This window comes from Anomaloglossus baeobatrachus, chromosome 7, assembly GCF_048569485.1.
Source record: "Anomaloglossus baeobatrachus isolate aAnoBae1 chromosome 7, aAnoBae1.hap1, whole genome shotgun sequence".
NCBI classification, from domain to species: domain Eukaryota; kingdom Metazoa; phylum Chordata; class Amphibia; order Anura; family Aromobatidae; genus Anomaloglossus; species Anomaloglossus baeobatrachus.
This window is the reverse complement of record NC_134359.1, coordinates 310,857,255-311,433,970: the sequence shown is the minus strand read 5'-3', so window position 1 is coordinate 311,433,970 and position 576,716 is coordinate 310,857,255. Positions and strand designations below refer to the sequence as shown.

At 49.7% G+C, this 576,716-nt stretch overlaps 4 protein-coding genes across 4 annotated transcripts in view; 3 read left to right on the top strand and 1 right to left on the bottom strand.

Moving 5' to 3' along the window:
- Positions 1–102,006: 102,006 nt before the first annotated feature.
- On the top strand, positions 102,007–285,089 carry LOC142246866 (carbonic anhydrase 4-like). The gene is made up of 7 exons (XM_075319917.1): positions 102,007–102,175; positions 150,381–150,545; positions 151,192–151,334; positions 238,252–238,341; positions 264,285–264,354; positions 265,394–265,557; positions 284,850–285,089. The coding sequence occupies exons 1-7, from the start codon at positions 102,007–102,009 to the stop codon at positions 285,087–285,089; spliced, it is 1,041 nt and encodes a 346-aa protein (XP_075176032.1).
- Positions 285,090–302,325: 17,236 nt separating this feature from the next.
- RNF25 (ring finger protein 25) lies at positions 302,326–310,814 on the bottom strand. Its single transcript, XM_075319916.1, has 10 exons — positions 310,811–310,814; positions 309,613–309,796; positions 309,437–309,530; positions 306,828–306,895; positions 304,816–304,885; positions 303,724–303,795; positions 303,279–303,377; positions 303,076–303,162; positions 302,857–302,991; positions 302,326–302,775 (listed from the first exon to the last, which is right to left on the bottom strand). Exons 1-10 carry the CDS (start codon positions 310,812–310,814, stop codon positions 302,389–302,391), a joined length of 1,200 nt encoding a protein of 399 aa, XP_075176031.1. The 3' UTR covers positions 302,326–302,388.
- Positions 310,815–332,522: 21,708 nt separating this feature from the next.
- STK36 (serine/threonine kinase 36) lies at positions 332,523–566,197 on the top strand. The gene is made up of 27 exons (XM_075318701.1): positions 332,523–332,573; positions 362,446–362,530; positions 407,933–408,073; positions 410,301–410,378; positions 434,905–435,035; positions 436,101–436,350; positions 437,423–437,516; positions 465,845–466,026; positions 466,530–466,588; positions 466,669–466,756; positions 467,189–467,326; positions 467,456–467,623; positions 497,679–497,764; positions 497,844–497,943; positions 498,021–498,183; positions 499,606–499,712; positions 502,380–502,484; positions 502,549–502,647; positions 502,717–502,811; positions 505,193–505,253; positions 506,252–506,393; positions 525,434–525,498; positions 527,181–527,340; positions 554,808–554,955; positions 555,103–555,265; positions 555,343–556,071; positions 565,212–566,197. The coding sequence occupies exons 2-27, from the start codon at positions 362,447–362,449 to the stop codon at positions 565,344–565,346; spliced, it is 3,771 nt and encodes a 1,256-aa protein (XP_075174816.1). The 5' UTR covers positions 332,523–332,573; position 362,446; the 3' UTR covers positions 565,347–566,197.
- Positions 566,198–569,628: 3,431 nt separating this feature from the next.
- The window catches only part of SLC5A2 (solute carrier family 5 member 2), a 207,725-nt gene continuing 200,637 nt past the window's right edge, over positions 569,629–576,716 (top strand). The window contains 1 exon segment of the mRNA XM_075318698.1: positions 569,629–569,811. Coding sequence (XP_075174813.1) covers positions 569,629–569,811 — 183 coding nt within the window.

Sequence of the window (576,716 nt, the reverse complement as noted above, 5' to 3'; positions counted from 1 at the left end):
AAGATGATGATGGTTGCGATGGGTTCCCACCGGTAACCTGCTCCCCGGCTTGGATGTGGGCCGGAGGAGCCCTACTTTGCCCGCAGGCGCTGGCCCTGAGAAACTGGTGCCCTGGCGGTGGCGGTGTCTCTCTCCAACGGTTGGACTGTTGCCTTCAATCGGGACTTGGTTGTTGGGAGACCCAGAGGTCCCCTTCACTAACGGATTTGGCAAATTCACGGCGGCTCCTAGCCTTGCCGGGATCCGAAAGGCCCCTGCCAATGGTGCTGACTGCTCTTCGTATACCGCTCCGGTACCGCCGGGCCACCACCCGTCCGCGGTCCTTCCAGCAACCTCCGAGCAGTCTCCCCTGCAGACAGTCACCGCCGTCTGCTGACCTTGCTGTCTCAGTCCGGGGCACACACCCGGACCAACTTCAGGCTTGCTTAACTGTTCCTTTTTCTTTCACTACTCTTACTGTCCTCCTTTACCACTTCCTTCTACTTCACTCCTCTAAACTGATCTCCTCACTCCTTCACTTCCCTAGCTTAACTGCCTGGTTCTCCCGCCTCCAGGGCTGTGAACTCCTCGGTGGGCGGAGCCAACCGCCTGGCCCACCCCCTGGTGTGGACATCAGCCCCTGGAGGAAGGCAACAAGGATTTTAGGTTAGCCTTGGTGTTCCTAACTGGGGTGTAGGGTGTGGTGATGTTGTGACCTGTGACCCCTGGCTTGCCCAGGGCGTCACACGTGCACCTCGGGCAGTATAAGTACTGGTGCTGATGCAAAGCATTTTTTTCAGACAGTCAAATGCATGTAACGTACTCCCAGACCAGTGAAAAAAGTCCGTACCCTACTTTTTCATATCAGTTAGAGGTTTTGCTATACCGGATATTTTTTTGAATAAACTCCTTATAATAATTGGCAAAATCTAAGAACCGCTGTAGCGCCTTAAGATTATTGGGACGGTCCCAATTTAAAATAGCCTGCAACATGGAGGGATCCATCCTAAACCCAGAAATAGTAATTCCTGAGTAGTGAAAACACGTTTCTAAAGCTTCGTGTACAGCTTGTTTGCCCCAAGTACAAGCAGTACTTGTTTAACATGTTCCATGTGTGACCTGAGATCTTGAGAAAAAAATGAGGATGCATTTCCTTCTCCTTTCTCTGAGACAAGCTTGGTGGTCTTTACTCTTTAACAGGTTTAATTTTTTTTTGTTACTTACCATCCTGGATCAAAAAACACTAAGCCAAATGTGTTGTCCAGGAACATTCCAGGTGGAGAACCGCATGAGGAACCGGTGCCCATCTTGCAGAAAGGTGTGGTGGTGTCGGCACTCAGTACTGATGTAGAGGCTGTGATTGCTAAGGCCCAGGATGAGATTCCCGTGGGTATCCCAGCTAACAAGTCATTTGCTCCTTTGAATCTTTGTCTTAAGGTTTTGTGGGAGGATCATGATTCGGTTCTTGCTGGTCACCCTAGGGCGAAGGACCTGCTGGATCTCCTGTTGCATCATTTCTGGTGGCATAAAATCCAGAGGAATGGGGTCTCCTATTTGTTCTCTTGTACCACGGGTGCACGTTCTAAGCCCTCACACTGTTGTCTACCTGGGTGTCTGCTACCATAAAGTGTACGTAGTAAACTGTGGATGGATATTTCCATGGATTATATCACTGATCTTCCTCCTTCTGCTGGTAACACGGTGATTTTGGTTGTGGTGGATAGGTTTTCCAAAATGACACATTTTGTTGCTTTACCATCTCTGCCTAATGCCAAGACTTTAGCTCAGGTATTCATACGGGAGATTGTCAGACTCCATGGAGTGCCATCTGAAATTCTATCCAATAGGGGTACTCAATTTATGGCTAATTTTTGGAGAGCGTTCTGCTGTTGCTTGTGGATTAAATTGTCTCACTTTTCATCTTTCCATCCACAGTTGAATGGGCAAATTGAGTACATGAATCAAAAGCTGGATCAGTATTTGTGCTCCTTTGCCTCCGACAACCAGGAGGAGTGGTCGGCGTTCATTCCCCTAGCGGAGTTCACTATTAGTAACCACCGTCAATAGTCCTCTGGTGTGTTTCCTTTTCTCTGTGTCTATGGTCTACATCCTCAACTCTGTACGCTGCGTAAAGGTTACTCTTCTGGAGTACCTGAAGAGGACCAGGTAGGGTCAACTTTAGTGTCTGCATGGAGAAAAGTTAAGCAGCACTTACTTTGCTTAGGTACTAGGTATAAGCGGGTGGCTGATGGTGACCGTGTGCCTGGTCCGGACCTGTGTGTGGATGATTTGGTGTGCTTGTCCACTAAAACATCAAACTTAAATTACCTTCATTAAGTTGGGACCCCGATTCATCGATTCATTTAGAATTTCTGCCTTCATCAACCCGCTGGCCTTCCGGTTGGCATTACCTACTGTTTACAAAATATCTCAAAAACAATAGTGCAAGCAAACAATTTTTGCAATTTTTTTGCACTTGGAATTTTTTTGCTGTTTTCCAGTACACTATGTCGTAAAACTTATGGGTACACTATGTGGTAAAACTTATGGTTTAATTTAAAAATACAGCTCGTCTTGCAAAAGAACAAGCCCTCGTATGGCAAGATTGATGGAAAAATAAAAAAGTTACAGCTCTCGGAAGAAGAGGCGCAATAAAAATGAAAAACGGAAAATCGGCCAGGGGTGAAGGAGTTAAATAATTTTTATAATCTCAATAAATATACCACACAAACTGCAAATACGCTATCATATACTAAATCAAACCCAATGGACAATAACAATAAAATAAAGTGCACCGTTCTGAGTCTGATAACCTCCTTTCATTCAGGGAAAGGTTTGTTTACAGAAAATCCCAATCAACATAATCCTATCTACAAGACTTTCCCTGCATATCCACGGAGGTTTTAAAGCCCTAGGATTCAGATGGCACCCCTGTTCCATGACGGCTCACCCTGCACACTGTCCCTCCACTGTCCCTGCACTGTCCCTCCACTGTCCCAGTTTCTATCAATGTATGCTGATCAGTGGGGGACAAAGAGACAACACAAACACATGCACAAGAATGAATATGAGATCATTTCACTTAGGGCCATATTAAGTGGACTCCCATGTATATCCTGCTGGTCCTAGGTCCTGACAGGTTTTCCCCTTGTATTAAAAATGTAAAAAAAGGTTTTAAAAATATGAAAAAAAAGTTAAAATCATCCCCCTTTTTGCCCCATTGAAAATAAAACATAAAAGTTACACATATTTGGTATTTCTGAATTGCCCAATCTGTCAAAATATAAAATCAATTCATCTGATCAGTAAAGGGTGTAGCGATAAAAAAAATCAAAATGGCAGAATTACGTTTTTTGGCCATTGCAACATTAGCCCCAGATCCCGGAATCTGAGAATGCGACGGGTCTCAGAAAATGGCGACAAAAGCGCTATTGTTTTTTTTTGTTTTTTTTAACAAATTTCTGAATTGTTTTCACTACTACTAGGGTTAGTATCTACGAAGAGGTACTTATCTGGGGAATCATAATGCCAGGTTAGTTTTACGTATAGTGAAGAGGGTAAATAAAAAGAATATGTGCAATTGCACTTTTTTTTGCAACTTTCCCGCACTTGGAATTTTTTTTCCATTTTCAGTACAATATAGGGGATAATGAATGGTGTTGTTCTAAAGTACAACTCGTCCAGCAAAAAACAAGCCCTCATCTGTTTATAATTAACCAAAAAACAAAAAAGTTATGGAAGAAGGAAAATGAACAACGGAAAATCGATAGGGGGTGAAGGGGTTAAATCCTTAAAATTCCTAAGTAATCTAATGTTGATTGTCCCACAACTCCCATCGATTCATGTGGAGCCTCAAACTGAGATGTGCCACTTCTGGGGCAGCTGCGGACTGCTAATTTTAGGCTGGGAAGGGCCTAATAACCATGGACTTTCCCAGCTTGATAATTCCAGTTGTCTGCTTTACCTTACCTGGCTGTTACAAATAAGGGGGATCCCATGCCATTTTTTTTTAATTCATTCCCTATCCATATTTGCTTGTAGAGCAGTTGTCCTGCTCTTACCCCCACTTTGCTTACTTTTGCAGCCCCCTAACTCTTACTACAACCATTTTACAGTCATTTTACAGCAAGAAAGTTTGGGTTCCCATTGACATATCAGGTTCAGGTCCGAGGTCAAGTTTGGGTCAAGTCCGGTTCCTGAACTGAACTTTTAACTCATTTGAACCCTGTGAATTGGAACATCCACGGGTCCACTCATCTCTAATCTACACTTCTATGCAGGCTTCTTTATCATTTTCATGTTCCCCGTCACTCACGTCTTGTGATTTCTCTATGACTGGAGGAGGCCACTCTGGTGACCTTTAGTTTTGCTAAACTGGTTTTAAATTTCTGTCTCTTTCTGGTTTGAGCCATTTTTTATTTATTACACACAAATTTCCAGGAAACCTTTACCTGCGCAGGTGACTTCTGGTAACTGGAAGATCTGGTTCAAAGAGACACGAGAGGACGTTTCCCTGTTATTGCTCTTATCTGTAATGTCTCCTCTCAGGGGTGAGGTGGCAGAGGAAAGAGTGGTCATCCTCTTCTAGACTGCCGAAGGAATACTAACCAATATGTGGAGGATAGTGCCCAATCGTCATCATGGATATTAGATGCTCCTCCATATGCCATTATTTCACAATAATCTACTGTGAGGTAGCACGGTCGGCTGCGCAGCGAGACATACCGGCCGTCGTAGATAACCCCGTTCACAGTCTCACATACCCCCCCCTCAGTTCAAGCGAGCGGGGTTGAACTCCTGCCATCAAACACGGGCCGCGGGACAAGGCATCGGCGTTGCCCTGCAACCTACCGGCCCGGTGTTCAACCGTAAACCGGAAGTTCTGCAGAGAAAGGAACCACCGGGTAACCCGGGCATTCCGTTCCTTGGCGAACCTCATCCAGACCAGTGGAGAGTGATCCGTCACCAAGCGAAACTGCCGTCCCAGCAGGTAATAGCGTAGGGACTCCAAGGCCCACTTGATCGCCAGGCACTCCTTCTCCACTACGCTATAATTCCGCTCGGGAGGGGTGAGCTTCCTACTTAAGAAGGTGACGGGGTGTTCCACCCCCTGAACCACCTGAGACAACACTGCCCCCAGGCCGACCTCTGAGGCGTCAGTCTGTACTATGAACTCCTTCCGGAAATCAGGGTGTACAAGAACGGGCTGTCCGCACAGGACCCCTTTCAGGGCCCGGAAGGACTCCTCGGCCTGCGGAGTCCAGCGCACCATGACGGACTTCTTGCCTTTGAGAAGGTCCGTCAAGGGGGCTGATAGTTCCGCAAAATCTTTTACAAACCTCCTGTAGTACCCCACGATACCCAGGAAGGCCCTAACCTGCTTCGTGGTCAGGGGTCTAGGCCACTTCTGGATCGCCTCAACCTTGTTAATTTGGGGCTTAATCACTCCTTGGCCTATCACGTAGCCCAAGTAGCGGGCTTCCGTGAGTCCCAACGCACATTTCTTGGGATTGGCTGTCAATCCGGCTGTTCGAAGCGCGTCCACCACCGCTTGTACCTGTTCCAAGTGGGTCTGCCAATCGGAGCTGTAAATAATGATGTCATCAAGGTACGCTGATGCATACGCCTGGTGGGGTTCCAGCACTAAGTCCATCAACCTCTGGAACGTGGCCGGAGCGCCATGTAACCCAAAAGGCAAGACAACATAGTGGAAGAGACCCTCCGGCGTAACAAAAGCGGTTTTCTCCTTGGCGGACTCCGTCAGTGGCACCTGCCAGTACCCCTTGGTCAGGTCGAGCGTGGTAAAATATCGCGCCTGTCCCAGCCTATCAATCAGCTCATCCACCCGGGGCATGGGGTAGAGATCGAACTTGGATATTTCGTTCAATCTCCTAAAGTCATTGCAGAACCTTAAGGAGCCATCGGGTTTTGGTATTAGGACAATCGGACTAGTCCATTCACTCCGGGATTTTTCGATGACCCCCAGGCGTAACATTGTCTTTACTTCCTCCGATATGGCTTGTCGTCGAGCCTCCGGTACCCGGTATGACTTCAGGCGTACCTTCAAGTGGGGCTCGGTGACAATATCATGTCGTATCAGACTGGTCCTACCGGGCAGCTCGGAGAAGACATCGGGATTCTGCTGAACCAACCGTCTGGCCTCTCGCCTCTGAGTCTTGGTGAGGGCTTCTCCAATCCTTACTTCCGGTTCGTCCTCTCCGGAGGTCGCTGGAGCCGGATGTGAACGACCAGAAGAGGAAGGAGGTGGGGAAAAAACAGCCATCAGGCTTTCCCGTTCCTGCCAAGGTTTTAATAGGTTGACATGGTATATTTGTTCAGGTTTCCGCCTACCGGGCTGCAATACTTTATAGTTAACCACCCCGACTCTTTCCTTTATCTCGTAGGGGCCTTGCCACTGAGCCAGGAATTTACTCTCCGCCGTGGGGATTAATACCAACACCCGATCCCCGGGTTTAAAGGTCCGCACGGTGGCTTGTCTATTGTAGCGGCCGCTTTGCGCGGCTTGAGCCTCCTGTAAATGCTCCTTCACAATTGGCATGACCGCGCTTATGCGGTTCTGCATACCCAAAATGTGTTCAATCACACTTTTATGGGGGGTGGGCTCTTGCTCCCATGTTTCCTTTGCCAGGTCCAACAATCCCCGGGGATGTCGCCCGTATAACAATTCAAAAGGCGAAAACCCCGTGGATGCCTGTGGCACCTCATGGATGGCAAACATCAAATAGGGAAGCATCATATCCCAGTCTTTCCCGTCTTTTGAAATCACCCTTTTGAGCATGGTTTTCAGGGTTTTATTGAAACGCTCGACTAAACCGTCCGTTTGAGGATGATACACAGACGTACGCAACTGCTTGATCTGGAGTAGCCGGCATAGCTCTTTGGTCACTTTAGACATGAACGGGGTCCCCTGATCCGTAAGGATCTCCTTGGGCAACCCCACCCGGCAGAACACAGCAAACAACTCCCGAGCTATAAGCTTTGCTGCAGTATGTCTGAGAGGTATCGCCTCGGGATACCGGGTGGCATAGTCAACGATCACTAGGATGTGTTGGTGCCCTCGAGCGGACTTTACGAGGGGCCCCACCAGATCCATCCCTATCCGTTCAAAAGGGACTTCTATAATGGGTAACGGTACCAACGGACTGCGAAAACGGGTCAGGGGTGCGGTAAGCTGACACTCCGGGCAGGTTTCGCAGAACCGTTTTACCTCCCCAAAGACCCCGGGCCAATAGAACCTTTGCAATATTCGCTCCTGCGTTTTCTTGACCCCTAGGTGGCCACTCATCAGGTGTTTATGAGCCAAGTCGAGGACCCGCCGGCGATGCAGCCCGCCGAGTAACCCCACAATCCATGGGCTCCGTGGTGAGTGGACACTGGGCTTCCATATGTCCCACCCGCTGGCACCGCCAACATCTAATGGGGACGGAAACCCCCTTGACGGGTTGTCGTTTAGGGTACAGAACCTTCCGGACCTCAGGAATGGCGGCCGCGGCCTCAGACGGGACGGTAGGGGACTCCTGCACCGTTGTCAGCGGTGGGTCCTTGGCCCTAGGCTTGGAGGGGCCGGACCGACGGGCGGTACGCAAAGTCTCAGTGTCCCGTATCAAGTCCTGAGCCACATGCCGCTCTACCAGGGACACTAATTGGTCCAGGGTACTCGGGTCACCCTGTCCTACCCACCATTGAACAGTGACGGGTAAAGTGCGCACAAAACGATCCACTACTACCCTTTCCACCATTTGCGCCGGGCTCAGAGTGTCAGGCTGCAACCACTTTTTTACAAGATGCAACAAGTCATAGGCCTGGGAGCGTACGGGTTTGGCTTCCTCATAGAACCACTGATTTACCCGCTGAGCCCGCACATAGGTATTCACCCCCAACCGAGCCAGTATTTCGGCTTTCAGGGTCACATAGTCAATGGCGTCCTCGGTACAGAGGTCCAGGTATGCTTTTTGGGGTTCCCCCGTCAGATAGGGCGACAATACCTTAGCCCACTGGGGGGTCGGCAGCTTTTCCCGCTCGGCCACCCGCTCAAACACCGCCAGGAACGCTTCCACATCATCTCCCGGGGTCATCTTTTGCAACGCTTGTCTCACCGCTTTCCGGACGCTGCCGTCGTCACCCGGTCCCGGGGTTGTTGCTGCCGGTCCGGCACGGATCGACTTGGCCAGGAGAACCATCTGTTCTTGGTGCCTTTTTTCCTGCATTTTCAAGGATTGCTGCTGACGTTCCAACGCCCGGAGCAGGTGTGCATTGGTCTGTTGCTGCTGTGCATTATTCTCTTGTAGCTGTGCATTAGTCTGTTGCTGCTGCCTTAGTATGTCCTCCATGGCGTCGCCGGGTTTGGGCTGTAGTATAGCCGCTCGAATCCAGGACATGTGCTACTGGGTCACCAGGGATGGATGCTACACCTCACCGGCTGTCATGCCCGCATTCTCCACCATATGTGAGGTAGCACGGTCGGCTGCGCAGCAGAAGACACGGGATCCAGGCATTAAGGTTCACAGCACACGGTTTTAATCCAAACGAAAGTCCACAACAATATACATGTGCCTCTCCAGCAGAGAGCTCAGGGAGTTCTGTTCACTTCCCCACACCCGGCACACCTGCCCTCGTTCCTGTTTCCTTTTAACCCTTCCTTAAGCCTGTAGGGAAACAGCATTAACCCTGGAGTGGAGTTACTTTCTATCATGGAGTGAGCACAACCGGGGCGAGACATACCGGCCGTCATAGATAACCCCGGTCACAGTCTCACACTACGCATTAAAGTCCAGCCTATTTGGGCTTTACATGATTTATCTAAGTTATCGAACCTATTCTTACAAAATGTGTAAATGTTATTAAAAAATATTTCTTAGCTATACATCACCCTCGTGACTCTGCCCCTGCAGTATATACAGTCAGCCTGCACTCGACGGATGAAGCCAATACATGACCTCACTGGTCACAGTCTGTACTACGAGTGCCACCGCTCAGCAATGGGGGCCATGGTGCTGGGATGATGCCTCAAGGCGACTGGCAGCAATTGGTGATTGGCAGCACTGCAGCTTTTCAACAAGCTTTATTCAAATGGCAAACCTGAACAATAAGATGGTCGTACTGTGAAAAGTCCGTGTTTGGGTCTGAGACCCGGACACCTGGTGTTAGGCATGAACCCCAAACCTACCAGTTGAAGTTGGCTGATCCCTAAGGCTCAGAACTTTATCTAGACATGAAAAAGATTGACAGCATTGAATACCTGCCCCATCTAGCCTGTCCCTATATTATAGCTATGTATATCTCAGATTTCTCTATTTATACATATACAGTAGAATGACAGCAGGGGGAGAGTACCTGCCCCATCTAGCCTGTCCCCATATTATAGCTATGTATATCCTAGATTACTCTATTTATACATACACAGTAGAATGACAGCAGGGGAGAGTACCTGCCCCATCTAGCCTGTCCCCATATTATAGCTATGTATATCCTAGATTACTCTATTTATACATACACAGTAGAATGACAGCAGGGGAGAGTACCTGCCCCATCTAGCCTGTCCCCATATTATAGCTATGTATATCCTAGATTACTCTATTTATACATACACAGTAGAATGACAGCAGGGGAGAGTACCTGCCCCATCTAGCCTGTCCCCATATTATAGCTATGTATATCCTAGATTACTCTATTTATACATACACAGTAGAATGACAGCAGGGGAGAGTACCTGCCCCATCTAGCCTGTCCCCATATTATAGCTATGTATATCCTAGATTACTCTATTTATACATACACAGTAGAATGACAGCAGGGGAGAGTACCTGCCCCATCTAGCCTGTCCCCATATTATAGCTATGTATATCCTAGATTACTCTATTTATACATACACAGTAGAATGACAGCAGGGGAGAGTACCTGCCCCATCTAGCCTGTCCCCATATTATAGCTATGTATATCCTAGATTACTCTATTTATACATACACAGTAGAATGACAGCAGGGGAGAGTACCTGCTCCATCTAGCCTGTCCCCATATTATAGCTATGTATATCCTAGATTACTCTATTTATACATACACAGTAGAATGACAGCAGGGGAGAGTACCTGCCCCATCTAGCCTGTCCCCATATTATAGCTATGTATATCCTAGATTACTCTATTTATACATACACAGTAGAATGACAGCAGGGGAGGGTACCTGCCCCATCTAGCCTTTCCCTACATTATTGTTCTGTCCCCACTTAAAGGCGATGGAAGGTGCGTAGTTGTGAGAGGTTGTGAGAGTCTTACCTTCGTTTTTCCTATAGGTGGGGCAGACAGGACCTTGAGCACTCCAGAGTGAAACATGCACATGCTGAGATGAAACAATGGTGGTTTATTTTCTCCAAAGGTTAGGACATGCAGAGTGCAGTAATCCAAGTACCTGGCATTGAAATCTTCCAGTGATGCTTGCCTCTGTAGCTACTACGTGTGGTCAGAAGACTTTGCTTCTAGCAGCTCCAATAAGAGATGTTGCTCTCACAAAAGTTCTGGCTGGAATGAAAATCCCAGGAAGTGATGCAAGAGGGTCATCAGACACTCCCATGGGCTGGACAAAAGAAACAGAGGAGCCGAAAGGTCTGACCAGTAGATGGCAGCAGAGACAAGCATGAAAAACATCAAATAACAGTTTTAACTAAGACAAATAGAACAGCACACTCCCCGTCTGAAATTCACTTTGGGGATTTCACTGAGTCCATAATACAACCTGAAAGGAAAGGCATGTTAAATGCAAAAACAAGCTCAATTGAGTCCAAAACAAGAAGGATGGCTCAAAGTTCAGGTCCGGTAGCGTTCATCCTGTAGGGACGCTCTCTATGGGAGATGTCCTCAGCAGAAAGGGGTTTCTGGCAGACATGCCAGCGATGACAGTCTTTGGTTTTAAGGTCAGTACGACAGCATCTGGCGATATGCACTAACCTAGCGACAGTCCTGACGAGCCTCATCCAGCTGGAGAAACGTTCAAAACGTTGGCAACCGAAGTTGGAAGTTTTTTTCTGCACTGGTGGCCAGGGTATTGGCTTCAGCTCGGACATCTGGATCGTTGTCTGGATCTAAGATGCTGAAGGCTTCCTGGACACCTTCTTCTGACTGTCTCAGCAGGAACTCTGGACCCGTAAGCCAAGAAGAGTTAGCAAAAGAACTTATAGACATAGGTCTAGTTGCGTGATCTGCAGGATTCAGTTCAGATGGTACATAACGCCATTGTTCTGGTTTGGAGGATCTTCTGATCCTTTCAATGCGGTTACTGACGTACACATAAAATCGTCTTGATTGATTGTAGATGTAACCTAAAACGACCTTACTGTCACTGTAGTATTGGACCTCATCTATTTCGACACACAGTTCTTGTCGTATGAAGTCGGCAATTTCCACTGCCAAAACGGTGCCACAGAGTTCCAGTCTGGGAATGGTATGGTCGGGCTTCGGGGCCAGCTTCGCCTTGCCAAATACAAATCCAACGTAGTTTTGTCCATTGGGGTCTGTCACTTTCAGGTATGCAACTGCTGCTATAGCTTCTGTGGAGGCGTCTGAGAAGATGTGCAGTTCCTTCTTTATGCTAGAGGTGAGGGAGATTTTGAGATAACATCTTGGGATGTGGATGTTGTTCAATCCACACAACGACTGTTTCCAAGCTTCCCATTTTTGCTGTTTGTCAGAAGGGAGTGGGGTATCCCAGTCCTTGACGGTTTCAGAGAATTGTCTCAGCAAGGATTTGCCTTGTATAGTGATAGGCGCCACAAATCCCAGTGGGTCGAACAAGCTGTTCACTATAGAGAGGACACCACGTTTTGTGAATGGCTTGTCTGAGCAACTTACTTGAAATCCGAAGGAGTCGGCTACAAGATCCCATCTGATTCCCAGGCTCCTCTGCACGGGTGGACTGTCTAGCCCCAAGTCAATGTCCTTGAATCCAGGGGCGTGATCACTAGACTCAAAGGCTCTCATTACGGTCAGGCTATTGGAAGCAATTTTGTGTAACCTGAGTTTTGCCTGGGACAGCATGCCTTGAGTCCTTTTGAGCAAATCAATGGCTTCTTCCTCGGTGGGTAGTGATTTGAGCCCATCGTCTACATAAAAGTCTTTCTCAACAAAGTCTCTGGCATCTGTTCCATACTCGGACTCTCCCTCTAATGCGGTTCTCCGGAGACCATAGGTTGCAACTGCGGGTGAAGGGCTGTTTCCAAACACGTGGACCCTCATACGATATTCCACCATCTCTTTATTGGTGTCATTATCCTTGTACCACAGAAATCTGAGGAAGTTCCGGTGGTCCTCTCTGACTAGGAAACAGTGGAACATCTGTTCAATATCGGCAGTGATGGCTACAAGCTCTTTTCTGAACCTCAGCAATACTCCTACCAAGTTGTTTGTTAGGTTAGGACCTGTGAGGAGAACATCGTTAAGGGATACGCCTTCATGTTTGGCGCTGGAGTCGAAGACAACCCTGATTTGATTCGGTTTTCGTGGGTGGTATACACCGAATGAAGGCAGATACCAACACTCTTCGTTCTTCTTCAAGAATGGAGCAGGTTCTGCGTGGTTGTTGCGGAATATTTTGTCCATAAAGGCAACAATATGTTCTCTCATTTCAGGTTTGCTGCTCATAGAACGCTGAAGAGAGTTAAATCTGGTCTGAGCTTGAGCTCGGTTGTTTGGGAGTCTTACCCTGGTAGATCGGAAGGGTAATGGAGAGACCCAATGGTTGGTTTTGTCTTTAGAAAACTCACAGTCCATTATTCCGATGAATTCTCTGTCCTCTACTGACAAGGCTACTTTATCGTCGTCCTTGGTTGTGAGAAAGACTGATCTTCCCAAGTTGTCGATATGCAGAGAAGAAGCGATGTCAGGTAGCTGTATTGTGTCTGGAGACTTCTCTTTCACTTCATAGTGATGAGGACATGGCTTTAAGCAGGTTGTGCGCCCATCTCCATGCACATAAGTCTTGAAGGAATCAATTTCTGATCGATCAACGCACACATTTCCTATGACTACCCATCCCAAGTCTAGTCTCTGGGCGTATGGTGCATAGTCAGGCCCATTACACTGCTGTCGCACCTTGTGTACCCTTAGATTGTCTCTGCCGAGCAGGAGTAGAATCTCTGCGTTATTGTCCAGAGGTGGAATAACACTAGCGAGGTGTCTTAGGTGTGGTTGATGAAATGCAGCTTCTGGGGTAGGAATTTCATTCCTGTGGCTGGGTATTTGGTCACATTCAACGAGCGTTGGTAGAGGTATTCCAGTCTTCCCATTGATAGGAGAAGCAATGAATCCCTGGGCTCTTCTGCCGCTAGTCTCAATGCGACCTGAGCAGGTGTTCAAGGTGTAGGGTTCTGATGGTCCATTAAATCCGAAGGCTTCAAAGAATTTGGTTCCTGCCAGGGACCGGTTGCTTTGGTCGTCTATGATGGCATACACCTTCATTGCCTTTTCTGGATGTCCCTCAGGATAAACCTTGATGAGGCATATTCGGGCACAACATTTCTGTGTTTGGCCCTCTCCACATACCTCTGAGCATGAGCAGGAGACGGCTGTGGTGGTGTCAGTCTGATTCTTGGGCTCCCCGCCATGACTTGGAGTGGGAGTGGTGGTGACTGCAGCCGGTGTGTCTCTAGCTAGCTGGGTTGGGTGCATGGCTGAAACGTGTTTTTCACTATGACACTCCTCACACTTGACAATGGATTTACAGTCCTTGGCCATGTGTTCAAGTGATGCGCAGCATTTGAAACAGATCCCAAGCTCTGTGAGGACTTTCTTGCGCTCCTGTAGGGTTTTAGATCTAAACCCTCTGCACTTGTTCAGTGAATGCGTTTTTTTATGGATGGGACATTCTTGATTGAAAGACTTATCTCGTGATGAGATGGTGTTCTGTTTATCTGTGCGTGCTGCAGGTGATGGTAGCTCAGTCTTCCTGACACTCACAGTGTTCTTAATGTCTCTGCGTTTGTGTATGGCACCTTCATACCTTGATGATGATGATGTTGCAGCTGCCGAAGTGTTGAACTCTAGGAAGTCGAGGCTGGGGTCGTTCCTCATCTGGGCCTGCTCGTCGATGAACTTGCAGAACTGAATAAATGGGGGAAAGGTGACGTCATTCATTCTTTTGTACCTTGAGACTGATGTTGCCCATTTCTCCTGCAGACTGTATGGCAGCTTCACCACGATTGGGTTCACTCCATGGGCTGTATCCAGGTAGCACAGCCCAGACAGACGAGGATCTCTTTTGGCGAGCTCCAGCTCCATGAGCAGATCACTTAGGTCTTGAAGCTTGTGGACTTCTTTAAGGTTGATCTTTGGGATGTCCTGCAGTCTCTTGAATAGGGCTTTCTCTATTGCTTCTGCGCTGCCAAAGGTGCGTTCCAGTCTCTGCCATGCAGCAGCGAGACCTGCTTCTGCTTGTCCCACGTAGACGGTTCTGAGGCTCTTGATACGGTTTGTAGAGCCTGGGCCCAACCACTTGATCAGGAGGTCGAGCTCCTGTTCCGCAGTGAAGTTGAGATTTGCGATGGCTGCCTTGAAAGTTGCTTTCCAGGCCCTGTAGCTCTCTGCACGATCATCGAATTTCGTGAGACTAGTGTTGATTAGCTCTCTGCTCACCATGAACCTGGCAAACTCAGACATATCTGATTTCTCACCACTTGTTGCCACGACGACTCGTGATGCCCCTGGGGCGTATGGGCTGCCTGGCATGAATGGATGAGATGTTCCCGGGTAAAATGACGTTGCTGCAGGGTTGAGCTGTGGTTTAGCCTCTGTAGATTCTGATGACCGCTGCTTGAGCTGTGGAAGTGGGTCAGGAAACACTTGGTTGCCATCTTGCTGTGGTGGCTGTGTTTGAGAGGGCACCTTTTGGTGACTGTTATTAATTTGCTCGGGTGCTTTAGGTGGCACTGGCACTGGTAGAGGTAAGTTGGAGGTTTCGGTGTTGTCGGCTTGGACGGTACTGCAAACCGGGGTTGCTACAGGTAACTGATTCAGTACATAGTCTCTTGTGCGATCAACTGGATTGTCTGCTTCCAGTGGTGGCGAGTCAGCTGGATCAGGACCTTGGATCAATGCTTGCTCAAGTAGTCTCACTTTAGCTAGCGCAACTTCCTCTTCCATCTGTGACTGAAGAATCTTTATCCGAGCCTCCGCTTCTGCCCTTTTGGCTTCCGCTTTAGCGGCTTCTGCTTTTGCATGGGCTTCTGCTTCTACTTCTCTTTCTGTGAAGGAACGTCTCACCTTGGATTCCTCTGCTCTTATGCGGGCCTCTAGTATCCTGTCGCTCAGGGCGGAGCTTCTTGAGGATGATGACCCGGATGACCGAGAGGAACGTCTAGATGAGGTTGATCGGTGTGATCTGGTTTCTTGCTGGTGAGAGATACGGTGTTCTGCCTTGTCTATGGCATTTTGCACCTTGGCATCTCTTTCCTTGTCCGCCTCTTCTGCCTTGCTCAGGTCTGAAAGCGCTTCATCAATTTTAGAGTCTTTTAGAAAGGTAATGTACCTTGTTGACAGTCTCTTGTATCTTTCATGAGCTGTGTTCAGCCGTTCCAGAGCGGCTTGTAAGCATGTGGCATCACCTGATGAGGATTCAAGTCTTGACATGTAATAGGTGACTCGTTCCCACTGTTCTTCCAGGTGTTCACATAGCTCATCTTTCATAGTGTGATAGTTTTCAGTGGCCTTTATCGTGGGTTTGGAAGAGCGCTTCGGTCGGACAACTTGGTCTGCTGAAAGCGTGGAATCTGCCTCCTGGGCTTCATAATGGACAGTATCAGATTGTATTCGCTCTGTTTCAGCAGTGGGGAACTGTCCGAGGTCTTTTTCGGCCATTTTTATATAAGGTGTACTGTCTCTTTAAGAAACTTGACTTTTGAATAGGGGTCCAAAAATCGTTGTGCAGCTCTGCAAGGACTCCCTGATGAGATTCCCAAGGTGTCTTTAGTAAAACTTGGGGTTCGCAGTGCAGCGATGTGCAGTAGTGAGGTATAATGTACTGCAAGTCTATAGAAGGAGTATAGCAAGAGAGAAACAGCAGGTGCATAAACTGTCCCTTTACAATGCAAGCAGAGGTGACACAGAACGTGGCAGATGGGAGAGATTCCCCTTAGGCTTGTCCAGGCATGCACTGTGCAGGCAGACTAGTGCACAAGGCTTGTTGCTAGGCAGATTACAGGGGAAGTTACAGGGTTCTTAGGGATCTGTAGCCGGGGTATTGAGCTCTTAAGCAGTCTTCTGACTGATTTGGGCTCTCAAGGAAGTTTTTGCTTTGGGCTCTTAAGCAGTCTTCTGACTGTTCTGTCCCCACTTAAAGGCGATGGAAGGTGCGTAGTTGTGAGAGGTTGTGAGAGTCTTACCTTCGTTTTTCCTATAGGTGGGGCAGACAGGACCTTGAGCACTCCAGAGTGAAACATGCACATGCTGAGATGAAACAATGGTGGTTTATTTTCTCCAAAGGTTAGGACATGCAGAGTGCAGTAATCCAAGTACCTGGCATTGAAATCTTCCAGTGATGCTTGCCTCTGTAGCTACTACGTGTGGTCAGAAGACTTTGCTTCTAGCAGCTCCAATAAGAGATGTTGCTCTCACAAAAGTTCTGGCTGGAATGAAAATCCCAGGAAGTGATGCAAGAGGGTCATCAGACACTCCCATGGGCTGGACAAAAGAAACAGAGGAGCCGAAAGGTCTGACCAGTAGATGGCAGCAGAGACAAGCATGAAAAACATCAAATAACAGTTTTAACTTTTTAACTAAGACAAATAGAACAGCACAATTATAGCTATGTATAGCCCAGATTTCTCTATTTATAGATAGATAGTAGACTGACAGCAGGGGGAGAGTACCTGCCTCATCTAGCCTTTCCCTATATTATAGCTATGTATATCCCAGATTTCTCTATTTATAGATACACAGTAAAATGACAGCAGGGGGAGAGTACCTGCCTCATCTAGCCTTTCCCTATATTATAGTTATGTATATCCCAGATTTCTCTATTTATAGATACACAGTAAAATGACAGCAGGGGGAGAGTACCTGCCCTATCTAGCCTGTCCCCATATTATAGCTCTGTATATCGCTGTGACGGGAGTGTACAACAGAGCAAAGGATGGACGAGGCTGAGGGACGATCCAACAGGTTTATTCACAAGGACACTGGAACAGCACACGATAAGTCCACGTAAAACAGATTCGGGGGCCCTTCCCGACAATCCTCGGACCGGATAACAAAGTAATCGTCCTTACAGTAGTCCAAAGAGTTCCACACAATCCCACGGGCCACTGATCTCCAGTCTGTAACTGTCCATACACCGGCTCTAGGATCCAGCCTCAGCTATTCCCTCCCAGAGGATCAATCTTCCTTCTTCAAGTTTCACACAGACTGACTGAATCTCCCAGGTAAGCAGAGTTTACACTAGTTGGACTCTAGGCCCACCTCCCCCTACTCCCAGGGATGGAAGTGCCTCAAGAGGATATAACCTTGCATTTTAGGGGGTTATTACCTACAACAATAACAAATGTACACAGAAGTAGTTCAAATAAGACAATGAACCCAGCTTGAAATAGGAATCTGTACAGCATATACAGTGAGAGGGTAAATTACATCTTCACAATCCCTCCCCCTCCCAACTTGTGTACGTACTAGGGACCTCTACAGGTCACTGGTTAAGTACACACAGGCAGAGCGTTACTTACATGTGGCTTCATGCAGCCACGAATTGGCATCGTAGCTCTCCCACATCATTGCCCAGGAGAACAGCTGCAGGCAGACCACCCATCACCCCAACCACACATCGCCTGACCCCAAAACCAAAGTTCAGATCCACAGTGGCTGTGGGAATAGTCCTCCATTGTCCACCAGCCAGTTCAATAACAATCCCAGGTCCTCAGGCCGAACCACTCGGGGATCAGCCAGTGTGAGGAAAGCACCCGAGTCATAAAATCCAACAAGTCTCTGTCCATCCAGCACAACCTCCTGCAAGTGCTTACCTCGATGAGCAGAAGTCGTCATAACTGCGGGTCGCACCCCGTAAACTCCTGGTGGTGCAACATGGGGGGCTGAGTCACTAGGCCAGTCCTCACATAACGGTGCCACATCTTCCTCCATGGCACTGGGCTGTAAATAATTAACAATCCGATTGGGTGCAGGATCAGTCCTCATTTGAACAGCTGGGCAGGAGACTTGCCGATGCCCTGGCTGTCCACATTGATAGCATCTGAGCTGGGTCTCCCTCCATCCAAGGCGTCCTCTTGGGTAAGGGGTAGGGGAACTTGGAGGCCGGCTCCCACCTGAAGGTGCTGTAGGGGTTTGAGGATGACTCCTCCATGGCCTGGCTGGGCATGAGGCCTGCAAATGCCCGGGATGCCTACAAACATAACACCTGCGCTCTGTTACTTCCTCTCCCCGGCGTATTCCAGAAAGTGCAGTAGAAGCAACTGGAGGCACATTAACACGGGTATCAACATGTGGTGGCTTAGAGGAACGGGGAACAATGGGGACAGAATAACTGGGGGCATCCGGTGTTGTGGAGCTGTTAGGCGTCTCTCCATCCTCCAACAGAACCCTCCACTGAGGCTTGATGGTGAGAGTCTCATCAGCGAGAGCAGCAGCTTCCTCCACTGTCGCTGGTTTTCTCTCACGCACCCATTCCCGGATCTCAGCGGGGCACTGGGCAAAGAATTGTTCTTTTAGGATGACCTGCAGGAAGGTCTCCCAAGATAAGGCCTCCTCTGCCTCCAGCCAGCGATTACATATTTGTTTGAGTCTATGAGCATATATCTTAAAAGACACTTCCCCATCACAGGCTAAAGCACGGAACTGAGTCCTGTAAGTGTCTGGGGTCACAGCATAATGTTCTAGAATAGTCTGTTTAATATCCGCATACTCACAGTTCCACTGAGGGTCCATAGCTCTATAGGCTTCAGCAGCTCCCCCCTCTAGGAGCCCAACCAGATGCCGGACACGCTCCCTGTCCGGGACTTCCATTAATCGACACTGATGCTCAAAGTCCTGGAAGAAGCCAGAAGAATATTCGTGGATGAATGCCATCTGGCCCTGGGGATTTGTCAATGTTTAATTTACTCAGACGTAGGCGTACTTCATCTTGTGTTAAATTAATTATATCGGGTGGTGGACTTTGATTTTTCACTTGTTGAATGATCCCTGGTACAGTCAGTTCCTTGGTGAATACAGATGAGAAATGCCTATTTAATATCTCAGTCTTTTGTTTGTCCTCTATAACTAACTTGTTATTATATTTTAAGGGTCCGATACTATCCTTTGTTTTCCTTTTGGCATTAATGTATTTATAAAAGATTTTGGGATTTATTTTAATGTCATTGGCGATTTTTGTTTCAGTAGCTAGTTTTGCTTGTTTGATTTCTTTTTTTGCATTGCCTATTGATATCTTTATACTCCTGCAATGCTATTTCTGTATTCTCAGCCTTTAAGATTTTAAACGCCCTTTGTTTTTGTTTTATTATACTTTGTACAGTCTTATTTATCCATAGTGGTTTCTTTTTATTCCTGGACATTTTATTACCAGAGGGTATACGTTTTTTACAGGACTCTAGTAGTATAGAACCCAACATGTTGGTTAGACACGACTTCTCTCTCATGAACCCATGCTAATTGTGCAGATACCCTTGTCATAGTGTATTTCCTTCCTTTTCTTTATTTCCCCCCTTGCACATATTGTCTTTATCTCCGTGATTGACTGCTGTGAGTGTGAGTTTTAGTTCCTCCCTGTCTATTTGTGTAGGGATTTATCACTCCAGTCCCAGCCCCCTTCCGGGGTGGGAGTGAGGGGGTGTAAGACCAGGGCTTCTCAGGAGTTAGGATTACGTTGCGTGTCCAGACCTCACCACCATCAGGCGTACCTCTGGGATAAAAAACAGTTAGAGGTTCCCTTGGCCTGAGGGACAGTTTAGGAGTCCCAATTACCAGTCACTTCATTACTATTGTGACATTCTATTTAGCCCATTTGAATCTCCCCATGGATCCTATTGCTTCCCTTGCAAAGCAGATGCAGGTGCTGTCACACCAGGCAGCAAAACTAAGGGGGGGGGGGGCAGTTCAGCTACAGGTTCAGTCTGGTACTTTGGCACAGTCCAGATTGGTTACTGGGACACCCGAATCTACACTGCCTCTTCCGGAGCGGTTTGCTGTGGATTACAGTCAGTTTGTCTCCTTCCGATAGGCATGTACGTTGTATTTCCACCTGCGTCCTCTATCTTATGGGAGTGAGACACAGCGCATGGGTATTGTGGTTTCACTTCTGAGTGGTGACCCACAATGATGGGCATTTTCTTTGCCACCTGATTGCCATGTGTGTGGGTCTGTGGACTTTTTTTTTCTGCACTCGGTACTCATAGACGACGATCCTGATAAGAAGTCCAAGATTCATTCATTTCAGCAGAGAAGCCATCCAGCTGGGGATTACTGTACTGAATGTCGGCATTGGTCAGAGGACACACAGTAGAACAACCCTGCTCTTGAGCCAATATTTTTGGGGCGTTTCTGAGAGATTAAAGGAGCCCTTGGTGATGTATAACACTCCCCCCATCTATTGAGTGTGCCATGGCTCTGGTAATCAGTATAGATCGCCGGTCCTATCACAGGTCTCCTAATACCAGGTCTATCAGTGATGGGGCTGCAGTACCACCAGAGGCCTCTTTCGAGCCCATGCATCTCGGTGGGATGTCTCAGACAAGAAGAGAACAGTTCCCTGCTCCTAAAAGGGGAGATGTATGTTTTTTTTCTACAGCACAAAAGAGACATTTTATGAGCGCTTGTCCCTTGTACAGAAGATAGGTCGCCTGTCAGAAAACTGTTAGACCCAGTGAGATTGGAGAATTCCCACCTGGGTCCATGAATTTCCTCCACCATGGTTTCTCAGTGCCTGTTACCTGCCAAGGTAAAAATAGGGGGGCAAGATGTTTTTATTAAGGTGTTTCTTGATAGTGGTTCTGGGGCCAATATCATTGATGAACAGGTTGCTCGCGCCACTGGGTTAAGGGTTGACGAGTTACCCAGTCCTTTACGGATTTTTGCTATTGACTCAACACCTCTCTTCCAAAGGGGTCTTCATGAAGTGTGTACAAGGGTTGTAACTCCGCATTGGGTACCTTATTCTGAGTGTGTTACTTGCCATGTGCTCAAGGACCTACCTGCACAAAAAGTGTTAGGATTCCCATGGTTCACATTACAAACACGGTAAAGAGACTTTTATGGTCAGTAATAACCGTAACAGGGTGAGTGGCCCCATCCAAGAAGTGTTGCCATTCCTCAAATGCCAATGTGATGGTGAGTAATAACTCCCTATTACCTATGTCATACTTGTGTTCGGCTGACGACAACTAGTTAGAGAAAAGGCACATGAGCGAAGTTTACCTAGTGACGGTCTCTGAGACAACACAGTCCCAACCCTCACCTCAGGACCGTGTGTCGCGGGCGGAGGAGGGGACGCCGCGCTCTCCCACTGCTCGGGTCCGGCTGCCGCTGCGGCTGCTGCGGCCTGCTGCTGCTGCTCGGTGGCTCGAGCGATGGGCCGGATCCCGGGGACTCGAGCGGCGCTCCTTGCCCGTGAGTGAAAGGGGATTGGTTTTTGGGATGGTGTATTGTCCGTGACGCCACCCACGGTTGTGGTGATTATGTGGCCACCACCGCTGCTCTGTATGGGGATCCCAGGAGCGATGACAGGGAGCAGCAAAGTTGTTGGTTCTCCCCTACGTGGGTAGGGGGTAGTTGTCCCGGGGCCCAGTGATGAGGTGGGTGATGCAGGGCTTGGTGGGGTGCAGGGACGCGGGGGCAGCGCTGTGCCTTGCAGCACTGTGGTACCCACTCAGCCTGAGACGATGACACAGTTCTCGGTAAAACACACGGCTAGAAAGACGGTTCCCACGGACGGCTGCACTTGCTTTTCCCCAGTAGTTGACGGTGACGGTCCCTTTTCCTGCACCTAAGATGATGATGGTTGCGATGGGTTCCCACCGGTAACCTGCTCCCCGGCTTGGATGTGGGCCGGAGGAGCCCTACTTTGCCCGCAGGCACTGGCCCTGAGAAACTGGTGCCCTGGCGGTGGCGGTGTCTCTCTCCAACGGTTGGACTGTTGCCTTCAATCGGGACTTGGTTGTTGGGAGACCCAGAGGTCCCCTTCACTAACGGATTTGGCAAATTCATGGCGGCTCCTAGCCTTGCCGGGATCCGAAAGGCCCCTGCCAATGGTGCTGACTGCTCTTCGTATACCGCTCCGGTACCGCCGGGCCACCACCCGTCCGCGGTCCTTCCAGCAACCTCCGAGCAGTCTCCCCTGCAGACAGTCACCGCCGTCTGCTGACCTTGCTGTCTCAGTCCGGGGCACACACCCGGACCAACTTCAGGCTTGCTTAACTGTTCCTTTTTCTTTCACTACTCTTACTGTCCTCCTTTACCACTTCCTTCTACTTCACTCCTCTAAACTGATCTCCTCACTCCTTCACTTCCCTAGCTTAACTGCCTGGTTCTCCCGCCTCCAGGGCTGTGAACTCCTCGGTGGGCGGAGCCAACCGCCTGGCCCACCCCCTGGTGTGGACATCAGCCCCTGGAGGAAGGCAACAAGGATTTTAGGTTAGCCTTGGTGTTCCTAACTGGGGTGTAGGGTGTGGTGATGTTGTGACCTGTGACCCCTGGCTTGCCCAGGGCGTCACACGTGCACCTCGGGCAGTATAAGTACTGGTGCTGATGCAAAGCATTTTTTTCAGACAGTCAAATGCATGTAACGTACTCCCAGACCAGTGAAAAAAGTCCGTACCCTACTTTTTCATATCAGTTAGAGGTTTTGCTATACCGGATATTTTTTTGAATAAACTCCTTATAATAATTGGCAAAATCTAAGAACCGCTGTAGCGCCTTAAGATTATTGGGACGGTCCCAATTTAAAATAGCCTGCAACATGGAGGGATCCATCCTAAACCCAGAAATAGTAATTCCTGAGTAGTGAAAACACGTTTCTAAAGCTTCGTGTACAGCTTGTTTGCCCCAAGTACAAGCAGTACTTGTTTAACATGTTCCATGTGTGACCTGAGATCTTGAGAAAAAAATGAGGATGCATTTCCTTCTCCTTTCTCTGAGACAAGCTTGGTGGTCTTTACTCTTTAACAGGTTTAATTTTTTTTTGTTACTTACCATCCTGGATCAAAAAACACTAAGCCAAATGTGTTGTCCAGGAACATTCCAGGTGGAGAACCGCATGAGGAACCGGTGCCCATCTTGCAGAAAGGTGTGGTGGTGTCGGCACTCAGTACTGATGTAGAGGCTGTGATTGCTAAGGCCCAGGATGAGATTCCCGTGGGTATCCCAGCTAACAAGTCATTTGCTCCTTTGAATCTTTGTCTTAAGGTTTTGTGGGAGGATCATGATTCGGTTCTTGCTGGTCACCCTAGGGCGAAGGACCTGCTGGATCTCCTGTTGCATCATTTCTGGTGGCATAAAATCCAGAGGAATGGGGTCTCCTATTTGTTCTCTTGTACCACGGGTGCACGTTCTAAGCCCTCACACTGTTGTCTACCTGGGTGTCTGCTACCATAAAGTGTACGTAGTAAACTGTGGATGGATATTTCCATGGATTATATCACTGATCTTCCTCCTTCTGCTGGTAACACGGTGATTTTGGTTGTGGTGGATAGGTTTTCCAAAATGACACATTTTGTTGCTTTACCATCTCTGCCTAATGCCAAGACTTTAGCTCAGGTATTCATACGGGAGATTGTCAGACTCCATGGAGTGCCATCTGAAATTCTATCCAATAGGGGTACTCAATTTATGGCTAATTTTTGGAGAGCGTTCTGCTGTTGCTTGTGGATTAAATTGTCTCACTTTTCATCTTTCCATCCACAGTTGAATGGGCAAATTGAGTACATGAATCAAAAGCTGGATCAGTATTTGTGCTCCTTTGCCTCCGACAACCAGGAGGAGTGGTCGGCGTTCATTCCCCTAGCGGAGTTCACTATTAGTAACCACCGTCAATAGTCCTCTGGTGTGTTTCCTTTTCTCTGTGTCTATGGTCTACATCCTCAACTCTGTACGCTGCGTAAAGGTTACTCTTCTGGAGTACCTGAAGAGGACCAGGTAGGGTCAACTTTAGTGTCTGCATGGAGAAAAGTTAAGCAGCACTTACTTTGCTTAGGTACTAGGTATAAGCGGGTGGCTGATGGTGACCGTGTGCCTGGTCCGGACCTGTGTGTGGATGATTTGGTGTGCTTGTCCACTAAAACATCAAACTTAAATTACCTTCATTAAGTTGGGACCCCGATTCATCGATTCATTTAGAATTTCTGCCTTCATCAACCCGCTGGCCTTCCGGTTGGCATTACCTACTGTTTACAAAATATCTCAAAAACAATAGTGCAAGCAAACAATTTTTGCAATTTTTTTGCACTTGGAATTTTTTTGCTGTTTTCCAGTACACTATGTCGTAAAACTTATGGGTACACTATGTGGTAAAACTTATGGTTTAATTTAAAAATACAGCTCGTCCTGCAAAAGAACAAGCCCTCGTATGGCAAGATTGATGGAAAAATAAAAAAGTTACAGCTCTCGGAAGAAGAGGCGCAATAAAAATGAAAAACGGAAAATCGGCCAGGGGTGAAGGAGTTAAATAATTTTTATAATCTCAATAAATATACCACACAAACTGCAAATACGCTATCATATACTAAATCAAACCCAATGGACAATAACAATAAAATAAAGTGCACCGTTCTGAGTCTGATAACCTCCTTTCATTCAGGGAAAGGTTTGTTTACAGAAAATCCCAATCAACATAATCCTATCTACAAGACTTTCCCTGCATATCCACGGAGGTTTTAAAGCCCTAGGATTCAGATGGCACCCCTGTTCCATGACGGCTCACCCTGCACACTGTCCCTCCACTGTCCCTGCACTGTTCCTCCACTGTCCCAGTTTCTATCAATGTATGCTGATCAGTGGGGGACAAAGAGACAACACAAACACATGCACAAGAATGAATATGAGATCATTTCACTTAGGGCCATATTAAGTGGACTCCCATGTATATCCTGCTGGTCCTAGGTCCTGACAGGTTTTCCCCTTGTATTAAAAATGTAAAAAAAGGTTTTAAAAATATGAAAAAAAAGTTAAAATCATCCCCCTTTTTGCCCCATTGAAAATAAAACATAAAAGTTACACATATTTGGTATTTCTGAATTGCCCAATCTGTCAAAATATAAAATCAATTCATCTGATCAGTAAAGGGTGTAGCGATAAAAAAAATCAAAATGGCAGAATTACGTTTTTTGGCCATTGCAACATTAGCCCCAGATCCCGGAATCTGAGAATGCGACGGGTCTCAGAAAATGGCGACAAAAGCGCTATTGTTTTTTTTTGTTTTTTTTAACAAATTTCTGAATTGTTTTCACTACTACTAGGGTTAGTATCTACGAAGAGGTACTTATCTGGGGAATCATAATGCCAGGTTAGTTTTACGTATAGTGAAGAGGGTAAATAAAAAGAATATGTGCAATTGCACTTTTTTTTTGCAACTTTCCCGCACTTGGAATTTTTTTTCCATTTTCAGTACAATATAGGGGATAATGAATGGTGTTGTTCTAAAGTACAACTCGTCCAGCAAAAAACAAGCCCTCATCTGTTTATAATTAACCAAAAAACAAAAAAGTTATGGAAGAAGGAAAATGAACAACGGAAAATCGATAGGGGGTGAAGGGGTTAAATCCTTAAAATTCCTAAGTAATCTAATGTTGATTGTCCCACAACTCCCATCGATTCATGTGGAGCCTCAAACTGAGATGTGCCACTTCTGGGGCAGCTGCGGACTGCTAATTTTAGGCTGGGAAGGGCCTAATAACCATGGACTTTCCCAGCTTGATAATTCCAGTTGTCTGCTTTACCTTACCTGGCTGTTACAAATAAGGGGGATCCCATGCCATTTTTTTTTAATTCATTCCCTATCCATATTTGCTTGTAGAGCAGTTGTCCTGCTCTTACCCCCACTTTGCTTACTTTTGCAGCCCCCTAACTCTTACTACAACCATTTTACAGTCATTTTACAGCAAGAAAGTTTGGGTTCCCATTGACATATCAGGTTCAGGTCCGAGGTCAAGTTTGGGTCAAGTCCGGTTCCTGAACTGAACTTTTAACTCATTTGAACCCTGTGAATTGGAACATCCACGGGTCCACTCATCTCTAATCTACACTTCTATGCAGGCTTCTTTATCATTTTCATGTTCCCCGTCACTCACGTCTTGTGATTTCTCTATGACTGGAGGAGGCCACTCTGGTGACCTTTAGTTTTGCTAAACTGGTTTTAAATTTCTGTCTCTTTCTGGTTTGAGCCATTTTTTATTTATTACACACAAATTTCCAGGAAACCTTTACCTGCGCAGGTGACTTCTGGTAACTGGAAGATCTGGTTCAAAGAGACACGAGAGGACGTTTCCCTGTTATTGCTCTTATCTGTAATGTCTCCTCTCAGGGGTGAGGTGGCAGAGGAAAGAGTGGTCATCCTCTTCTAGACTGCCGAAGGAATACTAACCAATATGTGGAGGATAGTGCCCAATCGTCATCATGGATATTAGATGCTCCTCCATATGCCATTATTTCACAATAATCTACTGTGAGGTAGCACGGTCGGCTGCGCAGCGAGACATACCGGCCGTCATAGATAACCCCGTTCACAGTCTCACATACCCCCCCCTCAGTTCAAGCGAGCGGGGTTGAACTCCTGCCATCAAACACGGGCCGCGGGACAAGGCATCGGCGTTGCCCTGCAACCTACCGGCCCGGTGTTCAACCGTAAACCGGAAGTTCTGCAGAGAAAGGAACCACCGGGTAACCCGGGCATTCCGTTCCTTGGCGAACCTCATCCAGACCAGTGGAGAGTGATCCGTCACCAAGCGAAACTGCCGTCCCAGCAGGTAATAGCGTAGGGACTCCAAGGCCCACTTGATCGCCAGGCACTCCTTCTCCACTACGCTATAATTCCGCTCGGGAGGGGTGAGCTTCCTACTTAAGAAGGTGACGGGGTGTTCCACCCCCTGAACCACCTGAGACAACACTGCCCCCAGGCCGACCTCTGAGGCGTCAGTCTGTACTATGAACTCCTTCCGGAAATCAGGGTGTACAAGAACGGGCTGTCCGCACAGGACCCCTTTCAGGGCCCGGAAGGACTCCTCGGCCTGCGGAGTCCAGCGCACCATGACGGACTTCTTGCCTTTGAGAAGGTCCGTCAAGGGGGCTGATAGTTCCGCAAAATCTTTTACAAACCTCCTGTAGTACCCCACGATACCCAGGAAGGCCCTAACCTGCTTCGTGGTCAGGGGTCTAGGCCACTTCTGGATCGCCTCAACCTTGTTAATTTGGGGCTTAATCACTCCTTGGCCTATCACGTAGCCCAAGTAGCGGGCTTCCGTGAGTCCCAACGCACATTTCTTGGGATTGGCTGTCAATCCGGCTGTTCGAAGCGCGTCCACCACCGCTTGTACCTGTTCCAAGTGGGTCTGCCAATCGGAGCTGTAAATAATGATGTCATCAAGGTACGCTGATGCATACGCCTGGTGGGGTTCCAGCACTAAGTCCATCAACCTCTGGAACGTGGCCGGAGCGCCATGTAACCCAAAAGGCAAGACAACATAGTGGAAGAGACCCTCCGGCGTAACAAAAGCGGTTTTCTCCTTGGCGGACTCCGTCAGTGGCACCTGCCAGTACCCCTTGGTCAGGTCGAGCGTGGTAAAATATCGCGCCTGTCCCAGCCTATCAATCAGCTCATCCACCCGGGGCATGGGGTAGAGATCGAACTTGGATATTTCGTTCAATCTCCTAAAGTCATTGCAGAACCTTAAGGAGCCATCGGGTTTTGGTATTAGGACAATCGGACTAGTCCATTCACTCCGGGATTTTTCGATGACCCCCAGGCGTAACATTGTCTTTACTTCCTCCGATATGGCTTGTCGTCGAGCCTCCGGTACCCGGTATGACTTCAGGCGTACCTTCAAGTGGGGCTCGGTGACAATATCATGTCGTATCAGACTGGTCCTACCGGGCAGCTCGGAGAAGACATCGGGATTCTGCTGAACCAACCGTCTGGCCTCTCGCCTCTGAGTCTTGGTGAGGGCTTCTCCAATCCTTACTTCCGGTTCGTCCTCTCCGGAGGTCGCTGGAGCCGGATGTGAACGACCAGAAGAGGAGGGAGGTGGGGAAAAAACAGCCATCAGGCTTTCCCGTTCCTGCCAAGGTTTTAATAGGTTGACATGGTATATTTGTTCAGGTTTCCGCCTACCGGGCTGCAATACTTTATAGTTAACCACCCCGACTCTTTCCTTTATCTCGTAGGGGCCTTGCCACTGAGCCAGGAATTTACTCTCCGCCGTGGGGATTAATACCAACACCCGATCCCCGGGTTTAAAGGTCCGCACGGTGGCTTGTCTATTGTAGCGGCCGCTTTGCGCGGCTTGAGCCTCCTGTAAATGCTCCTTCACAATTGGCATGACCGCGCTTATGCGGTTCTGCATACCCAAAATGTGTTCAATCACACTTTTATGGGGGGTGGGCTCTTGCTCCCATGTTTCCTTTGCCAGGTCCAACAATCCCCGGGGATGTCGCCCGTATAACAATTCAAAAGGCGAAAACCCCGTGGATGCCTGTGGCACCTCATGGATGGCAAACATCAAATAGGGAAGCATCATATCCCAGTCTTTCCCGTCTTTTGAAATCACCCTTTTGAGCATGGTTTTCAGGGTTTTATTGAAACGCTCGACTAAACCGTCCGTTTGAGGATGATACACAGACGTACGCAACTGCTTGATCTGGAGTAGCCGGCATAGCTCTTTGGTCACTTTAGACATGAACGGGGTCCCCTGATCCGTAAGGATCTCCTTGGGCAACCCCACCCGGCAGAACACAGCAAACAACTCCCGAGCTATAAGCTTTGCTGCAGTATGTCTGAGAGGTATCGCCTCGGGATACCGGGTGGCATAGTCAACGATCACTAGGATGTGTTGGTGCCCTCGAGCGGACTTTACGAGGGGCCCCACCAGATCCATCCCTATCCGTTCAAAAGGGACTTCTATAATGGGTAACGGTACCAACGGACTGCGAAAACGGGTCAGGGGTGCGGTAAGCTGACACTCCGGGCAGGTTTCGCAGAACCGTTTTACCTCCCCAAAGACCCCGGGCCAATAGAACCTTTGCAATATTCGCTCCTGCGTTTTCTTGACCCCTAGGTGGCCACTCATCAGGTGTTTATGAGCCAAGTCGAGGACCCGCCGGCGATGCAGCCCGCCGAGTAACCCCACAATCCATGGGCTCCGTGGTGAGTGGACACTGGGCTTCCATATGTCCCACCCGCTGGCACCGCCAACATCTAATGGGGACGGAAACCCCCTTGACGGGTTGTCGTTTAGGGTACAGAACCTTCCGGACCTCAGGAATGGCGGCCGCGGCCTCAGACGGGACGGTAGGGGACTCCTGCACCGTTGTCAGCGGTGGGTCCTTGGCCCTAGGCTTGGAGGGGCCGGACCGACGGGCGGTACGCAAAGTCTCAGTGTCCCGTATCAAGTCCTGAGCCACATGCCGCTCTACCAGGGACACTAATTGGTCCAGGGTACTCGGGTCACCCTGTCCTACCCACCATTGAACAGTGACGGGTAAAGTGCGCACAAAACGATCCACTACTACCCTTTCCACCATTTGCGCCGGGCTCAGAGTGTCAGGCTGCAACCACTTTTTTACAAGATGCAACAAGTCATAGGCCTGGGAGCGTACGGGTTTGGCTTCCTCATAGAACCACTGATTTACCCGCTGAGCCCGCACATAGGTATTCACCCCCAACCGAGCCAGTATTTCGGCTTTCAGGGTCACATAGTCAATGGCGTCCTCGGTACAGAGGTCCAGGTATGCTTTTTGGGGTTCCCCCGTCAGATAGGGCGACAATACCTTAGCCCACTGGGGGGTCGGCAGCTTTTCCCGCTCGGCCACCCGCTCAAACACCGCCAGGAACGCTTCCACATCATCTCCCGGGGTCATCTTTTGCAACGCTTGTCTCACCGCTTTCCGGACGCTGCCGTCGTCACCCGGTCCCGGGGTTGTTGCTGCCGGTCCGGCACGGATCGACTTGGCCAGGAGAACCATCTGTTCTTGGTGCCTTTTTTCCTGCATTTTCAAGGATTGCTGCTGACGTTCCAACGCCCGGAGCAGGTGTGCATTGGTCTGTTGCTGCTGTGCATTATTCTCTTGTAGCTGTGCATTAGTCTGTTGCTGCTGCCTTAGTATGTCCTCCATGGCGTCGCCGGGTTTGGGCTGTAGTATAGCCGCTCGAATCCAGGACATGTGCTACTGGGTCACCAGGGATGGATGCTACACCTCACCGGCTGTCATGCCCGCATTCTCCACCATATGTGAGGTAGCACGGTCGGCTGCGCAGCAGAAGACACGGGATCCAGGCATTAAGGTTCACAGCACACGGTTTTAATCCAAACGAAAGTCCACAACAATATACATGTGCCTCTCCAGCAGAGAGCTCAGGGAGTTCTGTTCACTTCCCCACACCCGGCACACCTGCCCTCGTTCCTGTTTCCTTTTAACCCTTCCTTAAGCCTGTAGGGAAACAGCATTAACCCTGGAGTGGAGTTACTTTCTATCATGGAGTGAGCACAACCGGGGCGAGACATACCGGCCGTCATAGATAACCCCGGTCACAGTCTCACACTACCCATTAAAGTCCAGCCTATTTGGGCTTTACATGATTTATCTAAGTTATCGAACCTATTCTTACAAAATGTGTAAATGTTATTAAAAAATATTTCTTAGCTATACATCACCCTCGTGACTCTGCCCCTGCAGTATATACAGTCAGCCTGCACTCGACGGATGAAGCCAATACATGACCTCACTGGTCACAGTCTGTACTACGAGTGCCACCGCTCAGCAATGGGGGCCATGGTGCTGGGATGATGCCTCAAGGCGACTGGCAGCAATTGGTGATTGGCAGCACTGCAGCTTTTCAACAAGCTTTATTCAAATGGCAAACCTGAACAATAAGATGGTCGTACTGTGAAAAGTCCGTGTTTGGGTCTGAGACCCGGACACCTGGTGTTAGGCATGAACCCCAAACCTACCAGTTGAAGTTGGCTGATCCCTAAGGCTCAGAACTTTATCTAGACATGAAAAAGATTGACAGCATTGAATACCTGCCCCATCTAGCCTGTCCCTATATTATAGCTATGTATATCTCAGATTTCTCTATTTATACATATACAGTAGAATGACAGCAGGGGGAGAGTACCTGCCCCATCTAGCCTGTCCCCATATTATAGCTATGTATATCCTAGATTACTCTATTTATACATACACAGTAGAATGACAGCAGGGGAGAGTACCTGCCCCATCTAGCCTGTCCCCATATTATAGCTATGTATATCCTAGATTACTCTATTTATACATACACAGTAGAATGACAGCAGGGGAGAGTACCTGCCCCATCTAGCCTGTCCCCATATTATAGCTATGTATATCCTAGATTACTCTATTTATACATACACAGTAGAATGACAGCAGGGGAGAGTACCTGCCCCATCTAGCCTGTCCCCATATTATAGCTATGTATATCCTAGATTACTCTATTTATACATACACAGTAGAATGACAGCAGGGGAGAGTACCTGCCCCATCTAGCCTGTCCCCATATTATAGCTATGTATATCCTAGATTACTCTATTTATACATACACAGTAGAATGACAGCAGGGGAGAGTACCTGCCCCATCTAGCCTGTCCCCATATTATAGCTATGTATATCCTAGATTACTCTATTTATACATACACAGTAGAATGACAGCAGGGGAGAGTACCTGCCCCATCTAGCCTGTCCCCATATTATAGCTATGTATATCCTAGATTACTCTATTTATACATACACAGTAGAATGACAGCAGGGGAGAGTACCTGCTCCATCTAGCCTGTCCCCATATTATAGCTATGTATATCCTAGATTACTCTATTTATACATACACAGTAGAATGACAGCAGGGGAGAGTACCTGCCCCATCTAGCCTGTCCCCATATTATAGCTATGTATATCCTAGATTACTCTATTTATACATACACAGTAGAATGACAGCAGGGGAGAGTACCTGCCCCATCTAGCCTTTCCCTACATTATTGTTCTGTCCCCACTTAAAGGCGATGGAAGGTGCGTAGTTGTGAGAGGTTGTGAGAGTCTTACCTTCGTTTTTCCTATAGGTGGGGCAGACAGGACCTTGAGCACTCCAGAGTGAAACATGCACATGCTGAGATGAAACAATGGTGGTTTATTTTCTCCAAAGGTTAGGACATGCAGAGTGCAGTAATCCAAGTACCTGGCATTGAAATCTTCCAGTGATGCTTGCCTCTGTAGCTACTACGTGTGGTCAGAAGACTTTGCTTCTAGCAGCTCCAATAAGAGATGTTGCTCTCACAAAAGTTCTGGCTGGAATGAAAATCCCAGGAAGTGATGCAAGAGGGTCATCAGACACTCCCATGGGCTGGACAAAAGAAACAGAGGAGCCGAAAGGTCTGACCAGTAGATGGCAGCAGAGACAAGCATGAAAAACATCAAATAACAGTTTTAACTAAGACAAATAGAACAGCACACTCCCCGTCTGAAATTCACTTTGGGGATTTCACTATTGAGTCCACAATACAACCTGAAAGGAAAGGCATGTTAAATGCAAAAACAAGCTCAATTGAGTCCAAAACAAGAAGGATGGCTCAAAGTTCAGGTCCGGTAGCGTTCATCCTGTAGGGACGCTCTCTATGGGAGATGTCCTCAGCAGAAAGGGGTTTCTGGCAGACATGCCAGCGATGACAGTCTTTGGTTTTAAGGTCAGTACGACAGCATCTGGCGATATGCACTAACCTAGCGACAGTCCTGACGAGCCTCATCCAGCTGGAGAAACGTTCAAAACGTTGGCAACCGAAGTTGGAAGTTTTTTTCTGCACTGGTGGCCAGGGTATTGGCTTCAGCTCGGACATCTGGATCGTTGTCTGGATCTAAGATGCTGAAGGCTTCCTGGACACCTTCTTCTGACTGTCTCAGCAGGAACTCTGGACTCGTAAGCCAAGAAGAGTTAGCAAAAGAACTTATAGACATAGGTCTAGTTGCGTGATCTGCTGGATTCAGTTCAGATGGTACATAACGCCATTGTTCTGGTTTGGAGGATCTTCTGATCCTTTCAATGCGGTTACTGACGTACACATAAAATTGTCTTGATTGATTGTAGATGTAACCTAAAACGACCTTACTGTCACTGTAGTATTGGACCTCATCTATTTCGACACACAGTTCTTGTCGTATGAAGTCGGCAATTTCCACTGCCAAAACGGTGCCACAGAGTTCCAGTCTGGGAATGGTATGGTCGGGCTTCGGGGCCAGCTTCGCCTTGCCAAATACAAATCCAACGTAGTTTTGTCCATTGGGGTCTGTCACTTTCAGGTATGCAACTGCTGCTATAGCTTCTGTGGAGGCGTCTGAGAAGATGTGCAGTTCCTTCTTTATGCTAGAGGTGAGGGAGATTTTGAGATAACATCTTGGGATGTGGATGTTGTTCAATCCACACAACGACTGTTTCCAAGCTTCCCATTTTTGCTGTTTGTCAGAAGGGAGTGGGGTATCCCAGTCCTTGACGGTTTCAGAGAATTGTCTCAGCAAGGATTTGCCTTGTATAGTGATAGGCGCCACAAATCCCAGTGGGTCGAACAAGCTGTTCACTATAGAGAGGACACCACGTTTTGTGAATGGCTTGTCTGAGCAACTTACTTGAAATCCGAAGGAGTCGGCTACAAGATCCCATCTGATTCCCAGGCTCCTCTGCACGGGTGGACTGTCTAGCCCCAAGTCAATGTCCTTGAATCCAGGGGCGTGATCACTAGACTCAAAGGCTCTCATTACGGTCAGGCTATTGGAAGCAATTTTGTGTAACCTGAGTTTTGCCTGGGACAGCATGCCTTGAGTCCTTTTGAGCAAATCAATGGCTTCTTCCTCGGTGGGTAGTGATTTGAGCCCATCGTCTACATAAAAGTCTTTCTCAACAAAGTCTCTGGCATCTGTTCCATACTCGGACTCTCCCTCTAATGCGGTTCTCCGGAGACCATAGGTTGCAACTGCGGGTGAAGGGCTGTTTCCAAACACGTGGACCCTCATACGATATTCCACCATCTCTTTATTGGTGTCATTATCCTTGTACCACAGAAATCTGAGGAAGTTCCGGTGGTCCTCTCTGACTAGGAAACAGTGGAACATCTGTTCAATATCGGCAGTGATGGCTACAAGCTCTTTTCTGAACCTCAGCAATACTCCTACCAAGTTGTTTGTTAGGTTAGGACCTGTGAGGAGAACATCGTTAAGGGATACGCCTTCATGTTTGGCGCTGGAGTCGAAGACAACCCTGATTTGATTCGGTTTTCGTGGGTGGTATACACCGAATGAAGGCAGATACCAACACTCTTCGTTCTTCTTCAAGAATGGAGCAGGTTCTGCGTGGTTGTTGCGGAATATTTTGTCCATAAAGGCAACAATATGTTCTCTCATTTCAGGTTTGCTGCTCATAGAACGCTGAAGAGAGTTAAATCTGGTCTGAGCTTGAGCTCGGTTGTTTGGGAGTCTTACCCTGGTAGATCGGAAGGGTAATGGAGAGACCCAATGGTTGGTTTTGTCTTTAGAAAACTCACAGTCCATTATTCCGATGAATTCTCTGTCCTCTACTGACAAGGCTACTTTATCGTCGTCCTTGGTTGTGAGAAAGACTGATCTTCCCAAGTTGTCGATATGCAGAGAAGAAGCGATGTCAGGTAGCTGTATTGTGTCTGGAGACTTCTCTTTCACTTCATAGTGATGAGGACATGGCTTTAAGCAGGTTGTGCGCCCATCTCCATGCACATAAGTCTTGAAGGAATCAATTTCTGATCGATCAACGCACACATTTCCTATGACTACCCATCCCAAGTCTAGTCTCTGGGCGTATGGTGCATAGTCAGGCCCATTACACTGCTGTCGCACCTTGTGTACCCTTAGATTGTCTCTGCCGAGCAGGAGTAGAATCTCTGCGTTATTGTCCAGAGGTGGAATAACACTAGCGAGGTGTCTTAGGTGTGGTTGATGAAATGCAGCTTCTGGGGTAGGAATTTCATTCCTGTGGCTGGGTATTTGGTCACATTCAACGAGCGTTGGTAGAGGTATTTCAGTCTTCCCATTGATAGGAGAAGCAATGAATCCCTGGGCTCTTCTGCCGCTAGTCTCAATGCGACCTGAGCAGGTGTTCAAGGTGTAGGGTTCTGATGGTCCATTAATTCCGAAGGCTTCAAAGAATTTGGTTCCTGCCAGGGACCGGTTGCTTTGGTCGTCTATGATGGCATACACCTTCATTGCCTTTTCTGGATGTCCCTCAGGATAAACCTTGATGAGGCATATTCGGGCACAACATTTCTGTGTTTGGCCCTCTCCACATACCTCTGAGCATGAGCAGGAGACGGCTGTGGTGGTGTCAGTCTGATTCTTGGGCTCCCCGCCATGACTTGGAGTGGGAGTGGTGGTGACTGCAGCCGGTGTGTCTCTAGCTAGCTGGGTTGGGTGCATGGCTGAAACGTGTTTTTCACTATGACACTCCTCACACTTGACAATGGATTTACAGTCCTTGGCCATGTGTTCAAGTGATGCGCAGCATTTGAAACAGATCCCAAGCTCTGTGAGGACTTTCTTGCGCTCCTGTAGGGTTTTAGATCTAAACCCTCTGCACTTGTTCAGTGAATGCGGTTTTTTATGGATGGGACATTCTTGATTGAAAGACTTATCTCGTGATGAGATGGTGTTCTGTTTATCTGTGCATGCTGCAGGTGATGGTAGCTCAGTCTTCCTGACACTCACAGTGTTCTTAATGTCTCTGCGTTTGTGTATGGCACCTTCATACCTTGATGATGATGATGTTGCAGCTGCCGAAGTGTTGAACTCTAGGAAGTCGAGGCTGGGGTCGTTCCTCATCTGGGCCTGCTCGTCGATGAACTTGCAGAACTGAATAAATGGGGGAAAGGTGACGTCATTCATTCTTTTGTACCTTGAGACTGATGTTGCCCATTTCTCCTGCAGACTGTATGGCAGCTTCACCACGATTGGGTTCACTCCATGGGCTGTATCCAGGTAGCACAGCCCAGACAGACGAGGATCTCTTTTGGCGAGCTCCAGCTCCATGAGCAGATCACTTAGGTCTTGAAGCTTGTGGACTTCTTTAAGGTTGATCTTTGGGATGTCCTGCAGTCTCTTGAATAGGGCTTTCTCTATTGCTTCTGCGCTGCCAAAGGTGCGTTCCAGTCTCTGCCATGCAGCAGCGAGACCTGCTTCTGCTTGTCCCACGTAGACGGTTCTGAGGCTCTTGATACGGTTTGTAGAGCCTGGGCCCAACCACTTGATCAGGAGGTCGAGCTCCTGTTCCGCAGTGAAGTTGAGATTTGCGATGGCTGCCTTGAAAGTTGCTTTCCAGGCCCTGTAGCTCTCTGCACGATCATCGAATTTCGTGAGACTAGTGTTGATTAGCTCTCTGCTCACCATGAACCTGGCAAACTCAGACATATCTGATTTCTCACCACTTGTTGCCACGACGACTCGTGATGCCCCTGGGGCGTATGGGCTGCCTGGCATGAATGGATGAGATGTTCCCGGGTAAAATGACGTTGCTGCAGGGTTGAGCTGTGGTTTAGCCTCTGTAGATTCTGATGACCGCTGCTTGAGCTGTGGAAGTGGGTCAGGAAACACTTGGTTGCCATCTTGCTGTGGTGGCTGTGTTTGAGAGGGCACCTTTTGGTGACTGTTATTAATTTGCTCGGGTGCTTTAGGTGGCACTGGCACTGGTAGAGGTAAGTTGGAGGTTTCGGTGTTGTCGGCTTGGACGGTACTGCAAACCGGGGTTGCTACAGGTAACTGATTCAGTACATAGTCTCTTGTGCGATCAACTGGATTGTCTGCTTCCAGTGGTGGCGAGTCAGCTGGATCAGGACCTTGGATCAATGCTTGCTCAAGTAGTCTCACTTTAGCTAGCGCAACTTCCTCTTCCATCTGTGACTGAAGAATCTTTATCCGAGCCTCCGCTTCTGCCCTTTTGGCTTCCGCTTTAGCGGCTTCTGCTTTTGCATGGGCTTCTGCTTCTACTTCTCTTTCTGTGAAGGAACGTCTCACCTTGGATTCCTCTGCTCTTATGCGGGCCTCTAGTATCCTGTCGCTCAGGGCGGAGCTTCTTGAGGATGATGACCCGGATGACCGAGAGGAACGTCTAGATGAGGTTGATCGGTGTGATCTGGTTTCTTGCTGGTGAGAGATACGGTGTTCTGCCTTGTCTATGGCATTTTGCACCTTGGCATCTCTTTCCTTGTCCGCCTCTTCTGCCTTGCTCAGGTCTGAAAGCGCTTCATCAATTTTAGAGTCTTTTAGAAAGGTAATGTACCTTGTTGACAGTCTCTTGTATCTTTCATGAGCTGTGTTCAGCCGTTCCAGAGCGGCTTGTAAGCATGTGGCATCACCTGATGAGGATTCAAGTCTTGACATGTAATAGGTGACTCGTTCCCACTGTTCTTCCAGGTGTTCACATAGCTCATCTTTCATAGTGTGATAGTTTTCAGTGGCCTTTATCGTGGGTTTGGAAGAGCGCTTCGGTCGGACAACTTGGTCTGCTGAAAGCGTGGAATCTGCCTCCTGGGCTTCATAATGGACAGTATCAGATTGTATTCGCTCTGTTTCAGCAGTGGGGAACTGTCCGAGGTCTTTTTCGGCCATTTTTATATAAGGTGTACTGTCTCTTTAAGAAACTTGACTTTTGAATAGGGGTCCAAAAATCGTTGTGCAGCTCTGCAAGGACTCCCTGATGAGATTCCCAAGGTGTCTTTAGTAAAACTTGGGGTTCGCAGTGCAGCGATGTGCAGTAGTGAGGTATAATGTACTGCAAGTCTATAGAAGGAGTATAGCAAGAGAGAAACAGCAGGTGCATAAACTGTCCCTTTACAATGCAAGCAGAGGTGACACAGAACGTGGCAGATGGGAGAGATTCCCCTTAGGCTTGTCCAGGCATGCACTGTGCAGGCAGACTAGTGCACAAGGCTTGTTGCTAGGCAGATTACAGGGGAAGTTACAGGGCTCTTAGGGATCTGTAGCCGGGGTATTGAGCTCTTAAGCAGTCTTCTGACTGATTTGGGCTCTCAAGGAAGTTTTTGCTTTGGGCTCTTAAGCAGTCTTCTGACTGTTCTGTCCCCACTTAAAGGCGATGGAAGGTGCGTAGTTGTGAGAGGTTGTGAGAGTCTTACCTTCGTTTTTCCTATAGGTGGGGCAGACAGGACCTTGAGCACTCCAGAGTGAAACATGCACATGCTGAGATGAAACAATGGTGGTTTATTTTCTCCAAAGGTTAGGACATGCAGAGTGCAGTAATCCAAGTACCTGGCATTGAAATCTTCCAGTGATGCTTGCCTCTGTAGCTACTACGTGTGGTCAGAAGACTTTGCTTCTAGCAGCTCCAATAAGAGATGTTGCTCTCACAAAAGTTCTGGCTGGAATGAAAATCCCAGGAAGTGATGCAAGAGGGTCATCAGACACTCCCATGGGCTGGACAAAAGAAACAGAGGAGCCGAAAGGTCTGACCAGTAGATGGCAGCAGAGACAAGCATGAAAAACATCAAATAACAGTTTTAACTAAGACAAATAGAACAGCACAATTATAGCTATGTATAGCCCAGATTTCTCTATTTATAGATAGATAGTAGACTGACAGCAGGGGGAGAGTACCTGCCTCATCTAGCCTTTCCCTATATTATAGCTATGTATATCCCAGATTTCTCTATTTATAGATACACAGTAAAATGACAGCAGGGGGAGAGTACCTGCCTCATCTAGCCTTTCCCTATATTATAGTTATGTATATCCCAGATTTCTCTATTTATAGATACACAGTAAAATGACAGCAGGGGGAGAGTACCTGCCCTATCTAGCCTGTCCCCATATTATAGCTCTGTATATCGCTGTGACGGGAGTGTACAACAGAGCAAAGGATGGACGAGGCCGAGGGACGATCCAACAGGTTTATTCACAAGGACACTGGAACAGCACACGATAAGTCCACGTAAAACAGATTCGGGGGCCCTTCCCGACAATCCTCGGACCGGATAACAAAGTAATCGTCCTTACAGTAGTCCAAAGAGTTCCACACAATCCCACGGGCCACTGATCTCCAGTCTGTAACTGTCCATACACCGGCTCTAGGATCCAGCCTCAGCTATTCCCTCCCAGAGGATCAATCTTCCTTCTTCAAGTTTCACACAGACTGACTGAATCTCCCAGGTAAGCAGAGTTTACACTAGTTGGACTCTAGGCCCACCTCCCCCTACTCCCAGGGATGGAAGTGCCTCAAGAGGATATAACCTTGCATTTTAGGGGGTTATTACCTACAACAATAACAAATGTACACAGAAGTAGTTCAAATAAGACAATGAACCCAGCTTGAAATAGGAATCTGTACAGCATATACAGTGAGAGGGTAAATTACATCTTCACAATCCCTCCCCCTCCCAACTTGTGTACGTACTAGGGACCTCTACAGGTCACTGGTTAAGTACACACAGGCAGAGCGTTACTTACATGTGGCTTCATGCAGCCACGAATTGGCATCGTAGCTCTCCCACATCATTGCCCAGGAGAACAGCTGCAGGCAGACCACCCATCACCCCAACCACACATCGCCTGACCCCAAAACCAAAGTTCAGATCCACAGTGGCTGTGGGAATAGTCCTCCATTGTCCACCAGCCAGTTCAATAACAATCCCAGGTCCTCTATGGATTGCCTCAGGCCGAACCACTCGGGGATCAGCCAGTGTGAGGAAAGCACCCGAGTCATAAAATCCAACAAGTCTCTGTCCATCCAGCACAACCTCCTGCAAGTGCTTACCTCGATGAGCAGAAGTCGTCATAACTGCGGGTCGCACCCCGTAAACTCCTGGTGGTGCAACATGGGGGGCTGAGTCACTAGGCCAGTCCTCACATAACGGTGCCACATCTTCCTCCATGGCACTGGGCTGTAAATAATTAACAATCCGATTGGGTGCAGGATCAGTCCTCATTTGAACAGCTGGGCAGGAGACTTGCCGATGCCCTGGCTGTCCACATTGATAGCATCTGAGCTGGGTCTCCCTCCATCCAAGGCGTCCTCTTGGGTAAGGGGTAGGGGAACTTGGAGGCCGGCTCCCACCTGAAGGTGCTGTAGGGGTTTGAGGATGACTCCTCCATGGCCTGGCTGGGCATGAGGCCTGCAAATGCCCGGGATGCCTACAAACATAACACCTGCGCTCTGTTACTTCCTCTCCCCGGCGTATTCCAGAAAGTGCAGTAGAAGCAACTGGAGGCACATTAACACGGGTATCAACATGTGGTGGCTTAGAGGAACGGGGAACAATGGGGACAGAATAACTGGGGGCATCCGGTGTTGTGGAGCTGTTAGGCGTCTCTCCATCCTCCAACAGAACCCTCCACTGAGGCTTGATGGTGAGAGTCTCATCAGCGAGAGCAGCAGCTTCCTCCACTGTCGCTGGTTTTCTCTCACGCACCCATTCCCGGATCTCAGCGGGGCACTGGGCAAAGAATTGTTCTTTTAGGATGACCTGCAGGAAGGTCTCCCAAGATAAGGCCTCCTCTGCCTCCAGCCAGCGATTACATATTTGTTTGAGTCTATGAGCATATATCTTAAAAGACACTTCCCCATCACAGGCTAAAGCACGGAACTGAGTCCTGTAAGTGTCTGGGGTCACAGCATAATGTTCTAGAATAGTCTGTTTAATATCCGCATACTCACAGTTCCACTGAGGGTCCATAGCTCTATAGGCTTCAGCAGCTCCCCCCTCTAGGAGCCCAACCAGATGCCGGACACGCTCCCTGTCCGGGACTTCCATTAATCGACACTGATGCTCAAAGTCCTGGAAGAAGCCCTCAATGTCGCCTGCAGCCTCATTAAACGGCTTAAAGTCTTTGCGGGACACCCTGGGAAGTTCCCTCATGATGGGTGCTGGAGTTACAGTCTGTCTGGAACCTCTCGCGGCTTCCACAGCGAGCTCCTTATCCAGCAGTGCCATCTCCTCCATCCTGCGCTCCTTCTCTTTAGCTCCACGCATGGCCTCCCTCTTATCTTCTATGGTAGCCTCATCTCCAAGCAGTGCCATCTCCTCCTTGTACCACACAACCCATTGACTTTTTTGGGTATTCACCTCCGGCTGCCGTCTTTCTTCCGTTTGCTGTGAGGATCCTTCCTCCACGTCATTTTGCGAACAGACTCCTTCTAGCGCCTCAATCAGCTGCTCCTTGGAGAGTCCTTTGAAACGAACTCCTACTTCACGGGCCTTTGATTGCAGGCTCCCCAAAGTCCAGGTCTTGTACTCTGCAGTGCTGGTTCCTGATGTTGAGCCATTGTCCTCCATTCCTTCTGCTCTGATCCCAGCGCTGCCAACCAGTTTGTGACGGGAGTGTACAACAGAGCAAAGGATGGACGAGGCCGAGGGACGATCCAACAGGTTTATTCACAAGGACACTGGAACAGCACACGATAAGTCCACGTAAAACAGATTCGGGGGCCCTTCCCGACAATCCTCGGACCGGATAACAAAGTAATCGTCCTTACAGTAGTCCAAAGAGTTCCACACAATCCCACGGGCCACTGATCTCCAGTCTGTAACTGTCCATACACCGGCTCTAGGATCCAGCCTCAGCTATTCCCTCCCAGAGGATCAATCTTCCTTCTTCAAGTTTCACACAGACTGACTGAATCTCCCAGGTAAGCAGAGTTTACACTAGTTGGACTCTAGGCCCACCTCCCCCTACTCCCAGGGATGGAAGTGCCTCAAGAGGATATAACCTTGCATTTTAGGGGGTGATTACCTACAACAATAGAAATGTACACAGAAGTAGTTCAAATAAGACAATGAACCCAGCTTGAAATAGGAATCTGTACAGCATATACAGTGAGAGGGTAAATTACATCTTCACAATCGCAGATGTCTCTCTTTATAGATACACAGTAAACTGACAAGAGGGGGAGAGTACCTGCTCCATCTAGCCTTTCCCCATATTATAGCTATGTATATCCCAGATTTCTCTATTTATACATACACAATAAAATGACAGCAGTGGGAGAGTACCTGCCCCATTTTGCTTGTCCCTATATTATAGCTATGTATATCACAGATTTTTCTATTTATAGATACGCAGTAAACTGACAGCAGAAGGAGAGCACCTTCCCCATCTAGCCTGTCCTTATGTTATAGCGATTTATATCCCAAATATCTTGATGTCTCTATTTATAGATACACAGTAGAATGACAACAGGGGGAGAGTACCTGCCCCATCTAGACTGTCTCTATGTTATAGCTATTTATATCCCAGATTTCTCTATTTATAGATGCACAATAAACTGACAGCAGGGGGAGAGTACTTGCCCCATCTAGCCTGCCCCTATATTATAGCTATGTATATCCCAGATGTCTCCCTCTATAGATACACAGTAGAATGACAGCAGGGGGAGAGTACCTGCCCCATCTAGGCTGTCTCTATTTTATAGCTATGTATATCCCAGATTTTTCTATTTATAGATACACAGTAGAATGACAGCAGGGGGAGAGTACCTGCCCCATCTAGCCTGTTCCTATATCTATTATATAAAGCTGAGTGTGTGTGTGTGTGTGTGTGTGTGTGTGTGTGTGACCGCTAAAGGAATCTGCACCGTCGCAAGTATAATCACAATCTTTTCTACAGACACCCCATTTGACTCAGGGTAATTTGTACCACGTGCTTTACAGTTATTCACCAAAAAACCTGCCTCCATTAAAGTCAGTGAGGCTTGGAGGCACAATGCAACCAGAACTTCAGAACAATGCTGGCGTGTCACAAGGTACAGCCACGCCCTTGAATGGAATTGGCATGCCACAATGAAGCCAGGGACAGAGATAGACAGATAGAGACAGAGACTGACAGACACAGATAGACACCAACAGACACAGACACACACAGACACACACAGACAGACAAAGAGACAGACAGGCGGAAAGAGACAGACAGGGAAAGAGACTGACAGAGACAAGCAGGGAAAGAGACAGACAGGGAAAGATACTGACAGACCGAGACAGGCAGAAACAGACAAAGAGACAGACATGGAAAGACAGAGAAAGAGACAGACAGGGAAAAAGACAGAGACAGCAGGGAATGAGACAGAGAGACAGACAGACAAAAAGCTAGAGAGACAGACAGAGAGAGACAGACAGGGACAGAATGACGGGAAGAGACAGACAGACAGGGAAAGAGATAGCGAGACAGGCAGACAGACAGGGAAAGAGATAGAAACACAGACAGGGAAAGAGACATGTGTCGCCCTGGGCAAGCCAGGGGACACAGATAACAACACCACTACACCCCACACTCCAGGTAGGCACACCTGCTAACCAGAAATCCTTGTTGCCTCCCTCCAGAGGTTGATGATGCACACCAGGGGGTGGGCCAGGCGGTTGGCTCCGCCCACCTAGGAGCTCAGAACTCTGGAGGCAGGAAGTAAACCAGGCAGATAGCTCAGGGGAGAGCTTGAGAGAGGAGTCCAGTCAGGGACATGAACGAGTGAACAGCAGAGTAGCCCAGGCAGGGGCTAGAGTAAACAACAAGAAGTGAAAGCGAAGGAAAGGAAAGTGAAAAAGGAGGAAAGCAAGAAGTGGAGACAGCGCAGAGAGTGTGCAAAGCCTGAGAGCCCAGCTGTGTGTAGGGCTAGAACAGCAAGGTCAGCGACGGCGGTGACTGTCCGGAGTGGGACAGTTCGGAAGTTCCTGGAAGGACCCCGTTGGCTGTGTGCCCGGTGGTCTGGAGCAGTGTTCTGAAGGACAGTCAGCACCAGGGCAGGGGCCTCTCGGACCCCGGCAAGGCTAGGAGTCGCCCAATTTGCCGAATCCGTCAGTGACGGGGACGCAGATCCCCCAACAACAAAGTCCCGATTGACGGCAACAGCCCGACCATTAACAGGGAGACACCGCCACCGCCAAGGCACCAGTTTCCCCAGGGCCAGCGCCTGCGGGCAAAGTGTAGAGCTCCTCCGGCTCAGATTGCAGTCGGGGAGCGGGTAACCGGAGGGAATCCACCGATACCACCAGACCACACAGGTGCAAGGAAGAGAGAAGTCACCGTCACCTACCGGGAGTGCAGGTGCAGCCGTCTGTGGGACCGTCCTACCAGCCGTTGGTTTACCGTACAAACTGTGTCCGTGTCAGGCTGAGTGAGTACCATAGTGCCGCAAGGCACAGCGCTGCCCCCGCGTCCCTGCGCCCTCCAGGCCCTACACTTTACATCTCTCCACCGGGCCCCGGGATCACCAACCCCTACCCACGGAGGGGCAACACAACACCTGGCTGCTCCCATCACCATCCCCGGGACCCCCACACCGAGCAGCGGTGGTGCAATCACCACAACCGTGGGTGGCGTCACGAACTATAACCCCAACAAACAACCCCCCTTTCACTCACGGGCGAGGAGTGCCGCTCGGGACACCCCGGGATCCGGCCCGCAGCTCGAGCCACCAGGAGCAACTGCCGGACCCGAGCAGAAGGGGTGAGCGCGGTGTGCTGACACCCTCCTCCCCGCCCGCGACAACTTGGCGCTGTGAACAGGATCTTACCGCTCTGCCGTCAGGTAGAGGTGCGCCTTGTTACCGCCGGAGGCATCCGGCAGAAAAATTTCAGAAGCCGCCATCTTTGGCGCGAAAAGTTCCCGCTCGAGCGTCTTCTCGAGCAGTAGAAGCGCGAAGGCCAAAACCCCGCCCCGAGAGAGGAGGGGCCGGAAAGAGCTAAGGAGGACGCGATGGCGGCTGGCGGCATGTAGTCGCCGCTATAAAAGCAAGGACGCCAGGACCTTGCCAGAATACCGTTCCTGGAACCAAACAGTGGAGATACCATGTGGATGCCGTCCCGAAACACCGTGGCCCCCGCACCGGGAACCGCAGCGTGGGTGGAAATCCGGACCGCGCAGCTCCACCTAAGGCTGCAGGTCAAGATGCAGCTCCTCATGGAGGAGTGGGAGACCGACATGGCGGACGTTGTGGCAGCCGTGCGGAGACGCGAGGAGGAAGCGGAGGAAGGGAGGGTGAGTGACCCACGCCCCTATGTCCCGGAGGGACCGGTCGCTGCGGCTGAGGGACCCGGTCCAAGCCCTCTCCCCCCGTTGCCTCCTTCGCCACCCGTCCCGGAGGCCGTGACCCCGCCACTAGGCCCGCTACCACCGCAACCGGTAGCGATACCCAGCCCGTCCGCCCCAGCGGACCGACCTGTAGCCGGAGCCCGAAGCCAGCCGGAGGCATTGCCATGGAAGGCCCCGAAGAGTGTGCCAGAGACAGTCCCCGAGCAGTTCCCCGAGCCGGAGCCGATGACCCGCTCCGAGCCGAAGGCCCAACTGCGGAAAGCCCCTGTGCCCATCCCCCACACCTCGGCTGAGGTGGCGCCGGGTTGTTGCTGCAAGGCAGCGCCCAAGGCCATGACACCGCGGGATACGCCGCCCACCTTTCTGACAGTGGGTAACGTACTGGATGTCCCGCGGGGCTCAACCCGTGCGCCGGAGCCATACTGGGACAGGGAGCCGACCAAGCTGGGCCTGGAAATCGCGGAGAGGGAGCGAAGAAAAGCCGAGCTGGTAGCCCGAGCCATCCGGGAAAAGGAGAACCTGCGGCAAGCGACCTTCCGTGTCCGGGGCCCGTTCTACGAGGGGCAGGTGCGGTGCTTCGATATCCGCCGGGGCTACGGGTTCATATACGAACCGGGCCTGGAGGCCGAGGTGTTTGTAGCCCGGCGGGATGTGCATGCCCATCTGCCCGAGGAGCATCCTGGCCGCAACCTAATACCAGGGGACATGGTGCGTTACACTCGGCACTGCGGAGAGAGGGGGTGGTTTGCCCTGGACGTAAAGCTGAAGGGCAGCCCGGAGAACAAGGTGAGCTCTGCACCCCCTCCCTCGGAGGAAGCAGCAGCAGGACCGGAGTAGAGCAGCGGATGCCCGTCGCACCGTCCCCCGTTGGGACCACCACTGAGTTGTTTGTTGTTTGAAAGTTTTGAAAAATGAAAAATGATTTACAGAAGTTTACCTGATTGTCTGCAGTGATTAGCAACCGGCAGGAGCCGGCACCGTTGTCCCCGTGGGGACCGTTTAAAGTTTAAAAATGCATGGGAACTAGCCATGGACAAGCCCGTGAACTCTGCAGGGCAACCACAAACGTTAGTGGCTTGTAAATATGTTGGGTACCGTTACCGTTTCCGCAATGCCGCCTCCGGAGAGGCAGGTTGGAGGGAGGGCCCTGAGCAGAGCAGGCCAGGGCCCAGCCACCAAAGGGACCGGTGGCTACCCTCTGGAGGGAAGGACAGATCCCGCTCGGGTGACTTGTGCTGGACTGTGGGTCAAGGGGTGCTGCCTGGGTTTTAGGGGCAGCATCAGGGCCAGGTTGCTTGGGTGGGAGAGAGCGGAAACCGTGACCGTACACCGTTGAAACGTTAAAAGTAAAATGTGCCTCCCGTCTTGGGAAGAGTTGATTAAAAATGTCATTTATTGTTTGTTTAACCCTGTTATCCCCTTTTTACAGAAAAATAAAAACCGGTGTAGGACGGCAGCCCGCGGACGGTCTGCATTTTGCTAAGGGGGAATGTGTCGCCCTGGGCAAGCCAGGGGACACAGATAACAACACCACTACACCCCACACTCCAGGTAGGCACACCTGCTAACCAGAAATCCTTGTTGCCTCCCTCCAGAGGTTGATGATGCACACCAGGGGGTGGGCCAGGCGGTTGGCTCCGCCCACCTAGGAGCTCAGAACTCTGGAGGCAGGAAGTAAACCAGGCAGATAGCTCAGGGGAGAGCTTGAGAGAGGAGTCCAGTCAGGGACATGAACGAGTGAACAGCAGAGTAGCCCAGGCAGGGGCTAGAGTAAACAACAAGAAGTGAAAGCGAAGGAAAGGAAAGTGAAAAAGGAGGAAAGCAAGAAGTGGAGACAGCGCAGAGAGTGTGCAAAGCCTGAGAGCCCAGCTGTGTGTAGGGCTAGAACAGCAAGGTCAGCGACGGCGGTGACTGTCCGGAGTGGGACAGTTCGGAAGTTCCTGGAAGGACCCCGTTGGCTGTGTGCCCGGTGGTCTGGAGCAGTGTTCCGAAGGACAGTCAGCACCAGGGCAGGGGCCTCTCGGACCCCGGCAAGGCTAGGAGTCGCCCAATTTGCCGAATCCGTCAGTGACGGGGACGCAGATCCCCCAACAACAAAGTCCCGATTGACGGCAACAGCCCGACCATTAACGGGGAGACACCGCCACCGCCAAGGCACCAGTTTCCCCAGGGCCAGCGCCTGCGGGCAAAGTGTAGAGCTCCTCCGGCTCAGATTGCAGTCGGGGAGCGGGTAATCGGAGGGAATCCACCGATACCACCAGACCACACAGGTGCAAGGAAGAGAGAAGTCACCGTCACCTACCGGGAGTGCAGGTGCAGCCGTCTGTGGGACCGTCCTACCAGCCGTTGGTTTACCGTACAAACTGTGTCCGTGTCAGGCTGAGTGAGTACCATAGTGCCGCAAGGCACAGCGCTGCCCCCGCGTCCCTGCGCCCTCCAGGCCCTACACTTTACATCTCTCCACCGGGCCCCGGGATCACCAACCCCTACCCACGGAGGGGCAACACAACACCTGGCTGCTCCCATCACCATCCCCGGGACCCCCACACCGAGCAGCGGTGGTGCAATCACCACAACCGTGGGTGGCGTCACGAACTATAACCCCAACAAACAACCCCCCTTTCACTCACGGGCGAGGAGTGCCGCTCGAGACACCCCGGGATCCGGCCCGCAGCTCGAGCCACCAGGAGCAACTGCCGGACCCGAGCAGAAGGGGTGAGCGCGGTGTGCTGACACCCTCCTCCCCGCCCGCGACAGACAGACATACAGGGAAAGAGAAAGAGAGACAGACAGAGACAGACAGGGAAAAAGACAGTGAGACAGACAGGAAAAGAGACAGAAAGAGATAGAGAGAGAGAGACAGGGAAAGAAACAGACAGACAAAGAGCTAGAGACAGACAGACAAACACAGAGAGAGACAGACAGAGAGACACTTACTATTCCAGGCAATGTCGGGTGCTACAACTAGTTATAGATGTATATGGTTAAGATTTTTCTCTTTATAGATACACAGTAGAATGACAGCAGGGCAGAGTACCTGCCCCATCTCGTCTGTCCTCACAGATATGTTACGTACATGTGTATTCTTGGTTTATACCTATTTAAACACATAAAAGACTGATGGTTGAGGTTGCACACATGCTCTATGTAGTGTCATTATATTACAGATATGCCATTTTTATCTACATCTATATTGATACATAAAAGACTATATTAAGCATGTACTCTCCTGCATTAGTCTGTCCTTATATTATAGAAATGTGTTTCTCAGGATTATATCGATATAGACACATAAGACTGACAGCCGGGGGAGGGCACATGCTTCATTTAGTCTGTATAAATCTACAGTATGGGCAGCCCAGGGGTAGTGTATTGTGATCTCGGTGTACAATGATGTGTTGTATAGTTAGTTTATATTGTTATATTCTGTTTGTACAGTTTTGATATTTTCTGTCTGTGTATGTTTTTTTTCACTTCTTTTGTCTTTTCTGTGTACAATGTTGTGGTGTAGTGTAGTTGTGATGTCCGCTCTGTGTACGGTTCTGTACCTGTGTACGTTCTTGTGTGTGCAATAGTGTTGCGTGTCGTGGTGTCATTTCCTTCCAGTGTGCAGTCGTACATCATGATGTCCTTCTTGTATAGAGGGCAGTGTCATGTGTTATTGTACACAGATCTCAATCTGATAAACCACTTGTTTTTTCATTTTTTTTTCACATTTTCCTTCCCTCAGGCTGAATATTCAGAATGTTGTCCTTGCCCCAGGTACAAGCTGCTGACAAGCTGTGAGGGTCTGAGCACATATATTCTTGAACCTATATATATATGTTCCACACCTGCTACTAGGATATGAGCTGAGGGACGTCACTCGTGAAACCACAGGTAGGTAACCATATGTAGACGTAGGGTTAGAGTTTCATCCATATATTTTTACATCCATTTGGAAACAAGATACTAGACTGCACAGACAGAGGTGCAAGCTGTGGCAAAACTTGAGACTTGTGGGCCCCAGTGTAAAATTTCCAACAGGGCCCCCAATCTTTTGTCGCCACTCGATCTGATGACCTCATGCTGTGTGGTCGGTTTCATTCCATGCTCAGCCACAGCTTGATCGGACTCTATCCACCTGCTGATGGTTCTCTTTTCTTTATTTGTCTTCCTTTTTTTGCTGCGAGTCAGGAGTTTCTCACTTTATTTAGTCTCTATCCCATCATATCCCAGGTGAGGCTATTTATTTCCACCTTGAACCAAGCTTTTAGATGGATTTCAGATGAGGAGTTCCAGCTCTGCAACTAAGGGATTTTGTCTGTTAGGCAGAGAACAGTTGTGGTACTGCTGTGTGTTTGCTGATTTACCTTCCCCACACCTTTCCTAGCCCTTCAGTTAGGTTGGTGGGAGGTTTCTCTTGTTTCATTTATTATTCTCCTTTTCCCCCCCTTGTGTACATGCTTTCAGTTTCCTCACCTTGGATCCCTGTCTACCTCTGCACACTTTCCCTCTCTTGGTTAGTTGTGTGTAGTGGCTTCCCATCTGGTTCCTCAGGAGGAATGAGAAACAGCTCGATGGCCTTTCAGGGGGACAAGGCTGAGTTGGTGTTTTTAGTTGTGCGGCTAGGGATCTTTTAGTCTGTACTGTATTTACTAGGGTGTAAGTGCGGCTGCAGTGTTGTGGACTTTATTTCTCCTTTTACCCGTGTGTGAATTGATACAAGCATAACATTAAAGCCAGACATTAAAGTGTCCTGGGGCATCATTATGAATCCTCTTAATGCCGACAGTTTTTTCTCCCTCATGCAAATTGTACTTTCGCTTCTGTCCTGTCTCTTCTGAGCGTAATGAGGGCTTCACACGGTACGATCTATCGTGCGATTGCATGAGCGGTCGTACCCACCTCCGTCGTTTGTGCGTCACGGGCAATTAGTTGCCCGTGGCGCACAAAGTCATTAAACCCCGTCACACGTACTTACCTGCTGAGCGACCTCGCTGTGGGCGGCGAACATCCACTTCCTGAAGGGGGAGGGATGTTCGCCGTCACAGCGATGTCACAGAGCGGCCGGCCAATAGAAGTGGAGGGGCGGAGATGAGCGGGACGTTACATCCCGCCCACCTCCTTACTTCCGCATTGCCGGCGGGAGACGCGGGACGCAGGTAAGCTGTGTTCATCGTTCCCGGGGTGTCACACGGAGCGATGTGTGCTGCCTCGGGTACAACAATCGTTCCCGGGGTGTCACACGGAGCGATGTGTGCTGCCTCGGGTACAACACTGGAAGTTCATTTGAATAGAGCAGAGTTCACCAATCCCAGTCCTCAAGGCCCACCAACAGTGCATGTTTGCAGGATTTCCTTAACAATGCACAAGTGTTGGGATCATCACCTGTTCAGGTGATTAAATTTTCATATGTGCAATACTAAGGAATACCTAAGAGCTAGAGACACTTTAAAAGGCCTTTCAGTGTCATCTTCCCCCTTACCAGTTGACACTGGTGAACCTATACAAATTGTTGCTTGCAGAGACTCCAAAGCAGAGAAGGAACTTGGAGCATCTGCTTGGTTTATTTACAGTCATATGAAAAGTATGGGCACCCCTATTAATGTTAACCTTTTTTCTTTATAACAATTTGGGTTTTTGCAGCAGCTATTTCAGTTTCATATATCTAATAACTGATGGACTGAGTAATATTTCTGGATTGAAATGAGGTTTATTGTACTAACAGAAAATGTGCAATCCGCATTTACACAAAATTTGACCGGTGCAAAAGTATCCTCCTTTTGCAGAAATAACAGCCTCTAGTCGCTTCCTGTAGCTTTTAATGAGTTCCTGGATCCTGTATGAAGGTAGATTTGACCATTCCTATTTACAAAACAATTCCAGTTCAGTTAAGTTTGATGGTCGCCAAGCATGGACAGCCACTTCACATCATCCCACAGATTTTCAATGATATTCAGGTCTGGAGACTGGGATGGCTATTCCAGAACATTGTAATTGTTCCTCTGCATGAATGCCTGAGTAGATCTGGAGCGGTGTTTTGGATCATTGTCTTGCTGAAATATCCATCCCCTGCGTAACTTCAACTTCATCACTGAATCTTGCACATTATTGTCAAGAATCTGCTGATACTGAGTTGAATCCATGCGACCCTCAACCTTAACAAGATTCCCGGTGCTGGCATTGACCACACAGCCCCAAAACATGATGGAACCTCGACCAAATTTTACTGTGGGTAGCAAGTGCTTTTCTTGGAATGCCGTGTTTTTTTGCCTCCATGCATAATGCCTTTTTGTATGACCAAATAACTCAATCTTTGTTTCATCAGTCCACAGGACCTTCTTCCAAAATGTAACTGGCTTGTCCAAATGTGCTTTTGCATACCTCAGGTGACTCTGTTTGTGGCATGCTTGCAGAAACGGCTTCTTTCGCATCACTCTCCCATACAGATTCTCCTTGTGCAACAAGCACTGTATTGTTGACCGATGCACGGTGACACCATCTGCAGCAAGATGAAGCTGCAGGTCTTTGGAGGTGGACTGTGGATTGTCCTTGACTGTTCTCACCATTCTTCTTCTCTGCCTTTCTGATATTTTTCTTGGGCTGCCACTTCTGGGCTTAACAAGAACTGTACCTGTGTTCTTCCATTTCCTTACTATGTTCCTCACAGTGGAAACTGACAGTTTAAATCTCTGAGACAACTTTTTGTACCGTCCCCTGAACAACTATGTTGAATAATCTTTGTTTTCAGATCATTTGAGAGTTGTTTTGAGGAGCCCATGATGCCACTCTTCATAGGAGATTCAAATAGGAGAACAACTTGCAAGTTGTTCTGTCCCCACTTAAAGGCGATGGAAGGTGCGTAGTTGTGAGAGGTTGTGAGAGTCTTACCTTCGTTTTTCCTATAGGTAGGGCAGACAGGACCAGAGCGCTCCAGAGTGAAAACATGCACATGCTGAGATGAAACAATGGTGGTTTATTTTCTCCAAAGGTTAGGACATGCAGAGTGCAGTAATCCAAGTACCTGGCATTGAAATCTTCCAGTGATGCTTGCCTCTGTAGCTACTACGTGGTCAGAAGACTTTGCTCCTAGTAGCTCCAATAAGGGATGTTGCTCTCACAAAAACTCTGGCTGGAATGAATAAGCCAGGAAGTGATGCAAGAGGGTAATCAGACACTCCCATGGGCTGGGCAAAAGAAACAGAGGAGCTGAAAAGTCTGACCAGTAGATGGCAACAGAGACAGGCATGAAAAACATTAAATAACAGTTTTAACTAAGACAAATAGAAACAGCACACTCCCCGTCTGAAATTCACTTTGGGGATTTCACTATTGAGTCCATAATACAACCTGAAAGGAAAGGCATGTTAAATGCAAAACCAAGCTCAATTGAGTCCAAAACAAGAAGGATGGCTCAAAGTTCAGGTCCGGTAGCGTTCATCCTGTAGGGACGCTCTCTATGGGCAAAAGCAGAACAAGTTCGTGGATTGGCCTTGCAAAGGTCTTCGTCTCACCTTTCCTGATGACCTTTAGCTCCACCTTCCGAACATTGCCGTCCTGACTAGGCAGTATCCTAGTAATTAGTCCCATAGGCCAGTCAGTCCTTTTTGTGGTCTGATCTTTCATGAGGACTAGGTCTCCTTCCTTGAGGTTCGGCTTGGGATGTCGCCACTTCTTTCTTCCTTGAAGAATGGTGAGGTATTCCTTCCTCCATCGGTTCCAGAAGTAGTCAGCCAAGTATTGAACCCGTTTCCAGTGTTTTTGATAAGTGTTCGCGTGGGTGAACTCTCCGCTGGGCATTACCGTGTTGTCAGTTTTTTGGGTAATGAGAATAGTAGGAGTTAATATGGTTGGTGTTTCTGGATCCATGGTCACCGGCACAAGGGGTCTTGAATTGATAATGGCTGAGACTTCAGCTAAAAGAGTGACTAGAGTCTCATGTGTGAGTCTTGAGGAATTGACGTCCATTAGCATGGAGTTCAAGATGTTGCGTGAAATCCCGATCATCCTCTCCCAGGAGCCTCCCATGTGAGAACTGTGAGGGGGATTTAAGATCCAGGTGCAACCTTTCTCTGCCAGCTGATCTTGGATAGGTTTGGTGTCGATGTTCAGTTCTCTACATGCACCGACGAAGTTGCTTCCACGGTCAGACCTCAGCTGTTTCACTGGTCCTCTGATGGCAAGGAACCTTCTCAAGGCGTTGATTAGGCTGGAGGTATCCATGGACTCTAACACCTCAATGTGAACGGCTCGAACACTCATGCAGGTGAATAACACAGCCCACCGCTTGCTGTTTGCTTGGCCTCCGCGAGTTCTGCGTGTGGACACCATCCATGGTCCGAAAACGTCTAGGCCCACGTAGGTGAAAGGTGGCTCTGTGGAAAGTCTGTCTGTAGGCAAGTCAGCCATTTGCTGGTACAGTTGTTTTCCTCTCGCTTTACGACATTGCACACAATCGTGTAGTATTCGTGCTACACGTCTCTTCATTCCAATAATCCAGAGGCCTGCAGACTGTAAAGCACCTTCTGTAATTTGCCTGCCTTGGTGTTCAGTCTTTTCATGGTGGTGTCGGATCAGCAAGACTGTAACATGGTGTTTGTTGGGAATGATGAGAGGATTTTGTTCTGCAACTCCAAGATGAGCCTGATTTAAACGACCACCAACTCTTAGTAAGCCGAAACTGTCGATGACTGGGTTTAAATTGGCGAGAGGACTTCTTAATGGAATCTGCTGTTTGTTGTATGAACACTTCCATTCTATGGCGAATTCACTCTGTTGGAGGTGGCGTATTATGAGGGACTCGCTATGGGAGATGTCCTCAGCAGAAGGGGCTTTGTGGCAGACATGCCAGCGATGACAGTCTTTGGTTTTAAGGTCAGTACGACAGCATCTGGCGATATGCACTAACCTAGCGACAGTCCTGACGAGCCTCATCCAGCTGGAGAAACGTTCAAAACGTTGGCAACCGAAGTTGGAAGTTTTTTCTGCACTGGTGGCCAGGGTATTGACTTCAGCTCGGACATCTGGATCGTTGTCTGGATCTAGGATGCTGAAGGCTTCCTGGACACCTTCTTCTGACTGTGTCAGCAGGAACTCTGGACCTGTAAGCCAAGAAGAGTTAGCAAAAGAACTTATAGACGTAGGTCTAGTTGCGTGATCTGCTGGATTCAGTTCAGGTACGGGTTCTGCTAGGTTGTTGCAGACTTCCTTGTCCATAAAGGCGACGCTGTGTTCTCTCATTTCAGGCTTGCTGTTCATGTGTGTCGCCCTGGGCAAGCCAGGGGACACAGATAACAACACACACGCACCCCACATTCCCTGTAGGTACACCAGCTAACCCACAAATCCTTGTTGCCTTCCTCCAGAGGCTGATGATTCACACCAGGGGGTGGAGCCAGGCGGTTGGTGTCCGCCCACCTAGGAGATCACAGCTCTGGAGGCAGGAAGTTCCAGGTTGTTCAGCGAGGGAGGAGAAAGGAGTAGTAGGTGAACGGAGAGTAGCTCAGGAGGGAGCTAGAGTGAAACAGCAGTGAAAGTGACAGAAAGCCTGAAGTTGGTCTGTGGCTGTGTGCCCAGACGGAGTCAGCAAGGTCAGCAGACAGTGGTGAAGATCTGCAGTGGGACTGTCTGGAGGTTGCTGGAAGGACCACGGAGGCTGTGTGTATCCGGGGGTCTGGAGCAGTATACAAAGGGCAGTCAGCACCAGAGCAGGGGCTTCTCGGATCCCAGCAAGGCTTGGAGTCGCTGTAAATTGCTAAATCCGTTAGTGAAGGGGACGTAGATCCCCCAACAAGCAAGTCCTGATTGATGGCAAAGGTCCAACCACAACGGGGAAACACCGCCACCGCCAAGGCACCAGTTTCCCAGGGCCGGCGCCTGCGGGCAAAGTGTGGAGCTCCTCCGGCACAGATTGCAGTCGGGGAGCGGGTAACCGGTGGGAATCCACCGCTACCAAACAGACATTTCAAAGGTGCAGGGAAGAGACCGTCACCGCTAACTGCAGGGAACCGCAGCACCGTGAACCGTCCGAGGGACCCGTCCAACCAGCCGTTTGTTTACCGAGAACTGTGTCGTGTTTACTGGCTGAGTGAGTACCTCAGTGCCGCAAGGCACAGCGCTGCCCCTGCGCCCCTGCACCCCACTGGCCCCCGGGATCACCAACCCCTACCCACGGAGGGGCAACATAACAACTGGCTGCTCCACATCACCATCCCCGGGATCCCCACATTGAGCAGCGGTGGTGAAATCACACCCTTCTCCCCGCCCGCGACAACTTGGCGTCACGAACAGGATCCTACCGCTCTGCCGTCAGGTAGAGGTGCGCCTTGTTACCGCCGGAGGCATCCGGCAGAAAAAGTTCAGAAGCCGCCATCTTTGGCGCGAAAAGTTCCCGCTCGAGCGTCTTCTCGAGCAGTAGAGGCGCGAAGGCCAAAACTCCGCCCCGAGAGAGGAGGGGCCGGAAAGAGCTAAGGGGGACGGAAACAAGATGTCTGCGCCCGACGGAGCCGCTGGAGGAGCGGTGGTCGCAGCCGCAGCGGCACCCGCGGATGGGAATGGGCCTGCCCAGGTCCCGGCCGTACCGGCGGGAGGTGCCGCGGCCCCCGCGCTTGCTCGGGTCATGCCGTTTTCCTTGCCCTATGCGCCCGGAGCTGCCTGGCTACCGCAGTATGACGGGAAACCGGATGCCTTACAGGCCTTCCGGAAAAAGCTTAACCCGTTGCTAGAGCTGTACCCCCTGACTGATAAGCAACGTGCAGCGATAGTGCTAGGCCAGCTAACCGGTGCGGCGGAGCAGGAAGCGGAGACCTGGACCGAGGGGGACCGGCTCTCTGTAGCCACCATCTTCGAGAAGCTACAGACTGCCTTCGAGACCCGGACTGAAGCGGAGCTGAGGATGCAGTTTTACCAGTGCCGGCAACGAGCTGGGGATAGCATTCGGGACTATGCTCTACGTCTGCAGACCGCCCTCCGCACGCTGAAGCGGGTGAACTCTATTAATGAGGCGGATAGCAACAAGATGTTAGTGGAGCAATTTGCGCAGGGGATGAGGTCCCCTGAGGATCGTAAACAACTCCGGCTGTGGGCCCTGGAACACCCTGATGTGGACTTTGCTGTGTTAAAGGAGCGGGCTATCAAAGCACTACAGCCCCCAGCTGTTGAAGCTCTGGAACCTGTCCTGTGGCCCGTCAAGACGGCCCCCGTGGTGGCGGCCTCAGCCAAACCAACCTCCCTAATATCTGCAGCCCCGAGCAGCACAGTAGAAGAGCTGGCAGCCCAGGTCCGTCGCATGGACGGAGACCTTGCCAAAATCCTAGCTGCACTGCAACCTCTGACCAGATCTCAGCCTCCAGCGCAGATACAGCTTGCTGACAGTCCCGAAGATGTTCCCTGGATGCAGCGGAGAAGCGCTAACAACCCGCGGAGCAGACCTCCAATCTGCTACAAGTGCCGTAAGCCGGGCCATTACTACCGACAGTGCCCGTTAAACGAGCAACCCCTGGAGTAGAACACCGTGGCCCCTCGGACTGGCGAGATCGATATATCGGGGCCCGCCCTATCATCCCCGTGGCTGTGGACGGCATACCAGTGATGGCTCTCTTGGACACTGGATCACAGGTAACTACCATACCATACACATTGTATCAGCAGTATTGGGCTACAGACGAACTGGCGCCTCCAGACAATAGTATAAATTTGATTGCCGCTAATGGACTTCCATTGACCCAGGTGGGGTATAAACAAGTGGCTATGACAGTGGGGCAAGCTGAATTGCAACACCAGGGTATGATTGTGATCATGAATGAACCCAGTGATCATAACCCGAAAATAGTGCTGGGAACCAATGTGATGGAACACTGCATGGCTGATGTGTTGAACTTATTGCAACAGCTAGCCGCTACAGTGGCGGGGAGCCGGCAGAGGGCTGTGCAGCGTGAGATCCGCGCCCTGATGTACCGCCAGCATGTGAGCTCAACAGGAGGGGAGATTGGGGGAGTGAGAGTGATGGATGTTGCTCCATTGACTGTGCCCCCTAGGAGTGAGATGATGATCTGGTGTAGGGCAGCAGTAGGGCCTCAGGGGCGTGACTACCCTGCGATGATGGAGCCCATGCCTTCCGAGCACTGGCCCACTGTAGTGGCCGCCCGCGGGGTGGTAGATGTGAAGAAGGGGAGAGTGCCCGTAAGAGTGTTGAACTGTGGGGAGGAAGAAGTCAGGCTCCCCCGGTATGCCACCATTGCCAAGCTGCTCACCCTGGATCCTCACACTATCCATGAAGCCAGTCCATCCACACCCCCACCTACCACCAGCACTTCCCCACCCCAGGGGGACACAAAGGAGTGGCACCAACAGCTACATATAGGCACTGATGATACCCCTACACATCACAGGGCAGGGGTACATAGGGTGGTGCAAGAGTACAAACAGGTTTTCAGTAAGCACCCCCTAGACTTTGGGCAGATCAAGGGGGTCCAACACCACATTCCCACGGGTGAACATCCCCCTATCAAAGAGAGGTATAGACCTATTCCCCCTGCACATTACCAGTGTGCCAAGGATATGTTGAGGAATATGAAGGAGGCAGGGGTTATTCGGGACAGCTGTAGTCCCTGGGCTGCTCCGTTGGTACTGGTCAAGAAGAAGGATGGTACCATGCGGATGTGTGTGGACTACCGGAAGATCAACCAGATAACCCATAAAGATGCCTATCCATTACCTCGTATTGAAGAGTCTTTGGCTGCACTGAGAACTGCAAACTACTTCTCGACCCTTGACCTCACCAGCGGATACTGGCAAGTGGCCGTGGCCCCAGAGGACCGGGAGAAGACCGCCTTCACCACCCCGATGGGGCTCTGCGAATTCAATAGCATGCCGTTTGGGCTGTGCAATGCCCCCGGGACCTTCCAACGGTTGATGGAGTGCTGTCTGGGACATTTAAACTTCGAGACCGTCCTGCTGTATTTGGATGATGTGATTGTTTATTCCCAGACGTATGAAGCCCATCTGGAGCACCTGGCCGAGGTGTTCTCGTCCCTTGCCAAGTACGGGATGAAGTTGAAGCCCTCAAAATGCCACCTGCTGAAACCCAGGGTGCAGTATCTAGGGCATGTGGTGAGTGCGGATGGTGTCGCCCCCGACCCTGAGAAGATTACTGCCATCCAGAGCTGGCCGAGACCAACTACAGTGAGGGAAGTAAGGCAGTTCCTGGGTCTGGTGGGGTACTATCGGCGCTTTATAAAGGGGTACACGAAGATGGCTGCCCCCATGCAAGATCTCCTCGTGGGACAGACCAAAGGTGGTAGACCCATTGGAGCCCCACTGTCGTGGGAGGACAAGCATGAGGAGTCCTTTTGCCAGTTGAAGGCGGCCTTGACCGGAGAAGAGGTCCTGGCGTACCCTGACTATGGGCGCCCGTTCATCCTCCACACGGACGCCAGTAACGTGGGGCTAGGAGCGGTCCTATCCCAGGTCCAGGATGGAAAGGAGAAGGTGATTGCCTACGCTAGCCGAAAACTCCGGCCGACCGAAAGGAACCCCGAGAATTATAGCTCCTTCAAGCTTGAGCTATTGGCGTTGGTATGGGCTATCACGGAGCGGTTCCGCCACTACTTGGCGGCAGCAACCTTCACCGCATTTACGGAAAACAATCCGCTGACTCACCTGAACACAGCCAAGTTGGGCGCACTGGAGCAGCGGTGGGTAGCCCGGCTAGCCAACTATGATTTCACCATAAAGTACCGAGCTGGTCGTGTCAACATAAATGCTGATGCACTCTCCCGGATGCCCCATTTGTCAGAAGAGGGGTGCGAGGATGACGACCTCGAGGAGATCGAGTTGCCTGCGTTTCACCAGCCACCTACTGAGAGGGTACAAGTATGCCAGCAAAGGGTAGATCTGGACCCGCGGCCTAGTCAAGAGTGGCAGGACGCCCAGGACCAAGCGCCGGCTGTCCGCCTTGTCAAGACTCTGGTGGAACAAGGTGCTATGGGAATAGACCCTGGCGCTCCAGCTGAAGCCCAACGCTTGTGGAAAGAACGAAAACGACTTTACCTACACCAAGGGAGGCTGTACCGTGAGCTGATCAACCCGAAGACCCATGAGAAAATATGCCAGTTGATCGTTCCTCAAGCTGAGGTCGCTACTGTCCTGCGGGCATACCATGATGGTGCTGGCCACTTCGGGTGGAAGAAGCTGGAGATGCTGTTGAGGGAGCGGTTCTATTGGAGTGGGATGCGTGAATCGGTGGAAGCCTGGTGCCGAGAGTGCGGTCCTTGTACACTGAGGAGAAAGGACGAGACTAGCCAGAGGGCACCGTTACATCCCATAGTCACCCATCAGCCGCTGGAGCTGGTCGCCCTGGACCATGTCAAGCTCACCCCTAGCCGAAGTGGGTACACCTACGCCTTGACCATGGTAGACCACTACTCAAGATTTATGGTAGTAGTCCCCGTTAAGGACCTAACTGGTCGAACCGCTGCTCGAGCGTTCCAGGCGTATTTCTGCCGACCCCATGGGTACCCCGAGAAGGTGCTGACTGACCAAGGCCCGGCTTTTGAAGCAGAGGTGTTTCACGAATTCTGCCAGTTGTACGGCTGCAAGAAGATCTGGACCACTCCGTACCACGCCCAAACCAATGGCATGTGCGAGAAAATGAACCACTTGGTCCTGGGGCTCCTCAAGACACTACCGCTGGAAGAACGGAACATGTGGCCGGAAAAGCTACCTGACTTGGTCGACATGTACAATAATATCCCGTCTAGCTCGACGAAGTGCACCCCAGCGTATCTGATGAGGGCTCGGCCTGGCCGCCTGCCGGTGGATCTGGAGATGGGATTGGAAGCCCCGGAAGCACTCCCTTCAATGGCGGAGTGGGAAAGTCGGAGGAAGGCACAATACCGGCAAATCCAGGAGTATGTGGAGAAAAACCTCAGTCGAAGTCGAGAACAGCAAGAGCACCGGTTCAATCAGAAGGCGCCCGCAGGTCCTTTCCAGCCAGGAGATGTGGTGCTGAAACGGAAGAGAAAAGCCCACAAGCTGGATGATCAGTGGGAGCAAGTCCCTTACGTCATACAACCCACAGAATGGGGAGATGGGAAGACCTACCAGATCAGTCGTGACCAAGGGGGCACCCTAGCCACAGTTTCTCGGGACCATCTAAAAAAATGCCCCCCAGCGTTGAAGGCAGAGGCTGAAGTACCGGTTCCTCCACCAGTGGAAAAGGCAGCAGAGGTAATCCACACTGTAATGGGTGACTTCCCAGCAAACTGGCCTACACAGAACGGCGCGGTGATTCTTCCAGTGATACTGTTCCCACAACCCGTGGATGAAGAAGTAGTGGAAGCGGTTAACCGTGAGCCAGAACCAGTGCCAGTGCCCAGGGACGAACCTGTACCCAGCTCCCCTGCACCTCCGCCTGCTCCACACTATAGCAGGGAGGAGGAACCGATTGTTCCCTCTACCCCACTGTCTAGCACCACTGACACCGGGCCCCGAAGGTCCACCCGTTCTAACCTAGGTAGACCCCCACTTAGGTACAGGGAGACCGTTCTATGAGTAAAAAGGGGTCCGCAAATGTAAAAGAGTGTTTGTAAGTTTGTTGAAAAGTTTGAAAGTTGCAGATGATAAAAATGAAAATTACCGAACAGTTACCTGATTTGCTTTTGTGATTGAACCGGCAGGAGCCGGCACCGTTGTCCCCGTGGGGACCGTTTAAGTTTATTGGCATGGGAACTATCCATGGACAAGCCCGTGAACTTGCAGGGCACCACAAACGTTAAGTGGCTTGTAAATATGTTGGGTACCGTTACCGTTTCCGCTATACCGTCTCTGGAGAGGCAGGTTGGAGGGAGGGCCCTGAGCAGAGCAGGCCAGGGCCCAGCCACCAAAGGAACCGGTTGCCACCCTCTGGAGGGGAAGGACAGATCCCGCTCGGGTAACTTGTGCTGGACTGTGGGTCAAGGGGTGCTGCCTGGGTTTTAGGGGCAGCATCAGGGCCAGGTTGCTTGGGTGGGAGAGAGCGGAAACCGTGACCGTACACCGTTGTAACGTTACAAGTAAATGTGCCTCCCGTCTAGGGAAGAGTTGTTATTAAAAATGTATATAATTTACCGTTTATAATGTTATACCGTTTACATTTTCAGAAAACAAAAAGGAAAATAAAACCGGTGTTGGACGGGCAGCCCGAGGACGGTCTGCGTTTTGCTAAGGGGGAATGTGTCGCCCTGGGCAAGCCAGGGGACACAGATAACAACACACACGCACCCCACATTCCCTGTAGGTACACCAGCTAACCCACAAATCCTTGTTGCCTTCCTCCAGAGGCTGATGATTCACACCAGGGGGTGGAGCCAGGCGGTTGGTGTCCGCCCACCTAGGAGATCACAGCTCTGGAGGCAGGAAGTTCCAGGTTGTTCAGCGAGGGAGGAGAAAGGAGTAGTAGGTGAACGGAGAGTAGCTCAGGAGGGAGCTAGAGTGAAACAGCAGTGAAAGTGACAGAAAGCCTGAAGTTGGTCTGTGGCTGTGTGCCCAGACGGAGTCAGCAAGGTCAGCAGACAGTGGTGAAGATCTGCAGTGGGACTGTCTGGAGGTTGCTGGAAGGACCACGGAGGCTGTGTGTATCCGGGGGTCTGGAGCAGTATACAAAGGGCAGTCAGCACCAGAGCAGGGGCTTCTCGGATCCCAGCAAGGCTTGGAGTCGCTGTAAATTGCTAAATCCGTTAGTGAAGGGGACGTAGATCCGCCAACAAGCAAGTCCTGATTGACGGCAAAGGTCCAACCACAACGGGGAAACACCGCCACCGCCAAGGCACCAGTTTCCCAGGGCCGGCGCCTGCGGGCAAAGTGTGGAGCTCCTCCGGCACAGATTGCAGTCGGGGAGCGGGCAACCGGTGGGAATCCACCGCTACCAAACAGACATTTCAAAGGTGCAGGGAAGAGACCGTCACCGCTAACTGCAGGGAACCGCAGCACCGTGAACCGTCCGAGGGACCCGTCCAACCAGCCGTTTGTTTACCGAGAACTGTGTCGTGTTTACTGGCTGAGTGAGTACCTCAGTGCCGCAAGGCACAGCGCTGCCCCTGCGCCCCTGCACCCCACTGGCCCCCGGGATCACCAACCCCTACCCACGGAGGGGCAACATAACAACTGGCTGCTCCACATCACCATCCCCGGGATCCCCACATTGAGCAGCGGTGGTGAAATCACCACAACCGTGGGTGGCGTCACGAACTATAACAATCCCCAACCACAAAACCCCCTTTCACTCACGGGCGAGGAGTGTCGCTCGAGAAACCCCGGGATCCGGCCCACCGCTCGAGCCACCACTGAGCAGCTGCCGGACCCGAGCAGAAGGGGTGAGCGCGGTGTGCTGACACCCTCCTCCCCGCCCGCGACACATGGAACACTGAAGAGAGAATAGAGTTAAATCTGGTCTGAGCTTGAGCTCGGTTGTTTGGGAGTCGTACCCTGGTAGATCGGAAGGGTAATGGAGAGACCCAATGGTTGGTTTTGTCTTTAGAAAACTCACAGTCCATTATTCCGATGAATTATCTGTCCTCTACTGACAAGGCTACTTTATCGTCGTCCTTGGTTGTGAGAAAGACTGATCTTCCCAAGTTGTCGATATGCAGAGAAGAAGCGATGTCAGGTAGCTGTATTGTGTCTGGAGACTTCTCTTTCACTCCATAATGATGAGGACATGGCTTTAAGCAGGTTGTGCGCCCATCTCCTTGCAAATAAGTCTTGAAGGAATCAATTTCTGATCGATCAACGCACACATTTCCTATGACTACCCATCCCAAGTCCAGTCTCTGGGCGTATGGTGCATAGTCAGGCCCATTACACTGCTGTCGCACCTTGTGTACCCTTAGATTGTCTCTGCCGAGCAGGAGTAGAATCTCTGCATTATTGTCCAGAGGTGGGATAACACTAGCGAGGTGTCTTAGGTGTGGTTGATGAAATGCAGCTTCTGAGGTAGGAATTTCATTCCTGTGGCTGGGTATTTGGTCACATTCAACGAGCGTTGGTAGAGGTATTTCAGTCTTCCCATTGATAGGAGAAGCAATGAATCCCTGGGCTCTTCTGCCGCTAGTCTCTATGCGACCCGAGCAGGTGTTCAAGGTGTAGGGTTCTGATGGTCCATTAATTCCGAAGGCTTCAAAGAATTTGGTTCCTGCTAGGGACCGGTTGCTTTGGTCGTCTATGATGGCATACACCTTCATTGCCTTTTCTGGATGTCCCTCGGGATAAACCTTGATGAGGCATATTCGGGCACAACATTTCTGTGTTTGGCCCTCTCCACATACCTCTGAGCATGAGCAGGAGACGGCTGTGGTGTGGTGGTGTCAGTCTGATTCTTGGGCTCCCCGCCATGACTTGGAGTGGGAGTGGTGGTGACTGCAGCCGGTGTGTCTCTAGCTAGCTGGGTTGGGTGCATGGCTGAAACGTGTTTTTCACTATGACACTCCTCACACTTGACGATGGATTTACAGTCCTTGGCCATGTGCTCAAGTGATGCGCAGCATTTGAAACAGATCCCAAGCTCTGTGAGGACTTTCTTGCCCTCCTGTAGGGTTTTGGATCTAAACCCTCTGCACTTGTTCAGTGAATGCGGTTTTTTATGGATGGGACATTCTTGATTGAAAGACTTATCTCGTGATGAGATGGTGTTCGGTTTATCTGTGCGTGCTGCAGGTGATGGTAGCTCAGTCTTCCTGACACTCACAGTGTTCTTAATGTCTCTGTGTTTGTGTATGGCACCTTCATACCTTGATGATGATGATGTTGCAGCTGCCGAAGTGTTGAACTCTAGGAAGTCGAGGCTGGGGTCGTTCCTCATCTGGGCCTGCTCGTCAATGAACTTGCAGAACTGAATAAATGGGGGAAAGGTGACGTCATTCATTCTTTTGTACCTTGAGACTGACGTTGCCCATTTCTCCTGCAGACTGTATGGCAGCTTCACCACGATTGGGTTCACTCCATGGGCTGTATCCAGGTAGCACAGCCCAGACAGACGAGGGTCTCTTTTGGCGAGCTCCAGCTCCATGAGCAGATCACTTAGCTCTTGAAGCTTGTGGACTTCTTTAAGGTTGATCTTTGGGATGTCCTGCAGTCTCTTGAATAGGGCTTTCTCTATCACTTCTGCGCTGCCAAAGGTGCGTTCCAGTCTCTGCCATGCAGCAGCGAGACCTGCTTCTGCTTGTCCCACATAGAAGGTTCTGAGGCTCTTGATACGGTTTGTAGAGCCTGGGCCCAACCACTTGATCAGGAGGTCGAGCTCCTGTTCCGCAGTGAAGTTGAGATTGGCGATGGCTGCCTTGAAAGTTGCTTTCCAGGCCCTGTAGCTCTCTGAACGATCATCGAATTTCGTGAGACTAGTGTTGATTAGCTCTCTGCTCACCATGAACCTGGCAAACTCAGACATATCTGATTTCTCACCACTTGTTGCCACGATGACTCGTGATGCCCCTGGGGCGTATGGGCTGCCTGGCGTGAATGGATGAGATGTTCCCGGGTAAAATGACGTTGCTGCAGGGTTGAGCTGTGGTTTAGCCTCTGTAGATTCTGATGACCGCTGCTTGAGCTGTGGAAGTGGGTCAGGAAACACTTGGTTGCCATCTTGCTGTGGTGGCTGTGTTTGAGAGGGCACCTCTTGGTGACTGTTATTAATTTGCTCGGGTGCTTTAGGTGGCACTGGCACTGGTAGAGGTAAGTTGGAGGTTTCGGTGTTGTCGGCTTGGACAGTACTGCAAACCGGGGTTGCTACAGGTAACTGATTCAGTACATAGTCTCTTGTGCGATCAACTGGATTGTCTGCTTCCAGTGGTGGCGAGTCAGCTGGATCAGGACCTTGGATCAATGCTTGCTCAAGTAGTCTCACTTTAGCTAGCGCAACTTCCTCTTCCATCTGTGACCGAAGAATCTTTATCCGAGCCTCCGCTTCTGCCCTTTTGGCTTCCGCTTTAGCAGCTTCTGCTTTTCCATGGGCTTCTGCTTTAGCGGCTTCTGCTTTTGCAAGGGCTTCTGCTTTAGCAGCTTCTGCTTTTGCAAGGGCCTCCGCTTCTGCCCTTTTGGCTTCCGCTTTAGCGGCTTCTGCTTTTGCAAGGGCTTCTGCTTTAGCAGCTTCTGCTTTTGCAAGGGCCTCCGCTTCTGCCCTTTTGGCTTCCGCTTTAGCGGCTTCTGCTTTTGCAAGGGCTTCTGCTTTAGCAGCTTCTGCTTTTGCAAGGGCTTCTGCTTTAGCAGCTTCTGCTTTTGCAAGGGCTTCTGCTTCTGCCCTTTTGGCTTCTTCCTCTACTTCTCTTTCTGTGAAGGAACGTCTCACCTTGGATTCCTCTGCTCTTATGCGGGCCTCTAGTATCCTGTCGCTCAGGGCTGAGCTTCTTGAGGATGATGACCCGGATGACCGAGAGGAACGTCTAGATGAGGTTGATCGGTGTGATCTGGTTTCTTGCTGGTGAGAGATACGGAGTTCGGCCTTGTCTATGGCATCTTGCACCTTGGCATCTCTTTCCTTGTTTACCCCTTCTGCCTTGCTCAGGTCTGAAAGAGCTTCATCAATTTTAGAGTCTTTTAGAAAGGTAATGTACCTTGTTGACAGTCTCTTGTATCTTTCATGAGCTGTATTCAGCCGTTCCAGAGCAGCTTGTAAGCATGTTGAGGACTCAAGTCTTGGCATGTAATAGGTGACTCGTTCCCACTGTTCTTCCAGGTGTTCACATAGCTCATCTTTCATAGTGTGATAGTTTTCAGCGGCCTTTATCGTGGGTTTGGAAGAGCGCTTCGGTCGGACAACTTGGTCTGCTGAAAGCGTGGGCTCTGCCTCCTGGGCTTCATAATGGACAGTATCAGATTGTATTTGCTCTGTTTCAGCAGTGGGGAACTGTCCAAGGTCTTTTTCAGCCATTTTGATTTAAGGTGTACTGTCTCTTTAAGAAACTTGACTTTTGAATAGGGGTCCAAAAATCGTTGTGCAGCTCTGCAAGGACTCCCTGATGAGATTCCCAAGGTGTCTTTAGTAAAACTTGGGGTTCGCAGTGCAGCGATGTGCAGTAATGGGGTATAATGTACTGCAAGTCTATAAAAGGAGTATAGCAAGAGAGAAACATCAGGTGCATAAACGGTCCCTTTACAATGCAAGCAGAGGTGACACAGGACGTGGCAGATGGGAGAGCTTCCCCTTAGGCTTGTCCAGGCATGCACTGTGCAGGCAGACTAGTGCACAAGGCTTGTTGCTAGGCAGATTACATGGGAAGTTACAGGGCTCTTAGGGATCTGTAGCCGGGGTATTGAGCTCTTAAGCAGTCTTCTGACTGTTCTGTCCCCACTTAAAGGCGATGGAAGGTGCGTAGTTGTGAGAGATTGTGAGAGTCTTACCTTCGTTTTTCCTATAGGTGGGGCAGACAGGACCAGAGCGCTCCAGAGTGAAAACATGCACATGCTGAGATGAAACAATGGTGGTTTATTTTCTCCAAAGGTTAGGACATTCAGAGTGCAGTAATCCAAGTACCTGGCATTGTAATTCTCCAGTGATGCTTGCCTCTGTAGCTACTACGTGGTCAGAAGACTTTGCTCCTAGTAGCTCCAATAAGGGATGTTGCTCTCACAAAAACTCTGGCTGGAATGAACAAGCCAGGAAGTGATGCAAGAGGGTCATCAGACACTCCCATGGGCTGGGCAAAAGAAACAGAGGAGCTGAAAAGTCTGACCAGTAGATGGCAGCAGAGACAGGCATGAAAAACATTAAATAACAGGTTTTTTTTTTCCAAAACTTTTTATTAATTTTCCAATTTTTTATAAACATAACAAGATATTCAAGGTTACGCAAGGAAAAACATTTGTCTGACAATATGTGACATAATAGGGTGCAATGCCCCAACTTGATATTTTAAACTGATTATCTGATTGATATGGTCTCTAGTAAACCAAGGCAAAAGTACTAAGAAATAACAGATGCGATACAAGTCAATTAGAGTCATTAAGCCCCTAAGCCAACCCCGAATGCTTCCAAATTTTCTGGCACGTCTTGTGGCTACCTTAGCGTCTCGTCTCCCTTTCCTCCGGAACCCACACCTCCGTGATTTTCAATTTACCCAGTTTGTCCTGGCTATCATTCAGAAGGTACCATTCCGATTGTATAAAAGGTGTCATCAGATTATTTATTTCTCCCTGAGTAAATTGACTTTCAATGAAATTTCTCCATTTCCCAAAGAACTTGGGTGTCAACCTGTCTTTGTCCGTTTCCGCTTCCACTTTCTCCAGCCTCAATAAATTATGTAATTCCCCGATGACCTCTTTTATGGATGGTCCCTCCCTTTGTATCCAATGCTTTAATATGGACCGTTTGGCTATCATGGCTATGTCATGTACTATTGTATATTTCTTCTTTCCCGGCATGTCCGATCCCCCTCTTACTCCTCCCTCAAAGGAATGGAAAATCCACACCATTAGCTCTAGATTTCCAGAAATTCCCCATGTTGCCTGGACAAATAATCTAACTTGATTCCAGAACCTGTGAATTTCCTTACACTCCCATAGTCCATGTAGCATATCTGTTTTTTCTCTTTGACATTTAGGACACCGCATATCTCTTCCCGGAATGTTGAAGCCCATAATAGCCCTGTGTAAAATTCTAAATTGGGTGTCTCTCCATCTCTCATTGGTAACATGTTTCCGCATCTGTACCCATCCCTTCAATATATCCCCTACAACTTCCTGCCCTTTCAATTGTTTCCCCCACGCTGTTAGAGTACGGCTATCCTCCCCAGATATAAGCATTCCCCGAAATGTTCGGTAAATTTTGGAAACATTTACACTTGCTACATCCCTTTCCATAAGCTCATCAATCAAACTCTTATTCAATTCCTTTCCAAGCTCCCCCAAATCTACAAATACTCCATGCTTCAGTTGTTCATACTGGATGATATGTGAGCTATTAAGTTCATACTTGTCAAGCACTTCCCGTCCTGTCAGCCACCTTCTCTCCTCCACATTCATGACATCCTTCATTCTCTCGACGCCCTTCTCTTTCCATCTAGTAAATAGCTTATTTTCCCGTCCCATGGGAAAGTTCGGAGATGCCCAGGGATTTAAGTACTTAGATACTTTCCATGATAGTCCCAATTTCTTTCTTACCAGTTTCCATGTTAGCATAGTGTCTCGGAATAAGATTGAGTTCCTTATATGCCCATCCGCCCTGGACAATGGGGAGTGTAAAATGGACGCCAAATCCCACGGTGATGCATACTTGGCTTCCATGCCATAGTCTGAGTGCCTGCTTGTTCCTCTCAACCAATCAAACACATGTCTCATTATACACACCAGGTTATAACCCCGAACATCCGGGAAACTAAGACCTCCTTCCTCCGTTGACTTCATCAATGTTCGTAACTTTATTCTAGGTTTCCTTCCCCGCCATATAAAATCCGCATACGCTGAGTTGAGCCTATTTACGTCCCTCAGTTTTAGCAATATCGGGATCGTCTGGAATGGGTACAACAGTCTAGGAAAGCTCATCATTTTTATCAGGTGGCACCTTGCCAGTAGTGGTAGAGGCAGACCCTTCCAACCCTTTAGTTGTGCTATAATTTTCCTAATTAGTGGGCCATAATTCATCTCGTAAATTGATTCCACCGTTCTTCCTATATGAATTCCCAGATATTTAAGTGATGTCTGTGCTATAGGAATGCCACATATACAACCATCCCTTACATTCCCCCCTTTTAGGAACAGGATCTCACACTTTTTTTTATTCAATTTGAATCCTGAGACTAATCCAAATTTTTCAATTAGGGCTAGAGTCTGTGACAAATCCACGCTAGGGTCCCCCATATATAGTATGACATCATCGGCAAAAAGTGCTGTCTTTATTTCAGTTCCCCTTACCTTAATCCCTTTAAAACTATTCGGGCCCTGCAATATTCTTGACAATGGTTCAATGGCCAAGTCGAATAGGAGGGGAGATAGCGGGCAGCCTTGTCTTGTTCCCTTCATCAAAGGGAACACGTCTGATAAAAAACCTGGAGTGTGTACCCTAGCTCCCGAGTTAGCGTAAAGATTCCTAATGTAAAGCCTCATTTTGCCTACAATCCCTGTGGCCTCTAGTACTTTGTCCAGCCAGCTCCAATTTACATTGTCAAACGCTTTTTCTGCGTCGAGTGTAACTAGAGCGGGTCTTGCCCCCCTCTCTATCTGATCCCATCTCACCGCATCCACCACTAGTATTGTCTTCCGGATATTAGTGACAGCATTTCTCCCTTTAATAAACCCTACCTGATGCTCTGTAATGATCCTTGGAAGAATCATGGCCAATCTATTAGCCATAATCTTAGATATTATTTTTAAATCCTGGTTTATAAGTGATATGGGTCTATAACTAGAGGGATCATCCAGGTCTTTAGTTCCCTTAGGGAGTAATTTGATATATGCTACGTTTGAATTTTTAGGAATTTCCTCTCCTTCCAAAAATGCATTAAATACCGCAGTTAAATCTGGCGAGATCAGATCCCTCATAGCCTTATAAAACTCGCTGTTAAAACCGTCGGGGCCTGGTGCCTTGTTGGTGTTAAGCTCCCCGATTGTTCTAGTCACCTCCTCAACTGTGATATCTGCATTTAGGTCACTCAGATCTTCCTCTGTTACGCTAGGCAAGTGCGCTTGTCTTAACCACTCTGCCTCGTCAGTCATGTCATTGTTTCCTGGCCCATATAGTTTTCTATAAAAATGTCCCAGCAATTTATTAATTTCCTTAGGATCTGTGGTCACCTCCCCCCCCTTTCTTTTTAGTTTGGAAATCACTGTCATTGTCCTGCTACCCCTTGCCAAATTTGCCAGCATCCTCCCCGCCTTGTTGCCAAATATATGTAGCTCTGCTTCCCTGTGCGACCAAAATAATTGTTCCTTTTTTTTTGCCCATTCGTCGAACCCCCTTTTTGCCTCCAACCATCTGTCTTTCGTCGTGGGAGATCTATTAGCCAAATACTTTGTGTATGCTACCCGCACTGCTTCACTCTGGGCATTATAATTCTCATTGGTCTTCCTTTTGATCATGGCCGCATATCCAATCAGGCGACCCCTCAAGACCGCTTTTGCCGTTTCCCAGTATAGCACTGGGTTCCCTTTGTGTTCCTTGTTTTCCTCTGTGAATTCTCCCCACCACTCTCGCAATACCCTGTGGAAATTATCTTGTCTGAGAAGAAATGATGGAAATCTCCATATGATATCTGTACCTCTCTTGAACTGCTCTCTGATACCCAATCTCAACGGACTATGATCAGATATCACCATGTTTTCTATCACACATTCTTGTGCCCGATTAACTAGGCCTTGAGAAATCCAAAATTGATCAATACGCGACCAGCTATCATGAGGATGCGAGAAGTGTGTATATTCTCTATCATGCGGGTGAGCTAATCTCCAGATGTCCTTCAAACCCACGTCTTCTAATGTCACATCCCTATGGTCCGGCCTTCTGTCCACATCCCCTGTCCTCTCCTTCCCCCTCCTCCTGTCTTCAGCTGAGTCTGGAACTGTGTTAAAATCACCTCCTACTATGATGTTGGTCTCCCCATCTGCTAGTATGCTGGCCTTTATGCCATCATGAAATATGCTCTGTTGGGAGTTTGGACCGTAAACATTATAGATACTTAATTTACCCGCTGGACTAATGATTGTTAAATGCTGCCACCGTCCCTGGTCGTCTGCCTCGTGTGTCACTACTTCATGGCTGAGCTGTTTATGTATTAGAATCATTGTCCCCGCTTTCCTACCTTGTGCCTCTGCCCCATATACAGTACCCACCCAGTATTTCTTCATGCGGAAAAAGTCCTCCTTCCTCAAATGCGTTTCCTGTAATAATGCAATATCTGTTTTTAGTCTTTTCAGATGTCTTAGTATCATTGCTCGTTTGTTAGGAGATCTCAAGCCTTTCACATTCCATGTAGTTATTTGTACCATATTTGCCTTTGTATTTTGCTCTTACTACTTCCTCCCCTGTGGGCCCTGAACTCACAAGAGACGAGACAATTATTACCAGGTATAGAATTTGCCCCCCAGGCTTGATATATCTTTTCCCCACCTTGTATGTATAACAAATATAACAATAAACAAGTAACTGTAGAACACGTTTTCCCTTCTGGGAAATTTTTGGCTCTTTTCGCCATGCTGATGACTTCCCCTTTTCCTAGCCAAACTGTTGAGCTCCCTAGTCACCCCCCTTAGAGTATACGTTCTAGCCCCGGATTCACATGAGTCACATGAACAAGCCTTAAATAATGGCAAAAATAGTACAGTATGACAAAAACTCTATAAGGACTTCAAGTCCAACTTAGCTCTATTTTCTGGTGGTCATCCCCGCACTCAGAGCAGACAGATCCACTTCATTTACGCCTGGAAGTCGTTCCTGGACAAAGGCGAGTGAAAGTAAGAATGAAAGTGAATCTGGAAGTGGAACTGAAAGTAAGCGTGAGACTGAATATGCGAGAGAAAAAGAGTGAGACAGAGCGCGTGAGGTACTGAAAGTGAGCGTGAGACTGAAAATGAAACTGAGTATGAGAGTGAGTGTGAAACTGAAAGTAAGCGTGAAACTGAAAATGAGACTGAATATGTGAGGGAGGGAGAAAAAAAAAAAAAAAAAAAAAAGTGTGAGACTGAGAGTGAGTGTGAGAGTGTGAGACTGAACGTTAGGAGTAAGACTGAAAGTGAAACTGATAGCAAGCGTGAAAGCAAAACTGAACATGAGAGAGTGAAATCAAGAGAGTGAGAGAATGCGAGAACAGGACCAGCAATATCTAGTTCAGTTCAGTTATCATGAACCATTTCCAACAGTTAGTCTCTGTGTTCCGAGCGAGGATTATTTTGTTGTTTTGGGCTCAATCTCCTTTCCTCTCTACTCTCCACCCGCGATTGCTCCTCAAAGCTTCTCGAGTCTTTCCCTGGGCCTCTTGGAGATCCTCCTCTGCTGGTCCCTTCTCCATTGTTTCCTCTTTTTTGTCCATCAGCCCGATTCTTATCTTGTTCTGCCATGAGAGTACGCTCTGCTTCTTTAAAGTCTTTGTAATATGCAAACGAGCCATTAAGATTTCTGACTTTCAGTGTGGCAGGGTATAGCAGTTGGCACTTGACTTTTTTGTTATACAGGAATGAACATACTTTGCTGAATTCTTTTCTCTTTCTGGAGACTTCTGCTGAATAATCGCCGAAAATTAGCAGTCTGTTGCCTTGGTAATGCAATGGTCGCTGTCTGTCTCTAAAGGCCCTCAGTATTTCCTCTTTATGTTTATAATCAAGATATTTGACTATCACTTGTCTAGCCCTCAGCGGGGCTTTCTTGTTTGGGTTTGGATCCTCTCCCCTATTCGCTTCTTGTTGTCTCAGTGGTCCCACTCTGTGCGCTCTTTCCACTCTGAATTTAGCCTTAATGCCCAGGGCCTGAGGTAACTCCTGTTCACATATGTTATCCAGCTGTCCCAAAGATACCGATTCTGGCAGCCCCACAATGCGCAGATTATTTCGCCTCGATCGGTTCTCTAAGTCTTCCGCTTTATCTCTCAAATAATCGTTAGATTTCACTAGAGCTGCTATTTGCTCTTGCATAGCCATTATTTTCTCCTCTGAGTCAGATATTCTCTGCTCTGTTTCTGCCAGTCTAGATGCATGTCCACTAATCTGCTTTTGCATAGCTGCTAGGGATGTTTGTATGGCTGTTTCAATGGCCACTTTAATCTCTTTTGACAGCTGTGATGTCACTTCGGCAGCCAATTTTTTATAATCAACATTGAGCTCTTGTGCATGCTTGTCTTGGCCTGCAGGTGGTGCTGGTTTCTTAGTTCTCTTATTCTGAGCTGGGGATTTTCCACCCTCCCCCATTTGTTTACAGTATTTAGATAATGGTGTGGCCGGCAGTTTCTTGTTTGCTTTAGAAGGAATGTTACTGTTTCTGACATGCAGCTTCTGCTGGCATTTATCATGATTAGACAATTTATATTGCATGTCTAAGTGATCAGTCCGGTCTCCTGCGTCTCTGGCCACTCTTTGCTTGCTGCACTCCTCCTCCTCCTCTCTTTCTTGTTCCTCCATGTCCCCTTCCTCTATCCATTGTGTTTCTCCCTCTGCAATCCCCTGCAGCGATTTCTCTCCTGCTCCATCCTCCCCCGACCCCCCGCTCTCATCTCCTTCACTTCTCCCTCTCCTGCCTTCCATTACCACATCTTGCACTGGGGACTCTGGCTCTTCCTCCATCAGGCTTGTCGGTGCCATGACAGTCTCCTCTTCTCCACGCCGGCAGTCAGGATCTCCACTCCTGCAGGGCCCCTCACCACCACCAGCACTCCTCAGTAAGTACCGCTCCATAGCTGTGTGCTTCCTGCTACCAGACGTGCTGCTCTCTGCTCGCTCACTTGCCCGGGTATGCTGTTTATCGTCGGTTTCTCAGAGGGGTGTCGGGAGCTTCTCCTCTATGCTGCCTCCTCAGCCAGGACCGGAACAGGAAGTCCAAAATAACAGTTTTAACTAAGACAAATAGAAACAGCACACAAGTGGCCACCTTAAATACCTTTTCTCATGATTGGATACACCTGCCTATGAAGGTCAAAGCTCAATGAGGTTACAAAACCAATTTAGTGCATCAGTAAGTCAGTAAAAAGTAGCTAGGAGTGTTCAAATCAAGAAATTGATAAGGGGGCCCATACTTTTGCACCGGTCAAATTTTGTTTAAATGCGGATTGCACATTTTCTGATAGTACAATACACCTCATTTCAATCCAGAAATATTACTCAGTCCATCAGTTATCAGATATATGACACTGAAATAGCAAAACCCCAAATTGTTATAAAGAAAAAAGGTTAACATTAATAGGGGTGCCCAAACTTTTTCATATGACTGTATATAGTGGTGGTTCTGGTCACGTCCTGATTCAGTGTTTCAAATTTATTAGACTTTCAAAAGGTGAAAAAAGAAGAGACTTTTTGTAGAGATGCAAGTTATTATTATTATTTATTACTAAAGCTCCATTAATTTCATGGCACTTTACAAGTGAAAAGGGTTATACATAATAGGTACAAGTACATTAATCTTGAACTATACGAGACACAGACAGGTACAGGGGGAGAGAGGACCCTGCCCATGAGAGTTCACAGTCTTCAGGGGGTAGAGAACCCTGCCCACGAGGGTTCACAGTCTACAGGGGGAAAGAAGACCATGCCCATGAGGGCTTACAGTCTACAAGGGGGAAGAGGACCCTGTCCATGAGGGTTCACAGTCTTAAGGGGGAAAGAAGACCATGCCCATGAGGGCTTACAATCTACAAGGGGGAAGAGGACCCTGCCCACGAGGGTTCACAGTCTTCAGGGGGATAGAGGACCCTGCCCACGGGGGTTCACAGTCTACAGGGGGAAAGAAGACCATGCCCATGAGGGCTTACAGTCTACAAGGGGGAAGAGGACCCTGTCCACGAGGGTTCACAGTCTTCAGGGGGAGAGAGGACCCTGCCAACGAGGGCTTACAGTCTACAAGGGGAGAGAGGACCCTGCCCATGAGGGCTTACAGCCTAGAGAGGATGGGTGAGGATACAGTACATGATGGTAGAGCTGGTCGTGCAGTGGTATAGTGGGGTGAGGGTACAGTAGGTGAGGGCAGAGCCGGTAGGTGCAGTGATATAGTGGGGTGAGGGGGATGGGTGAGGATACATTAGATGGGGCAGAGCTGGTGGATGCAGCGGTATAGTGGGGTGAGGGGGATGGGTGAGGGTACAGTGGGTGAGGGCAGAGCCGGTGGGTGCAGTGGTATACTGGGGTGAGGGGCATGGGTGAGGATACAGTAGGCAGAGCTGATGGGTGCAGCGGTATAGTGGGTGAGGGGGATGGGTGAGGGTACAGTGGGTGAGGGCAGAGCCGGTGGGTGCAGTGGAATAGTGGTGTGAGGGGGATGGGTGAGGATGTCGCGGGCGGGGAGGGGACGCTGCGCTCACCACGCTTGAGTCCGGCGCTGCTGCTGCTCAGTGGCTCGAGCGGTGGGCCGGATCCGGAGACTCGAGCGGCGCTCCTCGCCCGTGAGTGAAAAGGGTGGTTTGTTGGGGTTTGGGATGTCGGTGCGTGACGCCACCCACGGTATGTGGTGAGGTTGGGGCACCACCGCTGCTCTGTACGGGGATCCCGGGAGCGATGACAGGGAGCAGCTGAGATGTTTCTCTCCCCTCCGTGGGTAGGGGGATTTTGGTAGTCCCAGGGCCCGGAGTTATGGTCTGTTTGGTTGATTGCGGGGCCTGGCCGGGTGCAGGGTCGCGGGGCAGCGCAGCGCCAGATGTGGTACTTACTCAGCCAGTAACGCACACAGAGTCTCTTGTAAAACAAACGGCTGGATGGACGAGTCACACAGACGGCTTCGGCGGTCACTCCCAGTCGGTTGGCGGTAACGGTCTCTCCCTGCACCGGTGTTATGTTCTTGGCCCCGATGGCTCCCCACTAGTAACCCGCTCCCCAGCAGTGTGTTGGCTAAGGGAGCCCCTTTTGTTGCCCGCAGGCTCTGGCCCTGGGAGCTCTAGCTCTGGCGGTAGCTTTATCTCCCTCACGGTTTGGACGGTTGCCTTCAGTCGGGTCTTTATTGCTGGGAAACCCCGGAGGTTCCCATTGCTGACAGATTTGACTGGTTTAACGGTGACTCCTAGCCTGGTCGAGGTCCGTAGGCCCTGCCGGATGGTGCTGGCTTCTCTTCGCTCCCCGGTCTGGTACCGGCGGGGCACCGCCCGTCCCCGGTCCTTACGGTTGTGCGTCAATCTGCCTCTTCTGCAGACGGTCACCACCGTCTGCCAACCTTGCTGTTTCTGTGCCCGGGCCACGTACCCGGACACGGCCAGTCAGTTCCTCCACTACCACTTCCCTGACTCTCACTCTCTACTCCTTTTCACTATCTGTCTGACCTTCTTTTCCGCCTCCAGGACTTTGAACTCCTCAGTGGGAGGAGCCAACTGCCTGGCTCCGCCCCACCTGGTGTGGACATCAGCCCCTGGAGGGAGGCAACAAGGATTTGTGTGTGTGTGGCTGGTGTGCCTAACCGGGGTGTGGGGTGTGTTGTTGCAGTACCTGTGACGTTCTGGCTTGTCCAGGGTGCCACATTCCCCCTTGGTTAAACGCAGACCGTCCGCGGGCTGCTCGTCCATCACCGGTTTTATTTTTGTTAACTGTAAAAGGTAGAAAAATGGTAAACATGTAAAAACACAACATAAGCTTTTCTTTATAACTTCCCATAACGGGAGGCACTTTCTTTTAACGTTACCAAACATTTTTATTAAACAGTATTAAACGGTACGGCTTCCGCTGCCCGAGCGGGTACGGTCCCTTTCAGGGGACCCACGTCCATGGGGAACCCCTGACCCCCGGAGGATTGCCACCAGTTACGGTAGTGGCGGGCCTGGGCCATCCCTTTCCTCCAGGCCCATCCTTCCAAATCAGCCTCTCCGGAGGCGGTAACGGTATCAAGCCAACATCTATTTACATTCCACAAGTTTGTGGTTGCCCTGCAAGTTCTCGGGCTTGTCCGTAAGAAGTTCCTTACGCAACGGTTGCAGAAAGTCCCAATGGGGACTAGTTGCCGGCAACGGCCGGTTAAATCACGGTGTTAATCTGGTCACAGTTCGGTTGATTATACTTTACTTATTATTCGGTTACATTTAACGGTGCTGATGGTTCCAACGGGGACAACTTGCGGCGGGGGACCGCTGCCATTACTCCAGATTCACCCCACCTGGCGGGGGAGGGGGCTGGGCTGGTGCTTGGGGCTCCTGGCCTCCTCTCAGCCTAGCGTCCAGGGCAAACCAACCCCTCTCCCCGCAGTGCCGGGTATAATTAACAAGGTCGCCGGGGAGCAGGTTGCGGCCCGGGTGATCCTCTGGCAGGTGGTCGTTCACGTCCCTTCGGGCTATAAAAATTTCGGCCTCCAGGCCCGGTTCGAAAACGAAGCCGTATCCTCTACGGACGTCGAACCTCCTCACTTGTCCCTCGTACCTCGGGCCCCGTACTCGGAAAGTGGCCCGGCGGAGGTTCTCTTTCTCTCTTATCGTGCGGGCTACCAGCTCCGCCTTCCTCTTCTCTCTCTCGGCGATCTCTTGGCCCAGCGGGGTCTGTTCCCTGTCCCAATAGGGGGCTACGGTAGGCCCTTGCGTGCGGGTCGGGCCCCGCAAGACCTCCTTTACACTGCCCACTACTGGCGTTCTGGGCGGCAGGTCCCGCGGTGTCATGGCCTGGGGCGCTGCCTCGCAGCGGCGACCCGGCGCAGCCTCAGCCGAGGCGTGGGGGGGTGAGCACAGGGATCTTCTCCCGCTGGACCTCCGTCTCCTCGTGCACGGAACAAGCTGCTGGAGTCGGTACGGGGCCAGGCACGGTCTCTACAGGTGCCTCTGGTGCATCTCGGCTGACGGGCTCAGCTTTCGGTTTCTTCCATGGAAGCGTTTCCTGACGGTCACGGACCTCGGCTGCAGGTCGGTCCGCTTGGGCAGATTGGCTAGGTGCCGCTACCGATTGCAGTGGTAGCGGGCCTAGTAGCGGTGCAGCAGCAGCCAACACGGGTAGTGGGGGAGGTAGCAGGGCGAGCGGGTGTAGACCGGGCCCCTCAGCCGCGATGACCGACCCGCTAGGGGTACAGGGGCGTGGGTCACTTACCCGCACTTCCAGAACTCCCTCCACCTCGCGTCTCCGTAAGGCCGCCACCACATCCGCCATGTCGGCCTCCCACTCCTCCAAGAGGAGCTGCACGGAGATCTGCAGCCGTTGTTGCAGCTGAGCGGTCCGGACCTCCACCCACGCCGCGGTCCCGGGCACGGGGGCTACGGTGCTGCTGGACGGTTGGTGCATCGCTGCGGCGGCCTCTTTCAGGAACCAAAAGATGGCCGCAGGGTCCTGGCATCCCCGCTTTTATAGCCACGGGCTACATGCGGCCAGACGCCATCCGTGCCCCCTTGGTTTCTTTCCGGCACCTCCTCTTCAGGGGCGGAGCTTCGGCTTTCGCGCCTCCGCTGCTCGGGAAGATGCTCGAGCGGGGACTCTTCGCGCCCAAAATGGCGGCTACTGAAAATTTTCGTCCGGACCCTCCAGCGGGACACAAGGCGCACCTCTACCAGACGGTAGAGCGGTAGGATCCTGATCGTGACGCCAAGTTGTCGCGGGCGGGGAGGGGACGCTGCGCTCACCTCGCTCGGGTCCGGCGCTGCTGCTGCTTGGTGGCTCGAGCGGTGGGCCGGATCCGGAGACTCGAGCGGCGCTCCTCGCCCGTGAGTGAAAAGGGTGGTTTGTTGGGGTTTGGGATGTCGGTTCGTGACGCCACCCACGGTGTGTGGTGAGGTTGGGGCACCACCGCTGCTCTGTACGGGGATCCCGGGAGCGATGACAGGGAGCAGCTGGGATGTTTCTCTCCCCTCCGTGGGTAGGGGGATTTTGGTAGTCCCGGGGCCCGGAGTTATTGTCTGTTTGGTGGATTGCGGGGCCTGGCCGGGTGCAGGGTCGCGGGGCAGCGCAGTGCCTGGTGGTACTTACTCAGCCAGTAATGCACACGGAGTCTCTTGTAAAACAAACGGCTGGATGGACGAGTCCCACAGACGGCTGCGGCGGTCACTCCCGGTCGGTTGGCGGTAACGGTCTCTCCCTGCACTGGTGTTATGTTCTTGGCCCCGATGGCTTCCCACCGGTAACCCGCTCCCCAGCAGTGTGTTGGCTAAGGGAGCCCCTTTTGTTGCCCGCAGGCTCTGGCCCTGGGAACTCTAGCTCTGGCGGTAGCTTTATCTCCCTCACGGTTTGAACGGTAGCCTTCAGTCGGGTCTTTATTGCTGGGAAACCCTGGAGGTTCCCGTCACTGACAGATTTGACCGGTTTAACGGTGACTCCTAGCCTGGTCGGGGTCCGTAGGCCCTGCCAGATGGTGCTGGTTTCTCTTTGCTCCCCAGTCCGGTACCGGCGGGCCACCGCCCGTCCCCGGTCCTTACGGTTGTGCGTCAATCTGCCTCTCCTGCAGATGGTCACCACTGTCTGCCAACCTTGCTGTTTCTGTGCCCGGACCACGTACCCGGACACGGCCAGTCAGTTCCTCCACTACCACTTCCCTGACTCTCACTCTCTACTCCTTTTCACTATCTGTCTGACCTTCTTTTCCACCTCCAGGACTTTGAACTCCTCAGTGGGAGGAGCCAACCACCTGGCTCCGCCCCACCTGGTGTGGACATCAGCCCCTGGAGGGAGGCAACAAGGATTTGTGTGTGTGTGGCTGGTGTGCCTAACCGGGGTGTGGGGTGTGTTGTTGCAGTACCTGTGACGTCCTGGCTTGTCCAGGGCGCCACAAGGATACAGTAGGAGAGGGCAGAGCTGGTCGTGCAGTGGTACAGTGGGGTGAGGGTACAGTGGGTGAGAGCAGAGCTGGTCATTCAGCGGTATAGTGGGGTGAGGGGCACGGTTGAGGATACAGTAGGTGAGGGCAGAGCTCATCGTTCAGCGGTATAGTGGAGTGACGGGGATGGGTGAGGGTACAGTGGGTGAGGGCAGAGCTGGTCGTTCAGCAGTATAGTGGGTGAGGGGTATGGGTGAGGGTACAGTGGGTGAGGACAGAGCTGGTCGTGCAGCGGTATAGTGGGTGAGGTGGATGGGTGAGTGTTAAAAAGCATTAAAATTAATACATCTAGTTATCAAACAGTTTATAGTAGGACATATAAGTTCATAGTTCTGTTTATGTTGGAGGGCATAGTTTATTAATTAAGTTTTTATAAGGAATAAAATGCCCATATTGAATATATAGATATATATATATATATATGTGCTGAGCATGGAAGGATATATTTATATTCTTCCAGAAGCTTCTAGAAGATTATGTCATGGAACTGTGTTCAGTTAAAACACCCTATATGGTTTGGACAGTTGCCATATAACACACGATGGAGGGGGTTAGTGGTCGCTCCTGCTCATTTCAGCTGCCCAGAAGGCTCCTCCACATTGCCTGCTGTGAGAAGACTCGAGGCTGCAAAGATGAAGACACGCTAAGAGATGACATCCCCTGCTTTGCAGTTCAGGAACCAAAGAGAGATGGGTAAAGACTTCCCATTGTTCAGTATGGACTAAACGAACTCTTTGCGTAAGCTAACAAAGTATATTGTTTTTCCTTTCTGTAACTGAACCCTGGCAACCATTTTTAAATAGATAAAATACATTTATTTTTTACATTTTTTGAAGTCTTTTCTTTCATGCGCTTTTACGTATTTGAAGAAGAATATATTTAAGAGTATATTTTTTAACATTTTGGCGAGCTCAGTCATTCGTGATTTTTTTTTTTTTTACATTTTTGTTGTTCCTTCACTTTGCATAAGGGGGGTATCTCAAGTATCGCCTGCAAAGGATCAGGAATCGACAATTTATAAAAATCACGCAGAACCTAGGAAATACGTATAAGTCAAGTTGCATGAATGTTTTTTTTTAATGAACTTTAAAGTCTTTACAAAGCTACAGAAGTTAATTTTTGACGTATTTTTGAGCAAGAAAGATAAAGTCAGTCCATAAGAAGTATTGGACGTGCTAAGCAAGGTGAATCAAGTCTTACAGGATCATCCATCAGATCATCTGATCATTTCAGGTAAGAAAATGGATTTTATCTCTTCATATGTTAAGCAAAGTAAACTTCAGTTCACTTATCCAGATATTTCTAATGTGGAAGAGATTTGGTTACGCTTTTATGAGGAGTGTGAACTTGAGAATTCACGTATAGAATGTGTAAGGTCTTTTAATAGAGAGAAACAGAAAATCAGAAATGTCTGTCATTTAGTCTATGATTTTCACAAGTTAATCGTAGAAAAATGTAGAAATGATGGAAATAGACAACCTGAATTGTCAGGAGAGTCAGTGACAGAGAAATCCAAAGACTGTTTAGAACCTGAAATGTCAGTCAGTGATATTGTGAATTCTGACTGTAATGTTGGCTGTAATTTTGCAAATCAGAATTTTGATAATGGCGGCAGACATGTGCTACGTAATCAAGGTCATTTTCAGCATACTGGGAAAGAAGCAGGAAATGACGTAGAGAAGCCAGAAGGGGGAGGAGCCAGAGTGGGAGACGTGCAGAAAGGACACGTGGAGAGAGAAAATGGCGACGATCAGTTTCTAAAAATAGAACAGACAAATTTAGGAATTAGACTTAGAAAGAGTCTATTGGACATATGCAAATTAATTCCCGCATATAATCCTAAAATACATGTTTCATGCCCCTTGTTTGTAAGGGACGCACTATATGTAATCCCTATGGAATTTGTTATTTAAAATACATGTTTGCAGAAATTCAGAGATATTTGAAAGTTCCGTTGAGAAGTTAAATTTAACCAATAGTGAGACGAATCAGTTATTCCGTATGTGGTTACCTCAGCATTTCTTTAGACAATTGGCATTAAAAAAGTCTTCTGACAATGAGACATTTGATTGTTCAAATGATAACGATATCATAAGGCTGAAAAATCTCATCTTCTGTGCAAGGAATGAATCTGATCCAAATTATGAGATGATGAAGGAATTACAAATTGAACAGAATGAGAGTACGTTCTCATTTATGTCCGTTTTTGAACGTTTGTATAGGGCGGTCATTCCAAATGTCAGATTGGATGGAATGATACGTTTATTCATCAAGAAATTTCATTTCCTTGACAATGCAGCCTGTGCGGTGGCATTAAATAAAAAGTCCCTATTCGAATGTACGACATTTATCGATTTTGTTAGAAGTCGCCAAAGTCAATCAAAACAGAAATTAATTAATTCTGAAAAACCAATACAAAAAAGGGAGAGTTTTTGTGAAAAATCAACAGTGTCTCCCAGATCCAGATATTTCTGTGACAGGGTGTATGAAGTTCGGAGGAAGATGCATACGTGTTTCAAACCATACAATCCACCCCAATTTTTGTCGTCTAAAAGTCTTTTTCCACAGGAAAAACCCTTGTCACCAGTGACGGGATCGGTCACTGGGATTGAGGATTCCAGACAAATTCTGAGTAAAAGCTTTGAAAGACAGAAACAGGTGTCTTGTGGAGATCCTCTCCCTGGGTTAGGATTTGATAGCCCGCGACAGCTGGGTGGTCTTTCAGAGAGAGACGTTCTCTCTCATATAAGAGAAAACCTTGAATTACATAAGTTCAGAGATTCCTATAAGTTCCAAGGGAATCTAATAAATCGAATCTTTGAAGAAAAAATTAGGTATGGTCTTCAGTTAAATAAAGTGGATTTCTGGGTAAATTATTTTATTGTTTGATAAATATGTTTATTCATATACAGTGAATCTATGCATATATATATAGGTATATATATATATATATATATATATATATATTAAAGGTAGTGATAGTAAATCAAGGTCATATTTTCATTCAGTAAATGATAGTTTAATGTTATAATTAATAATTTGATCTCTGTATATGAATAATAATATTAAATAAAATAATAAGAGAAAGTAACAGATTTTAAGTGTTTCATTTTTATCATGAATATGATAATAATTTTATTCTTTTATTTCCCTCAGAATTTATCAGTAAAGCAGATTGATGAAGTATTAACTTTTCATTTATACATTTGTTCTTGTTCTCACTCAATCAGGTAACATATATTTTATTGGGTAAGATTAATTGCGAAAGCACGAATAATAATAATAATTATTTTCTCAGGTACCAATTGCCAGAGAACTATTATTTTAATGTTTCTTTTATGAATATACATGCATCTTCTTTAGAGTTATTAGAAATGTAATCTGAGCTTTGGAGTGTAGTAAAACTGCTTGCTGTTTTGGAATGGTGTTCTTTGCACGTACTAGAGCATGTGACTTTTGAATTACTAAAGCTAATAATAAATGTCTGTCGGTTCCATGGTCAAATGTACAGTATGTAATACATTGGAATTTGTATTTTTCAAGAAGTACTTCAAATTAGTAACATAATTTTTGAAATGCGCATAGAATATTGGGAAAAAAAAGGGATATGTGTTTGTCAGTTTCTATGTAGAAGTATATGTTACAGAACCATGGCAGTCTTGTGTGCATAGATGTGTCTATGAATGATTGATTGTCTGAGCAGCTGCTAAAGTCAAAGTACTTGGATCCAGAGAGGAAAAAAAAAAAAAGGGAATTTTTGTTTTAACTTCGAGGTTATAATATATGTATGTATACTATTAGATAATAAGTTATAGTACATAAGTATAAATGAAGGAATTTATACCGAATATATATATATTATTCTTAGACATATTTCTTTAGTATAGAGATATTAGGATTTTTTATTAAGGGTTTATTCTGAAGAGTTACATTCTAGAATAAGGTTATAACGTTTTGATTTTTTTTATATCTTTTGTGTTAGTCACTTCTTTTATTGGTACATAGATTGAAAGTCATTTTTCTTTTCAAATATGGAAGTGATATTTATAATATGGTCTTGAAGATATACAACACAAATTTTAATTTAATTTAATCTAAACATATTAATTTTTATAATATCATATTTCATGATATTGAAAGGGAGAGGTTTGGTCTCAATCACACACATTTATATTTGATAAATATATGTGTTTACAGGATACTTTAATAATTAATATTTCAAGTACAAAGGAAGAATTGGGAATAAAAAAATATATTTGAAGTATATCATAATGCATTTATATACTAAGAGAAGTGTATTATTTGCAAGGTTACATGACTTAATTATTTTTATTGGTTACTGATAGGTTTGGTAATCTTATAAGATACTGGTAATATTAAGGTTATCTGGTAACATTAAGGTTATGTATTATTAAAGACATAGGTGTTATATACATAGAAGGCCTTATTTTTATTTCAAGTTTTATTTTTGTTCAAATCAAAGTTTATTAGAATAGAAGAAGATAATCAAACAATTGCACAGCGCGCAGGCAGAGGGTATATATCCAAGCTAGCTGCTAAAAACACAACAGTTCTTTGACTACACCTGCGCCACTGGCGACCAAAAATAACAAGTACAATTCGTATGTGTTTGAAATAGGAAGAACAAGTTGAAAAAAAAGAGATAAAGAAGAGGAGGTGGAAGAAGAATTTAGAGACAGTAAAGACAACAGAAACGTGGGAAAGTAAGATGAAAGGGGAAGGGTACAAAGAGTTCCCACCCGAGTGGACGCGCCCTCCTACATCAAAACCACATTTTCAAGGCTAACCTTCTAGGTACAGAAATAAGAGAATGGAAAATTACCTACATACCTGCCCCCCCGTGAATCCATAGACCCATATCCGGTGAGTCCCTGAACATGATCCACGGGGCCCACGTAGCATCAACTTTGTCCTTGTTGCCGAGTGTCTGACCTATCAAGGTCTCCATCCTGAAGATCTCGTTGCACTCTGCTATGAATTCATCCCGTGATGGGATTCTAGTTTGCTTCCAATATCTTGGAATTAGGTTTCTGGCAGCTGTTAAAAAATGTCTTAATAAACCTTTCCTAAACCCTGAAGCAGAAACATTCCCGAGGGACAGGAGAGCTAACTCTTTTGTGGGCCGGATTTGCCTCAAGGAAAGTTTATTGAGTAACTGGAAAATGCTCTCCCAGAATGATCTCACCGGGGGACATGACCACCAGATATGAGTGAGGGTTCCCCTCTCCTTTTGGCATCTCCAGCACACATCAGAGGCTGATGGAAAGGCAGCATGGATACTCACAGGACACCTATACCACCTAGATAGGATCTTGTAGCACCTTTCCTGTGATATCACATTCAGCGAAGTTTTACCAATAAAGAGAAGGATTTTGGTCCGCTCCTCAGCCGAGAATGACCTCCCCCACTCTCTCTCCCATTTCCCAAAGTACCCAGGCAAGCCGTCCCTCGCACCTCTGCATCTGAGAAACAAGTCATACAAGGTCGAAATGGTATGGCCTGGAGGATCCTTCGCTAGGCAAAGGGCCTCAAAGGGTGTGAGTGCCCTATAGATGTCTACCCTCCTAGCCATAGATGTGACGGGGGTGTACAACAGAGCAAAGGATGGACGAGGCCGAGGGACGATCCAACAGGTTTATTAACAGGAATGCAAGAACAGCACACGATAAGTCCACGTAAAACAGATTCGGGGGCCCTTCCCGACAATCCTCGGACCGGATTACAAAGCAATCGTCCTTAAAGTAGTCCAAAGAGTTCCACACAATCCCACGGGCCGCCACACAGGCCTAGCTCCGTCCGTGTCCACAGCCACACAGGCTGGAGCTCCTGCTCCCTTCAAGTTTCAGCTCACTCTGAAGTTACAAAAAGGGAAATGCATTGTCTGTGCTCCTTGACCAGCCCACCATGTTCAGGGGGTGGGGGTCACACATCCTATCATCAATGGTTTGGTCCATCACAGGGCTCCGATATGTCTGCCAGCCACAGTAGATGAAGGGATCCCCTGCTGTGCAGAACAATGACTATTCCTTCACTGGCCAATTCAATTACAGGTTAGATACACAACTCTGGAAAGAAGAGGACAGGCTATTTACATAATCACATTAGATGCCAAGACTACAATTGCATGAGAGAGACACATTGAGATCAGTAGCTCCCCCAAGGAAATACATGAATTACAACTAATACAACCAGGGAAATATGCATATCATGACATAGTATCACAGCATATACAGTGAGAGGGTAAATTACATCTTCACAATCGACACTATAAAACTTTTCAGCTGTTCGAAGAAGAACCACATATCTTGAGATTTGTTGATATCTGAAGAGTAATTATCTAGGGGTTTAATACCTGTGTCTGAGATAAAGTCACGAATAATAGGATGGTCACTCTTCCTTTTATGGAGGAATGTTGATCTATGGAAACCCGCCTGAAAATCTGAATTACTATGGACCGGTGTCAATGGGCCTGGAATGGAGGACAAGTCAAGATATTTATTACCTCGGGACATAAAATTCCGCAATTGCTTTGTGATAAAGGGTACTGTGATAGAGCTGGAGCTGGGTGGTGCTCTGGTCCAAATAACTACCTTCGGATCAACATCAGATTGCGCGCTTTCGGCTTCCACCCATCTTTTCGTTTCACCTGAGTTAAATAGATCCAGAACGCACGTCCCTAAAGAGGCGTAGCTATACAAAAGGAGATTAGGGAGTCCAGTTCCTCCCATATCCCTTGATCTACTCAATATTTTGTGGGAAATACGTGGGCGTTTATGTGCCCAGACAAATTTGGTTATGCTAGATTTCAGACGTGAGAAAAAAGAGGCCGGCAATACTAAGGGGATGGTTTGGAAGTAATAAAGCAGCTTCGGTAACAGGTCCATTTTGATCGCATTTATCCTCCCAAACCATGAAAGCTGGAGTTTGTTCCAGTTATTGAGGTCTAATTCTAACTTCCTGGAAATGTGGCGGTGATTTGATTTAAAGAGGTCAAGGGGATCTGCCGTCAGTTTAATTCCTAGGTATGTCAATGAATCCACCTGCCATTTGAAGGGGAGAGAGGCTTTGAGCTGAGTCACCAGCATTGGAGGAAGAGATATATTCAGTATTTCGGATTTATGAGTATCTATTTTAAAATTACTCAGAGATCCGAACCTCCGCAATTCAGCCATTATGTTGGGTAGACTAATGAGTGGAGAGGTAACGTACAGGAGCAGATCATCTGCGAACAAAGCTAATTTATGGTCCTGTTTATGAAATGTAACCCCTTTAATTGATATATTGCTCCTCAATGCCACCGCCAGATGTTCCATGGTCAGAATATATAATAATGGGGAAAGGGGGCACCCTTGTCTTGTTCCATTACATATTGTAAAGGAATCTGAGAGGGAGCCATTTATTTTGATTTGTGCTGTGGGCGAAGAGTAGAGTGCTGTAACTCTGTTCATCATGTGCTCTCCCAACCCTATGTTTTTAAGGACCTGAAACATGAAACCCCAGTGCACCCTGTCAAACGCCTTCTCTGCATCTACCGACAGGATGCACATGGGGATCCCGTGACGTCTTGCGCCGTCAATCAGGGAGATGGTCCTCAGGGTGTTGTCCCTGGCTTCTCTTCTGGGCACGAAACCCACCTGGTCTGGATTTACCAGTCTGGGAAGAAGGTCTCGTAACCTATTTGATATCATTTTAGAATAAAGCTTGATATCTAGATTTATGAGCGAGATCGGTCTATAGTTGCAGCAAAGAGATGCGTCCTTCCCTGGTTTTGGTATAACTGTGATGTGGGCCATCAACGCCTGGGGAGGGAACGCACCCCCTGCAGATATATATCTACAGACCGATAGGAACAGAGGATTTAGAAGTTCTGAAAATTGTTTATAGAAACCCGCTGAGAACCCGTCTGGACCTGGGCTTTTCCCTGGCTTCAAATCTGAGACTACCGCATTGACCTCCTCCAGGGAGAAGTCCTCTTCCAGCTCCAGTAAGGTATTATTTGAGATGGAAGGGAGATTATGGGATTTCAGGTAATCTTTAACATCATCTTGAGTCCCATATGGCGCTATGTGTCCCGATTGTCCCCTAATATCATAAAGCGCCTTGTAGTATGTGCGGAAGCCTGCTAAAATGTCCTAGTTGCTATGCAAATGACCATTGTCGCGGGCGGGGAGGAGGGTGTCAGCACACCGCGCTCACCCCTTCTGCTCGGGTCCGGCAGCTGCTCCTGGTGGCTCGAGCCGTGGGCCGGATCCCGGGGTTTCTCGAGCGACACTCCTCGCCCGTGAGTGAAAGGGGGTGTTTGGGTGTGGGGATTGTTATAGTTCGTGACGCCACCCACGGTTGTGGTGATTGCACCACCGCTGCTTTGGATGGGGATCCCGGGGATGGTGATGGGAGCAGCCAGGTGTTGTGTTGCCCCTCCATGGGTAGGGGTTGGTGATCCCGGGGCCCGGTGAAGAGATGTGAAGTGTAGGGCCTGGAGGGCGCAGGGACGCGGGGGCAGCGCTGTGCCTTGCGGCACTGTGGTACTCACTCAGCCTGAGACACGGACACAGTTTGTACGGTAAACCAACGGCTGGTAGGACGGTCCCACAGACGGTTGCACCTGCACTCCCGGTAGGTGACGGTGACGTCTCTCTTCCTTGCACCTGTTTGACTGATGGTAGCGGTGGATTCCCTCCGGTTACCCGCTCCCCGGCTGCAATCTGGGCCGGAAGAGCTCTACACTTTGCCCGCAGGCGCTGGCCCTGGGGAAACTGGTGCCTTGGCGGTGGCGGTGTCTCCCCGGTAATGGTCGGGCTGTTGCCGTCAATCGGGACTTTGTTGCTGGGGGATCTACGTCCCCTTCACTGACGGATTCGGCAAATTGGGCGACTCCTAGCCTTGCCGGGGTCCGAGAGGCCCCTGCCCTGGTGCTGACTGTCCTTCGGAACACTGCTCCAGACCACCGGGCACACAGCCAACGGGGTCCTTCCAGGAACTTCCGAACTGTCCCACTCCGGACAGTCACCGCCGTCGCTGACCTTGCTGTTCTAGCCCTACACAAAGCTGGGCTCTCAGGCTTGCACACTCTCTGCTCTGTCACCACTTCTTGCTTTCCTCCACTTTCACTTCTTGGTTGTTTACTCTAGCCCCTGCCTGGGCTACTCCTCACTCCTTCCACTTCCTCCTCCCTGACTAGACTGCCTGAAACTTCCTGCCTCCAGAGCTGTGAGCTCCTTGGTGGGCGGAGCCAACCGCCTGGCCCACCCCCTGGTGTGCATCAACAGACTCCTGGAGCAGGGCAACAAGGATTTCTGGTTAGCAGGTGTGCCTACCTGGAGTGTGGGGTGTGGTGGTGTTGTTATCTGTGTCCCCTGGCTTGCCCAGGGCGACACATTCCCCCTTAGCAAAATGCAGACCGTCCGCGGGCTGCCGTCCTACACCGGTTTTATTTTTCTGTAAAAAGGGGATAACAGGGTTAAACAAACAATAAATGACATTTTTAATCAACTCTTCCCAAGACGGGAGGCACATTTTACTTTTAACGTTTCAACGGTGTACGGTCACGGTTTCCGCTCTCTCCCACCCAAGCAACCTGGCCCTGATGCTGCCCCTAAAACCCAGGCAGCACCCCTTGACCCACAGTCCAGCACAAGTCACCCGAGCGGGATCTGTCCTTCCCTCCAGAGGGTAGCCACCGGTCCCTTTGGTGGCTGGGCCCTGGCCTGCTCTGCTCAGGGCCCTCCCTCCAACCTGCCTCTCCGGTGGCGGCCTGCGGAAACGGTAACGGTACCCAACATATTTACAAGCCACTAACGTTTGTGGTTGCCCTGCAGAGTTCACGGGCTTGTCCATGGATAGTTCCCATGCAATTAAACTTAAACGGTCCCCACGGGGACAACGGTGCCGGCTCCAGCCGGTTCAATCAAGCAGATAATCAGGTAAAAACTCAGGGATCATTTTCATCATTTCAAACTTAACAAACAAACAGCAAACTTCTGGTGGTCCCCACGGGGACGGTGCAACGGGCATCCGCTGCCCTACTCCGGTCTGTCTGCGGCTTCTTCCGAGGGAGGGGGTGCAGAGCTCACCTTGCTCTCCGGGCTGCCCCTCAGCTTCACATCCAGGGCAAACCACCCCCTCTCTCCGCAGTGCCGAGTATACCGCACCATGTCTCCCGGTATCAAATTGCGGCCAGGATGCTCTTCGGGCAGGTGAGCATGTACATCCCGCCAGGCTACAAACACCTCGGCCTCCAGGCCCGGTTCGTATATGAACCCGTAGCCCCGGCGGATATCGAATCGCCTCACCTGCCCCTCGTAGAACGGGCCCCGGACACGGAAGGTCGCTTGCCGCAGGTTTTCCTTCTCCCTTATGGCTCGGGCCACCAGCTCGGCTTTCCTTCGCTCCCTCTCCGCGATCTCCAGGCCCAGCTTGGTCGGCTCCCTGTCCCAGTATGGCTCCGGCGCACGGGTTGAGCCCCGCGGGACATCCAGCACGTTACCCACTGTCAGGAAGGTGGGTAGCGTATCCCGCGGTGTCATGGCCTTGGGCGCTGCCTTGCAGCGACAACCCGGCGCCACCTCAGCCGAGGTGTGGGGGATGGGCACAGGGGCTTTCCGCAGTTGGGCCCTCGGCTCGGAGCGGGTCATCGGCTCCGGCTCGGGAAGCTGCTCGGGGACTGTCCCTGGCACAATCTTTGGGGCCTTCCAAGGCAATGCCTCCGGTTTGCTACGGGCTCCGGCTACAGGTCGGTCCGCTGGGGCGGACGGGCTGGGTATCGCTACCGGTTGCGGTGGTAGCAGGCCTAGTGGCGGGGTCACGGCCTCCGAGACGGGTGGCGAGGGAGGCAACGGGGGGAGAGGGCTTGGACCGGATCCCTCAGCCGCAGCGACCGGTCCCTCCGGGACATAGGGGCGTGGGTCACTCACCCTCCCTTCCTCCGCTTCCTCCTCGCGTCTCCGCACGGCTGCCAAAACGTCCGCCATGTCGGTCTCCCACTCCTCCAGGAGGAGCTGCATTTTGACCTGCAGCCTTAGATGGAGCTGCGCGGTCCGGATCTCCACCCACGCTGCGGTTCCCGGCGCGGGGGCCACGGTGTTTCGGGACGGCATCCACATGGTGTCTTTGCTGTTTGCTTCCAGGAACGGTTTTCTGGCAAGGTCCTGGCGTCCTTGCTTTTATAGCGGCGACTACATGCCGCCAGCCGCCATCGCGTCCCCCTTAGCTCTTTCCCGGCCCCTCCTCTCTCGGGGCGGAGTTTTGGCCTTCGCACCTCTACTGCTCGAGAAGACGCTCGAGCGGGAACTTTTCGCGCCAAAGATGGCGGCTTCTGAAATTTTTCTGCCGGATACCTCCGGCGGTAACAAGGCGCACCTCTACCAGACGGCAGAGCGGTAAGATCCTGTTCGTGACGCCAAGTTGTCGCGGGCGGGGAGGAGGGTGTCAGCACACCGCGCTCACCCCTTCTGCTCGGGTCCGGCAGCTGCTCCTGGTGGCTCGAGCCGTGGGCCGGATCCCGGGGTTTCTCGAGCGACACTCCTCGCCCGTGAGTGAAAGGGGGTGTTTGGGTGTGGGAATTGTTATAGTTCGTGACGCCACCCACGGTTGTGGTGATTGCACCACCGCTGCTTTGGATGGGGATCCCGGGGATGGTGATGGGAGCAGCCAGGTGTTGTGTTGCCCCTCCGTGGGTAGGGGTTGGTGATCCCGGGGCCCGGTGAAGAGATGTGAAGTGTAGGGCCTGGAGGGCGCAGGGACGCGGGGGCAGCGCTGTGCCTTGCGGCACTGTGGTACTCACTCAGCCTGAGACACGGACACAGTTTGTACGGTAAACCAACGGCTGGTAGGACGGTCCCACAGACGGTTGCACCTGCACTCCCGGTAGGTGACGGTGACGTCTCTCTTCCTTGCACCTGTTTGACTGATGGTAGCGGTGGATTCCCTCCGGTTACCCGCTCCCCGGCTGCAATCTGGGCCGGAAGAGCTCTACACTTTGCCCGCAGGCGCTGGCCCTGGGGAAACTGGTGCCTTGGCGGTGGCGGTGTCTCCCCGGTAATGGTCGGGCTGTTGCCGTCAATCGGGACTTTGTTGCTGGGGGATCTACGTCCCCTTCACTGACGGATTCGGCAAATTGGGCGACTCCTAGCCTTGCCGGGGTCCGAGAGGCCCCTGCCCTGGTGCTGACTGTCCTTCGGAACACTGCTCCAGACCACCGGGCACACAGCCAACGGGGTCCTTCCAGGAACTTCCGAACTGTCCCACTCCGGACAGTCACCGCCGTCGCTGACCTTGCTGTTCTAGCCCTACACAAAGCTGGGCTCTCAGGCTTGCACACTCTCTGCTCTGTCACCACTTCTTGCTTTCCTCCACTTTCACTTCTTGGTTGTTTACTCTAGCCCCTGCCTGGGCTACTCCTCACTCCTTCCACTTCCTCCTCCCTGACTAGACTGCCTGAAACTTCCTGCCTCCAGAGCTGTGAGCTCCTTGGTGGGCGGAGCCAACCGCCTGGCCCACCCCCTGGTGTGCATCAACAGACTCCTGGAGCAGGGCAACAAGGATTTCTGGTTAGCAGGTGTGCCTACCTGGAGTGTGGGGTGTGGTGGTGTTGTTATCTGTGTCCCCTGGCTTGCCCAGGGCGACACACCATCACTTCCTGGGTCTTTTATGAAAGGGATGTAAGTATTCATGGAGCGGGGATGGAGGGCCCTTGCAAGAAGCTTCCCACTTCTATTGCCCAGTTGATAAAAGCGGCTTTTGAGATGTTCTCTTAAGCCCCTGGATTTCTGGTCTAATACCTCTAGTAATTTATGTCTGGTTGTAGAGAGTTGTGCGTAGGTTGTAGGAGATGAGTCCCGTTTGTGTTTGCTTTCTAGTGAGGCAATCTGGTTAGATAACTGCGTTATTTCAATGGCTCTTTCTTTTTTCAGGCGGGTACCATGTGAGATCAAAATGCCCCTTAATACACATTTCAGTGATTCCCACTGGATTGCAGGAGAAGTGGTATCACATTCATGATCTCTAATAAAGTTATGAATTGACTGGGTAAGGTCCGCTTTGCATAACTGATCCTGTAATAGGTTTTCATTCAGTCGCCAGGTGAAATTTGATTTGACACGAGGCCCTAACTGAATCGATAAGTAAATGGGAGCGTGGTCTGACCATATTATATTACCTATGGTCGCTTCTACTGTCATGTCTAGGAGGGCATGAGAAATGTGGAAGGAGTCAATTCTGCTATAGACAGAATGGACCGAGGACTAGAAGCTGTAATCTTTGGTGTCCGGATGAAGAATCCTCCATATGTCCACCAATCTCAGACCATGCATGTGCTTTTTGACCCTTTGCATGACTGAGGCCGGATAGGACGACTTGCCCGAGGACACATCGAGGGCCGGGTTCATTGGTAGATTAAAATCGCCTCCTAATATCACCGGAGAGGAGTCCGCAAAATCTTCCAGAATTTTCCTCCCGTCTGCACAGAATCTGTCCTGCCCCTGGTTAGGAAAGTACATGTTAGCAATAACAAAGATATTGGTTCTCCAAGAAAGCTTTAAGAAAATATATCTTCCCTTGGGGTCGATACAGGAGTCTAACACCTCTGGTATGAAGGACCTATGAAATGCCACGGAAACCCCCTTAGACTTAGCATCAGGATTCGAGCTATGGTGCCAAATCGGGTAGTAAGCCGAGGAACACTTAGGAATTGCATCTGACCTAAAGTGAGTTTCCTGAAGCATCAAGATGGCCACCCGTTGCTTATGACAGGAATATGCTATCTGTTTTCTTTTTTCAGGGACATTCAAACCTTTAACGTTGAAGGAGTAAAACTTGACACTATCCATAATGCAGGTCAGCTGGAAGCATGATGTGGTATCTGGGGGCTGGTCCAGTCAGGTGAGAGGGAAGGATAGAGAAGAAAGAAAGACAGAGAAAAGAAAGAGCAAGGTTTAGGTCAAGGGACCTAAAAGGTGGGTAAGGAACCCTAGTATTAAGTAGTGCAAAATTTCCATGGCAATGGATTGCCATTTGCACTAAGGGGGGTTAGAGGAAGCCAAGAACGGCAGCGAGTCCGTTCCTTACCCCCCGCCTCTAATACAATATGATATATCATTATAAAGCGCACTAACTATATGCTCCCGCTAAAACTTTATCATCTAAAGAAAAGTAAACATCATAACAGGCTATTATTCTAGGCATTGACCCCAATCAGCATTCCCGGTAGGTAAGCAAAGTGTTCAGATCAGGGACAAGATTCTAGTAATTGTAAAAAACAAGAAAATCACATGAGTCTCCTGGGCTTATTTCTCAAAAGGCTCAGATCTTCGCCTCTAGACGGTCCAGCCCCACAGGGTCCAGTCAGTAAAGGCTAGGGGAAGACACTCCCAACCAGGTCCACCAGGTGGAGGGTACAAGTGGATCTATAACACAAACAGTTTACTGCTTCCTCCTATGAGGTTTAAGTGGTACTTGACCCAATGTCAGAACCTCTGATAACACCTGTGAAATAACACAATGCTAGTCTGGAAAGAAGCAATATTAGGTGACAGGAGAAAGACTTTCAACAAATCACAGTAACTTGCAACGATGCCTTTGATGCAGTTTCATGGAAAGGCCCTCCCCTGTGGCTCCAGGGATAATTGGCTATCATGCCGGAAGGGCCCATGAAGGTTATCCCCAGTAGGAAACAGGGGTGCTAAACAGGACCGCTACCCTGTCGGATTGCTCTTGTCAGGACCTCTTTGTCTCCCATGGCGACGGACTGGCTGCCATACTGGGGGTTCCACAGGGAGTTGGGGGCCTGAGGGCCAATCCGGCAGTGCTACCATAGGAAGCTCGAAAGTCCCTAAGAACTTAGCCAGATCTCCGAGTTTGCGAAAGATTGCTGATTTCCCATCCTTATGCGCTGTCAGCTGGAAGGGGAAACCCCATCTATATGGAATGTTTCTGTCCTGGAGGTGTTGGAGCAGGGGTTTTAATGCTCTTCGCAGCTGCAGAGTGCGTCTAGCCAGATCCGGTAATATCTGGACCTGGGACCCCTGGTAGTTGATGGATCCTGCCTGCCGCACCGCGGACATGATGGAGTCCTTTACCTTATAAAAGTGGACTCTACATATTATGTCCCTTGGACGTGAATCTGGAGGGGATTTGGGACCCAGGGCCCTATGTATGCGGTCTAACTCAATCGGCCCAGAGCTTTGTTCTCCCAGAATTTGAGCAAAGAGCTTCTGTGCCATGGCCTCCAGTTCAGGCGTGCCAATACTTTCAGGGATGCCACGGATACGGACATTATTTCGCCGATTGCGGTTCTCTAAGTCCTCTTGCCCTGAAGTGAGCTCATCAATCTTTGCTGAGTGGCTAAGTAATATTTTCCTTTGTAGGGACAACTCAGCAGTGATGGCTTCCTGGGACTTCTCCACTTCCTCTACCCTGTATGTGAATTCAGATTTCAGTGCCTGCAGCTCTTTCTTATAAGTATTCTCAAGCCTGCTAGCAAATCTGTCCAAATCTTTTTTTGTAGGCAAAGCCTTGATAGATTTACTTATCTCATGTAGATTAGGCAGATCTCCCTCATTGTCCTCCTCGCTGGAGAAGTCCTGCAGTGATTTCCCCAGCTCCTGCTGTGTCTGTGTTTGACTTTCCCGGGGCTGTGAGTTTTCCATGAGGGAGGCAGACGCCATCATTGATCTAGTGTTCCTGACGGCTGCTGAGGTGCTCTGGCTGAGGAAACGATCCATGCTGCTCACTGTCTCCTTTATCTCACCTCGGTGTCGGGTGACTTTCCTGGATCTGCCCATAAGCAAGGAGATGTTAATGTGCTCTAATAGAGGCTAATGGGGGAAGTTCAGGACAGAGCTCCCAGCAAGTGCAGCTCACTCGGCCATCAGCAAGCCACGCCCCCTCAAGTTTTATTTTTATTCCGATTTTCATTTTTCTTTTTATTCCTATTTTTTATATTAATTATTATTTAATATTCACATTTTTAATCAAAATCTTAATTCTACAATTTTTATTTTTTCTTCAGATTTTAAATATCTCAATTGAGAAAACACTTCAATATTTAGTTCAGTAATATCTAATATAAGAATATTACTTTATTAAATATGAATCATATTAAAAGGGAAAAGTTCCACTTTTTGGAAGAAAAGATACTTCCTTCATCAATATATACAATTGTTTACTTTCTGGTAATACATTATTTTTTATATTAGTATGTTAACACAATAAGGATGAAATATTACTTATAGTTACACATTTTTTTATAGTAGGTTATTTAATAAATAATAGCCAAATCAAATAAATTAAATTAGAGTAATAAAGATGGAAGATCAAGGTACATCTAGGTTTACCTTCCTATATTTACAAATAATATATATTATATTTTTAATCAATAATAATTTATAATGGGTATTATTGTGTTTTGATGAAATCATCCAGTCTTTTCCGAAAGGTTATTTGCTTTGGTTTATAATTTTACAAATGATCTCACTAAAAAGCCACATTGTTGCCTTTCATATTTATAATATGATACATGTTATAGGTACACATTATATTGTTTCATATTTTATATTATATTTTGGTTACATTCAACACATTGCCACCTATGGGTTTGGAAGGGTAATGCACCAACGACAAAAAGGTCATTACAAGGAAATACTATTGTCTATACCATTATGCAGTATTTTATCATTCTGAGTATCAATTATATTAATACTTCTACGATAATAATAATGACATGGTATTATAGTATTAGAGTTATGATACGCTGTGACATTTATTAGTGATAGTTATTGCCATATTTGGTATTTAGATTAGGGAATGAATCAGTCTTCAATCAAGATAATAGAAGATAAAAAGACTTTATAATTATCCTAAAGTTAAAAGGGATTCTGCAAAAAGGTCCAAAAGGTAACGTCTCAAATAAGACTGTGAAACATACAAAATACACTTACCGCGTTTGCATCTCAGAAACACAATAGTCCTATGATTCCAGGATGGACAATGACACATGGTCTGTACATTAAGACCTCCCTAAAGTTACTAAGAAGAGCAATGACGTGTTAAAGTTAACCCCTGTCGTGCTGACCAAGAACGTCTTAACATCTGTTCCAGGATCTGACACCAGGCAGCATGAGGGAAATTACACTGCACAGACATCAAAGACTTTTGCTATTCTTCTACACTCATGAACTGTGGTTTATCAACATTGTCTATGGACTTTGTAATAAAAAATAAAGTTTATGGACTTTGATCTAACAATGATAAACGCAATATGGGACTGTAAATTGGTAACCATTCATTTTATCAAAGGATTTATTTCTAAGAGACTGTGTTTATGCCGGATTACATCGGAGATAAGAAGACATCAACTTAGAGGACATCATATGGTGACCGGATTTGTTTTTTGCATTTCTTTTTAGGTCTAGCGAAGTATAGTTATATATTTTTTTATATGATTGATCAGTCATGACCTATCATAACCCATGTGACGCCGCCCTAAGTCTCCACTGACTGATCCCCCTGCTAGAGGTGATGCAGCCTGGACTCAGCTAAGGAGACTTGGTGAGGATGTGTCGCCCTGGGCAAGCCAGGGGACACAGGTCACAACACCACACGCACCCCACATTCCCTGCAGGTACACCAGCTAACCTACAAATCCTTGTTGCCTTCCTCCAGAGGCTGATGATTCACACCAGGGGGTGGGCCAGGCGGTTGGCTCCGCCCACCGAGGAGGTCACAGCTCTGGAGGCGGGAAAAACCAGAGAAGAGAGTGGAGTTTAGGAGGAAGAAGTGGAAGGAGTGAGCAGAGAGACGAGCTTGTGTAAACAGCGAGTGTAGCTCAGGAGGGAGCTAGAGTGAAGTGAAACATCAGTGAAAGTGACAGAAAGCCTGAAGTTGGTCTGTGGCTGTGTGCCCAGACGGAGTCAGCAAGGTCAGCAGACGGTGGTGAAGGTCTGCAGTGGGACTGTCTGGAGGTCGCTGGAAGGACCACGGAGGCTGTGTGTACCCGGGGGTCTGGAGCAGTATACAAAGGGCAGTCAGCACCAAGGCAGGGGCTTTTCGGATCCCAGCAAGGCTTGGAGTCGCTGTAAATTGCTAAATCCGTTAGTGAAGGGGACGTAGATCCCCCAACAAGCAAGTCCTGATTGACGGCAAAGGTCCAACCACAACGGGGAAACACCGCCACCGCCAAGGCACCAGTTTCCCAGGGCCGGCGCCTGCGGGCAAAGTGTGGAGCTCCTCCGGCTCAGATTGTAGTCGGGGAGCGGGTAACCGGTGGGAATCCATCGCTACCAAAAAGACATTTCAAAGGTGCAGGGAAGAGACCGTCACCGCTAACTGCAGGGAACCGCAGCACCGTGAACCGTCCGAGGGACCCGTCCAACCAGCCGTTTGTTTACCGAGAACTGTGTCGTGTTTACTGGCTGAGTGAGTACTTCAGTGCCGCAAGGCACAGCGCTGCCCCTGCGCCCCTGCACCCCACTGGGCCCCGGGATCACCAACCCCTACCCATGGAGGGACAACACAACAACTGGCTGCTCCGCCTCACCATCCCCGGGATCCCCATATAGAGCAGCGGTGGTGTACACTCAATCACCACAACCGTGGGTGGCGTCACGGACAATAAACAATCTCCCCAACCAAAAATCCCCTTTTCACTCACGGGCGAGGAGTGCCGCTCGAGAACCCCCGGGATCCGGCCCACAGCTCGAGCCACCACTGAGCAGCAGCCGCCGGACCCGAGCAGAAGGGGTGAGCGCGGTGTGCTGACACCCTCCTCCCCGCCCGCGACAACTACCATCGCAGATGAGAGCCAAGGCCTCAAAAATGTTATCCACTGACCGGAGACAACCGGAGCCCTGTGGCAAGAGAAAACCCAGGATCGCAGATCCCCTTGTAACAGTGAGATCACAATCTCCACCCGCTGCTCCTCATCTCCAGAGGAGTAAGGCCGAAGCCTAAAGGACAGTTTAAAGGTTTCCATAAAGACAAAAAAATTGTCTCTACCCCTGGTAACCTCTCTTGGAGAGCAATTTTGGGCTCCAGCTGAAGCTGCCTACCCGCAGAATCCCGAACACCCTAATGCGACCGCTGCTGCTCCTGCGTAGCTAACTTAAGGTCTGCAACCTCAAGGAGCAGACTCCGCAGCCGCCAAGCCAAAGCAGCAACACAATCCATGAGAAAAAGATAAAAAAAGAAAAAAATATATTTTTTTTGAAGAAAAAAAAAAACACTTGTCTGTCTTTTTTCTTTTTGTTTTGTGCAGCTGGTGATAATATCACACTAGGTACAGGGAAATACCAAACGCATAGCGAAAGGGAAGAGAAAGCCTGTGCTGAGGGAAAGGGGAGATGGTGATCCCCTAACTGAACCTACTGCTGGTCCCTGGGATCCCTCACCACCCTAGACAGGTTCCACAGCTATACACCGAGCCGGATACCTGACCATTGGTATCCCTAGTGCTGGGCGCTAATTAGGGAACAGATGGGATGAGCTCTTCGTCAACCTGACTAAACAACTATAGCATGGGCGTACCCAGCGAGGAGCAGGGGGGGGCAGCTGCCCCCCCCCTAGAAGCAGGGGCACGCACCTATTATGACCTGTCTCTGTCAGATAGCGGGTGCGTCAGGCAGCGCGGGTGGTGAGGAGAGGACAAGGTGGCATGGTGCATTGGCCCCCGCCACCCACTAGTACCACAGGGCAGGCTGAACGCTGCTCTCGCAGCCCCTCCTAGTAGGAGCTGTAAAATCCTGTCCTCAGTGCCTGCCGGCCGCTCTGCACTGCAAATCAGCACAGCGGGGACTAGACAGGAGTGATGACATTGACATCATCACTCTGCGCCCTGTTGTGTGGAGTCCTGCAGTGCAGAGCGGCCGGCACAGTCACAAGCTGGGGAGATGCTGGGAGGCTGAGCTGCTGCCACAAGGAAAAAAAATGTAAATATTAAATCAGACAGTCTGGGGGGGAGCTGTCATATATGATGGGGGCTGAATATGGGAGCCCTATGGGGGGCCTTATATGAAATACAGCCCCCCATAGGGCTCCTATCATGTGAGCCCTATGGAGGGGCTGTATATGATATGGGAGCCCTATGGAGGGACTGTCTATGATATGGGAGCCCTATGAGGGGCTGTATATGATATGGGAGCCCTATGGGGTTGCTGTATATGAGATGAGAGTCCTATGGGGGGCAGTATATGAGATGGAAGTCCTATGGGGGGCTGTATATGAGATGGGAGCCCTATGGGGGGGCTGTATATGAGATGTATATGAGAGACAGCTACTGTTGAACGATCTTTTAGTACCCTTCGAAGGGTAAAGACCTGGCTCAGAAGTACAATGGGAGAGGACAGACTGACTGGGTTGTGCTTGATGAGCGTCCATTGGAAATTCTTCAAGGAAAAAAGGTAATAACTAATAAAGCACTGCTATAATTACATTAAATTCTCTTAAAATTTTCGTTTCATTCACCTTGTCCGTTCTAATATTTTACAACCTGAACGACCATGGCTTGCCCCCCCAAGTTTTTATCCTGGGTACGCCCATGAACTATAGAAGACACAAGTGGGACACAGGGAAAAGCATGAACTACTTATCATTAGCTGAATCAGGTAGGAGTTCAGCAGAGCTTCCAGCAATGATACCACAGAGGAGCACAAGCCACCTGCTTGAAACATCAATTTAAATAAACTGAAAATATCACCAGCACCGTCCATAGCAAGGAAGGAAGGGGTATTTAAACAGCAAGGAAATACTGATGATCAACAGCTGGGAGGAAGTCGAGCTCCTGCTGGGTCCAAAAGGAGAGAGGAATCCAGCAAGAAACCTGCCTATACCAATGGATTCAAAAGGAGAAGGAAGGCAGCATGAAAAAAACCATCAATAGAATAATTACTCTAAAATGAAATCCTCAAAGGGAAAAAAATCTTTATTAAATGAACATATAAAAAGTCCATTTAAAGGACATTATCTAAAAGTACAAAACAGGTGCACAGAAGAGAATCCAGAGAGGTCAACCACCAAACAGCATCGGGGCGCGCTATCACCGCCATCCAGCTGACCCATTATGGGTAAGTCTTCCCTCCGTTATGAAATTAGTCTGTACAACTAGCCCCGGCTGTTTACAGTGATGTTTTGGAGTATATGATACCTGTGCCTGAACGACTGTTATCCTCTGGCTCCACTTAGTGGTCTTTAGCGGTAATGACAGGCTATTAGGATATAGGGATGAAAACTTGGTTTCCCCTTAACCGGGATTTCAGCAAGACATTGTGTTTAGAGGGACTCTTTCCATAGGTCTATGCTGTTTGGTGGTTGACCTCTCTGGATTTTCTTCTGTGCACCAGTTTTGTACTTGTATTTTAGATAATGTCCTTTAAATGGACTTTTTTATCCTTTTGTAATTACACGTTGATTTAATAAAGATTTTTTCCCTTTGATCTTTAATTTTGGAGTAATTCTTCTATTTCTGGGTCTTTTCATGCTCCCTTCGTTCTGTCTATTTTTTGGGAATGGCTCTGTGTATCCATTCATTAACATGGTCTATGTGTATACTTGTTCTCAGTATACCAATGAATACTGACAGCAGGAACAATGGACAGTCAGGGAGCATTCTGCGCAGCCAGACGCTGTGCCCTTCTATTTCTAGAAACCACATGACTGTCTGTCACACGTGACCCACCCATGACAATAGTGTGGAGTATAAGATCCTGCAGTGTGAACAGCGTCAGATGCCGCCATGACACTCGGCGAGTTTAGAGCCAAACACCATGTGACAGTACCCCTCCCTCTACCCTCTGGACCAGGTCTCTTCGGAAGACGGCGAAGGAATGCCCTAACCAGGCGCTCTGCATGGACATCAGAGGCTGGTACCTAAGTCCTCTTCTCAGCACCATAACCCTGCCAGTGAAAAAAGTACTGTAGAGAATGATGAACAACTTGAGAGTCTATAATTTTCGATCCCTGAAAATCCAATGATCTATCAACTAAGACCGGAGGTGGAGGGGTGCAAAGAGGAGTTTCCGAACCCACAAATTTCTTTAATAGAGATTTGTGGAAGACATTATGGATTTATATGATGCTGGTGAGGCCAGATGGAAAATCAACGGGTTGATGACAAATGTAATCTGCTGTAATTTTGAACGAAATGATGAAGCGAGGTCCTAACTTAAGTGAAGGTATCTAAAGTTTAATGATTTTAGTAGATAACCACACCAGATCACCCACACACAGGTCCGGACTAGACAGATGTCTACAGTCAGCCGCACACTTATACTTAGAGCCCATGTACTGCTGAACCTTTTCCCACGTAGATGATAGTGCTGAACCCAATTGGTCATCTTTGGGTACCCCAGAACAGTGCCCTTTAAGAAAAGTACAGAACTGGGGATGGTGATTATAGACACAAAAGAAAAGAGATATACCAGAGGACTCATGGCAGAGATTATTGATAGCAAATTCAGCAAGAGGAAGGAACGAGGACCGCTCCTCCTGATTACCAGATACAAGACAGCACACATACTGCGCCACACTCTGATTCACACGATCTGTTTGCCCATTAGACTGCGGATGGAAGACGCTGACGAGTGGAAGGCGCTGACGAGTGAGACAGTTTAATTTCTAACCGAAAGCAGAAAGCCTCCAATAATTGGCAATAAATTGAGTTCCTCTATCAGAGACAATATCAGATGGGACTCCATGTAGTCTGACAATCTCAGATATAAACACCTGAGCTAAAGTTTTTGCATTGAGCAAACATTGTATGGCGATAAAATGTGTGATCCACCACAGCAAAAGCGACCGTATTACCAGCAGAGGGAGGAAGATCCGCTATATAATCCATGGAAATGTCTGTCCAAGGTTTGCTAGGCACACTCAATGGCTACAGACAACCTGACGGGGGTTGGCACAGGCAGACAGGTAGTGTAGCACCCACGGGGCAAGGGGTTAAATACTCCTCGCCGGGCCTGGTGATGTCGGTTCTGGAGATGTCACGGATGTCTCTTTCGCCCGGTTTCGTGGCCCTGAGGTGTACACTAAAAGAAGGGGTTGGGGGGGATGATGGTGGGGATTGTTTTGTGACGCCACCTGTGGTACACGGCCAGGGATTAGTCACCGCTGCTGTCGCTGTCCTTCGGGGCTGATGGTAGTAGCAGCTAAGATGTTTCTGCTCCCCACAGGTGGAGCAGACCCCGGAGAGAATGATAAGGGGAGTAGTAATGGCAGGCGCCGAGGCAGTGCGACGGCGACGGCAAGGACCGGCGGACACAGTCTCTGCGGGTTCAAGGTTTTCTTTACTCACAGTCCTGGTTTTACCCGGGAGATGCCGGTCACCGCTATGATGGGCCCCAGCTGATCCCGAGCAATTCAAGGTCACCGCCGGTTTTCCCACTGTGAGTCCTTTCAGGTCGAGGTCCCTCCAATCCCAGTGTAGGTGGAATGTGGAACAGGCTCTGGGTGTTTCCTGCACTCTCCGCAGACCCTGAAATCTCGTGTAGCTGGGGAGAACCCGGGCTGAGCTGCAAGCTCCAAGCCACGGGTCCTATGGCACTCCCAGAAGTATCCAATTTGTATTTTGAATCAGCTCACCATATAAAAGCTCAATCCCGATTCCATCCTGGAGCACGGACAGGCACTGCTGGACATCCTCTTTTTTCTGCACTCCCAGAAGTGCCTCACCCCAAGCTGATTTTGTGTAGAGATGTTCCTTCCCTTTTCCCCAAATGGTGCCCACCCCCCAGGTGGTTGTCTAAGTGACCGGGAAAGTCCCATGCTTCGTGATGGCCACCTCTCTATCTACCCCAGGCCATCCCCCCCGTGGGATGGCACCCAACTGTTTGTGGTTTGTGAATGTGAGAAACACCAGCGATTAACCTCTCCTTACCCGGGATGAGTACTACATCTTAACGGAGATGCAGTACCCTGTGGCGACTGAAGCCTCAGGGGCGCCACAGTAGCACACTACATCCCCCTGGATTTTGGGCCACCAAAAATGATGCAATAAGAGATTCCAAGCACCTTTCATGCCAGGGTGACCAGCCAGGGCAGAATCATGATGTTCCTCCATAACCCTAATATGAAGATTCAGGGAAACAAATGACTTGTTAACTGGGACCCCAGATGGTGCCTCATCCTGGACCTCTGGCATCTCAGATGGAACCTCCGTACTGAGCGCCAACATCACCACTCCCTTTTGCTGGATGGGCACATGTTCTTCACAAGGATCCCCAGCTCGGAAAACCCCTGGATAATGCATCAGCTGTAGTGTTTTTAGATGCTTGACGATACATTACAAATAAATTAAACCTATTAAAAATTAAAGACCACCGAGCTTGTCTCGGTGTAAGACATTTTGCTGACTTGAGGTAAAGGAGATTTTCATTGTCTGTAATTACAATAAGCGAATGAATAGCTCCCTGCAAAAAATGTTGCCACTTCTCAAACACCAGAATGATAGCTAGTAGTTCCATATTACCAATATCTAAATTACATTCAGCCAGAGATAACATCTTGGAAAAGAAGGCACATGGACTCAGTTTACCAACAGACGGACCCTGAGACAATACAGCTCACTCCCCCACTTCTGATGTGTCAACTTCCTCCATTAAGGGAAGAGATACATCAGGCTGTATCAATACCGGGGCTGACACAAAACATTTTTTAAGATAGTCAAATGCGTATAAAGCACTCTCAAACCAGTTAGAAAAGTCCGTAACTTTTTTCATCATGTCAGCAAAAGGTCTTGCTATGGCAAAAATTTTTTTAAAGGGAACCTGTCAGCAGAAATTTCCCCTAAAACCTAACAGATTCCCCCTCTGCAGCTCCTGGGCTGCATTGTAGAAAGGTCCCTGTTATTATTGTGCCCCCTTTCTGACCAAAATAGAGAGTTTATAAAGAGGTACCTTTTTGGCTTCGGATTCTATAAATCTGACACGGGGGCGGGCAGCCTGATGGCCGTTATTCTGCCCCCTGGTCCTGTATGCCGCCCCCATCGCTGATTTCCATACTTTTGGACGCCGCCCACTGCTCCAGCCATCCCCGCGCATGCCCAGTGCCAGTCTCACGGGACTGAGCACTGTAACTGCTGGTGACGTGTGCGCAGACAAGTGATTATGGGCGGGACTGTGACTGTTATCAGCAAGTACCCGCCCATAATCACCGTGAGCGCGCAAACCTCTCCAGCGTCACACTGTGCTCAGTGTAGATGCTAGACTGTATGGGCTGCTTCCAGGGATGACGTCCCTTTGTCACGTGACAGTATTTTGAACACGCCCCTATCACGTGACAAAGGGACGTCATCCCTGGAAGCAGCCCATACAGTCTAGCATCTACACTGAGCACAGTGTGACGCTGGAGAGGTTTGCGCGCTCACGAGATTATGGGCGGGTACTTGCTGATAACAGTCACAGTCCCGTCCATAATCACTTGCCTGCGCACACGTCACCAGCAGTCACAGTGCTCAGTCCCGTGAGACTGGCACTGGGCATGCGCGGGGATGGCTGGAGCAGTGGGCGGCGTCCAAAAGTATGGAAATCAGCGATGGGGGCGGCATACAGGACCAGGGGGCAGAATAACGGCCATCAGGCTGCCCGCCCCCGTGTCAGATTTATAGAATCCGAAGCCAAAAAGGTACCTCTTTATAAACTCTTTTTTTTGGTCAGAAAGGGGGCACAATAATAACAGGGACCTTTCTAGAATGCAGCCCAGGAGCTGCAGAGGGGGAATCTGTTGGGTTTTAGGGGAAATTTCTGCTGACAGGTTCCCTTTAATAAACTTTCTGTAATAATTTGCAAACCCCAAGAAACGTTGCAGCGCTTTAAGGTACTCAGGATGGTCCCATTTTAATATAATATAGCCTGTAACTTAAAGGGATCCATCCTAAAACCAGAAGCGAAAATTATGTAACCCAGAAACAGAAGATCCTGAACGTCAAATACACACTTCTCTAATTTTGCCTACAATATGTTTTCTGAAAATCTGTAAAACCTGTTTAACATATTTCAAATGTGACACAAAATTCTGTGAATAAATGAGAATGTCATCCAAGTAAATGATAACAAATTTTTCCATCAGGTGAGCAAATACATCATTCACAGGATGTTACGTCACCACCGGAGTCCGCTGCAGCGACTTCTACTCCGATCGCCAGGCGACGCCTTTTTCCTGCCATGGATAGTGCTGGTGATGGGAGAGGAGTCGATGCCAGCGACGCCAGTGAGCGCAGGCTCCACTCATCCACTGGGCTGGGTTTCCTTGGGATCTGCAGTACCATTGGCTGACTTTAGGTGGCGTGTGTCTTCCAGCTGAAGTTACCATCATTCAGCTACAGCCAATGGGAAGACACCACACCCTTCTTAATTCCCCTCCTGTCTGCTGACCACTACCAGAGATAGTTCTGATATTCTGGTTCCTGTTCCGCCCTGTTCTGTTTAGTAATTCTGGTGTTCTGACTTCTGCTTGTTTCCTGACTACCCTTCTGCCTGCTGTTTATGTACCTCACTGCCCGATCCGGATTTGACCTCTGCTACGTTTTCTGATTACGTCCTTGCCTGCCGATTCTGTCGCTGTTCTGCAATTCCTGTTTTGACCGTGCCTGACTACTATTCTCTCAGACTGCTGCCTTTCACAGGTAGTGATCTCCAGGGCCCTGTGTAATTCCAAATCCCTGTATAGGGGTTAAAGGGTTTCAGGGTTCTGGGGTTCTGGGGGCCCTCCTTGGTGAGTGGCTTCCCTCTAGCCTGTCCATTACAGCCCGTCTGAGTCTGTGGATCCAGGCAGGCATTACACAGGTGCATTGGGTTAGGGTCTGGTTAGGTGTACTCACTATCATTGGATCAGAGGAAGATGATGGAGGCTGGGGATGTGAATTATCCTAGGACTTGGTTGCGGGTGATGGCTGTGACAAACTGGCTGCATAGTCCATGTACTAGGTTATTGTCCAAAATAACAGGTGTGAGAAGGCTGTCCATGAGCCTCACTTCAACCTCTTCCTGGTCCCTAGTCCAACTGCACGTGTGCCCGAGGGATGTCTGAATGCTGGCCGCCAGCCAGGGAGGTGGTCACTTTGCGGCCTAGTAATGGGTGTTCTAGGGGAACAATATCCAGGCTGTCCAGAGTGATGTAAGACCCAGTGTCTTGAAATCCCTGGACCTGTATGTCACCGATCTTAGTGGGCTGGATGGGGCAATGGAGGTTGGTTGGAGTAGGATTTCTGACCGGGTAGATCACTTCCTCCGCTGCTGGTGAATCCCTGGGGTAGCATCCCTCAGACTCTGTTGACTTGTTTGCTGGGTCGGCAGGTGGGCTCCATGCATGGGGCCCTGGCTTTGGAGACAATCTTTGTCCATATGGCCAAGGCATCCATGAGCATAACAGCTCTGTGGATTGGGCAAGTCACAGTCCCTCTTTGTAAAACTTTGTACTGGTGGGACGTTTACTGGGTAGTGGGATCATCGTGCTCGAATAGCTGGTAGTAGGCAAACTGGAACTCCCAAAACTGATTCCAGAACACAAGCCCTCTCCTCGCTTGGGGTTTTTGAGCCTAATTGCAGCCAACAACTTCTGGATTCTGGCTGCATGGGACTAGTTTGTTGATTGTAGACTGCCATGGAATCTTTGATTTGGCATGCAGTTAAATTCCTCTGTTTCAACATTGTCAGGGCCTTCGTCATCCTCCACAACGTTTAGGGCATCCCAACTGACCAATTCCTGGATCATATCTGACCAGATGTTGGTGGGCCTGTATGCAAGCTTTGCAATCTAGCACAGTTCCTTTAGCAGCCATTTACTACTGAGGTTGAATGTCCACTCCGGTCATCTTCCATAGGCCAAGATAGTGGGGTTAGACGTAGTGCCGTTCAAAACCTGTATGCCTCATCTATGGCCTGCTGGGTATGCCTATATGTCTGCCTGGTTGTTGAGCCCTTGGATGGTGGCTATGAACACCAATCCCCTGCAGAACCCAATGATAAGCCGGGCTGAGTAGTAACCCACTGCTGCGACCAATAGCTGCTGCAGTCTGTAGGCATGGCTGTCTTCAGAAAGACCGCACAAAAGGATCAGGGCTCATCCAGAACACCGCACTCCTTTTTTGTGGGCAGAACATTACTTAGACAACACAGGGTGAGATAACCGCACATTAGTGATACTATATTGGTTCATCAGTAGGCAAAAACATATAGTACATTCCCGGCAAGAACACAAGCTTATACAAGCAACAGAGTCTAAAGGGTGCTTTACACGTTGCGACATCGCTACTGATATATCGTCTGGGTCACGTCGATAGTGACGCACATCCGGCGCCGGTAGCAACATTGCAACATGTAAATCCTAGGTGCGACGATGAACGAGCACAGAAGCGTACAATATCGCTGATCTGTGTAACGTCGTTCATTTCCATAATGTCAGGTCGACCGCAGGTACAATGTTGTTTGTCGTTCCTGCAGCTCCACACATCGCTGTGTGTGAAGCCGCAGGAGTGACAAACATTTCCTTACCTGCGTCCACCGGCAATGCGAAAGGAAGGAGGTGGGCGGGATGTTACGTCCCGCTCATCTCCACCCCTCCGCTTATATTGGCCGGCCGCTTAGTGATGCCGCGGTGACGTCGCGGTGATGCCGAATGAACCTCCCCCTTGAGGGAGGGATTGTTCGTCAGTCACCGCGACGTCGCCGACCAGGCATGTGCGTGTGAAGCTGCCGTAGTGATAATGTTCGCTACAGTAGCTATCACCGCATATCGCATGTGCGACGGGGGCGGGTACTATCGCTGTCGACATCGCTAGCAATCGCTAGCGATGTCGCAGAGTGTAAAGTATCCCTAACTCTCCCACTAGTCCACGAGAGATTAGAATCTTTGTGACTTCAGGGCTTTCAGGGTCAAAAAACCCAGCCAGCAGCACCCTGCTTTTGGCATCACCCACTGAGAGGAGATAGTGACAATCTTATTAATCTGACTGAGCATAGTAAGATATGTAGCCAAGTGACTGAATTGTCCAATCCTGGGTTCTCCAAGCAAATTTGTAGTCTCAGCGTTGAACAGTTCTGTGATCTTTCAGCTGGAACCGTATCTCCAAGGCTGAAGTCATGTAGACTATTTCTATGGTGACAGAAGCAAGGCCCTTTTATTTATACCACTCAGTTCTCATTTCAGGGTATTGTGTCTAACAGGATTGGTGGAGATGGCTGCTCTCTCATTGGTCGCTAGTTCAATCTGACTGCATAATTTTCCTTTGAATTATGTAGTCAAAGGGGCTGAGGAAATCCATGTTGTGGCCGCTCTTGGCCTTTGAACATAATCCACATCAATATCAGATTGCCTGGACAGATTTTTTTCAGTGTCTACAGCATAGGGCTCGCTCACACTGGCATATAACACAGTCTAGTGCTATCCGATGTTTTACCAGGTAGCACTTGCTCCAATGTTAAACTATGGGGCATTTTGCAATTCTGCATGAAAAAACAATCTCTGCATGCTGCGATTGGTAGTATGACTCAGATTACTTGCACCTGTAATGGGGTCAGCAAGTCCGACTGCATCCTTTCTGTAGAAATGGCTTTGAATACTGTTCCAGCAATTGCCCACAAGGGGGCAGCGTCAGACTGTACAACGACAAACACAGAGTTGGGAAATTCCCCACAGGAACTAGTGTATGAAAGCCAGGAAGAAAAGACGCGGGAAGTGGTTGTTCAGCTCCGGAGCTCAGTGAGGAGAGACCTGCGTGAGGTCTCCCTGAAGAGAGGGCTCGTTTTGCCGCAAAAGTCAGGAAGAAATCACCCGGTGGAAACAGTTTCTGTCACTCCCGGTTTGCAGAACTTTGTTTTCTTCAGGGAGTTAATCGGACTGCCGAGCACCGCCATCTGAGGGTAATTGCAAGGACTGTGACCTGCTTTCTTCTGCCCGGCGTGCTCCGGAACCAAAAGACTACTTAGAATCCGTCACCTGCGGGGGAAGGAGAAAAAGAAGGAAAAGACCGAGGAGCTTCATTTCTTCAGCGCTGCACCAGGACCCATCACCGTGAGACTCCAGGCCTGCGACGTGGGAGCGGCATCTTCTTCCGGGATAGACTGGTACGTGTTTGTAGGGAAAGTTAGGGAAAGTTGCCGCCATTTTTTTGTTGTTGTTTTCCCTTCTGTGTTTTTCTTGCTGCATACCCGGAAGGAGTGAAAGTCCAGGGGCTTCCTTATACTCATGTGTGCAGATAGTTCAGTTGATTGTATTATAAATATGTTTCCTAGTAAAGAAATGTTACTACCGGTAAAATCTGAGTATGGGAATTTTGTTGGAATAGAGCATACACACACACCCGCGGCCTTACCTCCGGTCGCTTCATGTGGCGTAGTCGGCAGGATGTGTGACCAACAAAATCATCCCCCGGTAGTAACTTATAACCGGACAGCTCCCCCGCCATCTATTGTCAATCAGGTGAGGAAGTTTGACGGACGGAACTATCCTGTAACTGAATGGACTGAACAACTTAAGATAGTGGGGGAAATGTATAACACTGATCCTAAGACCTTAGCAGAAATGGCCATGCTAACATTAGAGGGGGAAGCGTGGACGACAGTCAGGCTGGAGACGGTTAGGGGCCAGCGTACGTTGGATGACTTAGTGCGGGTGCTGGAGAACACCTATGGACCGACCACATATGCGGGAACATTGCGCTATATGTTTTTCCGGCGGACGCAACTCGAGTCGGAGGACATCCCTCAATATGCCAATGCCCTTCAAGTGCTACTAGAACAAGCCTGTAGAAAAGAAGAACAGATAGCTAGTACGGGTACCCGTGACCTGGTATTGAGAGATCAGTTTGTGACCGGATTGAGAGACCCGTACCTTAACCGCTCATTGCAAGATCTACTCCGGATAAATCCGGCCTTTACGTTCGCTGAGGCCAAACAAGAAGCTATAGAACGTTCAAGGGGACCTGTCGTGGAGACACAGACATATACCGCGGCTTGCAGGTCCATATCTGGTATCGGGACGCCGAACAGCAACACGGAGGAACTGAAACAGATGGTGGCAGAGTTGCAGAAACAGGTGCTACAGCTCACCTTAGATCAACAGGCGGGCCGGCAAGCGAGACAACAACCCAGCCGGCCGATGGGAAGATGCTGGACATGCGGCGATCCCCGCCACAAAGCCAACCGTTGCCCCCAGAACTCTCAAGCTCCTCCACAGTCCGATCTACCAGGACCAGCAAGTCAGGTCCCACAACAGAGGCCGCCTTTAAACTAGACGCCCCTGTCAAAGAGGCTCACTCGACAGGGGATGCCAAAGAGAGGGGTGTAGGAAAACAGAGCCAGCCACGGAACAAACTTGCATCAAATAGCCCCACCCTGGAAGTATTACTGGAAGGGATCGCCGTACAAGGGTTAATGGATACTGGGTCTCAGGTATCCACTATCTCCGAGCAGTTCTACGAAGAATGTCTAAAGCCGCGAGTTGCCTATGACCCTGATACCGCCATCAAGATCAAAGCAGCCAATAATTTACCCATTCCGGTGTCGGGAGTTGCCTGGATGAACACCCAAATCTGTGGCCAAGATCTCGGGAAGAGAGGGATAATCGTGGTCAGGGAAGGCTTTGAACCAGAAACGCCCATGATTATTGGGATGAACATCTTGAAAGACCTGAATCTGGTGTTGTTTACCAAGAAGGGGCCCAAGTACTGGCAAGGAGTGACCGCACATAAGGCCACCCGCCGTGCCTTTCAACAAGTGGTCCGGACCTGCAACCTCCAACGAATGACCGAAGAACAGCTGCCGCTGGCCACGGTCACCGTACCCCGCCATACTAGGATCACCTTACCAGCTGGAAAAGAGACAGTTATCTCACTACCCCTTGGCACCATGAGACAGTTTGAAGGCGTGGAGGTGCTGATTGAGCCGCGCTCCCCGAGGGAGGGGAAACTGAACCCACTAGTCGCTCGAACTCTAGCAGTAGTGAGAAAGGGAAGAATTCCTGTCAGGCTGGGCAACACGGCTAATGTGAGCGTTGACCTAAAAGCCGGGACACAGCTTGGCCAAGTCTACGCTCTAACCGAAGAGGTGAACCCTATGAGCCCCCTCCAGTTTGTACCGTCTACAGAGGGAGATTGGACAGTGACGGTCTCTACCATGGCCGCTGTCGCGGGTGACACCAACGTAGGGCGAGAACTCCGAGAGAAGTGTCAGTTGGACGTATCCCAATACTCCAAACGGGAGGTGTCTCAGGTGGAAGAGCTACTCCAAGAGCATCAGGCGTCCTTTGCCCGGCACGACACCGACTTTGGGTGCACCACCAGTATCAAGCACGAGATCCCCACCGGTGACACTGCTCCTATCCGTGAAAGGTACCGCCAAATTCCTCCCCAGCAATACCAAGAAGTGAAAAATCTCCTGAATTCCATGCTACACGCGGGAGTGGTACGGGAAAGCCAGAGCCCCTGGGCGGCGCCGGTAGTGTTAGTCAAGAAGAAGGACGGATCCCTGAGATTCTGTGTGGACTACCGCCGTTTGAATGCTTGCACCATCCGGGACTCGTACCCTCTGCCAAGGATCGAAGAATCCCTGACAGCCCTGAAGAAAGCCAAATACTTCTCCTCGTTGGATCTGGCCAGCGGATATTGGCAGGTACCTATGCATGAGAAAGATAGAGAGAAGACTGCTTTCATCTTACCCATGGGCCTGTACGAGTTTGACCGGATGCCCTTTGGTCTGAACAACGCGCCGGGGACTTTCCAGCGGCTGATGGAGCGCTGCTTGGGAGACTTCAACTTCGACTTCACCCTCATCTACCTGGACGACATTGTAGTCTATTCGGCCACATTTGAAGAACACCTGCAGCAGCTGGGCCGTGTGTTCAGTAGGTTGAGGGAACATGGCCTGAAGTTGAAACCCAACAAGTGCCGTCTCCTGCAGCCCGAGATTAATTACCTGGGCCACCGGATCTCAGCCGAAGGCGTCCAGCCATCTTCAGAGAAGATAGCCGCCGTACGGGATTGGCCGCAGCCCACAAACGTCAAAGAGGTCAGGGCTTTCCTGGGGTTGGCCGGCTACTACCGCCGGTTCGTCAAAAACTTCGCCCAGCTTGCTGCACCCTTGCATGATCTGCTTCGAGGGACCACCCACAGTCCCAGAGGACGACCCATCAGCTGGGGGCCCAGTCAGGAAGAATCCTTCCAAGCCCTAAAGGGTGCCTTAACGTCTCCCCCCATCCTGGCATATGCGGACTACAACCTGCCCTTTCAACTACACACCGATGCCAGTTTACAGGGTCTAGGGGCAGTACTTTCACAGGTCCAAGACGGCAAGGAACGGGTCATAGCCTATGCCAGTCGGTCCCTACATGAGGGCGAGAAGAACCCCACCAATTATAGCTCGTTCCGGCTGGAGCTGTTGGCCCTAACGTGGGCTATGGCGGAGAAATTTGCAGGGTACCTCACGGGGACCGAAGTACTAGTCCTGACCGATAACAACCCGTTGGCCCATCTAGAAAATGCGAAGCTCGGAGTCATGGAGCAGCGTTGGATGGCTCGGCTCTCCAAGTTCAATTACAAGATCAAGTATCGGGCTGGAGCTGAGAATCAAAATGCGGACAGCCTGTCTAGGGTGTCATACCCCTTACTCAACCGAGACCGGGATGAAGAATTAGAAGGGGACGAGACACCTGACTTTGCAAAGCTCGCCCAACAGATGGTGGATCATCGCCAGTTCGTTGTGGGCGAAGCTGGAACTCCGGTGGGAGTCGCCTTGCCACCTCAGGAGTGGTGCAGGATTCAGGACCAGAACCCTGATTGGGCTCTACTCAAACAATGGGTGAAACGGCAGCAGAAGCCTCCCGCCGATATACGGGCACGACTGTCTACTGGGACCTTGACCCTGCTCAGCCAGTGGGACCGGCTGATTCTGAGAGAAGGAGTGCTATACCGGAAGGTTCTCTTGTCACACATGCTGGAAGAATGTACACAAGTTGTAGTGCCTGAACAATTGGCCCGTGAGATGGTGGCTCAGGCCCACATTAGGAATGGACACTTCGGAATGGACAAGACCTTTCGGTGGGTTCAACAGTCTATCTATTGTCCGGGGCTCCGCAAGCTGGTTGAAGACGTCTGCCAGACCTGTCGCACCTGTGAACTACACAAGTCCTCCGAGCAGCGTGCACCTGTTCAGACAATTAGGACATCCAGACCCCTTGAGCTGTTGATGGTGGATTATCTGCTGGTTGGGACGGCGAGCAGTGGCTATCAGTATTGTCTAGTCATGGTGGATCACTTCACAAAATTCGCTGTCGCTGTCGCTACCAAAGACCAGACGGCTGAATCGGCTGCTCGGGCCATCTGTCGACAGTTCATCCATGTCTACGGGTGCCCGGAGAGGTTGCACTCCGACCAGGGGGCTTGTTTCGAGGGCCGAGTCATCGAAGAGCTGCACCAGATGTATGGGATCCAGAAGTCGAGGACCACTCCTTACCACCCACAAGGGAACGGTGCATGTGAACGCTTCAACCGGACCCTACTCCAGCTGATTCGCACCTTGGCCGATGATAAGAGAGACCAATGGCCTCAATTCCTTCCTGATTTAGTATGGGCCTACAACAACCAGGTCCACTCTGTGACTGGCTACACCCCACACACCCTTCTCTTTGGTCGCCCCGGAAAAGGGGTCCATGACCTGAACCTATTTCGCCCTGGAGTTGACGTCACAGACGTTTCCCGGCATAGTGATCACCTTGACTCTGAGATCAGTGACCCCCCTACACAACCCAGTTCTTTCCCCGGAGCGTTGACTGGAGTGGGGTGTAGAGACAGTGACAGGGTGGGGAACAACCGACCCTTGAGACGCACTGACCGCACCACTGCTGGGATCCCGCCCGGGCGGTCTTACAGGGACCAGTATGTATGGCCCACTTCTCAACCAACCCCTGTAACGTCTGCAGTCATCGCTGCCTGGGAACCGACGGTAGTTGACAGGGACTGCCAACCTTTAAGTGGGGGGGTATGTAATGGGGTCAGCAAGTCCGACTGCATCCTTTCTGTAGAAATGGCTTTGAATACTGTTCCAGCAATTGCCCACAAGGGGGCAGCGTCAGACTGTACAACGACAAACACAGAGTTGGGAAATTCCCCACAGGAACTAGTGTATGAAAGCCAGGAAGAAAAGACGCGGGAAGTGGTTGTTCAGCTCCGGAGCTCAGTGAGGAGAGACCTGCGTGAGGTCTCCCTGAAGAGAGGGCTCGTTTTGCCGCAAAAGTCAGGAAGAAATCACCCGGTGGAAACAGTTTCTGTCACTCCCGGTTTGCAGAACTTTGTTTTCTTCAGGGAGTTAATCGGACTGCCGAGCACCGCCATCTGAGGGTAATTGCAAGGACTGTGACCTGCTTTCTTCTGCCCGGCGTGCTCCGGAACCAAAAGACTACTTAGAATCCGTCACCTGCGGGGGAAGGAGAAAAAGAAGGAAAAGACCGAGGAGCTTCATTTCTTCAGCGCTGCACCAGGACCCATCACCGTGAGACTCCAGGCCTGCGACGTGGGAGCGGCATCTTCTTCCGGGATAGACTGGTACGTGTTTGTAGGGAAAGTTAGGGAAAGTTGCCGCCATTTTTTTGTTGTTGTTTTCCCTTCTGTGTTTTTCTTGCTGCATACCCGGAAGGAGTGAAAGTCCAGGGGCTTCCTTATACTCATGTGTGCAGATAGTTCAGTTGATTGTATTATAAATATGTTTCCTAGTAAAGAAATGTTACTACCGGTAAAATCTGAGTATGGGAATTTTGTTGGAATAGAGCATACACACACACCCGCGGCCTTACCTCCGGTCGCTTCACACCCATAAAGGTCTATGGGTGTGTGTGAAACATCAGGCTGAACTCAGATGTCATGTGAGCGCAGTCCGATTATCGCAGACACAAACAATGGAGAAATCAATCTCTCAGTCTTCTCCGCACCTGTGGTCTGACTCTCACATGTTAGAGAATCAGATCTTAGTGACTGAATATAAACAAAGAGGAGAAAGGGCTCCCTGTGTGAAAACTGTAGATAAAACTTAGTGGTCGGGTATAGTACCCACTCACCCTTTCACATTGTGCTGGACAGTCACAACGCTTATTCAAACCCTAATATTATCCTCCATATATACTCCTGTAATGAGGCGAGCAGCTCTGACTGTTTTTTGACTGAAAAGGACATGGAGACTGACATTACACAGGATGGTGCTGCCACCTTGTGGACAAGTGCTGAAATTGCTCGAGGGGCGGACACTGTAAAATCTGATGCCCTCCCACAAACACTGGTTGTACAGGAAAAAAGTGCGGGAAAAAGGACACTGAGCCACTGGAGCTGTATCAGAGCAGACCTGCCTCGGACTGCCCTCATCGCTGAAGTGTGAGGGATTGCCAGAACTGCTGCAGATGTGATACTGGATTCAAGGGACCTCCGGACCGTCTCCTTCCTCCATACCAAGAGACTGTATGCTAGTCCTCTGGTGAGAGGGCTGAATATTTCCCCATCTCTGCTCCTTGGAGTCGCCGCTGTTTACCCGGAGTCCAGGCCTGCTACGTGGGATCCCTCCCTCCTTGTGTTTTGGACTGGTAATGTAACCCATAGGGCAAGTCAGGGACAGAATTCTTGTTTATCATTGCTGGTTTTTTTTGTGTTCTGTGCCGTGTGTCCGAAGTTAGAGACCCGGATAGCAAACCCTGGTTATGTGTGCTGCTAAGCCAGCTGCGTGAGTCATTGAAATGTTTACCAGTAAAGAAATGTACCCTTGCATAAAATCTGAGCGTGGGGATTTTGTTGGCGCAGATTATGGGAACTCAGCCGCGGTCAGACCTGCGGCCACTTCATCTGGCGTAGTCGGCAGGATCTGTGACCAGCAAAATCCCCTCCCGGTGGTAGCTTATAGTCAGACAGCTCCTCCGGCGTCTATTGTAAATCAAGTGAGAAAGTTTAATGGACGGAATTACCCTGTACCTGAATGGGCGGAACAACTTAGGATAGTGGGGAAATGTATAATGTTGATCCTAAGACCTTAGCAGAAATGGCTATGCTGACGTTAGAGGGGGAGGCATGGACGACGGTCAGACTGGAGACGGTTAGGGGCCAGCGTACATTAGATGACTTGGTGCGGGTGCTAGAGAACACCTATGGGCCGACCAGATACCTGAGAACACTGCGCTACATGTTCTTCCAGCGTACACAGCTCGAGTGGGAGGACATTCCCCGATATGCGAACGCCCTCCAAGTACTGCTGGAACAAGCATGCAAAAATGGAGAAAATCTAGCTGGTACATCATCCCGCGACCTGGTGCTGAGGGACCAATTCGTAATAGGACTGAGAGATCCGTATCTCAACCGCTCATTGCAGGACTTACTCCGGATAAATCCAGCCCTTACATTTGCTGAGGTTAAACAAGAAGCCATAGAACGTTCTAGGGGACCTGTTACGGGAACAGAGACTTATACCGCTACTTGCAAATCCATGTACAGTACAAATACTCCGAACAGCGACACGGAGGAACTGAAGCAGATGGTGGCGGATTTACAGAAGCAGGTGCTGCAGCTCACATTAGACCAACAGGCGGATAGGCAAGTGAGACGACAACCTAGCCGGCCTATGGGGAAGTGCTGGACATGTGGTGACCCCCGTCACAGAGCAAACCGTTGCCCCCAGAACTCCTTCCAACCCGACCCGCAGCCGTTCCATCGAATGGACTCTCAAACACCCCAGCAAGCGGAGTTTCACTCGAAACAGCGGATGGAACCCCAGGCCTATCCACTAGAACCGCCAAGCCATGCCTCTCAACAGCGGGCACCTTTAAACTAGACACCCCGGCTGAGGAGGCTCACTCGACTGGGAAGACCACGGAGAAAAGGAGCCAACAAAGGAGCAAGCTTGCATCAAACAGCCCTACACTGAAAGTAATGCTAGAGGGGGTTGCCGTGCAAGGACTAATGGATACTGGATCCCAGGTGTCCACCATCTCAGAACAGTTTTACGAGAAATATCTACAACCACAGGCTGCTTATGACCCGAATACCGTCATCAAGATCAAAGCGGCCAATAATCTACCCATTCCAGTAACGGGAGTAGCTTGGATGAGCACCAAAATGTGTGGACAGGACCTCGGGAAGAGGGGGATAATCGTGGTCAAAGAAGGCTTCGGTTCGGACACGCCCATGATTATTGGGATGAACATCCTGAAAGACCTGGACCTGGTATTGTTTACCAAGCGGGGACCCAAGTACTGGCAGGAAGTTACCACACACGGGGCCACCCGCCGAGCATTCCGAAGAGTGGTTCGGGCCTGCAGCCTACAGCAAATGGCAGAGGAACAACGGCCCATAGCCACTATCACCGTGCCTCGCTACACTAGGATCACCTTACCGGCTGAAAAGGAGACAATTATTTCGCTACCCCTTAGCACCACAAGACCGCTTGAAGGTGTGGAGGTACTGATTGAGCCGCAAACCCCGAGGGAGGGAAAATTTAACCCATTAGTCGCTCTCACTCTGGCTGTCATGAGGAGGGGAAGGATCCCTGTCCGTCTGAGCAATACGGCTAGTATAGGCGTTGACCTAGAAGCGGGGACACAGCTCGCCAGAGTCTACGCCCTACCTACAGAGGTGAATCCCAGGGGCCCCTTCCAGTTTGCCCAATCGACAGAGGGAGACTGGACAGTGACTGTCTCCGCCATGGCCACCGCCACAGATGACACTGAAGCTGGAAAGGAGCTGCTAGAGAAGTGTCAGCTGGATACATCCCAATACTCTAAACAGGAAGTTTCACAGGTGGAAAAACTACTACAGGAACACCAGGCGTCCTTTGCCCGGCATGACACAGACTTTGGATGCACCACCAGTATCCAACACGAGATCCCTACGGGTAACGCTTCTCCTATCCGTGAGAGATACCGGCAGATACCACCCCAGCAATACCAAGAAGTGAAAAGCCTCCTGAATTCCATGCTCCATGCCGGAGTGGTACGAGAGAGCCAGAGCCCCTGGGCTGCATCGGTGGTAATAGTTAAAAAGAAAGACGGATCCCTGAGGTTCTGTGTGGACTACCGCCGCCTGAATGCTTGCACCACCCGGGACTCATACCCTTTGCCGAGGATCGAAGAATCCCTGACGGCTCTGAAGAAAGCCAAGTACTTTGTCTCCCTGGATCTGGCCAGCGGCTATTGGCAGGTACCCATGAGCGATAAGGACAGAGAAAAGACCGCTTTCGTCCTACCCATGGGCCTGTACGAGTTTGACAGGATGCCCTTCGGCCTGACAACGCGCCGGGAACTTTCCAGAGGCTGATGGAGCGCTGCTTGGGAGACTTCAATTTCGACTTCACCCTCATCTACCTTGATTACATTTTGGTCTATTCAGCCACGTTCGAAGAACATCTACAGAAGCTGGGCCGCGTGTTCCAGAGGCTAAGGGAACATGGCCTGAAGTTGAAACCCAGCAAGTGCCGTCTTCTACAGCAGGAGATTGGTTACCTGGGCCACAGGATCTCGGCCGAAGGTGTACAACCATCGCCGGAGAAAATAGCCGCTGTACGGGACTGGCCACAGCCCACAACTGTCAAGGAGGTCCGGGCTTTCCTGGGACTGGCAGGCTACTACCATCGGTTCATCAAGAACTTCGCCCGGCTTGCCGCACCACTGCATGATCTGCTTCAAGGGACCACCAACAGTCCCAGAGGATGCTGCATCAATTGGGGGCCTTCCCAAGAAGAGTCCTTCCAAGCTCTAAAGGGTGCCTTGACGTCGTCCCCCATCCTGGCATATGCAGATTACACCCTGCCCTTTCAATTACATACTGACGCCAGCCTACAGGGTCTGGGGGCAGTACTCTCACAGGTACAAGAAGGCAAGGAACGTGTTGTAGCCTATGCCAGTAGGTCCCTACATGAAGGTGAAAAGAATCCCACCAATTACAGTTCATTCCGGCTGGAGCTGTTGGCCTTGATGTGGGCAATGACTGAGAAATTTGCCGGATATCTGACGGGGGCAGAACTACTAGTCCTGACGAACAACAACCCGTTGGCCCACTTAGACAATGCGAAACTTGGGGCTATGGAGCAGCGATGGATGGCTCGGCTCTCCAAGTTTAACTACAAGATTAAATATAGAGCTGGGGCTGAAAATCAGAATGCGGACAGCCTGTCCAGAAGGACATCCCCCTCGCCCACTAAGGACCGGGACGAAAAGCTGGAAGGAGACGAGATGCCTGACTTCGCAAGATTAGCCCGGCAGATGATGGATTGCCGCCAGTATGCTGTGGATGAGGCTGGCACTCCAGTACAGTCCCCACTGTCCCCACAGGAATGGTGCAGAATCCAGGACCGGAATGCTGAATGTGCCCTACTTAAACAATGGGTGAAGCAGCAGCAGAAGCCGTCCTCTGACACGCGGTCACGACTGTCCACCAGTGCCCTGACCCTGCTCAGCCGCCAATGGGATCATCTGATTCTGAGAGAAGGAGTGCTATACCGGAGGATCTTCCTATCCCACATGCTGGAGGACTGCCTACAGGTTGTAGTGCCGGCCCAAATGGCCCGTGAGATGGTGGGAGAAGCACACAAGAGGAACGGTCACTTTGGAATAGACAAGACCTTCCGGTGGATCCAACAGTCCATCTACTGTCCGGGACTCCGCAAGCTGGTTGAAGATGTCTGCCAAGCCTGTCGCACCTGTCAGCTTTACAAGTCCGCTGAACAGCGTGCACCTGTCCAAACAGTTGAGACATCCCAGCCCATTGAGCTGTTGATGGTGGACTACCTGTCGATTAGGACGGCGAGTGGTGGCTACCAATACTGTCTGGTTATGGTAGACCATTTCACAAAATTCGCAGTTGCTGTTGCTATCAAAGATCAGACTGCCGAGTCAGCTGCGCGGGCCATCTGTCGACAGTTCATCCAGGTCTATGGGTGTCCGGAGAGGTTTCACTCTGATCAGGGGGCTTGTTTTGAAGGTCAAATTATCGAGGAGCTGCATCGGATGTATGGGATCCAGAAGTCCAGAACCACCCCTTACCACCCACAGGGGAATGGTGCATGTGAGCGCTTAAACCGGACTCTACTCCAGTTGATCCGCACCTTAGCCGATGACAAGAAAGACCAATGGCCCCAATTCCTCCCGGATCTAGTGTGGGCCTACAACAATCAAGTCCACTCTGTGACGGGTTTTACCCCACACACCCTTCTCTTTGGCCGCCCAGGAAAAGGGGTCCATGACCTAAACCTGACCAGTCCTGAAAAAGATACCGGCGGTACCTATCCATCCTGGCTACACACTCATCGTCAGAAGATGGAAACTGTATACCGACTGATAGGCCAACAAATCCGGGGCCAGAGACATGCTGACCCGCTCCCCGTACAGGAAGAACCCTTAGAAGTAGGACAGCTAGTCCTGGTTCGTATTAAGAAGCCTCAAGGAAAACTCCGAGCTAAGTGGGAAGCTGAAGTCTATCGGGTAGTTGAGCGCCCCTACCCTGATGGTCATGTGTACAGAGTCCGGGGCGAAGATAGCGGCAACTCTCGCACCTTGCACCGGAATATGTTGCGCCTCTGCCGATCCCAGCCTGACCCCCTGACCACAGTACCCGGTGAGGACGACACTGCTGACATGAATGACACCATTGACATTACTCAGCATAGTGACCTTGTTGACTACGGGACTGGTTACCCGTCTGCGCAGACTGGCTCTCCCTCTAGGGAACTGACGGAGGTAGAGAGTGTAACTGGTGATAGAGTGGAGGGAAATCAACCTCTGCGGCGTACTACCCGCACCACTGCCGGGGTTCCTCCTGGGCAGTCTTATAGGGACCAGTATGTATGGCCCGCTTCTCAGACTCCCTCTGCCACAGCCTCAGTCCTCGCTGATCTGGAACCTGTGAATGTTGACAGGGACTACCAACCTTTCAGTGGGGGGATATGTAATGAGGCGGGCAGCTCTGACTGTTTTTTGACTGAAAAGGACATGGAGACTGACATTACACAGGATGGTGCTGCCACCTTGTGGACAAGTGCTGAAATTGCTCGAGGGGCTGTCCGCCCCTCGAGCAATTTCAGCACTTGTCCACAAGGTGGCAGCACCATCCTGTGTAATGTCAGTCTCCATGTCCTTTTCAGTCAAAAAACAGTCAGAGCTGCTCGCCTCATTACATATCCCCCCACTGAAAGGTTGGTAGTCCCTGTCAACATTCCCTGTAAAATCTGATCCCCTCCCACAGACACTGGTTGTACAGGAAAAAAGTGCGGGAAAAAGGACACTGAGCCACTGGAGCTGTATCAGAGCAGACCTGCCTCGGACTGCCCTCATCGCTGAAGTGTGAGGGATTGCCAGAACTGCTGCAGATGTGATACTGGATTCAAGGGACCTCCGGACCGTCTCCTTCCTCCGTACCAAGAGACTGTATGCTAGTCCTCTGGTGAGAGGGCTGAAGATTTCCCCATCTCTGCTGCTTAGAGTCACCGCTGTTTACCCGGAGTCCAGGCCTGCTACGTGGGATCCCTCCCTCCTTGTGTTTTGGACTGGTAATGTAACCCATAGGGCAAGTCAGGGACAGAATTCTTGTTTATCATTGCTGTTTTTTTTGTGTTCTGTGCCGTGTGTCCGAAGTTAGAGACCCGGATAGCAAACTCTGATTATGTGTGCTGCTAAGCCAGATGCGTGTGTCATTGAGATGTTTACCAGTAAAGAAATGTACCCTTGCATAAAATCTGAGCGTGGGGATTTTGTTGGCGCAGATTATGGGAACTCAGCCGCGGTCAGACCTGCGGCCACTTCACTCCACTGATACGCCAGGTATTCTGATCAACCTACACCTTCTTCCTGCATGTTGAATCAATGGCATACACTCATATGCTGGGTAGTACCGTAATTCAGAACAGGGGGTAAGCCAGGAAAGGTGATTATCACCACCCAAATGGAACAGGATAATCAAATCCTCCGGTCTCAGGTTGAGCACACTTAAAAACCGCCGCCAGGTAGTGATCCAGGGTAGGATCCAAAGCAGGAGGTGAGACCAATAACAACCTCCAATACGCTCCACTGCAACTTTCTGCCCACGGTTAAGGCCTCTTTCACACATTTTTTACATGAGTCACAATCCATTTTGTGACTGATGCGACGGATCCATGTAAAAAACAGATCCATTGCACCACTTTTGAGAGACTGAGAGAGAGAGACTTTTTTGTGACCAGAAGTGAATTTACACCCTATCTGAGCATGCCCAGTAAGAAAAAACGGATCCGTCGCCTGATTCCGTCATTTGACGGATAACGACGGATCCAGCGCCCATAGGCTTCCATTCTACCAAACAATGGACGGCGACAGATCAAAAGTGTGGGGTCCCTCAGACAATTTTGTCTTTTCCATAAAAAATCATACTTTTATTTATAAAATGAGTTAATAATGAATAGAGAATATCGTCCAGACAGTGACGAGGTCAGAAATAATGATTTTTACATGTAATAATAATTTCCTCTTCACACTTTGCTTTTGGCACAGAACGCTCCTTTGCACAATTCCAGCTTTGCAGACCTTTGGCATTCGAACTGTTAATTTGTGGAGGTAATCTGGAGATATTTCACCCCATGCTTCTGTGCCGCCCCTGCAGCGGTCGAACCGCTCGGATACGGGGGTTGCTATGGCTCGAGGGTCTCCGGACCCGGGGGTTCGCGTCCACTCTAAATGCAAAGGGGCTATTTACAGGGGATAAGAGCTTGTGCCACCACCCATGGTTCGCGGCAAAGGGAGTACCGCCGTTGCTGATGGGAGTACCCGGAGGAGATGGAGCGGGGCAGCCAGATGACGTTCCCTCCACAGGTAGGGGAGGCTCAGGGACTCTGGATGGTGGAGGTGGTGTAGGGGAGCGTGGTGCAGATTGGAAGCAGGGGAGGACAGCGTACTCACTCAGGCAGTGTTGGTAGTGATGCGACCGCAAAGCAGACTCTGACACAAAGGGTAAGCCAAGTCTCTGGGTGCCGCTGCCACATCAGGGGAGCTCGTCCGGGAGTCCGCTTCCTTTGGTATTGCTGATGGTCTGTACCTTGCCTCCATGCACTGTACTTTAGTGTTCGTTGTGACCCCTATGCCTGAAGCTGTCGGGGTCCCGCTCCCCACTGTTAAGTAGTGAAGCTGTGCTCTCGATGGCTGACACTTGGGATTTCAGTGGGCTGCATAAGCTGGAAAGCCCTATCCCCCTCGTTGTGTTGATGCCTTCAATCTCTGAGCTCTTGGGGAAAGTCCATAAAGAAACTATCCTCCACAGGTTAATTATCAGGTTGCCTGAAGCTACTCCCTTATTTAGGGTCCAGTAACCCGCCGTGCTCGGTACCGGTTTGGTTACTAGGTACTCCAGTGCCTGCTGTTCCTCAAAACTAAGCCTGGCACCTTTCTCCAATACCCTGCGACCGGGTCTCCGACTCCTTCGGTCCCAGACCACCGTCTGTGACCTAGCCAAAAGTCCCCAGGGAGCTCCAACTCCCTCCAGCTCCTCACTCTCTGAGGGCTACCACTGAACTGACAAAGCTCTGCTCTCCACTTCCTCTCTCTGACTTCCTTCCTCCCATCAGTCTGCCTGAACCCTAGGCGAGTGGCCCTTTTCCAGCTAGACCACCCACTGGTGTGCCTGACAGGGTGTGGTGTGAGGTGTGACTAGGATTTGCATGATGATAGAGCAATACCAAAAGTTAGGATCTAAGAACCATGAGGGGTTGAGTCTGCACCAAATAAGAAAGACGTGCAGTACCCTGTGACACCCTGACTAGTTTAGGGGCGTCACATTCCCCCTTGGTTAAACGTAGCTCGTCCCCAAGCTACAGGACACCCAGAGGTTTATTTTTGTTTTAACTGAAAGAAAAGGAAAATAACATTTTTAATGTAACAATTTCTCATCCCACACAGGGGAGGCACATCACTTAAACGTTGCATAAAACTTTCAGAGTTCATATTTATAAGAACCATGGGAACGCTACCGGTTGTAGCAGTAGTCTGTGGCTCAGTCTGCTCCGCTGCAGCCCCTTCCTGCAACAGTCCATTTACATTGTCCCTCTCCCTTCAACCCGTCACCCAAACAACCCGTATCCCCCGGTTCCTTGTGACGGCGTTGAAGTCCTGGAGGTGTAAAAGACGACTCTGGTGGGCGCACGAGGCGCAATTATATACAATAGCACAAGTTAGTGCTGGCTGCTGCCAGTCCCACAGCCATGGTCCATATTAATTAGCAACAAATATAGAACAGGGTCCATGCACTAGGTGCAAACTGTAAATCAGGTGAGGTAGTCAGGTAATTGGCATTTTTCAAGCATTGGTAATCAATCAACATTTTCAACATTAGCAGCATAAAAACTTAAACTTTAACTTTATACATGGGTGTCACAAACCACCGGGAGGGTCACTCAGAAATCCCCCGCGCTGGCTACCAGTACGTCACAATCGGGGGGTAACAAGTGGGGGTCACCCCTCCTTTATACCTCCCGACCGACAGACAGAGCACGTGATGCGCTCTCTAGCGCCCCTCTTATAGTCAGGCCAATTATGGAATTGCCCGACGATAAGCAAGGAGGCCGCTATACTACTTATGCCGATTATTGAAGGGTCCCCAGTGAGAGTAGGGTATATATTCCCCCGACCTCCGCGGGCGGAATATATAAAACCTCCCCGGATCTCACTGGCCTCCCCACAATAATCCTTGGCACAACTCGCTGCCACCAACCGCTTCACGGTAACTATTAGCCGAACACACAGACGTGGGATTCAAGATCGAGATAACAGAACAGCCCAAGATTAATTATATAATTTAATCAGCCTAAAGCACACTAGAAACTACAATATATACAATAGGGAATCTACAGAATATACATATGTCAGAGTACAGTTACAGATAAAGCATGGTTTACAAACAGGTATGCAATTCAATCAGTTACCTTGTGCGTCTGGCCACAGGGGGGCGCTGTAGACCAGGTTTCCAGGAACTCCCACAGATGTTTCCTGCACGTGACCCCCAGCGAAAGAACACTGGAAAATGGCCGAAGTAGGGTTATCAACCTGGGCAAATCCAGGTCCCCTCCTACCTTCGTGACCTCAGAGGGAGCACTGCTCCACCCCTGGCTGGAGTTATGGACAAAATCCACAACATGGAATATGGCCATAACTTGGCCTGGGAGCGTCGTAGGCGGACGCCAATGCTCTCATTGTGACAGTTATGAATTTAGCTACAGAATGAGAGGTTTCATGACTTGTCTACTAGTTCCACATTGGCTGATATCACGCCTGGGGTATTTCCCAAGCTCCCGCTCCCATAAAAAAGGTGTGCCAGCATCGTCCGCATGCGAAAACACCATTTTTATGGTTGCCGTATTTATCGGAAATATGGCTTGCGAGATATGAACCATTTTTTACTGGAGTCGTTCTGTCTGGCTAGTTCCAGAGCCTTATAATGAGATACAACTCTTGTTACAGGGTGACGGCAGGGAGTCATCCTGTGTCCTTTGTTCCCACATCACCTAATTTCCATATCACAGGAGATGGCCATGGGATGGGTTGCTAAACAAGTTGTGTGAAGGAAAGGGGGGTGACACCAGGAGAGGGCTTCCTGACATAACTTGAATATCATGATTTATCGTCATATCTCCGGATTTACCTCACACCTCCCCCCTTTTGAGGGCGCTAGGGGGCAGCACACTCCGGTGTTCCCCCGTGCGCCCGTCCGCGACCTCTCCTTGTCGGGACAGCCCGTCTGCGTTACCGTGGTCACGGCCCCTTTTGTGGCGAATGGTGAAGTTGTATTGCTGGAGCGCAAGGCTCCATCGCAACAGTCGCCCATTCGTCCCAGAGACGGTGTGCAACCAGCTGAGGGGGTTGTGGTCCGTCTCCACGATGAAGTGGCGCCCGTATAGATAGGGTTGCAGACGCTGCAGGGCCCACACTATGGCCAGGCACTCCTTCTCCATTGTGGAATAGGCCACTTCCCTCGGTAACAGCTTCCTGCTCAGGTACAAGACTGGGTGCTCTTGGCTCGCAGAGTCCACCTGGCTGAGCACCGCACCGAGGCCGAAGTCACTGGCGTCGGTCTGTACTACAAACGGCCGCGTGAAGTCGGCTGCCTGTAGCACGGGCGGGCTGGACAGGGCGTCCTTTAGGGCCCGGAAGGCTGTCTCGCAGTCCATTGTCCAATCGACTGCAGAGGGCAGCTTCTTCTTGGTGAGGTCCGTCAGGGGCTTTGCCAGGCTACTATAGCATGGAACAAACCTCCTATAGTACCCAGCGGTCCCCAAGAAGGACATCACCTGCTTCTTGGTCCTGGGGGTGGGCCAGGATGCGATGGCCTCCACTTTCTCAGGCTCGGGCTTCAGTGTTCCCCCGCCTACCCGGTGACCGAGGTACTGGACCTCGCTCATGGCCAGCTGACACTTGCCCGGCTTGATGGTCAAACCTGCCCGGTGGACCCGCCTGAGCACCTGTGCTAGATGCTCTAGGTGATCTTCCCAGGTGGGACTGAAGACGGCAATGTCATCCAGGTACGCGGCCGCGTACCCTTCAAGTCCCTTGAGCAGGGTGTTGACCATCCGCTGGAAAGTGGCAGGGGCATTCCTCATCCCGAATGGCATCACCGTGGACTCGTACAGTCCAAATGGGGTAATAAAGGCAGAGCGTTCCCTGGCCTTGCGAGTCAGGGGGATCTGCCAATATCCCCGGCTCAGGTCCATGATGGTCAGGTACTGAGCCCCGGCCAACTGATCGAGCAGGTCATCGATGCGTGGCATTGGGTACGCATCGGCGACCGTGACAGCATTGAGCCCCCTGTAGTCCACGCAGAACCGAGTGGTTCGGTCCTTCTTAGGGACGAGGACTACAGGCGAGGCCCAAGCGCTGTTGGATGCCTGGATCACCCCCAGCTTCAGCATCTCGTCAATCTCCTGGCGCATGTGTTGCTGCACCTCCAGGGAGACCCGATATGCTGAACGCCGGATCGGGGGATGATCCCCAGTGTCCACGTGATGGACAGCCAAGTCAGTCCTTCCGGGCTGGTTGGTAAACAACCCCCGGAAGGGGTGTAGGGTGGCCCACAGCTGGGACCGTTGGTCCTCCAAGAGCTGGTGGCCAACCTCCACATCCTCAATGGATCCGCCTGCCCTAACCTGGGCTAGCATATCCAAGAGGGTTTCCGCTTCTCCCTCCTCGGGCAGGTTGCACACGGGGAGCGCACATGCCTCCCGCTCATGATGTGCCTTCATCATGTTCACATGGAAGGGCTTCCGCCTTCCACGGGCAGGGTCCAGGGTGACCAGGTACGTCACAGGGTTGAGCTGCTGGTACACGAGGTATGGGCCTTCCCAGGCTGCCTGAAGCTTGTCCTGTGGTACGGGGACCAGTACCCACACCTTTTGACCCACTTGGTAGGTCCTCTCACAAGCGTTCTGGTCGTACCAACGCTTCTGATCGGCCTGGGCTTGAGCCATATTGTCGTGTACCAGTTGCGTCAAGGCCTGCATTTTGTCCCGGAAGCGCATGACATACTCGATAACCGACACTCCAGGGGTGGCCAAATCCCCTTCCCAAGCCTCTTTCACCAGAGCCAGGGGGCCCCGCACACGTCGCCCGTACAGGAGCTCAAACGGTGAGAATCCTGTTGAGGCCTGTGGAACCTCCCGGTAAGCAAATAACAGGTGTGGGAGATACCGCTTCCAGTCACGCCCATGGGAGTCGACCAACATCTTAAGCATCTGCTTTAAGGTGCCATTGAACCGCTCGCACAGGCCATTAGTCTGTGGATGGTACGGGCTGGCCACCAGATGTCGCACCTGGACCTGCTTACAGAGGGCCTCCATCAGCTGGGACATGAATTGGGTCCCCCGGTCAGTGAGCATTTCCTGGGGAAAACCTACTCGGGAGAAAATCTCCAGCAATGCGGTGGCCACCTTGTCAGCCCGAATGGACGACAAGGCCACTGCTTCTGGGTACCGGGTGGCATAGTCCACTACCGTCAGTATGAAGCGTTTCCCGGAGCTGCTGGGGATGGCCAGCGGGCCGACCAGATCCACAGCCACCCTCCTGAGAGGCTCATCGATGATTGGCAGAGATACTAGTGGGGCTTTGGGGTGTGGCCCCGCCTTCCCCACTCTCTGACAGGTTTCACACGAACGGCAGTAGGCAGCCACATCGGCCCCCATTTTTGGCCAGTAGAAATGCTGGTTTAACCTGGCCTTGGTCTTAGCGATCCCTAGGTGTCCGGCCATCGGAATCTCATGTGCGATCCGCAACAACTCCGTCCGGAACGGATAGGGTACCACCAACTGTCGGTCCCTGGGCCACGCCTCCGGTGAACCCTGCTGGACCGTGGCCCGGTACAGCCGTCCTTGGTCCCAGACCACTCGCTCCGGGTCCGAGTCCGAGGGAGGCTGGGCCGCCTGCTCCTTAAGAGCTTTCAGGCTGTCGTCAGCTTCTAACGCTGCCTGAAACCCCTGACTAGATGTGGCCAGAATCGACGAGACTGTCACATCTTCGGTCAGTACCCCGGGACCTGTGTCCTGGCCTCCACCTGACTCGGCTGCCACTTGGTCAGAAGGGGAAGAGCTATCGGACCTCCGGGAGGCCCCTTGGCTTCCAGCACTCCCACTGCGGGTGACAGCGGCCACAGCCGCTGCGACCGTGGGTCGTGCCTGCTCCTCCTCCGTTCCTGACCAAGTCGCCGGTTCAGGCAGACCTACCTGGCTTCCTGACACCCCGGTTGTGGGGGAACCATGCACCGAGATCTTACCTGGGAGCACTTCCGCTCCTGGACCGGCCCCAATCTCACCTGCCTGTTCCCCTCCTGCAGCAACAGAACCCCGCTGTGAAATCTCTGGGGACCCCACATTTGCTGTGGTAGCCCCCACCCCACACACTGGTCCTCCCCCTGCAGCACCCTGCTCTCTGCTTATCCCTGCAGAGGGCAACAGATCCCAGCTCACAGGCTGATTACTTGTAGAGGCATTGTCACACCTTTCTCTGACCCCCTCCCCTGTCACAGCTGCAGCTGTGTGTGTGTCTATGGTGTCTATGCAAGCAGAAATATCAGAGTTCACTCCCTCCTCCCTTACATCATTCATAGATAACACATTAACATTGTCCGGAGGCATGTCAGTACTGGCTGAAGGTTCAGCCCTTGGTTGGGGCCCAAACTGGGAGGTTATCTGCCCCAAATCTGTCCCAAGTAGCACGTTTGCGGGGATCCGATCAGTTACCCCCACCTCCCTCACCCCTCGCCCTGCGCCCCAGTCCACATAAATGTCAGCAACAGGCAGCGCCGGGTCAATGCCTCCAATCCCGGAGACAGCGAGGGTTTTTCCAGGGATCAAGTCTTGGGGGGACACCATCTCAGGCCGCACCAGAGTCACCTCCGAGGCGCTGTCTCGCAGTCCTATGGTCACAGACCGGCCGACGGTGACAGGTTGGAAGCTGTCCAGGGACCTACCACCACCCCCACCCACACAATACACCTTGGGCGGCCCTTGGGACGGGGACGGAGCCGGGGCCTTGGGACGCTGAGGGCACATGGCCTTGAAGTGTCCAGGTAGGTTGCACTGGTGGCACCGTCTTGGTTCTGCCACGGGCCTGGAGAGGGGAGTTGAGGGGGACACCCCCTGCAGTCTAGGGGCAGGTGGGGCAGTCGCAGAGTTCATCTTACCCCCTCTCCAGGTGCTGCTGGTGGCTGCTCTCCTGGCTTCAGGAGCCCGATTGTTGGTGTAGTCATCGGCCAGGGCAGCTGTAGCCGTGGACCCCTTTGGCTTCTGGTCTCGGATGAACTGGCGGAGATCCTCAGGGCAGTTCCACAAGAGTTGCTCCGTGATGAACAAGTCCAGGATCTCCGGTCCGGTGGAAAGCTGCAGGCCTTGGGTCCAGTGGTCGGCAGCTCGGGCAAGTGCCCGCCGGTGGTCAGCCCAGGAGTCCTTTGGTCCCTTCTGCAGGGTCCGGAACTTCTTGCGGTAGGACTCCGGAGTGAGGTTGTACTGTTGGATCAGGGCCCGCTTGATGGTGTCGTAGCCCTGATCTGCCTCAGCAGGCAAGTCCCCAAGGATTTCCAGGGCCTTACCCCTTAAACGGGGGGTCAGGTATTTGGCCCACTGGTCCTTGTCCAGATGGAGCTGCAAGCAAGTCCGTTCAAAAGCAGTCAAGAAAGAGTCCAAGTCTCCATCCTTCTCCAGCACTGGGAAGTCCTCAACACGGACCTTTGGAAGTTTGGTGTCTCGAAGGTCACATGTGGCTGATGAGGGCCGGAGCTGAGCTAGCTGCAGCTGGTAGTCACGGTCTGCCTGTCGCTCTCGCTCTTCACGCGCTGCCTGCCGCTCTCGCTCCGCAGCCTCACGCTCTGCGTGCCGCTCCGCAGCCTCAGCGTCACGCGCTGCCTGCCGCTCTGCCCTGCGCTCTGCCAGGAGTTCCTTGTAGCCCTTCTGGTCTCCAGCCTGGAGAAGGGCCATAGCCATTTGAAGAAGGCTATCCGAGCCTCCCAGGCTCGGTGGAATGGCACGTGGTGATCTGCGGCACGCTGCAGAGCTAGGCGATTCACTGTCCCTTTCAGAGCGGAGGGCTGGCATCTGGCTCGTTGAGGAACCTTGGGTGAGCTCCTCCTCATCTTGTCCAGCAGTGCCAGGTTGCGCAATGTCCTCGGCAGAACGGTTTTCTGGCGTCGAGCTCCTGGAGGACTCGTGGGCAACCTCCTCATTGCTGTCCACAGCACCGTCCTCCCTCTCTTCGGCTCCTGCCTTAGCATTGGCCAGTTGCATAGCTCTGCTCCTGGTGCCATCAGCCATTCTTGCAGACTTTTGGTCACTGACACAGAACTGACACCTGATGCCTCCACACACCTTACAGTATCTGCACTCTGACACTCTAGTGTTGAGCTAGTCTGAAGACCCCAGCAGCCACAGGCCGCTATACTACTTATGCCGATTATTGAAGGGTCCCCAGTGAGAGTAGGGTATATATTCCCCCGACCTCCGTGGGCGGAATATATAAAACCTCCCCGGATCTCACTGGCCTCCCCACAATAATCCTTGGCACAACTCGCTGCCACCAACCGCTTCACGGTAACTATTAGCCGAACACACAGACGTGGGATTCAAGATCGAGATAACAGAACAGCCCAAGATTAATTATATAATTTAATCAGCCTAAAGCACACTAGAAACTACAATATATACAATAGGGAATCTACAGAATATACATATGTCAGAGTACAGTTACAGATAAAGCATGGTTTACAAACAGGTATGCAATTCAATCAGTTACCTTGTGCGTCTGGCCACAGGGGGGCGCTGTAGACCAGGTTTCCAGGAACTCCCACAGATGTTTCCTGCACGTGACCCCCAGCGAAAGAACACTGGAAAATGGCCGAAGTAGGGTTATCAACCTGGGCAAATCCAGGTCCCCTCCTACCTTCGTGACCTCAGAGGGAGCACTGCTCCACCCCTGGCTGGAGTTATGGACAAAATCCACAACATGGAATATGGCCATAACTTGGCCTGGGAGCGTCGTAGGCGGACGCCAATGCTCTCATTGTGACAGTTATGAATTTAGCTACAGAATGAGAGGTTTCATGACTTGTCTACTAGTTCCACATTGGCTGATATCACGCCTGGGGTATTTCCCAAGCTCCCGCTCCCATAAAAAAGGTGTGCCAGCATCGTCCGCATGCGAAAACACCATTTTTATGGTTGCCGTATTTATCGGAAATATGGCTTGCGAGATATGAACCATTTTTTACTGGAGTCGTTCTGTCTGGCTAGTTCCAGAGCCTTATAATGAGATACAACTCTTGTTACAGGGTGACGGCAGGGAGTCATCCTGTGTCCTTTGTTCCCACATCACCTAATTTCCATATCACAGGAGATGGCCATGGGATGGGTTGCTAAACAAGTTGTGTGAAGGAAAGGGGGGGTGACACCAGGAGAGGGCTTCCTGACATAACTTGAATATCATGATTTATCGTCATATCTCCGGATTTACCTCACAATGGGGTAGTCGGGTGTCGCTACCATTACTGCTGGTAATTCACTGTAGAGGCTGGCATGACCTTTTCATCAATCATGACATGCCGCTTTACCTCCAGGGCATACCAGCCCCGCTCTCCACAGTGCCGGCAATAAGACACCATGTCTCCTGGCTCTAGGTTACGACCCGGGTGTCCATTTGGGAGGTGTTCCTCCAGGTCTCTCCAGTAGACGAACACCCCAGCTGTGAAGCCTGCTTCTGCAATAAACCCCCATCCTTTAACGGGGTCGAATCGCTCCACTAGGCCACGGTACCGCGGTCCTCTAACCCGATCATGGCGTTCCTTAAGTGCAGTTTCTCTTTGTTGGTGCAGGCAGCAATCTCCCGTCGTCGCTGTTCTCTCGTGGTGATTTCTAGATGCAGCTTTTGCGGCTGTCTTTCCCAATAGGGGGCGTCGGCGTCCGGCCTCGTCTCCCCTACAGGTACTGGGTGCAAATGGACTCCTGCAGCCATGGCGGCCACCGGGATGCCATGCGGCGGTGGAGCTGGCATCTCCACAGGCTCCGCCTCTGCTGCGGTGGGTACAGAAACCGGCTGTTTTGCAGCCAAGATTGCAGAGTCCGGGTGCTCTGTACCGAGGTCCGGGCCCGGTGAAGCGGCCGGGTCTGGTCAGGCCGATGCTGGGACTAGATGCGTCGCAGCCTGTTCTGGTCTGGCCGGTGGTGAGGCTGGAGGCGTTTCAGCCTGCGCTCTGTAATCTGGGGCTGGAAGTTCTGCTGCCGGTGTTGGGGGTAGCGGCTCGGCATCCGCCGAGGGCGAGGGTGGCGATGGCTGGGTGCTTGCAGTAGGTAGGCCGGGTCAACCGGGACTGGGTAGCTGCTTACCCGCTCCGCACATGGGACCTCCATCTCACGGGCCTGCAATGCCATAGCCAGACTCCTCATCTCTTCCCTCCAATGGTCCAGGATGTAGAGGAACTGCGTCCACATCCTCCTGTAGAGTTGCTCGGTCTCTTGTTCAATCCAGGTCATGGTCCCAGGAGCAGTGCGCTCCTGTGACCAGTCCCTTGCTGCTGCCATCTTGCGTCTGTGGTGTCCAAGAACTTTATGGGCAGAGTCCTGGCTTTCCTGCTCCCCTTCCGCTGCTACATCCCGTCATGCCCCCTCTGCTTTCGACAGGCAGCTCTCCAGCTTCCGGCTGCGCTCTCTGTATGAGGGGCGGAGCTTCAGTTTTGCGCGCTTTTGGTCAGGAAGATGGCGTTTAGGCGCCAAAGATGGCAGAAAATAGCAGGAATGGAATTTTGACACCACAGCTTGGATTTTCAAGGCGCACGTCACCCAGGTTAGTGGGCCCATTCCGAATCCTGTTTGTGACGCCAGAAATTTGAGGTGTGCCGACCCTACAGCGGTCGAACCGCTCAGATCCGGGGGTTGCTGTGGCTCTAGGGTCTCCGGACCTGGGGGCTCGTGGCCACTTCAAATGCAAAGGTGGTATTTACAGTGAATAAGAGTTTGCGACGCCACCTGTGGTTCGCAGCAAGAGGAGTACCGCCGCTGCCGATGGGAGAACCCGGGGGAGATGAAGTGGGGCAGCCAGATGACGTTCCCTCCACGGGTAGGGGAGGCCCCGGGACTCTGGATGATGGAGGTGGTGTAGGGGAGCGTGGTGCAGATTGGAAGCAGGGGAGAACAGCGTACTCACTCAGGCAGTGTTGGTAGTGATGTGACCGCAAAGCAGACTCTGACACAAAGGGTAAAAAAATTCTCTGGGTGCTGCTGCAAAATCAGGGGAGTCCGTCCAGGAGTCCGCTCCCTTTCGCATTACTGATGATCTGTACCTTGCCTCCATGCACTGTATTTTAGTGTTCATTGTGACCCCTATGCTTGAAGCTGTCGGGGTCCTCCTTCCCCACTGTTAAGTAGTGAAGCTGTGCTTGCGATGGCTGACACTTGGGATTTCAGTGGGCCGCATAAGCTGGAAAGCCCTATCCCCCTCATTTTATTGGTGCCTTCGATTTTTGAGCTCTTGGGGAAAGTCCATAAAGAAACTATCCTCCACAGGTTAATTATCAGGTTGCGTGAAGCTACTCCCTGATCTAGGGTCCAGTAACCCGCCGTGCTTGGTACCGGTTCGGTTACTAGGTACTCCAGTGCCCGCCGTTCCCCGAAACAAAGCCTGGCACCTTTCTCCAATACCCTGCGACCGGGTCTCCGACTCCTTCGGTCCCAGACCACTGTCTGTGACCTAGCCAAAAGTCCCCAGGGAGCTCCAACTCCCTCTAGCTCCTCACTCTCTGAGGGCTACCACTGAACTGACTAAGCTCTGCTCTCCACTTCCTCTCTCTGACTTTCTCTCTCCCACTAGTCTGCCTGACCCTTACGCGAGTGGCCCCTTTCCAGCTAGATCACCCACTGGTGTGCCTGACAGGGAGTGGTGTGAGGTGTGACTAGGATTTGCATGCTGATGGAGCAATACCAAAAGTTAGGAACCCAGAACCATAATGGGTTGAGTTCTGCACCAGACAAGAAAGACGTGCAGTACCCTGTGACACCCTGACTAGTTCAGGGGCGTCACACTTACCCCCCTCCCACAAGTTGGATTGGCTTGGCACTTTTTGCGCACCATACGGTCAAGCTGCTCCCACAACAGCTCAATAGGGTTGAGATCTGGTGACTGGGCCACTCCATTACAGATAGCATACCAGCTGCCTGCTTCTTCCCTAAATAGTTCATGCATAATTTGGAGGTATGCTTTCAGTCATTGTCCTGTTGTAGGATGAAATTGGCTCCAATCAAGCGCTGTCCACGGGGCATGGCATGGCATTGCAGAATGGAGTGATAGCCTTCCTTATTCAAAACCCCCCTTTACCTTGTACAAATCTCCAACTTTACCAACACTAAAGCAACCCCAGACCATCACATTACCTCCACCATGCTTGACAGATTGCGACAGGCACTCTTCCAGTATCTTTTCAGAAGTTCTACGTCTCACAAATGTTCTTCTGTGTGATCCAAACACCTCAAACTTCGATTTGTCTGTCCATAACACTTTTTTCCAATCTTTTTCTGTACAAAGTCTGTTTTCTTTTGTACATATTAATCTTTTCCTTTTATTAGCCAGTCTCAGTTATGGCTTTTTCTTTGACACTCTGCCCTGAAGGCCGGCATCCCGGAGTCGCCTCTTCACTGTAGACGGTGACACTGGCGTTTTGTGGGTACTATTTAATGAAGCTGGATTTCTCACACTAGAGACTGTAATGTACTTGTCTTGTTGCTCAGTTGTGCAGCGCGGCCTCCCACTTCTCTCTCTACTCTGGTTACAGCCTGTTTGTGCTCTCCTCTGAAGGGAGTAGTACGCACCGTTGTAGAAAATCTTCTGTTTCTGGGCAATTTCTCGCATGGAATATCCTTCATTTCTAAGAACAAGAATAGACTGTCGAGTTTCACATGAAAGTTCTCTTTTTCTGGCCTTTTTGAGAGTTTAATGGAACCAGCAAATGTAATGCTCCAGATTCTCAACTAGCTCAAAGGAAGGTCAGTTTTATAGCTTCTCTAATCAGCAAACTGTTTTCAACTGTGGTAACATACTTGCACAAGGGTTTTCAAAGGATTTCTAAATATTCATTATCCTTCTAAGGCCTCTGCCACACTCACGTTAAAAAAACGTACGTGTGACGATGTCCGTTTTTGTAGTCCGTGTTCCGCTTTTGGAGTCCGTTTTTCCTCTCCGTGTAGTGTCCGTGTGCATTACGTGTGTGTTACGTGTGTACGTCTGTGCGTTTTTCTGTGCGTGTAATACGTCAGTGTGTGTTCCGTATACTTTCCGTATCTTGTCCGTTTTTCACATCATCAAATTAGGTTAATGATTATTTGTTGGGAATAATGACACATAGGTGGATTTGATTAACACATTCTTATAATTATCCACAATAAATTAACCTGTTGGTCTTTTTACTTGGATATCCAATGTATATATATATATATATATATACTACAACCATGCCATTATCCACGGAGGCCTTAGTTTTTTTATGTGGGATTTTGTAGGGTATCTTGGCCACCTGCAAGTATTTAAATTTGTAACAAACTTCATTTGAGCCACACGGACATGGACTGCACGGATAGCACACGGACATCATCCGTATCATGTACGTGTCAACACGGACATGTCAGTGCTTTTTCTAAACAGACACACATACGCACGTGTAATTTGCCTCACCGCCTTGTGAGAAGCCGGGCCTACTACCTCAGAGGATGTTCAGGTCACGGTGGCTCCGATGGCTCCAGCAAATCCCTAGGTTAGGTGGCAAATTATAAAGAGAAAAATAACAGAGATAGGAGACTATGTGTTGTGGTGATATCTGCCAGATATAAGGCCGCTGAAGGAAGACAGACACCAAGAATTCTGTAAAAACGTAAATGAGGAACTTTACTGAAATCTTGTAGCCAACCTTTAGTCAATCAAAGTTGTTTTTCCATTTCCAATACACAGTCATTTCATAGCAATAAATAAAGAGATCTCTTACACAGTGGACTAGTTCAAGTGCTTTTCCTATCCCGGCCTTGGGAAGATGGATGTCACTACCTATTGGATTAACTGCGTTTTTCAGTACTCTGTTGTTGCAGAAACGGGGGGGCTCCGAATAGGGTGATAATTACACTCCCCGCATATCTCAATGGAGGTCTCTTTTTTTTTCTGCATCACAGCAACTCAACCGCATCTAACCGGTTTTTCTTTTTACTGCCTCCTCAAGCTCCGCCCCCAACAGCCACTTCCTTGCTTTCAAATCAATTGCAATACCAAAGCAAGGCAGTAGAGGGCAGCGCAACGCTAAATAATTTACCTCCTCCCAAGGTGGGGAATAGGTGTCACAAATGTAATCACATAGATAATACAGAACACACATTAGTAGTGGCTTTTCTGGTCACTACACACGGAACGTACACACGCTCCGTGCAAAAATACTGATGTGCGGCTTTTAACATGAAAATAAATTATTCAACGTAAGCACGTGTCTCCGGTACATGCAAAAAATGGAAAACATGGACCGGAGGCACGGATGTGTGATGGAGGCTGTCACAAACCACCGGGGGGGTCACTCAGAAATCCCCCGCGCTGGCTACCAGTACGTCACAATCGGGGGGTAACAAGTGGGGGTCACCCCTCCTTTATACCTCCCGACCGACAGACAGAGCACGTGACGCGCTCTCTAGCGCCCCTCTTATAGTCAGGCCAATTATGGAATTGCCCGACCATAAGCAAGGAGGCCGCTATACTACTTATGCCGATTATTGAAGGGTCCCCGGTGAGAGTAAGGTATATATTCCCCCGACCTCCGCGGGCGGAATATATAAAATCTCCCCGAATCTCACTGGCCTCCCCACAATAATCCTTGGCACAATTCGCTGCCACCAACCGATTTACGGTAACTATTAGCCGAACACACAGACGTGGGATTCAAGATCGAGATAACAGAACAGCCCAAGATTAATTATATAATTTAATCAGCCTAAAGCACACTAGAAACTACAATATATACAATAGGGAATCTACAGAATATACATATGTCAGAGTACAGTTACAATCAAAGCATGGGTTACAAACAGGCATACACAGTTCCAGCAGTTACCTTGTTGCGTCTGGCCACAGGGGGGCGCTGTACCCAGGTTTCTAGGATCCTTCCCACAGATGTTTCATACACGTGCCCCCAGCGAAAAGAACCCTGGAAAATGGCCGAAGTAGGGTTATCAACCTGGGCAGATCCAGGTCCCCTCCTACCTTAGTGACCTCAGAGGGAGCACTGCTCCACCCCTGGCTTGAGTTATGGACAATCCACAACATGGAATATGGGCCATAACTTTGCCTGGGAGCGTCGTAGGCGGACGCCAATGCTCTCATTGTGACAGTTATGAATTTAGCTACAGAACGAGGGGACTCATGACCTGTCTGCCAGTTCCCCATTGGCTGATATCACGCCTGGGGCATTTCCCAATGTCCTGCTCCCATAAAAAGGGTGTGCCGGCATCGTCCGCATGCGGAGACACCATTTTTATGGTTGCCATATTTATCGGAAATATGGCTTGCGAGATATGAACCATTTTTTACTGGAGTCGTTCTGTCTGGCTATTTCCATAGCCTTGCTAACTAGCTAGCAGCCCCCACTACAGGGTCACGGCAGGGAGTCATCCTGTGTCCATTGTCCCTAAGCCACCTAATTTCCATATCACAGGACATGGCCATGGAGGTGTAAGTGGAACACTGAGAACAAGAAGGGAGGGGGCACTGCCAGGGAGTGATGAGGGATTATGACTGGAGTCATAATTCATCTTCATATCCCGGGATTTGCCTCACACCTCCCCCCTTTTGAGGGCGCTAGGGGGCAGCACACTCCGGTGTTCCCCCGTGCGCCCGTCCGCGACCTCTCCTTGTCGGGACAGCCCGTCTGCGTTACCGTGGTCACGGCCCCTTTTGTGGCGAATGGTGAAGTTGTATTGCTGGAGCGCAAGGCTCCATCGCAACAATCGCCCATTCGTCCCAGAGACGGTGTGCAACCAGCTGAGGGGATTGTGGTCCGTCTCCACGATGAAGTGGCGCCCGTATAGATAGGGTTGCAGACGCTGCAGGGCCCACACTATGGCCAGGCACTCCTTCTCCATCGTGGAATAGGCAACTTCCCTTGGTAACAGCTTCCTGCTCAGGTACAAGACTGGGTGCTCTTGGCTCGCAGAGTCCACCTGGCTGAGCACCGCACCGAGGCCGAAGTCACTGGCGTCGGTCTGTACTACAAACGGCCGCGTGAAGTCGGCTGCCTGTAGCACGGGCGGGCTGGACAGGGCGTCCTTTAGGGCCCGGAAGGCTGTCTCGCAGTCCATTGTCCAATCGACTGCAGAGGGCAGCTTCTTCTTGGTGAGGTCCGTCAGGGGCTTTGCCAGGCTACTATAGCATGGAACAAACCTCCTATAGTACCCAGCGGTCCCCAAGAAGGACATCACCTGCTTCTTGGTCCTGGGGGTGGGCCAGGATGCGATGGCCTCCACTTTCTCAGGCTCGGGCTTCAGTGTTCCCCCGCCTACCCGGTGACCGAGGTACTGGACCTCGCTCATGGCCAGCTGACACTTGCCCGGCTTGATGGTCAAACCTGCCCGGTGGACCCGCCTGAGCACCTGTGCTAGATGCTCTAGGTGATCTTCCCAGGTGGGACTGAAGACGGCAATGTCATCCAGGTACGCGGCCGCGTACCCTTCAAGTCCCTTGAGCAGGGTGTTGACCATCCGCTGGAAAGTGGCAGGGGCATTCCTCATCCCGAATGGCATCACCGTGGACTCGTACAGTCCAAATGGGGTAATAAAGGCAGAGCGTTCCCTGGCCTTGCGAGTCAGGGGGATCTGCCAATATCCCCGGCTCAGATCCATGATGGTCAGGTACTGAGCCCCGGCCAACTGATCGAGCAGGTCATCGATGCGTGGCATTGGGTACGCATCGGCGACCGTGACCGCATTGAGCCCCCTGTAGTCCACGCCGAACCGAGTGGTTCGGTCCTTCTTAGGGACGAGGACTACAGGCGAGGCCCAAGCGCTGTTGGATGCCTGGATCACCCCCAGCTTCAGCATCTCGTCAATCTCCTGGCGCATGTGTTGCTGCACCTCCAGGGAGACCCGATATGCTGAACGCCGGATCGGGGGATGATCCCCAGTGTCCACGTGATGGACAGCCAAGTCAGTCCTTCCGGGCTGGTTGGTAAACAACCCCCGGAAGGGGTGTAGGGTGGCCCACAGCTGGGACCGTTGGTCCTCCAAGAGCTGGTGGCCAACCTCCACATCCTCAATGGATCCGCCTGCCCTAACCTGGGCTAGCATATCCAAGAGGGTTTCCGCTTCTCCCTCCTCGGGCAGGTTGCACACGGGGAGCGCACATGCCTCCCGCTCATGATGTGCCTTCATCATGTTCACATGGAAGGGCTTCCGCCTTCCACGGGCAGGGTCCAGGGTGACCAGGTACGTCACAGGGTTGAGCTGCTGGTACACGAGGTATGGGCCTTCCCAGGCTGCCTGAAGCTTGTCCTGTGGTACGGGGACCAGTACCCACACCTTTTGACCCACTTGGTAGGTCCTCTCACAAGCGTTCTGGTCGTACCAACGCTTCTGATCGGCCTGGGCTTGAGCCATATTGTCGTGTACCAGTTGCGTCAAGGCCTGCATTTTGTCCCGGAAGCGCATGACATACTCGATAACCGACACTCCAGGGGTGGCCAAATCCCCTTCCCAAGCCTCTTTCACCAGAGCCAGGGGGCCCCGCACACGTCGCCCGTACAGGAGCTCAAACGGTGAGAATCCTGTTGAGGCCTGTGGAACCTCCCGGTAAGCAAATAACAGGTGTGGGAGATACCGCTCCCAGTCACGCCCATGGGAGTCGACCAACATCTTAAGCATCTGCTTTAAGGTGCCATTAAACCGCTCGCACAGGCCATTAGTCTGTGGATGGTACGGGCTGGCCACCAGATGTCGCACCTGGACTTGCTTACAGAGGGCCTCCATCAGCTGGGACATGAATTGGGTCCCCCGGTCAGTGAGCATTTCCTGGGGAAAACCCACTCGGGAGAAAATCTCCAGCAATGCGGTGGCCACCTTGTCAGCCCGAATGGACGACAAGGCCACTGCTTCTGGGTACCGGGTGGCATAGTCCACTACCGTCAGTATGAAGCGTTTCCCGGAGCTGCTGGGGATGGCCAGCGGGCCGACCAGATCCACAGCCACCCTCCTGAAAGGCTCATCGATGATGGGCAGAGATACCAGTGGGGCTTTGGGGCGTGGCCCCGCCTTCCCCACTCTCTGACAGGTTTCACACGAACGGCAGTAGGCAGCCACATCGGCCCCCATTTTTGGCCAGTAGAAATGCTGGTTCAACCTGGCCTTGGTCTTAGCGATCCCTAGGTGTCCGGCCATCGGAATCTCATGTGCGATCCGCAACAACTCCGTCCGGAACGGATAGGGTACCACTAACTGTCGGTCCCTGGGCCACGCCTCCGGTGAACCCTGCTGGACCGTGGCCCGGTACAGCCGTCCTTGGTCCCAGACCACTCGCTCCGGGTCCGAGTCCGAGGGAGGCTGTGCCGCCTGCTCCTTAAGAGCTTTCAGGCTGTCGTCAGCCTCTAACGCTGCCTGAAACCCCTGACTAGATGTGGCCAGAATCGACGAGACTGTCACATCTTCAGTCAGTACCCCGGGACCTGTGTCCTGGCCTCCACCTGACTCGGCTGCCACTTGGTCAGAAGGGGAAGAGCTATCGGACCTCCGGGAGGCCCCTTGGCTTCCAGCACTCCCACTGCGGGTGACAGCGGCCACAGCCGCTGCGACCGTGGGTCGTGCCTGCTCCTCCTCCGTTCCTGACCAAGTCGCCGGTTCAGGCAGACCTACCTGGCTTCCTGACACCCCGGTTGTGGGGGAACCATGCACCGAGATCTTACCTGGGAGCACTTCCGCTCCTGGACCGGCCCCAATCTCACCTGCCTGTTCCCCTCCTGCAGCAACAGAACCCCGCTGTGAAATCTCTGGGGACCCCACATTTGCTGTGGTAGCCCCCACCCCACACACTGGTCCTCCCCCTGCAGCACCCTGCTCTCTGCTTATCCCTGCAGAGGGCAACAGATCCCAGCTCACAGGCTGATTACTTGTAGAGGCATTGTCACACCGTTCTCTGACCCCCTCCCCTGTCACAGCTGCAGCTGTGTGTGTGTCTATGGTGTCTGTGCAAGCAGAAATATCAGAGTTCACTCCCTCCTCCCTTACATCATTCATAGATAACACATTAACATTGTCCGGAGGCATGTCAGTACTGGCTGAAGGTTCAGCCCTTGGTTGGGGCCCAAACTGGGAGGTTATCTGCCCCAAATCTGTCCCAAGTAGCACGTTTGCAGGGATCCGATCAGTTACCCCCACCTCCCTCACCCCCCGCCCTGCGCCCCAGTCCACATAAATGTCAGCAACAGGCAGCGCCGGGTCAGTGCCTCCAATCCCGGAGACAGCGAGGGTTTTTCCAGGGATCAAGTCTTGGGGGGACACCATCTCAGGCCGCACCAGAGTCACCTCCGAGGCGCTGTCTCGCAGTCCTATGGTCACAGACTGGCCGACGGTGACAGGTTGGAAGCTGTCCAGGGACCTACCACCACCCCCACCCACACAATACACCTTGGGCGGCCCTTGGGACGGGGACGGAGCCGGGGCCTTGGGACGCTGAGGGCACATGGCCTTGAAGTGTCCAGGTAGGTTGCACTGGTGGCACCGTCTTGGCTCTGCCACGGGCCTGGAGAGGGGAGTTGAGGGGGACACCCCCTGCAGTCTAGGGGCAGGTGGGGCAGTCGCAGAATTCATCTTACCCCCTCTCCAGGTGCTGCTGGTGGCTGCTCTCCTGGCTTCAGGAGCCCGATTGTTGGTGTAGTCATCGGCCAGGGCAGCTGTAGCCGTGGACCCCTTTGGCTTCTGGTCTCGGATGAACTGGCGGAGATCCTCAGGGCAGTTCCACAAGAGTTGCTCCGTGATGACCAAGTCCAGGATCTCTGGTCCGGTGGAAAGCTGCAGGCCTTGGGTCCAGTGGTCGGCAGCTCGGGCAAGTGCCCGCCTGTGGTCAGCCCAGGAGTCCTTTGGTCCCTTCTGTAGGCTCCGGAACTTCTTGCGGTAGGACTCCGGGGTGAGGTTGTACTGTTGGATCAGGGCCCGCTTGATGGTGTCGTAGCCCTGATCTGCCTCAGCAGGCAAGTCCCCAAGGATATCCAGGGCCTTACCCCTTAAACGGGGGGTCAGGTATTTGGCCCACTGGTCCTTGTTCAGATGGTGCTGCAAGCAAGTCCGTTCAAAAGCAGTCAAGAAAGAGTCCAAGTCTCCATCCTTCTCCAGCACTGGGAAGTCCTCAACACGGACCTTTGGAAGTTTGGTGTCTTGAAGGTCACGTGTGGCTGATGAGGGCCGGAGCTGAGCTAGCTGCAGCTGGTAGTCACGCTCTGCCTGCCGCTCTTCACGCGCTGCCTGCCGCTCCGCAGCCTCAGCCTCACGCGCTGCTTGCCGCTCTGCCCTGCGCTCTGCCAGGAGTCCCTTGTAGCCCTCCTGGTCTCCAGCCTGGAGAAGGGCCATAGCCATTTGAAGAAGGCTATCCGAGCCTCCCAGGCTCGGTGGAATGGCACGTGGTGATCTGCGGCCCGCTGCGGAGCCTGGTGATTCACTGTCCCTTGCAGAGCGGAGGGCTGGCATCTGGCTCGTTGAGGACCCTTGGGTGAGCTGCTCCTCATCTTGTCCATAATTGCCAGCTTGTGCGCTGTCCTCTGCAGAACGGTTTTCTGGCGTCGAGCTCCTGGAGGACTCGTGGGCAACCTCCTCATTACTGTCCACAGCACCGTCCTCCCTCTCTTCGGCTCCTGCTTTAGCATTGGCCAGTTGCATAGCTCTGCTCCTGGTGCCATCAGCCATTCTTGCAGACTTTTGGTCACTGACACAGAACTGACACCTGATGCCTCCACACACCTTACAGTATCTGCACTCTGACACTCTAGTGTTGAGCTAGTCTGAAGACCCCAGCAGCCACAGCTGCTGCAGGCAGTCTTTAGTGTCTGGGAGTATGGGTCTCACACTCACACACACTATTATCTCGATCCCACCGCTTGCCACCAATATGTCACAAACCACCGGGGGGGTCACTCAGAAATCCCCCGCGCTGGCTACCAGTACGTCACAATCGGGGGGTAACAAGTGGGGGTCACCCCTCCTTTATACCTCCCGACCGACAGACAGAGCACGTGACGCGCTCTCTAGCGCCCCTCTTATAGTCAGGCCAATTATGGAATTGCCCGACCATAAGCAAGGAGGCCGCTATACTACTTATGCCGATTATTGAAGGGTCCCCGGTGAGAGTAAGGTATATATTCCCCCGACCTCCGCGGGCGGAATATATAAAATCTCCCCGAATCTCACTGGCCTCCCCACAATAATCCTTGGCACAATTCGCTGCCACCAACCGATTTACGGTAACTATTAGCCGAACACACAGACGTGGGATTCAAGATCGAGATAACAGAACAGCCCAAGATTAATTATATAATTTAATCAGCCTAAAGCACACTAGAAACTACAATATATACAATAGGGAATCTACAGAATATACATATGTCAGAGTACAGTTACAATCAAAGCATGGGTTACAAACAGGCATACACAGTTCCAGCAGTTACCTTGTTGCGTCTGGCCACAGGGGGGCGCTGTACCCAGGTTTCTAGGATCCTTCCCACAGATGTTTCCTACACGTGCCCCCAGCGAAAAGAACCCTGGAAAATGGCCGAAGTAGGGTTATCAACCTGGGCAGATCCAGGTCCCCTCCTACCTTAGTGACCTCAGAGGGAGCACTGCTCCACCCCTGGCTTGAGTTATGGACAATCCACAACATGGAATATGGGCCATAACTTTGCCTGGGAGCGTCGTAGGCGGACGCCAATGCTCTCATTGTGACAGTTATGAATTTAGCTACAGAACGAGGGGACTCATGACCTGTCTGCCAGTTCCCCATTGGCTGATATCACGCCTGGGGCATTTCCCAATGTCCTGCTCCCATAAAAAGGGTGTGCCGGCATCGTCCGCATGCGGAGACACCATTTTTATGGTTGCCATATTTATCGGAAATATGGCTTGCGAGATATGAACCATTTTTTACTGGAGTCGTTCTGTCTGGCTATTTCCATAGCCTTGCTAACTAGCTAGCAGCCCCCACTACAGGGTCACGGCAGGGAGTCATCCTGTGTCCATTGTCCCTAAGCCACCTAATTTCCATATCACAGGACATGGCCATGGAGGTGTAAGTGGAACACTGAGAACAAGAAGGGAGGGGGCACTGCCAGGGAGTGATGAGGGATTATGACTGGAGTCATAATTCATCTTCATATCCCGGGATTTGCCTCACAGAGGCCTAATACAGTTTGCAAACACAATGTACCATTAGATCACTGGAGTGGTGGTTGTTGGAAATGGGCCTCTATACACCTATGTAGATATTGCATTAAAAACCATCCGTTTGCAGCTAGTATAGTCATTTACCACATTAACAACGTATAGAGGGGATTTCTATTTAATTTAATGTTAGCTTCATTGAAAAAAATGTGCTTTTCTTTCAAAAATAAGGAAATATCTAAGTGACCCTAAACTTTTGAACTGTAGTGTATATTATTCATTTTATTTCATTTAGAGGCCTGTTCTGTGGTTAAATGTAATCCCTCTGGGGACAGTGTCGTCAATCTGAATATCCAAACCCATTCCCTATTGATTGGCCTCTGATATCTGCTAGATTCACTGGAGGGAATTTGTTTGATTCTGGCCAATTTCACATTCTCTGGATTTTTTGCGTGTTCCAAAGTGAAATGATTAGAAAGACTCTGGCTCATCCCCCATTCCGAATATTCTGTGCTTATTCATTCTAGTATGAAACTCTTGGACCGTACGGCCCACGTATTGGAGTTTACAGTCACACTCCAATAAGTTGATAACAAACGAGGATGCACAATAGGAATCTGATCAATAGGAAATCTTTCCCAGTGATATTAGCACAAATTTCATCACATCTTGATGGAATCATTGCACAACTCATTCACCCCGGAGCTCTGCTCCACAGCCAAATTTACCTTTCAAACCATTTTTCACACAAAATGTTTCTCTCTTATCATATCTTTACCTTGTTTTTTTTTATTTTACTGGGGGAAATGTAATTCTTCAAATTCCTACTCCTCCTAAAACTTATATTGGGGTTCTTGGCAAAATTGTAGGAACAAATAAGGGAAAAAGCTCTGATAAGAGCAAATCAATATAGAGATAAAAGATGCAACAAAATGGGAAAAGACACCTCCGGTAATTGGAGAGCGATGGAGAGTGAATTAAATCCTATTGAAGATGGGAAACCAAATACTTCTAGATTTTTTATTATTATTATTATTATTATTATTATTATTAAGTTTAGGAGAAATGATAAGGGGAAAATTATGCGCTGAAGACCTTTTGAGGAGTATCATCCCTCGAGGAATTTTGGAGAAGTAATAAATACAAAAAACGAATTGGACAAAAAGATTATGCGAGAGATCCAATAACAAATGGACAAGTAAAGACAAGAAATAATGATGTGAATAGACATCCTTCCCGCGTAATCTTTAATTCCAACATGATGAGATGTAATAGTCATTCGAGAAGACAATGGAAAGAAGTCAGAGGGGAGAACTACACTTAGGAATTCTTTGGGGGAAAAATGTATCCAAAATGTCTCCTCCTCTATAAAGAATAGACTAGTTCAACTTTCTACAGCCCATAGGCTCTTCCTGGGAATGTCATAGATTTTGGTCTAAGAAAGCTGAATTCTCGCACTTGATGTGCCACTGTCCCATAGGATTTTAACTTTGGAAAGTAGTTAATATTATTAATGGGATTATTCAACATTTGATACCTCTCTATGATAGTTAGTATTTTGGATTCCGCTCCCATCATTTCTAAGATAAAAAGCAGTTACGATATGGAGCTTGGAGCACAGGCCTTCTAGTATCTCACATTGATTTAATGCCACCATATAGTCTATAATAACTGAATGAATTTGTGAAGGTTTGGGAACTGTGGTGCGACTCCCGTTACACAGCTCTCGATGTCGGAGTGGCTCTTTGCCTTGTATTTATCCAGGGGATAATATTTCCAGGACATTTCCCGCATAAGCACTTGTGTACTGTCTATTCTTCTACTTTCTATACTTTCTCAAAGGATGTACATAAAGCTTCAAGAAGAGAAAATGACACATATTATATAGTTCATTATGCTTTAGTTTTCATACTGTAATCATTTCATTGCATTGTCTTGCTCATGAAAATTCCTAACCCCCCCCCAAATTTAAATATAGAATGTAATTCAGCCTCTAGACGCGGCTATCCTCTAGATCCCTGAATATGAATGTATATTATATATACTAAGCCATGACTATCCTGCTAGAAACCCAATGCTATTCTATTAAGTGTGGAGATTTGGAGGGCAGCCTGGGGAGGACGGTGTATGGGTGCAAGTCTTTTTACTTGTAAACGTCCTTTTTGCTGCAGGTAAATTGAATCATTATGAAGCTTCATTGCGTGGCTGTTCTACTGCTTCTGTTCTGTCCATGCAGTAAAGCAGGTAATTATGCTCCGCAGCGTGATTACTATACATTAGGAATAAAATATGTTTGTGCTATAACCTTCTTCTGTAACTTCTCCTAATCCCCTTATTAAACTGTAACTGCTTCAGAAGATTCTGGCCATGACTAGAACATTTCCGAGGAGCCAGTTCCAGTTCCAGTGTGGACATCCCATGAATAAGATTATTCAGCTGCCTACACTGGAATATTGCTACAGAGGATATTCCATTGGCCTTGTCTTCCTATGTTTGTTCTCTATCATCTCATGACCCCTTCCTATAATATCTGACTGTATCCATGACTTCTCCATCATCCTATGATCCCTCCTATAATATCTAACCTTATCCATGACTTCATCATCCGATGACCCTTTCCTGTAATATTTGACCATATCCATGATGACTTCTCCATCATCTCATTGCCCCTTCCGATAATATCTGACCTGTATCCATGACTTCTCCATCATCTCATGACCCTTATTATAATATCTGACTGTATCCATCAGTTGTCCATTGTGTCGCCCAGGGAAGGGGGTACTCGGTCCCGGGCGGTTGCAAACAGGAATGTCACTCTGGTGCCCGTTGCCCCTGGTCCCGTGCCCTTGGGACGCTTAATAAAAGGGGGGTATTTACAGGGGATAATAGAGTTAATGTTCATGACGCCACCAGCGGGTTGCGGTTAGGAATGGAGAACCGGCGCTGCTCAAGGTGGGTACTCCCAGGGATGGTGGTAGTGGCAGCTATGATGGTAGGCCCTCCGCAGGTACGGCTGTGCCTGGGAGATGTATGATGTATAATGATGGAGACCACACCAGGTTAACTTTAACAGTCTCTACTCACATGGACCCTCGGCTTGCTGGTTCCGGTCCCTGAATTGCCAGTGCTAGATAGTGACTCAGGTTGCTCTTTGACAGCACTCTCAGTGTGGTTGAGACCCTGAACCTTGGAACTTTGGGGGTCCCCCAGCTGTGATACAGCGGTCTGTCCTTTCGGCTGGCAGTGCGGACCCTGCGGGGAGGTAAGTGTCTGAACCCCGATCCTAGTTTACAGCTGATGCCCCCGGCTCTGAAAGGTCAGTGAGGCCCCTGGAGAGCCCTCACCGTGTAGGTATGTGCCAAACAGTCTAAAACCTGTGCTTGACCTAGGGCCCTGTGCTCCGTACATGCCCAGATTCCAGTGGGGCTTCCTCATACTGTCCCTGGGGTCTTGACTCCTGCCCAGAGGTGCTCGCTTGCCCTGGCTGGCAATCTGACTCCCGTGCCCGAGTCCCCGCTACACAGACCCAGCTAGAGGCATGTCTGCTCTCCTCACTGCATTCTGACAGACTGCTTCCTGTTCTCTCACAGACTGGCCTGCCCCCTCCCACCAGGTGATTTAGTCCCTGGGTTCGCTCTGCCCACTTGGTGGGCCTCCCACTATCCCTGGTGTGAGTGGCAACTGGGATTAGGTGTGTTGCTGTTGCTGGCACTGGTGTTACAGGTCCCAGGGGGTAGGTCCTGCATCCCCAAGAGGATGCAGTTCCCTGTAGTGCCCTGAGGGTCTCAGGGGCGCTGTACCATCATCATATAACCCCTACTATAACATCTGACTATATTCATGACTTCTTGATTATCACATGACAACTTCTGTGAATGATGACCTGTGGCCATGTCTTCTTTATCATCTCATGATCTTTCCAACGGTTCATGACTTGTATCTATGCCTTTGCCATCTTTCATGACTCCTCCTATCTCTTCCAGATTGGTGTTACACTGAGCCATCCTGTGGTAAGTCTTTCCTTAGTTATTGTCTTCCATTCGGTAGACATATTTGTAGCTTGTGATGGGCATGTACTGTAGTCAATACTGTGTGGTTGCTGTTGTCTCTGATGTGGGGACTTTGGTTGCTATTGCAAGGCTTTTGTCCCTGTGTGGGCATCTTTGGTCCCTGTGTGGGGGTCTTTGGTCCCTGTGTGGGCATCTTTGGTCCCTGTATGGGGGTCTTTGGTCCCTGTGTGAGCATCTTTGGTCCCTGTATGGGGGTCTTTGGTTACTATAGTCACGGTGTTAGGATACTGTTCTCTTTTTGTGAGGGCTGTGTTCATTGTGTGCTGGTCTTTTGTCCCTGTGTGGGGGTCTTTGGTCCCTGTGTGGGCGTCTTTGGTCCCTGTAGTCACAGTGTGAGGATGCTGTGCTCTTTTCGTGAGGGCTGTGTTCATTGTGTGGGCATGTTTGGTCCCTGTGTGGGGGTCTTTGGTCCCTGTGTGGGCATCTTTGGTCCCTGTAGTCACAGTGTTAGACAGTGTGAGGATGCTGTGCTCTTTTCGTGAGGGCTGTGTTCATTGTGTGGGGGTCTTTGGTTTCTCTGTAGGGGCTGTGGTCTCTATGTGGGGGGTGTGCTCGCTGTGTGGGGGTCTTTGGTTACAGTGTAGGGGTCTTTGGTCACTCTGTGGCAGCTGTGATAACTTCTGTTTAGATCAGGGTTCCCCAACTCCAGTCCTCGAGGGCCGCCAACAGTGCATGTTTTCAGGATTTCCTTAGCAGTGCATGGGTGTTACAATCATCAACTGTGCAGGTGATTAAATTATCACATGTGCAATACTAAGGAATTCCTGAAAACATGCACTGTTGGCGGCCCTTGAGGACTGGAATTGAGGACCCATGGTTTAGATAATTAGATCTGATACTGATTGTTGATTTCGTTTTTGCTCCTCAGGTCCAATCACTTGGACATCATTGGGCTTCTGTAATGGAACACGACAGTCACCTATAGACATAGAAGAAGCCTCTGTTCACTTCAATGGGAGCCTGGGCCAATTGGTGTTTACCAACTACAGTAATAAGGACGCCCTGCAGACCTTGAGCAACACGGGGCACACAGGTAGCCATCACTGCAGAAGCAAATCCAGTGCCCCTATAGTGATACCCAAACAAATCCGCAGCACACAGTGGCAATACTGACGTCACTGCACAGCCCGGTCTCATCCAGACACTCAGCACTAGTCCTAATCTCAAGGATTATAATCTCATAGCTGCTAATCTCACTAATTATAATCCAACAGGCACACAGCATTGATACTAATCCCACTAATTATATTCATATAAACATACAGCACTGATATTAATTCCACATAGACCCATTGCATTCATACTAATCCCACAGATTATAGTCCCATAGCTGCATGCACTGATATTAAACATAGTAATGAGTGAGCGTGCGCGCCACAACTTGTTACTCGATTGAGCATCAAGTATAAGAGATTAACAATGCTGGAGTTTCCCATTGACTTCCATTGTACTCGGTACTTGAATCGGGCCCAGGAGTCCTGATGCTGGATGGAGTAAGGAGCAGAGCTGAGCATAACCCAATGGACACAGAAGTCAATGGAGTAGAAGAAGGCCACAGGCCTCCGCTAGTTACATGGACACGCTATACTCATACTGTTCCTTCACTTTGGAGGGATAGGACTGACATAGTTTTATCTCTCAGGGTCATGTATCAGTGACTTCTTTAATTCTCTTAACAGTGGAAGTTTCCATCAGCGATGGGGTCTCGGTATCTGGAGGGGGGCTCCCTGCAACATACATAGCTACTGCTTTTCATTTCCACTGGGGAAATGGCACCAATGGCTCTGAGCACCGACTGATGGGACGGCAGTACCCTATGGAGGTAAAAGGGCACGGGGGCACACAAGGTCCCCTCACACATATGTGAGGTTAAAGTGTGGGAAGTAATTTTAGTAATTCTCTAATTAGGTGGGAACAGCTCAACAACCCAGTCATGTATACGAGGGGCTGCTGGCTTTACCCATAAAGAAGCGAGTTTGGATGATGAAACTTTCCATTTCTTCCACACACTTTCCTCTGATGACAACACACTTCTTACATCGGTATTCCAAGTTCTGTAAGCCTAGCAAAAAGAAGGATTTCAGTTGTGTCCCAAACCAGGCATCCGTAATAACCATGGCATTAGAAATGGTGTGAAATTTGGCATCCTTGAGGTGTTTCTTCAGGATTGGAAACAGATGTTAGTCAGAGGGAGGTAGATCTGGTGAATAAGGTGAGTGGTCACCAGCTGGAAGTCCAGCTTTGCCAGTTTTGCCGTGGTCGCTTGTGTGGTGTGAGCGGAGGAGTTGTCTTGCAGTAACAAGATTCCTTTGGACAGCTTGCCGCGCCTTTTGGCATTCAGAGCTGCCTTCAGTTGGTCCAAAAGTTCAATGTAATACCATGCATTGATGGTGGAACCCTTTTGAAGGTAGTCCACTAGCAGCACGCCCTCCTTATCCCAGAACACAGACGCCATCACCTTAGTGGCTGATTTTTGCACCCTGAACTTCTTTGGATGAGGAGAACCACTGTGCCTCCACTCTTTTGACTGGTCCTTGTTTTCAGCGTCATACAAATAAATCCAGGTCTCATCCATAGTGACCGGTCGCTCCAGGAAGTTCTTATCAGTCCGGAAACACTGACAAATGGACCGGGAAGTTGTCACTCGCTGCTTCTCTGATCTGTTGTCAGACATTTAGGGAGCCACTTTGCAGATCGCTTCCTCTATGAAGGGCATTGATCCCCCAATGTCTGCGACATATCACCATGACTATCCGCCGCGGACTTTCCTTGTAGAAACAAGAATTTTATCATCCTCTGCTCTCAGTTGTGTGAATACCGCATTAGACTCCGCCATTTTGTTTTCCTGCTTGTGTAGAACACTGTTGCCATAAGCAACAAACACAAAATTTTGAAAACATATATTAGACACATAAGGCTTTCATGTGATGTAACATTCATTACCATAGAAACAAAAAAAGATCACAAAGCCAAAGACATTCACATAGAGATGATCCCCTGCAATCTAGTCACGTATAGCTGAGTCCCCTGCAATCTAGTCACTTATATCTGAGTCCCCTGCAATCTAGTCATGTATATCTGAGTCCCCTGCTGTCTAGTCACGTATATCTGAGTCCCCTGCTGTCTAGTCACGTATATCTGAGTCCCCTGCAGTCTAGTCATGTATATATGAGTGAGCAAAAATTGAAGGGATCCAGCAACGGCCAAATAAAAATTAAAACATGACTTTTAATACAAAAACATTAAAAACAGAACGAGTCCATAACTCCAGCATTAGTAGAGCAGGCATCCGTCTACGCGTTTCAGGCAGACCCCCTGCCCTTAATCATGACAGATGGAAACACAAACTGGTAATGTGTATAGAGCCCAACAATGGACCGAGCATGGAGCAGAATCCACAGATTAGACTAATGACAGTGATTGAGCCAGCGAGGAAGAAAGAAGGGGAATATGTGCACATGTCGCGGGCGGGGAGGAGGGTGTCAGCACACCGCGCTCACCCCTTCTGCTCGGGTCCGGCAGCTGCTCCTGGTGGCTCGAGCTGTGGGCCGGATCCCGGGGTTTCTCGAGCGACACTCCTCGCCCGTGAGTGAAAGGGGGTGTTTGTTGGGTGTGGGGATTGTTATAGTTCGTGACGCCACCCACGGTTGTGGTGATTGCACCACCGCTGCTCAGTGTGGGGGTCCCGGGGATGGTGATGCGGAGCAGCCAGGTGTTGTGTTGCCCCTCCGTGGGTAGGGGTTGGTGATCCCGGGGCCCGGTGATGAGATGTGAAGTGTAGGGCCTGGAGGGCGCAGGGACGCGGGGGCAGCGCTGTGCCTTGCGGCACTATGGTACTCACTCAGCCTGACACACGGACACAGTTTGTACGGTAAACCAACGGCTGGTAGGACGGTCCCACAGACGGCTGCACCTGCACTCCCGGTAGGTGACAGTGATGTCCCTCTTCCTTGCACCTGTGTTGACTGATGGTAGCGGTGGATTCCCTCCGGTTACCCGCTCCCCGTCTGCAATCTGGGCCGGAGGAGCTCTACACTTTGCCCGCAGGCGCTGGCCCTGAGAAACTTGTGCCGTGGCGGTGGCGGTGTCTCTCCAGTACGGGTTGGGCTGTTGCCTTCAATCGGGACTTGGTTGTTGGGGGATCTGCGTCCCCGTCACTGACGGATTTGGCAAATCTGGCGACTCCTAGCCTTGCCGGGGTCCGAGAGGCCCCTGCCCTGGTGCTGACTGTCCTTCGGAACACTGCTCCAGACCACCGGGCACACAGCCAACGGGGTCCTTCCAGGAACTTCCAAACGGTCCCCCTCCAGACAGTCACCGCCGTTGCTGACCTTGCTGTTCTGGCCCTCACAAAGCTGGACCCTTCAGGCTGTCTTTCTCTTCTGTTACTTTGCTTGCTTTTCCTCCTTTACTACTTTCCTTCCTTCACTTTCACTTAGTTGTTTACTTTTGCCCTGTCTAGACTACTCCTTAACTCCTCACACTTGCCCTCCCTGGGCTAATCTGCTGTTCACTCAAGCTCGTCCCTGAGCTATCTGCCTGGTTACTTCCTGCCTCCAGTGTTGTGAGCTCCTCGGTGGGCGGAGCCAACCGCCTGGCCCACCCCCTGGTGTGCATCATCAACCTCTGGAGGAAGGCAACAAGGATTTGTGGTTAGCTGTGATGTGCCTACCTGGAGTGTGGGGTGTGGTGGTGTTGTGACCTGTGTCCCCTGGCTTGCCCAGGGCGACACATTCCCCCTTAGCAAAATGCAGACCGTCCGCGGGCTGCCGTCCTACACCGGTTTTATTTTTCTGTAAAAGGGGGTAACAGGGTTAAGAAAACATAAATAACATTTTTAATCAAAACTCTTCCCAAGACGGGAGGCACATTTACTTAAACGTTGCAACGGTGTACGGTCACGGTTTCCGCTCTCTCCCACCCAAGCAACCTGGCCCTGATGCTGCCCCTAAAACCCAGGCAGCACCCCTTGACCCACAGTCCAGCACAAGTTACCCGAGCGGGATCTGTCCTTCCCCTCCAGAGGGTGGCCACCGGTTCCTTTGGTGGCTGGGCCCTAGCCTGCTCTGCTCAGGGCCCTCCCTCCAACCTGCCTCTCCGGAGGCGGCATTGCGGAAACGGTAACGGTAACCAACATATTTACAAGCCACTTAACGTTTGTGGTGCCCTGCAAGTTCACGGGCTTGTCCATGGATAGTTCCCATGCATTTTAAACGGTCCCCACGGGGACAACGGTGCCGGCTCCTGCCGGTTCAATCACAAAAGCAAATCAGGTGAAAACTCGGGGATCATTTTCTTCTTATCATTTGCAGACTTTCAAACTTTTAAACAACAACAACAACTTCAGTGGTGGTCCCAACGGGGACGGTGCTGCGGGCATCCATTGCCCTACTCCGGTCTTTCAAGCGCTGGGGCTGCTGGCAAGGGGTAGAGGTCTGCGCTCGCTCGGGCCTCCGGGCCCCTCCTGAGGTTAACGTCCAGCGCAAACCACCCTCGCTCCCCAAAGTGCCGGGTATAGTGCACAATATCTCCCGGCATCAGGTTACGGCCGGGATGTTCTTCGGGCAGGTGAGCATGCACATCCCGCCGGGCTACAAACACCTCGGCCTCCAGGCCTGGCTCGTAGATGAACCCGTAGCCCCGGCGGACATCAAACCGCCTCACCTGTCCCTCGTGCAGCGGTCCCCGGTCACGGAATGTCGCTTGCCGGAGATTCTCCTTCTCCCGGATCGCTCTGGCCACCAGCTCGGCCTTCTTCCTTTCCCTTTCGGTGATCTCCAGGCCCAGCGGTACCGGCTCCCTATCCCAGTACGGCGCTGCTGCCAGCGCCGGCGCACGGGTTGAGCCCCGCGGGACATCCAGCACGTTACCCACTGTCAGGAAAGTGGGCAGCGTATCCCGCGGTGTCATGGCCTTGGGCGCTGCCTTGCAGCAGCAACCCGGCGCTACCTCAGCCGAGGTGTGGGGGATGGGCATAGGGGCTTTCTGCTGCCGGGCCTTCGGCTCGGAACGGGTCTTCGGCTCCGGCTCGGGGAGTGTCTCAGGGGATGCCTCCGGTTCGGTCTTCGGAGTCTTCCACGGCAACACCGCTGACTGGCTGCGGGCTCCGGCTACAGGTTGGCCCGCTTGGGCGGGGACGCTGGGTACTGCTACCGGTTGCGGTGGTAGCAGGCCTAGTGGCGGGGTCACGGCCTCCGGAACGGGTGGCGAGGGAGGCAGCGAAGGGAGAGGGCTTGGACCGGGCCCCACAGCCGCGATGACCGGCCCCTCAAGGGCATCGGGACGTGGGTCACTCACCCTCCCTTTCTCCGCTTCCTCCTCGCGTCTCCGCACGGTGGCTACAACGTCCGCCATGTCGGCCTCCCACTCCTCCATGAGGAGCTGCATCTTCACCTGCAGCCGTTGGTAGAGCTGCGCGGTCCGGATCTCCACCCACGCCGCGGTTCCAGGCGCGGGGGGTACGGTGTCGCGGGACGGCATCCACATGACGGCTGGTTCGTTTGCTTCCAGGAACGGGATGTTTGCAGAGTCCTGGCGTCCCTGCTTTTATAGCCGCAGCTACATGCGGCCGGCCGCCATCGCGTCCCCCTTAGCTCTTTTCGGCCCCTCCTCTCTCGGGGCGGGGTTTTGGTCTTCGCGCCTCTACTGCTCGAGAAGACGCTCGAGCGGGAACTTTTCGCGCCAAAGATGGCGGCTTCTGAAATTTTTCTGCCGGATGCCTCCGGCGGTAACAAGGCGCACCTCTACCTGACGGCAGAGCGGTAAGATCCTGTTTGTGACGCCAAGTTGTCGCGGGCGGGGAGGAGGGTGTCAGCACACCGCGCTCACCCCTTCTGCTCGGGTCCGGCAGCTGCTCCTGGTGGCTCGAGCTGTGGGCCGGATCCCGGGGTTTCTCGAGCGACACTCCTCGCCCGTGAGTGAAAGGGGGTGTTTGTTGGGTGTGGGGATTGTTATAGTTCGTGACGCCACCCACGGTTGTGGTGATTGCACCACCGCTGCTCAGTGTGGGGGTCCCGGGGATGGTGATGCGGAGCAGCCAGGTGTTGTGTTGCCCCTCCGTGGGTAGGGGTTGGTGATCCCGGGGCCCGGTGATGAGATGTGAAGTGTAGGGCCTGGAGGGCGCAGGGACGCGGGGGCAGCGCTGTGCCTTGCGGCACTATGGTACTCACTCAGCCTGACACACGGACACAGTTTGTACGGTAAACCAACGGCTGGTAGGACGGTCCGACAGACGGCTGCACCTGCACTCCCGGTAGGTAACGGTGATGTCCCTCTTCCTTGCACCTGTGTTGACTGATGGTAGTGGTGGATTCCCTCCGGTTACCCGCTCCCCGGCTGCAATCTGGGCCGGAGGAGCTCTACACTTTGCCCGCAGGCGCTGGCCCTGAGAAACTTGTGCCGTGGCGGTGGCGGTGTCTCTCCAATACGGGTTGGGCTGTTGCCTTCAATCGGGACTTGGTTGTTGGGGGATCTGCGTCCCCGTCACTGACGGATTTGGCAAATCTGGCGACTCCTAGCCTTGCCGGGGTCCGAGAGGCCCCTGCCCTGGTGCTGACTGTCCTTCGGAACACTGCTCCAGACCACCGGGCACACAGCCAACGGGGTCCTTCCAGGAACTTCCAAACGGTCCCCCTCCAGACAGTCACCGCCGTTGCTGACCTTGCTGTTCTGGCCCTCACAAAGCTGGACCCTTCAGGCTGTCTTTCTCTTCTGTTACTTTGCTTGCTTTTCCTCCTTTACTACTTTCCTTCCTTCACTTTCACTTAGTTGTTTACTTTTGCCCTGTCTAGACTACTCCTTAACTCCTCACACTTGCCCTCCCTGGGCTAATCTGCTGTTCACTCAAGCTCGTCCCTGAGCTATCTGCCTGGTTACTTCCTGCCTCCAGTGTTGTGAGCTCCTCGGTGGGCGGAGCCAACCGCCTGGCCCACCCCCTGGTGTGCATCATCAACCTCTGGAGGAAGGCAACAAGGATTTGTGGTTAGCTGTGATGTGCCTACCTGGAGTGTGGGGTGTGGTGGTGTTGTGACCTGTGTCCCCTGGCTTGCCCAGGGCGACACACACATATACATAACAATGTACTGGAAAACATATAATAATAATCATATTAATAAAGAATTGAAAAAACATGTAATAATACAAAAATCCACCGCGCTTAACATTCATGAAAAATATACAATAAATTTTTACATTTTAATGTGAATGCTGATGAATGGGATGCAAATATTGATACCTGTATGCCGTAAAAAATGTATATAGCATTATAGCGCTGAATAGAATAAACTGGAATCAGAGGCTGTGGTATCTACCCGTGTGTAGAATTGTAGACTGCTTGGATGTTTAGTTGAAATAAGCATGCACAAGATGATCTCTCTAAAAAAAAGTCCAATATATATATAGAAATTATTATATTTATATATATTATATATATAAATTATTTAAATAGCATTGATTAAAGTAAAAGCACTTGTATACAGCCTGCTTATAAGCAATGAATGTAGCTACAAGTGATACTGTGAGGCTGTATACAAGGGCTTTTACTTGAATCCATGATAGCTATAAATAATGCTCATATGAAGTAACAGTTGTTGCTTAAAATCAGTCTGTAGAGCCTGCAATTCATCCATGCTCACTTGCAGTGACATTTATATTTGTTCATAAGCAAGTTGTACATAAGCGCTCCCAATCTAATCAGGTCTATTCATCAACGATTTATAATTTATAATAGATAGATATATATATAGATGAGCCCCTGCAGCCCAGTCACATATAGATGAGCCTAACCCTAACCCTGATATGTTTCCTAGCATATAACTGGTTAATTGCATTCTTGTGGTCTCTATTCTCACGTGTTCTGGTTTATGCAATTATGTTTCTTCCTCCTCCCCAATTCCTTTTGTTTTTCCATTTATACTCTTTCTGTTGTAATGTTTGTCATGGTTATGATTAAGGAAGTCTAAATTCTGAAACACGTCAACCACGTGCTTATAACTTGTGTGAGACTGTGACCGGGGTTATCTATGACGGCCGGTATGTCTCGCCCAGGTTGTGCTCACTCCATGATAGAAAGTAAATCCACTATAGGGTTAATGCTGTTTCCCTACAGGCTTAAGGAAGGGTTAAAAGGAAACAGGAACGAGGGCAGGTGTGCCGGGTGTGGGGGAAGTGACCAGAACTTCCTGAGCCCTCTGCTGGAGAGGCACATGTATTTTGTTATGGACTTTTTTTGTTTGGACATTAAAACCGTGTGCTGTGAACCTTGATGCCTGGATCCCGTGTCTTCTGCTGCGCAGCCGACCGTGCTACCTCACATATGGTGGAGAATCGGCGGGCATGACAGCCGGTGAGGTGTAGCATCCATCCCTGGTGACCCAGCTGCGCATGTCCTGGATTCGAGCGGCTATACTACAGCCCAAACCCGGCGACGCCATGGAGGACATACTAAAGCATTTGGCTCAGGCTAATGCACAGCAGCAACAGACCAATGCACACCTGCTCCAATCCTTGCAAGTGCAGGAAAAAAAACTCCAAGAACAGTTGGATCAGGCCAATGCACGTCAGCAGCAATCCTTGCAAGTGCAGGTCAAAATGCACCAAGAACAGATGGAGCAGGCCAATGCACGTCAGCAGCAATCCTTGCAAGTGCAGGACAAAAGGCACCAAGAACAGATGGAGCAGGCCAATGCACGTCAGCAGCAAGCCTTACAATTGCAGGAAAAAAGGCACCAAGAACAGATGGTTCTCCTGGCCAAGTCGATCCGTGCCGGACCGGCAGCAACAACCCCGGGACCGGGTGACGACGGCAGCGTCCGGAAAGCGGTGAGACAAGCGTTGCAAAAGATGACCCCGGGTGATGATGTGGAAGCGTTCCTGGCGGTGTTTGAGCGGGTGGCCGAGCGGGAAAAGCTGCCGACCCCGCAGTGGGCTGAGGTATTGTCGCCCTATCTGACGGGGGAACCCCAAAAAGCGTACCTGGACCTCGGTACCGAGGACGCCATTGACTATGTGACCCTGAAAGCCGAAATACTGGCTCGGTTGGGGGTGAATACCTATGTACGGGCTCAGCGGGTAAATCAGTGGTTCTATGAGGAAGCCAAACCCGTACGCTCCCAGGCCTATGACTTATTACATCTTGTAAAAAAGTGGTTGCAGCCTGACACTCTGAGCCCGGCGCAAATGGTGGAAAGGGTAGTAGTGGATCGTTTTGTGCGCACTTTACCCGTCACCGTTCAACGGTGGGTAGGACAGGGTGACCCGAGTACCCTGGACCAATTAGTGTCCCTGGTAGAGCGGCATGTGGCTACGCAGGACTTGATACGGGACACTGAGACTTTGCGTACCGCCCGTCGGTCCGGCCCCTCCAAGCCTAGGGCCAAGGACCCACCGCCGACACCGGTACAGGAGTCCGCTACCATCCTGGCTGAGGCCGCGCCCGCCGTTCCTGAGGTCCGGAAGGCCATGTACCCTAAACGACAACTTGTCAAGGGGGTTTCCTTCCCTATTAGATGTTGGCGGTGCCAGCGGGTGGGACATATGGAAGCCCAGTGTCCCCTGACCACGGAGCCCATGGATTGTGGGGTTACCCGGCGGGGTTCAATGTATGCTCAGGTGGTGTGTACCGCTGACCTGGTCTCCCCAGAGACAGAGCCCCACTTGTGCCAAATACAGGTGAATGGATGTCCGGTTACAGGATTGTTGGATTCCGGAAGCTTAGTGACCCTTGTGCGATCCACCTTGAGAGCTAAAGTAAAGGCCACAGGACGCACTGTGGGGGTGGTTTGCATACATGGGGACCGCCACGACTATCCCACGGGGATTGTCACCATCACAGCACCTTGCGGTCAGGTGCAACATGAGGTGGGACTTCTTAACACTCTTCCTTATGACGTGATCCTAGGAAGGGATCTGCCCTATTTTTGGACTTTATGGAGGGGACCCCCTAAGTCCCCTCAGATATTGGTCGGTCCGGGACCTGAGCCCTACAATCCTGAATCCGGGACACCTGCCGTAGGGGTCACGATGATAGGGACAGAGTGTGAACCCGATAGGTCACCCCTAGAGGTATTGGCAGGAGAGGCTGAGACGGTCGAGCCCATCCCGGAGTTGGAGGCGTCCCCGGATGCGTTTGGGACAGCCCAACTCCAGGACCCTACGTTAATACATGCCCGGAGTCGGGTGACAGTAGTTGACGGGGTGGCACAGCTGCCCAGTGCCCAGGTAAGGTACCCCCATTTCGCTCTTAAGCGGGATTTACTCTACCGGGTAGATGAAATACGGGGCGTAGGGGTAGAACAGTTGGTGGTGCCCCAGCCGCATCGCCGGCGGGTCCTCGACTTGGCTCATAAACACCTGATGAGTGGCCACCTAGGGGTCAAGAAAACGCAGGAGCGAATATTGCAAAGGTTCTATTGGCCCGGGGTCTTTGGGGAGGTAAAACGGTTCTGCGAAACCTGCCCGGAGTGTCAGCTTACTGCACCCCTGACCCATTTTCGCAGTCCGTTGGTACCGTTACCCATTATAGAAGTCCCTTTTGAACGGATAGGGATGGATCTGGTGGGGCCCCTCGTAAAGTCCGCTCGAGGGCACCAACACATCCTAGTGATCGTTGACTATGCCACCCGGTATCCCGAGGCGATACCTCTCAGACATACTGCAGCCAAGCTTATAGCTCGGGAGTTGTTTGCTGTGTTCTGCCGGGTGGGATTGCCCAAGGAGATCCTTACGGATCAGGGGACCCCATTCATGTCTAAAGTGACCAAAGAGCTATGCCGGCTACTCCAGATCAAGCAGTTGCGTACGTCTGTGTATCATCCGCAAACGGACGGTTTAGTCGAGCGTTTCAATAAAACCCTGAAAACCATGCTAAGAAGGGTGATTTCAAAAGACGGGAAAGACTGGGATATGATGCTTCCCTATTTGATGTTTGCCATACGAGAGGTGCCACAGGCATCCACGGGGTTTTCGCCTTTTGAATTGTTATACGGGCGACATCCCCGGGGATTGTTGGACCTGGCAAAGGAAACATGGGAACAAGAGCCCACCCCCCATAAAAGTGTGATTGAACACATTTTGGGTATGCAGAACCGCATAAGCGCGGTCATGCCAATTGTGAAGGAGCACTTACAGGAGGCTCAGGCCGCGCAAAGCGGCCGCTACAATAGACAAGCCACCGTGCGGACCTTTAAACCCGGGGATCGGGTGTTGGTATTGATCCCCACGGCGGAGAGCAAATTCCTGGCTCAGTGGCAAGGCCCCTACGAGATAAAGGAAAGAGTAGGGGTGGTTAACTATAAAGTATTGCAGCCCGGTAGGCGGAAACCTGAACAAATATACCATGTCAACCTATTAAAACCTTGGCAGGAACGGGAAAGCCTGATGGCTGTTTTTTCCCCACCTCCCTCCTCTTCGGGTCGTTCACATCCGGCTCCAGCGACCTCCGGAGAGGACGAACCGGAAGTAAGGATTGGAGAAGCCCTCACCAAGCAACAGAGGCGAGAGGCCAGACGGTTGGTTCAGCAGAACCCCGATGTCTTCTCCGAGCTGCCCGGTAGGACCAGTCTGATACGACATGATATTGTCACCGAGCCCCACCTGAAGGTACGCCTGAAGTCATACCGGGTACCGGAGGCTCGACGACAAGCCATATCGGAGGAAGTAAAGACAATGTTACGCCTGGGGGTCATCGAAAAATCCCGGAGTGAATGGGCTAGTCCGATTGTACTAATACCAAAACCCGATGGCTCCTTAAGGTTCTGCAATGACTTTAGGAGATTGAACGAAATATCCAAGTTCGATCTCTACCCCATGCCCCGGGTGGATGAGCTGATTGATAGGCTGGGACAGGCGCGATATTTTACCACGCTCGACCTGACCAAAGGGTACTGGCAGGTGCCACTAACGGAGTCCGCCAAGGAGAAAACCGCTTTTGTTACGCCGGAGGGTCTCTTCCACTATGTTGTCTTGCCTTTTGGGTTACATGGCGCTCCGGCCACGTTCCAGAGGTTGATGGACTTAGTGCTGGAACCCCACCAGGCGTATGCATCAGCGTACCTGGATGACATCATTATTTACAGCTCCGATTGGCAGACCCACTTGGAACAGGTACAAGCGGTGGTGGACGCGCTTCGATCAGCCGGATTGACAGCCAATCCCAAGAAATGTGCATTGGGACTCACGGAAGCCCGCTACTTGGGCTACGTGATAGGCCAAGGAGTGATTAAGCCCCAAATTAACAAGGTTGAGGCGATCCAGAAGTGGCCTAGACCCCTGACCACGAAGCAGGTTAGGGCCTTCCTGGGTATCGTGGGGTACTACAGGAGGTTTGTAAAGGATTTTGCGGGACTATCAGCCCCCTTGACGGACCTTCTCAAAGGCAAGAAGTCCGTCATGGTGCGGTGGACTCCGCAGGCCGAGGACTCCTTCCGGGCCCTGAAGGGGGTCCTGTGCGGACAGCCCGTTCTGGTCAACCCTGATTTCCGGAAGGAGTTCATTGTACAGACTGACGCCTCGGAGGTCGGCCTGGGGGCAGTGCTGTCTCAGGTGGTTCAGGGGGAGGAACACCCCGTCACCTTCTTGAGTAGGAAGCTCACCCCTCCCGAGCGGAATTATAGCGTAGTGGAGAAGGAGTGCCTGGCGATCAAGTGGGCCTTGGAGTCCCTACGCTATTACCTGCTGGGACGGCAGTTTCGCTTGGTGACGGATCACTCTCCACTGATCTGGATGAGGTCCGCCAAGGAACGGAATGCCCGGGTTACCCGGTGGTTCCTTTCTCTGCAGAACTTCCGGTTTACGGTTGAACACCGGGCCGGTAGGTTGCAGGGCAACGCCGATGCCTTGTCCCGCGGCCCGTGCTTGATGGCTGGAGTTCAACCCCGCACGCTTGAACTGAGGGGGGGGGTATGTGAGACTGTGACCGGGGTTATCTATGACGGCCGGTATGTCTCGCCCAGGTTGTGCTCACTCCATGATAGAAAGTAAATCCACTATAGGGTTAATGCTGTTTCCCTACAGGCTTAAGGAAGGGTTAAAAGGAAACAGGAACGAGGGCAGGTGTGCCGGGTGTGGGGGAAGTGACCAGAACTTCCTGAGCCCTCTGCTGGAGAGGCACATGTATTTTGTTATGGACTTTTTTTGTTTGGACATTAAAACCGTGTGCTGTGAACCTTGATGCCTGGATCCCGTGTCTTCTGCTGCGCAGCCGACCGTGCTACCTCACACTTGCTACATCATAAATTTGTATTACTTTTAATAAAGATGGATTTTTAAGAAAACTATTTTTCCCTTATGAAGACGCTGCTGCTGGAAAACTCCCTTTTTTCTGCAATCACGTTGAGCCTCCCTCGTTCCATGCACCGTCTGACCTTCTCTACAGCATGAATTATACTACTATGACGGTGAGCTGTATCTTCTCTTTTTACTTTGTGGGATTCACTGGATTGGCTTTCCATACACGTGCTCCCGTTTTTTTGTATTGATTCATTATTATTATTATTATTATTTATTTATAGAGCACCATTAATTCCATGGTGCTGTACATGAGAAGGGGGTTACATACAAAATACGTATACAAGTTACAGTAGACAGACTAGTACAGAGGGAAGAGGGCCCTACCCTTGCGGGCTTACATTCTATAGGATTATGGGGAGGAGACAATAGGTGGGGTGTAGGTCAGGCGGCGGCTCCGCACGGTGGTCGGGCGGCAGCTCCGCACGGTGGTCGGGCGGCAGCTCCGCACGGTGGTCGGGCGGCAGCTCCGCACGGTGGTCGGGCGGCAGCGAGTTCGTTATAGATTGTAGGCATTTCTGAACAGATGAGTTTTCAGGTTCCGTTTGAAGTTTGCAAGGGTAGGGGATAGTCTGACGTGTTGAGGCAGCGAGTTCCAGGAGACTGGGGATGCTCGGGAGAAGTCTTGGAGTCGGTTGCGTGAGGAGCGAATGAGAGAGGAGGAGAGGAGGAGATCTTGGGAGGACCGGAGGTGACGTGTTGGAGTGTAGTGGGAGAGTAGTTCGGAGATGTACGGAGGGGAAAGATTATGCACAGCTTTGTAGGTCAGTGTTAGAAGTTTGAATTGGATACGGTGGAAGATTGGAAGCCAGTGGAGGGACATGCAGAGGGGAGAAGCGGGGTGGTATTGAGGAGAGAGGTGGATAAGTCGGGCAGCAGAGTTAAGGATGGACTGGAGAGGGGCGAGCGTGTTGGCAGGGAGGCCACAGAGGAGGATGTTACAGTAGTCGAGGCGGGAGATTATGAGGGCATGCACTAGCATTTTAGTAGATTGCAAATTGAGGAAAGGGCGGATTCTGGAAATATTTTTGAGTTGAAGACATTGAAGATTCATGATGAATGAAGGTCACCTGTTAACAACAGCGATAGGATTAGTAAAGCTGCACTGTTATTTAATACTAACCCAGAATATGCACTACCAGCCAATACCAAACTTGGTAACCACATGAATAATTTAGAGAAACTTATGACTTCCAGACTGAAAACTTGGTGGGACTCTAAACCTTTACAAGCTTACATTGATAAATCTTTGGTTCCACGGGGACTAAGGATTAAAAAACGTCCTACAACTATTTATAACGATGAGTTCACTACTGCATGGGATCAGATTTTAAGTGAGTGCTCCATTCATCTTACGCAATTGATTATTCAAAGTGAGCACATTAAATTACAATCTCTTGAAATAGAGATCAAAAATATTGAAACATCTATTAGTGCCCACTTGAATTCTAGTGCATTTACTATTCTCCAGGAGAAAATCTCAGATAATCTTCACCAATTGGAAGAGAACATTACCGCTTTCAAAAACACTAAATTTGAAAGAGACACTGTTGATTATTCACTTAATCAGGTTTACGACTGGCATTTATATCGAGGCAGAAAAAGCCCAGCCAAATCTATTCTGAAAAAAAATCATAGATTGATGCTTCACAAATCGCCATTTGGAGTTTTTTTTAGCTCTACGGATATGGATTCAAGTGATCCTGCTACTGAGCCTTCTGATGTTGAATACATTAACCCTATTGAAGGGTCATGTTCCATTGCCTCTTCGTTACTTATTACAGTCCAAAAAAATAAAGAATGTTCCAAGAGTCAAATCATTTTCAAAAAAACAAGGCGGGCAGGCCGTAAACACCGACGAAAATGTCCATCACTATTTCACGCGGAGAAAGAAGTAAATGACCTTGCTTCTTTGCATAGTGTTGTGAATTTGTCGGCGACTATTCTTGATGTACATCAAATCTCTGTTTTGAGCAAAGGTTTGAACTTTACTCCTTCTAATAAGTTTAACTTGTTTAATACATTATTGGATGTGAACAAATTTGTTCAAAATCTCACACTCAAGAGACATTACTTTGATTCAGAAACTAGTGTCAGACCAATTGGTGGTACAACTAATAACTGTATTCCAACTGACGATTCACACATTTTTGCGGAGCGTATGATTTTGAATAATTTACTGGAACTATCGGATACTTATTACCATAGATCGGAACTCCATGATGATGCCTTCCAAATGCTTATTCCAAATCCTACGTATTACCCTATCCAGAGCCGTACCTCTGGTATGGATGAATTCCAACAATTGGTTGAACAAGAACTTAGTATTTTATTCCAGAAAACTAACACCTCTGATATGAAAAAACAATCTTACGGTTAATGAACGGAAAGCTCTTTACTCCCTTAGGAACAATCACAATATTATTTTAAGAGGATCTGATAATGGAGGCTCAGTGATTGTTATGCTTTATATGTGCATGAGATAGAGACTATATTGAAGGATGAATCCCCATATCTACCCTTACCCACTGATCCATCTGATAAAATCCGTACTGAATTGAATTTACTATTACAAACAGGAGAGAGTCTTGGTGTTTTGAACCAGAAGCAAATTGATTTTTTGGCACCTACAAATGCGCAAATACCTCTTTTCCATGCGCTACCCAAATCACACAAAAACAAGTTCCCTCCACCGCTACGCCCCATTGTGTCGGGCATCAGTTCTTTACGGGAACATCTACATGAATGGTTGGACATACGTCTCCAGCCCACCGCTACGCCCCATTGTGTCGGGCATCAGTTCTTTACTGGAACATCTACATGAATGGTTGGATATACGTCTCCAGCCCCTTACTAGAATGTCACCTAGCTTTTTAAGCGATTCAAAACATGTAATCAATATTATGGATAAAGTCAAGTGGAGTAAGAACTTCAGCTGGATTACCATTGACATTACTTCTCTCTACTCTTCCATACCGCACACACTAGCTCTTCTGGCATTACAGTATTTCATGGAAAAATATTCGTATTACAGTGAAAATCTGAAACTTTTTATTTTGGATGTCACATGGTTTTTGCTAACTCATGATTTTTTCAAGTTCACAGGAATTTTATTTCTACAACATCTTGGTTGTTCTATGGGAGCAAAGTCTTCCCCCTCTATTGCAATCATAGTCATGAATTGGTGGGAGGAGTGTTACATTTACTGTGGCGATAACGATTTTCTGACCATCTCTATGCCTATCTTAGGTATTTAGATGATGGTCTTGTTATCTGGTCCGGTTCTCAGAGTGTCATCCCCCATTTCATTGACTATATCAATAACAACCCTTTCAATCTTGAATTCACTTATAATGTCCAACAACGTTCCATCCACTTTTTTGGACATTAACTTGCGCGGGTGTCATTTATCCAAACAGGTTTTCTGCTCATTGTATTGTAAACATGCGTCTGGTAATGCTGTGCTCCACGCTAAAAGCTGTCATCCACGACATGTGGTGCACAACATTGCTGTAGGTGAATTTGTGCGAGCAAAAAGATGTTGTACCAGTGAATTAGAGTACCACAAAGAATGCAATGATATTACTCATCGCTTCTCTTCAAGAGGCTACCCCATTAAAGTCATCACTGCTGCTAGAATGAAAGCAGACAAAAAAGACAGACAAACATATTTACAATATGACAACAATATAGATACTGCTGATTATTCTAGCAAGGTCACTTTCTCCACTACATTCAGCAGCAATTATAATGAAGTGGTAAAGATTATTAAAACATTCCTGCCAGTATTATACACTGATGAAAAAACTAAATCCATCTTGGAAGAAGGAGTTTATTTTGTGTCTAAAAAAGGTCGCAGTTTACGTGACATCATATCTCCTTCTGATCACACTTTCTTGAGTAATAATTCGAAATGCCAAACTTGGCTGTCAGTACAAGGCTCTTATAGATGTGGCAAAAGTTCCTGTGGCCTTTGTAAATACATATGCAACACAAAAGAAATTTCGTCTACTGCCAATAACATCACAATTAACTCGAAACAATTTCTTAATTGTGGCAGTACCTTTGTAACTTCTGTTATATCATGCACTGAATGTAAGTTGCAGTACATTGGTTGTACTTCTAGAACCTTACATACGAGAATAGCAGAACATATTTATGACACTGTTCACACTAATACCACTCGCTGCCTGACCGGCGCTGCGTCTCATTTCAGACATTGCCACAATGCTGATCTAAATTTTTTTAAAGTTCATGCATTAGAACAACTCCCAGCTGGGCAGAGGCGGTGACCGTATCCGTAAGTTACATATGCTGGAACCAAAATATATTTATGAAATGAATACTAGATATCCTTATGGATTAAATAAAAAAATCGGATATTTCTCATTTTTTAACTTCTGAAACGCGTCAACCGCGTGCTTATAACTTGCTACATTATGAATTTTAATTATCTTTAATAAAGATGGATTTTTAAGAAAAATATTTTTCCCTTATGAAGATGCTGCTGCTGGAAAACTCCCTTTTTTCTGAGCCCACTATATACAGTATGATCCAACACACAGCCCCCCATATAAAGTATGAGAACATTCACAGCCCCCTGGATAAACAGTATGAGCCAAATCACAGACCCCCTGCATACAGCATCACTCCCATACTCAGCCCACTATATAGAGTATAATCCCACACACAGCCCCTATATACAGTATGAGCCACCACAGCCACCTATATACAGTATGAGCCAACTCACAGACCCCCTGCATACAGCATCTCTCCCATACTCAGCCCACTATATAGAGTATGATCCCACACACAGCCCCTATATACAGTATGAGCCACCACAGCCACCTATATACAGTATGAGACAACTCACAGACCCCCTGTATACAGCATCTCTCCCATACTCAGCCCACTATATAGAGTATGATCCCACACACAGCCCCTATATACAGTATGAGCCACCACAGCCACCTATATACAGTATGAGACAACTCACAGACCCCCTGTATACAACATCACTCCCATACTCAGCCCACTATATAGAGTATGATCCCACACACAGCCCCTATATACAGTATGAGCCACCACAGCCACCTATATACAGTATGAGCCAACTCACAGACCCCCTGTATACAGCATCACTCCCATACTCAGCCCACTATATAGAGTATGATCCCACACACAACCCCTATATACAGTATGAGCCACCACAGCCACCTATATACAATATGAGCCAACTCACAGACCCCCTGTATACAGCATCACTCCCATACTCAGCCCACTATATAGAGTATGATCCCACACACAGCCCCTACATACAGTATGAGCCACCACAGCCACCTATATACAGTATGAGCCACCACAGCCACCTATATACAGTATGAGCCAACTCACAGACCCCCTGTATACAGCATCACTCCCATACTCAGCCCACTATATAGAATACTAGCTGTACTACCCGGCTTCGCCGGTAATAACTGTTGTTAGCAAAATAGCATGTATTAACAAAAATGTGTTATGGACAAGATTATGAACTATTATGAGTATATAAGAGTTATATGGAGATCTCCATAAAGAACAGGATTTAAGATGGTGTTTGAACTGTACCACACATATATCTCTTGGCATAAGACTCAGACAGACAGAGTCTTGTGACAAGTGAATCATGCTGACATTGCTTAATATAAATGAGGAAGCAAGCACATTACAGTATATTGTATATCACAGAATAAGCTGTTCTATTTTATCCAATAGGAGACGTGTTACGTATTCTTGGCACCTAGCCAATAAGTCCGTTTAAATGCTTGTCCAACCTCCGCATTAAATCAGTCTTACTTTCTATTCATATCCGAGTACGTCTCTGGTGTGTGTGAAAGAGAGTGGTATGCATGCTACCACAAGTGACTCATAATTTGGACTGCAGACAGTTTAAGAGGGATGCATGACTAGAGTGCATCAAAGTAAATTTATGGCCAACATTAACAGTGTCCCCCAAATGCCGGTGAGAACATTTGTATAATCTCACCTTGCAATCCTCATGCGTGTACTTGCATTTCGAAAGGTGGGTTGGGCTGTTCCAGTCTAGACACCTAATGACCGCCATCTCGCATGAGATAAGCCGTCCTAAGAGATCCCCCACCAAGGTGGTCAGGTTCACCTTAAGCTGTCTATATAAATGTAATTCTAAATCACATGAAATGTAATGTGGTTTTGGGTTTTTGTCTGCTCTGGGAGAAAGCAGAAGTTCTAAGTTTCATTTTTCTCTGAATTAACGGTAGGGGAAAATGAGGAAGTTGTTATATACGCTGGTTATTTGGATATATATGGTTATATCTGCAGGTGAGATCAGCCACCTGGATGGTATATATAGTGTCCTTATTGTTATGTCATTGTGTTTACCTGTGTCTACCTGTTGAAATGTCTGTTTATTTGCAGCAGGTGGAGTACTTGCTGGCTTACGAGAAACGGGAAGTTCTGTTTTGTTCAGTTACGGCGGAAAAAGGGGAAGTGTCACAAGAATGTAGTGAGAGCTGTCTTTTGAGTGGGAAAAAAACAAAACAAAACTCAGAAGCTGTACTTTGAGAAGGTTAACTGTTTATGTATACTGCTGTGTATACTGCGAGATACACTGGTGTGTGACATGTCCGGTCGATAGTCAGTAGTTGATAAGGCTGAGGGCCAGGTACAGAGTTATGGTAAGAGCCCTGACTGTATCCTGGTACGTCTCCCATAGAGAGGAGACGATAGGGGGGTTGACTTTGGTTTTGGCCAGTACAGAGTTATGGTAAGAACCCTGACTGTATCTGGTGGAATGTGTTCTCCGCGATCCTAGGTAGGAGGAACATTGGCAGAATCCCTTGACTTTGGTTTTAATCAGTGTTATTGATGTTCTGGACGAACCGTTCAAATAAGGTGTATATAGTGTGAACAGAGGTTACTAGTACTTGAAGTAAGATATAGTGAGGGTGAATTTAGTTTCTATCACCCACGTGACACTTCTTCCTGGTAGGACAACCAGTTTGTGTTGTGGTTTTGTGGATAGAAATCTTGCTATTCTGTGGATGTGTATAGTTGCTGGTCCAGGAGAGGAAGTGCACAACGGCACAGACCAGACATCCAGGTTGACGTATTAGTTTTCGGTCATGTACCCTTTAGGCATGGCGTCTAATCAGTCCACACCTGTCAAGTTAACGACAGATGAATTAGTAAGCGAGCAAAAAGGTAAAAAGTATGTTAAAAATATGAAGTCGCTCCTGAAGGTGACAGGGATCACTGCCAAGAGGGAGATTAGAGGAGCAAGAATAGAAAGATGTCTTGTTAAATAAGCGAGGGATTTTGAAAGATAAAGATCTCCTTATGGATGCTGAGGCATTTTATAGAACATCAAAAGATGTTAGAGAATTGGCATGGAAAGAGGAATGGGATGGAGATAGTAGATATTTCTATATTGCACCAGCTCAGAAAATGGCAGCTCAGAAAATGGCAGCTCAGGAAATGGCCAAGGCCATTAGGAAGCAACGCCCCCCTCCTTATAAGTCGTCCCCAGAGGGTTGGACTTGTGTAGTTTGTCCCCCCTGCCCACCAAACGCCCTCCCTAGCCTCTCCAGACATTATTTCAGGTCGGGCCACACCTAGTTCCCTTTTCCAGCCATCTTAAGTCCCAAGGCCACTGGTCTATTTGTTGCTGGGGCAACAGAAGCCACCAAGGGGTTGGGGCAGAAAGATGACAATGATTTAACAATGATTCACCCCACCACCAAAACTGATTTGTATGGGCTCACCCAAATTAAAGCTGGGGATTCTTTCTGGCCAGTAATGGAACCAGGTTTACAGTGTTACAGTAAGGGTGAGTGGTGTGTGTACCTTATTATCACCCAAGTGACACTGGTGCTCTAGTTTTTCCTGGAAGATGTTTGTATGTATAATGTACGCAGTTTTTGGTGTGGAACACCGTAGGGTTGAAATTGAAAAAAAAAAAAAGAGAAGTGTTAGTTTCTATTTCATGGGGGCTCGTCCTGTGAATGAAGTTCTGTGAAGTTTAATTGCAAATGACACACGTATGTTGAAAAAGAGAATTCTCCCAAGGGGGGGAGATTAGATGAGAATTGATTTAAGGTACAGGATGTGATATTGAGATGATTTCAAGAGATGTAATTCTGAATCTAGCAACTACACTATGTGTATTGTACCTGTCTGTGAAAATGTGGGCTGTCTGTGGAGCACTGTGTCCATGTAAGCCCACCCCATTATTTCCTGTCCTGAATGTAGATTTCTTTCTATCACTCTGTTTTGCCCAGCCCTGGGTGTGGTATGGTATGGGGATATTATTGCAGGGGCTGACAGGAGATGAGGGCGAGTACAGGGTCCCTAGTTACAGGGTCAGCCCAGGGGTCCCTATATAATCCGTATTCCCAGTGACAGATTGAATGCCTCCTGAATGTAGATGTCACTCCCTCCCAGGCCTCTTCAGACACCATTTTTGGCCAACACCTACTTCCTCTTTTAGCGGCTGTTTCTTATCGGTAATTATCTTTAGCGGCCGTTTTAACTCAGACACTACATAGTTCATCTTTTGACGCCATTTTAGTCCAGCCGACACCCAGTTCCCCATTTTTGTTTCAGCAGCCAAAGCCACTGCTCTGTTTATTGCTGATGTAGCAGGGACTGCAGAGGGGGGACATAGGGACCTGAAACACACACTCCGTTTTTGGTCATATATGCAGTTGTGCCCCATTGTGTTCCCACTAATGAACCTTAGCAGAGGTTATTGCTGATAGTCCTGTGGAAACCTCTTCCCTTCACTTTTGCATGTTTGTTTTTGCTGTATCTAGTATACAATTTAGTAGACCATATAGACTGCTCACTATTAGTCCTGGTGCACAGTGAATATTTTTCTGCCTATGGCAGTTGCTGCTTAGCCTAGTTTGAGATATTCTCGCTTGTATGTTATCCTGCCTGGTATCTTGCACAAGAGTTCACTGATAGAGAGGGTGGAGGATCATGTGGTCCTAAGGGGACTTTGATCATCAGGAGTTGGCATATATTAGGGTTTTTGTTGGCAGCACCCAGTAATCCTTTGTGTCTTAGTTTGCAGGGTCTGACAGGAGAGAGGGATACGCTGGAGGCCCGACCCTGACCACTATCAGGTCTACCGTCGGGATGAGGGAGAGTACAGGGCCCCAGTTACAGGGTCAGCACAGGAGAGGTAGAGTAGATACGCTCCACTGCTTTTTCCTAGTTGTGTATATGTAGTCAGGGGGTGCTGCTTGGTAGTTTCCAAACCCTCTTGTGTTCTTTTCTCTTTCCCCGGGGTTTTAGGAAGTCTTAGTGTAAGGGGTGGACAGACCCCTAGTGTGGAGAAGACGTTTTTCCCCCCCTGAAGACGCCACAGGAGTATGGTGGCACATTGTACAATGTTGTGTGTTATGTACAGTTCTCCCCCCCTAGGTGCCAGTGTAATGAGTGGTTCCCCTGGTAACAGTGACAGGGAAGGAAGGGGCAGGGCAGCCTAGGAGGGAAGAGAAGGGGGGTTGGGCTCTGAATGCAGGGCAGTGTGCTGGGAATGTAACAGGAGAGAGCTGAGGAGAAGTGCCGGGGCAGAGTGCAGGAGTGGGTGCTGTGGCAGTGGAGTGGAGAAGTTGGAGCTAATCCGGAGCCGGTAGTGAGTACTGGAGCCGTCCCCTAGTTCAATACAAATCCCTGGGAAAGGGCTGGACTAAAATCGGGATAGGAGTACCACTGCTAGGGGGATAACAATTGGCCCCTGCAGGCAAAGGAAAGTGCCCGTAGAGAAGAAGGAAACCGTTTTTGTAGAAAAGGACTTGTAACGTACTAAAGTAAACCTGCTGCAAACAAAAAGATGGAAGCTTTGTTTAATAAAACGGTGTTTGGTTTACCCGCTGCCTGCAATTGTCTCTTTCCTGAAAGTCAAGAAGGAGCTGGAGAGCACAGAAAGAACGCTGTCATGAATGGGCCCCATGCATCCACACTCTGCCCCAACAACACACCTGTTTTGCAAGTAACGGCCGGGCCGGGGTTTAGCCTGCGGCCCACAAGGCGACGGGACCCGACTACACCCCCTGAGGCGCCCCCTGCCCCCGTTACATTTTGGCGTAGTCGGCAGGATCAAGCCCGCAGAAGAGAAACCCCGAGCAGAGACCAAGTGGTGCCTGATGTACTGAACAGGCCACAAGATGGCGGCAAGATGGAGGCCGTCCTCATGGATTTAGTGAAGGCGCGAAAAGTAGGCGCCAAACGAAAAGCGCTGGGCTGGCCTGTAAGGAAGAAGCCCGGAGTGCACCGCCCAAAGAGGGGAGGTGCTTGCCCCGAGATACTGCAGAGGTCTAGAGACGTGGGCGGCGCCACAAGAAAGAAGAGGCGTCGCAAACGCTGTACCGACCTGGTGGGTGAGGCCGGGGGCGGAGTATGGGCAGAAGCGGGAAAAGAAGAACCGCCTCCACCTTCCCCGGCGCGATTGTAACCCCGGCAGTGGAAGAAGAAGCAAACTCCAATACCTGGACCAAGCAGAATGGAGAACAGAGTGTGGCGCGCTCAGCATAAGCAAGCGCTCGCTGAAGCCTGTGGGCTGAAGAGTACCCCTACGGTCGCGCCAAAAGCGGCCGCCGAACCTACGGCTGGAGACAAGCCAAGAGAAGCATCGGCATTACTGGTGATACATCAGAGTATGGTGTCGCACCCGGTAGTTGTTGTCGGCAGCCCACTGCGGTCCCGTCCAGCTACCCCCTCACCCCCGCAGGAGGCTAAAGGGCCTGAACTGGAGAAAGAAGTACCGGAGCCACAGCCATGTTACGAGCCGTTCCACAGGCTACCCTGCTTACCTGGACAATCCCTCTCCGAATCTGTGAGGGCCCAGCGGGCTGAATGTCTGCGTGCATACCACCCAGCGTGAAGAGGTGGTCATCCGGAAGAGACGTCTGTTTGTTGTTGGGAGCCGGTGCTGTTAGGAGCCAGCGAATGTTAGAGCTCAAGCAACGTTAAAAGTACTGAACCCGGGAGGAGCTTAATGCAGAACTGTGCGTGGACTCCTTCCGTGACTGTTAAGAAGGAATCTTGGTGTCTTGTTGTTTTTTGCCCACTCAAAGACCGGGAGCGCTTGGAAATAGCATCCGGGCAGAAGGTCATCTAAGACCGGGAGCGCTTGAGGAGAGCCTCCGGGCAGAAGATCAGCCAAGACCGGGAGCTCCCTTGGAGGGACGCCGGGCACCGGACTTGTGTGCCAATCTGGTGTGCTTTGATACGTTAGTTTTACAATGTTTTTTTTTTATTGATAAGAAAGAAAAAGAACACTGCTGAAGAAACGTGTGTGTGTTTTCCATATGCATTGTCTTGCAGGTGCGGAACCTCGCCAGGAGGCTGAGGTTAAAGAGGGGAGAAATGTAAGGGGTGGACGGACCCCTAGTGTGGAGAAGACGTTTTTCCCCCCCTGAAGACGCCACAGGAGTATGGTGGCACATTGTACAATGTTGTGTGTTATGTACGGTTCTCCCTCCCTAGGTGCCAGTGTAGTGAGTGGTTCCCCTGGTAACAGTGACAGGGAAGGAAGGGGCAGGGCAGCCTAGGAGGGAAGAGAAGGGGGGTTGGGCTCTGAATGCAGGGCAGTGTGCTGGGAATGTAACAGGAGAGAGCTGAGGAGAAGTGCCGGGGCAGAGTGCAGGAGTGGGTGCTGTGGCAGTGGAGTGGAGAAGTTGGAGCTAATCCGGAGCCGGTAGTGAGTACTGGAGCCGTCCCCTAGTTCAATACAAATCCCTGGGAAAGGGCTGGACTAAAATCGGGATAGGAGTACCACTGCTAGGGGGATAACAATTGGCCCCTGCAGGCAAAGGAAAGTGCCCGTAGAGAAGAAGGAAACCGTTTTTGTAGAAAAGGACTTGTAACGTACTAAAGTAAACCTGCTGCAAACAAAAAGATGGAATCTTTGTTTAATAAAACGGTGTTTGGTTTATCTGCTGCCTGCAATTGTCTCTTTCCTGAAAGTGAATAAGGAGCTGGAGAGCACAGAAAGAACGCTGTCATGAATGGGCCCCATGCATCCCCACTCTGCCCCAACAACACACCTGTATTGCAAGTAACGGCCGGGCTGGGGTTCAGCCTGCGGCCCACAAGGCGAGGGGACTCGACTACACCCCCTGAGGCGCCCCCTGCCCCAGTTACATTAGTTTTTAGAATTTCAGTGTTCTCCTGACCCCAAGTTACACTCATTGCTCTTTCTTACAAACCTGGGTTTAGTCCTTTGTATCAGGTCTCCGAGAGCCCATATGCAAACAACTACAGCTGGTAACTCCTGATTACAGAAGTGAAGGACCAAGACACCATCCTTCAAGTGGCAAGATGTCTGGAGATGAATCTAGCAGCTTACAAGATCACCCCACATACAGATGTGCAGCAGTCACAGTCACCTGAGTTACAGTCACAGTCACCTGAAAAGTATCATCACATCATCTCCAGCCCAGAAGTCATTCTACCTGTTTGCCATGGAGGAAGACAGCAGCCCTTTGAATACTACTCAGCCAGATTGAACACCTACCTAAAGCACCAGTTGAAGATCAGTGCCCGTATGACATCACTGCTCCCTGACAAAGTCACCATCTCCCGGCGTGCGGTCCTTAATCCTGCTAAACTTCTCCCTCTTCCAAGGGGGGAGGTGTGTCCCACCTCTGACACCTTGGTGGAAGAGGTAGTCGACTCTGGCAATAGCTGAGGAAACTCTGGATTTGATACAGTGACGGATACACCTTTTGGACCCTGACTTAACATCTTTGCGGATGGATCAAGATGTGCATCAAGAAGACGGTTCCACATGGGTATGGTGGTGGTAGCAGAAGACGCTGTGCTGATAGAGCAGTCGCTACCCACATGCCTGTCTGTGAAGAAAGCAGATGTCTGTGCTCTCGTTGAAGCCTGCAAGATGGCAGCCAGCATCTACTCTGTATGGAAGACAAGAGACTTGATCACTGCCAATGGAACTGTACGCCGCCATGAGGCCATAGAAGAACGGATGGAAGCTTTGCTATTGCCAGACAGAGTCGCGGTGAGCAGGGTTGAGGCCTACATTGGAGGAGTCAAGGGAAGCAGTAAGAAGTGCCCTCACTGACAGAACATCCAAAGAAGCCCCAAGACCACTTACCAAAGAAACAATCAGTCAATCTGTGCTTTTTGAATGACCACGATGTGAAGAAGAAAGGAAAGATGGAAAGTCTTGAGAAAACGTTGTCCTGACCCTACAAGAGCAAGTCTCAGAAGAAGAAGAGGACTGAGATAGGGTGCAGCTGTGGGCTCCCAGAGACCATAGAAAGTGGCTAGTGACCTGCTTTCACTGCCAGCCAAAGAGATATGGCAGGCATTAGACACAGAACTGACTCTACACACCCCATACCAGCCACAGAATAGAGGGAAGGTTGGGAGGATGGGGCAGTGTAGAAAGCAAGGGCATGAGAGTCTTCCCCTTGAATTGTTCAGTGTCAGACACACCCCAGCAGGGACCACTAGGCTGAGACCCTATGAAATCCTGTTTAGAAGTACCCCCAGATACTTCAACTAAGCTTGTTGTTTGTTTAACTAAACATTTGCCTAATATACGTTTTTGCGTTTTCTCCTCCAGATCCAACCAGATCTAGATTTTTCTCTTTTCTTTTTCTCTCTCTCCTCTTTTCCTCTCTCTTTTCCTCTCTTTCTCTTTCCTCAATCTTTCTCTCTCTTCCTCTCTTCTCAATCTTTCTCTCTCTCTTCATCTCTCTTCTCTCACTCTTTTTCTTTCGGATGAAGATCCATGCATTCCACAACAAAGAGATGTCGGACCTGAGACCAGGAGATGGCTGTCTTCCCTCTTCTACCCGATACTTTGTGCCAGGATGATGATATCTAAGCATGTGGACCAGAAGATGACTGTGCATCCCACCTTTGATGATGTCCCACCATTACCGCCTGAGGACTGAGGAGCATGAGACTCTGAGTGAAACCAACCCTGATAAATATTAGCCAATTAGAGGATTACTGCCACGCTCCCCCTTCCTGAATAACGTGTGCCAGCGGAACATAGCCATGAGGACAGTCTAGAGAATACGGTCAGGATCTGGCTTCCTATGCATAGTCTGTTGGGTGGGGAGATTCATCCACAAGGGATGGGTTATCTCGTATGTGAGTGAGGTAACCATCGGCATTAGGACAGATCAATAGACTCGGGAAAAGTAAGGAAAGACTTTTTGGCTATCTCCAAAGGGGGGACTGTTATGGACAAGATTATGAACTATTATGAGTATATAAGAGTTATATGGAGATATCCATAAAGAACAGGATTTAAGATGGTGTTTGAACTGTACCACACATATATCTCTTGGCATAAGACTCAGACAGACAGAGTCTTGTGACAAGTGAATCATGCTGACATTGCTTAATATAAATGAGGAAGCAAGCACATTACAGTATATTGTATATCACAGAATAAGCTGTTCTATTTTATCCAATAGGAGACGTGTTACGTATTTTTGGCACCTAGCTAATAAGTCTGTTTAAATGCTTGTCCAACTTCCGCATTAAATCAGTCTTACTTTCTATTCATATCCAAGTACATCTCTGGTGTGTGTGAAAGAGAGTGGTATGCATGCTACCACAAGTGACTCATAATTTGGACTGCAAATTATGCAGACAGTTTAAGAGAGATGCATGACTAGATTGCATCAAAGTAAATTTATGGCCAACATTAACAAATGTATTCTGCACACAAAAACCACAAAACAAATAGATAGAAATGTAATTATTAAAAGGCAAAAACTAAACTAATGGAAGCATTTCACAACATATATTTCAACACCATAGATATTCCACACAGATTTAACTAAATTGGCCAAGTAATGTGCTCTGTCTGTCTCTTTCCAGGACAGTCTCTTTCCAGGTCAGTCTCTTTCCAGGTCTGTCTCTATCGGGTAATGGCAGTTTATGTGAACTCGTCTCCGTCACTATCGATCACTTCCTCAAACCTATCGTGGCAACACTACCATCATACATTCAAGATACAACCTCTGCTTTGCAGAGAATTAGCCACATTCAGGTTGAGGGGGAGATGATCATGGTGACGGCTGACGTAGAAGCCCTGTACACGTCAATCAAACACACTGATGGACTTCGAGCCATAAAATGGTTTTTACAGACCAGTAATATTGACGCATCCATTTCTGAACTCCTACTGATCCTTTTAGAATTTGTGTTGTACCATAATTTTTTCACATTTAACAAGAGGGTTTATTTACAGTTACAAGGCACAGCGATGGGGGCCTCATGTGCCCCCTCGTATGCAAATTTATTTTTAGGTTTCTGGGAACGCCATTTATTTTCTGGAGATATCACATCTGCAATATCTGGAGTTCAGGAATGGATGCGTTACATTGATGACATTTGGTTTCTGTGGTCTGGATCTGAGGGTGATTTAGTTGAGTTTATGAACGAGCTTAATAATAACGAATTGAATATTAAACTCACTTACAAATATGGCAGACGTCTTGAGTTTTTGGACCTCCAAATTGAAGTTTTGGATGACGGCTTCATACACACTGATGTATATCGCAAGCCGACTGCAACAAATTCGTTGTTGCACGCCTCCTCATCCCATTTGCCCTTCCTTATTCATGGTATTCCTATCAGACAATTTTTGAGGGCCAAAAGAATATGTTCCAGCGAAATGACCTTTGAATCTCAATCTAAAGATATCTCCCGCAGATTCATGGAACGTGGATATAGTAGGAGAAGTATCAAAAATGGTTACAAACGAGCCAAGAATTGCAATAGAAATGATCTCCTCTTTGCACCTAAAAATAGATCCAAAGAGGGGCCTGATGTGACCAGAGTAATAACAACATATAACTCCCAGTGGAGGGATTTCAAGGCCATTTTGGAAAGACATTGGAGTATTTTATGTACTGATCCAATTTTGAAAAATTATATTCCCCCCAAACCCTCCTTGGTGGCCAGGCGCTCACGTAACTTACGAGATATTCTTGTACATAGCCACTACGAAGCCCGTCCCAAAACTAAAAGTAATGAAGTCTCCAATCCCCTAAATGGTTTTTTCCCGTGTGGCCTTTGTAAGGCCTGCGGGAATTGTGTCAAAACAAAATTTTTCAAAAACCATGATGGTACACGCAGGTATGCCATTTGGAAGACACTTAGCTGTTCATCGAGCGGCGTGATATACCAGGCTGAATGCCCCTGCACCAAGATATATGTTGGTCTTACGACACGAGAATTTAAAGTTAGGGCATTGGAACACCTTAAAGATATTAGGAATGCCCGCACAATAGAAAATCCGTCTTTACTTAAGACGTTACCAAGACACTTCAAAAAACATCATGACTGCAATTCGAAGGGTCTAAGGGGTGCTTCACACACAGCGAGTTCGCTGCCGAGATCGCTGCTGAGTCACGCTTTTTGTGACGCAGCAGTGACCTCATTAGCGATCTCGCTGTGTGTGACAATGAGCAGCGATCTGGCCCCTGCTGCGAGATCGCTGCTCGTTACACACAGCCCTGGTTCGTTTTCTTCAAAGCCGCTCTCCTGCTGTGACACACAGATCGCTGTGTGTGACAGCGAGAGAGCGACAAATGAAGCGAGCAGGGAGCAGGAGCCGGCGTCTGACAGCTGAGGTAAGCTGTATCCAAGATAAACATCGGGTAACCAAGGTGGTTACCCGATATTTACCTTAGTTACCAGCCTCTGCAGCTCACACGCTGCCTGTGCTGCCGGCTCCGGCTCTCTGCACATGTAGCTGCTGTACACATCGGGTTAATTAACCCAATGTGTACAGCAGCTAGGAGAGCAAGGAGCCAGCGCTAAGCAGTGTGCGCGGCTCCCTGCTCCCTGCACATGTAGCTGCATTACACATCGGGTTAATTAACCCGATGTGTACTGTAGCTAGGAGAGCAAGGAGCCAGCGCTCAGTGTGCGCGGCTCCCTGCTCCCTGCTCACACTGGTAACTAATGTAAACATCGGGTAACCATACCCGATGTTTACCTTAGTTACCAGTCTCCGCAGCTTCCAGACGGCGGCTCCGTGCAAGCGCAGCGTCGCTTGCACGTCGCTGCTGGCTGGGGGCTGTTCACTGGTCGCTGGTGAGATCTGCCTGTTTGACAGCTCACCAGCGACCATGTAGCGATGCAGCAGCGATCCTGACCAGGTCAGATCGCTGGTCGGATCGCTGCTGCATCGCTAAGTGTGAAGGTACCCTAAGGTTCCGTGTCATTGACCAAATTCAGCTTGGACCAAGGGGAGGAGACCTCGCACAAGCTCTGGGCAGATTAGAATGTAGATGGATCTACAGACTGGGATCCCTAACTCCACAAGGTTTGAATGAAACTGATGGCTTTGGTTCCTTTTTATAGTCTCTTCCACATAGCTCATTAAGGCCATGTTTTTCAGGGAGATAATCTCACAATTTGCTCTTTTGTAGTTGTCCTACGGTTTTCTTTTATGGGTGGGTATGGTTTTAGTTCAGGCTAAACGTTTTTGTTTTAATGAATTCTCCTTTTGTTTTAGCCCTAGATAAGCAGTCTAATGTGCGTCTATACGAGATCACGCTCCTGGCAAATTATTTCTGCCTGCAAACAACAAATCCTAAATTGATTTGAAACATCTAATGTGGTGAAGCGGATATGAACTCCCATATATTTCAGAAGAATTTGTATTCCTAATGCGGCTTTTCTAATAATAATTGTTATTGTGCAATCTGGTTGTGACTAATATATATAGCTGTTGGGGATAATCCTACACTATGTGCAGTCTCTTTTATATTCATATCGACTGCCTGTTTATACAAGCAAAGACAGCTGTGGAAAAACAAGCGCAATAGGGTCTTACCCCAATATGTAAGGGGTGGGGATAGGGGAGTAAAACTACTCACCAAATGTAGTTGTGAGAAGCCACAACTACTATAATCGCATATATCAACCGATCCAGGGCTGCAGCCACCAATATGGTAGATAACAGAGAGCACAAGAGAGAGGTGTTCAATGCCGCGGCAATAGATCACTTCAGAAGATGTTCAGATCAGTGTCACTTTATTGTCATTCAGGTCGACGCGTTTCTGGGGCATCTGCCCCCTTCATCAGGACCACCAGAAAAAGAAATAACATCCAATCTGTCCAGTTTAGACAGTGCATACAATATATAGACATAGTGACGTCATAGGAACATCCCTCAAGAAAAAAACGAGCGGGAAAGGATGCCACGTTGCAGGTTGTGACGTCCTATCTACCCTTAACATGAAAATACAAAAAATCATCTGAAAGCAGCATATATTAATTGATGATGAACACATATTTCCTTGTAAAAGGACACAAACCATTTTTCATATTTATACAAAATGAAAAGAAAAAAAAAAAAAAAAAAAAAGGAACAACCAGTGTGTAAAAAACATTTCCCTCTATATGTGAGAATCACATTTATGTACGTATAGACTCGTGAGAATCTAACTCGCTTCATGTGCCGGACAAGTAAGCTATCTCCCAGAGAAGGGAGAAGAACCCTCAACCTTATATGTTTATTTCACATCATATGTAATGGAGACACGGCATTATAACCTGCCGCCACAAGTGATTGTATATCTTACACCCGAAAAATACAGGTGCTGTGCAATAAAGAAAAACTGGAACATTATGAAGAACCGCTTCTGATCAGTGAGTTCAGACCGCAGTTCAACCAAGGGCAAGACCGTGGGAAAAAATAGAAGGGAGCATGCGCCGGAGCCCAGTCCAGATAATGAGCCGGCACAAGTTCACGGGAGGGCAAGAGCGTGGGAACCAAATCCACTACGCATGCTCGGCCCCTATGGGTCTCTGTAACACCGCACCAACAGATTACACCCATATGACCCTAGCTATTTGAATAAAATCCTGATCACACAATGATCAGACTAAAGAATGATTACCACCACAGATCCCAATAGTGATTAGACGTACAACGAAGCCGAGACTTGTCTCAGAGCCACCCGTGTGGAACGAACAGGCAGGAGTAAAAACTTCAAACCTAATCCTTAGGTATATAAATATGTAAATATAAATAGAAGGAGCCTTACACATACCCCTACTCAAAACTTAAAGCAGATACATGGGAAGTACATGCATACCAAAATACAAAAAGGACAAAAAAATTAACCAAGTGCAGACTAATCCCAAACCCAGGGCCAAGCAAGAAAACAGAACAGAAAAAAATATATATATACCCCCGCTGAACTCCACCCGACAATTACAATAACGGGGAAGACCAGGGGTGTAAAGGGGACGCTCATTCGTATATATACTCGGGGAAGAAAAGACACGATCAATGATATATCCAACAGCGACAAACGCTATTTCGCCCACCGGGGAAGCTCACTCCACACCGGTGTAATGAAAAATCGGTCCCCGCAAAGGCACCAAATCCAGCAGCGTGTATAAATATAAAACAGGAAATTCTGTCAAACCGGACAAAACACATATGTAGAAATTATATATATATATATCTGTACACACAAATACACCTGGTGCAGGTCAGGTGACATAGTTAAAACTTGTAATACATAAGCCATAAATATAACCCATTACAACAATAAAACCAATTAATAACTGTAAATATAATTATAAATATACAGTAAAATTAAACAATAAAAATATATAAAAAATTTTTTTTAAAAACATATATATAAAAAATCAGTGGAACAAATCAGTGACCTCATTAAGGCCATGGGGTTTTAAAGTATTAAGTTTGTAAATCCAGTATGTTTCTTTTTTGTTGAGGGTCTCCATCCTATTCGTAACAAACAACGGTATATGCTCAATCGGGGTAACCTTCAAGGCAATTTTCTTATCATGACAGATAGTGGTATGTCGGGACAAACCATGGAGCATGTACCCTATTCTAATGTTGTGCCTATGAGAGTTAATACGATTATGAAGGGCTTGTGTGGTCCTCCCTACATATCGTTTGTCGCAGTCACATTCAATCAGATAGATGACATAATCTGATTGGCACGTAAGGTGTCCTCGTATAACAAATTCCATACTTCCAGGACTACATCCGAAGCTAACCCGCCCATGCTGGATCGACCTACAGCACAGGCAATTTTTGGTCAAACACTTGTAGGACCCCATGGGTTTATTGGTCCCTACACAGCTCGGTGGACCCCTTAACCTACTAGGGGCCAGCTGGTTTTTTATCGTCATGGCCCTACGAAAGGTGACCCCCGGACGGGATGGCAACACTCCCTTAAGGTATGGGTCATTACATATTATTGGCCAGTGTTTCCTTAAAATCCCCTTGATGGCCTCTCCGTCACAGCTAAAAGTGGTTAAAAAATTGGATGAAAAACTCCCATTAGTGGTGGTGGACACCGTTCTATCAGGCCCATTATTATCAGCACTAGAGCTCACATTTCGCCCTTGAAGTATAGCATCTCAATATGCCTTCTTTACCACCGTAAGCGGATACTTTTTATCCAAAAACCTCTCTTTTAGAATCTTCGCTTGGTCCTTAAAGTCATTGTCTAGCGTACAATTCCTCCTTACCCTCTGATATTGATTTTTAGGGACATTAAGTAACCACTTCTTATAATGGTTACTATTGAAGTTGATATACCCGTTACTGTCAACTTTCTTAAAAAAGGTTTTCGTGAGGAGAGAGCCCTCTGCATGTGAGATGGTGAGATCTAAGAAGTTAATAGAGGCCTTTTCCACAGTAGGGGCGAATTTAAGGCCCCAGCTATTATTTTCTATCCCTTCCAAGAAACTTAGATAGTTGTTTTCAGTGTTGTCCCAAATGATGAATAGGTCATCTATATACCTTTTATAGACAACTACATGTTTAAACAGTTTAGAGGAATAAATATGTCGTATCTCAAAAAGTCCCATTACCAAATTTGCAAAGGTTGGTGCTGCCTTGGAACCCATAGCAACGCCACAGCGTTGATGGTACATATTGTCCTGGAACATAAAATAGTTGTTTTTAGAGATAAATTCCATACTGTCTAAAACAAAACTTTTTTGTGTCGCAGGTAAGCGGTCATCCATCTCTAGATACTGTTTGACACACTCAAGCCCTAGATTATGCGAAATGTTGGTGTACAAAGACGCAATATCTAGAGTCACAAACAGAAATGACTCCTTCCAAGCGACCTCCTTTAGGATACTAATGAGGTGGGGCGAGTCTCTCAGGAAACTCCTTAGATTTGTCACATGTATTCTTAAAATGGAGTCAACATATGCCGCCAAATTCTCGGTCAAGGCCCCAATCCCTGAGATAATAGGTCTCCCAGGGGGGTCAATCAAGCTTTTATGAATCTTTGGTAGATGGTAGTAAAAAGCTGTTCTAGGGTTTTTAATATCCAAAAATTTGTATTCATTTTGATTGAGAATACCCCTGTCAGAAGCATTCTTTATTAGAATACGGTATGCACCAATAGATTCCTGGTATGCAGAACCCTGCACCACCTCATAGTGTGTTTTATTGGACAGCATTCTTAAAGCTTCCTGTACATAACTGTTCCTATCCTGTAGGACAATGCCACCTCCTTTGTCTGCACTGCGGATGACAAGGTTGTGGTTATTCTTCAGAGACGCCAGTGCCATTCTTTCTTCCCCAGTTAGATTGGCCTTAGGAGGCACTCTATTCTTGTGGATTCTCTTGAAATCCTCCAGAACTAGATCATTGAAGGTCTTGATATGATGACCTACACTATGTATGGGATAAAAGTTAGATTTCACCTTAAAGTCAGTATGTAGGAAACCATCAGTAGTACCACCTATGGGAGTAGGTACTGTTTTATTGATTTGAAAGTGTCTAGTGAGTGTAAGTTTTCTAATGAATTTCTGAAAATCCAGAAAAAGTTCAAAATCGTTAGACGATCTTGCCGGGCAAAAGGAGAGGCCTTTTTTCAGGACCTTAAGCTCACTCTTAGATAAAATGTGGCTAGAGAGGTTAAAATGCCAGAGGAGATATCCTTAATCACGTGCTCTTTTTCCCTTTTTTGTTTGAGCCTGCGCCCAGCCCTGGTTCCCCTACAATGTTTTTTCTTTTCCCTGTCCTTGGTGTTAAAAATCCGTGATAGGCACCTGTGTGTTCCTGGCTGGCGGTAAAAAAGGCACACAACCATTGTCCCTATGTGTGTTGTCAATTGTAACAATCTCATCCCCACAACCTCCTAATGCTCTATTTATATTTACATATTTATATACCTAAGGATTAGGTTTGAAGTTTTTACTCCTGCCTGTTCGTTCCGCACGGGTGGCTCTGAGACAAGTCTCGGCTTCGTTGTACGTCTAATCACTATTGGGATCTGTGGTGGTAATCATTCTTTAGTCTGATCATTGTGTGATCAGGATTTTATTCAAATAGCTAGGGTCATATGGGTGTAATCTGTTGGTGCGGTGTTACAGAGACCCATAGGGGCCGAGCATGCGTAGTGGATTTGGTTCCCACGCTCTTGCCCTCCCGTGAACTTGTGCCGGCTCATTATCTGGACTGGGCTCCGGCGCATGCTCCCTTCTATTTTTTCCCACGGTCTTGCCCTTGGTTGAACTGCGGTCTGAACTCACTGATCAGAAGCGGTTCTTCATAATGTTCCAGTTTTTCTTTATTGCACAGCACCTGTATTTTTCGGGTGTAAGATATACAATCACTTGTGGCGGCAGGTTATAATGCCGTGTCTCCATTACATATGATGTGAAATAAACATATAAGGTTGAGGGTTCTTCTTCCTTCTCTGGGAGATAGCTTACTTGTCCGGCACATGAAGCGAGTTAGATTCTCACGAGTCTATACGTACATAAATGTGATTCTCACATATAGAGGGAAATGTTTTTTACACACTGGTTGTTCCTTTTTTTTTTTCTTTTCATTTTGTATAAATATGAAAAATGGTTTGTGTCCTTTTACAAGGAAATATGTGTTCATCATCAATTAATATATGCTGCTTTCAGATGATTTTTTTGTATTTTCATGTTAAGGGTAGATAGGACGTCACAACCTGCAACGTGGCATCCTTTCCCGCTCGTTTTTTTCTTGAGGGATGTTCCTATGACGTCACTATGTCTATATATTGTATGCACTGTCTAAACTGGACAGATTGGATGTTATTTCTTTTTCTGGTGGTCCTGATGAAGGGGGCAGATGCCCCAGAAACGCGTCGACCTGAATGACAATAAAGTGACACTGATCTGAACATCTTCTGAAGTGATCTATTGGCGCGGCATTGAACACCTCTCTCTTGTGCTCTCTGTTGTTTATACAAGCGGCAGAATTTATAGGCATTACTTTTGATAATATGAGGATTTGCACTCTGTCATGAAGTACGTATTGTTTAATATTTAATATTTTCTTCTCCATATTTACTATGTTTGCAATGTAATATAAGTATGGACATCTGCATATAAGCTTGTACATGTTGAATGATCTGTGTATATCGATTGTAATCTAATTATAATAGAGACACTGCCATTTTTCCCTTAAAATATTTTTTCCTTATTTAAAATATCTTGCGATGTTTGCCATATCGGCATTAAGTTACATGTTGCCGGCAGTGCGCGTGCGCCAGTCTCCGCTCCTCACACTTCCTGGTATGCGCCTTATTTGGGACATTGCGTGTCACGCTGTGTTCCAGCGCGCGCATCCAGGAGAGTGAACTTGATAGAGGTAGGCTGTGACTGCCCCACGCGCCGACATTACCAGCATCATGTGACAGGGGCGTGTATGGAGGCTTGTTTGGACTGCTTCTGCCATTGGCTGCTTTACGAAGATAAATGCCTGGACATCTCCCCACCCTGACACGCCCCTTTTGAAGAAGCGAGGCGAAACGGCGTCAGGGGTGGTGGAGCACTCGCCTAGTTTACCCTCTTTTTCAGGTATATGATTGTGGATAGTATTATGTAATTTTATGCAATGTCATCTTCTAGTGGTCTGTCATGATTGCCCGTGTGATATTTTAGCTGACAACTGATATGACTCACAGTGTCTCATGATAAACCATGGGTGCTTACTGAATCTTAATTAGCCCTGTGAATTTTTCCTCTTCACCACCTCCTCATCAGCACGGTAGATTTATGCAGGTGCAAACCAGTGTGTTATTTGCGCGCTGTTTTTAGCATGTTTAATAATGCACACATTATCTGGTGCTGAGGGGCAGGTGATATTATCTTGAACTTTCTCAGGAATAGTTGCACCTAATGGTTTATATCGAACTATTTTTCCATCTGCTGGCTGAGGCAGCAGAGATATTCTAAATTGGCTTATATATGCCTGAGGAGACTAAAGCTGGTGTCACACACAGCGACAACGACAACGACGTCGCTGCTACGTCACCATTTTCTGTGACGTTGCAGCGACGTCCCGTCGCTGTCGCTGTGTGTGACATCCAGCAACGACCTGGCCCCTGCTGTGAGGTCGCCGGTCGTTGCTGAATGTCCAGCTTCATTTTTTGGTCGTCACTCTCCCGCTGTGACACACACATCGCTGTGTGTGACAGCGAGAGAGCGATGAAATGAAGCGAGCAGGAGACGGCACTGGCAGCTGCGGTAAGCTGTAACCAGCGTAAACATCGGGTAACCAAGGGAAGTCCTTTCCCTGGTTACCCGATGTTTACGCTGGTTACCAGCCTCCGCTCTTGCTGCCAGCGCCGGCTCCTGCACTGTGACATGTGGCTGCAGAACGCATCGGGTAATTGACCCGATGTATACTGTAGCAAAGAGAGCAAGGAGCCAGCGCTAAGCAGTGCGCGCGGCTCCCTGCTCTCTGCACTGTGACATGTAGCTGCAGCACACATCGGGTTAATTAACCCGATGTGTACTGTACCTAGGAGAGCAAGGAGCCAGCGCTAAGCGCGGCTCCCTGCTCTCTGCACTGTGACATGTAGCTGCAGCACACATCGGGTTAATTAACCCGATGTGTACTGTACCTAGGAGAGCAAGGAGCCAGCGCTAAGCGCGGCTCCCTGCTCTCTGAACATGTAACACAGCGACGTTATGATCGCTGCTGCTTCTGCTGTGTTTGACAGCTAAGCAGCGATCATAACAGCGACTTACAAGGTCGCTGTTACGTCACTGAAAATGGTGACGTAACAGCGACGTCGTTGTCGCTGTCGTTTAGTGTGAACCCAGCTTTATAGACCTCTGTTGTCTCTGTTATCAGCCATATAGTGTTTCATGATAGACCATGGGTGCTTACTGAATGTTAATTAGCCCTGTGAGGTTTTGCTTTTCACCGCCTCCTCATCAGCACGGTAGATGTGTGCAGTTGCAAACCAGTGTGTCATTTGTACGCTGTTTATAGCATATTTATTTATGCACACATTATCTGGTGCTGAGGGGCAGGTGATATTATCTTGAACCTGCTCAGGAATAGTTGCACTTAATGGTTTATATCGAACTATTTTGCCATCTGCAGGCTTAGACAGCAGAGATATTCTAATTTGGCTTATATATGCCCCAGGAGACTAAGGGTACCTTCACACTTAGCGATGCAGCAGCGATCCGACCAGCGATCTGACCTGGTCAGGATCGCTGCTGCATCGCTACATGGTCGCTGGTGAGCTGTCAAACAGGCAGATCTCACCAGCGACCAGTGAACAGCCCCCAGCCAGCAGCGACGTGCAAGCGACGCTGCGCTTGCACGGAGCCGCCGTCTGGAAGCTGCGGAGACTGGTAACTAAGGTAAACATCGGGTATGGTTACCCGATGTTTACATTAGTTACCAGTGTGAGCAGGGAGCAGGGAGCCGCGCACACTGAGCGCTGGCTCCTTGCTCTCCTAGCTACAGTACACATCGGGTTAATTAACCCGATGTGTAATGCAGCTACATGTGCAGAGAGCAGGGAGCCGCGCACACTGAGCGCTGGCTCCTTGCTCTCCTAGCTGCTGTACACATCGGGTTAATTAACCCGATGTGTACAGCAGCTACATGTGCAGAGAGCCGGAGCCGGCAGCACAGGCAGCGTGAGAGCTGCTGGTAACTAAGGTAAATATCGGGTAACCACCTTGGTTACCCGATGTTTATCTTGGATACAGCTTACCTCAGCTGTCAGACGCCGGCTCCTGCTCCCTGCTCGCTTCATTTGTCGCTCTCTTGCTGTCACACACAGCGATCTGTGTGTCACAGCAGGAGAGCGGCTTTGAAGAAAACGAACCAGGGCTGTGTGTAACGAGCAGCGATCTCGCAGCAGGGGCCAGATCGCTGCTCAGTGTCACACACAGCGAGATCGCTAATGAGGTCACTGCTGCGTCACAAAAAGCGTGACTCAGCAGCGATCTCGGCAGCGAGCTCGCTGTGTGTGAAGCACCCCTTTAAGGGTACCTTCACACTTAGCGATGCAGCAGCGATCCGACCAGCGATCTGACCTGGTCAGGATCGCTGCTGCATCGCTACATGGTCGCTGGTGAGCTGTCAAACAGGCAGATCTCACCAGCGACCAGTGAACAGCCCCCAGCCAGCAGCGACGTGCAAGCGACGCTGCGCTTGCACGGAGCCGCCGTCTGGAAGCTGCGGAGACTGGTAACTAAGGTAAACATCGGGTATGGTTACCCGATGTTTACATTAGTTACCAGTGTGAGCAGGGAGCAGGGAGCCGCGCACACTGAGCGCTGGCTCCTTGCTCTCCTAGCTACAGTACACATCGGGTTAATTAACCCGATGTGTAATGCAGCTACATGTGCAGAGAGCAGGGAGCCGCGCACACTGAGCGCTGGCTCCTTGCTCTCCTAGCTGCTGTACACATCGGGTTAATTAACCCGATGTGTACAGCAGCTACATGTGCAGAGAGCCGGAGCCGGCAGCACAGGCAGCGTGAGAGCTGCTGGTAACTAAGGTAAATATCGGGTAACCACCTTGGTTACCCGATGTTTATCTTGGATACAGCTTACCTCAGCTGTCAGACGCCGGCTCCTGCTCCCTGCTCGCTTCATTTGTCGCTCTCTTGCTGTCACACACAGCGATCTGTGTGTCACAGCAGGAGAGCGGCTTTGAAGAAAACGAACCAGGGCTGTGTGTAACGAGCAGCGATCTCGCAGCAGGGGCCAGATCCAGTGTCACACACAGCGAGATCGCTAATGAGGTCACTGCTGCGTCACAAAAAGCGTGACTCAGCAGCGATCTCGGCAGCGAGCTCGCTGTGTGTGAAGCACCCCTAAGGGTACCTTCACACTTAGCGATGCAGCAGCGATCCGACCAGCGATCTGACCTGGTCAGGATCGCTGCTGCATCGCTACATGGTCGCTGGTGAGCTGTCAAACAGGCAGATCTCACCAGCGACCAGTGAACAGCCCCCAGCCAGCAGCGACGTGCAAGCGACGCTGCGCTTGCACGGAGCCGCCGTCTGGAAGCTGCGGAGACTGGTAACTAAGGTAAACATCGGGTATGGTTACCCGATGTTTACATTAGTTACCAGTGTGAGCAGGGAGCAGGGAGCCGCGCACACTGAGCGCTGGCTCCTTGCTCTCCTAGCTACAGTACACATCGGGTTAATTAACCCGATGTGTAATGCAGCTACATGTGCAGAGAGCAGGGAGCCGCGCACACTGCTTAGCGCTGGCTCCTTGCTCTCCTAGCTGCTGTACACATCGTGTTAATTAACCCGATGTGTACAGAAGCTACATGTGCAGAGAGCCGGAGCCGGCAGCACAGGCAGCGTGAGAGCTGCAGAGGCTCGTAACTAAGGTAAATATCGGGTAACCACCTTGGTTACCCGATGTTTATCTTGGATACAGCTTACCTCAGCTGTCAGACGCCGGCTCCTGCTCCCTGCTCGCTTCATTTGTCGCTCTCTTGCTGTCACACACAGCGATCTGTGTGTCACAGCAGGAGAGCGGCTTTGAAGAAAACGAACCAGGGCTGTGTGTAACGAGCAGCGATCTCGCAGCAGGGGCCAGATCGCTGCTCAGTGTCACACACAGCGAGATCGCTAATGAGGTCACTGCTGCGTCACAAAAAGCGTGACTCAGCAGCGATCTCGGCAGCGAGCTCGCTGTGTGTGAAGCACCCCTAATAGACCTCTGTTGTCTCTGTTATCAGCCATAGTGTTTCATGATAGACCATGGGTGCTTACTGAATGTTAATTAGCTCTGTGAGGTTTTGCTTTTTCACCACCTCCTCATCAGCACAGTAGATTTATGCAGTTGCAAACTAGTGTGTTATTTGCACGCTGTTTATAGCATATTTATTTATGCACACATCATCTGGTGCTGAAGGGCAGGTGATATTATCTTGAACCTTCTCAGGAATAGTTGCACCTAATGGTTTATATCGAACTATTTTGCCATCTGCCGGCTGAGACAGCAGAGATATTCTAAATTGGCTTATATATGCCTGAGGAGACTAATAGATCTCTGTTGTCTCTGTTATCAGCCATACAGTGTTTCATGATAGACCATGGGTGCTTACTGAATGTTAATTAGCCCTGTGAAGTTTTTTCTCTTCACCGCCTCCTCATCAGCACAGTAAATTTATGCAGTTGCAAACCAGTGTGTCTTTTGCAGGCTGTTTATAGCTTATTTAATAATGCACATGTTATCTGGTGCTGATGGGCAGGTGATATGATCTTGAACAATTTCATGAATAGTAGCGCCTAACTATTTTGCTATTTACTGGCTGATATAGCATTGATATTCTAAATTGGCTTATATATGCCTGAGGAGACTAAGGGGTGCCGAGATCGCTGCTGAGTCACGCTTTTTGTGACGCAGCAGTGACCTCATTAGCAATCTCGCTGTGTGTGACAATGAGCAGCGATCTGGCCCCTGCTGCGAGATCGCTGCTCGTTACACACAGCCCTGGTTCGTTTTCTTCAAAGGCGCTCTCCCGCTGTGACACACAGATCGCTGTGTGTGACAGCGAGAGAGCGACAAATGAAGCGAGCAGGGAGCAGGAGCCGGCGTCTGGCAGCTGCGGAGGCTGGTAACTAAGATAAACATCGGGTAACCAAGGTGGTTACCCGATATTTACCTTAGTTACCAGCCTCTGCATCTCTCACGCTGCCTGTGCTGCCGGCTCCGGCTCTCTGCACATGTAGCTGCTGTACACATCGGGTTAATTAACCCGATGTGTACTGTAGCTAGGAGAGCAAGGAGCCAGCGCTCAGTGTGCGCGGCTCCCTGCTCCCTGCACACACAGCTAAGCGGTGTGCGCTGGTAACTAATGTAAACATCGGGTAACCATACCCGATGTTTAACTTAGTTACCAGTGTCCGCAGCTTCCAGACGCCGGCTCCGTGCAAGCGCAGCGTCGCTTGCACGTCGCTGCTGGCTGGGGGCTGTTCACTGGTCGCTGGTGAGATCTGCCTGTTTGACAGCTCACCAGCGACCATGTAGCGATGCAGCAGCGATCCTGACCAGGTCAGATCGATGGTCGGATCGCTGCTGCATCGCTAAAGTGTGAAGGTACCCTAATAGACTTCTGTTGTCTCTGTTATCAGCCAGTCGTGGCTATATATAAATATGCCTGTGGATGTATCCTTGTATATAATTCTCTGAGGGTTATTAACTGGGGATGATGTGCTCCACTTTGAGGGCTTTTTTCCTGTTTTTACTTCTGATTTTGTAATAAAGTTTTGTACTTTTCAAGAATTACTACGCATTCAGCTCCACTTCTTATCTGAGCATTATAGTGCCCAGATTGTTGTTATAGATCAGTGTTTGAAGTGTGTTCATTAAGGACAATTGATATTTAACTGTCTCTATCCAGGTCTGTCTCTATCCAGGTCTGTCTCTATCCAGGTCTGTCTCTTTCCAGGTCTGTCTCTGTTTGTCTCTTTCCCCGTCTGTCTCTGTCTGTCTCTTTCAACATCTGTCTCTGTCTGTCTCTTTTACCGTCTGTCTCTGTCTGTCTCTTTCACCGTCTGTCTCTGTCTGTCTCTTTCCCTGTCTATCTCTATCTCTCTGTCTCTCTGTCTCTCTCACTGTCTATCTCACTGTCTGTCTCTTTCACCGTCTGTCTCTGTCTGTCTCTTTCCCTGTCTATCTCTATCTCTCTGTCTCTCTGTCTCTCTCACTGTCTATCTCACTGTCTGTCTCTTTCACCGTCTGTCTCTGTCTGTCTCTTTCCCTGTCTATCTCTATCTCTCTGTCTCTCTCACTGTCTATCTCACTGTCTGTCTCGATCTCTCTGTCTCTCTCTGTCTGTTTCTCTGGCTCTATCCGTCTCCCCACCGACATCTTATTACCTCACACATAAGCTTCTTATACTATGAATGTCCTTTGTTCCTACAGCAACCAATCACATCTCCTACTAATAACCTGTAGTTCCAGGCTCCATTTACTTTAATGGAGGCATGTTTTTTGGAGTGTAACTGTAAAGCGTGGGGTTAAATTTTCCTGTCAAAACATAGTCTACAATGTTCCCTGGGTCACATGAGGTGTCTGTGCAAAATTTCGTGATTGTAAATGCGATGGTGCGGATACACTTTTCATTTCACTTTTTCTCCATTATGTAATTAGGGGCAAAATTGATTGGTAAATTGGAACGCGCGGGGTTAAAATTTTGCCTCACAACATAGCCTATGACGCTCTCGGGGTCCAGACGTGTGAGTGTGCAAAATTTTGTGGCTGTAGCTGCGACGGTGCAGATGCCAATCCCGGGCATACACACATACATACATACACACAAACACACACACATTCAGCTTTATATATTAGATGATCCCACACATAGCCCCTATATACAGTATGAGCCACCACAGCCACCTATATACAGTATGAGCCCACACACAGCCCCCCTGTATACAGTATGAGCCAACTCACAGACCCCTTGTAAACAGCATCACTCCCACACTCAGCCCACTATATAGAATATGATCCCACCACAGCCACCTATATATAGTATGTTCCCACACACAGGACCCTTATATACAGTATGATCCCACACACAGGCCTTTTATATACAGTACGAGCCAACACACAGATCCCTTGTATAAGCATCAGTCTCACACACAGCCCCCTATATATAGTATGATCACTCACAAAGCCCTCTATGTACAGTATGATCCCACGCACAGGCCTTCCATATACAGTACTAGCTGTACTACCTGGCTTCGCCCGGGTTAATAACTGTTGTTAACAGAATAGAATGTATTAACATTCCCGGGATAGGATGTATAAATAGAATGTATTAACGCCCGGGATAGTAACTGTCTCTCTGTTTCTCTCCCATTCTCTGTCTGTCCCCCCCTCTGTATATATCTCTCTGTCTCTCTCTCTATCTCTTTGTCTGTCTGTCTCTTTCCCTGTCTGTCTCTGACTGTCTCTGTCTATTTCTCCGTCTGTCTCAATCTCTTTCTCTGTCTGTCTATCTATCTCTTTCCCTGTCTGTCTATCTCTGTCACTTTCCCTGTCTGTCTCTTGACATTTCCAGGAGGGATTTTCCGGTCGTTGATTCCTATATTATTCCCAATTACCCTTACCCGGTATCAATAATACACGGACACTGCTTGCGACTTGGTAAAAAATGGCCACAGCAGCCCTTTATTGCCTATTGTTTACACACTAACACAAGGGGGCGCCGTCCAACGGGCGTCCCCAACATTTAACAACAGGTAATACCATAATAATAATAATAATACAGTACGTAATACAATACGTAACCCTGCGTAGGCCCGGTCCAGAAACCACCTTCCACCACCAAAACATGATCCCTGGCCGCAACACACACCGGGCCGGAGATGAGGTATGAATCACCTACGGATCAATACCCCCCACCTTGCAGGACCCATGCCTGCAAGATCCTTGTAACCAGAGCCACTATATCCTACAAGTGACTCTCCAATCAAATAACATTATCCGTTAAACCGCCTCTGGACCAGACCTAGCCCCGCCATAAGTCCGGTCCAGAAGCCATACTCCACCACCAGAACACAATCCCTGGCCGCAACACACCGACCCAGAGATATGAGGCATTAATCACCTACGGATCAATACCCCAACCTTGCAGGACCCCATGCCTGCAAGATCCCTGTAACCAAAGCCACTGTATTCCGCAAGTGACTCTTCAATCACACAAACCGTCAGAAAAACACGATCCCTGGCCGCAACACACCGACCCAGAGATACGAGGCATTAATCACCTACGGATCAATACCCCAACCTTGCAGGACCCCATGCCTGCAAGATCCCTGTAACCAAAGCCACTGTATTCCGCAAGTGACTCTTCAATCACACAAACCGTCAGAAAAACACGATCCCTGGCCGCAACACACCGACCCAGAGATACGAGGCATTAATCACCTACGGATCAATACCCCAACCTTGCAGGACCCCATGCCTGCAAGATCCCTGTAACCAAAGCCACTATATCCTACAAGTGACCCTTCAAATCACACAACCGTCAGAAACACGATCCCTGGCCGCAACACACCGACCCAGAGATGGGGGCATTAATCACCTACGGATTAAAAACCCCCCAAGTAGCATCAAGTATCAACCGTGTCTCAAAACCTTACATTCCTCTTTACCTCCAACTCAATATTATCCCCGGCTGCAACCTCCAGCCCAGAGATATGAGGCATCAATCACCTACGGATCAATCCCCCATGTGCATAACAGTAACTGTGACCTCAAAAACCTTAAAGCCCGTTAGCGACTTTAATCCAACAACATCCCCGGCTGCAACTAGCCCAGAGATAAAAGGTATTAATCAACTACGGATCAAAACCCCTATGCCTTGCAGAACCACGTGCTTGCACTGCACTTGGATCCAGAACCATGACCCCAACCAGTGACTCCTCCTGCGATTACCATTTCACCAAAATGGATCACTGACCATAACAATGGTCCCATATTTAAATGAGGTAAAAGTCACCAAAGGAGTAATACCCTTACCCAAACCAAAAACACCCGTACTTTCAATTACCTATCACCTGGGGCACTATAGCCACCTGTGACTCCCTGGCAACCATCAACTCCTTAATATATAATCCTTGGCAACAACCCTGACCCATATATAAGGCATTGATCACCAACGGAGCAATACCTCCTCCCTGCAGACAACCTTGTACCTGCAGGTCACCAGTAACCGGAGCCACTGTACCTTCCCCAGTGGCTCTCCATCCAAACACCAGTAACAATTAGAGCTCCTCTGGACCAGACCTACCCCCGCTGCTGTGACAAAGGACATAATCCCCATTATTTATGCTGACCATACACATATACATCATACACATCATATACATATACATATATTCCCACATTACCCCGATCTTATTCACCCACTTACAAGAATCCCAAATGACAATATACATCACAATCCACATAGAAATCTCTTTTGTTTCGTTTTTTTTTTTTTTTGTTTTTTTTTTGTTGTAATGGCTCTAAAAATTGAATAACTATACATGCATATAAACACACCAATAATAACAATACACAATAGAAGGGAGGGTGGGTGGGAAGCTGTCATCCAGGAAATGTAAGAGGAGGTAATGGACTCCCACCTCCTATTATATACACCATAAAGCTCCCTCCTTTCCTTCCACCACACTCCACCCCCTAACCAATCACCTTCTTTTCCTCATTGTTAAACGAACCAACACTGTTTAACCCCATCAACTCCCTACCCTCCGGGCTGTCATGTCGCCCCTACACCCTATGGGTTCCATGGCTTTCTTGACATTTCCAGGAGGGATTTTCCGGTCGTTGATTCCTATATTATTCCCAATTACCCTTACCCGGTATCAATAATACACGGACACTGCTTGCGACTTGGTAAAAAATGGCCACAGCAGCCCTTTATTGCCTATTGTTTACACACTAACACAAGGGGGCGCCGTCCAACGGGCGTCCCCAACATTTAACAACAGGTAATACCATAATAATAATAATACAGTACGTAATACAATACGTAACCCTGCGTAGGCCCGGTCCAGAAACCACCTTCCACCACCAAAACATGATCCCTGGCCGCAACACACACCGGGCCGGAGATGAGGTATGAATCACCTACGGATCAATACCCCCCACCTTGCAGGACCCATGCCTGCAAGATCCTTGTAACCGGAGCCACTATATCCTACAAGTGACTCTCCAATCAAATAACATTATCCGTTAAACCACCTCTGGACCAGACCTACCCCTGCCACAGAACAGGCCACGTGACACCTTGCGTGGCCTGGACCCCCACACACCCAACGCTTGCTCCCCCAACTTGCAAGCCAAACCAACCATTAAAACCTTTCCATCTATCACTTAAACTCTGAGCATCCCATATATGCACCATCCAGCGACCCAGTCCACCTTACTGCACCGCACTCCCCTGATCCTTGGTGGCAGGAGCCACCGGGTCCCTCTGACGGCCACTCAGGCCCACCATGCCACAAGCTCCCAAACTATACCGGAATCCACACCATGCCCCGCTGGCCTTATTATAACCAATTAAATGCAGTACCGACTGTACCATCGTCCTCCCCAGTACCGACCAAAGAACCACTGTACAGTCACCCTGTACAGTCAGTCCTCCTCCTGTCTCCAGCTGAATTAAACCACCACTGGGGTTGAGATACAACAACAGGATGACACTCACACTGCTTATGCTACTGGGTCACTTCGCACCCCAAACCTAGTTCTCCCAGGAAACCGCTAAAGTGAAACCCCGCTGTAAAACGACTGCAATCCATAGCCGTGAAATTTCCCCTACAGCTGACCTTGCAGCTTCCCCAGAGCCAAATATCACTACTGGTCTCCCCTGACCGATTTATTCCGCCATCACACCCTCTGACAACAACAGAGGCTCGAGCTGTCTTCCCCAGAAAATCCCAAAATCTTCCCACATACTCAACTACCACACTAATGGACCTTCTTCATCCGAAATCAGGCCCACTTAATTTCAACAAGGCCCACACGGCCTAACGGAACCATGCTCCACCCCAAAATTAACACGGCCTCAAAAAACAAAACAACCGCAACCATCGCCCTGTACCCCTTACTGAGTCGAAGATATTGAAGCATTACCTTCGATCCCAAGGTCCCCAACAACACCTCCAACCATAATGCATAGTCCGCTTGCCTCTGCAAACTGGACCACGACAAGCTCCCTGTACTACAATGCCCACCGGAAAATTGCAGCCACACCACTGGCCCGATTGACTCCATATGCAACTATGGGCATCAGGAGACACAACTTTACCAAACACCATGTCCGGGCCTTTCGATCTCAAGGAAAACCTTGTGACACGCAACCCCCTTTGAGCTCTCATATTACACCCCAAGATAAATTAAAACCTTGGCCACACCATAGTATCCGCTCAAAGCCGACCACCGTGGGGCGTACCACCATTTTCCCGTAACGCACAACTGCACCTTCAAACCAAATACCTTCGTGCCGTGAGACCGGAGCACCACGACTCCCTAAGCAAACCCTTACCCAGATGCCCATACCTACCACCGGGCCAAGCATTCCTTTTTTTTTTTTTTTTTTTAAATTGTATATGAATATTAAATAGACTCCACCAGCCCACAGATGCCAGGAGTCCACCCATGCAAAACACCCAATAATACCAGATGGCCCTAAGCTATCCGACTTACACTCTATGCACCACAAGTACCCAATCCTCTAGTCCAAACCATAACTCGCATAGTCCCCACCCGTAATCACGGCTGTCCGAAGAACTCCATTATTCTGTCCGCAGCCCACCATTGCTGATTAACCGAGTTCACCCACAGCAGCCCAAAGCTGCCCAGCACCTACATTAACACCAATTCAGTCACGCTGGACTCAACATTCCTCCCAGCACCAACCTCCACAATGGGAGAACATGCTGACTAGCCACAAATTAACCCCATGTTACCATTGATGCGGTTGCAAACCTACAAACCCATTACAGCAACCAACACTTCACCTTCTCCTACATTTCCGCTCTCCTTTATTCCCTTATCCACAGCAACCCTCGCACCATACCGGGGCCCCGCACCTACATATTACTCACAAAAACCCCCTGAAAACTCCTCGAACACACCGTACCGCGGGACCCCTTGCCCCTTTACCCTACCCACCATAATTCATCCAATAAGAACCACCATGCATCAGAAGATTAATAATGAAACACCCCAGCAAACCTTCAATAACTGCGCCGTCTCACCCGCTCACATGTGCCGCAATCATCAGCCCCCTTAACCAAGTCTCACAAGACCTAAACTGCGGTAAACGCCGAACCTCGCCATCCCCAACTTGCAACTGTAACCACCGGACCTGACGCCACCTGCACCCTCACGGCCCCGCTGCCATGAGACCACCCCGTCCGTAACTCTGCCCCTGGCCTCCAGAACAACCAACCGACCTATGAACTAACCACATGCTCCAAACCCCCCCAGCTGCTACCCATATCTCCAGACACTACTCCACTACAGCGACTGTCCCCCCACCACTACAAAAAGGCTGAAACTTAAATTGATTACCGCGCCAGGCTGCCTCCAGAGGACGCCCTCAGATCAGCCGTCACCGTCCTTTTCGCCAGTCGTCCGTCGCTGATCCCGGGACAGTCCCTCAAGCTGCAGGCACCGAATGCCCGCCGGGTTCGCCCCCTGACGCCAGGAGCACCGTGTCCACATGCCCTGTTTGGGCCGATTGTCGCCTCCACAATGCTGGGCGCTCCCCTCCTGGGGGAAGCCGCTACTGATGAGAGCTGCACCCTTGTCCCAATGCCTGCTCCAGGATAGACAGCAGGCCTCCTGTCTCCTCCTCGTCGCCACCTGCTGCGCCCAGTCCTCCGGTCCCGATGATCCAGCCACACAGGTGAGGTGACCCTGCAGGCGCCTCCTGTCTCCTCCTCGCCACCGCCTACTGCGCCCAGTCCTCCGGTCCCGATAATCCAGCCACACAGGTGAGGTGACCCTGCAGGCGCCTCCTGTCTCCTCCTCGCCGCCGCCTTCTGGGCCCAGTCCTCCGGTCCCAATAATCCAAGCCACACAGGTGAGGTGACCCTGTAGGCAGCCGTCCTCCGCCCCCCCGCGGAGGGAAGGGGGGGTGTTGTCCATCCACCGCCGCTGGGCGCGCTCCCTGCCGGGAGCGGCCGCATCGCTCAAAAAATCCAGCCTGAGGCCTCACACCGGAAGTAGGCCCCCGGGCTGGACACGCCCCCTTTTCGGCCGTCGCGGCCCTGCAGGAGATTCCTCCCGACAGCCAGAGCGGGCGCTGCAAGCTACCGCTGCCCACCCAGCTGCGGAGGGTCCCCACGGGAGTGGGGGCTCTCACGTTGTCCTCCTCACCCCCACCTTCCCCAAAAGACCCCGGCGAGTCCTGAAACTGCCAGCACTACAGCAAAGAGGGGGGGGGGAGGGGAAGGTGCCGAGGAGACACCCAGGCAGCCTGGGTGTAGGACTGCACTACCTGGGCGCCCTGCACCGCCATGCTGACCAGATCCGAGGATTCCTCAGGACATCATGATGGAGGTTCCCCAGCCCGTCCAAGCTGCAGATCTGCGATGTCCGGATCCATCATGCTGGATGTCATGATGGAGGTTCCCCAGCCCGTCCAAGCTGTCATCCAGGAAATGTAAGAGGAGGTAATGGACTCCCACCTCCTATTATATACACCATAAAGCTCCCTCCTTTCCTTCCACCACACTCCACCCCCTAACCAATCACCTTCTTTTCCTCATTGTTAAACGAACCAACACTGTTTAACCCCATCAACTCCCTACCCTCCGGGCTGTCATGTCGCCCCTACACCCTATGGGTTCCATGGCTTTCTTTCCCTGTGTCTGTCTCTTTGTCTGTCTCTTACCCTTTCTTTCTCTTTCCCTCTCTTTCCCTGTCTGTCTGTTTCCCTGTGTCTGTCTCTGTCTCTTTGTCTGTGTCTGTCTCTTTACCTGTCTGTGTCTGTCTCTTAACCTGTCTCTCTCTTTCCCTCTCTTTCCCTGTCTGTCTCTTTCCCTGTCAGTCTCTCTTTGTCTGTGTCTGTCTCTTTCCCTGTCAGTCTGTCTCTTTGTCTGTGTCTGTCTCTTTGTGTCTGTTTCTTACCCTGTCTATGTCTGCCTCTTTCCCTGTCTGTGTCTGCCTCTTTCCCTGTCTGTGTCTGCCTCTTTCCCTGTCTGTGTCTGTCTCTTTCCCTGGCTGCATTGTGACACACCAACATTCCATATAAGGGCGTGGCTGCGCATTCTTCTGAAGTTCTGGCTGCACTGTGGCTCCCAGCTCCATTTGCTTTAATGGAGGCAGGTTTTTTGGTGAATAACTGTAAAGCGCGGGGTTAAAATTTCCCCTCGAAACATAGCCTATGACGCTCTCGAGGTCCAGAAGTGTGAGTGTGCAAAATTTTGTGGCTGTAGCTGCGACGGTGCAGATGCCAATCCCGGACATACACACATACACACACACATACACACACACATACACACATACACACATTCAGCTTTATATATTAGATGAGCCAATACACAGACCCCTTGTATAAGCATCAGTCCCACACACAGCCCCCTATATACAGTATGATCACTCACAGCCCCCTATATACAGTATGCGCCACCACAGCCCCCTATATATAGTATGATCCCACACACAGACCCCTATATACAGTATGAGCCCACACACAGCCCCCTATATACAGTATGATCACTCACAGCCCCCTATATACAGTATGCGCCACCACAGCCCCCTATATATAGTATGATCCCACACACAGACACCCTATATACAGTATGAGCCCACACACAGACACCGTATATACAGTATGATCCCACACACAGGCCTCCTATATACAGTATGAGCCCACACACAGCCCCCTATATACAGTATGAGCCCACACACAGCCCCCTACATTTAGTATGATCCCACACACAGCCCCCTATATAAAATATGATCCCATACACAGGCCTTCTATATACAGTATGAGCCAATACACAGACCCCTTGTATAAGCATCAGTCCCACACACAGCCCCCTAAATACAATATGATCACTCACACAGCCCCCTATGTACAGTATGATCCCACACACAGGCCCCCTATTTACAGTATTATCCACCACAGCCCCCTATATATAGTATGATCCCACACACAGACACCCTATATGCAGTATGAGCCCCACACAGAGCCCACTATTTACATTATGATCCACACACGCAGGCCCGCTATATGCAGTATGATCCCACATACAGGCCCCTATATACAGTATGAGCCCACACACAGCCCCCTACATTTAGTATGAGCCAACACACAGCCCCCTATATACAGTATGATCCCACACACAGCCCCCTATATACAGTATGAGCCAACACACAGCCCCCTACATTTAGTATGAGCCCACACACAGCCCCCTATATACAGTATGAGCCAACACACAGCCCCCTATATACAGTATGAGCCCACACACAGCCCCCTATATACAGTATGAGCCCACACACAGCCCCTATATACAGTATGAGCCCACATACAGCCACCTATATACAGTATGAGCCAACACACAGACCCACTGTATAGAGCATCAGTCCCACACAGCCCACTATATACATTATGATCCACACACAGGCCCCTATATACAGTATGAGCCAACACACAGACCCACTGTATAGAGCATCAGTCCCACACACAGCCCACTATATACATTATGATCCACACACACAGGCCCCTATATACAGTATGGGCCCACACATAGCCCCCTATATACAGTATGAGCCCACACACAGCCCCCTACATTTAGTATGATCCCACACAGAGCACTTATGTCGCGGGCGGCGGGGCGCTGCGCTCGCTAACGCTCGGGTCCGGCGCTGCTGCTGCTCGGTGGCTTGAGTGGTGGGCCGGATCCGGGGACTCGAGCGGCACTCCTCGCCCGTGAGGGAAAAGGGGGGTGGTTTGTTTGGGGATTTAGTTCGTGACGCCACCCATGGGTTGTGGTGAAGATGGGCACCACCGCTGCTGGTGACGGGGATCCCGGGAGCGATGGTAGGGAGCAGCTGGGATGTTGTTCTCCCCCTCCGTGGGTAGGGGTTGGTGATCCCAGGGCCCGGTGGTGTGACGGGGAGGCAGGATTGGTGAGGTGCAGGATTGCAGGGACAGCGCTGCGCGGTGCCGGATGGCACTGGTGTACTCACTCAGCAACAGATGCACAAAGTCTCCGGTAAACCAAACGGCTGGATGGACGGGTCCCGTAGCCGGCTGCAGGGTCTCTCCCCAGACAGGTGATGGTGGCTGTCTTTCCCTGCACCTTTGTGTACTTGTCGCGGGCGGGGAGGACGCCGTCGGATGCACTCGCTAGCGCTCGGGTCCGGCGCTGCTGCGGCTGCTGCTCGGTGGCTCGAGCGGTGGGCCGGATCCGGGGACTCTAGCGGCGCTCCTTGCCCGTGAGTGAAAAGGGGTGGTTGGTTTGGGGGATTTAGTCCGTGACGCCACCCACGGGTTGTGGTGAAGATGGGCACCACCGCTGCTGGTGACGGGGATCCTGGGAGCGATGGTGGGGTGCAGCTGGGATGTTGTTTTCCCCCTCCGTGGGTAGGAGTCGGTGGTCCCGGGGCCCAGTGGTGAGACGGGGAGGCAGGGTTGGTGAGGTGCAGGGTTGCAGGGACAGCGCGGCGCGGTGCCGGATGGCACTGGTGTACTCACTCAGTAAGAGATGCACAAAGACCTCAGTAAACCAAATGGGTGGATGGACGGGTCCCGCAGCCGGCTGCTGTGTCCCTCCCGGACTGGTGATGGCAGCTATCTTTCCCTGCACCTTTGTGTACTTGTTTGACTACGATGGATTCCCAACGGTAGTCCGCTCCCCGGTGTATGGGTGCCGGAGGAGCCCGTTTGCCCGCAGGCGCTGGCCCTTGGGTCTCTAGCCTTAGGCGGTAGCTGTATACCCTCACAGTGTGGGCGATTGCCTTCTAACGGGTCTTTGGCTGTTAGGAAACCCCTGGGGTTCCGGTCACACTCGGATTTGGCTGTTGACGGCAGCTCCAAGCCTAGCCGGGGTCCGATGGCCCTGCCTGGGTGTGCTGGCTTCACTTCGCTCCCCGGTCGGTACCGGCGGGCCGTCGCCCATCCCCGGTCCTACGGTTACGCGTTGATTCACCACTCCTGCAGACGGCCACAACTGTCTGCCAACCTTGCTGTCAGCGCCTGGGCCACAAACCCAGACACTCTCCACTTTACTCCTCTCACTTCAACTCCACTGCTCTAACTGTCACTTTTCCCGCCTCCAGGCCTGTGAACTCCTCGGTGGGCGGGGCCAACCGCTTGGCTCTGCCCCACCTGGTGTGGACATCAGACCCTGGAGGGAGGCAACAAGGGTTTTGTGTTTGGCTAATGTTACTGTCTAGTGGGGTGGGGGTGTTTGTATGTTACCTGTGACGACCTGGCTAGTCCAGGGCGCCACATACTGTGTTGACTCTGATGGCTTCCGAACGGTAGTCCACTCCCCGGCGTATAGGTGCTGGAGGAGCCCGTTTTGCCCGCAGGCGCTGGCCCTTGGATCTCTAGCCTGTGGCGGTGGCTGTATATCCTCACGGTGCGGACGGTTGCCTTCTGACGGGACTTGGTTGTAAGGGAACCCCGGGGGTTTCTGTCACATTCGGATTTGACTATTGACGGCGGCTCCAAGCCTGGTCGGGGTCCGATGACCCTGCCTGTGTGCTTAGCTTCACTCCGTTCCCCGGTCCGGTACCGGCGGGCTGACGCCCGACCCCGGTCCTTACGGCTCTGCGGAGTTCCACCAACTCCTGCAGACGGCCACCACCGTCTGCCAACCTTGCTGTCAGTGTCTGTGCTCCGACCCAGACACCTCAAGTGTTTACTCCTCTCACTTTCACCTCCAAAACTGAACTGACACTTTTCCCGCCTCCAGGCCTGTGAACTCCTCGGTGGGCGGGGCCAAGCGCCTGGCTCCGCCCCAGCTGGTGTGGACATCAGGCCCTGGAGGGAGGCAACAAGGGTTTTTGTCTGACTAATGTAACCGTTCGGGGGGTGAGGGTGTGTGTGTGTGTTTTGTCTGTGGCTACCTGGCTAGTCCAGGGCGCCACACTTACTTGCAGTATGAGCCCCCACATACATGGCCGGCTTTAGGCATGTGCGACTTGTGCGGCCGCACAGGGAGCCGACGGCCATGCTTCAGGGGGGGCGCCGCAGAGAGGTAAGAAGTTAATTTCCTACCTCTCTGTGCGGGCGGCCGGCTGCCTGCCTCTCTGTGTGGGTGGCCAGCTGCCTGCCTCTCTGTGCGGGCGGCCGGCGGCCTCTCTGTGCGTGCAGGAGGCCGGCTGCCTTTCTGTGCGTGCGGGCGGCCGGCTCTCTGTGCTGGCTGCCGGCCGGCTGCCTGCCTCTCTGTGCTGGAGGCCGGCCGGCTGGATATCTGTCTGTGCGGGCAGCGGTGGCTGTGTGGAGCAGGGCGGTGTGGCTGATGTCCCAGGTGCTCTGAGTTCAAATTATGGCGTCCGGGGCGGCGCGTGTGCAGATGGAGCCCTCAGCTCAAGATCTTGTCATTGAACTGAAAGCTCAATCTGCTCCGGAGGCTATTTCTTTGAAGCCCGCACCGCTGACAGAGCATCTGGGACACCCACCGCACCAGCCTGCTCCACACAGCCAGCACAGCTTCTGTGACGCCCTGGACTATCCAGGTCGTCCCAGGTAGTCACACACAATACCACACCCCCTCCCGGTTAGGTAACACCAGCCAAATCAAAACCCTTGTCACCACTCTCCAGGTTTAATGTCCACACCAGGGGGCGGAGCCAGGCGGTTGGCTCCACCCACCGAGGAGTTCACAGGCCTGGAGGTGGGAAAACAGTTAGTCTAAGAGAGTCAAGTTCAAGTGCAAGTCGAGAGCAGTCAAGGTCACGGGCAATCCTGTGTCCGTGCCCTGATAAGAGACTACCGGTGGCTGGGTTGGAGCCCAGTCACCATTGGCAAGGAGACAGACTCAAGGACCTACCCCACATAAGTCCCTTTAGAAGACAACAGCCCAACCATACAGGGTAAAGCCACCGCCAAGGCATAGAGACCCAAAGGGCCAGCGTCTGCGGACAAACGGGCTCCTCCGGCATATACCAGTGGCGGAGCGGACTACCGGTGTCTAGGCACAGGAGTCAAAACATTTACACACAGAGGTGCAGGAGAAAGGCGGAAATCACCAACCTAGTCTGGAAGAAGCTGCAGCCGGCTGTGGGCCCCGTTCATCACTCCGTTTGGTTTACCAGAGACTCCAGTGTCTTGTGTCAGAGTGAGTACACGAGTGCCATCAGGCACTGCACTGCACCGCAACACTTCACCCTGCACCCCGGCCCTCGCCTACTGGGCCCCGGGACCAACACCCCTTACCCTCGGAGGGGTCAACACCTAGCTGTGCCATTACATCGCTCCCGGGAGCCCCATACCTTCACCGCAGCGGTGGTGTCCATAATCACCATAACCCGTGGGTGGCGTCACGAACTATCATCCCAAACCAAACACCCAAATCCTCGCATGTAGCGCCAACTCCCTTGCAGAGCGACGTGTCCCCTGGGTCCGTGAGAGGCTCAAGCCACCACCCGCAGTACGAGCACGGATCCGAGCGGCTCGGCGGTCGCAGCCGAGCCCGCAGGGTGGTACACATCGAGTCTTCTGGCATATGCAAACAGGATGAAACCGTCCACTTACCTGTGGAAGCGCGCCTTCAGATCATCGCCAGCGGTGTCCCGCTGAAAAATTGGAGAATCCGCCATCTTGGGTGCGAAGAGTTCCCGCCTGAGCCGTCTTCCCTTAACAGAAAGGGCGCGAAGACAAAGCCCCGCCCCCTGAGAGCGGAGTGGAGCAAAAAGCAAGAGAAGTGCTCGGAAAACACCAAGGGGGGGACGGAAAGAAAATGTCCGCGCCTACCGGAGACGGCAAAGTGGCGTCTGCCGCAGGAGTGGCGGTGCCTGAAGACGGAAATGCAATAGCCCCCGCTCCGGTCGCACGAGCGGAGGAGGCCGCGGGTCCGACGGTAGCCCAGGTAATGCCGATCTCCCTGCCCTACGTGCCCGGTGCTGCCTGGTTACCGCAGTACGGCGGAAAGCCTGACACATTGCAGGCGTTCCGGAAAAAGATATGCTCGGTTCTCGATCTGTATGCCATGACCGGCAGACAGCGTGCAGTGGTAGTGCTGGGGCAGCTGACCGGTGCGGCCGAGTAGGAGATGGAGACCTGGGCTGACGCGGACCGGGCCTCGGTGACCACCATCTTTGAAAAGCTCCAGACCACCTTTGAGACCCGCACTGAAGCCGAGCTACGGATGCAGTTCTACCACTGTCGGCAGCAACCCGCAGACAGTATCAGAGACTAAGCCCTGCGCCTGCAGACGGCCCTCCGAACCCTGAAGCGGGTGGATACCATCAACGAGGCCGACAGCAATAAGATGTTGGTAGAACAGTTTCTGCGGGGACTGGGGTCCACTGAAGACCGCAAGCAGCTGCGGCTTTGGGCCCTGGAGCACCCTGAGATGGACTTTGCGATATTGAAAGAACGGGCCATAAAGGCCCTGCAACCCCTTGATGTTGGTGCTCCTGACGTGGCCCCTTGGCCGGCCGCATCAGCTCCAGTCTCGGTGGCGCCCCCGCTCCTGGCCCTGCCGGCCCCTTCAGCACCCGCCGGGGTGAGAGATGAGCTGGCCGAAAAAGTACAGCGCATGAGCGAGGACCTTGCCCGGGTGATAGCTGCACTCAAGCTCCCGCCGAGAGTCAAGCCCCCGGCAATGATCCAGCTCGCCGACAGTCCAGAGGACATCCCTTGGATGCAGCGGAGGAAGAACACCGACCCGCGGTGTGGACCACCTGTGTGCTACAGGTGCAACAAGCCTGGCCATTACTCTAGGCGATGTCCGTTAAACGAGCATCCCCTGAGGCCAAGGGCCAATCCACAGAAGTAGACCCCCATGACCCAGCTGATTGGAGAGACCGGTTTGTAGGAGGCTGCCCCATTATCTCCCTGGCAGTGGACGGCGTCCCGACCATGGCCCTGTTGGAAACTGGATCGCAGGTAACCACTATGCCTTATTCATTGTACCAGCGATATTGGGCTGATAGTGAATTTGCCCCTCCTGATGATAGCATGACCGTTATTGTGGCCAATGGGCTTCCTATGACCCAAGTGGGACTCAGGGAGGTGACCCTGACTGTGGGATGGACCCAGCTGAAACGCCAAGGGATGATTGTGGTGCTGAATGAGTCCAGTGACCGTAACCCAAAAGTGGACCTAGGGACCAATGTGATTGAGCACTGTATGGGAGAAGTGTTGAGCTTGCTGCAGCAACTGTCTGCCACTGCAGGAGGAGGAAGGCAGAGGGCCCTGCAGCGTGAAATCCGAGCCCTCCTGCACTGGCATCAAGTGAACCTGACGGGTGGAGAGATTGGTGGAGTGCGGGTGATGGACGCAGCCCCTTTAGTGGTCCCGCCAAGGAGTGAGATGATGATTTGGTGTAGAGCCGCAGTAGGCCCCCAGGGACGAGATTACCCGGTGTTGGTGGAACCCTCACCTTCAGAGCACTTGCCCACAGTAATGGCAGCCAGGGGGGTGATTGACGACAAGAAAGGGAGAGTGCCTGTGAGAGTGCTGAACTGCGGGGAGGAAGAGGTTAGGCTCCCTCGCTACGCCACCATAGCCAAGCTGTTTACCATAGACCCTCACACCATCCATGAGACTACCCCCACTACCCCGACACACAATCTTGGCGGTGACACACCATCCATGCCACTGGAAGAGTGGTGTTGGGAGCTACATGTCGGCACTGAGTCTACCCCAGTACACCACAAAGGCGGGGTATACAGGGTAGTACAGGAGTATGAGCAGGTTTTCAGCAAACACCCGCTAGACTTCGGGAGGATTAAGGGGGTTCAACATCATATTCCTACAGGTACACATCCACCCATTAAAGAAAAGTATAGGCCGATACCACCAGCACATTATCAATGCGCCAAAGACATGTTGAGGAACATGAAGGAGGTAGGGGTCATCCGGGATAGTTGTAGTCCCTGGGCAGCTCCATTGGTGCTGGTGAAGAAGAAAGATGGCACCATGAGAATGTGTGTGGATTACCGGAAGATCAATCAGATAACGCATAAAGATGCATACCCTCTACCCCGCATTGAAGAGTCGCTGGCTGCCCTGAAAACTGCTAATTATTTCTCTACCCTTGACCTTACCAGTGGCAGGTGGCGGTTGCACCAGAGGACCGCGAGAAAACCGCGCCCCATGGGACTCTGCGAGTTTAACAGTATGCCGTTCGGGCTGTGCAATGCCCTGGGGACCTTCCAACGGCTCATGGAGTGCTGCTTGGGGCATCTCAACTTCGAGACTGTGCTATTGTATGTGGATGATGTGATCGTGTATTCCAATACGTATGGGGCCCACCTGGAGCACCTGGCAGAAGTGTTCGCAGCCCTCTCCAAGTACGGGATGAAACTGAAGCCCTCGAAGTGCCATCTGCTGAAACCCAAAGTGCAATACCTAGGACATGTGGTGAGCACAGAAGGTGTGGCCCCGGATCCGGAGAAGATTGTTGCCATCCAGAGCTGGCCACGACCGGCCACAGTGAGGGAGGTGAGGCAGTTCCTGGACCTGGTGGGCTACTACCGCCGTTTCATCAAGGGGTGCACAAAGATGGCCACGCCCATGCAAGATCTCCTCGTGGGACAGACCAAGAATGGAAGGGCCCCTGGTTTCCCGTTTGTTTGGGACGAGAAGCATGAGGAGTCTTTCCATCAGCTGGAGTCGGCCCTGACGGGAGAAGAAATCTTGGCTTACCCGGACTACGGCCTCCCGTTTGTCCTCTACACCGATGCCAGCAATGTGGGCCTGGGTGCGGTCCTGTCCCAGGGACAGGATGGGAAGGAAAAAGTGATTGCCTATGCCAGCAGAAAACTCCGGCCGACGGAAAGGAACCCCGAAAATTACAGCTCCTTCAAGCTGGAGTTCTTCGCCCTCGCGTGGGCAATAACCGAGAGGTTCAAGCATTACCTCGCAGCAGTGAAGTTTACTGCCTACACGGACAACAATCCGTTGACACACCTAGATAAGGCCAAGCTGGACGCCCTGGAACAGCGGTGGATGGCTCGACTGTCCAATTACGATTTCATTATCAAATACAGGGCCGGCCGCAAGAACACCAATGTGGATGCGCTGTCCCGAATGCCGCACCTGCCCGAAGAACGGGTGGAAGATGTCGACCTTGAGGAAATCGAGGTACCCGCGTTCCATCCGCCACGAGGTGAGAAGCCCTGCGTTCACCAACAGGTGAACCTTGACCCGTTGCCTAGACAGGGGTGGCAGGAAGCTAGGGATCAAGAACCCGCGGTCCAGTTGGTCAAAGTCATGATCGCGCAGGGCTCCCCCTGGATGGACCCCACGGCCCCCTCAGAGGCCCAACGGCTGTGGAAGGAGAGGAACCGGCTGTTTTTACATCAGGGGAAGCTGTATAGGGAAATGATCAATCTGAAGACTCATGAGAAGGTTCGCCAGATCGTGGTCCCCCAAGCCAGTGTGCCCAGGGTCCTGCAGGCCTACCATGATGGCGCAGGGCACTTTGGTTGGAAAAAGCTGGAGATGTTGCTGAGAGAGCAGTTTTACTGGAGTGGGATGCGGGAGTCTGTGTAGGCCTGGTGTCGAGAATGTGGTCCCTGCACACTGAGAAGGCGGGACGAAGCCAGCAAGAAGGCCCCCCTACAGCCGATCGTCACTCACCAGCCGCTGGAATTGGTTGCCCTGGACCACGTCAAGCTCACGCCCAGCCGAAGCAGGTATACATATGCCCTGACCATTGTAGACCACTACTCCAGGTTCATGGTGGTTGTCCCTGTTAAAGATTTGACAGGCCGTACCACAGCTAGGGCCTTCCAAGCCTACTTCTGACAACCGCACAGCTACCCGGAGAGGGTGCTCACAGACCAGGGCTCGGCCTTTGAAGCGGAGGTGTTCCAGGAGTTCTGTCAATTGTACGGGTGTAAGAAGATCCGGACTACGCCGTATCATGCTGTGAGGTAGCGTCGTCGGCTGCTCTGCAGAAGACACGGGATCCAGGCACCAAGAAAAAGTCCACAATAGTACATAGGTGCCTTTCCGGCAGAGAACTCAGGGAGATGTGATCACCCCCTCACACCCGGCACACCTGCCCTTGTTCCTGAATCTATTTAACCCTTTCTTCAGCCTGTAGGGAAACAGTATTAACCCTATAGTGGATTATCATGGAGTGAGCACAACCGGGGCGAGACATACCGGCCGTCATAGATAACCCCGGTCACAGTCTCACAAACCCCCCCCCTCAGTTCAAGCGAGCGGGGTTGAACTCCTGCCATCAAACACGGGCCGCGGGACAAGGCATCGGCGTTGCCCTGCAACCTACCGGCCCGGTGTTCAACCGTAAACCGGAAGTTCTGCAGAGAAAGGAACCACCGGGTAACCCGGGCATTCCGTTCCTTGGCGGACCTCATCCAGACCAGTGGAGAGTGATCCGTCACCAAGCGAAACTGACGTCCCAGCAGGTAATAGCGTAGGGACTCCAAGGCCCACTTGATCGCCAGGCACTCCTTCTCCACTACGCTATAATTCCGCTCGGGAGGGGTGAGCTTCCTACTTAAGAAGGTGACGGGGTGTTCCTCCCCCTGAACCACCTGAGACAGCACTGCCCCCAGGCCGACCTCCGAGGCGTCAGTCTGTACTATGAACTCCTTCCGGAAATCAGGGTTGACCAGAACGGGCTGTCCGCACAGGACCTCCTTCAGGGCCCGGAAGGAGTCCTCGGCCTGCGGAGTCCAGCGCACCATGACGGACTTCTTGCCTTTGAGAAGGTCCGTCAAGGGGGCTGATAGTCCCGCAAAATCTTTTACAAACCTCCTGTAGTACCCCACGATACCCAGGAAGGCCCTAACCTGTTTCGTGGTCAGGGGTCTAGGCCACTTCTGGATTGCCTCAACCTTGTTAATTTGGGGCTTAATCACTCCTTGGCCTATCACGTAGCCCAAATAGCGGGCTTCCGTGAGTCCCAATGCACATTTCTTGGGATTGGCTGTCAATCTGGCTGTTCGAAGCGCGTCCACCACCGCTTGTACCTGTTCCAAGTGAGTCTGCCAATCGGAGCTGTAAATAATGATGTCATCAAGGTACGCTGATGCATACGCCTGGTGGGGTTCCAGCACTAAGTCCATCAACCTCTGGAACGTGGCCGGAGCGCCATGTAACCCAAAAGGCAAGACAACATAGTGGAAGAGACCCTCCGGCGTAACAAAAGCGGTTTTCTCCTTGGCGGACTCCGTTACTGGCACCTGCCAGTACCCCTTGGTCAGGTCGAGCGTGGTAAAATATCGCGCCTGTCCCAGCCTATCAATCAGCTCATCCACCCGGGGCATGGGGTAGAGATCAAACTTGGATATTTCGTTCAATCTCCTAAAGTCATTGCAGAACCTTAAGGAGCCATCGGGTTTTGGTATTAGGACAATCGGACTAGCCCATTCACTCCGGGATTTTTCGATGACCCCCAGGCGTAACATTGTCTTTACTTCCTCCGATATGGCTTGTCGTCGAGCCTCCGGTACTCGGTATGACTTCAGGCGTACCTTCAGGTGGGGCTCGGTGACAATATCATGTCGTATCAGACTGGTCCTACCGGGCAGCTCGGAGAAGACATCGGGGTTCTGCTGAACCAACCGTCTGGCCTCTCGCCTCTGTGTCTTGGTGAGGGCTTCTCCAATCCTTACTTCCGGTTCGTCCTCTCCGGAGGTCGCTGGAGCCGGATGTGAACGACCCGAAGAGGAGGGAGGTGGGGAAAAAACAGCCATCAGGCTTTCCCGTTCCTGCCAAGGTTTTAATAGGTTGACATGGTATATTTGTTCAGGTTTCCGCCTACCGGGCTGCAATACTTTATAGTTAACCACCCCGACTCTTTCCTTTATCTCGTAGGGGCCTTGCCACTGAGCCAGGAATTTACTCTCCGCCGTGGGAATCAATACCAACACCCGATCCCCGGGATTAAAGGTCCGCACGGTGGCTTGTCTATTGTAGCGGCCGCTTTGCGCGGCCTGAGCCTCCTGTAAATGCTCCTTCACAATTGGCATGACCGCGCTTATGCGGTTCTGCATACCCAAAATGTGTTCAATCACACTTTTATGGGGGGTGGGCTCCTGCTCCCAGGTTTCTTTTGCCAGGTCCAACAATCCCCGGGGATGTCGCCCGTATAACAATTCAAAAGGCGAAAACCCCGTGGATGCCTGTGGCACCTCTCGTATGGCAAACATCAAATAGGGAAGCATCATATCCCAGTCTTTCCCGTCTTTGGAAATCACCCTTTTGAGCATGGTTTTAAGGGTTTTATTGAATCGTTCCACTAAACCATCCGTCTGAGGATGATACACAGACGTACGCAACTGCTTGATCTGGAGTAGCCGGCATAGCTCTTTGGTCACTTTAGACATGAATGGGGTCCCCTGATCCGTAAGGATCTCCTTGGGCAACCCCACCCGGCAGAACACAGCAAACAACTCCCGAGCTATAAGCTTGGCTGCAGTATGTCTGAGAGGTATCGCCTCTGGATACCGGGTGGCATAGTCAACGATCACTAGGATATGCTGGTGCCCTCGAGCAGACTTTACGAGGGGCCCCACCAGATCCATCCCTATCCGTTCAAAAGGGACTTCTATAATGGGTAACGGTACCAACGGACTGCGAAAGTGGGTCAGGGGTGCGGTAAGCTGACACTCCGGGCAGGTTTCGCAGAACCGTTTTACCTCCCCAAAGACCCCGGGCCAATAGAACCTTTGCAATATTCGCTCCTGCGTTTTCTTGACCCCTAGGTGACCACTCATCAGGTGTTTATGAGCCAAGTCGAGGACCCGCCGGCGATACGGCTGGGGCACCACCAACTGCTCCACCCCTACGCCCCGTATTTCATCTACCCGGTAGAGTAAATCCTGCTTAAGAGCGAAATGGGGGTATCTTACCTGGGCACCAGGCAGCTGTGCCACCCCGTCAACTACTGTCACCCGACTCCGGGCATGTATTAATGTAGGGTCCTGGAGTTGGGCTGTCCCAAACGTATCCGGGGACGCCTCCAACTCCGGGATGGGCTCGACCGTCTCAGCCTCTCCTGCCAATACCTCTAGGGGCGACCTATCAGGTTCACATCCTGTCCCTATCATGGGGACCCCTACGGCAGGCGTCCCGGATTCAGGATTGTAGGGCTCAGGTCCCGGACTGACCAATATCTGAGGGGACTTAGGAGGTCCCTTCCATAAAGTCCAAAAATAGGGCAGATCCCTTCCTAGGATCACATCATAGGGAAGAGTATTAATAAGTCCCACCTCATGTTGCACCTGACCGCAAGGTGCTGTGATGGTGACTATCCCCGTGGGATAGTCTCGGCGGTCCCCATGTATGCAAACCACCCCCACGGTACGTCCTGTGGCCTTTACTTTAGCCCTTAGGGTTGATCGCACAAGGGTCACTAAGCTTCCGGAATCCAACAAGCCTGTAACCGGACATCCATTCACCTGAATTTGGCACAAGTGGGGCTCAGTCTCTGGGTAGACCAGGTCAGCGGTACACACCACCTGAGCATACATTGAACCCCGCCGGGTAACCCCACAATCCATGGGCTCCGGGGTGAGTGGACACTGGGCTTCCATATGTCCCACCCGCTGGCACCGCCAACATCTAATAGGGAAGGACACCCCCTTCACGAGTTGTCGTTTAGGGTACATAGTTTTCCGGACCTCAGGGACGGAGGGTGCGGTTTCAGACGGGACGGTAGCGGACTCCCGCACCGGTGTCAGCAGTGGGTCCTTGGCCCTAGGCTTGGAGGGGCCAGACCGACGGGCGGTACGCAAAGTCTCAGTGTCCCATATCAAGTCCTGCGTAGCCACATGCCGCTCTACCAGGGACACTAATTGGTCCAGGGTACTCGGGTCACCCTGTCCGACCCACCGTTGAACGGTGACAGGTAAAGTGCGCACAAAACGATCCACTACTACCCTTTCCACCATTTGCGCCGGGCTCAGAGTGTCAGGCTGCAACCACTTTTTTACAAGATGCAACAAGTCATAGGCCTGGGAGCGTACGGGTTTGGCTTCCTCAAAGAACCACTGATTTACCCGCTGAGCCCGTACATAGGTATTCACCCCCAACCGAGCCAGTATTTCGGCTTTCAGGGTCACATAGTCAATGGCGTCCTCGGTACAGAGGTCCAGGTACGCTTTTTGGGGTTCCCCCGTCAGATAGGGCGACAATACCTCAGCCCACTGCGGGGTCGGCAGCTTTTCCCGCTCGGCCACCCGCTCAAACACCGCCAGGAACGCTTCCACATCATCACCCGGGGTCATCTTTTGCAACGCTTGTCTCACCGCTTTCCGGACGCTGCCGTCGTCATCCGGTCCCGGGGTTGTTGCTGCCGGTCCGGCACGGATCGACTTGGCCAGGAGAACCATCTGTTCTTGGTGCCTTTTTTCCTGCAATTGCAAGGCTTGCTGCTGACGTGCATTGGCCTGCTCCATCTGTTCTTGGTGCACTTGCAAGGATTGCTGCTGACGTGCATTGGCCTGATCCATCTGTTCTTGGAATTTTTTTTCCTGCATTTGCAAGGATTGGAGCAGGTGTGCATTGGTCTGTTGCTGCTGTGCATTAGCCTGAGCCAAATGCTTTAGTATGTCCTCCATGGCGTCGCCGGGTTTGGGCTGTAGTATAGCCGCTCGAATCCAGGACATGCGCAGCTGGGTCACCAGGGATGGATGCTACACCTCACCGGCTGTCATGCCCGCCGATTCTCCACCATATGTGAGGTAGCGTCGTCGGCTGCGCTGCAGAAGACACGGGATCCAGGCACCAAGGTTCACAGCACACGGTTTATTCCAAAGAAAAAGTCCACAATAGTACATAGGTGCCTTTCCGGCAGAGAACTCAGGGAGATGTGATCACCCCCTCACACCCGGCACACCTGCCCTTGTTCCTGAATCTATTTAACCCTTCCTTCAGCCTGTAGGGAAACAGTATTAACCCTATAGTGGATTATCATGGAGTGAGCACAACCGGGGCGAGACATACCGGCCGTCATAGATAACCCCGGTCACAGTCTCACAATGCCCAGACTAACGGGATGTGTGAGAAAATGAATCATCTGGTCCTGAACCTCCTTAAGACCCTACCGTTGGAGGAAAGGAACCTGTGGCCGGAGAAGTTACCTGACCTGGTGGACATGTGCAATAACATCCCCTGCAGTTCCACCAGGTGCACGCCCGCATAGTTGTTGAGAGCCCGACCGGAACAGCTGCCCGTAGACTTGGAGATGGACATAGAGGCATCTGAAGCCCTTCCCTCCACTAACAACTGGGAAACCAAGCGGCAGATGCAGTACCGACAGATCCAGGAGTATGTGGAGAGAAATCTGCATCAGAGCCGAGAAAAGCAAGAGCAGCACTTCAACAAGCGGGCCCTGGCTGCCCCCTTTGAACCCGGGGATGTGGTACAGAAGCACAAGAGAAGGACACATAAGCTCGACGATCAATGGGAAAGGACCCCGTATGTCGTGCAGCCCACTGGATGGGAGAACGAGAAGACCTATCTGATAAGTCGCGACCAGGGGAAGACCACGGCTACTGTTTCCAGGGACCACCTGAAGAGATGCCCAGACCCCTTGAGGCTGGTGGATGAGGCTCCGGTCCCCCTGCCAAGCGGGGAAAAGAAAAGAGAGGTAATTCATACCGTAATGGGCGACTTCCCAGCAGACTGGCCTACGCAGAATGGCGCGATAATTGTTCCCGTGATAATGTTCCCACAACCCGTGGAAGAGAGAGAGACGGAAACGCCCGCCAGCGAGTCACCTGCCCAAGCGCCCAGGGATGCACCTGTAGGCCCCCGCTTAGGTACAGGGAGACTGCCATTTAGGGGTGCAATATGTTGATTGTGTAAATAGCTGAATGAATGAGCACTAATCACCCGAGGCTTTCACCTGATTAACTAAGAAAATTAAAGTGCGGTAGCGGTTCCCGGCTACCATGTTAAAGTCCCCGTTGGGACCCTGACTGCCCGTCCCTATTTGGACTTTTGTTGCCCCGTTTTACAAAAGACAAGGCCGAGAACTTGCAGGCCAACCCAAAAAATTTTGGGCATGTAAATAATCCCCTCCCTTAACCGGCCGTCCGGTTTCACCGCCTCCGGAGAGGCAGACTGGAGGATGGGCCTGCGGGAAGCTGATGGCCGAGGCCCGCCACCACTACAACCGGTGGCCATCCTCTGAGTCAGGGGTCCCCTGGACGTGGGGCCTCTGAAGAGACTGTGAAACCCGCACCCGTCCCGTTAACACCTGGGCCTGTTCCTGGACTGGGGAAAAGGGGTGCTGCCCACTTCTTAGGGGCAGCATCAAGGTCTAGGTTGTTTGGGTGGGTGACTGAGGACCCGATTGCCGCATTATTAAAAATGTTATCATAACGTTCAAGTATGTGCCTCCCGTATGGGAAGATTCGAAAAGATAAAAATGTTGAAAATGTTATTATACTTGTATTGTTTGTCCAGTTTTCTGTTTTTCAGAAACAAAAATAAACTGGTGATGGAAGGGCAGCCCGCGGACGGTCTTCATTAAACCAAGGGGGAATGTGACGCCCTGGACTATCCAGGACGTCCCAGGTAGTCACACACAACACCACACCCCCTCCCGGTTAGGTAACACCAGCCAAACCAAAACCCTTGTCACCACCCTCCAGGTTTGATGTCCACACCAGGGGGGCAAAGCCAGGTTGTTGGCTCCGCCCACCGAGGAGTTCACAGGCCTGGAGGCGGGAAAACAGTTAGTCTAAGAGAGTCAAGTTCAAGTGCAAGTCGAGAGCAGTCAAGGTCACGGGCAGTCCTGTGTCCGTGCCCTGATAAGAGACTACCGGTGGCTAGGTTGGAGCCCAGTCACCATTGGCAAGGAGGCAGAAGGTGGTGGCCGCCTGCAGGAGACCGGGAATACGACCGGCAGAACCGTAAGGGACCGGGACAGGGTAGTGGCCCGCCGGAACTGAACCGAGGAGCCAACTGGATACCGGAGCACCAGGCAGGGTACTCAGACCCAGCACAAAGCCCTGAACCGACAGGGCCGAGTCGAATCAACTGATTGCGTGCTGGATTCAAGAACCTACCACACACAAGTCCCTTTAGAAGACAACAGCCCAACCATGCAGGGTAAAGCCACCGCCAAGGCATAGAGACCCAAAGGGCCAGCGTCTGCGGGCAAACGGGCTCCTCCGGCATATACCAGTGGCGGAGCGGACTACCGGTGTCTAGGCACAGGAGTCAAAACATTTACACACAGAGGTGCAGGAGAAAGGTGGAAATCACCAACCTAGTCTGGAAGAAGCTGCAGCCGGCTGCTGGCCCCGTTCATCACTCCGTTTGGTTTACCAGAGACTCCAGTGTCATGTGTCAGAGTGAGTACACGAGTGCCATCAGGCACCGCATTGCACTGCACCGCAACACTTCACCCTGCACCCCGGCCCTTGCCTACCGGGCCCCGGGACCAACACCCCCTACCCTCGGAGGGGTCAACACCTAGCTGCGCCATTACATCGCTCCCGGGGGCCCCCACACCTTCACTGCAGCGATGGTGTCCATAATCAGCACAACCCGTGAGTGGCGTCATGAACTATCATCCCAAACCAAACACCCAAATCCCCACATGTAGCGCCAACTCCCTTGCAGAGCGACGTGACCCCCGGGTCCGTGAGAGGCTCGAGCCACCACCCGCAGTACGAGCACAGATCCGAGTGGCTCGGCGGTCGCAGCCAAGCCCACGGGGCGGTACACTTGTGCTGTCAGCACAGTCCTACCGCTGCCAGCACAGCCCACACCGTTCCCACCTTGTGTGACTCTACTCCCTCTCCAGTAAGACAACAATGGAGTTTAAGACGGACCCCATTTTTTTACCTTTTTTATCTCTAAATTTGGGGTGCGTCTTATTATCCGGTACATCTTCTAAAACAAAAAATATGGTATGTGTGATTGTGTTCCTGGAGTGGGCATCATTTTCATGCAAATAGTGTTGTGTGTGTGTGTCCTTACATAGTAGTATATTAATATGCACCCATTATTGTAAAATGTCACCTCCTTGAAGCATAACCACATACACCCTTTGTAATAAAATGATGCCCCACTCCACTACTTGGACAACCCCTTCTCATTCCCCTTGTTTGTCCCAGAAAAATAAAGAAAGCTATACGGCCCTCCGGTGCAGCCTCGGTTCCAGCGATGTCTAAAACTGCGTTCCAGGGGCATCTGTGACATTGTTATGACACACGAGCCCCAAAAGCAATCAGCGCCGTCTTTCTTATGCCCACCTTTGGACATTTCGGCAGAAATTCAGTGTAGCGCTCACATCCTGCTCAAATGTCTGAAGGCGGAGAGAGAGACACTGGGCGCTGTTTGGTCAAGGGGCCTCATGGAACGCAGCTTTAGACATCGCTGGAACCGAAGCCGTACCGGAGGGGAGTATAGCTTTATTTATTTTTCTGGGGCAAACAGGGGGAATGAGAAGGGGTTGTTGACATCCCTTTTATGGATTGAAGTGGGGCATCATTTTATTACAAAGGGTGTATGTGGTTATGCTTCAACAAAGGGAATGGGGTTGTCAAATTTAGTGGACAGCCCTTTTAAAGGGGCTGTTCTTTTAGTAAATGTCTAGCCTAAGGTGTAGTTTATTATAAAGAAATTATGATACTGTTACGCAAATACCGTAAATAAAAAAAAAAAAAACTTTGGGAAAAATCCCTCCAAAAATGTTTTTTAGTCTTACTGAAAACACAAAATTGAATAAAAAGCCAACAAAAGTCATATGGGAAGGAATAAGCCCTAAAAGCTCTTTTGAATAAAAAAAATAAAAATGTTACAGCTCTCAGAATATGGCGATGCAAAAAGAAATTAATTTTTGTAAAATATTGCTTTTAATGTGCAAACGTCGCAAAGTATAAAAAATATATAAATCTGGTATAGTGTAATCGTTCTGACCTGAAGAATAAATCAGTCTTCACTTTTATTGCACGGTGAACTGAGCAAAAAATTGAAAAGAATTAGCGAATTGCTGGTTTTCCCTCAAAAATCTGAATAAATAGCAATCAAGAAATGCTATGTACCCAATAATAGTACCAAAAATCCTTCAGCTTATTGCGCAAAAAATAAGCTTCCACAAAACCCTGTTCACTCCAAAAAGAAATAAGTTACAGATCTCACAATATGGCGACGAAAAAACTTTTTTTTTTTTTATAAAAGAAGCATTTTCACTGTGTGATAGAAGCTGAACATTATAAATCTGGTATCAATGTAACAGCACCAACAAAGAGCATCTGTCAGCAGGTTTATTACTGACGGCATCCGTTCTGACATATTCTAAGATTTAAAGGGGTTATCCGGCTTCTTTTGACTTTTTTTCATTATTACCCTATTGGGCTACATTGGGGCAGGTAAGTAGATAGAGACCACTTACCTGCCCTGCTGTCAGCCCCTCTCCCCCGACTCAGAGTGGTCATGTGACCGCTCCTGCCGCGATTTTGCTGCTTCCGGTCATTTCATGTCTACATGGGCAGGGCCATGTTGACATGCAAATCTGGAACAGCATGTTGCCGCCCTGCTGGGCTGTACAGTGCGTGGAGTAACCGCCCCCCTTCCCTGCACCCTCCCACACATTGCCCAGCACCCCGTACTCTGCCCACAACCTCCCACACACTCCGTAGTCTCCCTCCCCCGCCTCCTGTGCCCAGCTACGTGCGCCCTGAATTCCAGCCGATTCAGTGTCCAGTGAGTTCAATAAGGCAAGGAACACTTGCTGTCAGATACACTGTCAGCGCTGTGTCCCCAGCGCTTTATCATGTTTACTGCCTGACGCCCTGGGAACTGTCTCCCCCCCCTCCCCCGTGCGCGCTGTCTGTGTCATCATGGGTCATCTGTGTATGTGCATCAGTCTGTGTCCTGCGCCAGCCCCGCGGATGCCCGCACTGCAGCGTGTCAGTGTTTGCCCCCCTCTGCAGTATAAGCTGCTTCTCACCCTGCAGTGCGTGCAGCCGCGGGGATGACGAGCAATGCTTGTCATCACTGCCCGTGCAGTCTGTGTCCCGCTCCCTGCCAGCCCCGCAGCTGCCCGCACTGCAATGTCAGTGTCTGCCCGCAGTATCAGAAGCTTCTCACGCCGCGGGGCTGGCAGGGAGCGGGACACTGACTGCTAAGGTTAGATGAGATAATTACCTGCTGTGACGATCTCCTGCCTCATGACGTCACCGCGGTCACTGCCTTCTCTGCCCGTCTCGCGGGCGGCCCGAGACTGTCACTAGCAGTGACGTCACGCGCTCTCGCGATACTGCGTAGAACGCGGCGGGCATAGAAGTCAGTGACAGCGCTGACGTCAGCAGAGCAGGAGATCGTTACTGCAGGTAATGATCTCATCTAACCTCCTGACGGCAGCGCTCGGCATCCCCTGCAGTGACCTGGGCTGACCTATTGATGTTAGCTCAGGTCACTGCACGGCTCTCACAGCCAATGGGGAACATTTTGTTCTTCATTGACTGGGGGTCTCATTGACTATGGTATGGATTGCCGTGCGACCCCCTTATTGGATTACGCCGGACCCGGATTTGATTGTTCTTGTCAATAAATTGTTGAAAGAGGGAATGTGGGGAGTGTTTTTTCAAATAAAACTTTTTTTGTTGTCTATTTTTTATTTCTTACTGACTGGGTTGGTGATGTCGGGTATCTGATAGACGCCTGACCTCACCAACCCCAGGGCTTGATGCCAGGTGACATTACACATCTGGCATCAACCCCTTATATTACCCCGTTTGCCAACGCACCAGGGCAACGGGATGAGTTGGGGCAAGGCGCCAGGATTGGCACATCCAATGGATGCGCCACTTCTGGGGCAGCTGTAGCCTGCTATTTTTAGGCTCGGGAGTGTCCAATAACGGTGGACCTCCCTAGTCTGAGAATACCAGACCACAGCTGTCCGCTTTACCTTGGCTGGTGATGCAATTTGGGGGGGACCCCACGTTTTTTGTTTTAAATTATTTATTTAATTTTAAATAACAGCGTGGGGTGCCCTCTGTTTTGGATTACCAGCCAAGGTGAAGCTGCCAGCTGTGGTCTGCAGGCTGCAGCCGTCTGCTTTACCCTAGCTGGCTACAAAAGATAGGGGGGACCTCACGTCGTTTTTTTTAATTATTTATTTATTTATTGGCTAAATACAAGGCTAAGCACCCTTTAGTGCCACATGAAAGGCACTAAAGGGTGCCACCTTAGAATATGCGGGGGGGTAGGACATTATATTGGTCTTTCTCATCTATTATCTATCCCTCTATCTATCCCTTGATTCATTCATCTATCCCTCTATTTATCCCTCTAGATATCTGTCTATTTATCCCGCTATCTGTCTAGCTGCTTCCGTTTTTTTGTATGAAAAAAATAGGAAGGTACGCAGATGACACACGGACCATAAACGGAACGGATGCCACACAGTTGCATCCGTGAAAAAACATGACCATTTTTTTGCGGACCGCAAAAGCGGGGCAGTCCTGTGAATGTAGCCTAATCAAGAGGCTTATGAGGGTGATGTATTTAATTACAAAAAACTGTTTTTTCTTGGTGTATGTGTTTATTTACGGTCACTTACAGATTACTAAGGGGGGGGGTGTCTCATAGACCCTGATGATTAATATCTGGCTTAGAGGCAGCTGTGGGCTGTGATTAACTTCATATTACCCTGATTGCCACCGCCCCAGAGCAACCAGGAAGAGCCAGGTAAAGTGCTGGGATTGTCACATCTAATGGATGTGACAATACTGAGTGGCTGCAGGGTGCTATTTTTAGGCACGGGGTGGCTCAATAAATAGGGGTCTCCCCAGCCTGACAATACCAGCCCCCAGCTTTTGTGGTTTATCATGCCTGGGTACCAAAATTCGGGGGGACTGACAACTGCTGTAGGAAGGAGGGAAATAGGAGTGCAGCAAAGCCCAGACAGATGTTGGTGGTAGGGGACTCTATAATTAGGCGGACAGACAGGGTCATCTGTCGCCGAGACCGTGAATGCCGAACAGTGTGTTGTCTGCCGGGTGCTCGGGTTCGGCATATTGTGGATCGGATAGACAGATTGCTGGGTGGGGCTGGGGAAAACCCAGCGGTCATGGTGCACATTGGTACTAATGACAAAGTTAGAGGCAGGTGGAAGGTCCTTAAAAATGATTACAGGGAACTAGGAGAGAAGCTGAAGTCCAGGACCTCCAAGGTGGTGTTTTCAGAAATACTACCGGTGCCACGAGCGTCACTAGAAAGACAGCGGGAGCTTAGGGAGATAAATATGTGGCTTAGAAATTGGTGCAGGAAGGAAGGGTTCGGGTTCATGGAGAACTGGGCCGACTTCTCAGTCGGCTACAGGCTCTACGGTAGGGACGGGCTGCACCTCAATGGGGAAGGTGCAGCTGTGCTGGGGGAGAAAATGGTCAGACGGATGGAGGAACTTTTAAACTAGGATCGGGGGGGAGGGAGGGTAGTGGAGCAAATAAGGGGATAGATAGAGCAGATAGAGACAGGGAGACGGTAGGGGTCAATGAAGGATTAGGGGGGGATGGGACATACAAGGAACGTAGGGAGGCTAGGAGTAATAAAGGTGTTAATAGGATTAAATGTCTACTGGCAAATGCAAGAAGTCTTGCAAACAAAATGAATGAATTGGAGACTCTTATGTCAACCATGGATTATGATGTGGTGGGCATTACGGAAACCTGGCTGGATGAAAGCCATGACTGGGTGACAAACATACAGGGTTATAGTACATTTAGGAAGGACAGGAAAGGCCAAAAAGGTGGTCGGGTGTGTATATTTATTAAATCTAACCTAAAACCTGTGTTGTATGATGACATTGAGGGGAACAGCAACAATGTAGAGTCAGTATGGGTAAATGTACATGGGGAGGGGAATAATGGAAAAATGCTAATTGGAGTTTGCTATAAGCCTCCTTACATACCTGAACAAATAGAGGGTGAAATGCTGGAACAAATTGAAAAGGCAGCTAATAATAATAATCGGGTTCTTATTATGGGGGATTTCAACTATCCAGACATTCAGTGGGACATAGAATCTTCTGGATGTGCTAAAAGCTGTAAGTTCTTGTCTACCATTCAAGACCATTTCCTCTCTCAGATGGTAGGTGAACCGACCAGGGGAGATAATTTGCTAGATCTGGTCCTGTCAAATAGACCGGATACAATTTCAGATCTACAGGTCCGGGAGCACTTGGGCACCAGCGATCATAATATGGGAAGCTTCAACATAATATTCAATAGAACATTTCAAAGGGGGAATGCTAAAATCTGGAATTTTAGGAAAGCTGATTTCAACAAATTAAGGGAAGAGCTTAAATGTGTAGATTGGGACAAAGTCATGGTAACTGGGGATACCGAACATAAATGGGGTAAGTTTAAGGATATACTACTAGAGTCCTGTAAAAAACGTATACCCTCTGGTAATAAAATGTCCAGGAATAAAAAGAAACCACTATGGATAAATAAGACTGTACAAAGTATAATAAAACAAAAACAAAGGGCATTTAAAATCTTAAAGGCTGAGAATACAGAAATAGCATTTCAGGAGTATAAAGATATCAATAGGAAATGCAAAAAGAAATCAAACAAGCAAAACTAGCTACTGAAACAAAAATCGCCAATGACATTAAAATAAATCCCAAAATCTTTTATAAATACATTAATGCCAAAAGGAAAACAAAGGATAGTATCGGCCCCTTAAAATATAATAACAAGTTAGTTATAGAGGACAAACAAAAGAATGAGATATTAAATAGGCATTTCTCATCTGTATTCACCAGGGAACTGACTATACCAGGGATCATTCAACAAGTGAAAAATCAAAGTCCACCACCCAATATAATTAATTTAACACAAGATGAAGTACGCCTACGTCTGAGTAAATTAAACATTGACAAATCCCCAGGGCCAGATGGCATTCATCCACGAATATTGAGGGAATTGAGCTCCGTAATCGACAGACCGCTGTATCTCATCTTTTTAGACTCACTTGTAACAGGGTTGGTGCCTCAGGATTGGAGGATTGCTGATGTGGTACCGATATTTAAGAAAGGTAAGAGGGTAGATCCAGGCAACTACCGTCCAGTAAGCCTGACATCAGTAGTATGCAAAGTTTTTGAGGGCATTTTAAGGGATGACATGCAAAAATATATTGCAGAAAATAATATGATAACTGACAAACAGCATGGATTCATGAAAGATAAGTCGTGTCTAACCAACCTGTTGGGGTTCTATGAGGTGGTAAGTGCAAACCTGGATATTGGTAATGCAGCTGATGTGATTTATTTGGACTTTGCAAAGGCATTTGATACTGTACCATATAATAGCCTTATACGAAAGCTCCAGAAGCAAGGACTAGGGGACACAATATGCAACTGGGTAAGGAATTGGCTAAAAGATTGGAAACAAAGAGTAGTCATAAATGGAACATTCTCTAAATGGGCTACAGTCAGCAGTGGGGTGCCGCAGGGATCTGTGCTAGGACCAATTCTTTTTACTCTCTTTATTAATGACCTTGTGGATGGGATTGATAGTACAGTGTCAGTCTTTGCCGATGACACCAAACTATGTAGGATATTAAAAACTGACCTGGATAGTACAATATTACAAAAAGATCTGGATAAGATGTCAGAATGGGCAGATACTTGGCAAATGAGATTTAATGTTGATAAATGTAAAGTAATGCACCTAGGACGGAGTAATCCTATAGCTGCCTATACATTAAATGGAAGTAAACTCGGGACTACAGAACAGGAGAAGGACTTGGGTATTCTCATTACAAATAAGCTGAGCAGCAGCGTTCAATGTCAAGCAGCAGCTGCTAAAGCAAACAAGATTTTAGGGTGTATAAAAAGAGAGATTAGATCCCGTGATCCCAACGTATTGTTACCCCTCTATAAATCACTTGTAAGGCCACATCTGGAATACGGGATCCAGTCTTGGGCTCCACATTTTAAAAAGGACATTCAGAAGTTAGAGTCAGTTAAAAGGCGGGCAACTAGACTATTACAAGGAATGGAAGGTCGCCCATATGATGACAGGTTGAAAAAGTTAGATATGTTTAGCTTAGAAAAAAGACGTCTCAGAGGAGATCTCATTTATATGTATAAATACATGTGTGGTCAATATAAAGGACTGGCACATGACTTATTTCTTCCAAAGACAGTACTAAGGACCAGGGGGCATTCACTGCGAGTGGAAGAAAAGTGATTCCGACAGCTGAATAGGAAAGGGTTCTTTACAGTTAGAGCGGTCAGACTGTGGGATACACTACCACAAGAGGTAGTAATGGCAGATACTATAACAGCTTTTAAAAAAGGGCTGGATGATTTCCTCAGTACACAACATTGTTGGTTATAAATGACTTAGTGACTAAATGTAGAACTGGTGGAGGAAGGTTGAACTAGATGGACCTAGGTCTTTTTTCAACCTAAGTAACTATGTAACTATGTAACTATTAATTTAGTTTATTTTTAAATTATTTTTGTAAATCAAGAAAAAAGCCGCATGCAGTTCCTCTTATTTGGATACACAGCCAAGATAAGCGCACGGCTGGGGGCTGCATACTGTAGCCATATGCTTTTTCTGTTCTTGGTGTCATAATATGGGAGAAAAACACAGTGAAAAATTGTATGCGTTTTATACCACAATAATGATCAGAGTTGAATTGCTTTCCCGCTCATCAACCGTCTTGGCGCCCGTGATTGGTTGTAGGCAGATGCTGTCACATACGCTAAGGGTGCGTCTGACTGCAACCAATCACAGGAGACAGGACAGCCGGAGGACGGGGAAAGCAGTGCATATGAATGAGCAGTAATTAGCGGCCCAGCAAGTGAAGGAGAAGCCACGGGAGCAGTGTACAGCTGCAACGGAGCCTCGGTCAGTATGAAGCGCTTTCTTCTTTTTTTTTTTTTTACTTTACTATTAATTTTTAATTTCACAAGTGCCTGATCTGTATCACACATCCGGAATCCAGATCCTGGTTCTGCCCAACAATAGCCTCTGATACTCTGAAAAGAGGGCTGTTTACCCCTACGCTGACTGATAGAATGAGTTTTTTCAGTAGCTACTCTGAAAAGATGACGCAAAGTTTCGTGAACCTCCATTTTCACCAACCCACAAAGTACAGTTTCATCAACACAGTATGATAGCCCCGACACAACCCACCACATTTTATAATGGCTCACACACAGTATAATGCGCTTCACATAGACATCCAAATAGTATAATGTCCCCCTCATACAGCCCAGCAAACTATATTTTGGCCCCTACACAGATCAAAACAGTATAATGGCTGCCCCACCTAATGATTAAAAAAATTACTCATCTCTCCCCATTCTCCCGCTGCTCCAATCTTCGCAGCAGGTGTCCTGAATGTTCGGCACTGGTCTGCAGAGGGTGCAGTGACATCATTGTGCCCTCTGCACTGAGACATCAAAGCTCATAAGCACAGGGAGAATAATGGAGGAGTGAGCCATCAGATCATTGCTTTCAATTATATTGGCATTTATCGTTCAGTTGAACGTGCAATACAGGACGAAGGAGGGTCCAGTTCAGGCCCTGGAACTGGCCCCCTGACTCACAGGTCCCTTAGTAGCAACGTGGTCTGCCGCCATGAGCGGTACACAACTGTATATATCTTTCAATTTTAAATATATATATATAATATATATATATATATATATATATATATAAAGCTGTGTGTGTGTGTGTGTGTGTGTGTCTGCTAAAGGAATCCACACTATCTCATTTACAATAACGTTTTTTTGCACAGATGACCCATGTGACCCAGGGAACGTCGTAGACTACGGTTTCACAGGAAAATTTAACCCTGCACTTTACAGTTACTCTCCAAAAAACATGACTCCATTAAAGTGAATGGAGCCTGGAACTACAGTTTATTAATCTCAGCTGTGATTGGTTACTATAGTAACAAAGGACAGTGTTAGTATAAGAGGTAATAAGATGTCAGTGGGGAGACGGATAGAGAGAGACAGACAGGGAAAGAAAAGAGACGGAAAGCTAGAGACAGACGGTGAACGAGACAGACGGTGAACAAGACAGTGCGGAAATGAAAGCCACCTCCCAGACCTGCATGCTAGTGACATAGGCATGCTGTGATGTATGACAGCATGACCAAAATATCATGTAGCCCAAGGAAAAAATAGTAGTCATGATTTTTCACAAAAATCTTCAGTAACTATATTTTATTGTAGATGATGATTATTATTATTATTATCGCACTATTTCTTGCTTGCTGCTACACAGTGTAGATATGTGAATCCTCACATCACATGCAGCAGACACAGTTGTCGACAGTCAGAATGAATGGTCATGTGACCACTCGTATGCAATCTGCACACTCTACATTCGGAGCCCAATGTGTCAATTCATATAGTGACACATAGAGAGATAAGCCTGGAGAATCTGTGTATATATATATATATATATATATATATATATATATATATATATGTGTATACACATAACTGTATGACACAAACCACGCACACACACACATGTACCATACATACATGGCGTATATGTGGCGCCCCTGACCTGGTCAGGCACCACTGAGTACTGCACCCATGCTGGGGACAGTACAATACAGGTAATCCAGAAGGCTGACCGAGGTGTGACTACACAGGCGCATGGTGATCAGGTCTCACACATGTACCTATGAGAGGACCCCTGGGGATCCCAGGAGGGGGAAAAGCCTTCACCTCCACTGGAATAGTGGAGGGGGCCAAAAGCCTCCATCTCCTCTCAAGGGGTGTGGTAAGAGAGTCTGGTTGCTAGGTGGCGTAGGCAGGCACAAAAGGGAAAAGAGAAGGAGGAGTAGAGGAGTCTGCAGCAGAGTGTGGAGGAGTGAGGAGCAGGAAAGTGAGGCTCTGACAGGAGCAGCAGCGAAGGTCCCAGATGTGAGCCGGTTCAGAGCAGAGTCCAGGGAGCTCTGAGGAGAGCTGACCCCTTCCCCTGGGCTGCTGTAGTCTGACAGCGTCCGCGCAGTGGCTACCGACGGGGGAGAACGGTCACCTAGGAGGGCTACCCGAAACCCATCTCCAGCTAGAGAGTGAGCACAGAGTGGGAAGTAAGGAGACTGCTAGGGAGAACCAGGCCCAAACGGGCGGCAGATCCCGGAGCGGGGATAGATCCACCTTTCCTTGCTAAACCTGCCGGTGTGGGGCCCTCAAAGCCCACACCACAACACCTAAAAGCCGCAGCCACGTAGCCACAGTTAGGGCCCATAGTTCACAGGAGGCAAGCAGCTGGAGTGATCTGGCCCAGGCAACAAGCAAACGGCAAACGAAGGGGAGAGAGGCTTCAGCAACTTCCCTGGGTGACCCCCATAGGGACTAAAAGTCGGGGTTACCCCAAACCACCAAGGGCTAAGGAAGGCGAGTTGGTAGTCACCATCAGAAGTCAGCCTGAAGGATACCTGGTTCCCGCCTGGTTCATCCCAGCTACGCCCGGGTTACTCACCCTGCCACCTGAAGTGAGTAAAACCCCTGAAAGACATCCTGCGTGTGTGGAGTTATTCTGCGCCTTGTGGTACTACGCACCTACACAGGGCCCTGGGGCTTGCCTCACTCTCAGGAGGCTATTCCAACTAACTGCACTCACCATCAGCCCCAGGCGTCCCTCAACCTGCAGTGGCGGTCCCCACTGACCGCAATACTGAGAGTGGCGTCACGACAAATAGAAGATTCCCTACCTGTGACAAGATCCAGCCGAGTGGAGTCCCTGAAGGTAATGCACCGACACAACACCTGTGGGGCTTCACATCTGGCGTCACGAACAGGATAAGGACTAGACCTGTCCAGACAGGTGACCATGTGCCTGGGCGGTCCGCTTGAAAAATTGGAAGCGCCGCCATATTGCCACCATGAAAAGCGCGCTGAAAAACAACAGCAGCCCGCGCTGGGAGAAGTTACCGCCCACGAAGAGGTGTGGCTACCCAGGGATCCCCTGCAGAGTTCTGACCTCGCTTGTGAAGAGAGCGGAAGCGTCCAGAGACGGCGGAACGGAAAAGAAGCCAGCAGCTTGTTAGAGAAAATGGCGTCTGAGTGCAGAGACCCAGAGCCAGGCTCCGCTGCCTGGTGGTGTCGGGAGCTTGCTGAGTTCTGCGACCAACTGGAGGCCAGGGTCGGAAGGCTGATCAGAGAGGGACGGACGGAGTTTCTGTGGATGACCGCAGCGGTTCAGGCCTATGAGGGGAGAGCCGCGCGCCGAGTGCCAGACCGGGCGGTGACGACTCAGACCCCGATGCTGCCACCGATGGGTGAGTCCAGTGATGCCCCTGCCAGCGCGAGTGCCCCGACCCCTGCTGCCACGTCCGCGGTCCCTGAAGAGGCGTCCGGCGCGGCGACGCTGGAGCAGGCCGCAGCCACGCCAGGTGCAGCCCGCCAAGCTCAGGCCGCCGCAGCGATGCCCTGCTCGGCCCACCAAGACCCGGTCCCTGCAGCAACGCCCAGTCCGGCCCGCAAAGAACCGGCTGCCACCGCGACCCTCATCCACGCCGCAGGTGTGACGCTGACCCAGGCCGCCGCCTTGCTAGGCCCGGCCCGCCGAGATCCCATCGCGACAGCGACGCCGATCCAGGCCGCCGCCATGCAGGGCGCGGCCCGCCAAGACCAGGCCGCCGCCATGCCAGGCGCGGCCCGCCGAGACAAGATTGCATCACCATTTTCCCCGGCCTGCAAGGCCAGAGCAGACACTGCTCCCCAGTCCAAGGAGGTCCCTGCTAGGAAGCCCACGCTGGGGGAGGACCCTGCATACTGGCAGCTGAAGGCTGACATGGAGGCCAAGTTCCCACAGGAGATGGTGGATCAGTACATGCTCCCTCCGCACACCCCCAAGAGGATTTCGACAACTCCTGCAGCAACCACGCCAAAGAGTTCCCCGTCTGGGTCTGCTGAAGAAAGCCCATCCCCAGCACTGCCACCGAAGGAGTGCTCAGAAGAACTAAGGGGGAGAGGAGGCCAGGAAGCTGAGGAGCTGACTCAGGAGCCACCAGCAGTGGATCCATGCCCAGAGCCAGAGATGTTGCCATATTCCCGCTGGGATGAAGAAGACCTGACACCGTCTGCTGAAGAAGATTTGCCTAAAAGCCTTACCTGGGAGCTTGTAAGCTGTACCTCGCAGAATCCAGCCCGCAAGACACGGCGCCGTAGCAGAACCCAGTCCTTCCCTGCACCGCCATCCCCAGAGCAGAGAGAAGTCACGGCCAGAGACCTAGAAGAAAAACGATTCCTGAGAAGAGCCAAAGCACAGGTCAGAGGACCCCTTTGTCGAGGAGTAGTCGAAGATTTCAGCCTAAAATCAGGATACGGCTTCATCGTAGCACCTGGTATGAAAGAAGGCATTTTTGTCAACAGAAGAGACGTTAGAGCTCATTTGCCCAGAGGACATCCTGGAAGGAACCTGAGAATGGGAGACACAGTGCAGTTTACCATGCATCAAGGCGAAAGAGGCTGGTATGCGCTAGATGTAACGCCATGTCTTAAAGGAAAAGCCACAGGCACAGAAGAAGAAAGGAAAGATAGAAAAGGAACAGAGAAAGAACCTACTGATGAGACTACCACAGACGAAGAAAGAGGTCAAGGAAGCAACAGGTGCCGCAGCCCTACAGGCCCAAGCCCTGGTGAAGAGGAGTCTGCATAAGTTCATGTAAAGTAAAGCAAGTTACCAGTTTGAAAAGTTTGTTTTGCAACGTTTTACAAGTTTAAGCAATGTGCCCACATAAACTGATGTGAGAAATAAACCTTAAGGCTATGAACTGGCTATAGCCACAAACTCTCGCAGTGTAAATAGTTACACCAGAGGGCACCACCACCACCAGAGTCAGCCTGTTTAGGGGCTTGGCTCGTCTGCAACCAGGGGGCACGTCCGTATATAGGGCCTTGGCTTACCTGCAACCAGAGAGCATGCCTGTTTATGGGGCCTGGCTCTCCACCACAAAGAGGGTACCTGGTCAGCACCAACTGTGGAGGCCGCCTCTGCATCCTGCCAGAAGAGGCTGAAGGCGCGGCTCCACCAGGCCAGGTATACCCTGAAGACCACCAGCCCATGAAAGCCGCCTCTACATCCTGCCAGAAGTGGCTGAAGGCGCGGCCAACGTGAGAGGGTTTTGGGTGGGTTAACGGACTTGTGGGTGGAGGGTGGTGATGTATGGTACCTGGTGCTTTTAAAAATGTTTTACATGTTTTAATGTTTTATGCATTTTAAAATGTTGTCTTGCAGCCCGAGGACGTGCTGGTGATAACTAAGGGGGAATGTGGCGCCCCTGACCTGGTCAGGCACCACTGAGTACTGCACCCATGCTGGGGACAGTACAATACAGGTAATCCAGAAGGCTGACCGAGGTGTGACTACACAGGCGCATGGTGATCAGGTCTCACACATGTACCTATGAGAGGACCCCTGGGGATCCCAGGAGGGGGAAAAGCCTTCACCTCCACTGGAATAGTGGAGGGGGCCAAAAGCCTCCATCTCCTCTCAAGGGGTGTGGTAAGAGAGTCTGGTTGCTAGGTGGCGTAGGCAGGCACAAAAGGGAAAAGAGAAGGAGGAGTAGAGGAGTCTGCAGCAGAGTGTGGAGGAGTGAGGAGCAGGAAAGTGAGGCTCTGACAGGAGCAGCAGCGAAGGTCCCAGATGTGAGCCGGTTCAGAGCAGAGTCCAGGGAGCTCCGAGGAGAGCTGACCCCTTCCCCTGGGCTGCTGTAGTCTGACAGCGTCCGCGCAGTGGCTACCGACGGGGGAGAACGGTCACCTAGGAGGGCTACCCGAAACCCATCTCCAGCTAGAGAGAGAGCACAGAGTGGGAAGTAAGGAGACTGCTAGGGAGAACCAGGCCCAAACGGGCGGCAGATCCCGGAGCGGGGATAGATCCACCTTTCCTTGCTAAACCTGCCGGTGTGGGGCCCTCAAAGCCCACACCACAACACCTAAAAGCCGCAGCCACGTAGCCACAGTTAGGGCCCATAGTTCACAGGAGGCAAGCAGCTGGAGTGATCTGGCCCAGGCAACAAGCAAACGGCAAACGAAGGGGAGAGAGGCTTCAGCAACTTCCCTGGGTGACCCCCATAGGGACTAAAAGTCGGGGTTACCCCAAACCACCAAGGGCTAAGGAAGGCGAGTTGGTAGTCACCATCAGAAGTCAGCCTGAAGGATACCTGGTTCCCGCCTGGTTCATCCCAGCTACGCCCGGGTTACTCACCCTGCCACCTGAAGTGAGTAAAACCCCTGAAAGACATCCTGCGTGTGTGGAGTTATTCTGCGCCTTGTGGTACTACGCACCTACACAGGGCCCTGGGGCTTGCCTCACTCTCAGGAGGCTATTCCAACTAACTGCACTCACCATCAGCCCCAGGCGTCCCTCAACCTGCAGTGGCGGTCCCCACTGACCGCAATACTGAGAGTGGCGTCACGACAAATAGAAGATTCCCTACCTGTGACAAGATCCAGCCGAGTGGAGTCCCTGAAGGTAATGCACCGACACAACACCTGTGGGGCTTCACATATATATCTACTATAGACTCACATTGGGTGCTATATATAGTCTGCCTAAGGCTACTTTCACACATCCGGTTTGAGCCGTGCGGCTAAATCCGGCTGTGAAACCTATGCAACGGATGCGGCGAAAACACCGCATCCTTTGCATAAGTTTTTACATGCGGCCGGACCGTTTTTTTCGGTTGCGGCACGCTACTGAGCATGCGCAGTGGAAGAAACCGCATGCGGCGGCCGGATGCGTTTTTTTCCGCATCGCGCCGCATCCGGCGTCCATAGGCATGCATTGAAAAATGCGCCGCAGCGGCTGGATGCGGCGCGATGCGGTTTTTTTTGCCGGAGCAAAAAACGTTGCAGGCAACGTTCCATCCGGTTGCGGCATCGGCTAAATCTTCCGCATGCGGCAAAAACCGGACCAAACGCAAGCCCATGCGGCACAATACGGCACTAATGTAAGTCTATGCAAAAAAAACCTGCAACCGGCGGCAAAAAAACGGTTGCGGTTTTTCTGCAGCGCGCCGTACTGTGCCGCAGAGCAAAAACCAGATGTGTGAAAGTACCCTTACACAGTATTCATTTATCTATAAGGGGTGAGGAACATGTAACAACTCTTTCTGTTACCATTGTGGATGGGATGTGAGCTGATTGCTGTGTCACAGATGAGAGAAGCTGGATCTCTGCTCTGTCACATGCTGAGAGGTCAGGTGCTGGGCAGAATACTGACAGCCATTGAATGTGCAGAGGGAGGGCAGGGGGCGTTTCTGGACACTGAGGCTGGGTGGTGCCAGCTCTGACTGAGGTTTGGCAACCAAGAATACAGGAAATTGTCATGTTTGTTGGAGCTGAATGTAAAAAAGGTGCTGCAGAAAATCCCAAAATCCTTGTTGCCTCCCTCCAGGGTCTGATGTCCACACTAGGGGGGAGGAGCTAAGCGGTTGGCCCCGCCCACCAAGGAGGCCTGGAGACGGGAAAAGTGACAGTTCAGTTGAGTGTTGAGCAGTGAAGAGTGAGGAGTAAACACTTGGGTGTCTGGGTTTGTGGCCCAGGCACTGACAGCAAGGTCAGCAGACGGTGGTGGCCGTCTGCAGGAGTGGTGAATCAACGAGGAACCGTAGGACCGGGGACGGGCGACGGCCCGCCGGTACCGACCGGGGAGCAAAGTGAAGCCAGCACACACAGGCAGGGCCATCGGACCCCGACCAGGCTTGGAGCCGCCGACAGTAGTCAAATCCGAGTGTGACCGGAACCCCAGGGGTTTCCTAACAGCAAAAGTCCCGATAGAAGGCAACCGCCCACACCGTGAGGGTAACAGATACCGCCTAAGGCTAGAGACCCAAGGGCCAGGGAGCAGACTACCATTGAGAATCCATCGTAGTCAAACAAGTACACAAAGGTGCAGGGAAAGACAGCCGCCATCACCTGTCCGGGAAGAGACACTGCAGCCGGCTGCGGGACCCGTCCATCCAGCCGTTTGGTTTACCGAGGACTTTGTGCATCTCTTGCTGAGTGAGTACACCCGTGCCATCCGGCACCGCGCTGCGCTGTCCCTGCAACCCTGCACCTCAACAACCCTGCCTCCCCATCTCACCACCGGGCCCCGGGACCACCGACCCCCTACCCACGGAGGGGGAAAACAACATCCCAGCTGCTCCCTACCATCGCTCCCGGGATCCCCGTCACCAGCAGCAGTGGTGCCCATCTTCACCACAACCCGTGGGTGGCGTCACGGACTAAATCACCCAAACCAACCACCCCTTTCACTCACGGGCCAGGAGCGCCGCTCGAGTCCCCGGATCCGGTCCACCGCTCGAGCCACCGAGCAGCAGCCGCAGCAGCGCCGGACCCGAGCGTTAGCGAGCGCATCCGACGGCGTCCTCCCCGCTCGCGACAATACATGATAGTACATGGAGATAAACTCACCTGCCCCCGCTCCTGCTGTCCGTGGTGCTGAACTCTCCAGCTCTGCTGCATCTGGCCGCTGCTGTGTCTTCCCTCTGCAAGTACTTCCGGGTCAGCTGTGCCGTGCATAAATGAATATGCATGACAGTAGTTAGCCGGGCAGGAAGCAGCAGCCAGCAGAGGCCGTAGACAGCGCGAGAAGTTGAATGTAAAAATCACATTATTTTCAATGTCCGTGTTTTTCTGGTACATGTTTCACGGATCACACCATAGTGTGGTCTGTGGGACATCAGTGACACCGGAAAAAAATGGACATGTTTCTGTGCGCAACAGATAAAGCGTGTGAGCAACAGGTAGTACCTGCCTAAGGCCTGAAACACACTTCCGTTAAAAACACGCACGTGCCGCGAGACACGTATTTACCCTGCGTGTTTCGTGTGGTAAGTATGTGTCTCGGGTACGTGCGGTCCACGTGTGTTCTACGTGTGCTATCCGCGATAGAACACGTAGAACCAGTAATTCGCATACTCACATGGTCCACGCTGCTGTCCGTGGTGCTGATCTTCGGTCTCCAGCCCTGCCGTCCCCCTGCTGCTGCTGCTGGCCGCAGTGAAGTGAATATTAAATGAGCATAATGAGCGGCGGTCAGCAGCAAGAGGCAGCAGCGGCAGAGGCAGCAGGGCTGGAGAAGGTGAGTAAATGTTTTTTTTTTTTTCACTGACACGTGTGTTTTCTTCAGCGCGTGTCACACGGGACCGCATCCACACTACATCCGTGTGGTACGGGTGCGGGCCGTGTGACACCCGTGCTGCCACAGAAAACTTGGACATGTCAGCGTGTAGAAAAACGCATACATGTACAAACGCACACGGACACACGTTCCGTGCGGTTTTACGTGTGTGTGCCTGCTACCATAGGGTATCCGTGCCACCGGGATGTGCAAAAATGGACTAAACACATACCGGCGGCATGGATGTGTGTCGGAGGCCGAAAAAAGCGCTGCAATTACACCATAGCAAAGGGACATGATGCACAGCAATTTCAAAATGATTTTTCGGTGCACATGTTCCGTCTTTGGTTAATTATTTTAGCTGCTGTAGGCTTCAAAAGCCATGAAACGGCTAAAAGAAGTGACCTCATTCGTGGGGCGGCTAAAATTGGAAGAAGCCCCTCGCTCTATATACTTAAAGGACACAGAATACAGTCATTGCATAGACACCAGAAATGAAGCCAGTAACAACGGCGCATACATATAGACTTTCAGGAGGGTTTTTGCAAATGATTTTTATTTTTTTTTAAATAACTAAATTGCAGTATGCTTAGGGTGAGGTTTTTTTTGTCATTTTACAGTACATGAAAAAAACAAACGCAGCAGAAAAGCATTACAGCCGGGCACCGGGGTCTTGTGATCTGCAGCCAATCAGCGGCTGCTTCACTAGCCCTCTTTCAAAACTGTAATCCAGAAGAAATGAGAGCTGCTGCTGTTTTATGACCTCCTCTGGATGTCAGTTTTATCTAAAGGATGAGAGAGTAAACCAGCTGCTGATTGGCTGCAGGTCGCCTGTGACATGGTCTGGGGGTAGCAAAGGGTAATTTGGCACAGGGCGCCATTTAGCCTAAGGCTCTCCCTGCCCACATAGCTCCCTATATAGAGTATGAGCCCACACATATCCACATAAATAAATAAAACAAGCCTCCCCTTGCGTCACAGATCAGACAGGATGTAGTGACGTCATCGCATCTGCCGTGACTTGTTTTCAGTGAATGGTGGAAGAAGCTGGTGGCCCCTCACCACCACTATATTCAATGCCATCTGCCTTGTGATGATGTAGATAGTGGTGAAATTGGGACTCCGGGCGGGGGAGGGCGGCCACATGTTGCAGTCCGTGGGCCGGATGTAGCCCGCAGGCAGCACTTTGAGCAATATATGGCATGTGATTATTGGGCACGAACCTTACGGTATCTGCCACTACAATTTTATCCAGCCACCAAAGAAGGTTTTGAGCAGTGACAATGCTCCCAAATTATTCTGTTTTCAATGTGGATGTGGTTGTCAGCCAGGTTTGCACTCATCGATTGCCTCTACTTTGTTTCCCATAGATGCACATCATTCACACAAAGGGAGGAATCAGCCTGTCAGCAGCCAAACAAGACCCGAGTGGAATCGCCGTCCTGGGGTTCTTCATTGATGTGAGTAATAACGCAGCATCCAGCCATCTGGCCCTCCTTCAAATCATAAAGTTAAAAACATACCACGTGGGCATGTACGCAGGCATGTAACACGCCCACCAGGGTCCGTTTGGGGGAGACACTCTGAACCGGGCTGGTTCTGTTGAGAGGTCTCGGCGGCAGGGCCCGACTCCGTGACCCTGGTGGTGTCGTTTTAAAAGATATTTACAGGGGGTAATGATTCGTGATGCCACCTGTGGTCTTCGGGCAGATATGGCAGGCGCTGCTTAGAAGGGACCGCTGGGGCAGATGGTGACGCAGCTGAGATGGTACAGCTCCCCACAGGTGGAGCTGGGACCCCAGGGCAACCGTAGGCAGTAGTTAGCCGATGAAGTGTTTGAACAGTGCGGGGCTGGCGGCGCAGGCAATAAGTCTAGTACACAGCAGGGTGCAGTCACAAGTTCTTTACTCACAGTTGTCAGTTGCAGATTATCACGTCCAGACGGTCAAATGCTGTCATTGGAATGCTGAGTCCTGCGGTGACGGGATCCAGCCGATCCCCAGGTAATTCGTAGGCACAAGACCGGTGTACCTTTCTGTGTCCCTTTCCTGGTCGTCTTCCTACGCTGGCTTCGCCCTCCTACCCTGCGTCTCACACACATGCCCTGAGCGGTGTCCGCGGACCCTGTTTGGGAGGCTCTTCTGCCTAATCCCCAATCCCCTGGCCCTCTGTGGTCACCTTTTCAGTGCATTCGCGTGTGGTCGTGGCTTCAGCACATGAAGTTACCTCAACCTCTGGTTTTGCTAGCTGAGCCTGGCTGTTCTCCACTAGTCTAAGGGCCGGTCCCCTTTGCGGCCAAGAACCTCCACACTGGTGTGTCGGCTGTGGATGCGAACCTACGGGTGGATCTCTTACTTCCCGTGGCTCTAGGACCCCTTCTTCCTTTCTTCATCCTTGTCCTAGGACGAGCTCCTCCATCTCCAGTCCTCAGAACTTCTCCCCTTCGCTTCCTACTTTGTTCTGCACTCCATTCTAAAGGGTGCTTTACACTCTGCGACATCGCTAACGATATATCATCGGGGTCACGGTGTTTGTGACGCACATCCGGCGTTGTTAGCGACATCGCAGCGTGTGACAGCTAGGAGCGACGAACAACGATCGCAAAAACGTCAAAAATGGTTGATCGTTGACACATCGCTCCTTTTCATAATATTGTTGGTGGTGCATACCGCTGGTTGTTCGTCGTTCCTGCGGCATCACACATCGCTATGTGTGACAGCGCAGGAGCAACGAACATCTCCTTACCTGTGTACACCGGCAATGAGGAAGGAAGGAGGTGGGCGGCATGTCCCGGCCGCTCATCTCCTCCACTCCTCTGCTATTGGGTGGCCGCTTAGTGACGCCGCTGTGACGCCAAAGAAACCTCCCCCTTAAAGGAGAGATTGTTTGGTGTCTCCAGCGACGTCGCTAAGCAGGTATGTGCGTGTGATGCTGCCGTAGCGATATTGTTCGCTACGGCAGCGATCACGCCCATGACGAAACAGCGACGTGGGCGGGTGCTATCGCGCACGACATCTCTAGTTATCGCTAGCGATGTCGCAGCGTGTAAAGCACCCTTATGTGTCCACCCACTAACTAACCCCACCTCCAGACTGGCTCCGGGATTGTGCTCTCCCTAAGGAGCAATCTCGCCCTAACCTTGCCTGAAGTGGTGCAGCTATACTAAGGCGGGCTTTGCACGTTGCGATATCGCAAGCCGATGCTGCGATGTCGCACGCGATAGTCCCCGCCCCCGTCGCAGCAGCGATATCTTGTGATTCTTGGCGTAGCGAACATTATTGCTACGCCAGCTTCACATGCACTCACCTGTCCTGCGACGTCGCTCTGGCCGGCGTCCCGCCTCCTTCCTAAGGGGGCGGGTCGTACAACGTCACAGCGACGTCACACGGCAGGCGGCCAATCAAAGCGGAGGGGCGGAGATGAGCGGGATGTAAACATCCCGCCCACCTCCTTCCTTTCGTATAGCCGGCGGCGGCAGATAAGGTGATGTTCCTCGCTCCTGCGGCTTCACACATAGCGATGTGTGCTGCCGCAGGAACGAGGAACAACATCGTACCTGTCGCGGCAGCGTAATTTTGAAGGAGTCGGAGCCTACACAGATGATACGATAATGACGCTTTTGCGCTCGTTAATCATATCATCTAGGATTTACATACTACGATGTCGAAAGTGACGCTGGATGTGCGTCACTTTCGATTTGACCTCACCGACATCGCACGTGCGATGTTGCAACGTGCAAAGCCACCCTAAGAGTGTGTGTGCTGTGGTCTGCTCCTCCTTACCAGGGAATGGGATATCACACCTCTGGCTGAGGTGCAGTACCTCTTTGGCGACTGGACCCTCAGGGGCGCCACACATGCGCAGCAAGTGTGACGCCCTGGCCAGCCAGATAGTCACAGATAGAGCCCCGCATTACACCGTTCCCTAACAAGGTGACAGCAGCCTATCAAACCCTAGTCACCCCCCTCAGTGCTTGATGGACACACCAGGGGGCGGAACCAGGTGGTTGGAAGACGCCCACCAAGGAGTCTCATGTAATAACCTGCAGGTATTGGGATACGCAAGGACTGCACGGAACCACGGGGGTTAATCAATGCAAATTTTATAATGTATTGCACAACACAGGTGGAGGAAAAGCAAATGAAAAGGAAATGCAATATACATACAACTACTTTGAATAACTTGTCAAGGGTAGGAAGCCTCAGATTGTACTCCCAAAAGCAAAACACAGAAATCCTTGTTAAACAAAAAAACGCAGACTCCTTGTTATCTTACTTGTATAACACAGTGCAGAGTCTTTTCCTATCTGTCCCTAACTAAAAGTAGTGTGCACACTTAACTGCAGATTTCAGCGTGGGGTACCTCGTCACCGTTGGGGCCCGTATTCCGCCGGCAGACACCTCTAAAGTTCAGTCTTTGTCCCGGGTCTGTAACTTGCACGTGCTGCCTGGCTCCTCGCTCCACATCCAGCCTCTTTGGATCTGTAATTTTGTAATTTGCACGTGCTGTCTGGCTCCTCGCTCCACATCCAGCCTCTTTGGATCTGTGTCTTGGGGGGGACACCACGCAACACTCTAAGGTACTTGGACCTCGGAAAAACAGGGCAGACTGAGGCCTTCTATCTTACAGCCCACTCCAGCACACTCCTCTCTGCAAAACAGCCACATGTAGACTCCTCCTCCTCCTGTTCCAGACTGAATCAAGGCACTTGAGCAGCAGGACTTTTGCCCGCTGTCCTCTGTTTTGACAGCAGGTGGCAGCATAACACAAGGAAGTCCACCAAACAGTCTTTTAACATATATATATATATATATATATATATATATATATGTATAAATGTTAACAGGTCTTACATTTCCCCCCCTCTTTAACCTCGGCCGTCCCGGCCGATACACTCCTGAGGCACTCTGCAAAGGGGCACACGGTGGCAACTCCTGGCTTGGGAGCCAATGTCGTAAAACAGGATTCAGTGACAGAACACACAAATTCATCTGCCAAGTACCGATCAGGGGGAATACCAGCATTAGCCCGCTCAGTCCAGCGTGGCACCACAGCTAACTCGCCAGACGTCGGCGCCGTATCAGGGAGTACAGTATTCCCGTCCCCATCTCTGGAGATTAGTGACTCCTGCTCTGCAGGGGTGGCACCTGTGTCTTGAACGGATGGGGGTGTGGATCTCTCCCAGTCTGTTGGTTGGTCGGGGCTCGCCACCATTCTTCATCGTTAGAGCCCTCTTCGAAGGTAACAGGAACAGGCACGGGCACCGTCTCCGAGGTACTTTGTCTGGTCCTGTCTTCTGAATAGCAGGGCCTCAGCATATTACGATGCAGGATGACGGTGTCGCCTCTTTGCTCACCTCTCACTTCGTATACTGTTCCGTAGGGAGAGATTCTTCTGATCACAATGTACGGCTCTGTTTTCCAGCGCTCACTCAACTTGTGTCTCGGGTGTTTCTCTGCAACTAGTACTCGGTCTCCTGGCAAGAACGGGGCTTCACACACAGGTTTCCGCTGCGGGTGTGTCTTTTCTTGCAACCGCTTGGTGACAATTCGATGGATAGTCTCCAGCCGCCGACGGTGACAGTCTACCCAGGAACCTACGCTCTGACCTTCACTGATCTCGGGGGGAGCCAGGTTGAGCTCTTCTATGCCTCTTCCGGCTTTTCCAAACAGTAGTACGTATGGGGTGTACCCAGTAGTGGAGTGGACATGATTATTATACGCCCACACGAGTTCTGCGAGATAGCCGGGCCAGTGATTCTTACGATCATCCTCCAACGTGCGTAGCATTTGTAGGAGGTCCGGTTAAATCTCTCGCAGGCTCCGTTGCCCTGTGGATGATAAGGCGTAGTCCTTGACTTCTGCATTCTGTAAATCCTTTGCAGCTCTCTCATGACACTGCCCTGAAAGCAAGCCCCTTGGTCGGAATGTATTCTTTTGGGGCAGCCGTACACCCGGATAAAGTCATCACTGATGGCTCGAGCAGCTGATTCAGCTGTCTGATCTCTGGTGGGCGTCACCACCGCAAACTTGGAGAAGTGATCTGTCATCACAAGGCAGAACTGATAGCCCCGGTGGGAGTGGCCAATCTTCAGATAATCGATCATGAGTACCTCCAACGGCTTTTTGGTTACAATAGTCTGTACTGGTGCTTGCTGTGGGAGAGCCTTACTTAACTCGCAGGAACGACACAGTTTACAGGCCTTCTCTACTGCCCGAAGCATCTGAGGACAGTATACTATTCTTTGCAACCACTGGTAAGTCTTGTCCGGTCCGAAATGGGCTCCCTTCTCATGCGCCTCTCGGGCCAGTGGTACTGCCATCTTCTGGGGTATCACTACTTGCCACCGTACTTCCAACTCTGTAGCTAGGTGCACCTTCCGATACAGCATCCCTTCTTGCACCGACAGCTTATCCCACTGGCTGAGAATCTGGAGGGCCACGTGCGACAGCGTGGCCGGTATTTCCTTTCTAGGCTTGCGCTGCTGGATCACCCACTCTTTCACTTGAAGCAGTTCTGGGTCAGATGACTGAATTTTCACCCATTCCTCTCTGGTTTGGCCAAGCAGGCATGATGTCGTGCCCGACGTAATTTCCAGCATACGAGCCTCTACCACTTGAGCGGTGAATTTACTGAAGTCCGGAATTTCGTCTTCCTCCAACTGTTCATCTCTCTCCCCCACTGGGGCTTCGGTGGTTACACGAGAAAGGGCATCCGCATTCTGATTTTCATGCTTAGAGCGGTACTGCACATGATAATTGTATCTGGAGAGTCGTGCCAGCCACCTCTGTTCCATTGCTCCCAGTTTGGCGGTGGAGATGTGAGCCAGGGGGTTATTATCCGTATAGACTTCAATTTGAGCTCCCATGAGATATTCCGAGAACCTTTCGGTTATCGCCCATACTAGTGCCAGTAACTCCAGCCGAAAGGAACTGTATTTCTCGGGATTGCGCTCGGCTTCTCGCAACGTCCGACTTCCATATGCAATCACCCATTCAGTACCATTCTGTACCTGGGCCAGTACTGCACCGAGGCCGTAGAGGCTCGCGTCTGTATACAACCGAAAGGGGAGGTTATAGTCTGCATAGGCAAGCACAGGGGCACTAACCAAGGCCTCTTTCAATCAGTGTAAGGCTTCTGCTTGTCTTGGTCCCCAGCAAATTTTCTGTGTTTTTAGTCCTTTTGCAGTCCCTCGGAGCAATTCGTGCAAAGGTTCTGCCTCCTCCACTCTCTGCGCCCAGTCATGGAGAGGTACATTGTTGCCAGTAAATTTTGGTATATGGGTCAGCATAGCCCCCAGGGACAGTTGCCTTGCTGGTATTCCCCCATCAGGTTGTATTAGAACACCTCCATCAGCGACACCCCCCTGTCCGTCCATTGTTCCGTACCAGCCTGCGTATCCTGCCGACTACGCCAAATGTAATAACCTGCAGGTATTGGGATACGCAAGGACTGCACGGAACCACGGGGGTTAATCAATGCAAATTTAGTAATGTATTGCACAACACAGGTGGAGGAAAAGCAAATGAAAAGGAAATGCAATATACATACAACTACTTTGAATAACTTGTCAAGGGTAGGAAGCCTCAGATTGTACTCCCAAAAGCAAAACACAGAAATCCTTGTTAAACAAAAAAACGCAGACTCCTTGTTATCTTACTTGTATAACACAGTGCAGAGTCTTTTCCTATCTGTCCCTAACTAAAAGTAGTGTGCACACTTAACTGCAGATTTCAGCGTGGGGTACCTCGTCACCGTTGGGGCCCGTATTTCGCCGGCAGACACCTCTAAAGTTCAGTCTTTGTCCTGGATCTGTAACTTGTACGTGCTGCCTGGCTCCTCGCTCCACATCCAGCCTCTTTGGATCTGTAATTTTGTAATTTGCACGTGCTGTCTGGCTCCTCGCTCCACATCCAGCCTCTTTGGATCTGTGTCTTGGGGGGGGACACCACGCAACACTCTAAGGTACTTGGACCTCGGAAAAACAGGGCAGACTGAGGCCTTCTATCTTACAGCCCCCACTCCAGCACACTCCTCTCTGCAAAACAGCCACATGTAGACTCCTCCTCCTCCTGTTCCACAACACTGAATCAAGTCACTTGAGCAGCAGGACTTTTGCCCGCTGTTCTCTGTTTTGACAGCAGGTGGCAGCATAACACAAGGAAGTCCACCAAACAGTCTTTTAACATATATATATATATATATATATATATATATATATATATATATATATATATATAAATGTTAACAGGTCTTACACTCAGACAGCCTGGGGCGGGAAAGTTCCGTAGTTTTGCAGTTGAGTCCTGAAGTTCAAGTCTAGAGGTCATGAGGAGAGGTGTGTGGGCTGGAGCTGTGTGCAGCCCGAGCACAAGAGTGACCCAAACTGAACTGGTGCCAGGGTAGGAGCCCTGGTACTGCTGGCTAGGAGGCAGACGGAGGCCTCTGTCTGCAGGAGCTGGGAGGACGGCTCGGTGGAACCGTGGTGGACCGGGACAGGGTAGTGGCGCGCCGGTACCGACCCGGGGAAGCCGACCCGGAAACCGGAGCATAAAGGGGGGTACTCAGGTCCAGAAGCTACTGGGGGCTAGCTAATTTACTGATTGCGGCCAGGACTATAGGTCCTGTCCCACCCAAAGTCCCAACTGAAGACAACAGCCCAATGAGGGGGATAGAAAGCCACCGCCACGACAGAGAGATCCCACGGGCCAGCATCTGCGGGCAAAAGGGCTCCTAAGGCAACCAGAAGCCGGTGCAGACTCCTGAAGTTGCAAGCGCAGGTAGTCCACCATCACAAACAGGTGCGGGAGAAAGACAGAGACCACCAGCCGGGTGGGGAACTAGACTGCAGCCGGCTGCGGGCACCAACCACCATCACCTTGGTTTACCAAAGACTCCTGTGTGTTTACTAATCGTGAGTACAACAGTGCCCTCCGGCCGCCCTTCTCCCTGCACTGCCAACTACCCCCCAACGGGTCCCGGGGCCACCATCCCTGCCCACGGAGGGGTTAACTTGCTGCGCAACATCTCCCTTGGTGCCCCGTAACTGCAGCGGTGGTGTCCACCTTCACCACATCCCGTGGGTGGCGTCACAAACTAAAACATGGCTCCGGCCGTACACCTAGGTCCCCAAACCGCCAACCCATTTTTGATTGACATGACTGTGGGACCCCCGGGTTCGGAGACCCTCGAGCCACCCACTGAAGGTCCAGATCTGAGCAGCTCGTCTGCCGAGCCCGGGGCGGCACACCTCCACTCACACTCTGGCAATGCACACACCCTAGGAGGTATGCACAGCACACACTCACACACCGCCAGACCCTCAAAGCTCTGCAACAATAAGAACCTACTTTACCTTGAATCGGCTAAATGTTTTACACTGAGAGAAGCTCGATGGTCATTATTTTTTAATAGGTTTAATTTTTCGTTACTTATCACCCTGGTTCTAAAATCATTAAAGCCAATGCCTTGTCCAGGAGTTTTCTGAAGGGGGAGGAGACCCTGTGAGGAACCTGTCCCCATTCTACAGAACGGAGTGGTGGTGTCAGCGCTCAGTACTGATGTGGAGTCTGAGATTGCTGAGGCTCAAGGTGAAGCGCTGTCTGGGGTTCCAGTGAAAAAATTATTTGTTCTTCTGACTCTCCGTCTTAAGGTTCTGAGAGAACATCATGATTCTGCCCTGGCTGGTCACCCTGGGGTGAAAGGTGCTCTGGATCTTGTATTGTGTTACTTATGGTGGCCCAGAGTCCGGAGGGATATGGTGTTCTATGTGTCTGCGTGTGCAACCTGTGCCCACTGGAAGGCTATTCACTCTCGTCCCTTGTTGTTCCTAGTCAACCTTGGTCAGACATTTCCATGGACTTTATTATGAATTTACCCTCCTCTGCTGGTAATACGGTCATTCTGGTGGTGGATAGGTATTCTAAAATGACACATTTTATTGCCTTACCATCGTTACCTAATGTTAATAATCGTCGTCATGAGTCCTCTGGGGTATCTCATTTTTTTGTGTCTATGGTCGTCATCCCCAGTTCTGTAGGTAGCAGGAGGGGCACTCGTCAGGGGAACCTGGGGAGGACAAATATGTCTCATCATTATCAGTAGCATTTGCGCAACATGGGCTCTAAGTATAAGCGTGCTGACTGTAGATTTGTGTCTGGTCCGGACCTGTGTGTTGGTGATCTGGTGTCATTCTCTAACAAAAACATTAAACTTAAAATACCTTAATTGAAAATAGGGCACCTATTTATTGGTCTGTAATCCGGTTGCTTTCCATCTGGCATTACCGGCATCTTAGAAAATCCATAATGTAGTTCACAGATCTCTGTTAAGAAAATATGTAGTTTAGAGAACCCCTCTTCTCTTACCTCTGCTTCTGGTCTTAGTCGATGGGTCAGTAGAATCCGAAGTGTCCAAGATTATTAATTCTCATTTTATTCACCGTTTGTTGCAATATTTGGGTTATTGGTGAGGTTATGGTCCTGAGGAGAGGACTTGGGTACCATCCTCAGATATCCATGCTGAGCAGCTGGTTAGGGCTTTTCATTGTCTACATCTAGAAAAAACGATTCCTGAGGGTCCAGAGGGTCTTCTTAGAGGAAAAGGTACTGTCTAGGGATGATCAAATACCTCAAATATTCAGCAACGCCCATATTTGCCGAATAGGTCGCCGCTATTCGACTATTTGCGAATATTCGATGTGCAATGTAAGTCTATGGGAAACCCGAATAGTTGACGAATATCAACTATTCGGGCTTCCCATAGACTTACATTGTGCATTGAATATTCGCAAAGCAGCGACCTATTCGTCGGATATTCACGAAGCTGAATATTACCGAATATTTGTGATATTCGATCATCCATAGTAATCTCACATTGAGGTTTTACATACATTCCCGACTGTCATTTTGATGTCGGGATCTGTTCAGACTACAGATTCTGACACTCCGCCTGATAACTCCTCTGATGTATATGTGACACCCCTGGACTATTCAGGTTGTCACAGGGTACTGCACAAACTATTCTAACCGTGTAGTATTCAAACCCCCATGGTTCTGGGTCTCTATCCTGCAGTGTTGCCTCCATCAGCGTTCACAAATCCTAGATACACTTTGCACCACACCTGTCAGGCACACCAGTGGGCTGCTTAAGCAGGAATAGGGCAGCCCACCTAGGGGTCAGACAGGGAGGTGGGAGGTGTCAAGGTCAAGTCAGTGAGGGAGGAAGAGCAGAGCAGAACTGACTGGAAGAACAGAAGTAGCTCCCAGTGAGAAAGGAGCTGGGAGTAGCAGCTCCCGAGAGTTCTGTGGAGACACTCGAGCTGTGAGGAGCTCTGAGGAAGTTGGGAGTTGGAGCTCCCAGGGGAGAGGAAAACTAGGTCACAGACAGTGGTCTGGACCTAGAAGAGTCGGACCCCCGGTCGCAGGGGATTGAGGCTAGGTGCCTGGGACCCGTCGAGGAGGACGGCCGGCAGCCTGGTCCTATCACTGGTCCGGGACCGAAGGCACGACGGGGTACACGGACCCTAGGTCAGGGAGAAGCTTCAGGCAACACGGGAATTAACCTGAGAAGAACGGGCCTTTATGGACTGTTCCCACCAGCTCCAGAATCAGGGCACTAGCGCAACGAGGGGGATAGGGCTTTCCTAGCAAGCAGCCCACTGAAATCCAAAGTGTGAGCCCTGAGAGCAGGCTCCTCCACTTAGCCACAGTGGGGAGCAGGGCCCAGATAGCTCCAAGCTACCGGACCATAACAGACACTCTAAAACTTGGTGTCAGGAGGCAGGTTACAGTCCACCAGCAGCACTGCAGGGGATGGGACCCGGACGAGCTCCCCTTGAGAGGCAGTGGCGTTCAGAGACTTGGTTTACCCTGTTGTCAGCGTCTGCTTCATTGCTGAGTGAGTACCCGACTGACCCCTGCACTGCGCCCCCGCATCTCCATCCAGAGTCCCGGGGCCTACCCCTACCCGTGGAGGGCAACGTCACCAAGCTGCCCCACTCAATCACACCGAGTACTCTCAATGGCAGCGGCGGTATTCCCCAATTACCGTACATCACGGGTGGTGTCACAAACTATATCAAATCCTGTGTAAATACTCCCTTTTACATTTGAGCGTGGCCTCTAAGCCCCAGGCCCGGAGACCCTCGAGCCACGGACGGACACTACCCCCGGATCCGAGAGGTTCGATCCACTGCTGGGTCGGCACATATATGATCAACGCAGGCTGACTGGGCCATTGACCAACAGATTGGTAGTTCATAGGCAGAGTAGCAAGAGTTAATGTAAACCAAAACGCTGAAATACCCTAATTGAATGAAATAAAAACAGTCACCAAGCAGGGGAACCAATAGCAAAGCACCAAGAACATATAGTAATAAAAAAAGATTATTTTATTAATATGGGTGCAAATAACATGAGCAATACAATTTAAGCAAACAGAGAAAAGCAAAAGGGTGGCAGAGAAGAATAGCCTCTCAAACCCATATAAAAAGGCACAACCAAGTGCTCCAGCCCAAGTCAAACCCACATGTCTCTGACATCCCAATCAGGACGATGTCAGGAGTGGGAATCACATAGTCTCATAAAATAAGAAAGACCCAAAGTAAGGCTACAAAGCCAAATTGCAGGTCATATATATAAAAGGTAACACATTGCCAAAGTTAGAGTTAATCTTTGCTGGTCTGCTTGTTAGTCTCCTTTTGATCCTTTTGATCACATGTTGTGGTGGAACCGATTACATCGGCTCCCCTCCTATATATGACTAGATACTTCCTTCTATGCCAGATATAGTTTATCTAAGCTGGTATGGTGAGGTGTTGTGATCCACACTAACTGGTTGTTGTAGTACTTCTTGCTGAGTGCGGTTGTGGGGTTAACCCTTGCTGTCTTTTTGTTGCTACCTTACTGCTCTTGCTTTTCTCCTAAGTATCTCACTGTTTGTTCCTGAGAGTTTGTGGTGTGTCAGAGTTTTGGTTTTCCCCTGTCTGTCTTTACCTGTGTTTTCATCTCACTCCTGCCCCTTCCTTCTCTGGTGGGAGGGGGGAATTAGATTAGTTCTGGTGGAGCATGCACGTGACTCGGACATCTCCACTTAGTGGTAACCCTGAGGTTAAAGATAGCCTAGCATAAGAGACAGCATCGGAGTCCTTGGCCCTTGCTATCCTACAGTTACATCATGACAGATGGGAAATATGGGAAATCTTACACCTGAGACCTCCAGGCGGCAAAGATATCCTGAAAGTGTGGAATCCCATCATTTTCTAGTGAACAGAGCCACATCCTATGACCAACCCCATATGAGGTCACCAAGGGGGAGGTCTGTGGGAGTGACTGTTTTTAATAAATAGAGATTTTAAATTAACTCCATATTCTATGTTGATAGATACATGTCTTTGTAAGATTATTCCATATATCATTGGAGTTCTTCCCTCAATAGATCTGCGCCATTTCTGTGACAGCGGGTCTTGTACTTTTTGTTTTGTTTATCCCTTTTAGGCCCTGTGCGCACACTGCGTTTTTTGCTGCGGATTTGCTGCAGTTTTTGCTGCAGAATTGGTGTAGTTTTTGTTCATAAGCTTCATGCAGTCCTTCCCCAGCAAAGTCTACAGTGCTGGCCAAAAGTATTGGCACCCCTGCAATTCTGTCAGATAATACTCAGTTTCTTCCTGAAAATGATTGCAATCACAAATTCTTTGGTATTATTACCTTCATTTATTTTGCTTGCAATGAAAAAACACAAAAGAGAATGAAACAAACATCAAATCATTGATCATTTCACACAAAACTCCAAAAATGGGCCAGACAAAAGTATTGGCACCCTTAGCCTAATACTTGGTTGCACAACCTTTAGCCAAAATAACTGCGCACAACCGCTTCCGGTAACCATCAATGAGTTTCTTACAATGCTCTGCTGGAATTTTAGACCATTCTTCTTTGGCAAACTGCTCCAGGTCCCTGAGATGTGAAGGTGCCTTCTGCAAACTGCCATTGTGAGATCTCTCCACAGGTCTTCTATGGGGTTCAGGTCTGGACTCATTGCTGGCCACTTTAGTAGTCTCCAGTGCTTTCTATCAAACTATTTTCTAGTGCTTTTTGAAGTGTGTTTTGGGTCTTTGTCCTGCTGGAAGACCCATTACCTCTGAGGAAGACCCAGCTTTCTCACACTGGGCCCTACAATATGCTGCAAAATTTGTTGGTAGTCTTCAGACTTCATAATGCCATGCACACGGTCAAGCAGTCCAGTGCCAGAGGTAGCAAAGCAACCCCAAAATATCAGGGAACCTCCGCCATGTTTGACTGTAGGGACCATGTTCTTTTCTTTGAATGCCTCTTTTTTTTCCTGTAAACTCTATGTTGATGGCTTTTCCCAAAAAGCTCTACTTTTGTCTCATCTGACCAGAGAACATTCTTCCAAAACGTTTTAGGCTTTCTCAGGTGAGTTTTGGCAAACTCCAGCCTGGCTTTTTTATGTCTCGGGGTAAGAAGTGGAGTCTTCCTGGGTATCCTACCATACAGTCCCTTTTCATTCAGACGCCAACGGATAGTGCGGGTTGACACTGCTGTACCCTCGGACTGCAGGGCAGCTTGAACTTGTTTGGATGTTAGTCGAGGTTCTTTATCCACCATCCGCACAATCTTGCGTTGAAATTTCTCGTCAATTTTTCTTTTTCTTCCACATCTAGGGAGGTTACCACAGTGCCATGGGCTTTACACTTCTTGATGACACTGCACACCGTAGACACAGGAACTTTCAGGTCTTTGGAGATGACTTGTAGCCTTGAGATTGCTCATGCTTCCTCACAATGTGGAGTCTCAGGTCCTCAGACAGTTCTTTGGTCTTTCTTTTCTCCGTGCTCAATGTGGTCCACACAAGGACACAGGACAGAGGTTGAGTCACCTTTACTCCATGTCACCTGCTGCAAGTGTGATTTATTATTGCCAACACCTGTTAGGTGCCACAGGTAAGTTACAGGCGCTGTTATTACACAAATTACAGAAGAATCACAGGATTATTCACACAGTGCCAATACTTTTGTCCACCCCCTTTTTATGTTTGGTGTGGAATTATATCTAATTTGGCTTTGTGACAATTTTTTTTTTTTGTTGATTGACGACAAATTAAATGAAGATAATAAATGCAAAGAATTTGTGATTTCAATCATTTTCAAGAAGAAACTGACTATTATCTGACAGAATTGCAGGGGTGCCAATACTTTTGGCCAGCACTGTATGAGAAATCCAAAATGCTTTGCGCAAGTTGCATCATTTTTCCTTACAGGTTTTGTTGCAGAATTTCTGCAGCAAAAAGAAGCAGCATGTCACTTTTTTCTGCGTTTTTCCCTGTGTTTTGCCATTGACAATGTTAAAAAAACGCAGGGACAAAACCGAAGGCAAAAACGCGGTAAATCCGCACCAAAACCGCATGCATTTTTGGTACTGTTTTTCCACAGGTAGGTGCGTTTTTCTGCCACAAGGTGCGTTTTTTGCTGGAGAAAGAAATCTGCAGTGTGCGCACATAGTCTTAGTTTGTCAATGTATACACTGCATTGTTTTGTCTCCCTTTGTAATATCTTTTGTAGATTTTTAAAAACATTGCCTCCTTTTCAAATTAAATATATTGCCGCCTCTGTGTTGTGGGCCCAGATCACAGTAACAGCTGGCAACAAAGCAGAGCATACTGCCAGAGTGGTGTCACACTACCTGGAGTGCAGAGACCAGTGCTGCCCCCGCTGATGACGCTTCGCTCCAGGGAGGAGGAGGGGCTGCGGCAGTGACCGCATGATGACGCTTAGTTTGTGTATTTCAGCATGCACTGAGATTCTCAAAGCTTCATTAGACAGAAAGTAGGGAGAAAATTAGAATAGCAGTTAGGTAGTGTAGTTAGGGAACATTAGGGAATTTTTATTGCAAGTATATTAGAAAATAGTTTAGATTATGGCACTAAATGGACAGGGATTTAGAATGAGTATTTTTTTATTTTGTTTTTTGGACCACCCCTTCAAGCTCTCTCATTTTGCTTGCTATTCTTAAGACTTTTGTGAATACTATATACACTTTTTAGGTTTCCACACTTTTTTACCTTTAATTTCAGAAATGCTAATTCCTGAAATTTTGGGGTACATTTATCTTTACAATTTGTAACATCTGGCTCTTCTTTGCACCGACCTAATCTTTCCCCATAATCCACTTCTCCACCCTCCAATATAGTCTGACCCTTCTCCAACCTACCTCTTTACGCCCCCACCGCGACCTTGTGGTTCTCCACTCCTGCTAGTACTCTCTTCCCCGCCGCAGCAGATCCCCCCCTTCAGGTGCAATTTATCTAGAGTACAGACTGTACCCAATGAAGTCAGCCTCATGCTCTCTGAACCCTAATCCTTCTGCTCTGCACCAAGACTTGGGCCATGCATCACCTCCCTAAGTTCCCGCTGTCTCTCCTGTGATGCGCATGGCACGGGTTGTTTCAAAGAGTGCTACCTCGGAGGCTCTCCCTCTCTGCTTGCATCTCAACTAGTGATGGGGGGATCCTCACGGTTTCCAATGTACCAGAGTGCCGGGCCAGGAATTTTGGGCATTGATCCAGATCCGGCAGCTCGGGAAATAAAAAAAGAAATAAAAGGAAAAATAAAATAAGAATGACACTACGATTGTGTTACCCCTGACTCGCGTCTCCACCCTCTACGTCGTTCTGTTGCTTGCTCATCTCAAATTATCCGTTGCCCTCAATGTTGCATTTTGCTCCTCCAGTTAGTCAATGTGAGTTTCCAGTTGTGCATACATGAAACGACTGTGCCCTGAAGGAAGCCTCCAATGTCATCCTATATCCAAACAAAAAAACATCATAGAATAATAAAAGGTAGGAAACAGTAAAGCACCGAGCGTCCATGAACTCCTTTCCATTTCTGTTTTTAACTTTCACTTGTTCCAAAGTCACTTATACAGCAAGCCTCAGAATTGAGCATCATCGCATTTGAGTGATATCACCCGAAGAGACACAAAACTCTGCACAAATAAATATATATATATATATATATATATATATATATATACAGTACAGACGAAAAGTTTGGACGCACCTTCTCATTTAAAGAGTTTTCTTTATTTTCAGGACTCTGAAAATTCTGATTCACATTGAAGGCATCAAAACTATGAATTAACACATGTGGAATGCAATACTTAAAAAAGTGTGAAACAAGTGAAAATCTGTCTTCTATTCTAGGTTCTTCAAAGTAGCCACCTTTTGCTTTGATTACTGCTTTGCACACTCTTGGCATTCTCTTGATGAGCTTCAAGAACTAATCACCGGAAATGGTTTTCCAACAGTCTTGAAGGAGTTCCCAGAGATGCTTAGCACTTGTTGGCCCTTTTGCCTTCACTCTGCGGTCCAGCTCACCCCAAACCATCTCGATTGGGTTCAGGTCTGGTGACTGTGGAGACCAGGTCATCTGGCGTAGCATCTCATCACTCTCCTTCTTAGTCATATAGCCCTTACACAGCCTGGAGGTGTGTTTGGGGTCATTGTCCTGTTGCAAAATAAATGATGATGAAACTAAACGCTAACCGTATGGAATAGCACGCCGCTGCAAGATGGTGTGGTAGCCATGCTGGTTCTGTATGCCTTCAATATTGAATAAATCCCCAACAGTGTCACCAGCAAAGGACCCCCACACCATCATACCTCCTCCTCCATGCTTCACAGTGGGAACCAGCCATGTAGAGTCCATCCGTTCACCTTTTCTACAAAGACACGGTGGATGGATCCAAAGATCTCAAATTTGGACTCATCAGACCAAAGCACAGATTTCCACTGGTCTAATGTCCATTCCTTGTGTTCTTTACCCAAACAAGTCTCTTCTGCTTGTTGTCTGTCCTTAGCAGTGGTTTCCTAGCAGCTATTTTACCATGACGGCTGCTGCACAAAGTCTCCTCTTAACAGTTGTTCTAGAGATGAGACGGTGTGTTCAAACGTTTGGTCTGTACTGTATATCTATATTATATAATATACACTGGAGATGAACATGAGAGAACAACACCTAATTTCCTAAATCCTGCTGTCATTGTGTTGTCCTATGTGATTATCTTCTTACGTGAGGAAACTCGCAGGATTTTCCACTTATTTCATAAATTTAATTTATTGTAAAGCAAATAATAAAAATGTAAATGAGATAAATGTAAGAACACGGATCAAAATTAGAGAACACGGATCACAATTAGAGGACACTTTCAGATCCCTGCAAGCTATTGCTGTTAATCTGCACCTGGTGCTAATTTCCTTCATTATCTGACAATCTTATGTTACTGGCAGCCTAACTCTCCAGTTTTCCCTGACTTTGCTGTTCAAAAGTGACTGAAACCCTCCTGCAGCAGGTTGTCCAGATGAAGGCCAAAGGAGTGACCCTACAGCCAGAGCAAGAGAAGTTGGTTGTTTCAAGTCTGTGATTTTGATAATATTGCATCTTTACAAAATTAAAAATTCTTTCAAGTCCCCCAAGAAGGCTGTTCACCCTCAAAAGACAAATACCAGAGAGGACGGGATAATGTGGAGACTCTCCATGGTTAATCGTTTCCACTCTGCAGCTGAAATTGCTTGGCAGTTCAGCACTGAACAGGGTAAGGATCTGTCTCATACAGTGTCACGACATGTAAGAGCATTTGGACTGAAAGCCCACTCTGCAGTGACCAAACCTCTCATTAGCAGAAAGAATCACAAGGCTAGACTCACTTTCATGAGGAGCATGTTGTGTTGACAGAGGAGAAGTGGCCACAGCTCATTTTAGTGATGAAAGAAAGTTTAATTTATTTGGGTGTGTAGGGAAACATTATGTTTATCCACAAACTGGGGGAAACTGAACCCAAAGTGTGTTAAGAAGTCAGTGAGCGGTGGTGGAGGAAGGGTCATGGGTTGTGGAATGTTTTCTGCAGCAGGAGTCGGACCTCTCATACAGCTACATGGTAGAGTGAATGCAAGTGTGGATCAGAACCTTCTTCACAACATGCGGCTCCTTACTTGTGTCCATCACTCAATCAGCCAGCAATTTTCAAGCAGCACAATGCCCCCTGTCACACAGCAAAACAGGGAAAGCAGCCCCTGGAAACAATGAAAGGGTCACAGCCCAGAGTCCTGATCTAAACCCAATAGAAAACCTCTGGAAAATCCTTGGTGACAAAGTTATGGCCAAGAAACCCCTCAGAACTGTGGAAGAAACTGGAAGAAGAGTCGGCCAAAATCCCCCCAGAGCAGTGTGAGAGACTAGTGATGTCCTTTAGAAGAGACTGGAAGAAGAGTCGACCAAAATCCCCCCAGAGCAGTGTGAGAGACTAGTGATGTCCTGTGGAAGAGACTGGAGGAAAAGTGGGCCAAAATCCCGCCAGAGCAGTGTCAGAGACTAGTGATGTCCTGTGGAAGAGACTGGAAGAAGAGTGGGCCAAAATACCCCAGAGCAGTGTGAGAGACTAGTGATGTCCTGTGGAAGAGACCAGAAGAAGAGTGGGCCAAAATTCTACCAGATCAGTCTGAGAGACTAGTGATGTCCTGTCGAAGAGACTGGAGGAAGAGTGGACCAAAATCCCCCAGAGCAGTGTGAGAGACTAGTGATGTCCTGTGGAAGAGACTGGAAGAAGAGTGGACCAAAATCCCCCAAAGCAGTGTGAGACTAGTGATGTCCTGTGGAAGAGACTGGAAGAAGAGTGGGCCCAAATCCCCCCAGAGCAGTGTGAGAGGCTAGTGATGTCCTGTGGAAGACACTGGAAGAAGAGTGGACCAAAATCACACCAGAGCAGTGTGAGGCTAGTGATGTCCTGTGGAAGAGACTGGAGGAAAAGTGGGCCAAAATCCCCCCAGAGCAGTGTCAGAGACTAGTGATGTCCTGTGGAAGAGACCAGAAGAAGAGTGGGCTAAAATTCCACCAGATCAGTCTAAGAGACTAGTGATGTCCTGTGGAAGAGACTGGAAGAAGAGTGGGCCCAAATCCCCCAGAGCAGTGTGAGACTAGTGATGTCCTGTGGAAGAGACTGGAAGAAGAGTGGGCCCAAATCCCCCCAGAGCAGTGTGAGAGGCTAGTGATGTCCTGTGGAAGAGACTGGAAGAAGAGTAGGCCAAAATCACCCCAGAGCAGTGTGAGAGGCTAGTGATGTCCTGTGGAAGACACTGGAAGAAGAGTGGACCAAAATCACACCAGAGCAGTGTGAGGGACTAGTGATGTCCTGTGGAAGAAGAGTGGGCCAAAATCCCCCCAGAGCAGTGTGAGAGACTAGTGATGTCATGTGGAAGAGACTGGAAGAAGAGTGGGCCAAAATCCCCCCAGAGCAGTGTGAGAGGCTAGTGATGTCCTGTGGAAGAGACTGGAAGAAGAGTGGACCAAAATTCCCCCAGAGCAGTGTGAGAGACTAGTGATGTCCTGTGGAAGAGACCAGAAGAAGAGTGGGCCAAAATTCCACCAGATCAGTCTGAGAGACTAGTGATGTCCTGTCGAAGAGACTGGAGGAAGAGTGGACCAAAATCCCCCAGAGCAGTGTGAGAGACTAGTGATGTCCTGTGGAAGAGACTGGAAGAAGAGTGGACCAAAATCCCCCAGAGCAGTGTGAGACTAGTGATGTCCTGTGGAAGAGACTGGAAGAAGAGTGGGCCCAAATCCCCCCAGAGCAGTGTGAGAGGCTAGTGATGTCCTGTGGAAGACACTGGAAGAAGAGTGGACCAAAATCACACCAGAGCAGTGTGAGGCTAGTGATGTCCTGTGGAAGAGACTGGAGGAAAAGTGGGCCAAAATCCCCCCAGAGCAGTGTCAGAGATTAGTGATGTCCTGTGGAAGAGACCAGAAGAAGAGTGGGCTAAAATTCCACCAGATCAGTCTGAGAGACTAGTGATGTCCTGTGGAAGAGACTGGAAGAAGAGTGGGCCCAAATCCCCCAGAGCAGTGTGAGACTAGTGATGTCCTGTGGAAGAGACTGGAAGAAGAGTGGGCCCAAATCCCCCCAGAGCAGTGTGAGAGGCTAGTGATGTCCTGTGGAAGAGACTGGAAGAAGAGTAGGCCAAAATCACCCCAGAGCAGTGTGAGAGGCTAGTGATGTCCTGTGGAAGACACTGGAAGAAGAGTGGACCAAAATCACACCAGAGCAGTGTGAGGGACTAGTGATGTCCTGTGGAAGAAGAGTGGGCCAAAATCCCCCCAGAGCAGTGTGAGAGACTAGTGATGTCATGTGGAAGAGACTGGAAGAAGAGTGGGCCAAAATCCCCCCAGAGCAGTGTGAGAGGCTAGTGATGTCCTGTGGAAGAGACTGGAGGAAGAGTGGACCAAAATTCCCCCAGAGCAGTGTGAGAGACTAGTGATGTCCTGTGGAAGAGACTGGAAGAAGAGTGGGCCAAAATCCCCCCAGAGCAGTGTGAGGGACTAGTGATGTCCTGTGGAAGAGACTGGAGGAAGAGTGGACCAAAATTCCCCCAGAGCAGTGTGAGAGACTAGTGATGTCCTGTGGAAGAGACTGGAAGAAGAGTGGGCCAAAATCCCCCTAGAGCAGTGTGAGAGACTAGTAATGTCCTGTGGAGAGACTGGAAGAAGAGTAGGCCAAAATCCCCCTAGAGCAGTGTGAGAGACTAGTGATGTCCTGTGGAAGAGACTGGAAGAAGAGTGGGCCAAAATCCCCCTAGAGCAGTGTGAGAGACTAGTGATGTCCTGTGGAGAGACTGGAAGAAGAGTAGGCCAAAATCACCCCAGAGCAGTGTGAGAGACTAGCGATGTCCTGTGGCTGCAGATGTGCTGAAGTCATTCACAGCGACGGACGGTGCACGTCCTAATGATTGTGACTGTTGCTATCTGCAGAACATTTACTGATCATCTCTCTACAGTCATTGCTGCTCTCTAATTATCAGCATAATAAAAGGTTTATGTAGATAAGCTTTGGATCTTTTGTAAAACCCTGTTCTTGTGGCACGGTGCCCCCCTTACTCTGTTGTAGTGGCATGGTGCCCCCCTTACCCTGTTCTAGTGGCATTGTGTACCCCTTACCCTGTTATAGTGGCATGGTGCCCCCCTTACCCTGTTCTAGTAGCATTGTGTACCCCTTACCCTGTTATAGTGGCATGGTGCCCCCCTTATCCTTTTCTAGTGGCATGGTGCACCCCTTACCCTGTTCTAGCGGCATGGTGCCCCCCTTACCCTGCTCTAGTGGCACGGTGCCCCCTTATCCTGTTCTAGTGGCATGGTGCGCCCCTTATCCTGTTCTAGTGACATGGTGCACCCCTTACCCTGCTCTAGTGGCACGGTGCACCCATTACCCTCCTCTAGTGGCATGGTGTACCCCTTACCCTGTTCTAGTGTCATGGTGCACCCCTTACCCTGTTCTAGTGGCATGGTGTACCCCTTACCCTGTTCTAGTGGCATGGTGTACCCCTTACCCTGTTCTAGTGGCATGGAGCCCCTTACCCTGTTCTAATGGCATGGTGCGCCCCTTACCCTGTTCTAGTGGCATGGTGCACCCCTTACTCTGCTCTAGTGGCACGGTGCACTCCTTACCCTGATCTAGTGGCACGGTGCACCCCTTACCCTGATCTAGTGGCATGGTGCACCCCTTACCCTGCTCTAGTGGCACGGTGCTCCCCTTACCCTGCTCTAGTGGCACGGTGCACCCCTTACCCTGATCTAGTGGCATGGTGTAACCCTTACCCTGTTCTAGTGGCATGGTGCACCCCTTACCCTGTTCTAGTGGTATGGTGCATCCCTTACCCTGCTCTAGTGGCACGGTGCACCCCTTACCCTGATCTAGTGGCACGGTGCACCCCTTACCCTGCTCTAGTGGCATGGTGCACCCCTTACCCTGTTCTAGTGGCACGGTGCACCCCTTACCCTGCTCTAGTGGCATGGTGCGCCCCTTACCCTGCTCTAGTAGCACGGTGCACCCCTTACCCTGCTCTAGTGGCATGGTGCACCCCTTACCCAGTTCTAGTGGTATGGTGCCCCCCCTTACCCTGTCCTAGTAGCATGGTGCACCCCTTACCCTGTTCTAGTGGCATGGTGCCCCTCTTACCCTTCTCTAGTGGCATGGTGCGCCCCTTACCCTGTTCTAGTGGCATGGTGCACCCCTTACCCTCCTCTAGTGGCACGGTGCACCCCTTACCCTGTTCTAGTGGCATGGTGCACCCCTTACCCTCCTCTAGTGGCACGGTGCACCCCTTACCCTCCTCTAGTGGCATGGTGTACCCCTTACCCTGTTCTAGTGGCATGGTGTACCCCTTACCCTGTTCTAGTGGCATGGTGTACCCCTTACCCTGTTCTAGTGGCATGGTGCACCCCTTACCCTGCTCTAGTGGAATGGTGCACCCCTTACCCTGTTCTAGTGGCATAGTGCACCCCTTACCCTGTTCTAGTGGCGTGGTGCACCCCTTACCCTGCTCTAGTGGCACGGTGCACCCCTTACCTTGCTCTAGGGGCACGGTGCGCCCCTTACCCTGTTCTAGTGGCATGGTGCACCCCTTACCCTGTTCTAGTGGCATGGTGCACCCCTTACCCTGCTCTAGTGGCATGGTGCGCCCCTTACCCTGCTTTAGTGGCACGGTGCACCCCTTACCCTGCTCTAGTGGCACGGTGCACCCCTTACCCAGTTCTAATGGCATGGTGCCCCCCTGTCAGGTTGTGCAATGTTCCCGAGACAGCACACATCGCAGTGTGTCACACCCAGGGAACATTGAACAGATCTTACCTGCCTCCCGCGGCTCCAGCCGGCAATGCGGAAGGAAAGAGGTGGGCGGGATGTTTACGTCCCGCTCATCTCCGCCCCTCCGCTTCTATTGGCCGGCTGCCGCGTGACATCGATGTGACGCCGAACGTCCCTCCCACTCCAGGAAGTGGACGTTCGCTGCCCACATCGAGGTCGTATGGAAGGGTAAGTACGTGTGACGGGGGTTAATCGTTTGTGCGGCACGTTCAACAAATTGAACGTGCCACACATACGATGGAGGTGGGTCACATCGCATATGATATCGTATGCGAAATTGCAATGTGTAAAGCAGCCTTTACCCTGTTCTGGTGGCATGGTGCGCTCCTTACCCTGCTCTAGTGGCATGGTGCACCCCTTACCCTGCTCTAGTGGCATGGTGCACCCCTTACCCTGCTCTAGTGGCATGGTGCACCCCTTACCCTGCTCTAGTGGCATGGTGCACCCCTTACCCTGCTCTAGTGGCATGGTGCACCCCTTACCCTGTTCTAGTGGCATGGTGCACCCCTTACTCTGCTCTAGTGACATGGTGCACCCCTTACCCTGCTCTAGTGGCATGGTGCACCCCTTACCCTGCTCTAGTGGCACGATGTACCCCTTACCCTGTTCTAGTGGCATGGTGCACCCCTTACCCTGTTCTAGTGGCATGGTGCACCCCTTACCCTGATCTAGTGGCACGGTGCACCCCTTACACTGTTCTAGTGGCACGATGTACCCCTTACCCTGCTCTAGTTGCACGATGTACCCCTTACCCTGTTCTAGTGGCATGGTGCACCCCTTACCTTGTTCTAGTGGCATGGTGCACCCCTTACCCTGCTCTAGTGGCACGGTGCACCCCTTACCCTGTTCTAGTGGCATGGTGTACCCCTTACTCTGCTCTAGTGGAATGGTGCACCCCTTACCCTGTTCTAGTGGCATGGTGTACCCCTTATCCTGTTCTAGTGGCATGGTGCACCCCTTACCCTGTTCTAGTGGCATGGTGTACCCCTTACCCTGTTCTAATGGCATGGTGCACCCCTTACCCTCCTCTAGTGGCACGGTACACCCCTTACCCTGCTCTAGTAGCATGGTGCGCCCCTTACACTGTTCTAGTGGCATGGTGCACCCCTTACCCTGTTCTAGTGGTATGGTGCACCCCTTACCCTGCTCTAGTGACATGGTGTACCCCTTACCCTGTTCTAGTGGCATGGTGCGCCCCTTACCCTGCTCTAGTGGCATGGTGCACCCCTTACCCTACTCTAGTGGCATGGTGCACCCCTTACCCTGCTCTAGTGGCATGGTGCACCCCTTACCCTGTTCTGGTGGCACAGTGCACCCCTTACCCTGTTCTAGTGGCATGGTGCCCCCCTTACCCTGCTCTAGTGGCATGGTGCATCCCTTACCCTGTTCTAGTGGCATGGTGCACCCCTTACCCTGATCTAGTGGCACGGTGCTCCCCTTACCCTGCTCTAGTGGTATGGTGCGCCCCTTACCCTGCTCTAGTGGTATGGTGCATCCCTTACCCTGCTCTAGTGGCATGGTGCGCTCCTTACCCTGCTCTAGTGGCATGGTGCACCCCTTACCCTGATCTAGTGGCATGGTGCACCCCTTACCCTGATCTAGTGGCATGGTGCACCCCTTACCCTGATCTAGTGGCATGGTGCGCTCCTTACCCTGTTCTAGTGGCATGGTGCACCCCTTACCCTGATCTAGTGGCATGGTGCATCCCTTACCCTGATCTAGTGGCATGGTGCGCTCCTTACCCTGTTCTAGTGGCATGGTGCACCCCTTACCCTGTTCTGGTGGCACAGTGCACCCCTTACCCTGCTCTAGTAGCACGGTACACCCCTTAAGCCCGCTTTACACGCTACAATATATCTAACGATGTGTCGGCGGGGTCACGTCGTAAGTGACGCACATCCGGCATCGTAAGGTACATTGCAGTGTGTGACAGGTACGTGCGATTGCAATTGAACAAAAATCCGTTCATCGCATACACGTCGTCTATTCCTCATGAATTGTACGTCAGGTTGTGCAATGTTCCCGAGACAGCACACATCGCAGTGTGTGACACCCAGGGAACATTGAACAGATCTTACCTGCCTCCCGCGGCTCCAGCCGGCAATGCGGAAGGAAAGAGGTGGGCGGGATGTTTACGTCCTGCTCAGCTCCGCCCCTCCGCATCTATTGGCTGGCTGCCGCTTGACGTCGAAGTGACGCCGAACGTCCCTTCCACTCCAGGAAGTGGACGTTCGCCGCCCACATCGAGGTCGTATGGAAGGGTAAGTACGTGTGACGGGGGTTAATCGTTTGTGCGGCACGTTCAACAAATTGAACGTGCCACACATACGATGGAGGTGGGTCACATCGCATATGATATCGTATGTGAAATTGCAATGTGTAAAGCAGCCTTTACCCTGTTCTGGTGGCATGGTGCGCTCCTTACCCTGCTCTAGTGGCATGGTGCACCCCTTACCCTGCTCTAGTGGCATGGTGCACCCCTTACCCTGTTCTAGTGGCATGGTGCACCCCTTACCCTGTTCTAGTGGCACGGTGCACCCCTTACCCTGCTCTAGTGGCATGGTGCACCCCTTACCCTGTTCTAGTGGCACGGTGCACCCCTTACTCTGCTCTAGTGGCATGGTGCACCCCTTACCCTGTTCTAGTGGCACGGTGCACCCCTTACCCTGCTCTAGTGGCATGGTGCACCCCTTACCCTGATCTAGTGGCACGGTGCACCCCTTACCCTGTTCTAGTGGCACGGTGCACCCCTTACCCTGCTCTAGTGGCATGGTGCACCCCTTACCCTGTTCTAGTGGCATGGTGCACCCCTTACCCTGTTCTAGTGGCACGGTGCACCCCTTACACAAAACCAGAGCATGGTCATCAATGGAGATTACATTATTTCTGATAAAGGCGAGTGATCAGACATTGTTCTGTAATTTTCATCTCCAGTGTGTGTCTATAATATATATACAGTAGATCTGGAGTTAGTTATCCAAGATGTTTGGAACAACCTACCACTAATACCACTAATACCATTAATTCCACTAATAGCACTAAGTTGCTTGTGCTAGTCACAGAAGTGATGGAGCCGCGCAGTAAAGCTAAATATTGATTGCATTTTGATCTCTCCGTTGTTCGTTCACTTTTCATTTGATAAATTGCTAAAAATGAACTATTTACCAGAATGGGGCGAGTGAGATATGGAGGCCTCTCCGCGGGACAGAAGCTGTAGCACTTCAGTTACAGTATGTTTATTAGGGCGTGTTTTGGTGCTGGCCCGGCGACAAGACGTAATGGTACTAAGACCTTTATCTGACGCTCCAAGGCTCTTCATTTCCCGCAGTGCTGGGCTGCATTCTGGTAAATACACATCTGGCAGATATCGCCTCCAGGCGGAGGGCAGCAGATATTCACCATGTGAGTGCGACCGCCCCCTGGGGTCTTCTTAGTCCATATTGTCCGAGTGTCTGCACGCTTCACTCGCTCTACAGTTCTGCAGAAATAAACTATTAACAGGAGTCTATCTTTATGTATATGTACTCTGCGCGTCTTTCTCCGCACATGTCTAAAACTCTTGCACAGTACTATATATATATATATATATATATATATATATATATATTAGTCAGATATAGATATATGTATATATTATACACAGTATACTATGGGGTGACCTGGTTATAATCCTGTAAATATTTCTTTTTCCACAGGCCGTGGATTCAGCTAATAAATCACAACTTGCACTTCTGTCTGAGCTGCTGGAAGAAGTGTCTTCTCCGGGTAACTACTCTGTGATACCATTGCATTTATGAATGCAACAGCACATAACTATCTCATCTTTAGGCATTTGGCTACAGGCAGACAGGACAATACAGCAGAGCTGTGTGTGATTATAACTGACACATCTGAAGGCTCCTCTCGGCTTCAGCCTCCATCTCACAGGCAGACAGAACAAGACAGCAGAGCTGTGTGTGATTATAACTGACACATCTGAAGGCTCCTCTCAGCTTCAGCCTCCATCTCACAGGCAGACAGAACAAGACAGCAGAGCTGTGTGTGATTATAACTGACACATCTGAAGGCTCCTCTCAGCTTCAGCTTCCATCTCACAGGCAGACAGAACAATACAGCAGAGCTGTATGTGATTATAACTGACATCTGCAGGATCCTCTCAGGCTCAGTCTCCATCTCACAGGCAGACAGAACAAGACAGCAGAACTGTCTGTGATTATAACTGACACATCTGCAGGCTCCTCTCAGCTTCAGCCTCCACCTCACAGGCAGACAGAACAATACAGCAGAGCTGTATGTGATTATAACTGACATCTGCAGGATCCTCTCAGCTTCAGCCTCCACCTCACAGGCAGACAGGACAATACAGCAGAGCTGTGTGTGATTATAGCTGACATCTGCAGGCTCCTCTCTGCTTCAGCCTCCACCTCACAGGCAGACAGGACAATACAGCAGAGCTGTGTGTGATTATAACTGACATCTGCAGGCTCCTCTCTGCTTCAGCCTCCACCTCACAGGCAGACAGAACAATACAGCAGTGCTGTGTGTGATTATAACTGACATCTGCAGGCTCCTCTCAGCTTCAGCCTCCACCTCACAGGCAGACAGTGTTGCAATATTGTTGCAATGAAGCAGATCTGTGTTTCTCCTGTTCTGTCAGTTTCTCGTCTCACGCTGGTAACTCCTCTTATTTTACTCCCTGGAGGTTTTTCCGCATTCTATAACCTGTCTGCCCATATTAATAGGTTAGAGAGCTGGAATGTGGGGACGGATTCCCTTTAACGTGGTCTCTATTTCTTATTTCCAGGAATGAAACTGCAGCTGAATTCGAGCTTCTCTCTGAAAGATTTACTGGAAGATGCCAATCTTACAATGTTCTACCGTTATTTGGGCTCCCTTACCACCCCCACATGTGACGAGGCCGTGCTCTGGTCAGTCTTCAAAACTCCGATAACTGTCCCCTCCTCAGTGGTGAGTAAATGGAGGCAATTTGAAGGTCACTCTTCTAAAGGAAAATCCAAACCTAGAAGTGTAGATGTGGCTGAAGAAAATACTGACATCACCCTTCAAGTCCCGGACATGAAGATATAGGGAGGTGTTGGGTGAAGTCTTTAATTCCATCCAAAATCATGCAATGGAATTGTAAATGCAGGTGGCATGCGCATAGAGGATCCAAATTGTGATATATACAGATAGGTCCAAAAATAATTGGATAGTGATAAGTTTTGGCATTTTACTGTTTTTACCAAAACATATTCCAAATCCAGTTCTAATCAATGTGGGCTTAGGGTTAGTGCTGACTATCAGCATGAATTTGAGGTATTTACTTCCTAATTGTTGGAAGAGTTTAACAGTTTAGAAATTCCAGCTCTTTAGTATGTCGCTGCCTATTTTACAAGGGGCCAAAAGTAATTGGACAGTTTTCTCAGAATCTCTTTAATGGGCAAATCAATCCTTAATCCATCATCAATTAATCAGGTAAAAGGTCTGGAGCTGATTCCAGGTGCGGCATTTGCTTTCTGAAGCTGTTCCTGTGAACCCACAAAATGTGGTCACAAGAGCTCTCTCTGAAGAGAAACCACCTATCAATAGGCTGAAAAAAAAAGAAATCCATCAGAGAGATAGCAATAATATTAGCAGCAGCCACATGCAGAGGGGCTACCGCAAGGTGCAACTACAGAGGGGCCACCGCAAGATGCAACTACAGAGGGGCCACCGCAAGATGCAACTACAGAGGGGCCACTGCAAGGTGCAACTACAGAGGGGCCACCGCAAGATGCAACTACAGAGGGGCCACCGCAAGATGTAACTTCAGAGGGGCCACCGCAAGGTGCAACTACAGAGGGGCCACCGCAAGATGCAACTACAGAGGGGCCACTGCAAGGTCCAAATACAGAGGGGTGATCGCAAGGGGCAAATGCAGAGGGGCCACCGCAAGGTGCAAATGCAGAGGGGCCACCGCAAGGTGCAACTACAGAGGGGCCACCGCAAGGTGCAACTACAGAGGGGCCACCGCAAGGTGCAACTACAGAGGGGCCACCGCAAGGTGCAACTACAGAGGGGCCACTGCAAGGTGCAAATACAGAGGGGCCACCGCAAGATGCAACTACAGAGGGGTCACTGCAAGATGTAACTACAGAGGGGCCACTGCAAGATGCAACTACAGAGGGGCCACTGCAAGATGTAACTACAGAGGGGCCACTGCAAGATGCAACTACAGAGGGGCCACTGCAAGGTGCAACTACAGAGGGGCCACCACAAGATGTAACTACAGAGGGGCCACCGCAAGGTGCAACTACAGAGGGGCCACTGCAAGGTGCAAATACAGAGGGGCCACCGCAAGATGCAACTACAGAGGGGTCACTGCAAGATGTAACTACAGAGGGGCCACTGCAAGATGCAACTACAGAGGGGCCACTGCAAGATGTAACTACAGAGGGGCCACTGCAAGATGCAACTACAGAGGGGCCACTGCAAGGTGCAACTACAGAGGGGCCACCACAAGATGTAACTACAGAGGGGCCACTGCAAGGTGCAACTACAGAGGGGCCACCGCAAGATGTAACTACAGAGGGGCCACTGCAAGGTGCAACTACAGAGGGGCCACTGCAAGGTGCAAATACAGAGGGGCCACCGCAAGATGCAACTACAGAGGGGTCACTGCAAGATGTAACTACAGAGGGGCCACTGCAAGATGCAACTACAGAGGGGCCACTGCAAGATGTAACTACAGAGGGGCCACTGCAAGATGCAACTACAGAGGGGCCACCGCAAGATGTAACTACAGAGGGGCCACTGCAAGATGCAACTACAGAGGGGCCACTGCAAGGTGCAACTACAGAGGGGCCACCGCAAGATGTAACTACAGAGGGGCCACTGCAAGGTGCAACTACAGAGGGGCCACCGCAAGATGTAACTACAGAGGGGCCACCGCAAGATGCAACTACAGAGGGGCCACCGCAAGATGCAACTACAGAGGGGCCACTGCAAGGTGCAACTACAGAGGGGCCACCGCAAGATGCAACTACAGAGGGGCCACCGCAAAGTGCAAATGCAGAGGGGTCACCGCAAGGTGCAAATACAGAGGGGCCACCGCAAGGTGCAAATGCAGAGGGGTCACCGCAAAGTGCAAATACAGAGGGGCCATTGCAAGGTGCAAATACAGAAGGGTCATCGCAAGGGGCAAATGCAGAGGGGCTACCGCAAGGTGCAACTACAGAGGGGCCACCGCAAGATGCAACTACAGAGGGGCCACCGCAAGATGCAACTACAGAGGGGCCACTGCAAGGTGCAACTACAGAGGGGCCACCGCAAGATGCAACTACAGAGGGGCCACCGCAAGATGTAACTTCAGAGGGGCCACCGCAAGGTGCAACTACAGAGGGGCCACCGCAAGATGCAACTACAGAGGGGCCACTGCAAGGTCCAAATACAGAGGGGTGATCGCAAGGGGCAAATGCAGAGGGGCCACCGCAAGGTGCAAATGCAGAGGGGCCACCGCAAGGTGCAACTACAGAGGGGCCACCGCAAGGTGCAACTACAGAGGGGCCACCGCAAGGTGCAACTACAGAGGGGCCACCGCAAGGTGCAACTACAGAGGGGCCACTGCAAGGTGCAAATACAGAGGGGCCACCGCAAGATGCAACTACAGAGGGGTCACTGCAAGATGTAACTACAGAGGGGCCACTGCAAGATGCAACTACAGAGGGGCCACTGCAAGATGTAACTACAGAGGGGCCACTGCAAGATGCAACTACAGAGGGGCCACTGCAAGGTGCAACTACAGAGGGGCCACCACAAGATGTAACTACAGAGGGGCCACCGCAAGGTGCAACTACAGAGGGGCCACTGCAAGGTGCAAATACAGAGGGGCCACCGCAAGATGCAACTACAGAGGGGTCACTGCAAGATGTAACTACAGAGGGGCCACTGCAAGATGCAACTACAGAGGGGCCACTGCAAGATGTAACTACAGAGGGGCCACTGCAAGATGCAACTACAGAGGGGCCACTGCAAGGTGCAACTACAGAGGGGCCACCACAAGATGTAACTACAGAGGGGCCACTGCAAGGTGCAACTACAGAGGGGCCACCGCAAGATGTAACTACAGAGGGGCCACTGCAAGGTGCAACTACAGAGGGGCCACTGCAAGGTGCAAATACAGAGGGGCCACCGCAAGATGCAACTACAGAGGGGTCACTGCAAGATGTAACTACAGAGGGGCCACTGCAAGATGCAACTACAGAGGGGCCACTGCAAGATGTAACTACAGAGGGGCCACTGCAAGATGCAACTACAGAGGGGCCACCGCAAGATGTAACTACAGAGGGGCCACTGCAAGATGCAACTACAGAGGGGCCACTGCAAGGTGCAACTACAGAGGGGCCACCGCAAGATGTAACTACAGAGGGGCCACTGCAAGGTGCAACTACAGAGGGGCCACCGCAAGATGTAACTACAGAGGGGCCACCGCAAGATGCAACTACAGAGGGGCCACCGCAAGATGCAACTACAGAGGGGCCACTGCAAGGTGCAACTACAGAGGGGCCACCGCAAGATGCAACTACAGAGGGGCCACCGCAAAGTGCAAATGCAGAGGGGTCACCGCAAGGTGCAAATACAGAGGGGCCACCGCAAGGTGCAAATGCAGAGGGGTCACCGCAAAGTGCAAATACAGAGGGGCCATTGCAAGGTGCAAATACAGAAGGGTCATCGCAAGGGGCAAATGCAGAGGGGCCACCGCAAGATGTAACTACAAAGGGGCCACTGCAAGGTGCAAATACAGAGGGGTCATCGCAAGGTGCAAATACAGAGGGGTCACCACAAGGAGCAAATACAGAGGAGTCACCACAAGGGGCAAATATAGAGGGGTCACCACAAGGTGCAAATACAGAGGGGCCACCGCAAGGTGCAAACACAGAGGGGTCACCGCAAGGTGGAAATACCGAGGAGTCACCGCAAGATGGAAATACCGAGGGGTCACCACAAGGTGCAAATATAGAGGGGTCATCACAAGGAGCAAATATAGAGGGGTCATCACAAGGAGCAAATAAAGAGGGGTCATCGTAAGATGCAAATGCAGAGGGGTCACCACAAGGTGCAAATACCAAGGGGTCACCGCAAGGTGCAAATACCGAGGGGTCACCGCAAGGTGCAAATACCGAGGGGTCAATGCATGGTGCAAATGCAGAGGGGTCACCGCAAGGTGCAAAAGCAGAGGGGTCACCGCAAGGTGCAAAAGCAGAGGGGTCACCGCAAGGTGAAAAAACAGAGGGGTCACCACAAGAAGCAAATACAGAAGGGTCACCACAAGGAGCAAATACAGAGGGGTCACCACAAGGAGCAAATAAAGAGGGGTCACCAAAAGGAGCAAATACAGAGGAGTCACCACAAGTAGGAAATACAGAGGAGTCACCACAAGGAGGAAATACAGAGGAGTCACCACACAGAGCAAATACAGAGGGGTCACCACAAGGAGCAAATACAGAGGGGCCACAACAAGGTGCAAATACAGAGGAGTCACCACAAGGAGCAAATACAGAGGGGTCACCACAAGGGGCAAATACAGAGGGGGCACCACAAGGGGCAAATACAGAGGAGTCACCACAAGGGGCAAATACAGAGGAGTCACCACAAGGTGCAAATACAGAGGGGTCACCACAAGGAGCAAATACAGAGGAGTCACCACAAGGAGCAAATACAGAGGAGTCACCACAAGGAGCAAATACAGAGGGGTCACCACAAGGAGCAAATACAGAGGGGTCACCACAAGGAGCAAATACAGAGGGGTCACCACAAGGAGCAAATACAGAGGGGTCACCACAAGTAGCAAATACAGAGGAGTCACCACAAGGTGGAAATACAGAGGGGTCACCACAAGGTGGAAATACAGAGGGGTCACCACAAGGGGCAAATACAGAGGGGGCACCACAAGGGGCAAATACAGAGGGGCCACAACAAGGTGCAAATACAGAGGAGTCACCACAAGGAGGAAACCATTGATTAACCTTAAAATAGGAAGGCCAGATGTCACAAACCACCGGGGGGGTCCCTCAGAAATCCCCCGCGCTGGCTACCAGTACGTCACAATCGGGGGGTAACAAGTGGGGGTCACCCCTCCTTTATACCTCCCGACCGACCGACAGAGCACGTGACGCGCTCTCTAGCGCCCCTCTTATAGTCAGGCCAATTATGGAATTGCCCGACCATAAGCCAGGAGGCCGCTATACTACTTATGCCGATTATTGAAGGGTCCCCGGTGAGAGTAAGGTATATATTCCCCCGACCTCCGCGGGCGGAATATATAAAATCTCCCCGAATCTCACTGGCCTCCCCACAATAATCCTTGGCACAATTCGCTGCCACCAACCGATTTACGGTAACTATTAGCCGAACACACAGACGTGGGATTCAAGATCGAGATAACAGAACAGCCCAAGATTAATTATATAATTTAATCAGCCTAAAGCACACTAGAACTACAATATATACAATAGGGAATCTACAGAATATACATATGTCAGAGTACAGTTACAATCAAAGCATGGGTTACAAACAGGCATACACAGTTCCAGCAGTTACCTTGTTGCGTCTGGCCACAGGGGGGCGCTGTAGACCAGGTTTCCAGGAACTCCCTCACAGGTCTTTCCCAACCAGGCCCCCGAGCAGAAGAACACTGGAAAATGGCCGAAGTAGGGTTATCAACCTGGGCAGATCCAGGTCCCCTCCTACCTTAGTGACCTCACAGGGAAGCACTGCCACTCCCCCTGCATGGATCAGAATTATCCAGCAAAGGGGATATTGGCCATAACTTTGCCTGGGAGCGTCGTAGGCGGACGCCAATGCTCTCATTGTGACAGTTATGAATTTAGCTACAGAACGAGGGGACTCATGACCTGTCTGCCAGTTCCCCATTGGCTGATATCACGCCTGGGGCATTTCCCAATGTCCTGCTCCCATAAAAAGGGGGTGCCGGCATCGTCCACATGCGGAGACACCATTTTTATGGTTGCCATATTTATCGGAAATATGGCTTGCGAGATATGAACCATTTTTTACTGGAGTCGTTCTGTCTGGCTATTTCCATAGCCTTGCTAACTAGCTAGCAGCCCCCACTACAGGGTCACGGCAGGGAGTCATCCTGTGTCCATTGTCCTAAAGCCACCTAATTTCCATATCACAGGACATGGCCATGGGATTTGTTGCTAAACCAGTTGTGTGAAGGAAAGGGGGGGTGACACCAGGAGAGGGCTTCCTGACATACTTGAATATCATGATTTATCGTCATATCTCCGGATTTACCTCACACCTCCCCCCTTTTGAGGGCGCTAGGGGGCAGCACACTCCGGTGTTCCCCCGTGCGCCCGTCCGCGACCTCTCCTTGTCGGGACAGCCCGTCTGCGTTACCGTGGTCACGGCCCCTTTTGTGGCGAATGGTGAAGTTGTATTGCTGGAGCGCAAGGCTCCATCGCAACAATCGCCCATTCGTCCCAGAGACGGTGTGCAACCAGCTGAGGGGATTGTGGTCCGTCTCCACGATGAAGTGGCGCCCGTATAGATAGGGTTGCAGACGCTGCAGGGCCCACACTATGGCCAGGCACTCCTTCTCCATCGTGGAATAGGCAACTTCCCTTGGTAACAGCTTCCTGCTCAGGTACAAGACTGGGTGCTCTTGGCTCGCAGAGTCCACCTGGCTGAGCACCGCACCGAGGCCGAAGTCACTGGCGTCGGTCTGTACTACAAACGGCCGCGTGAAGTCGGCTGCCTGTAGCACGGGCGGGCTGGACAGGGCGTCCTTTAGGGCCCGGAAGGCTGTCTCGCAGTCCATTGTCCAATCGACTGCAGAGGGCAGCTTCTTCTTGGTGAGGTCCGTCAAGGGCTTTGCCAGGCTACTATAGCATGGAACAAACCTCCTATAGTACCCAGCGGTCCCCAAGAAGGACATCACCTGCTTCTTGGTCCTGGGGGTGGGCCAGGATGCGATGGCTTCCACTTTCTCAGGCTCGGGCTTCAGTGTTCTCCCACCTACCCGGTGACCGAGGTACTGGACCTCGCTCATGGCCAGCTGACACTTTCCCGGCTTGATGGTCAAACCTGCCCGGTGGATCCGCCTGAGCACCTGTGCTAGATGCTCTAGGTGGTCCTCCCAGGTGGGACTGAAGACGGCAATGTCATCCAGGTACGCGGCCGCGTACCCTTCAAGTCCCTTGAGCAGGGTGTTGACCATCCGCTGGAAAGTGGCAGGGGCATTCCTGATCCCGAATGGCATCACCGTGGACTCGTACAGTCCAAATGGGGTAATAAAGGCAGAGCGTTCCCTGGCCTCGCGAGTCAGGGGGATCTGCCAATATCCCCGGCTCAGATCCATGATGGTCAGGTACTGAGCCCCGGCCAACTGATCGAGCAGGTCATCGATGCGTGGCATTGGGTACGCATCGGCGACCGTGACCGCATTGAGCCCCCTGTAGTCCACGCAGAACCGAGTGGTTCGGTCCTTCTTAGGGACGAGGACTACAGGCGAGGCCCAAGCGCTGTTGGATGCCTGGATCACCCCCAGCTTCAGCATCTCGTCAATCTCCTGGCGCATGTGTTGCTGCACCTCCAGGGAGACCCGATATGCTGAACGCCGGATCGGGGGATGATCCCCAGTGTCCACGTGATGGACAGCCAAGTCAGTCCTTCCGGGCTGGTTGGTAAACAACCCCCGGAAGGGGAGGAGGGTGGCCCACAGCTGGGACCGTTGGTCTTCCAAGAGCTGGTGGCCAACCTCCACATCCTCAATGGATCCGCCTGCCCTAACCTGGGCTAGCATATCCAAGAGGGTTTCCGCTTCTCCCTCCTCGGGCAGGTTGCACACGGGGAGCGCACATGCCTCCCGCTCATGATGTGCCTTCATCATGTTCACATGGAAGGGCTTCCGCCTTCCACGGGCAGGGTCCAGGGTGACCAGGTACGTTACAGGGTTGAGCTGCTGGTACACGAGGTATGGGCCTTCCCAGGCTGCCTGAAGCTTGTCCTGTGGTACGGGGACCAGTACCCACACCTTTTGACCCACTTGGTAGGTCCTCTCACAAGCGTTCTGGTCGTACCAACGCTTCTGATCGGCCTGGGCTTGAGCCATATTGTCGTGTACCAGTTGCGTCAAGGCCTGCATTTTGTCCCGGAAGCGCATGACATACTCGATAACCGACACTCCAGGGGTGGCCAAATCCCCTTCCCAAGCCTCTTTCACCAGAGCCAGGGGGCCCCGCACACGTCGCCCGTACAGGAGCTCAAACGGTGAGAATCCTGTTGAGGCCTGTGGAACCTCCCGGTAAGCAAATAACAGGTGTGGGAGATACCGCTCCCAGTCACGCCCATGGGAGTCGACCAACATCTTAAGCATCTGCTTTAAGGTGCCATTGAACCGCTCGCACAGGCCATTAGTCTGTGGATGGTACGGGCTGGCCACCAGATGTCGCACCTGGACTTGCTTACAGAGGGCCTCCATCAGCTGGGACATGAATTGGGTCCCCCGGTCAGTGAGCATTTCCTGGGGAAAACCCACTCGGGAGAAAATCTCCAGCAATGCGGTGGCCACCTTGTCAGCCCGAATGGACGACAAGGCCACTGCTTCTGGGTACCGGGTGGCATAGTCCACTACCGTCAGTATGAAGCGTTTCCCGGAGCTGCTGGGGATGGCCAGCGGGCCGACCAGGTCCACAGCCACCCTCCTGAAAGGCTCATCGATGATTGGCAGAGATACTAGTGGGGCTTTGGGGCGTGGCCCCGCCTTCCCCACTCTCTGACAGGTTTCACACGAACGGCAGTAGGCAGCCACATCGGCCCCCATTTTTGGCCAGTAGAAATGCTGGTTTAACCTGGCCTTGGTCTTAGCGATCCCTAGGTGTCCGGCCATCGGAATCTCATGTGCGATCCGCAACAACTCCGTCCGGAACGGATAGGGTACCACCAACTGTCGGTCCCTGGGCCACGCCTCCGGTGAACCCTGCTGGACCGTGGCCCGGTACAGCCGTCCTTGGTCCCAGACCACTCGCTCCGGGTCCGAGTCCGAGGGAGGCTGTGCCGCCTGCTCCTTAAGAGCTTTCAGGCTGTCGTCAGCTTCTAACGCTGCCTGAAACCCCTGACTAGATGTGGCCAGAATCGACGAGACTGTCACATCTTCGGTCAGTACCCCGGGACCTGTGTCCTGGCCTCCACCTGACTCGGCTGCCACTTGGTCAGAAGGGGAAGAGCTATCGGACCTCCGGGAGGCCCCTTGGCTTCCAGCACTCCCACTGCGGGTGACAGCGGCCACAGCCGCTGCGACCGTGGGTCGTGCCTGCTCCTCCTCCGTTCCTGACCAAGTCGCCGGTTCAGGCAGACCTACCTGGCTTCCTGACACCCCGGTTGTGGGGGAACCATGCACCGAGATCTTACCTGGGAGCACTTCCGCTCCTGGACCGGCCCCAATCTCACCTGCCTGTTCCCCTCCTGCAGCAACAGAACCCCGCTGTGAAATCTCTGGGGACCCCACATTTGCTGTGGTAGCCCCCACCCCACACACTGGTCCTCCCCCTGCAGCACCCTGCTCTCTGCTTATCCCTTCAGAGGGCAACAGATCCCAGCTCACAGGCTGGTTACTTGTAGAGGCATTGTCACACCTTTCTCTGACCCCCTCCCCTGTCACAGCTGCAGCTGAGTGTGTGTCTATGGTGTCTATGCAAGCAGAAATATCAGAGTTCACTCCCTCCTCCCTTACATCATTCATAGATAACACATTAACATTGTCAGGAGTCATGTCAATACTGGCTGAAGGTTCAGCCCTTGGTTGGGGCCCAAACTGGGAGGTTATCTGCCCCAAATCTGTCCCAAGTAGCACGTTTGCAGGGATCCGATCAGTTACCCCCACCTCCCTCACCCCTCGCCCTGCGCCCCAGTCCACATAAATGTCAGCAACAGGCAGCGCCGGGTCAGTGCCTCCAATCCCGGAGACAGCGAGGGTTTTTCCAGGGATCAAGTCTTGGGGGGACACCATCTCAGGCCGCACCAGAGTCACCTCCGAGGCGCTGTCTCGCAGTCCTATGGTCACAGACCGGCCGACGGTGACAGGTTGGAAGCTGTCCAGGGACCTACCACCACCCCCACCCACACAATACACCTTGGGCGGCCCTTGGGACGGGGACGGAGCCGGGGCCTTGGGACGCTGAGGGCACATGGCCTTGAAGTGTCCAGGTAGGTTGCACTGGTGGCACCGTCTTGGTTCCGCCACGGGCCTGGAGAGGGGAGTTGAGGGGGACACCCCCTGCAGTCTAGGGGCAGGTGGGGCAGTCGCCGAATTCATCTTACCCCCTCTCCAGGTGCTGCTGGTGGCCGCTCTCCTGGCCTCAGGGGCCCGGTTGTTGGTGTAGTCATCGGCAAGGGCAGCTGTAGCCGTGGACCCCTTTGGCTTCTGGTCTCGGATGAACTGGCGGAGATCCTCAGGGCAGTTCCACAAGAGTTGCTCCGTGATGAACAAGTCCAGGATCTCCGGTCCGGTGGAAAGCTGCAGGCCTTGGGTCCAGTGGTCGGCAGCTCGGGCAAGTGCCCGCCTGTGGTCAGCCCAGGAGTCCTTTGGTCCCTTCTGCAGGGTCCGGAACTTCTTGCGGTAGGACTCCGGAGTGAGGTTGTACTGTTGGATCAGGGCCCGCTTGATGGTGTCGTAGCCCTGATCTGCCTCAGCAGGCAAGTCACCAAGGATATCCAGGGCCTTACCCCTTAAACGGGGGGTCAGGTATTTGGCCCACTGGTCCTTGTTCAGATGGTGCTGCAAGCAAGTCCGTTCAAAAGCAGTCAAGAAAGAGTCCAAGTCTCCATCCTTCTCCAGCACTGGGAAGTCCTCAACACGGACCTTTGGAAGTTTGGTGTCTTGAAGGTCACGTGTGGCTGATGAGGGCCGGAGCTGAGCTAGCTGCAGCTGGTAGTCACGCTCTGCCTGGCGCTCTTCACGCGCTGCCTGCCGCTCCGCAGCCTCAGCCTCACGCGCTGCTTGCCGCTCTGCCCTGCGCTCTGCCAGGAGTCCCTTGTAGCCCTCCTGGTCTCCAGCCTGGAGAAGGGCCATAGCCATTTGAAGAAGGCTATCCGAGCCTCCCAGGCTCGGTGGAATGGCACGTGGTGATCTGCGGCCCGCTGCGGAGCCTGGTGATTCACTGTCCCTTGCAGAGCGGAGGGCTGGCATCTGGCTCGTTGAGGACCCTTGGGTGAGCTGCTCCTCATCTTGTCCATAATTGCCAGCTTGTGCGCTGTCCTCTGCAGAACGGTTTTCTGGCGTCGAGCTCCTGGAGGACTCGTGGGCAACCTCCTCATTACTGTCCACAGCACCGTCCTCCCTCTCTTCGGCTCCTGCCTTAGCATTGGCCAGTTGCATAGCTCTGCTCCTGGTGCCATCAGCCATTCTTGCAGACTTTTGGTCACTGACACAGAACTGACACCTGATGCCTCCACACACCTTACAGTATCTGCACTCTGACACTCTAGTGTTGAGCTAGTCTGAAGACCCCAGCAGCCACAGCTGCTGCAGGCAGTCTTTAGTGTCTGGGAGTATGGGTCTCACACTCACACACACTATTATCTCGATCCCACCGCTATGCCACCAATATGTCACAAACCACCGGGGGGGTCCCTCAGAAATCCCCCGCGCTGGCTACCAGTACGTCACAATCGGGGGGTAACAAGTGGGGGTCACCCCTCCTTTATACCTCCCGACCGACCGACAGAGCACGTGACGCGCTCTCTAGCGCCCCTCTTATAGTCAGGCCAATTATGGAATTGCCCGACCATAAGCCAGGAGGCCGCTATACTACTTATGCCGATTATTGAAGGGTCCCCGGTGAGAGTAAGGTATATATTCCCCCGACCTCCGCGGGCGGAATATATAAAATCTCCCCGAATCTCACTGGCCTCCCCACAATAATCCTTGGCACAATTCGCTGCCACCAACCGATTTACGGTAACTATTAGCCGAACACACAGACGTGGGATTCAAGATCGAGATAACAGAACAGCCCAAGATTAATTATATAATTTAATCAGCCTAAAGCACACTAGAACTACAATATATACAATAGGGAATCTACAGAATATACATATGTCAGAGTACAGTTACAATCAAAGCATGGGTTACAAACAGGCATACACAGTTCCAGCAGTTACCTTGTTGCGTCTGGCCACAGGGGGGCGCTGTAGACCAGGTTTCCAGGAACTCCCTCACAGGTCTTTCCCAACCAGGCCCCCGAGCAGAAGAACACTGGAAAATGGCCGAAGTAGGGTTATCAACCTGGGCAGATCCAGGTCCCCTCCTACCTTAGTGACCTCACAGGGAAGCACTGCCACTCCCCCTGCATGGATCAGAATTATCCAGCAAAGGGGATATTGGCCATAACTTTGCCTGGGAGCGTCGTAGGCGGACGCCAATGCTCTCATTGTGACAGTTATGAATTTAGCTACAGAACGAGGGGACTCATGACCTGTCTGCCAGTTCCCCATTGGCTGATATCACGCCTGGGGCATTTCCCAATGTCCTGCTCCCATAAAAAGGGGGTGCCGGCATCGTCCACATGCGGAGACACCATTTTTATGGTTGCCATATTTATCGGAAATATGGCTTGCGAGATATGAACCATTTTTTACTGGAGTCGTTCTGTCTGGCTATTTCCATAGCCTTGCTAACTAGCTAGCAGCCCCCACTACAGGGTCACGGCAGGGAGTCATCCTGTGTCCATTGTCCTAAAGCCACCTAATTTCCATATCACAGGACATGGCCATGGGATTTGTTGCTAAACCAGTTGTGTGAAGGAAAGGGGGGGTGACACCAGGAGAGGGCTTCCTGACATACTTGAATATCATGATTTATCGTCATATCTCCGGATTTACCTCACACCAGACTTTGCCAAAAATCATTGGAAAAGCAGCAGAGGATGGAGGAGACTAAGATCAACCTCTACCAGAATGATGGGATAAGAAAGTCTGGAGAACCCTTAGGGCGGCTCCTGATCAAGAGCACAGCACGTCTTGTGTAACACATGGCGGAGACGGTGTGCTGGCCGGGCATGCAGGGCTAACAATGTTCCTGGGGCACTAGTGGAAATTGATGATGGGATTGAAGACAGAAGCAGCCGAAATAATTCTGAAGTGTACAGGGTGAGACTTTCTGCTCAGATTCAACCAAATGCAGCAATGATTGGACGACACTTCACGGACAGATGGACAATGACCCAAAATGTCCTGCAAAAGAGAAGTGGAATATTCTGCAATGGCTGAGACCTCACCAGAACCCAGTCCTATTGAGCTGCATTTCACAGGATTAAGACAAAACTCAAGGAGAAAGAGACACAAAAATGGAACAACTGAAGTCACCGTAGTAAAGGCAGCAAAGCCTCACACCAGAGGAGACCAGCGATGGAGACGTCCACGGCCGGAAGACTTCAGTCATCACTACAAAGGATTATCTACAAAGGGTTAAACATGAACATTTTAATTATCATAGAATAGTAGAGTTGGAAGACACCTCAAGGCCATTGAGTCCACCCTCCAGTGAGTGCAGGTTTTCCTAAATCATCCCAGCTATACGTTTCTCCAGCTTCCGCTTGAAGATTTCCATTGATAGAGAGCTCATTACCTCCTGTAGCCGCCTGTTCCACTCTCTGACTGCCTCACTGCCTCCTGTGGCCACCTGTTCCATTCTCTGTACTCACTGCCTCCCATGGCCACCTGTTCCATTCTCTGTACTCACTGCCTCCCATGGCCACCTGTTCCATTCTCTGTCCTCACTGCCTCCCGTGGCCACCTGTTCCAGTCTGTGACTGCCCTCGCCGCCTCCAGTGGTAGCCTGTTCCACTCTTTGACTACCCATCACTATCAGAAAGCTTTTCCTAATCTGAATCGCCTTCCGTTTAGTTTCCTTCCATTGCTTCTTGTACTTTCTTATGGTGCTGAGAATAGGGTATTTTCCTCTGTGACCACCTCTCAGATATTTGTAGACCACAGTTGAGTCTCCTCTCAGCCTTTTCTTTAGTTCTTGTAGTCGGTCTTCATAGGACATGGTTTGCAGATCTTTCACCATCTTGGTTGCTCTTCTCTGAACTTGCTCCACTATATCGATGTCTTTCTTGAATTGGGGCCCAGAACAGTACACAGAATTCCAGCTGGGGTCTGACCAGGGCAGAGTATAGGGGAATAATGGCCTCTCTTCATCTAGAGTCAAAGCTACGTCCCAGAATTTTATTGGACTTTTTAGCTGCAGCACCACACTGTTGGCTCATATTGAATCTAGGATCTACTATTATGCCCCAGTCCTTTTTCCCGATGCTATCTTTTAGTTTTAAACTCCAGTCCTTTTCCCCATTACTATCTCTTAGTTTTATGCCCCAGTTCTTTTCTCCGGTGCTATCTTAGTTTTATGCTCCAGTCCTTTTCCCCGGTACTATCTCTTAGTTTTATGCTTCGGTCCTTTTCCCCGGTGTTTTCTCTTAGTTTTATGCTCCAGTCCTTTTCCCCGGTGCTATTGTTTAGTTTTATGCTCCAGTCCTTGTTTTCCTAAATGACTGATGATGATAAATATAAGCCCCTGTGTGTAATCAAGTCTCCGTATAAATGCACCTGCTCTGTGATAGTCTCAGGGTTCTGTGTAAAGTGCAGAGAGCATCATGAAGACCAAGGAACACAACAGGCAGGTCCATGAAACTGTTCTGGAGAAGTTTAAAGTCAGATTTGGTTGCCAAAAGATTTCCAAAACTTTAAACATCCCAAGAAGCAATGTGCAAGCGATCATATTGAAATGGAAGGAGTATCATACCACTGCAAATCTATCAAGACCCGTCCGTCCCTCAAAAATTTAATGTCAAACAAGGAGAAGACTGATCAGAGATGCGGCCAAGAGGCCCATGATCGCTCTGGATGATCTGCAGAGATCTACAGCTGAGGTGGGAGAGTCTGTCCATGGGACAGCAATCAGTCGTACACTGCACAAATCTGGCCTTTATGGAAGAATGGTAAGAAGAAAGCCATTTCTCAAAGATATCCATAAAAAGTGTTGTTTAAAGTTTGCCTCAAGCCACCTAGAAGACACCAAACATGTCGAAGAAGGTGCTCCGGTCAGATGAAACCAAAATTTAACTATTTGGGCACAATGCCAAAAGATATTTTTGGTGTAAAAGCAACACAGCTCATCACCCTGAACATACCATCCACACTGTCAAACATGGTGGAGGCGGCATCATGGTTTGGGCCTGGTTTTCTTCAGCAGGGACAGGGAAGACGGTTAAAATTGATGAGAAGATGGATGGAGCCAAATAAAGGAGCATTCTTGAAGAAAACCTGTTGGAGTCTGCAAAAGACCAGAGACTGGGACGGAGATTTGTCTTCCAACAAGACAATGATCCCAAACATAAAACAAAATCTACAATGGAATGGTTCACAAATAACTGTATCCAGGTGTTAGAATGGCCAAGTCACAGTCCAGACCTGAACCCAATCGAGAATCTGTGGAAAGAGCTGAAAACTGCTGTTCACAAACGCCTCCATCCAACCTCACTCAGCTCCAGCTGTTTACAAAGGAAGAATGGGCGAGAATTTCACCTCTCCATGTGCAAAACTGATAGACACCTACCCCAAGAGACTGCAGCTGTAATCGCAGCAAAAGGGGGCGCTACAAAGGATTCACTTACAGGGGATGAATAATATTGCACGCCCCAATTTTCAGTTATTTATTTTTTATAAAAGTTTAAAATAAGCAATAAATTTCTTTCATCTTCACAATTGTGTCACTTGTTGTAGATTCTTCACCAGAACATTAACATTTTATCTTTATGTTTGAAGCCTGAAATGTGGGAAAAGGATGAGAAATTCAAGGGGGCCGAATACTTTCGCAAGGCACTGTATATATATATATATATATATATATATATATATATACACACACATGCAACATAGCTCTGGCGAAAATTAAGATACCACTGCGAAAATTTTAGTTTTTCTGATTTTTCTCTTTATATTTTTGAGTAAAATGTAAATTGTTCTTTATTCTATAATCTACTGACGTCTCCGAATTTCTAAGCAATAAATGTTATATTTATTTTCTGTAAATGAGAAATGGTGAAAATAACAGCACGATGCACAGAATGCACAGCGCTTTCACCTCAAATGATGCAAAGAAAACAAGTCATAATCATTTAGACACAATATAATAATGATTTACCTCAGGAAGATTCAGAAATCAATATTTTGTGGAATAACCAGGATTATTAATCCCAGCTTTCATGGTCTTGGCCGCTTTCCTCCAGTCTTCACACGGCTTTTGGACCTTATGCCACTCCTGGTGCAGAAATGTAAGCAGTTCTTCTTTGTTTGATGGCTTGTGACTCTCCATCTTCCTCTTGATTACATTCCAGAGGTTTTCAATGGGGTCTGGAGATTGGGCTGGCCATGACAGGGTTTTGATGTGGTGTCCTTCATCCACACACTGATTGACCTAGCTGTGTGGCATGGCGCATTGTCCTTTTCAGCTTTGCCCATTACCTGGTCATCTAATGGTTGGCCGGAGACCTGGAGAGGCATATGAGCCACAGTGTCCTGCACCCACTGTGAAATTTGGTGCAGGATCGGTGATGATGTGGGGATGCTTCAGCAAGGCTTGAATTGGGCAGATTAAACTTAGCTGAAAGAAGAAAAAGTTGAACCCAGCATAGATTCCAAAAATATATTAAAAATAAAATGTCTTTATTAGTACATGATTAAAAATGTATATGAAGACCATGGTGAAGAGTATGGAACATAGCACTTAACGAGTTTCGGGCTTCATAAATTTAAAAGCAAAAAAAATAGTCCTTAATCATAAGTGATCACTTATGATTAAGGACTAGTTTTTTTGCTTTTAAATTTATGAAGCCCGAAACGCGTTAAGTGCTATGTTCCATACTCTTCACCATGGTCTTCATATACATTTTTAATCATGTACTAATAAAGACATTTTATTTTTAATATATTTTTGGAATCGATGCTGGGTCCAACTTTTTCTTCTTTCACCATTGCCTGCTAGCTGGTTTGCACTCACCAGCGGACCACGAGCATCCCCAGAATCTTACGGCTTTGGGTGTCAGGTGAGCTGAAGACCTTTTTCCTTTCCAGATTAAACTTTGCGATGGACGTATGAATCAAGCCGCATTTGTATGTATATTATCCTGGAAAAACAGTTGCTTCCTTCTGCTCAGGCAATGTTCCCCAACTCTGAGGACTGTTTTTTCCAGCAGGACAATGCGCATTGCCACACAGCTAGGTCAATCAATTGAATGTTCAGAAGTTGCCTGCTCCTGATCTGATTGATGTGGATCAAGTGCATGTGTGAAACAATTAACACCAAAGTCAGATGTAAGCCTCTCCTTGATCAAAGATTGGCACCAAGAGAGTTTTATTTCATCAGAGCTGCTTCTTATATAAACTAGGAAATCGGACGTGGTGAGCTCTGTAGTAGGCATGTTTGGATATGCTCATTGGCCGGAGGGTTGAACAATGGGTTAGTCCATGGGCTGACTGGTGGGCGGATCCATGACATCATCGTAGGCGGGTCCTTGGTGTTGTTGGTGGGCGAGTCTATAACATTGTTGAGGAGAGCCATTGGATCAAATACTTAATTAACCTCTTGACATAGGGGATTGTGGGACGTATGTCCAATGAAATCGATTCTCCATACATAAGTCAGTTTTCAGACACCCAGAAGGCAAGATGGCCCCTGATGACATCATAGACCACGCCCATCAGCATCACCATGGATCTGCCCCGATGACGTGATAGACCCGCCCATCAGTATCACAATGGATCCGCCACGATGACATCATATACCCACCCACCAGCATCACCAAGGACCAACCCCACTGATGACCTCATGGACCAACCCACTAACCGGCCTACGACTCAGCCCGTTGACCAACCACTAACCAATGGACACATCCAAGCATGCCCACTGTAGAGCCGACCATGCCGACTTTGCATAGTTTATATAAGTTCATGTTACAGTTAGAATAAACACATCTCGGCTGAAGCTCCGAGTTGCCAAGCGACTGCCTCAAAATCTTAATGATTTAGAGATGATCTGCAAAGAGCAGTGAAGCAAAATCTCTCCTGGCACCAAACCTCATCATCAACTATAAAAATGTCTGACTGCTGGGCTACGAACAAGGGGATGGCCATCAAGTATTAAGTCTTGTTTGCTAGAGGGATCCAATACTTAGTTCTGCAAAATGCAAATAAATTTATATAATGTCATGATGCAGGCCGGCTTTTCCCTGCTGTGGTTACATCCAGTTCTAGCCTGGTCATGTCAGGGGTTAACCTCCCTTGCCTCATTTTGGATCCCAAGACACTATCTTGCCTCTCTACCTATAGTTCAGTGCCAGTGATATTTCTGCCTTGCAGCGTGTATACTGGCTCTGGTAAGTGCTCCCGATCTGTCCTGCCTCCCTTCTACTGTGTCCTGACTTGTACCCTCCCCCGTTCGTCTGCCTGTCCCGGACAATGACTTCCCGCTCCTGTCTGTTGTTTGTGTTCCCCTCTGCATTCCTGATCTCCCGGCTTCTGACTCGGTTCTGTTTTCTTACTTGATTGTGATACTCCCCTTGCAGTGACTTGACTTTTCTGGCTAGACCCTGACTGTTTGACTGCTCTATTGCCCCCTGGTGGTTCGCCTGTTAACTGCCTGCTGAAGTTACTCTGCTGTACTTCAGCTGCCTTTCCGTTACAGTGTGACGTTGTCTCTCCTTCACTACTCTGCAGCCACCTAGTGAGGAATACGCTGTACTACGTCTTACTAGCCCTTTGTACAGCGTAACATATAAGTTATATAATATGATTTTCTGGGTTATATTTTGGATATTTATCTCTCACTGTTAAAATTAACTGACCGTTAAAATTATAGACTGTTCATGTCTGTCAGTGGCCAAACTTACACAATCAGCGAGGGATCCAATACTTATTTCCGTCACTGTATAATCTGTCCTGGCTAAACTGTATTAAGTTGTTAAACTGCAGAAGCAAAACTATGGTTCTGCCCGGGACTGCAGGCGACCAGCGAGGATCCAGGAAAATGCTGTCAGACATTAATACTAGAGGTGGGCATCATCGGGAAAGGGGCGCAGAGTGCTGGGAATGGACAAGATGGCACATCTAGGGATGTACAATGTGAAGTGTCAGGAATCGCACAATGCTGTTCATTCTCATGCACCCGGAGTAACGTTGCTATTTCTTTTATGTTTCAGGTGAAAGCTTTCTCATCTGCTCTAAAGCAGAATGCTTCAGGAAATATGGAAATACTGCAAAATAATTTCCGCTCTCCACAACCTCTTAATGGGAGAAATGTGCAAGCTTCATTCCAAAGCTCAGTGCCAGTGTCTCCAAACAGTACCGCCGCCTCCACCGTGCCCTCCAGCAGCGAGGCCGTGCTCCCCGCCAGCGTCCTGAGCACCATGATAATGGCACTGATTCTGCTGACACAATAAGAAAACATGGTGGCTGTCACCACCTCATCTCCAATGATTAAAGTGGAAAAGACAGATGTGTTCAATCTCTCACCACTGCATGCCATACAGTATTGTAAATCACCTATGTGTATGTGTGGAAATAAAAAAATAGGAACTGACCAGCACCTACAACAAGTGTCAGGAGCAAGCAGAGCGCTCAATACAGTCCAAAAAATACAGCAACACTGAGAAGCTATAACATACAAAGACTGAATATGGAATCTGGAGCCGCATTACTGCCAGAGAAACATAAAAATAAATACCTGGGCAAGAGCCCAACAACCAGCGACAAGGCGGTGCTCTTTGTTGGGATCCGAACCTTATATGCTTCTTCCCGGGTTAAAAACATACAATGTTATGGGCAGTATCAAAACAAATGTCTGCGTATAAATAGAAGAGGGGTAATACCCCAACTCACCAAGCTTCAAAGACGATTCAAAACCAAATGAGAAGTCACCATGGATTCTCAGAAATAAAGCATAAGGTGCAACAGTATAAAAACTATTGTTTAATGAAAATCATATTAAAAATAAATACTACAAAAACAAGAAACAGGACCAATCACAGCCGAGGTATAAATAACAGTTGTATAAAGTGTTAGGCTTCCTGACGAAGCAGGCGTGAAACGTATGTTGGGGTGAGGGGCTATACATGGTCTGAGGTCTGCAGGCACGGTGGATTGTATCTTTATCGGATTCATGCCCTCATGGGCTCATAGGCTCATACGGCTTTCATTTTATTTGTACAGTGCAATAACTCTGTGCACGGCTTCAGTTCAGTGGAGCTTTGCTGCCACCTTATGGTTACACATTGACACTGCAGACATAGCTTTGTTTATATTCTAATGACACCGTTTGTATTTCTATAAATTTTATATTTATTATACATTACACATACAGTTAGGTCCAGAAATATTTGGACAGTGACACAAGTTTTGTTATTTTAGCTGTTTACAAAAACATGTTCAGAAATACAATTATATATATAATATGGGCTGAAAGTGCACACTCCCAGCTGCAATATGAGAGTTTTCACATCCAAATCGGAGAAAGGGTTTAGGAATCATAGCTCTGTAATGCATAGCCCCCTCTTTTTCAAGGGACCAAAAGTAATTGGACAAGGGACTCTAAGGGCTGCAATTAACTCTGAAGGCGTCTCCCTCGTTAACCTGTAATCAATGAAGTAGTTAAAAGGTCTGGGGTTGATTACAGGTGTGCGGTTTTGCATTTGGAAGCTGTTGCTGTGACCAGACAACATGCGGTCTAAGGAACTCTCAATTGAGGTGAAGCAGAACATCCTGATGCTGAAAAAAAAGAAAAAATCCATCAGAGAGATAGCAGACATGCTTGGAGTAGCAAAATCAACAGTCGGGTACATTTTGAGAAAAAAGGAATTGACTGGTGAGCTTGGGAACTCAAAAAGGCCTGGGCGTCCACGGATGACAACAGTGGTGGATGATCGCCGCATACTTTCTTTGGTGAAGAAGAACCCGTTCACAACATAAACTGAAGTCCAGAACACTCTCACTGAAGTAGGTGTATCTGTCTCTAAGTCAACAGTAAAGAGAAGACTCCATGAAAGTAAATACAAAGGGTTCACATCTAGATGCAAACCATTCATCAATTCCAAAAATAGACAGGCCAGAGTTACATTTGCTGAAAAACACCTCATGAAGCCAGCTCAGTACTGGAAAAGTATTCTATGGACAGATGAGACAAAGATCAACCTGTACCAGAATGATGGGAAGAAAAAAGTTTGGAGAAGAAAGGGAACGGCACATGATCCAAGGCACACCACATCCTCTGTAAAACATGGTGGAGGCAACGTGATGGCATGGGCATGCATGGCTTTCAATGGCACTGGGTCACTTGTGTTTATTGATGACATAACAGCAGACAAGAGTAGCCGGATGAATTCTGAAGTGTACCGGGATATACTTTCAGCCCAGATTCAGCCAAATGCCGCAAAGGTGATCGGACGGCGCTTCATAGTACAGATGGACAATGACCCCAAGCATACAGCCAAAGCTACCCAGGAGTTCATGAGTGCAAAAAAGTGGAACATTCTGCAATGGCCAAGTCAATCACCAGATCGTAACCCAATTGAGCATGCATTTCACTTGCTCAAATCCAGACTTAAGACGGAAAGACCCACAAACAAGCAAGACCTGAAGGCTGCGACTGTAAAGGCCTGGCAAAGCATTAAGAAGGAGGAAACCCAGCGTTTGGTGATGTCCATGGGTTCCAGACTTAAGGCAGTGATTGCCTCCAAAGGATTCGCAACAAAATATTGAAAATAAAAATATTATGTTTGGGTTTGGTTTATTTGTCCAATTACTTCTGACCTCCTAAAATGTGGAGTGTTTGTAAAGAAATGTGACAATTCCTACAATTTCTATCAGATATTTTTGTTCAAACCTTCAAATTAAACGTTACAATCTGCACTTGAATTCTGTTGTAGAGATTTCATTTCAAATCCAATGTGGTGGCATGCAGAGCCCAACTCGCCAAAATTGTGTCACTGTCCAAATATTTCTGGACCTAACTGTATCCTGCAGAGTCATTTATATCTCATGTAGGCTTAGTATTTACCTCACTGCCTTGCCATTTTGCACATTTAAATAAATATTTGTATACTATTTATTATATCTTTGAAATGGTATTTTATTGACTTGTAAAAAATCTCCATTTGTTACTTATAGATATATATTTATTTTTGTAATGTTATTTATTTTATCTGGCATTTGGCAGCACTTTATACAACTGTTATTTATACCTCGGCTGTGATTGGTCCTATTTCTTGTTTTGTAGTATTCATTTTTTATATGATTTTCATTAAAAATTGTTCTTATGCTGTTGCACCTTTTGCTTTATTTCTGAGAATCCATCTTGACTTCTCATTTGGTTTTGAAGTGTTATGGGCAGGTAGGATCCAGCATAACTGAAAACTCCTAAGGCTATGTGCGCATTAGGCGTTTTTTACCACGTTTGTGCGAGTTTTTCGGGTGCGTTTTTGTTCAGAAAACTGCATGACTTTGCTTCAGCGGCAAAGTCTGAGTTTTCATTTTTGCTGTCTGCACACAGCATTTGTGGTGCCCACAAAAACGCAGCATGTCAAATATTCCTGCATTTTTCACTCATTAAGTTCAATGATATGTCCAAAAGTGCAATGAAAAACGCAAACTGCAAATATAGCTGCAAGAGGTGGGTAGTAAAGTGACGGTTACAGGAAGAGGATTGTACTCACCCAGCTTTTCTTGTGCTGGTAAACACAGAAGAGTGAATCCTCCCGTCCTGCGCCATGTTCCCTTCCAGCTCTTCTCCCGATACCGCCACCCATGCTTCCACCTTCTGTCCGACACCATGTCCGCTCCCAGCTCCTCTCCTGGTACCACCCCCCCCGCTCTTGCTGTCAGCAGACTCCCGGGACATGTACGATCGCTCCAGGACCTGCCGGTGATCAGCTGATGCGGTCACCTGGCGGCATCAGCTGACAGTTTAAGTCCATCGGTGAACAGCCGGCTTTTTACCGCCCAGCCGGTTTAAACGATCAGCTGATGCAGTCAGGTGACCGCATCAGCTGATTACCGACCGGTCCTGGAGCGATCGGACGGGAGTCTAAACAGAAGTGTGTAGTTTTTCTTCTACTGATGCATCAGCTGATCATATAAATGGCTTTTAAACAATCAGCTGATGTGTCATGTGATTCAGGTCCTTGAACCTGACACATCATCTGATCGCTTTGCCTTCCAGCAAACCGATCAGATGATATTGGATCCGGATTGGACATCGCGGGACCCTCAACACAGGACTACGGCGGAGGGGGGGGTTCTTTAGTTCAATAACGATGGAGTCACCAATTGTGTTGTGTTTTATATCTAATAAAAATATTTTTGTGTGTTTTTTTTTAATCTTTACTAGAAATTCATGGTGGCCATGTCTAATATTGGCATGACACCATGAATTTTGGGCTTAGGGCCAGTTGATAATACACAGCTATCCCTAACCCCATTATTACCCAGCGAGCCACCTGGCACCAGGGCCGCTGGGAGAGTTGGATACAGCGCCAGAAGATGGCGTTTCTATGAAAGCGCCATTTTCTGGGGTGGCTGCGGAATGCAATTTGCAGCGGGGGGTGCCCAGAAAGCTTGAACACCCTGTGCTGCGGATTCCAATCCCCGGCTGCCTAGTTGTACCCGGCTGGACACAAAAATTGGGCGAGGCCCACGTTGGTTTTTTTTTAATTATTACATGAAATAATAAAAAAAGGGCTTCCTTATATTTTTAGTCCCCAGCCGGGTACAAATAGCCAGCTGGGGGTTGGGGGCAGCTGTACCTGCCTGCTGTACCTGGCTAGCATACAAAAATATGGCAAAGCCCACGTCATTTTTTTTTTTTTTTTTACATTTTAGGGCAAAAAACTGCTGCATACAGTCATGGATGGAACATGCTGAGCCTTGTAGTTCTGCAGCTGCTGTCTGCTCTCCTGCATACACTAGTGGAGAATGAAGGAGAACAGATTGAAGAAGGAAATAACATCAGATCTTTTTTTTCTTTTTCTTCACCAATCTTCAATGGCATTGTTCACTGATAAAAAAAACCGCATAACAACGCAGTGAACAAAAACGCACCAAAACGCGGTAAAAACACATTTTTTTATGCGTTTTTGCCGTGGATGCGTTTTTGCCGCGGATGCGTTTGTGCGTTTTTAGCAGCCAGAAATGCAGTGTTTTTCATGCCACAAAAAATGGTTAGGTGTGCAAAAAACGCAAACCGCATATGACCTATACAAATGCGTTGTCCGTTCAATGCATTTGCAATGGAATCGCGGCAACATGCGGTCACATGCGGTTGCATGCGGCACACACTGGATCCACTGTTTTGCGGAATTTTACTGTGTTTCAAAAACGCTACTTGTTGCGTTTTTGACCTCGGTCAAAATACCGCATGTCACTGGATCCGATGCATTGCGGCGGTACCTGCAATGTAGTTCAATGGGTGCCGGATCCTGATAGACAGGATACTGTTTTCTGTACTGAGCATGCCCAGAAAGCAGCCTGGCATGGTCAGTACAGAAATATCTCTCTCTCTCAGACAGAAGACCAGGATCATGGAGGGATGAAAGGGAGCAATAAAGATGGAGTCCCTAAGTGTGTCTGTGTATTTATTTCTAATAAAGTATTTTTCTCTGTGTGGTGTCTTTTTTTAACCCTTTATTGGAGATTCCTGCCTGCTGTACCTGGCTAGCATACAAAAATAGGGCGAAGCCCAAGTCTTTTTTTTTTTTTTTTTTTTTTTTTAGTTTTTGCGCAAAAAAACAACAAACTTTAAAAACAAAACAGGGGGCTTCCCTGGATTTTCCATTACCAGTGAAGGTAACACCAAGCAGTGGGGGTTAGCAGCCAGTAGCTGCTTGGTTTACCTTTAGCAATACAAAATGCAGCAGGAGCCCACGCATTTTTTTTTTACCCCTAACTCTAGGGTTAGAGTTATGTGTTTGGGGTTTTTGTTTTTGCTTCGCCCATCGAGCAATTTTCTGCTCACTCATCCCTACTCCTGACTAGAGTTGAGCGCGGTTCGCGGTTCGAGGTTCTCCAGTTCGGGGCTCGACTGATTTTGGGGGCTGTTCTAGATCGAACTAGAACTCGAGCTTTTTGCTAAAGCTCGATAGTTCTAGATACGTTCGAGAACGGTTCTAGCAGCAAAAAGCAGGGCTTTTTACAGCTACAGTGTGCAGGAGCCATCGCTGGCAGCCTGCCACAAGCTGGTAACCAAGATAAACATCGGGTATCCAACCAAAGCGCTTTGGTTAGTAACCCGATGTTTATCCTTGTTACGTGCAGGAAGCCGACACTTCCCCGCTCAGCTCACTCCGCCCCCTCCTGCCCGCGGCATGTACACACGTAAACACACACACACATGGTCCCGCTCGGCTTACCTGCGGTGATGAAGTCCCGCCATCCCGACCTCAGCGCTGTCACTGGCCTCCATGGCCGCCGCTTGTCACATCACCTTCTCTCGCTTCCGACCCGAGACTGACTAGCGGTGACGTCACGGGCCTCTCGCGATATTTGGCTGTGAAGGCGGCGGTCATTGAACTCAGTGACAGGTGCTGTCAAGTGTGCTGGAGATCAGCGCAGGTAATGTACCTCGCTGACAGCAGCACTTGTCATGCCCTGCAGTGACCTGGGCTGACCCATTGATGTTAGCTCAGGTCACTGCATTGCTCTCCCAGCCAATGGGGAACATTCTGCTCTTCATTGACTGGGACAGTGTGGATCGTCATGGCAACCCCTTGGATTACACCAGACCTGGATTTGTTTTTCTTTCTAATAAATTGGTTAAAGAGGGAATGTTTTGGGGAGTGTTTTTTCAAATAAAAATGTGTTTGTTGTCTATTTTTTTTTATTACTGACTGGGTTGGTGATGTCGGGTATCTGATAGACGCCTGACCTCACCAACCCCAGGGCTTGATGCCAGGTGACATTACACATCTGGTATTAACCCCATATATTACCCCGTTTGCCACCGCACCAGGGCGCGGGATGAGCTGGGGCGAAGCACCAGGATTGGCGCATCTAATGGATGCGCCACTTCTGGGGCGGCTGCGGCCTGCTATTTTTAGGCTGGGGAGAGTCCAATAACCATGGACCTCCCTAGTCTGAGAATATCAGACCCCAGCTGTCTGCTTTAACTTGGCTGGTGATCCAATTTTAGGGGGGACCCCTACGTGTTTTTTTTAAAAAATTATTTATTTAATTTAAAATAACAGCGTGGGGTGCCCTCAGTTTTGGATTACCAGCCAAGGTGAGGTTGCCAGCTGTGGTCTGCAGGCTGCAGCCGTCTGCTTTACCCTAGCTGGCTACAAAACTAGGGGGAACCCTACGTCATTTTTTTTTTTCATTTTTTTGGCTAAATACAAAGCTAAGCACCCCTTAGTGCCACATGAAAGGCACCAAAGGGTGCAAAATTACAAAATGCAGGAGAGTGGGACATTATGTGTCTTTCTGCCATTATAATGACAGAAAAGACTGATATGAAGTGTACAAGCACAAGAAAATCACCAGAGCGCTCTACGCTGTGAAAAGCAGTAGAAAATGGCACTGGAGTGAACATGTGACCGCCTCATGTAGGATGAAGCTATGGATCCTGGGTAAATTTATGCATTTACCCTCCTTTAGTTTTTTTGCAGTACACAAAAATAAACGGAAGGCACACGGATGACAAACAGATGACATACGGACCATCTACGGAATGGAAACGGATGCCACATGGATGCACCCGTGAAAAAAAACGGACTGTTTTTTGCAAACCGCAAAAATGGATCGGTCGTGTTAATGTAGCCTTATTCTGATCTGACGTTTATAAACAGCAGGCAGAAATAAGTGAATAACGCCCCCCAGCGTCAGAAAATCTCCGGGGTTTCAGGGCTAGCTGAGACCCTGGAGATCATGATTCAGGACGGTTTTTCCGGTCCCCGCTCACGTGATCACAGGTATACACCGTACACCGATGATCACGTTACAGTAAATGACAGCGCCGGAAAAAAATTATTTATCTTCCATCTGGCATGAACAAACACTTCTTCTCCACTTTTTCTCCACTTTTTCTCCACTTTTTCTCCATTTTTTCTCCACTTTTTCTCCACTTTTTCTCCACTTTTTCTCCACTTTTTCTCCATTTTTTCTCCATTTTTTCTCCACTTTTTCTCCATTTTTTCTCCACCTTTTCTCCACTTTTTCTCCATTTTTTCTCCATTTTTTCTCCACCTTTTCTCCACTTTTTCTCCACTTTTTCTCCACTTTTTCTCCACTTTTTCTACATTTTTTCTCCACCTTTTCTCCACTTTTTCTACATTTTTTCTCCACTTTTTCTCCACTTTTTCTACATTTTTTCTCCACTTTCTCCACTTTTTCTTCATTTTTTCTCCACTTTTTCTACATTTTTTCTCCACCTTTTCTCCACTTTTTCTACATTTTTTCTCCACTTTTTCTACATTTTTTCTCCACTTTTTCTCCGTTCTTTTTCTATGGTCGGTCTACCCATTAGCTCTGCCATGCATAGTGTAGCTCTACACCTACTGCACATGTTACTATATGATTGACATCTCTTTCGTACCTTGCCTACTCTGACCCCATATTTGTCATTACTATATTGTCCTTGTACTGTATTATGACATTTGTATCATGTGTTTCATTTCTTGCTGTGTTGCAATTTTTTTGCTGCATCCCAATAGTACCTCTACATTGTTCGAGTTTATGTTATTGTTCTCTCACTCTTATGTGATACTGATTATTGTCATTTTTCATGATTACATGCAGATAAGTCCAATCTGACGAAGGGTCAGGCCGAAACGTCATTTGTAACTTGTTTTGGACAAAAACATATATGCTTATGAAAAAAAAAAAATTCTTAATACAGACTGTGTCTGTAATATGTCTGTTTGTATGGAGAAGAGCAGACAGCAGCTGCAGAACTACAAGGCTCAGCATACTCCATCCAGGACTGTATGCAGAAGTTTTTTGCCCACCAAAAAAATGACGTGGGCTTCGCCATATTTTTGTATGCTAGCCAGGTACAGCAGGCAGCCACGGGCTGCCTCCAACCCCCAGTTCACTATTTGTACCCGGCTGGGAACCAAAAATATAGGGAAGCCCTTTTTTTTTTAATTATTTCACTTATTTCATGAAATAATTAAAAAACAAATGACGTGGGCTTCGCCCCATTTTTGTGTCCAGCCAGGTACAACTAGGCAGCTGGGGATTGGAATCCACAGCACAGGTTAGCCTGAGGTTTCTGGGCGCCTCTGCTGCGAATTTCAGTCCGCAGCCGTCCCAGAAAATGGCGCTCTCATAGAAGCGCCATCATCTGGCGCTGTATCCAACTCTTCCAACAGCCCTGGAGCCGGGTGGCTTGTTGGGTAATCATGAGTTAATACTGGCTTTGTTTTACTAGCCAGTATTAAGCCAGAGATTCTTAATGTCAGGCACGTTTGACACGGCCATTAAGAATCTCCAATAAAGGGTTAACAAAAAGACACCACACAGAGAAAAAATACTTTAATAGAAATAAATACACAGACACATTAGAGACTCCATCTTTATTACCCCCTGTCAGCCCTCCACGATCCTGCTCTTCTGTCTTTCTCGTTCAACAAATGCAGCTCTGCTACATCACTGCTGCATGGGGGAAGACGCTGCTTCCCGTGTAGCATTCACTCCGTGAAAGCTGCACGAGAAGCAGCATGCAGCCTTCACTCCGTGAGTGATCAGTGCTGCTAGCGGTAACGCTGACAGACGCGTTACCATAGCAACGGTGCTCCCGGAGCTAACCGCGTTGCTATGGCAACGGTGATCTCCGCTAATGACCGGCTGTGTCGGCCGGTCCCTAACGGAACGGGGAGTCGACCGTGTGCTAGAGCATGTCGCCGGTACACGGCGATACACAAATGTGCACCGTGTACCGGAGAGATGCACTCGCAGGTCCTACATGACGCGTCATAGTCATGTGACCAGTCTGTAGCCAATGAGATAATAGCCACGTGACTGGTCACATGGCTATTTTGACGTCACGATAGGTCCTGCATCACTGCTTGCAGTGCCGGTCACCGGGAGGATTCAGCGATCATCGGATGGAATAGCGGCAGGAGACAGAGTGCAGGAGGGATCGCGGGGACCGGTAAGTGTTATGGCAATGTTTATTAACTGTTTGTGTACATTTATCATGCATTTTTATGTGTTTGTGATTGCCTCCCATTATAGCCTATTGGTTCGAGTTTGGTTCGTCGAACGTTCGACGAACCGAACTCGAACGGGACCTCCGTTCGGGAAACCGACCTCGAGCCGAACCGGGACCGGTTCGCTCATCTCTACTCCTGACCACACAGCCAGCAGAACAAGTAATCAGATCAGCTGATTCCAGTGTCGGACGATTACTTGTTCTGTGTCCCCCTGCATCCATCGCAGCGTATGCGGGCTGTGAGGTTAGCTTAGTTCGGCCGGCACTGGGAGTTCGCTGATCTGAACTCAGTTGAACTCCAGCCCGCACACTCTGTAATGGATGCAGCGGTACACAGAACAAGTAGTCGTCCGACACTGGAGTCACCTGATTTGATTACTTGTTCTGCTGGCTAGGAGCTTAGATCAGCTGACTCCAGTGCCGGCCGAACTCAGCTGACCTCAAAGCCCGCACACGCTGCGAGGGATGCAGCGGGACACAGAACAAGTAATCGGCTGACACTGGAGTCATCTGATCTGAACTCAACTAAACTCCTTACCACACAGCCCGCACATGGTCACACGTGATCCGCAGCAGGCAGTGACTGCTGTTAACCTGCATCCATCGCACCGTGTGCGGCCTGTGAGATCAGGAGTTCAGCTGACGCCAGTACCGGCCGATAAATTCTGTGTCCAGCTACAGAAGGATCCGGTAAAATAACAATTGCTGTTGCATGCGTTGCACATTCAATCCTCAGGATCCGGTCATATGCGGTTTCCTTTTTTTTTGCCAACCAGTTAATGGTTAATACCAGTCACAGTGGCATAGGTGTAACACTGCTTCCGGGTCTGTTCATTATCCCTCATGCACAGTCACGGCTCCCCCGCCCATCGGCTGTAATTGGTTGCCCTCACAGATGCTGTCTGACTTAGTAAAGTGTAAAAATAAATAAAACAAATTCACATAGGGTGCCCCATATATACCTAGCATATGGCTACAGGCTGCCGCCCCCAGCCGTGCACTTATCTTGGCTGTCTATCAAAATGAGGGATCCTATGCAGCTTTTAATTATATAATTTTTTTAAAAACCTGGCGTGCAGTCCCCTCTAATTTGTGTACCCAGCCATGATAAAGCCGACAGCTGGGGGCTGGTATTCTCAGGCTGGGGAGGCCCATGGTTATTGGGCCCTCCCAAGCTCAAAAATAGCAGACTGCAGCTGCCTCGAATTGTTGCATACATCAGATGCGAAAATCCCGGCACTTTACCCAGCTCACATAAGAGGTTAATGATAGCTCACAGCTATCACTAAGCCCTAGATTAAGTAATGGAAGGCATCTATGAGATCCCCCCATTTCTACTCTGTAAGTGAAAAGAAAAACCACAACACTGAAAAAAATCCTTTATTTGAAATCTTCATCTCCTGGTAAAAAAAGTAAAGTTTTTCTGCTAGGATATGACCCCCAACCCGACAAGTCCAGCAGTGGTTGCAAAATTGAAAGTGCCGCCAGATTGTTGGACTGCAGGACATGGCCGCGACCCACAATCCGACAGCGGCTTGAAAATGAAATTGCTGCTGGATTGTCAGACTGTGAGACACGGCCATGACCCGCAATCCGACAGTGGCTTGAAAGTGAAAGTGTTGACAGATTGTCGCACTGTCAGCACTTTCACTTTGAAGCTGCTGTCGGATTGCCGGTGCCCGGGTGTGACCTCCCGTGATCTGTGTGATGTCACTGCTCACAGCCGGCCTCCCCCTGCTGCTGTCAGTAATTCCCGTATCCTGAAGAAAGCGGACATGTTTCCACTCTCTCCAGGCACCGGATGTAGCAGTGCCGGGATCGTCGTGGGACTTCTCTATGGATTATGTCAGAGCTTTAGGGGTGTTATGGGGTTAATACAGGGGTGAAAGAGGATGGGTGTAGTTTATTTCAAATAAAGGATTTTTTCGGTTTGTGTTATTTCTTTTTACTTACAGGATTAGTAATGGGGGAGTTTCATCAATGCCTCCCATTACTAATTCAGAGCTTGAAAGCAGCTGACAAATTCCAGTTGTCATTAACCCTTTATATTACCCCGATTTCCAGTGCATCAGGGCAATTGGGAAGAACCGGGTAAAGCCCAGAATTGTTCCATCTAATGGATGCAACAATTCTGGTCAGCTGCTGGCTGGTATTTTTAGGCTGGGGGGGCAATATCCATGGCATCGCCCATCTTGATAATACCAGCTCTCATGTGCCTGCTTTACCGTGCCTGGATATAAAAAATGTGGGGGACCCTATATCTTTTTTTCCCCCTCTATTTTGATATTCAGGCATGGTAAAGCCCACAGGTGCCTGCCGCTGTAGTTTTACCTGCACTGGCTATCAAAATATGGCGGGAGCACATGCATTTTTTTTTTTTTTTAATTCTTTATGTTTACACTACTATACAGCCACCTCACGGCATCAAATTACAGATGCAGACACGGGGGGGGGGTGTTTATATCAGTCTGCAACTAACCATGGACACTGGCTCAGAGGGTGGGCGGGGAGAAGCAGTGAATATTCATGAACCTTAATTAGTGAGCCCAGAAGAGAAACTGACTGCAGCGTGATCCTCTGGGAAACACTGTGTGTACAACTATCCTGCTCTTACTACCATTTAACTTCTACCAAAGTCCACTAGTAATTACAAAGGCCATTTTACACCCCAAACTTTTTGTCCTCATTGACTTGTATGGTGTTCATTGTTGGGGCTTAAGTTTGGCATCACGTTTGCTTGCCGATCCCGATTTATTTTTCCCATGCTGATTCAGCGGACTCTAATATCCATGGATTCGCCCATCACTAGTTAGGATCCAAACAAGGAGATAAGCCTTGTCACTGGCTGTTAGACTCTCTTGCATTGGCCAAATTGTGTGTTAAGTATCTTATTTTTTTTAAACTAAGTTTCAATAGCAGTACTGCAGTTCCAAATTCCTACATTCAGTGTTTTCATGTTACAGCATTTCAGAGTGCAGCTGTATTATTTTGATTGTGCGCAAATAACACACACATAGTCTCCTTCTTCCTCCGTATCCGATGACCGCCTGTCTTCAGTATCCGGTGACCACCCGTTGCCTCTGTCCTCAATATCAGGTGACCGCCTGTCACCTCCGTCTTCAGTATCCATTGACCGCCCCTCGCCTCCGTCCTTAGTATCCAGTGACCGCCCGTCGCCTCCGTCCGAAGTATCCATTGAAAGCCCGTCGCCTCCGTCCTCAGTATGCGGTGATCACCTGTCGCCTCCGTCCTCAGTATGAAGAGTGATCGCCCGTCTCCTTCGTTCTTAGTATCCAGTAACCGCCTGTCTCCCCCATCCTCTGTATCCTGTGACCGCCCGTCGCCTCCGTCCTTAGTATTCGGTGACCGCCTTAAGCCTCCATCACTTCTTCTCGGTCACTTGTACACAGGTTATGGAGGAGCTTAGCTTGAGGTTGTTCCAAACATCCTGGAGACCTGAGATGATGATGGCATGCACTAGTGTTTTTGCAGATTCTTGGTTAGGTATTGCATGAATCCAGGAGATATTTTTGAGTTGTAGTCGGTATGAGGTGAAGAGGGCTTGGATGTGCGGCTTGAAGTAGAGAGAAGAGGCTAGGGTTACTTCAAGGCAACTAGCTTTGCGAGACTGGGGAGAGTGAGCAGCCATCATCTTTGATGGATAGGCTTGTTGAATGGGTTGAGAGAGGAGGAGGAAATGTAATGAATTTGGTTTTGTTGATGTTAAGCTTCAGGAATCGCAGAGAAGGTAGATAAAAGAGCAGACAGACATTGTGGGATTCTGGTTAGTAGGGAAGTGATGTCAGGTCCAGAGAGGTAGATCTGCGTTTCATCAGCATAGAGATGATACTGAAAGCTGTGGGACTCTGAGCTGTCCCAAGCCGAAGGTGTAGATGAAAAAGAGGAGGGGTCCAAGAACAGAACCTTGGCCGACACCGACAGACAGGGAGCGGGGTGAGGATGTGGTGTCAGAGTGGAAGACACTGAATGTTCGGTTTGTTAGATATGAAGAGATCAAATCTAGGACCAAGTATGTAATACCCAGAGATGAGAGAATCTGTAATAGGAGGGAATGATCTACTGTGTCGAAGGCAGAGTACCAATTGATTGATGACTAATGACATCCAGATGTGGTGACAAGTTCAGAGACGCTGGAGACAAGGCTGGAAGCACTGCAGCCTCAGGAGACAAGCCCGGAGACGCTGCAGCCAGGGGACACGAGTCCAGAGACGCTGCAGGCATGGGAGACGAGTCCAGAGATGCTGGAGTCAGGGAAGACGAGTCCAGAGACGCTGGAGTCAGGGAAGACAAGTCTGTAGTTACTGCAGTCAGGGGAGACAAGTCTACTGAAACGCTGCAGCCACTGTAGACAAGTCCAGAGATGCTGCAGCAACGGAAGACAAGTCTACTGAGATACAGAAGTCAATGAAGACAAGTCCAGAGACACGTCAGCCAAGTCCAGAGACACGTAAGCCAAGTCCAGATCCAGGGAAGACAAGTTTGGAGATGCTGCAGCTAGTGGTAACAGTCTGAGACGCTGCAACCATGGGAGCAGGTTAAGCAACGCAGGTTGCTCACAGTAGCTCCAGCAACAGGCAGCTTGGCATGGTCATGTTGAATAAATGCTCCTGGTTCGCTTTAAAGAAATGGCTGCACCACTGGGCTGATCCATTCTGTACTGCGAGTGATATTGGACATCACACACCAAACCTAAGGCATCAGTGTCTACACAATGCATCTGATGGCATTTGCACGACACTGGGCTATGAGCTGGACATGCAGCTACAAGTCTTCCACTGACTTCACGTTATCATGCTCAGACTATTATGGTGCACAGCAAGACGGCAATGGAAGCTGGAATGGAGGTCTATGGTCTTCAGCGATAAGTCTGGCTTTTGTCTTGGACACAAATAACAGCCAGAAATTGGTCTGGAGATCATGTAGGCAACACCATGACGCGAACATCACGAGGGAACATCACACCAGTTTACTCCCAGGATTATAGGAGGTGGGGGAAGCATAATTTACGCAGCAGGATCACTCGTCTTCATTCCAAGTAGCTTGGCGTTACGATTAGTTGTGGAACCAGTGGTGCGGCCATTTCCCAAAGTATCCTAGGTTCTGTTTTTGCAGTACACCACCAAGCTGCATGTTACTCGCACTACTGTGAGCAGTTTCTGTGACCTAAACGTGCTCCCTACAACTAGCCTCCCCTTACCCGCAGCGTCTCTGGACTTGCCTCTACATCTGGATATCATTTGTCAGTGATTACACAGGAGCTGCTGATTTGTACAAGTACATTCAGCGGCACAACCTTCCTCAGACGACCATTAATAACCTTATTGTTAGCAGCAGTGTCCGGAAGTGCGGGGATTTCTTCATGTGGCGCTCATACTTAATACCATTTCATCATTTGCAGATCACCATGTCGCCATCCTGTTTTTACATATTTCCACAACTTTTGCTTCTTGATGTTGCAAAGTCAATGATGAGGAGTGTACATAATCTGCGTATGGCCCCTTCACACGTACTGGAGCCTCATTCACACGCATAACATTTTATATCAATATTGGTCTTCACACAAACCGTGTCTGTGTGATCCACAAGCGTGTCCGTATTTTACTGGGAGCGCGGATGAAAACCATATATCACATGGATGACATCCGTGTGACACGTATCAGGGGAAAAATTACAACATTGAAATGAAAGTGTCCTGTGTGTTAAAGATAGATTTTACAGCTACTAACCAAAAAGATAATTAAATGAAAAACGACATGGGCGCACCCCCATATTTTTGATAACCATCCAAGGTACATCAGACAGCTGGGGGCAGTATTATCAGGCTGGGAAGGTCCATGGTTATTGATCCATTGCAAGCCTAAAAATATCAGCCAGGAGCCACCCAGAAGTGGCACATTCACTAGATGCTCCAATTCTGGAGCATAACCTCAGCTCTACCAGATTGCCCTGGTGCGGTGGCAATCGGGGTAATGGTTTGGAGTTGATGTCAGCTGTGATCAAGCCCAGGGTTAGTAATGGAGAACAGTCTACCAGATGCCTTCATTACTAATGCCGTAATGCAAAAAAAAAAAAAAAAAAAAAAAAGGACACACCTGCGAGAAAAAATAAATTTTATTTCAACACTCCACTGGACTACACCAGAGATGCAGGTTTTGTTTTTTGTAAAACGAGGCAAAGTTTTGGGGAGTGGTCATTTAAAAATTATTTTTTGCATGCGTGTCTTTTGTTTTTGAATTACTGGGTTAGTAATGGGAATATCTGATAGACCCTTCTCCATTGCTAACCCCTGGGCTTGATCACAGCTAACATCAACTCCAAACCATTACCCCATTTGCCATCGCACCAGGGCACTCTGGAAGAGCTGAGGTGAAGCGCAAGAATTGGAACATCTAATCAATGCCTCACTTATGGGGTGGCTGTGGGCTACTATCTTTAGGCTGGTAAGGGCCAATAACCATGGGCCTTCCCAGCCTGATAATACCAGGCCCCAGCTGCCTACTGTATCATGGCTGGTTATCAAAACTAAGGGGGAACCCACAACATTGTTTAAATTTAATTATTTGCTTAATAGCTGTAAAATCTACATAGACATGTGGAAAGGTGAATAGAGTAATAGATAATAGAGCGATGGCTAATACATAAAAAAAAAACAATTCATGTAAGCATCATACGTTTTTTCCGATATGTGTCACACGGATGGCACACATACCAGAGACAAGTACACACGGATTACACATGCGTACATATGGATGGCCACACGGATGGTCAAAATGGAATGTGCCACATGTCCGTTGAAGAAATTTACATGTGAAGGGGGCTTAAAGTAATGCAAAAAGAGAAAGCGGGCATACCTTGGCTCCATTATTGCCAAAAGACTTTCTGCTGTAAAAAAATAGGATGTGAACAGAACCTGCAAACTCCTCCGTATGTTGGTTTTACCACATTAGTCAATTAGAGCGGCTCTAGTTCCATGATTAGGAGGTCAGCACCACCAGAAAGTGCAGAACTCAAGGTAGGAACGGCTTGTGATGGTGACGCGTCTAGGAGTCAGCTTCTTAGTGTTACGATACCGGGTCCGGACCGTTTGCCGGTAAGTTCAGACCTGAAATGGCCGGAACACCATGAGAAGTCCTGACTCTATAGTAGTTCATGGCGCATCTATGTGGACAGATACTCTCCTTTCTTCTTTCCTAAGTGACTGTCATAGGTCAGATGCCTCCATTATTAATGTGCCACTATACATCTATCCAAACAATAAGTACATTACTTTCTGAAATACTTTGTGCTGCTCTCCCCCTTACATTATCACCCTGTTTAGGTTTCATAAATCCTTTTCCTGACTACCGTAGATAGATCAGTGGCACAGCACACACATCTCCTGAAATATCAGTGCGGCCGTGATAGCCATGCTACTTCTCTGGATCATGCAAGCAGTCCCTCTCAGGTAATTCAGTATGTTCTGTGTGGAGCACGTCACTACTGGAGTCCATTATGCTTTATTAAATCACTTATCACAGGTGTTATAGATCAGGTTTCTCCCCCCTTGTGCTGTCACTGCCATCTCTTGGAGGTGCCGGCACTGTCCCATCACTCTGGCAGGCGCAGGCTGTCACCCGACTTCTGACTGCCGTTTGATCACCTTTGGAAGCAGCTTCTCGACAGACTCTTCGTGTGTCAGGTCGCCTCCTGCCCCGAGCTGTCCATCCTCTGCCATCGCGCCAGTGCTGGCCATCTGGGTGGTCATTACGGGGAGGTCTGTTTCCGCACAAATGTGTCCTTCCACTAGCTCGGAGCCCTCCTACATGAGGTTTAACGGCACAGGGGTCTGGCGTAGCTGCAGTGCTTGGGACGGTAGGGTGGGAAGAGACTGGGTCAGTGTCTACCACTTCATGTTCACTGGTTGAGGTCTAAAAGGACAAAAAGATGAGCTATGTAAACACAAGGCAAAAGGAAGGTGAAATAATACAGAGGATAAGAGTTGTCCCTACCTGCTGGATACTAATGAAAAAGCGATTCTTCTCCGCTTCAATGTCAATAATTCCTCCATTTGCCAATTGACGCTCATAAATCAGGCGCAGTTCTTTCTCTCTCTGTAATGTGAGCGAGTCTGGGATATAAAGCTCCTGGGGAATCAGGAAAGATGGGGTGAGGTTCCTAATGCTCGCGGCTAGGAGGTGCTTAGGGTAGAAACAATCTGCTTTCCCTACCTCTGCTTGCTGTGGTGGTGCGGCTGCCTGAAGCTTGTTAACATCACAGGTCAGATCAACACGACAAACTGGACATGCGACAGAATACTACGGGAAAAACCCATGACATAAGATGGTGAAGTCGATGACACAAGTCTATACAAAGCATAAGGAACGTGGTCAGGAGCAGCACTGCCATCTCACGCAGCTATGTCTGCTCTTACCTCTTCCTGACTATTGTCCCGACAGTGCTTGGCGTAGCGGCCCAGACAGAACGAGTGAAAATGATGGAAACACCTCGTCTTTGTCAGAGAGTCGTCATCCTATAGAAAATGGAATGATAAGAAACCAAAGATGAATAGAGATGGCAGGCAATGATAGTAATCAGTGTAAGACCTATGACGTCCACCACACACTACAACTTCGTTTCTGGAGGCTCTCGTTCCTCACCTTCAGATCGTGTAGCTTTTTCGGCTATTCTAATTTTTAACAAAAACTGCACCAATCACTCTAAATGCTTCTGCGACTCAGTTTGTGAAGGGATTTGTAACACAGTTGTTTCTATGTTGGAAGAAACTCTCCATCGTCCTCGCATTACTTGCAGTTGTCACATGTAGATTCTGCCATACATGAACATTCAGCCATCTGCACCCAATCACCATAGATTACCTGAAACTCATAGAGGCAGATCACACAGTGACCACGAGGAAGATTACTGGCCGTCAGCATCTCCTTACCTTTCTATAAAAACAGGAGACAAAACATGTGAGCAATGCTACCAAACAAACTAACCCAAGATGAAGACATTCAATGAGAAGCAAAGCCAACTCCAAGCGCTACACATGAGAGTGGACGATATCCTGCAGGACAATCCCCTGCGTGTCAACTGATCCTAATACCGGATAACCAAAAATTCTATCCAGAAATATGCTTTCTTGATAACGGAGATCTCTATTAGTGTGCAGGATGTCATTCAGGAGAAAGATCAGTAATTGGGTAGAAAAACCATTTAGGAGACATATAACCCATCTCCTAAATGATGTCCTACCCAATATCTGAGGTCTGTCTTGCGAACGATGCCCTACCCGGGATCTGTCTGCTCAACGATGCCCTACCCGGGATCTGTCTGCTGAACGACGTCCTACCCGATATCTGAGATCTGCCTCCTGAACGATATCCTACCCGATATCTGAGAAATGCCTCCTGAACGACGTCCTACCCGATATCGGAGATCTGCCTCCTGAACGCTGTCCTATCCGATATCTGAGATCTGCCTACAGAACGATGTCCAACCCGGTTTCTGAGATCTGCCTCCTGAACGACGTCCTACACGGCTTCTGAGATCTGCCTCCTGAACGACGCCTTACCAGATACCGGAGATCTGCCACCTTAACGACTTCCTACCCAATATCTGAGATCTGTCTCCTGAACGATGTCCTACCCGATATCTGAGATCTGCTTCCTGAACGATGTCCTACCCGATATCTGAGATCTGCCTACAGAACGACGTCCTACCCGATATCTGAGATCTTCCTACAGAACGACGTCCTACCCGATATCTGAGATCTGCCTACAGAACGATGTCCTACCCGGTATCTGAGATCTGCCTACACAACGATGTCCTACCCAATATCTGAGATCTGCCTACAGAACGATGTCCTACCCGGTATCTGAGATCTGCCTCCTGAACGATGTCTTCTATTTGTTGCAAGAAAATTCTCTCGATCATACTGATATGTCTCAGTTACCGAGAATACTAACCTCAATAAGTGTATAAAGAACTGGACATCCCACTGATTGTAAAGCAGTGGTGCGAAGAATGCTAATAAAACTGCAAGAAAAACAAATTAGACACATTTAGAATGTGCAGTCGAAAAAACGAGTAAAGTATATTTATCAATTTACATCAGCAGAAGTTCTCAGGTGTATATTCCCCGTGTACAGCACGTGTGAAATCTCCTCCCATGTAATCATCCCTAATGCATATTCCCCATGTATTGCACATATGATATCTCCTCCCATGTTATCAGTCCTGGTGTATATTCCCCATGTACGGCACGTGTGATATCTCCTCCCGTATTATCAGTCTTGTTGTATATGTCTCATGTACGGCACGTGTGATATCTCCTCCCGTATTATCAGTCCTGGTGTATATTCCCCATATACAGCACGTGTGATATCTCCTCCCGTATTATCAGTCCCGGTGTATATTTCTCATGTATGGCACGTGTGATATCTCCTCTTGTGTGATCAGTCCCGGTGTATATTCCCTATGTACGGCACGTGTGATATTTCCTCCCTTGTTATCAGTACCGGTGTATATTCCACATGTACGGCACCTGTAATATCTCCTCCCGTATTATCAGTCTTGTTGTACATTTCTCATGTACGGCACGTGTGATATCTCCTCCCGTATTATCAGTCCCGGTGTATATTTCCCATGTATGGCTCGTGTGATATCTCCTCGTGTGTGATCAGGCCCGGTGTATATTCCCTATGCACGGCACGTGTGATATTTCCTCCCGTATTATCAGTCCCGGTGTATATTCTCCATGTACGGCACGTGTGATATCTCCTCCCGTGTTATCAGTCCCGGTGTATATTCTCCATGTACGGCACGTGTGATATCTCCTCCCGTGTTATCAGTCCCGGTGTATATTTCCCATGTATGGCTCGTGCGATATCTCCTCGTGTGTGATCAGTCCCGGTGTATATTCCCTATGTACGGCACATGTGATATCTCCTCCCGTATTATCAGTCTTGTTGTATATTTCTCATGTACGGCACGTGTGATATCTCCTCCCATGTTATCAGTCCCGTAGTATATTCCCCATGTACATGTACGGCACGTGTGATATCTCCTCCCGTGTGATCAGGCCCGGTGTATATTCCCCATGTACAGCACATGTGATATCTCCTCCCGTATTATCAGGCCCGGTGTATATTTCCCATGTATGGCATGTGTGATATCTCCTCTTGTGTGATCAGGCCCGGTGTATATTCCCCATGTACGGCACGTGTGATATCTCCTCCCGTGTGATCAGTCTTGTTGTATATTTCTCATGTACGGCACGTGTGATATCTCCTCCCATGTTATCAGTCCCGGTGTATATTCCCCATGTACAGCACATGTGATATCTCCTCCCGTATTATCAGTCCCGGTGTATATTCTCCATGTACGGCACGTGTGATATCTCCTCCCGTATTATCAGTCTTGTTGTATATTTCTCATGTACGGCACGTGTGATATTTCCTCCCGTATTATCAGTCCCGGTGTATATTCCCCATGTACGGCACGTGTGATATCTCCTCTTGTATGATCAGTCCCGGTGTATATGCCACATGTACAGCACATGTGATATCTCCTCCCGTATTATCAGGCCCGGTGTATATTCCCCATGTACGGCACGTGTGATATCTCCTCTTGTGTGATCAGTCCCGGTGTATATTCCACATGTACGGCACGTGTGATATCTCCTCCCGTATTATCAGGCCCGGTGTATATTTCCCATGTACGGCACATGTGATATCTCTTTGTGTGATCAGGCCCGGTGTATATTCCCCATGTATGGCACGTGTGATATCTCCTCTTGTGTGATCAGTCTTGTTGTATATTCCCCATGTATGGCACGTCAGACATCTCCTCTCGTATTATCAGTCCCGGTGTATATTCTCCATGTACAGCACGTGTAATATCTCCTCCCGTATTATCAGTCCCGGTGTATATTCTCCATGTACGGCACGTGTGATATCTCCTCCCGTGTTCCTCTTACCCCTCAATCTGCTCATCACACAGCCCCCGGGGGTTGGTCACACTGATTTCAGGCGGCTCTCCTGGATACTGCAATATGGGAAAAAAGCAGAGTGTGAAAAAGGGAAAGGACTTATTGCTGTATATGCCATCATTAGGCTACGTTCACACTGGGCATCTCTTGCTGTGTTTTTGAGGTCACATAGATGCACCTACATGCAGCATTTCCTTCCCCCACCAAAGTCTATGAGGTTTCTATGTCGCTGTCCACACTGGCATCTTTTGTTGGCTACATCTTGGCAGCGTTTCTGAAGATGCAGCATGTCAATTATTTTTGCGTTTTTTCACCGTTTTTTGAGCCCTTCTAGTCAAGATTTGACATAAAAAAATGCATTGGGCAAAACATGGCAAAAACGCGGTAAAATGCATCAAAAAGGCGTTTTTTTGATGCGTTTTTGCCACGGTGCTTTTTTTCGAGTGTTTTTTTGTGAGAAAAATGCTGCATCTATGTGGTAAAAAAAAAGATGCCACGTGTGAACATACCCTTACTGTAAATCAAAAAGAGAGGTGAGGATACAGAGCGGGGGGGGGGGGGGGTATGGGGGTGATACCAAAGGATACAGAGCAGCAGACACCAGATACACAGAACAGAGGGGGGAATATTCCGGCAGAATCAGAGCTGCAGACACCAGATACACAGAGAAAAGGGGGATGATAGAGGATACAGAGCCGTAGACACCAGATACACAGAACAATGGGGGGAGGATGCAGAGCTGTAGAAACTAAAACATATAAAATATCTACAAAGCCATGAACTAGTATTCATACCCTGTTAACTTTTCCACATTAATCCCACAAACTTTAAATGTATTTGATTGGGAGTGGATGTGACACAGTGGGTACAAGTGTTTGTTACGTGTAACAGAAACGATTCCTGGATTTCTAAACATTGGAAAAAAAATAAATCTGAACATTTTGATGTGCATTTGTATTCAGCCCCCTGGAGTCACTACTTTGTAGGACCAACTCACTCTCTTTTGGGGTCTCTCCAGCTTTGCAAACCTAGAGGCCAGATCGGAGGGAGACGTCTGGGCCCGGCCAGATCGGAGGGAGACGTCTGGGCCCGGCCAGATCGGAGGGAGACGTCTGGGCCCGGCCAGATCGGAGGGAGACGTCTGGGCCCGGCCAGATCGGAGGGAGACGTCTGGGCCCGGCCAGATCGGAGGGAGACGTCTGGGCCCGGCCAGATCGGAGGGAGACGTCTGGGCCCGGCCAGATCGGAGGGAGACGTCTGGGCCCGGCCAGATCGGAGGGAGACGTCTGGGCCCGGCCAGATCGGAGGGAGACGTCTGGGCCCGGCCAGATCGGAGGGAGACGTCTGGGCTCGGCCAGATCGGAGGGAGACGTCTGGGCTCGGCCAGATCGGAGGGAGACGTCTGGGCTCGGCCAGATCGGAGGGAGACGTCTGGGCTCGGCCAGATCGGAGGGAGACGTCTGGGCTCGGCCAGATCGGAGGGAGACGTCTGGGCTCGGCCGATTTGGGTCTGGACTGTGACTTGGAAGCTCACACACAGGAATATGCTCGGATCTGAACCCTCCATTATAACTCTGCAGGATGGAGAGGGTCGTTATCCTTCTGGGAAGACGGTCCCACATCTTTTTCATGCTCTGTGATGGTGAGATATGGTGGGCTGTGTGTCCTTTTGTGTATGATCGTATTGTTACTGATTTTAGCAGCGTTCCTTGTTGCTCTGTATTATTCTGTGTAGAGTCTCGGTCACATTGGCTCAGTCACCACCTACAGCCTGGATGTGTCTATGATGACCCCCTGCTGACATTTCCTCACTGTCCCCAGCAGTGCCTCCGTCCATAGGTCTGAAGGAGGGGGGACAAGAGCAGAAGTAGTAGATTCCTCCTTTGTGGGATGCTGATGCTATATCCAGCACCGTACAGAGACTTGGAGAAACTCTGATTACCCTAGAAAAGATGTCTGAAGAAGTGTGACTGTCATGTCCTGGGCATTTATCCCATTACTGGACTATATCCGCGTTCCTGGTCTATTTTACCCTCTGTGTGGTGGGTTGTTTTATGGACCTTCTGGTTTGCATGGAATAAAGGTTCTTGATATTGTTCACTCATCTCTCGCTCTGTAGATTGTGTGATACCGGAGTAGGCCCCCATCACAGCAGCTAACAGGTTATGTCCAGTATTTAGCTCCACTCTCAAGATCACATCTCACAACCTGCCTGCTTGATCCACTCCCATCCCACCTCATCCCCAATCTCACCAGTCTTCATCACAACCCTAACCCATCTATTCAACCTATCACTAACAACTGGTGTATTCCCTTCATGCTTTAAACATGCCTCCATCACACCCATCCAGAGAAAAGCCCTCCCTTGACCCTTCCTGGGTCCCAAGCATTGTTGACCTCTAGGCCTCTTTTTGGATCCCCCATATCCAGGTGGATCCCTGGGCACAAGTGGCTTCCCCCCCTCTATCCACACTGGATAGGTGCACCTCTCTGTGTTTTGTCTTTCTCTTGCCATACAGTTACTTCACAAGCATGGAGCGCCCCCGCTACTATAGTATATGATATAAGCGTTCCACCTCATAGAATTCATTACATACCAGAGGCGTCAGCAGCAGCTTCAGGGTGAGGCGCACAAACTGAGTATCGGGGTCGTCACCGGTTGTGGGGTGTAACGTGATTCTCAGCACCAATCTATAAGAATAGAAAATCAGAAGAAGATGGATTGGAGGACGGGATACAGCCTGGAGAGAAAGCAGGAAGAAAAGTCACCGACCCGCTCGCGTCCTGCGCCACGTCCAACTCATCCAGGTAGATGGACTGAAGAACCTCCAACTCCTGAGAAAGCGACCTGAAGAAACAGCAGCAAAATAGGAATAAATGACACCACCCCGACACCGGGAGCAGCGGATACAAGTGTGACGACAGGGACACCCAATGCTTCTCATGGGTTAAAGTTTCTTAACATTCAGCTAGACGTATTGTTCTATTGTGTATTACCTCATGTTTGCTTAGCTATTGTTTCTCCAGACCTTTGCAGTAACCATTGTAATGTAGTTGTGTATTGCTAATGTGATTATCTTAGTAGCCATTGTCTAGTCTGTGCACTCCAGACTTCATGTATACCCTCAGTCTTTCTGTAGACATCATTTGGATGAACATTGTCCATGCAGCTTGAGATTCATCCAATGGGAGAGGCGATCTTGTCCAACCAATCGATGAGGACGCAGTGTATCCAAGTGGAAGGCTGTGGCTATAAAAGGGATTTCTTTAAGCCACCAGGCGGTTGTTGATGGATGCTGATGGATCCAGTCTAAGCTCTTAGGAGCTGACTAGAGGTTCAGGATACCTCATGGCTTAAATCTAGGGACTCCGGTTCCGGTTGGAGACCATATCCACAGCCTAGGGATTTCGACTCCGGCTGCCAGGATTGTATCATACCAGGACTACCTAAGGAGGACACTCAGGTTGGGACAATCCGGTCACCTGGCTACAGACTTTGCAGACCTCACACAGCTTCCTAAAATCTGGCGCTATTCCTATCTTGGTGGGTGCCCACCGAAAGCGAGGTGCTGCTGGATTGGAGTAAGCGGCCCTTGGAAGCTCTGAGGCATGGACATTCTAAATCCCTGGTGAGCCAGCGGAAGGGTGAGACCCTGTTGCCTGTTACATTTGTGTTTTGCTGGTTATGTGCCGTTAATCGTTTTGGGATCCAATAAAGTCTAATTATTGTGGTTCCCTCACCTTGTGTTGTCTGAGTAGTGTTACGCCCACGGTTAAAGAGGCCGGCGTTCAGTTGGGATGAGCCCTGAGCCACGCTGTCTTTCTAAAGGCGGTGGGTTTTAGTGGACGAGCGCACCCACTGAGCCCCGTGTCTCCACAACAAGTATATAACACCCCCCCCGCGCATAGAAAATATACAGGTATATAACACCCCACCCCCCCGCACGGCCACGTCCCGAGCCACATCCAACTCATCCAGGTAGATGGACTGAAGAACCTCCAACTCCTGAGAAAGCGACCTGTAGAAACGGCAGCAGAATAGGAATGAATGACACCCACCAACACCGGGAGCAGCAGATACAGGTATAACACCCCCCCCACTCCCACAGCAGAGCATAGAACACACAGGTATATAACACCCCATCCACATCCTGCGCCTCGTCCAACTCTTCCAGGTAGATGGACTGAAGAACCTCCAACTCCTGAGAAAGCGACCTGTAGAAACGGCAGCAGAATAGGAATGAATGACACCCCTTGTCACGGGGTCCTTCTCCCATATCATTCAATCAACAGAGCGAGAGATGAGTGGGCAATCCACCACACGGAGGGTAAAATAGTCCAGAAACACGGATATAGTCCAGTAAGCGATAAATGTCCAGGTCTCTCTGGGGAGCCTCAGCTTCTCCCACAAAGGATGAATCTTTCTGCTCGCTCTTGAAGTTCTCATACAGACTGATAATCGTCAGCTAAACAGTTTGGTTGGATTTTAGGCCCCTCTCCTCCAACACCTAAGGTGGTGTCACACATAGCGATGACGACGACGACGACAACGACGACGTCGCTGCCAAGTCACCATTTTCTGTGACGTAGCAGCGACGTCCCGCCGCTGTCGCTGTGTGTGACATCCAGCAATGACCTGGCCCCTGCTGTGAGGTCGCCGGTCGTTGCTGAATGTTCTGCTTCATTTTTTGGTCGTCGCTCTCCCGCTGTGACGCACACATCGCTGTGTGTGAGAGCGAGAGAGCGACGAACTGAAGCGAGCAGGGAGCCAGCGTCTGGCAGCCTGCGGTAAGCTGTAACCACGGTAAACATCGGGTAACCAAGAAGCCCTTTCCTTGGTTACCCGATATTTACCTTAGTTACTAGCGTCTGCCGCTCTCACGCTGCCAGTGCCGGCTCCCTGCACACGTAGCTGGAGTACACATCGGGTAATTAACCAGATGTGTACTCTGACTAGGAGTGCAGGGAACAGGGAGCGTGAGAGCGGCGGACGCTAGTAACTAAGGTAAATATCGGGTAAATAAGAGAAGTGCTTTCCTTGGTTACCCGATATTTACCTTAGTTACGCTTCCACGCGTCGCTGCTGGCTGGGGGCTGGTGAGATCTGCCTGTTTGACAGCTCACCAGCGACCATGTAACGACGCATCGCGATCCTGATAAGGTCAGATCGCTGGTCGTGATCGCTGCTGCGTCGCTTAGGCTATGTGCACACGTTGCTTTTTTTTCAGCGCGGAAAAAAACGCACCCTCTGGCAGAGGGGAGAATTGTAAACAATGCTTTTTGAGAAAAATGCATCGAAAACGCATGCGTTTTTCATGCGGTTTTCATGCGTTTTTTTAGGTGCGTTTTTTTAAGACTTGTCAGTGTTAATAAAGTTGGTTGAACACAGACCTTTGGAAAAAAAAAACCTGTGATGTCATTTCCTTCTCCACATTCTGTTTGGATAAATGGGAGGGCTTGGAATGGAAGGAGCACCATTTGAATTTTGGAAAAGTTGAAATAAACTTCGCGCACCATGTCACATTAGCAGGGCCCCTTGGGTACCTATACGTCAGAAAACCCCCACAAGTGACCCCATTTTGGAATCTGCACCCCTCAAGGATTTTATTCAGGAGTATATTAAGCATTTTGAATCCACAGCTACTTCCCCCAAAATGTTGCTGTAGCAACAATATTCTCACTTTTAGGCCCGTTTCACACGTCAGTGAAAAATACTGACGTTTTTCACTGGCGTGTAAAACACGCACATGTCCCTCCGTGGGCCGTGAATCACGGCACACGTGGGTTGTCTAAGTGCAATCCGGGCTCCGTTCTCCGTGGCCCGTGATTGCACTCAGTAATCATCTCACCTGCGCCCGCTCCCGCTCTCCATGGTGCTAATCGCTCCCGCGGTGCAGCATCCGGCTGGTGCTGACCGCCGCAGCAGCTGCTTCCGGGTCGGCTGTATCGCGCATCATGAATATGCGCGACAGTAATGAGCCGGCTCTGAAGCAGCAAGCTGCACGGGCTGCAGAGGACATCGCTGGACGCCGGGTGAGTTAAAATGATTTTTATTTTTAAAGCACGTTTTTCTGGCACGTGTTTCACGGACCACACCACTGCGTGGTCCGTGGGACATCAGTGATGCCAGAAATAAATGGACATGTCTCCGTGCAGCAATCACGCACACGCGGGTACGCCGCACGAAGACACGTGCAGTGAAAAATCACTGATATGTGAGCAGACCCATTCATTATAATGGGTCTGCGTATGTCAGTGATTCTGGTACGTTTAAAAAAAAAAAAAAAAGCACAAACGTACCAGAATCACTGACGTGTGAAACAGGCCTAAGGCTATGTGGCCATGATCCAGCGACACGGCGTCTAGTACACAGTGTCAGCCTTCCTGCAGCTGCCCATGCCCACGATTTGGGTTCAGGCTGCTGTGGAGCTCTATGCTACCTGCAGAGAACACTCTCGTCTCCGCAGCATAAACTGACATGCTGAGGCTCGGGAAGCCACGCCACCGGTCAGTTTATGTTGCGGAGAAAAGAAGCACAGTGGGCATGGGATCTCCAAAAATCCTTCCACTGTGCTTCTACTGCACAACGCAGCGTTATGGACGAAGGGAAAACACTCAGCGCCCATAATGCTGCAAACCCTGATTGTGGGCACACAGCCTAAAAAGCGTCAATGGATGAATGGATGTCAAATATATATATATAACGTCCCACCCCCGCCTGCATATTCTAAGCTGGCACCTTTAGTACCTTTCATCTGGCACTAAAGGGTGCCTAGCTTAGTATTTATCCAAAAAAAAAAAAAAAACAACAATGAAAAAAATGGCGTGGGGTCCCCCCTATTTTTGATAGCCAGTCAGGGTAAAGCAGACAGCTGTAGCCTGCAAACCACAGCTGGCAGCTTCATCTTGGCTGGTGATCAATTTGGAGGGCTCCCCAGGCTTTTTTTTTTTATTTATAAATAATTAAAATAAAAATAACGTGGGGTCCCCCCAAATTAGATCACCAGCCAAGGTGAAGCTGACAGCTGGGGTCTGGTATTCTCAGGGTGGGAAGAGCCATGGTTATCGGACTCTTCCCAACCTAAAAATAGCAGGCCGCAGCCGCCCCAGAAGTGGCGCATCCATTAGATGCGCCAATCCTGGCGCTTCGCCCCAACTCATCCCGCGCCCTGGTGCGTTGGCAAACGGGGTAATAAATGGGGTTGATACCAGATGTGTAATGTCACCTGGCATCAAGCCCAGCAATTAGTGATGTCACGGCGTCTATCAGACACCCGACATAACTAATTGACAGTAAACAAAAGCAAAAAAAAGACAAAAATTTTTATTAGAAAAAACACTCCCCAAATCATTAATCGTTAACCCTAACCCTAACCCTTGTTCTCCAATTTAATCAAAAAATTTGAAAAAATAAGAATTATTCTTACCGTTAATTCGATTTCTAGGACCTTCCACGACAGCATAGGAGGTTGTCTCTCCACGCCCTAATTGGGACAGGAAGTTCAAGAGGTTTAAAAGGACCCTCCCACCTCCCACAGCCAGTGTCTTACAAAGAACCCATAGCATATGAGAAGTACCACATATACAGGAATATATGAATACAAAAGGGGAGGGAATTACCTGCTGTCGTGGAAGGTCCTAGAAATCGAATTTACGGTAAGAATAATTCTTATTTCTCTAGTCCCTTCCACGACAGCATAGGAGGAATACCAAAGAATTGATACCTAGGGGGGGACCACAGCCTGCAGGACCTTCCTGCCAAAAGCCAATCCCTGCTGGAATCCGGATCCAGACAATAATGCTTCGTGAAAGTATGGAGGGAAGACCACGTAGCCGCCTTGCAGATCTGCTCAGTAGAAGCCCCTGCCCGTGCAGCCCAGGAGACAGAAGTAGCCCTGGTGGAGTGCGCCGAGAATCCGGTAGGTGGAGAGAGATGCTGAGCGAGGTAGGCGTCACAAATTGCCCGCACAATCCAGTTGGCGACGGTACTCTTAGCCACCTTCCTGCCCTTATGTCGGCCAAAGGGCTGGAGGAACAGGATATAATCAAGGCGCCAAGAAGCAGTAACCTCCAGGTAGTGCAACACTGTCCGACGAACATCCAAAGAATGAAACCCTTCCTCACCCGGAGGATTCTGACAGAAGGAAGGCAGGATGATGGACTGAGATTGGTGAAAATCCGAAACCACCTTGGGAAGGAAGGAAGGGTCCAGCTGAAAACAATGCTGTCATCTCTGACGGTCAGGAAGGCTCCCGAAGAGACAAAGCCTGAAGTTCCCCGACTCTACGAGCAGACGGAATAGCCACAAGAAAAGCAGTCTGGTGAGAAAGAGAACGAATGTTACAAGAGGACAGTGTCCCAAAGGGTGACTGAGAAAATCCGGTAAGGACCACATTGAGATCTCAGCAAGGTGCCAGGACCCTCCGCCGCGGACAGAGCCTACTAGCGGACACCCTGAAACGGCGGATCCAGCGACGATCTGCCAGAGCCGGGACAAGACTGTACTAAGCGCCGAGATCAGCACCTTCAGGGTGCTGGGCCGAAGGCCTAAGTCCAATCCACTCTGGATGACCTCGAGAATCTGCGCAATGGTAGGCCGGAGCGGGTCAGGAGGCCGAGAACCACACCAGGAGGAAAATCTCATCCAGATTTCAGTGGAAATACTATTAGCCCCTGGTGTACGGTCCTTTTGTAGAGCAGCCACGACCTAGTCCGAAAGACCTTGGGCCTTCAGTGCTCGGGACTCAGAAGCCAGGCAGCCAACTGGAGCTCCTGGGGGACCGGATGGAATATCGGATCCTGAGACAGGAAACTGGGGTCTGAACCCAGGAGGACCGGTCCGTAGAGTCTGAGAGTCAGGACCAGGCAGTACCAACTCCGCCGCGGCCACAGAGGAGCTACCAGGATGGTCGTGGCACCGTCGTCCCTGATCGTCCTCAGGCTTCGCGCGATAAGAGGAGTAGGCGGGAAGGCGTAACGAGGCAAAAAGGACCAATTGAGGCAGAAGGCGTTCACCCCCAACGCGTTGCCCCGAGGGTTCAGGGAGACAAATGTTACGACCTGGCGATTTCCTGCAGAAGCAAAGAGGTCTACCTCTGGAGTACCCCACCTTGCCACCAGAGAGCAGAACACCGCTTGGGCCAGACTCCACTCCCCTGGGTGAACATCCTGACGACTCAGGAAGTCTGCTTGAATGTGTAGGGATCCTTGTAGATGGACTGCAGAAAGGGACAGCAGGGACTGTCCTGCCCAGTGGAAGATCCGGGAGGACACAGACTTCAGGGCGCCGACCCAGTACTGCCCTGATGGCGGAGATGTGCCACTGTGGAGCCATTGTCCCAGTAGACTTGGACGTGAGTGTCCCGGATGGGATCCTGGGCAGCGAGGAGGGCTTCTCCGACCACCCCGAATTCCCGGTAGTTGGAGGACTGGGTGCCGACCTAAGGGCTCCAGCCCCCCTGAACTCAGAGTTTTCCACCATAGCCCCCCAGCCCCTCTGGCAGGCATCGGCTGCCAGTGTAACCAGGGGTGACCGGGTACAGGCAACCCCAACCATCAGGTTGTAGGGACACACCAGAGAAGGGACGAGAAGACGGGTGCCGACAGGCTAAACCGGTGTACAGGGAGGAAGGGAGTCCGACCCAATGAACCAGGATATGATCCCATAGACAACGAGAGTGGGCCGGAGCCCACAAGACTGAGGGAATGCAGGACGTCATAAAACCCAGGCCCGATATAGCGCCTCGAAGGGTCGGGCGCGCTTGTCTATGAACATTGAGAGTATGGCCAGCAGCGTCAATCTGTGTTCCTCTGGGGGAAGTATGCCCGTCAGGTTGAGGCCAACTCTGCAACGGAGGAAGGTGACCACCTCAACCCTGATCTTTGAAAAGAGCCTTGGAGCCGAGAAGAACCCGAAGGGAAGTATCTGTAAGTGGAAATGAAGCATGGTCCCTCCGTGCAGAACCGCAATTTTGAGGTACTGCCGGAAACAAGGATGGAAGGGCACATGGAACTAGGCGTCCCTCAGGGCAATCGAGGCCAACAGGTGGCGGAGACCGCTCCAGATGGTGTGTTGACAAGGAAGAGACGGAGAAGCGACCTAACCCTACTTCCCGACTCGGGACAGAGAAACGACCCCCGAACGGATTAACTCCCGAATCATCGAGCACAGGAGATTCTGAGAACCCTGTGACGGCAGGGCCGCTACCCATAGACCCGCTGAGATGAGCTTGTAGGACCCCTGGCCAGGTGGAGAAGGCCCGCCACTGGGGAAGAAAGGCAGAGAGCCGTCCCCCCACCCGAGCCGACACACTGTTCGTCATGCAGAGGACTTTGTGGATGGGAAGGGATGAGAAAAGTACTCCCCTCACCCTAAGGGTAGTTCCCACGGTCAGACTCACCGCTCCCCCTGGGCTGGGAGGCCCGAGGTATCGAGGGACCAAAGGACCGTTGCCTGGAGGGTGTATCCGGTATGCCCGACGATCAGTCGCCCTGTCCAGAATATCATCCAGGGCAGGCCCAACCCCTAAACAGACGGGAGCAAGCCGCAGTGTGGAAGTAGAGTCCCTACTCCAAGCCTAGAGCTCGTCTGTCCGAGGTAGCCAAGACTGAGGTCCTGGCAGCCAGGCGGACCGACTACACAGAGGAACCTGTCAAACTAGTTGCCTTCCTAAGTAAGGGAAGGGATTCCAGTACTCATCCCTAGGAGCACCCCAGGAAATGAGCCTCCACTGGTCGAGCCTCCGAAGGAGGGACAGGGGGACCTAAAAGGAGGCAGTATGGGCCCGATGGGAGACGACGAAGCCTCCCAGGACTTCTTCATGAGACTCCTGACCGAACTATCAGATTCCCAAGCTGGTAATCGGCCGCAAGGGGGAGCGCTGATTGTAGAGCGACCTTGGCCACCTGCATGGGAATCTCCCAAAGCAACCCAGAACTCTCCAGGGGAAACAGTGTCAGAGGACACTCCAAAAAGCTCCTCAAGGAAATCCCATTCTAGAGAGAAGATCCAGGACAGTAGCATGGACAAGAAACCCCCTTGCCCAGTGGTTTTCAGGGCCGCGAACATTTCGCCCTGAACGGAGGGGAGGAACCTACTCATCCTCCAACCCCATAGTGCACCCAACTGCTCCATTAAGATCCCCCAATCATCTCCGGGAAAAAGAAAAGACCGGTCAGGCCTCCCGGAGGAAAACCTTTATCAGGACCCACCGAGGCGGAATCAGCCTCAGGATCAGACGACTGGAGGTAACTGTTTTGTGGCAGAAGGGTCAGCAGCAGGGAGGGAGGCTAGCGAGGCCTGAAGCTCCTGTATCAACATGGACCGCAGCCTGGCACAAGGGACGGTGTGCAGCCCTAAGCAGCTATACACACGATGCCTGCCCTCTCCACTCAACGGAACAGAGAGGCGTCATCAGACCAGGCAGCCAGCCCATGTCCCAATACAGCATATCCAGGAGTGTCCACTGGGATTCAACTCCCAAGCTCACACACTCACCAGTAGCCCATGGAAGGGACAGACGTACACTGCTGGCAAAGTTTCCGTAGCCTTGCACACTTGTCAGACGTGACACAAATACCAGCAGGCACCTCCTCCTGGAAACCACTCACCATGTCAGCCTGATACCAGGCATAAGGGACCGTCCCTCAGCCTTTTACTGAAGCAGGGGGAAACGCTGGGCTCTGCAGAAGCAGAGGAAGACCTGACAGTGCACACAGAAGAATCCTTACCGTGGTTCTGATGCCTTCCGGGCAGCCTTCCTGTGGAAAGGCCTGCCCCCCCCCCCCCAGCGACTGGTGATGTTCCCCGCCTCCTGCAGCAGGTCCCCGACAGGCCGTGTCAGCGTCGGCGTGTCCTCCACGCTGCCTCCGCAAACCGGAAGCGCTCAACCGGAAGTTCGCAAGACCGGAAGTCCCGCCCCCGGGAGCACTTCCGGATCGCTCCGGCAGCGTGCATGCAGGAAGCGGCCGGCGGCTCAGGGAGGACGCCGGCCAGGGAGCTCAACAGCCTGCATCACCCCAGAGGAGGTTCCGGAAGGCTGGAGCAGCGGTCCCCCACAGCGTGAGGGAACAGCAAGGGAGGAGCGGTGAAGGCCCGACCGATGCTTTCCGGCTTAAGGTAACAGGGGAAGAAAAAAAAAAAAAATATTATACTGTAGTTCGCCGGCCACCACAGCATAGGAGAAAATAAAAACCTCTCCATGCCCCATGGGGACAGGAAAGACACTGGCTGTGGGAGGTGGGAGGGTCCTTTTAAACCTCTTGAACTTCCTGTCCCAATTAGGGCGTGGAGAGACAACCTCCTATGCTGTCGTGGAAGGGACTAGAGAAAATGGGTCCGCAGAAATCCATTTGGACGTCCCACGTCGCCTCTGGACCTTCTAGAATATGGGGGCACGTTCAGGGAACGTATCCCCCATTTTCTAGAAGGGCAGACCCTCCATTTGAGGAGAGTGGGTGCCAAAAATCTGCACCCACTCTCCCCGGGTCACAGCTGCAGAGTGCGAGCAGCAGCCAGCAAAGCTCTCTGAACACAGTGCTGGCTGTCAGCTGCTCTGCACATGTGACCGCACTGACCGGCGCCTACTGGGAAGGAGGAGGGGGCCGCGGGGGATCAGCGCTGCGACCGGACAGGTAAGGGGGAATAGGGGGTGACCTGGCAGGGCCTGGGGGGCATTTTTCTGTCGCATGTCTCAAGGCACATGCGACAGAAATCATAGGAGCAGGGCGGCCGGTGCGCTACTGTGCGCGCGGCCATTTTGGATTTTCGGGGGGGGGGGGGGGGGGGGGGGTCGGGGGTCGGAGATCGGGGCGGGCACTTTGGCGACACCGGGGGCTTTGCAGGACTTTCCCAGGAAGTGAGGTCAACAGGAAACCTCTTGACCTCACTTCCAGGTAAATGCCTGCGTTCTGGTATGCCGACAAAGCCCGCGGACCGCAACAAAAAAAAGCAGCTCACTGCGGTGTAGCTGCGTTCTGACCCCACATCATTGATTTAATTAGGGAGAGAACGCAGCCACACCGCACAAAAGAAGTGACATGCTGCTTTTCTTTCCGCACCGATTTTTGGCATCCAAAACGCTGCGTTTAGAAACGCAGCGTGTGCACTGATTTTTCGGCTTTCTCATACACTTTGCTGGGAAAGCTGAACGCATGCAGTTTGCCACTGAAACGCTGCGGTTCTAAACGCAGCGTTTCCGCGGTAAAAAACGCAACGTGTGCACACAGCGTTAAGCTGGGTTTACACACTGCAACATCTCAAACGACATTGCTGTAACGTCACCGGTTTTGTGACGCAATAGCGATGTTGTTTGCGATGTTGCAGTGTGTGAATCACATCAGCGACCCGACCCCTGCTGTGAAGTTGCTGATCGCTACAAATCGTTCAGGACGATTCCTAGGTCCTTTGTTTCCCGCTGTGCAGCATGCATCGCTACAAAGTTTCAGTGTGTGAAGACTTTGCAGCGACTTTGTTAGCAACTTCCCTTTCAAAAAGCTGCTTATCAACGTCCCCAACAACCAGCTAGGTCGCTCTGCAGGTCCGGATCGCTGTTGCGTGGTTGGCCAGGTTTGCCTGTTTGACAGCTCACCAGCGACTTAACAGAGACTTAGGGAGGTCGCTATTGCGTCACAAAACCGGTGACGTTACAGCGATGTCCTTTGCGATGTTGCAGTGTGTAAACCCAGCTTTAGTGTGACACCACCTCTAGGGACAGAAGCAAGAAGCACTGTAGGGGGTGAGTCCCATTTTTTGGACAGTTGGGAGTAAACAATGGACAATCAAGAAATGGGGGTTTAACAAAAAGAAAGCAAATGGTAACAGAGCTAAGATAATTAACCTGCAGATAAGATAAGGAATACACAGAATGAATGGAGCAAGGCTCCTAAAATATGAACCTAAACAAAATGATACACAACCCCTCCAAATCACACTATCACAACCTCTCCCCCCTCAATAAGTGAGTGTGCCATGAGGTCTACACAGACCTCTGGCCACCTCATTTAAGTCCATGTTGCTCAGCTGTGGATAGTCCCTTGTACAGCGGTAGGGTGGAAGGACAAGCTTCCCTTTGTGTCCTTCACTCAAACTGTTTCCTGCACCCACAAATCAGCATTGTAGATCTCCCACATCATTTCCTAAGAGAATATCTGCAAAGTCCAGATCTACAGTCGCCTTTAGGATATTCCTCCTTTGTCCTCCAGCCAATTTAATAACAATCCCTGGTCCATGATGCATCGCCTCTGGCCGAACCACCCGGGATCAGCTATTGTGAGAAATGCCCCAGAGTCACAAAATCCAATGACTCTGTCCATCCAGCAAGACCTCTTGTAAGTGCTTACTTTGATGGTAAGAGGAACTCGGGGCTGTGGCTCGCACCCCATAAACCCCTAATGGCCGACCACGAGTGTCTGAGTCATTAGGCAAGTCATCTTGAAGGGGTGAGAACTCTTCCCCCCTTATATTTGGCTGTAAAGAATGAACAGGTGGATTTGGTGCAAGGTCATTCCTCAATCGACCAGCAGGGCAAGTGTTTTGCAAATGCCCAGGCTGCCCACATCGATAACAGGTCCTCTGTGTCGTGCTCCTTCTAATGTGCATTCTGGAGAAGGCAGTATGAGAACCTGGTGACAAAGGCCGGAGGCCATACACTCCAACAGGGGCATCTATGGTGCAGGGGTCAGCGGTACACTCCGATGGAGGTGGTGGTAGCTCTTCCTCAGACCGGATGGAATGCACAAAATGCACCGGATGAGGTGCAGGTTAAGGGGCTCCCTCCGGGTACTTGCAAGACAACTGGATTGCAGGTGCTCAGATTGTCCGCACCCATAACATCTCCTCTCTGTGATACCCCAGGGCGTGGTCGGAACTGTTGGGGCCCAGGATTGGTGAGCTGTGGTTGGCATCGGCCTGCAGCTGCGTGGAGGGGCAGATATAACCGGAGGAGGTCTGGGGCGCAGGAGCAGGCAGTGGCTTGTTGTCCAGAAGCCTCCTCCATTGCGGTCGGATAGTAAGGGTCTCATCAGCCAGAGCAGCAGCTCTATACAAGGTGCACGGCGTGAGCTCTCTGACCCACTCCCATATTTCTGAGGGACACTTGTACAGAAATTGTTCTATAAGAAATACCTGTATAACGTCTCCACAGTGAAGGCGTCTTCCGCTTCCAGCCATCTCCGACATGCCTGGGTCATCTTATGGGCATACATCCTAAACGATCCCCCCTGTGGTGCATGGGAGGTCTCGGAACTGTGTCCTATGTGAGTCTGGGGTGATGGCATGGTAATCCAGGATAGTCCGCTTTACAATGTTATAATCCCGGTTCTGGTGTGAGTTAATGGTGCGATAAGCCTCTGCCAGGCTTCTGTTCAGGAGTCCCACTAACAAACGCACCCAGCCAGAGTGGGGAACCTCCATCATGACACACTGCTGCTCAAAGTCCTTGAAGAACCCCTCCACATCTCCGGAAGCCTCATCAAATGGCTTGAAGTCCGCCCGGGTAATCCATACAGGCTCCCAGATCACTGGGTTTACACTCCAACTCGCATTACTCTCTCTGCCGGACTCCATTGCTTCTTGTCTCCTCTGTGCTCGACGAGCAGCCTGCTCCTTATATTCCTGAGATACACCGGGGCCAAGGGCTGCCATCTCTTCTTCATACCCCACCAACCACTGGCTTTTTGGGGCAGGGATCCCTGTCTCCAGTGTTTGTCCATCAGACATCTGAGAGGAGGTGGTCTGGCTCTCACCCAGAAAGTAGTTCAATTAAGGCTTCTTTACTCAGTCCCTGGTAGCTCAGGCCCAGACCTCTGGCTCTCTCTGGATACAGTCCAGTTTCTGTATTCTGTGGGTGGATCTCCATTGGACTGTGCTCTGTTGATCCCACCGCTGCCACCAGTTGTCACAGGGTCCTTCTCCCATATCACACAATCAACAGAGCGAGAGATGAGTGAGCAACCCAAAGAACATTTATTCCAAGCAAAACAGAAGATCCATCAAATAATCCACCACACAGAGGGTAAAATAGTCCAGGGACACGGATACAGTCCAGTAAGGGATAAATGTCTCTCTGGGGAGTCTCAGCTTCTCCCACAGAGGATGAATCTTCCTTCTCTCTTCTCCACACTGACTGAACAATCCCCCCAGGTAAGCAGAGAGTTTGGGTAAATTCCAGGCTCCCCTCCCCCACACCTAGGCACAGAAGAACTATAGGGGGTGAGTACCAGTATCTGAAGAGCTGGAGAGTAAACAATGGATAGTCAAATGGGGGTTTAAAAAAGAAAGCAAATGGTAACTAAGCTAAGTTAATTAACTTGCAGACAAGATAAGGAATACACATAATGAATGGAGCAAGGCTCATAAAATATGAACCTAGACAAAGTGATACAGAAGCCCCCATTATCACACCATTACACGGCAGCGGCGGGATCAGAGCAGAAGAAATGGAGGACAACAGCCAATCGACGTCTGAAACCAGAACCTCAGGATACAGGAACTGGACTGTGGCGAGTCTACAAACAAAGGCCCGTGAATTAGGTGTCGGCTACAAAGGACTCTCTAAGGAGCAACTAATTGAGGCATTGGAACACGCTTGCCTGCAAGATGGCACCGAGGAACAATTTCCACAGCAAGGGGAGCAAAGACGGGAGCCGGAGGTGAATACCCAAAAAAGTCAATGGGTTGTGTGGTACAAGGAAAAGATGGCACTGCTTGGAGATGAGGCCACCATAGAAGATAAGAGGGAGGCCATGCGTGGAGCTGAAGAGAAGGAGCGCAGGATGGAGGAGATGGCATTGCTGGATAAGCAGCTCGCTGTGGAAGCCGCGAGAGGTTCCAGACAGACTGTAACCCCAGCACCCATCATGAGGGAACTTCCCAGAGTGTCCCGCAAAGACTTCAAGCAGTTTAATGAGGCTGCTGGTGACATTGAGGGCTTCTTCCAGGACTTTGAGCATCAGTGTCGATTAATGGAAGTCCCAGAAAGGGAGCGCGTCCGGCATCTGGTTGGGCTCTTAGAGGGTGGAGCTGCTGCAGCCTATAGAGCTATGGACCCTCGGTGGAACTGTGAGTATGCGGATATTAAACAGACTATTCTAGAACATTATGCTGTAACGCCAGACACTTACAGGACTCAGTTCCGTACTCTAGCATGTGATGAGGAAGTGTCCTTCAAGATGTATGCCCACAAACTCAAACATCTGTGGCATCGTTGGTTGGAGGCAGAGGAGGCCTTAACCTTGGAGACCGTCCTCCAGGTCCTCCTAAAAGAGCAGTTTTACTTCAAGTGCCCCGCTGAGATCCGGGAATGGGTGCGTGAAAGGAGACCAGCCACTGTGGAGGAAGCTGCAGCTCTAGCTGATGAGGCTCTCACCATCAAGCCTCAGTGGAAAAAACTACTACCCAGTGAGAAAAAAAAACACCAACCCCCCAACGCTGGTGGCCCCTGGTCCTTCTGGCCCCAATGTTCACCATCACCCTAGACCGTCAACTCATGGGAACCTTCGTGTGACTGTGCCTCGCATTACTCATGCTCCACCTTTGGGAATACGACGCGGAGGAAGAATCCCAGAGCGCAGATGTTATGGATGTGGGCAGCCTGGGCACATGCAATTCCAATGTCCAGGTGTTCGTAGACAGAACAGCTACAGACCGCCTTTGCCTGTTCATTACCTACAGACACCTTCACCAGGAGAAGAGCTGGATTCTGTGCCTGATGACTTGCCAAGTGACTCAGATATCCTGGCTCCCCTACCCGGAGTCTATGGGGTGCGAGCTCCAGCCACCTGTTCTTCTGATCTTCAGGACAAACATCTACAGGAGGTCGTGCTGGATGGCCAAAAAGTTGTTGGCTTCCGTGACACTGGGGCTTTCCTCACCATAGCCGATCCCCGAGTAATTCAACCACAAGCAATTCAAAAGGGACCAGGAATTGCCATTGAACTGGCAGGAGGTACCCAGAGATATATTCCAAGAGCGAGTGTGACCCTGGATTATGGCTTTGGGGCAAAACAATGTGTGGTCGGTGTGATGAGCGGCCTCCCTGCAGACGTTCTTCTAGGAAATGATGTGGGGAATCTTCATTGCCACTTTGTCGGTGCGGTAACCAGAAGTCAAGCCAAGAGAGCAGCCCATGTGGACGTGTACAACCCATCCATGGAACTGAGGCCACCAGAACTGCCATTACAGCCGGTGAGTGATTCTTCTTGTGGGGATAATATGAATGTTACTTGGGATAAAGTTCAGTTTAGACAAGAAGTAGAGACTGACCCCACCCTTGCTAGTTTTAGAACTCGGGCTGAAATAGGGCAGCTAGGGGAAAACGGAGAAAGAATTATCAGAGAAAATGGACTTCTGTATCGGGTTGCCAATGCCGACTCCCTAGATAAGCCCTGGACTTATAGCAAACAGCTGATTGTTCCTCAGAAGTACAGAATTCCCCTATTACACCTGGCTCATGACATTCCTACGGCTGGCCATCAAGGCAAAACCCGCACCGAGAGACGATTGACTCAAACTTTTTATTGGCCGGGGATTTCCCAAGCAGTGGCGCATTTCTGCCGAACTTGTGACATATGTCAGCGTAGAGGGCGACCCGGAGATCACCCAAAAGCACCCCTGCAACCGCTCCCTATAATAGAAGAACCCTTTCAAAGAGTAGCTGTTGATATCATTGGACCTCTGGCTAAACCAAGTAAATCTGGAAAGCAGTACATTCTCACTGTTGTGGACTACGCCACCCGATATCCAGAAGCCGTGGCCTTGTCAAGTATCTCTGCAGCCAAGGTGGCCGAGGCCTTGGTTATTATTTTTACCAGAGTAGGATTCCCCAGTGAGATCTTGTCGGACCAAGGCTCCAAGTTTATGTCAGAGTTGGTCCAGTGTCTGTGGCGCACCTGTGGAGTACGAGCGATCCGAACGACCCCGTATCATCCCCAAACAAATGGACTTTGTGAACGATTCAACGGCACTCTGAAGAATATGCTGAGGGCCTTCACGGACCGAGATTCAGACTGGGAGAAGTACCTACCCCATCTCTTGTTTGCCTATCGGGAAGTTCCCCAGGAGTCCACTGGGTTCTCCCCCTTTGAACTACTCTATGGAAGAAAGGTCCGAGGACCCTTAACCCTGCTCAAGGAATACTGGGAGGGGCAAGTTGAAGATACAGGAACCCCTGTTGTCCCTTATGTCCTAAAGCTGCGAGAAACCTTGGCCCAACTTGCTAGTTTTGCACAGAGTCATTTGCGTATGGCTCAAACCAGACAGAAGACATGGTATGACTGTAACGCACGCTATCGGGAGTTTGTAGAAGGACAACAAGTCTTAATGATTGTTCCCCATCGGCAGAATAAACTGCAGACCACATGGGAGGGTCCCTTCCGGGTTCTCAGAAAACTGAATGATACCAATTACCTTCTTGCTTTAGATGATCAGGGGCTAAGGCAAAAGACTGTCCATGTGAATATGATTAAGGAGTACCATGACCGGAACATTCCAATGATAGCAAGCTGTCGGTTGGCTTCAGAAGATGGTCAAGAGGATGAGGACTCTCTACCTGATCTCGTGGAAGCAGCGAGAGCCCCATCCACTGTGGAACAGGTTCCCCTGGGAGATTACCTGGACTCCTTACAGAAAATCCAGATGCTGGAAGTGCTTCAACAGAGACGGGCTGCTTTCTCATCCCAACCAGGTCGAACCACCGTCACCCAACATCATGTGGACACTCAGGGCATCCGTCCCATACAACTGGCTCCTTACCGGGTACCTGAATCAGTTCGAAACACCATGCAGCACGAACTGGAGGAGATGTTACAGCTTGGGGTAATCCAGGCCTCCCATAGCCCTTGGGCCTCCCCTGTGGTGTTAGTACCCAAGAAGGATGGGAGTACTCGATTTTGTGTGGACTATCGGCGACTAAACGACCATACCGTCAGCGATCCTTACCCAATGCCTCGTATTGACGAACTTCTAGACCGACTGGCTGGGTCCCGATATGTCACTACCTTGGATCTCAGTAAGGGATACTGGCAGATCCCTCTAACGGATGAAGGGAGAGAACGGTCCGCTTTTATAACCCCCTTTGGTCTGTATGAATTTCTAAGCATGCCTTTTGGAATGAAAAATGCCCCGGCCACCTTCCAGAGAATGGTGGATCAGATCCTCCGGGGATGTGATGACTTTGCTTGTGCCTACTTGGATGATATCGCCGTCTTCAGCCACACATGGGAGGAACATCTGAATCAAGTAGCCATTATTTTGGACCTGATTCTTGCAGCCGGCCTAACTATTCGACCCGATAAATGCCAATTGGGGATGGGGGAAGTCCAGTACCTAGGACATAGAGTGGGAGGAGGGAAGCTCCGACCTGAGCCTGCCAAAATCCAGGCTATTAGAGACTGGCCTGTACCCCAAACTAAGAAACAAGTTATGGCTTTTCTGGGCACTGCCAGTTATTACCGAAAATTTGTTTCTCATTTCAGTACTGTGGCCAAGCCTCTTACCGACCTGACCAAGAAAACAATGCCCCGGCTGGTAATCTGGACTCCAGCCTGTGATGAGGCTTTTAACCGGCTGAAGGATGCTTTGATCTGCGATCCTGTCCTGGCTGCTCCAGACTACAAGAGGAGATTCATTGTGCAAACGGATGCCTCTGCTTATGGACTGGGAGCTGTCCTCAGCCAGGTGAATGCAGCTGGGGACGAGCACCCCATCGCCTATCTCAGCCGGAAACTGCTGGACCGAGAAGTGGCCTATGCAACTGTTGAGAAGGAATGTCTGGCTGTAGTGTGGGCCCTTAAGAAACTACGGCCGTATCTGTATGGACGGGAATTCACTGTGGTTACTGATCACAATCCCCTCACCTGGCTGAACAGAGTCTCTGGGGACAATGGACGCTTACTGCGATGGAGCCTGGCTCTGCAGCCCTATAACTTTACCATACAATATAGAAGGGGCAGCCAACACCAAAATGCAGATGGACTGTCCAGGCAAGAGGAGCCCTGAGTCCTGTCAGCCATGCCTGCGTGTACTTAACCAGCGACCTGTAGAGGTCCCTAGTACGTACACAAGTTGGGAGGGGAAGGAATTGTCATGATGTATTTTACCTTCTCACTGTATTTGCTGTAATACTATGTCAGGATGTGATGTCACTTTCCTTTGGTTGTACTTACTGAACACTTTGAAATGTCTTGGGATGTAAGTAACCATACCTTCCCCCCATCTCCTGTGTCTCTGGGCCCATAATGCAATTATCTCTTGTCCACACAGCCAGGGGAACTTCTCATTGTTTCGTAAGCAGTGGATAACGCCAACTACACAAACCTGTAGACATCTCGGAGCCAACCTTCTAGAATCTTCTAGTGGGCCCAACCATTGCATAGACCCCTACCCTTGAGGGGCGGGCCCACGAGCTCAAACAATTCACTCCTGTTTCTAAATGCAGTTGGGAGTTGAGTTTTTGAAGAGGAAGGGAGCGAGATCTGAATCTGCGGACAGACCTCGCCGTCCAGTGGATTGTGTGGGATTTCTGGGACTCTGAAAAGGACTATTACGTTGTGATCTGGCACTTTGGATTATCGGGAGGTGCCCCCGAATCTGTTTTATTTGGACTTGTCGTGTGCTGTTCCTGTATTCCTGTTAGTAAACCTGTTGGATCATCCTCGGCCTGTTGTCTCTCTTTGCTCTGATGTACACCCCGTCACAAACGCATACAGATATATAACACCACCCCACCCCCCACAACCATAACCCCACCCACGTCCTGCGCCACATCCAGCTCATCCAGGTAGATGGACTGAAGAACCTCCAACTCCTGAGAAAGTGACCTGAAGATGCGGAAGCAGAAAAAGGAATGAATGACATCCCCTACACTGGGGGTAGTGGATAAAAAGAGTACACCCCAACACCAGGAGCAGCAAATAAAGAGTATGGGTATAAACACCCCCGCCCTTACAGGTATATAACACCACGGCACCCCAACGTCCAACACTTAGGGTATATAACACCTCCCGACACCAGCGGATAAAAAGTACGGGTACATAATACCCCCTGCCCTCGACACTACAAGTATGTACACACACCCCCCCCCCCCGACAGCGGGAGCAGCAGATAACAAAAAAACAAAAAAAAACGGGTATATAACACCCCCGCCCCCAACACTACAGGTATTTAACCCCTCCCCAGACACTGGCGTATTAAAATAAATAAATAAATAAATAAATACATAGAAACACACCCTCCCCAACACTACAAGTATATAACACCCCAGACCTTACCCCGACACTGCAGGTGTACAACATGACCCCTTTGGGAGCGGTGCACACAGGCCTATAACCCCCGACCACCCGGGAGCGGTGCACACAGGCCTATAACCCCCGACCACCCGGGAGCGGTGCACACAGGCCTATAACCCCCGACCACCCGGGAGCGGTGCACACAGGCCTATAACCCCCGACCACCCGGGAGCGGTGCACACAGGCCTATAACCCCCGACCACCCGGGAGCGGTGCACACAGGCCTATAACCCCCGACCACCCGGGAGCGGTGCACACAGGCCTATAACCCCCGACCACCCGGGAGCGGTGCACACAGGCCTATAACCCCCGACCACCCGGGAGCGGTGCACACAGGCCTATAACCCCCGACCACCCGGGAGCGGTGCACACAGGCCTATAACCCCCGACCACCCGGGAGCGGTGCACACAGGCCTATAACCCCCGTCCACCCGGGAGCGGTGCACACAGGCCTATAACCCCCGTCCACCCGGGAGCGGTGCACACAGGCCTATAACCCCCGACCACCCGGGAGCGGTGCACACAGGCCTATAACCCCCGACCACCCGGGAGCGGTGCACACAGGCCTATAACCCCCGACCACCCGGGAGCGGTGCACACAGGCCTATAACCCCCGACCACCCGGGAGCGGTGCACACAGGCCTATAACCCCCGACCACCCGGGAGCGGTGCACACAGGCCTATAACCCCCGACCACCCGGGAGCGGTGCACACAGGCCTATAACCCCCGACCACCCGGGAGCGGTGCACACAGGCCTATAACCCCCGACCACCCGGGAGCGGTGCACACAGGCCTATAACCCCCGACCACCCGGGAGCGGTGCACACAGGCCTATAACCCCCGACCACCCGGGAGCGGTGCACACAGGCCTATAACCCCCGACCACCCGGGAGCGGTGCACACAGGCCTATAACCCCCGACCACCCGGGAGCGGTGCACACAGGCCTATAACCCCCGACCACCCGGGAGCGGTGCACACAGGCCTATAACCCCCGACCACCCGGGAGCGGTGCACACAGGCCTATAACCCCCGACCACCCGGGAGCGGTGCACACAGGCCTATAACCCCCGACCACCCGGGAGCGGTGCACACAGGCCTATAACCCCCGACCACCCGGGAGCGGTGCACACAGGCCTATAACCCCCGACCACCCGGGAGCGGTGCACACAGGCCTATAACCCCCGACCACCCGGGAGCGGTGCACACAGGCCTATAACCCCCGACCACCCGGGAGCGGTGCACACAGGCCTATAACCCCCGACCACCCGGGAGCGGTGCACACAGGCCTATAACCCCCGACCACCCGGGAGCGGTGCACACAGGCCTATAACCCCCGACCACCCGGGAGCGGTGCACACAGGCCTATAACCCCCGACCACCCGGGAGCGGTGCACACAGGCCTATAACCCCCGACCACCCGGGAGCGGTGCACACAGGCCTATAACCCCCGACCACCCGGGAGCGGTGCACACAGGCCTATAACCCCCGACCACCCGGGAGCGGTGCACACAGGCCTATAACCCCCGACCACCCGGGAGCGGTGCACACAGGCCTATAACCCCCGACCACCCGGGAGCGGTGCACACAGGCCTATAACCCCCGACCACCCGGGAGCGGTGCACACAGGCCTATAACCCCCGACCACCCGGGAGCGGTGCACACAGGCCTATAACCCCCGACCACCCGGGAGCGGTGCACACAGGCCTATAACCCCCGACCACCCGGGAGCGGTGCACACAGGCCTATAACCCCCGACCACCCGGGAGCGGTGCACACAGGCCTATAACCCCCGACCACCCGGGAGCGGTGCACACAGGCCTATAACCCCCGACCACCCGGGAGCGGTGCACACAGGCCTATAACCCCGACCACCCGGGAGCGGTGCACACAGGCCTATAACCCCCGACCACCCGGGAGCGGTGCACACAGGCCTATAACCCCCGACCACCCGGGAGCGGTGCACACAGGCCTATAACCCCCGACCACCCGGGAGCGGTGCACACAGGCCTATAACCCCCGACCACCCGGGAGCGGTGCACACAGGCCTATAACCCCCGACCACCCAAGAGCGGTGCACACAGGCCTATAACCCCCGACCACCCGGAAGCGTATACAGGTGTATAACACCCTTGCCCCCAACACTACAGGTATATAACCCCCGACACCAGGGGCCGCCGTATAACAACACTACAGGCATATAGCCGCCCGACACCAGGGGCCGCCGTATAATAACACTACAGGTATATAACCCCGACACCAGGGGCCGCCGTATAATAACACTACAGGTATATAACCCCCGACACCAGAGGCCGCCGTATAATAACACTACAGGTATATAACCCCGACACCAGGGGCCGCCGTATACTAACACTACAGGTATATAACCCCCGACACCAGGGGCCGCCGTATACTAACACTACAGGTATATAACCCCCGACACCAGGGGCCACCGTATACTAACACTACAGGTATATAACCCCCGACACCAGGGGCCACCGTATAATAACACTACAGGTATATAACCCCGACACCAGGGGCCGCCGTATAATAACACTACAGGTATATAGCCCCCCGACTCCAGGGGTCGCTGTATAATAACACTACAGGTATATAGCCCCCGGACACCAGGGGCCGCCGTATAATAACACTACAGGTATATAACCCCCGACACCAGAGGCCGCCGTATAATAACACTACAGGTATATAACCCCCCGACACCAGGGGCCGCCGTATAATAACACTACAGGTATATAACCCCCGACACCAGGGGCCGCCGTATAATAACACTACAGGTATATAGCCCCCCGACACCAGGGGTCGCTGTATAATAACACTACAGGTATATAACCCCCGACACCAGGGGCCGCCGTATAATAACACTACAGGTATATAGCCCCCCGACACCAGGGGTCGCTGTATAATAACACTACAGGTATAATAACACTACAGGTATATAACCCCCGACACCAGAGGCCGCCGTATAATAACACTACAGGTATATAGCCCCCGGACACCAGGGGCCGCCGTATAATAAGACTACAGGTATAATAACACTACAGGTATATAGCCCCCCGACTCCAGGGGTCGCTGTATAATAACACTACAGGTATATAGCCCCCCGACTCCAGAGGCCGCCGTATAATAACACTACAGGTATATAAGCCACTGACAGGGGCCCTCGTGCAGGACCAATACCGTAGCCCTTTCAAGCCCAATGTCTCATTACAATGCAGCGCTACACCTGCTCCGGGGGTGGTAGTGGCCCCTGCACACGCTCCCCTGACACTCTGCCGGTTCTCACCCTTCTTCCTGCTCTTCCGCCATCTTCTCTGGACTTTGTGTCGCCGGTTGTGACGTCAGAGCCGCGCCACTGTTACTAGGCAACTAAAAGAAACCGGAAGTGCAGCGAGTCGGACGGACATTGTAAGCTCAACCGTCTTGTGAGCGGGTGCGTAGAGTTATCTGCTAATGCTATATATATATATATATATATAAAAAAAAAAATAATTCTATGTGTATACTGTGCGGATATAGGGCAGGGAGGTGTGTATATTGTGCGCATATAGGGCAGAGAGGTTTGTATATGTGTATACTGTGCGGATAGTGCAGAGAGGTGTGTATATTGTGAGGATATAGGGCAGAGAGGTGTGTGTATTGTGAGGATATAGGGCAGAGAGGTGTGTGTATTGTGCGGATATAGGGCAGAGAGGTGTGTGTATTGTGCGGATATAGGGCAGAGAGGTGTGTGTATTGTGCGGATATAGGGCAGAGAGGTGTGTATATTGTGAGGATATAGGGCAGAGAGGTGTGTGTATTGTGAGGATATAGGGCAGAGAGGTGTGTGTATTGTGCGGATATAGGGCAGAGAGGTGTGTGTATTGTGAGGATATAGGGCAGAGAGGTGTGTGTATTGTGCGGATATAGGGCAGAGAGGTGTGTGTATTGTGCGGATATAGGGCAGAGAGGTGTGTATATTGTGCGGATATAGGGCAGAGGGGTGTATATATGTGTATACTGTGCGGATATAGGGCAGAGAGGTGTGTATATGTGTATACTATGCGGATATAGTGCAGAGAGGTGTGTATATTGTGCGGATGTAGGGCAGAGAGGTGTGTATATTGTGTGGATATAGGGCAGAGGTGTGTATATTGTGTGGATATAGGGCAGAGGTGTGTATATTGTGTGGATATAGGGCAGAGGGATGTGTATATGTGTATACTGTGCATATATAGGGCAGAGGGGTGTGTATATGTGTATACTGTGCATATATAGGGCAGAGGGGTGTGTGTATATGTGTATACTGTGTGGATATAGGGCAGAGGGGTGTGTATATGTGTATACTGTGCGGAAATAGGGCAAAGGGGTGTGTATATGTGTATACTGTGCATATATAGGGCAGAGAGGGGTATGTATATGTGTATACTGTGCATATATAGGGCAGAGAGGGGTATGTATATGTGTATACTGTGCATATATAGGGCAGAGAGGGGTATGTATATGTGTATACTGTGCATATATAGGGCAGAGAGGGGTATGTATATGTGTATACTGTGCATATATAGGGCAGAGGGGTGTATACTGTGCGGATATAGGCCAGAGGGGTGTGTATATGTGTATACTGTGCATATATAAGGCAGAGGGGTGTGTATATGTGTATACTGTGCATATATAGGGCAGAGGGGTGTGTATATGTGTATACTGCGCATATATAGGGCAGAGAGGTGTGTATATGTGTATACTGTGCGGATATAGGGCAGAGAGGTGTATATATGTGTATACTGTGCATATATAGGGCAGAGGGGTGTATATATGTGTATACTGTGCATATATAGGGCAGAGGGGTGTGTATATGTGTATACTGTGCATATATAGGGCAGAGGGGTGTGTATATGTGTATACTGTGCATATATAGGGCAGAGGGGTGTGTATATGTGTATACTGTGCATATATAGGGCAGAGGGGTGTGTATATGTGTATACTGTGCATATATAGGGCAGAGGGGTGTGTATATGTGTATACTGTGCATATATAGGGCAGAGGGGTGTGTATATGTGTATACTGTGCATATATAGGGCAGAGGGGTGTGTATATGTGTATACTGTGCATATATAGGGCAGAGGGGTGTGTATATGTGTATACTGTGCATATATAGGGCAGAGGGGTGTATATGTGTATACTGTGCATATATAGGACAGAGGGGTGTGTATATGTGTATACTGTGCATATATAGGGCAGAGGGGTGTGTATATGTGTATACTGTGCATATATAGGGCAGAGGGGTGTGTATATGTGTATACTGTGCATATATAGGGCAGAGGGGTGTATATGTGTATACTGTGCATATATAGGGCAGAGGGGTGTATACTGTGCATATATAGGGCAGAGGGGTGTGTATATGTGTATTCTGTGCGGATATAGGGCAGAGGGGTGTGTATACTGTGCATATATAGGGCAGAGAGGTGTATATATGTGTATACTGTGCGGATATAGGGCAGAGGGGTGTGTATATGTGTATACTGTGCATATATAGGGCAGAGGGGTGTGTATATGTGTATACTGTGCATATATAGGGCAGAGGGGTGTGTATATGTGTATACTGTGCATATATAGGGCAGAGGGGTGTGTATATGTGTATACTGTGCATATATAGGGCAGAGGGGTGTATATGTGTATACTGTGTATATATAGGGCAGAGGGGTGTATACTGTGCATATATAGGGCAGAGGGGTGTGTATATGTGTATACTGTGCATATATAGGGCAGAGGGGTGTGTATATGTGTATACTGTGCATATATAGGGCAGAGGGGTGTGTATATGTGTATACTGTGCGGATATAGGGCAGAGGGGTGTGTATACTGTGCGGATATAGGGCAGAGAGGTGTATACATGTGTATACTGTGCGGATATAGGCCAGAGGGGTGTGTATATGTGTATACTGTGCATATATAGGGCAGAGGGGTGTGTATATGTGTATACTGTGCATATATAGGGCAGAGGGGTGTGTATATGTGTATACTGTGCATATATAGGGCAGAGGGGTGTGTATATGTGTATACTGTGCATATATAGGGCAGAGGGGTGTATATGGGTATATATAGGGCAGAGGGGTGTATACTGTGTGTATATATAGGGCAGAGGGGTGTATACTGTGCATATATAGGGCAGAGGGGTGTATATGTGTATACTGTGCATATATAGGGCAGAGGGGTGTGTATATGTGTATACTGTGCATATATAGGGCAGAGGGGTGTGTATATGTGTATACTGTGCATATATAGGGCAGAGGGGTGTGTATATGTGTATACTGTGCATATATAGGGCAGAGAGGGTTGTGTATATGTGTATACTCTGCGGATATAGGGCAGAGGGGTGTGTATATGTGTATACTGTGCATATATAGGGCAGAGAGGGGTATGTATATGTGTATACTGTGCATATATAGGGCAGAGGGGTGTGTATATGTGTATACTGTGCATATATAGGGCAGAGGGGTGTGTATATGTGTATACTGTGCATATATAGGGCAGAGGGGTGTGTATATGTGTATACTGCGCATATATAGGGCAGAGAGGTGTGTATATGTGTATACTGTGCGGATATAGGGCAGAGAGGTGTATATATGTGTATACTGTGCATATATAGGGCAGAGGGGTGTGTATATGTGTATACTGTGCATATATAGGGCAGAGGGGTGTATATGTGTATACTGTGCATATATAGGACAGAGGGGTGTGTATATGTGTATACTGTGCATATATAGGGCAGAGGGGTGTGTATATGTGTATACTGTGCATATATAGGGCAGAGGGGTGTGTATATGTGTATACTGTGCATATATAGGGCAGAGGGGTGTATATGTGTATACTGTGCATATATAGGGCAGAGGGGTGTATACTGTGCATATATAGGGCAGAGGGGTGTGTATATGTGTATTCTGTGCGGATATAGGGCAGAGGGGTGTGTATACTGTGCATATATAGGGCAGAGAGGTGTATATATGTGTATACTGTGCGGATATAGGGCAGAGGGGTGTGTATATGTGTATACTGTGCATATATAGGGCAGAGGGGTGTGTATATGTGTATACTGTGCATATATAGGGCAGAGGGGTGTGTATATGTGTATACTGTGCATATATAGGGCAGAGGGGTGTGTATATGTGTATACTGTGCATATATAGGGCAGAGGGGTGTATATGTGTATACTGTGTATATATAGGGCAGAGGGGTGTATACTGTGTGTATATATAGGGCAGAGGGGTGTATACTGTGCATATATAGGGCAGAGGGGTGTGTATATGTGTATACTGTGCATATATAGGGCAGAGGGGTGTGTATATGTGTATACTGTGCATATATAGGGCAGAGGGGTGTGTGTATATGTGTATACTGTGCGGATATAGGGCAGAGGGGTGTGTATATGTGTATACTGTGCGGATATAGGGCAGAGAGGTGTATACTGTGCGGATATAGGCCAGAGGGGTGTGTATATGTGTATACTGTGCATATATAGGGCAGAGGGGTGTGTATATGTGTATACTGTGCATATATAGGGCAGAGGGGTGTGTATATGTGTATACTGTGCATATATAGGGCAGAGGGGTGTGTATATGTGTATACTGTGCGGATATAGGGCAGAGGGGTGTGTATATGTGTATACTGTGCATATATAGGGCAGAGGGGTGTATATGTGTATATATAGGGCAGAGGGGTGTATACTGTGTGTATATATAGGGCAGAGGGGTGTATACTGTGCATATATAGGGCAGAGGGGTGTATATGTGTATACTGTGCATATATAGGGCAGAGGGGTGTGTATATGTGTATACTGTGCGGATATAGGGCAGAGGGGTGTGTATATGTGTATACTGTGCGGATATAGGGCAGAGAGGTGTATATATGTGTATACTGTGCATATATAGGGCAGAGGGGTGTATATATGTGTATACTGTGCATATATAGGGCAGAGGGGTGTGTATATGTGTATACTGTGCATATATAGGGCAGAGGGGTGTGTATATGTGTATACTGTGCATATATAGGGCAGAGGGGTGTGTATATGTGTATACTGTGCATATATAGGGCAGAGGGGTGTATATGTGTATATATAGGGCAGAGGGGTGTATACTGTGTGTATATATAGGGCAGAGGGGTGTATACTGTGCATATATAGGGCAGAGGGGTGTATATGTGTATACTGTGCATATATAGGGCAGAGGGGTGTGTATATGTGTATACTGTGCATATATAGGGCAGAGGGGTGTGTATATGTGTATACTGTGCATATATAGGGCAGAGGGGTGTGTATATGTGTATACTGTGCTCATATAGGGCAGAGGGGTGTGTATATGTGTATACTGTGCATATATAGGGCAGAGAGGGGTATGTATATGTGTATACTGTGCATATATAGGGCAGAGGAGTGTGTATATGTGTATACTGTGCATATATAGGGCAGAGGGGTGTGTATATGTGTATACTGTGCATATATAGGGCAGAGGGGTGTGTATATGTGTATACTGTGCATATATAGGGCAGGGGGGTGTGTATATGTGTATACTGTGCGGATATAGGGCAGAGGGGTGTGTATATGTGTATTTATACTGTGCATATCTAGGGCAGAGGGGTGTGTATATGTGTATACTGTGCATATATAGGGCAGAGGGGTGTGTAATTTGTATACTGTACATATATAGGGCAGAGGGGTGTGTATATGTGTATACTGTGCTGATATAGGGCAGAGGGGTGTGTATATGTGTATACTGTGCATATATAGGGCAGAGGGGTGTGTATATGTGTATACTGTGCGGATATAGGGCAGAGGGGTGTGTATATGTGTATACTGTGCATATATAGGGCAGAGGGGTGTGTATATGTGTATACTGTGCATATAGTTAGGTCCAGAAATATTTGGACAGTGACACAAGTTCTGTTATTTTAGCTGTTTACAAAAACATGTTCAGAAATACAATTCTATATATAATATGGGCTGAAAGTGCACACTCCCAGCTGCAATATGAGAGTTTTCACATCCAAATCGGAGAAAGGGTTTAGGAATCATAGCTCTGTAATGCATAGCCTCCTCTTTTTCAAGGGACCAAAAGTAATTGGACAAGGGACTCTAAGGGCTGCAATTAACTCTGAAGGCGTCTCCCTCGTTAACCTGTAATCAATGAAGTAGTTAAAAGGTCTGGGGTTGATTACAGGTGTGTGGTTTTGCATTTAGAAGCTGTTGCTGTGACCAGACAACATGCGGTCTAAGGAACTCTCAATTGAGGTGAAGCAGAACATCCTGAGGCTGAAAAAAAAGAAAAAATCTTTCAGAGAGATAGCAGACATGCTTGGAGTAGCAAAATCAACAGTCGGGTACATTCTGAGAAAAAAGGAATTGACTGGTGAGCTTGGGAACTCAAAAAGGCCTGGGCGTCCACGGATGACAACAGTGGTGGATGATCGCCGCATACTTTCTTTGGTGAAGAAGAACCCGTTCACAACATCAACTGAAGTCCAGAACACTCTCAGTGAAGTAGGTGTATCTGTCTCTAAGTCAACAGTAAAGAGAAGACTCCATGAAAGTAAATACAAAGGGTTCACATCTAGATGCAAACCATTCATCAATTCCAAAAATAGACAGGCCAGAGTTACATTTGCTGAAAAACACCTCATGAAGACAGCTCAGTTCTGGAAAAGTATTCTATGGACAGATGAGACAAAGATCAACCTGTACCAGAATGATGGGAAGAAAAAAGTGTGGAGAAGAAAGGGAACGGCACATGATCCAAGGCACACCACATCCTCTGTAAAACATGGTGGAGGCAACGTGATGGCATGGGCATGCATGGCTTTCAATGGCACTGGGTCATTTGTGTTTATTGATGACATAACAGCAGACAAGAGTAGCCGGATGAATTCTGAAGTGTACCGGGATATACTTTCAGCCCAGATTCAGCCAAATGCCGCAAAGTTGATCGGACAGCGCTTCATAGTACAGATGGACAATGACTCCAAGCATACAGCCAAAGCTACCCAGGAGTTCATGAGTGCAAAAAAGTGGAACATTCTGCAATGGCCAAGTCAATCACCAGATCTTAACCCAATTGAGCATGCATTTCACTTGCTCAAATCCAGACTTAAGACGGAAAGACCCACAAACAAGCAAGACCTGAAGGCTGCGGCTGTAAAGGCCTGGCAAAGCATTAAGAAGGAGGAAACCCAGCGTTTGGTGATGTCCATGGGTTCCAGACTTAAGGCAGTGATTGCCTCCAAAGGATTCGCAACAAAATATTGAAAATAAAAATATTTTTTTTGGGTTTGGTTTATTTGTCCAATTACTTTTGACCTCCTAAAATGTGGAGTGTTTGTAAAGAAATGGGACAATTCCTACAATTTCTATCAGATATTTTTGTTCAAACCTTCAAATTAAACGTTACAATCTGCACTTGAATTCTGTTGTAGAGATTTCACTTCAAATCCAATGTGGTGGCATGCAGAGCCCAACTCGCGAAAATTGTGTCACTGTCCAAAGATTTCTGGACCTAACTGTATATAGGGCAGAGGGGTGTGTATATGTGTATACTGTGCATATATAGGGCAGAGGGGTGTGTATATGTGTATACTGGGCATATATAGGGCAGAGGGGTGTGTATATGTGTATACTGTGCATATATAGGGCAGAGGGGTGTGTATATGTGTATACTGTGCATATATAGGGCAGAGGGGTGTGTATATGTGTATACTGTGCGGATATAGGGCAGAGGGGTGTGTATATGTGTTTACTGTGCGGATATAGGGCAGAGGGGTGTGTATATGTGTTTACTGTGCGGATATAGGGCAGAGGGGTGTGTATATGTGTATACTGTGCGGCTATAGGGCAGAGGGGTGTGTATATGTGTATACTGTGCGGATATAGGGCAGAGGGGTGTGTATATGTGTATACTGTGCGGATATAGGGCAGAGGGGTGTGTATATGTGTATACTGTGCGGATATAGGGCAGAGGGGTGTGTATATGTGTATACTGTGCATATATAGGGCAGAGGGGTGTGTATATGTGTATACTGTGCATATATAGGGCAGAGGGGTGTGTATATGTGTATACTGTGCATATATAGGGCAGAGGGGTGTGTATATGTGTATACTGTGCGGATATAGGGCAGAGGGGTGTGTATATGTGTATACTGTGCGGATATAGGGCAGAGAGGTGTATACATGTGTATACTGTGCGGATATAGGCCAGAGGGGTGTGTATATGTGTATACTGTGCATATATAGGGCAGAGGGGTGTGTATATGTGTATACTGTGCATATATAGGGCAGAGGGGTGTGTATATGTGTATACTGTGCATATATAGGGCAGAGGGGTGTGTATATGTGTATACTGTGCATATATAGGGCAGAGAGGTGTGTATATGTGTATACTGTGCGGATATAGGGCAGAGAGGTGTATATATGTGTATACTGTGCATATATAGGGCAGAGGGGTGTGTATATGTGTATACTGTGCATATATAGGGCAGAGGGGTGTGTATATGTGTATACTGTGCATATATAGGACAGAGGGGTGTATATGTGTATACTGTGCATATATAGGGCAGAGGGGTGTGTATATGTGTATACTGTGCGGATATAGGGCAGAGGGGTGTGTATATGTGTATACTGTGCATATATAGGGCAGAGGGGTGTGTATATGTGTATACTGTGCATATATAGGGCAGAGGGGTGTGTATATGTGTATACTGGGCATATATAGGGCAGAGGGGTGTGTATATGTGTATACTGTGTGGATATAGGGCAGAGGGGTGTGTATATGTGTATACTGTGCATATATAGGGCAGAGGGGTGTGTATATGTGTATACTGTGCATATATAGGGCAGAGATATGTATACATGTGTATACTGTGCGGATATAGGCCAGAGGGGTGTGTATATGTGTATACTGTGCATATATAGGGCAGAGGGGTGTGTATATGTGTATACTGTGCATATATAGGGCAGAGGGGTGTGTATATGTGTATACTGTGCATATATAGGGCAGGGGGGTGTGTATATGTGTATACTGTGCGGATATAGGGCAGAGGGGTGTGTATATGTGTATTTATACTGTGCATATCTAGGGCAGAGGGGTGTGTATATGTGTATACTGTGCATATATAGGGCAGAGGGGTGTGTAATTTGTATACTGTACATATATAGGGCAGAGGGGTGTGTATATGTGTATACTGTGCTGATATAGGGCAGAGGGGTGTGTATATGTGTATACTGTGCATATATAGGGCAGAGGGGTGTGTATATGTGTATACTGTGCGGATATAGGGCAGAGGGGTGTGTATATGTGTATACTGTGCATATATAGGGCAGAGGGGTGTGTATATGTGTATACTGTGCATATAGTTAGGTCCAGAAATATTTGGACAGTGACACAAGTTCTGTTATTTTAGCTGTTTACAAAAACATGTTCAGAAATACAATTCTATATATAATATGGGCTGAAAGTGCACACTCCCAGCTGCAATATGAGAGTTTTCACATCCAAATCGGAGAAAGGGTTTAGGAATCATAGCTCTGTAATGCATAGCCTCCTCTTTTTCAAGGGACCAAAAGTAATTGGACAAGGGACTCTAAGGGCTGCAATTAACTCTGAAGGCGTCTCCCTCGTTAACCTGTAATCAATGAAGTAGTTAAAAGGTCTGGGGTTGATTACAGGTGTGTGGTTTTGCATTTAGAAGCTGTTGCTGTGACCAGACAACATGCGGTCTAAGGAACTCTCAATTGAGGTGAAGCAGAACATCCTGAGGCTGAAAAAAAAGAAAAAATCTTTCAGAGAGATAGCAGACATGCTTGGAGTAGCAAAATCAACAGTCGGGTACATTCTGAGAAAAAAGGAATTGACTGGTGAGCTTGGGAACTCAAAAAGGCCTGGGCGTCCACGGATGACAACAGTGGTGGATGATCGCCGCATACTTTCTTTGGTGAAGAAGAACCCGTTCACAACATCAACTGAAGTCCAGAACACTCTCAGTGAAGTAGGTGTATCTGTCTCTAAGTCAACAGTAAAGAGAAGACTCCATGAAAGTAAATACAAAGGGTTCACATCTAGATGCAAACCATTCATCAATTCCAAAAATAGACAGGCCAGAGTTACATTTGCTGAAAAACACCTCATGAAGACAGCTCAGTTCTGGAAAAGTATTCTATGGACAGATGAGACAAAGATCAACCTGTACCAGAATGATGGGAAGAAAAAAGTGTGGAGAAGAAAGGGAACGGCACATGATCCAAGGCACACCACATCCTCTGTAAAACATGGTGGAGGCAACGTGATGGCATGGGCATGCATGGCTTTCAATGGCACTGGGTCATTTGTGTTTATTGATGACATAACAGCAGACAAGAGTAGCCGGATGAATTCTGAAGTGTACCGGGATATACTTTCAGCCCAGATTCAGCCAAATGCCGCAAAGTTGATCGGACAGCGCTTCATAGTACAGATGGACAATGACTCCAAGCATACAGCCAAAGCTACCCAGGAGTTCATGAGTGCAAAAAAGTGGAACATTCTGCAATGGCCAAGTCAATCACCAGATCTTAACCCAATTGAGCATGCATTTCACTTGCTCAAATCCAGACTTAAGACGGAAAGACCCACAAACAAGCAAGACCTGAAGGCTGCGGCTGTAAAGGCCTGGCAAAGCATTAAGAAGGAGGAAACCCAGCGTTTGGTGATGTCCATGGGTTCCAGACTTAAGGCAGTGATTGCCTCCAAAGGATTCGCAACAAAATATTGAAAATAAAAATATTTTTTTTGGGTTTGGTTTATTTGTCCAATTACTTTTGACCTCCTAAAATGTGGAGTGTTTGTAAAGAAATGGGACAATTCCTACAATTTCTATCAGATATTTTTGTTCAAACCTTCAAATTAAACGTTACAATCTGCACTTGAATTCTGTTGTAGAGATTTCACTTCAAATCCAATGTGGTGGCATGCAGAGCCCAACTCGCGAAAATTGTGTCACTGTCCAAAGATTTCTGGACCTAACTGTATATAGGGCAGAGGGGTGTGTATATGTGTATACTGTGCATATATAGGGCAGAGGGGTGTGTATATGTGTATACTGGGCATATATAGGGCAGAGGGGTGTGTATATGTGTATACTGTGCATATATAGGGCAGAGGGGTGTGTATATGTGTATACTGTGCATATATAGGGCAGAGGGGTGTGTATATGTGTATACTGTGCGGATATAGGGCAGAGGGGTGTGTATATGTGTTTACTGTGCGGATATAGGGCAGAGGGGTGTGTATATGTGTATACTGTGCGGCTATAGGGCAGAGGGGTGTGTATATGTGTATACTGTGCGGATATAGGGCAGAGGGGTGTGTATATGTGTATACTGTGCGGATATAGGGCAGAGGGGTGTGTATATGTGTATACTGTGCGGATATAGGGCAGAGGGGTGTGTATATGTGTATACTGTGCATATATAGGGCAGAGGGGTGTGTATATGTGTATACTGGGCATATATAGGGCAGAGGGGTGTGTATATGTGTATACTGTGCATATATAGGGCAGAGGGGTGTGTATATGTGTATACTGTGCATATATAGGGCAGAGGGGTGTGTATATGTGTATACTGTGCGGATATAGGGCAGAGGGGTGTGTATATGTGTTTACTGTGCGGATATAGGGCAGAGGGGTGTGTATATGTGTATACTGTGCGGCTATAGGGCAGAGGGGTGTGTATATGTGTATACTGTGCGGATATAGGGCAGAGGGGTGTGTATATGTGTATACTGTGCGGATATAGGGCAGAGGGGTGTGTATATGTGTATACTGTGCATATATAGGGCAGAGGGGTGTGTATATGTGTATACTGTGCATATATAGGGCAGAGAGGTGTGTATATGTGTATACTGTGCGGATATAGGGCAGAGAGGTGTGTATATGTGTATACTGTGCATATATAGGGCAGAGGGGTGTGTATATGTGTATACTGTGCATATATAGGGCAGAGGGGTGTGTATATGTGTATACTGTGCATATATAGGACAGAGGGGTGTATATGTGTATACTGTGCATATATAGGGCAGAGGGGTGTGTATATGTGTATACTGTGCATATATAGGGCAGAGGGGTGTGTATATGTGTATACTGTGCGGATATAGGGCAGAGGGGTGTGTATATGTGTATACTGTGCATATATAGGGCAGAGGGGTGTGTATATGTGTATACTGTGCATATATAGGGCAGAGGGGTGTGTATATGTGTATACTGGGCATATATAGGGCAGAGGGGTGTGTATATGTGTATACTGTGTGGATATAGGGCAGAGGGGTGTGTATATGTGTATACTGTGCATATATAGGGCAGAGGGGTGTGTATATGTGTATACTGTGCATATATAGGGCAGAGATATGTATACATGTGTATACTGTGCGGATATAGGCCAGAGGGGTGTGTATATGTGTATACTGTGCATATATAGGGCAGAGGGGTGTGTATATGTGTATACTGTGCATATATAGGGCAGAGGGGTGTGTATATGTGTATACTGTGCATATATAGGGCAGAGGGGTGTATATGTGTATACTGTGTATATATAGGGCAGAGGGGTGTATACTGTGTGTATATATAGGTCAGAGGGGTGTATACTGTGCATATATAGGGCAGAGGGGTGTGTATATGTGTATACTGTGCATATATAGGGCAGAGGGGTGTATATGTGTATACTGTGCATATATAGGGCAGAGGGGTGTGTATATGTGTATACTGTGCATATATAGGGCAGAGGGGTGTGTATATGTGTATACTGTGCATATATAGGGCAGAGGGGTGTGTATATGTGTATACTGTGCGGATATAGGGCAGAGGGGTGTGTATATGTGTATACTGTGCATATATAGGCCAGAGAGGTGTGTATATGTGTATACTGTGCGGATATAGGGCAGAGAGGTGTATATATGTGTATACTGTGCATATATAGGGCAGAGGGGTGTGTATATGTGTATACTGTGCATATATAGGGCAGAGAGGTGTATATATGTGTATACTGTGCGGATATAGGGCAGAGGGGTGTGTATATGTGTATACTGTGCATATATAGGGCAGAGGGGTGTATTCTGTGCATATATAGGGCAGAGGGGTGTGTATATGTGTATACTGTGCATATATAGGGCAGAGGGGTGTGTATATGTGTATACTGTGCATATATAGGGCAGAGGGGTGTGTATATGTGTATACTGTGCATATATAGGGCAGAGGGGTGTGTATATGTGTATACTCTGCGGATATAGGGCAGAGGGGTGTATATGTGTATACTGTGCATATATAGGGCAGAGGGGTGTGTATATGTGTATACTGTGCGGATATAGGGCAGAGGGGTGTGTATATGTGTATACTGTGCATATTTAGGCCAGAGAGGTGTGTGTATATGTGTATACTGTGCGGATATAGGGCAGAGAGGTGTATATATGTGTATACTGTGCATATATAGGGCAGAGGGGTGTGTATATGTGTATACTGTGCATATATAGGGCAGAGGGGTGTGTATATGTGTATTCTGTGCGGATATAGGGCAGAGGGGTGTGTATATGTGTATACTGTGCATATATAGGGCAGAGAGGTGTATATATGTGTATACTGTGCATATATAGGGCAGAGGGGTGTGTATATGTGTATACTGTGCATATATAGGGCAGAGGGGTGTATACTGTGCATATATAGGGCAGAGGGGTGTGTATATGTGTATACTGTGCATATATAGGGCAGAGGGGTGTGTATATGTGTATACTGTGCATATATAGGGCAGAGGGGTGTGTATATGTGTATACTGTGCATATATAGGGCAGAGGGGTGTGTATATGTGTATACTCTGCGGATATAGGGCAGAGGGGTGTATATGTGTATACTGTGCATATATAGGGCAGAGGGGTGTGTATATGTGTATACTGTGCGGATATAGGGCAGAGGGGTGTGTATATGTGTATACTGTGCATATTTAGGCCAGAGAGGTGTGTGTATATGTGTATACTGTGCGGATATAGGGCAGAGAGGTGTATATATGTGTATACTGTGCATATATAGGGCAGAGGGGTGTGTATATGTGTATACTGTGCATATATAGGGCAGAGGGGTGTGTATATGTGTATTCTGTGCGGATATAGGGCAGAGGGGTGTGTATATGTGTATACTGTGCATATATAGGGCAGAGAGGTGTATATATGTGTATACTGTGCATATATAGGGCAGAGGGGTGTGTATATGTGTATACTGTGCATATATAGGGCAGAGGGGTGTGTATATGTGTATACTGTGCATATATAGGGCAGAGGGGTGTATATGTGTATACTGTGTATATATAGGGCAGAGGGGTGTATACTGTGCATATATAGGGCAGAGGAGTGTATATGTGTATACTGTGCATATATAGGGCAGAGGGGTGTGTATATGTGTATACTGTGCATATATAGGGCAGAGGGGTGTGTATATGTGTATACTGTGCATATATAGGGCAGAGGGGTGTGTATATGTGTATACTGTGCATATATAGGGCAGAGGGGTGTGTGTATATGTGTATACTGTGCATATATAGGGCAGGGGGTGTGTATATGTGTATTCTGTGCGGATATAGGGCAGAGGGGTGTGTATATGTGTATACTGTGCATATATAGGGCAGAGAGGGGTATGTATATGTGTATACTGTGCATATATAGGGCAGAGGGGTGTGTATATGTGTATACTGTGCATATATAGGGCAGGGGGTGTGTATATGTGTATTCTGTGCGGATATAGGGCAGAGGGGTGTGTATATGTGTATACTGTGCATATATAGGGCAGAGAGGGGTATGTATATGTGTATACTGTGCATATATAGGGCAGATGGGTGTGTATATGTGTATACTGTGCATATATAGGGCAGAGGGGTGTGTATATGTGTATACTGTGCATATATAGGGCAGAGGGGTGTGTATATGTGTATACTGTGCGGATATAGGGCAGAGTGGTGTGTATATGTGTATACTGTGCATATATAGGGCAGAGGGGTGTGTATATGTGTATACTGTGCATATATAGGGCAGAGGGGTGTGTATATGTGTATACTGTGCGGATATAGGGCAGAGGGGTGTGTATATGTGTATACTGTGCGGATATAGGGCAGAGGGGTGTGTATACTGTGCATATATAGGGCAGAGGGGTGTGTATATGAGTATACTGTGCGTATATAGGGCAGAGGGGTGTGTATATGTGTATACTGTACGTATATAGGGCAGAGGGGTGTGTATATGTGTATACTGTGCGGATATAGGGCAGAGGGGTGTGTATATGTTTATTTATACTGTGCATATATAGGGCAGAGGGGTGTGTATATGTGTATACTGTGCATATATAGGGCAGAGGGGTGTGTATATGTGTATACTGTGCGGATATAGGGCAGAGGGGTGTGTATATGTGTATACTGTGCATATATAGGGCAGAGGGGTGTGTATATGTGTATACTGTGCATATAGTTAGGTCCAGAAATATTTGGACAGTGACACAAGTTTTGTTATTTTAGCTGTTTACAAAAACATGTTCAGAAATACAATTCTATATATAATATGGGCTGAAAGTGCACACTCCCAGCTGCAATATGAGAGTTTTCACATCCAAATCGGAGAAAGGGTTTAGGAATCATAGCTCTGTAATGCATAGCCTCCTCTTTTTCAAGGGACCAAAAGTAATTGGACAAGGGACTCTAAGGGCTGCAATTAACTCTGAAGGCGTCTCCCTCGTTAACCTGTAATCAATGAAGTAGTTAAAAGGTCTGGGGTTGATTACAGGTGTGTGGTTTTGCATTTAGAAGCTGTTGCTGTGACCAGACAACATGCGGTCTAAGGAACTCTCAATTGAGGTGAAGCAGAACATCCTGAGGCTGAAAAAAAAGAAAAAATCTTTCAGAGAGATAGCAGACATGCTTGGAGTAGCAAAATCAACAGTCGGGTACATTCTGAGAAAAAAGGAATTGACTGGTGAGCTTGGGAACTCAAAAAGGCCTGGGCGTCCACGGATGACAACAGTGGTGGATGATCGCCGCATACTTTCTTTGGTGAAGAAGAACCCGTTCACAACATCAACTGAAGTCCAGAACACTCTCAGTGAAGTAGGTGTATCTGTCTCTAAGTCAACAGTAAAGAGAAGACTCCATGAAAGTAAATACAAAGGGATCACATCTAGATGCAAACCATTCATCAATTCCAAAAATAGACAGGCCAGAGTTACATTTGCTGAAAAACACCTCATGAAGCCAGCTCAGTTCTGGAAAAGTATTCTATGGACAGATGAGACAAAGATCAACCTGTACCAGAATGATAGGAAGAAAAAAGACTGGAGAAGAAAGGGAACGGCACATGATCCAAGGCACACCACATCCTCTGTAAAACATGGTGGAGGCAACGTGATGGCATGGGCATGCATGGCTTTCAATGGCACTGGGTCACTTGTGTTTATTGATGACATAACAGCAGACAAGAGTAGCCGGATGAATTCTGAAGTGTACCGGGATATACTTTCAGCCCAGATTCAGCCAAATGCCGCAAAGTTGATCGGACGGCGCTTCATAGTACAGATGGACAATGACTCCAAGCATACAGCCAAAGCTACCCAGGAGTTCATGAGTGCAAAAAAGTGGAACATTCTGCAATGGCCAAGTCAATCACCAGATCTTAACCCAATTGAGCATGCATTTCACTTGCTCAAATCCAGACTTAAGACGGAAAGACCCACAAACAAGCAAGACCTGAAGGCTGCGGCTGTAAAGGCCTGGCAAAGCATTAAGAAGGAGGAAACCCAGTGTTTGGTGATGTCCATGGGTTCCAGACTTAAGGCAGTGATTGCCTCCAAAGGATTCGCAACAAAATATTGAAAATAAAAATATTTTTTTTGGGTTTGGTTTATTTGTCCAATTACTTTTGACCTCCTAAAATGTGGAGTGTTTGTAAAGAAATGTGACAATTCCTACAATTTCTATCAGATATTTTTGTTCAAACCTTCAAATTAAACGTTACAATCTGCACTTGAATTCTGTTGTAGAGATTTCACTTCAAATCCAATGTGGTGGCATGCAGAGCCCAACTCGCCAAAATTGTGTCACTGTCCAAAGATTTCTGGACCTAACTGTATATAGGGCAGAGGGGTGTGTATATGTGTATACTGTGCATATATAGGGCAGAGGGGTGTGTATATGTGTATACTGTGCATATATAGGGCAGAGGGGTGTGTATATGTGTATACTGTGCATATATAGAGCAGAGGGGTGTATATATGTGTTTACTGTGCGGATATAGGGCAGAGGGGTGTATATATGTGTTTACTGTGCGGATATAGGGCAGAGGGGTGTGTATATGTGTATACTGTGCGGATATAGGGCAGAGGGGTGTGTATATGTGTATACTGTGCGGATATAGGGCAGAGGGGTGTATATATGTGTATACTGTGCGGATATAGGGCAGAGGGGTGTGTATATGTGTATACTGTGCATATATAGGGCAGAGGGGTGTGTATATGTGTTTACTGCGCGGATATAGGGCAGAGGGGTGTGTATATGTGTATACTGTGCGGATATAGGGCAGAGGGGTGTGTATATGTGTATACTGTGCGGATATAGGGCAGAGGGGTGTGTATATGTGTTTACTGTGCGGATATAGGGCAGAGGGGTGTGTATATGTGTATACTGTGCATATATAGGGCAGAGGGGTGTATATATGTGTATACTGTGCGGATATAGGGCAGAGGGGTGTGTATATGTGTATACTGTGCGGATATAGGGCAGAGGGATGTGTATATGTGTATACTGTGCGGATATAGGGCAGAGGGGTGTATATATGTGTATACTGTGCGGATATAGGGCAGAGGGGTGTGTATATGTGTATACTGTGCATATATAGGGCAGAGGGGTGTGTATACTGTGCATATATAGGGCAGAGGGGTGTGTATATGTGTATACTGTGCGGATATAGGGCAGAGGGGTGTATATATGTGTATACTGTGCGGATATAGGGCAGAGGGGTGTGTATATGTGTATACTGTGCATATATAGGGCAGAGGGGTGTGTATATGTGTATACTGTGCATATAAAGGGCAGAGGGGTGTGTATATGTGTATACTGTGCATATATAGGGCAGAGGGATGTGTATACTGTGCATATATAGGGCAGAGGGGTGTGTATATGTGTATACTGTGCGGATATAGGGCAGAGGGGTGTATATATGTGTATACTGTGCGGATATAGGGCAGAGGGGTGTGTATATGTGTTTACTGTGCGGATATAGGGCAGAGGGGTGTGTATATGTGTATACTGTGCGGATATAGGGCAGAGGGGTGTGTATATGTGTATACTGTGCGGATATAGGGCAGAGGGGTGTGTATATGTGTATACTGTGCATATAAAGGGCAGAGGGGTGTGTATATGTGTATACTGTGCATATATAGGGCAGAGGGGTGTGTATATGTGTATACTGTGCATATATAGGGCAGAGGGGTGTGTATATGTGTATACTGTGCGGATATAGGGCAGAGGGGTGTGTATATGTGTATACTGTGCGGATATAGGGCAGAGGGGTGTGTATATGTGTATACTGTGCGGATATAGGGCAGAGGGGTGTGTATATGTGTATACTGTGCATATAAAGGGCAGAGGGGTGTGTATATGTGTATACTGTGCATATATAGGGCAGAGGGGTGTGTATATGTGTATACTGTGCATATATAGGGCAGAGGGGTGTGTATATGTGTATACTGTGCGGATATAGGGCAGAGGGGTGTGTATATGTGTATACTGTGCGGATATAGGGCAGAGGGGTGTGTATATGTGTATACTGTGCGGATATAGGGCAGAGGGGTGTATATATGTGTATACTGTGCGGATATAGGGCAGAGGGGTGTATATGCACTTCAGTTAATAGTTTGTTCTCCTCCATCACACTTGTATTCATCAGATGAGCTGTGTAATGAGTAGAGAATATCAGACAGTGACGAGGTCAGGAATAAAGATTGTTACATGGAATAATAATGTTCTCTTCACACTTGGCTTTCGGCACAGATCGCTCCTTTGCAGCAATTCCAGCTTTGCAGAGCTTTGGCACATTCTAGCTGGTAATGTGCGGGGGTAATCTGGAGATATTTTTCCCCATGCTCCCCCCTCCACAAGTTGGATTGGTTGATGGGCACTTTTTGGCACCATACGGTCCGGCTGCTCCCACAACAGCTCTATAGGGCTGAGGTCTGGTGACTGAGCCCCTCCATTAGGCCTAAGACAGACGGCGTGAAAATCGGTGCGAGTGGAGTGATAATAAAACATGGCATTCCCCTCGGACCAATATTATTCTGTGTGTCAGCGCACATGAGCGATTATTTTCTCAGCACTAATAGGACCGAGAAAACAATCGCAGCATGTTACAATTGTAATGCGATCCTGGTTTCTCCCGCACCCATTCAAGTGAATGGGGCGAGAGAAAAATCGCACTGCACTCGCAGTACAGCGGTGTAATGCGAGTGCTGAGCAAGAATGGTACTAGCCGGCAACAGAGGGGAGAGGGAGATAAATCCCTCCCGCCCCTCCGCAGCGCTGGCCCGCTCCGTCTCAGTGCCGGCCCTCCCCTCCTCAGCGCCGGCCCGCCCCCACAGCTGAGGTCCGATCGCATGATTGGACCTCAGTCGCAGTGACACTCGGCTCCTGCTGTGTTGCCAGTGATAAGGCCGTAATTTAGGTTGATGCAATCTAATCATGCATCCCTCTTAAACTGTCTGCAGTCCAAATTATGAGTCACTCGTGGTAGCATGCATTACCCTCTCTTTCACTCACACCAGAGAGACGTGCTCAGATATGAATAGAAAGTAAGACTGATTTTAATACGGAAGTTGTACGGATATATATAATCTTATTGGCTAGATGCCAAGAATACGTAACACGTCTCCTATTGGATAAAGTAGAACAGCTTATTCTGTGATATACAATTTACTGTAATGTGCTTGGTTCCTCATTTATATTAAGCAATGTCAGCATGATTCACTGGTCACAAGAATAGCCCAGACTGTCTGAGTTTGATGTCGAAATACAGAACTAGGTGGGGTACACAGTCTGAAACAGCATCTTAAGTCTTGTTCTTTATGGATATCTCCATATAATTCTTATATACTTATATACTCATAATCGCATCCCTAACAGTCCCCCCTTTGGAGATAGCCAAAAAGTCTTTCCTTACGTTTCCAGGTCTATTGATCTGTCCTAATGCTGATGGTTACCTCACTCACATACGAGATACCCCATCCCTTGTGGATGAATCTCCCCACCCAACAGACTATGCATAGGAAGCCAGATCCTGATCGTATTCTCTAGACTGTCCTCATGGCTATGTTCCGCTGGCCCACGTTATTCAGGAAGGGGGAACGTGGCAGTAGTCCTTTAATCGACTAATATTTATCAGGGTTGGGTTCACTCAGAGTCTCATGCTCCTCAGTCCTTAGGCGGTGATGGTGGGACATCATCAAAGGTGGGATGCACAGTCGTCTTTTGGTCCACATGCTTAGATATCATCGTCCTGGCACAAAGTATCGGATAGAAGAGGGAAGACAGCCATCTCCTGGTCTCAGGCAGGTCCGACATCTCTTTGTAGTGGAATGCATGGATCTTCGTCCGAAAGAAAAAGAGTGAGAGAAGAGAGAGAGAAAGAGAGAGAGAAAGATTGAGAAGAGAGGGAGAGAGAGAGAGGAAAAGAGAAAAGAGAGAGGAAAAGAGAGAGGAAAAGAGGAGAGAGAAAAAGAAAAGAGAGAGAAATCTAGATCTGGTTGGATCTGGAGGAGAAAACTCAAAAACGTGTATTAGGCACATGTTTAAACAAACAACAAGCTTAGTTGAAGTATCTGGGGGTACTTCTAAACAGGATTTCATAGGGTCTCAACCTAGTGATCCCTGCTGGGGTGTGTCCGACACTGAACAATGCAAGCGAAGACTCTCATGCCCTTGCCTTCTACACTGCCCCATCTTCCCAACCTTCCCTCTATTCTGTGGCTGGTATGGGGTGTGTAGAGTCAGTTCTGTGTCTAAGGCCTGCCATATCTCTTTGGCTGGCAGTGAAAGCAGGTCACTAGCCACTTTCTATGGTCTCCGGGAGCCCGCAGCTGCACCCTATCTCAGTCCTCTTCTTCTTCTGGGACTTGCTCTTGTAGGGTCAGGACAACGTTTTCTCAAGACTTTCCATCCTTCCTTTCTTCTTCACATCTGGGTCATTCGAAAAGCACAGATTGACTGACTGTTTCTCTCGTAAGTGGTCTTGGGGCTTCTTTGGATGTTCTGTCAGTGAGGGCACTTCTTACTGCTTCCCTTGACTCCTCCAATGTAGGCCTCAACCCTGCTCACCGCGACTCTGTCTGGCAATAGCAAAGCTTCCATCCGTTCTTCTATGGCCTCATGGCGGCGTACAGTTCCATTGTCAGTGATCAAGTCTCTTATCCTCCACAGAGTAGATGCTGGCTGCCATCTTGCAGGCTTCAGCGAGAGCACATACATCTGCTTCTTCACAGACAGGCATGCGGGTAGCGACTGCTCTATCAGCACAGCGTCTTCTGCTACCAGCACCATACCCATGTGGAACCGTCTTCTTGATGCACATCTTGATCCATCCGCAAAGGTGTTAAGTCAGGGTCCAAAGGTGTTAAGTCAGGGTATCGAATCCAGAGTTTCAGCTATGCCAGAGTCGACTACCTCTTCCACCAAGGTGTCAGAGGTGGGACACTCCCCCCTTGGAAGAGGGAGAAGTTCAGCAGGATTAAGGACCGCACACCGGGAGTTGGTGACTTTGTCAGGGAGCAGTGATGTCATACGGGCACTGATCTTCAACTGGTGCTTTAGGTAGGTGTTCAATCTGGCTGAGTAGTGTTCAAAGGACTGCTATCTTCCTCCATTGCAAACATGTAGAATGACTTCTGGGCTGGAGATGACATGATGATACTCTTCAGGTGACTGTAACTGTAACTCAGGTGACTGTAACTCAGGTGACTGTGACTGTAGCTCATCTGTATGCGGGGTGATCTTGTAAGCTGCTAGATTCATCTCCATACGTCTTGCCATTTGAAGGAGGGTGTCTTGGTCTTTACCAGCTGTAGTTTACATGTGGGCTCTTGGAGACCTGATACAAAGGACTATACCCAGGTTTGTAAGAAAGAGCAATGAGTGTAACTTGGGGTCAGGAGAACACTGAAATTCTAAAAACTAAGATCCCCTAAAACCCCAGGGAAAGAGAAAAGAGCACAAGAGGGTTTGGAAACTACCAAGCAGCACCCCCTGACTACATCTACACAACTAGGAAAAAGCAGTGGAGCGTATCTACTCTACCTCTCCTGTGCTGACCCTGTAACTGGGGTCCCTGCACTCTCCCTCATCCCGACGGTAGACCTGATGGTGGTCAGGGCCGAGCCTCCAGCGTATCCCTATCTCCTGTCAGACCCTGCAAACTAAGACACAAAGGATTACTGGGTGCTGCCAACGAAAAACTCTAATATATGTCAACTCCTGATGATCAATGTCCCCTTGGGACCACATGAACCTTCACCCTCTCTATCAGGGAACCCTTGTGCAAGATACCAGGCAGGATAACATACAAGTGAAAATATCTCAAAACTAGGCTAAGTAACAACTGCCATATGCAGAAACATATTCACTGTCCACCAGGACTAATAGTGAGCAGTCTATATGGTCTACTAAATTGTATAAAACGGAGTGTGTGTTTCAGGTCCCTATATCCCCCCTCTGCAGTCCCTGCTTCATCAGCAATAAACAGAGCAGTGGCTGTAGCTGCTAAAACAAAAATAGGGAACTGGGTGTCGGCTGGACTAAAATGGCGTCTAAAGATGAACTATGTAGTGTCTGAGTTAAAACGTCCACTAAAGATAATTACCGATAAGAAACAGCCGCTAAAAGAGGAAGTAGGTGTTGGCCAAAAATGGCGTCTGAAGAGTCCTGGGAGGGAGTGAAAAGAAAGATGTCATGTATTGTGACATCTACATTCAGGAGGTATTCAATCTGTCAACGGGAATATGGATTATATAGGGACCCCTGGGCTGACCCTGTAACTAGGGACCCTGTACTCGCCCTCATCTCGACGGTAGACCTGATGGTGGTCAGGGCCGAGCCTCCAGCGTATCCCTATCTCCTGTCAGCCCCTGCAATAACTATCCCCATACCATACCCCACCCAGGGCTGAGTGACAGAAAGAAATCTACATTCAGAACAGGAATAATGGGGTGGGCTTACGTGGACACAGTGCTCCACAGACAGGTAAAATACACATAGCGTATTCAGTGTCAGCTAACCTCCCCCCCTTTTGGGAGAATTCTCCATTTCAACATACGTACATTCACAGGACACTGAAATGGAAACTAACACTTCCCTGTTTTTTTTTGTTTTTTTTTTCCTTTCTTTTCAACTCTCCTACGGTGTTTCACACCAAAAACTGCGTACATTATACATAAAACATCTTCCAGTGTCACTTGGGTGATAAGGTACATACACCCTCACTGCAAACCTGGCTCCATTACTGGCCAGAAAGAATCCCCAGCTTTAATCTGGGTGAAAACATCTTTCAGGGAAAACTATATATGAGATATTATGTCAGAGAGAGAATTCACGATATACATACACCTCCATGAGAACGGTCTATCGACTACTCAATAATTCCGATTAAGACCAAAGTTTAGGGGTCTTCCCCAATGTATTCAATTCTAGGTAAGAATACATTGACATCTACTAAAACAAGACCAGTGAGTACGCATACAACGTTCAACTCACTGCTTAGCATGAAAACCGTACCAGGTAACAGTCTAACAGTCAGGGCTCTTTCACCCACTTGTTCCTTAACACTGCACCTGTACATCAGGTCCAAGGTATCAAACATCAATTACTGATGACACGTCACTCATAGGTGTATATATCTCAGTGTTCCTTCACAAGGACTGCAGCCTCTTGAGGCTTCCATGTCACATATTTAGGGCGTTCTTGTCTGGGACTATCGGAATAATGGTGCGATGCCATGTGTGGCCTGACGTCCTCAAATAGGACAGCACCTGTGGTTTACCTCTACTAGGGACAGTGTTGGTGCCCCCCCTCGGTGTCTTCTGTTGCCCCAGCAACAAATAGGCCAGTGGCCTTGGGACTGAAGATGGCTGGAAAAGGGAACTAGGTGCGGCCCAACCTGAAATGACGTCTGGGCAGGCTAGGGAGGGCGTTTGGTGGGCAGGGGGACAAACTACACAAGTCCAACCCTCTGAGGATGACATATAGGGTGGTGGGCGTTGCTTTCTAATGGGCTTGGCCACTTCCTGAGGAGCCATTTTCTGAGCTGGTGCAATATGCAATATAGAAATATCTACTAACATCTTTTGACGTTCTATACCATGCCTCAGCATCCATAAGGAGATCTTTATCTTTCAAGATCCCTCGCTTATTTAACAAAACTTCTTTCCATTCCTTCTCGTTCGCTTACTAATTCTTCTGCCGTTAACTTGACAGGTGTGGACTGATTAGACCCCATGCTTCAAGGGTATACAACCCAAAACTAACACGTCAATCTGGATGTCTGCTATGCCGTAATCCACTTCCTCTTCTGGACCAGCGATTTTACACATCCACAGAATACACAGAATACACAGAATTTCTATCTCAGTCCACAAACCAGGTTGTCCTACCAGGAAGAGGTGTCACGTGGGTGATAGATACTAAATTCACCCTCACTATCTCTTACTTCATGTACTAGTAACCTCTGTTCACACTATATACACCTTATTTGAACGGTCCGTCCAGAACATCAATAATACTGTTTAAAACCAAAGTCAAGGGATTTTGCCAATGTTCCTCCTACCTAGGATCGCGGAGAACATCAAATACAGTCAGGGTCTCACCATGACGCTGTACCGGCCAAAACCAATCCCCCTATCGTCTCCTCTCTGTGGAAGACGCACTAGGATACAGTCAGGGTCTCTTACCGTAACTCTGTACCTAGCCTTCAGTCTTTATCAATTACTGACTATCAACCGGACACGTTACCCACACCCGTGTATACTCTATATACTCAGACAGCATACTTCAAAGTACATCTTCAGAGTTTTTTTTTCTTCACTCAAAGACAGCTCTCACTACATTACGTGACACTTCCTCTTTTTGCATAAACCAGTATATACGAACAAAGCACATAGAACTTCACGGTTCTCGTAACCAGCAAGTACTCCACCTGCTGCAAATAGACAGACATCTCAACAGGTAGACACAGGTCAACACGATGACATAACAATAAGGACACTATATACACCATCCAGGTGGCTGATCTCACCTGCAGATATAACCATATATATTCATATATGCAGCGTATATAACAACTTCCTCATTTTCCCTTGCCTTTAAGTCAGAGAAAAATAAAACATAGAACTTCTGCTTTTCTCAAAGAGCAGACAAAAACCACATTACATAAATTACAGACAGCTTAAGGTGAACCTGACCACCTTGGTGTGAGATCTCTTAGGACGGCTTATCTCATGCGAGATGGCGGTCATTAGGTGTCTAGACTGGGACAGCCCAACCCCCCCTTCGAAATGCAAGTACACGCAAGAGGTTTGCAAGGTGAGATTATACAAAGGATCTCACCTGCAGCTGGAGTTGCGCAATTCTCCACCTCTCGTGTAGTTGCCTTCCGACTGAAGGTGTCAGCATGGCTGTCCGCCATCTAGAGCTCCGTCCTAAGGTTCGTTGGGCGCCAAATGATAAGGCCGTAATTTAGGTTGATGCAATCTAATCATGCATCCCTCTTAAACTGTCTGCAGTCCAAATTATGAGTCACTCGTGGTAGCATGCATTACCCTCTCTTTCACTCACACCAGAGAGACGTGCTCAGATATGAATAGAAAGTAAGACTGATTTTAATACGGAAGTTGTACGGATATATATAATCTTATTGGCTAGATGCCAAGAATACGTAACACGTCTCCTATTGGATAAAGTAGAACAGCTTATTCTGTGATATACAATTTACTGTAATGTGCTTGGTTCCTCATTTATATTAAGCAATGTCAGCATGATTCACTGGTCACAAGAATAGCCCAGACTGTCTGAGTTTGATGTCGAAATACAGAACTAGGTGGGGTACACAGTCTGAAACAGCATCTTAAGTCTTGTTCTTTATGGATATCTCCATATAATTCTTATATACTTATATACTCATAATCGCATCCCTAACACCAGCACGTGAGTCGAGTGTCACGCGAGGATTGCAGTAGATCCCAGTGTGGCCCCGGCCTTACAGGTGGAATACCAGCTGCCGGCTTCTTCCCTAAATAGCTCATGCATAATTTGGAGGTGGCTTTGGGTCATTGTCCTGTTGTAGGATGAAATTGGCTCCAATCAAGCGCTGTCCACAGGGTATGGCATGGCATTGCAAAATGGAGGGATAGCCTTCCTTATTCAAAATCCCTTTTACCTTGTACAAATCTCCCACTTTACCAGCACAAAGCAAAACCAGACCATCACATTACCTCCACCATGCTTGACAGAAGGCGTCAGACAATCTTCCAGCATCTTTTCAGTAGTTCTGCGTCTCACAAATGTTCTTCTGTGTGATCCAAACACCTCACACTTGGATTCGTCTGTCCATAACACTTTTTCCAATCTTCCTCTGTCCAATGTCTGTTCTTTTGCCCATATTAATCTTTTCCTGTTATTAGCCAGTCTCAGATGTGGCTTTTCTTTGCCCCTCTGCCCTGAAGGCCGGCATCCCGGAGTCTTCACTGTAGACGGTGACACTGGTGTTTTGCGGGTGCTATGTAATGAAGTTGCCAGGTGAGGACCTGTGAGGCGTAGATTTCTCACACTATAGACTGTAATGTGCTTGTCTTGTGCTCAGTTGTGCAGCGCGGCCTCCACTTCTCTTTACTCTGGTTACAGCCTGTTTGTGCTCTCCTCAGTTGTGCAGCGCGGCCTCCACTTCTCTCTACTCTGGTTACAGCCTGTTTGTGCTCTCCTCAGTTGTGCAGCGCGGCCTCCACTTCTCTCTACTCTGGTTACAGCCTGTTTGTGCTCTCCTCTGAAGGGAGTAGTACACACCACTGTAGGAAATCTTCAGTTTCTTGCCAATTTCTCGCATAGAATATCCTTCATTTCTAAGAACAAGAATAGACTGTCGAGATACACAGGAAAGATCTCTTTTTCTGGCTATTTTGAGAGTTTAATGGAACCAACAAATGTAATACTCCAGATTCTCAACTAGCTCAAAGGAAGGTCAGTTTTATAGCTTCTCTAATCAGCAAAACTATTTTCAGCTGTGCTAACATACTTGCACAAGGGTTTTCAAGGCATTTCTAAACATTCATTAGCCTTCTAACACAGCAAACACAATGATCCATTAGACACTGGAGTGGTGGTTGTTGGAAATGGGTCTGTCTACACCTATGTAGATATTGCATTAAAACCAGATGTTTACAGCTAGAATAGTCATTTACCACATAACACTGTATAGAGGGGATTTCTGTGTAATGTTACCTTCACTGAAAAAAATAAGGAAATTTCTAAGTGACCCCCAAATTTTTCAACTGTAGTGTATATACTCCTGTGCCCTCTCTTCTGTATACTGTGGTATATACTCCTGTGCCCCCCTCTTCTGTATACTATGGTATATACTCCTGTGCCCTCTCTTCTGTATACTGTGGTATATACTCTTGTGCCCCCTCTTCTGTATACTGTGGTATATACTCCTGTGCCCCCTCTTCTGTATACTGTGGTATATACTCCTGTGCCCCCTCTTCTGTATACTGTGGTATATACTCCTGTGCCCCCTCTTCTGTATACTGTGGTATATACTCTTGTGCCCCCTCTTCTGTATACTGTGGTATATACTCTTGTGCCCCCTCTTCTGTATACTGTGGTATATACTCCTGTGCCCTCTCTTCTGTATACTGTGGTATATACTCCTGTGCCCCCTCTTCTGTATACTGTGGTATATACTCCTGTGCCCCCTCTTCTGTATGCTGTGGTATATACTCTTGTGCCCCCTCTTCTGTATACTGTGGTATATACTCTTGTGCCCCTCTTCTGTATACTGTGGTATATACTCCTGTGCCCCCTCTTCTGTATACTGTGGTATATACTCTTGTGCCCCCTCTTCTGTATACTGTGGTATATACTCCTGTGCCCCCTCTTCTGTATACTGTGGTATATACTCCTGTGCCCCCTCTTCTGTATACTGTGGTATATACTCCTGTGCCCCCTCTTCTGTATGCTGTGGTATATACTCTTGTGCCCCCTCTTCTGTATACTGTGGTATATACTCCTGTGCCCCCTCTTCTGTATACTGTGGTATATACTCTTGTGCCCCCTCTTCTGTATACTGTGGTGTATATACTCTTGTACCCCCTCTTCAGTATACTGTGGTATATACTCTTGTGCCCCCTCTTCTGTATACTGTGGTATATACTCCTGTGCCCCCTCCTCTGTATACTGTGGTATATACTCTTGTGCCCCCTCCTCTGTATACTGTGGTGTATATACTCTTGTACCCCCTCTTCAGTATACTGTGGTATATACTCTTGTGCCCCCTCTTCTGTATACTGTGGTATATACTCCTGTGCCCCCTCTTCTGTATACTGTGGTATATACTCTTGTGCCCCCTCTTCTGTATACTGTGGTGTATATACTCTTGTGCCCCCTCTTCTGTATACTGTGGTATATACTCTTGTGCCCCCTCTTCTGTATACTGTGGTATATACTCTTGTGCCCCCTCTTCTGTATACTGTGGTATATACTCCTGTGCCCCCTCTTCTGTATACCGTGGTATATACTCCTGTGCCCCCTCTTCTGTATACCGTGGTATATACTCCTGTGCCCCCTCTTCTGTATACCGTGGTATATACTCTTGTGCCCCCTCTTCTGTATACCGTGGTGTATACTCTTGTGCCCCCTCTTCTGTATACTATGGTATATACTCTTGTGCCCCCTCTTCTGTATACTGTGGTATATACTCCTGTGCCCCCTCTTCTGTATACTGTGGTATATACTCTTGTGCCCCCTCTTCTGTATACTGTGGTGTATATACTCTTGTGCCCCCTCTTCTGTATACTGTGGTATATACTCTTGTGCCCCCTCTTCTGTATACTGTGGTGTATATACTCTTGTGCCCCCTCTTCTGTATACTGCAGTATATATACTCTTGTGCCCCCTCTTCTGTATACTGTGGTGTATATACTCCTGTGCCCCCTCTTCTGTATACTGTGGTATATACTCCTGTGCCCCCTCTTCTGTATACTGCGGTGTATATACTCTTGTGCCCCCTCTTCTGTATACTGTGGTGTATATACTCCTGTGCCCTCTCCTCTGTATACTTCGGTATATATACTCTTGTGCCCCCTCTTCTGTATACTGTGGTATATACTCCTGTGCCCCCTCTTCTGTATACTGTGGTATATACTCCTGTGCCCTCTCCTCTGTATACTGCGGTATATATACTCTTGTGCCCCCTCTTCTGTATACTGCGGTATATATACTCTTGTGCCCCCTCTTCTGTATACTGTGGTATATATACTCTTGTGCCCCTCTTCTCTATACTGTGGTATATACTCCTGTGCCCCCTCTTCTGTATACTGTGGTATATACTCCTGTCCCCTCTCCTCTGTATACTGCGGTATATATACTCTTGTGCCCCCCCTCTTCTGTATACTGTGGTATATACTCCTGTGCCCTCTCCTCTGTATACTGCGGTATATATACTCTTGTGCCCCCCCTCTTCTGTATACTGTGGTATATACTCCTGTGCCCTCTCCTCTGTATACTGCGGTATATATACTCTTGTGCCCCCTCTTCTGTATACTGTGGTATATACTCCTGTGCCCCCTCTTCTGTATACTGCGGTATATACTCCTGTGCCCTCTCCTCTGTATACTGCGGTATATATACTCTTGTGCCCCCTCTTCTGTATACTGTGGTATATATACTCTTGTGCCCCCTCTTCTGTATACTGTGGTATATACTCCTGTGCCCTCTCCTCTGTATACTGCGGTATATATGCTCTTGTGCCCCCCCTCTTCTGTATACTGTGGTATATACTCCTGTGCCCTCTCCTCTGTATACTGCGGTATATATACTCTTGTGCCCCCTCTTGTGTATACTGCAGTGTATATATTCTTGTGCCCCCTCTTCTGTATACTGTGGTATATACTCCTGTGGAATATATTGTGTGATGGTGGCAGAGGCCGTGCGCTCCACTGTCTGCAGTGCTGTCCATTCATGTCCCGCTCAGTTGTTTCCTCTATTTTTGCAGGATGGAGAAGTATCATGTGCTGGAGCTGATCGGAGAAGGCTCATTTGGCCGAGTCTATAAAGGCCGAAGAAAATACAGTGGAGAGGTTGTATATAGTGAGCGTATGGAGAGGTTGTGTGTGTGTGTGTGTGTGTGTGTATATATACTGAGCGTATGGAGAGGTTGTGTGTATATACTGAGCGTATGGAGGGGGCGCCAGTCACACTCAGGCGGTGCATGGGCACCCTGTATAATGTGCTGTTAGGGTGAACACTTTGAAATATTCACTAGTTGCCTGCTCCTGGTCTAATGGATGTGGATCAAGTGCATGCGTGAAAGAATTGACACCAGACAAAGGGTCAGATGTGAATCTCTCCTTGATCGGAGAATGGCGCCGACTGAGCTTTATTTCAGCACAGCATCGACTTATATAAACTGGGAAAAGGGGCATGGTCGGCTCTACAGTGGGCGTGCTCGGATGTGTTCATTGGTCAGTGGATTGGTCAATGGGTTAGTTCATGGGCTGATCCATAGGTTGGTCCAGGAGGTCATCAGTGGGTTGGTCCATGAGGTCATCAGTGGGTTGGTCCATGAGGTCATCAGTGGGTTGGTCCATGAGGTCATCAGTGGGTTGGTCCATGAGGTCATCAGTGGGTTGGTCCAAGAGGTTGGCCAGTGGGTCTTTTCCTTATATGGTGATACTCTTACATCTGGACATTCCCTGCACACCAGGTGTGACGGGGTCTACAGCAGAGCAAGGAGAGACATGCTAAAGTACGGAACTGAGTCCTGTAAGTGTCTGGCGTTACAGCATAATGTTCTAGAATAGTCTGTTTAATATCCGCATACTCACAGTTCTACCGAGGGTCCATAGCTCTATAGGCTGCGGCAGCTCCACCCTCTAAGAGCCCAACCAGATGCCGAACGCGCTCCCGTTCTGGGACTTCCATTAATCGACACTGATGCTCAAAGTCCTGGAGGAAGCCCTCAATGTCACCAGCAGCCTCATTAAACTGCTTGAAGTCTTTGCGGGACACTCTGGGAAGTTCCCTCATGGTGGGTGCTGGGGTTACAGTCTGTCTGGAACCTCTAGCGGCTTCCACAGCGAGCTGCTTATCCAGCAATGCCATCTCCTCCATCCTGCGCTCCTTCTCTTTAGCTCCACGCATGACCTCCATCTTATATTCTATGGTGGTCTCCTCTCCCAGCAAGGCCATCTCCTCCTCGTACCACACAACCCACTGACTTTTTTGGGTATTTACCTCCGGCTGCCATCTTTCTTCCGTTTGCTGGGAGGATCCTTCCTCAGCGTCATTTTGCGAGCAAACTCCTTCCAACGCCTCAATAAGCTGCTCCTTGGAGAGTCCCTTGTAGCTGACTCTCAGTTCACGGGCCTTTGTTTGTAGGTTCACCGCCGTCCAGTTCTTGTACTCTGAGGTTCTGGTTCCAGCTGTTGATGGGCCATTGTCCTCCATTCCTTCTGCTCTGATCCCACCGCTGCCAACCAGTTTGTGACGGGGTGTACAGCAGAGCAAGGAGAGACAACAGGCCGAGGATGATCCAACAGCTTTACTAACAGGAATACAGGAACAGCACACGACAAGTCCAAATAAAACAGATTCGGGGGCACCTCCCGATAATCCAAAGTGCCAGATCACGACGTAATAGTCCTTTTCAGAGTCCCAGAAATCCCACACAATCCACTGGATGGCGAGATCTGTCCGCAGAATCAGATCTCCCTCCCTTCCTCTTCAAAACTCAGCTCCCAACTGCACTTAGAAACAGGAGTGTATTGTCTGAGCTTGTGGGCCCGCCCCTCAAGGGTAGGGGTCTATGCAATGCTTGGGCCCACTAGAAGATTCTAGAAGGTTGGCTCCGAGATGTCTACAGGTTTGTGTCGTTGGCGTTATCCACTGCTTACGAAACCTTGGGAAGTTCCCCTGGCTGTGTGGACAAGAGATAATTGCATTATGGGCCCAGAGACAGAGGAGATGGGGGGAAGGTATGGTTACTTACATCCCAAGACATTTCAAAGTGTTCAGTAAGTACAACCAAAGGAAAGTGACATCACATCCTGACATAGTATTACAGCAAATACAGTGAGAAGGTAAAATACATCACATGGCATCTTATACAAAAAATATGGGATGGAGAAAAGCACATACATCATGACAATCCCTTTCCCTCCCAACTTGTGTACGTACTAGGGACCTCTACAGGTCGCTGGTTAAGTACACGCAGGCATGGCTGACAGGACTCAAGGCTCCTCTTGCCTGGACAGTCCATCTGCATTTTGGTGTTGGCTGCCCCGTCTATACTGTATAGTAAAGTTATAGGGCTGCAGAGCCAGGCTCCATCGTAACAAGCGTCCATTGTCCCCAGAGACTCTGTTCAGCCAGGTGAGGGGATTGTGATCAGTAACCACAGTGAATTCTCGCCCATACAGATACGGCCTTAGTTTCCTAAGGGCCCACACTACAGCCAGACATTCTTTTTCAACAGTTGTATAGGCCACTTCTCGGTCCAGCAGTTTCCGGCTGAGATAGGCGATGGGGTGTTCGTCCCCAGCTGCATTCACCTGGCTGAGGACAGCTCCCAGTCCATAAGAAGAGGCATCCGTCTGCACAATGAATCTCCTCTTATAGTCTGGAGCAGCCAGGACAGGATCGCAGATCAGAGCGTCTGTTACAGGGGGCTGTCTGATAATAAAACCCAAAGGAATATCAGACAGTCAGGGTCCACCGTGCAAATACTCTGCTGCAGACTATGGCAGAGGATAAGGGGTATATAAGTGTGCCACTGTAAATAGTAATAGCACAAGTGCAGAGTGCAATACCTCTGTTAAACTCACAGAGGAATATAATTAGGAAATAAAGCAATTCCTCCCTTACTTGGAGGGTGTGTGGTATGGTCTCTGTTAATGGTCACAGAGACAAAAGCAGTGAGTGTGAAATGGCACCTACCTAGCTCCGTTCCTCTAGCGGTGCCAGGAGATGGACAGCAGCGTAAGCCGCACAAAGCTCCTACCTGCGTTCGCTCCACTAGTGTGCGAGGACACAAACCACTAGATATGGCACCTGCCTAGGTCCGCTCCACTAGTGGTGCAAAAGAGACGGACAGCAGCGTAAGCCGCACAAAGCTCCTACCTGCGTTCGCTCCACTAGTGTGCGAGGACACGAACCACTAGATATGGCACCTGCCTAGGTCCGCTCCACTAGTGGTGCAAAAGAGACGGACAGCAGCACAAGCCGCACAAAGCTCCTACCTATGTTCGCTACCCTAGTGTGCGAGGATATGAACAACTGCCAGACGCAGTATAAGGAACGTTACTCTAGCAGCAACGTCCACCTACGAGTAAAATCACAAGGCCCAGCCGGACCATGTGCCTCAGGCACCTGCCTATGTCCGCTCCACTAAGATGTAAGGATACGGACTGCAGCCAAAGCTGTAAGGTACAAGAACGCTACCCTGCCGGTAGCGCTCACCTAGCATAGACAGAGAGATGCCTAGAGGGACGTGCACAGAGCGTCTACTCTCATGCATGAACCAAGAGGACTGAGCGCCGGGCGGCGTGCGTCAGGGTCTTATATAGACTCTGTGCCTCATCCAAGATGGAGGACACCAGAGCCAATCCGCTGCCGGAACAACAGCAATGACGTCACCCTATCACCAAGCAAAGCGTCACAAGCACATGACCAGCGACCAATCGGCATAGAAGGTGTCAGAGACATGTGACCACGTGTCACAAGCACATGACCAGCAGCCAATCAGCTTAGAAGGTGTCAGAGACATGTGACCTCGTGTCAGCGATGATGTCACCCGCACATGTGCAATGGCTCCAAGATAGGACTTAAGGTCCAGTCACATAAAAACAACTTACCAGCGATCCCAACAACGATAGGGATCGCTGGTAAGTTGCTAGGAGGTTGCTGGTGAGATGTCACACTGCGACGCTCCAGCGATCCCACCAGCAACCTGACCTGGCAGGGATCGCTGGAGCGTCGCTACACGAGTTGCTGGTGAGCTCACCAGCAACCAGTGACCAGCCCCCAGCGCCGCGTGGAAGATGCTGCGCTTGGTAACTAAGGTAAATATTGGGTAACCAACCCGATATTTACCTTGGTTACCAGCGTACGCAGCTACACGTGCAGAGAGCAGGGAGCAGCGCTCACTGAGCGCTGGCTCCCTGCTCTCCTAGTTACAGCACACATCGGGTTAATTACCCGATGTGTGCTGCAGCTAAATGTGCACAGAGCAGGGAGCAGCGCACAATGCTTAGCGCTGGCTCCCTGCTCTCCTAGCTACAGCACACATCGGGTTAATTAACCCGATGTGTCCTGCAGCTACATGTGCACAGAGCAGGAGCCGGCACTGACAGTGAGAGCGGCGGAGGCTGGTAACAAAGGTAAATATCGGGTAACCAAGGACAGGGCTTCTTGGTTACCCGATGTTTACTGTGGTTACCAGCCTCCGCAGAAGCCGGCTCCTGCTGCCTGCACAATTAGTTGTTGCTGTCTCGCTGTCACACACAGCGATCTGTGCTTCACAGCGGGACAGCAACAACTAAAAAATGGCCCAGGACATTCAGCAACATCCAACGACCTCACAGCAGGGGCCAGGTTGTTGCTGGATGTCACACACAGCGACATCACTAGCAACATCGCTGCTACGTCACAAAAGTTGTTCGTTAGCAGCGATGTTGCTAGCGATGTTGCTTAGTGTGACGGGGCCTTTAGTCTCCAGCGCTTGCACATGTGTAGTAGCAAGAAATCCGAACATAGTCTCCAGTGCTCGCACATGTGCAGTAGCAAGAAATCCGAACATAGTCTCCAGTGCTCGCACATGTGCAGTAGCAAGAAATCCGAACATAGTCTCCAGTGCTCGAACATGTGCAGTAGCAAGAAATCCGAACATAGTCTCCAGTGCCACAGCAACCGTAACAGCGTCCTTCAGCCGGTTAAAAGCCTCATCACAGGCTGGAGTCCAGATCACCAACCGGGGCATCGTTTTCTTGGTCAGGTCGGTAAGAGGCTTGGCCACAGTGCTGAAATGAGAAACAAAGTTTCGGTAATAACTGGCAGTGCCCAAAAAAGCCATAACTTGTTTCTTGGTTTGAGGTACGGGCCAGTCGCTAATAGCCTGGATTTTGGCAGGTTCAGGACGTAACTTCCCTCCTCCTACTCGATGCCCTAGGTATTGGACTTCACCCATCCCCAATTGGCATTTATCGGGTCGATTGGTTAGGCCGGCTGCAAGAATCAGGTCCAGAATAACGGCTACTTGATTCAGATGTTCCTCCCACGTCTGGCTGAAGACGGCGATATCATCCAAGTAGGCACAAGCAAAGTCACCACATCCCCAGAGGATCTGGTCCACCATTCTCTGGAAGGTGGCCAGGGCATTTTTCATTCCAAAAGGCATGCTTAGAAATTCATACAGACCAAAGGGGGTTATAAAAGCGGACCGTTCTCTCCCTTCCTCCATTAGAGGGATCTGCCAGTATCCCTTACTGAGATCCAAGGTAGTGACATATCGGGACCCAGCCAGTCGGTCTAGAAGTTCGTCAATACGAGGCATTGGGTAAGGATCGCTGACGGTATGGTCGTTTAGTCGCCGATAGTCCACACAAAATCGAGTACTCCCATCCTTCTTGGGTACTAACACCACAGGGGAGGCCCAAGGGCTATGGGAGGTCTGGATTACCCCAAGCTGTAACATCTCCTCCAGTTCGTGCTGCATGGTGTTTCGAACTGATTCAGGGACCCGGTAAGGAGCCTGTTGTATGGGATGGATGCCCTGAGTGTCCACATGATGTTGGGTGACGGTGGTTCGACCTGGTTGGGATGAGAAAGCAGCCCGTCTCTGTTGAAGCACTTCCAGCATCTGGATTTTCTGTAAGGAATCCAGGTGATCTCCCAGGGGAACCTGTTCCACAGTGGATGGGGCTCTCGCTGCTTCCATGAGATCAAGTAGAGAGTCCTCATCCTCTTGACCATCTTCTGAAGCCAGCCGACAGCTTGCTATCATTGGAATGTTCTGGTCATGGTACTCCTTAATCATATTCACATGGACAGTCTTTTGTCTTAGCCCCTGATCATCTAAAGCAAGAAGGTAATTGGTATCATTCAGTTTTCTGAGAACCCGGAAGGGACCCTCCCATGTGGTCTGCAGTTTATTCTGCCGATGGGGAACAATCATTAAGACTTGTTGTCCTTCTACAAACTCCCGATAGCATGCTTTACGGTCATACCATGTCTTCTGCCTGGTTTGAGCCATACGCAAATGACTCTGGGCAAAACTAGCAAGTTGGGCCAGGGTTTCTCGCAGCTTTAGGACATAAGGGACAACAGGGGCTCCTGTATCTTCAACTTGCCCCTCCCAGTATTCCTTGAGCAGGGTTAAGGGTCCTCGGACCTTTCTTCCATAGAGTAGTTCAAAGGGGGAGAACCCAGTGGATTCCTGTGGAACTTCCCGATAGGCAAACAAGAGATGGGGTAGGTACTTCTCTAAGTCTGAATCTCGGTCCGTGAAGGCCCTCAGCATATTCTTCAGAGTGCCATTGAATCGTTCACAAAGTCCATTTGTTTGGGGATGATACGGGGTCGTTCGGATCGCTCGTACTCCACAGGTGCGCCACAGACACTGGACCAACTCTGACATGAACTGGGAACCTTGGTCCGACAAGATCTCACTGGGGAATCCTACTCTGGTAAAATTAATAACCAAGGCCTCGGCCACCTTGGCTGCAGAAATACTTGACAAGGCCATGGCTTCTGGATATCGGGTGGCATAGTCCACAACAGTGAGAATGTACTGCTTTCCAGATTTACTTGGTTTAGCCAGAGGTCCAATGATATCAACAGCTACTCTTTGAAAGGGTTCTTCTATTATAGGGAGCGGTTGCAGGGGTGCCTTTGGGTGATCTCCAGGTCGCCCTCTACGCTGACATATGTCACAAGTTCGGCAGAAATGCGCCACTGCTTGGGAAATCCCCGGCCAATAAAAAGTTTGAGTCAATCGTCTCTCAGTGCGGGTTTTGCCTTGATGGCCAGCAGTAGGAATGTCATGAGCCAGGTGTAATAGGGGAATTCTGTATTTCTGAGGAACAATCAGCTGTTTGCTATAAGTCCAGGGCTTACTAGGGAGTCGGCATTGGCAACCCGATACAGAAGTCCATTTTCTCTGATAATTCTTTCTTCGTTCTCCCCTAGCTGCCCTATTTCAGCTCGAGCTCTAAAACTAGCAAGGGTGGGGTCAGTCTCTACTTCTTGTCTAAACTGAACTTTATCCCAAGTAACATTCATATTATCCCCACAAGAAGAACCACTCACCGGCTGTAATGGCAGTTCTGGTGGCCTCATTTCCATGGATGGGTTGTACACGTCCACATGGGCTGCTCTCTTGGCTTGACTTCTGGTTACCGCACCGACAAAGTGGCAATGAAGATTCCCCACATCAGGCACAGAATCCAGCTTTTCTCCTGGTGAAGGTGTCTGTAGATAATGAACAGGCAAAGGCGGTCTGTAGCTGTTCTGCCTCCGAACACCTGGACATTGGAATTGCATGTGCCAAGGCTGCCCACATCCATAACATCTGCGCTCTGGGATTCTTCCTCCACGTCGTATTCCCAAAGGTGGAGCAGGAGTAATGTGAGGCACAGTCACACGAAGGTCCCCATGGGTTGATGGTCTAGGGTGATGGTGAACATTGGGGCCAGAAGGACCAGGGGCCGCCAGCGTTGGGGGGCTGGTGGTTTTTTTCTCGCTGAGTAGTAGTTTTTTCCACTGAGGCTTGATGGTGAGAGCCTCATCAGCTAGAACTGCAGCTTCCTCCACAGTGGCTGGTCTCCTTTCACGCACCCATTCCCGGATCTCAGCGGGGCACTTGAAGTAAAACTGCTCTTTTAGGAGGACCTGGAGGACGGTCTCCAAGGTTAAGGCCTCCTCTGCCTCCAGCCAACGATGCCACAGATGTTTTGAGTTTGTGGGCATACATCTTGAAAGACATTTCCTCATCACATGCTAAAGTACGGAACTGAGTCCTGTAAGTGTCTGGCGTTACAGCATAATGTTCTAGAATAGTCTGTTTAATATCCGCATACTCACAGTTCCACCGAGGGTCCATAGCTCTATAGGCTGCGGCAGCTCCACCCTCTAAGAGCCCAACCAGATGCCGGACGCGCTCCCTTTCTGGGACTTCCATTAATCGACACTGATGCTCAAAGTCCTGGAGGAAGCCCTCAATGTCACCAGCAGCCTCATTAAACTGCTTGAAGTCTTTGCGGGACACTCTGGGAAGTTCCGTCATGGTGGGTGCTGGGGTTACAGTCTGTCTGGAACCTCTAGCGGCTTCCACAGCGAGCTGCTTATCCAGCAATGCCATCTCCTCCATCCTGCGCTCCTTCTCTTTAGCTCCACGCATGACCTCCATCTTATATTCTATGGTGGTCTCCTCTCCCAGCAAGGCCATCTCCTCCTCGTACCACACAACCCACTGACTTTTTTGGGTATTTACCTCCGGCTGCCATCTTTCTTCCGTTTGCTGGGAGGATCCTTCCTCAGCGTCATTTTGCGAGCAAACTGCTTCCAACGCCTCAATCAGCTGCTCCTTGGAGAGTCCCTTGTAGCTGACTCGCAGTTCACGGGCCTTTGTTTGTAGGTTCACCGCAGTCCAGTTCTTGTACTCTGAGTTTCTGGTTCCAGCTGTTGATGGGCCGTTGTCCTCCATTCCTTCTGCTCTGATCCCACCGCTGCCAACCAGTTTGTTACTGGGTGTACAGCAGAGCAAGGAGAGACAACAGGCCGAGGATGATCCAACAGGTTTACTAACAAGAATACAGGAACAGCACACGACAAGTCCAAATAAAACAGATTCGGGGGCACCTCCCGATAATCCAAAGTGCCAGATCACGACGTAATAGTCCTTTTCAGAGTCCCAGAAATCCCACACAATCCACTGGACGGCGAGATCTGTCCGCAGAATCAGATCTCGCTCCCTTCCTCTTCAAAACTCAGCTCCCAACTGCACTTAGAAACAGGAGTGTATTGTCTGAGCTTGTGGGCCCGCCCCTCAAGGGTAGGGGTCTATGCAATGGTTGGGCCCACTAGAAGATTCTAGAAGGTTGGCTCCGAGATGTCTACAGGTTTGTGTAGTTGGCGTTATCCACTGCTTACGAAACAATGGGAAGTTCCCCTGGCTGTGTGGACAAGAGATAATTGCATTATGGGCCCAGAGACACAGGAGATGGGGGGGGAAGGTATGGTTACTTACATCCCAAGACATTTCAAAGTGTTCAGTAAGTACAACCAAAGGAAAGTGACATCACATCCTGACATAGTATTACAGCAAATACAGTGAGAAGGTAAAATACATCACATGGCATCTTATACAAGAAATATGGGATGGAGAAAAGCACATGCATCATGACACCAGGGCAGGGTGTGGAGAGCAGGAAATGGCGGCCATCTTAAATGTGCGTTACACGATGATATATCTCAACTGGCTTATGTAAGGAGAAATGAGTTCATTGGACATATTTTCCACAATCCCCTATGTCTCGAGGTTAATTAAGTATTTGATCTAATGGCTCTCCTCAACAGTCCCCCCTATATACTTTATTAACCTTCTGACCCGTCTACGGTCCCCTAACCCATAAGCTCTAATGCTCATCTCCAACTCTTTTCTTTTTGCTGCCTGGTAGACTAGCAATGCTTAGCCTGTCCCCCTTAATACAGACTATTGATCAGAGAGTCTGATGTACTCTCCCTACCACAACCGCCTAGCTGGGGACTGTAAAAGACTGAAGGGGGTCTAATGGTCCTGTTTCTACAGAATGACTAACATCCTGAGCTAGGAAAGTGGGGACTGATGTTTCTACTCCTTTCTCGATCATCCTCCTTACACAGGGAAGGACACAACAGACAATAATAGCTGCAACAATTAATATGACAAGGATCACTATTGCTATCTGAGCTAACCATCTCTGCCATGCCTTCATCCACGAAAAAAATTGGTCCTAGGGATCTTCTACACCTGAATTCCTTTTGTCTTGCTAAATTCTCCTAAAAAGGGGCTAAAAGCCCGTACTTATGAAGTGCTCACTGATATCCTAATCAGGCACGAATACTAAGATTCTTTATAGCAAGATATTATTTATTTTAATAGCACATGAATAATCAATGATACATAGGCATTAGCACTACTTTATAGTCATAGAATCTTATACAATAACAGAAATATGCATCAACATTACCTTATGTTGTAGCATTCCTTCCTCATCGGAGGGACTCGATTAGTGAAAAGGAAGACAACCCGGCCTCTGCATCACAGGAACAGTGCGTCCACTTGAGCGTCCTGGAAATGTCCCTATCTCACTGAGCGAGCCCTGTATTCTTATACCAAACTTTGTACATTGTGGTCGTCATGTGCACTGAGTATTGCAATTGGTGACCAGCATGTGATTGCTTAGTCATGGTCATGTAACCTGACCACACGCTGCTGTGGGCACCAGTGGCTTCCTACACATGTTGCTAGCTGACCACTAGTTTCCTGCATATGTTGCAATGAGCCGTGAATTTTACATCGCTAGTTTCCTACACATGTTGCTAACTAACCACTGGTTTTCTGCATATGTTGAACTGTAAGCGTTCCTTCCTCATAATAGTGGTTTGTTCAAGACCTACTAACAGGTACTCTTCATCATGGTGAAATCGTGTCAACCAGAGGACACCTCTCTGATACTGAGTTTGGATGGATCAATAAGACCTGTGATCACTATCTTTTGGTTAGGATTCCTATCTAATCACACTCATTCTTCAGTCATATCACATTGGTATCACCATCGGTCCTTGATCCCAGGGATTATTTTCCATCATCAGTATTCCACTAGAGGAAGATCACTTGGAAAACACCATACCATGACCAAGAGGCATCACTTTTAACCCCTTCAGCCCCCGGGCATTTTGTGTTTTTCCGTTTTGTTTTTTTCCTCTCTTTCTTCTGAGAGCTGTAACTTTTTTATTTTTCTGTCAATCTTGCCATATGAGGGCTTGTTTTTTGCGGGACGAGTTGTACTTTTAAATGAAACCATAAGTTTTACCATCTAGTGTACTGGAAAATTCCACGTGCGGGAAAAATTGCAAAAAAAAGTGTGATCGCACAATAGTTTTTGGGATATTGTGTTCACTATATGGTAAACCTGATGTGTCATTGTGATGCCTGAGGTCGGTGCGTGTTTGTAAACACCAAACTTGAATAGGTTTACTTGTATTTAAGGGGTTAAAAAAAATTCTCAAGCTTGTCCAAAAAAAGTGGCGCACGTTTTGCGCGATTTTCCAAAACCCATAGCGTTCTCATTTTTAGGGATCTGAGGCTTAGTGACGGCTTATTTTTTGCGTCTCGAGCTGATGTTTTTAATGGTACCATTTTTGAGCAGATGCTATGTTTTGATCGCCTGTTATTGCATCTTGCGCAAAATTTGCGGCGACCAAAAAACGTAATTTTGGCATTTGGAATTTTTTTGCCACTACGCCGTTTACTGATCAGATTAATTGATTTTATAATTTGATAGATCGGGCATTTCTGATCACGGCGATACCAAATATGTGTATATTTTTTATTTTTTTAACCCTTTAATTTTCAATGGGGTGAAAGGGGGGTGATTTGAACTTTTAGTTTTTTTTTTTTTTAATTTTTTAAAACTTTTTTTAACTTTTTTTTTTTTTTTTTTATTTTACTTGTCCCCCTAGGGGGCTATAGCGATCAGCAATCCGATCGCTCTGCCCTATCTGCAGATCACAGCTACAGAACTGAGAACTGCAGATTTGGTGCTTTACTTTCAATGCCGGCTGTATTCCGGCATTTAGAGGAAGTGACTCATGTTAGCTACAGGCATCGTCACATGACCCTGTGCTACCATGGCAACCACCGGAAGTCACGTGATCATGTCACCCCCGCCCCCATCGGAAGTCACGTAAGTCATTGTAATGGCGGTGCGCATAAACATCTCTCTGCCAGATTTTGGCAGCGAGATGTAAGGGGTTAATGGTCGTGGGTGGAAGCGATTCCACCCGCGACTAGCAGGCACACATGTCAGCTTTTGAAAACAGCTGATATGTGCGCGGATCGCTGCTGCCTGCCCACGGCAGGGGTCGGGGATTAACCTCACACGATCCATGATGTACCCAGTACGTCATGGGTTGTTAAGGGGTTAATAGTACACTATCATTGACTTTGCCACAAATTTTGATTTCTTGGTTTGTTTGTATAAACGTTGAATCACAAATATAATCACTTTCACTACTATGTATATTAAAACTAAAATCAATATTATTTGAAAATCTCCCTGCAAAAGCCCCATTACCCATCCTCCTAACCCCTTAAACCAATTTGCAGGGTTTAGGAAGGAAAAGGTATTCGCCCACCAACTATCTTTATTTACATCATTATCTTTTTGATATTTATCTCTTAATTTTTGTATGTCATTTAAGTTTGCTTGTAATTGTAGCTGTCCTTCGGGATCTATGTAATGGCAACAGGCGGGGCCTATTATCTGACACATACCCCCTTGGGCTGCTGTTAGGTAATCAAGTACCAAAGTATGCTGGTTAGTAACTATAATTAACTGCTGTTGTACAGCTACAGAGGTGTTTACTAAAACCAAAATTGCAAAAATGTGATCATCCTGATAATCAGTAGATTCTACTAATTTATCCCACATTTGCATTACCATTGGATATAGGAACAAAGTACTGAAAATCTTATTCGCTGTTCCCATTTGTACCACATGGGGTCACCCTGATTCCCTTGGTTTATTATCTGCAGCTGTCTTGAATATCATGTGTTTTGGCAAAACCTGAGCATCTAATTGATCATAAGGTAATATAAAGGTAGCTGGGGTCAAACGAGCTAAAGTACAGCTTCCCTTGACTCCTACTGGGAGCCATTTATAAGCATCATATCCACATACCCAATACATTCCTCTAGGTAAATCCCATATAGCCGAGTGTTGCAAAACTAAACGATGAACCAAGTCAACAAAAATACTAACATTTGATAACAAACACCACCTGGGCTGTTGTCCAACTGGGCTACAGTATCCTGCATCAGGGTTATTACAAGTCGGATCATTTGCTCAATATTCAGAGGAATTATTACACATTAGATTTCCCGATATGATACTACAAGTTTCACTAGTCCCATTTATGAACATCTTGGCATAAGGCCATAACATATCAGGAATTGTCCTTTCCACTAAGCTGGGTTTAAAAGCATCTACAGTATTTACAGCTGTCCCAAAACTTATTTTTATATTCTCCATATGGAGGAATCCCAGGTTAGTCAGTCCAGTCTTATTTCTTGGTTCCCAAATTCCTCCCTTAAAAGCCAGATATTGTAAATTGGTGACTGTTCACTCAAATTTCCTTGCCACCATGGAAGATTGATCCATCCCACTACGGGAATGGGTACTGTAGTATTCCATAGTCGAACATTTCGAGTGTCTTTATCAGCAAGATGATCAGAACAACCTTTCCACTTTAGGATTTCCTCCATCGATACCGGGGTAGCCAGATAAGGGATACTGGTGGCTGTAACCGGAGAATGTGTACAGCTCCAGCAATCTGTGTGTTGGCTACTGTTCAGCGCATGAGTTAAAATGTGATGGTGCATCAGAAATTTATTCGCCATAGGTTCCTCCTGATGTAGACTTGTCCATCCAACGATCAAAGAGGCAAACATCAAACACAGGAATTTCTCCATCTCTTCACTAACGAGCTCTTCCCAGTAACCGATACCATGGATTCCGCTTATTTACAACACCATCTGCAAGTAGAGATACAGTATTATTCTCGTAAATAACATTTTTCTTGTGGTACATATTCCCACTTCTGCACTCCTGGTCTGATTATCATGAGAGTACGATCTTTTCCGACCACTATTACCTCTGCCTCTGAGGGCGGTCCTTGGAGGTTTTGAATCCATATTTTTGCTCCTACATTTGTAATATTAGAGGATCCAAAACCTTTAGTACCCCGTGTTAATTCTGCCGGGGCAGTTCCTTCTCTTATCTCAGACAGGTTTATTGGAATTATCAACATCTGAGCCACCTTCTGGTGTTTCACCAAGATCAAAGGTTCATTTCCCAAATTTAGCATCAGTACCTTGATTTCTCCCTGATAATCTGCATCTATTACCCCTCCCACCACTATGGCTCCTTTTAACGCTAAACTAGAACAAGTGGCTATTTGACCATAATGATCCTTTGGTATCTGGCAACCCAATCCTGTTGAAATTGGTTTTACCTTACCTGGGGGTACCACGACAGTTTCCAATGTACTGAGATCTAAACCTGCGGAATAAGGTGTCGCTCTTTCTGGGAGTTTGGCCTCTTCTTCCACCTTCCAATAAATGATTGTACTCACTACATGTGTCTCATGAATAGTAAGATTTGGTGTCAACATCCTCATGAGAGGAGTCATAGAATCTGTGATAGGTCTATTGTTTATTATCTGTAGGGCTTCACTGAGATTGTCTCTCCATTGTCCATACTGTTTGTCTGATTGATTTACTTTTTTCAAGGTGGATTTCAACAACCCATTCATTCTTTCCACCAGACCAGCGGCCTGGGGATAGTATGGCATATGATACACCCATTTAATGTTATGCTCTTGGGCATAATCTTTTATCTTCTGGCCAGTAAAATGAGAACCATTATCTGATTGTACCTGCAATGGAACTCCATAGTATTGAGTGATGATTTCTAAGGTTCTCTCAGTACTCCACTGGGTTGCTATCTTAGGCTACTTTCACACATCAGGTTTTTTCCATCAGGCACAATCCGGAAAAAAACAGGTAAAACGTATCCGGTACCGCATCCGTTTTATCCCCATAGATTTACATTGTTACCGGATTGTACCTGATGGCTTTACGTTGCATCCATTTTTTTCCGGATGCGGCAAAATTAATTAAAGCGGCGGCCGGAGGCAACGTATCTTGTAATTTTTTTTGTCCGGCAAAAAAACCGCATCGCGCCGGATCCGGCGCAATACGGCGTGTTTTACAATGGAAGCCTAAGGACGCCGGATCCGGCGTAATGCGGCAAAAACCGGATGCGGCTGTCGGATCCGTTTTTGTAAACTGAGCATGATCCAATGTTTTGAAAAAATGGATCCAGCAAAAAAAATGGACAAAGCGGATGCAAAAACTGATGCAAAATGGATCCAACGGGTCCGTTTTTTTACGCATCCGGCATAACGGATCTGTTAAAAAACGGATCCGGTGTATATGGTTTTTACATTTTTTTTGCCGGATCCGTTGGATCAGGAAAAAAAAGGATTGTGCCTGAATGCAGAAAACTGATGTGTGAAAGTAGCCTAACTCAGGTTTGATGGTGGGTTTTCCCTGTATGTGTCTACTGCAGAGAAGACGTATTTACATCCTCTACTTTCTGGCAATGGACCAATAAAATCCATCTGCCAAATTTGTGCAGGTAATTGTCCTCGACCTATGTGTCCCGTTACTGTATGTGGAACCCCCCTCTTTTGTGAATGTTGGCACACTGGACAGTGTAGAATGGTTTATTTAATGATATCAAGAGTAAGAGGCGCACCCCTTTCCTGAGCCCACCTCCAAGAGGCTTTTTCTCCTAAATGTCCACTTTTCCGGTGTGCCCAAACAGCTGTACCTTGCAACCATGCCTCTTTTTCCTTGTCGACTGTTGGACTGACTTGTCTGATGGCTGCTGCTTTATCTGCTTCTGAATTACACGTTCCGGTGAGTCAGGAGGGACATGAGCATCGACATGAAATACAGTGGTCTTGGTAGATTGAATAATCTCTTCAATGTCTTTCCACACTTCCTTGCCCCAAATCTCTTTTCCGTGAATTAACCATTTGTGTTGTTTCCATCCCATCATCCATGTGGCTAATCCATTTGCTACTGACCAAGAATCGGTATATAGATGACACTCATTTCCCTGTTCAGAAGATAATGCCAAGAATATGGCATAGAGTTCTGCATATTGGCTACTTTTGCCTTCCACTTCTACCGACAGAAATATTTCCAATATGGGAATATATGCAACACTTTTCCACAAGCTTTTCCCACCCAAATAACGAGCCGATCCGTCTGTGAACCATGCATGTGTTTGTTGTGGTTCGGTTAAATCTTCATATGCTTCCCCCACTTCACCGGGGATTCTTCTAGCATGGCGGCTTTGCTGGGAAAAGATGTTTCCTCAGCTACTTCTGCCGCTTTTTCATGTAGAGTGGCGATCCCGCCTTCTCCCTTCTTGGCCCTTTCCGAAATGTACCATTTCCATTTAATGATATTTTGTTTCTGGGCGTGCCCCACCCTATTGGTTTTAGGATTGGACAACACCCACTGCATTATGGGTATTGCTGGTCTCAGCAATACCTCATGTTAAATGGTTACCGTATTTTTCGCTTTATAAGATGCACTTTTGTTCCCCCAAATTTTGGGGGAAAGTAGGGGGTGCGTCTTATAATCCAACTATACAAGGGGGGGTGTATATATAATATATATATATATATAATCTACTAGAGTCCAGGGGAGGTGGGGGCAGCTCTGGAGCGCTGCTGGGGGCTGGTGAAAGCTGCAGGCAGGCAGCGTTAGATCTCCTGCTCCCGCTCATATAATATGCACTGCCGCTGTCCATCACCGTGGTGCTGAAACCGCACCATGGTGATGGGCTGAGGCAGCGGCGCATATTATATCTACCTTCGCCCCCCTTTGATGGCACATGCCGTCCCTGTATTAGATATGTCCCCCATGCTGCTGCCCATAGTAAAATAAACTCTTTATTTACCTCCTCCAGCGCTGATCTCCCGGTCTCCTGCTGCCGTTGTGATCATGCACGCAGAGATGATATCACTCTGCTGTGCCGATCACATGACCGGCACCGAGAAACAGGAAGTGCAGAAGATCAGAAGCACGGAGGGAGACACGAGGGAGGACAGTGCTGGAGAAGGTAAAGTAAAGTGTTTATTTTACTATGGGCAGCAGAATGAGGGCGATATATAACACGGGGATGTGTGCCATCCATAGGGGGCCATGGGCAGCACAGGGGGATGTGTGCCATCCATAGGGGGCCATGGGCAGCACAGGGGGATGTGTGCCATCCATAGGGGGCCATGGGCAGCACAGGGGAAGGTGTGCCATCCATAGGGGGCCATGGGCAGCACAGGGGGACGTGTGCCATCCATACGGGGCCATGGACAGCACAGGGGGACATGTGCCATCCATATGAGACCTGTGCCAGCTGTAGGAGACGTGTGCCGTCTATAGGAGACCTGTGCCAGCTGTAGGGGATATGTGCCAGCAATAGGGGACGTGTTCCAGCACAGGGGGACGTGTGGCATAAATAGGGGACGTGTTCCATCAATAGGAGATATGTGCCAGCAATAGGGGACGTGTGCCATCAATGGGGGACATGTGGCATCACTGGGGAATGTGTGCCAGCACAAGGGGGCTGTATTCAAAATAAGGGGGCCATATACAGATTAATGGGGCTAATTGTAGGATGGGGGGGCTATGAGGGACATATACCCTTTATAATTTGTTAGATGGACACTGGCATTATAAAACGGACCCCATTTAACATTAAAAAAAAAATCTCTTTTCCTTCACCAAATTTGGGGGTGCGTCTTATAATCAGGTGCATCTTATAAAGCGAAAAATACGGTAATTGTTCCGTCTCCACCAGAGTCCAATAACAAGCTAACAATTGCTGTTCAAAAGGAGTGTATTTCTCTCCAGCATCTGGTAATTTTCTATTCCAAAATCCAAAAGGAACTCTTCCCCCCCCCCCCCTTGTTTTTGCCAAAGTGACCAATTGGCATACATATGTTGAACTGACACATGCAGCTCCACAGGTCCTGACAACATTGGCCATAGATCCACAGCTTGTTGTATCACTTCCTTGACCATCTCAAACGCATTTTACTGTTCCTCTCCTCAGTGGAACTCATATTTTTTCCTCGTTACTTTGTACAAAGGAGCCAACATTTGTCCCAAATGAGGGATATGTTGTCTCCAAAAACCAAACAATCCAATATAAGACTGAGTCTCCTGTTTGGATTTAGGGACAGGAAAATTAATAATTTTCTGTCTGGCATTGGGCAAGATCTCTCTGTGCACCTTGTTCCACTGAATCTTAGAAATTTTACCACCTGAGACAGTCCTTGAACCTTGGCATCATTGATTTCCCATCCTTTACTCCTCATATGAGCAACCAGTTTTGTCAATTGATCTTTAACACTTTGCTCATCTTGTCCTTGTATCATTGATATAATGTGAGATCTGCATTTCTGATGGTAGATCAAATCCATTTAAATGCTCTGCCACCGTCCGGTGACAGATTGTGAGGCTATGTAGCCATCCTTGGGGTAACCTGGTAGAGGTATATTGTCTCCCTAACCAAGTGAATGCAAATTGATCTTGAGCCTTCTCTTCTATAGGTATAGTAAAGAAAGCATTTGCCAAATCAATTACTGCATACCAAGTTCCGGAGTGAGTGTGAATATTTTCCACGATCGTTATTGTATCCAGAACTGCAGCTGTCAAAGGAGGAGTATTCTTGTTTAACTCCCTATAATCGACTGTCATGCGCCAGGAGCCATCCCTCTTTTTAATTGGCCAGACAGGATTATTCCATGCGTTAGTAGTTGGGCGCATTACCCCAGTTTCTACCAATTCTTTAATGGTTTCTCCTATCTCTGTGATCTCCTAGTATTCGATATTGTTTCATAGCTACCATTTTTGTAGCTGGAGGTACATGTACAGGGGGCATTTTGACTTTGCCCACCACCACCGGTCGCATTTCCTTATGACAAGACGTAACCCCAAAGGAGAATTTTCCTTCTGTTAGATTAAGAGTCATCCCTTTTAGGACATCAATTCCCAAAATATATTCTGGTATAGGAACTACCAGCACCGTATGCTTCTTGATAGGTAAATTACCTATCTTCAAAGCTACCTGTGTCTGAACCCCGGCGATCACTTGAGCACCTAGTCGAGCAATTTTTACTCGAGGTCCTTTTATTTTTTGTATGGGTTTCCATGAATTAAAGTAGCCTCCGCCCCCGTGTCAATCAAAGCTGGGACTCTTTGAACATTTCCCCCTTTCCAATGTATGCTAAGATTGACATAGGGACGTTCATCCCTTTTTATCAATAGGGGGGCTTGGCTGGCTACCTATGGTAAATCACTTCCTTCTGAACTTTCATTTACACAGACTTCAGTCTGTGTATTAGCCCATCCTTCCGTGACCTTTGTGGCCACGGCTTCAGCCAGTTCTTCCCATGGATAAACTGACTGAAAATCTTCCCAAGACACTTTCTTTGGAGGTTTTTCCCTTTTTCCTTCTGATTTCTTTACCTTAAGGGTTTTTGAGCCCCCCTCCACATTTGTAGTGGTCACTTTCTTTGCGGATAGAACTTTCTGTTTGTACAACTTCCATAATTCTTCTGTCTCCTTTCCATCAATCCTTTCCTTATTGATCCCTGCTTTAAGCAAAGCCTGGAACATGTCTTTGCGAGACACTCGTGGGGCCTCCCCCTACTGATTTCTCTTTACAATCAGGATTGTTTGGCTTACTGTTACCAAGATGGCCTCCAGGGGATGGTTTATCCCACTGTCCCATATCCTGTAACTCCCTCATCCTCCCTAGAACTACACCGATTGATTTTCCAGTCAGCGCTACAGTTAAGGTTAAAATAACTGTTTTGTATGCTGGAGGAGCATGTTTAACCAGCCTATTTCTTATGCTGGCTGTCAATGGGTACTGGAGATAATCATCATCCATTCCCAAAAGAGGAAGAGCATTCCTCATTGCTTCTTCCTTCAGCCGTTACATACCATCTTTTAAAGGGAACCAAACATCAGGATTTTCTTGTATAAGCTGCAGCCAGTGCAGTACTGGCACTATCAGGCACAGGCTGTACATACCATTAGGGTGCAGCTCGGGTGTTTAGTCAGTGAAATCCAACTTTATAAAGTTTGAAAATTTGTGCACTTTTTGATTGACATGTGTACCTCTCTCCTAATGTCCGGGCGTGTTATGGACGTTTATCCCCGCCCGCCCCCTGTTCCTCCCTCTGACTGGCCGTATTTAAATTTCTCTCTTCAGAAACATGGCGCCGGAGTTGGCACCTGCGCATAGCGCTTATCTCCGGCGCCATGTTTCTGAAGCCCGCTGTACTTAGTATTTTGCAGGAGAGGGTGGCGCATGCGCCCTCGCTTCTTCAGATCCCGTTGTGACCGCGGGAGCGCGCATGGTCACAACAGGACTGCAGAACAGCTGATGAGAGGACGCGATTACCTGCAGCTAATCGCGTCCTCTCATGCGCCGCCCTCTCCTGCAAAATACTAAGTACGGCGGGCTTCAGAAACATGGCGCCGGAGATAAGCGCTTTGCGCAGGCGCCAACTCCTGCGCCATGTTTCTGAAGAGAGAAATTTACATACGGCCAGTGAGAGGGAGGAACAGGGGGGGGGGCGGGGATACACGTGCATAACCCGCCCGGACATTAGGAGAGAGGTTCACACGTCAATCAAAAAGTGCACGAATTTTCAAACTTTATAAAGTTGGATTTCACTGACTAAACACCCGAACTGCACCCTAGTGGTATGTACAGCCTGTGCCTGATAGTGCCAGTACTGCACTGGCTGCACTTATACATGAAAATCCTGATGTTTGCTTCCTTTTAAGGTATACCAAGGTTTATCATTGATAGGAAAGTCTGCTTCTGATGGGTATTTGTCCAGAAAAGCATGGGCTATGATCATGATTAAGTTTTGAGTACCATGCTCATTATCATCAATAAAATAATTTTTTATTGATCTCTGAATTACTGGGTCCCGAGACATGGTGACAAATTTTGCCACGTCTCCGGCGTCAAAGTGCACTCCACTTCCTCTGAGATCGTGCACCCTGACCAACCAGGGAATTTCTCCTTCTCCTGGTTATTGTCTAAACTGTGTTAAAATGCTATCAACTTCTCCCTGAGAGTAATCTTCAATGGTTCCTCGATTCTTTACATGAAGAATCGTTCTCTCATTTGTGATAGCATTACCATCTTCGTCATATTGCAGATTTCCCTGACCATCCCGGACCTGTTGCCGGATGATCTCATTCTCTGTGCTCTCTAGGCGATCCCTTACTGGGTTAGCCTGAATCCTCCCTTTATGGTAATCCTCCTCATCAGATGATGAAGATGAATCCCACACATCCCCATCCCATCCTTCCATGTATCCTGTTTTCTCTGCATCTGGTATGTGTGACAGCCACCCATCTTTTCTATAAGTTTGCCTTTCCTTCCATATATCCTGTTTTCTCTGCATCTGGTATGTGTGTACTGACCACTCCATGAACCCCCCCCCATCCCCCATCCTCCCCTTTCTTTATGACCGCCTGTTATCTGTGCCTATGTTCCCATACAGCTGGGGTCAGCTTTGATTTAAGTAATCCGGATGAGTACCAGCCCCCTCCCTTCTGTGATCCACCTGAGTGCTTCTAACACTATATATGTGGCTCACTTTGTCGGCCTCGACATTGTCGGCATGTGGATCCTTAAGTGTGGATCTATAAGTGTGCAGAAACTGAATTAGCCCGGAATGGACCGGAAGGTAACTGTAAACATAGTCACAGTAAACAATGTTTGTGTGTGTGTTGTCACTTTCACCCCTATAATACTTCGCTTTCTACTTTCCCCTCTAATCCCTACAACCAGTAATGAGCTCTTCATCTCTCTCTCCATCCTCCCCTCCCATCTCACCCTCCATCCTCCCCACTCATCTCACCCTCTCCTCAGATCTGTTCCTCCACTTTACACCCAGTGTCTCCAGACACACACGGCCACCTCATGGCCTCTCCTGCTCCCACCTCCTAACACTCTCTCTGCTTCTCCTCACTGCTGGGGACATCTCTCCTAATCCTGGCCCTCCTCACCACATCCCCATTGTCATATCTAACTACCATCCACACGCTAACAATAACTTCCGAAACCCTTCTAACCTTATACCCATTCCCCCAGTCCCCGCTCCCCCAGTCCCACTAACAGGAGCTCTATGGAACGCTCGCTCTGTCTGCAATAAACTTTGCCACATCCATGATCTTTTCATCACTAATAAACTTTCCATTCTTGGCATCACAGAAACCTGGCTCACCCCCTCTGACACGGCCTCTCCTGGCTCACCCCCTCTGACACTGCCTCTCCTGGCTCAACCCCTCTGACACTGCCTCTCCTGGCTCACCCCCTCTGACACTGCCTCTCCTGGCTCACCCCCTCTGACACTGCCTCTCCTGGCTCACCCCCTCTGACACTGCCTCTCCTGGCTCACCCCCTCTGACACTGCCTCTCCTGGCTCACCCCCTCTGACACTGCCTCTCCTGGCTCACCCCCTCTGACACTGCCTCTCCTGGCTCACCCCCTCTGACACTGCCTCTCCTGGCTCACCCCCTCTGACACGGCCTCTCCTGGCTCACCCCTCTCTGACACGGCCTCTCCTGGCTCACCCCTCTCTGACACGGCCTCTCCTGGCTCACCCCTCTCTGACACGGCCTCTCCTGGCTCAACCCCTCTGACACTGCCTCTCCTGGCTCACCCCCTCTGACCCTGCCTCTCCTGCTGAATTTTCTTATGGTGGTCTCCAACTCTCTCACACACGCCGCCCCAGCAACCAGCATGGCGGAGGAGTTGGTTTGCTCCTGTCCGATTAATGCTCCTTTTACACCAATTCCACTACCACCCTTGGTTACTCTCCCCTCTTTTGAGGTGCACTCCGTACGACTCTACACCCCTTCCAACCTCCAATTGGCTGTCATTTATCACCCCCCCAGGGCCAGCCACTGCTTTTTTTGACCATTTCCCCACCTGGCTACTACATTTCCTTTCCACCAACATCACCACCATCATCATGGCTGACTTTAACATCCCTATTGACACTTCTCACTCATCTGTCTCTAAACTTCTAACACTCGCTTCCTCCTTTGGCCTCACCCAATGGTCCTCTGCAGCTACTCACAAAGATGGCCACACGCTGGACCTCATCTACACTCGCCTTTGTTCCCTATCTACCCTCTCTAACTCGCCTCTCCCCCTATCTGACCACAACCTACTCACATTCTCTTTCCTCTCTTCTCTAAGTACATAACCCCCCCTCCAAAAACTTTCACACCCCCGCAGAAATCTCAATCACCTTAACTTACACTCACTTTCTCAGTCTCTTTTCCCTCTTGCAGCCATTGCTTCTTCACACGATGCAGATGCTGCTGCCACTTTATACAACACCACCATCTCTGCAGCTCTCAAATCAGCTGCCCCTCTCACACACACCAAAACCCGCACAATCAACAGGCAACCCTGGCACACGAACCAGACTAAAGAATTGAGACAGGCTTCCAGAATTGCTGAGCACAGATGGCAGAAGTCTCATTCCACTGAGCACTTCATTGCATATAAAGAGTCCCTCACCACTTTCAAGTCCACACTCACTGCTGCAAAACAAACCTACTTCTCATCCCTCATATCCTCTCTCTCTCTCACAACCCTAAACAGCTATTCAACACTTTCAACTCTCTCCTCCGTCCCCCAGCACCACCTCCCTCTCCTCTCATCTCATCTGAAGACTTTGCCTCTTTCTTCAAGCAGAAGATTGACAACATCAGAGCAAGCTTTGGTCCACAATCACCACAGCCACTCCTCACAACTACTCAGCCTTCTTCCTCCAAATCCAGCTTCTCCACCATGACGGAAGATAATCTTTCCACTCTACTCTCAAGATCATATCTCACAACCTGCCTGCTTGATCCACTCCCATCCCACCTCATTCCCAATCTAACCACAGTCTTCATCCCAACCCTAACCCATCTCTTCAACCTATCACTAACAACTGGTGTATTCCCTTCATGCTTTAAACATGCCTCCACCACACCCATCCTCAAAAAGCCCTCCCCTGATCCTTCCTCTGTGTCAAACTATCGCCCCATATCACTTCTCCCCTATGCCTCAAAACTACTGGAACAGCATGTCCATCTTGAACTGTCCTCATACCTCTCTTCCTGCTCCCTCTTTGACAGATTACAATCTGGCTTCCGACCCCATCATTCCACTGAAACTGCCCTAACCAAAGTCACTAACGACCTACTAACCGCAAAATCCAAGCGACACTACTCTGTCCTCCTCCTTCTGGACCTGTCCTCTGCCTTTGACACAGTAGACCACTCCCTTCTACTACAAATTCTCTCGTCTCTGGGCATCACAGACTTGGCACTATCTTGGATCTCCTCATACTTGTCCAACCGAACTTTCAGCATCTCCCACTCTCACACCACTTCCTCATCTCGCCCCCTATCTGTCGGTGTCCCCCAAGGTTCAGTTCTTGGACCCCTGCTCTTCTCCATAGTCTCCAGTTCAAAACCCTAACCATTACCTACAAGGCCATCCACAACCTGTCTCCTCCCTACATCTCTGACCTAATCTCCCGCTACTTACTTGCACGTAACCTTTGATCCTCACAAGATATCCCTCTCTACTCCCCTCTCATCTGCTCTTCCCACCATCGCATCCAAGATTTCTCCCGTGCCTTCCCCATACTCTGGAATGTTCTGTCACAGCACATCATACTCTCACCTACCTTGAAAAGCTTCAAAAGGAACCTGAAGACCCACCTCTTCCGACAAGCCTACAACCTGCCGTAACTCTCAATCTGATATAGCGCCGCACGACCAGCTCTACCCTCACCTACTGTATCCTCACCTATCCCTTGTAGAGTGTGAGCCCTCGCGGGCAGGGAACTCTATCCTATATGTCCTGTACCAGTCTGTGCCTTGTATTGTTTATGATTATTGTACTTGTCCCTATTATGTATACCCCTTTCACATGTAAAGTGCCATGGAATTGATGGCGCTATAATAATAAATAATAATAATCCCAAGTATCGGGATCCCAGTTTACAGAAGCTGAGGCGATACTTTTATGTACCTTGGTTTTATTTACCTTTGCTCTTCTTTTCTTGTACTTATTTTGAGCAATTTTTACGGCAGCTTTTTCTGCCACATTCTGATAATGTTCCAATTTATCCTTCAATAGTCGGGTATTACATTCCAGAACTGTTTTCTGGCCACCTAAAGGCTGCTTTACACCAGACAATCTATCGTGCGATAGATCGTCAGGGTCACGGTCTTTGTGATGCACATCCGGCATCGCTGGCGATGCCGGCCTGTGTGACACCTCCTAGCGACGCAGTATCGCTCACAAATCGTGAGTCGTGTACTGGTCGCTAGGTTCCATAATATCGTTTAATTTAGTTGTTCATCGTTTCCGTAGTAGCACACGCCGCTCCGTGTGACACCCCGGGAACGATGAACAGCAGCTTACCTGCGTCACGCGGTCGCCGCCGGCTATGTGAAGCAAGGAGGTGGGCGGGATGTTTACGTCCCGTTCATCTCCGCCCCTCCGCTTCCATTGGCCGGCGGCCGTGTGACGTCGCTGTGACGCTGAACGTCCCTCCCACTCCAGGAAGTGGACGTTCGCTGCCCACAGCGTGGTCGCACGAGAGGTAAGTACGTCTGACCGGGGTTACCGACTTTGTGCGACACGGGCAGCAATTTGCCCGTGACGCAAAAAGGACGGGAGCGGGTACGATCGATTTGTGAAATTGCACAATCGGTCGTACTGTGTAAAGCAGCCTTAATTCTATCATCTTTTGTTCCATCTCGGAGCATTTCTTCTGCATCTTTAGATTATGCTCATGCATCGCGCGATATGCACTTGCCAAAATCCAGATGCGCCGTCCTAAACACACTACATCACCTGCTTTCACAGGGAGACTACTGAGTACATTCACAACATCAGTAGCTTCAATACCCTTAAGCTTATCCTGCCATTGTTCTGCCAATCCACAAGACACTACATCACCTGCTTTCACAGGGACTCTACTGAGTACATTCACAACATCAGTAGCTTCACTACCCTTAAGGCCCAGTCACACACAACGACTTACCAGCGATCCCGAAAACGATGCGACCTGATAGGGATCGCAGGTAAGTCGCTGGGAGGTCGCAGGTGAGATGTCACACAGTCAGATCTTACCAGCGATGCAGGAACAATACAGGTCACAGTAGTGACCTGTATAACGATCTCAGCAGTCACTGTGATCCTGTCACACAGTGTCAAACACAGCGATGTGTCCTGCCTGGCAGGACATCGCCTTTGAAGAAAATGACCTGGACCATTCAGCAACGACTAGCGATCTCACAGCAGGGGCCTGATCGCTGGTAAGTGTCACACATAACGAGATCGCTAACGGGATCGCTACTGCGTCACCAAACGGTGACTCAGCTGCGATCTCGCTAGCGATCTCGTTATGTGTGACAGTACCTTTAAGCTTATCCTGCCATTGTTCTGCCAATCCACAAGACACTACATCACATGCTTTCACAGGGACACTACTGAGTACATTCACAACATCAGTAGGTTCACTACCCTTGAGCTTAACCTGCCATTGTTCTGCCAATCCACAATTGACCAATTCATGTGCTATAAGATTGTAGGGAGCCTCAGTCCAGCCGGGAATCTCCACAGCAACCTCCTTAACACTATCCTTACGTTTTCTGAACATTTTAACACTATGCAAAAAGATTGAAAAAAAAATCTGGAAATTTGCCAAATATATGTTTTTAATTTCTAAATTACAAAAATTTGTTATTTACTTCTTATAGATGTAATCCTGCCAACTGCGCCAATATATGTCTTGCTAAATTCTCCTAAAAAGGGGCTGAAAGCCCGTACTTACGAAGTGCTCACTGATATCCTAATCAGGCATGAATACTAAGATTCTTTATAGCAAGATATTATTTATTTTAATAGCACATGAATAATCAATGGTACATAGGAATTAGCACTACTTTATAGTCATAGAATCTTATACAATAACAGAAATATGCATCAACATTACCGTATGTTCTAGCATTCCTTCCTCATCGGAGGGACTCGATTAGTGAGAAGGAAGACAACCCGGCCTCTGCATCACAGGAACAGTGCGTCCACTTGAGCGTCCTGGAAATGTCCCTATCTCACTGAGCGAGCCCTGTATTCTTATACCAAACTTTGTACATTGTGGTCGTCATGTGCACTGAGTATTGCACTTGGTGACCAGCATGTGATTGCTGAGTCATGGTCATGTAACCTGACCACACGCTGCTGTGGGCACCAGTAGCTTACTACACATGTGGCTAGCTGACCACTGGTTTCCTGCATATGTTGCAATGAGCCGTGAATTTTACATCGCTAGTTTCCTACACATGTTGTTAACTAACCACTGGTTTCCTGCATATGTTGAACTGTAAGGCTATGTGCGCACTTACCTGATTTTGCCGCGGATTTGCTGCATGTTTCGCTGCAGAAAATGTTCATAACATCTCTGCAGTGAATCACCAGCAAATCCTATGGAGAAAAAAAATCCTGTGTGCACTGGGCGGAATTTGACAGCTGCATGTTTTGCTGCGGGAATCCCGCAGCAAAAACAAGTGCATGTCACTTCTTTTCCGCACATCGCTGCGGGATTTCACTCCATTGACTCCAATGTAATCGTGAAATCCCGCAGGGAATAACGCAGGCAGCAAATTCTGTGCGTTTCACTGCGTTTTCCTGCGTTATTCCCTGCGGTATTTCGCGGTTTACCTCCGGTAATGTACATCGCTTGTCTGCGGTTTGCAGGGAAGTGATGTCATTACAGGAAGAGGAAGCCGTGCAGAGAGTAAACACACACAGATCACAAACACAGACACATCACAGAAAACATAGACACAGACACATAGAACACACATAGAAAGCAAACGGAAATATAGAAAAAAAACCACGTGGGCTCCGCTGTATATTTACCGTCCAGCCGAGGTAAACACACAGCGGCGGCCCGGTATTCTCAGGCTGGGGAGGGAGAGGGGCAGGGTTAATGTCCCCCGCCTCACTCCACCTCCCGCAGCCGAGAATATCAGCCTCAGCTGCCCCGGGACTGTCGCATGCATTATGCGGCAGCACCGGAGTGTCCCCCGGCTCTTCCTGCCGCCGTGTAGCAGTGGCAGCAGGGTAATACAAGGGGTTAATGATGGTGGATCACCGCCATTAACTCCAGGCTTGATCATGGCAGCGTCTATGTGACAGCTGACATGATCAACCCGTAAGTAAAGTGAATAAAACACAGACACCGAAAACTCCTTTATTTTAAATAAAACAAACAAGCCTCGTTCACCATTTTATTAACCCCTCCCGTACCAAAGCTCCGGCGTAATCCACAGCTCCGACGTAATCCACAGGTCCTGCGCTGCTTACATCCAGCCGCGACTGTCACAGACACAGCGCTGAATGAAAGCAGCAGACAGCAGAGGTAATTACCGGTCATTTCCCACGGCCGGTAATGTGAACTCACTGCCGACCGTGGGAAATGCAGCGATCTGTCCTCTATCTATCTATCTATCTATCTCTCTATCTGTCTGTCTATATATCCCTCTATCTATTCTTCTGTCTATCTATCTACTATCTCAGAATTAAATGACTTTTTTTTTTTTTTTTTTCAATGTGCTTTATTGCATTGAATGCAATAAAGCACATCCCAACCCGCACGCGGCAATACCGCGGTGAAACCGCGGCAAACTGCATGCGGTTTTCGGGTGCGGTTTGCTGCGGTTTTTTACCGCGGGTGCGGTAATCTTTAAGAGCATGCGGAATTTTCTCAAGAAAATTCCATTTCCCAGTGCGCACATAGCCTAAGTGTTCCTTCCTCATAATAGTGGTTTGTTCAAGTCCTACTAACACGTACTCTTGATCATGGTGAAATTGGGTCAACCAGAGGACACCTCTCTGATACTGAGTTTGGATGGATCAATAAGACCTGTGATCACTATCTTTTGATTAGGATTCCTATCTAATCACACTCATTCTTCAGTCATATTACATTGGTATCACACCTTTTTTAATTCTTTTTGTAGAGAAGCTAGCCTTTTTATGGCTACTGTAACCTTCCCGGTGGGACCCGTATTATCTGGAATGTAGGTATAACACGCGGACGTCACCATTTTACCATCACCTCCTTTCTCTGCTAATATGTCAAGGGCCTTCCTGTTTTGAAACGCCATTATTGATGTAGGGCCTAGCTGATCTGCCAGACCTTGAAGAGCTTCTGTAGTGTAATTGACAAATCTTTGTTGGTTGTAGTAGATGTAATTGATCCAGTCTACATTTTTATTTATGGTCACTAGAGGTAGTATGAAAAAGTCAAAGCAGGTTTTGAGTCAGTCTCTGGCTTTATATTCTTCTGGTGCCCCCCTTGGGACCCCTATAGCATTGATATAAACATTGGGGATAAAACTGCCTTTGGGTTCGGGATTTGTCACTTTGTTCTGTGTAGATCCATTCATCTTCTAAATGAGTTCTAATCTTCATGTCCCCACAAATCCAGAAGACATCAGAAATGGACTAAGTCTGGTTGATCAGGTCCTCTCGAGTGGCATTACTATACTGCAATATCCCTCTGTGAAATTACCCCCCTCAGTGTTAGTATAACATGTGTATTTTCCTGGATATATGGTGATGCCTTGACCCAGGTTAGGTGTTTCTGTGACTATGGGGTACTTCTTATTCCAGTTTTCACAATTGGATTCACTAAGGGATTTGTTAGTGAACAGACTCAGGAAACAATTTTCCACATCTGGGGGATATCTAGAGGGACAGATCTTAGGTGGGCTCTCGCCCCTGCACAGATTAAGCAATTAGATTTATTATATTGATTGGCCGTATAATTCATCCACTTCAAACATAAATTGATCTCAGTGTACCATGTTTCAACGGCAAGAATATCTTCAGATGTGGGGTTTGCAATGGCTATCATTTTATTGAGTTTTTGAATACGGAACATTAGAGGTTTTGATTGTATATTTTTATCTTGTCGACATTTCTCCTATTTCCGCTAATCTGATCACACCAAGATGGGCACCACTAGCACACCCGCCAATACATATGTGCCCAGTAGATAGTTGCCATTGTTGCCAGGTTGAGGGTTCTCCAGGTTAAGGACTAAGGGATTGCATTGGCCTATGGTATCACAGGGCTTAAGGACCTTTGTACGGTAGAGTGTCATCTTGTTGAGTAGGGATTTGCCATGGGAGTCTAGTTTATTCAGGGCTGTTTTTGGTCTATACCCCCAATCTTCACCAGTGTTCCATCCTATCACACTCCATGAACTACATGTTTGTCCCCACCCATCACACATATATATTGTTGTCCCGATCTTAGCTGTCCGGTTGACTCATTGAGGAGTGTGAGGAAGCCCATTGCGTATCCTACTGTATCACAATAATCAAATTTAAAAGAGGCGATGTGTGTAGTGGTGTTATACGAGAACGTAATCACCCCCCCTGCTTGGGTGATGGCGGCCTGTTGTGCTCCTACAAAGGCGTGTAGCACGGCGTAACACATAAAGTAAAAGATATGTTGCATTATGCAGAAGGCTCTGATGGAGGGGTGAACTTCTTGCAGTGGGAGGCGTGTATCCACGTTTGTCTTCCTTCGAGTTTCACGGAAGTGGGAGTAGTCAGGAGCACTTGGTAGGGACCCTCAAATCTTGGGATGTCTTTCTCGTGAACTTCTTTAACAGGAGGTATTCACCAGGTTGGAAAGTATGGCAACCTTCACTGGAATCTAGATCTGCCATGGATGATAAAACTCGTGCATGTGTTACTGATAACACAGGTCTGCGACTAAAAAGCTGTTTGATTATTTTCATCTAATTGTCATGTATTTTGGTGTGCTGAAAATGAAAAAAATATTGAAAAAAATCCTGGACGTCAGGATTTGCCACAAAATGCAAAATTCTCTTCAAATTTAGTAAATTTTTCATATATTTTTTTTTTTTAGGGTTTTGAAAGTCAAAATTACTATTAATTAATTCACATCAATGCATTGAAGATATATAATGCCAAAAAAATATAACTTTCAAAGAAAAGAACTTTCAGAGTGAGCTAATGAAACCAGCATCAACATTTTGCAAGCTGAATGAGCGGGCTCTGACATGCCTGGGCTTGTTTCAATTATTTAATCTTTGTTCTCGCCTATTCACACTTTTTAATCTCCGTTCGTGTTAGCTCTTCATTTTCAACAGTGTTTCCCAAAATTAGCATTATGGCTCAGCGGAAGTGTATTAATTCGCCTGACAGTTTCTGTTACATTTGTGGTGAATATACAGTGTTGAAGCAACAGCTGAATATTACAGACTTTGTGAAAAAAGTATACTTCGCATATTTCGGACTAAAGCTTAGAGATTAAGATAAAGCTTGGGTGCCTCATAAAGTGTGCAAACGGTGTGTTGAGGACCTCCGAAATTGGTTCATGGGTAAGAAAAAAGCTTTCCATTATGGGATTCCTATGGTATGGCGAGAGCAAAAGAACCATAGTGACAATTGTAACTTTTGTTCATGCGATGTGAAAGGGTATAATTCAAAATGGAAGCATTCCATTTCATACCCCAATATTCACTCAGCAATTCGTCCCATCCCCCATGGCACAGATATACCAGTACCCAAGGCCCCTGCTACCTTGGAAGAGATAACTATGTCCGATGAAGGTGGAGTCATACCTGAACCAGATGAATCAAGTTCTGACTTTGAAGATGATACAAGACCAAAATTTGTTTTCCCAGGAGGAGATGAATGATTTGGTAATAGACTTAAATGTTCCCAAAGATGCCGCTGAGTTACTCAGCTTAAGGCTCAAAAGCAAGAATTTATTTTTGCCAGGAGTGTCTTTTTCATGGTTCAGACATCGTGAAGTTGAGTTCATTCCTTACTTTGCCCAGGAAGATAAGTTGGTTTATTGCATCGATGTCGAAGGTTTGATAGGTCAATTCAAAATCCAATATGATTCAACGCAATGGCGTCTTTTTATAGATTCTTCAAAAAGAAGTCTTAAAGCAGTTTTACTCCACAACGGCGGTTTTTATGCTTCCATCCCTGTAGGTCATTCCGTACACCTCAAGGAAACCTACGAGAACTTGGAATTGGTTCTTCGTAAATATGAAGACCATGGTTGGCAAGTGTGCGGGGATTTGAAAGTGTTATGCATGCTGCTCGGGCAAGAAGCTGGGTATACCAAAAACCCTTGTTTTCTGTGTCTATGGGACAGTCGAGACCGACAAAATCACTGGACCAAGAAGAATTGGCAGCCGAGGGTTCTCACAGTTGGTGAAAAAAATGTCCTCCGAGAAACTTTGGTTCCTCCCCATAAAGTTCTTCTACCACCTCTCCACATCAAATTGGGATTGATGAAGCAATTCGTAAAATCACTTCCAAAAGATGGAGAATGCTTCAATTACTTGGTCGCCAAGTTTCCAGGCCTCTCAGAGGCAAAATTGAAGGAAAGTGTGTTCGTCGGACCAGACATTAAAAGGCTTATAGCTGATCAAGAGTTTTCAATACCATGACGCATCCTCAAAAAGAAGGGTAGATTGCATTTAAAGAGGTCGTAGAGAAATTTTTAGGCAATAACAAAGACCCTGACTACAAACAAATCGTCGGACGAATGCTGAAAGCATTTCAAGCTTTAGGTTGCCTGATGAGTTTGAAAGTGCATTTCCTCCATTCCCACCTTGACAACTTTCCTGAAAATTTGGGAGCTGTGACTGAAGAGCAAGGTGAACCATTCCACCAGGACATTAAAGAGATGGAAAGAAGATACCGGGGAAGATGGAACATTACAATGATGGCAGACTACAAGAAGATACCAGGGAAGATGGAGCATTACAATGATGGCAGACTACAAGAAGATACCAGGGAAGATGGCGCATTACAATGATGGCAGACTAATGTTGGACGCTTCAGAGAGACATTACAGATGCTACTCCCAAGCGTAAATGTACCAAGAAAAGCCTCACAGGGAAGAAGAATAGATTTAAGTGTGTTAGTGTGCTCATTGCAGTTAAAAAATTGATTTTCATGACACATTTGTAATAGACTCATAAAAATATTTTTTTTTATTTTCATTTATTTTGAGGTGTTGTCTTATTTAACATAGTTACTTAAATTGTCAGAAAACGTGATATCCTATGACAAAACGGAGGTCATTTTCGGATTCAGTGCACTCAAAAACAAAGATTACGCGGAATAACCAAAACAGCTCTTGAAAATAATTTTTGGCAGACCTGTGTAATTCTTTAGTAAGGGCAATAACATAATTTACAAGAGTATCATTTCCTAAAGCTAGATGTTGTGGGAAGTATTGACCTAGCCTTGGAGGCCCTCAAAAAGAATCTTGTATGGTGAGTTTAGTGGGACTCCTTGGAGTGTTTGTGACTGAATATAAGGAAATAGGCAAAATGTGTATCCAGGGAAGTTTGACCTCTTGACTAGTTTTCAGGATTTTGTTTTTCAAGGTACCATTAAGTCTTTCTACTTTTCCACTGCTCTGATTGTGATACGGGGTATGTAGACACAAGTCCGCCTCTACCATCGTCCATAGTTCTTTAGTCAGTGCTGCTGTGAATGCCGATCCTTGGTCACTCTGTTACCTCTGGGACCCCATATCTGCATACTAACTCAATCATCAGTCTCTTAACAGTCACCCTGGCAGTCATATTGGTTACCAGATAGGCTTTGAGCCATCCTGAGAACATGTCAGTCACTACCAGCACATACTCGTACTTCCCTACTTTTGGCATCTGAATATGATCGATTTGAGTTCTTTGGAAAGGATAGAGTGGTTTGGCCAAATGTTTCTGAGTAACATTCTTGGGTGGTGCTAGATTGCATGTTGCGCACACAAGGCAGGACTTGCAATAGTTTTGGGTGACAGAAGAAATCCCAGGTGCCATATGTCTTCCAAATTAAGTCATTCATCTGGTTCTTGCCCCTATGGATGTGCCCATTCTGTCACTGAGGGGTAAAAGTTGCAAGGTAGACAGATATTCTTGTTCTTCCTCCAGACTCCATCTTCATTCTTTTGAGCTCCAGCTTCTTGCCAAGACTTCTTCTCATCATCTGGTGCCTTGTCTTGATATATATGAATAAACTTCATAGGAGAGCTTTGAGGCCCTTCTTCAGGGTCTTGAGACACGTACACTGCTGCTATCTCTTTCCTAAATGGATCCACAGCATAACTTTTTGCTGTTTTGTCAGCAAAGAAATTCCCCTTTTGCCTCTAGAGAATCCAATTTTCCATGAGCTTTGGTCTTGATCACTGCAACCTCCACAGGTAGATCTAGAGCGGCCACAAGTTCTTGTATGGCAACAGCATGTTTTACAGGAGTTCCACTGGATGTTAGGTATCCTCTGGCTGCCAAGATACTGCCGAAGTCATGAGCCAATCCGAAAGCGTATCTGCAATCCGTGTTGATGTTGACCACCTTCTCCACCGCTTCCTGACAGGCCAATGTCAAAGCCTGTAAGTTCCGCTTCTTGTGCAGACATATGTGGTGGTAAGGATCCGGCTGAAATAACCTGGTCATGTGTAACCACAGCATATCCCGTATGGAACCTTCCTGTTTCATCTGCAAATCTAGAACCATTGGTGAAGAACGTCAGGTCAGCATGTGAGAATGGGTCTTCAGACTTTTTTTCTTGGAGGCTGCTTCTTCCTGCATTTGTTCCAGACAGTCATGATCCTCTGAGTGTGTAGAGGTGTCTTCACCGAGAACCTCACTATCATCATCCACATCCCGCCTGGAAAGAAGAAGCAGCGTGGACAGGTTGAGGATGGTGCAGCGGACAAGAGTGACATTATCCGGAATCAAGAGTGAACATTGGAGTCTCATTTGATCCTGTTTAGGTTGGGTTTAGGTTGGTCAAGAATAGCTTTTATGTTGTGTGGAGCCATTAAAAGAACCGATATCCTAAGATATTATCTGAGGTCTTGTCCAGAAGCACATGCGCAGCATGTACGGCTCTAAGGCAAGTCGGGGAAGCTTGAGACACAGAGTCCAGGCAGGTAGAGTAATAACCGATGGGTCTTGTTTTTCCCCCATGCTTCTGTGCTAGGAGTTTGAAAGCATGTCCTGCTACTTCACTGACAAACAGGTAGAAAGGTAGTTGGTAATTCAAGATTCCTAGAGCTGGTGCAGACTGTATAGCCTGAGAGAGACAGTGGCCTACAAACACAACTCTGGGTTGACATCACTGGAGTTTAAGGGACACCTTGCAGTTTTATGAGAGGTGAAGAAGGAGACTGAGACTCAACTTCTCAGCTATCGCTTTATCAGGACAACACAGTAGAAGATCATTCATGTACTGAAGAAGGACAATTTGATGATTAACCTCTCTTCATTGCTGCAGACAAGAGGCAAGGGCCTGAGAGAAATGACTTGGTGAGTTCAGTGCTCTCTGTTTTAAGACTGTCCAGGTGTATTGTGGTCCTCTGTAAGTGAAGGCAAACAGGTACCAATCTTCTGCATGTAGTGGTACGCTGAAGAAATCATTAATCAATGACTGACTGTCAAACGTGTAGCATCTGATGGTATTTCTGACAACAATGTATGTGGATTGGGCACAAGGGGACTTTCCAATACAGTTGCCGCGTTAACAGCCCAGAGATCTTGAACCATACAGTACTTTGGGGCTTCTCCTTTTAATGTCCTCTCCTTTACTGGGAACAAAGGCGTGTTACATACAGAGGTACACCTGACTAGTGCCCCATTATCCAAGAGAATCTTGATTTCAGTACCCAAGGACTCTTCCTGGGCAGATTTGAGTGGGGATTGGAGCACCCTAGGGAGTTGAGTTCCAGGTTTAAGAATAACCCATACTGGAGGTACAGCAAGACATTCAATATCTTCAGGGCCAGTAGGCCATAGTGTAGATGGGACTTGAGACTTCTGGCGGAACACCTGAGGCGGTGTTAGCTACTTCGTCCATCATCATAAGCAGAGGAGTGGCTTGAAGTTGACACTCTTCGCTCAGATCGAGCGGGTCATTGATAGTGAAGGTGAGACTATCTGATGAATAGGTGATGATCTCTCTCAGCTTTATAAGAAGATCTGCTCCCAGACCAGAAGGATAGTGAATTCAGAGGAACCGGGCATCTTGCCGTGCTATCAGTACACCAGGATGTAATATTATTTCATGTCTTTATTATTTAGGCACAGGTCAACACGTTCAGGACAACAGGCAAAAAACATAAATAATCGAGATTGTTTTTGCCTGTTGTCCTGAAGAAGGCTGCGACCTCTGAAACGCGTTGACCTGTGCCTAAATAATAGACATGAAATAATATTACATCCTAGTGTGGTAATAGCGCGGCAAGATACCCGGTTCCTCTGAATTCACTCTACACTGCTCAGGGCTGCAGCTGTTCGCCTCTATATATCACTGATATAGGTGTTGTGACTTGCACAACTACTCTAGGTGAGTTTCTAACTAATAATCAGCTATTTTGTTATCTGGTAAGACCCTATTGCGCTTCTCCACCACAGTTCTATCTTGTAATACCCAGAAGGTTAGTGGGGCACGTGAAGGACACCACTAAACGCATAAATACATCTTCGTATGGTCCAACCTGTACTTCGCGAGTGAGCTTATTAGAAGTAGGCTTGTCATCCACTCCCATGCATGTCACGGCTTCAGAGGATATCAGATCGGGAAAAGGCAGGTCCTGTAATCTGATAACACTTCTGGCTGCACTTGTATCCACAAGGAACGGTAAGGGTTTGCCTTGAATGTTGATAGTTACTTTGGCTATTGAACCAGATGTAGAAGCCAAAGTAGTGGACACGGGCTTGCCCTTGTCTTATAAGATACTGAAATCCATCAGAGCAGCGGTGTGGTCGGTATCTGGATGGGTCTGAGCTTGTGAGGGTCGTCCATAATATTGATCATTGCGACAGGGATAGCTAAATCTGCGGCTGTATCCCTTGTAGTGCTCAAATATGCATCATTGAGCAAAAGTCCTACAATCCCAATTGAAGCAGACTTCTTTGGTATGAGGTAGTGAAGGTTCCTGTTTTTTATGTAGCAAATCAGTCCACTGAATATGGTTTCTTCTTGTTCGAGGTTGTTGTAGTTTTCTCAGGGAGTGTTTTTCCAAATACCTTAGCTACCATTAAGACATCCTTAGGATCCAGTGTGGCATACTCTGGTCTAATTGCTTGGAATTGTTTCCTCAGGGCCTCCCGAAGGCCTTCAACAAAAGAGGAGACGAGGAGTGTCCATTGAACTTTGATTTGGGCACTGAAACCGAGGTCATTGAACATTTGGGTTAGACGAGCATATCATCTCTACACCGATTCCCCCGGTTCTTGCGTGAAGTCCTTGAAAGATGTTGACTGATCAGCCAACTTATCTGAGGCCCATGTCTTAGGCTATGTGCGCACGTTGCATACTGTCCCTGCAGAAATTTCTGCAGCGATTTGAACAGCACACGTGTGCTTCAAATCGCTGCAGAAAGAGTCCATAATGAAAAAAAAAAGCCGATTCCATGCGCTCTGCCTGCAGCCCCTCCCATAGACAGAGCGGGAGCTGCAGGCAGACTGCACGGAAGAAGTGACATGTCACTTCTTAGAATGCGCGCTTCGGGCAGCAGCCGAAGCCCTGCGCTCTAAGACGCCATGTGCGCATGGCTCCTGCATAATCTTCATAGATTATGCTGGGGACGCAGGACGCATGCAGTTACGCTGCGGTGCAGATCGCAGCGTAACTGCATGTAAATATGCAACGTGCGCACATAGCCTTAAGCTGTTGGCAGAAGTTAACCCCAGAGTCCCATGTGGTGTGACTGACAAGTGAGGCGTCATTGAATGTGGTTTCCATAACAGGCCAATATGCATCGCCTACTTTAAGATTTGCCAGGGAAATGATATCTTGCCACGTTGTGGAGTAATTCCTCTGGATTTGAAGCATGCTTCTGTAGAAAGGCATTGGCTGCTTTTCTGGACCTGGAAGTTAACAGGGTAGCAGCTTGCTGGGGTGTAAACTTGACGTGGAGGGTGAGCTCCCCTGTGTAGGTGGCACTACCAATGAAGGTAGTAATTGAGATGAGAGTAGAGGTGGCAATGCGGGTGTGGGCGAGGACATCTGCATGGGTGGAGTGGGAGGAGGTAATAGTCCTCCTGGAAGCAGAGGTTCAGATTGGATAGTCCCAATATCATGGGGAGGGGTCCAGAAGGCACAGGCATTCTTGAAAGCTTTAACAGTCCTGTCCTCATTACTAATTAACCTAATTTCGGAGAGGTAGCAAATGCACTTATTCATTATAACTTCATATAGTTCTCTTGCACATGCATGAACAGGGTACCCGAAAATGTCAACACCAATAGCGGGAATTGTCAAGGTCTCAATCTGCTGATTAACATTCGCATACTTAAAATGCGACTTACTGCAGTGTGAAGTTGTTGAGCACTAATATCTGGATGCATAGGGTCAAAAGTAGGGATCACAGCGTGTATGATCATTCTGTAGGGAAGAATGCCAGGTTTAGTCACAGCTATGTCCCCAATAGCTATCTAACCACGTGCTTCAATAATGGCTCGACTTGGATAGTAGCCCCTCCTGCCTCCACTATAGCTCTAGCTATACCTCCACTATGGTGAGGTTTCACAGCATTAACAATTACGTCTGTCTCCATTGTTATAAAGAAAAAAACGGCACTTCCTTCGTATGGATTCAAAAGTTGCTGGGGTGCACTTCAGGTTCAAGGCCATATAACAAGAAGTAACAAGGCACTCCCAAAATATGATGAAAGGTATATTTATTAATGTGCTCGACAACAAAATGTTTTCGGCCCAAATTGGACCTTCCTCAGTAGCACATAAGTGAGGAGGACCGTGGCATGAACTGTAGGTGCGGAGTCCACCGCTGCATGGGGGCTGCCATGATGAGGAAGGTCCAATTTGGGCCGAAAACGTTTTGTTGTCGAGCACATTAATAAATATACCTTTCATCATATTTTGGGAGTGCCTTGTTACTTCTTGTCTCCATTGTTATGTCACCCCTGCCCACCACCAAGGGTCCTTCTTATGCTTCCCGTGGTGATGGTGTTTCCTTCTCAAATTGTGCCTTCCCCCGATACAGTGGGTGCCGGCCCGTATAGTTGTGCGCTTGGCCGTTAATGGACCCGGGAGATACTGAGAATAGAGTTAGGTAGACTACGTGAGAGTGCTGCTGCAGCGGAAGGGTTGCTGCTTGGAGTAATTCATGTAAGTGAGCGACCGGATTGGCGGCGGAATAGACGGTGGAAAAGGTCAGTGCTGGGGATGATTCTTAGGCTATGTTTGCATGCTGCGTTCTGGTTTGACAAACACTGCGTTTGACAAAAAAAGCGGTAAAAACGCATGCATTTTCCCTGCATTTTGGACAGTGCATTTTTAAAGGAGAAATAAAATTTGATTGGATAGGATTTGATAGCTAGAAAACATAGCTAGAGAGAGGGCTAGATAGAAAAAATAGCATGACTGCCCGCTGACAGCAGACAGAGACAGAGCTATGCGATGAGATTGAACTCGGGTGAACCTCTGCGGTCAGTGCCAGGACACAGGCAGTATTGCGGAGCCCGCAGCTGTGACGTCAGAGCTTCACCTGAGTTCACTGTCATCACGCGGCTCTTTCTCTGTGTGCTGTCATGAATTCAGGTGAACCTCTGAGGTCCGTGCTGCGACAGGCAGTAGTGTGGGGCCGCCACTGTGATGTCAGAGCTTCACCTGAGTTCATTGTCATAGCACAGCTCTGTCTCTGTGTCGTGGCAGAGAGCAGCTCTGCCGGCCGCCGCACAGAGCCCCTGCCTCCTGTGATCCCTCTTAATCAATCCTGGTAAGCTACATTCAGATTTTAAGACGCACCCCTCATTTTCCTCCCAAATTTTTGGGAGGAAAAGTGCCTCTTATAATCTGAAAAATACGGTATTTGTTTATTTATTTTACTGCACAATATAGACCCACCCACCAGTAGCTGTGATTGGGTGCAGTCTGTAGGCTGTCACTCAGCTTGGGGGTGTGTCTGACTGCAACCAATCATAGACGCCGGTGGGCGGGGGAATCAGTGAATAGGAGATGAGCCTAATGAGCAGCCGGCACTTTCAGAAGCAGGAGAAGCTGTGGGAGCAGTGTGACAGCCGCGCCGGTGATTGGTGAGTATGAAGGAGGGAGAGAGAGAGACCTGCATTTTTGTTGATAAGAATGGATGCAAAATGCAGTGCAAATACACAGCTAAACATTTTGGTTGCATTTTGACATACCTCATTCATTTCAACAGGTGGAACATGTTCACAAAACGCAATCAAGAAGTGACATGCTGATTATTTTTACGCAACGATTTTAACTTATAATTGTCAAACAAAACGCTGCCTAAAAAAAAGCAACGTGTGCATGGAAGTTTTGACTTCTCATAGACTTTGCTGGGAAAGCAAAACGCATGTTGTGGCGGTGTGTCAGTCCTCCCCCCGGCCTTTAGTCATGTACTCTATACCATATAGCGTCATGTAGGCTGCTTTGCTGTTTTTGTTCTTCTCAGCTAGGGGTGACTCCAATAGACAGGCCTGTGAGAGACAATGGAGCCATGAGCTTCTGTAGACTTCTCCATAGCCACTACTCAAAAGTGGGTGTGAACCCTTCCCCTCCAGGGGGGATCTACAAGCACTGGAGAACACACTCTTGATGGATCAGTCAGTTGAGTTGAGTGTGTGCTGAGGTTCAAGCATCTGGGATCTTCGTTAAGGCAGGACTTTGGCGCCCGTGTGTGGATTTATGGAAGCAGTCACGTGGGATTGGGTTGTGTCCCTCATCTGTTGGATCCATTGACTTCTTCCGTGGATTACGTCTACGTGTTCTCTGGCATCGGACTGCCGGGTGGCACCCCTAGAACTTTGAGGACTCATTGTGGACACTAAAGAACAATATTGATATTGGATGTGCTATACTCCCTGCCTTAATAAAACTTGTTGGATTGTTCATCGGCCTGGTGTCCCTGCCTGCTCTGTCACATACCCCGTCACACATGCATTTTGTCATTGACACTGTGCAGTTTTAAAACGCAAGAAGCACAACGTGCACACATAGCCTTATGGTTGTGCAGCTAAATTGGCAGCGGAAGTGACAGTTAAAAGGGTCAGTGCTGGGGATGATTCATGTGAGAGGATAGCTGGATTCGCAGCGGGAGTGATACAAGAAAGGGTCGGTGGCCCACTGGACACTGTTGTAAAAGGGAACATGGGTAAAATCTGTTTACTTCCCAGAGGATATAGTAATGGCCGTTAGTGGTCTTTACTGGGTAAAAATGTGATGTGGTTATGCAGTGTGCAGCAACGATCCAGGATGTGTAGCATCAGAAACCTTATGTGCATTTGCCACTTGGTGAGATGACCCAAGATGACCACCACCAGAAGTAGCACATGGCTCAACCACATGATGAGATGACTCAAGATGGCCACCACCAGAAGTAGCACATGGCTCACTCACATGATGAGATGACCCAAGATGGCCACCACCAGAAGTAGCACATGGCTCACCCGCAGGATGAGATGACTCAAAATGGCCACCACCAGAAGTAGGACATGGCTCACCCACATGATGAGATGAGCCAGGATGGCCACCACCAGAAGTAGCACATGGCTCAACCACATGATGAGATGACCCAAGATGGCCACCACCAGAAGTAGCACATGGCTCACTCACATGATGAGTTGACCCAAGATGGCCACCACCAGAAGTAGCACATGGCTCACCCGCAGGATGAGATGACTCAAAATGGCCACCACCAGAAGTAGGACATGGCTCACTCACATGATGAGATGACCCAAGATGGCCACCACCAGAAGTAGCACATGGCTCACCCACAGGATGAGATGACCCAAGATAGATTTCCACCACCAGAAGTAGCACATGGCTCACCCGCAGGATGAGATGACCCAAAATGGCCACCACCAGAAGTAGGACATGGCTCACCCACATGATGAGATGAGCCGGGATGGCCACCACCAGAAGTAGGACATGGCTCACCCACATGATGAGATGAGCCGGGATGGCCACCACCAGAAGTAGGACATGGCTCACCCACATGATGAGATGAGCCAGGATGGCCACCACCAGAAGTAGGACATGGCTCACCCACATGATGAGATGAGCCAGGATAGCCACCACAGTCGCCATTATACGGCGGCAGTCGCTCACAAGGTACATTTTTGTAAGACATAACTCAAAACATTGTCCTTCATTTTCCTTTCTTCTTCTACACAATTTTTCTCTATAAACATTCTGAACTCTTCACCATGCACAGAAGGCAGCCAACAATCCATTGTCTTCTAAGACTATCTTCTTTCTTTCAAAATAATTTTCCGCTCTAGAGGCTGCAATCTTCCCCCTTCTTCCATTCCACACAACTTCATAAGTTTTTTTTCATTGACCTTTTACTATGACCTTTTCCCTTCACAAGTCGCACGGGTCTAATTTGCCATCTGAATTTGGCTTAGTGCCAATACAACGTAATTGCAGTAATTTCTCCATCTTTCTCTGTGCAGACGAAGATAAACACCAAACAAACAATAGGCGGGGGAGATGACTCACAACAGGGATACTAAAGACAACTTGAGTTTGCAGCACACACTTCCGATCCGTCCCTGTCTTGCCACGTGGTCCTTTCCGGATTTCTGCGTTCCGTAATTTACCTTATGTCTACTCTAGGCCTTGTACCAAGCCTCTTTACTAGGCCCCTCAACAACACGTATCAACAACTTTGAGAGCCCGTAGTAACACGTGCCAAACCTGACCAATTAAAACTGCGCAATATCTCTAGGCCTTGTACCAAACCTGATCAACATCTTAACTCTCCACTAGAACCACAAACCATACCACAGGGAGCATCCCCCACGTCTTCCGACACCGCTCAAAAACCCACTTGCTCCCTTAACTACCAATCAATCTCCCCTCGACACAACACATAACAGGTAGCAGGCAATTGAATATGTGACGGTTCTTACGAAAATAATATGGCCAACAGCAGCAAGGCCCTTCTGCCTTCTACAGATACCACGAAAACCGGACACGGTCAGGCAATCAGCGCAGCACACCCCAAGAGACACAGGAATAAAGTACAGATTATGAAAATCAGCAGACTTACCGTGTTCTCGTTAGGAGGTGATCAGACTCCCATCTTGTAGTGTCCAGCTCGTGTCTTTCCAGTCGCCAGTCCTCAGGGTTTAGGGTGTCTCCTCTGGTGGCCCCACGTTGGGCGCTAAAATGTTAGGGTAAACACTTTGAAATGTTCAGTAGTTGCCTGCTCCTGGTCTAATGGATATGGATCAAGTGCATGCGTGAAAGAATTGACACCAGACAAAAGGGTCAGATGGGAATCTCTCCTTGATCAGAGAATGGCTACAACTGAGCTTTATTTCAACAGAGTATCGACTTATATAAACTAGGAAAAGGGGCATGGTCGGCTCTACAGTGGGCGTGCTCAGATGTGTCCATTGGTCAGTGGGTTGGTCAAGGGGTTAGTTCATGGGCTGATCTATGGACCGTTCAGTTGGTTGATCCGTTTGGTCATCAGTGGGTTGGTCCATGAGGTAACCAGTGGGGTGGTCCTCTAGGTTGGCCAGTGGGTCTTTACCTTATATGGTGATCTTATATCTGGACATCCCCTGCATACCAGGGCAGGGTGTGGAGACCAGGAAATGGCCGCCATCTTAAATGTATGTCACATGATGATATATCTGAACCGACTTATGTAAGGAGAAACAACTTCATTAATTAAGTATTTGATCCAATGGCCCGCCTCAACAGTACAGACACTTATACGTTTAGTGCACCATGCCAGATTACAGAAAATCAGTGACCCCACTATTACACCAGGCGAGTGTCCGGCCATACATAAGTGTAAGTGCACTCTATAATATGTATAGTCAATCCAGTATGGTGCACTACATGTATCAGTGACACCCCCCCCGCCTTTACACCAAGCGAGTGCCCGACCATATATAAGTGCACCCTGTATTATGTATAGTCAATCCAGCATGGTGCACCACACGTATCAGTGACCCCCCCCCCCCCCCCCCCCCCCCAAAACACCAGGCGAGTGCCCGGCCATATGGCCATATATAAGTGCACTTTATAATATGTATAGTCAATCCACTACATGTATCAGTAACCCCCCCACCCCCCACATCCCCACATCACCATTACACCAGGCGAGTGCCCGGCCATATAGAAGTACACTCCGTATTATGTATAGTCAATCCAGTATGGTGCACTACACGTATCAGTGACACCCCCCCCCCCACATACACCAGGTGAGTGGCCGGCCATATATAAGTACACTCTATATTATGTATAGTCAATCCAGTATGGTGCACTACACGTATCAGTGACCCCCCCCCCCCCCATTACACCAGGCGAGTGCCCCGGCCATATATAAGTACACTCCATATTATGTATAGTCAATCCAGTATGGAGCACTACACGTATCAGTGACACCCCCCCATTACACCAGGCGAGTGCCCCGGCCATATATAAGTACACTCCATATTATGTATAGTCAATCCAGTATGGTGCACTACACGTATCAGTGACACCCCCCCCCCCCATTACACCGGGTGAGTGCCCGGCCATATATAAGTACACTCTATATTATGTATAGTCAATCCAGTATGGTGCACTACACGTATCAGTGACCCCCCCCATTACACCAGGCGAGTGCCCGGCCATATATAAGTACACTCCATACTCCATATTATGTATAATCAATCCAGTATGGTGCACTACACGTATCAGTGACACCCCCCCCCCCCCCCCATTACACCGGGTGAGTGGCCGGCCATATATAAGTATATTATGTATAGTCAATCAAGTATGGTGCACTACACGTATCAGTGACACCCCCCCCCCCCCATTACACCAGGTGAGTGCTCGGCCATATATAAGTACACTCCATATTATGTATAGTCAATCCAGTATGGTGCACTACGCGTATCAGTGACACCCCCCCCCATTACACCAGGCGAGTGCCCGGCCATATATAAGTGCACTCTATATTATGTATAGTCAATCCAGTATGGTGCACTACACGTATCAGTGACCCCCCCCCCACCATTACATCAGGTGAGTGCCCAACCATATAAAAGTGCACCCTGTATAATGTACGGTCACTGATACCCTGTAATCTGGCACGATGCACTACACGTATCTGTGACCCCCCCCCCCCACCATTACACCGGGCGGGTGTCCTTTTTTTTGCAGGTATTCCTTGGCCCTGTGACGTTTTGCTGGGCCTAGGCTCCATATTCTGTCCAGAAGGGTTGTCAGCTGACTGACCGTTTGTGTGGTCATTCCTGGTTCATCCTGATTAAGGGTGGTCCTCTTCACCTGAAATGCGCAGGTCATGTCATTGGCTGCACCTGAAGAGCTGGATTCCTATTCGAGGCCGTTCTTCACATTACGAGGACACCTTGTATCGGGGGCGGCGGACATCACTGTTGTTGGTTACTTCTCTATGTCCCCGGTGGGCATTTTGTAATTCGCCTCCTCCTCTTCCGCAGGTCGTGGCCCTGAAGTTCATCCCTAAGGTCGGGCGGTCGGAGAAAGACCTGAGGGGCCTGAAGAGAGAAATCCAGATCATGAGAGACCTGCGACACCCCAACATTGTGCGGATGCTGGACAGCTGTGAGACCGAGCGAGAGGTGAGCGGGGTCCGCAGGGTCCTCAGTGCCACCACATCAGCTCTCCCCTGCCCCTCACACCCTCTGCCGTTGTCAAGAGAGGAATTTGCGTTGAAGACTGCTAATGGAGTCCTCATTTGGGATATCCAGAGACGATGCCGTATTAGCTGTATATCAGGGCCAATATATATATATATCAATGTATATAAGACAAAGAACACAGACATGCTCTCTTTTCAGCCAGCGTCACCAACTGAACTAGTTTAATAAGATAGATCCAATTATACCGTAAGCATGAATAACCTTGAAGCTAACAAGGAGTGCTTTTCACTCCCCATTTTCTCCTAGCATTTGTACAATACATCTGTTCATTAAAACATTCTTTCTGTGTGAAAGCTACTGATAAGAGAATGTAGCTTCACATTTTGGCTTCATTATCTTTGGTTAACTCCTTCATGACTATACAACTTTGAATTATACTATAGGTCTGTGCAATTGCCACATAGACAGACAGATAATTATGCATCTACATCTACATTTTGATTAGTTATATACACAGATATTCTTATTACGTTTAAACAAACATACTACAGCTCAGGTGACCTCCACACCGTCAGTATAAGGGGGTCCCTCTGCTCCTCACACCCTCTGCCGTCAGTATAAGGGGGTCTCCTCTGCCCCTCACACCGTCTGCCGTCAGTATCAGGGGGTCCCTCTGCCCCTCACACCTTCTGCCGTCAGTATAAGGGGGTCCCGCTGCCCCTCACACCTTCTGCCGTCAGTATAAGGGGGTCCCTCTGCCCCTCACACCTTCTGCCGTCAGTATAAGGGGGTCTCCTCTGCCCATCACACCCTCTGCCATCAGTATAAGGGGGTCCCTCTGCCCCTCACACCCTCTGCCGTCAGTATAAGGGGGTCTCCTCTGCCCCTCACACCCTCTGCCGCCAGTATAAGGGGGTCCCTCACACCCTCTGCCGTCAGTATAATCGGGTCTCCTCGTCACATCACGCTCTCGGCTGTCAGTATGAGGGGGTCTCCTCTTCACATCACGCTCTCGGCTGTCAGTATGAGGGGGTCTCCTGTAGATGTCACGCTTTCGGCTGTCAGTATGAGGGGGCTCCTGTAGATGTCACGCTCTCAGCTGTCAGTATGAGGGGGTCTCCTGTAGATTTCACGCTCTCGGCTGTCAGTATGAGGGGGTCTCCTGTAGATGTCACGCTTTCGGCTGTCAGTATGAGGGGGTCTCCTGTAGATGTCACGCTCTCAGCTGTCAGTATTAGGGGGTCTCCTGTAGATGTCATGCTCTCAGCTGTCAGTATGAGGGGGTCTCCTGTAGACGTCACGCTCTCAGCTGTCAGTATGAGGGGGTCTCCTGTAGATGTCACGCTCTCGGCTGTCAGTATGAGGGGGTCTCCTGTAGATGTCACGCTCTCGGCTGTCAGTATGAGGGGGTCTCCTGTAGATGTCACGCTCTCGGCTGTCAGTATGAGGGGGTCTCCTCTTCACATCACGCTCTCAGCTGTCAGTATGAGGGGGTCTCCTGTAGACGTCACGCTCTCGGCTGTCAGTATGAGGGGGGCTCCTGTAGATGTCACGCTCTCGGCTGTCAGTATGAGGGGGGCTCCTGTAGATGTCACGCTCTCAGCTGTCAGTATGAGGGGGTCTCCTGTAGATGTCACGCTCTCGGCTGTCAGTATGAGGGGGGCTCCTGTAGATGTCATGCTCTCAGCTGTCAGTATGAGGGGGTCTCCTGATGTCACGCTCTCGGCTGTCAGTATGAGGGGTCTCCTGATGTCATGCTCTCGGCTGTCAGTATGAGGGGGTCTCCTGTAGATGTCACGCTCTCGGCTGTCAGTATGAGGGGGGCTCCTGTAGATGTCACGCTCTCGGCTGTAAGTATGAGGGGGTCTCAGTTGCCCCTCTGGTGCAGTGTGTGTGATATGACTTTGTGTTATCCGGGTAAGTGGATACGGGCAGGACAAGGAACGGCTCACGTTGAAGGCTTGTGACCATCACAGCCAGTATGATGGCGTGGAGCCCGGCTGTTGCAGCCCCACGTGGACCGTGAATACACACTGGTGCAGGAGGGGTTAATGCTTTTGGCTTGATGAAGATGTCCATTGAGTCTGCAGTTTCCTCTCCTTCATGGCAGCGCAGCATTAACCCTTTCTGCACCAGTTTGTATTCCTTGGAGGCACAGCTGCAGTTTTGGATGTGGCCCTCATCTTTCTCTCGGATTCCTCCGCAGGTCGTTGTGGTCACAGAATATGCGGAAGGTGAACTGTTCCAGATTTTAGAGGATGATGGGAGTCTGTCTGAAGATTTAGTAAGTATTCATGCCCAGAAAGTGATAATGACCCTGGATCCCACTCCCTTTATTCTGTGCTTTATAGTAATCTACAGCATCCCCCTCCCCCATCCCCGTGCCCTTCATCTGTGGCCCCGTAGTGTTATAGGGGCTTTAGTGTTGAGGTGTTGGGGTGAATACTCTGTCATGTCTACCAGTTGGCTGCTCCTGACGTAATTAGTTTGACTCAAGTGCATGCTTGAAAGAATGACACCAGACACACAGTCGTATGTGAATCTCTCCTCGATCAGAGGTTGGCCCAAAATGTGTGTATTCGAACTGTAACATGGACTTATATACACTAGAAAAAGGGGCGTGGTCTGCTCTACAGTGGGCATGCCCGGATGTGTCCATTGGTTAGTGGTTGGTCAATGGGCTGGTCAATGGCTTGACCAATGGGCAGATTCATGGTGATGCTGGTGGGCGGGTCTATGATATCATCGGGGCAGGAGGATCCATTATGACACTGGTGGGCGGGTCTATGATGTCATCGGGGCCGGCGGATCCATGGTGCCATTGGTGGGCGGGTCTATGATGTTATCGGAGGCCATCTTGCCGTGTGTGTGTGTCTGAAAACTGGCTTATGTATGGAGAATCGATTCCATTGAACACACTTCCCACAGTCCCCTATGTCCAGAGGTTAAGTATGTGATCCAACGGCCCTCCTCAACAGAGGTATATACCACATCAGTCGTGGGAATCATGGTCCTGCCACATCCATACTCCAATAATGCTGGGGAACAATTTTGAACATTAGTTGTTTTTGTTTCGTTTGATTTTTCTGCTGATTTCTGAACCGTGGTGTGAGGAGCGAGCAGCAAACTAAATACTACGCGACCAATGGACGTAGAGCACAGCCCACAGCACTAAGGCATTGGACTCTTCCCCAGCACGGAGCGCTGGTTACAGCAATCTTACTGTTATATTTTATTAGAGATTGCTTGCTCATCAGTTTAAGGTGCACAATTTGAAGGAGGAAAGAGTAGTAAATGCATTGATCCCAGATGGCTTCCATGGACTGTAATGTAATCGGGCCTCCGGGGACTGTAATGTAATTGGGCCTCTCCTTCATACTTTGAGTTACATGGAAAACGATCTAAAGGGGAAGGTGTGAGCACTTCCGCCCATCCGGGGGTTGATCACTGGATAGGTAGAACAATAAGCCACGTTTGTCATGCGGAGAGGAAAGATCTTTTGCTGTGGCCAGGGCCTGGTGCTCATGAATGGCGTATAGAGATTGGAGCTGTATACTCGTGCTGCAGTGGTTATATCCATTGTCTGGATTTCAGGAACTATCCTAAGGACTATTGTTGATATCTGTCGTCTGGAGAAGGATAAGGACTATTGTAAATAAAATTAATGTCATCGGTAACCTGCCCAGGTGATTACTAGAACCCACAACCTCAGATCTTCACAAGTGGTGGCAACGGAGGGATCACCTATGTGTGGACAGCATACCGGGGAACATTACTGAGCGGTGACATGGCAGAAGACATGGTGGACTCCATCTACAAGAAGCTCAAGAAGGAGTTGCTGAGAGCTCTTTGCTAGGGGAGAGCACTAGAGTGGCTGCCAGTGAAAAACCGGGGAACTCTAATACAACGCTCGGTTGAGTGGGACTGAGAACACCCACAGGAGGAGGTCAGTTCAGACATGGAGGAGGGCAACTCCATGGAGGGACCACAGCCCTGGGTTGTTATCCAGAGGGCGGAGGATCAACTGACTGAGCTGAGGCGCATGCTGGCCACTGAGATGGAGCGTTCAGCAGTGGCAAGCAAATATCTGGGTGTGCATGTAGCAGCACCCCACCCGCCCCAACACAGCTGACGGTGGATAGATAGAGGCCCGCACCTTTAAGGTACCAGGATATATCACAGTTGAGTGAAGACACCTCAGATATTGATGACCATCTCTGGTGATTGGTGAACCTCTACATGTGTCTGGCCGAGATTTATGAGTGTTGGCCTGACCGGAAAAGCAGGAGGTATGGCATCACATCTGAAACCTACTGACCAAAAGTGCCAATACTTGGTTTACTAACCACAGTATCACTGTACTTGATTGGCCAGCAAACTCACCTGACCTAAACCCTATAGAGAATCGATGAGAGACAGCAGAGCCAACAATGCAGACGAGCTTAAGGCGGCTATCAAAGCAACCTGGGCTTCCATAACACCTCAGCAGTGGCACAGGCTGATCGCCTCCATAACACATTGCTGCATTGATGCAGGAATTCATGGAAAAGCAGCCGCAACCAAGTATTGAGGCATTTACTGCACAGACTTTTCTGAGTACGTGAAAATATCAAATTTGATCAGCTCACCTCAGCCAGAAAGAATCTCTCCGCACGGATCCTGGGGAGCAGACCAGGGGGTACACATGTAAAGGGATAAAACATCCAGCCATGTAGATTCTAAAACATCCAAGACTTTATTTTTTCATATTAAAAAACATTCCACAGGGAAACAAAATTAGAAAACATAAAACTGGTGGACCCGTGGAAGCCTAATTAATAGGCGAAACGGCCGTCGTCCATAGCAGGAGCTGGCATACAGGTTGCCTCCAGCTTTTTACCTTGCACCTGTTTGAATAAAGTTTCCAGTACAGCGAAGGAGTGCGGTCCTCTTTCTTACCTTATCATCATCCTTGGATCTTGTTTTGTGACACGCACCCCGCTCTGGACTGAATCACCGGCAAGTAAATACCCCGGGCATATGCGGTACCGCAGGTGACAGGCAGTGGTGCATGACCACTCTTCATTTGTGCATAAAACCGGAGACCACTTACCGACACCATGTCATTCGCGTCCACACACAGACATGTTTCGGGACGGACTCCTTTCTCAATGTGTGGGGTGTTCTCACCGGGCGTTTTACATTCTATCCTGTCACTAGTACCAGGAACCACCCTACAATGTTAACCCCTCATAGGCTGCATCACAACCATTGTCATTTCATTTTCCTATTTCCATTGCTATTATAAGTTAGACATACACACATATATATATATATATATATATATATATGTATATATATATATATATATATATATATATATAATGCCATATTTAAATCAGCTTTGATATACTAAATCATTTTAAACACGATTATTATCACCCGAACTGATTGTCCGATGATAAAATAAATTCTCTTTCCCAGCTACACATAAAGACATTAGAAATGGCAGGTGAAAAACTACCCCCATCGGGGCTCCTCTTTTTTTTGTTGATAAAAAATACCATTATACATAAAAAATATGTTTCAATAAGAATTCTGTGGCCAAACCCTAACCTGCCATTTCTAATTTTATGTATTGCTGGGAAAGAGAATTTATTTTTTCATCGGCCAATCCGTTCCTTTCTCAGATGAATTGGTACGGGCTCTATTTGGACGGCGTGCTGGTGGTCTGGGAGGGGGACGAGAAAATGTCAATAATAACAATAGTAATATACTCTTTACCAGTGAGACACAGGAATTCGCCATTAACTTTTTGGACATGAATATTTCTAAATGACAGGGAATATTACAGATCTAACCATATAGGAAATCTATTGCGAGGAATACCACGCTACAAGCTAATTCATGCCATCAGAGACATGTGACCAGAAATATCCCGGCAGGGGAATATACTAATGAAATACAAGTATGGAAAATCAATTACAAGGGGAATTCCTTTCTCGCCTTTTCATTGGGGGACACAGACAGTGGGTATTATGGTGTCTCTAGGGGAGGCGTGACACTAGATTGAAAAGTGTTAGCTCCTCCCCCCACAGCATATACCCTAGCTAGGCAGGAAACTAGCTCAGTTTTTTTCTAGTGTCACCAGGGAGGCTGACATGTCTGGCCTTGCCCTACCAGGTGCCTCAGGCCAGCTTATTTTGTTTTTATTTATTATTTTGTTATTTCTTATTCATTCTATTTTTGATTATGGGGCAATACCAGGGTGCCCTGCCACCCTCGTTCCCCCCCGTGTACGGGCAGAGGAAACCTGGCGTGCACAAGCCGTCAGTCTTCCCTCGCGCCAAAGTGGTCGGGTCTGCGTATCCCTCCAGGCTCCCTGGAAGCACCTCACAGAGGTAGCTCCAGAGGGCTAAGTAGAGCCGAGGACCTTCGGCTCAAGGCTGAAGAAGATGCGTCCCTGAGATCCCCGCATCCATCACCGACGCGTCTTCAGACGGAGCCAGGAGCAGGTAGGGAGACGACGAGTCATCTGTCCCCTGCATCCAAACCGCCGCCTGGAAAGGCGCCGGTGGGGCGATGCAGGCCGTGATCCCAGGGAGCATAATTAATTTAACCCCCGGCTTCGGCCTGCATTCTAGCAACGCCCCCTCTCACTGCTCTGGAAGCCGCTCCCTCACTCAGGAGCAGCTCCTTTCCGATTGGCCGTCACGCTTAGTCCCAGCCCTGAGACCAATCAGTCTCCGGGGGCCGTCTCTCTCTTCCAGGCTGCCAGGAACACTGGACGCCATTTTCCACGTGGGGAGCAGACATGGGTAAGATCGCTTCCTTTGCTCTGCACTTCTGCAGCACTATATACCGCTCTGCTCAGCGGTATATCGCTGTCTCTCTAGCGGTGTGCGCCTGCTGGCTAGCGGTGTATATCAGCTGTTAGCGGTATATACTGGCTCTGCCTGCAGGTATATGCCGGCTGTTTGACAGTATATGCCATTTTGCTATCGGCATATACCGGCTCTGCATAGCAGTCACTTTATAATACTGCTAGTGGCTCCTCACTCATACTAACAGTGGCATATCCCTATATAGGGCTGTAGGACTCTGTTGCTGACATGCGTAACTGCAAGGGTGATAAACCTTCCCAGGCGTCCTCTACGGACCTGTACTATGCTTGTACCACCTGTGGACGCTCGTTTTCTAATGGCCGAAGCTATCCACTATGCCGGGGCTGCGATGCCCCTACTACTGTGTCACAACAGACCCAGTTGCTGGACCAGGAGGCCGCGCAGGTTTTGGATTCTGCCCCGGCCAGGCAGCACCCCGTCTGATGACGTTCTTCCTGCATGGGCTCTTCTAATGTCTAAAAGGATAGATGACCTTGTCACTCAGATATCCCAAACCTCAGGCAGCCTTCCCCCAGCTCAGCTCCTTCAGAGGAGCCCGCCTGCTTCGTCTGGTCCTTCTTCCCCAGAACGTAAAAAGGCTGCTTCCAAGAGGCGCCATTGCAACCTCTACGTCTCTTCCGACTCAGACAATGGTCAGTCTGACCCGGGCTCTGTGACTTTTAGTAGTCACGATTCCCAAGACTCTGACTCTGATTCAGATGTCCCTTCCGGGTCTAGGCATATAGAAGACACACTAATTTCAGCTGTCAATCACTCTTTGTCGATTTCTGATCAGCCTCCGGACCCGACTTCTCAGTCGGCAATCAAGCGGGCCAAGAAGCCTCCTAAGTCCTTTGCATTCCAGGCTTCAGGCTCCTCTCTTCGCCCCCTGTTTGCCTTGACATGGGTCGCGAGAGCTATGGGTGTGTGGAGTAAGAACCTACGCAGGATGCTTCGCTCTTGTAATAGTCCTCCGGAGGCTTTTGAGATCCTTGATTTGATCTCCCTAGCCTCTAATTATTTTCTTCACGGCTCCCTAGATGCAGTTAGTTTGTCAGCCCTAATGGCAGCCAATGCTGTTTTTGCTTGCAGAGTCCTGTGGCTAAAGATATGGAACGCGGACAGTGCCTCCAAGAAATCCCTGTCCACACTCCCCTTCCATTGTCTTCGCCTGTTTGGAGAATCCCTGGACAAACTCATATCTGAGACAACGGGTGGAAAAAGTACCATTCTTCCACAAAAACGACCTGTATCCAGGAATTTTAAAAAATCTCCTTGGCGCAGGCAGTCCTTTCGGCCCGTCTCCCAAAAACCTTCAGTACAAGGATCGTCCCAACGCTCAGATCGAGGATCCGGCCCCTCAAGGAACTCTTCTTGGCGTTGCCACTCCAAACAACCTAAACCTAAAGGGTACTTTACACACTGCGACATCGCTAGCGATCTCATTAGTGATGTGAAATTCTAGATCGCAAGTGCATAGGTCATTTTACGCATGTGCGATCTCAAAAGATCGCACTTGCTATCTAGAATTTCACATCGCTAATGAGATCGCTAGCGATGTTGCAGCATGTAAAGTACCCTTAAGGGACCTCGCCCTGCACAGGCCCCCTCAGCATGACGCCAGGTATCCCTCAGATCCGACTCCTGTTGGAGGGCAGCTTCTGCTTTTTCGGGATATCTGGCTAGACCACACTCACGATGCTTGGATTCGAGAAATCGTCACCTCAGGTTACAAGATCGATTTCCATTCCCTGTCAGCCAGCAGGTTTCTGCGTTCTCGTCTCCCAAAGTCCGAAACGCAAATCCAGGCCTTATTTCAGGCCATAGCCTCGTTACAAAAAGCAAACGGTATCATTCCAGTGCCCCTGGAACAGCGCGGCAAAGGTTTCTATTCAAACCTTTTTGTCGTTCCCAAAATAGATGGCTCTGTCCGCCCTATCCTGGATCTCAAAAGACTGAACAGATCCGTACACATTCGGACCTTCCGAATGGAGTCATTGAGAGCAGTACTAGCCACCATGGAACTGGAAGAATTCCTAGCCTCCATGGATGCTTATTTACACATTCCCATATGTGTATCCCATCAACGGTTCCTTCGTTTTGCCGTAGGACACAGTCATTACCAATTCAGGGCCCTCCCCTTTGGACTGGCCACTGCGCCTCGGGTCTTCACAAAGGTCATGGCGGCCGTCATGTCCATTTTGCACCCCAGAGGCGTTCTGGTCATTCCCTATTTGAACGACCTACTTGTCAAGGGGAGCTCTCCTCAAGTTTGCTCAGAAAGCGTGCAGATATGCTTAGACACGCTGTCAAGGCTAGGGTGGCTTATCAACTTCAACAAGTCATCCCTCATTCCTCGTCAGTGCATCACCTTTTTAGGTATGCTGATAGATACGGCTCAGTCCCGGGTTTTTCTTCCTGAAGACAAGAGGTCTTCCCTCATCCGGGCCGCCCAATCCCTCCGCTCCCACCTCACACATCCCTTCGGAATGGGATAAGAGTGTTAGGCAAGATGGTGGCAGTCATGGAAGCCGTGTCCTTTGCCCAATTCCATCTGCGCCCTCTACAACTGGATCTTTTATCCTTCTGGGACAAGAATCCAGCTTCTCTAGACCGGTCAGTCCTCTTATCTCGGACTGCGCTCCACTCCCTCGTCTGGTGGACTCAAGTCCCTATCTCAAGGGAAGTCCTTCCGTCCTTTCCATTGGCAAGTTGTCACGACAGATGCCAGCCTCATAGGCTGGGGAGCGGTGTTCTCCACCACACTGTTCACGGACGCTGGTCTCCCTCCGAACGCTCCCTTCACATCAACGTTCTAGAGATCAGAGCCATATTTTTGGCCCTTCAGAACTTTCAGCCCTTGCTATTGGGTCTCCCTGTTCGGATCCAGTCAGACAATGCCACGGCTGTGGCTTACATCAACCGTCAGGGAGGAACTCAAAGCAGGGCAGCGATGAAAGAAGTATCCAGGATTCTTCTTTGGGCTGAGATGCACATTCCCATTATTTCAGCTGTCCATATTCCGGGAGTAGACAACTGGGTCGCAGACTTTCTCAGCAGGCAAGGTCTAGTGGCAGGGGAATGGTCCCTCCACAACGAAGTGTTCCATCAGATCTCTCTTCGTTGGGGACTCCCAGATGTGGACCTCATGGCGTCTCGGATGAACGCCAAGGTACATCCCTTCATATCCCGGTCGAGAGATCCGCTAGCGCTCGGCTCCGACGCTCTAGTCTTCCCGTGGTTGCAGTTTCGCCAGCCCTACATCTTCCGTTTCCTCTCATTCCGAGAGTAATCAAGAAAATCATGGCGGAGGGAATTCCCGTGATCCTTGTGGCCCAGGACTAGCCCAGGAGAGCCTAGTACCCAGAGCTTCTCCAACTTCTCAGCGACACTCCCTGGCGTCTCCCCGACCGCCCGGATCTTCTGTCGCAAGGTCCAATATTCCACCAGAATACAGCACAGCTGCATTTGACGGCGTGGCGCTTGAATCCTTGATTCTAGCCAAGTCAGGTCTTTCTTCTAAGGTAGTTCATACCATGCTTATTGCTCGGAAGCCCACCTCCACCAGTAGCTATCACAGGACCTGGAAGACCTATCTTTCCTGGTGTGACCGTCATCACCGGTCGCCCCTTGTTTTTTCAATCCCTGATGTGCTTGCCTTTCTGCAAGACTGTCTGGACTCGGGACTAGCCCTCAGTACCCTTAAAGGTCAAGTTTCTGCCTTGTCAATTTTTTTTCTAGAAGCAGCTGGCTTCTCGCCCTCCGGTCCGTACCTTTCTTCAAGGGGTAGCGCATTTGGTCCCTCCTTATCGCCACCCCTTAGATCCCTGGGATCTGAATCTGGTTCTCGGAGCTCTTCAGCTTCCTCCTTTTGAACCTTTAAGAGAAATCTCTCTTCAACGTCTCTCTTGTAAGGTTGCCTTTTTAGTCGCCATTACCTCTATCAGACGAGTGTCCGAACTGGCGGCGCCTTCCTGTCGCTCACCTTACCCTGATATTCCATCACGATAATGTGGTCCTTCGGCCTTCCCCTGCCTTTCTTCCAAAGGTCGTATCTTCTTTCCACTTGAACGAAGACATTGTGTTGCCGTCATTCTGTCCAGCCCCGGTCCACTCCTTTGAAAAATCCCTTCACACTCTATATCTTGTTAGGGCTCTGCGGATCTACATCTCCAGAACAGCGCCGTCGCGCAAGTCCGATGCCCTCTTCGTCCTCTCAGAAGGACACAAAAAAGGGCAATCCGGCTTCTAAATCCACAATTTCTCGATGGATTAGGACTGCTATCTGTGAGGGTTACAGAGCACGAGGTTTTGTTCCTCCTCAATCTGTGCGGGCCCACTCTACACGAGCAGTGGGTGCTTCCCGGGCTATCCGCCATCAGGCTTCGGCAGCCCAACTTTGCAAGGCCGCTACCTGGTCCAGTGTGCACACGTTTACAAAATTCTACAAAGTGCATACACATGCCTCCGCGGATGCTGCTCTTGGAAGACAAGTCCTTCAGGCGGCAGTGGCCCATTTATAAGTGGCCACTGCTCGGTTTCTTGACAGTGTTTTGATATGGGTTCACTGCAGTTGCAGTCGTTAGTCAGCTCTTAGTCTGATGTTATACACTGTTAATAGTTCAGTTCCCACCCAGGGACTGCTTTGGGACGTCCCACTGTCTGTGTCCCCCAGTGAAAAGGCGAGAAAGGAAAGGACATTTTTGTGTACTCACCGTAAAATGTCTTCCTTGGAGCCTTTCATTGGGGGACACAGCTCCCACCCTTGTGGTTTTGGTTGTCCTTCTCCTACTGCTTTTACACCAAACTGAGCTAGTTTCCTGCCTAGCTAGGGTATATCCTGTGGGGGAGGAGCTAACACTTTTGCAAATCTAGTGTCACGCCTCCCTGGAGACATCATACTACCCACTGTCTGTGTCCCCCAATGAAAGGCTCCAAGGAAGACATTTTACGGTGAGTACACAAAAATGTCCTTTTTTGAAAGCGAGAGACTAATGGAAAGAAAATATTCAAGGGGTTTGTGTGACAGAGCGGAGAAGATTGCACAGAATAAAGATAGGAAAGTCCTTTTGGAAGAATTCCCTAAAAATTTAATGAAATTAAGAATTTATTCTAAAGAACTTACCCATTTTAAATGAAGATAATAAATTGAGGAAAATCATAAAAGATCCAATTAATTTCATTGCACGTTGAGCACCAACAATAGGCCAAACATTATCCCCTAGGTTATGTATATCTGGAGATAGAGATGATGGGCGGGTATTACAAGTGTGGCCATAATATAGGCACATGCTGTGGAGTTTCAAAACCCTCTAAAAATGTCAATCTTCATCTACGGGAAAAGAGTATATGATACATAACTATATTCATTATCATACTGCATATACAGTCTGATGGAATGTGAGATATGTAAATTGCAATATGTAGGATCTACAACTAATGCTTTAACAATCACAATACGAAGACACCTGTTAGATGCTAAAAATAAAATGTGGGTGAAACGCTCTGCAGTATCACGACCTTTATCTGTATGCCATGGTGGGGATGTTTCGGCTTGCAAAATCATGGGGATTGAAAAAGTGAATACCCCGATGAGAGGAGGGGATCGGAAACGCAAAGTGTTAAATAGAGAGGCATGGTGGATTTTTACATTAAATACCCGAACACCAGCAGGTCTGACTATCAGGCACGATGTAACATACCACTATGTGTAAAAGGAATATATCTGACACATGTTATTTATCACATATGGAGACTCCAGACATCATAGAAATTCAAGAAAAATTGAGTCATATTCCAAAGTACATATAAATTTTATTGGACATAGTTAATATTTCATACATTAAATAATCAAGAACAGGGGAAGGCAAAAGGGGGGGGGGAGAAGAATAAAGTGCAAGGGTAGGGCAGCAATCACCACAGATCAAGGTACATGGCAAGCACTATGTCAAATTTCATTGTGGACAACAGCATGCATACAGAACGACAGCGTTTAAGCAGACCGCACAGGGTACAAAACCGGGGGGCCATGAGGAAGCCCGATGCGAAACGCTGCGTCGGGGCCCCCTGGACAGCTCTCACTACTAAGTCATACATGGGTAAGCACAATTAACCCTCTACCTTTTTCTATGTAGGACCACAGCATGGTCTTGATTGTACAGCGGGCTTTGTTATAACCGTAATGCTATATTCTCACCGCTGGGACGGGAGCTAACCCGCAATTTGGAGTAGCTCCTTACATTTTTATACGTCCTGTCAGCCCTTTAAGGGAATGGGAATATGTTTCCCTATAATGGTATGCAGCACATGCTATGATTGTGAGCACCATGTACATGTGGTACTTTAAATTACATGTGATAACACAGTGAGTGCTCCCAACTGCCTGTGCATCTTGACCATAGTTCCCATGGGCCTTTAATTTACATCACTCCTGCTGGGTTGTCCCCCGTGCCTTCGATTTACACTAGCTGCGGTTTTGTACCCTGTGCGGTCTGCTTAAACGCTGTCGTTCTGTATGCATGCTGTTGTCCACAATGAAATTTGACATAGTGCTTGCCATGTACCTTGATCTGTGGTGATTGCTGCCCTACCCTTGCACTTTATTCTCCCCCCCCCCTTTTGCCTTCCCCTGTTTTTGATTATTTAATGTATGAAATATTAACTATGTCCAATAAAATGTATATGTATTTTGGAATATGACTCCATTTTTCTTGAATTTCTATGTGTAAAAGGAGAAAGGAAATTATTTATTTTTTGGGGGAAAAAAATCTTAAATCTAAAAACATAAATAATATAAATAGGGGTGATTAATAGTCGTGTTTTAAAATGATTTAGTATATCAAGGCTCATTTCAATATGATAGATAGAGATAGATATATATATATATCTATGTGTATATGTCTATATGTCTATATATATATGTATATATACAGTGCCTACAAGTAGTATTCAACCCCCTGCAGATTTAGCAGGTTTGATAAGATGCAAATAAGTTAGAGCCTGCAAACTTCAAACAAGAGCAGGATTTATTAACAGATGCATAAATCTTACAAACCAACAAGTTATGTTGCTCAGTTAAATTTTAATAAATTTTCAACATAAAAGTGTGGGTCAATTATGATTCAACCCCTAGGTTTAATATTTTGTGGAGTAACCCTTGTTTGCAATTACAGCTAATCGTCTTTTATAAGACCTGATCAGGCCGGCACAGGTCTCTGGAGTTATCTTGGCCCACTCCTCCATGCAGATCTTCTCCAAGTTATCTAGGTTCTTTGGGTGTCTCATGTGGACTTTAATGTTGAGCTCCTTCCACAAGTTTTCAATTGGGTTAAGGTCAGGAGACTGACTAGGCCACTGCAACACCTTGATTTTTTCCCTCTTGAACCAGGCCTTGGTTTTCTTGGCTGTGTGCTTTGGGTCGTTGTCTTGTTGGAAGATGAAATGACGACCCATCTTAAGATCTTTGATGGAGGAGCGGAGGTTCTTGGCCAAAATCTCCAGGTAGGCCATGCTATCCATCTTCCCATGGATGCGGACCAGATGGCCAGGCCCCTTGGCTGAGAAAAAGCCCCACAGCATGATGCTGCCACCACCATGCTTGACTGTAGGGATGGTATTCTTGGGGTCGTATGCAGTGCCATCCAGTCTCCAAACGTCACGGGTGTGGTTGGCACCAAAGATCTCGATCTTGGTCTCATCAGACCAGAGAACCTTGAACCAGTCTGTCTCAGAGTCCTCCAAGTGATTATGAGCAAACTGTAGACGAGCCTTGACATGACACTTTGAAAGTAAAGGTACCTTACGGGCTCGTCTGGAACGGAGACCATTGCGGTGGAGTACGTTACTTATGGTATTGACTGAAACCAATGTCCCCACTGCCATGAGATCTTCCCGGAGCTCCTTCCTTGTTGTCCTTGGGTTAGCCTTGACTCTTCAGACAAGCCTGGCCTCGGCACGGGTGGAAACTTTCAAAGGCTGTTCAGGCCATGGAAGGCTAACAGTAGTTCCATAAGCCTTCCACTTCCGGATGATGCTCCCAACAGTGGAGACAGGTAGGCCCAACTCCTTGGAAAGGGTTTTGTACCCCTTGCCAGCCTTGTGACCCTCCACGATCTTGTCTCTGATGGCCTTGGAATGCTCCTTTGTCTTTCCCATGTTGACCAAGTATGAGTGCTGTTCACAAGTTTGGGGAGGGTCTTAATTAGTCAGAAAAGGCTGGAAAAAGAGATAATTAATCCAAACATGTGAAGCTCATTGTTCTTTGTGCCTGAAATACTTCTTAATACTTTAGGGGAACCAAACAGAATTCTGGTGGTTTGAGGGGTTGAATAATAAATGACCCTCTGAATAAACTTTTCACCATTTAAAAAAAAAAAAAAAAAAAAAAAGAAATAACATTCTTTTCTGGTGCATTTCACACTTCCAGGCTGATCTACAGTCCAAATGTCACAATGCCAAGTTACTTCCGAATGTGTAAACCTGCTAAATCTGCAGGGGGTTGAATACTACTTGTAGGCACTGTATGTATGTATGTATATATATATATATATATATATATACTAGCTGTACTACCCGGCTTCGCCCGGGTTAATAACTGCTGTTAACAAAATAGAATGTATTAGCAAAAATGTATTCTGCACACAAAAAACACAAAACAAATAGATACAAATGTAATTGGTTAATATAGGCAACAATTTAATAATTACATTTGTATCTATTTGTTTTGTGGTTTGTGTGCAGAATACATTTTTGTTAATACATTCTATTTTGTTAACAGCAGTTATTAACCCGGGCGAAGCCGGGGAGTACAGCTAGTATAATATATAACACACACGTGAAATAGATCCCTCTGTGTGTAATGACTCTATATAATATACTAGCTGTACTCCCCGGCTTCGCCCGGGTTAATAACTGCTGTTAACAAAATAGAATGTATTAACAAAAATGTATTCTGCACACAAAAACCACAAAACAAATAGATACAAATGTAATTATTAAATTGTTGCCTATATTAACCAATCAGAGCTCAGATTAATTAACTGTAGCAAAATAGCAACCAATCACAGCTTAGCTTCTATTGGCAGCCTGATAAATCTCCAGGCAACAGAAAGCCCTTCCCCTTGACAGTATATATTAGCTCACACATACACATAATAGACAGATCATGTGACTGACAGCTGCCGGATTTCCTATATGGTACATTTGTTGTTCTTGTAGTTTGGCTGCTTATTAATCAGATTTTTATTTTTGAAGGATAATACCAGACTTGTGTGTGTTTTAGGGCGATTATGTGGTGAGGTTGGTGTGTGTGTGGTGACATGTGTGCTGAGGGTGGTATATGTACCAGACTTGTGTGTGTTTAGGGCGATTATGTGGCGAGGTTGGTGTATGTGTGGTGAGATGTGTGCTGAGGGTGGTATATGTACCAGACTTGTGTGTGTTTTAGGGCGATTATGTGGTGAGGTTGGTGTGTGTGTGGTGACATGTGTGCTGAGGGTGGTATATGTACCAGACTTGTGTGTGTTTTAGGGCGATTATGTGGTGAGGTTGGTGTGTGTGTGGTGACATGTGTGCTGAGGGTGGTATATGTACCAGACTTGTGTGTGTTTAGGGTGATCATGTGGTGAGGTTGGTGTGTGTGTGGTGAGATGTGTGCTGAGGGTGGTATATGTACCAGACTTGTGTGTGTTTAGGGCGATTATGTGGTGAGGTTGGTGTGTGTGTGGTGAGATGTGTGCTGAGGGTTGTATATGTACCAGACTTGTGTGTGTTTAGGGCGATTATGTGGCGAGGTTGGTGTATGTGTGGTGAGATGTGTGCTGAGGGTGGTATATGTACCAGACTTGTGTGTGTTTAGGGCGATTATGTGGCGAGGTTGGTGTATGTGTGGTGAAATGTGTGCTGAGGGTGGTATATGTACCAGACTTGTGTGTGTTTAGGGTGATTATGTGGCGAGGTTGGTGTATGTGTGGTGAGAAGTGTGCTGAGGGTGGTATATGTACCAGGCTTGTGTGTGTTTAGGGGGATTATGTGGTGAGGTTGGTGTATGTGTGGTGAGATGTGTGCTGAGGGTGGTATATGTACCAGGCTTGTGTGTGTTTAGGGGGATTATGTGGTGAGGTTGGTGTATGTGTGGTGAGATGTGTGCTGAGGGTGGTATATGTACCAGACTTGTGTGTGTTTAGGGTGATTATGTGGTGAGGTTGGTGTATGTGTGGTGAGATGTGTGCTGAGGGTGGTATATGTACCAGGCTTGTGTGTGTTTAGGGTGATTATGTGGCGAGGTTGGTGTATGTGTGGTGAGATGTGTGCTGAGGGTGGTATATGTACCAGACTTGTGTGTGTTTAGGGTGATTATGTGGCGAGGTTGGTGTATGTGTGGTGAGATGTGTGCTGAGGGTGGTATATGTACCAGACTTGTGTGTGTTTAGGGTGATTATGTGGCGAGGTTGGTGTATGTGTGGTGAGATGTGTGCTGAGGGTGGTATATGTACCAGACTTGTGTGTGTTTAGGGTGATTATGTGGCGAGGTTGGTGTATGTGTGGTGAGATGTGTGCTGAGGGTGGTATATGTACCAGGCTTGTGTGTGTTTAGGGTGATTATGTGGCGAGGTTGGTGTGTGTGTGGTGAGATGTGTGCTGAGGGTGGTATATGTACCAGGCTTGTGTGTGTTTAGGGTGATTATGTGGCGAGGTTGGTGTATGTGTGGTGAGATGTGTGCTGAGGGTGTTCAAGCACGTGGTAGTGTGTGGCGCATTTTGTGTGTGTGTTCATATCCCCGAGTGTGTTGAGTATCCCATGTCGGGGCCCCACCTTAGCAACTGTACGGTATATTCTCTTTGGCGCCATCGCTCTCATTCTTTAAGTCCCCCTTGTTCACATCTGGCAGCTGTCAATTTGCCCCCAACACTTTTCGTTTCACTTTTTCCCCATTATGTAGATAGGGGCAAAATTGATTGGTAAATTGGAACGCGCGGGGTTAAAATTTCGCCTCACAACATACCGTGTTTTTCCAAAAATAAGACACTGTCTTATATTTTTTTTGCCCCCCAAAAAAGCGCTAGGGCTTATTTTTGGAGGTCTTATTCTTGGAGAAACACGGTTGGGGGTAAGTTTACCCCCCAAAAAAGCAGACCCCCCACTTCCCAGGAGACTCATACTCACCAGACCAGGACGTCTGCGTGGTTCCCAGGTCCTCCTGTGATCTCCGGTCTGTGCTGCATGCCGTCCTACCCTGCTGCTAGCTAACACGCTGACACACACAGAAGATCCCAGACACACACAGCAGATCACACACAGACACACAGCAGATCACAGATATATACATCAGATCACACACAGCAGATCGCAGGCACACACAGCCGATCACAGATACACACAGCCGATCACAGATACACACAGCCGATCACAGATACACACACAGCAGATCGCAGATATACACAGCGGATCACACACAGCAGATCACACACAGCAGATCGCAGGCACACACAGCCGATCACACATACACACACAGCAGATCGCAGATATACACAGCAGATCACACACAGCAGATCGCAGGCACACACAGCCGATCACAGATACACACACAGCAGATTGCAGATATACACAGCAGATCGCAGATATACAAAGCAGATCACACACAGCAGATCTCAGGCATGCACAACCATCACAGATACACACATCCGATCACAGATACACACAGCCGATCACAGATACACACACAGCAGATCGCAGATATGCACAGCAGATCACACACCGCAGATCTCAGGCATGCACAGCCATCACAGATACACACAGCCGATCGCAGACACACACAGCCATTCGCAGACACACACAGCCGATCGCAGATACACACAGCCGATCGCAGACACACACAGCCGATCGCAGATATGCACAGCCATCACAGATACACACATCCGATCGCAGACACACACAGCCGATCACAGATGCACACAGCCGATCACAGATGCACACAGCCGATCACAGATGCACACAGCCGATCACAGATACACACAGCCGATCACAGATACACACAGCCGATCACAGATACACACAGCAGATCGCAGATACACACACAGCAGATCGCAGATATACACAGCAGATCACACACAGCCATCACAGATACACACATCCGATCGCAGACACACACAGCCGATCACAGATACACACACAGCAGATCGCAGATATACACAGCAGATCACACACAGCCATCACAGATACACACATCCGATCGCAGACACACACAGCAGATCGCAGGCACGCACAGCCATCATAGATAGACACATCCGATCGCAGGCACACAGCGGATCACAGATACACACATCCGATTGCAGACACACACAGCCGATCGCAGACACACACACACACACACACACACACATCACATCACATCCAGCACTTACGGCAGCAGAGAATGAAGCAAGTCACGTGTCCGGCCGCAGGTCCTGTTCGTCGTGCTGCACTGCACTGCCTCTCAGGATTCTCCCGGCGAGAAGAGATCGGTGTCACTGGATGAGGTGAGTGTGTATGCGATCCGATGTTTGTGTGTGTGTGTGATTTGTTGTTTGCGTGTGAGCCGATGTTTGTGTGTGCGATCTGATTATGTGTGCGATCTGATTATGTGTGCGATCTGATTATGTGTGCGATCTGATTATGTGTGCGATCTGATTATGTGTGCGATCTGATTATGTGTGCGATCTGATTATGTGTGCGATCTGATTATGTGTGCGATCTGATTATGTGTGCGATCTGATTATGTGTGCGATCTGATTATGTGTGCGATCTGATTATGTGTGCGATCCGATGTTTGTGTGTGAGATCTGATTGTGTGTGTGTGTGTGTGTGTAAGTGTGTGTGTGTGTGAGAGCTGATGTGTGCGGGTGTGTGATCACTGCAGGTCCTGCTGCCCGGTGTCTGGTGAGTGTGATTGCCGGGTGCCGCTGTGTAAGTGTCCTGCAGTATCTGTATCTTTTTTAGCTGCACGGACACTTCATTATTGATCTGGAACTAGGGCTTATTTTCGGGGGAGGGCTTATATTTAAGCCTTTCTCCGAAAATGCTGAAAATCCCTGCTAGGGCTTATTTTAGGGGGAGGTCTTATTTTTGGAAAAACACGGTAGCACCCAGCGCTGCCCGGGATAGTCTCTCTGTTTCTCTCCCATTCTCTGTCTCCCCCTCTGTATATATCTCTCTGTTTCTCTCTCTATCTCTTTGTCTGTCTCTTTCCCTGTCTGTCTGACTGTCTCTGTCTCTTTCTCCATCTATCTCAATCTCTTTCCCTGTCTGTCTATCTATCTCTGTCACTTTCCCTTTCCATCTCTTTCCCTGTCTGTCTCTTTCCCTCTCTTTCCCAGTCTGTCTCTTTACTTCTCTTTCCCTGTCAGTCTGTTTCTTTGTCTGTGTCTGTCTCTTTGTGTCTGTCTCTTACCCTGTCTGTCTGTTTCTTACCCTGTCTGTGTCTGCCTCTTTCCCTGTCTGTGTCTGTCTCTTTCCCTGGCTGCATTGTGACACGCCAACATTCCATATAAGGGCGTGGCTGCGCATTCTTCTGAAGTTCTGGCTGCACTGTGGCTCCCAGCTCCATTCGCTTTAATGGAGGCAGGTTTTTTGGTGAATAACTGTAAAGAGCGGGGTTAAAATCTCCCCTCAAAACATAGCCTATGACGCTCTCGGGGTCCAGAAGTGTGAGTGTGCAAAATTTTGTGGCTGTAGCTGCGACGGTGCAGATGCCAATCCCGGACATACATACATACATACATACATACACACATACACACATTCAGATTTATATATTAGATAGTAAACATGTGAAATAGATCCCTCTGTGTGTAATGACTATATAATATATAATAAACACGCGAAATAATCATCTGTGTGTAATGACTCTATATAATATATAATATGTGAAATAGATCCCTTGTGTGTAATGACTCTATATAATATATAGTAAACATGTGAAATAGATCCCTCTGTGTGTAATGACTCTATATAATATATAATACACACGTGATCTAGATCTCTCTGTGTGTAATGACTCTATATAATAGATAATAAACATGTGAAATAGATCCCTCTGTGTGTAATGACTCTATATAATATATAATACACACGTGATCTAGATCTCTCTGTGTGTAATGACTCTATATAATAGATAATAAACATGTGAAATAGATCCCTCTGTGTGTAATGACTCTATATAATATATAATACACACGTGATCTAGATCTCTCTGTGTGTAATGACTCTATATAATAGATAATAAACATGTGAAATAGATCCCTCTGTGTGTAATGACTCTGCCATTTCGCCTGATCTGCGGTTGGCACTGGCGGAATTTCAGGGGGATAAACCTGAGAGATGTCCTACAGGGAAACTGTTTGTCCCGGACCAATGGAGGGACCGAGTTTTCTCTGAGGTTCATTGCTCTGTTTTGGCGGGTCATCCTGGCATTTTTGGTACTCGGGATCTTGTGAGACGCTCTTTTTGGTGGCCTTCCCTGTCCCGGGATGTCCGTCGTTTTGTGCAGTCGTGTGGAGTTTGTTCTAGGTCCAAGCCCTGTTGTTCACGTTCTAGTGGGCTATTATTGCCTTTGCCTGTACCTAAGAAGCCTTGGATGCACATCTCTATGGATTTTATTTCAGAGCTTCCCGTCTCTCAGAAAATGACTGTGATTTGGGTGATCTGTGACAGATTCTCCAAGATGGTCCACTTGGTTCCCCTATCTAAGTTGCCGTCTTCATCAGAATTGGTGCCTTTGTTTTTCCAACATGTTGTTCGTTTGCATGGTATTCCCGACAACATTGTTTCTGACAGAGGGGTGCAGTTTGTATCCAGGTTTTGGAGGATTTTTTGCTCCAAATTGGGTGTTCAGCTGTCTTTCTCCTCGGCGTTTCATCCTCAGACCAACGGTCAGACTGAAAGGGCTAACCAGACCCTGGAGACCTATTTACGGTGTTTTGTTTCTGCGGATCAGGATGACTGGGTTTCATTTTTGCCTTTGGCTGAATTTGCCCTTAACAATAGGGCTAGCTCTACCACATTGGTGTCACCCAAAATTGCAGAAAAAAGGGGATCAGGTTCCTCTCGGGGCAGCTTGAGGCGTCTGACTGTCCAGGGGTGGATTCGGTGGTAAACAGAATGCAGCAGATTTGGGGGCAGGTAGTGGATAAATTGTTTCAGTCCCAAGAAACTGCCCAAAAGTTTGCCAACCGGCGTCGGACTGTTGGTCCCCGGTTTAAAGTGGGGGATATGGTGTGGTTGTCCTCTAAAAATATTCCTATGAGAGTTCCATCTCCTAAATTTAAGCCTAGATTTATTGGACCTTATAAGATTTCGGAGATTATCAACCCTGTATCTTTCAGTTTGACTCTGCCTGTGTCATTTAAGATTCACAATGTCTGCCATAAGGCCTTGTTGAAGAAACATGTGGAGCCAACAGTTCCTGCAGCAGCGCCTCCTGACCCTGTTTTGGTACAAGGGGATCTGGAGTATGAGGTTGAAAAAATTCTGGATTCCCATCGCAGTAGGCGTCCGCTTCAGTACCTTGTGCAATGGAAGGGTTATGGGCAGGAGGATAACTCTTGAGTTGTGGCTTCTGACATTCATGCGGACAGGCTGCTTCGCGCCTTCCATCATGCTCATCCCGAGCGACCCGGTGGCGTTGGTGAGGGTTCGGTGACCCCTCCTCAAGGGGGGGGGGAGGGTACTGTTGTGAATGTCAGTTATGCTTTGGCTGCTGGGAGGCTCCCTCTTGTGGCCAGGAATGGTTTGGACATAGACCAGGTGTGTTGAGCAATGGGCGTTTCCATTGCTAACTATCTGCTTATTTAAATCCTGGTCTGATAGCAGGCTATGTCGGATGTCAGTTGTTCTTTGTTCACCAGCCTGCTTCATTCTGCTCCACACCACATCTACCCCAGATAAGTGCTTTGCTCTTTATTTGTTGTTTGGTTCTTTTACTCTTAGCTGAGTTTGTCATTTGCTGTGGTTGTTTTCAGTTTATTTGCATGCAGGGATTTTCCCTCTCAGTTGCTTAGCTGGGAAACTCCCTGCAGTTTTGTTTGGAGTATAGCTCCTATAAGTCCATGTGTTTGTGGCTTTTTGAATTTGTAATGATTCTTGTTTTCTGTTCATTGGTATGACAAGAGCGCATGGTATAGGAGGGAGTGCAGATCGTGCGATCTGAGGGCCTTTTTGTACGATCAGGAATTTGGAATTTTGCAGGGTTTTTCTCTGGCCACCATCAGCCCCTTTCCTGTCCTTTCCTATTTTAGTCAGTGGGGGCCTCACCTTTTGCTAATCCTATCATCTATCTGTGTATTGTGTTTTCCTATATCACCACAGTCTTTGAATGTGGGGGGCTTGCTATTCTTTATCTATTTTCTGAGGCAGAGAGTTATTCATCTTTCCTTCTTTTAGGATAGCTAGTTCTCCGGCTGGGTTCGCGGTGCACAGGGTGTTAGTTCACCCCTTGGCTACTTCTAGTGTTGATGGTTAGTAAGGGGATGGCGGCCAGATTAGTTGCCAATGCTCTTGTCACCTTTTACCACTGAGTTATGGTGGTCTTCCATGGTTTCGGATTATAACACTCTATAAAATATATAATAAACATGTGAAATAGATCCCTCTGTGTGTATTGACTCTATATAATATATAATCCACACGTGAAATAGATCCCTCTGTGTGTAATGACTCTATATAATATATAATCCACACGTGATCTAGATCCCTCTGTGTGTAATGACTCTATCTAATAAAGCTGAATGTGTGTATGTGTGTATGTATGTATGTCCGGGATTGGCATCTGCACCGTCGCAGCTACAGCCACAAAATTTTGCACACTCACACTTCTGGACCCCGAGAGCGTCATAGGCTATGTTTTGAGGGGAAATTTTAACCCCGCTCTTTACAGTTATTCACCAAAAAACCTGCCTCCATTAAAGCGAATGGAGCTGGGAGCCACAGTGCAGCCAGAACTTCAGAAGAATGCGCAGCCACGCCCTTATATGGAATGTTGGCGTGTCATAATGCAGCCAGGGAAAGAGACAGACACAGACAGGCAAAGAGGCAGACACAGACAGGGTAAGAAACAGACATAGACAGGGTAAGAGACCGACACAAAGAGACAGACACAGACAAAGAAACAGACTGACAGGGAAAGAGACAGAGAGGGAACGAGACACACAGGGAAAGAGATAGATAGATAGACAGAGAGGGAAAGAGATTGAGACAGACGGAGAAAGAGACAGACAGACAAAGAGATAGAGAGATATATACAGAGGGGGAGACAGAGAATGGGAGAGAAACAGAGAGACTATCCCGGGCAGCGCTGGGTGCTATGTTGTGAGGCGAAATTTTAACCCCGCGCGTTCCAATTTACCAATCAATTTTGCCCCCATCTACATAATGGGGAAAAAGTGAAACGAAAAGTGTTGGGGGCAAATTGACAGCTGCCAGATGTGAACAAGGGGGACTTAAAGAATGAGAGCGATGGTGCCAAAGAGTATATACCGTACAGTTGCTAAGGTGGGGCCCCGACATGGGATACTCACCACACTCGGGGATATGAACACACACACAAAATGCGCCACACACTACCATGTGCTTGAACACACATGCCACCCTCAGCACACATCTCACCACACATACACCAACCTCACCACATAATCGCCCTAAAACACACACAAGTCTGGTATTATCCTTCAAAAATAAAAATCTGATTAATAAGCAGCCAAACTACAAGAACAACAAATGTACCATATAGGAAATCCGGCAGCTGTCAGTCACATGATCTGTCTATTATGTGTATGTGTGAGCTAATATATACTGTCAAGGGGGAGGGCTTTCTGTTGCCTGGAGATTTATCAGGCTGCCAATAGCAACCAATCACAGCTTAGCTTCTATTTTGCTACAGTTAATTAATCTGAGCTCTGATTGGTTAATATAGGCAACAATTTAATAATTACATTTGTATCTATTTGTTTTGTGGTTTTTGTGTGCAGAATACATTTTTGTTAATACATTCTATTTTGTTAACAGCAGTTATTAACCCGGGCGAAGCCGGGGAGTATAGCTAGTATAATATATAATACACACGTGAAATAGATCCCTCTGTGTGTAATGACTCTATATAATATATAGTAAACAGGTGAAATAGATCCCTCTGTGTGTAATGAGTCTATATAATATACTAGCTGTACTCCCCGGCTTCGCCCTGGTTAATAACTGTTGTTAACAAAATAGAATGTATTAACAAAAATGTATTCTGCACACAAAAACCACAAAACAAATAGATACAAATGTAATTATTAAATTGTTGCCTATATTAACCAATCAGAGCTCAGATTAATTAACTGTAGCAAAATAGAAGCTAAGCTGTGATTGGTTGCTATTGGCAGCCTGATAAATCTCCAGGCAACAGAAAGACCTCCCCCTTGACAGTATATATTAGCTCACACATACACATAATAGATAGATCATGTGACTGACAGCTGCCGGATTTCCTATATGGTACATTTGTTGTCATTGTAGTTTGGCTGCTTATTAATCAGATTTTTATTTTTGAAGGATAATACCAGACTTGTGTGTGTTTTAGGGCGATTATGTGGCGAGGTTGGTGTATGTGTGGTGAGATGTGTGCTGAGGGTGGCATGTGTGTTCAAGCACGTGGTAGTGTGTGGCGCATTTTGTGTGTGTGTTCATATCCCCGAGTGTGTTGAGTATCCCATGTCGGGGCCCCACCTTAGCAACTGTACGGTATATACTCTTTGGCGCCATCGCTCTCATTCTTTAAGTCCCCCTTGTTCACATCTGGCAGCTGTCAATTTGCCCCCAACACTTTTCGTTTCACTTTTTCCCCATTATGTAGATAGGGGCAAAATTGATTGGTAAATTGGAACGCGTGGGGTTAAAATTTCGCCTCACAACATAGCACCCAGCGCTGCCCGGGATAGTCTCTCTGTTTCTCTCCCATTCTCTGTCTCCCCCTCTGTATAGATCTCTCTGTCTTTCTCTCTATCTCTTTGTCTGTCTCTTTCCCTGTCTATCTATCTCTGTCACTTTCCCAGTCTGTCTCTTTCCCTCTCTTTCCCAGTCTGTCTCTTTCCCTCTCTTTCCCAGTCTGTCTCTTTCCCTCTCTTTCCCTGTCTGTCTCTTTCCCTGTCAGTCTGTGTCATTGTCTGTGTCTGTCTCTTTGTGTCTGTTTCTTACCCTGTCTGTGTCTGCCACTTTCCCTGTCTGTGTCTGTCTCTTTCCCTGGCTGCATTGTGACACGCCAACATTCCATATAAGGGCGTGGCTGCGCATTCTTCTGAAGTTCTGGCTGCACTGTGGCTCCCAGCTCCATTTGCTTTAATGGAGGCAGGTTTTTTGGTGAATAACTGTAAAGAGCGGGGTTAAAATTTCCCCTCAAAACATAGCCTATGACGCTCCCGGGGTCCAGAAGTGTGAGTGTTCAAAATTTTGTGGCTGTAGCTGCGACGGTGCAGATGCCAATCCCGGACATGCATACATACACACATACACACATTCAGATTTATATATTAGATAATACACACGTGATCTAGATCCCTCTGTGTGTAATGACTCTATATAATATATAATAAACATGTGAAATGTATCTCTCTGTGTGTAATGCCTCTATATAATATATAATAAACATGTGAAATGGATCCCTCTGTCTGTAACGACTCTATATAATATATAATAACGTGATAATGATGCCTCTGTGTGTAATGACTCTATATAATAGATGCATTTCCTTTTTGTATTAAATTACTGAAATCCACTTTTTGATGATATTTTAATTTATTGAGATGCAGTTGTATATACCACATCTCCTCTGTTGTGTATGACCCTCACTCACCTGCACTCAATATTGTGATATTGGGGTCAGGGACATATATTGGGGGACTTTGACCTTAGGGTGACTGTGCTGTCCTCCCCTGTAGGTGAAAGCCGTGTCAGCCCAGCTTGTGTCTGCCCTGTACTATTTACATTCTCACCGAATCCTGCACCGAGACATGAAGCCGCAGAACATTCTACTGGGAAAAGACGGAACCGTGAAACTCTGCGATTTTGGGTGAATTACTAAATTATTGGAGCTGCTATAGTGTGCGTGTGCGTGTGCGTGTGTGTGTGTGGGTGGGGGTGGGGGTGGGTGTGTGTGGGATGGGTGACTGGCAACATCATAGACTACGGGGACACACTGCCTGTATTGGGGGGTGTTGTGGTTCTGTGTATATGGGGGACACACTGCCTGCATTGGTGTGAGGGTGTTGTGGTCTTCTCTAGGTGTGGGGGACACACTGCCTGTATTGGGGGGTGGAGGTGTTGTGGTTCTTTGTATATGGGGGACACACTGCCTGTATTGGGGGGTGGGGGTGTTGTGGTTCTTTGTATATGGGGGACACACTGCCTGTATTGGGGGGTGTTGTGGTTCTGTGTATATGGGGGACACACTGCCTGCATTTGTGTGAGGGTGTTGTGGTCTTCTCTAGGTGTGGGGGACACACTGCCTGTATTGGGGGGTGGAGGTGTTGTGGTTCTTTGTATATGGGGGACACACTGCCTGTATTGGGGGGTGTTGTGGTTCTGTGTATATGGGAGACACAATGCCTGTATTGTGGGGGGGGTTGTGGTTCTGTGTATATGGGGGACACACTACCTGCATTGGGGAATGTTCTGGTTCTGTGTATATGGGGGACACACTGCCTGTATTGGGGGGGTGTTGTGGTTCTGTGTATATGGGGAACACACTGCCTGTATTGGGGTGAGGGTTCTGTGGTCTTCTCTAGGTGTGGGGGGCACACTGTCTGTATTGGGGGGGGAGGGTTGTGTTTTTCTCTAGGTGTAGTGGGAACTCTGCCTGTATTGGGGAGTGTTTTGGTTCTGTGTATATGGGGGACAAACTGCCTGTATTGGGGTGAGGGTGTTATGGTCTTCTCTAGGTGGGGGAGACACACTGCCTGTATTGGGGGGGTGGGTTGTGGTTCTTTGTATATGGGAGATACACTGCCTGTATTGGGGTGGGTTGTTGTGGTTCTGAGTATATGGGGGACACACTGCCTGTATTGGGTGGGGGTGTTGTGGTTTTTTTCTCGGCGTGGGGCATCTTTCCTCTCATTTTTCTCCCCCTCTTCTCTAGTTTTGCTCGGGAGCTGAGTCTGGACACACTCATGGTACGCTCCATAAAGGGGACCCCTCTGTACATGTCCCCGGAGCTGGTTTTGGAGCGCCCTTATGACCACCGCTCGGACCTGTGGGCTCTCGGCTGTATCGTGTATGAGCTGCTGGTGGGGACGCCGCCTTTCTACACGCACAGCATTTTCCAGCTGGTCAGCATCATTACCCAGCAGCCTGTGCGATGGCCTCGTGGGGTCTCTTCTGAGCTAAAGGTGAGAGTTGATGGCTGATGTTTGGGGACTGCATTTTACACCCCTATCTGGTTCAGCAGTTATATGATATAACAGCTGCTCAACAGCCTCTTCATCCATGGGTTTAGGCCAATGACAACTTTTCTCCATTACATCCCTGTATATCTGCTACTTCGGATCTGTTTTTATGACCGATAAGACTCTGATATGTGTATGTGGGGCCTTTGGGTACGATTGGTGCCGGGTTCTGCCTTACACTTGTGGCCTCTGGGTACGAGCGGTGCCCGGCTCTGCTGTACACTTGTGGCCTCTGGGTATGAGCAGTGCTGGGTTCTTCTGTACGCTTGTGGCCTCTGGGTACGAGCGATGCTGCGTTTTGCCGTACACTTGTGGCCTCTGGGTACTAGTGGTGCCGGGTTCTTCCGTAGACGTGTGGCCTCTGGGTATGAGTGGTGCTGGGTTCTTCCATAGACTTCTGGCCTCTGGGTACGAGTGGTGCTAGGTTCGTCCGTAGATTTCTGGCCTCTGGGTACGAGTGGTGCTGGGTTCTTCCATAGACTTCTGTTCTCTGGATACGAGTGGTTCTGGGTTCTTTAGACTTCTGGCCTCTGGGTACGAGTGGTGCTGGGTTCTTCCATAGACTTCTGGGCTCTGGATACGAGTGGTTCTGGGTTCTTTAGACTTCTGGCCTCTGGGTACGAGTGGTGCTAGGTTCTTCCGTAGACTTCTGGCCTCTGGGTACGAGTGGTGCTAGGTTCGTCCGTAGATTTCTGGCCTCTGGGTACGAGTGGTGCTGGGTTCGTCCGTAGATTTCTGGCCTCTGGGTACGAGTGGTGCTGGGTTCTTCCATAGACTTCTGGGCTCTGGATACGAGTGGTTCTGGGTTCTTTAGACTTCTGGCCTCTGGGTACGAGTGGTGCTAGGTTCTTCCGTAGACTTCTGGCCTCTGGGTACGAGTGGTGCTAGGTTCTTCCGTAGACTTCTGGCCTCTGGGTACGAGTGGTGCTAGGTTCTTCTGTAGAATTGTGGCCTCTGGGTACGAGTGGTGTCGGGTTCTGCCATAGACCTGTGTTGACCATTGCTTTGTCTTCAGGACTTCCTCCAGGGTCTGCTCACTAAGGATCCCGCCCTGAGACTTTCATGGCCCGGTCTGCTGACTCATCCCTTTATTAAGGACAGAGTGACAGGTGAGCAGGTCTCCTTTCTATTAATGGGTTCATAGGATCCGGTGTCTCCATTGATTTTTGACTGTACGCACTATGTAACTGCATCATCTTCTCCACAGGACACCTCTGTCCCTCTGTAGGCCTTGGATATAATAGTATATGTCCCTCACAGGACTGCACTCGCTTTCACACCGCTGCGCCTCTTCTTCTCTGTTTTTCTGTCTAGTAATTGTTTTATTTCTGTTTCCTTTTTTCACTCCCCCATGACGGCACCATGAAAGAGGGGATCTGCCCTTCATGGAAACCTACTGAATAAAAGGTTGGTTTTACTCCCCGCATCACTTGGTTTCCTGTCCTTGTCAGATGAAGAGACATTCCCAGGCCTGGCCAGACTGCTGCAGGCGATGGAGAGATCCAAGGATTCCGGCAACAAAGTCAAGGAAGATATATTAAAATGTAGAAATTTTATTTAAGACATATTAAAAAGTCCAGACATGGTTTCATAGCAAAAAAACGAGAGGACGCGTTTCGAACTGAATAGTTCTTAGTCTGTCTCTGACTAATCAATGAGATGGACTGATTAAAATAAGCTGAGAACCGGACGTGGATGCAACTGGGCGGAGAGAGGAAAAGCAAAAAGTAGAACGGTAATACATGCAGGTAATACAGATACTTTGCAGGTTATCGCTCTGGAAAAGGTCAGATTGCCTAAAAGAGGGGGCAATCTGAAAGAACTCCCATTACGGAGGGAAACAAAATGGATTTTTTTAATGGGTACTATATCCCCTCTTGGTATGAATCTTAAGAGTGACATGTTTTTGTTCTATTCATTTTGCTCTGAGTTATTGGCCTTTATATATGACTTACTATTGTCTTTGTATCAACTTTGTTTTCTTTCTTTTTTTTTTTTTCTCTCTCCTCTTCCTTTCTCCTTTTTGCTTTTCCTCTCTCTGCCCAGTTGTATCCACGTCCGGTTCTCAGCTTATTTTAATCAGTCCATCTCATTGATTAGTCAGAGACAGACTAAGAACTATTCAGTTCGAAACGCGTCCTCTCGTTTTTTGCTCTGAACCATGTCTGGACTTTTTAATATGTCTTAAATAAAATTTCTACATTTTAATATATCTTCGTCGACTTTGTTGCTGGAAACCTTGGATCTGTCTATGTACAAGACTGACAGCTTTTTCTTCCCTGCAGTCTTGGATGCAGTGGTCTCCTGTGACTTCAGGTGAGCGGATACAAATTTTTCTTTGTGGATATTGCTGCAGGCAATAGCTCTGTCCTTCACTGCCACAGCTGCTGCAGGATCCTGGAAGTGCCAGTGGGCCCAAGAGAGCTTCACTACCAAGCAAGTGTAGACTTCAGCACCATTTCTTGTTGTAAAATGCAGAGTGCAGGCCCTTTGATGAGCCCTGATGACGTGCGTGCCGATGACATTGACCCAGAAGCCTTTCCTCGGCTGGGAGTTTACTGGAGGATGCGGCATGGAGGAATGGGGCTGTCTCTGGCAGACAAGGGGGGTGCAATAGTCATGATGAACAAATCAGACTACATGAATGAAACACACAGACAACTGATGGACACACGCTACTATAAAAAATTGGAGTCTGACCCTACACAGGACTATTACAAGGAACTTAACAAGTTGGCCTCTTGTCTGCCTGACATATCCATAAGAACTGATGAACTGATACCGGTGAGTCCAAGAATAGGCACATTCTACATGCTTCCCAAAATTCACAAATCTGGAAAACCAGGAAGACCCATGATTCCATGTGTGGGCACCCTCACTAAACAAGTCTCTGGGTGGGTAGAGGGTATCCTTAAACCTCTGGTAAAGGATACAACCAGCTACATCCAGGACACTACGGACCTATTGAAAAAACTATCTGCAATAGGTCCTCTACCAGAGGGAACCATCCTTGCCACCATGGATGTGGAATCCTTGTACTCGAATATTCCACACCAGGATGGATTAAATGCCTGCAAAGTTTTCCTGGAAAATACAGGAATTGATGCTGATTCTGTGGTGAAGCTTACAAAATTCATCCTCACCCATAATTACTTTGCATTTGACAATAACGTATATCTACAGGAGACTAGGACTGCAATGGGAAGCAAAATGGCACCACAATATGCAAATCTTTTCATGGCCAAGCTTGAGAGTGACTTGAGAGTGACTCTTGTCCTATCAAGCCTCTGGCCTGCTACCGTTACATTGACGATATTTTAATCATCTGGACAGAGTCTGAGGAACAGCTGAAGACCTTCCATGAACACTTTAATCAGTTTCATCCCACCATCAACCTAACACTCAACTACTCCTGCACTGAAATCAACTTCTTGGACACCATCATTAAACTATGGATCAATGAAATAGAGACATCTCTGTACAAGAAGCCAATTGACCGTCCAACATACCTGAAATGGGACAGTTTTCATCCAAAACACATAAATAATAATATAATAATTTATTCATTTATATAGCGCTATTAATTCCATAGCATTTTACATACATTGGCATAAAAAACTCTATAGTGTACAGTCAGGCCATCAGGTACAATCGGGTATGTTCCAACACTACAGATAGAGACAATCACCTTGTGGGCCTCAGAAAGACCTTTCTGAATCAAGGCTACCACCCAAGAACAATTGAAAACCAAATTACAAGAGCCACCAGAATATCAAGAAACCATCTTCTACATTATAAAACTAAAGAAGAAAACAACCGGGTCCCTCTTGTAATCGCCTACAATCCAAATCTGGAGGTGTTTAGAGCAGCTACTCGGAAACTACAACCATTACTGCAAAAAGATGCCCGGTTAAAATCTATTTTTCCAGACCCCCCACTTCTGTGTTTTAGGCAGCCCCCGAATATAAGAAGCATCATTGTCAGAAGTTCCCTGTCCTCTCCAACAACAACAGGAACATTTCCCTGCAACCAGAAAAAATGTAAGACCTGTCCATTTATATTGACAACGGACAAGATAAAGATTCCCAGATCACATCAGGACTACAAGATCCCTGGTACCTTCAGCTGCACCACAACCAATGTGGTGTACTTAATTATATGTACCAAATGTCCAACTGGGGGTCTGTATGTAGGGGAGACAGGACAACAACACAGGACAAGGATGAATTCTCACCGCCACACAATTAGAGAAAAAAGGATGGATCTACCTGTGGCCAAACATTTCCATAGCCCAGACCACAGCATCATGGACATGAAATTGCTGGTATTAAAGGGAATTTCAAGTCCCAAAGAGACAGGAGAGTCAGGGTGTACTAACTTATGACCGGTGACACATTCAGAGCAGGAAAGAATGTGTCACATGGATTTATGTCTTTTTACATCAATTAAGAAATGTGCTCTTCAGAGCATCCGGGGGGGGGGGGGGGGGGGGGGGTGTATCACAGTCCGGACCAGACCCCAATCAGAGGACAATAAAACTTTCACACTGCTTATCTATGAACTACAACAATATTTATGGCCACAACAGTTTGCCCCCTTCCCATAGTGATAGTTCTGCTTCACATAACTTGTTTTGGGGTTTTTTTTTTACTGCCGCATTCTATGTCCTGTTGTGTATAAATATGTGACTCTTCAGATTTTGTGTTATACCATGCCTGATGAAGAGACCTGAGTAGTCTCGAGAGCTTGCTATTACCATTTTTTCAGTTAGCCATTAAAGGTATCAACTACTGAGGACTCTCAGTTCTTTTAAACAAACTTTTTTTCATGTTTACTGGCTAACACGGTACAAAGATATTTTACCTGTATCAAAATGGAGGATACCAGAATGTACCGCATCTTTATGGAACTAAAGACACTTCTGAAGAAACGCGCACAACTGGACAGCAACATATTTTTCTTATCCAAATGCAAAAAGGAGAATCTGATCCCCAAAGGACTCTGGATTACAAACCCAATTCTACATATTTACAATACCCAGTATGCACAAAACCTTTGTCACAGGACTTCTGAGAGACTAAGGAACCACCTTTTGCAGGTCTTCTACAGCATCAAGAGTAAAATCAGAGAGAATTTGAAACACAAAGGAAGACACTTCCAGAAAGCACAGAACAAAAAGTACAACAATACTATTACAGACTACAAACCCTTCTGATCCACAACAAGGAAAAGAAGCTACATAGACTGCGCCTCAATTCAGGACTTAATACAAACAGGTTGAAAACAAAGCCAAAACCTGACAACTTGGACAACCACTCCATTCAAGACACAAAAGCATCTAACTGTGTTATCAATCTCTCGGATTATAAACCCAATAAAGGGGAACTTGCTGTGCTTTCTAGGGGACTCTCATTTCTAGGGGACTGTCATTTCTAGGGGACTCTCATTTAGTCCTACTAAAGCTCTAAACAAAACCGAACTCTGCAGCGACATGGAAGATTACTTCAGGAGACTACGCCTGAGGGAATTTTTTTAACGATGCAGATGATTCAGAATCCACCCAGACTGAAGGAAGACGGATCTTGACAAACAAGAAAAGGTCAGATTGAACACCTGCACCTGGACGCAACCCTCATCTGGATAAATATATAGACACTTTCAGACATTTGGTAAAATCCACTATCCTAGACACACACAGGAGGCAACCATCCAACATCAGTGCCCAGGAGAGAAGGGCCATAAAATCTTTGAAAACCAACAAAGAAATCATCATTAAACTTGCAGACAAGGGGGGTGCAATAGTCATGATGAACAAATCAGACTACATGAAGGAAACACACAGGCAACTGATGGACACACGCTACTATAAAAAATTGGAGTCTGACCCTACACAGGACTATTACAAGGAACTTAACAAGTTGGCCTCTTGTCTGCCTGACATATCCATAAGAACTGATACTGGTGAGTCCAAGAATAGGCACATTCTACATGCTTCCCAAAATTCACAAATCTGGAAATCAAGGAAGACCCATCATTTCATGTGTGGGCCCCCTCACTGAACAAGTCTCTGGATGGGTATAGGGTATCATTAAACCCTTGGTAAGGGATACAACCAGCTACATCCAGGACACTAGTGACCTATTGAAAAAACTATCTGCAATAGATCCTCTACCAGAGGGAACCATCCTTGCTACCATGGATGTGGAATCCTTGTACTCGAATATTCCACACCAGGATGGATTGAATGCCTGCAAAGTTTTCCTGGAAAATACAGGAATTGATGCCGATTCTGTGGTGAAACTTACAAAATTCATCCTCACCCATAATTACTTTGCATTTGACAATAACATATATCTACAGGAGACTGGGACTGCAATGGGAAGCAAAATGGCACCACAATATGCAAATCTTTTCATGGCCAAGCTTGAGAGTGACTTTTTATCCTCTTGTCCGATCAGCCCTCTGGCCTACTACCGTTACATTGATGATATTTTAATCATCTGGACAGAGTCTGAGGAGCAGCTGAAGACCTTCCATGAACACTTTAATCAGTTTCATCCCACCATCAACCTAACACTCAACTACTCCTGCACTGAAATCAACTTCTTGGACACCATCATTAAACTACGGAACCTTGAAATAGAGACATCTCTGTACAAGAAGCCAATTGACCGTCCAACATACCTGAAATGGGACAGTTTTCATCCAAAACACATAAAAAAAGTCTATAATGTACAGTCAGGCCATCAGGTACAATCGGATATGTTCCAACAGTACAGATAGAGACAATCACCTTGAGGGCCTCAGAAAGACCTTTCTGAATCAAGGCTACCACCCAAGAACAATTGAAAACCAGATGACAAGAGCCACCAGAATATCAAGAAACCATCTCTATTATTATAAAACTAAAGAAGAAAACAACCGGGTCCCTCTTGTAATCGCCTACAATCCAAATCTGGAGGTGTTAAGAGGAGCTGCACGGAAACTACAACCATTACCGCAAAAAGATGCCCGATTAAAATCTATTTTTCCAGACCCCCCACTTCTGTGTTTTTAGACAGGCCCCGAATCTAAGAAGCATCATTGTCAGAAGCTCCCTGTCCTCTCCAACAACAACAGGAACATTTCCCTGCAACCAGAAAAAATATAAGACCTGTCCATTTATACTGACAACGGACAAGATAAAGATTCCCAGATCACATCAGGACTACAAGATCCCAGGTACCTTCAGCTGCACCACAACCAACGGGGTGTACTTAATTATATGTGCCAAATGTTCTACTGGGGGTCTGTATGTAGGGGAGACAGGACAACAGCTCAGGACAAGGATGAATTCTCACCGCCACACAATTAGAGAAAAAAGGATGGATCTACCTGTGGCCAAACATTTTTGTAACCCAGACCACAGCATCATGGACATGAAATTGCTGGTAGTGAAAGGGAATTTCAAGTCCCAAAGAGACAGGAGAGTCTGGGTGTACTAACTTATGATGACCGGTGACACATTCAGAGTAGGAATTAAGGTGTCACATGGATTTATGTCTTTTTACATCAATTAAGAAATGTGCTCCTCAGAGCATCTGGGGGCATCACAGCCCGGAGTAGACCCCAATCAAAGGACAATAAAACGTTCACACTGCTTATCTGTGAACTACAACAATATTTATGGCCACAACAGTTTGCCCCCTTGCCATAGTGATAGTTCTGCTTCACATAACTTGTTTTTTTGGGGTTTTTTTACTGCCCCATTCTATGTCCTCTTGTGTATAAATATGTGACTCTTCAGATTTTGTGTTATACCATGCCTGATGAAGAGACCTGAGGAGTCTCGAAAGCTGCTATTATTTCCATCTTTTCAGTTACCATTAAAAGGTATCAACCACTGAGGACTCAGTTTTTTTAAACAAAGTTTTTTTTTTTATCTGGCAGTTCCTGCATTTTAAAATGCGGTCTGACTGCCAGCAGAGCAGCTTCTCCTCCTCTCCAGCCTTGTCCCTCTTTTGAATGGAGCAGATTCAACAGTAGCAGAAGACTCGGCAGTGGCGTGGTTTAGACAGGTGCTCCAGTGGATCTATTAAGAGTGCTGGCAGAACCAACTAACAAAGCCACGGCTCCAATGGTGACAGGATCCACGGCTTCTAGAGGGAATCTTTCTGGTGACCTGGTTCTTTCCCCTAATTTAGTACCTTGATTATGTCTGATGGTAAGTGATCTTCAAGAATCATAGAATGGTAGAGTTGGAAGGGACCTCAAGGGCCATCGGGTCCAACCCCCTGTAAGTGCAGGTCTTCCTAAATCATCTCAGCTATATGTTTATCCAGCTTCCACTTGAAAATTTCCATTGATGCAGAGCTCATTACTTCCTGTGGCCGCCTATTCCACTCTCTGACTGCCCTCACTGCCTCCCATGGCTGCCTGTTCCACTGTGACTGCCCTCACTGCCTCCTGTGGCTGCCTGTTCCACTGTGACTGCCCTCACTGCCTCCCGTGATCGCCTGTTCCACTGTGACTGCCCTCACTGCCTCCCGTGGTCGCCTGTTCCACTCTTTTGACTTCCGGTCTTCATGGGCATGGTTTGCAGACCTTCTACCATCTTGGTTGCTCTTCTCTGGACTTGCTCCAATATATCGATGTCTTTCTTGAATTGGGGCCCAGGACTGTACCCAGTATTCCAGGTGGGGACTGACCAGGGCAGAGTATAGGAGAATAATGGCCTCTCTTCATCTAGAGTCAATGCTATTCTTGATATATCCCAGAATGTTGTTGGCCTTCTTATCTGCAGATCCGCACAGTCGGTCATTTTGAACCTGGGATCCACTATTATGCCCCAGTGCAAAAACAAAGAAAAATAGCGTCACCCGTAGTCCAATTTCACTACTTTAACAGGCTAATACAAAATGAAAAACATATAGGGAAAAAATCCCGACAGCTACCGCGTTTCAGTGGGAGAGCACCGTACTCATAGGCTTGTAAACTACACACTGGATACGACATATATAGGAAGTGTGAACACACACAGATTAGGAATCAATTGAATATGGAAAACACCATCGCAACCAAAAAGACACAGAAATGCAAACAGGCAAAATGAAGCCTCTACATGAGATACTAGAATGTTCATACAGACAGTGCAAAGAAAACATGTCCTCCAAAAATATCATAAAAATGGTACAAATTTGCACATAGAAAAAAATTCATTAGAGGTACATGGGGGGAATTCTGACACTTTACAGGTAAAGGGGATAGAGGGGGTGTTCAAGCCAGAAAAGGGGGGGGGGGCGCGATTGGAATAGATTAATCACAGGGGAACCTTTTGGATCCTTAGTTTACATGCGCGTTCTCCCGAGGGATTACATTTCAGAACAGATGTAGCATGTTTTTGTTAGTATGCATGCATTATGTTTGGTCTTTGTATGCTTGTTGGAGTAACATAGTATGCTTGTTCGTTATTTAATCCTTGATTTACCTTTATGTTGAGATTCTCATTTCTTCGATTTATATCATGTTGTCTTTTTGATTTCGCCATAGACAGATTTCCTTTTTACTTCCGGAAGTAGATGCCTCGCATCCTTGGACTCTGTTTACACATCGCTCCTTTACCGTAGGAGGCTTAGAGAAAAGAATATATGACATTTTGCTTAAGAAATAGTTTTTTGAGGTTTTGGGAAATGTCTTTCCTTTTTGCAGAATGTGTATTGTGTTATACGCTTCCTTGCGGTTAGGGGTAATGTGTTGATTTTCATGTCATCTTACATGCAAAAAAAAAAAAATTTCTATGTGAAAATTTGTACCATTTTTTTATATCTCTAGAGATAAAAATGTTCTTTGCACTAAAGCTGGTGTCACACATAACGACGACGACAACGACGTCGCTGCTACGTCACCATTTTCTGTGACGTTGCAGCGACGTCCCGTCGCTGTCGCTGTGTGTGACATCCAGCAACGACCTGGCCCCTGCTGTGAGGTCGCCGGTCGTTGCTGAATGTCCAGCTTCATTTTTTGGTCGTCACTCTCCCGCTGTGACACATACATCACTGTGTGTGACAGCGAGAGAGCGACGAAATGAAGCGAGCAGGAGCCGGCACTGGCAGCTGCGGTAAGCTGTAACCAGCGTAAACATCGGGTAACCAAGGGAAGACCTTTCCCTGGTTACCCGATGTTTACGGTGGTTACCAGCCTCCGCTCTTGCTGCCAGCGCTGGCTCCTGCACTGTGACATATGGCTGCAGTATGCATCGGGTAATTAACCCGATGTATACTGTAGCAAGGAGAGCAAGGAGCCAGCGCTAAGCAGTGTGCGCGGCTCCCTGCTCTCTGCACTGTGACATGTAGCTGCAGCACACATCGGGTTAATTAACCCGATGTGTACTGTACCTAGGAGAGCAAGGAGCCAGCGCTAAGCGCGGCTCCCTGCTCTCTGCACATGTAGCACAGCGACGTTATGATCGCTGCTTCTGCTGTGTTTGACAGCTAAGCAGCGATCATAACAGCGACTTACAAGGTCGCTGTTACGTCACCGAAAATGGTGACGTAACAGCGACGTCGTTGTCGCTGTCGCTTAGTGTGACACCAGCTTAACTGTCTGTATGAACATTCTAGTATCTCATGTAGAGGCTTCATTTTGCCTGTTTGCATTTCTGTGTCTTTTTGGTTGCGATGATGTTTTCCATATTCAATTGATTGCTAATCTGTGTGTGTTCACATTTCCTATATATATCGTATCCAGTGTGTAGTTTACAAGCCTATGAGTAAGGTGGTCTCCCACTAAAACGCGTTAGCCATTGGTATTTTTTCCCTATATATTTTTAATTTTGTATTAGCACGATAAAGCACTGAAATTGGACTACGGGTTAGACTTTTTTTTTTCTTTGTTTTTGCATGTCTATCCAGTGTTGCCAGCCATCCAGTCTCACCTGGAGATCCAGAAGTAATTGGAGCCAAGCCCTTTTTCTATTTCTTTCTTTATTATGCCCCAGTTCTTTTTTCCTGATGCAATCTCTTAGTTTTATGCTCCAGTCCTTTTCCCCGATGCCATCTCTTAGTTTTATCCTCCAGTCCTTTTCCCTGTGCTATCTTTTAGTTTTATGTTCTGGTTCTTTTCCCCGGTGCCATCTCTTAGTTTTATGCTCTGGTCCTTTTCCCCGGTGCTATCTCTTAGTTTCATGCTCTGGTCATTTTCCCCGGTGCTATCTCTCAGTTTTATGCTTCAGTTCTTTTCCCCAGTGTTATCTCTTTTATCCTTCAGTCCTTTTCCCTGTGCTATCTCTTATGGCTGCTTTACACGGTATGACCGATTGTGCAATTTCACAATCGATCGTACTCGCCCCCGTCCTTTTTGCGTCACGGGCAAATCGCTGCCCGTGTCGCACAAAGTCGGTAACCCCCGTCACACGTACTTACCTCTCGTGCGACCACGCTGTGGGCGGCGAACGTCCACTTCCTGGAGTGGGAGGGACGTTCGGCGTCACAGCGACGTCACACGGCCGCCGGCCAATGGAAGCGGAGGGGCGGAGATGAGCGGGACGTAAACATCCCGCCCACCTCGTTCCTTCACATAGCCGGCGGCGGCCGCTTGACGCAGGTGAGCTGCTGTTCATCGTTCCCAGGGTGTCACACGGAGCGGCGTGTGCTACCACGGAAACGATGAACAACTAAATTAAACGATATTTTGGAACCTAGCGACCAGTACACACAACTCACGATTTGTGAGCGATACTGCGTCGCTAGGAGGTGTCACACAGGCCGGCATCACCAGCGATGCCGGATGTGCGTCACAAAAACCGTGACCCCGACGATCTATTGCACGATAGATTGTCTGGTGTAAAGCAGTTTTTAGTTTTATGCTCTGGTCCTTTTCCCCAGTGTTATCTCTTAGCACCGGGGAAAAAGACTGGAGGATATAACTAAGAGATAGCACTGGGGAAAAGGACTGGAGCATAAAACTAAGAGATAACATCGGAGAAAATGACTGGAGGATAAAACTGAAAGATGGCACCGGGGAAAAGGACTGGAGGATAAAACTAAGAGATAGCACCGGGGAAAAAGACTGGAGGATATAACTATCTCTTAGTTTTATCCTCCAGTCCTTTTCCCCGGTGCGATCTTTCAGTTTTATCCTCCAGTCATTTTCTCCGATGTTATCTCTTAGTTTTATGCTCCAGTCCTTTTCCCCAGTGCTATCTCTTAGTTTTATGCCCCAGTCCTTTTCCCCAGTGCTATCTCTTAGTTTTATGCTCCAATCCTTTTCCCCAGTGCTATCTCTTAAAGGCACTTTGCACACTACGACATCGCAAGCCGATGCTTGCGATGCCGAGCGTGATAGCCCCCGCCCCCGTCGCAGCTGCGATATCTAGTGATAGCTGCCGTAGCGAACATTATCGCTACGGCAGCTTCACACGCACTTACCTGCCCTGCGACGTCGCTCTGGCCGGCGAACCGCCTCCTTATTAAGGGGGCGGGTCGTGCGGCGTCACTGCAACGTCACACGGCAGGCGGCCAATAGCAGCAGAGGGGCGCAGATGAGCGAGACGTAAACATCCTGTCCACCTCCTTCCTTCAGCATAGCCGGCATGAGCTGCGGGAAGCAGGTAAGGAGATGTTCCTCGCTCCTACGGCTTCACAGACAGCGATGTGTGCTGCCGCAGGAGCGAGGAACAACATCGTACCATCGCAGCAGCGTAATTATGGAATTCCCCGACACTACACCGATGATACGATTACGACGCTTTTGCGCTCGTTAATCATATCATCTAGGATTTACAAACTATGATGTCGAGAGCGACGCCGGAAGTGCGTCACTTTCGACATGACCCCACCGACATCCCACTTGCGATGTCGTAGTGTGCAAAGTGCCCCTTAGTTTTATGCTCCGGGCCTTTTCTCCGGTGCTATCTCTTAGTATTATCCTCCAGTCCTTTTCCCCAGTGCTATCTCTTAGTTTTATGCTCCAGTCCTTTTCCCCGGTGCTATCTCTTAGTTTTATGCTCCAGTTCTTTTCCTCGGTGCTATCTTAGTTTTATGCTCCGGTCCTTTTTCCCGGTGCTATCTCTTAGTTTTATGCTCCAGTTCTTTTCCTCGGTGCTATCTTAGTTTTATCCTCCAGTCCTTTTCCCCAGTGCTATCTCTTAGTTTTATGCTCCGGGCCTTTTCTCCGGTGCTATCTCTTAGTTTTATGCTCCAGTCCTTTTCCCCGGTGTTATCTCTGTTTTATGCTCCAGTTCTTTTCCTCGGTGCTATCTTAGGGGTGCTTCACACACAGCGAGCTCACTGCCGAGATCGCTGCTGAGTCACGCTTTTTGTGACGCAGCAGTGACCTCATTAGCGATCTCGCTGTGTGTGACACTGAGCAGCGATCTGGCCCCTGCTGCGAGATCGCTGCTCGTTACACACAGCCCTGGTTCGTTTTCTTCAAAGCCGCTCTCCCGCTGTGACACACAGATCGCTGTGTGTGACAGCGAGAGAGCGACAAATGAAGCGAGCAGGGAGCAGGAGCCGGCGTCTGACAGCTGAGGTAAGCTGTATCCAAGATAAACATCGGGTAACCAAGGTGGTTACCCGATATTTACCTTAGTTACGAGCCTCTGCAGCTCTCACGCTGCCTGTGCTGCCGGCTCCGGCTCTCTGCACATCTAGCTGCTGTACACATTGGGTTAATTAACCCGATGTGTACAGCAGCTAGGAGAGCAAGGAGCCAGCGCTAAGCAGTGTGCGCGGCTCCCTGCTCTCTGCACATGTAGCTGCATTACACATCGGGTTAATTAACCCGATGTGTACTGTAGCTACGGTAGGAGAGCAAGGAGCCAGCGCTCAGTGTGCGCGGCTCCCTGCTCCCTGCACACACAGCTGTGCGCTGGTAACTAATGTAAACATCGGGTAACCATACCCGATGTTTACCTTAGTTACCAGTCTCCGCAGCTTCCAGACGGCGGCTCCGTGCAAGCGCAGCGTCGCTTGCACGTCGCTGCTGGCTGGGGGCTGTTCACTGGTCGCTGGTGAGATCTGCCTGTTTGACAGCTCACCAGCGACCATGTAGCGATGCAGCAGCGATCCTGACCAGGTCAGATCGCTCGTCGGATCGCTGCTGCATCGCTAAGTGTGAAGGTACCCTTAGTTTTATGCTCCGGTCCTTTTTCCCGGTGTTATCTTAGTTTTATCCTCCAGTCCTTTTCCCCAGTGCTATCTCTCAGTTTTATGCTCCAGTCCTTTTCTTCGGTGCTATCTCTTAGTTTTATGCTCCGGTCCTTTTCCCCGGTGTTATCTTAGTTTTCCCCTCACCCATGACAGCACCACGTGAGAGAGGGATCCGCCCAGCAAGGACAGGAAACCATTCTGAATAAAAGGGCGGTACTTCTCCCATTCGCCAGTTGGTTTCCTGTCCTTGATGGGAGACCCCTGTTCTGAGAACCGGCGGTAAAGAAGAAGAAAAGAAAAGAAAAGTCGCATACTTACCCAGCCCCATCCGGTGTCTGGAAGAGCAGGGTGAGTCCTGTAGCACCGTTCTTCGGGGCTGGAAGCGCCGTCCACCTGCCCAGGGGGGTCCTGGTGTCCGTGCGGGAGCGGGCGGCAAGAACCGCTGGGGGGCTCCCGGTCCGCCGCTCCTTTTCCCCGCTCTGCGCTCCATGCTGCCGGGAACTTCCGGGTGCGCGCACACGCGACGGGCACGCTGGGAGATGGAGGCGGGCCTTCCGATGACGTCACCGGATGAAGATGGCGGCGCCCATGCAACGCTGCGATGCATGCGGCCTGCCATTCTGGTTTACAGGCACTCCTGGCCGTGCACCGTGGGGAGCAGGGAGGAGCCTCACCTGGGACCGGAAGGCGGAGGATTTGGTGTAAAAACGACTCTCCTGGCACTGTCAGAGGCTGGTACCTGGGCTCTGCAATGGACACGGATGAGCAGCAGCGCTCTCCCGTGCGTCGTCAGCAGGGCAGGAAAACAGATGACCGGAGCGACACTGGTCGGACGGGCCGTGGCAGCCATGACAGCAGATCCTCCCATGACTCTACAGCTCCTGTGAGGCCTGTGGATGTTCCGAAACAGCCTTCAAAACCGGTACCCTTCATTCCTTTGGAGGTGAGTGGATCTTCGTGAATGTCATCATACTCATGGCTCCCTGGGGTTTTTCTCCCCTGCTTTTGTCTATCCTTCTTAGGCCCCTAAGAAATCCATGTCCAAAAAGAAGCATAAGGAATGCCCCCTATGCAGGGAACCCCTCTCAGAGGAGTAGCACAAGAAGTTGTGTCAGGGGTGTATCCGTCGCACAATTGCGGAGGAATCCCCGGGACTCTCAGCGGACGTCCGTTCGGCTATCCGCTCAGAGGTACAGGATTCCATGAAGGCTTTCATGAAAAAGAAAAAATCGAAACCTGTAGACTCTGCCCCTTCTTCCTACTCCTCCTCCGGTACGGCCTCGGACTCAGACTCCTCGTCCTCAGATGGTGATATGGGAGGCAGACCGTGCTTCTCCATTGACGATATAGGGTCCCTGGTCAAATCAGTCAGGGCTACTATGGGGTTGACGGAGGAGAAATCCTCTAGATCCCTGGAGGATGTGATGTTTGGAGGTCTGGAAGATAGGAAGAAGCGTACCTTTCCGGTCAACAACAAAATTGAGGCACTTATTCAGAAGGAGTGGAAGCGTCCGGACAAAGCAGGCTCTCTCCCCTCCTCCTCCAAACGGAAATATCCCTTTGATGAGGACAAAGCAACCGTATGGGACAAGGCACCCCGGATCGATGCTGCCGTTGCGAAGTCTTCTCGGCGAGGAGGCAATCCCCTAGAGGACTCGGGTACGTTGAAAGATCCCCTGGACAAAAAAGCGGATGTCATTCTTAAGCACCTATGGGAGACATCTGCGGGGAGCTTGAGGCCGGCCATCGCAAATACCTGTACAGCCCGTTCTCTCATGATCTGGCTCCAACAGGTTGAGGATCAGTTGCGGGATAACACCTCCCGTGACAAGATCCTGTCAAAATTTCCGCTTCTCCAGGGGGCTGCAGCCTTTTTGGCAGATTCCTCAGCGGATGTTATTAGGCTGGGAGCTCGTTCTGTGGGATTGTCTAATCAGGCCAGACGGACATTGTGGCTGAAGGGCTGTCCTGGAGATCTGCAATCCAAACACAAATTGTGTGCGGTGCCCTGTGACTGTCACCTGCTCTTTGGGAAACAGCTGGAGGATGTGCTGGACAAAGCGTCAGAGGGCAAAAAGTCCTTCCCGAGATTCCACTCTGGGTCCTCCCGCCCCTTTCGGAGGCAGAGATTCTCCAAAGGCAGACCCCCGGATAATCGGCGGTGGGACCGCAGACCAAAGCGGGACTCCGGCTTCATGTTCGGGGGCGCCCCAGCCGCCTCAAAGAAGTCTGCCCAGTGACGCCAGGCTGCCGGTCGGAGGACGCCTTTCGCACTTTCTGGAGCAGTGGGAAAGCATTTCCTCCAACGCCTACGTTCGTTCCATTATCAGAGACGGTCTCCAGTTCCAATTTCTACTTCAGCCACCACAGCTTTTCGTCATCACTCCTCTTCGGGGGTCACAGTCAGAGCAACATGCTCTGGAATCAGAAATTCGGATGTTGATTGGGAAGGCAGTCCTGTGCGAGGTGCCCGTGGCGGAAAGGGGAAAGGGGTTCTATTTCCCCCTCTTTCTTGTAGGAAAGCCAGACGGTTCCTTCCGTACAATAATAAACCTCAGACGTCTCAACCAGTTTTTCCAGTATTTCCCGTTCAAGATGGAGTCTGTTCAGTCGGCCATAAAGCTGCTGTTCCACAACTGTTATATGGCAGTGATAGACTTGAAGGACGCCTATTACCATGTCCCTATACATCCTCATTCTCAGCAGTTCCTGCGAGTGGCGGTTTCCATCAACAACTTGGTCAGTCATTTTCAGTTCCGAGCCCTCCCCTTCGGGCTCTCTGTCGCCCCCAGGATTTTTACGAAAATAGTGGCAGAGATGACGGCTCATCTACGGATACGGAATATTCTGGTGGTTCCTTACCTGGACGACTTCCTGGTGATCGGGAACTCCAAGCAGCAATGTGCGGCTCATCTCCAATACCTTCTACAGTCTCTACAAGACCTGGGTTGGATGGTGAATTACGAGAAGTCCCGGATGGACCCGGTCACGATTCAGTCATTTCTAGGTCTCACTTTCAACTCAGAGTGTCAGCAGTGCCTTTTGCCGGCAGAAAAGATTCAGAGGGTTTCAGCCTTGGCCCGGCGGGCGATCCACCATCCCAGGATGTCTCTGAGGCAGGCTATGTCCTTGCTGGGTAATCTGACATCTTGCTTCCCGGCGGTCCCATGGAGTCGGGTCCACTCCAGGGCTCTCCAGTGGCAGGTTCTGTATGCCCAGAGAGCATTAAACGATTGTTTAGAAGGGGTCGTCACCCTGTCCTGGGCGGTCAGAAGCTCTCTCCTCTGGTGGATGTCCGTGGACAATCTGTCTGTAGGTGTTCTTTGGCTACCTCGGGACCGGAGGGTGGTCACTACCGATGCCAGCCAGTCCGGCTGGGGGGGCTCACCTTCTCGAGCACATTTCTCAGGGATGGTGGTCACTGCGGGAGGCAGCGCAACCTTTGAATCTCCGGGAGCTGTGGGCGGTGGAGCGTGCCCTACACGACTTTCTCCCTCACCTTCGCGGGAGGCATGTTCTGGTCATGTCCAACAACCAGTCCACAGTCTCTTATGTCAACCACCAAGGGGGCACGAGATCCCCATCCCTCATGCAGGTGTCCTACAGACTGTTTCTCTGGGCAGAGCAGCATCTTCTCTCCCTCTCGGCTCTCCACATCAAAGGAAGTCTCAATGTCACGGCAGATTACCTCAGCCGCCATCACCTGCGGCAAGGGGAATGGTCTTTGAATCCTCGGGTCTTTCGACAGATAGTGACTCTCTGGGGCTTGCCACAGATAGACCTCTTTGCCACCAGACTGAACAGGCAGGTAGTGCAGTTCTGTTCGCTAAGCCCCTCGGACCAACCCTTCGCAGTAGACGCGCTACAGGTTCCATAGACCTTCAGGCTAGCTTATGCATTTCCTCCGATTATCATGCTGCCGACCGTTCTGCAAAAAATCAGGGAGGACCGAGCGAGGGTACTTCTTATTGCCCCCTTCTGGCCCAAACGACCATGGTTTTCTCTCCTAAGGGCAATGTCTGTCACAGATCCCTGGGTTCTGCCGGAGGTTCCGGACCTGTTAGTACAGGGACCAGTATTCCACGCGCAAGCGAAAGGATTCCATTTAACGGCTTGGAATTTGAAAGGTCGCTGTTAAGGAGCAAAAGTTTTTCCCCTGACCTTATTTCTACTTTGTTTAAAAGCCGAAAGCCTGTTACCACCAAAATATATGGGAGAGTGTGGCAAAAATTCCTGCAGTTCTCTGATGGTCCCTTGGGTCCGGAGGCTCCTGTTGAGTGCATTTTAGAATTCCTTCAGAAGGGGTTTGATCTAGGTTTAGCGGTGAACACTCTCAAGGTTCAGGTCTCTGCCTTGGGGGCCCTGTACAATTGTAACCTGGCGGCCAACAAGTGGATTAAATGATTTATTATGGCTAGTGGTAGGACTAGGCCAGTGGTCATACCAAAGGTTCCTCCCTGGGACCTGAACTTGGTCTTGGATGCCCTCACGGGACCCCCCTTTGAATCCCTGACTGAGCTTTCCCTGAAATTGCTTACCCTGAAAACCGTATTGCTAGTCGCATTAACCTCGGCACGGCGGATCAGTGATTTGCAGGCCCTGTCAGTTGTGCAGCCTTACACTCAGGTCCTTGAAGATAGAGTCATCTTGCGACCGGACCCAGCGTATCTCCCGAAGGTCGCTTCTCATTTTCATAGAACGCATTAAATAGTCCTGCCCTCGTTCTGCAGCCGTCCCACTAATGAGGGGGAACGTAGATTTCACACCCTAGATGTACGCAGGGCCCTCCTACACTATCTTTCGGTCACACAGGCAGTGAGGAAGACACAGTCGTTATTTATCTCCTTTCAGGGTAGTACCAAGGGTCAGGGGGTGTCCAAGAGTACTATCGCTAGGTGGATTAGGGAGGCCATTACTTTAGCCTACTCCTCCAGTGGAGCGCGTCTTCCGGAGAACATCCGGGCCCATTCCACCAGAGCGGTGTCTACCTCCTGGGCTGAACGTGCACAGGTATCTATTGAACAAATTTGTAGGGCCGCTACCTGGTCCTCACAATCTACTTTTTTCCGGCACTATCGGTTGGACCTATCCTCTTCAGCTGCTCTTTCGTTTGGTAGACGGGTGCTTGAGGCGGTGGTCCCTCCCTAAATGGGTTTCTCTGGAAATCTCTCACGTGGTGCTGTCATGGGTGAGGGGAAAACACAACGGTTACTTACCGGTAGCCAGTTTTTCCAGAACCCATGACAGCACCCTTATATTCCCTCCCTTTCTCATCCTTGGTGTGCACTTTTTCGGTGTGCTTGTGGGTGTTTAGTGGTGGTGGAGTAAGTTCTAACGATTGTTGGAGGTCCTCTCATTCTCGGTAATCAACTGGCGAAGGGGAGAAGTACCGCCCTTTTATTCAGAATGGTTTCCTGTCCTTGCTGGGCGGATCCCTCTCTCACGTGGTGCTGTCATGGGTTCTGGAAAACCGGCTACCGGTAAGTAACCGTTGTGTTTTATGCTCCAGTCCTTTTCCCCAGTGCTATCTCTTAGTTTTATGCTCTGGTCCTTTTCCCCAGTGCTATCTCTTAGCACTAGGGAAAAGGACTGGAGGATAAAACTAAGATAACACCGGGGAAAAAGACCGGAGCATAAAACAAAGAGATAACACTAGGGAAAAGGACTAGAGCATAAAACTAAGAGATAGCACTGGGGAAAAGGACTGGAGGATAATACTAAGAGATAGCACTGGGGAAAAGGACCGAAGCATAAAACTAAGATAACACCGGGGAAAAGGACTGGAGCATAAAACTAAGAGATAGCACCGGGGAAAAGGACCAGAGCATAAAACTAAGCGATAGCACTGGGGAAAAGGACTGGAGCATAAAACTATCTCTTAGTTTTATCCTCCAGTCCTTCCCCAGTGTTATCTTTGTTTTATGCTCCAGTCCTTTTCCCCAGTGCTATCGCTTAGTTTTATGCTCCAGTCCTTTTCCCTAGTGTTATCTTAGTTTTATCCTCCAGTCCTTTTTCCCTAGTGTTATCTCTTAGTTTTATGCTCCAGTCCTTTTTCCCCGTGTTATCTTAGTTTTATGCTTCGGTCCTTTTCCCCAGTGCTATCTCTTAGCACTGGGGAAAAGGACTGGAGGATAATACTAAGAGATAGCACTGGGGAAAAGGACCGAAGCATAAAACTAAGATAACACCAGGGAAAAGGACTGGAGCATAAAACTAAGAGATAACACTGGGAAAAGGACCAGAGCATAAAATAAATAAAAATAAAAATAAATAAATACTAAGAGATAGCACCGGAGAAAAGGACTGGAGCATAAAACTAAGAGATAACACTAGGGAAAAAGGACTGGATGATAAAACTAAGATAACACTAGGGAAAAGGACTGGAGCATAAAACTAAGAGATAGTATTATCCTCCAGTCCTTTTCCCCAGTGCTATCTCTTAGTTTTATGCTCCAGTCCTTTTCCCTAGTGTTATCTTAGTTTTATCCTCCAGTCCTTTTTCCCTAGTGTTATCTCTTAGTTTTATGCTCCAGTCCTTTTCCCTAGTGTTATCTTAGTTTTATCCTCCAGTCCTTTTTCCCTAGTGTTATCTCTTAGTTTTATGCTCCAGTCCTTTTCTCCGGTGCTATCTCTTAGTATTTATTTATTTTTATTTTTATTTATTTTATGCTCTGGTCCTTTTCCCGGTGTTATCTCTTAGTTTTATGCTCAAGTCAGTTTCCCCAGTGCTATCTCTTAGTTTTTTTTCTGTTTTTTTTTTTTTTTTTTAAACCAAATTTTTATTTCTTTTCTTGTAATGGTAAAATAGGGTACAGAATGAAGAAAATAAGGGTCAACAAATCAAAATATCAAATAACATAGTCTCTACAATTTATCAATCAAATATTTGTCACGGTCATCAAATTTGCTCCTTCCCCTTCTTCGTCAGTGTATATTTCCATTATTCAGTCTCCGCTACCCCCCTTCAGCATTCCTTGATAACTTGTTACAAACATTACTTATAAACACTATCCCTCCCATCCCCCCCCTCTCCATGCGACAGAACCCAGAATTTAGCCAACTATACTTTCAGCTCGCACAGGGACCCTGACAGGTCTTCCTTCATGTATCATTCCGTAGACACAAATGTGGATATTATTTGTATTATTTCTTCTCTAGAACATATAACGCTCATGAACTTTCTCCATTTACTGAAAAATTTTGCTGTCATCCTTTCTTTACACCTCTCCACCATCAACTTCTCCATCATGAGCGTTTTTTTCAATCGATTAACAAGTTCTTCTTTTGTTGGTTTTTCCTTTACCAGCCACTTCTGAAGAATAGCCCTTTTACTTATCATTGCTATATCATGGAAAAGATTCGGTAACTTGTCTCCCCCTTTCTCTCCCTCCTCCCGATGCTGATAGTGAAATAACCAGACCATTGGATCCAACTCTACATTTCTATTCCAGATTTTCCTCACTACCCCCTGGACTTGTTTCCAAAATCTTTCAATCCTTTCGCACTGCCATATCCCATGATATAGATCTGTTTTTTCCGTACCACAATTTGTACAACTCATCATCTTATCTGGATGTCTTGCATTCAGTATATTAAATCCATAGATAGCTCTATGTATGATCCTGAACTGGGTATCTCTTAAGTTCTCATTCACAATCTTCTTTCTCATCACCATCCAACCATTCAAAATCTTCTCCTCCCCCTCTTGATCTCCCAACTGCTTTGCCCACCCTTCCAACATTCTTCCTGATATGTTAGGGACTAACACTTCTCTTATATTTCCATAAATACTTGATATATTTGTGGCATGGATGTCTCTTAATATGATCGCATCCATCTGATTTGCCTCATATTCCTTATTTATGTTGTATAGTTTCTTCATTATCCCTTGTTTCACCTGTTCAAACTGGAGAGTCTGGAATGGGCGCAAGTCATACTTTGCTGTCAACTCATCACACGTCATCCATCTCCGTTCTGTATCATGCATTAGGTTTTTTAGAGTTCTAATCCCTTTTTCCATACACTCTTTTTAAAGAGATAATTTTCCCTTCCCTGTGGAAAGTCAGGACAAGCCCATATATTAAGGTATTTGGAGATGTTCCAGGCTAACCCGAACTTTTTCCTAACCGCCTTCCAAGTCATCACTGTGTCTCTACAAATCAGTGAGTGTTTAGCTATCTCTTAGTTTTATGCTCCGGTCCTTTTCCCCAGTGCTATCTCTTAGTTTTATGCTCTGGTCCTTTTCTCCGGTGCTATCTCTTAGTTTTATGCTCCGGTCCTTTTCCCGGTGCTATCTCTTAGTTTTATGCTCTGGTCCTTTTCTCTGGTGCTATCTCTTAGTTTTATGCTCCAGTCCTTTTCCCCGGTGCTATCTCTTAGTTTTATGCTCCAGTCCTTTTCCCCGGTGCTATCTCTTAGTTTTATGCTCCAGTCCTTTTCCCCGGTGCTATCTCTTAGTTTTATGCTCCAGTCCTTTTCCCCGGTGCTATCTCTTAGTTTTATGCTCCAGTCCTTTTCCCCGGTGCTATCTTAGTTTTATGCTCTGGTCCTTTTCCCGGTGCTATCTTAGTTTTATGCTCCAGTCCTTTTTCCCGGTGCTATCTTAGTTTTATGCTCCGGTCCTTTTCCCGGTGCTATCTTAGTTTTATGCTCCAGTTCTTTTCCCCGGTGCTATCTTAGTTTTATGCTCCAGTCCTTTTTCCCGGTGCTATCGCTTAGTTTTATACTCCAGTCCTTTTCTCCTGTGCTATCTCTTAGTTCTATTCCTCCCATACTATATTTGCTTTTTCAAATATTTCATTACCCAGATGTCAGACTTTGCATTTGTCTTTGGTAAACACCATTCTGCTCTCCTGATCCTCCTTTTTCCTGCTATGGAGGTCAGGCTTACTGGCCTGTAATACTCTGTATCCTCTTTTTTCCCCCTTTTTGTAGATGGGGCCAAATTTGCCCTTTTTCAGTCTAGAGGGACCTTTCCTGTCCCCCCATGACTTATTGCAGATTGTGGCAGCAGTGCTATCATTATTATTATTAGGACTGTAGGGTGTAAGTCATCTTGACCTGGGGACTTGGTTTCTTATAACTTAGCTGAGTCTTCTCCTTTGCTTATTGTCACCTTGGACTCCTCCTGACGTCATTTCTATCATGATTATTGTTGATGCTTGCATTAGTGTTTTGCGATAAGACAGATCTGACATACAGATTTAGTATCTCCACCAGCTGCTCCTCCTTGTTGACTGTTTCCCCTTCTTCATTCTGCAGGACTCCTATTGTCGCCTTCACTTTTCTTTTCATTTTATCTTACTCTCTTTTTCAGCCTCAGTTCATGTCTTAGCTCCTTTGATGCTTGTCTTGCAGAGTCTGCCGACTGCCATGTATTCTTCCCTGGGTATAACCCCCATCTTCCACTTGTATGTTTCCTTTTTTCTTTTTAGCAGTTGATGTAATTTTTTGTTCATCCATCCTGGTTTCTTTAGGACTTTCCCATTTTTCTGCCATTTAGGTATTGTTAGTTCTTATGCATTAAGGATTTCCTTACAGAAGATTTTCCATCCTTCGTGTGCAGTTTTGTGCCTAAGAATTATGTGCCATGGATTTCTACCAATCTTTGCCTTTAGGTCTTGAAGTTGCTCTGCTAAAGTCAAGCTTGAAGTCTGTGTTTTCTCAGGTCTTCCCCCTCTTACAACCCCAAGGCTCACTTTGTAATAGGGGTCTTTTTCTTATCGTTTTTTGATAGGAATGATTCAAGAAACGTAGAGCCAAGACAAAAAACAAGGATTATGCCTTATGTAAAATAGGCTAAGCGAGTTCCTGCCAAAAACTGTCAGTTTTATATCGACCAGACAGTATGTCAGGAATCTCCTAACTTTGCCTCCGACCTGAGGTCGTTCATCAGAACAGAGGTCAAAACTCCTTAAAATCTCTCTCCCAGACTAAGGAGGAAGGTGTTAAAAAAAAAAAAAAAATCAAGAAGACGAGGAGATCATCCCCTCTGTCAGACAGGTCCGACAGTAAAAAGTAAAAAAAGGGGAGACAAGCGCACATAGGGGAATAATGTATTTTAACATTGGGGGGGTGAGGGGGTGGCTCAGCTGATTGGGTTGTATGTGATTACTCTAATAAATGGCCTAGATTGCTCAGCTTCTGCAGTCATATCTGCAGATAAAAGAAGATCTTCCTCAGCACTTACATTAAGGAGAAGTAGGATATGGACATTCTGGTGGCCCGCGCTGCAGTGAGGGAGAAGTGTGAGATGGATGTTCTGGTGGCCCGTGCTGCTATGAGGGAGGAGTAGGAGATGGATGTTCTGGTGGCCCATGCTGCTGTGAGGGAGGAGTAGCAGATGGATGTTCTTTTGGCCCGCGCTGCTGTGAGGGAGAAATAGAAAATTGACGTTCTTGTAGCCCGCGATGAGGGAGGAGTAGGAGATGGATGTTCTGGTGGTCCGTGATGCTGTGAGGGAGGAATAGAAGATGGATGTTCTGGTGGCTCGCGCTGCTGTGAGAGAGGAGTAGGAGATGGACATTCTGGTGGCCTGCACTGCTGTGAGGGAGGAGTAGGAGATGGATGTTCTGGTAGCCTGCACTGCTGTGAGGGAGGAGTAGGAGATGGATGTTCTGGTGGCCTGCACTGCTGTGAGGGAGGAGTAGGAGATGGATATTCTGGTGGCTCGCGCTGCTGTGAGGGAGGAGTAGGAGATGGACATTCTGGTGGCCTGCACTGCTGTGAGGGAGGAGTAGGAGATGGATGTTCTGGTGGCCCACGCCGCTGTGAGGGAGTAGTAGGAGATGGACATTCTGGTGGCCTGCACTGCTGTGAGGGAGGAGTAGGAGATTGACATTCTGGTGGCCTGCACTGCTGTGAGGGAGGAGTAGGAGATGGATGTTCTGGTGGCCTGCACTGCTGTGAGGGAGGAATAGGAGATGGATGTTCTGGTAGCCTGCACTGCTGTGAGGGAGGAGTAGGAGATGGACATTCTGGTGGCCTGCACTGCTGTGAGGGAGGAGTAGGAGATGGACATTCTGGTGGCCTGCACTGCTGTGAGGGAGGAGTAGGAGATGGACATTCTGGTGGCCTGCACTGCTGTGAGGGAGGAGTAGGAGATGGATGTTCTGGTAGCCTGCACTGCTGTGAGGGAGGAGTAGGAGATGGATGTTCTGGTGGCCCACGCTGCTGTGAGGGAGGAGTAGGAGATGGACATTCTGGTGGCCCGCGCTGCTGTGAGGGATAAGTAGGAGATGGACATTCTGGTGGCCTGCACTGCTGTGAGGGAGGAGTAGGAGATGGACATTCTGGTGGCCTGCACTGCTGTGAGGGAGGAGTAGGAGATGGACGTTCTGGTAGCCTGCACTGCTGTGAGGGAGGAGTAGGAGATGGATGTTCTGGTGGCCCACGCTGCTGTGAGGGAGGAGTAGGAGATGGACATTCTGGTGGTCTGCGCTGCTGTGAGGGAGGAGTAGGAGATGGACATTCTGGTGGCCTGCACTGCTGTGAGGGAGAAGTAGGAGATGGACATTCTAGTGGCCTGCACTGCTGTGAGGGAGGAGTAGGAGATGGACATTCTGGTGGCCTGCACTGCTGTGAGGGAGGAGTAGGAGATGGATGTTCTGGTAGCCTGCACTGCTGTGAGGGAGGAGTAGAAGATGGATGTTCTGGTGGCTCGCGTTGCTGTGAGGGAGGAGTAGGAGATGGATGTTCTGGTGGTCCGCGCTGCTGTGAGGGGGGAGGAGTAGAAGATTGATGTTCTGGTGGCCTGCGCTGCTGTGAGGGAGGAGTAGGAGATGAATGTGAACTTCTGGTGGCCCGCGCTGCTGTGAGGGGGGAGTAGCAGATGGATGTTCTGGTGGCCTGCGCTGCTGTGAGGGAGGAGTAGGAGATGGATGTGAACTTCTGGTGGCCCGCGCTGCTGTGAAGGAGAAGTAGGAGATGGATGTTCTGGTGGCCCGCGCAGCTGTGAGGGAGGAGTAGGAGATGGATGATCTGGTGGCCCGCGCTGCTGTGAGGGAGAAGTAGAAGATGGATGATCTGGTGGCCCGCGCTGCTGTGAGGGAGAAGTAGGAGATGGATGTTCTAGTGGCCCGCGCTGCTGTGAGCGAGGAGTAGGAGATGGATGTTCTGGTGGCCTGCGCTGCTGTGAGGGAGAAGTAGGAGATGGATGTTCTGGTGGCCCGTGCTGCTGTGAGGGAGGAGTAGAAGATGGATGTTCTGGTAGCCTGCGCTGCTGTGAGGGGGAGGAGTAGGAGATGGATGATCTGGTGGCCCGCGCTGCTGTGAGGGAGAAGTAGGAGATGGATGTTCTGGTGGCCTGTGCTGCTGTGAGTGAGAAATAGAAGATTGATGTTCTGGTTGCCTGTACTGCTGTGAGGGAGGAGTAGGAGATGGATGTTCTGGTGGCCTGCGCTGCTGTGAGGGAGGAGTAGGAGATTGATGTTCTGGTGGCCTGCGCTGCTGTGAGGGAGGAGTAGAAGATTGATGTTCTGGTGGCCTGCGCTGTTGTGAGGGAGGAGTAGGAGATGAATGTGAACTTCTGGTGGCCCGCGCTGCTGTGAGGGGGGAGTAGCAGATGGATGTTCTGGTGGCCTGCGCTGCTGTGAGGGAGGAGTAGGAGATGGATGATCTGGTGGCCCGCGCTGCTGTGAGGGAGAAGTAGGAGATGGATGTTCTAGTGGCCCGCGCTGCTGTGAGCGAGGAGTAGGAGATGGATGTTCTGGTGGCCTGCGCTGCTGTGAGGGAGAAGTAGGAGATGGATGTTCTGGTGGCCTGCGCTGCTGTGAGCGAGGAGTAGGAGATGGATGTTCTGGTGGCCTGCGCTGCTGTGAGGGAGAAGTAGGAGATGGATGTTCTGGTGGCCCGTGCTGCTGTGAGGGAGGAGTAGAAGATGGATGTTCTGGTAGCCTGCGCTGCTGTGAGGGGGGAGGAGTAGGAGATGGATGTTCTGGTGGCCTGTGCTGTTGTGAGTGAGAAATAGAAGATTGATGTTCTGGTTGCCTGTACTGCTGTGAGGGAGGAGTAGGAGATGGATGTAAACTTCTGGTGGCCTGCGTTGCTGTGAGGGACAAGTAGGAGATGGATGTTCTGGTGGCCCGCGCTGCTGTGAGGGAGGAGTAGGCGATGGATGTTCTGGTGGCCCGCGCTGCTGTGAGGGAGGAGTAGGAGATGGATGTTCTGGTGGCCCGCGCTGCTGTGAGGGAGGAGTAGGAGATGGATGTTCTGGTGGACTGCGCTGCTGTGAGGGAGGAGTAGGAGATGGATGTTCTGGTGGCCTGCACTGCTGTGAGGGTGAAGTAGGAGATGGATGTTCTGGTGGCCCGCGCTGCTGTGAGGGAGGAGTAGGAGATGGATGATCTGGTGGCACGCGCTTCTGTGAGGGAGGAGTAGGGGATGGATGTTCTGGTGGCCCGCGCTTCTGTGAGGGAGGAGTAGGTCCACTTGTGATTATACTTCTGCAGCCCAGGCTAATTATCTGGAAATAAGATGGACTATTTTCACAAGTGTATTTCTACCAGAGAAAGCATTATTCTCCAGCATACAGGCAATCGTGACACTTGTACTAGTGTGAACATGGGCAATACAGAATAGTTCATGGAAGCAGAGGCTATAATCCTGACTGGACGATTTATGGAACTAGAGAAGACACAGGAACTTTCAGGTCTTTGGAGATGGACTTGTAGCCTTGAGATTGCTCATGCTTCCTCACAATTTGGGTTCTCAAGTCCTCAGACAGTTCTTTGGTCTTCTTTCTTTTCTCCATGCTCAATGTGGTACACACAAGGACACAGGACAGAGGTTGAGTCAACTTTAATCCATATCAACTGGCTGCAAGTGTGATTTAGTTATTGCCAACACCTGTTAGGTGCCACAGGTAAGTTACAGGCGCTGTTAATTACACAAATTACAGAAGCATCACAGGATTTTTCACACAGTGCCAATACTTTTGTCCACCCCCTTTTTATGTTTGATGTGGAATTATATCCAATTTGGCATTATGACTATTTTTTTTTCATTGAAGACAAATTTAAATGATAATACCAAAGAATTTGTGATTGAAATCATTGTCAGGAAGAAACTGAGTATTATCTGACAGAATTGCAGGGGTGCCAATACTTTTGGCCAGTACTGTATCTCACCTGGAAACTGTGACCTCGCGGTGTGAAAATAGAGCACCAATCTCATGTTCCAGAGGACGGATCACCGTTGTGACTAACTGCTCCTCTGGACTGATTCATGGTTTATATGTAAAACATAGCAATATGGCTGATCAGGGAGCAAGAAAAAGTATACACCACCATGATTATAAGAAAGTAAATGCGAACCTTGTGTCCAAAATATTAGAGGATGAAACACACAACCATCGCCAAAACCCTGACCTTCACCTGCCCTTACCCTCAGCTTCACTCGTCCTTACCCTCAGCTTCACCCGTCCTTACCCTCAGCTTCACCCGTCCTTACCCTCAGCTTCACCCGTCCTTTCCTTCACCTCTCTTTAAGGGGGCTTTACACGCTACGATATCGTTAATGTTTTATCGTATGGGTCACGTCGTTAGTGATGCACATCCGGCGTCATTAACAGTATCGCAGCGTGTAACACTTACCAGCGACCTTAAACGTCCTCCAAAGTGGTGAAAATCGTTCACCATGGAGAGGTCGTCCTAAAACCAAAAATTGTTAATGGTTGTTTAAAGATGTTGTTCCTCGTTCCTGCGGCAGCACACATTGCTGTGTGTGACACCGCAGGAGCGAGGAACCTCACGTTACCTGCGTCCACCCCGCAATAAGGAAGGAAGGAGGTGGGCGGGATGTTCGTCCCGCTCATCTCCGCCCCTCCGCTTTGATTGGCCGGCCGCTTAGTGACGTCGCGATGACGCCGAACGCACCTCCCTCTTGAGGGAGGGATTGTTCGGCAGTCACAGCGACGACGACGACCAGGTAAGTGCGTGTGATGCTGCCGTAGCGATAATGTTCGCTGCGGCAGCGATCACGCGATATCGCATGCACGACGGGGGCGGGTGCTTTTGCGTACGATATCGCTAGCAATTGCTATAAATATCATAGCGTGTAAAGCCCGCTTTACCCTCACCTTCACCCGTCCTTTCCCTCACCTTCACCCGTCCTTCTCTTCACCCGTCCTTTTACCTCACCTTTTTTGTTACTTTGGAGGTCCTCTCATGCTCTAAAATCCAACTGATGTGGGGAAGAGGTGCTGTCCTTTTATTTTTCCCTGTCCTAGAAGGGCAGATTCCCCCCCCCCCCCCCTTGTGGTGCTGTCTTGGGTTCAGGAAGGACAATTCTGTGTTTCTCCTGTATTTTAGTGCTAGAAGACAGCTCGATCAGCAGCCCCTTCACATCTCCGCTCTCTGATGAGCAGCAGCATCTAAGAGACCGTCTGTGTGATGGCTCTATGCAGAGCAGCGCGCACTCCCGTATCTTGAGCAATGCCAGACAGAGGGTGGCCAGGAGGAAAGAAAGGATGGCCCATCGCCCAAATAATCAGGTACCATGCTCCACTTGGGGGTTGTGTGCTGCCCTCCATGGTCATCTGGCTCGGGGTCAGGCCTCCGTGGTCGGCCGGCTCGGGGTCAGCGCGCCGCCCTCCGTGGTCGGCCGGCTCGAGGTCAGCGTACCGCCCTCCGTGGTCGGCCGGCTCGAGGTCAGCGTACCGCCCTCCATGGTCGTCCGGCTCGTAGTCAGCGTGCCGCCCTCCATGGTCAGCTGGCTCGGGGTCAGCGTGCCGCCCTCTGTGGTCGGCCGGCTCGAGGTCAGCGTACCACCCTCCATGGTCGTCCGGATCGTGGTCAGCGTGCCGCCCTCCATGGTCGTCCGGCTCGGGGTCAGCGTGCCGCCCTCCATGGTCGGCCGGCTCGGGGTCAGCGTGCCGCCCTCCGTGGTCGGCCGGCTCGAGGTTAGCGTACCGCCCTCCGTGGTCGGCCGGCTCAAGGTCAGCGTGCCGCCCTCCGTAAGCTTCTCTGACAAGTCACTTTGTTTGGATTTTTCTAGAGTAAAGCTGAAGAGAATGTTAGTGAGATAAAGGAGCCAAGAACATCACAGAAAGCCCCGTGAGATGCCACTCTGTACCGCTGCCGTCGTTTGCAAAGGGTTCAGAAGTTCTTTGTCTTTACGCTCATTTACGTTGTAGGAGGAACCAAATTTCTCAGGATTATGAGAAAGAATTCTGCCATAATGATAGAGAGCGCAGCATTGAATCCGTGCACCTGGAAAATGAGGTACAAAGAGTGACCATCAGAGGTCCTTATAGCGGTATATGGGTTGCGACCAGGGGGCTGCATTCATCAGCACATGATTTTTCTTCTTTGAATTATAGAAAGCCAAAGTCTGCAGTACATGCCTTAGGCCCTAAGGCTTAGGGAGATGCTGTGGCTCTAGGAATGGCTCTGGTTCTATGTCTGGGTTCTGGTTCTGGCTCTGGGTCTTGGCTTTAGGTCTGGTTCTAGGTCTGGGTCTAGCTCTAGGCCTGGCTGTAGGTCTGGCTTTGGTTCTAGGTCTGGCTCTAGGCCTGGCTTTGGTTCTTGGTCTGGTTCTAGGTCTGGCTCTGGTTCTAGGCCTGGCTCTGATTCTAGGTCTGCCTTTGGCTCTGGTTCTTGATCTGAATCTGGGCTTGGCATTCTTGGAAGCTTAAATGGTTGTGTGTTTTGCAGGACAGTGATGATGAATGGTCAGTGTTACTGGAAGCGACGGATCCATCGGTAGCGCAGCTCAGCACACCTTTTCTCCTTCTCAAAGATCCTAACTTCAGGAACAGAGTGCATCGGAGACTGAGGGACTGTAGCCCCCCGGTAACTAGGACTTGGACCGCTATATATTTGTATGGCTGATTTATATGTTGGGGGGGTCTCTGCTTCCTCCTGTACTTTTGATTACATGTTGGGGGCTCTTCCTCTATTATTCCCTGACTTTCTGTGCAGGTTTCTCTAGAAGCAGTGTCTCGCCTTCGGCCGGCTTTGCGAGTGGTGTGTAATCTTCTGTCCTCCGGATGTGACCCCCGTCTTCTCTCGGACCTTTGTGTAGAGTTGCAGATGCCTCATTTCCTCTTGCAGCTTATCAATCAGTCTCTGGAGGTTAATGTACGGCAGGTAAGTGTGACAGGATGGCCGCCATGTGTCTGTGAGCTCTATGTACAGGGTGGATAGCGGGGTATGGAGAGCTCCATGTACAGGGTGGATAGCGGGGTATGAGGAGCTCCACGTACAGGGTGGATAGTGGTGTATGAGGAGCTCCATGTACAGGGGGGATAGCTGGGTATGAAGAGCTCCACGTACAGGGTGGATAGCGGGGAATGAGGAGCGCCACGTACAGGGTGGATAGCGGGGTATGGGGAGCTCCATGTACAGGGTGGATAGCGGGGTATGAGGAGCTCCATGTACAGGGTGGATAGCGGGGTATGAGGAGCTTCATGTACAGGGCGGATAGCGGGGTATGGGGAGCTCCACGTACAGGGTGGATAGCGGGGTATGAGGAGCTCCATGTACAGGGTGGATAGCGGGGTATGAGGAGCTCCATGTACAGGGTGGATAGCGGGGTATGAGGAGCTCCATGTACAGGGTGGATAGCGGGGTATGAGGAGCTGCATGTACAGGGTGGATAGCGGGGTATGAGGAGCTCCATGTACAGGGTGGATAGCGGGGTATGAGGAGCTCCATGTACAGGGTGGATAGCGGGGTATGAGGAGCTGCATGTACAGGGTGGATAGCGGGGTATGAGGAGCTCCATGTACAGGGTGGATAGCGGGGTATGAGGAGCTGCATGTACAGGGTGGATAGCGGGGTATGAGGAGCTCCATGTACAGGGTGGATAGCGGGGTATGAGGAGCTGCATGTACAGGGTGGATAGCGGGGTATGAGGAGCTCCATGTACAGGGTGGATAGCGGGATATGAGGAGCTCCATGTACAGGGTGGATAGCGGGGTATGGGGAGCTCCATGTACAGGGTGGATAGCGGCGTATGAGGAGCTCCATGTACAGGGCGGATAGCGGGGTATGGGGAGCTCCACATACAGGGTGGATAGCGGGGTATGTGAAGCGTTGCAGGAAACGATGCCCGATACATGAGACTGTTATTAACTTTTTATATACCGGACACTGCACATGATAAGGTGCAGTGGGTACAGAAAGTATTCAGACCCCTGTACATTTTTCACTTTGTTTCATTGCAGCCAGTTGGTATTTTTTTTCTCATTAATGTACACTCTGCCCCCATCCCCCATCTTGTCAGAAAAAATAGAAATATAGAAGTTTTCGTAAATTTATTAAACAAAAGAAACTGAAATATCACATGGTCATAAGTATTCAGCCCCTTTGCTCAGTATACACATGGTCATAAGTATTCAGCCCCTTTGCTCAGTATACACATGGTGATAAGTATTCAGCCTCTTTGCTCGGTATACACATGGTCATAAGTATTCAGCCCCTTTGCTCAGTATACACATGGTCATAAGTATTCAGCCCCTTTGCTCAGACACTCATATGTAAGTCCCATGCTGTCCATTTCCTTGTGATCCTCCTTGAGATGGTTCTGGATCCAGCTGTGTGTAATTACACTGATAGGACGTGATTTGGAAAGGCGCACACCTGTCTATATAAGACCTCACAGCTCACACTGCATGTCACACCAAATGAGAATCATGAGGTCAAAGGAACTCCAAAGACATAAAAATAGGGACTCTAGATTGTGAGCCCCAATGGGGACAGTGTTGCCAATGTATGTAAAGCGCTGTGGAATTAATAGCGCTATATAAATGAATAAAATTATTATTATTATTATTATTATTATTATTAACTGCCCAAGGAGCTCAGAGACAGAATTGTGGCAAGGCACAGATCTGGCCAAGGTTACAAAAGAATCTCTGTAGTACTCAAGGTTCCTCAGAGCACAGTGGCCTCCATAATCCTTAACCCCTTCACGACCAATGACAGATATATTTGTCATGGATCGTGTAAGGTTAATCCCCGCCCCCTGCCGTGGAGATTCGTGCACATATCAGCTGTTTTTAACAAAGTCAAAGTCTGGCAGCGAGATGTATATGCGCGCGGACATTACTTTCACTTACCGCCGCCCCCACCGGAAGTCACGTGCTTGATCACGTGAGTTTCGGTGGTTGCCATGGTAGCACAGGGTCATGTGATGACACCTGTAGCTAACATGAGTCACTTTCTCTCAGTGCCGGCATACTTCCTGCATTGAGAGTAAAGCGGGCTTTACACGCTGTGACATCGCTAGCATTTTCTGGCGATGTCGAGCGCGATAGTCCCCGCCCCTGTCGTACGGCCGATATGTGGTGATTGCTGCCGTAGCGACTATTATCGCTACAGCAGTATCACACGGACTTACCTGCCCTGCGACGTCACTCTGGCCGGCGACCCGCCTCCTTCTAAGGGAGTGGGTCGTGTGGCGTCACAGAGACGTCACACGGCAGGCGTCCAATGGAAGCGAAGGGGCGGAGATGAGTGAGACGTAACATCCCGCCCACCTCCTTCCTTCCTCATTGCCGGTGGAGGCAGGTAAGGAGATGTTCCTCGCTCCTGCAGTGTCACACACAGCGATGTGTGCTGCCACAGGAACGAGGAGCAAGATCGCTAATAAGCAGACAACGATTTTTAGTTTCAGGACGACCTCTCCGCGGCAAACAATTTTGACCACTTTTGCGATCGTTTAATGTCGCTGATAAGTGTCACACGCTGCGATATCGTTAATGACGCCGGATATGCGTCACAAACACCGTGACCCCGACGATAGTTCATTAACGATATCGCAGCGTGTAAAGCCCCCTTTAAGCAGCGTATCTGCAGTTGTCAGCTCTGTAGCAGAGATCTACAGATATGGAAAAGCGATCGGATCGTTGATCCGTATAGTCCCATAGGGGGACTAGTAAAATAAAAAAAAAAGTTTAAAAAAAAATAAACCTAAAAGTTCAAATCTCCCCCCTTTCACCCCATTAAAAAATTAAAGGGTTAAAAAAATATACACCTATTTGGTATCGCCGCGTTAAGAAATGCCCGATCTATCAAAATGTAAAATTAATTTATCTGATCGGTAAACGGCGTAGCGGCAAAAAAATTCCAAACGCCAAAATTACGTTTTTTGGTCGCTTCAAGTTTTGCACAAAATTCAATAACAGGCGATCAAAACGTAGCATCTGCGTAAAAATGGTACCGTTAGAAACGGTAGCTCGAGACGCAAAAAATAAGCAGTCACTGAGCCATAGATCCCAAAAAATAAGAACACTACGGGTTTTGGAAAATGGCGCAAAACGTGCACCACTTTTATTGGACAGGCTTGTGAATTTTCTTTAACCCCTTAGATGCAAGTAAACCTATACATGTTTGGTGTCTACAAACTTGCACCGACCTCAGGCATCACATTGACACTTCAGTGTTACCATGTAGTGAACACCATGAATAAAATATCCCAAAAACCATTGTGTGATCACACTTTTTTTGCAGTTTTTCCACACTTGGAATTTTTTTTTGCTGTTTTCCAGTACATTATATGGTAAAACTTATGGTTTAATTTAAAAGTACAACTCGTCCCGCAAAAAACAAGCCCTCATAAGGCAAGATTGACAGAAAAATAAAAATGTTACGGCTCTTGGAAAAAGGGGAGCAAAAAAAAAACCGGAAAACGCTCTGGGGCTGAAGGGGTTAAGCACCAGAACTCTTCCTAGACCCGGCCGTCCAGCCAAACTGAGCAGTCATGGGAGAAGAGCCTTGGTGAGAGGTAAAGAAGAGCCCCGAGATCACTGCGGAGAACGCTCCACAAAGTCACCGATCACTGCAGCCTCCACCAGTCAGGCCTTTATGGCAGAGTCCAAAAGGGGGGGAATCAGCACTGCTTGAGAATGGCATGCAAACAGTTAAAAGCGAAAAGTCACATATTATTTCAACTGTACTATAATGCAAAATGAGATTTTTAGCAAATCATTGATTAATTTTTTGAGCCCCCCCTGCCACGTCACGACAAATCTCGATAGGGGGGTCCTCCTCTATATTTAATACTTACATTGTGCCATGCGGCCTCCTAAATTCATCAAAAGCAGAACCTTATTGAAGCAACACATTCACCTGTAACGTTTCAGAAACCGCTGCCATGTGTTAACGGAAAGGCAACTGCGAATGAAGGCAGTCCAGATCCCAGCATGTGCAGCGAACGCCACACACGCCGGAACATTGTCAGAACTGGCCCTCACAGCGCCCCGCTCTGTCCCGTTCCCCGGCAGACTCCTCCGCGCCCCGCTCTGTCCCGTCCCCCGGCAGACTCCTTGGTGCCCCGCTCTGTCCCGTCCCCCGGCAGACTCCTCCGCGCCCCGCTCTGTCCCGTCCCCTGGCAGACTCCTTGGTGCCCCGCTCTGTCCCGTCCCCCGGCAGACTCCTCCGCGCCCCGCTCTGTCCCGTCCCCCGGCAGACTCCTCACTACCACACTCTGCCCCATCCCCCGGCAGACTCCTCGGTGCCCTGCTCTGTCCCATTCCCCGGCAGACTCCTCAGTGCCCTGCTCTGCCCCGTCCCCAGCAGACTCCTCGATACCCTGCTACCCCGCTCTGTCCCGTCCCCCGGCAGACTCCTCGATACCCTGCTACCCCGCTATGTCCCGTCCCCCGGCAGACTCCTCAGTGCCCTGCTCTGTCCTGTCCCCCGGCAGACTCCTCGGCGCCTCGCTCTGTCCCGTCCCCAGCAGACGCCTCGATACCCCACTCTGTCCTGAGTCCACAGCAGCATCTAAGCCAGACTCTGCAGAGCTGTGTTTTAACCCTTTCCTACCTGACTTTTATGCAGCAGTTAAAATCTTCCGGTATTAGGCCATGTGCGCACTAGAAAATGGAATTTTCGTAAGAAAATTCTCGAATCCTCTGAAAGATTTCCGCACCCGCGGCAGAACTCCTCACGCAAATTCTGCATGCGGTTTTACCGCGGAATGCTGCGGAATTGATGCGGATTCTCTGCGGTTTTTTTCCGGAGGTTGGTCCCTGCGGGACCAACGGCGGCATTAATGGCGAAATCGCAGGGACCTGCAGAAAAAAAGTGACATGCACATTAATTCCGCAGGTAAATCCGCAGGGACAAAAAAACGCAGTGTGCGCACAGCTTTTTTTTTAACCCCATAGATTTTGCTGGAGAAGGAGTGCAGAAATGTTATAAACTTTTTCTGCAGCATTTCTGCAGCAATTAAATCCGGTAAATCCGCAGCGTGCGCACAGGGCCTTCTTGTGTTTTTGTTTTTATCCCCTTATTTGATGAATTTTGTGCAGATCTGAGGCTGCGTTTACATTTTTTTTCTTTGATAGTAAAGAAAAGCATTGATTCTGTTCTGGAAACCATCTGCGTCATGTTCACATGCTTTGCTTTTTTCAGGCAGCACATAGAAGCTCATAGAGAAAGTTCATCCACTGTTTCTGTCAGTGAGGGCAACCGGAGAGTGGGACAAGCGACCACGGGAGGCAGTGAGGGCAGTCACCGAGTGGAAAAGGCGACCACGGGAGGCAGTGAGGGCAGTCACCGAGTGGAAAAGGCGACCACGGGAGGCAGTGAGGGCAGTCACCGAGTGGAACAGGCGACCACAGGAGGCAGTGAGGGCAGTCACCGAGTGGAGCAGGCGACCACAGGAGGCAGTGAGGGCAGTCAGAGAGTGGGACAAGCGACCACGGGAGGCAGTGAGGGCAGTCAGAGAGTGGAACAGGCGACCACAGGAGGCAGTGAGGGCAGTCACCGAGTGGAATAGCCGGCCACGAGAGGTAGTAAGGGCAATCAGAGAGTGGAACAGGCGACCACAAGAGGCAGTGAGGGCAGTCAGAGAGTGGAATAGGCGACCACGGGAGGCAGTGAGGGCAGTCAGAGAGTGGAATAGGCGACCACGGGAGGCAGTGAGGGCAGTCAGAGAGTGGAATAGGCGACCACGGGAGGCAGTGAGGATAGTAAGAGAGTGGATAGGCGACCACGGGAGGCAGTGAGGGCAGTCAGAGAGTAGAAAAGATGGCTACAAGAGGCAGTGAGGGCAGTCAGAGAGTGGAATAGGCGACCACAGGAGGTAGTGAGGGCAGTCGGAGAGTGGAACAGACGGCCACGAGAGGCAGTGAGGCCAGTAAGAGAGTGGAATAGGCGACCACGGGAGGCAGTGAGGGCAGTTGGAGTGGAATAGGTGACCACAGGAGGCAGTGAGGGCAGTCGGAGAGTGGAACAGACGGCCACGAGAGGCAGTGAGGCCAGTAAGAGAGTGGAATAGGCGACCACGGGACGCAGTGAGGGCAGTTGGAGTGGAATAGGTGACCACAGGAGGCAGTGAGGGCAGTCGGAGAGTGAAACAGACGGCTACGAGAGGCAGTGAGGGCAGTCAGAGAGTAGAAGCTGGATAAACATATAGCTGGGATGATTTAGGAAAACCTGCACTGTTTGGGGTTGGACCCGATGGTCCTTGAGGTCCCTTCCAGCTCCACCATTCTATGATCCTATGTCTACAGACTCACAGTAGGCCACTTCTCATGAGCTCACTTTGCTTGGAGTTTGGCCGTGTTCACACTTAGCATAAATGCTGCATTTTTATTCACTTTTTAGTTCCCACTTCCAGAAGCATTATCTCTTTATTTTCCATCTGGATGAGGACGTGTATTTTTCGGAACGAGTTTTACTTTTGAAGAACACCATCCATTTAGTGAGGTGATCTACTGGAAAGTGAAATAGCGGGAGTGCTCGGCTTCTCCATGATGAGGTGTAGGGTGAGGGGAGGCTTTGTGCCTGATCATCCTTTTCATCCACACCATTGGGGCCGCTCCAATGGACTTTTTTGCAGCAGCTGTAAATCACAATTCTGTTTTGATTTTTTTCTTCGTTCCGTCCTTCACTCATCGGGAGAATTATTGTGATCAATTAGACTTTTCCGAGTGTACCGATGCCACATTGGGGGGTTCTTAATTTCTAGTGGGGAAAAATGGGGGTGGTTTGAGCTTTATTTTTTCCTCTTCCTATACTTTGAATGAAGCTGTGATCGTCCACTCGCTCGCACTTTACACTGTAATCCTGTGCCTTGGGCAGCATCACAGGGGGGAGGCGCTGGGTAGACGGGTCATCACAGGGGGCACGGATAGTCACAGGAGAGAGCTGGGCGGACGGGTCGTTACAGGGGAGCGCTGGGCGGATGTGTCGTCACAGGGGAGCGCTGGGCGGACGGGTCGTCACAGGGGAGCGCTGGGCGGACGGGTCGTCACGGGAGCGCTGGGCGGATGGGTCGTCACAGGGGAGCGCTGGGCGGACGGGTTGTCACGGGAGCGCTGGGCGGACGGGTTGTCACGGGGGCGCTGGGCGGACGGGTCGTCACAGGGGGGCACTGGACGCACGGGTCGTCACAGGGGGGCACTGGGCGCACGGGTCGTCACAGGGGAGCGCTGGGCGGACGGGTCGTCACAGGGGAGCGCTGGGCGGACGGGTCGTCACGGGAGCGCTGGGCGGATGGGTCGTCACAGGGGAGCGCTGGGCGGACGGGTTGTCACGGGAGCGCTGGGCGGACGGGTTGTCACGGGGGCACTGGACGCACGGGTCGTCACAGGGGGGCACTGGGCGCACGGGTCGTCACAGGGGTGCGCTGGGCGCATGGGTTGTCACGGGGGAGCGCTGGGCGCACGGGTTGCCACGGGGGAGCACTGGGCGCACGGGTTGTCACGGGGGAGCGCTGGGCGGACGGGTCGTCACGGGGGAGCGCTGGGCGGACGGGTCGTCACGGGGGAGCGCTGGGCGGACGGGTCGTCACGGGGGAGCGCTGGGCGGACGGGTCGTCACGGTGGAGCGCTGGGCGGACGGGTCGTCACGGTGGAGCGCTGGGCGGGTCGACACGGGGGAGCGCTGGGCGGACGGGTCGTCACGGGGGAGCGCTGTGCGGACGGGTCGTCACGGGGAAGCGCTGGGCGGACAGGTCGTCACTGGGGAGCGCTGGGCGGACAGGTCGTCGCTGGGGAGCGCTGGGCGGACGGGTCGTGACGGGGGAGCGCTGGGCGGACGGGTCGTGACGGGGGAGCGCTGGGCGGACGGGTCGTGACGGGGGAGCGCTGGGCGGACGGGTCGTCACGGGGAAGCGCTGGGCGGTTCGGTCGTCACGGTGGATCGCTGGGCGGACGTGTCGTGACGGGGGAGCGCTGGGCGGACGGGTCGTCACGGGGGAGGGGTGAGGGGGTCTGGATGGGGGTGATAGTAGTATGTGTGTTATCAGGCGGGCATTAACCCCTCACTGTACACCGTGTACACTGCAGGATGGGGGTGATAGTAGTATGTGTTATCAGGCGGGCATTAACCCCTCACTGTACACCGTGTACCCTGCAGGATGGGGGTGATAGTAGTATGTGTTATCAGGCGGGCATTAACCCCTCACTGTACACTGTGTATCCTGCAGGATGGGGGTGATAGTAGTGTGTGTGTTATCAGGCAGGCATTAACCCCTCGCTGTACACCATGTACCCTGCAGGATGGGGGTGATAGTAGTATGTGTTATCAGGCAGGCATTAACCCCTCACTGTACACTGTGTATCCTGCAGGATGGGGGTGATAGTAGTGTGTGTGTTATCAGGCAGGCATTAACCCCTCGCTGTACACTGCAGGATGGGGGTGATAGTAGTGTGTGTGTTATCAGGCAGGCATTAACCCCTCGCTGTACACCATGTACCCTGCAGGATGGGGGTGATAGTAGTATGTGTGTTATCGGGCAGGCATTAACCCCTCGCTGTACACTGTGTATGTCATGATGTATGTGCTTTTCTCCATCCCATATTTCTTGTATAAGATGCCATGTGATGTATGTTACCTTCTGTGACGGGGTATGCAACAGAGCAGTGAGGGACGCCAGCCCAAGGAACAATCCAAAGGGCTTTATTGGAACCACAAAGAATAAGCAGCAAACATAAATATAAATCCTTCAAATCTGCAAGGAGTCCACAACAGAAAAAAAAACAAAAGATCCAGGGGCACCGCCTGGTATTCCGATGCCAGGGGAATTAGGGCAATGGTCCTTATATGAGTTCCTTGAGTCCAACAGGTGAACAACGAAACACAATCCCACGTGGCCGCGGATCTCCAGTCTGTAATAGTCCACACACACAGACCCCAGGATCCAGCCTCAGCTATAGATCCTAGTCCTTCTGCAGCCGAGCTCCAACTAACTGAACTAACATGTTCTTCTCTTCTGGGATCAGCCCCTTAGGTGGGCACACCTCCCCCTGGCCATTTGATGCATGAATGGACTTTAGACTGCTGGCTCTGTTCTGTTTACCAAGTTGTAGATTGGAGAAGTCCCATGCTGAGAAGAACAATATATATATGCAACCCACACCAAATCAATGACAATAGCTACTGCTGAAGCCTGAGTGCAATATGATACAGGCTGGGGGAAGGTATGGTCACTTACATCCCAAGACATAGTATTACAGCAAATACAGTGAGAAGGTAAAATACATCACGGGGGAGCGCTGGGCGGACGGGTCGTCACGGGGGAGCGCTGGGCGGACGGGTCGTGACGGGGGAGCGCTGGGCGGACGGGTCGTGACGGGGGAGCGATGGGCGGACGGGTCGTGACGGGGGAGCGCTGGGCGGACGGGTCGTGACGGGGGAGCGCTGGGCGGACGGGTCGTGACGGGGGAGCGCTGGGCGGACGGGTCGTCACGGGGAAGCGCTGGGCGGACAGGTCGTCACTGGGGAGCGCTGGGCGGTTCGGTCGTCACTGAGGAGCGCTGGGCGGTTCGGTCGTCACGGTGGATCGCTGGGCGGACGGGTCGTGACGGGGGAGCGCTGGGCGGACGGGTCGTCACAGGGGAGCGCTGGGCGGACGGGTCGTCACAGGGGAGGCGCTGGGCAGTCGGGTCGTCACAGGGAAGCGCTGGGCGAACGGGTCGTCACAGGGGAGCGCTGGGCGAACGGGTCGTTACAGGGGAGTGCTGGGCGGACAGGTCATCACGGGAGCGCTGGGCGGACGGATCGTCACAGGGGGAGCGTGTGTTATCAGGCGGGCATTAACCCCTCACTGTACACCGTGTACACTGCAGGATGGGGGTGATAGTAGTATGTGTTATCAGGCGGGCATTAACCCCTCACTGTACACTGTGTATCCTGCAGGATGGGGGTGATAGTAGTGTGTGTGTTATCAGGCAGGCATTAACCCCTCGCTGTACACTGTGTACACTGCAGGATGGGGGGGTGATAGTAGTGTGTGTGTTATCAGGCAGGCATTAACCCCTCGCTGTACACCATGTACCCTGCAGGATGGGGGTGATAGTAGTATGTGTGTTATCGGGCAGGCATTAACCCCTCGCTGTACACTGTGTATGTCATGATGTATGTGCTTTTCTCCATCCCATATTTCTTGTATAAGATGCCATGTGATGTATGTTACCTTCTGTGACGGGGTATGCAACAGAGCAGTGAGGGACGCCAGCCCAAGGAACAATCCAAAGGGCTTTATTGGAACCACAAATAATAAGCAGCAAACATAAATATAAATCCTTCAAATCTGCAAGGAGTCCACAACAGAAAAAAAAACAAAAGATCCAGGGGCACCGCCTGGTATTACGATGCCAGGGGAATTAGGGCAATGGTCCTTATATGAGTTCCTTGAGTCCAACAGGTGAACAACGAAACACAATCCCACGTGGCCGCGGATCTCCAGTCTGTAATAGTCCACACACACAGACCCCAGGATCCAGCCTCAGCTATGGATCCTAGTCCTTCTCCAGCCGAGCTCCAACTAACTGAACTAACATGTTCTTCTCTTCTGGGATCAGCCCCTTAGGTGGGCACACCTCCCCCTGGCCATTTGATGCATGAATGGACTTTAGACTGCTGGCTCTGTTCTGTTTACCAAGTTGTAGATTGGAGAAGTCCCATGCTGAGAAGAACAATATATATATGCAACCCACACCAAATCAATGACAATAGCTACTGCTGAAGCCTGAGTGCAATATGATACAGGCTGGGGGAAGGTATGGTCACTTACATCCCAAGACATACTATTACAGCAAATACAGTGAGAAGGTAAAATACATCACATGGCATCTTATACAAAAATATGGGATGGAGAAAACTACATACATCATGACAATTCCTTCCCCTCCCAACTTGTGTACGTACTAGGGACCTCTACAGGTCGCTAGTTAAGTACACGCAGGCATGGCTGACAGGATGTGACGGGGTGTACATCAGAGCAAAGAGAGACAACAGGCCGAGGATGATCCAACAGGTTTACTAACAGGAATACAGGAACAGCACACGACAAGTCCAAATAAAACAGATTCGGGGGCACCTCCCGATAATCCAAAGTGCCAGATCACAACGTAATAGTCCTTTTCAGAGTCCCAGAAATCCCACACAATCCACTGGACGGCGAGGTCTGTCCGCAGATTCAGATCTCGCTCCCTTCCTCTTCAAAAACTCAACTCCCAACTGCATTTAGAAACAGGAGTGAATTGTTTGAGCTCGTGGGCCCGCCTCTCAAGGGTAGGGGTCTATGCAATGGTTGGGCCCACTAGAAGATTCTAGAAGGTTGGCTCCGAGATGTCTACAGGTTTGTGTAGTTGGCGTTATCCACTGCTTACGAAACAATGAGAAGTTCCCCTGGCTGTGTGGACAAGAGATAATTGCATTATGGGCCCAGAGACACAGGAGATGGGGGGAAGGTATGGTTACTTACATCCCAAGACATTTCAAAGTGTTCAGTAAGTACAACCAAAGGAAAGTGACATCACATCCTGACATAGTATTACAGCAAATACAGTGAGAAGGTAAAATACATCATGACAATTCCTTCCCCTCCCAACTTGTGTACGTACTAGGGACCTCTACAGGTCGCTGGTTAAGTACACGCAGGCATGGCTGACAGGACTCAAGGCTCCTCTTGCCTGGACAGTCCATCTGCATTTTGGTGTTGGCTGCCCCTTCTATATTGTATGGTAAAGTTATAGGGCTGCAGAGCCAGGCTCCATCGCAGTAAGCGTCCATTGTCCCCAGAGACTCTGTTCAGCCAGGTGAGGGGATTGTGATCAGTAACCACAGTGAATTTCCGTCCATACAGATACGGCCGTAGTTTCTTAAGGGCCCACACTACAGCCAGACATTCCTTCTCAACAGTTGCATAGGCCACTTCTCGGTCCAGCAGTTTCCGGCTGAGATAGGCGATGGGGTGCTCGTCCCCAGCTGCATTCACCTGGCTGAGGACAGCTCCCAGTCCATAAGCAGAGGCATCCGTTTGCACAATGAATCTCCTCTTGTAGTCTGGAGCAGCCAGGACAGGATCGCAGATCAAAGCATCCTTCAGCCGGTTAAAAGCCTCATCACAGGCTGGAGTCCAGATCACCAGCCGGGGCATTGTTTTCTTGGTCAGGTCGGTAAGAGGCTTGGCCACAGTACTGAAATGAGAAACAAATTTTCGGTAATAACTGTCAGTGCCCAGAAAAGCCATAACTTGTTTCTTAGTTTGGGGTACAGGCCAGTCTCTAATAGCCTGGATTTTGGCAGGCTCAGGTCGGAGCTTCCCTCCTCCCACTCTATGTCCTAGGTACTGGACTTCCCCCATCCCCAATTGGCATTTATCGGGTCGAATAGTTAGGCCGGCTGCAAGAATCAGGTCCAAAATAATGGCTACTTGATTCAGATGTTCCTCCCATGTGTGGCTGAAGACGGCGATATCATCCAAGTAGGCACAAGCAAAGTCATCACATCCCCGGAGGATCTGATCCACCATTCTCTGGAAGGTGGCCGGGGCATTTTTCATTCCAAAAGGCATGCTTAGAAATTCATACAGACCAAAGGGGGTTATAAAAGCGGACCGTTCTCTCCCTTCATCCGTTAGAGGGATCTGCCAGTATCCCTTACTGAGATCCAAGGTAGTGACATATCGGGACCCAGCCAGTCGGTCTAGAAGTTCGTCAATACGAGGCATTGGGTAAGGATCGCTGACGGTATGGTCGTTTAGTCGCCGATAGTCCACACAAAATCGAGTACTCCCATCCTTCTTGGGTACTAACACCACAGGGGAGGCCCAAGGGCTATGGGAGGCCTGGATTACCCCAAGCTGTAACATCTCCTCCAGTTCGTGCTGCATGGTGTTTCGAACTGATTCAGGTACCCGGTAAGGAGCCAGTTGTATGGGACGGATGCCCTGAGTGTCCACATGATGTTGGGTGACGGTGGTTCGACCTGGTTGGGATGAGAAAGCAGCCCGTCTCTGTTGAAGCACTTCCAGCATCTGGATTTTCTGTAAGGAGTCCAGGTAATCTCCCAGGGGAACCTGTTCCACAGTGGATGGGGCTCTCGCTGCTTCCACGAGATCAGGTAGAGAGTCCTCATCCTCTTGACCATCTTCTGAAGCCAACCGACAGCTTGCTATCATTGGAATGTTCCGGTCATGGTACTCCTTAATCATATTCACATGGACAGTCTTTTGCCTTAGCCCCTGATCATCTAAAGCAAGAAGGTAATTGGTATCATTCAGTTTTCTGAGAACCCGGAAGGGACCCTCCCATGTGGTCTGCAGTTTATTCTGCCGATGGGGAACAATCATTAAGACTTGTTGTCCTTCTACAAACTCCCGATAGCGTGCGTTACGGTCATACCATGTCTTCTGTCTGGTTTGAGCCATACGCAAATGACTCTGTGCAAAACTAGCAAGTTGGGCCAAGGTTTCTCGCAGCTTTAGGACATAAGGGAAAACAGGGGTTCCTGTATCTTCAACTTGCCCCTCCCAGTATTCCTTGAGCAGGGTTAAGGGTCCTTGGACATTTCTTCCATAGAGTAGTTCAAAGGGGGAGAACCCAGTGGACTCCTGGGGAACTTCCCGATAGGCAAACAAGAGATGGGGTAGGTACTTCTCCCAGTCTGAATCTCGGTCCGTGAAGGCCCTCAGCATATTCTTCAGAGTGCCGTTGAATCGTTCACAAAGTCCATTTGTTTGGGGATGATACGGGGTCGTTCGGATCGCTCGTACTCCACAGGTGCGCCACAGACACTGGACCAACTCTGACATAAACTGAGAGCCTTGGTCCGACAAGATCTCACTGGGGAATCCTACTCTGGTAAAAATAATAACCAAGGCCTCGGCCACCTTGGCTGCAGAGATACTTGACAAGGCCACGGCTTCTGGATATCGGGTGGCGTAGTCCACAACAGTGAGAATGTACTGCTTTCCAGATTTACTTGGTTTAGCCAGAGGTCCAATGATATCAACAGCTACTCTTTGAAAGGGTTCTTCTATTATAGGGAGCGGTTGCAGGGGTGCCTTTGGGTGATCTCCGGGTCGCCCTCTACGCTGACATATGTCACAAGTTCGGCAGAAATGCGCCACTGCTTGGGAAATCCCCGGCCAATAAAAAGTTTGAGTCAATCGTCTCTCGGTGCGGGTTTTGCCTTGATGGCCAGCCGTAGGAATGTCATGAGCCAGGTGTAATAGGGGAATTCTGTACTTCTGAGGAACAATCAGCTGTTTGCTATAAGTCCAGGGCTTATCTAGGGAGTCGGCATTGGCAACCCGATACAGAAGTCCATTTTCTCTGATAATTCTTTCTCCGTTTTCCCCTAGCTGCCCTATTTCAGCCCGAGTTCTAAAACTAGCAAGGGTGGGGTCAGTCTCTACTTCTTGTCTAAACTGAACTTTATCCCAAGTAACATTCATATTATCCCCACAAGAAGAATCACTCACCGGCTGTAATGGCAGTTCTGGTGGCCTCAGTTCCATGGATGGGTTGTACACGTCCACATGGGCTGCTCTCTTGGCTTGACTTCTGGTTACCGCACCGACAAAGTGGCAATGAAGATTCCCCACATCATTTCCTAGAAGAACGTCTGCAGGGAGGCCGCTCATCACACCGACCACACATTGTTTTGCCCCAAAGCCATAATCCAGGGTCACACTCGCTCTTGGAATATATCTCTGGGTACCTCCTGCCAGTTCAATGGCAATTCCTGGTCCCTTTTGAATTGCTTGTGGTTGAATTACTCGGGGATCGGCTATAGTGAGGAAAGCCCCAGTGTCACGGAAGCCAACAACTTTTTGGCCATCCAGCACGACCTCCTGTAGATGTTTGTCCTGAAGATCAGAAGAACAGGTGGCTGGAGCTCGCACCCCATAGACTCCGGGTAGGGGAGCCAGGATATCTGAGTCACTTGGCAAGTCATCAGGCACAGAATCCAGCTCTTCTCCTGGTGAAGGTGTCTGTAGGTAATGAACAGGCAAAGGCGGTCTGTAGCTGTTCTGTCTACGAACACCTGGACATTGGAATTGCATGTGCCCAGGCTGCCCACATCCATAACATCTGCGCTCTGGGATTCTTCCTCCGCGTCGTATTCCCAAAGGTGGAGCATGAGTAATGCGAGGCACAGTCACACGAAGGTCCCCATGAGTTGACGGTCTAGGGTGATGGTGAACATTGGGGCCAGAAGGACCAGGGGCCACCAGCGTTGGGGGGTTGGTGTTTTTTTTCTCACTGGGTAGTAGTTTTTTCCACTGAGGCTTGATGGTGAGAGCCTCATCAGCTAGAGCTGCAGCTTCCTCCACAGTGGCTGGTCTCCTTTCACGCACCCATTCCCGGATCTCAGCGGGGCACTTGAAGTAAAACTGCTCTTTTAGGAGGACCTGGAGGACGGTCTCCAAGGTTAAGGCCTCCTCTGCCTCCAACCAACGATGCCACAGATGTTTGAGTTTGTGGGCATACATCTTGAAGGACACTTCCTCATCACATGCTAGAGTACGGAACTGAGTCCTGTAAGTGTCTGGCGTTACAGCATAATGTTCTAGAATAGTCTGTTTAATATCCGCATACTCACAGTTCCACCGAGGGTCCATAGCTCTATAGGCTGCAGCAGCTCCACCCTCTAAGAGCCCAACCAGATGCCGGACGCGCTCCCTTTCTGGGACTTCCATTAATCGACACTGATGCTCAAAGTCCTGGAAGAAGCCCTCAATGTCACCAGCAGCCTCATTAAACTGCTTGAAGTCTTTGCGGGACACTCTGGGAAGTTCCCTCATGATGGGTGCTGGGGTTACAGTCTGTCTGGAACCTCTCGCGGCTTCCACAGCGAGCTGCTTATCCAGCAATGCCATCTCCTCCATCCTGCGCTCCTTCTCTTCAGCTCCACGCATGGCCTCCCTCTTATCTTCTATGGTGGCCTCATCTCCAAGCAGTGCCATCTTTTCCTTGTACCACACAACCCATTGACTTTTTTGGGTATTCACCTCCGGCTCCCGTCTTTGCTCCCCTTGCTGTGGAAATTGTTCCTCGGTGCCATCTTGCAGGCAAGCGTGTTCCAATGCCTCAATTAGTTGCTCCTTAGAGAGTCCTTTGTGGCCGACACCTAATTCACGGGCCTTTGTTTGTAGACTCGCCACAGTCCAGTTCCTGTATCCTGAGGTTCTGGTTTCAGACGTCGATTGGCTGTTGTCCTCCATTTCTTCTGCTCTGATCCCGCCGCTGCCACCAGTTTGTGACGGGGTGTACATCAGAGCAAAGAGAGACAACAGGCCGAGGATGATCCAACAGGTTTACTAACAGGAATACAGGAACAGCACACGACAAGTCCAAATAAAACAGATTCGGGGGCACCTCCCGATAATCCAAAGTGCCAGATCACAACGTAATAGTCCTTTTCAGAGTCCCAGAAATCCCACACAATCCACTGGACGGCGAGGTCTGTCCGCAGATTCAGATCTCGCTCCCTTCCTCTTCAAAAACTCAACTCCCAACTGCATTTAGAAACAGGAGTGAATTGTTTGAGCTCGTGGGCCCGCCCCTCAAGGGTAGGGGTCTATGCAATGGTTGGGCCCACTAGAAGATTCTAGAAGGTTGGCTCCGAGATGTCTACAGGTTTGTGTAGTTGGCGTTATCCACTGCTTACGAAACAATGAGAAGTTCCCCTGGCTGTGTGGACAAGAGATAATTGCATTATGGGCCCAGAGACACAGGAGATGGGGGGAAGGTATGGTTACTTACATCCCAAGACATTTCAAAGTGTTCAGTAAGTACAACCAAAGGAAAGTGACATCACATCCTGACATAGTATTACAGCAAATACAGTGAGAAGGTAAAATACATCATGACACAGGACTCAAGGCTTCTCTTGCCTGGACAGTCCATCTGCATTTTGGGTGTTGGCTCCAGGTTCTTTAGTGTATGATGAAGATGTAGGGTTGAATGTTTGGGTCCAGTTTATATCCTCCTTCACTTAAACTCTGCTTCCTGCACCCACAAATCGGCATTGTATATCTCCCACATCATTGCCTAGGAGTATGTCTGCAGGAAGGCCGCTCATCACACCGATTATGCATTGTTTTGCCCCAAAGCCATAATCCAGGGTCACAGTCGCTTTTGGAATATATCTCTGAGTACCTCCAGCCAATTCAATGGCAATTCCTGGTCCCTGTTGAATTGCTTCTGGTTGAATTACTCGGGGATCTGCGATGGTGAGAAAAGCCCCAGTGTCACGAAAGCCAACAACTTTTTGGCCATCCAGCACAACCTCCTGTAGATGTTTATGCTGAAGATCATAAGAACGCGTGGCTGTGGCTCGCACCCCATAGACTCCTGGTAGGAAGTCAACATATCAGGGTCACTTGGCAAATCATCAGGGCCTGAATCCAGCTCTTCTCCTGCTGAAGGTGTCTGTAGATAATGGACAGGCAAAGGTGGTCTGCAGGTGTTCTGCCTCTGAACACCTGGACAGTGAGCTTGCAGATGACCAGGCTGCCCACATTGATAACATCTGCGCTGCATCTCACTCCTTCCAGTTTGCCTTCTGGAGAAGTAGGTAGGAGACCTTGGTGACTGATAGAGAGGTGCAGGTGCTGGAGGTGGTTGTCGATTTGGAGGATGACTCCACTGGATAGATGGGCATGTGGCCCGCAGATGTCCGGGATGCCCACAGCTATAACATCTCCGCTCTTCTACTTTCTCTCCTCGTCGTATTCCAAAAAATGTGGTAGAAACAACTGGAGGCACGTACACACGGGTATCCACATGAGGTGGTGATCTAGGTCCAGGAACATTGGACACTGAAGGACAAGGAACCTCTGGTGTTGGGGAGCTGGTCATTTTTGCTCCCTCTGCTAGCAGCTTCTTCCATTGAGGCTTGATGGTGAGAGCCTCATCAGCTAGAGCTGCAGCTTCCTCCACAGTGGCTGGTCTCCTTTCACGCACCCATTCCCGGATCTCAGCGGGGCACTTGAAGTAAAACTGCTCTTTTAGGAGGACCTGGAGGACGGTCTCCAAGGTTAAGGCCTCCTCTGCCTCCAGCCAACGATGCCACAGATGTTTGAGTTTGTGGGCATATATCTTGAAGGACACTTCCTCATCACATGCTAAAGTACGGAACTGAGTCCTGTAAGTGTCTGGCGTTACAGCATAATGTTCTAGAATAGTCTGTTTAATATCCGCATACTCACAGTTCCACCGAGGGTCCATAGCTCTATAGGCTGCAGCAGCTCCACCCTCTAAAAGCCCAACCAGATGCCGGACGTACTCCCTTTCTGGGACTTCCATTAATCGACACTGATGCTCAAAGTCCTGGAAGAAGCCCTCAATGTCACCAGCAGCCTCATTAAACGGCTTGAAGTCTTTGCGGGACACCCTGGGAAGTTCCCTCATGATGGGTGCTGGGGTTACAGTCTGTCTGGAACCTCTCGCGGCTTCCACAGCGAGCTGCTTATCCAGCAATGCCATCTCCTCCATCCTGCGCTCCTTCTCTTTAGCTCCACGCATGACCTCCATCTTATATTCTATGGTGGTCTCCTCTCCCAGCAAGGCCATCTCCTCCTCGTACCACACAACCCATTGACTTTTTTGGGTATTTACCTCTGGCTCCCGTCTTTGCTGTGGAAATTGTTCCTCGGTGCCATCTTGCAGGCAAGCGTTTTCCAATGGCTCAATTAGTTGCTCCTTAGAGAGTCCTTTGTAGCCGACACCTAATTCACGGGCCTTTGTTTGTAGGCTCACCACAGTCCAGTTCCTGTATCCTGAGGTTCTGGTTTCAGACGTTGATTGGCCGTTGTCCTCCACTTCTTCTGCTCTGATCCCGCCGCTGCCAACCAGTTTGTGACGGGGTATGCAACCGAGCAGTGAGGGACGCCAGGCCAAGGAACAATCCAACGGGCTTTATTGGAACCACAAAGAATAAGCCGCAAACATAAATATAAATCCTTCAAATCTGCAAGGAGTCCACAACAGAAAAAAAAACAAAAGATCCAGGGGCACCACCTGGTATTCCGATGCCAGGGGAATTAGGGCAATGGTCCTTATATGAGTTCCTTGAGTCCAACAGGTGAACAACGAAACACAATCCCACGTGGCCGCGGATCTCCAGTCTGTAACAGTCCACACACACAGACCCCAGGATCCAGCCTCAGCTATGGATCCTAGTCCTTCTCCAGCCGAGCTCCAACTAACTGAACTAACATGTTCTTCTCTCCTGGGATCAGCCCCTTAGGTGGGCACACCTCCCCCTGGCCATTTGATGCATGAATGGACTTTAGACTGCTGGCTCTGTTCTGTTTACCAAGTTGTAGATTGGAGAAGTCCCATGCTGAGAAGAACAATATATATATGCAACCCCCACCAAATCAATGACAATAGCTACTGCTGAAGCCTGAGTGCAATATGATACAGGCTGGGGGAAGGTATGGTCACTTACATCCCAAGACATAGTATTACAGCAAATACAGTGAGAAGGTAAAATACATCACATGGCATCTTATACAAAAATATGGGATGGAGAAAACTACATACATCATGACACCTTCTCACTGTATTCGCTGTAATACTATGTCAGGATGTGATGTAACTTTCCTTTGGTTGTACTTACTGAACACTTTGAAATGTCTTGGGATGTAAGTAACCATACCGTGCTGTTATCTTGTGTCCGGGATTCTCTGTGACGGGTGTTATCATGGCATTGTGCCAGCCCATATGATTTCTGGACATTTGGGCCCGTAAACCATTGCTGTAGTGGCCCTGTCCAGCAGTTTGTTTGGTTTTTGTGCTCTCTGGGGTATATGGGATCCATATTGAATGTTGATATTAAACTCATGGATCAATAAAACCTCCTGATGAACCTCTTGGTTTTATCATACAAGGGGGGAAACGCGTCGAGGTGTAAGGTGTAAACTGTATCTTGGGATTGTGAAGCTATCAATCAAGCACAGTGTGTCTAACCATTACCAAAAGGAACCTTGGACATATCACACTTTTGAAAGCAACTGCCTTTGTGAAGAAGGACATTTATAAAGTACTTCTCTTCAGGATAATCTCCAGTGGATATGTGATAACTAATTCATCTATCAAGAATTCCTATTAAGGAATAAGTTATAGTTATTGGACTCCTTACCTTATATCATTTATATCATTTATGACATATATGTGTTGGATTGTTTTGCTATGGAAATTTTTCTAAAGTAACAGTTCAGATGATGTTTTTTGCTGATACTAAGTCACTGTTCTGTAGGGAGTGACCTCTTTCTTGCACTCCATGGTATTGGGGGTGATATTTGGCTATTAGGGGTCATAACTATTGGTCAATACCTGGGTAGGGGTTTGGAACTGGACATGGAGACGAAATAATTTTTTTTGTTTCCATGGTCAGCTCTTCTACCAAAAATTGGCAGGAAATATAGTAGGGGTTTGGAGGGTTAATACTATGAGTATCAGTATGAGTTATACACAAACCCTGTGATACCAATGTGATATGACTGAAGTTTGAATGACTATTAGATAGGGATCATGATCAAAAGATAGGAGTGATCCCAGATATTATTTGATCCATCAATAATTCAGTATCAAAGAAGATGTCCTTTGGATAATATTTCATGATTACCAAGGAATACATGTCTTGAAGCAGTTGAAGATAAAGGAAGTAACATTTACAGTTCCACTTACAGGAAACTTGTGGTTAGCTAAAGACAGCTTGAAGGAAGCTTGCATATGAAATTTACGGCTCATTGCAATATTTCGCTAACACTATGGCCGACCACAGTTGGTCAGTTGACCACTGGCAGGATGTACAAGTAAATGTGCAGGAAGCAAACGGTGCCTCCAGCAGTTTGTGGTCAAGTTACATGAACATGACTCAGCTGTCACATGCTGACGACCATTTAGACACAACCTACAATATTTTCCTATAAAATATACACCGAACTCGCTTAAGGTAGGGAAATACCTTCCAGGACAATGAAGTGTACGTACGCACTGTTCCTGTGATGCCATGCCATGTTGATTCCTTCATTAACTCGAGTTCCCTCCGATGTGAAAGGATTGCTACAACATAACGGTAATGTTGATGCATATTTCTGTTATTGTATAAGTTTCTATGACTATAGTTCTTATGCCTATGTACCATTGACTATATATATTCATGTGCTATTAAAATAAATAGTATCTTGCTATAAAGAATATTAGTATTCGTGCCTGATTAGGATATCAGTGAGCGCTTCGTAAGTACGGGCTTTCAGCCCCCTTCTTAGTAGAATTTAGCAAGACATAAATTGGCGTAGTCGGCAGGATTACTTCTATAAGAAGTAATTAACAAATTTTTGTAATTTAGAAATTAAAAACATATATTTGGCAAATTTCCAGATATTTTTTCAATCTTTTTGCATAGTGTCAAAATGTTCAGAAAACATAAGGATAATGTTAAGGAGGTTGTTGTGGAGATCCCCACCTGGACTGAGGCTCCCTACAATCTAATAGCACATGAATTGGTCAGTTGTGGATTGGCAGAACAATGGCAGGACAAGCTTAAGGGTTGTGAAGCTACTGATGTTGTGAATGTACCCAGTAGTGCCCCTGTGAAAGCAGGTGATGTAGTGTCTTTAGCACGGCACAAACAATGGCAGGATAAGCTTATGGGTAGTGAAGCTACTGAAGTTGTGAATGTATTCGGTAGTGTCCCTGTGAAAACAGGTGATGTAGTGTCTTTAGCACGGCACAAACAATGGCAGGATAAGCTTAAGGGTAGTGAAGCTACTGATGTTGTGAATGTATTCGGTAGTGTCCCTGTGAAAACAGGTGATGTAGTGTCTTTAGCACGGCACAAACAATGGCAGGATAAGCTTAAGGGTAGTGAAGCTACTGATGTTGTGAATGTATTCGGTAGTGTCCCTGTGAAAGCAGGTGATGTAGTGTCTTTAGCACGGCACAAACAATGGCAGGACAAGCTTATGGGTAGTGAAGCTACTGATGTTGTGAATGTATTCGGTAGTATCCCTGTGAAAGCAGGTGATGTAGTGTCTTTAGGACGGCGCATCTGGATTTTGGCAAGTGCATATAGTGTAATGCATGAGCGTAATCTAAAGGTGCAGAAGAAAAGTTCCCAGATGGAACAAAAGATGATAGAATTAGGTGGCCTGAAAACAGTTATGGAATGTAATACCAGACTGTTGAAGGATAAATTGGAACATTATCAGAATGTGGCAGAAAAAGCTGCCATAAAAATTGCTCAAAATAAGTACAAGAAAAGAAGAGGAAAGGTAAATAAAACCAAAGTACATAAAAGTATCGCCTCAGCTTCTATAAACTGGGATCCCGATACTTGGGATGGGGATGTGTGGGATTCATCTTCATCATCTGATGAGGAGGATTACCATAAAGGGAAGATTCAGGCTAACCCAGTAAGGAGGCGCCTAGAGAGGGCAGAGAATGAGATCATCCGGGAACATGTCCGGGATGGTCAGGGAAATCTGCAATATGACGAAGATGGTAATGCCATCACAAATGAGAGAACGATTCCTCAGGTAAAAAATCGAGTAACCATTGAAGGTTACTCTCAGGGAGAAGTTGATAGCATTTTAACACAGTTTAGACAAAAACCAGGAGAAGGAGAAATTCCCTGGTTGGTCAGAGTGCACGATCTCGGAAAAGGTGGAGTGCACTTTGACGCCGGAGACGTGGCAAAATTTGTCACCATGTCTCGTGACCCAGAAATTCAGAGATCAATAAAAAATTATTTTGTTGATCATAATGAGCATGGTACTCAAAACTTAATCATGATCCTAGCCCATGCTTTTCTGGACAAATACCCATCAGAAGCAGACTTTCCTATCAATGGTAAACCTTGGTATACCTTAAAAGATGGTATGGAAAGACTGAAGGAAGAAGCAATGAGGAATGCTCTTCCTCTTTTGGGAATGGATGATGATGATTATCTCCAGTACCCATTGACAGCCAGCATAAGAAATAGACTGGTTAAACATGCTCCTCCAGCATACAAAACGGTTATTTTAAGGTTAACTGTAGCGCTGACTGGAGAATCAATCGGTGTAGTTCTAGGGAGGATGAGGGAGTTACAGGATATGGGACAGTGGGATAAACCATCCCCTGGAGGCCATGTTGGTAACAGTAAGCCAAACAATCCTGATTGGAAAGAGAAATCAGTAGGGGAGGCCCCATGGGTGCCTCGCAAAGACATGTTCCAGGCTTTGCTTAAAGCCGGGATCAATAAGGAAAGGATTGATGGAAAGGAGATAGGAGAATTATGGAAGTTGTACAAACAGAAAGTTCTATCCACAAAGAAAGTGACCACTACAAATGTGGAAGGGGGTTCAAAAACCCCCAAGGTAAAGAAATCAGAAGGAAAAGGGGAAAAACCCCCAAAGAAAGTGTCTTGGGAAGATTTTCAGTCAGTTTATCCATTGGAAGAACTGGCTGCAGCCGTGGCCACAAAGGTCACGGAAGGAAGGGCTAATACACAGACTGAAGTCTGTGTAAATGAAAGTTCAGAAGGAAGTGATTTACCATAGGTAGCCAGCCAAGCCCCCCTATTGATAAAAAGGGACGAACGTCCCTACGTCAATCTTAGCATACATGTTCAAAGAGTCCCAGCTTTGATTGACACGGGGGCGGAGGCTACTTTAATTCATGGAAACCCAGAAAAAATAAAAGGACCTAGAGTAAAAATTGCTGGACTAGGTGGTCAAGTGATCACCGGGGTTCAGACACAGGTAGCTTTGAAGATAGGTAATTTACCTATCAAGGAGTATACGGTACTGGTAGTACCTATACCAGAATATATTTTGGGAATTGATGTCCTAAAAGGGATGACGCTTAATCTAACAGAAGGAAAATTCTCCTTTGGGATTAAGTCTTGTCATAAGGAAATGCGACCAGTGGTGGTGGGCAAAGTCAAAATGCCCCCTGTACATGTGCCTCCAGCTACAAAAATGGTAGCTATGAAACAATATCGAATACCAGGAGGTCACAGAGAGATAGGAGAAACCATTAAAGAATTGGTAGAAACTGGGGTAATGCGCCCTACTACTACCGCATGGAATAATCCTGTCTGGCCAGTTAAAAAGAGTGATGGCTCCTGGCGCATGACAGTTGATTATAGGGAGTTAAACAAGAATACTCCTCCCTTGACAGCTGCAGTTCCGGATACAATAACGATTGTGGAAAATATTCAGACTCACTCTGGAACTTGGTATGCAGTAATTGATTTGGCAAATGCTTTCTTTACTATACCTATAGAAGAGAAGGCTCAAGATCAATTTGCATTCACTTGGTTAGGAAGACAATATACCTTTACCAGGTTACCCCAAGGATGGCTACATAGCCCCACAATCTGTCACCGGACGGTGGCAGAGCATTTGGATGGATTTGATCTACCATCAGAAATGCAGATCTCACATTATATCGATGATATAATGATACAAGGACAAGATGAGCAAAGTGTGAAAGATCAATTGACAAAACTGATTGCTCATATGAGAAGTAAAGGATGGGAAATCAATGATGCCAAGGTTCAAGGACCGTCTCAGGTGGTAACATGTCTAGGGATTCAGTGGAACAAGGGGCACAGAGAGATCTTGCCCAATGCCAGACAGAAAATTATTAATTTTCTGGTCCCTAAATCCAAACAGGAGACTCAGTCTTATATTGGATTGTTTGATTTTTGGAGACAACATATCCCTCATTTGGGACAAATGTTGGCTCATTTGTACAACGTAACGAGGAAAAAATATGAGTTCCAATGGGGAGAGGAACAGCAAAATGTGTTTGAGATGGTCAGGGAAGTGTGGCAAGACATTGAAGGGATTATTCAATCTACCAAGACCACTGTACTTCATGTTGATGCTCATGTCCCTACTAACTCACTTGAACGTTTGTTTAATTCAGAAGCAGATAAAGCAGCAGCCATCAGACAAGTCAGTCCAACAGTTGACAAGGCAAGGTACAGCTGTTTGGGCACACCAGAAAGAGCGACACCTTATTCAGCAGGTTTAGACCTCAGTACATTGGAAACTGTCGTGGTACCCCCAGGTAAGGTAAAACCAATTTCAACAGGATTGGGTTGCCATACACAAAAGGATCATTATGGTCAAATAGCCACTAGTTCTAGTTTAGTGTTAAAAGGAGCCATAGTGGTGGGAGGGGTAATAGATGCAGATTATCAGGGAGAAATCAAGGTACTGATGCTAAATTTGGGAAATGAACCTTTGATCTTGATGAAACACCAGAAGGTGGCTCAGATGTTGATAATCCCAATAAACTTGTCTGAAATAAGAGAAGGAACTGCCCCAGCAGAATTAACAATACGGGGTACTAAAGGTTTTGGATCCTCTAATATTACAAATGTAGGAGCAAAAATATGGATTCAAAACCTCCAAGGACCGCCCTCAGAGGCAGAGGTAATAGCAGTCAGAAAAGATCGTACTCTCCTGATAATGAGACCAGGAGTGGGGAAGTGGGAATATGTCCCACAAGAAAAAATGTTATTTACGAGAATAATAGTGTATCTTTACTTGCAGAAGGTGTGGTAAATAAGCGGAATCCATGGTATCGGTTACTGGGAAGAGCTCGATAGTGATGAGATGGAGAAATTCCTGTGTTCGATGTTTGCCTCTCTGGTCGTTGGATGGACAAGTCTACATCAGGAGGAACCTGTGGCGAATGAATTTCTGATGCACCATCACATTTTCAACACACAGATTGCTGGATCTGTACACATTCTTCGGTTACAGCCACCAGTATCCCTTATCTGGATGTCCCGGTATCGATGGAGGAAATCTTAAAGTAGAAAAGTTGTTCTGATCATCTTGCTGATAAAGACACTCTAAGTGTTCGTCTATAGAATACTACAGTACCCATTTCCATAGTGGGATGGATCAATCTTCCATGGTGGCAAGGCAATTTGAATGCAACAGTCACCAATTTGCAATATCTGGCTTTTAAGGGAGGAATTTGGGTACTAAGATATAAGACTGGACTGACTAACCTGGGATTCATCTCTATGGACTGTAGATGCTTTTAAACCCAGTTTAGTGGAAAAGACAATTCATGATATGTTATGGCCTTATGCCAATATGTTCATAAATCGGACTAGTGAAACTTCTAGTAACATATCGGGAAATGTAATGTGTAATGATTCCTTTGAATATCGAGCAAATGCCAAAACACATGATATTCAAGGGAGCTTTTCAGATAATATTGCTTTTAGTTTTAATATAATATACAAAAGTAGTGAAAGTGATTATATTTGTGATTCAACGTTTATCCCAACAAACAAAGACAAAATTTGTGGCAAACAATATTTCTTGGTCATGGTATGGTATATTCCGAGTGATCTTCTTCTAGTGGAACACTGATGATGGAAAATAATCCCTGGGATCAAGGACCGATTGTGATACCAATGTGATATGACTGAAGTTTGAATGACTATTAGATAGGGATCATGATCAAAAGATAGGAGTGATCCCAGATATTATTTGATCCATCAATAATTCAGTATCAAAGAAGATGTCCTTTGGATAATATTTCATGATTACCAAGGAATACATGTCTTGAAGCAGTTGAAGATAAAGGAAGTAACATTTACAGTTCCACTTACAGGAAACTTGTGGTTAGCTAAAGACAGCTTGAAGGAAGCTTGCATATGAAATTTACGGCTCATTGCAATATTTCGCTAACACTATGGCCGACCACAGTTGGTCAGTTGACCACTGGCAGGATGTACAAGTAAATGTGCAGGAAGCAAACGGTGCCTCCAGCAGTTTGTGGTCAAGTTACATGAACATGACTCAGCTGTCACATGCTGACGACCATTTAGACACAACCTACAATATTTTCCTATAAAATATACACCGAACTCGCTTAAGGTAGGGAAATACCTTCCAGGACAATGAAGTGTACGTACGCACTGTTCCTGTGATGCCATGCCATGTTGATTCCTTCATTAACTCGAGTTCCCTCCGATGTGAAAGGATTGCTACAACATAACGGTAATGTTGATGCATATTTCTGTTATTGTATAAGTTTCTATGACTATAGTTCTTATGCCTATGTACCATTGACTATATATATTCATGTGCTATTAAAATAAATAGTATCTTGCTATAAAGAATATTAGTATTCGTGCCTGATTAGGATATCAGTGAGCGCTTCGTAAGTACGGGCTTTCAGCCCCCTTCTTAGTAGAATTTAGCAAGACAAACCCCTTGATGGATATAATATCTGCATTTTTTCCTTCTTATCCTTCTGAGATATTTACTTCATAATTTTTGGAGGAGGATAAACTTTTGCTGTGTTTGTTGGATTGTCAAAAGGAAAAACAAATATTGTGCATTGCTATATATTTATCTCCTAATTGATTGAACCCAGTGAGACATTGAATGTATTTATGTCTGTGAGTCAATTTTAGCTTTGTTATAATAAAGGTCATGTTTTATAAATTTGGGGTTAAAATACTTTTTTGAAATAATTTTTGACCCCCTTTACATATCTATTTGTATATGAAAAGAAAAAAAAATATGTCAGGATGTGATGTAACTTTCCTTTGGTTGTACTTACTGAACACTTTGAAATGTCTTGGGATGTAAGTAACCATACCTTCCCCCCATCTCCTGTGTCTCTGGGCCCATAATGCAATTATCTCTTGTCCACACAGCCAGGGGAACTTCCCATTGTTTCGTAAGCAGTGGATAACGCCAACTACACAAACCTGTAGACATCTCGGAGCCAACCTTCTAGAATCTTCTAGTGGGCCCAACCATTGCATAGACCCCTACCCTTGAGGGGCGGGCCCACGAGCTCAGACAATACACTCCTGTTTCTAAGTGCAGTTGGGAGCTGAGCTTTGAAGAGGAAGGGAGCGAGATCTGATTCTGCGGACAGATCTCGCCGTCCAGTGGATTGTGTGGGATTTCTGGGACTCTGAAAAGGACTATTACGTCGTGATCTGGCACTTTGGATTATCGGGAGGTGCCCCCGAATCTGTTTTATTTGGTCTTGTGTGCTGTTCCTGTATTCCTGTTAGTAAACCTTTTGGATCATCCTCGGCCTGTTGTCTCTCCTTGCTCTGCTGTACACCCTGTCACAATGTACACTGCAGGATGGGGGTGATAGTAGTATGTGTGTTATTGGGCAGGCATTAACCCCTCGCTGTACATTGTGTACACTGCAGGTTGGGGGTGATAGTAGTGTGTGTGTGTTATCGGGCAGGCATTAACCCCTCGCTGTACATTGTGTACACTGCAGGATGGGGGTGATAGTAGTGTGTGTGTGTGTGTTATCAGGCAGGCATTAACCCCTCGCTGTACACAGTGTACCCTGCAGGATGGGGGTGATAGTAGTGTGTGTGTTATCGGGCAGGCATTAACCCCTCACTGTACACCGTGTACCCTGCAGGATGGGGGCGATAGTAGTGTGTGTTATCGGGCAGGCATTAACCCCTCACTGTACACCGTGTACCCTGCAGGATGGGGGCGATAGTAGTGTGTGTGTTATCGGGCAGGCATTAACCCCTCACTGTACACCGTGTACCCTGCAGGATGGGGGTGATAGTAGTATGTGTGTGTTATCAGGCAGGCATTAACCCCTCACTGTACACCGTGTACACTGTAGGATGGGGGCGATAGAAGTGTGTGTCTTATCAGGCGAGCATTAACCCTTCACTGTACACTGTGCACCCTGCAGGATGGGGGTGATAATAGTGTGTGTCTTATCAGGCGAGCATTAACCTTTCACTGTACAATGTGTACCCTGCAGGATGAGGGTGATAGTAGTATGTGTGTTATCAGACAGGCATTAACCCTTCACTGTACACTGTGTACCCTGCAGGATGAGGGTGATAGTAGTATGTGTGTTATCAGACAGGCATTAACCCTTCACTGTACACTGTGTACCCTGCAGGATGAGGGTGATAGTAGTATGTGTGTTATCAGACAGGCATTAACCCCTCACTGTACACCGTGTACACTGCAGGATGGGGGCGGTAGTAGTATGTATGTTATCGGGCGGCCATTAACCCTTCACTGTACACCATGTACCCTGCAGGATGGGGGTGATAGTAGTGTTTGTGTGTGTTTGTGTTTGTTATCAGGCTGGCATTAACCCCCCACTGTACACCGTGTACACTGCAGGATGGGGGTGGTAGTGTGGAGGTGGCACTGAGCTATAGCTTGTTTGTTCAAACGTAATAAGAATATCTGTGTATATAAATAATCAAAATGTAGATGTAGTTGCATAATTATCCATCTGTCTATGTAGCGATTGCACAGACCTATAGTATAATTTAAAGTTGTATAGTCATGAAGGAGTTAACCAAAGATGATGAAGCCAGAATGTGAAGCTGCAAAAGTGTTATCAGTAATGTTCACCCAGAAGGAATGTACGGGAGGAAGGCAATGTGATGTGAGAAATTAAGGAGTAAAAGTACTCCCTGGTTAGCTTCAAGGTTATTCATGCTTACTGTATAATTGGATCTATCAGAATACACGAGGCAGTGGATGACGCTGACTCAAGGAGAGCATGTCTGTGTGTTCATTGTCTGATACATGGATATATCGGCACTGTTATACAGCTAATACGGCACCGTTTCTGGATATCTCAAACGAAGACTCCATTAGCAGTCTTCAACCCAAATTCCTCCCTTGACAGTAGTTTGTGTGTTATCGGGCAGGCATTAACCCCTCGCTGTACACCGTGTACACTGCAGGATGGGGGTGGTAGTAGTGTGTGTGTTATCGGGCAGGCATTAACCCTTCACTGTACACCGTGTACACTGCAGGATGGGGACAATAGTAGTGTGTGTTATCGGGCAGGCATTAACCCCTCGCTGTACACCATGTACACTGCAGGATGGGGGTGGTTGTAGTATGTGTGTTATCAGGCGGGCATTAACCCTTTTTTCTCCCTCTCTCCAGTGCTCCTGGGCCGCCTCCTTCCTGTCTGACCTGTTTGCTCTTCTGACTTCCTATTACTGTTTTTGGGGTCTTCCTGAGTCCTCCCGGTGAGCCTCCAGGTGTAGGTTGGGGATCCTTAACCTTCTGTGGTCGGTTTGGGGTGCTGATGTTAACCCTTTGTTGCAGGGAGCTGCCGTCCTGCCGCAGTGACTTCCTGCGGGTGCTGGATCAGCTGCTGTGTTCTCCAGAAGATGCCAACAACCTGGTATTGGTGCGGAGCCTGGAGGTAACGTCCACTGTCCACAGCTCTGCGCTTTGCTCTTGTCGGGGCAGTGACTGCAAGTCTTGACAATTATTTTCTAGTGTTTGGTGTCTCTTAGTGAAAGTACTAGCTGTGGACGCCTGGACGAGTGTGCCCCACTGTACCAGGCTCTACTGTCAGATTATACTCATGCCCTGGACAAGATCATTGAGAGGTCACTGCCCACAGGCGAATCTTCACTGCCGGAGATGTCTCTGCCCACAGGTGAGTTCCCGCTGCCGGAGAGGTCACAGCCCACAGGCGAGTCCCCACTGCCCAGAGAGGTCACAGCCCACAGGTGAGTCCCTGCTGCCGGAGAGGTCACTGCCCACAGGCGAGTCCCCTCTGCCAGAGAGATCACAGCCCACAGGCGAGTCCCCTCTGCCGGAGAGATCACAGCCCACAGGCGAGTCCCCTCTGCCGGAGAGGGCACAGCCCACAGGCGAGTCCCCTCTGCCGGAGAGGGCACAGCCCACAGGCGAGTCCCCTCTGCCGGAGAGGGCACAGTTCACAGGCGAGTCCCCTCTGCCGGAGAGGGCACAGTTCACAGGCGAGTCCCCTCGGCCGGAGAGGGCACAGTTCACAGGCGAGTCCCCTCGGCCGGAGAGGTCACAGCCCACAGGCGAGTCCCTTCTGCTGGAGAGATCACAGCCCACAAGCTAGTCCCCCATGCTGCCGGAGAGGTCACAGCCCACAGGCGAGTCCCCTCTGCTGGAGAGATCACAGGCGAGTCCCCTCTGCCGGAGAGATCAGAGCCCACAAGCTACTCCCCCACGCTGCCGGAGAGATCACAGCCCACAGGCGAGTCCCCACTGCCAGAGAGGTCACAGCCCACAGGCGCGTCCCCTCTGCCGGAGAGATCACAGGCGAGTCCCCACTGCCAGAGAGGTCACTCCCCGCTGCCGGAGAGGTCACAGCCCACGGGCGAGTCCCCGCTGCCTGAGAGATCACAGCCCACAGGCGAGTCTCTTCTGCTGGAGAGGTCACAGGCGAGTCTCCTCTGCTGGAGAGGTCACAGCCCACAGGGGAGTCCCCTCTGCCGGAGAGGTCACAGCCCACAGGCGAGTCCCCGCTGCCAGAGAGGTCACAGCCCACAGGCGAGTCCCCGCTGCCGGAGAGGCCACAGCCCACGGGCGAGTCCCCGCTGCCGGAGAGGTCACAGCCCACGGGCGAGTCCCCGCTGCCTGAGAGATCACAGCCCACAGGCGAGTCTCTTCTGCTGGAGAGGTCACAGGCGAGTCTCCTCTGCTGGAGAGGTCACAGCCCACAGGCGAGTCCCCTCTGCCAGAGAGGTCACAGCCCACAGGTGAGTCCCCACTGCCTGAGAGATCACAGCCCACAGGCGAGTCCCCTCTGCTGGAGAGGTCACAGCCCACAGGCGAGTCCCCTCTGCTGGAGAGGTCACAGGCGAGTCCCCTCTGCTGGAGAGGTCACAGCCCACAGGCGAGTCCCCTCTGCCGGAGAGATCACAGCCCACAGGCGAGTCCCCTCTGCCGAAGAGGTCACAGCCCACAGGCGAGTCCCCCGCTGCCTTTTTTGATGTTCCATTCTCTCTATTGATAAATGTACCAGTCAATAGTCTAAATTGATAGTTGTAAGTTGTCTGATAGAAGTATGGCGTCGCCCATTACCCGAATCTGTCACCAGCTCCTGACACTCCATGTACTAAGGACAAGCACAAACTCTTCACTCAAGTCCTGGCTGCTTTGTGTGAGGTCTCTGGAGCAGCAGAACAGCGGCAACACAGAGAAAAGGTTTTCTTTTTTTACCTTTTCATGATAGCCTCTGCTTTCTTTTCCTACACTGCCTCTTCTCTCCCTCCTCATCTCCTGCGCTGCCTTTTCTCGCCCTCCTAATCTCCTACGCTGCCTCTTCTCTCCCTCCTCATCTCCTATGCTGCCTCTTCTCTCCCTCCTCATCTCTTATGCTGCCTCTTCTCTCCCTCCTCCTCGCCTGCGCTGCCTCTTCTCTCCCTCCTCCTCACCTGCGCTGCCTCTTCTTTCCCTCCTCCTCGCCTGCGCTGACTCTTCTTTCCCTCCTCCTCGCCTGCGTTGCCTCATCTCTCCCTCCTCTTCTCCTGCGCTGCCTCTTCTTTCCCTCCTCGTCTCCTGCACTGCCTCTTCTCTCCCTCCTCATCTCCTGCGCTGCCTCTTCTCTCCCTCCTCATCTCCTGCACTGCACCTTCCCTCCCTCCTCATCTCCTGCGCTGCCTCTTCTCTCCCTCCATCCTCGCCTGTGCTGCCTCTTCTTTCCCTCTTCATCTTCTGTGCTGCCTCTTCTTTCCCTCCTCCTTGCCTGCGCTGCCTCTTCTATCTCTCCTCCTCTCCTGCGCTGCCTCTTCTCTCCCTCCTCATCTCCTGCGCTGCCTCTTCTCTCCCTGCTCATCTCCTGCGCTGCCTCTTCTCTCCCTCCTCCTTGCCTGCGCTGCCACTTCTCTCCCTCCTCCTCGCCTGTGCTGCCTCTTCTATCCCTCCTCTTCGCCTGCGCTGCCTCTTCTATCCCTCCTCTTCGCCTGCGCTGCCTCTTATTTCCCTCCTCCTCGCCTTTGCTGCCTCTGCTTTCCCTCCTCCTCGCCTGCGCTGCCTCTTCCCTCCCTCCTCCTCACCTGCGCTGCCTCTTCTCTCCCTCCTCCTCGCCTGTGCTTCCTCTTCTCTCCCACCTCCTTGCCTGTGCTGCCTCTTCTCTCCCACCTCCTTGCCTGTGCTGCCTCTTCTCTCCCTCCTCCTTGCCTGCGCTGCCTCTTCTCTCCCTCCTCCTTGCCTGCGCTGCCTCTTCTCTCCCTCCTCCTTGCCTGCGCTGCCTCTTCTCTTCCTCTTCATCTCCTGTGCTGCCTCTTCTTTCCCTCCTCCTCGCCTGTGCTTCCTCTTCTCTCCCACCTCCTTGCCTGTGCTGCCTCTTCTCTCCCACCTCCTTGCCTGTGCTGCCTCTTCTCTCCCTCCTCCTTGCCTGCGCTGCCTCTTCTCTCCCTCCTCCTTGCCTGCGCTGCCTCTTCTCTCCCTCCTCCTTGCCTGCGCTGCCTCTTCTCTTCCTCTTCATCTCCTGTGCTGCCTCTTCTTTCCCTCCTCCTCGCCTGCGCTGCCTCTTCTCTCCCTCCTCCTTGCCTGTGCTGCCTCTTCTCTCCCTCCTCCTCGCCTGTGCTGCCTCTTCTTTCCCTCCTCCTCGCCTGCGCTGCCTCTTCTTTCCCTCCTCCTCGCCTGCGTTGCCTCTTCTCTCCCTCCTCTTCTCCTGCGCTGCCTCTTCTTTCCCTCCTCGTCTCCTGCGCTGCCTCTTCTCTCCCTCCTCATCTCCTGCGCTGCCTCTTCTCTCTCTCCTCATCTCCTGCACTGCCCCTTCCCTCCCTCCTCCTCGCCTGCGCTGCCTCTTCTCTCCCTCCTCCTTGCCTGTGCTGCCTCTTCTCTCCCTCCTCCTCGCCTGTGCTGCCTCTTATTTCCCTCCTCCTCGCCTGCGCTGCCTTTTCCCTCCCTCCTCCTCGCCTGCGCTGCCTCTTCTTTCCCTCCTCCTCGCCTGCGCTGCCTCTTCTTTCCCTCCTCCTCGCCTGCGCTGCCTCTTCTTTCCCTCCTCCTCGCCTGCGTTGCCTCTTCTCTCCCTCCTCTTCTCCTGCGCTGCCTCTTCTTTCCCTCCTCGTCTCCTGCACTGCCTCTTCTCTCCCTCCTCATCTCCTGCGCTGCCTCTTCTCTCCCTCCTCATCTCCTGCACTGCCCATTCCCTCCCTCCTCATCTCCTGCGCTGCCTCTTCTCTCCCTCCATCCTCGCCTGCGCTGCCTCTTCTTTCCCTCTTCATCTTCTGTGCTGCCTCTTCTTTCCCTCCTCCTTGCCTGCGCTGCCTCTTCTATCTCTCCTCCTCTCCTGCGCTGCCTCTTTTCTTTTCTGTGCTTCCTCTGTTCCCTTGCTCTCTTTCTGTGCTTCCTCTGTTCTCCTGATTGCTTTCTGTGCTTCCTCTGTTCTCCTGCTCGCTTTCTTTGCTTCCTGTGTTCTCCTGCTTGCTTTCTTTGCTTCCTCTGTTCTCCTGCTCGCTTTCTTTGCTTCCTGTGTTCTCTGCTTGCTTTCTTTGCTTCCTGTGTTCTGCTGCTCGCTTTCTGTGCTGCCTCTGTTTTCCTGCTTGCTTTCTGTGCTTCCTGTGTTCTCCTGGTCGCTTTCTGTGCTTCCTCTGAACTCTTGTTCACTCTCTTCTTCCTCTGCCTCGTCTCTTCTCCTTTTCTCTTTCTGTGCTTCCTCTGATCTCTTGCTCACTCTCTTCTTCCTCTGCCTCGTCTCTTCTCCTGTTCTCTTTCTGTGCTTCCTCTGTTCTCCTGCTCTCATTCTCTTCTTCCTCTGTTCTCTTGTTCTTTCTCGCACCTTCCTCTTTTCTGTGCCCTGTCTCTGCTGTCCTCTGCCCTATTTGGTCTTGTTTTCCCCATGAATGTAGTTGTCTTTCCCTGCAGGTCTGGCTCTATGTCTCAGGACGGCTGCTCTTGGATTCGGGGGCGCCCCTTTTTCGCTTTCTCTCTGGACTCTGTCGCGTCCCCTGCGTTGTCAGCCTGCTGAAGGTAACGTGTTTGCTGTTCTGCGTCCTGGATCGGGTCCTACGTTGCTGAGTTTGTATTCTTGCAGGTTGTGTATGGCTGCTGCCATGCCAGTCTGGATGTGTGCCAGCGACTTACAAGCTGCTCGTCTGCGCTGCAGGATATCCTCTTTTTCATCAACGGAGAGGTGAGAATACAAAGTAATGAGATCTCTGACACCACTGTCCACCGCTCGTCTGACACTGGTCTTCCCTAGGTCCATCTGTGGGACGCACCGAGAGTCCACGCTGCAGAGCTGTCTCTTCTAATCCTCTCTCTACTAGTCCTACGCCTGCAATCTGTCCCAGATACGTAAGTGTCTCTTGCTCACCTCTGCCTGCTCTTCCTCTGTGCAGCCTCTGCCTGCTCTTCCTCTGCGCAGCCTCTGCCTGCTCTTCCTCTGCGTAGCCTCTGCCTGTTCTTCTGCGCAGCTTCTGCCTGCTCTTCCTCTGCGCAGCCTCTGCCTGCTCTTCCTCTGCGCAGCCTCTGCCTGCTCTTCCTCTGCACAGCCTATGCCTGCTCTTCCTCTGTGCAGCCTCTGCCTGCTCTTCCTCTGTGCAGCCTCTGCCTGCTCTTCCTCTGTGCAGCCTCTGCCTGCTCTTCCTCTGTGCAGCCTCTGCCTGCTCTTCCTCTGTGCAGCCTCTCTCTGCTCTTCCTCTACGCAGCCTCTGCCTGCTCTTCTTCTGCGCAGCCTCTGCCTGCTCTTCTTCTGCGCAGCCTCTGCCTGCTCTTCCTCTGTGCAGCCTCTGCCTGCTCTTCCTCTGTGCAGCCTCTGCCTCCTCTTCCTCTGTGCAGCCTCTGCCTCCTCTTCCTCTGTGCAGCCTCTGCCTCCTCTTCCTCTGTGCAGCCTCTGCCTGCTGTTCCTCTGTGCAGCCTCTGCCTCCTCATCCTCTGTGCAGCCTCTGCCTCCTCTTCCTCTGTGCAGCCTCTGCCTCCTCTTCCTCTGTGCAGCCTCTGCCTGCTGTTCCTCTGTGCAGCCTCTGCCTCCTCTTCCTCTGTGCAGCCTCTGCCTGCTCTTCCTCTGCGCAGCCTCTGCCTGCTCTTCCTCTGTGCAGCCTCTGCCTGCTCTTCCTCTGCGCAGCCTCTGCCTGCTCTTCTTCTGCGCAGCCTCTGCCTGCTCTTGCTCTGTGCAGCCTCTGCCTTCTCTTGCTCTGTGCAGCCTCTGCCTGCTCTTCTTCTGCGCAGCCTCTGCCTGCTCTTCCTCTGCGCAGCCTCTGCCTGCTCTTCCTCTGCGCAGCCTCTGCATGCTCTTCCTCTGCGCAGCCTCTGCCTGCTCTTCCTCTGCGCAGCCTCTGCCTGCTCTTCCTCTGCGCAGCCTCTGCCTACTCTTCCTCTGCGCAGCCTATATCTGCTCTTCCTCTGCGCAGCCTATATCTGCTCTTCCTCTGCGCAGCCTATGTCTGCTCTTCCTCTGCGCAACCTCTGCATGCTCCTCCTCTGCGCAGCCTCTGCCTGCTCTTCCTCTGCGCAGCCTCTGCCTGCTCTTCCTCTGCGCAGCCTATGCCTGCTCTTCTTCTGTGCAGCCTCTGCCTGCTCTTCTTCTGTGCAGCCTCTGCCTGCTCTTCCTCTGCGCAGCCTCTGCCTGCTCTTCCTCTGTGCAGCCTCTGCCTCCTCTTCCTCTGCGCAGCCTATGCCTGCTCTTCTGTGCAGCCTCTGCCTGCTCTTCTTCTGTGCAGCCTCTGCCTGCTCTTCCTCTGCGCAGCCTCTGCCTGCTCTTCTTCTGCGCAGCCTCTGCCTGTTCTTCTTCTGCGCAACCTCTGCCTGTTCTTCTTCTGCGCAGCCTCTGCCTGTTCTTCTTCTGCGCAGCCTCTGCCTGTTCTTCTTCTGCGCAGCCTCTGCCTGCTCTTCTTCTGTGCAGCCTCTGCCCGCTCTTCTTCTGTGCAGCCTCTGCCTGCTCTTCCTCTGCCTGCTCTTCCTCTGCGCAGCCTCTGCCTGGTCTTCCTCTGTGCAGCCTCTGCTTCCTCTTCCTCTGCCTGCTCTTCCTCTGCGCAGCTTCTGCCTGCTCTTCCTTTGTGCAGCCTCTGCCTCCTCTTCTTCTGCCTGCTCTTCCTCTGCACAGCTTCTGCCTCCTCTTCCTCTGCGCAGCCTTTTCCTGCTCTTCTTCTGCGCAACCTCTGCATGCTCCTCCTCTGCGCAGCCTCTGCCTGCTCTTCCTCTGCGTAGCCTATGCCTGCTCTTCCTCTGCGCAGCCTATGCCTGCTCTTCTTCTGTGCAGCCTCTGCCTGCTCTTCTTCTGTGCAGCCTCTGCCTGCTCTTCCTCTGCGCAGCCTCTGCCTGCTCTTCCTCTGTGCAGCCTCTGCCTCCTCTTCCTCTGCGCAGCCTATGCCTGCTCTTCTTCTGTGCAGCCTCTGCCTGCTCTTCTTCTGTGCAGCCTCTGCCTGGTCTTCCTCTGTGCAGCCTCTGCCTCCTCTTCCTCTGCCTGCTCTTCCTCTGCGCAGCTTCTGCCTGCTCTTCCTTTGTGCAGCCTCTGCCTCTTCTTCTGCCTGCTCTTCCTCTGCACAGCTTCTGCCTCCTCTTCCTCTGTGTAGCCTCTGCCTGCTCTTCCTCTGTGCAGCCTCTGCCTGCTCTTCCTCTGTGCAGCCTCTGCCTGCTCTTCCTGTTTACAGCCTCTGCCTGCTCTTCCTGTTTGCAGCCTCTGCCTGCTCTTCCTCTGCGCAGCCTCTGCCTCCTCTTACATGTCTCTGTGTTTGCAGGGTGTTGGCCTCGTCAGCGGCTCTTCTTCCTCTGCTCTCATGTGACATCCCGTCCCTCCTGGTGAGTCGCAGTATAATGAAGCTCTGTTGCTTTTCTTCCTTTTGTCAGTAATCACCAGCAGCAGCAGTGGATAAGGCGATTGCCATCACCTGTGGATCAATCCGTCTGGTGCTGATTTGGATTACCTTAGAGGTCACCGCCACCAGCCACAGACTTACACCGGACACTCTGAATTGGCAGTGATGCATTGGTGTAATCCCGGACCCAGTGAATTGGCGGTCCGGCACCATGTAATTCTGGATCTGGTGAATTAGCGGTCCAGCACCATATAATCCTTGATCTGGTGAATTGGCGGTCCGGCACCGTGTACTCCCAGACCCGGTGAATTGGCGGTGCTGCACCATGTAATCCCAGACCCGGTGAATTGGCGGTGCTGCACCGTGTACTCCCGGACTCGGTGAATTGGCGGTGCAGCACCGTGTAATCCCGGACCCGGTGAATTGGCGGTGCAGCACCGTGTACTCCCGTACCCGGTGAATTGGCGGTGCAGCACCGTGTACTCCCGTACCCGGTGAATTGGCGGTGCAGCACCGTGTAATCCCAGACTCGGTGAATTGGCGGTGAAGTACCGTGTAATCCCAGACCCGGTGAATTGGCGTTGCAGCACTGTGTAATCCCAGACCTGGTGAATTGGCGGTGCAGCACTGTGTAATCCCGGACCCGGTGAATTGGGGGTGCAGCACTGAGTACTCCCAGAGCTGGTGAACTGGCGATGCAGCACCGTGTACTCGCGGATTCGGTGAATTGGCGGTGCAGTACCGTGTAATCCCAGACCCGGTGAATTGGCGGTGCAGCACTGTGTAATCCCAGACCCGGTGAATTGGCGGTGCAGCACTGTGTAATCCAAGACCCGGTGAATTGGCGGTGCAGCACTGTGTAATCCCTTGCATGTCCTGAGTGAAGCCATTCCACACATCATCCTGTTTATCCTCCCGTGTGACGGCAGCATTTTGTACTTTTCTCCTGTAGTCTCATTGCTCTCTCTGAATTTTCCCCAGACTGCCGCCTCCATACTTGCAGTTTCTCTCCATGACTGTGGTGAATCAGTGACACTGACTCATGATGTTCTACTGTCCGCTGTGAAGAAATCACTGTCACAGGTGCCTTTGGTACGTTGCCTGCTGGCCATAGTTTTCAAGTGTTTTATCACGTATGTAGTAACCAGTATCGGAGACTTAACACCACTGCAGACATAATGCAAGAGCAGAGGTCCTGGCTGTCTGCTGGATGCTTAGCAAGTAAGATGGAAAGCATCTAGTGAGGACCGAAGGTAAGCCTGGTTTCATTAGTGTCTGTTTTTATCTCCTCTTCCATGCCTGTGTCTGCCTCATGCTCCTACTCTTCCATGCCTGTGTCTGCCTCTTGCTCCTCCTCCTTCCATGCCTGTATCTGCCTCTTGCTCATCCTTTTCATTGCCTGTGTCCGCCTCATGCTTCTACTCTTCCATGCCTGTGTCTTCTCTTGCTCCTCCTCTTCCATGCCTGTCTCTGCCTCTTGCTCCTCCTCTTTCATGCCTGTCTCTGCCTCTTGCTCCTCCTCCTTCCATGCCTGTGTCTGTCTCTTCCTCCTTCTCCTTCCATGCCTGTGTCTGCCTCATGCTCCTCCTCCTTCCATGCCTGTGTCTGCCTCTTGCTCCTCCCCCTTCCATGCCTGTCTCTGCCTTTTGCACCTCCTCCTTTCATGCCTGTGTCTGCCTCTTGCACTTCCTCCTTCCATGCCTGTGTCTGCCTCTTGCTGCTCCTCTTCCATACATGTGTCTGCCTCTTACTGCTCCTCTTCCATGCCTGGGTCTGCCTCTTGCACCTCCTCTTCCATTCCTGTATCTGCCTCTTGCTGCTCCTCGCCTGTGTCTGCCTCTTGCTCTTACTCCTTCCATGCCTGTGTCTGCCTCTTGCTCCTCCTCCTTCCATGCCTGTCTGCCTCTTGCTCCTGCTCCTTCCATGCCTGTGTCTGCTCTTGCTCCTTCTTCCATGCCTGTGTCTCCCTCTTGCTGCTTCTCTTCCATGCCTGTATCTTCTCTTGCTCCTCCTCTTCCATGCCTGTGTCTGCCTCTTGCTCCTCCTCTTCCATGCCTGTCTCTGCCTCTTGCTCCTCCTCTTCCATGCCTGTCTCTGCCTCTTGCTCCTCCTCCTCTTCCATGCCTGTGTCTTCTCTTGCTCCTCCTCTTCCATGCCTGTGTCTGCCTCTTGCTCCTCCTCTTCCATGCCTGTGTCTGCCTCATGCTCCTACTCTTCCATGCCTGTGTCTTCTCTTGCTCCTCCTCTTCCATGCCTGTCTCTGCCTCTTGCTCCTCCTCCTTCCATGCCTGTGTCTGCCTCTTGCTCCTTCTCCTTCCATGCCTGTGTCTGCCTCATGCTCCTACTCTTCCATGCCTGTGTCTGCTTTTTCCTCTTCCTCCTCCTTCCATGCCTGTGTCTGCCTTTTGCTGCTCCTCTTCCATACCTGTGTCTCCCTCTTACTGCTCCTCCTCCATGCCTGTGTCTGCCTCTTGCTCCTCCTTCCATGCCTGTGTCTGCTTCTTGCTGCTCCTCTTCCATGCCTGTGTCTGCCTCTTGCTGCTCCTCTTCCATACATGTGTCTGCCTCTTACTGCTCCTCCTTCCATGCCTGTATCTGCCTCTTGCTCCTTCTCCTTCCATGCCTGTGTCTGCCTCATGCTCCTACTCTTCTATGCCTATGTCTGCTTCTTCCTCTTCCTCCTCCTTCCATGCCTGTGTCTGCCTTTTGCACCTCCTCCTTCCATGCCTGTGTCTGTCTCTTGCTCCTCCTCCTTCCATGCCTGTGTCTGCCTCTTGCTCCTCCTCCTTCCATGCCTGTGTCTGCCTCTTGCACTTCCTCCTTCCATGCCTGTCTGCTTCTTGCACCTCCTCTTCCATACCTGTGTCTGCCTCTTGCTGCTCCTCTTCCATGCCTGTGTCTGCCTCTTACTCCTCCTTCCATGTCTGTGTCTTCCTCTTGCACCTCCTCTTCCATTCCTATGTCTGCCTCTTGCTGCTCCTCGCCTGTGTCTGCCTCTTGCTCTTCCTCCTTCCATGCCTGTGTCTGCCTCTTGCTCCTCCTCCTTCCATGCCTGTGTCTGCCTCTTGCTCCTCCTCCTTCCATGCCTGTGTCTGGCTCTTGCTCCTCCTCCTTCCATGCCTGTGTCTGCCTGTTGCTCCTTCTCCTTCCATGCCTATGTCTGCCTCTTGCTCCTTCTCCTTCCATGCCTGTGTCTGCCTCTTGCTCCTTCTCCTTCCATGCCTGTGTCTGCCTCTTGCTGCTTCTCTTCCATGCCTGTGTCTTCTCTTGCTCCTCCTCTTCCATGCCTGTGTCTGCCTCTTGCTCCTCCTCTTCCATGCCTGTGTCTGCCTCTTGCTCCTCCTCTTTCATGCCTGTCTCTGCCTCCTGCACCTCCTCTTTCATGCCTGTCTCTGCCTCTTGCTCCTTTTCCTTCCATGCCTGTGTCTGCCTCTTGCTCCTTCTCCTTCCATGCCTGTGTCTGCCTCTTGCTCCTCCTCTTCCATGCCTGTCTCTGCCTCTTGCTCCTCCTCTTCCATGCCTGTCTCTGCCTCTTGCTCCTCCTCCTTCCATGCCTGTATCTGCCTCTTGCTCCTTCTCCTTCCATGCCTGTGTCTGCCTCTTGCTCCTTCTTTTTCCATGCCTGCGTTTGCCTCATGCTCCTACTCTTCCATGCCTGTCTCTGCCTCTTGCTCCTCCTTCTTCTATGCCTATGTCTGCTTCTTCCTCTTCCTCCTCCTTCCATGCCTGTGTCTGCCTTTTGCACCTCCTCCTTCCATGCCTGTCTGTCTCTTGCTCCTCCTCCTTCCATGCCTGTGTCTGCCTCTTGCTCCTCCTCCTTCCATGCCTGTGTCTGCCTCTTGCTCCTACTCCTTCCATGCCTGTCTCTGCCTTTTGCACCTCCTCCTTTCATACCTGTGTCTGCCTCTTGCACTTCCTCTTCCATACCTGTGTCTGCCTCTTGCTGCTCCTCTTCCATGCATGTGTCTGCCTCTTACTCCTCCTTCCATGTCTGTATCTGCCTCTTGCACCTCCTCTTCCATTCCTGTGTCTGCCTCTTGCTGCTCCTCGCCTGTGTCTGCCTCTTGCTCTTCCTCCTTCCATGCCTGTGTCTGCCTCTTGCTCCTCCTCCTTCCATGCCTGTGTCTGCCTCTTGCTCCTCCTCCTTCCATGCCTGTCTGCCTCTTGCTCCTCCTCCTTCCATGCCTGTGTCTGCCTCTTGATCCTCCTCCTTCCATGCCTGTGTCTGCCTCTTGCTCCTCCTCCTTCCATGCCTGTGTCTGCCTCTTGCTCCTCCTCCTTCCATCTCTGTGTCTGCCTCTTTCTCCTTCTCCTTCCATGCCTGTCTCTGCCTCTTGCTCCTCCTCTTCCATGCCTGTGTCTGCCTCATGCTCCTACTCTTCCATGCCTGTGTCTGCCTCATGCTCCTACTCTTCCATGCCTGTGTCTTCTCTTGCTCCTCCTCTTTCATGCCTGTGTCTGCCTCTTGCTCCTTCTTTTTCCATGCCTGCGTTTGCCTCATGCTCCTACTCTTCCATGCCTGTCTCTGCCTCTTGCTCCTCCTTCTTCTATGCCTGTGTCTGCTTCTTCCTTTTCCTCCTCCTTCCATGCCTGTGTCTGCCTTTTGCACCTCCTCCTTCCATGCCTGTGTCTGCCTCTTGCTCCTCCTCCTTCCATGCCTGTGTCTGCCTCTTGCTCCTCCTCCTTCCATGCCTGTGTCTGCCTCTTGCTCCTCCTCCTTCCATGCCTGTGTCTGCCTCTTGCTCCTCCTCTTTCCATGCCTGTGTCTGCCTCTTGCTCCTCCTCCTTCCATGCCTGTGTCTGCCTTTTGCTCCTTCTCCTTCCATGCCTGTGTCTCCCTCTTGCTCATTCTCCTTCCATGCCTGTTTCTGCCTCTTGCTGCTTCTCTTCCATGCCTGTGTCTGCCTCTTGCTCCTACTCCTTCCATGCCTGTCTCTGCCTTTTGCACCTCCTCCTTTCATGCCTGTGTCTGCCTCTTGCACTTCCTCTTCCATACCTGTGTCTGCCTCTTGCTGCTCCTCTTCCATGCCTGTGTCTGCCTCTTACTCCTCCTTCCATGTCTGTATCTGCCTCTTGCACCTCCTCTTCCATGCCTGTGTCTGCCTCTTGCTCCTCCTCCTTCCATGCCTGTGTCTGCCTCTTGCTCCTCCTCCTTCCATGCCTGTGTCTGCCTCTTGCTCCTCCTCCTTCCATGCCTGTGTCTGCCTCTTGCTCCTCCTCCTTCCATGCCTGTGTCTGCCTCTTGCTCCTTCTCCTTCCATGCCTGTCTCTGCCTCTTGCTCCTCCTCTTCCATGCCTGTGTCTGCCTCATGCTCCTACTCTTCCATGCCTGTGTCTGCCTCTTACACCTCCTCCTTCCATGTCTGTATCTGCATCTTGCTGCTCCTCTTCCATACCTGTGTCTCCCTCTTACTGCTCCTCCTCCATGCCTGTGTCTGCCTCTTGCTCCTCCTTCCATGCCTGTGTTTGCCTCTTGCACCTCCTCTTCCATTCCTGTGTCTGCTTCTTGCTCCTCCTCCTTCCATGCCTGTATCTGCCTCTTGCTCCTTCTCCTTCCATGCCTGTGTCTCCCTCATGCTCCTACTCTTCTATGCCTATGTCTGCTTCTTCCTCTTCCTCCTCCTTCCATGCCTGTGTCTGCCTTTTGCACCTCCTCCTTCCATGCCTGTGTCTGTCTCTTGCTCCTCCTCCTTCCATGCCTGCGTCTGCCTCTTGCTCCTCCTCCTTCCATGCCTGTGTCTGCCTTTTGCACCTCCTCCTTTCATACCTGTCTGCCTCTTGCACTTCCTCCTTCCATGCCTGTCTGCTTCTTGCACCTCCTCTTCCATACCTGTGTCTGCCTCTTGCTGCTCCTCTTCCATGCCTGTGTCTGCCTCTTACTCCTCCTTCCATGTCTGTGTCTTCCTCTTGCACCTCCTCTTCCATTCCTGTGTCTGCCTCTTGCTGCTCCTCGCCTGTGTCTGCCTCTTGCTCTTCCTCCTTCCATGCCTGTGTCTGCCTCTTGCTCCTCCTCCTTCCATGCCTGTGTCTGCCTCTTGCTCCTCCTCCTTCCATGCCTGTGTCTGGCTCTTGCTCCTCCTCCTTCCATGCCTGTGTCTGCCTGTTGCTCCTTCTCCTTCCATGCCTATGTCTGCCTCTTGCTCCTTCTCCTTCCATGCCTGTGTCTGCCTCTTGCTCCTTCTCCTTCCATGCCTGTGTCTGCCTCTTGCTGCTTCTCTTCCATGCCTGTGTCTTCTCTTGCTCCTCCTCTTCCATGCCTGTGTCTGCCTCATGCTCCTACTCTTCCATGCCTGTGTCTTCTCTTGCTCCTCCTCTTTCATGCCTGTCTCTGCCTCTTGCTCCTTTTCCTTCCATGCCTGTGTCTGCCTCTTGCTCCTTCTCCTTCCATGCCTGTGTCTGCCTCTTGCTCCTCCTCTTCCATGCCTGTCTCTGCCTCTTGCTCCTCCTCTTTCACGCCTGTCTCTGCCTCTTGCTCCTCCTCCTTCCATGCCTGTATCTGCCTCTTGCTCCTTCTCCTTCCATGCCTGTGTCTGCCTCTTGCTCCTACTCTTCCATGCCTGTCTCTGCCTCTTGCTCCTCCTTCTTCTATGCCTATGTCTGCTTCTTCCTCTTCCTCCTCCTTCCATGCCTGTGTCTGCCTTTTGCACCTCCTCCTTCCATGCCTGTGTCTGTCTCTTGCTCCTCCTCCTTCCATGCCTGTGTCTGCCTCTTGCTCCTACTCCTTCCATGCCTGTCTCTGCCTTTTGCACCTCCTCCTTTCATACCTGTGTCTGCCTCTTGCACTTCCTCTTCCATACCTGTGTCTGCCTCTTGCTGCTCCTCTTCCATGCATGTGTCTGCCTCTTACTCCTCCTTCCATGTCTGTATCTGCCTCTTGCACCTCCTCTTCCATTCCTGTGTCTGCCTCTTGCTGTTCCTCGCCTGTGTCTGCCTCTTGCTCTTCCTCCTTCCATGCCTGTGTCTGCCTCTTGCTCTTCCTCCTTCCATGCCTGTGTCTGCCTCTTGCTCCTCCTCCTTCCATGCCTGTGTCTGCCTCTTGCTCCTCCTCCTTCCATCTCTGTGTCTGCCTCTTGCTCCTTCTCCTTCCATGCCTGTCTCTGCCTCTTGCTCCTCCTCTTCCATGCCTGTGTCTGCCTCATGCTCCTACTCTTCCATGCCTGTGTCTGCCTCATGCTCCTACTCTTCCATGCCTGTGTCTTCTCTTGCTCCTCCTCTTTCATGCCTGTGTCTGCCTCTTGCTCCTTCTCCTTCCATGCCTGTGTCTGCGTCTTGCTCCTTCTTTTTCCATGCCTGCGTTTGCCTCATGCTCCTACTCTTCCATGCCTATCTCTGCCTCTTGCTCCTCCTTCTTCTATGCCTGTGTCTGCTTCTTCCTTTTCCTCCTCCTTCCATGCATGTGTCTGCCTTTTGCACCTCCTCCTTCCATGCCTGTGTCTGCCTCTTGCTCCTCCTCCTTCCATGCCTGTGTCTGCCTCTTGCTCCTCCTCCTTCCATGCCTGTGTCTGCCTCTTGCTCCTCCTCCTTCCATGCCTGTGTCTGCCTCTTGCTCCTCCTCTTTCCTTGCCTGTGTCTGCCTCTTGCTCCTCCTCCTTCCATGCCTGTGTCTGCCTTTTGCACCTCCTCCTTTCATACCTGTCTGCCTCTTGCACTTCCTCCTTCCATGCCTGTCTGCTTCTTGCACCTCCTCTTCCATACCTGTGTCTGCCTCTTGCTGCTCCTCTTCCATGCCTGTGTCTGCCTCTTACTCCTCCTTCCATGTCTGTGTCTTCCTCTTGCACCTCCTCTTCCATTCCTGTGTCTGCCTCTTGCTGCTCCTCGCCTGTGTCTGCCTCTTGCTCTTCCTCCTTCCATGCCTGTGTCTGCCTCTTGCTCCTCCTCCTTCCATGCCTGTGTCTGCCTCTTGCTCCTCCTCCTTCCATGCCTGTGTCTGGCTCTTGCTCCTCCTCCTTCCATGCCTGTGTCTGCCTGTTGCTCCTTCTCCTTCCATGCCTATGTCTGCCTCTTGCTCCTTCTCCTTCCATGCCCGTGTCTGCCTCTTGCTCCTTCTCCTTCCATGCCTGTGTCTGCCTCTTGCTGCTTCTCTTCCATGCCTGTGTCTTCTCTTGCTCCTCCTCTTCCATGCCTGTGTCTGCCTCATGCTCCTACTCTTCCATGCCTGTGTCTTCTCTTGCTCCTCCTCTTTCATGCCTGTCTCTGCCTCTTGCTCCTTTTCCTTCCATGCCTGTGTCTGCCTCTTGCTCCTTCTCCTTCCATGCCTGTGTCTGCCTCTTGCTCCTCCTCTTCCATGCCTGTCTCTGCCTCTTGCTCCTCCTCTTTCATGCCTGTCTCTGCCTCTTGCTCCTCCTCCTTCCATGCCTGTATCTGCCTCTTGCTCCTTCTCCTTCCATGCCTGTGTCTGCCTCTTGCTCCTACTCTTCCATGCCTGTCTCTGCCTCTTGCTCCTCCTTCTTCTATGCCTATGTCTGCTTCTTCCTCTTCCTCCTCCTTCCATGCCTGTGTCTGCCTTTTGCACCTCCTCCTTCCATGCCTGTGTCTGTCTCTTGCTCCTCCTCCTTCCATGCCTGGGTCTGCCTCTTGCTCCTACTCCTTCCATGCCTGTCTCTGCCTTTTGCACCTCCTCCTTTCATACCTGTGTCTGCCTCTTGCACTTCCTCTTCCATACCTGTGTCTGCCTCTTGCTGCTCCTCTTCCATGCATGTGTCTGCCTCTTACTCCTCCTTCCATGTCTGTATCTGCCTCTTGCACCTCCTCTTCCATTCCTGTGTCTGCCTCTTGCTGTTCCTCGCCTGTGTCTGCCTCTTGCTCTTCCTCCTTCCATGCCTGTGTCTGCCTCTTGCTCTTCCTCCTTCCATGCCTGTGTCTGCCTCTTGCTCCTCCTCCTTCCATGCCTGTGTCTGCCTCTTGCTCCTCCTCCTTCCATCTCTGTGTCTGCCTCTTGCTCCTTCTCCTTCCATGCCTGTCTCTGCCTCTTGCTCCTCCTCTTCCATGCCTGTGTCTGCCTCATGCTCCTACTCTTCCATGCCTGTGTCTGCCTCATGCTCCTACTCTTCCATGCCTGTGTCTTCTCTTGCTCCTCCTCTTTCATGCCTGTGTCTGCCTCTTGCTCCTTCTCCTTCCATGCCTGTGTCTGCGTCTTGCTCCTTCTTTTTCCATGCCTGCGTTTGCCTCATGCTCCTACTCTTCCATGCCTATCTCTGCCTCTTGCTCCTCCTTCTTCTATGCCTGTGTCTGCTTCTTCCTTTTCCTCCTCCTTCCATGCATGTGTCTGCCTTTTGCACCTCCTCCTTCCATGCCTGTGTCTGCCTCTTGCTCCTCCTCCTTCCATGCCTGTGTCTGCCTCTTGCTCCTCCTCCTTCCATGCCTGTGTCTGCCTCTTGATCCTCCTCCTTCCATGCCTGTGTCTGCCTCTTGCTCCTCCTCTTTCCATGCCTGTGTCTGCCTCTTGCTCCTCCTCCTTCCATGCCTGTGTCTGCCTTTTGCTCCTTCTCCTTCCATGCCTGTGTCTCCCTCTTGCTCATTCTCCTTCCATGCCTGTTTCTGCCTCTTGCTGCTTTTCTTCCATGCCTGTGTCTGCCTCTTGCTCCTCCTCCTTCCATGCCTGTGTCTGCCTCTTGCTCCTACTCCTTCCATGCCTGTCTCTGCCTTTTGCACCTCCTCCTTTCATGCCTGTGTCTGCCTCTTGCACTTCCTCTTCCATACCTGTGTCTGCCTCTTGCTGCTCCTCTTCCATGCCTGTGTCTGCCTCTTACTCCTCCTTCCATGTCTGTATCTGCCTCTTGCACCTCCTCTTCCATTCCTGTGTCTGCCTCTTGCTGCTCCTCGCCTGTGTCTGCCTCTTGCTCTTCCTCCTTCCATGCCTGTGTCTGCCTCTTGCTCCTCCTCCTTCCATGCCTGTGTCTGCCTCTTGCTCCTCCTCCTTCCATGCCTGTGTCTGCCTCTTGCTCCTCCTCCTTCCATGCCTGTGTCTGCCTCTTGCTCCTCCTCCTTCCATGCCTGTGTCTGCCTCTTGCTCCTCCTCCTTCCATGCCTGTGTCTGCCTCTTGCTCCTTCTCCTTCCATGCCTGTCTCTGCCTCTTGCTCCTCCTCTTCCATGCCTGTGTCTGCCTCATGCTCCTACTCTTCCATGCCTGTGTCTGCCTCATGCTCCTACTCTTCCATGCCTGTGTCTGCCTTTTGCACCTCCTCCTTTCATGCCTGTGTCTGCCTCTTGCTGCTCCTCTTCCATACATGTGTCTGCCTCTTACTGCTCCTCTTCCATGCCTGGGTCTGCCTCTTGCACCTCCTCTTCCATTCCTGTATCTGCCTCTTGCTGCTCCTCGCCTGTGTCTGCCTCTTGCTCTTACTCCTTCCATGCCTGTGTCTGCCTCTTGCTCCTCCTCCTTCCATGCCTGTCTGCCTCTTGCTCCTGCTCCTTCCATGCCTGTGTCTGCTCTTGCTCCTTCTTCCATGCCTGTGTCTCCCTCTTGCTGCTTCTCTTCCATGCCTGTATCTTCTCTTGCTCCTCCTCTTCCATGCCTGTGTCTGCCTCTTGCTCCTCCTCTTCCATGCCTGTCTCTGCCTCTTGCTCCTCCTCTTCCATGCCTGTCTCTGCCTCTTGCTCCTCCTCCTCTTCCATGCCTGTGTCTTCTCTTGTTCCTCCTCTTCCATGCCTGTGTCTGCCTCTTGCTCCTCCTCTTCCATGCCTGTGTCTGCCTCATGCTCCTACTCTTCCATGCCTGTGTCTTCTCTTGCTCCTCCTCTTCCATGCCTGTCTCTGCCTCTTGCTCCTCCTCTTTCATGCCTGTCTCTGCCTCTTGCTCCTCCTCCTTCCATGCCTGTGTCTGCCTCTTGCTCCTTCTCCTTCCATGCCTGTGTCTGCCTCATGCTCCTACTCTTCCATGCCTGTGTCTGCTTTTTCCTCTTCCTCCTCCTTCCATGCCTGTGTCTGCCTTTTGCTGCTCCTCTTCCATACCTGTGTCTCCCTCTTACTGCTCCTCCTCCATGCCTGTGTCTGCCTCTTGCTCCTCCTTCCATGCCTGTGTCTGCTTCTTGCTGCTCCTCTTCCATGCCTGTGTCTGCCTCTTGCTGCTCCTCTTCCATACATGTCTGCCTCTTACTGCTCCTCCTTCCATGCCTGTATCTGCCTCTTGCTCCTCCTCCTTCCATGCCTGTGTCTGCCTCATGCTCCTACTCTTCTATGCCTATGTCTGCTTCTTCCTCTTCCTCCTCCTTCCATGTCTGTATCTGCCTCTTGCACCTCCTCTTCCATTCCTGTGTCTGCCTCTTGCTGCTCCTCGCCTGTGTCTGCCTCTTGCTCTTCCTCCTTCCATGCCTGTGTCTGCCTCTTGCTCTTCCTCCTTCCATGCCTGTGTCTGCCTCTTGCTCTTCCTCCTTCCATGCCTGTGTCTGCCTCTTGCTCCTCCTCCTTCCATGCCTGTGTCAGCCTCTTGCTCCTCCTCCTTCCATGCCTGTGTCTGCCTCTTGCTCCTCCTCCTTCCATGCCTGTGTCTGCCTCTTGCTCCTCCTCCTTCCATGCCTGTGTCTGCCTCTTGCTCCTTCTCCTTCCATGCCTGTCTCTGCCTCTTGCTCCTCCTCTTCCATGCCTGTGTCTGCCTCATGCTCCTACTCTTCCATGCCTGTGTCTGCCTCATGCTCCTACTCTTCCATGCCTGTGTCTGCCTCTTGCTCCTTCTCCTTCCATGCCTGTGTCTGCCTCTTGCTCCTTCTTTTTCCATGCCTGCGTTTGCCTCATGCTCCTACTCTTCCATGCCTGTCTCTGCCTCTTGCTCCTCCTTCTTCTATGCCTGTGTCTGCTTCTTCCTTTTCCTCCTCCTTCCATGCCTGTGTCTGCCTTTTGCACCTCCTCCTTCCATGCCTGTGTCTGCCTCTTGCTCCTCCTCCTTCCATGCCTGTGTCTGCCTCTTGCTCCTCCTCTTTCCATGCCTGTGTCTGCCTCTTGCTCCTCCTCCTTCCATGCCTGTGTCTGCCTTTTGCTCCTTCTCCTTCCATGCCTGTGTCTGCCTCTTGCTCATTCTCCTCCCATGCCTGTTTCTGCCTCTTGCTGCTTTTCTTCCATGCCTGTCTCTGCCTCTTGCTCCTCCTCCTTCCATGCCTGTCTCTGTCTCTTGCTCCTCCTCCTTCCATGCCTGTGTCTGCCTCTTGCTCCTTCTCCTTCCATGCCTGTGTCTGCCTCTTGCTCCTTCTCCTTCCATGCCTGTGTCTGCCTCTTGCTCCTTCTTTTTCCATGCCTGCGTTTGCCTCATGCTCCTACTCTTCCATGCCTGTCTCTGCCTCTTGCTCCTCCTTCTTCTATGCCTGTGTCTGCTTCTTCCTTTTCCTCCTCCTTCCATGCCTGTGTCTGCCTTTTGCACCTCCTCCTTCCATGCCTGTGTCTGCCTCTTGCTCCTCCTCCTTCCATGCCTGTGTCTGCCTCTTGCTCCTCCTCCTTCCATGCCTGTGTCTGCCTCTTGCTCCTCCTCCTTCCATGCCTGTGTCTGCCTCTTGCTCCTCCTCCTTCCATGCCTGTGTCTGCCTCTTGCTCCTCCTCCTTCCATGCCTGTGTCTGCCTCTTGCTCCTCCTCTTTCCATGCCTGTGTCTGCCTCTTGCTCCTCCTCCTTCCATGCCTGTGTCTGCCTCTTGCTCCTCCTCCTTCCATGCCTGTGTCTGCCTCTTGCTCCTCCTCCTTCCATGCCTGTATCTGCCTCTTGCACCTCCTCTTCCATACCTGTGTCTGCCTCTTGCTGCTCCTCTTCCATGCCTATGTCTGCCTCTTGCTCCTCCTCCTTCCATGCCTGTGTCTGCCTCCTGCTCCTCCGCTCTCCCCAGCTGCCGCTCATCTTTTATCTATAACCTCCTGTCTTGGCCTTTCCCAACTTAGTAACTCTCCTACACATGAAGGCTGGAATCCGCTGGACCTGGTCTTCTCCCGTCTCTGCTCAGTGCATGATTTTACTAACTCGTGTCTCTGACCAAAACCTTCTTTAATTCTGACTGAAGAATTGTTAATCCTTTCAGGACTCGCCCAACTATCACACTTATAGGAATATACACGCCATTGACACCCAGAAACGTCCGAAAAAGTTGCAGCCATCATTTGCCCCAATCTCCTCCCTCTCATGTCCTGACTCTGCTGTAACACATTATAGTGAAACCCTGCAGAGTGCCCTGGATGAAGCTGCACCTGCTATACACAGAGCCATTCTGCTCAGACGACGGCAGCCCTGGATGAAGCTGCTCCTGCCACACACAGAACAACTCTGCACAGACGGCAGCAGCCCTGGATGAAGCTGCACCTGCTACACACAGAGCCACTCTGCACAGACGACAGCAGCCCTGGATGAAGCTGCACCTGCTACACACACAGCCACGCTGCACAGACGGCAGCAGCCCTGGATGACGCTGCACCTGCTACACACAGAGCCACTCTGCACAGACGGCAGCAGCTCTGGATGAAGCTGCACCTACTACACACACAGCCACTCTGCACAGACGACGGCAGCCCTGGATGAAGCTGCTCCTGCTACACACAGAGCCACTCTGCACAGATGGCGGCAGCCCTGGATGAAGATGCTCCTGCTACACACACAGCCACTCTGCACAGACGGCGGCAGCCCTGGATGAAGCTGCTCCTGCTACACACAGAGCCACTCTGCACAGACTGTGGCAGCCCTAGATGAAGCTGCACCTGCTACACACAGAGCCACTCTGCACAGACGACCGCAGCCCTGGATGAAGCTTCACCTGCTACACACACAGCCACTCTGCACAGACGGCAGCAGCCCTGGATGAAGCTGCACCTGCTACACGCAGAACCACTCTGCGCAGACGGTGACAGCCCTGGATGAATCTACAAAGAGCTACTCTGCACAGACGGCAGCAGCCCTGGATGAAGCTGCACCTGCTACACACAGAGCTACTCTGCACAGACGGCGGCAGCCCTGGATGAAGCTGCACCTGCTACACACAGAGCCACTCTGCACAGACGGCGGAAGCCCTGGATGAAGCTGCACCTGCTACACACAGAACCACTCTGCGCAGATGGCGGCAGCCCTGGATGAATCTGCACCTGCTACACACAGAGCCACTCTGCACAGACGACCGCAGCCCTGGATGAAGCTGCACCTGCTACACACAGAACCACTCTGCGCAGACGGCGGCAGCCCTGGATGAAGCTGCACCTGCTACACAGAACCACTCTGCGCAGACGGCGGCAGCCCTGGATGAAGCTGCACCTGCTACACACAGAGCCACTCTGCACAGACGACCGCAGCCCTGGATGAAGCTGCACCTGCTACACACAGAACCACTCTGCACAGACGGCGGCAGCCCTGGATGAAGCTGCACCTGCTACACACAGAGCCACTCTGCACAGACGGCGGCAGCCCTGGATGAAGCTGCACCTGCTACACACAGAGCCACTCTGCACAGACGGCGGCAGCCCTGGCACACGTTGAAAACACGCTTTCTCCAGCGGTGTTCCAGGTGCTGAAGTCTGTGGAGAAAATCCAATCTAGCCAAAGATTTCATCCATTATAAGTTTATGCTCAAAACATACAAGGCTGCCCTTCACCTCTCCAAACCAGCGACTTCAGCACCCTCATCACCTCACTGCCAACAATATTAAACAACTCATTGATACTTTCCATTCCCTCCTCTGACCAAGAGTTCTGGCCCCAACCACCAACCTCAGTGCAGACAACATGGCCAATTATTTTAAAGAAAAAATTAACTGTATACGACCAGTAATTTCCTCCACAGCCTCATAACACCACACATTGTCTGCCCTCCTACACTACATCTAGATCACTTTCACCCTTTGATCCAGTCTCAGAAGCAACCAGGCTCCGCCCGCCAGCTCCTCCCCACTGTGCTCCGCTCGCCAGCTCCTCCCCACTGTGCTCCGCTCTCCAGCTCCTCCTCACTGTGCTCCGCCCGCCAGTTCCTCCTCACTGTGCTCCACTCACCAGCTCCTCCCCACTGTGCTCCGCTCTCCAGCTCCTCCTCACTGTGCTCCGCCCGCCAGCTCCTCCTCACTGTGCTCCACTCACCAGCTCCTCCTCACTGTGCTCCGCTCGCCAGCTCCTCCCCACTGTGCTCCGCTCGCCAGCTCCTCCCCACTGTGCTCCGCCCGCCAGCTCCTCCTCACTGTGCTCCGCTCACCAGCTCCTCCTCACTGTGCTCCGCTCACCGGCTCCTCCTCACTGTGCTCTGCTCACCAGCTCCTCCTCACTGTGCTCCGCTCACCAGCTCCTCCTCACTGTGCTCCGCTCACCAGCTCCTCCTCACTGTGCTCCGCTCTCTATCGGGCTCAAGCACACCGTTCTTTCCTGGTTCTCCTCTTACCTCTCTGACCGCTCATTCACTGTATCCTTTGCCGGCTCCTCTTCCTCTCCTCTTCCCCTTACGGTCGGGGTTCCTCAGGGTTCAGTCCGCGGCCCCCTCCTGTTCTCTCTATACATGGCCCGTATTGGACAAACCATCAGCAGATTTGGTTTCCAGTACCATCTCTCTGCTGATGACACCCAACTGCACACATCTTCTCCTGACATCACCCCTGCACTGTTACAAAATACTACCGATTGTCTGTCTGCTGTCTCCAACATCATGTCCTCCCTCTATCAAATTCTGAACCTGTCACAAGCTGACCTCCTCTTGTTTCCTCCCTCTCGTAACCTCCCCAAACCCCATATTACCATTTCTGTGTGTGGCTCCACCATTACGCCCCAGCAGCACGCCCGCTGTCTTGGGGTTATATGTGACTCCAACCTCTCCTTCACTTCCCACATTCGTTCACTCGTTCATGTCAATTCCACCTCAAAAACATCTCTAGAATTCGTCCTTTTCTTACCATTGACTCTGCAGAAACTCTTAAGGCCCCTTTACACACTGAGACTTTCTAGCGATCCCACCAGCGATCCCAACCTGGCTGGGATCGCTACAAAGTCTCTGGTGAGCTGTCAAACAGGCAGACCTGGCCAACGACGCAACAGCGATCCGGACCTGCAGAACGACCTAGCTAGTCATTGGGGACGTTGTCAGACCTAAAACACACATCCGTGAAAACAACCGTGAAAATTGTCGGCAGACAGCAGACAGAGTAGCGCGATGAGAATGAACTCAGGTGAACTTCACCCGACTTCATTGTCATGCCGCGGCTCTGTCTGTGTGCCGTGTACTGATTAGCGGTCACCTGTGAAGGATTCACCGGTGACCGCTAATCCCCCCGAGTGACTGAAGTGTCCCCCCCCTCTCATACTCACTGATCCCCGATCACCGGCGCTGCACGGCGTTCACACTGCTCCGGCGGCTTTTTCTAATTTGAAAAAGCCGGCCGCTCATTAAACAATCTCGTATTCCCTGCTTTCCCCGCCCACCGACGCCTATGATTGGTTGCAGTGAGACACGCCCCCACGCTGAGTGACAGGTGTCTCACTGCATCCAATCACAGCAGCCGGTGGGCGTGTCACTATGGAGTATAGAAATAAATAAATAAATAATTAAAAAAAACGGCGTGCGGTTCCCCCCCAAATTTAATACCAGCCAGATAAAGCCATACGGCTGAAGGCTGGTATTCTCAGGATGGGGAGCCCCACGTTATGGGGAGCCCCCCAGCCTAACAATATCAGTCAGCAGCCGCCCAGAATGGCCGCGTACATTAGATGCGACAGTTCTGGGACTGTACCCGGCTCTTCCCGATTTGCCCTGGTGCGTTGGCAAATCGGGGTAATAAGGAGTTATTGGCAGCCCATAGCTGCCAATAAGTCCTAGATTAATCATGTCAGGCCGTCACAGTAAATAAACACACCACACACAACTGAAAAATCCTTTATTAGAAATAAAAAACACAAACACATTCCCTGGTTCACCACTTTAATCAGCCCCAAAAAGCCCTCCATGTCCTGCGGAATCCAGGATGGTCCAGCGTCGCTTCCAGCTCTGCTGCATGGTGACCGGAGCTGCAGAAGACACCGCCGCTCCTGTCACCTCCACGCAGCAAATGAAGAGAGCCGCGTGATCGGCTGAGCTGTCACTGAGGTTACCTGGATCCAGCGGTGGATGCAGCGGTGGCCGCGGGTAACCTCAGTGACAGCTCAGTTGATCGCGCTACTCACCGCCGCTCCGGTCAGCTCCACGCAGCAACTGAGGTTAGTATCGCGATCAGCTGAGCTGTCACTGAGGTTACTCGCGGCCACCGCTGCATCCACCGCTAGATCCAGGTAACCTCAGTGACAGCTCAGCCGATCACGCGGCTCTCTTCATTTGCTGCGTGGAGGTGACAGGAGCGGCGGTTTCTTCTGCAGCTCCGGTCACCTTCATGCAGCAGAGCTGGAAGCGACGCTGGACCATCCTGGATTCCGCAGGACATGGAGGGCTTTTTGGGGCTGATTAAAGTGGTGAACCAGGGAATGTGTTTGTGCTTTTTATTTCTAATAAAGGATTTTTCAGTTGTGTGTGTGTGTGTGTTTATTTACTATAACTTACAGATTAATCATGGAGGGTATCTCGGGGAGACGCCTGACATGATTAATCTAGGACTTATTGGCAGCTATGGGCTGCCAATAACTCCTTATTACCCCGATTTGCCAACGCACCAGGGCAAATCGGGAAGAGCCGGGTTCAGTCCCAGAACTGTCGCATATAATGTATGCGGCAATTCTGGGCGGCTGCTGACTGATATTGTTAGGGTGGGGGGCTCCCCATAACGTGGAGCTCCCCATCCTGAGAATACCAGCCTTCAGCCGTATGGCTTTATCTGGCTGGTATTAAATTTAAGGGGAACCCGCACGCCGTTTTTTTTAATTATTTATTTATTTCTATACTCCATGGTGACACGCCCACCGGCTGCTGTGATTGGGTGCAGTGAGACACCTGTCACTCAGCGTGGGGGCGTGTCTCACTGCAACCAATCATAGGCGCCGGTGGGCGGGGAAAGCAGGGAATACGAGATTGTTTAATGAGCGGCCGGCTTTTTCAAATTAGAAAAAGCCGCCGGAGCAGTGTGAACGCCGTGCAGCGCCGGTGATTGGTGAGTATGAGAGAGGGGGGGACACTTCAGTCACTCGGGGGATTAGCGGTCACCGGTTGATCCTTCACAGGTGACCGCTAATCAGTACACGGCACAGACAGAGCCGCGGCATGACAATGAAGTCGGGTGAAGTTCATCAGAGTTCATTCTCATCCCGCTACTCTGTCTTCCGACATGTAGTAGCGACATTTTGCATCACACACGGACATTTCTCGGAAGATCAAATAACACGCACGTGTGCCTTTAAACATAAAAAAACATATGTGCACGTTTGGTCGTATCTCCGGTATGTACGGAGACGGACCAACACGCACGTTTTAAACGGATATGTTGCAGGCCTAAAGCAGCTTTTTGAAAGGGAAGTCGCTAACAAAGTCGCTGTAAAGTCCCCTTTACACACTGAGACTTTGCTGCACAGCGGGAAACAAAGGACCAAGGAATGGTCCCTGAACGATTTGTAGCGATCAGCAACTTCACAGCAGGGGCCAGGTCGCTGATGCGTGTCACACACTGCAATGTTGCTGCGGAGGTCGCTATTACGTCACAAAACCGGTGACGTTACAGCGATGTCGTTTGCGATGTTGCAGTGTGTAAAGCCACCCTTACTGTCGCTCTCATTCATCTCGCCTGGATTATTGTAATCCTTTACTAATTGGTCTCCCTGTTACTAAACTCTCCCCTCTCCAATCCAGTCTGAATGCCGCAGCCAGGATCATTTCCTCTGCAACCGCTTCACCGATGCCTCTGCTCTGTGCCAGTCATTGCACTGGTTGCCTATCCCCTACAGAGTACAATACAAACTTATCACTCTGACCCACAAAACGCTCCACAGTTCTGCACCGCCCTACATCTCCTCCTCATCTCGATCACCCTACCCATCCTCTCCACAGTGCTGCACTGCCCTACATCTCCTCCTCATCTCTGTCTATCACCCTACCCGTCCTCTCCACAGTGCTGCACCGTCCTACATCTCTTCATCTCTATCACCCTAACCCGTCCTCTCCACAGTGCTGCACAGTCCTACATCTCCTCCTCATCTCTATCACCCTACCCGTCCTCTCCACAGTGCTGCACCGTCCTACATCTCCTCATCTCTATCACACTACCCGTCCTCTCCACAGTGCTGCACAGTCCTACATCTCCTCCTCATCTCTGTCTATCACTCTATCCGTCCTCACCACAGTGCTGCACTGCCCTACATCTCCTCATCTCTATCACCCTACCCGTCCTCTCCACAGTGCTGCACAGTCCTACATCTCCTCCTCATCTCTATCACCCTACCCGTCCTCTCCACAGTGCTGCACCGTTCTACATCTCCTCCTCATCTCTGTCTATCACTCTATCCGTCCTCACCACAGTGCTGCACTGCCCTACATCTCCTCCTCATCTCTGTCTATCACTCTATCCGTCCTCTCCGCAGTGCTGCACAGTCCTATATCTCCTCCTCCTCTCTATCACCCTACCCGTCCTCTCCACAGTGCTGCACAGTCCTACATCTCCTCATCTCTGTCTATCACTCTATCCGTCCTCACCACAGTGCTGCACTGCCCTACATCTCCTCCTCATCTCTGTCTATCACCTACCCATCCTCTCCACAGTGCTGCACAGTCCTACAGCTCCTCATCTCTGTCTATCACCCTACCCGTCCTCTCCACAGTGCTGCACTGCCCTACATCACCTCCTCATCTCTGACTGTCATCCTACCCGTGCCCTCCGTTCTGCTAATGACCTAAGACTGACATCCTCAATAAGTTGAACTTCTCACTCCCGTCCTTAAGATTTCTCACAAACTGCCCAATTCTCTGGAACGCCCTACCAAGGACAATTCGATTAATTCCCAACAGCCATGGCTCATGTAGCGATATGTGAATCCCCTTTTACATTGATGGCTGGACCATATATGACAAGCCCCCCCCTCTTCCCCCCCCCCACAATTCACCTTTTGTGCCCCCCTATTTTCTCATAGACTGTAGCTTGCGAGTCCTCACACCTCCTGGTATCTGGAATGTGTTACTCTGTAATGTCTCCTATTGTCTGTACATGTCCCCTCTGAATTGTACAGCGCTGCGGAATATGTTGGCGCTATAGCAATAAAAACTATTCTTCTTCTTCTCCCTCCATATCACCTAAGAACCTCTGTTTTGTAGATGCTGTGCAGCCCCCCCCATGAGCTCCGGATTGTATGACTGGACATTTCATCTTCTTCTTCAGCAGCTTTCGCAGGTAATACGGAGTGCTTGCTACCTGCGCAGGTAATACGGAGTGCTTGCTACCTGCGCAGGTAATACGGAGTGCTTGCTACCTGCGCAGGTAATACGGAGTGCTTGCTACCTGCGCAGGTAATACGGAGTGCTTGCTACCTGCGCAGGTAATACGGAGTGCTTGCTACCTGCGCAGGGTTATACGGAGTGCTTGCTACCTGCGCAGGTAATACGGAGTGCTTGCTACCTGCGCAGGTAATACGGAGTGCTTGCTACCTGCGCAGGTAATACGGAGTGCTTGCTACCTGCGCAGGTAATACGGAGTGCTTGCTACCTGCGCAGGTAATACGGAGTGCTTGCTACCTGCGCAGGTAATACGGAGTGCTTGCTACCTGCGCAGGTAATACGGAGTGCTTGCTACCTGCGCAGGTAATACGGAGTGCTTGCTCCCTGCGCAGGTTATACGGAGTGCTTGCTACCTGCGCAGGTTATAACGGAGTGCTTGCTACCTGCGCAGGTTATACGGAGTGCTTGCTACCTGCGCAGGTAATACGGAGTGCTTGCTACCTGCGCAGGTAATACGGAGTGCTTGCTACCTGCGCAGGTAATACGGAGTGCTTGCTACCTGCGCAGGTAATACGGAGTGCTTGCTACCTGCGCAGGTAATACGGAGTGCTTGCTACCTGCGCAGGTAATACGGAGTGCTTGCTACCTGCGCAGGTAATACGGAGTGCTTGCTAACTGCGCAGGTAATACGGAATGCTTGCTACCTGCGCAGGTAATACGGAGTGCTTGCTACCTGCGCAGGTAATACGGAGTGCTTGCTACCTGCGCAGGTAATACGGAGTGCTTGCTACCTGCGCAGGTAATACGGAGTGCTTGCTACCTGCGCAGGTAATACGGAGTGCTTGCTACCTGCGCAGGTAATACGGAGTGCTTGCTACCTGCGCAGGTAATACGGAGTGCTTGCTACCTGCGCAGGTAATACGGAGTGCTTGCTACCTGCGCAGGTAATACGGAGTGCTTGCTACCTGCGCAGGTAATACGGAGTGCTTGCTACCTGCGCAGGTAATACGGAGTGCTTGCTACCTGCGCAGGTAATACGGAGTGCTTGCTACCTGCGCAGGTAATACGGAGTGCTTGCTACCTGCGCAGGTAATACGGAGTGCTTGCTACCTGCGCAGGTAATACGGAGTGCTTGCTACCTGCGCAGGTAATACGGAGTGCTTGCTACCTGCGCAGGTAATACGGAGTGCTTGCTACCTGCGCAGGTAATACGGAGTGCTTGCTACCTGCGCAGGTAATACGGAGTGCTTGCTCCCTGCGCAGGTTATACGGAGTGCTTGCTACCTGCGCAGGTTATACGGAGTGCTTGCTACCTGCGCAGGTTATACGGAGTGCTTGCTACCTGCGCAGGTAATACGGAGTGCTTGCTACCTGCGCAGGTAATACGGAGTGCTTGCTACCTGCGCAGGTAATACGGAGGGCGTGCTCCCTGCGAAGGTGGTGCGGAGTGCTTGCTCCCTGCGCATGTGGTGCAGAGTGCTTGCTACCTGCGCAGGTTATACGGAGTGCGTGCTCCCTGCGCAGGTTATACGGAGTGCTTGCTACCTGCGCAGTGGTGCGGAGTGCTTGCTTCCTGCGCAGGTCCGGTGAGGTTCCTGCTGCTGTTTGCACACATGCTGCCTTCTCTTTCCTCCTCAGGATCCTCACCTTTTCCCTCTGGTGGCGGAGGAGAGCGGCGTGCTATGGCAGAGCGTGTGCCTCCTTCTCGGATTCTCTAGTGTACGAGCTCCTCTGGAGGGGGACACACCCCGAGAAGACAGGTGTGAGAAGCCACAATGGAGCCTGCTCTCTGCATGTGGTAAGACGTCAGCGCGCTTCCACCCCTACCTATCATTCAGTGCAGAGGACCTTCCTCACAGAAAAAACCGTCATAGATAATTGTTAAGGGATCAAAAACCTGTAAACCGTAGAAAAACCCTTATTAAAACATCATTTTATTTAATTTGAATTAAAATAGATATCCCAAATTGAAGGACATACACACATATAAATACGAACACATGGAACAAGTGCCACAGTGCAGAATGGGAGTGGTCAACACCCTACCACTTCTCCCTACCTAGCCTGCGGAGGTCGGCACCCTAGATCACGTAATGGCGCCCCCGCTCGGACGTCGGCTCACCCTCCTCTCCCTCCACTAGATTACAAGTGCAGCTAGTCTGGGAGTGTAGGAGTGCTCAAAAAGGAATTTTTCTGCACTGTCTCAAAATGATAATACAAAAATGCAACAATTTAGATGTCAGGGATAAGACCTGTTCTCAGTTGACACATTTGTGAGTATGCCTCTACAGGGAAGGGGTGTAGACACATACAGCGGGCTCTGTCAAAAATGAGGACAACATGTCATGGTTTCAAACATAATTCAGAGGGGTTTTATGCATATATGTTAGCTCTAAAATGTATACTCAATAGCAGCATAAAGGTGAACATATACTTAAAGTGCTATGCATATATCAGCCTGAAAATAGGAGGGGGGTACCCTCAGGCCCAATAACACTCTGCTTCCACCAGTGTAAGGTTACAACACACTGGTAACCTTCAATGACTCCCCAACCAGAACATGTACAATAGTCCTTAGAGACAACCCCGTAGTGATAACAGCATAAATAGTAAATTCCACATGGATCAAATATTCCAATAACACCCAATCACTGTAGGAAGAAGTGACAATTAGTATGGTCAAGTACTTAGCTTGTTATGCAAACTTGGACCAATCGTCAGATAGCCATATACTTGAGTGAAATCACTGGACGCCTAAATATGTACAGGCTGATACAGGAACCGCTTTTCCAGCTCTGCTCGACGCGTTTCCCCCTGGTATCTAGTCCCACCAGGGTTCCTCAGGAGCTCCCACAATGGGGTATGTGCAGCTGGCCACAGTCTGCCGTACTGCCTCGGTCCTAATCCCCGCCTCTGCACGTGGGGACAAGAAGCGTTCTTTAAAAATGGCGCTTTACCTACGTCACCGGAAGTGGCGTCTGCAGGAGCGGAAGTGACGCGCAGGTGGGAAGCCCCGTGCTTCCCACCGCTGTTAGTCACCGCGTCAGACTCTGCCCACGACACCGGAAGTGACGTCCGCCCGAGCGGAAGCGACACGCCGGTGGAACGCAGCGTGCGCTCCACCGCGGCCAACCACCGCATCATTAAGGACGTCCCCCAGTGTGACGTGAGCCGATCGTCAGATGACAGTGGAACGCTATATTCGCTCCACTGTTCCACTCCATATTCCATACCCTGGGAATGAACTAGTGTCCAGATGATCCGCCGCAATTCATCCCCATTAGCAGCACAAACGTTCATTGATGTGACGTCAGCTGTGGGTCATATCTTAAAGACTTTAAACATTCCATAGCACCACTCTGCACCCTTTCTATTAGGTCTGGGTGACCCGGACTACCAATGATAAGCCAGAGGAGCTTCTCATAGAACGCCCTATAAGTACAACCTATACTTACACTTCAATAGGGATATCAAAAATAATACATATATGAATCAATACATCCACATACAAGTATCCTACACATGAAGACCTTCCAATCAAAGATCATAGAAAGCCCCGTAGTCAAACTGACATATACAGGTTGGCTGATTATCGCTGACTCCCATATATCCGGGAGAGAATATATATCCCAATTATACAAAATGCTTTTTTAAGGAATCAGATGAAGCTAGAGAAAGTTAGTTGTTCATTCAGGCCTCCCGGATTAGTGGATTCCAACCAGAAGATCCAGCGTGTCTCCCTCTGGAGCAACTTTTTGTCCCAGTCTCCCAGGCGAATCGATGGAGGAATTACTTCAATGGTCTTAAAAGAGAAAGACCCCAAGTCGCCGTTGTGATAAGCATTCACATGTCGGGCTAAGGGTGTGTCCCGCTTATTTCTCACATCACCCAGATGTTCTCCTATCCGCACTTTCAGTTGTCTTCTGGTCTTTCCTACATAGTCCTTCGGGCATGTACATGTACAGAGGTAGATTACTCCCTCCGTTTTGCAATTTGCAAAATTGCGATTTTTGTAAATACGTCCAGTTACTGCACTGCAGAACTCCTTAGAGGGTATGATATGCTTACAGTACATACATTTGAAGGTACCAACGTCTCTTCTATCTAGCCATGTGCCACTTCTTTTTGGGGGGACATAAAAACTGTGAACAACCTCATCTTTAATTGTCTTCCCTCTCTTAAAAGTTACCGAGGGGTATGCAGGTATGCTCCCACAAATATCAGGGTCACTTTTTAAAATGCCCCAATGTCTCCTCAGTATAGCCATTACCTTCGAATGCTGGTCATCATACATCCCAATCAGCCGTGTAACCTGATCAGCATCTTTCCTGGGGGTGGTGACCAGTAGGTCCCTACGATTACTATGAAAAGCATTCCTGTACGCTTTCTCTATAATATTCACAGGGTACCCCCTTTCCCTAAATCTCTTTTTAAGATGGAAAGACTGCTTTTCATACTCCGGGACTGACGAGCAATTCCTCCTCAATCTCAGAAATTGTCCCTTCGGGATCCCAGTTTTAAGACTCACTGGGTGATGGCTTTCCCAGTTCAACAAACTGTTTGTGGCGTTTGGTTTTCTAAAGATCGAGGTACTTAGGGTCCCATCTGTTTCTTTCGTTATTAAGACGTCTAAGAAGGGGAGTTTGTCCCCCCCTATCTCATACGTGAACCTCAGGCCTAGATCATTAATATTCAATTGGTTCACGAAGTCAATGAAGGACTCTGCTGATCCTCGCCACACAACCAGGATATCATCTATGTAGCGTCCCCAGAACTGAATCCGGGGACCCCACATATCATCATCCAGAAACACAACAGTATCCTCCCACCAACCCAGGAGCAAGTTTGCATATGTGGGAGCACAAGGGCTCCCCATTGCAGTGCCCCTGAGTTGGTGGTAGTACTTGGCATTAAAAATAAAATAGTTGTGTGTCAGGATGAATTTTATCAACTGTAAGATGAAATCATTATGTTGGGACATATAGGTCCCTCTGGAGTTAAGAAAATGCCTTACTGCTTCTAGACCAATATTGTGGGGGATGCAGCTATATAAGGACTCAACGTCAATGGACATAAGTAAGGCTTCTGAATCCACCACCAAGCCCTCAATTTTGTTAAGCAAATCCATTGTGTCCCTTAAGTACGATGGCAAGGATGTTACAAATGGCCGAAGGATTTCATCCACGTATACACTACAATTCTGGGAGAGAGCCTCTATCCCAGACACAATGGGGCGACCCTTCACTGGAGATATTCCCTTATGAATTTTCGGGAGGGCGTAAAAGGTCGCCACCATTGGTGTTTTGGGTAGCAGAAAATCAAATTCCTCTGATGATATCAATCTCGTTGCTTTCGCCTCACACAGCATGCCCTTAAGATCTTTAAAATAGCATGGAGTTGGGTCTGACTTCAAAATTTCATATGTTGAACGGTCTGATAAGATAACCTGGCACATCATTAGATATTCCTTCTGATTCATTATAACAACATTGCCCCCCTTATCGGAGGGCTTTATTACTATATCTGAATTACTCCCCAAACTTTGGATGGCCATTCTCTGTTCGATCGTCAGGTTTGGTCTAGTAGGTGTCGACCTCGGATTAATCTTTTTAATCTCATCACAGACCAATTTACAGAAAATGTCGGTACTGTTAAACTCACTCACAGGAGGCATTCTTTTACTTTTGAGTTTCAAACCTGAAAATGGTCCCTCTCCCTCAGGTCTGTTACTCTCCTCCTCCAGACTCATTAACAAATTGAAATCAGACATCAGATCAATGGGTATTCCTAGCTGTGTGCATTTAATTCGATCATGGTTGGCGAAAAACTTCTTCCACTTGAGTTTCCTTATAAATAGATTGATGTCCTTCACCCACGTGAAGGCATCAAATTTAACTGTGGGCACAAAGGATAAGCCTGTATGCAAAACCGAAAGTTCAGTATCAGTTGGTGTATATGCTGAAAGATTAATGATCCTTAGATCCTTAGGATCTAGTTTACTTTTCTGTTCTGCGGGGGAGCTCTCTGTCTGAGGTCGTATGGCCCCAGGTCTCTCATTTCTAAAAAAGAGGGTGCCGTAGTTGAGGGAAAAACAGAGAGTGAGGAAGATGCTGATGGTCCAGAGGGAATATCTCTGGGTACAAAGCGTCTTCCTCCTCTGTTTGCATTTCCCCTCCATCTCTTTTTTGAAAAGCCTTTATTTCTAACCCGTCTAGACTCGGTGTCAGATGATTCTGGATCAGTTGAGGAAACCTCACTCGGTTGTGGTTCCTTTGTCAAAAAAGCATATGCCTGTTTATCCCTGAATTCAAACAGATCTCTAATAAACCTCTTATGTTTTCTGTCTTTAATACTCAGTCTATATTTCTCTATCGTTGTTTGGAGAGTAGTTTCTCTATTAGTAAATTCAGGGTCTGTTTTATGCTTCAAAGCCTCCTCAATAAGTTTCTGTAGAGCACTAGAGGATTTTTCAAGAGTAATCCTCTCTTCCTCTAATAAAATGCCCATAAACCGCAGTGATGACGAAACCGACTCTTCCTCCCACTTGGCCAAAAGTGCTGTAGATCTGGACCTGTTTGCCGGTACAATAGTAATCCGCAAACCTCTAGGGACAATCCTTTGTTTAATGTAATTGTCCAATGATTGGACCTCCCACCAAGATTTGATGTTCTCTTTATATGCTGTAGTTAAATCAGCAAAGATATTTCTAAGGGAGGGGCTCGTCACAGAGCTGTTATTTATAGACAGTTCAGAGAAAACTTCTCTAGCATCATCCAACCAATTATTAGCATTCATAGATCCAGCAAGGAAACCAGCCATAATATCATTAGTATCAAGAAAAAACCGTCATAGATAATTGTTAAGGGATCAAAAACCTGTAAACCGTAGAAAAACCCTTATTAAAACATCATTTTATTTAATTTGAATTAAAATAGATATCCCAAATTGAAGGACATACACACATATAAATACGAACACATGGAACAAGTGCCACAGTGCAGAATGGGAGTGGTCAACACCCTACCACTTCTCCCTACCTAGCCTGCGGAGGTCGGCACCCTAGATCACGTAATGGCGCCCCCCGCTCGGACGTCGGCTCACCCTCCTCTCCCTCCACTAGATTACAAGTGCAGCTAGTCTGGGAGTGTAGGAGTGCTCAAAAAGGAATTTTTCTGCACTGTCTCAAAATGATAATACAAAAATGCAACAATTTAGATGTCAGGGATAAGACCTGTTCTCAGTTGACACATTTGTGAGTATGCCTCTACAGGGAAGGGGTGTAGACACATACAGCGGGCTCTGTCAAAAATGAGGACAACATGTCATGGTTTCAAACATAATTCAGAGGGGTTTTATGCATATATGTTAGCTCTAAAATGTATACTCAATAGCAGCATAAAGGTGAACATATACTTAAAGTGCTATGCATATATCAGCCTGAAAATAGGAGGGGGGTACCCTCAGGCCCAATAACACTCTGCTTCCACCAGTGTAAGGTTACAACACACTGGTAACCTTCAATGACTCCCCAACCAGAACATGTACAATAGTCCTTAGAGACAACCCCGTAGTGATAACAGCATAAATAGTAAATTCCACATGGATCAAATATTCCAATAACACCCAATCACTGTAGGAAGAAGTGACAATTAGTATGGTCAAGTACTTAGCTTGTTATGCAAACTTGGACCAATCGTCAGATAGCCATATACTTGAGTGAAATCACTGGACGCCTAAATATGTACAGGCTGATACAGGAACCGCTTTTCCAGCTCTGCTCGACGCGTTTCCCCCTGGTATCTAGTCCCACCAGGGTTCCTCAGGAGCTCCCACAATGGGGTATGTGCAGCTGGCCACAGTCTGCCGTACTGCCTCCATATTCCATACCCTGGGAATGAACTAGTGTCCAGATGATCCGCCGCAATTCATCCCCATTAGCAGCACAAACGTTCATTGATGTGACGTCAGCTGTGGGTCATATCTTAAAGACTTTAAACATTCCATAGCACCACTCTGCACCCTTTCTATTAGGTCTGGGTGACCCGGACTACCAATGATAAGCCAGAGGAGCTTCTCATAGAACGCCCTATAAGTACAACCTATACTTACACTTCAATAGGGATATCAAAAATAATACATATATGAATCAATACATCCACATACAAGTATCCTACACATGAAGACCGGGCGGACGTCACTTCCGGTGTCGTGGGCAGAGTCTGACGCGGTGACTAACAGCGGTGGGAAGCACGGGGCTTCCCACCTGCGCGTCACTTCCGCTCCTGCAGACGCCACTTCCGGTGACGTAGGTAAAGCGCCATTTTTAAAGAACGCTTCTTGTCCCCACGTGCAGAGGCGGGGATTAGGACCGAGGCAGTACGGCAGACTGTGGCCAGCTGCACATACCCCATTGTGGGAGCTCCTGAGGAACCCTGGTGGGACTAGATACCAGGGGGAAACGCGTCGAGCAGAGCTGGAAAAGCGGTTCCTGTATCAGCCTGTACATATTTAGGCGTCCAGTGATTTCACTCAAGTATATGGCTATCTGACGATTGGTCCAAGTTTGCATAACAAGCTAAGTACTTGACCATACTAATTGTCACTTCTTCCTACAGTGATTGGGTGTTATTGGAATATTTGATCCATGTGGAATTTACTATTTATGCTGTTATCACTACGGGGTTGTCTCTAAGGACTATTGTACATGTTCTGGTTGGGGAGTCATTGAAGGTTACCAGTGTGTTGTAACCTTACACTGGTGGAAGCAGAGTGTTATTGGGCCTGAGGGTACCCCCCTCCTATTTTCAGGCTGATATATGCATAGCACTTTAAGTATATGTTCACCTTTATGCTGCTATTGAGTATACATTTTAGAGCTAACATATATGCATAAAACCCCTCTGAATTATGTTTGAAACCATGACATGTTGTCCTCATTTTTGACAGAGCCCGCTGTATGTGTCTACACCCCTTCCCTGTAGAGGCATACTCACAAATGTGTCAACTGAGAACAGGTCTTATCCCTGACATCTAAATTGTTGCATTTTTGTATTATCATTTTGAGACAGTGCAGAAAAATTCCTTTTTGAGCACTCCTACACTCCCAGACTAGCTGCACTTGTAATCTAGTGGAGGGAGAGGAGGGTGAGCCGACGTCCGAGCGGGGGCGCCATTACGTGATCTAGGGTGCCGACCTCCGCAGGCTAGGTAGGGAGAAGTGGTAGGGTGTTGACCACTCCCATTCTGCACTGTGGCACTTGTTCCATGTGTTCGTATTTATATGTGTGTATGTCCTTCAATTTGGGATATCTATTTTAATTCAAATTAAATAAAATGATGTTTTAATAAGGGTTTTTCTACGGTTTACAGACCTTCCTCACAGGACATGAGGCTGGGGGTGCCGGGACTTCTGCATGAGGCTCAGCAATGTCTCCATCCCATGAACTCCACAACTTTTTCTTCTTGGTGTTGAAATTTTAATATTGAGAAATGTAGAGTTAGGTCCGGAAATCTGTGCCCGGGATTTCAGCTCTGAAGGTCTCTAGTTTTATGTAACGTGACACAACTGAGATGCCATTGATGTGGAGACCTCCAGTGCCCGGCCTGCACACTGCCTCCATCATCAATACCCACTAGTGCCCAGGACCATTGTTATCCCTGCATGCCCGGCCTGCACACTGCCTCCATCATCAATACCCACTAGTGCCCAGGATCATTGTTATCCCTGCATGCCCGGCCTGCACACCACCTCCATCATCAATACCCACTAGTGCCCCAGGACCATTGTTATCCCTGCATGCCCGGCCAGCACACTGCCTCCATCATCAATACCCACTAGTGCCCAGGACCATTGTTATCCCTGCATGCCCGGCCTGCACACCACCTCCATCATCAATACCCACTAGTGCCCAGGACCATTGTTACCCCTGCATGCCCGGCCAGCACACTGCCTCCATCATCAATACCCACTAGTGCCCAGGACCATTGTTACCCCTGCATGCCCGGCCTGCACACTGCCTCCATCATCAATACCCACTAGTGCCCAGGACCATTGTTACCCCTGCATGCCCGGCCTGCACACCGCCTCCATCATCAATACCCACTAGTGCCCAGGACCATTGTTACCCCTGCATGCCCGGCCTGCACACTGCCTCCATCATCAATACCCACTAGTGCCCAGGACCATTGTTATCCCTGCATGCCCGGCCTGCACACTGCCTCCATCATCAATACCCACTAGTGCCCAGGACCATTGTTATCCCTGCATGCCCGGCCTGCACACCACCTCCATCATCAATACCCACTAGTGCCCAGGACCATTGTTATCCCTGCATGCCCGGCCTGCACACTGCCTCCATCATCAATACCCACTAGTGCCCAGGACCATTGTTATCCCTGCACGCCCGGCCAGCACACCACCTCCATCATCAATACCCACTAGTGCCCAGGACCATTGTTATCCCTGCATGCCCGGCCAGCACACCAACTCCATCATCAATACCTACTAGTGCCCAGGACCATTGTTATCCCTGCATGCCCGGCCTGCACACCACCTCCATCATCAATACCCACTAGTGCCCAGGACCATTGTTATCCCTGCATGCCCGGCCTGCACACCGCCTCCATCATCAATACCCACTAGTGCCCAGGACCATTGTTATCCCTGCATGCCCGGCCTGCACACTGCCTCCTCCATCATCAATACCCACTAGTGCCCAGGACCATTGTTATCCCTGCATGCCCGGCCTGCACACCGCCTCCATCATCAATAACCACTAGTGCCCCAGGGCCATTGTTAGCCCTGCATGCCCGGCCAACACACCGCCTCCATCATCAGTAACCACTAGTGCCCCAGGACCATTGTTATCCCTGCATGCCCGCCCTGCACACTGCCTCCATCATCAATAACCACTAGTGCCCCAGGACCATTGTTATCCCTGCATGCCCGGCCTGCACACTGCCTCCATCATCAATACCCACTAGTGCCTAGGACCATTGTTATCCCTGCATGCCCGGCCTGCACACCACCTCCATCATCAATACCCACTAGTGCCCAGGACCATTGTTACCCCTGCATGCCCGGCCTGCACACCACCTCCATCATCAATACCCACTAGTGCCCAGGACCATTCTTATCCCTGCATGCCCGGCCTGCACACCACCTCCATCATCAATACCCACTAGTGCCCAGGACCATTGTTATCCCTGCATGCCCGGCCAGCACACCTCCTCCATCATCAATACCCACTAGTGCCCAGGACCATTGTTATCCCTGCATGCCCGGCCTGCACACCGCCTCCATCATCAATAACCACTAGTGCCCCAGGACCATTGTTATCCCTGCATGCCCGGCCTGCACACTGCCTCCATCATCAATACCCACTAGTGCCTAGGACCATTGTTATCCCTGCATGCCCGGCCTGCACACCACCTCCATCATCAATACCCACTAGTGCCCAGGACCATTGTTACCCCTGCATGCCCGGCCTGCACACCACCTCCATCATCAATACCCACTAGTGCCCAGGACCATTCTTATCCCTGCATGCCCGGCCTGCACACCACCTCCATCATCAATACCCACTAGTGCCCAGGACCATTGTTATCCCTGCATGCCCGGCCAGCACACCTCCTCCATCATCAATACCCACTAGTGCCCAGGGCCATTGTTATCCCTCCATGCCCGGCCTGCACACCACCTCCATCATCAATACCCACTAGTGCCCAGGGCCATTGTTATCCCTGCATGCCCGGCCTGCACACCACCTCCATCATCAATACCCACTAGTGCCCCAGGGCCATTGTTATCCCTGCATGCCCGGCCTGCACACCACCTCCATCATCAATACCCACTAGTGCCACAGGGCAATGATTGTTAGCCATGCATGCCCGGCCTGCACACCACCTCCATCATCAATACCCACTAGTGCCCCAGGACCATTGTTACCCCTGCACGCCCAGCCTGCACACCACCTCCATCATCAATACCCACTAGTGCCCCAGGGCCATTGTTATCCCTGCATGCCCGGCCTGCACACCACCTCCATCATCAATACCCACTAGTGCCACAGGGCAATGATTGATAGCCATGCATGCCCGGCCTGCACACCACCTCCATCATCAATACCCACTAGTGCCCCAGGACCATTGTTACCCCTGCACGCCCAGCCTGCACACTGTCTCCATCATCAATACCCACTAGTGCCCAGGACCATTGTTACCCCTGCATGCCCGGCCAGCACACCGCCTCCATCATTAATACCCACTAGTGCCCAGGACCATTGTTAGTCCTGCATGCCCGGCCTGCACACTGCCTCCATCATCAATACCCACTAGTGCCCAGGACCATTGTTATCCCTGCATGCCCGGCCTGCACACTGCCTCCATCATCAATACCCACTAGTGCCCAGGACCATTGTTATCCCTGCATGCCCGGCCTGCACAACACCTCCATCATCAATACCCACTAGTGCCCCAGGACCATTGTTATCCCTGCATGCCCGGCCTGCACACTGCCTCCATCATCAATACCCACTAGTGCCCAGGACCATTGTTACCCCTGCATGCCCGGCCTGCACACTGCCTCCATCATCAATACCCACTAGTGCCCAGGACCATTGTTACCCCTGCATGCCCGGCCTGCACACCGCCTCCATCATCAATACCCACTAGTGCCCAGGACCATTGTTACCCCTGCATGCCCGGCCTGCACACTGCCTCCATCATCAATACCCACTAGTGCCCAGGACCATTGTTATCCCTGCATGCCCGGCCTGCACACTGCCTCCATCATCAATACCCACTAGTGCCCAGGACCATTGTTATCCCTGCATGCCCGGCCTGCACACCACCTCCATCATCAATACCCACTAGTGCCCAGGACCATTGTTATCCCTGCATGCCCGGCCTGCACACTGCCTCCATCATCAATACCCACTAGTGCCCAGGACCATTGTTATCCCTGCACGCCCGGCCAGCACACCACCTCCATCATCAATACCCACTAGTGCCCAGGACCATTGTTATCCCTGCATGCCCGGCCAGCACACCACCTCCATCATCAATACCTACTAGTGCCCAGGACCATTGTTATCCCTGCATGCCCGGCCAGCACACCACCTCCATCATCAATACCCACTAGTGCCCAGGACCATTGTTATCCCTGCATGCCCGGCCTGCACACTGCCTCCATCATCAATACCCACTAGTGCCCAGGACCATTGTTATCCCTGCATGCCCGGCCTGCACACTGCCTCCATCATCAATAACCACTAGTGCCCCAGGGCCATTGTTAGCCCTGCATGCCCGGCCAACACACCGCCTCCATCATCAGTAACCACTAGTGCCCCAGGACCATTGTTATCCCTGCATGCCCGCCCTGCACACTGCCTCCATCATCAATAACCACTAGTGCCCCAGGACCATTGTTATCCCTGCATGCCCGGCCTGCACACCGCCTCCATTATCAATACCCACTAGTGCCCCAGGACCATTGTTATCCCTGCATGCCCGGCCTGCACACTGCCTCCATCATCAATAACCACTAGTGCCCCAGGACCATTGTTATCCCTGCATGCCCGGCCTGCACACTGCCTCCATCATCAATACCCACTAGTGCCTAGGACCATTGTTATCCCTGCATGCTCGGCCTGCACACCACCTCCATCATCAATACCCACTAGTGCCCAGGACCATTGTTACCCCTGCATGCCCGGCCTGCACACCACCTCCATCATCAATACCCACTAGTGCCCAGGACCATTGTTATCCCTGCATGCCCGGCCTGCACACCACCTCCATCATCAATACCCACTAGTGCCCCAGGGCCATTGTTATCCCTGCATGCCCGGCCTGCACACCACCTCCATCATCAATACCCACTAGTGCCCCAGGGCAATGATTGATAGCCATGCATGCCCGGCCTGCACACCACCTCCATCATCAATACCCACTAGTGCCCCAGGACCATTGTTACCCCTGCACGCCCAGCCTGCACACTGTCTCCATCATCAATACCCACTAGTGCCCAGGACCATTATTACCCCTGCATGCCCGGCCAGCACACCGCCTCCATCATTAATACCCACTAGTGCCCAGGACCATTGTTAGTCCTGCATGCCCGGCCTGCACACTGCCTCCATCATCAATACCCACTAGTGCCCAGGGCCATTGTTATCCCTGCATGCCCGGCCTGCACACCACCTCCATCATCAATACCCACTAGTGCCCCAGGGCCATTGTTATCCCTGCATGCCCGGCCTGCACACCACCTCCATCATCAATACCCACTAGTGCCCCAGGGCAATGATTGATAGCCATGCATGCCCGGCCTGCACACCACCTCCATCATCAATACCCACTAGTGCCCCAGGACCATTGTTACCCCTGCACGCCCAGCCTGCACACTGTCTCCATCATCAATACCCACTAGTGCCCAGGACCATTGTTACCCCTGCATGCCCGGCCAGCACACCGCCTCCATCATTAATACCCACTAGTGCCCAGGACCATTGTTAGTCCTGCATGCCCGGCCTGCACACTGCCTCCATCATCAATACCCACTAGTGCCCAGGACCATTGTTATCCCTGCATGCCCGGCCTGCACACTGCCTCCATCATCAATACCCACTAGTGCCCAGGACCATTGTTATCCCTGCATGCCCGGCCTGCACAACACCTCCATCATCAATACCCACTAGTGCCCCAGGACCATTGTTATCCCTGCATGCCCGGCCTGCACACTGCCTCCATCATCAATACCCACTAGTGCCCAGGACCATTGTTACCCCTGCATGCCCGGCCTGCACACTGCCTCCATCATCAATACCCACTAGTGCCCAGGACCATTGTTACCCCTGCATGCCCGGCCTGCACACCGCCTCCATCATCAATACCCACTAGTGCCCAGGACCATTGTTACCCCTGCATGCCCGGCCTGCACACTGCCTCCATCATCAATACCCACTAGTGCCCAGGACCATTGTTATCCCTGCACGCCCGGCCAGCACACTGCCTCCATCATCAATACCCACTAGTGCCCAGGACCATTGTTATCCCTGCATGCCCGGCCTGCACACCACCTCCATCATCAATACCTACTAGTGCCCAGGACCATTGTTATCCCTGCATGCCCGGCCAGCACACCACCTCCATCATCAATACCCACTAGTGCCCAGGACCATTGTTATCCCTGCATGCCCGGCCTGCACACTGCCTCCATCATCAATACCCACTAGTGCCCAGGACCATTGTTATCCCTGCATGCCCGGCCTGCACACTGCCTCCATCATCAATAACCACTAGTGCCCCAGGGCCATTGTTAGCCCTGCATGCCCGGCCAACACACCGCCTCCATCATCAGTAACCACTAGTGCCCCAGGACCATTGTTATCCCTGCATGCCCGCCCTGCACACTGCCTCCATCATCAATAACCACTAGTGCCCCAGGACCATTGTTATCCCTGCATGCCCGGCCTGCACACCGCCTCCATCATCAATACCCACTAGTGCCCCAGGACCATTGTTATCCCTGCATGCCCGGCCTGCACACTGCCTCCATCATCAATAACCACTAGTGCCCCAGGACCATTGTTATCCCTGCATGCCCGGCCTGCACACTGCCTCCATCATCAATACCCACTAGTGCCTAGGACCATTGTTATCCCTGCATGCTCGGCCTGCACACCACCTCCATCATCAATACCCACTAGTGCCCAGGACCATTGTTACCCCTGCATGCCCGGCCTGCACACCACCTCCATCATCAATACCCACTAGTGCCCAGGACCATTGTTATCCCTGCATGCCCGGCCTGCACACCACCTCCATCATCAATACCCACTAGTGCCCCAGGGCCATTGTTATCCCTGCATGCCCGGCCTGCACACCACCTCCATCATCAATACCCACTAGTGCCCCAGGGCAATGATTGATAGCCATGCATGCCCGGCCTGCACACCACCTCCATCATCAATACCCACTAGTGCCCCAGGACCATTGTTACCCCTGCACGCCCAGCCTGCACACTGTCTCCATCATCAATACCCACTAGTGCCCAGGACCATTATTACCCCTGCATGCCCGGCCAGCACACCGCCTCCATCATTAATACCCACTAGTGCCCAGGACCATTGTTAGTCCTGCATGCCCGGCCTGCACACTGCCTCCATCATCAATACCCACTAGTGCCCAGGGCCATTGTTATCCCTGCATGCCCGGCCTGCACACCACCTCCATCATCAATACCCACTAGTGCCCCAGGGCCATTGTTATCCCTGCATGCCCGGCCTGCACACCACCTCCATCATCAATACCCACTAGTGCCCCAGGGCAATGATTGATAGCCATGCATGCCCGGCCTGCACACCACCTCCATCATCAATACCCACTAGTGCCCCAGGACCATTGTTACCCCTGCACGCCCAGCCTGCACACTGTCTCCATCATCAATACCCACTAGTGCCCAGGACCATTGTTTCCCCTGCATGCCCGGCCAGCACACCGCCTCCATCATTAATACCCACTAGTGCCCAGGACCATTGTTAGTCCTGCATGCCCGGCCTGCACACTGCCTCCATCATCAATACCCACTAGTGCCCAGGACCATTGTTATCCCTGCATGCCCGGCCTGCACACTGCCTCCATCATCAATACCCACTAGTGCCCAGGACCATTGTTATCCCTGCATGCCCGGCCTGCACAACACCTCCATCATCAATACCCACTAGTGCCCCAGGACCATTGTTATCCCTGCATGCCCGGCCTGCACACTGCCTCCATCATCAATACCCACTAGTGCCCAGGACCATTGTTACCCCTGCATGCCCGGCCTGCACACTGCCTCCATCATCAATACCCACTAGTGCCCAGGACCATTGTTACCCCTGCATGCCCGGCCTGCACACCGCCTCCATCATCAATACCCACTAGTGCCCAGGACCATTGTTACCCCTGCATGCCCGGCCTGCACACTGCCTCCATCATCAATACCCACTAGTGCCCAGGACCATTGTTATCCCTGCACGCCCGGCCAGCACACTGCCTCCATCATCAATACCCACTAGTGCCCAGGACCATTGTTATCCCTGCATGCCCGGCCTGCACACCACCTCCATCATCAATACCCACTAGTGCCCAGGACCATTGTTATCCCTGCATGCCCGGCCTGCACACCGCCTCCATCATCAATACCCACTAGTGCCCAGGACCATTGTTATCCCTGCACGCCCGGCCAGCACACCACCTCCATCATCAATACCCACTAGTGCCCAGGACCATTGTTATCCCTGCATGCCCGGCCAGCACACCACCTCCATCATCAATACCTACTAGTGCCCAGGACCATTGTTATCCCTGCATGCCCGGCCTGCACACTGCCTCCATCATCAATACCCACTAGTGCCCAGGACCGTTGTTATCCCTGCATGCCCGGCCTGCACACTGCCTCCTCCATCATCAATACCCACTAGTGCCCAGGACCATTGTTATCCCTGCATGCCCGGCCTGCACACCGCCTCCATCATCAATATCCACTAGTGCCCCAGGGCCATTGTTATCCCTGCATGCCCGCCCTGCACACTGCCTCCATCATCAATAACCACTAGTGCCCCAGGACTATTGTTAGCCCTGCATGCCCGGCCAGCACACTGCCTCCATCATCAATAACCACTAGTGCCCCAGGACCATTGTTATCCCTGCATGCCCGGCCTGCACACTGCCTCCATCATCAATACCCACTAGTGCCTAGGACCATTGTTATCCCTGCATGCTCGGCCTGCACACCACCTCCATCATCAATACCCACTAGTGCCCAGGACCATTGTTACCCCTGCATGCCCGGCCTGCACACCACCTCCATCATCAATACCCACTAGTGCCCAGGACCATTGTTATCCCTGCATGCCCGGCCTGCACACCACCTCCATCATCAATACCCACTAGTGCCCCAGGGCCATTGTTATCCCTGCATGCCCGGCCTGCACACCACCTCCATCATCAATACCCACTAGTGCCCCAGGGCAATGATTGATAGCCATGCATGCCCGGCCTGCACACCACCTCCATCATCAATACCCACTAGTGCCCCAGGACCATTGTTACCCCTGCAAGCCCAGCCTGCACACTGTCTCCATCATCAATACCCACTAGTGCCCAGGACCATTGTTACCCCTGCATGCCCGGCCAGCACACCGCCTCCATCATTAATACCCACTAGTGCCCAGGACCATTGTTAGTCCTGCATGCCCGGCCTGCACACTGCCTCCATCATCAATACCCACTAGTGCCCCAGGACCATTGTTATCCCTGCATGCCCGGCCAGCACACCGCCTCCATCATCAATACCCACTAGTGCCCCAGGACCATTGTTACCCCTGCATGCCCGGCCTGCACACCACCTCCATCATCAATACCCACTAGTGCCCCAGGACCATTGTTACCCCTGCATGCCCGGCCTGCACACTGCCTCCATCATCAATACCCACTAGTGCCCCAGGACCATTGTTATCCCTGAATGCCCGGCCAGCACACCGCCTCCATCATCAATACCCACTAGTGCCCCAGGACCATTGTTATCCCTGCATGCCCGGCCAGCACACCGCCTCCATCATCAATACCCACTAGTGCCCCAGGACCATTGTTACCCCTGCATGCCCGGCCTGCACACTGCCTCCATCATCAATACCCACTAGTGCCCAGGACCATTGTTATCCCTGCATGCCCGGCCTGCACACTGCCTCCTCCATCATCAATACCCACTAGTGCCCTAGGACCATTGTTACCCCTGCATGCCCGGCCTGCACACTGCCTCCATCATCAATACCCACTAGTGCCCAGGACCATTGTTATCCCTGCATGCCCGGCCTGCACACTGCCTCCTCCATCATCAATACCCACTAGTGCCCAGGACCATTGTTATCCCTGCATGCCCGGCCAGCACACCACCTCCATCATCAATACCCACTAGTGCCCCAGGGCCATTGTTACCCCTGCATGCCCGGCCTGCACACCGCCTCCATCATCAATACCCACTAGTGCCCCAGGACCATTGTTATCCCTGCATGCCCGGCCAGCACACCACCTCCATCATCAATACCCACTAGTGCCCCAGGACCATTGTTACCCCTGCATGCCCGGCCTGCACACTGCCTCCATCATCAATACCCACTAGTGCCCCAGGACCATTGTTACCCCTGCATGCCCGGCCTGCACACCACCTCCATCATCAATACCCACTAGTGCCCAGGACCATTGTTACCCCTGCATGCCCGGCCTGCACACTGCCTCCATCATCAATACCCACTAGTACCCAGGACCATTGTTATCCCTGCATGCCCGGCCAGCACACTGCCTCCATCATCAATACCCACTAGTGCCCCAGGGCCATTGTTACCCCTGCATGCCCGGCCAGCACACTGCCTCCATCATCAATACCCACTAGTGCCCAGGGCCATTGTTATCCCTGCATGCCCGGCCAGCACACCGCCTCCATCATCAATGCCCACTAGTGCCCCAGGACCATTGTTATCCCTGCATGCCCGGCCTGCACACTGCCTCCATCATCAATACCCACTAGTGCCCAGGACCATTGTTACCCCTGCATGCCCGGCCTGCACACTGCCTCCATCATCAATACCCACTAGTGCCCAGGACCATTGTTACCCCTGCATGCCCGGCCTGCACACCGCCTCCATCATCAATACCCACTAGTGCCCAGGACCATTGTTACCCCTGCATGCCCGGCCTGCACACTGCCTCCATCATCAATACCCACTAGTGCCCAGGACCATTGTTATCCCTGCACGCCCGGCCAGCACACTGCCTCCATCATCAATACCCACTAGTGCCCAGGACCATTGTTATCCCTGCATGCCCGGCCTGCACACCACCTCCATCATCAATACCCACTAGTGCCCAGGACCATTGTTATCCCTGCATGCCCGGCCTGCACACTGCCTCCATCATCAATACCCACTAGTGCCCAGGACCATTGTTATCCCTGCACGCCCGGCCAGCACACCACCTCCATCATCAATACCCACTAGTGCCCAGGACCATTGTTATCCCTGCATGCCCGGCCAGCACACCACCTCCATCATCAATACCTACTAGTGCCCAGGACCATTGTTATCCCTGCATGCCCGGCCTGCACACTGCCTCCATCATCAATACCCACTAGTGCCCAGGACCATTGTTATCCCTGCATGCCCGGCCTGCACACTGCCTCCTCCATCATCAATACCCACTAGTGCCCAGGACCATTGTTATCCCTGCATACCCGGCCTGCACACCGCCTCCATCATCAATATCCACTAGTGCCCCAGGGCCATTGTTAGCCCTGCATGCCCGGCCAACACACCGCCTCCATCATGAGTAACCACTAGTGCCCCAGGACCATTGTTATCCCTGCATGCCCGCCCTGCACACTGCCTCCATCATCAATAACCACTAGTGCCCCAGGACTATTGTTAGCCCTGCATGCCCGGCCAGCACACTGCCTCCATCATCAATAACCACTAGTGCCCCAGGACCATTGTTATCCCTGCATGCCCGGCCTGCACACTGCCTCCATCATCAATACCCACTAGTGCCCAGGACCATTGTTACCCCTGCATGCCCGGCCTGCACACCGCCTCCATCATCAATACCCACTAGTGCCCAGGACCATTGTTACCCCTGCATGCCCGGCCTGCACACTGCCTCCATCATCAATACCCACTAGTGCCCAGGACCATTGTTATCCCTGCACGCCCGGCCAGCACACTGCCTCCATCATCAATACCCACTAGTGCCCAGGACCATTGTTATCCCTGCATGCCCGGCCTGCACACCACCTCCATCATCAATACCCACTAGTGCCCAGGACCATTGTTATCCCTGCATGCCCGGCCTGCACACTGCCTCCATCATCAATACCCACTAGTGCCCAGGACCATTGTTATCCCTGCACGCCCGGCCAGCACACCACCTCCATCATCAATACCCACTAGTGCCCAGGACCATTGTTATCCCTGCATGCCCGGCCAGCACACCACCTCCATCATCAATACCTACTAGTGCCCAGGACCATTGTTATCCCTGCATGCCCGGCCTGCACACTGCCTCCATCATCAATACCCACTAGTGCCCAGGACCATTGTTATCCCTGCATGCCCGGCCTGCACACTGCCTCCTCCATCATCAATACCCACTAGTGCCCAGGACCATTGTTATCCCTGCATACCCGGCCTGCACACCGCCTCCATCATCAATATCCACTAGTGCCCCAGGGCCATTGTTAGCCCTGCATGCCCGGCCAACACACCGCCTCCATCATGAGTAACCACTAGTGCCCCAGGACCATTGTTATCCCTGCATGCCCGCCCTGCACACTGCCTCCATCATCAATAACCACTAGTGCCCCAGGACTATTGTTAGCCCTGCATGCCCGGCCAGCACACTGCCTCCATCATCAATAACCACTAGTGCCCCAGGACCATTGTTATCCCTGCATGCCCGGCCTGCACACTGCCTCCATCATCAATACCCACTAGTGCCTAGGACCATTGTTATCCCTGCATGCTCGGCCTGCACACCACCTCCATCATCAATACCCACTAGTGCCCAGGACCATTGTTACCCCTGCATGCCCGGCCTGCACACCACCTCCATCATCAATACCCACTAGTGCCCAGGACCATTGTTATCCCTGCATGCCCGGCCTGCACACCACCTCCATCATCAATACCCACTAGTGCCCCAGGGCCATTGTTATCCCTGCATGCCCGGCCTGCACACCACCTCCATCATCAATACCCACTAGTGCCCCAGGGCAATGATTGATAGCCATGCATGCCCGGCCTGCACACCACCTCTATCATCAATACCCACTAGTGCCCCAGGACCATTGTTACCCCTGCACGCCCAGCCTGCACACTGCCTCCATCATCAATACCCACTAGTGCCCAGGACCATTGTTACCCCTGCATGCCCGGCCTGCACACCGCCTCCATCATCAATACCCACTAGTGCCCAGGACCATTGTTACCCCTGCATGCCCGGCCTGCACACTGCCTCCATCATCAATACCCACTAGTGCCCAGGACCATTGTTATCCCTGCACGCCCGGCCAGCACACTGCCTCCATCATCAATACCCACTAGTGCCCAGGACCATTGTTATCCCTGCATGCCCGGCCTGCACACCACCTCCATCATCAATACCCACTAGTGCCCAGGACCATTGTTATCCCTGCATGCCCGGCCTGCACACTGCCTCCATCATCAATACCCACTAGTGCCCAGGACCATTGTTATCCCTGCACGCCCGGCCAGCACACCACCTCCATCATCAATACCCACTAGTGCCCAGGACCATTGTTATCCCTGCATGCCCGGCCAGCACACCACCTCCATCATCAATGCCTACTAGTGCCCAGGACCATTGTTATCCCTGCATGCCCGGCCTGCACACTGCCTCCATCATCAATACCCACTAGTGCCCAGGACCATTGTTATCCCTGCATGCCCGGCCTGCACACTGCCTCCTCCATCATCAATACCCACTAGTGCCCAGGACCATTGTTATCCCTGCATACCCGGCCTGCACACCGCCTCCATCATCAATATCCACTAGTGCCCCAGGGCCATTGTTAGCCCTGCATGCCCGGCCAACACACCGCCTCCATCATGAGTAACCACTAGTGCCCCAGGACCATTGTTATCCCTGCATGCCCGCCCTGCACACTGCCTCCATCATCAATAACCACTAGTGCCCCAGGACTATTGTTAGCCCTGCATGCCCGGCCAGCACACTGCCTCCATCATCAATAACCACTAGTGCCCCAGGACCATTGTTATCCCTGCATGCCCGGCCTGCACACTGCCTCCATCATCAATACCCACTAGTGCCTAGGACCATTGTTATCCCTGCATGCTCGGCCTGCACACCGCCTCCATCATCAATACCCACTAGTGCCCAGGACCATTGTTACCCCTGCATGCCCGGCCTGCACACCACCTCCATCATCAATACCCACTAGTGCCCAGGACCATTGTTATCCCTGCATGCCCGGCCTGCACACCACCTCCATCATCAATACCCACTAGTGCCCCAGGGCCATTGTTATCCCTGCATGCCCGGCCTGCACACCACCTCCATCATCAATACCCACTAGTGCCCCAGGACCATTGTTACCCCTGCACGCCCAGCCTGCACACTGTCTCCATCATCAATACCCACTAGTGCCCAGGACCATTGTTACCCCTGCATGCCCGGCCAGCACACCGCCTCCATCATTAATACCCACTAGTGCCCAGGACCATTGTTAGTCCTGCATGCCCGGCCTGCACACTGCCTCCATCATCAATACCCACTAGTGCCCCAGGACCATTGTTATCCCTGCATGCCCGGCCAGCACACCGCCTCCATCATCAATACCCACTAGTGCCCCAGGACCATTGTTACCCCTGCATGCCCGGCCTGCACACTGCCTCCATCATCAATACCCACTAGTGCCCCAGGACCATTGTTATCCCTGAATGCCCGGCCAGCACACCGCCTCCATCATCAATACCCACTAGTGCCCCAGGACCATTGTTATCCCTGCATGCCCGGCCAGCACACCGCCTCCATCATCAATACCCACTAGTGCCCCAGGACCATTGTTACCCCTGCATGCCCGGCCTGCACACTGCCTCCATCATCAATACCCACTAGTGCCCAGGACCATTGTTATCCCTGCATGCCCGGCCTGCACACTGCCTCCTCCATCATCAATACCCACTAGTGCCCCAGGACCATTGTTACCCCTGCATGCCCGGCCTGCACACTGCCTCCATCATCAATACCCACTAGTGCCCAGGACCATTGTTATCCCTGCATGCCCGGCCTGCACACTGCCTCCTCCATCATCAATACCCACTAGTGCCCAGGACCATTGTAATCCCTGCATGCCCGGCCAGCACACTGCCTCCATCATCAATACCCACTAGTGCCCCAGGACCATTGTTACCCCTGCATGCCCGGCCTGCACACCACCTCCATCATCAATACCCACTAGTGCCCAGGACCATTGTTACCCCTGCATGCCCGGCCTGCACACTGCCTCCATCATCAATACCCACTAGTACCCAGGACCATTGTTATCCCTGCATGCCCGGCCAGCACACTGCCTCCATCATCAATACCCACTAGTGCCCCAGGGCCATTGTTACCCCTGCATGCCCGGCCAGCACACTGCCTCCATCATCAATACCCACTAGTGCCCAGGGCCATTGTTATCCCTGCATGCCCGGCCAGCACACCGCCTCCATCATCAATGCCCACTAGTGCCCCAGGACCATTGTTATCCCTGCATGCCCGGCCAGCACACCGCCTCCATCATCAATACCCACTAGTGCCCAGGACCATTGTTATCCCTGCATGCCCGGCCTGCACACCACCTCCATCATCAATACCCACTAGTGCCCAGGACCAGTGTTATCCCTGCATGCCCGGCCAGCACACCACCTCCATCATCAATACCCACTAGTGCCCAGGACCATTGTTATCCCTGCATGCCCGGCCTGCACACTGCCTCCTCCATCATCAATACCCACTAGTGCCCAGGACCATTGTTATCCCTGCATACCCGGCCTGCACACCGCCTCCATCATCAATATCCACTAGTGCCCCAGGGCCATTGTTAGCCCTGCATGCCCGGCCAACACACCGCCTCCATCATGAGTAACCACTAGTGCCCCAGGACCATTGTTATCCCTGCATGCCCGCCCTGCACACTGCCTCCATCATCAATAACCACTAGTGCCCCAGGACTATTGTTAGCCCTGCATGCCCGGCCAGCACACTGCCTCCATCATCAATAACCACTAGTGCCCCAGGACCATTGTTATCCCTGCATGCCCGGCCTGCACACTGCCTCCATCATCAATACCCACTAGTGCCTAGGACCATTGTTATCCCTGCATGCTCGGCCTGCACACCGCCTCCATCATCAATACCCACTAGTGCCCAGGACCATTGTTACCCCTGCATGCCCGGCCTGCACACCACCTCCATCATCAATACCCACTAGTGCCCAGGACCATTGTTATCCCTGCATGCCCGGCCTGCACACCACCTCCATCATCAATACCCACTAGTGCCCCAGGGCCATTGTTATCCCTGCATGCCCGGCCTGCACACCACCTCCATCATCAATACCCACTAGTGCCCCAGGACCATTGTTACCCCTGCACGCCCAGCCTGCACACTGTCTCCATCATCAATACCCACTAGTGCCCAGGACCATTGTTACCCCTGCATGCCCGGCCAGCACACCGCCTCCATCATTAATACCCACTAGTGCCCAGGACCATTGTTAGTCCTGCATGCCCGGCCTGCACACTGCCTCCATCATCAATACCCACTAGTGCCCCAGGACCATTGTTATCCCTGCATGCCCGGCCAGCACACCGCCTCCATCATCAATACCCACTAGTGCCCCAGGACCATTGTTACCCCTGCATGCCCGGCCTGCACACCACCTCCATCATCAATACCCACTAGTGCCCCAGGACCATTGTTACCCCTGCATGCCCGGCCTGCACACTGCCTCCATCATCAATACCCACTAGTGCCCCAGGACCATTGTTATCCCTGAATGCCCGGCCAGCACACCGCCTCCATCATCAATACCCACTAGTGCCCCAGGACCATTGTTATCCCTGCATGCCCGGCCAGCACACCGCCTCCATCATCAATACCCACTAGTGCCCCAGGACCATTGTTACCCCTGCATGCCCGGCCTGCACACTGCCTCCATCATCAATACCCACTAGTGCCCAGGACCATTGTTATCCCTGCATGCCCGGCCTGCACACTGCCTCCTCCATCATCAATACCCACTAGTGCCCCAGGACCATTGTTACCCCTGCATGCCCGGCCTGCACACTGCCTCCATCATCAATACCCACTAGTGCCCAGGACCATTGTTATCCCTGCATGCCCGGCCTGCACACTGCCTCCTCCATCATCAATACCCACTAGTGCCCAGGACCATTGTTATCCCTGCATGCCCGGCCAGCACACTGCCTCCATCATCAATACCCACTAGTGCCCCAGGACCATTGTTACCCCTGCATGCCCGGCCTGCACACCACCTCCATCATCAATACCCACTAGTGCCCAGGACCATTGTTACCCCTGCATGCCCGGCCTGCACACTGCCTCCATCATCAATACCCACTAGTACCCAGGACCATTGTTATCCCTGCATGCCCGGCCAGCACACTGCCTCCATCATCAATACCCACTAGTGCCCCAGGGCCATTGTTACCCCTGCATGCCCGGCCAGCACACTGCCTCCATCATCAATACCCACTAGTGCCCAGGGCCATTGTTATCCCTGCATGCCCGGCCAGCACACCGCCTCCATCATCAATGCCCACTAGTGCCCCAGGACCATTGTTATCCCTGCATGCCCGGCCAGCACACCGCCTCCATCATCAATACCCACTAGTGCCCAGGACCATTGTTATCCCTGCATGCCCGGCCTGCACACCACCTCCATCATCAATACCCACTAGTGCCCAGGACCAGTGTTATCCCTGCATGCCCGGCCAGCACACCACCTCCATCATCAATACCCACTAGTGCCCAGGACCATTGTTACCCCTGCATGCCCGGCCTGCACACTGCCTCCATCATCAATACCCACTAGTGCCCAGGGCCATTGTTACCCCTGCATGCCCGGCCTGCACACTGCCTCCATCATCAATACCCACTAGTGCCCAGAACCATTGTTATCCCTGCATGCCCGGCCTGCACACTGCTTCCATCATCAATAACCACTAGTGCCCCAGGGCCATTGTTATCCCTGCATGCCCGGCCTGCACACCTCCTCCATCATCATCAATAACCACTAGTGCCCAGGACCATTGTTATCCCTGCATGCCCGGCCAGCACACTGCCTCCATCATCAATACCCACTAGTGCCCAGGACCATTGTTATCCCTGCATGCCCGGCCTGCACACCACCTCCATCATCAATACCCACTAGTGCCCAGGACCAGTGTTATCCCTGCATGCCCGGCCAGCACACCACCTCCATCATCAATACCCACTAGTGCCCAGGACCATTGTTACCCCTGCATGCCCGGCCTGCACACTGCCTCCATCATCAATACCCACTAGTGCCCAGGGCCATTGTTACCCCTGCATGCCCGGCCTGCACACTGCCTCCATCATCAATACCCACTAGTGCCCAGGACCATTGTTATCCCTGCATGCCCGGCCTGCACACTGCCTCCATCATCATCAATACCCACTAGTGCCCAGGACCATTGTTATCCCTGCATGCCCGGCCAGCACACCTCCTCCATCATCATCAATACCCACTAGTGCCCAGGACCATTGTTATCCCTGCATGCCCGGCCAGCACACCTCCTCCATCATCATCAATACCCACTAGTGCCCAGGACCATTGTTATCCCTGCATGCCCAGCCTGCACACCGCCTCCGCCATGTGTTACAGAGGACGTGCTGTGCTCTGGACCAGGAGCTGCTCCAAGCCTTGTCTAGACCTTCTTCCATCATTCTGGTACAGGTGGATCTTGGTTTCTTCTGCTGCTTTTTCAGAAGCAGGCGACATCTTTTTTAGATGGTGTTTGTTTTTTTGGGGTTTGTTTTTTTTTTTGTCAAAGTCTAATCAAATCCCTAAAACCTTCCTCCAATTAGGATGTGAATTCCTCAGAGCGGAGCCCGGCACTGCTCAGATTGATTAGCACTGGATCTGGAATATATTTTGTGGAACAGCTAAAATGTCAAGAGTTGTCACTGCCCAAATATTCCTGGAGCAAACTGTATATATGGGCAGTGATTGGGCGCTGTGTACACGGCAGTGATTGGGCGCTGTGTACACGGCAGTGATTGGGCGGTGTGTACACGGCAGTGATTGGGCGCTGTGTACACGGCAGTGATTGGGCGCTGTGTACACGGCAGTGATTGGGCGCTGTGTACAGGGCAGTGATTGGGCGCTGTGCACACGGCAGTGATTGGGCGCTGTGTACACGGCAGTGATTGGGCGCTGTGTACACGGCAGTGATTGGGCGCTGTGTACACGGCAGTGATTGGGCGGTGTGTACAGGGCAGTGATTGGGCGGTGTGTACAGGGCAGTGATTGGGCGGTGTGTACAGGGCAGTGATTGGGCGGTGTGTACACGGCGGTGATTGGGTGGTGTGTACAGGGCGGTGATTGGGTGGTGTGTACAGGGCGGTGATTGGGTGGTGTGTACAGGGCGGTGATCTCACGGTGTGTACAGGGCGGTGATCTCACGGTGTGTATGGGGCGGTTATCTCACTATGTGTACAGGGTGGTTATCTCACTATGTGTACAGGGCGGTGATCTCACGGTGTGTACAGGGTGGTGATCTCACGGTGTGTACAGGGCGGTGATCTCACTATGTGTACAGGGCGGTGATCTTGCAGTGTGTACGGGCGGTGATCTCACGGTGTGTACAGGGCGGTGATCTCACGGTGTGTACGGGGCGGTTATCTCACTATGTGTACAGGGTGGTGATCTTGCAGTGTGTACGGGCGGTGATCTCACGGTGTGTACAGGGCGGTGATCTCACGGTGTGTACAGGGCGGTGATCTCACGGTGTGTACGGGGCGGTTATCTCACTATGTGTACAGGGTGGTGATCTCACTATGTGTACAGGGTGGTGATCTCACGGTGTGTACAGGGTGGTGATCTCACTGTGTGTACAGGGCGGTGATCTCACGGTGTGTACAGGGCGGTGATCTTGCGGTGTGTACAGGGCGGTGATCTCGCGGTGTGTACAGGGCGGTGATCTCGCGGTGTGTACAGGGAAGTGATCTCGCGGTGTGTACAGGGCGGTGATCTCGCGGTGTGTACAGGGAAGTGATCTCGCGGTGTGTACAGGGCGGTGATCTCGCGGTGTGTACAGGGCGGTGATCTTGCGGTGTGTACAGGGCGGTGATCACGCGGTGTGTACAGGGCGGTGATCACGCGGTGTGTACAGAGCGGTGATCTCGCGGTGTGTACAGGGCGGTGATTGGGTGCTGTGTACAGGGCGGTGATTGGATGGTGTTTACGGGGCGATGATTGGATGGTGTGTACGGGGCGGTGATCTCACAGTGTGTACAAGGCGGTCATTGGGTGTTTTGTACAGGGTTGTGATCTTACGGTGTATACAGATCGCTGAGCCATGATGGCGGTGTATATACACAGGCAGGGATGGGAGACCATGGTGTGGAGGACCCACATTTTCTTATCTGTTTCCTTAGGGCTTGTGAAGTTTTTGCACTTGGCTCTCATTACTTCCGTTCAGGACCCTGGCCATTTTCTTGGTCTGCTTGGGAGCCCGAGAAGTCTGGTTATGGTCACTTTAGCCCGACTTGTGCATCCTGGATTCCTGGATCATCTGATCGCTGCGTAAGTTGTTAGCTATAAGGACTGTTAATGATGTGTGTTGTCCTGGTGTCCTCCCATCTGCTCCTCCTGATGTGACGTATGGTATGTATATGTGATTAGGTGCTACTTTCACTGCACACTCATTAACCTATGAGCGATGTCTTGCAGGTGCCAGGTTTCCGGTTGGGATGTTCTTCTGACTCTTCTGGATGTTGCAAGTCTTGTATCTCAGCTCCTGTGTGTTCCTCTGTCTCTGGACGTCTCATCTGAAACTATACATGAGATTTCGCGATCACTGAGAGAAGAACAGGTGGTGGCTTCTCTCCTTCAGGTACCAGTGACCTCCATGACTGCATGGTCCACCTTCCAATACGGCTAAATAATGACGTGGGCCTTCTTGTCTCTTAGGTGTGTTCTCTGCTACCAGAGGGGCAAGTGGAGACCCCAGTCTGTCTTATTAGCCGCCTCGTACTCATGGAGGAGGAGTTCTTGTGGCAGTTCTCCTCTAAGGCTTTATCTTCACAGGATGTGGTGTCATGGTTGAGAAGAGCAGTGTGGTCTGGACCGGGCTGCGTAGTCATCGAGCTCCTGACTCTATTCAGTCACTTAATCCGATCATCCCGCACAAACTCTTCCTTGGTGCAGTCTATCATAGGAGACTGTGATACCCTGCTTCTCCAGCACCTTCACTCTGTGGATCCAGAGATGAGATCAGCCGCCTGTTCCTTGGCTGGAAACCTCTCACGCCTTGGAGAATCCCTTTCACCTTCTGTGGCAGAGAACCTTGTGGACTGTCTCTCCCATCCAGATGCCAGAGTGCGGAGATCTGCTGCATTTGCTGTGGGGAATTGCGTTTTCCATAGATCCTGTTCTGGAGACAGCGGACCCTGGGTTTCTATCGCAGCATCTCAGTTACTAATTTTATTATGGGACCCACAAGCTAAGACTCGTGTCCACGCAGCCACGGCCCTTGGGAACCTGGCGTCATTCTCTGGTGATGGAGCGTATTTTCCTGTTCTTCAGATGAAGGTGCCAAAGTCACTGCTTCATGCGGCTTGTACAGTCCAGGAGGAGCCCGTGCGGCTGGCATCTGTCATCGCACTACGCAGCCTGAGTGGCATTTCTAACATTTGCCAGGTACTAATCTGTGCCATGATGTGAGAGCGATGTGTGTGCCCTGCATGCTCCGACATCACAGAATAGTGAGGGTGAATATACAGTGGGTACGGAAAGTATTCACACCCCTTTAAATTCTTCACTCGTTTCATTGCAGCCATTTGGTAAATTCTCATTAATGTACACTCTGCCCCCATCTTCCCATCCCCCATCTTGACAGAAAACAACTGAAATGTAGAACTTTTTGCAAATTTATTAAACAAGAAAAACTGAAATATCCCATGATCATAAGTATTCAGCCCCTTTGCTCAGTATTGGGTAGAAGCACTCCTCCTTTTGAGCTAGTACAGCCATGAGTCTTCTTGGGATCCTGGGTTTGGGGATCCTTGGCCATTCCTTCTTGCAGATCCTCTCCATTGCCGTCAGGTTGGATGGTGAACGTTGGTGGAGGCCATTTTCAGGTCTCTCCTGTTACGCTCACCGAGGAGCGGCGAGCGTCCGGAGGTGGACCCACTGGACCGTGCACCTGACTCCCCTGAGAAGGCGACCAGCAGCGAACCCCTATACAGGGACTGTGCGGCGCCTCCGCCGAAAGGCCTAAATGCACGGCAGCCAGGAACAGGTGGTAGGAGTCTCTGTACTGCCTGGCGTAGCTCGGGTACAATGTCCGCAGTAGGCAGGACACGGGTATGGCACGGTGACGTCCACGGTAGGTATAAGCGGTGACGTCCACTGCGGGTATGGCACGGTGACATCCACAGTAGGTGTAAGCGGTGACGTCCACTGCGGGTATGGCACGGTGACGTCCACGGTAGGTATAAGTGGTGACGTCCACAGCCGGAATAGTATAGATGGCACTACGGTGAGACAAAGGATTAGCACCAGGTATCAAATGTACGGATATCAAAAGAATAGCACAAGGGGGTCTGGACACTGGCAAGGCTCTAATGGAAGCGTTGCTCGGGCGCCTGCTGCCGGGGGAGGTGAACCTAAATACCTATTAGGCAACAGGTGACCTCTGAGGTCACTTCCAGAAAATGGGGCATGCCACTTTAAGAAAGGTGGCGTGGCCTTGCGCGCAGCCTAGAGTCACTTACAGCAATTCTGTGTGAGGAGGAGACTGCAGCAGGCCTGGGAGTGGGAGCAGCGTCTGCAGAGCAATGGGACCGGTAAGAGGAAGGCCTTCGCTGCCTGGGAGTGGGAGCAGGAGTGCACGTGGGAGCCATGCTGGGACTGGGCAGATGTGAGGGAGAGCTCCCCCCCCCGGGGTCTGGTGGGACCAGGCGTTACATCTCCAGAGATGCTTGTCATGATGTATGTGCTTTTCTCCATCCCATATTTTTTGTATAAGATGCCATGTGATGTATTTTACCTTCTTACTGTATTTGCTGTAATACTATATCAGGATGTGATGTCACTTTCCTTTGGTTGTACTTACTGAACACTTTGAAATGTCTTGGGATGTAAGTAACCATACCTTCCCCCCATCTCCTGTGTCTCTGGGCCCATAATGCAATTATCTCTTGTCCACACAGCCAGGGGAACTTCTCATTGTTTCATAAGCAGTGGATAACGCCAACTACACAAACCTGTAGACATCTCGGAGCCAACCTTCTAGAATCTTCTAGTGGGCCCAACCATTGAATAGACCCCTACCCTTGAGGGGCGGGCCCACGAGCTCAGACAATACACTCCTGTTTCTAAGTGCAGTTGGGAGCTGAGTTTTGAAGAGGAAGGGAGCGAGATCTGATTCTCAGATCTCGCCGTTCAGTGGGTTGTGTGGTACGAGGAGGAGATGGCCTTGCTGGGAGAGGAGACCACCATTGAATATAAGATGGAGGTCATGCGTGGAGCTAAAGAGAAGGAGCGCAGGATGGAGGAGATGGCATTGCTGGATAAGCAGGTCGCTGTGGAAGCCACTAGAGGATCCAGACAGACTGTAACCCCAGCACCCACCATGAGGGAACTTCCCAGAGTGTCCCGCAAAGACTTCAAGCAGTTTAATGAGGCTGCTGGTGACATTGAGGGCTTCTTCCAGGACTTTGAGCATCAGTGTCGATTAATGGAAGTCCCAGAAAGGGAGCGCGTCCGGCATGTGGTTGGGCTCTTAGAGGGTGGTGCTGCCGCAGCCTATAGAGCTATGGACCCTCGGTGGAACTGTGAGTATGCGGATATTAAACAGACTATTCTAGAACATTATGCTGTAACGCCAGACACTTACAGGACTCAGTTCCGTACTTTAGCATGTGATGAGGAAGTGTCCTTCAAGATATATGCCCACAAACTCAAACATCTGTGGCATCATTGGCTGGAGGCAGAGGAGGCCTTAACCTTGGAGACCGTCCTCCAGGTCCTCCTAAAAGAGCAGTTTTACTTCAAGTGCCCCGCTGAGATCCGGGAATGGGTGCGTGAAAGGAGACCAGCCACTGTGGAGGAAGCTGCAGCTCTAGCTGATGAGGCTCTCACCATCAAGCCTCAGTGGAAAAAACTACTACTCAGTGAGAAAAAAACCACAAACCCCCCAACGCTGGCGGCCCCTGGTTCTTCTGGCCCCAATGTTCACCATCACCGTAGACCGTCAACTCACTTCGTGTGACTGTGCCTCGCATTACTCCTGCTCCACCTTTGGGAATACGACGTGGAGGAAGAATCCCAGAGCGCAGATGTTATGGATGTGGGCAGCCTGGGCATATGCAATTCCAATGTCCAGGTGTTCGGAGGCAGAACAGCTACAGACCGCCTTTGCCTGTTCATTATATACAGACACCTTCACCAGGAGAAGAGCTGGATTCTGTGCCTGACTTGCCAAGTGACTCTGATATCCTGGCTCCCCTACCCGGAGTCTATGGGGTGCGAGCTCCAGCCACCTGTTCTTCTGATCTTCCGCACAAACATCTACAGGAGGTCGTGCTGGATGGCCAAAAAGTTGTTGGCTTCCGTGACACTGGGGCTTTCCTCACCATAGCCGATCCCCGAGTAATTCAACCAGAAGCAATTCAAAAGGGACCAGGAATTGCCATTGAACTGGCAGGAGGTACCCAGAGATATATTCCAAGAGCGAGTGTGACCCTGGATTATGGCTTTGGGGCCAAAGAATGTGTGGTCGGTGTGATGAGCGGCCTCCCTGTAGACGTTCTTCTAGGAAATGATGTGGGGAATCTTCATTGCCACTTTGTCGGTGCGGTAACCAGACATCAAGCCAAGAGAGCAGCCCATGTGGACGTGTACAACCCATCCATGGAAATGAGGCCACCAGAACTGCCATTACAGCCGGTGAGTGATTCTTCTTGTGGGGATAATATGAATGTTACTTGGGATAAAGTTCAGTTTAGACAAGAAGTAGAGACTGACCCCACCCTTGCTAGTTTTACAGCTCGAGCTGAAATAGGGCAGCTAGGGGAGAACGGAGAAAGATTTATCAGAGAAAATGGACTTCTGTATCAGGTTGCCAATGCCGACTCCCTAGATAAGCTCTGGACTTATAGCAAACAGCTGATTGTTCCTCAGAAGTACAGAATTCCCCTATTATACCTGGCTCATGACATTCCTACTGCTGGCCATCAAGGCAAAACCCGCACCGAGAGACGATTGACTCAAACTTTTTATTGGCCGGGGATTTCCCAAGCAGTGGCGCATTTCTGCCGAACTTGTGACATATGTCAGCGTAGAGGGCGACCCGGAGATCACCCAAAGGCACCCCTGCAACCGCTCCCTATAATAGAAGAACCCTTTCAAAGAGTAGCTGTTGATATCATTGGACCTCTGGCTAAACCAAGTAAATCTGGAAAGCAGTACATTCTCACTGTTGTGGACTATGCCACCCGATATCCAGAAGCCGTGGCCTTGTCAAGTATTTCTGCAGCCAAGGTGGCCGAGGCCTTGGTTATTATTTTTACTAGAGTAGGATTCCCCAGTGAGATCTTGTCGGACCAAGGCTCTCAGTTTATGTCAGAGTTGGTCCAGTGTCTGTGGCGCACCTGTGGAGTACAAGTGATCCGAACGACCCCGTATCATCCCCAAACAAATGGACTTTGTGAACGATTCAATGGCACTCTGAAGAATATGCTGAGGGCCTTCACAGACAGAGATTCAGACTGGGAGAAGTACCTACCCCATCTCTTGTTTGCCTATCGAGAAGTTCCACAGGAGTCCACTGGGTTCTCCCCCTTTGAACTACTCTATGGAAGAAAGGTCCGAGGACCCTTAACCCTGCTCAAGGAATACTGGGAGGGGCAAGTTGAAGATACAGGAGCCCCTGTTGTCCCTTATGTCCTAAAGCTGCGAGAAACCCTGGCCCAACTTGCTAGTTTTGCCCAGAGTCATTTGCGTATGGCTCAAACCAGACAGAAGACATGGTATGACCGTAAAGCATGCTATCGGGAGTTTGTAGAAGGACAAGTCTTAATGATTGTTCCCCATCGGCAGAATAAACTGCAGACCACATGGGAGGGTCCCTTCCGGGTTCTCAGAAAACTGAATGATACCAATTACCTTCTTGCTTTAGATGATCAGGGGCTAAGACAAAAGACTGTCCATGTGAATATGATTAAGGAGTACCATGACCGGAACATTCCAATGATAGCAAGCTGTCGGTTGGCTTCAGAAGATGGTCAAGAGGATGAGGACTCTCTACCTGATCTTGTGGAAGCAGCGAGAGCCCCATCCACTGTGGAACAGGTTCCCCTGGGAGATCACCTGGATTCCTTACAGAAAATCCAGATGCTGGAAGTGCTTCAACAGAGACGGGCTGCTTTCTCATCCCAACCAGGTCGAACCACCGTCACCCAACATCATGTGGACACTCAGGGCATCCGTCCCATACAACAGGCTCCTTACCGGGTACCTGAATCAGTTCGAAACACCATGCAGCACGAACTGGAGGAGATGTTACAGCTTGGGGTAATCCAGGCCTCCCATAGCCCTTGGGCCTCCCCTGTGGTGTTAGTACCCAAGAAGGATGGGAGTACTCTATTTTGTGTGGACTATCAGCGACTAAACGACCATACTGTCAGCGATCCTTACCCAATACTTCGTATTGACGAACTTCTAGACCGACTGGCTGGGTCCCGATATGTCACTACCTTGGATCTCAGTAAGGGATACTGGCAGATCCCTCTAACGGAGGACGGGAGAGAACGGTCCGCTTTTATAACCCCCTTTGGTCTGTATGAATTTCTAAGCATGCCTTTTGGAATGAAAAATGCCCCGGCCACCTTCCAGAGAATGGTGGACCAGATCCTCCGCGGATGTGGTGACGTTGCTTGTGCCTACTTGGATGATATCGCTGTCTTCAGCCACACATGGGAGGAACATCTGCATCAAGTAGCCGTTATTCTGGACCTGATTCTTGCAGCCGGCCTAACCATTCGACCCGATAAATGCCAAATGGGGATGGGTGAAGTCCAGTACCTAGGGCATAGAGTGGGAGGAGAGAAGCTCCGTCCTGAGCCTGCCAAAATCCAGGCTATTAGAGACTGGCCTGTACCCCAAACTAAGAAACAAGTTATGGCTTTTCTGGGCACTGCCAGTTATTACCGAAAATTTGTTTCTCATTTCAGCACTGTGGCCAAGCCTCTTACTGACCTGACCAAGAAAACAATGCCCCGGCTGGTGATCTGGACTCCAGCCTGTGATGAGGTTTTTAACCGGCTGAAGGACGCTCTGATCTGCGATCCTGTCCTGGCTGCTCTAGACTACAAGAGGAGATTCATTGTGCAAACGGACGCCTCTGCTTATGGACTGGGAGCTGTCCTCAGCCAGGTGAATGCAGCTGGGGACGAACACCCCATCGCCTATCTCAGCCGGAAACTGCTGGACCGAGAAGTGGCCTATGCAACTGTTGAAAAAGAATGTCTGGCTGTAGTGTGGGCCCTTAGGAAACTAAGACCGTATCTGTATGGACGAGAATTCACTGTGGTTACTGATCACAATCCCCTCACCTGGCTGAACAGAGTCTCTGGGGACAATGGACGCTTGTTACGATGGAGCCTGGCTCTGCAGCCCTATAACTTTACCATACAGTATAGAAGAGGCAGCCAACACCAAAAGATGGACTGTCCAGGCAAGAGGAGCCTTGAGTCCTGTCAGCCATGCCTGCGTGTACTTAACCTGCGACCTGTAGAGGTCCCTAGTACGTACACAAGTTGGGAGGGAAAGGGATTGTCATGATGTATGTGCTTTTCTCCATCCCATATTTCTTGTAAAAGATGCCATGTGATGTATTTTACCTTCTCACTGTATTTGCTGTAATACTATGTCAGGATGTGATGGAACTTTCCTTTGGTTGTACTTACTGAACACTTTGAAATGTCTTGGGATGTAAGTAACCATACCTTCCCCCCATCTCCTGTGTCTCTGGGCCCATAATGCAATTATCTCTTGTCCACACAGCCAGGGGAACTTCCCATTGTTTCGTAAGCAGTGGATAACGCCAACTACACAAACCTGTAGACATCTCGGAGCCAACCTTCTAGAATCTTCTAGTGGGCCCAACCATTGCATAGACCCCTACCCTTGAGGGGCGGGCCCACGAGCTCAGACAATACACTCCTGTTTCTAAGTGCAGTTGGGAGCTGAGCTTTGAAGAGGAAGGGAGCGAGATCTGATTCTGCGGACAGATCTCGCCATCCAGTGGATTGTGTGGGATTTCTGGGACTCTGAAAAAGACTATTACGTCGTGATCTGGCACTTTGGATTATCGGGAGGTGCCCCCGAATCTGTTTTATTTGGATTTGTCGTGTGCTGTTCCTGTATTCCTGTTAGTAAACCTGTTGGATCATCCTCGGCCTGTTGTCTCTCCTTGCTCTGCTGTACACCCCGTCACAATGCTCAATTGGGTTTAGGTCAGGGCTCTTTCTGGGCTGGTCAAGAATGGTCACAGAGTTGTTCTGAAGCCGCTCCTTTATTATTTTAGCTGTGTGCTTAGGGTCATTGTCTTGTTGGAAGGTGAACCTTCGGCCAAGTCTGAGGTCCAGAGCATCTGGAGGAGGTTTTCTTCCAGGATCTCTCTGTACTTGGCCACATTCATCTTTCCTTCAATTGCAGCCAGTCATCCTGTCCCTGCCCCATAGCATGATGCTGCCACCACCATGTCTCACTGTGGGGATTGTATTGGGCAGGTGATGAGCAGTGCCTGGTTTTCTCCCCACATTCCGCTTAGAATTTTCACCATAAAGTTATATCTTCGTCTCATCAGACCAGAGAATCTTATTTCTCATAGTCTGGGAGTCCTTCATGTATTTTTTTGCAAACTCTATGCGGATTTCATATGTCTTGCACTGAGGAGAGGCTTCCATCGGGCCACTCTGCCAAAAAGGCCCGACTGGTGGAGGCTGCAGGGATAGGTGACTTTGTGGAACTTTCTCCCATCTCCCTACTGCATCTCTGGAGCTCAGCCGCAGTGATCTTGGGGTTCTTCTTCACCTCTGTCACTAAGGCTCTTCTCCCACGATTGCTCAGTTTGGCTGGACGGCCGGGTCTAGGAAGAGTTCTGGTGGTCCCAAACTTCTTCCATGTAAGGATTATGGAGGCCACTGTGCTCTTAGGAGCCTTGAGTACTGCAGATATTCTTTTGTAACCTTAGCCAGATCTGTGCCTTGCCACAATTCTGTCTCTGAGCTCCTTGGGCACTTCCTTTGACCTCATGATTCTCATTTGGTGTGACATGCAGTGTGAGCTGTGAGGTCTTAGGCTATGTGCGCACGTTGCGTACAGTCACTGCAGACATTTCTGCAGCGATCTGAAGAGCACACGTGCGCTTCAAATCGCTGCAGAAAATGTCCGTAGTGAAAGAAAAAAAAAAAAAGCCGATTTCATGCGCTCTGCCTGCAGCTCCTGCCATAGACAGAGCAGGGGCTGCCGGCAAAGCGCACGGAAGAAGTGACATGTCACTTCCTAGAACGCGCGCTTCGGGCAGCAGCCGAAGCGCTGCGCTCTAAAACGCAACGTGCGCACGGCCCCTGCACAAGATTATGCAGGGGATGCAGGACACATGCAGTTACGCTGCGCTACAGAGCGCAGCGTAACTGCATGTAATTACGCAACGTGCGCACATAGCCTTATATAGACAGGTGTGCGCCTTTCCAAATCACGTCCTATCAGTGTAATTACACACAGCTGGACCCCAATGAAGGAGTAGAACCATCTCAAGGAAGATCACAAGGAAATGGACAGCATGTGACTTACATATGAGCGTCTGAGCAAAAGGGCTGAATATTTATGACCATGTGATATACTGAGCAAAGGGGCTGAATACTTATGACTATGGGATATTTCAGGTCTTCTTGTTTAATAAATTTGCAAATATTTCTACATTTCTGTTTTTACCTGTCAAGATGGGGGATGGGTGCAGAGTGTACATTAATGAGAAAAAATACCAAATGGCTGCAATGAAACAAAGAATGAAGAATGTAAAGGGTTGTGAATACTTTCTGGAGCCCATCCTGGTGGTCTACCCCATGATGTGGGGGTGCTGTGTGTACCAGGCATGCTGTGACCCGGGCGTTATTTGCGTCCCAGGTTAGTGAGGGTGAATATACCGTATACATGCAGGGTTCATACTCGAGGCTTAGTCTCTAGTCTTCTAGCCTGTCCTGGTGGTGGTCGGCCATGTTTACTGGTGCTGTGTGTGCCCTGCATGCTGTGACCCGGGCGTTATTGGCGTCCCAGGCCAGTGAGGGTGAATATACCGTATACACGCAGGGTTCATACTCCAGGCTGAGTCTCTAGTCTTCTAGCCCGTCCTGGTGGTGGTCGGCCATGTTTGCTGGTTTTGGGCCTGCTGTGTGTGCCCTGCATGCTGTGACCCGGGCGTTATTGGCATCCCAGGCCAGTGAGGGTGAATATACCGTGTACACGCAGGGTTCATACTCGAGGCTGAGTCTCTAGTCTTCTAGCCCATCCTGGTGGTGGTCGTCCATGTTTGCTGGTGCTTGGCCTGCTGTGTGTGCCCTGCATGCTGTGTGTGCCCTGCATGCTGTGACCCGGGCGTTATTGGCATCCCAGGCTAGTGAGGGTGAATATAACGTATACACGAAGGGTTCATACTCCAAGCTGAGTCTCTAGTCTTCTAGCCCATCCTGGTGGTGGTCGGCCATGTTTGCTGGTTTTGGGCCTGCGTGTGTGTTCCTGTCATCTATACACCTGCCTCTTTCTCTCTGCAGCACCTGCGAGCACTCAATGCTGGCGAGAAACTGTCGGCATCTCTGACTGTGGACACCCCACCATCGGCCGGGACGCCTTCCCTCGCCCACCACTGCCATAGACTTCTCCAGCAGCTGGCATGGGACAGCGCATGAGCCTCATGTGACTGATGCTGCTCCGCTCGCTCATAAGGACCTCCAGGAGCGGGCACAGAAGACACAAAGTAAAAATAAGGATGCATCTTGTACCCCAGCCGTCTAATGGTGTCCGCTCTGCTTCGAGGGGTAGAGATGCTGATAAATACTTGTCCTATCCTGAAGCACACCGCAGTACGGTGATTGCTGCCGTTCTCTTCTCCGGATGGATTCTACGGTTGGGCTGTTTCCATAGGATTGTGCACTGCTTCAGGTAGAGAAGACGGCTGAAGAGCTTCAGCAGTGCCCGGGGTTTCTTATGCGTTATACTTATTGTCCTGTTTTATGCAATAAACGGTGTGTGACATTATGGTGGGTGCCGTGTCCGGGCCATGACCACACTGGCTTCATATCCTTTATCTGAACGCACTCTACTCCTCCTTGTCCATGCGTGGGTTAATTGTGTGAGCTGCAGTGTCGTGTGCCACAATGGCCTGGCCCTGAAGAAACCAGCCATGTTTTATAGAAGCCTCCAGTATCTGACTGTGAGAGGCTGGTGACAGTGCACCCCATTATCTGACTGTGCGAGCCTAGTGATGGTGACACCCCAATATTTGACCTGAGAGGCTGGTGATGCTGTTGCATGACACCCCAGTAGGAGACAGTGAGCATCTACATTTTTTTATGGTGTGAACTACAACCCCTGGCAGAGATTCTGGCCTCCCCCCGGCTGAGATTCTGGCCTACCCCCGGCAGAGATTCTGGCCTCCCCCCCAGCAGAGATTCTGGCCTCCCCCCCAGCAGAGATTCTGGCCTCCCCCCCAGCAGAGATTCTGGCCTCCCCCCCAGCAGAGATTCTGGCCTCCCCCCCAGCAGAGATTCTGGCCTCCCCCCAGCAGAGATTCTGGCCTCCCCCCCCCCCAGCAGAGATTCTGGCCTCCCCCCCCAGCAGAGATTCTGGCCTCCCCCCCAGCAGAGATTCTGGCCTCCCCCCCAGCAGAGATTCTGGCCTCCCCCGGCAGAGATTCTGGCCTCCCCCGGCGCTGAGGATGTTCATTCAGTTGATCACAGACGGCACAAACTAAAGTCATTTCAAATGGCAACTTTCTGGCTTTAAGAAACACTAAAAAAATCCTGAAAACACAATGTGCAGCCAGTAACGGTGACTATTTAAGACCAAACAGGGGAAAATTATGGAATCCTGAAAAACAAACACAAGAACCCTCCAATCAATCACTAGTGTATTGTGGCACCTCCTCTGGCATTTATAACAGCGCGCAGTCTCTGAGGCATGGACTAATGAGTGACAGACAGTCTCTTCATCAATCTGGCTCCAGCTTTCTCTCATTGCTGTTGCAGATCAGCTTTGCAGGTTGGAGCCTTGTCATGGACCATTTTCTTCAACTTCCACCAAAGATTTTCAGTTGGATTGAGATCTGGACTATTTGCAGCCATGACATTGACCTTATGTGTCTGCTTTCAAGGAATGTTGTCACAGTTTTTGCTCTATGGCAGGATGCATTATCATCTTGATAAATGATTTCATCATCCCCAAACATTCTTTCAATTGATGGGATAAGAAAAGTGTCCAAAATTTCAATGTAACCTTGGGCATTTATTGAAGATGTAATGACAGCCATCTCCCCAGTGCCTTTACCTGACATGCAGCCCCATATCATCAATGACTATGGAAATTTACATGTTCTTTTCAGGCAGTCCTCTTCATAAATCTCATTGGAACGACGCCAAACAAAAGTTCCAGCATCATCACCTTGCCCAATGCAGATTCGCGATTCATCACTGAATATGACTTTCATCCAGTCATCCACAGTCCACGATTGCTTTTCCTTGGACCATTTTAACCTTGTTTTTTCTGTTAAGGTGTTAATCATGGCTTTTGTTTAGCTTTTCTGTATGTAAATCCCATTTCCTTTAGGCGGTTTCCTACAGTTCGGTCACAGACATTGACTCCATTTTCCTCCCATTCGTTCCTCATTTGTTTTGTTGTGCATTTCCTGTTTTGGAGATATTTCATGTTTTGACGCATTGATGTCTTCCTTGCTCTGCCAGTATAATTGATGTCTTCCTTGCTCTGCCAGTATATTTGCCTTTAACAACCTTCTCATGTTGTTTGTATTTGGTCTAGATTTTAGACATAGCTGACTGTGAACAACCAACATCTTTTGCAACATTGTGTGATTTACCCTCTTAAGAGTTTGATAATCCTCTCCTTTGTTTCATTTGACATCTCTCGTTTTGGAGCCATGATTCATGTCAGTCCACTTGGTGCAACAGCTCTCCGAGGTGTGATCACTCCTTTTTAGATTTAGACTAACGAGCAGATCTTATTTGATGCAGGTGTTAGTTTTGGGAATGAAAATTTACCGAGTGATTCCATAATTTTCTCCCTGTTTGGTCTTGAAAAGTAACCGTTACAGGCTGCATAATGATGTCATTGTATAGCCACAGCGGCAAGATGCGGCATTGTATAGCCACAGCTGCATGATGCGGCATTGTATAGCCACAGCTGCATGATGCGGCATTGTATAGCCACAGCGGCAAGGTGCGGCATTGTATAGCCACAGCGGCAAGATGGGGCATTGTATAGCCACAGCGGCAAGATGGGGCATTGTATAGCCACAGCGGCAAGATGCGGCATTGTATAGCCACAGCAGCAAGATGCGGCATTGTATAGCCACAGCAGCAAGATGCGGCATTGTATAGCCACAGCTGAAAAGATGCGGCATTGTATAGCCACAGCGGCAAGATGCGGCATTGTATAGCCACAGCGGCAAGATGCGGCATTGTATAGCCACAGCGGCAAGATGCGGCATTGTATAGCCACAGCGGCAAGATGCGGCATTGTATAGCCACAGCGGCAAGATGCGGCATTGTATAGCCACAGCGGCAAGATGCGGCATTGTATAGCCACAGCTGAAAAGATGCGGCATTGTATAGCCACAGTGGCAAGATGCGGCATTGTATAGCCACAGCTGAAAAGATGCGGCATTGTATAGCCACAGCGGCAAGATGCGGCATTGTATAGCCACAGCGGCAAGATGCGGCATTGTATAGCCACCTCGGCAAGATGTGCTCTGTACCATTGTGGCATCTGGACTGCGACCTGTAATGAGTAGGCCAAGCATGAGTACAGGACGTCGCCATCATCACATCTGTCACTGAAAATAAGTCAGCCCTTGAGGTAACGCAGCCGGATTTAGAGGAACACAGCATTGACCCACAGATGTTATTACCGGCCAGGCCTGAGACAGCCTTGGCTGTATTACCACCCAATATGAATTGTGGATCCTTATCATGTTGAGACGACTCTGCCCCGGCCTCGTATGATGAGGTGACTCTGCCTTTGCTGACCCTGGCCTCGTCTGATGAGATGACTCTGCTGACCCCGGCCTCGTATGCTGAGGTGACTCTACCTCTGCTGACCCTAGCCTCGTCTGATGAGATGACTCTGCTGACCCCGGCCTCATATGATGAGATGACTCTGCTGACCGCAGCTTCGTATGATGAGATGACTCTGCTGACCCCGGCCTTGTCTGATGAGATGACTCTGCTGACCCCGGCCTTGTATGATGAGGTGACTTTACCTCTACTGACCCCGGCCTCGTATGATGAGGTGACTTTACCTCTACTGGGGTCAACAGAGGCAAAGTCACCTCATCATACGAGGCCGGGGTCAGCAGAGGCAAAGTCACCTCATCATATGAGGCCAGGGTCAGCAAAGGCAAATTCACCTCATGATATGAGGCCTTGTATGTTGAGGTGACTTTGCCTCTGCTGATGTCAGCCTCGTATGATGAGGTGACTCATAGACGGGAAGACTCGCCGTAACGATTCATGGACGGGCAGACTCGCCGTAACGATTCCTGCACAGGCAGACTCGCCGTAACGATTCCTGCACGGGCAGACTCGCCGTAACGATTCCTGCGCGGGCAGGCTCGCCGTAACGATTCATGGACGGGCAGGCTCGCCGTAACGATTCATGGACGGGCAGGCTCGCCGTAACGATTCATGGACGGGCAGACTCGCCGTAACGATTCATGGACAGGCAGACTCACCGTAACAATTCATGCACAGGCAGACTAGCCGTAACGATTCATGGACGGGCAGACTCGCCGTCATGATTCCTGGCAGGGCAGCCTCGCTGTAATATGTCAGGTGCATTTTCTGGTGGTGACTTGGCCTCCTGGTTTTACATTACTTTGTGAGATGAGTGATTACCGAGCTCAGTGGTTCTCAGTAATCCCGTCTTCTGGGCTAATGACAAACCAAGTAGAAGGAGTTAATGTTTAGAGGTTTTACCAGAGGGTGAGTGAAGATGTGGAGTGAGATGGCACAGAGCGGAGCAGCCATCACCATGAGCACCGAGTCCCCACAAACCTCCCACGCTCCGGCTGCCATCAGTAACCCCGCAGACATCGCCGTCATCGTGGGATACTTTGTCATCGTTATTGGTGTCGGCCTGTGGGTAAGTGACGGCTGGTTCTGGAGGAGCCGCTGATAGGAGCGGTGGACTAGTCCTCCAGGTTTATCCACATCTGATGGACCTCTCTGGCTCCCCTGCCACGTGCCCGTGCACAGCCGGACGGGGTCCTGCGCCTTTCTCCCATTTTGTAGTTCTTGTTTCGCTGTTTTCTGAAGTCTCTAATGTTCTGTACATTCAGTCTGGAAATGAACTGTGATGTCATTGAGTGTAAGTAACATGGCCGAGGTGAGCCGGAGCCCAACATGTAGGACACCAGCCTCAAAGACATGGAAAAGAGGGCAGAGAGGCCATGAGAAGGCCAATGATGTCCCACAGAGTGCTGCTCTGCACACTCTGTCCTACTCTGCACACTCTGCTCTGCACACCCTGCTCTGCAGACTCTGCCCTGCTCTGCACACCCAGCTCTGCACACTCTGCCCTGCTCAGCAGACTCTGCCCTGCTCTGCACACCCTGCTCTGCACACTCTGGCCTGCTCTGCACACCCTGCTCTGCAGACTCTGCCCTGCTCTGCACACTCTGCCCTGCTCTGCACACTCTGCACACTCTGTACTACTCTGCACACTCTGCTCTGCACACCCTGCTCTGCAGACTCTGCCCTGCTCTGCACACCCAGCTCTGCACACTCTGGCCTGCTCTGCACACCCTGCTCTGCAGACTCTGCCCTACTCTGCAGACTCTGCCCTGCTCTGCACACTCTGCCCTGCTCTGTACACTCTGCCCTGCTCTCCACACTCTGCCATGCTTTGAACACCCTGCTCTGCACACTCTGCCCTGCTCTGTACACTCTGCCCTGCTCTGTACACTCTGCCATGCTCTGCACACTCTGCCATGCTCTGCACACCCTGCTCTGCAGACTCTGCCCTGCTCTGCAGACTCTGCCCTGCTCTGCACACTCTGCCTTGCTCTGCAGACTCTGCCCTGCTCTGTACACTCTGCCCTGCTCTGCAGACTCTGCCCTGCTCTGCAGACTCTGTCCTATTCTGCACACTCTGCCCTGCTCTGCACACTCTGCCCTGCTCTGCACAGTCTACCCTGCTCTGCACACTCTGTCCTATTCTGCACACTCTGCCTTGCTCTGCACACTCTGCCTTGTTCTGCACACTCTGCCCTGCTCTGCACACTCTTCCCTGCTCTGCACACTCTGCCCTGCTCTGCACACCCTGCTCTGCACACTGCTCTGCACACTCTGCCCTACTCTGCACACTCTGCCCTGCTCTGCACACTCTGCCCTGCTCTGCACACTCTGCCCTGCTCTGCAGACTCTGCCCTGCTCTGTACACTCTGCCCTGCTCTGCACACCCTGCTCTGCAGACTCTGCCCTGCTCTGCACACACTGCCCTGCTCTCCAGACTCTGCAATGCTCTGCACACCCTGCTCTGCACACTCTGCCCTGCTCTGCAGACTCTGCCCTGCTCTGCACACTCTGCCTTGCTCTGCACACTCTGCCTTGCTCTGCACACTCTGCCTTGCTCTGCACACTCTGCCCTGCTCTGCACACTCTGCCCTGCTCTGCACACACTGCCCTGCTCTGCACACACTGCCCTGCTCTGCACACACTGCCCTGCTCTGCAGACTCTGCCATGCTCTGCACACCCTGCTCTGCACACTCTGACTTGCTCTGCACACTGCCCTGCTCTGCACACTCTGCCCTGCTCTGCAGACTCTGCACTGCTCTGCACACTCTGCCCTGCTCTGCACACCCTGCTCTGCACACTTTGCCCTGCTCTGCACACTCTGCCCTGCTCTGCACACTCTGCCCTGCTCTGCACACTCTGCCCTGCTCTGCACACACTGCCCTGCTCTGCAGACTCTGCCCTGCTCTGCAGACTCTGCCCTGCTCTACACACTCTGCCATGCTCTGCACACCCTGCTCTGCACACTTTGCCCTGCTCTGCACACCCTGCTCTGCAGACTGCCCTGCTCTGCACACCCTGCTCTGCACACTCTGCCTTGCTCTGCACACCCTGCTCTGCACACTCTGCCCTGCTCTGCACACACTGCCCTGCACACACTGCCCTGCTCTGCACACTCTGCCTTGCTCTGCACACTCTGCCCTGCTCTGCAGACTCTGCATTGCTCTGCACACTCTGCCCTGCTCTGCACACTCTGCCCTGCTCTGCACACTCTGCCCTGCGCTGCACACCCTGCTCTGTGCTCTGCAAACTCTGCCCTGCTCTGCACACTCTGCCCTTCTCTGCACACTCTGCCCTGCTCTGCACACCCTACTCTGCACACTCTGCCCTGCTCTGCGCACTCTGCCGTGCTCTGCAGACTGTGCCCTGCTCTGCACACTCTGCTCCGTACACTCTGCTATGCTCTGCAGACTCTGCTCTGCACACTCTGCCCTGCTCTGCAGACTCTGCCCTGCTCTGCCCTGCTCTGCACACCCAGCTCTTCACACTCTTCCCTGCTCAGCAGACTCTGCCCTGCTCTGCACACCCTGCTCTGCACACTTTGCCCTGCTCTGCAGACTCTGCCCTGCTCTGCAGACTCTGCACACCCTGCTCTGCACACTCTGCCCTGCTCTGCACACCCTGCTCTGCACACTTTGCCCTGCTCTGCACACCCTGCTCTGCAGACTGCTCTGCTCTGCACACCCTGCTCTGCACACTCTGCCTTGCTCTGCACACCCTGCTCTGCACACCCTGCTCTGCACACTCTGCCTTGCTCTGCACACTCTGCCTTGCTCTGCACACTCTGCCTTGCTCTGCACACTCTGCCTTGCTCTGCAGTCTCTGCTTTGCTCTGCAGTCTCTGCCCTGGTCGCACACATGCTCTGCAGCCTCTGCCTGGCTCTGCATGCTCTCATGCTCTGTTGCTTTCTTAACTAATGAGCTGCTTTACAAGTTGTAAGAATGCGCTGATTCCTTGTGAATTTTGCCAATTTGGATGTTCTTGTAAGTTACGATACACATGACACATTCTGTCTTATTTACATAGTCCCCTATAGACATGGTGTCACATGCCCAGAACTCTCACCCTACAGAGAGGTGTCCCCTATATACATGGTGCATCCCATATCCTGAGCTCTCACCCCATATTCCGCTATAGATCAGTACCCCCCCAGAGAGATGGTGCATCCCATGTCCTGAGCTCTCGCCCCATATTACCCTATAGAGAAGGTGCGTCCCATATCCCGAGCTCTCGCCTCATATTACCTTATAGAGAAGGTGTGTCCCATGTCCTGAGCTCTCGCCCCATATTACCCTGTAGAGAAAGTGCGTCCCATATCCCGAGCTCTCGCCCCATATTACCCTGTAGAGAAAGTGCGTCCCATATCCCGAGCTCTCATCCCATATTCCGCTATAGATAAGTACCCCCCCAAGAGAGATGGTGCATCCCATGTCCCGAGCTCTCGCCCCATATTACCCTATAGAGAAGGTGCGTCCAATATCCTGAGCTCTCGCCCCATATTACCCTGTAGAGAAGGTGCGTCCAATATTCCGAGCTCTCGCCCTATATTACCCTGTAGAGAAGGTGCGTCCCGTATCCCGAGCTCTCTCCTCATATTACCTTAGAGAAGGTGCGTCCCATATCCCGAGCTCTCGCCCCATATTACCCTGTAGAGAAGGTGCGTCCCATATCCCGAGCTCCCACCCCATATTACCCTGTAGAGAAGGTGTGTCCCATGTCCTGAGCTCTCGCCCCATATTACCCTGTAGAGAAGGTGCATCCCATATCCCGAGCTCTCGCCTCATATTATCTTATAGAGAAGGTGTGTCCCATGTCTTGAGCTCTCGCCCCATATTACCCTGTAGAGAAAGTGCGTCCCATATCCCGAGCTCTCGCCCCATATTACCCTGTAGAGAAGGTGCGTCCAATATCCCGAGCTCTCGCCCCATATTACCCTGTAGAGAAGGTGCGTCCAATATTCCGAGCTCTCGCCCTATATTACCCTGTAGAGAAGGTGCGTCCCGTATCCCGAGCTCTCTCCTCATATTACCCTGTAGAGAAGGTGCGTCCCATATCCCGAGCTCTCGCCTCATATTACCTTATAGAGAAGGTGTGTCCCATATCCCGAGCTCTCGCCCCATATTACCCTGTAGAGAAGGTGCGTCCCATATCCCGAGCTCTCGCCCCATATTACCCTGTAGAGAAGGTGCGTCCCATGTCCTGAGCTCTCGCCCCATATTACCTTGTACAGAAGGAGCATCCCATATCCCGAGCTCCCACCCCATATTACCCTGTAGAGAAGGTGCGTCCCATATCCCGAGCTCTCGCCCCATATTACCCTGTAGAGAAGGTGCGTCCGATGTCCTGAGCTCTCGCCCCATATTACCCTATAGACATGGTGGTTCCCATATCCCGAGCTCTCGCTCCATATTACCCTATAGACATGGTGCGTCCCATATCCCGAGCTCTCGCCCCATATTACCCTGTAGAGAAGGTGCGTCCCATATCCCGAGCTCTCTCCCCATATTACCCTGTAGAGAAGGTGCGTCCCATATCCCGAGCTCTCGCCCCATATTACCCTGTAGAGAAGGTGCATCCCATATCCCGAGCTCTCTCCCCATATTACCCTGTAGAGAAGGTGCGTCCCATATCCCGAGCTCTCGCCCCATATTACCTTGTAGAGAAGGTGCGTCCCATATCCCGAGCTCTCGCCCCATATTACCCTGTAGAGAAGGTGCGTCCCATGTCCCGAGCTCTCGCCCCATATTACCCTGTAGAGAAGGTGCGTCCCATGTCCTGAGCTCTCGCCCCATATTACCTTGTAGAGAAGGAGCGTCCCATATCCCGAGCTCCCACCCCATATTACCCTGTAGAGAAGGTGCGTCCCATATCCCGAGCTCTCGCCCCATATTACCCTGTAGAGAAGGTGCGTCCCATGTCCTGAGCTCTCACCCCATATTACCCTATAGACATGGTGGTTCCCATATCCCGAGCTCTCGCTCCATATTACCTTATAGACATGGTGCGTCCAATATCCCGAGCTCTCGCACCATATTACCCTATAGAGAAGGTGCATCCCATATCCCGAGCTCTCGCCCCATATTACCCTGTAGAGAAGGTGCGTCCAATATTCCGAGCTCTCGCCCTATATTACCCTGTAGAGAAGGTGCGTCCCGTATCCCGAGCTCTCTCCTCATATTACCTTAGAGAAGGTGCGTCCCATATCCCGAGCTCTCGCCCCATATTACCCTGTAGAGAAGGTGCGTCCCATAGCCCGAGCTCCCACCCCATATTACCCTGTAGAGAAGGTGTGTCCCATGTCCTGAGCTCTCACCCCATATTACCCTGTAGAGAAGGTGCGTCCCATATCCCGAGCTCTCGCCTCATATTACCTTATAGAGAAGGTGTGTCCCATGTCCTGAGCTCTCGCCCCATATTACCCTGTAGAGAAAGTGCGTCCCATATCCCGAGCTCTCTCCCCATATTACCCTGTAGAGAAGGTGCGTCCCATATCCCGAGCTCTCGCCCCATATTACCTTGTAGAGAAGGTGCGTCCCATATCCCGAGCTCTCGCCCCATATTACCCTGTAGAGGAGGTGCATCCCATATCCTGAGCTCTCTCCCCATATTACCCTGTAGAGAAGGTGCGTCCCATATCCCGAGCTCTCGCCCCATATTACCTTGTAGAGAAGGTGCGTCCCATATCCCGAGCTCTCGCCCCATATTACCCTGTAGAGAAGGTGCGTCCCATATCCCGAGCTCTCGCCCCATATTACCCTGTAGAGAAGGTGCGTCCCATGTCCTGAGCTCTCGCCCCATATTACCTTGTACAGAAGGAGCATCCCATATCCCGAGCTCCCACCCCATATTACCCTGTAGAGAAGGTGCGTCCCATATCCCGAGCTCTCGCCCCATATTACCCTGTAGAGAAGGTGCGTCCGATGTCCTGAGCTCTCGCCCCATATTACCCTATAGACATGGTGGTTCCCATATCCCGAGCTCTCGCTCCATATTACCCTATAGACATGGTGCGTCCAATATCCCGAGCTCTCGCACCATATTACCCTATAGAGAAGGTGCATCCCATATCCCGAGCTGTCGGCCCATATTACCCTGTAGAGAAGGTGTGTCCCAAGTCCCGAGCTCTCGCCCCATATTAGCCTATAGACATGGTGCATTCCATATCCCGATCTCTCGCCCCATATTACCCTAGACATGGTGCGTCCCATGTCCTGAGCTCTCGCCCTATATTACCCTGTAGAGAAGGTGCGTCCCATATCCCGAACTCTCGCCTCATATTACCCTGTAGAGAAGGTGCGTCTCATATCCCGAGCTCTCGCCCCATATTACCCTGTAGAGAAGGTGCGTCCCATGTCCTGAGCTCTCGCCCCATATTACCCTGTAGAGAAGGAGCGTCCCATATCCCGAACTCTTGCCCCATATTACCCTATAGAGAAGGTGCGTCCCATATTCCGAGCTCTCTCCCCATGTAACCCTGTAGAGAAGGTGCGTCCCATATCCCGAGCTCCCACCCCATATTACCCTGTAGAGAAGGTGCGTCCCATATCCCGAGCTCTCGCCTCATATTACCCTGTAGAGAAGGTGCGTCCCATGTACTGAGCTCTAGCCCCATATTACCCTGTAGAGAAGGAGCGTCCAATATCCCGAGCTCTCGCCCCATATTACCCTGTAGAGAAGGTGCGTCTCATATTACCCTGTAGAGAAGGTGCGTCCCATATCCCGAGCTCTCGCCTCATATTACCCTGTAGAGAAGTTGCATCTCATATCCCGAGCTCTCGCCCCATATTACCTATAGAGAAGGTGCGTCCCATGTCCTGATCTCTAGCCCCATATTACCCTGTAGAGAAGGTGCGTCCCATGTCCTGAGCTCTCGCCCCATGTTATCCTGTAGAGAAGGTGCGTCCCATGTCCTGAGCTCTCGCCCCAAATTACCCTGTAGAGAAGGTGCGTCCCATGTCCTGAGCTCTCACCC

Bases quoted from the DNA above. Each gene is read 5' to 3' on its own strand.
- LOC142246866 (XM_075319917.1), top strand. From the start codon at position 102,007: ATGGCAGAGATTATTGATAGCAAATTCAGCAAGAGGAAGGAACGAGGA. The intron at 102,176-150,380 runs GTGAGACAGTTT...TTTGCTCCTCAG, and splicing joins CGAGTGGAAGGCGCTGACGA to GTCCAATCACTTGGACATCA. The intron at 265,558-284,849 runs GTGAGTAAATGG...TTTATGTTTCAG, and splicing joins TAACTGTCCCCTCCTCAGTG to GTGAAAGCTTTCTCATCTGC.
- RNF25 (XM_075319916.1), bottom strand. The intron at 309,531-309,612 runs GTCGGTGACTTT...CTATTCTTATAG, and splicing joins GTGGCGCAGGACGCGAGCGG to ATTGGTGCTGAGAATCACGT. The intron at 302,992-303,075 runs GTAGGGAAAGCA...CTGATTCCCCAG, and splicing joins CACCACCACAGCAAGCAGAG to GAGCTTTATATCCCAGACTC.
- STK36 (XM_075318701.1), top strand. From the start codon at position 362,447: ATGGAGAAGTATCATGTGCTGGAGCTGATCGGAGAAGGCTCATTTGGC. The intron at 362,531-407,932 runs GTTGTATATAGT...CCTCTTCCGCAG, and splicing joins GAAGAAAATACAGTGGAGAG to GTCGTGGCCCTGAAGTTCAT. The intron at 437,517-465,844 runs GTGAGCAGGTCT...CCTGTATTTTAG, and splicing joins TATTAAGGACAGAGTGACAG to TGCTAGAAGACAGCTCGATC.